The sequence below is a fragment of the Microtus pennsylvanicus genome, chromosome 9 (genome assembly GCF_037038515.1).
Source record: "Microtus pennsylvanicus isolate mMicPen1 chromosome 9, mMicPen1.hap1, whole genome shotgun sequence".
Lineage (NCBI taxonomy): Eukaryota > Metazoa > Chordata > Mammalia > Rodentia > Cricetidae > Microtus > Microtus pennsylvanicus.
In genome coordinates, this window is record NC_134587.1 from 57,149,648 (window position 1) to 57,726,363 (window position 576,716).

Consider the following 576,716-nt stretch of genomic DNA (forward strand, 5'->3'; position numbering starts at 1 on the left):
TGGGAAGGAAGGGACATCTTGATGTTGGATCTGCCTGTGCGGCACATAATAACTTATTATCAAAGGTCAGGAACATGTTGATCTTTGCCAGGCTAATGTAACAGAGGAGCAGCAGACTCTAAAGCATGAGTTACCTACGGGAGAGGTAATGACTTGGTGCCCCGATTCCACGGGTCTTTTTCATGCTCTGTCTACAGGATCCTATTGTGTTTTCCTGTGTAGTAGTTCAGTGTTCCTCTGCTAGGATCAATGTTAGATGGACCAGATCTTTTTTTTTCTCCTATTGTGTTTTCATTGGCCTCCGTTTTCCACATCCTTTCCGGTCTCCTCCACCATTATTCCTTCCCAATTTTATGTGTTCCATTTTGTTGTTGTTTAAACTCACTTAGTTTAAGGCTAGCAGTATGTGCATGGATGTGGGGCCATTTACTTGGGCAGTGATAGCCTCTAACAGTCTTCACCCTAAACAAACCTGACTCTCTGTCCCGCAGAAGCCATCAGTTGCCAATAGCTCCTTAGTTGGCTTTGGACTTCATGCCCACCTCTGCTGAACATACTGGCAATTTGTCTCACTTAATCTTGTGCCTGCAGTCGCATCTCCTGTGAGGTCAGACGTGTCATTGCTCTGTTGTATCCAGAACACAGTTTTGCTGTAGTTTACCCATGGACTCTGGCTCTTATAATCTTTCTACCCTTTCTTGCTCATTGATCTCTGAGCCTCGAGAAGAGTGAGTGTGATATACAGCTTCCATTTGCGGTGTGGAAATCCACAGTTTCTCTTCTCTGCACAGTGACCAGTTGTGGGCCTTTCTGTTAAGTGTTATCTACTGCAAGAAAAGGCTTCTCTTATTATTGCTGAGAAATACAATAATCCACGGGTGGGTACGAAGATATGTCTTTAGAAACGTGTTTAGTTCTATGTCTATCTAGCAGAATGATTGTAGAAGGTTCTTGCTGGGAGCCTGTGATCTATTTAGCATGAGTTCTTGGCACCTTTAATAGTATCAGGAGTGAATTTTATCTTGCGGTCTTGCAGAGCAGGCTTTGAATATTAAAGTGACTGGTAACTCTCTGGACTCTTCATGTGGCGCCAGTGCGCATGTCTTGCCAGGCCATCCTTGTATCTGAGAGGGTTCACGACTGAACGCAACTATTGATTATTTTTCTCTTCTTATAGCAATAACATTACCCCCAGTCCTTTAAAAGCTGGCCAGACTGAAGAAGCTTCCAAGCTTGCACCAACTTTATTTTTCTACACTCAGTGTCTCAAGCATTGCTGTGTTCAGTCATAGGATCTTACCTTCAAGTTCTAGAGGACTGACATTACCCTGTAAGGTTTGGGAGTCTAGGGAACCCTACTGATCCACAGTTTCAAAGAGGCAGCTCAGTTTTGGCACTAGTTGCTTTATCTGATAGCCTATAATAGTGTCTAGGAGATCGTGTGTCCTCACGTTACTCTTTCTATATATGTGCATATTTTTGGAAACTTCTATCGTAGCCGTTTTCCATGTGGTTTTTTCAAAGGTTTTTTGTGCTGTCACACTTCCTAGTTCACCCTACCTTCCCATTCTCATGTGTTTTCACCTTCCCTGCTCTACTTGCATCTATTTCCCTAGCTGAAAGCCCTCTACCCTGATCTCTTGCTGGTTTGCTGACTCATAATGACCAACGAACTAACATTCTTACAATACAACCTGTAAAAGTCTCTCCGTGCTCTGTGCGCAACAAGGTTAACTCTCCTCGCTTCTCACAAAACACGTCAGCGTTTATGACCAAATTTAATCCTGTCATTCAGGTGAGGGGACTTACAGTCTCATCTCGGGGATTCCCAAGAGCTGGGAGATTATATAGGTAAAAGAATTCAATTAACGCTTAAATGAACCATGCATCTATTTAGCCCATCCTGCCCAGTTAAGCGTCACTGCTCCTGCCGTCCGTCCCTGTCACACCACATTCACGTCTTTCTTGCTTATCTACTGCCATATGCCTCTGTCACTGGGGATTATAGACACCGAAACCATGGAACCCATTTTAATGACATAGTAGCCACGCCATTTGTCATTCTGAGCCAGGAAACATTCATCTCTGAATTTGCAAAGGAGAAATGTTCCTCTCACTTAAACATTTCTCTGCTGTCTTAGTAAATAACGCGTCTTGTTGACCTAGTGTTTGGGCAGCCCTGGAGTAGATGAAACACTTGTGCTCTTATAAGCATCTGCTGCTCTGTGCCATTCTCTGCCAGTTTAAATTACTTTCTGTACACGGTGAAGGTTCTAGAACTGCAGCCACACTAAGTTCACCAAATCCTATGCCTACGGTTCAATTACTTGAGCAAGGAAGCTGTCCATCTACTTTGTAGTTGAGGAAGGAACACACGGAACTCTCAGGGGAGAGGGATCTGTGTGGACAGGTTGTCTCTTTCAAGATTAGGTTTTACTATCACCCCCCCCCAAAAAAAATCCTACCAAAACGGAACTGACACAGCTACTGAAAAGGCCACACAGTCAGGCTCTCCTGGGTGAGATTGGATTTGGCCTTTGGCAGAAGGAGGAAATAAGATAGCAATAAGTCTCCATGGATTTGGTTTTCAAGACTTAAGTTTTTATCTTGGCACCCAGTTTGAAGGCCTTACTCCTTTCTGTCTTATTTATGGCCTTGCTTATCACAAGTGGCAAGGCTGTGCACTCACCTTGCTTCAGTATACAACTTGTATTACCTAATGCTTGGATGAAAAGCTTTCATGATGGGAATGGGGAGATGGCTCTATTGATAACCTCCCATGCCTCCCAAACATGAGGAAATGCACTCACAGACCCATACATATATGTGTGCATGCATGTACTCACACACACACGCACACACCTATGCACGTGCACACATTCACAGACACACACCCGCACAGAAATGCGCACATACACAGACTTTCTTTCTTTCGCACACATAAACATGCACTCACAAACAAAGCAAGCTTTCATGTGAGAAGTTAAAATATACTTCAGGGTGATTTTGCATAATAAGATATTTTCAGAGGCACTATGGAAAGTATTGCCTCTCTGACTTGTAACCTGAGGTAAGAGTGTTGGGCCCTGAACCCACTTTCTCTTCAAAATCTCCAGGGTTGTCAGACTACACTTCAGTTCTTACAGGCTTCATCTATGGTCACACACAATGACAAGCACTCATGACACCTGCTTTTTAACCCATCACCCCACTTTGAAAGAAAGGCTGCTTGAAGTATCACACTCACCTCTTGATACTATTGTGCCTTAGGATATGGAGACATGTCCCTTCACACATTAACACTCACCAAGGCATTTGAAATAGATTTGAGTGAAGGTATCCAAAACCTATATTCACATTAAAGAATATTTTAATATAATTTCAATAACTTAATTTTAAACATGAACTACTTTTTGACTGTTAATTTAAAAGTTATTAACTCTTCTGAGTTTGAGGTCAGCCTGGTCTACAGAGTGAGTTCCAGGCCATCCAGGGCTACCCAGAAGAACCCTGTCTCATAAAAACAACAGCAAAAAATAAGTTGACTGTTGTCAAATATTTGTTTACATTGTGTGAAGATGTGTCACTGTGATTGGTTTAATAGAGAGCTGAACGGAGACTAGCTAGACGGGAGAGAATAAGTGGGACTCCTGAGCAGAGAGAAGCTGGAGAAGAATCTGAGGCGTAGGGGAGATGTTAGTGAGTTGTGGACCAACTTGGACACACAGAATGGAGGATAGATACAAAGGCCACAGGGCAGAATGCTGATTAGTAGAAACAGGTCAATTTAAGTTAGAAGAGCTGGTTGGGGACAAGCCTGAACTAAAAACCAAGTTTCATAATTAATAAGAAGTCTCTATGTCATTATTTGGGAGCTGGAGTTCCCAAAAGAAAGTCAAACTACAATTAACTCTTTACATGTTATATGAATTTTTTTAGTTCAAAAATTCTTAGAACTTGTATATACTAAAGTCATATATCTACAACCAATCTGTATCTCCAGGCAAGCTGACTGAAGTGTGTTCCCTTGTAAAATCAGGATGGGGCTACGTCACGGGGGAGTTTGGGGTTTGTGAAAAGTACCAGTACTGAGCAGAGGGGCACTTTCCAGAAAACCCCCTCGGGCTTCCTCTGTGGCTCAGTCTGTGCTTTCTGTGGGGCAAAGGATGGCAGCTACCTAAGGTCTAATTAGCTTCTGGGCATTGCTAGGCAGTGTGTGCCTGGTGCATTATGACAACACTTTTGTTATTTTTTTAATTCCAGGGTTGCTCTCTCAGCTGATTCTGTTTCCAAACGACATTGCCATGACATCCTTCATCAGAGACCAGGGAGCATAATGAATTTGCGGTTGTGAGCAAACACGGTTGTGTAGGTGAAGCAGGTGCCAAGAACACAGACCGCACACCGAAGCCTGAAGTGCACACCTTGTCGCTGTTACCCAAGCATCTGTGATGTCTTAGCACGAACAATTATCAGCTATTGGAATTTGTAGGCAGCTGCTGTGCTAAAAAAATAATAAAAATAAAACTCCAGCTCATAATATCCAATAGCTTCCAATATTTTACAAACATTCCCTTAACTGGTTTGCCTCATGATGATTCCAAGATGTGTCCCTTCCGGTCCAATTTGCACAACCTGGAACCAAGTGGCCCATTTGGCTCCATCTCGTCTTTCTTTTGGATCACAGTCTCATTGCACAACATACCCCCGACTCCACATTTGGAAGAGAGAAATCGTGCCGCCAGCCTCTGCTAATAACACTGTATCTCTCTGCCACTGACTGCTAACTGTCCTCCAGACAGAACTGGGGAAATGCAGAGATGATCCACACTTTTATAAACAGTTTTTTAAAAGCTAGTACTTCCCTTTTTTTAAATAACAAAATTAAGCTTTGAGGAAGAAAATTGGTTTTGACCCAAATTTGATGCTAAAATCATTTGCCTGGAAAAGCCAATGTGTTCTCATACAATGTAATGTTGGACACCATGGCCAGGTTCCTCATAGAATAGGAGTTTGTCTACTTTCTGCCTCACCAACCTTCCATTTTCCCATGGTGCCTGTTTCGACTACTTTAGAATGTTCTTGCTCTGTTTCTGGTGCTGCTGCGTATAGGCACAGGTTAGGTAGGAAAGGGCATATTTCAGCTCACGTGCCAGACTAGAGTCTGCTGTGTAGCTTGAACGTCAAGACAGGAACCTGTCTGGGGACCAGAGTACAGCTGGACTCACGGAGCCTATGGCCCCTTTTCTCTGGAGGGACAGAGGGTCATCGGAACCCAGGTCCTTGCTTGGTTGGCACCCCTCCTCCGCGCTCAGACAGGCTGGTCCAAGGTTCTCCTCTGTTCCTGGCACAGACTTGTCCTGCTCTGGAATCAAGAAGGATCCTCTTTAGGGCTGTCCTCCAAACGAGTGGGATGCGGGTCTCTGACATGAATCCTGTGTCCTGTTTTCCTTGCATCTGCATCTCTTTCTCCATAATAAACTGGATGAAGATTAAACCCTTTAACATTCATCTCAGTGAATGTAGGGAGGGCCAAGCTGTCCATTCTTGTATCCAAATTAAACCCAGAGTCTTTGCTACGGTTCTAAACAACCACACACAGTGGAAAAACACAGAACAGGCTCTTCAGAGACCTTACAGAAAAGCAATTTTGAACATCCTTTACTGAGTACATGGAGGACACCAGTCACATGTGAACATGCTTCCACCGCGTACGTGGAGGAGACCAGCATCATCTGTACACATTCCCCCAGATACATGGCGTACACCAGTATCATCCGAACCTGTTTTACCAGGTACACCGAGGACACCAGTATCACCTGAACATGCTTCCACCAGGTACACCGAGGATGCCAGCATCACCTGTGTGTAGAGAACATTTATTTATTAAAAGCACATTTTGAGAAATGACCATAACCTTATTTTAAAATTTCCCCTTAGAAAATGTTCAATTTAATTAAAGAACCAAGCAGCTACTTTCTAGCACGTTACTTTAATTAGTTACATAAGATGCAGCCTTGCGGAGTTACTCACTCCTCGGCTCCGGATTTTGTTCTAGCTTGGCCCAGTCTCACATCCACGAACAAGGCTTCCCGACTTAATAATGTGTTTACGCACTTTCTGCTCACACCCCATTTCCCTGCAGTTGTTTTCTGAGTTGTCTGTTGCTGTGTGAATCTGCTCGGTTTCACATCCTGTGTGCTGCTGGAGACAGCCAACAGGGCTCATTGGGAATGCAGTCTCCTCTTAGAAACTGTTTTCATTGTGCTAGGAAAAGCTGGGAGGGGGCACTCAGGAAAGGGGGTGAAGGTAAGAGAGGGGTCAAGGACACCTCAAGAACATGGCCCTCAGAATCAACTAAGTAGGATCACAGAGGTTCATAGAGCTGCAAGCATGGAGCCTGCCTGGGTCTAAGCTGGGCTCTCTGCATATGCCCTGTGGTTGTGTAGCTTGGTGTTCCTGTGGGGCTCCTGACAGTGGGAGTGCGGTGTCTCTGACTCTTTTGCCTGCACTTCAGACACTTGTCCTCCTACTAGGTGGCCTCATCCAGTCTTGATATGAGGGTTTGTGCCTGGTCTTTTTGTAACTTGTTATGCAGTGCTTGGTTGATAAGAGCCCAGTAATATCCCTGCTCTTTTCTGAAGGGAAAGGGAGAGGGAGAAGTGGAGAGCAGGAGGAAGAGACAGAGAGGAATGGAGGGAGGAGAAACTGAGGTTGAAATGTGATACATGAAAGAAGAATTAAAAAAAAAAAAACCTCTTGTCTCGTGTTCTTTGATGACATAAATTTCAGCGGCAGCTAAATGTTTTTTAAAAAACCAGTGCTTATTGGCTTAATGATGAATTTCAGGAGTCAGTCTTTGAAAGTACTTGAGACTCTCTGGGGGTTTTGGTAGGTGGATTGACAGCAGGTCTTCAAGGCTCATATTTGCTGCGACATTTGGACATGGACTCCTCTGTAAAACAAGCCAGTCCAGACAACTCTTGTCTTCTTCTGTCTTTGAACCCTGACTGCTCTTCAGACTTGAGAGGGAGGAGAAGAGGAGTGGGGGGAGGGGGAGAGGAGGGGGGAGGGGGGGAGGAGTGAGAGGCTGGGAGGAGGCGGAAATTTTTTTTTTCTCAATAAAAAAAAAGATTAAAAAAATTTTTTTTAAACTGGTTCTTTGTGAGTTTCCCATCATGCATCCTGGTCCCACTCATCTCCCTGTCCCTTCTCATGCACTCTCTGTCCTTGCAGCCTCCCCACCTCCCAAAACAAAACAAAGTTTAAAAGAAAAAACAAAAACCAACCAACCAATCACAACCAACCAACCAACCACAACCAACCAACCAACCAACAAAAACCACCAGTTCTTGGCGTGGAAACTGTAGTGTGGCCCAGTGAGGCACACAGTGTACCCTTTAGTCCACACATCTTTATTGTAAGTGTGCATTGTTGGGGAATCTAGTGTTCTAACAGGTTTCATAGCCATTGTGTGAGAACAAAGATCTCAAGTTTTGAGGCAGCACAACCAAGTCAACGGTTTCTTCCATTTATGTCTTCAGCTAGAAGAAAACAAAGGCAAAGGAAAGCTAGACACACTTCAAACATTCCAAGAACATCTCCCCACTTCTCCATTTATTATTCTCCTCGTAGTATTTATCTAACCCGACCTCAGAAGTGTTTCCTTGGACTGTCTTCCTAAATCTGATGCATGTGTGAGAGAAGAAAGAATTCATATTTTAGTCCTTAAATACCTTCAAAGTAAATGCTTTCAAAACAACTCCAAGAAATATTTACCAATGAATGATATCATCTTGTTAGTATTAATATTATGCTATCCTTATTAGTGAATAAAGTCAGACAGCCACTGTGTATATATTCTTTCTAAAAAGAATTCTTTTATTCTTATATTCCTTAAAAAGCTTGCTTGCAAAAATAAGTCAAGAAGAGGCAGTAGGAAATGTGTCATTTCTTTCCTTCAGCAAGTGTGGATGTGTGTTGTCTTTAATGGGTTAAAAAGCAGTCTAGTCTGTAGACCTCAGTCAGTGACAAATTTGATTCTCAGGGAATTGGGTAGTCTGCAGACACACTTTTGGTTGTCCTGGGGGGGGGGGGGGGGATGAGTTCTGTGACATCTAGTAGGTGGAAATAGGGACATTAGTGAATGCCATGTGATAGACAGAACTCCCCTTGAAAGATGACTGAGTCCCGGTTGTCAACAATGCTGAAGTTGGAAAACACCAAATAAAGACTTTCTTCAAAGAAAGACAATGGAGAAAGACCTTTTCTGCTTCACATAATGAGGCATCACGAGGCTTAGAAAAAAGTAAAATCCCCAGGGAGGATCTCTAATCCCAAGTTAGAAAGAAAATATCAGAACTCTCAATATCTAGGACAAACTCATTTAAGTTCACCTGGGACACAGAGGAAAGAATCAGTGGCGAAGTAGCTCTTCTGGCAAGTCAGTTCCTGATCCGGTGATGGTTAGAGTAATGGGCTCAGAGTCCAGAGGGGATTTTTCCGTATGTAAGATCAGCATGCCGGTGCTGCTGTGGACAGAACCAATGACAGATATCTGAAGCGTTTTTAGGGTTGTCATTTTGGTTGTCAACTTGGCATACCTGGGAAGAGAAAACTTCAATTGCCCCCATCAGATGGATCTTTGGGCAGACCTGTGAGGCATTCTCTTGATTGCATATCAGGAGAGGGTCCCAGTTCACGGTTGACAGCGCCACCTATGGGCAAACCTGTGAGGCATTCTCTTTTTTTTTTTTTTTTTTTTTTTTTTTTTTTTTAAAGTTTTAAACTTCAAAATTTAATTTAGCATAGTTTTTTTAAAATTTGTTCTTTGTGAATTTCCCATCATGCACCCCATTCCCTCTCATTTCCTGGCCCCTCTATATCTGCCCTTCACCCCTGCAGCATCCCTTCCCAAAAGAAAATTAAAAAAATGAAAACAAATAAACAAAAAAACCACACACTTTACGCCCCTTGGTCCCGTTTTCCCACCCTTCATCACCCCTTCATTTGTTCTAGTGGTGTTGGGCGCCGTGGTGTATCATACAGGGTACCCCTTTGTCCAGACAGCTTTACCTGTAAGCATTCATTGCAACGAGTTGTTGGTCTGGTTCAAAGTCTCTGACTTCTGGTATACTGTCAATACTGAACCCTCACTGAAACTCTGCTGGCACATCCTGCTGTTGCCCAGAGTCATGGAGATCCTGCGGCCATGGTTCCACAGGACCAGTCCCTTCACACGTTCCAACAGGTCATAGATGGGGTAGATGTTGGGGTGGGCCAACTGAAGCCCTGGATTTGGGCCTAAATCTTTATAAAATTTTTATAATTTTTTATAAAAACTGTTTTCTGTATATGAGTGCTTTCCCTTTGTCTGTGTACCACTGTGCACCTGGTGCCCACAGAGTCCTTAATAGGCCATATGAGCCACCATATAGGTGCTAGGAATCAAGCCCAGATCCTCTGATAGAGCAGCCAGCGCTCTTCATCTCTTAGCCATCTTTCCAGCCCCTCATCGCATCTTGAAAAAGCTGCATTGCAGGGATGACTGATCGCTCAATAGTTAAGAACACTTGCTGCCAAGTGTGAGAGCTTGAGTTTGATCCCCAGCACCCACCCAGGAGAGAAGTAACTTTAGCAAGTTAGCTTGTGACCACCACACGCAAGCCCATCACACGCATATGCGTATGTACGCACACACAAACGCGTAAGCATAAGAAAACATTTAAAAAGATTGTTCCCCCCTGACCATCAAGGCTTTGAGATGCATCCCGTTCGCTGAGTAAGTATCACGCGGGAAAGAAACAGTTTGTTAATGACTCACCCTGCAGCATCTATGCTGACTCCACCAGCTTCATGGCATAGTAAGGAATGGTTGTAGCCAGTGTGAAAAGCAAGTGCGGCTTTTAGGGCCGTATTCTTTTTTTTTTTTTTTGTTTTTTTTTTTAATTTATTTATTTATTAAAGATTTCTGTCTCTTCCCCGCCACCGCCTCCCATTTCCCTCCCCCTCCCCCAATTAAGTCTCCCCCCAGCCCGAAAAGCAATCAGGGTTCCCTGTCCTGTGGGAAGTCCAAGGAACCCCCACCTCCATCCAGGTTTAGTAAGGTGAGCATCCAAACTGCCTAGGCTCCCACAAAGCCAGTGCGTGCAGTAGGATCAGAAACCCATTGCCATTGTTCTTGAGTTCTCAGTAGTCCTCATTGACCGCTATGTTCAGAGAGTCTGGTTTTATCCCAGGCTTTTCCAGACCCAGGCCAGCTGGCCTTGGTGAGTTCCCGATAGAACATCCCCATTGTCTCAGTGTGTGGGTGCACCCCTCGCGGTCCTGAGTTCCATGCTCGTGCTCTCTCTCCTTCTGCTCCTGATTTGGACCTTGAGATTTCAGTCCTGTGCTCCAATTTGGGTCTCTGTCTCTGTCTCCTTTCATCGCTTGCTGAAGGTTAATATTCAGGAGGATGCCTATATGTTTTTCTTTGGGTTCTCCTTATTTAGCTTCTCTAGGATCACTAATTATAAGCTCAATGTCCTTGGTTTATGGCTAGAAACCAAATATGAGTGAGTACATCCCATGTTCCTCTTTTTGGGTCTGGCTTACCTCACTCAGGATAGTGTTTTCTATTTCCATCCATTTGTATGCAAAATTCATGAAGTCCTTGTTTTTTATTGCTGAGTAGTACTCTAATATGTATAAATTCCATACTTTCTTCATCCATTCTTCCATTGAAGGGCATCTAGGTTGTTTCCAGGTTCTGGCTATCACAAACAATGCTGCTATGAACATTGTAGAGCATATACTTTTGTTGTATGATAAGGCCTTTCTTGGGTATATTCCCAAGAGTGGTATTGCTGGGTCCAGGGGTAAGTTGATCCCGAATTTCCTGAGAAACCGCCATACTGCCTTCCAAAGTGGTTGCACAAGTTTGCATTCCCACCAGCAATGGATGAGTGTACCCCTTTCTCCACAACCTCTCCAACAAAGGCTATCATTGGTATTTTTGATTTTAGCCATTCTGACAGGTGTAAGATGGTATCTTAAAGTTGTCTTGATTTGCATTTCCCTGATTGCTAAGGAAGTTGAGCATGACCTTAAGTGTCTTTTGGCCATTTGAAGTTCTTCTGTTGAGAATTCTCTGTTCAGCTCAATGCCCCATTTTATAATTGGGTTGATTAGCCTTTTACGGTCTAGTTTCTTGAGTTCTTTATATATTTTGGAGATCAGACCTTTGTCAGTTGCGGGGTTGGTGAAGATCTTCTCCCAGTTGGTGGGTTGCCTTTGTGTCTTAGTGACAGTGTCCTTTGCTTTACAGAAGCTTCTCAGTCTCAGGAGGTCCCATTTATTCAATGAGGTCCTTAATGTCTGTGCTGCTGGGGTTATACGTAAGAAGTGGTTTCCTGTGCCCATGTGTTGTAGAGTACTTCCCACTTTCTCTTCTATCAGGTTCAGTGTGTTTGGACTGATATTGAGGTCTTTAATCCATTTGGACTTGAGTTTTGTGCATGGTGATAGATATGGATCTATTTTCATTCTTCTACAGGTTGACATCCAGTTTTGCCAGCACAATTTGTTGAAGATGCTCTCTTTTTTCCATTGTATACTTTTAGCTCCTTTATCGAAAATCAGGTGTTCATAGGTTTGTGGGTTAATGTCAGGGTCTTCTATTCGATTCCATTGGTCGACTTCTCTGTTTTTATGCCAATACCAAGCTGTTTTCAATACTGTAGCTCTGTAGTAGAGTTTGAAGTCAGGGATGGTAATGCCTCCAGACGATCCTTTGTTGTATAAGATTGTTTTGGCTATCCTGGGTTTTTTGTTTTTCCATATAAAGTTGATTATTGTCTTCTCCAGATCTGTGAAGAATTTTGATGGGATTTTGATGGGGATTGCATTGAATCTATAGATTGCTTTTGGTAGAATTGCCATTTTTACTATGTTGATCCTCCCAATCCAGGAGCAAGGAAGATCTTTCCATTTTCTGGTGTCCTCTTCAATTTCTTTCTTCAAAGACTTAAAGTTCTTGTCAAATAGATCTTTCACTTCCTTGGTCAGAGTTACCCCAAGATATTTTATGCTATTTGTGGCTATCGTGAAAGGTGATGCTTCTTTAATTTCCCTCTCTGTTTCCTTATCCTTAGTGTATAGGAAGGCCACTGATTTTTTGGAGTTGATCTTGTATCCTGCCACATTACTAAAGGTGTTTATCAGCTGTAGGAGTTCTTTGGTAGAGTTTTTGGGGTCGCTTATGTATACTATCATATCATCTGCAAATAACGAGAGCTTAACTTCTTCTTTTCCAATACGAATCCCCTTGATCCCTTTATGTTGTCTTATTGCTATTGCTAGAACTTCAAGCACTATATTGAAGAGGTATGGAGAGAGTGGACAGCCTTGTCGTGTTCCTGATTTTAGTGGGATGGCTTTGAGTTTTTCTCCATTTAATTTAATGTTAGCTGACGGCTTGCTGTAAATAGCTTTTATTATATTTAGGTATGACCCTTGTATCCCTAATCTCTCCAAGACTTTTATCATAAAGGGGTGTTGAATTTTGTCAAATGCTTTTTCAGCATCTAATGAAATGATCATATGGTTTTTTTCTTTCAGTTTATTTATATGGTGGATTACATTGATAGATTTGCGTATGTTGAACCAGCCCTGCATCTCTGGGATGAAGCCTACTTGATCATAATGGATAATTTTTCTAATGTGTTCTTGGATTCGGTTTGCCAGTATTTTATTGAGAATTTTTGCATCGATATTCATGAGTGAGATCGGCCTGTAATTTTCTTTCTTGGTTGGGTCTTTGTGTGGTTTTGGTATCAGGGTAACTGTAGCTTCATAAAAGGAATTTGGCAATGACTCTTCTGTTTCTATATTGTGAAATACATTAAGGAGTATAGGTATTAGCTCTTCTTGGAAGTTCTGGTAGAATTCTGCATTGAAACCATCTGGTCCTGGGCTTTTTTTGGAAGGTAGATTTTTGATAACGGTTTCTAGCTCTTCGCGACTAACAGGTCTATTTAGATCGTTCACCTGGTCTTGGTTTAGCTTTGGTATGTGGTACTTATCTAAAAAAATGTCCATTTCTTTTGCATTTTCTAGTTTTGTGGCATACAGGCTTTTGTAGTAAGATCTAATGAGTCTCTGAATTTCCTCTGTGTCTGTGGTTATGTCCCCCTTTTCATTTCTGATCTTATTTATTTGTGTGTTCTCTCTCTGTCGTTTAATTAGTTTGGATAGGGGTTTGTCGATCTTGTTGATTTTCTCCAAGAACCAACTTTTTGTTTCATTGATTCTTTGGACTGTTTTCTGCGTTTCTATTTTGTTGATTTCTGCCCTCAGTTTGATTATTTCCAGTCTTCTACTCCTCCTGGGCGCATCTGCTTCTTTTTTTTCTAAAGCTTTCAGGTGTGCTGTTAAGTCTCCGATGTATGCTTTCTCTGTTTTCTTTAAGTGGGCACTTAGTGCTATGAACTTTCCTCTTAGCACTGCTTTCATAGTGTCCCATAGGTTTGAGTATGTTGTCCCTTTATTTTCATTAAATTCAAGGAAGACTTTAATTTCTTTCTTGATTTCTTCCTTGACCCAGGTGTGGTTCAGTAGTTGACTGTTCAGTTTCCATGAGTTTGTCAGCTTTCTGGAGGTAGGATTGTTGTTGAATTCTAACTTTAATCCGTGGTGATCTGATAAGACACAGGTGGACACTGATATTTTTTTGTATCTGTGGAGGTTTCCTTTGTTTCCGAGTATGTGGTCAATTTTCGAGAAGGTTCCATGGGCTGCAGAGAAGAAGGTATATTCTTTCCTATTTGGGTGGAATGTTCTATAGATGTCTGTTAAGTCCATTTGCTTCATTACCTCCAGTAGTTCTCTTACTTCTCTATTAGGTTTCTGTCTGATTGACCTGTCCATTGCTGAGAGAGGTGTATTGAAGTCTCCTACTACTAGTGTGTGTGGTTTGATGTCTGCCTTGAGTTTTAGTAATATTTCTTTTACATACGTGGGTGCTTTTATATTAGGGGCGTAAATATTCAGGATTGAGACTTCATCCTGACAAATTGTTCCTGTTATGAGTATAAAGTGTCCATCTCGATCTCTTCGGATTGATTTTAGTTTGAAGTCAGTTTTGTTAGAAATTAATATGGCCACACCTGCTTTTTTCTTAGGACCATTTGCTTGAAAGATCTTTTCCCAGCCCTTTACTCTGAGTAGATGCCTGTCTTTGTGGTTGAGATGTGTTTCTTGCAAACAGCAGAATGTTGAATCCTGTTTTCGTATCCAATCTCTTAGCCTGTGCCTTTTTATAGGTGAATTGAGACCATTAATATTAAGTGATATTAATGACCAGTGGTTGTTTACGCCAGATATTCTTATTGTTTTTGGAAGTAGAATTTGTGTGTCTCCCTTCTTTGAGTTGTGCTAGTGAAGGGTCGCTAGATGCCTGAGTTATTGTAAGCAGTGTTGGCACTGTTGGATTCCTTGGGTTGCGATTTTCCTTCTATTACTTTCTGTAGGGCTGGATTCGTGGCTACGTATTGTTTAAATTTGTTTTTATCCTGGAATGTCTTGATTTCTCCATTTATAGTGAACGAAAGCTTGGCTGGGTATAGTAGTCTGGGCTTGCATCCATGGTCTCTTAGCTTCTGCAGTACTTCTATCCAGGACCTTCTGGCTTTCATTGTTTCCATAGAGAAATCAGGTGTAAGTCTGATCGGTTTACCTTTATAAGTTACTTGGCCTTTTTCCTTTGCAGCTCTTAGTATTCTTTCTTTAACCTGTGTATTTTGTGTTTTGATTATTATATGGCGAGGGGATGTTTTCCTTTGATCCAGTCTGTTTGGTGTTCTATATGCTTCTTGAATATTCAAAGGAATATCTTTCTTTATGTTGGGAAAGTTTTCTTCCATAATTTTGTTCAAAATATTTTCTGGGCCTTTGAGCTGTGACTCTTCTCCTTCTTCTATTCCTATTATTCTTAGATTTGGTCTTTTTATTGTGTCCCATATTTCCTGAATGTTTTGTGATGAGAATTTGTTGGCTTTGCAGTTTTCTTTGATCAGAGCGTTTATTTTCTCTATGTTGTCCTCAGAATCTGAGATTCTTTCTTCTATTTCTTGTATTCTATTGATTATGCTTGTTTCTGTAGGCTCTGCTCGTTCACCTAGATTTTCCATATCCAGCTGGTCCTCAGTTTGTGTTTTCTTCCTTGCTTCCATTTCAGTTTTCAATTCTTGAACTGTTTCCATTACCTGTTTGATCGTTCTTTCTTGGTTTCCCAGGGTATTATGTACGTATTTACTCATTTCTTCAAATTTTTGGTTATACTTCTCATCCATTTCTATAAGGGCATTTTTCACATGTTGCTTAAGGGACTCTACAGCTTTCATAAAGTCAATTTTTTCCACTTCTTCTGTGTTATGGTGTTGGAGACCTTCTGTTGTAAGATCGTTGGGTTCTGGTGTTTTCATGTTGTTTTTCAGATTATTGGGTGAATTCTTTCCTTGGCGCCTGCCCATCTCCTCCTATCGATGCTATCTAAGGGGTCTTTTAAAACTGGTTCAGGTTCCCCTGCTGGCCAGGGGCTCCTCTTACAAAATGCCCTTGCTCTGTTTCCTGGTTCCTGCCTGGGGCCAAGATCCCTCTCACCCCTCAGAAAGGTCTTCCGGAATAGGACCTGGCTCCTCCTTTGCCAGGGACCTCCCCAACCGAAGGCCTACCTCTTTGGTTTAATTGTAGTGGGGCGATCTGTTCTTGGTGTTGCGCGCAGTCCCTGCAGCCTGCTTCTGCTGCTGGGACGTTTCCCGCCGCCAGCAGCCTGTGTCCTCTGCTGCTGCTCTGGTCCCAGTGGGTCCCCGCCGGCTGTGCTGGGCGTCCTCCGGCCGCGCTCCGCCGCCCGGTGTTCCGGCCGCGCTCCGCCGCCCGGTGTTCCGGCCGCGCTCCGCCGCCCGGTGTTCCGGCCGCGCTCCGCCGCCCGGTGTTCCGGCCGCGCTCCGCCGCCCGGTGTTCCGGCCGCGCTCCGCCGCCCGGTGTTCCGGCCGCGCTCCGCCGCCCGGTGTTCCGGCCGCGCTCCGCCGCCCGGTGTTCCGGCCGCGCTCCGCCGCCCGGTGTTCCGGCCGCGCTCCGCCGCCCGGTGTTCCCGAGGCATTCTCTTGATTGCATGTCAGGAGAGGGTCCCAGTTCACTGTTGACAGCGCCAACTCTGAGCAGGTGTCTTGAGTTCTGTAAGGAAGTTAGCTGAGCTGAAGCGAAAAGCAAGACAGTCAAGTATGTTATTTCCTGAATTTTCTCCCCAGTTGCCTGCCGTGAGTTCCTGCCTTGGCTCCTCTTGATGTAACCAATCATCTAAACAAATCCTTCCCTCCTTGGGTTAGTTTTGATCACTGTTTTATCACAGCAACTGAAAGGGAACTAGAACAATGAAATTCTTCTTCTTGACAATGAACATTTGTGCTGTGAACCCGTCATGACACCACTAAGCTGCCCTGTTCACGTGTAGGTACTCACCTTATCTAGCTGATTCCAAAGTGTTTTTCTATTTTATTTTATGTATATGTGTGTTTTGCCTGCATGTATGGCTGTGCACTCCGTGTGTATCTCATGCCTGTGGAGGCCAGAAGCAGGCATCAGATCCAGGTAAAACTATACCAGTTCCATTCTATACTCCACTCGCTACAGGAACTAGGCTAAAGATTTAAAAACATACACACAAAGACAGAGACAGACAGACAGGGCCATGAAGACATCCTTGAGACAAGAATGCGAAGAATGCCCACTTTATTGTGCTCAGGGGCAGCTTATATAGGGCTCTGGCCACGCCCAAGCTCTTGGCATCTTTCAGCTGCAGACTCATCAGAACCCACTCCCCTGTCATCAGGGTCTCGTGCTCAGAGCAGCTGCAGGCTCAGCACAGAGAAAAACAAGTTTACAGGAAATTCAGGGTCAGGTGGTCTGCAGTACCCAAAACTAGCACTTGTAGATAACCACATAGGTACTAGAAATTGAACCTGGGACCTCCGAAAGAATAGCCAGTGTTCCTGGCAGCTGAGCCATCTCCAGCCCCTACCCTTTGTATTTAAAAAGAAGCTTTGTTGAACTCAAGTAGTGGTGGAGATTAGTCTCAGACACCAATCAAATGATGCCCAAATTTGCATAGAATAATGAGAAGGAAAATAATGCAAATACAATTCTTCTATTGGAAATGAACACAAGTGTTTGGTCTTCTTATTAGCGGTGATCCGCATTGAACAGGAAGGGAAAATAATGCTATTTTTACCACTTAACTGCAGTCCCCCAAAGGCATGTTACAGTCCTGACTCCGCTACTATTTGGAAACGGAGTCTCTGCAGCTGGATCTCACTTAAGATGAGGCCTCTGGAAAGGTTCTCATCTGAAACGAGTGGAGACAGATTTAGGGAGGCAGCCAGAGGTGCTGCCATGAGCAGAAGAATCTGGGGATGCAGGAAGAATTCTTCCCTCTGGGCTCCCATAGGAGAGTTATCTTCCACCACCTTGATCTTGGATTCTAGTTTCTTCAAGTTTGGCTGTCCTTTTGGAGCCTTTACTTGGTAGTACTATGCTTTGGCAGCCCTGGGAAGTGTCTAGAATTGGTTTATGTGATCATATTTGGGGAGGAGGACGGGAAAGACATTTTTATTTATGGAAAAAATCAAAACAGCCAAAAATTGTAGAATTAAAGAGTTCAGGAATTTTCTTCCCCGGAGAACTGCTCAGTCGTAGTTCTGAGGACATACAGCGCCATCTCCTGGAGAGCTGTCTTAATTACTTCATCTGCTGAAAAGGTCCCTTAATGCTTGTGAGAATAAAGGAAAAAACAGAGTACCTACTGAGTTCAAGGCATATGGTAGGTGTCTTGGGAAGAGAGCTATGTGTGCAAGCAGCCATATGACCAAAGGTAAGAGAGAGAGGGAGAAAGAATAAAGAACTCATAAGCACAGCAGGCAAGGATTAAAGGACATAGTCTTTCAAAAATTTCAAAAATCTCTATTTCCACCTACCAGATGTCACGGAACTCATCTTTCCCCCCACCTCAGGACAACCAAAAGTGTGTCTGCAGACTACCCAATTTGCTGAGAATCAAATTTGTCACTGACTGAGATCTACAGCCTAGACTTCTTTTTAACCCATTAAAGGCAACACAAACACACACTTATCGAAGGAAAGAAATGACACATTTCCTACTGCAAAATTCATTCAGTGCATATTATTTCAAAAGTATCACCAGGTGGTGGTGGCACATATCTTTAATTCCAGCACTTGTGAGGAAGAAGCAGGCAGATCTCTGTGAGTTCGAGTCCAGCCTGGTCTACAGAGCAGGTTCTAGGACTAGATCAGTAGTAGCTACTGGAAAACCCTGTCTCAAATCCACTCTCTCCACAAAAAAAGTATCAAACTGGTAAGCCCTTTTCTTGACAAAGTATTTTATTCATAATATTTAATTCTAATTATTAGAGACTATATTACACTAATATCTTTGACATCTATGTTCTACAAAATTTATAAATCAATATATTATTTATAAAGACACAAAATTATCTTCTGTACCGAATCACAACCATTGATTTCTAAAGAAATACTATGAAAATATTAACAACCAAACAATTGGTCTTATACTGTGAGCTTTCAAAATTACATACAAGGTAATTAAGCAACCCGTGCATTATAATTAACCCTTCTTGATATAATCTCAAAAATAGCTTTACTTAATAAATATAAAAATACATTGATAACCACATGTATCTCATCACACACATTAATGACTGTTGAAGGAGACTGCTTGTTTGTTTCTGACTGCCCAGAACCAAAATAATCACCCAGAAACTTTATTATTTGCAATACTGTTTGACCAAAAGCTTAAGCATATTTCTAGCTAGCTCTTATATCCTAAACAAACCCATCTCCATTAATCTGTGTATTACCATGAGGTAATGGCCTACCAGCAAAGTTTTGGTGGGCTCCATCAGAGCCATCTTTCTCCTGTGTGGCTACATGGCTTCTTTTGACTCCGCCTACTCTCTCTTTGACTATCTGCTTGGAACTCCCACCTTGCCCTATTCTGCTAAGCCAATGGCCGAAACAGCTTTATTCAGTAACCAATAAAAGCAACGCATAGACAGAAAGACTTCCCACACCAAATGACTATTCTCCAAAAGTTCAGTTTGGCTTATTTGGCCTTTGTGGAATATCCATATGAGGAAATATTGATCTCTCCTGACTTCTTCAGCTATTAGTCACTGAAATGAGGGAATGAAAGGTATTTTTGAGTGATTGTTCTTTTACTTTTACTGATCTTAAAAATTAGTGCTTGGGATCAGACTATGGACTTGCTAGGCAAGTTCTGTACCTGGATACATGAAAATCAAGATTGCAGGAGAAATCCAGGAAATATCAAGAGGAATAGCAGAGAGCTAGGAAGCCAATGGGAAAATGTAGCTCCCCAGTGGCCTGGTGGGAAGAGGTCCAGATTGGCTGAGGTGACCATTGTGACTTGTTCACTACTATACCAGTGGGGATTGTCTGTATTTATGTATGTTTACCTGACCTAGGAACTTTGAACTTTTCTGTTTCTCTCTTTCTCTCCCCACCCCCACCATGTGTGTCTTCTGACCATTACCCCAGCTGTATTTTTGCTGTTTGCATCTCTGCTACATCAGCACTGGCACAGGTGAGGAGCCTGTCAGCTTTTTTTTTTTTCAATCCAGGAGATGTTGCTTACCCAGGACAGTGATAATTTCTCACCAACTTTAAAGGCAATTTGCTGAATACACAGCCTAGGATGTTTCCATAAATCTTCCTGATGTTCTGTTGTATTGTTTTTTTCAACAGTATTATTTGAAGGAAACAAAGAAAATGTTCACATACTCAGTGTGTGTACGTGGGTGTCCTGTGTCTCCAGGCAGGAGACTGACAGCTCATTCATGGATAGTCAAGGTGAAGATAGTCATGAAAGGGGTCACGTGAAGATTGTCATGAATGGGATCACATGAAGACTGTCGTGAATGGGGTAATGTTTTATAAGCTAGGAAGGACTTTTCTGATATTCTTTCTGAGTGTGTATCACCTCCAACTAATATTGGAGAAACATAAGACAAAGCCAATTCAGGGGACATAGTCCCCCAGTGGGAAAACCAAACCTGCAGTGTTCATTTTGTTCAAATCTAGTATATTGATCAGTGTTTCCCCTTTACTGCGTTTCTGTCTTGAGTAATACTTTTCTTCATATCTCTACTTAGCAGTGGAGACTCCAAGATTTTGCATTCCTTCGTGGCTGTTGAGTGGCAGCTGTGTGATCTCTCATCAGGCCCATATCAGAGCATCTTTTAGTTCCTAACATGGCTGGGACGTATGGCTGATTTAAGTGATTAATTGCCTAATATGGGGGAATACTAAAATAAATTCCCATTAACCAATTTTTATCACATTAGGTGACATTAAATCACCATTAGCAAGCTGCAGGGTCTCTCAAGCATGCTCTAAAATGAAGACTTCTAATAAATGGGGTTATGTAAATGCCCATCTGGGAACCGAGTTTTAACCTTTCTACATATCTTTTTAATGACAAATATTTTTTTAATGACAAATCAGTTTGCAGTTCCTAACTTATTTCTCATCTGCATTCATACTCAACAAATGATCTCTAATACTAACGATGCAGTGACTATTTTCTAGGGAGGGCTCTGTTCAGTTTGAGACAGAGTCATTTACGACACAGGCAGGCTACAGACTCATAGAGTAGCTAAAGACCTGGAATGCCTGATCCTCTAGCTTCCTCCTACTCATTGCTAGGTTACAGGTGTTCATGTGGCTTGGATAGGCATGGCCCCCATAGACTCATGTGTGTCAATGCTTGGGCCATAGGGAGGGATGCTCTTATGAGATGCGGCCTTGTTGGAATAGGAGTATTTTTGTTGGAGGAAGCATGTCACTGTGGGGGAGGCCTTGGAGGTTTTATAAGCTCTAGTCTGGCCCATCAGGAGACAGTTTTTCCTTCTGTGGCCTGCGGATCAAGATGTAGAACTCTTGGTCCCTTCTCCAGCATCATGTCTGCTTGCATGCTGCCGTGTTTCCTGCCATAACGATAAAGGACTAAACCTTGGAAACTCTACGCCAATCCCAATTAAATGTTTTCCTTTATAAGAATGGCTGTGGGCACTGTGTCTCTTCATAGTAATAGAAACCTTAACCAAGAGAGTGCATCTCCCTGGACCAGTACATGCAGTTCTGGGGATTGAACCCACAACCCCACGCATGCTAAGCAAGCACCTTACCAACTGAGCCACATACCCTAGCTCTTCTTGTTTAGTTTTGTCTGTTTGCTGGTGATGGAAGCCAGATGCTGTGTGCATTAAGAAGGCAATGTAACATGAGCAACGACCCAGCCTCCAGGGAGTTCCTATGTTGTGTCCAAGTCACAGAAAAACATCACCACGTTGTGTATAGCGCAAAAGAAAGAGTCCTTCTTTCTTTCCACCATGTGGATTCCAGAAATTGAACTCACTGTGACATTCAGACTTCACTGTGGGGCACTTTTACCAAATAAGTTATCTTGTTAGGCCTCTCTTCAATCTTTAGGTTTTTATTTTTATGCTTAAGAAAACAATAGATTAAAATTTCTTCATTTTTAGTCCCCCTAGTTGTAATTATCTAAATTTATTCATTTATTACTTATTTCTCCTCTTCCTCCTAGGTATCTTTCTCTCCCACTACCCTTTGTCCCCTATCCCTCCCCTCCCATCCTCTGCCACTCTCCCTCCCCCCTAGTTCCCTCTTCTCCTTCTCTTCCCTTTCTCCTCTTCCCCCTTCCCTTTCCCTTTCTCCTCCTTTGCCAGCCCTCTACCCTTCCCCCTGCCCCTCCTTAGTCTACCCTGCTCCCCTTCCCCCTTCTCCTCCTCTCACTGCCGGCTTTGCCTCCTTCTCCTCCTCTGCCTACTTTCCTCCCCTGCCCCTTTCTCTTCCTCCTTTCCCTTCCCTCCTTCCTTGCTTCCTTCTCCTCTGCCTGCCCCCTTCCCCTCCTCTGCCTGGTCTCCTTCCCTTCCCTCCTTCCCTATCCCCTCCTCTCCCTGCCCCCTCCCCTGTCTCCTCCTCCTCTGCCTGGTCTCCTCCCTTCCCCCCTTCTCCTCTTCCCCTTCCCCTTTTCTCCCTGCCCCCTCCCCTGTCTCCTCCTCCTCTGCCTGGTCTCCTCCCTTCCCCCCTTCTCCCCTTCCCCTTTTCTCCCTGCCCCCTCCCCTGTCTCCTCCTCCTCTGCCTGGTCTCCTCCCTTCCCCCCTTCTCCCCTTCCCCTTCCCCTTTTCTCCCTGCCCCCTCCCCTGTCTCCTCCTCCTCTGCCTGGTCTCCTCCCTTCCCCCCTTCTCCTCTTCCCCTTCCCCTTTTCTCCCTGCCCCCTCCCCTGTCTCCTCCTCCTCTGCCTGGTCTCCTCCCTTCCCCCCTTCTCCCCTTTCCCATCCCCTCCTCTCCCTGCCCCCTCCCCTGTCTCCTCCTCCTCTGCCTGCCCCTCACCCCTTTCCCCTTCTTTCCCTCCCTTTCTAACTGTGGCCTTTACCTGCTTCCCTCCAGGGAGGATTTCCTCTGATGTTAGCAGCTCTGTGCCTCGCTGCTTCTAAGCTGTCTAGACTTCATTAAGTGCTATAAAATACACTAAATATTGTCTTGGAAAAAGTTTAGGTGACAAATCAAGTCTTGATAATTTTTTACTAAACACCATTACAATGATTAATAAAAAAAAATAGTCCTTCCAATCAAAAGAACCTAAGGGAACTGTGGGCAACCCTGATGCACTATTCTCAGGAGAAGAGATTAAAGGTGCAAAGAGTAACTGGCTGTTCTCTGGGCTAGCAATTTGGATTCTCACATATTACAGTAGATATTAAATTTCTACTTCACAATTTTGGCTTTAGTAAATCAAATGTTTCAACTAAAATTCAAATTTACCCTTCACAATGAGTCCATTCCTGCATATATTACTGAAACAACTGTTAAATATCTATGTTTGTGTTGTTACTGGAATGATCCTTCGTCACATGAGCCCTTCCCTGAAAAGACACAACATTCCCAGCAATCTCATTTGATTTTACGTTTTCCCAAAGTCTTTGCAAGCCACACTGTAATGCTGCTATTTTGAAGTTCAGTGATACTTTAAGAGATCCAAGGCTAAGAAAAACACACCAAGTACTTGCTCATTGAAAATAATTTATGTGTAATTCTAACTCTTGGGCAGCTACAGGGCACAGCCGAATCCTGGGTACAAACTTAGGGCGGCATGCAGACAGACATGATGCCGGAGACAGAGTTGAGAGCTCTACATCTTGAACTGCAGGCAGCAGAAGGAGATTGGGTTCCACCCTGGTTTGGGCCTATACTTGAGCATATGAGACCTCAAAATCCACTCCCATAGTGACACATTTCCTCTAACAAGGCCTCATCTACTCCAACAAGGCCACACCTACTAATAGTACCACTCCCTATGGGCCATGCAAATCACATGAGTTTATGGAGCCCTTCCTATTCAAACCACCACAGTCCTCATGCCTTGCTCAGCTTGCTTTCTTACAGAACCCAGGACCACAAGCCCAGGGGTGGTCCCACCAACAACTGGCTGGGTCCACCCCTTTCAACTCTAATTAAGAAAATGCCATACAGCGGGATCTTTTGAAGGTATTTTCTCAATTGAGGTTCCCTCCTTCCAGATAACTCTAGCTCATGTCAATTTGGCATAAAACTAGTCAGGACAAGCAACACGAGCCATCTCTCAAGTTCAAAGATGTGTCATTTTTAAAGGGTGTGTTCTGGGATTAGCTGTTTCCACCTTGGAAGCACTGGATGTTGGGCCTTGCCAAACCCTTGCTGCTAGTTGGCTTATTTGTTCATTACGTGGGTACCCCAAAGATTCCGGGCATCCTGGATCATGGCAGCCTTTATCCTACATTGTGAGCATAAGCCAAAATTAAGTACATTTAAAATGTCCACTAGGTTTCATGTACAAAACTTCTCATTTGGTAAGTTTACTTACCAACACTTTTACATACCTTTGAGTCTAAGTGAGGAAGGGAAAAGAGCAACACAGACTTTCATTCCAGTTTCTCTGAATAAGAGAATCCTTGGCCAGTGTTTCAGTAGAAGCCCAGATTAAATTACTAAACTATCACGTGACTGATCTGTGGCCTCGCCAAGATGCTCAGCTTTAGAGCCAAATTTGCAACATTCTTCTCCTAGTCCCCTAGGCATCTTCAACTAGTGGTTTCCAGTCTTCTTATTAAAATGATAAAATATCCAGTCAGCACCTAATATTGCTAAGCTGCCTTCTGTCAATTATGCATGCTATTCTTTTTTTTTTTTTTTGATTTTTCGTAGCTTTTTTGGTTCCTGTCCTGGAACTAGCTGTTGTAGACCAGGCTGGCCTCGAACTCACAGAGATCTGCCTGCCTCTGCCTCCCAAGTGCTGGGATTAAAGGCATGCGCCACCACCGCCCGGCCATGCATGCTGTTCTAAACACAGCCAAGAATAAGAAGTAAAAACAAAACAGGAAGATCAGAAGTTTTCATCTCTGGGAACATAGGCATCTAGACAGGGTTCTGAAACTGCATCAACAGCTCCACCAAACCTGAGGAGAATCAATACTTACGGAGTACTTTACCCAGCTCTGTTTTGTGGTCAGTCACTAGACAGGCCAACAATGGAAGAATTGTGTCAGAAAATGAGAATAAAGTCAAGCTGCATAGTTCTGAGAGAGAAGAGCTACACATCTTAGCAGGGGTGCTGTGCTGAAGGAGGTACGAAGAGGGCATTGTACGCCCTAGAACTGGAGTTACAGACGGTTGTGAGCCATCATATAGGTGCTGGGAATTGGATCCAGGTCCTCAGAAAGAGCAGCCAGTGCTCTTAATCAGTGAGCCTCTGTCTTAATGATTTTAGAATATGGAATTTAAGAACTAAGGCATCTGCTTTGCTTCTGGAAAAACTATTACTATTATTTGCTTTCTTCTCTATTCTTCGGCTCTCAGGCTTGTTGTTAGTACATTCGTTCTTTGTGTGTATTTACTTGGAAGTTGTATTTGAGAAAATTCAGCAAAAACAATTTAAAAATAATCATTATATATTGCATTTGTACCTGATTCAACTGTATCACACCTCATCAGCAAATCTAAGACAAATGGAAAGTAACTTTAAGTACAATGTTAGGAGGCTTATTGAGACACAAAAATGAGAGACATCTGGAGGCAAAACAATAAGAGAAAACAGGAATTGAAGAAGTAGCAGGCTCTGCCTTCTACTTAGGCTCTACATACAAATGTTAATATGCTGTAGATTTGATTCCTACTACAGCATCCCTCGTGTATTGATACAATCCAAGAAAAAATGGATATAGTTGAAATTTACTCAAGGTGAAATCTATGTTTGAGTCAGCTGACTATCTGGTACAAGAATCTTAAAGTCACCAGTGTGGCAGTGGATGAGGGTCTTAAGGTAAAGTCACAAGAGAAAGTCTACATCCTAGATTAAGGATCACAGTTCGTATGTCAATGCAAACTGTAAGTTTGAAGTTGGACTCAGAAATAAGAAGTGGCAAAACATTAACAGGAGTGCATTAAAATATCCAATGAATATGCTTGATGGGAAGAGATAAGAATTAGAGAAATAAGAAAAAGAAAGCAATCGTCCTGCTTAATGCATTCACTCCAGAAGTTATTAGTCAGTGTCCTATTTTTCACATGGTGCTTCATTCTATGGAGATTATATCATTAAATAAAGACAAAAGAGTTATTTGTTACTTTAGACATGCATTCACACTGAATACACTGACATCTCTGTACTGATTGTTATTTAAAAAAAAAATCCAGAGGCATCAAATGTGTACATTTTCAAAAAGCCCTCTTTTAGGCTGTATCCTTATAATTTCTACTAGTGTAGATCAGTATATATCTATCTATTCATCCATCCATTCAACCATCTATCTGTCCATCATCCAGCCAGCCAACTATCCATCCATCATTCTTCCATTCATCCTTCCAACCATCGATTCGTCATCCATCCATTCATCCATCCATCATCCATCCACCCAACTATTTATCCATCATCCTTCCATCCATCCAACTATTGATCCATCATTCATCTATCCATCTATCCATACATTCAGCCACCTATCCATCCATCATCCATTCCTGAGTGCCTTTGACCCACCCACTCGTGTGACCTGGGTCTGAAGAGGTGGCCATTGTTACTTCAACTCTCATTGGGACATCTTGCAGCAGGTGAAGACAGCCTTGCAGAGCCTCAAGAAAAAAGGATGTGTCTCACGTATTGATCCTTGCCTTCAGTAGTATCCCCTGGCTGAGAGGAGTAGCTTCTCATTTCAGTGATATGAGGAGACTTTCTAGACGGGTTTGGTAGTTTGTGTCTATGTGGTGGGGGTTCCTGTGAACAGTGATCCCTCCTCTTCACTTCCAGTCATGTTATCCAGCATAGCCCAAGCCCTACAAGCCATATCCAGTCTGTTCCAAACATCATTAGAGCTTGGAAGATGGAAGGGATTCTGGTTGTTTCCAAATTGGTTTGCCTTTACTGATGGAGACATTTCGAGGGTCTGTTTTCCATATCAGAGAAGTGTGCTGCACAAAGGTTTGCAGACCAATAATTGATCATAATGCTATGCATGTGTTGTTGTGGATGGAATAATTATCCAATTAAGGTTTTACTTATGATGTTTATACATATATTATACATACATACATATATATATATATATATATATATTTATGTCTCTGTAAAGCTATGCCATAGTATATATAATACATTTCTTTTCTATATACACATGTATGTACGTGAAATCAAATACACGGCTTCGGTTTCAGGAAAAACAAGAAACACCTTTTATTTATGTGTGGGTTTAATGCTGCCAAAACCCCCAGCTCACTTAGTTACCTTGCCTTCAGTAGTATCTCCTGGCTGAGAGGAGTAGCCACTCATTTCAGTGATATGAGGAGACTTTCTAGACAGGTTTGGTAGTTTGTGTCTATGTGGTGGGGGTTCAAGACTCGGGAGGATTAATGTTTGACTGTTCCTCAGCTATCAAATATCACCTGGTTACCCGTGTCTTTTGCACATGGCTCTGACATCTAATTACATCTTTCACCTGCTTTTCTCCCCAGCAGAAGGAGCTTATTACACATTCACTTCAAAGCCAATTCTCCCTCCGTCCTTCCTTCTTCCTGTCCTGTCTTTGTTTTCTTTCTGCCATCTTTTAAGATCCTAGGGTCAATGGCCTAAAAGGCATGAATTCATTAGTGAGAGACCAACGTTTTTGGTAGTGATGTCACATGAAAGACTAACTTTTTCTTAATACATTGTGGTATGGGGGACAATACCATCTTTGTAATAAAAAAAAATCCAATATAATGAATTACCAAAATGTAAATAGCAGGGTGAATAGTCTCTGTAATAGTATATGATGTTCTGCTTAGCAGGACTGGAATTCCTTACTGAAAAGGAGAGAGGGAGAGAGAGGGGGGACCTCTTTCAGCCAATGGCCTTTGAGAGGCTGGATGGACCAGGTTGGGCATGACTTGGGGTACCAAAAACCCTGCGGGAGCCCCAGCTCGGTTTCTTTCCCTTGCTGGCCACACCTAGATGTTGGATTCTGTTCCTGTTTTCTCATTGTGATCCGTGAGTTACCTTTCAATAAAGAACACCTTAGTATACGCTATTCGGAGGTAGTGTGGGATCATTTGATTCGCACCCTACATCTGACACGTTCACCCTCGTGTGTGTGAGAGAGTGTTTGCACGCACGTGAGCATGTGTGTGTTCTCCCTCCAGCCCTCTCATCCTCCTTTCACCTAAGCCATGTTGTTGTTGTTTTTTCAAGACAGGGTTTCTCTGTGTAACAGTCCTAGCTGTCTTGGAACTAGCTCTTGTAGACCAGGCTGGCCTTGAACTCACAGAGATCCACCTGCTTCTGCCTCTGCCTCCGGACTGCTGGGATTAAGGGCATGCACCACCCCTGCCCAGCTACAAGTCATGGTTTTTGCATTAACCCTTGGCAGTATATTAATTATTTCAGCTCACATCTAAAGCTGTCTTTTGTGTGTGTTCATCTCCAAGGGAAAGAAACAAGGCCTCTCTTTCTTTCACATTCTCCTGTTTCATCCTAAAAGCAAAGCTGCCTATCACCTACATTTGGGGAGAAAGCATCTTTATTGGACTGCAAAGAACATTAAGAGAAAATGAAAATTTGTGCCCTCCACAATCTATCCAGGGTTCTAGGTTTTAGTTACTACTATGCTCTTCTTTAGAAAGAAGCACAACTTCTCTTTGTAGCAGCAAACAGGGGTAGCACTTTTTTCCTGTTTACACTGTGTTTTGTTCAAGAATGGAGGTGGCTACAGCGTGACTGGAATGAGTTTGAAGGACGACGGTGATGAAGAGATCGGGTTTGTGAGAGGCTTTGCCACTGTGTGGCGGCCGCATTCCCAGAATCCAATCACTTACCCTCCATCCTTGGAACACAGCTCTCCAGGGGGTTCTTTTCCTTGGAGCCTTCCTTCCTTTACCTCATACAGTCAGCAGGTCCTCCCAAAGCCACGGTTGCACCTTTTACATCCCCACAGAGCGCCATGTTTTCACAAATTAAAACGTAGCATCTGTGTCTCTGTGTGTGTCTGTGTGTGCACACCTGCAAATAAATCTCCGTTTGTAAGAGAGGGGGATTGTTTTTAAAGAAAAGGAAAAAGAAACTGGAGAGTTTTGCATTTTTTTGGTGTTTTTTTTCTTTTTGTATTTATGCAGAGCATTTTAGGGTTTCAGTCTCAACAAAACACTAGTAAAACAAAGAATCTAGTAAAATATTTGTGCATGTACTGCTAAACAATTCTAGCAATTTTATTAAGCAATACCTTTATTATTTTTTTAATATTCTTAACAGACTGGAACAAAACATTTTATTCAAAACAAAATATGCATACTGTACGCATGTCGCAGGGCTAAGCATGATGCAGAGGGTAGAATCTGAACGAAAACAGGTGCCCCGGGGTGTTTAATAGCTCTAAAGTTAACAACTAAATTTTGTTCACTAAGAGGACCTTGTCTATGGATTTCCTTCGTCTCTCAGCCACACAGCAAACTTACCCGAAGTGCACTTCCCAAGTGTAGTTAGAGAATAGGAAGGAATGTGAAGTGTCTTTTTAAAATTATTTGTTTTGTTTGTTTGTTTTGTAAAAACAGCCCTTATTGACTTTTCCTTCCACTGGCCCTACTGTAAACCCATACAAGCCTTTTTAGAAAGCAAATTCATATACACTCAGCAGGTGAAATGTTCCCACAAAGGAAAAAGAAATACAAACAGTGATTGGACTTATTTTTCTCAGCCGCCTAGAGCTTGCTGGAGTGAGGACGCTTCGCACGGTAGTAAAAATGGCTGATCGGTTGATTGTTTTCAAAAGGAGAGTTTCCTCTGTGATAATGCAGCGCTGTATACATTTTATACCTGGAGGAAACTGGAACCCTATGCAGGGCGATACTGGGATAAAATGGTACATATTCTGTATACTAGATCCCTTCCACCACGATAAAGGAGGAACAGAAGTCTGGATTTGTGTTCTTGGTCTCTGCTCCCATCAGTTGGAGGCAAGCGCCCTGTGTTCAAGGAGGGGCTGCTTGCTGGCCGTGAGCCATGGGCCGTGGACCACCGACCGCTCCTGTCTGCTCCACCAGGAAGAAAGAACTGGGGATGGGCACGGGAGCGACTCGGTTCACGGGAGCGTGTTTCACTCTGTTAGTGTGATTTTATTTTTTCCCCCACATAAAACCTGTGAGCTGCCTGACTCTCTGAATGCACTGTTGGATCATCCAGAGGGACCCTAGGCCCTGGCTCCCTCTGCTCTGGCTTGTGCGAGACACACACCCACCATGCGAGACACAGACAGAAGCAAGCGGATGTTGTCTGCTTGGGGACAGAAGGCGAGGGCCAGCAGGGCCTGCAGGGCGTGGCGTCCATGGGTTGGAAGGAGGCTTAGGGAATTTTTTTATTTTTTGTTTTCTTTTTTTGTCTTTTTTTTGTTGATTTTTAATTCCTTTTTGTTGTTTTTTTTATTTGTTTTTGTTTTATGTTTTTTGTTTTTGTTTTTTATTTTTTTGCTACACCGTGAGGTTATAGCGGTCATTCCTCTATTAGAAACTGACAGGACGCAGACAGAAGTATCTGATGGACACACAATGACTAGAAATAGATAGATAGACAGTGGAGAGACTCAAGTTCACCCACAAAGAAATCCTGCAGTAACAAGTGCAGAGAAATGAAATAAAATCAAATAAACGGAAAATAAATTCAAATCGAACCGAAAGAAAAGAAAGAAGAAAAAGAAATAACAACAACAACAACAAAATAAAAACCTCCAAACGTTAAAACACAGTGTATAAAATGGTGTGAGAAACTGAGTCACTGGCAGCCTCTTAGTCGGTAAAAAGCTGCAGCTGTGTCCTTGTTGGGAATCGGGCCCATCTTGTTGAATGTTACCCACAGGTCTTGCGGGAAGTCCGAGGGTAAAGCACCCGGGTGGGTTCAGTTCCCCGGGCAGCAGCGGGTGCACATCCCGGGTGGGTCACCAATGCTCTGCGCACAAAACCGTGCACCTGTCCAGCCCTGTGCCTTGCACCGTGCGCTCGCACCCGGTGCGTGCCCCTGCTGCGCTCAGTCCTCCCGGGTGGAGTTGTCCTCGAGTGTGGGGAGGCCTCCCAGGCCCAGCCCGGTGGAGTTCTGCGCTGCGGAGGCCGTGAGCACGGTGTGAAGGAGGATGAGGACGAGAACACACAGCTTGAGGCGGGCAGGGCACAGTCTCGTGGCCGAGGACACTGTGAGCGACCTCCTGGCACAGGAGTCTCTTCTCTTCAAGGTCCCTTTGGGTGGGGATGCAGATTGCTCCTCGTTCCTGATGTCACAGCATTCGGGTTCATTATTGGTTAGGAAGGTTTCGTAGAGCCCTGGGGGAGGAAGAGCAGAGAGGTTAGAGGCCAAGGATGTGGAGGAACGGAGGGGTGGGGGGAATGCAGGGGACAGTCTCATCCCAGGTGTCCTTCAGCCTTCAGGATTGTCCTCCCAAAGTGTGGTGAAGTGTACTTTGGGGTTCCCGCGTGGGAACAGGGTGTGCTGGGTGTTGGCAACATTCTCAGATTGACTATCAGAGCTTCTGGTTCCAGGTGGAACCACCAGAGTTTACTCAGCCACCATTCAACCCTTATCAGGAAGGCAGTCACTAACCTAATCCATGCACCAACACCAACAAACCCTGCTGAGTGAAAGAGCTAATGGGTCAGATGCCAAGCCCTGAAAGACCTGTTTGCCCAGTTTCCCTCCGTGGACCTCATCCTGTCTGTGACCCTAAGAGACTAAGGGCATCTCCGCATCTAACCGGAAGCAGGTCCCCATTGGCTACACCGTGGATGACTCCAAGTCTTGTTGCTTTAGTAAGTTGGTGTGGACCCCCGCACTCAGAACTTTCTGGCTCTCCTTCTAGTATTTCCATCTATTCTGAAACCTGCAACTTCTAACCAACTGCTTTGATCTCCCCCGCTTCTTTTTTCTTCTAGCTGAGTTCTGATCCTTCCTCTGAAAACACACATTGCAATTTAAAATCCACATTTTTGAAAATCTTAGACAAGAGAGGTGTCGCAGAATTGACTTTTTTTTCACGTAAAGTGCTTAGCTCGGTGACTAACAAATATATTGATAATTTTGGCTAATGTTAATCCTAGTGATTAGTCACGGTGTTTCACCGTTTCACCACGGCATTGCGGCCACCTCGTGGAATCCAAGGCATTTTCCTCACCGCTCTCCCAGCTCCATGCCCGGCAGACTTGAGAGCACTCCGTGTGAGCCAGGCTACCCTCCCTTCCACTGATTTCCTCCATCTCATTTATCCCTCCAGAGGGGATGAGAGGTAATTCCTCTCTTGAGGTTACAGTGGCAATGGCTTACTCTTCAACAAGGCCTTTCCCCGACCCCCTTTCAATCACAGTTGCTCATTTTCATGTCAACTTCCGCACCTAGCTATCAACCTAAGAGTACGGACTGAACATCTGTACCTTTACTTCCCCACTGTATATCAGAATACCTCAACAAAGTAACACAGTTAATGAGCACTGGTTGTATAGGAAACTGTATATAGCACATCTATTCGTTTAACGACAAAGACGCTTTTCAATAGGATTAGGCTTCAATACGCGTATAGTGATGCTTACAATAGGGCATTTCTTCTTAGGCATTCAAAGGTAAACTTCACCTTCGCCTAGGAAGAATATGGAAAAAAAACTGAATTAATGAGATCTGCAGCTCCGACATTTTTATCGTATAATTTCTTTCTTATATCTCAGTGATAGACATGTCACTTACTGAAGTATACACGGACTGTACCAGATTCAACAATGAAAAGAGGTTATAAAGAACAACACAAACAAGCCCCCTAAGATGGTTTGACCAGCACTTTAAAACACCAAGTGTTGAAACATTCTCCCCAATAAGAAAATAAGAAGTTCTCCCTATGTTACTCAGAAGTTGGGTTCTGATGTAAGCTAAAGCCATTATAGACAAAACAGCACAGTTAATGTGGGCCCATAAGCCCTTGTTTGGGATTTCCATACCTCTACTTTCTCTTTTGCCCTCTATCTTGACAATATCCCTGGGAGCCACGTACACCTTAAAGTTCCAATCACTCCATCAGGCATTTTAGTGAAGGAGAACAAAATTCCTTAAAAAGAAATTCCAAGTGCTTGCTTCTCAAGGGCAACACTGGATATCTTCCAGACCCAGGAAAGGAGCAGCGGATCCAAGCCTTTGATCCTACAGCCTCTGTTTTCCCCAGAGCTATCTCTTTATGACCAGCCCTGCAGATTAGCTCTACACACACAGATTCATCTAAAGCAGATGTGCATGGGCCATCCTGGGAAAGACAATGGATGTCCACTGACGGCTCCCACACTTGTGACTTAACCACCACTTGGACAATTGAGCAGCATTCTTTTGCTGTTCATTTGAGAAGAAAATATATGTGTTAGTAACACATTTAATGAACAAATGCATTAATATTAACACAAGAGTAGGAATTGTGTGTTTTTATGGTGGATCAAGCAGCAATTCAATTTATGTATGTGTTGCACCAGGCTCAGATTAGGTCATTTGTCATTCTTTTATGGAAAATATTTCCAACCTGTTCTTCTAGCTTGTTGTTAGTTGGTAGCCACCGCACTGTACAGTTCCATACCAGGATATATTCCCATTTGCAGTTTGGCACCCACTTATCATTTACCCTCCACCTGCACTGGGTGAGCACCGTTCTGCTCACAAGACCGACTCTGAGCTGCACAGGAGCAACAATGCCTGTCTCCGGCACCAGGCTTATTTCAAAGAACATGATCGTGTCTGCTTCTATCCACACTGCTGGAATGGCAGGATTTCCTTTCTTGCTTATGGGATGGTGTCCATGTGCACATCTATTCATACACATATTCAAATGTCTCACTCACATTCTCTAGCGAGTCCCTGTTGTTTCTTGGCTGCTGTGAAGAGTGTTCCATCTCATCACAGATGTCTGACTGTGATTGATGGCACTTTGGTTGACAGAACTTTCTGATTTCCAAATACTATTCTTAGGTACTGAGGGGGTTTGTTGTTTCATAGGATGCATGCTCAGCTTTATGAGGCTTTAAGTTTGAGCCCTAACAATCGTCTCCAAAAGAACATAAACCTTATTATATGGTTATCTTAGATATTATCTCAGCACAAGAAGGCTGATATCTAGATGAAATCTTTATCCTCCATTATCTCTGACACCTACCATTTGAGATACTTGCATCTAGAAAGTTCAATTTTTGAATAGTTATAAAGACTTCAAAATAGTGGCTGAAAGTTCCAATTGTAAAAGCCTAGAAAGTACTATAACGAGAAACAATGTGAAATTAAATCTGACTCTACCCCCACTACCCTCATCACCATCATTACACCATAATCATAATTATCATATCATCATATCATAATCATCATTAAGACATCATCACCACATCATCACATTATTATCATGACATCATCATCATAATTATCATATCAGCATCACAGCATAATCATCATCACATGGCTATCATGACATCATCACCATGACATCATCATCATTAAATTATCACAATCACTCTCAGTATCACATCATCATATCACCCATCATCATATCATCATCAAGACATCTTCATCACATCATAATCATCATCAAGACATCATCATCATATCATCACATAGTTATTATGACATCATCAAATTATAATAATCACTATCATCACATTATCATTATATCCTCATCATCACATCACCACCATCATGTCATTATTATCATCACATCATTAATACATCATTATCATCATTGTCATCATCATCACATTATCATCACATCAGTACATCATCATTATGTCATCATCACTACATTATTATCAATATCATCATCATAAAGGGGGAAAAGATACTACTGAACAATTTACATTTTAATGAAGGTAGAAACACACATAGAATGAATATAATTTGTAGATTTCATTTATAAAGCATTTGAATGAGCTCATGCTTTACATTTTCCTTCTGCATTTGATTTGATAGTGTTTCATATTTTGCATGTTTATTACAAGTAGGAGTAGACAGAGTATGTCTGATAATATGTAGCACAATGGTCATGGGTGTCTGCATGGAAACAGCTTTTGCTTGACAGGGCTGTTGTACAGGTGAGCTCACAGTGGTGGGACACAAGTGAACTCACAGTGGGTGGGACTCAGGTGAACTCATAGCAGGTGGGACTCAGGTAGGCTCACAGGGGTGGGACCTCCACGGTGTGAAGCCACTCTAGATCCCAGCACAGGGGGAGGTGAGGCTGGTGCAGTCCCACCCCATCTAAGAAGGATTGGCAACTGAGAGTTGCTGGGCTCAGTAGAGCAGCCTGTGAGAGGCTGCCCCTGCTCCCGTGGATGGCCCCATATCCATGCCTGCACTGGTCTCTATCCGAGCTCACTGGGTTTAAAAAAAAGCAGCACACAGGAAGTGAGTGAGTCAGGAGTATGGGGCAAACAAAAGGGGAGGTACTTGGAGTGAATTTAATAAAATTCTATCAAATCAAAATACATTATATTCATGTAGGAAATTCTCAAACAATAAAAATTTAAAAAGAACAAAATGGTTAATGTGGCAGAATTTCTAAACTTTATGAATATAATTTCTTAAAAGTATATTTCCATCTTATTTTTCTGATGATTGGTGCATAGTGGCGGTTTCTGTTGTTGGGATATTTCCATTTAAATTGGCCTATGTTGTAGAAAGTTTTTATTTATGGGATTCAAACTCTAAATTTATCCACATTGTTTCCTTGCTGTTACTGTGTTGTTTCTGTTCTTCTGTCTTGTCCTTGGTGAGACTTGAAGTGCTTCCTTAATTTTCATTGTGTTATTAAAGATGAACTCTAGCCCTTACTGTTTGTTATTCTTTTCATAATGCAGTAATTTCCGATTTGTGTTGTTTTAATATGTTTGATATATTTTAAGAAATACACTTGTCATTCATTCAAACTTCTATTTGTATTAAGTACAATGTTTTTTCCTGATGAAGTCCGGTCTTCACATGTGTGTCATGTGTCTTGTCATTGAACCCCTTTATCAAGTGTTAGCATGATCACATGATCTACAGTCATGATTAGCATCTGTTTAGGTAAACTTTTGCCTGGTCAGAAAACTATCATCTGAGGAATATGTAGTTTATAAATGCTCCTGATTAGTTTTCTCTATATATTTTATGTATGCATATATACTTAGAAATATTGTAATATGTTGGTCCTCTATGTATTTTTATGTCTTGTGAGTAGCTATAAAAATTCATCCACATTTATGTTTCCCGGGATATTCACTACCAACCAAGAAGACCAGTACTCCGACCATACAACTGTGTTACCTTTGTTGAGGTTTTTGCCTTATGATCCTTGCCGTGGCTTTGAATCCACTTTGTTTTCTATCAATGTTTCCTCTAAAACCCTTAGCACATGTGCCTTTTGTCTTATTTTACTTTCTATTCTCTCTCCGCACTTTTCTCTATATTGTGCTCCATACCTCAGAGTTTCACACTGACGGAAGAACTTTGATCCCTTTCTGTTCGCCAGCTCTCTAATACTCTCTGCTCTCATCACCATGCGACACAACTTCTAATTTTAATATTTTAATCACCATTCTCTCTTCCATAATTTACTGTGTGAGCATACTGAAAGATACATTTTTCATAACTTTAGAAGTGCATGCTGTTAGTATTTTATCAGACCTTTGCTGCTAAGTGTTGGATTAAGGAGCACAATAACTGATGAGCTGGCCAGGGTTCCTCTACTGAGACATTGTCTGACCGTGCAGCCCAGCCTGGCCTGGATGCCAAGGTTCTCCTGCCTCAGCCTGCCCGATGGGAGGACAGGTGAGCGTGACTACACCAACCTATGTTTCAAATCTATTCATTTCCCATTATCAACATTTTATGAACACCCTTTGGGTAATTTTAATGGCATTCACACATCACTTATATGCCACGATTTCTGCTTAGTTCTCGATGTAGCGATGACTTGGATGAACTCAACATCAGCAGCAGTGTTGCAGGTACAGACACAGTCAGACCCATCTGTGAGTTCTCCTGGCAGAAGCCCTGGCCTCTTCTGCAGTCTTCACTTCAAATCCACTGGACTATCTCATCTGCCCTTGTTATTTTTAAGCGTCTCAGTTTTAAGAACGAACCACTTTCCAGACTTTGTTACTTTAATTAAGTTTTTAATTTAGATTCAGTAGAATTTAGAGACAGATAAAGGTAAAACGTTGGCTCTAACTCGTTAGTTTGAGCCAGGAGTCACACTAACATTTAAAAGCAATGACATACTCTTTACTAAGACAATTTTTTTTGGCCATTATGAAAATCCTAACTTAATGTTTCAGAAAATGGCTTTGGAAACTGGTATTTTGACATTAATATTTCATGTTTACGACAATAGTCACCTGCATGAATGTCACCAGTTTCTTTTAAGCTGCTGAAGTATTTAAATTGTAAGTTTTTCTTACAAAAAGTAAGAACTAAAATCTATAGAGAACTTGCTAGTTTTCAGGGGCCATTTTATAAGTGAGAAAGAAAACAGTATAACACGAGTTTCATCGTCACTGTATTGACCCTGTGAAAAAAATGTTATATTTTGAATGTTTAAATGTTTATCATTTTTAATCATGTCTTTATAAGCAAGGTCAAACTTTAGTAAAGAAGTTATGCACTGAAAGTGGGCAGATCCAGGGGAAGGAGACAAGGGCAGGTGAATCAGCTTTATAATGCTGAAAAATAAAAGTGGTATCAGCACACACAGCTGGGTTAGTAAGGTTGGCTTTTCCCTAATTGGCTACCATTCCCTTCCACCTTAGCACTCTGAGCACACAGTGAGGTAAAAGTGTCTGCAAAGGAGAAGTAGGGATATCTTCAATGAGAGAAGGGACCGAGGCAAACTTGGATAGTTGAACTCTTTGAATCAGAAAATACCTGGGCAAGGAAATGCAAGACAGCCAGACTTTCAGACCAGCAGCCTCCTCGACACCCAGGAATTCCACCAGCCACAGATGGGAATATTTGGAGACTATGTCACCTGTATTGAAAGTGTACAAACATTTTCCCAAATATTGTTCCCCCAAGCAATACAGTGGACTTTACATCAGACTAGGTACGATAACTCTTTGAAGATGACGTCAGTAAAGGGTGGGATAAGCATAGGATACATGGGATGGTTGGTCCCTTGAGTTCCACACAGGCTTGAGCAGCCACAGACGGTGGGAGTCCTGGGTCTAATCTCTGTATGGAATGAGACTGAACTTTGATCAGAAAGAAATGGGACACCCCCTCTTAAGAAAGTCCCACACGGACCGACTGCCCCAAGGCCACGGAGAGCCGAGTGTTCGCCACACATTAGATTATCTACAGATTGCTTCTAAATGTAAATGGTACCCAACAAAATTAAAACCAAAGATCCACATTAGGAAGCCAGAAATGTTATACAGAGATTTCACTCATTCATTAAGACCATAGCTAAGTTCAAGAATAAACTGGGCATTGAAACATCGCCTTGAAGCTAAACAGAGAACTCTCAGGTTTTCCAGCATTTTACCAGAACAAAAAGACAGTATGCAGCCAGAGAGGTATAGTCTAAACAGAAACCCGTGTGTGCTGCTAAATATCACGTTTCACATTTTCATTTTCCCCAGAGTCGTCACGCCGATGCTTTTTAATTATGAAAAATGTATCTGAGAAAACAGAAAAAAATATTGGACTGAGAGAATGTATACCCACCAAATACATCATTTATTTCTTCGACCCACCCATAATGACTCTTTGATGGGCTGCCCAGGACTGCTTGATGGTGTGGGATCGTTGTGTTCAGGAAAACCACAAAGGTTCCTGAAGAAGTGAGAGTGTGTACTAAACCTTGGAGTCACGTGGGTCACCTGGAAGGGCTCCTATCCTTCCCTGCTCTGCTAAGTGACCTCTACTCCATGACCAGAGACCCCTAGCAGAGACAGTGACAGTCACAGAGGAAGGGAAGAAAAATGTTGTTTCCTTTCTCTTCCGTGGTTATGGCAGAAGATTCTTGCAGAATGCTGCTTTCCTCTCAGGCTGCCTTGCACCCACGCATTCCAAGAGGACTGGAAGATCTTGGATTTTTCTGAAGATGTTCCCGCGTCTTCTTGGTGCGGGTTCTGGACCCTGAGGCGCATAGTCACACTGGCCATTACTCAAAAAGGAAGCGAGCACCCTTTGCGAGAGCATTGCCTGTTGCGTTCTGTTTCTATTTATTCTCTTTCATTTTCTCTGGCAAATGGCACGTTATCACATATTGTAAATCAGTTTGGCCCACAGTGCTTTTTAAACTGGAATTTCCCCAATGCTAGGACTCTGCGAAGGAAATATTCTTGAAAACAGGAAACTGTAGAAAGAATCGCGCAGCTGCTGTGGCTCAAACAGGGAGCTGTGATGGAAGAGACAGCTTCGCCGATGCTTTGATCCATCCCCGTACTTACTGCACAGGCAACATTTCCTACCTTGTTTGCTGAAAGAAAACCAGACTCTCCGCGTAACCACAGAACACACCCCAGTTCTGTACACACGCAGTCACACACTGACACACGGTCATTGTTCCATGACATTCAGATACCTTGTAAATAGGCTTGGGTTTCAGATATTTGCTTTATTGAGTAAGAGAAATTATTTTCATCTCATCTCTTTCAGCTTTTGAAATGTTAAACGTTTAAAATAAACAGTTGAGATTTTAAGAAACCAATGCTAAAACTTAAGTCGGTTAGACCCTAACTTAGAAAAATTATCCCACTTGGGATCTATTAAAATAAAATACATTATAGTAGTTTATAGGCTAAGCCAAAAAGAAAAAAAAATCAGAGTCAATACGTCAGTACCAGTCAGGTCTAATGCTGCGGTACAATAACAGGACACTAGCCTAGGGTGTGTAAAGTCCTGGGCTTGCTCCCAGTGCCGCCAAAACCAAAGAAGAAATTAGAGCAAATATATAATTTAACCAAAACAACAATAACAAAACCAAACTCTAGAATAATTAGCTGCCCTTTTCAAATTTGAATTGATTTGGCTCCCAGTAGTTTTTTTCGCACTTATTTATTTATTTAGATGTAGATGAGGTTTTTTTTTTTTGTTGCCTGCTGTACATCTATGATAACATATGTGTTCCTGGAGCCCTCCTAAGCCAGGAAAGGGCATTGGATCTCCCCTGAAATGGAGTTATTGACAGGCTGTGAGCCATCACGTGGATGTTGAACTCTGATGTGGGACTCCCCTCTTTGTGCTGTGATTGCCACTAATGAACAAAGAAGCTGCCTTGGCCTGTTGTTAGGGGAGAACTTAGGTAGGCGGGGAGGACTGGACTGAATGCTGGGAGAAAGAAGAGAGGAATCAGGGATGCCATGAATCTGCCACTGGAGATAGACATGCTGAAATTTTGCTGGTAGGCCACGAACGACCTCGTGGTGATATACAGATTAATAGAAATAGGTTAAATTGATATGTAAGAGTTAGCCAATAAGAAGCTAGAGCTAATGGGCCAAGCAATGATTTAATTAATACAGTTTTCTGAGTGATTATTTCGGTTCTGGGTGGCCCAGACGAACAAGCGGCTCTTTGCAACAGAACACAGGTCCTCTGGAAGAGCAGCCAGTGCTCTTAGCTGATGAGCCATCTCTCATCGGTCTGACATAGTTTTAACACTTATGGTGGTGCTTTCGAGTGAAAATGTCATAAGATAAGTCAGTATTTCCAGAGAAGAGTCAAAAAATCTTTGGAAATGTTGCATATTTGCAAGAAACAAGGGGGGCTTGCCGTGATGGAGGGCTGATTTCTCGGAAAAGGCTCTTACTCAAGTATCCTTCCCTGGAAACTAAAGTTGCTGTCTGAGTCACACGTTCTCCACTGAGGGGCTGGGGACATTTATTTCAGATTCTGGCAGGCCAGTAGCCACCTGGAACATCTCGGCTGGAATACTAATTCTCAGCCCCTTAGTGACAGTGCAAGGAGAGTAATGGTACCAATGATGTTCTGCATCCATAGACATCCTACATCACCTTCCTGCTTTGTGCCCAGCTACTTCCTCTAAGGCCTTGTCTGGGAGATCACTGAGGACACAGCACCTACAAGGCTGTAGCACAAAGGAGTTGGAAAACACTCACCAACTGGCCAAGGGCCGAAATTAAAGTGATAGTTCAATATCAGGAAATCATTATTCTTAAAAATTACTATCTACTATCCCTTTACATGTCTTAATTGAGTTTCAGATTATCTGGCCTTTCAAACAACAAATCAAACCCTTCCTGAAATAGCTTCAATAATTGTCTTTCTCCAGAATGCTCCCCAGCAAATGCAAACAAACATCAAAAACCCCTGGAAATTCTGGAAGTTCTATAAAACTGGTAAATGTTGCCTAGGTGATGATGGAGACAGGGAGAGAGAGGGGTGGGCACAGGGCAGGAGAGAAATGCTTACTCTTTGAATTAAGAACCAGACATTAAGCCAGGCATAGTGTCACGTGTCTGTAACTCCAGCACCAAGAGGCTGAGGTAGGAGTATTCCCAACAGTTTAAAAATGTTACATAGTGAGTCCCTGTGTAAAGAAAATTATAGGGTGTGTGTGTGTGTGTGTGTGTGTGTGTGTGTGTGTGTGTGTGTGTACAGAATTAGGCATCAAGAGATAATGTGAAAAATAAAAAGAACCCATGTAAAATACTCATATTTGAGAAACTGGAACATGTAAAGGGTTGGAAATGTTTCTTCATGACTGAGAGATGTAGTTATAAGGTCAAGTCCACGTGGGAGGAAGCTGCTTGTGAGGTGGGGGGGATTTGTCGGCTTTCTGAGATCCTGGGAGTAGCCATCAAGGAGTGGAAGATTTTTACACTTTCGTCCTTCTCCAATTCATGGAATTTATGTTAAGTAGATAAAGAAATGCCTCGACATAAGTAGGCACACATATTCACCAAAGCATTTACATACAGTGAGAAAAGAGAGTGAAAAGTCTACAATGAATAAAAAGATGTGTGCTGTGCCTATGTCTGATGCACTTCTACACACGCATTAAATTCTGCTTTAGAATCACATTCAGAGATTCAGATGTGACCCATAGTGACGTGTGTTAACAACACATGGTAGAAAAGACACTCTTCCTTTTGGCGGTTGTCCTAGATGGTTTTATTTCAAGTTGTTGACACAAGCTAGAATCACTTGAAAAGACAATTGAGAAAATACCTTTCTTGCCTTTAGGGCATTTTCTTAATTAGTGATTAATGGGGGGAGGGCCTGGCCCACTGTGGGTAATGTTATCCTTGGGCTGCTTCTCCTGGGTGTTATAAGAAAGCAGGGTAAGCAAGTCGTGAGGAGCAAATCACAAGGCAGCACTCCTCCAATGGCCTCTGATTCCTGCCTCCAGTTTCCTGCCTTGTTTTAGTTCCTGTCCTGACGGCCTTCTATCATGTACTAAGATGTGGAAGTGTAGCCAAATAAACATTTTCCTCTCTTTCTTTTGGTCATGGTGTTTCATTACACCAGTAGAAACCCTAACTAGAACCTGGGCTAGAAAAGCCACTGAGTGTTGAAAATGCAGTAAGCTGTTCTGGAGGAGCTTTGAAGAATTGAACGTTGAGATCAGTGTGGATGATGGTAGCCTGGTTTGAGAAGTTTCAGAGGGAAACAAAGACTCTACCAGGCCATTTGTGTGAAGAATCTGTGGTGTCAGGTCAGGTGGATCTGAAGCATCAGCTGTGATTAACAAGAGACAAGAACCATTAAGGAAAACCTCTGTTTTTCTGGGACAATGAATGCTGGTAAGCCAGACCTGAAGAATCAACTGTGGTAAAAAGAGATCAGCATCACTGAGGTGAAATTTAGAAAGTGTTTCCTGAAGGTCAGCACACAGAAGACATGTTCCAGAAGCAACCAAGCTGTCACACAATGGTAACAATCTTTGATAGTGTAAGAACCACAAGAATGGTGCTGGTTTTAAGTCATGAAGGGGTCATGGAGAGAAGCTGAGCCTTGGCACTGTGGGGAAAGGCTGGGGTCTCAGAAGAGAGCCCAGGAGAGACTAAGCTGAAATGTCAGTGAGGTTGCAGCAAGGAACCCCAGCATCTTCAGAGCTGCCCAGTTATGGTGGGATGACCACCAAGACGTGCAGCAGCTGTGGAGTGGAGCCAGCTGGAGCCTGGAGGACAAGCTGTGTGTGCTGCAGTGAGCAGCGCAGGAGAAGAGACCCAAGCTTTGCTCAGGAGCTTGCTGAGTGGATCCCAGACATTGGACATTAAGCTATTTGTACTTTTGGAGTTCGATTTTGCTTTGTTCAGATTGAAAATGGTGTGTTCTGATTCTCTCTTGAAGAAAACATTAATTTATTTTCTTGTTTTATAGGAGCCCATAGTTGAGAGTTTGAATTTTTAAAGAGATTTTAGGATTTAAAAGAGAATGAATTTTAAAGTATTTGAAACTGCAAAGACTGTGGGACCCTCGAAGCTTGTAAAATGTTTTATATTGTGATATTGATGCTTATGTGTGATCTTGGGGACCAACAAGAAAGGAAAGGTTATGACTTAGCAGTGATATGTTCGTTTGTCAAGTTGACAAGGATTAGTTCTCCTACATGTTTTGTGTCATCAACTTGGCACAAGCTCGAGTCATCTGAAAGGAGGGAACTTTAACTGAGAAAATGCTTTGATAAGATCCAGCTGTGGGGCATTTTCTTAATTAGTGATTGTTGGGGGAGGGCCCAGCCCACTGTAGGTGGGGTCATCCCTGAGCTGGTGGCCTGGGGTTCTATAAGAAAGCAAACTAAACAAGCCACGAAGAGCAAGCCAGTAAGTAGCACCCCTCCGTGGCCTCATTAGCTCCTGCCTCCAGGCTCCTGCCTGTTTGAGATCGTGTTCTGACTTCTTTTAAATCATGAACTAAGATAGAGAAGTCTAAGCCGAATGAGCCTTTTCCTCCTCAGCTTGTTTTTGGTCATGGTATTTCATCACAGCCACAGAAACACTAACTAATACCGTGGGAAACCCTGGCTAGCACAATCGTTTCATGTGGTTTTGTTTGTTTTTCACTCACCATGGAGGCTCTGAATTCTGGGCCTGGAGAGAGGTTCAGTTGATAAAGTCCTTTCCTTACAAACGCAACAATTAGAGTTTGACCCCCGGAACCTATGTAAAAAGCTATGTGTGTTCACAGACTCTGTAACCAGCGAGCTTGGGACATGGAGATGGGAGGATACCCGGGGAACCCTGGCCAGCCAGTTTAGCCTGCTGGTAAACCTCAGGATAGAGAGCAACTCTGTCTCAAACATGCATGATGGTTAGCACGTGGGGAATGACACTTGAGATTGTCCCCTGGCCTCCACAGGCATGCATATACACTTGAGTGTGTGTCTGCACACACGTGTAAGCATGTACACACATACACGGGAGGGGGGAAGGACTGAGTTCTGCTGACTGCCTTAAAGAATGGGAAACTCACTGTGTGATGGTGGCACACATCTTTAATCCCAGCATTTGGGAGGCAGAAGCAGGCAGATCTCTGAGTCTGAGGACAGCCAGGGCTTCATAGAGAAACCTTGTCTCAAAAACAAAACAATAACACAAGGGAAACTCCTCTAAGCGCTTTTAAAAACCCATCCGCACACTCTTCGATTTTACCCAGGGAATAATTTTGTTAAACTTCTGTGTTGTGAACTAGTCTTTTATATACTGTGAAGATGTGTCACTCAGATTGGTTTAACAAAAAGCTGAACGACCAATAGCTAGGCAAGATTTACAGGGCAGAGAGCATGCTGGGAAGAAGAAGGAGGAGACCATGCTAGAGGATGCGGAGCAAGCAACAATGGCATTATAAAGTAAAGGTAACCAAATCACATAAAAGAGCATAGATTAAGAGAGATGGGTTAATTTAAGTTCTAAGAGGTAGCTAGAAACAAGCCTAAGCTACCGACTGAGCTTTCCTAATTAATACATTTCTGCATCCTCACCGGGGAGCCCATGGTCCCATCAAAAAGTCCGACTATACTTCTGAGCTATAAAACTATACAAAAATATCATTATGGTGCTCTAATGCTAGACATTTTCAGCAAAAAAATCTTATCGAATACATGAAAATCCAGTAGAAAAGAGGCAAAGTATACTTCAAAACCAGAAAAAGAAAATCATGATGAAGAAAAGAATGTTGACACATTTGTTTGTACAAATCACGTCCAACGACAGCAAGCATTTCATTACCAAAGCAGGAAGACAGTTTATAACCCTCTGGAGTCAAACCAACAGCTAATTGAAAGGATGTCAGGTACTCCAGTTACACAGCAATGTTCCCGTGGCAACAGCAAGCCCCGGAGAGCAAAGAATGACTGCCAATCGAGCGTAAGACTTGTAATGTCTACAGTTGGCTTTCTGATAAACTTGAAAAGGCAAGTTAATTTCTATTCTTATGTTTTCTTGTTTTGCTGAATTTAATGCCTTTACCATCACAGTAGAGTAAAAAGTCAAAAGAGTCACTGAGTCCCTGTTCTCTCAAGGGAGTGATTTCTCTTTTGCAGTATGACCCTCAGTGAGCCCACCCCATCCTAGACACCCCGATTCTCTACAGTGCATGCAACCAATGGCAAACCTACCTGTTGGAGCTGTGCTGTTGGCTACCCTGACCTCTCAGTTCTGAAACTCTTGATTACTCCCATTATGGGGTTACCCTTGCTTCTGTTTGCATTAATTGAGGACGCTCATGATTTCAAATAATTGAGACTCCTTCGTGGATAGTATGTTCTCTATTCTCAGGGTAAGTGGAACGGACGTAGGTAGAAAGGATCCCTTGCTAAGGATTAGGACTGAGGGTCTGAGGGTTGGGGGAGGGGTGTAACTATATCTAGAGTCATTGTTTTTTAAGTCCCAGAGGAGTAGGGTGTTAGGAGATTGCATCTTCTTTATATGACAGAAAGTGGCTTCCATGAAATCCTAACAATATGGCCACCTAAACAAGACTGAGAAGCCAATATGGATGGGGGTACCTCACAAGGCCCCACCCCTAGATGAAGAGCTATGGTAAATGAATGGTGGCTGATAAACAGAGACTCAGTGTTTCCTCAGGGAGGAATACCCCAGTAGGTTGTCCAATCCCCTATGGTCAGCAATAAATGTACATATATCAATACTGAATTGACTCAGCAGGATACACACTACACACACACACACACACACACACACACATGAATCTCTCTCTCTGTATGTATGTATACATACAACACACTAATTATTTAAGGGGTTAGAGGCACAGAAGGAGTAGAGGAAAAGATGTAAATGATATAAATAAAATATTATACATAAACTTCTGAAAAAATAATTAAAATGCATGGAAATAGAATGGATTTAGGGAAAGTAAGATAAAAATATTATATTCTATAAAACCATTAAACTATAATTCCTTTCAGAACCACAGGAGAAGCCTATGAAATATGCAGGCTGTCTAAAATGATGGGAGAACATTTCCAAATGGAAAGCAAAGTGTTCTAGAGGTAAGAACCTCGTGGGCTTCCCATGGAGACCCATACAGAGGGCTCTCATCAGACTTAGTGGATGGAACACTCAAGGAAAATGAAGAGGAGGAGGAAGAGGAGATAAGGGTAGGGGAGGAGGGCAATTCTGGGTAAGCTTGAAGGGAAAATGGCGTGGATGAATATAACCCCATGTCATTGCATACATATATCAAATTCTCAGTCTAAATGAAAACATACTAAGAATCTGGGTGGCTAGATTGCTTTCTGTTTTCTTTTCTTTTCTCTCCAACTTTTCTGCCTTCAAAAAGCTATTGTTCCTTAGAGAAGATTGGGTTCTGAGCAGTCCTCAGTATAATGCTCAGAGTGGTGAGCTTTTGAGGACTGTTCGCGTCTGTCTCATTCTTCACTGGAGGGTTCTCAAACTCAAGGCTAAAACATTCTGATGACTGACAACTGGGTCTCTGGATACCACACACACACACACACACACACACACACACACACACAGCACTCTGCAGATTTACTGTGGTGTTAAATTCCATCAAAAAGATGTTTGTGGGATTTCAGAGATCACGTTATTACCCAGCTTAAAGAGATCTGCAATGTCTATGTCCTGAGTTCAGCAACACAACTCATTCCGGTCTCATTGCTGTTGTCTCTGCCCCAGGGCCCAGATACCATTGCTTCTCTAATCGCATTGTTGTTCCCTGTCCTCTAATCTGGCTGAATTTTTGAAGCCTATAATTTTTTTTCTCATGTAAAGGGTAGAATTTGTTCTGGAGTAAGCCACATTAAATATCGGTTTTATTTCAAAGCTGCACGCCCATTACTCACTGACTTATCAGCGGGGGCTTATATCACAGCTGTGGACTCCCCCTCTTCTGGCTGGAAGAACAGGAGGTTGTTGTGTCTCATCTGGGGCTGAGTGCAAAGAGACAGTGCTGTCTAAGTCATTCCTCCAGGCCTCAGGCCTCTGGTTTTGTCATGTCACCGGCTGTCTTCACACTGTTTTCCCACCGTGTGTGTGTGTGTGTGTGTGTGTGTGCGTGTGTGTGCGTGTGTGCCCAAATCTCCCCCCTTTCAAATACTTAAGTTCTGAGCAGTGCCTGCGGAGACTCACACACTGAGCGGTGCCTGCGGAGACTCACACACCGAAGCCCTAACGTGTCATGTCTCCCAGTGTGACTATCTGTGAAGCTGTCTTTCTGTTGGGACACTGAGTGTTCTGCTGCTGTCTCACCTATGCTGAACTCACGCCCCTTTCTGTGTTTGATTTTTGTAAGGTTCTCCTTAGTTCAGGGATGTATACACCCTACACACACACACACACACACACACACACACACACACACACACACACAGAGTTGTTTGTTTTGTCGGGCTGAAATTTTAACTCAAGGTCTAAGATTTAAAACTAATTTTAAAACCAACATTTCCTCCTTTATTTACCTAGATTCTGTGTGAAATGTAGCAATTTAAGCTGCAGGCATATAAAAATCATACAGTCATCATTTTTTCATTTATGCCCCAGCAGTGCTTGAACATGCATGGGTAGCCCGTTTATGGCGGTTCATCAATGGGAATGATATATTAGAATTTAATAAAAGCGTTAGTTATATGTTGTTACAATTATTATTTTATATGAGCGTTACAATGCATGGAACAATGTCAGTTAGAGTCATAGCCACATTTAGTGACACAAATAAGAAGATTTGCCTGGCTTTTGATGACAATTCTATAGCTATGTGCTCGTGTGTGTGTGTGTGTGTGTGTGTGTGTGTCCAGGGGAGGGGGAAATAGGAGCAAGAGCCATCAAGTGCTCAAGTGACAGAGGGTGAGATCTGAAAAAATCTCGCTCTCCATCTGGCTGGCAGAGCTAGACATCTGACCACAGCTTTTCCAGGAACAGAGAGCTAGACAGTCTTGGTCTTTATTTAACCAAATTAAGGAAAAAAGAAAGAAAAAGAAAAGACAGAAAGTGGGGGGAGAGGTCCATGCTACAAAGTACTTGTAGCATCCATCTTTGCTGTGATGTGTGGTGTGAGGAGCCAGAGGGGTGTTTGTGAGTGGTACCAACCCTGCAAGGGAGAGGTGGGAGCCATGGGCTTCCAGTTCTGTGAGCTCGTCAAACAACAGAGACATTTCTCATGGGCTAATGCCAGGGTAGCTGACTGGCAGTTCCTGTTCCACTTACAACATGAGCGCTGGGCCAATAACTGTTAACTATTTGCTTTTGCAGTAATAGACTTGGAAAAGCTATAACAGACTAGAGAAGGAGTTTTCAACTTTTTCCATCTGTGATCCCTCTTCATTCTAGACATTTCAAGATTATGAACTATTGATAATAGTTGATAATAGTCATAAAGAAATTTGTTTTTTGATTCTTCTTTAGCAAACACTGAATTTTGCTAGTCATAAAAGATGAAAGCCAGTGGGCATGCTAGGGAGATGGGTGTGCTTACTTATTTTTGAATCTTTACTGAATGTTTCACGCTGCAGGATGCAGCGTCTTCAACATTTTCCAGAGCTCATCAATATTTTGATTTAACAGTCGCAATGCTGAAAATGTCACTTTGCATAAATCTTTGGTACAAAGAAACAGAGCCACGTTTGAGACCATTTCAGAAATGGATGGAAATCCTGTCCTAATCTGAAGTCGAAACTCTTTTGGCAAGTTTTATGAAACTGAAGCCAGTAACTCAAACAGCGATTTGTGCGATCAAGTGTTCTGAAACAAGGCAACCCTAAATATACCTAACTTAGAGGTTTGTATGTTGAGAAATGATGGCAGAAAATATTCTTTCCTTTCTGTAACTAAACCATCCTGGCCCCATAAGAGCAGAAAACGTCATACAATAAGGACACCAAAATTAACAGTATACGGCAGTCACTGATGTGAGTCTGGGCTTTCGGCAGCTTTTGTCGACACTACTCAGGGGAGGATGTGCACCTACTGGGTGATCACTGACATTACAACAGGACTCTGGGGAGCCCTGACAGAAACACCGAGAATTCACTTCACACTTTGAATTATTTCTGGGTGATTGCAGTTGAGAACCTTTTACTCTTGCTGATTTTTCATGATCCCGAATTCAGCAATGTACCCCATGGTTTAAGAAGCCTGAGGAGGCCAGACTTGTTCTGATGGTGGTTGAGTCTATAATGGTGGGGAGAAAAGCTGTGGTCAAGCAAGTTCAGTTTGCAGCAGCTACAGAGCAGGGGTTGACCCTTCATAAAGACATCTCAAGTGCAGGTGAAACAGGCAGTTGGGCCAAGGGATTGCCGTCCTCCTGCCCTGGTCGACCTGGCTTTGCTAAATTTTCTTACCTAATCTGAAATTCCACATATTCGACACTCCAGCTCAACAGAGCTAGCTCCTTCTAGAGTCCCCTCATGAGTGCACATGGATCCAGAAACAGACTGTTAGCTCCTTGACTGGTTCAAAGACAGTTGAGTTGTGATGTCAGGAAAGCCTCCTAAAGGGTACCAGCCAGTGTTCTCCATGCATGCTCCTGCATTGCTCCGAATGCAGCCTTTATGACCAAAACAGTGAGTTCTAAAACCTGTGATTCAGCTTGGATTCCTCCTGGGACTAGCTCAACACCAGTCCCCACCCGAGCTCCGGGCTCAACTTCCTCAGCTCTCCTGGTCTATGCCAGTTAACATCTCCTCTTAGATCCTGCAAGCTGTAGGATGTGAAACAGAAGGTTTGCTGGAGATGTGTCAGAATTTCCCCGAAGCTGTAGAGAATAGCAGGTTTGTGGAGGGTAGCACCCTGCCACCCACAAACCCCGAATGATGGGAGTGTGCCCACAAGCTCTTTCAGGCTCTCTGTCAGCACCCAGGATGGATCTCAGGCCATGCTCCCCACTCTTCACCCAGACAAGTGGGAAATCCCCAGCGTCTTCAGCAAGTCAGTCATCTCCCTGCGACCCTCGGACGGGACTGGGGTGTGTGTGTCTGTCTGAGGGAGAATCTTCTGAGTATTCATAGTATTCATTCCGTGGGCTTAGTGACATTCACTGATTGTACAAAGAAGGGAGACTTACAGTCAGGATGCATTTCCATAGCCTCTGGAGAATCTAGACATACTAAATTCTGTTCCCCATGACAGGAACCCTTGCCAGAGGCAGACGCTTGATGGTAGAGAACAAAAGCAACTGGGGGTAGGAAGGATCTGAACTTGGGGTACAGAAAACCTGCAAACCCCAGGTTCTACAGGAAGGAGTTCGAAATGAAGGAAGGTGCTCTTTCTCACATGCTGCACATGTAATTCCGTGGCCTGTTATCTTTTCTCCGTATTTTATTCTGGCAGAACTAATCTCTTTAAATTTGTCTCTTGAATTCAAGGACCATAAAATTACTGAGATTTATTTATTTTTTTGCCTGCTATAAATAACTGGACTTTCCTTCACCCCACTCCACCCAAAGAATTGAATTTGGAAAAAAAATACTTGAACATACCTACATACAGTTTAAATGTGGAAATAGAAAGTGGCTGAGACATCGATATGAAAATATATGGAAAGCCTGTTTCTCTACTACAATACTGTGATGAGAACATGTTTAAAAATATTTTTAAAGACTCCACTTCTTTCTAATCTTGATCACGTGTGTGTGTGAGAGAGAGACAGAGGCAGAGAGAGAGAGAAGGAGAGACAGAGACAGAAAGACACACACGCGCGCGCACACACAGAGGGAGGGGGAGAAGGAGAAACGAGAGAGAGAGAGAGAGAGAGAGAGAGAGAGAGAGAGAGAGAGAGAGAGAGAGAGAGAGAGACAGAAAGACACACACGCGCGCGCGCACACACAGAGGGAGGGGGAGAAGGAGAAACGAGAGAGAGAGAGAGAGAGAAGAGAGAGAGAGAGAGAGAGAGAGAGAGAGAGAGAGAGAGAGAGAGAGAGAGAGAGAGAGAGAGAGAGAGAGAGAGAGAGAGAATGAATCCTTGTCAGATTTCAGATGTCCTGCAGTAGCGCGTAGCCGCCGCGAGGCTGCGCCATACACCGCCTCAGCTAATCCACCCAGCAAGGCTGGAACAAAGCATCCTACGGTGTTTTCCCCAGAGGCAGAAACATAACCCTATCCCTGTCACAGCTAAAAGAATGGGATGCAGAATTTACACGGAATTCTCAAAATATGTTTTATCTTCGTTGTCAGTAACCCCCAACGGACCAACTTCTACTTTTGTTCTTGCGAATTTGGAGCAGCAAATGACATCAGGCCTACTTTATCCATCAATCAAAGGGTAATTTCCCATGTTTGTTACCATGGCACCCACAGCTGTGGCACACTCTACCGTTTCTGTCTCCTTAATCTCAGCTCCCTATTCCGGTAAGCAATCGAGGATTGCTCTGGGAGCCCTGAGCCGGTGAGGGAGGCCTGAGATGGAAATACCATAGTTACTACGGTGGAGACTGGGTGGTGAGACCCTTGGTCACCGCCCCTGCCCTGCAGACGGAGACCCTCACAGGGCAGCGTGTGATGGGGGCCTGCGCGGAACTATCCGCGAGGGACCGCTACTCAACCACCCCGGCACTGACTGACAGTCTGCCCTGACAGCACCCGGAACTTCTCCTAATTACCTCTCAAACGCTCCTCCTGCCATGTCACTTCTGTTCCTCAATGGAAAAACCAAGAGGCATCTCAGTTCGTCACCCCCCTTTCTCCGAAGCAGAATTAAGCTCAGGCAGAAGCCTTTTTTGCCAACTAGATCTGTGGGCAGAACACGTGGGGGCGGTGAGCTCGGCTCCCGAGTCAGATGCTCTAGCACCGTGGACAGTTTGCTCAACTCTTTAATAGGTCTCGGGCTTAATAAGGGTCAGGTCATTCTGCTGATGATCACAACACTACTTCTGAGAGCTAACGTTCAGGATATGGTTAAGTTTTGTAAGGAAGATGCCCCAGGGCAGGGGACAAGGCTCAGGCAGCCATACATGTTTCAGGTTCTGCTTTGATCCCCAGTGCTTTGGAAATCAGGCACTGAGTTCCTGTTACTTAAGTACTTGGGAGATGGAGGTAGCTGGATTGGGCATTTGAGATCAGTCACCCTCAGTTACAGAAGGAGCTAGAGTTAGCCTGGGCTCCAAGAAACAAAGAAAGCAATAGGCTGAAATGTTGAATTTAATTCTAAATTAATTCAGTGATGAATTGAACTTCTTGGTTGCTTTGAGAAAATTTGTGATTTGAAACTACCAAGATTTTACCAGCCCTGGGCCTGAGCTATACCGTGTTTGTGGTTAAAGGAGTCAGAAGCGTCCACCTGTGTCTAAGGGAACTAATGGGCCCCACTGAAGTCTGGGTTACCCCTAAACAGAACCGGCCCCTCTGCAGCACCCAGCAGAAACCACTTGTGGTTCTCAGTGTTATGTTCACCTGAGAGAAGCCACAGCACACCACTCTCACTAAATCTGTGGAACCCGAAGAAATTCCAGCATTCCTTTTCCCCTTTCATTTTCCTTTTCATTTTTCTCATTCTTTTTAGTTATTTGAAAAATTTGCTAACATATTCTGATCACATCAGCTCCCTCTACTAGCTCCACCCAAATATTTCTCCTCCTACCCACTCTGCTTTGGTCTCTCTCTCTCTCTCTCTCTCTCTCTCTCTCTCTCTCTCTCTCTCTCCCAATCTAGTCTGTTTCTGTTGCCCATAGATTCTCTGGTGTATAGTTTCCCTCTGGAGTATGGCCGACTAACCAGGAGACACTCTCTAAAGAAAACTGGTCCTCCGTCTCCTAGCGGCGATCAGCCACCAATAGTCATTCACCCAGACAAGGACTTCAGGTCCACCTCCCCCCAGCATGCTCTACTTTTGCTTGGTTTGAGCGTGACGTTTCTTGTGCACGATGTGACAAAAATTGAGCTACTATGTACAGCTTCTATCCTCTGTCCCCTCACCTCCAACCCACTCTTTCCCCATACTCGTGTGCTGACTCTGGTTCTCAAGATCCTCCCGCCTCTTCCGCTGTCATCCCAAGCCCTGGGAGGAGGGGATGTGATGCGGATGCCTCATTTAGGGCTGAGGTCTCCCTGGTCTCTTGTTCTCTGCACCTCCACCAGTTGCAAAGCAAAAGTTTCTCTGGGGAAGGCTGAGAGGCACACTCATTGGGACTCGAATACATGCCTGTTTGTCAGAGTGAGAGCACTGGGTTCTTCCGGGGTCTATGATCTGTCTAGTCTCAGGCTTAGATTAATAACAGTGCCAGCTTTGAGCATTATCTTGTGAACGGATCTTAGAGCAGTGCCTCGCTACCTTCCTAATGCTGCGACCTCTTAATGCAGTTCCTCATACTGTGCTGGCCCCAAACCATGACGTTGTTTCCACTGCTACTTCATAACTGTGATGTTGCTACTGTTATGAATCGAAATGTAAATATCTAATGTGTGACCCCCCCAAAGAGGTCACAACCCATAGATTGTGAACCATTGACTTAGACTCTTTCAAAACTTAATGATAAAATGATAAATGACCTTATTCACTTGATGTGGGAGGTCCTTCTGTCTATATGTTGCTTTTATTGGTTAATGAATAAAGCTTCTTTGGCCTATGGCAGGGCAGAATATAGCCAGGCTGGAAGATAAAAGTTACTTAATAAGAAGCCTGAACTAATAGATCAAACATTGTTGGAATTAATATAGCTTCCATGTGATTATTTGGGTCAGGGCGGCTGGGAAACAAACAAGCACCCCCGTTCACATTCACCACTTTGTTTTCACAAGTCATAATGAAGGAGCAACCGTCCTGACTTAGATGGTGGGTTTTTGTTGTTATTTTGTGTTATTTTATAGACTGTTAAGTGCTTGCTGTGGGCTCTGTGCTGTATGTGTGTCTGTGTGCCTCCCGTGAGAAGCCAACCAGGCTGCCTTGGCTTACCAGTAGCCACGGTAAAGAGGTTACACCTGACTTTTCTTTTGAGCCCACTCGCTCCTAACTTTACAAGAACTTTCATTCACGACACAGAGAGGAGTATGGTTGGTTCACATGCACTCCAAGGTGTGTGGGGGTCTGTGTGGATCTTCAACAAGGAACTTAGGAAGCATTTACACAGCAGTTGGGCAGAGAGCGCTGAGCTCCATCCAGCAGGCCCCCGCTCTTCCAGAAGCAAGTCTGGCCTGGGCGCTGTGAGCTTCAGCAGAGGTCTGCCTGGCTGTCTTGATTTTCCAGAAGTAGAGTCTGGTTTTGGTCATACCTGGAACTCTACTCATTTGGTCAGGAGGCAAGGAAGATCATACATGTGTTAGTATAAGGTCTTGCAGCGACTCTGCAACCTCAGATGGGATGACAGGTGCCAGTGATCAGCCTGGACACAGAGTTTCTGTCAAAGCCTTGTTCCACCCCAGAAGAGAGCCATGATTCTTCCTGTTGTATGAGCTCACAGGATTTCAGTGCTGTGTCTGGGAAGCTAACTGTAGCATTCTGAGCTCAGTGATGTAAGGTCCCAAGGCTGACGGAAAGCAAACAGCAGAGAGGCCTGTGAGCGCTCAGTGCCACACAACTCCAAAGGCCTCCAAGGAGCCGGCATTCTTCTAGGCCAATGACAGAATTCTCTGTTACCTTTCCTTAGAGATGTCATTACAGCTACAAACCAGAAGACTTTACAAAACCCCTAACAACCTAAAAGGCAAGCTGTACACAAGACCTTTTGGTGCAGAAGAAACCTGGGATTGCCTTTGCATCCCAATAGCTTGAAAGTGTCCAGAGCAAAGAATGCTACACACGTGAATAGAGACGGGAGATGATAGGTCAACACATGAACCCTGAACCTTCTCTGGGCTTTCGTCTTCACGAGCATCTGGTGGGATCTGCTGAGCAGACCAAGGGAGGATTGCATGATGTGAGGGAAGGAGCTAAGGTACCACTCTCTCTTTTGCCTGTTACTGCCAAGCTTGTATACTCCCTTATCCACATCCTCTCAGCATGTGCAGAGGCCTGGGCTGGGGACCGTTATTGCCAGGTTGTATGATGGGACACACACACACTCTGTCACCCAGGGAAGGCTCTCAGGGCACTGACTCTGTCTTGGTGGTTTGTTATACTGGACAGAGGCAACCTGGGAACCTCCTGATATGTTGTCATAATGAGCATATCGACTTGTCATTGTTTGATTTTATTTATTTTTAGATGTATTTATGTTATGCTATGTATATTAGTGGTTTGCCTACATGTATGTCTGTGTGCTGTATTCATGACTGATGCCTGTAGATGTCAGAAGGGGCATTAGATGCCCTGGCACTGGAGTTACAGAGGGTTGTGACCCACTGTGGGGTTGTTGGGAAGCAACCCCAGGTCTTCTGCAAGAACAAGTGCTCTTAACCTCTCAGCCTTCTCTCCAGCCTCTTATTTTTTATTATATTTGTTTATTTTAAAATTAATTTTGTGTGTGCCTACATGTATGATCAGAGGACAACGTGAAGGGGTGGACTCTCTCCTTCTGCTGTCTTGGCCCCAGGGACTGAGTTCCAGGTAGTCAGGACAAGCAGCAGGTACCTGCCTGCACACACCTATCTTTCTCATTCTTCCACTGTTCAGGGAAATGTTTGAAAGCCCAAATACAAAGAGAACGTCTGGTTTCCCCAGACTATTTTTATGTTCAAAACTCAAACATCAAGCAGGAGATAAATCAAGACAAATAGTTTAGAAAAATGGGCCGTCCCTCCTCTTCTGAGAGTACATAAGGAACTCAGGGGGGACCGTGTTCTAGTAAGGGCGTTGTTCTCATCACCCAGCTGTTTCAGGTGGAGACAGCTCTGAGCGTTGACCTTGGATTCCATGTCCGCCTCAACTACATAATGCTCATGGGTTTCTAGAGACATGTGCTGGTGTTGACATCCTGCCCGGTCTGAGTTTTTCTTTTTTCTTTTCCAAAAGAAGTAGAAATATATAATGCAGAAAATACAGAGATCACCTGCCTAGGGCTCTTACATACCAATATGCACACATGTGACCCAGATTGACATTCTTTTTGTTCTCAATACCGATTAAGATATGGTGACAGACTTCATCACACACACGCACACAGGAACCATGGTGTAAGTATGTTCCCCCTGCAGCTATCCTCATGGGACCTTCACAGAGAGTCACAGCTGGAGGGTTGATGTGTGGTGGAGAGGTTGACTCTGTTTAGGTCAGTTTGGGAGGTTTTTCTGTTCGTCTAGAAGAGAGGCCATGTAAAAACACGTTTGTGCGGGCTCCAGGTTATGTGAGCCAAAGGAAGCCACAGATGGATGGAGACCAAAGCAAGCCCCAGCCCCAGCCGTACCTGTGCAGATGAAGCTGGAGAGGCCTCCGTAGATGACTTCGTCATTGTCGGGCAATATGAACGGACACCTGGTCTGCACCTCCAAACAATATTGCTTGCATGGAATTGTCTTTCTGCAGTTAAACTGTGTGACTTCAAAATACTGGGAGCAGAGCCAGGCTTTGTAGACAATCTGAAAAGAAAGGAGAGAAAAATCAGCGATGTGGAGGGAATGCTACTGCTGCGTCTCTTATTAGGGAAAGGCTCGACTGGGAGAGCATGCTTGTTTTCACACAGGTCAGGAGACAGCTCAGAGGGCGCGTGGTTTATGCACTGGCCGTCTTTACATGGGAATAACGCAGCTATGAGTATCTGCAGTGAGAGCTAACGGTATTGGACACAGTCCCACAAGAGTGAAAAGCATTTAATTGGAAGCACCCTGGATTTGAGCAGAAGCTAACATTTTAAGGATTCCGTGGTATATGAAGTAAAGACGCAATAAGCCCCCTGTTCTCTCTGCCCTGAGCCGAGAAATCCAGTGGCTTCCCCACCTCTCCCACGTCTCATACCTCGCTTGGACACTAGATGGCGCTAAGAGCTTTGCAAGGACGACCCGCAGGGGATGCAGACGCTTGTGAGCCTGCTTTCCCCAACGCACAGAGCAACAACAAAAATATGGGTACTTGCGTTGGTGACTCACATCAACGGCACCAAAAACCTCACCCAAAGCGGAAACACTCAGCACAGATCAGACGTAATATGCTCCACTTGTTTAGAGGACAGAGGGTCCCTTCACCAGGGCCTGACCTTTTTACCCAGTGTGATCTATGTTTGCTAAGTATTTACGTCATTTACTAACACGTGGCTTCATTGATCTCTTTTTGTGTGGTGGCTACTGGAGGGAGTACACATTTGAAAATTCACTTTATTTTTTCTGCCATGAACTAAATCTAAATTTAAACGAAGCAACATAGATCAGTAAAATCCGTGTCCCCCCCCCCCCAGGTCTTTAACAACAGTGGAAGATCCTGTTTGTTTCCAGGGGGTAAATAACACTATTAAGGTAACGTTTCGTGTATTATATTCTACCTTGAAAAACGGATAGTTTAGCATTAACCGTATATCAATGTATCTGCGTGTCAAGTTATGGCCTGTATACGTCTGCTCTTTACCCACAGACAACGGCGTGGCATAGCCTCTCATTCGTCCTTTCCCTTGGCGTTGCTTGCCTGTCTGAGACAGACCCACATTTATTCTGCCTTGAACTTATTTCCAGTTCAGATTTTTGTTTTTGCTTAAAGGAGCCAGTCAGCGAGCAACAGGAGCAGCTTTTCTCACCATCAGACAGAAGGGGGCAGACAGAGGAGCGCCACTTCCTACAGTGAGCTAGCCTCACCCGTGGCCAGCTTCCGTGCCTTTCAGGGCTGTGATGGACCTGAATGTTTGGATATGCCACAGACAACTCCCACTGGAGAAAGGGCATTTGAGACAATGGGGATGTTCTATCGGGAACTCACCAAGGCCAGCTGGCCTGGGTCTGAAAAAGCATGGGATAAATCCGGACTAGCTGAACATAGCGGACAATGAGGAATACTGAGAACTCAAGAACAATCGCAGTGGGGTTTTGATCCTACTGCACGTACTGGCTTTGGGGGAGCCTAGGCAGTTTGGATGCTCACATTTCGGTACCGAAATCAGTCAGAGGAAACCGTGTGAACGAAACAAAACAGCGAGAACAGAGAAGAAATATTTTAGCGTCACTTGAGAGATTAAGGCAGAGGAACAGTTTTTATATAATGAAGGAATTATCTTTTCCCCGTGCAGACATGTTTGTGATAAAGGAGGACATTTGCTAGAATCTTCCAACATCAACCGGGAAAGATGTGCTCAGGGAGAGAAGGCAATTCCGTACTCTTGCAAAAAAAAATGACTTGAAAAATTATAAACAGAACATGCTGGAAAGAATCTGGAGAGAGTACTGGGAAGAGTGGACTCGGGCCTGGGAATACACCACTAAGTGAACTGTCTAACGGACGGGTTCCTGTAACTGTCCCTGATCTCCCAGGGAGCTGCTGTGTGCTGACCATGTGCCCGTGACAATATGCCTGTAGCATGGTTAATACAAACCCAGAGACAGAAATTGGGGTTCAACCTGAAGGTCAGAAAAGCAAAACAACCAGCCACTGGCTCTTACCTCTCTACCTCAGTCCAAAATGACAATTCTGCCTCTAGGAATCTCAGAATGTGACTGTGTCTGAGGGCTGTCTCCTCCCGTCTTTATATTCATCTCCAGTGCTGGGCTTAAAGGCGTGCACCACTACCACCTGGTTTCTATGGAGAATTAGTGTGGCTCCTGGGATTAAAGGTGTGTGCCACCACTGGTCTACACCACGGTCATGTGAAGGTCAACATCAGGTCGTGTTACTCCGTGACTGGCGTTTGGGGGCAGCACCTCTTCCAAGTGGGAATGGATGGTGTAGACCTGAGATCCTTGGTATTCCAGAGTTCAGACCAGCCTGTGCTTTATATTCAAGGCCAACCCAGGTGACTTAGTGTGACTCTATCTCTAAAACACAAATAAACAAAGGAACAAAAAATGAAAACGGGCCAGGGATGTGAGGCCATGCTAAAGGGCTTACTTAGTTGTGTGAGGCCCTGTTACAAAAAAAGCAATCAGAAAAACAGGAGAAAGAAAAGGAAAAGGAAGGAGAGAAAAAGAAGAAACATGCCTCCTCTAGGGTGAGCCTTGGATGTGGAAGTATGTTCCGCACATCTACCGTTGTTCTGCAATATCCTTCTGCCAGGGGCACACACAGCCGCCCCCCACAGTGAAAGACGTAAAGTACGGCAGAGGCTCACAGCATTTATGAGTTTCTGACACAAGCTTCAAACTTTATGAATTGCTGACGTGAATAATGATTTAGCTAATGAGGAAGGAGCCAGAGATGTACCTGGAATTGTCTATTACCCAAATTAACAACCGCCTCCAATTAAGAAGTGTATCTGTCTAGCTCTGACTCTCTAGTGCGCTTGCTCAGTCTCTCTCTCTCTCTCTCTCTCTCTCTCTCTCTCTCTCTCTCTCTCTCTCTTCCACTCTCTCCCTCATCCACCTTCCTATCTTTCCTTCACATGGACATAGATTCAGTTACTCCATTACCCAGGTGCAGAGTCAATTGTAGACATTTTCAACAGACTTTGCTGAATATTTTTAGTATGCCTTTCTACACATTTATGTGTTTTAGAATATTTTCCTTACATAAACACGAATCAGTAAAATGCCCAGAAGACTTACGAGTGTGTTCATTGTAAGACAGGGTAAAACACACGGGCTTCCCAAGTTGGCGGGAGACTGACTGACTGCAGTGTGTCGGTCGGGCGTTTAGGAGACGCCTGGCTTGGCTGAACTGGGATTCTAGTGTCTTACGCTATGAGATAAATCATGTAAATTCTCAGTTCTGTTGCATAAACACGAAAGACGGAGAGCTTGCTTAAATTATAGAAGACGGTTTTAATGAGTTTTATCTAAATGACCATATGAAACAATCCTGCCTCCTCCCTACCCCTCCTTCCCACCCCCACCTCCAAAGACAAGAACCATGTCTGCTGACTCACTGATGGAGTTGTAAAGAGACGGTGGGTGAGGCTCACCCTCTTTCTGAATGAATGACTCAGTGAATGAATGAAACCAGGTCTGTCCCGATGAAGTTGCATGCAAAGGGGTCACGACTTACGCGGGCTAAGTTAGGCCTTCCTATTCTAGGCAGGGAGATCCACTCTTTCTGGCCAGTCTTAGCCTTGTCCTATTTTAATCCGGAAACGGATGGGCTCTGTGTCCTTTGTTGCCCCGCTTTTCAAGGCAACCGAATTAGGCTAAGCAGCAGAGCTCTGGATGAAGTGTGAGGCTGTTGCCTTGCTCAGTGATGACAGTCGTTCACACCGCTCCCCTGTGCCCACAGGTGTGACTCAGCAATTTCTATAACCACCCCCATCGCGCACACATGACCTCAAGTACACATATTCAGATAGTGTTCCGGATTTAGTAAAATACAGTTAATAACTCATTCAGTGTGTCTTAAGTGCTCCATCCACTTTGGGTCACAAAAGGAAGGGGCCACATTCCTGTATTTCTTCATAAATGGTGAAATTCAGAAAACATATGTTTTCAGCAGCTTAAACCCCACAACTGCCCAGAAAATCAGGAAAAAAAATCAGATAGGCATTTAGGTAAAATGGAAGAGAAATTAAGTTATACAAATTAAGATGGATGATTAAGTTGAAAGATAGGACTTTGGAATTCTCCCTAGAATATTTCTGACAATGGGTCTTGGCTGGTTATTTCTTGTTTTCCATTCCCCCTTTCCAATCTCATCTCTGGGAAGTTGGTAAGACATAGACATTTCCTGTTCTCCGAGGGCACAGGACGAGGAGAAAAGGGAGGTGGTGTTCTTCAGAGCTAATGCAGAAAGAGACACCTCTGGTCTTGGACTTGTACTGTAAGCATGCTGAGATGCAGCGCCAGGAAGGCAGGCAGCTCTGCTTCTCCAGCAGAAGCAGAAAATGGAACATTTCTAATGTTCTCTTCTGTCTTATCCAGAACCAGATACCCATCAGATATGCATTTTAATAACAAAAACAACAAAATGTACTGTTGAAGAACCATTATCACCACCGTGGAGTAATTATTGACAACTCTGACAGATGGGAACTGTCGTCCTTGCAAACAAGGGTCCTGGAACACTGCAACAGGAAGCTTTGGAGCTAGGGATTCCAGACGCTTCAGAGATGAAATGTGCTCCCTCAGAAGGACAAGGCTATACCCAGTTTCAGTCTCAAAGTAAATCCCCACACAAACTGCGCCAGACACTGAAATACAACGCCGTTAAATCCAGAAAAGACTTCCACAGCTTGTACAACTTACACCAGAAAATCTGGACAGTTAGCTCTAAGAATCATCTGCTTGCAAAATGAATATTCATACCCACGATAAAGCAGGTCACTGCACAGACGAAGAACGCTCTCAGTTTTGCCTATCAGATGTGTGTTTGCAGCCCAAATTGTTTCAGCTGACCCAGAACCTGACAAACATGTCCATACAATGTGCTAGAATGTAACACTCGCCATTTGTCCTTGCGTTGTACGTTGTGACAGAGTACGTTGTACTCTGTCAGAGTTTTTTAAATAAGCACATTAATAAATTCTATTCAATTACAAATAATATCAAGAGTAACTGTAAACTGGGCACAGATAAAGATCTGTGTCACGGTGCTGACAGTGGTGGGAATTGTTTTAAAATTACAGATCTGAAATGAAAAATGGGCTGACGATCAAAGGAAACTGTAGCAAGAGGGGATTATCCCCATGTAAACAAGGTAACATCCCTAACCAAGGAGGTAATTTTCCTCAAGTTTCTTTACAAAAAAGGATAAAAAAAATGGACAGAATAAGCAAACGTCGATTTCATATTGAAATAAGCAAATTTCAGCAACATATAAACTCAAGTATTAATCAACTGGTAGGGAAGGGGCATTCAAGAACAAAACTGAAATATATATTATTTTTTTTATTTATTTTTAAGATCGTATCCCCCTTATAAACCAGGCTAGCCTTGATCTCTCAATCCTTCCTCAGTCTCCTAGGTATTAAAACTACAGATGTGTCTCAATACTCCTGGCTTTGGGATAGATTTTAAGATACCTATTTAAAATCTACATAAAATTTAATCTTCTTACTTCTAAAGATACTGTGAACACAATTCAAAAATCTACCTTTTCCTTGAATTCTGAATGTGACCCACCTGGATATGACATATTGTCGTTTCTCTCTCTCTCTCTCTCTCTCTCTCTCTCTCTCTCTCTCTCTCTCTCTCCTCCCTCATTTCTCTCTGCACATTTGGACAGATTCTATTCCCATTGTCTTATTGCAATGCCCCTTCTGCCTGTTTTCCTCACACATGAGCTGAAGCAGCAAACAAACAAAACTAACTGCGTGATGCACGCATGAACACTTCCGTTTCTCTGTCGAGGGGGATGCTCTCCTGGGCCACTGGCCTGTCAGTCAAACAATCGCCAGCAGTGATGGCCTGGAGTTTCTGCTGACACGCTGACTAAGCAGCAGAGCATCAGACTGTAGGTGTCACAGGCAGGGAGCTGCTGCAGAGACCCCGAGTGGGAGAGCATGCACGTGACCTTACAATGGGGAGGAATCAGTACTTGTGAAAACTCAGCTTGGTTATATCGCTGTGACTTTAAGAACCTTGTTTTTATTTCAAATCATCCTGAGTCAAAAAAATCTTTCGTATTTTCCAATGTGAGCAAAACAATTGCGCGGTATCTGTTTGTTAGCATGTGTAGCATGAGAGACCATACAAAGCTGAGAAGCCAGAATTCAATTTCCTGGCCAGACATACAGTCTAAAGACATCTGTCACTATTGGATGCTGCATTGTAAAAATGCGCCTTCCCAAGTAACACACAAAGCATTACATCCACCCAACATTATGCGTCTCATGTGGGGCATACGTGATGCGGACTGTATGCGGGCATTCCTGTGACATGTTGTTTCTGATTGATTGTGGCAAAATAGGTGAAAAAACAGAATGGGCTACTCAACAACATTAGAAAATCATAGGAAGCTCTTTAAGGTCACTGCTGACATTTCTGTTTTAGTTGGAGCTCAGATCCCTCTCCCTCTCCCTCTCCTTCCTTCCCACAGAGCATAGATACTGGGTATTTTCAATTAATTGCAGCTCCAATGTAATATTTTTCTCAGTTTCTCTTTCACAAAAGATAACAAAGCCATCTTGGTTATGCAAGTGGTACTGATGCCCTTCAGACTTGCTATGATTGGTTGAGTCTTGCGCCACCGCTGACACCTGTTCTTCTTTGATAATGGGAATGTGGAACCATATTTCCAGCCTGCCAGCTATTTTGTTTATAATGCTTTCAGACGTCTATGGAGCCTTCCATGACCTATGTGCCTTGATCTTCATGTAGCTATGAGTGGGCTTGAATGCCACAAGCTGCCGGCACCTAAGGAACAATGTGTGTGAGTCCTACAGAGCATGCCTGGAAAAACAATGCTTGTAGAAATGATTCTAACAACACAGTGATGATCTCCTGTGATTTTAGATCATCTGAGCGAAGTATCTTGATAATATCAGTGTTATAATTTCAGACCCGTGTTTTTCTGAAATACCACGTCTTCAACTCCAGGCGGCGCAGGACTGGTGATTTTCTGGTCTTGATACACAATAAAGTAGGCACTTGGAAAAGCTACCACCATTCACCCCGGTGCACGCTACTTCCTATATGGTAAGACTGACAGCGAAATGGAAAAGAAAGCATGCTGAAGAGACAGCTCCTTCAAGGGAGGAAGCCGCAGCATTTATTACCTGAATATATCACAGGAGCCATCTACATTCCTGCAAAAGTGAGCTATAATCAAGTTTAACAAGATTCTGCTGATGTTACGTGTTGGCAAAGCCCCATATATCAAAGTAGAAGCTCTTCTTTGTGTGTGGTACTTCACAGTATAACTAATGAAATCAGTCCTCTTGATTAACTTATTCATTTCAGCAACGTATATGGAGTCTATGCCACAAGAAGAATATAAGTCAGGTATGTCAGCTAATAGATTGCACCACCTATTGATTATAGCTGAATATAAGTCTATCAGTAAATTGAGAGAAACTGTAACCATGCGGGTTGGTCTCAATAAGGGGTAGCGACAGCTACCACCTAATACAACCTATTTGGAAAACAAACTAAAAACATACTAAAAGGAGTATTTGAGTCTGCGGTTATGTATGTGGTTCCAACCATTTCTCAGAGATGACCTCCTCTAGCTCAGCAACACGAGACTGCCAAACATCTCTGTGTGTCAGAGGTAGAAAGCTTAGGTCTTAAGCTTAGGTAGGGGAGTAAGAGAGAGGAAGGAAGTCTTGCTACACAGCAGACAGAGCCTGGGGAGCTCCATGCTAAGCTTTTCTCATGCCACGGTCCATGAAGTGTGCTCTCTGGTCAAAAACATTCCTTCAGAAGCAAGCTGAAGGGACTGGTGAGGATGCTAAGTTGTTGATGCCCTTGCTTGCATACCAAGCCCGCCCCACCCGATTCCAGATATTAAGGTTGACCCTGAAAACTGATTATCTTCTCTGGCTTCATAGAAGCCATATTTCCGGATGGTTGTGTAGAATTCCCTATTATTGCTTTGCCTTGGGCTTCCAGTAGAATATTATCGGAACCAAAAAGGGCTCAGATAAAAATACAGGCCATGCTGTAGACACGCACACATTAAGATTTTTGTAATTATAACAGGCCTAAGTGAGCCTGTTTATTCTGAATTTCATTTAAGACATTTAAGTGAGGGAATACCTTGTCTGCTGATGTAAAATCAACACCAGTCATGCTGACGGGAGAGGGAGGCCCACACCTAGGGAGAAGCGCTTTGGGGAAGGCACTGTCTCCTGAGCCCTGCGGAGTTTTCACGATGTCGGTCTGTGATGAGAGAGAATTCTAGAACCCGTCTCACCCTGGGGGAGGCACAGCACCTGCGGTATAATTAGGTACTCAAGATCTGTGTATCCTTCAAAGTGCTCTGTACAACTGCTATTGTGCATCGGGGGACGCCTTTGGCTCAGCTGCTAACCTTTTCAGAGCGGAGTTCAAGAGTGCAAGCGAGGTGTCCACCGGCGGTGCCAAGTGGATAAGGGATATGAAGAAGAGCTTGTTTACCGAGAGAAGGCTGCACGCCGTGCCCACGGCCCAGTCATCGGCTCATCCCCGGTGCTAAATCAATTCCCCTCTCCACACCCCGGCTCAGAGCAGGGGCCATTAAGAAGCTGGCTAAGTGCTTAATTGGGTTCTGAAGGAGGTTTCTCCATTAACATTAATTAAGGTCTCTCTGGGTACAAGAAAGCTCATCCACCAGGTAGGGTTTCTGGGTTCATGTCTCTGCCCATTGCTGTCTCTGCAAAACTATGGCTTTTTTGTTTTTGTTTTTTGCCTAGATTCCAAAGGAAGCTTCCAGCGCCTGCAAGGATCAAGGATAAAGGAACTCCTTGCTCCTGAATCAAAGTCTTGGCAAATGGCCGCAAAGCTGTCCTTTCTCATCTCCGTTTGCCCTTGAGAAGAAATGATGGAGCTGTTGAGAAACAATGTGTTGGCTGCCGCCAAATGCCGGAGGTGCCTCTTATGGGGGCACCGCCGTCTATGCTCATACATGCACTTCTGAGTATATTAATCTTATTAAATGAAATCAAATGACATTCCTGATATTCAACCCTTTTTGACTAAAAAAAAATGGAAAGTTCATATGATTCAATATAACTCAATATAATTCAAGAAATTCTCATTTTTAAATGGAAAATTAAAATGTAATCTCCTTAGAAAATATGAGGAGTGTTTTTTCCTTGCTCCTTCTTTCTGCAGGCCCTCAAACTCTAAAAGCAACTCTACATGCACAGGAGTAAGACATGTAATATAAGTTCACCCATTTTATCTCTGTGAACCTGTCAGAGCAAAATGTGCAAGTCTTTTGTGTATGGGAACACACGATGATTCTGACATTGTGTTTGCCCATATGCGTCTTCGTCATCTTTTATGACTTTCAACATATGTAAAGCAGTAGCATTATGTAGAAAAATTACAAAATTCAAGATAATAAATATTTATTGCTTCTCGAGAAAAACTGGCGAGGGAGGAATACAAAGAAGATATGACCAAGAAAATAGGGAGAGTACCCAAGGAAGAAACAGACAGAGAGGGAGAGGGAGAGGGAGGGAGAAGGAGAGGGAGGGAGAGGGAAGAGAGAGCAAGCCTGAAGTCTCCCTGCACTTCCTAATGCAGACACGGGGAGTGCAGCAATAGCTGTGGAGAACCAGACCCAGAGCCTCATAGGGAAGCTCGGAGAGCATTGATTTTTGACAAAAAAAAAGTTGACGATGTAAGTTTTATAAATGATTTTTCTCTGTTGGGGCAAATAGGGAGAATGGAAGATAGAACACATGGTCTAAAAAACTGCCTGCCTGCTAGACAAGACACATGTATCTTTCAATAAAAACCTACACATTCCTCAGTTCTTACCATATTTGAGTCATTCCCAATTTCCTTTTATTGTTATTTAAAAAAATTACACGGGAAACGTACTGCAAAGCCAAACAGCCACCAGGTGGTGGCACTGTTAAGGATTCACCTAAATGACGCTGTCTCCCCTGTCCTCCAAGCCCCCACTAGACTCCCTTTGCTGTGATAAATGAGAAAATTTGAAGTTGCTTTCTTATCGGACTAGAACTAATAAGACATGGCTCAACATGGGAAATGCCACTAGACCAAGCCATGCTCCATGTGATTTAGCTCCTGTGTCTTGTCGTCTCTAAGCCCACACCTGGTGTTCACTGAGGCCCCTTCCCAAGGCTTCTGACTGCAATAAGCAAAAGGCAAGAAATCTAGCTCTGCTCCCCTGGAAGAAGGCTTGATTGTTTTCTGGGATTTTGAGGATCAGGTTAGTGTATTTGAAACTAAGAACCTGAAGACATGATGTCCCAGGGTGGAACCTGAAAGGTCCAGATGGTCCTCAGGACCTGTGAGATCCCACCCCAGGGGTGGCTGGACAGCATCCTCACCAGCTTCCATTGGGTTTTACCTCACGAAACAGTCTAAGGCTTTTAAGTACTTCTAAATTTTCATTTTCTAATAGACGTTGGGATAGCTGGATATCACAGAAATGTGTTAAAACTATAAGAAAAGTTAGGTCCTCTCATGATAAACAAACCCCAATTAAGCCTAAATTTAAACTCTTAGAAAGTCTGGGGAGTGTGGACACCTGACCTGCGTGTCAGTCCCCTCTGCAGTCACTATGACGTAAGCATCGCGAAACAAAGCCAAGGTAAGAAAGGGCAAGCCGCTTGGCTCACTCCTGCCATGGGTCCTGGCACGGCATTGGCTTTAGAGCACTCGGGCCAGGCAGCTCAAAGCCAGGGACATATGGAGCTAATCTGTGAGGCTGCGAGGAACGCTTGTTTCTGGGAGTTGCAAGCCCAGTCCCCAGAGCCTGTTTTGGAGGACACAGAAAGTCCAAGATATCTCAAATACGAAGAGCAGGGGAGTAAAAACGTGGTCCCGGAGGGTTTTGCTGGTTCTAAGCTTCTAGGTTCTTTCACCCAGAACAACCTTGTCTCCTCGTGAATCCTCACACCAGATCCTTTAGTATGTACGCATGGAATTTATTTTATTTTTTATTTTTAGACAGGGTTTCTCTGTATCCTGGTTGTCCTGGAACTCACTGAGATCCACCTGGTTTCCGCACAGGAAACTGTATATTTTGATCCAAGCATTTAGGAATTGGCAGAAAGCAAGTGAAATAGTTAAATTGACAGGGAATTACTTTTATTCTGATTTTTTAAAATATTTATTTATTTATTTATTATGTATAGAATATTCTTTCTGTGTGTAATGCCTGAAGGCCAGAAGAGGGCATCAGACCTCATTACAGATGGTTGTGAGCCACCATGTGGTTGCTGGGAATTGAACTCAGGACCTTTGGAAGAGCAGGCAATCCTCTTAACCGCTGAGCCATCTCTCCAGCCCTTATTCTGATTTTTGAATGAGGACCCCAGGAAAAGCAGTGCTATTTCCTGGGGTCATCATTTCTCTAGCATGAAGATTACACAAGCCAACAAGAATATGGGAACCCAGAAACAGAAGAAGGTAGAGCATGCCTTGGGCAACAGAGCCCAGACAAGACTCTGCCACATGCTTTAGCCCGCATTTTACTTGTGGACAGCAACATAAGACTGTAAATGGGAAGGAAAGGGAATTTGAGATTTGCTATATGAGCTACGAACTAATTACTTCAATAAAAAGTACATAGGTATCGTATTCTACAGAGTGGGCCCACTGATTCCCAGTCTTTTAATTTTAATCCCCACAAAATCTTGAGTCAAATACTTTTCGGGTACCAAAATAGAACTCTGAGGTGGAAACACCCTCACAGATCATTACCGCTAAGATTTGGGGGAACGAGGATGACAAAAATATATGTAAGCAGTTTGCTTACAGAGTTCCAAAGGTTTATTTCTGTCTGGCTGTGCTCCTGTTACATAAGCAGATCTTAGGCAGGAAGAACAGAAGCAGGATCGATAGCAGCTAAATTGAATTCAGTGCCGGCACAGCTACGGTTTCCACCCAAGGCCATGGAGCAGGAGGGAGATGGAAGGCGGGGCTGCTTAGGAAACAGACGGAGGGCTCATTATTCCCAACTCTAATTACCAAGTAACAAAATCAGCGATAATTTTACCCTCTTGTATTAAAAATAATACTATTATTGAAATGGAAATACAGAATCAGACTTAATTTGGGGAACTGTTTTTCTCTCGTATCTTCCACCCGGTGCAAACCCTGAGCCCTTTGTCTATTTTCTTCTCTAAAATCTTTGTCTAAAAATTGACATTTAAGAGTGCACATAATTCTTAAAGACAGAGGAAATTCAGAAGACAAAAAATTTTAAAATACAGCATTTAGCCAAGTGTTCATAACTAAGAGCACACAGTAAACCTGCAAAATAGACGCGTGAAACTTAGCCAGTTCACACCATGTTGGAACTCCTATTAGTTCTCAGACAGAATGAGAAAGTGGGCACTCACTGGGTCCCCAGTCTGAGAAACTGGAACAGAACACACAGATTACATAATCACGTTACTGGCTTTTACCACACGGACTTATGTTACTGCCTAGCTCTTATTATATTATTACATGAATAATCACATTATTAAACAAATTATACAAGAAATGGAAAAGCAATAGGAAGGAAGTTGCATATTGTTGAAAAATCCTTACTTTCCTTCCAGCTTTCAGAGTTTCAAATGGGAAATTAAAAGTAGAGGCCACGCTGTGTCTTAAATGGAGGCAGAACAGGGAAGGGGGAGGTTCTGTCTGTCCTTCTGTTTTTAAGAGTGATAGATTGACATTTTCTTCCACTTACTGCGCTGACCTCAAAGGTTGAGTTAGAGCTTTGGCAAGCCCCCTTCCCAAGGCAGGGCCCTAGACTGTCTGTATGGTCAGGGGCAAACAGCAGGTCCCCAGAGTCTGAGAGAAATAGCGACCTGATTATCCGTTCACAAGGTGGCATGTGCCCTTGAGGTGGCAGGATTTTGTGTTCTCTGCTTTAATGAGGATGCTGTTTTTATAAACATCAAAGACAAGCTGGACAGCCAGCCCCAGTAGGCAGGATGCGAGGTTCTGCACAGCCTGGCCATCCACTGGTCCTGTACTGAGCCACACACAGGGTCAGGTGCAAAGGAGAATACAAGTCACTGTCCTTGACTAAGAGTCACAGGGCTGTGTCAACAGCCGCTGTAAGTGGCTTTCCACGGGGTTTGACGTAAACTGAGCAGGAAAGGCCATGCTGAGCTCCTTGGTTCTTGACGAGCTGTTTCCAGAGAACCGGCCTCTGACTTCACTATTTTTGATAATTACAGTTTGACTGATTGACAGTCAGAATCCATTACTTGGATTTCAGACAGGCAAGCTGACATGGAAATCCATGTGCTATGCTTGTTTGAATGCTAACAAGATCTGTTAAGGTTTCCATACCCTCTTCATCTCCTCTTCCCTGCCAACAATTCCCATTGCAAATTCATTCCCGCTTAGCCCTTCCTCTCACAGTGCAGGCCTGAGAAAACCCACCACATCTGCCTTTTGGTTCTTAGAGTCTTACAGTGTAGCTGTGCTGATTAGTTTAACTGACCAATGGACTAAGCCACTAGTTATTACATAACTTATCAGAACTCCCTATAGAGATCAGTAAAACAAGAAATGTCTGTTGTCAGGATGCTTTCTGCTTGCTAGCCATTGTTTCCTGGAACTCGGGTGATTAGCTTCATTAATTATTTTGTTAACACATTCGCCCAATCTCCTGCTCCTGAACAAGATAATTCAGGGCTGCAAACACCAACTTCTGTTTCAAGACGGAATGCATACCACATCGTGTAATGCTTATTTTTGTGATGCAGGGAAACATATGCATGAGTTCATCCAATCAAATGGTTCCACAAAACGATGACGATTACGTATGCGCAGAGTCGTTCAGAACCAGGCACAGAGCTTTTGAGTTATCGAGTGCAGATTTGGTTGACGAAAGGCAAGGACTCCTTGTAACGGTTTCTGTGTTTTGGAGTCATCTTTAGGAACTTCCTTTGCTACAGTGGAAGATGACATCACCTTCTAAAGAAAATACGCAAAAAGAAAATCTTGGGGTCCAAAGGGCTTGCTCCTGGTCATTGTCCTTTAAAGTTGCCTGGGTACAGTTTGTAGTGGGTCGGTGGCCACCTGCTAGCACTCTGTCCCTTTCCTGGGCAGGACAGCAAGGAAACAGAGTGTAAGTCCCCACCACCTGATGAGAGCCACTCTCCCTCTGCGCAGGTCACAGTGCTCTGGCATGGGGAGAAGAGATGTTAGTGGGGACTGGAGGCTGGGTGCCATGCAGGCTTTCCTGTACTGTGAACAGTGAGGTCTTTGCTCTCCTGAGGGTTAGGTTTAAATTGCTCCAGGGAGATGCCCTGGCCAAAAGCCAGTCTTTTTGACATCTTTGAAGGCCCTTGGGGGTAAAAGGTTCACAGCAACATGCTTTCCTTCCTTGACAGAAATAGCAGGCATTCTGGAAAAATGCCTCCATTTTGAAGGTTAGAACCCAGGCTTGAAGAGGAGTGTTTCTCATCAGTGCACATCAAACGAGCAGGCCAACTCTGCTTAGCTTAGCCATGTCTGACCAGACAATTATATTCCAGTGACAAAACAATATACAAATATACCTTATATTTCTCTTCCCTGTTATTTTTCTCCTTTTTGCTTTTATGCAGGTCATTATTAGAGCAAAACTCCAAGTATAGACGCGATGAGGAACTTTTAGTATCAAGCTAACTCTTTCTCAATGACAGAAGTTTAGGCATTCAATTAGGTGGCTGGAGGCAGAACTGAATAGAACTGAATAAAAAAAAAAAGCTTAGCTCTGTGGCTAATAAGTCTAAAATATACCTTCAGGATAAGGATGCTAACCAACTAAGCCTGAAGGAAAATAGAAACATCTTACAAGGGCTTCTCAACTGTATTGTAATTACCTCAATTCCACCCTGAAGAGACACACACAAGAGGAAATCTCAGGAACTCTATGAACTGTAGATAGTCTGAGAGCTGTCAAACTCTATACCAGACAGATAAGTAGGTGATGAGGTGCATGGGTGTGTAAATTCATGTCCCCAACTACAAACTGTGAAACACAGGTTTATTATCTCAAATCTAGAGGGTTGTGGAAGGGGTGGATTAACGGCACAAGAAAAGGCTCATTTTTCAGAATGTTCTGGACTGTGTTCAAGAGAGTGTCTACATGTCAGGTAGATGTTCCTTGTTTGCTAAGATCACAGTTATGAAACATGGAGCCAGCATAGCACATCATAATATATTCAGGGTGTGATGTCACTACTGGCTGCCATGTGACATGTGACCGTCACGTAACTCCCAAGTGCTCCCTCTTCCTAAGGACAATTGAAGGGTCTGACCACAGGAATTGGGAGCAAAGGAGCCTTCTAGCCAGAGAGCAACTTTCTGCAGTTAAAAACATAGCAAGGCATTTTCAGGAGAACCAGGTGACAACCAGAGGTTTGCTGATAACACCTCTTGTTTGGTGGAAATGGCCTATGATTTCCCCTAAGAAATGCAGGCTTTCTTCCACATTTAAATAGGAATCACAGAAAAAATACAGCATGCTAGGAAAGGGGGGGACCTTATTCAGAGATATTTTAGTGAGATGACTTGAACAGCTGTGTGGGGGATGGACTTTAATGCTGCACGATTATGGAGAGAGAAATAACACGCCTTGTTCCCACAGAAAGAGATGAAGGCCTGCAGGAGGCTGGAGGTGGTGGGGATGGGGAGAGATAGGGGGGATGAAAATTTGCATAAGGTAAATAAACACAGGAAAAGGGACTGATTGGCTGCTGAAGGAAAAAAAGAAAAATGGAGGGTGTTACCTAGAACACTTCCCAGGGTTGGCAGAGCTAAAAACTGAGTGCCTTAAAAATAAAAGGAGTTAAAAATAAAATAAAATAAAATAAAATAAAATAAAATAAAAGGAGTTCACTCTCTGGGTTCTTGAAGCAGACCCAGAGCCAATGTGCCAGTTTGGACACACTGTGTTGAGCAGGAGAGACTTCCCTGGCCTCTGCCTGTGACACTCAGGTTGCAGCTCTGTCCTCCAATCAGAGGCCTTCTCTGCGTGTCTCTGCCTCCATTGGCTCTTTTCCTTGTAAACGCACCAGTCGTCAGGATTATATCCACCCTAGGCACCACCCTGATTTGATTACAAGTTCCAAGATCCTGTGCCCAAACAAGATCGCCTCACAGACTCCGAGGATGTGGGCTGAAGTGGATCTTTTGGGAAACACACACTTCAACAAATTCCTAATTTGAATAGATCAGTGTGACGTTTATTATAAGAAAACACTTGCAACTCGGGATGAGAAAGGCCCCAACAGTGGTACCAGCTGAGGGCCATATGTCCACACATAGAAGCCCCCGTGGGACACTTTGCAATTACACCACAACAGATTCTTCTACTTCCTCAGACCTTTCTGCTTATGACTGGCAGAAGTCTCGTTTTCCCCCATGGGCTCTGTGGGCTCTGGGTTCATATGTGCATCTCAACCCCCCTTCCTTTCCCACCTGCCCACATTGCCTTGTTCGTTACTTCATTATATTATGTATATATTAGTATATTATAGTCATTTCATATACTAACTGTTGCAGTGGGCCCTTTAGATGATCAGCTATTAAAACCACTAGTCAAATTTATTCAATTAGTATAATCTATTATAAAGTCAGAATGAAGTTTGTGGGTTTTAATGGTTCAGGCAAGGAATAGAGACATTTCTTACAGAAATAGCTTGAAGATTCGTTTCTGAGTGATGGTTTGTTAGGAACCAGGGCAGAAAAGACATAGAAGAATTTAATTTTTGCAGAGAAACAAAAGGATAGAAATAGGCTTCTACCTTGATGCTGAAAAACAAAACATAAACAATCGGGGATTTCAGCGTATTTTAATGATGCCAACCTGACTTCCTCAGTTGAGTTAGATTCTAAGTCTCTGCTTTGAGTCTGTTTTTCCTCCATACAGCTATGGTTATTTTTCTAAAACTGTTTCCGTTGTTGACACTCCTGTGTGGGGCCCAGACGTACAAGCAACCACAGCGGGGAGAGCTGCACCGTCACACAAGAGCCAGGTCAGAAATCTGGGTTTCTGTCGGCAGGCTGTGGGTTTTGACATCTATCCCTTCACTATTAAAGGCATTGCTTCACCTGTTTGGACTTCGCTGCTCCAAACACAAACTCAGTATTTCCCCTGCTGCCTCGGCAGTAGGCAGCCTTCCTCCTCCGATGCTCTGATGACTGAAGGGTACCTTAGTCAAATGCCTGGTAAAACCCACAGGAACAGCCAACATCTTTGAAAAGACAGGAAGGCCAGATGACTTGCATAAGCCCACACTATCTCCACCGATCAACACAGTTCTTTAACAGAGCGCGGTACGAAAGAGAAGACCCTGGAAGACTTAGGTGATTCTTTGGAGTTTTTTGTAAAGACATTAACAGCAGTAATCAGAAATATCTTGAGTCCCACACGGCCACTGTGAGTTAGGTAACTGCAAACGTGTTGTGTGCTCAGCCTTCTGTGCCTCAGTTTATCCCACATAGAAAAATAAAATTGGACACTGGTGGTGTGGAGCCCATTGTGGTTGTGAAGACATCCTTGTGAATACAGGCCATGTTCTCACAACAGTACTTGAGACACGCTAGGTGTCTGTGCTCTGGGGGCTCTGAAAGCAACCCTCCATTCACACTGTCATTTTCCCCTCTAAAGATCATGGTGAATGGCCAACAGGGATTTGGTGAAGAGGTTCTCCTCCTCCTGGGAGACACATCAGACTTGGAAGCCTTCCCAGCTGGCAAGCAGCAAAGTCCATGGGGAGAGGAGCACCTTGGTTCTGGGAGGGAAGGGCTTGCTGGTGTTAGAAGGTGAGAATTATTTTCCTGTTAGCTCCTTCCCAGTGTGAAAAGTAGCAACCACAGTTCTCCAAATTTTCACCCCTTCATTTGAACAAAACATGAATATGACGTGTCCACTCACCCTTCCTTTCAACAATGACTCAGAATAGTTTAGAGCCCACTTCCTAACTCACATTTGCTGCGCAGAAAAGCAAGTAACCTTCGCTTTGAAAATGGTCATCTTCTGTCATTCTGAGCCTGGAGTGCCTCTCTCCCCTCCCTCCTGCTTCCTTTCCATGTGCTGTAAAAGGCCAGTGTCCTCCGCAGTGGCCACAGCACAGGGAGGTGACCTCTTGCTGGGAAGGTCATTCCCTCACTCTCTTCCATGCCCTACACCAGGTGAGCACCCAGCAGGTGCTGTCAGGATGTGACAACCTGGAAGAAGAAACCGGAGACAGGGCAGAACAGGGAGGCGTATCTGGGACAGGGCTTTCATTTTCTCCCGTCAGAGAACGAAGGAACCCATTGACCTATTCTTGTGGTAAACGTCTTTTCTTACGTAATATTTGAAAAAAAAATGTGACTGATACATTTTGAACTAATTTATGTTTATTTTAATTAGCCAAGTAACATTAATTAACACGGAGTTTATAAGTAATTCATAGTGATAGCTGTAGGCACAGTATCTGTGGCTCCCTGTTTACCCGAAGATTCACTCTGCATGGGGGGCATGATAAATAGAAACAAGACCATGGAAAGAAGAATTCATTTACAGCCCCTGCCTCTCTTCTGCTGTGACAGTACCAAAATTATGTGAATTCTCTGGGTTTTTCTTTCACAATGGGCTACATATATGGTATCTTGAGCACATGGACCAACACTGCTACCTGGCAATCCTCTCTCAGAGGACATAAAAACACCACCAGGACCCTTCCATGGTCCACCACTGTAGGTGTAGGCCAAGCCATCAGAGCTCTCACCCTCTCCTCTCTCAGTCTGGACCTCAGATAGCCATCTTACAGCAGATGATAGTATGACCCAAATGGCACCCCTGTCTCTGCTCTGTCACACTTTTTCTGGTGCACACCATCTGTCCAATGGCTGCCCTCTGGAGGCTCATGTGATCTCCCCCACCAGTATCCCCTGCTCTCTGTGGTCCATGTTCTAAAGAAGCAGAGATCTGTCTGCATCTTACACATCACGTAGGTTAGAACAGTTTGCCATTCCCATCCATCCATCTCCCTATTCATACATCAATGTAAATAACAAGACCTCAGAGAGAGCATGCTGTCCCCAGAGTGGACAATCGGTTTCAGCGTGGGCATGGTCCCGTTGTCCCCTGTCATAGCCCTATTGCTTTGCTTGGTGGAACCAACCACACTGGAAGTCATTGAGGTCCTGTGTTTGACTCCTCATGGTTTCTCCTGCAACCCTGGTGCTGGAGCTCCTTCTGACTGTGTGTTGCTTTTCTTGATTAATGAGTAAAGAAAGTGCCTTGGCCTGTTGATAGGGCAGAACTTAGGTAGGCGAGGGCATCCTCAAAATTCACCTGACAGTTTTGTTTAGTTTCAATATGTGCTAAGAGTTACATCTGGCTTTCCCTGGCAAACAGCAGGTAGGCTTGTTTTTCCCGTGCCTTATTTAGCTAGGATATAATGTCCTACCTAACAAAGGGCAGTTAATGTTTTCTTCTGTGAAACATTGCCATTATTTTCAGTTTAACACTATTTTGAATTTATGAAGCATGCTCAACTAACAGCTAGAGGTCGGCTCATTAATTTTGAGGTACCCAAAACAAAAGTCTGCATCAGACATATCAACGTGTAATAATGATGCTCCTTGATATAGCTTTGAAACTTGAAGAGCATTTCTAAAGTTTAGCATGTTTTTAGAAAGCATTTGTTAAATAAAAATAACTGTATTTTCATCTAAGTGGCTTATGTAAAGAAAAACATGGTTTTCCTGTGGCTCAGGGGAAAGATACAAATCACCAACATCTTAAAGATTTCTTTCCACTGTGATTTTAGTTGACAGTGAAGAAGATACAGATTAAAGTTTTATTTCATTATATTGTATAAAGAAACACAAAAGAAGTTCTTGCACCCCCATTGTCCTTTGGTCTACATTTAGACACAGTTCAGACCATGAGTAAGTTTGCTTTCCACAGTTTCATTTTAATATTGGCTGTGTATAGGAGATAAAGTAAGTTTATAAACTGGTAGAGCCTGCACAGGCACGCACAAGCTGTTCTTCCCCCCTTTGTTTCTTTATTCCGAGCCGGAAATCATATCAAGTAGGTGGGGGGGGGGATGCCTGCCAATCACTCCTCCACGAAGAAGTCTTTTTTGATAACAATGTCTCCAAAAGTAATTCCACTCCCAAAATTTCAAACAGGAGATTTATTTCTTCGACATCGAGCACATTTGAAAGCACCTCTGTTGTTTGGACATAGGTCCCTCCTAAGTGGATGATATCATGGCAGAGGAATGCAGGGTATTTCTACTCTTTCATCATTTTTTGACTCTTCAATTTGAAGAACAAAAAAATTAAATCCTTTTTTTTAAGAGCAGGGTGTCAGCTTGCATGCAATTGTCCTGAGATAAAAGATCAAAGTTGTTCCTCTCCCTGACTTGTCCAACCCTCTGCTTAGTGTCCAGTCCCTCTGTGGAAGACTATGACCTATGACCACTCAATCTAAAGCTCCAGGTGACTTTCCAGAGTCTTTTACTGCTGGCAACACAGAAGGATGTATGATCGCTTACATAAAAATGTATCGCTTGTATCTACTCGTAAAGAAACCTGCCACACTAAACACGGCTCAAGATGACAAATGACCTAATGTCCTGCTTGGATGCAGACACGGAAATGAGGGTTTCCCTTTTCCAGGACCTTTGTCCCCAGTGTCACGAGCCATGAATGAAATGGTACCACACAGCCTGAGAGACACATCCCGCCACACACCGAGGACTCTCCAGAGGAGGAGTCTTCCTCCTGGAACTCTAGTGTTCTACAGCCTTGGGCAAACGGTTTATTTCTCGTTTGTAGTAATTTACTCAGAGTTACAACTGAACACTTTCTAGCCAGGGGAATAACATCGCCTCACTTAATTTAATTTTTTAATTAGTTTGGCCTTTTTATTTGCTTGGATTAACATGAAAGAGAAAAAAATGGAATAATTGGAAATGCTACAGAAAAAAAAAATCTGTTTACCACGCAGGATGTAGTTCACGGGCAGAGCACTTGCCTTGCATACAAGATGACCTGGGTTCATTTCCCAAGATGGCATTGTAAATTATCAGTTAATTAACTAATTCATCATCTACTGGCTGACACGTGTGAGATAGTATGCGAGTCACTAGAAACACGGCTATTGTCTCTCATTTGATAGCAACAGAAAATAATATCAGTTCCCAGCACCCTGTCTGTAACTCCAGTTCCGGGGCTTGACCCTTGGCACAGACAAACACATGGGCAAAACACCAACGAACATACTGTATTAACTAGCATAATCAACTAATGTAAAATTTCTGGAACAAATGAAAGAAAACCTGTTTAGTGTATTATCTTGTTCAATGAGGATAATCTACCGTCTTGATTAAACAAACACTCCAGTGTGAGGTCAGTCTGTGTGGAAACCAGCAGTGCAGCCAATTGCTAAAGCCCAGACGTACACACACACACACACACACACACACACACACCACACACACACTCACACACCACACACACACACACACCACACACACCACACACCACACACACCACACACACACCACACACACCACACACACACACACCACACACACACACACACCACACACACCACACACCACACACACCACACACACACACACCACACACACACACACCACACACACACACCACACACACACACCACACACACACACACCACACACACACACCACACACACACACACCACACACACACACACCACACACACACACACCACACACACACACACCACACACACACACACACCACACACACACACCACACACACACACACCACACACACACACACACCACACACACACACACCACACACACACACCACACACACACACACCACACACACACACCACACACACACACACCACACACACACACCACACACACACACCACACACACACACACACCACACACACATACCACACACACACACACCACACACACACACCACACACACACACCACACACACACACCACACACACACACACCACACACACACCACACACACACCACACACACACCACACACACACACACACCACACACACACACCACACACACACACACCACACACACACACCACACACACACACACCACACACACACACACCACACACACACACCACACACACACACACCACACACACACACCACAGACACACACACCACACACACATACCACACACACACACACCACACACACACACCACACACACATACCACATACACACACACACCACACACACACCACACACACACACACCACACACACATACCACACACACACCACACCACACACACACACACACACCACACACACACACACCACACACACATACCACATACACACACACCACACACACACACCACACACACACACACACACCACACACACATACACACACACACAAATACAGAAAGCACCTTTGAGAGAACTTTGATAAAATAATGTTTAATATAGAAAAATGAACAAAAAACTGTCTCAAATACTAGGCAAAAAGGGTATTATACATGAGATAAACGCACACTGAGCTTACACCCATGTGAAGGAGCTTTTGGTCTCTTAGGGTGCTTGGGGGATATCTGTATTGGGACTGGGAGGGAATTTAATTAATTCAATGTAGGAAGCAAAAACCAATGATCAGGAATAAGATTAGAATAGAACAAGGGAGGCACGGATATTAAGAAATGACTTTGGGGCTTTGGATGCACAGAGGCAGAATCGAGAAACAGACCGCCCCTGCCCGGCGCGCTCCTCCACGCCCCTCCGCGCCCCGCCCTCTGTCCGTCCCCCGCCCTATCCCACCGCCCCCCCCCCCCTTGCGCCCCGCACGCTGCACCATTGTCTCTCTGACGTCTAGACAAATGCAGAGCTGTATTTTGTGAGCTGTGAAATGCACCATGCCAGGACTCTTGGGTTCTCGTCTGCGCATAAGACAGGCTTAGAGAGGAAAGGGGTAACAGGACCATTGATATCAAGCATCTTGAGTCTCCATCCACAGGACATCTGTACCCACCCCTGAAAACACATGCTTCCTGTGTGCATGATTCGAGATTGCGGCTGTGCCTGCCAACCGTTTGCAGCCGCCATGGATGGGAAAGGGCAGCCCCTCTAAATGGAAAATGAAAAGAGACAGGAGACTTAAAATGCAGCTCTTCAAGGGGTGGGATTGCTGTCAGAGAACAAAAAAACAGGGGAGGGGGGAGATCAACGCAAGAGTTCAGCAAAAACGGGAAGAAAGTGTTTTGTGTGTTTTTACTGTATAATACCCAGGTGCTGTTTGGGGTGAGAAGAGCAGGCTCAGAAGTCAGCCACAAGCTATCATTTCCACAGAGCACTCTCTGGCTTAGTTATCCAAATGATTCGCGCTTACTCAGGGACTGCAGGCTGCTTTTGAAAGTAGAGTATTCACAAGCAAGTCAAGACCCAAAATTCCCTGTGGCCTAACGACTTCCAGAGAACGTCTCAGTCAATAAAACTTCTGTCTCTTCTCTTTTTTTCCTTCCTTCCTTCCTTCCTTCCTTCCTTCCTTCCTTCCTTCCTTCCTTCCTTCCTTTCATTCCCTGGAGCTGCCTCCCAATGGTACCTACTCATGTCCGTGCTTAACTTTAAACTATGTTAGAGTGAGATTCTAGGTCCTCGGTTGTACCAGGCCTGTTGCAAATTCTCCGTCGTCCATTGGCCACCATATGGTGTAGAGCATTACCAGCCCAGAGTGCATTCTAATGTCGATGCTGTCCCAGTTCAATCAAAGAGCCTGGTAATACTGGGCATTCTGCACACACAGGTTAAAGCACAGCCTTCTGTTGTCACAATATAGAGCACTCAGGTTTTAAACAAGTTAAATTTATGCTAACTCATGTGACTAAAGACACTGAATATAGGATTTGCTTAGTTCCGAAAGGCTAATTTCAGATGACGATGATAATACATAGGTATATGTTTTGTTTCACGCTAATGCGTATTTTAAACACTACAGGCTGCAAGCAGAAACTTCAGAACACTTCCTGGCCCACAACGTTTTATTACTACATATAAAGAGAATAATACTTCTGTGCTACTCAAAACTGCCAGTTAAGATGGCAAACCCTTTTTATTCTAGTTGTTATCAAAGCAATGCTTTTCTTTGAAATGTTTTAATTTAATTTTTTTTTATTTTTTGAGACTTTAATACATAAGTCACGCAGCTGCATAATTTTCACCCATCCTCCTCCCCACAAAATTCCCGCTATGTTCTCTAACTGCCTCTCACACTCATGACCTCTTTTTCTTCAGTTTTTATTTCAAGAACAGAGGTCATTTCACTCTGTCACAAGCTTATAGTGGGTGGTTATGAGAATTCATGCCAAGAAAATAAATATTAGGGTTTATCAAGAATCTTATTCTTTCATGAAAGACTTAATCTGCGGGAGTGGGGGGAGCTATATTATCTAAAATGTCATTCTCCAGATCTCCAAATGGCTTCTCAACTCTGGCCAACACAAATGTGTAATAACATGGCGGGTTGCTTGACTGTAACGGACACAACAGGTTTGCAGAGTCAAAGACCTTGAGTCTAACTAAATTATGTTTGCTAATTACTCATAGAGCCTTTCATTCGCGTGTGGACAGACAATCCATCATGCTGTCAATGGGATTCTTTTCAAGGACACTAGGTCAGCTGCTGTCAATCACCGTTTCCTAGCCTTACGTGCTTGTGAGACTTTCTTGAGCAGATGTTTACGATGATGCAGTAACTCCCAGTGAGTACCACCAGGAAGATCCACTGAAGGTGGGATTGGGACACCGGCCTTTTACTCCAGGTCCTTTAGGAAGTAGGATGCGCCATCAGGGCTGGGTGATTTCCCCTGCAACTCGGGGGATGCATCTAGTAAAGCTAATGGAAGATTTTTCTCCCGTGAACTACTGGAGGACTCACAGCCTTCACCACAGGTGGATAATGACATCAGTTTCTACCTCACACCACTTCTAGCAGATAACAGCCAGGGGACCTGACCTGCAATAAAACTGAGAAGCTTTAATGGGACTGCAAAGAGATCTTCAGCCTGAAGGAAGAGGAACACGCAGTTTATCACGTGGGGTCGCAGAGGTGTGAGAGGCACGTGGACGGAGTACCGCTGCTGTTGGAGTCTCTTGCACTGCGGCACAGGAGAAACACTTCCATGCATGTTCGATTGGGAGCTTCACTTGTGGACTTGGAGAGAAAGAGAGATTGCATCTGCTCCCCCAAAGAATAGTGCATGGAAGGCTACATTCTGGTCTCCATGAGTGGACTAATTATTTTACTGTATGTTTTCCAAAAGTAGCATCAAAGAACTATAAACAGACCGTGTAAATAAAGGCAAAGGGAGACATGGGGTCTGTAGAAGAGTAGTGGGCGCTTCAGGTCCTCTTTAAAAAGAACCTAATGCTCTTGAGTATTAAGAGCCCTGAGCAAAGGCTAAGATGGAGAAGAGCTTGGCTGGGTGGAGAAAAGGCATGTTGGGCCTAGAGGGGTCCAGGGAGCGGTGGAGCCACAGTCTGCCCCACTGGGTACCAGAAGCTAAACTTTTTTTCTATTTATGAGCAGACATGTTCTCTAAAAGGCCATCATAAACCACACACTTAAATTCCATTCAAATTTAAAAATAGTTGAGTTGGTTTATACCTATAAGAAACCTTCGAACCGAGTCTCTTGTTTTCTTCTTCCTGGGCCTTCTCTCTTTTTCTCAATTTTCCCTCTGTACTTGAGAAGTTTCCTGACTTCCATTTTCCCAGGGGCAGCTTCAGCTTGGGGGCACTGAAGCACAGCCACTTAGTCAGCCAGCCAGCAGGCTCTCTCCAGATCGATCTGCCCATAAATCAAAAGTGACACTGTGTGTCAGACCATAGTTTTTGGCTTGCAGGCAACAGTGGAGTGTTTTTTTTTCTTTTTTAAAGGATACCTGTGCCCTGGGGCTACCCCCCAAGATTCTCACCCTATTCTCTCTAGTAAGGCCCTGAAGAGCCCTAGGGCCAGAAGAACCTCCTCAGCCCTTTCCCGCTTCTGTCCAGCACTTGTGAGGTGTGCTGGCGTCTGCTATCAAGGCTTCTTCATCCTACAACAGCATTACTCTCTCCATGAGGCCTCAGCTGCTCAGACACAGGGACCTCAGCTTGTCTCCAGTCCTTCCTCTGCCTCAGCACCCAGATGCTTTCTTTATGGATATTCCTCTCCAGACATGGGGTCAGGGTAGGCACTGGGTAGATTCAGTTCCGTACTGATTCAAAGCTTCTGCATGGACTCCCCCCCCCCCCATTTCCCCATGGGCCCTTCCTGCACTTCTCAGAGCTTGGCTAATGGTGTCATGCACAGGGCTTTCTCTCTCAGAGTCACACTGGATCTCTCTCAGGCAGGCAACTCATCACATCAGGTCCCCCACCTCTGCTTTCATTTCTACAGTGTCTGTTGCTGCAGATGTGAGTGACAAGATTAGAAAAGGCAGTGGGCTCCAATGTTCCCAATGCTTCAAGTGTTCAGGCAACCAAGTAACACACAAAGGCATGGTGGTGACTGGACAAATTGACAACCACCAAGGGTCAGTGATACGGATATGGACTGAAAGACATCCCCATTTCAAGTTCATGGTGGTCTTGTAGGCGGGATGCCACTACCATCCTTACTTTGTGGGTCAGAGATGGGAAACATGAAGCTACCAAGGTGGCACAGATGGATGGAGCAGAGCCAACATCTGGATTCATATGGGTAGTCCTGTAGCTGCTGAAGAGCTTTTAGTTTGATCTAAGACTCAAACCGGCTCTTGAAGATTAGGTGAAGAGAGGAGACAGAACTAGAAATTATGGAAGCTTTTAGAGACTTGGGTGGACATGAAGCATAAAAATATTTAAAAGGAACAATGAAAATATGTAGACCATAGCACAAACTCTATTATGAGGGTTGTGATTAGCAGCTTCTAGGGTCACTCATACAACTACAAGACTCACAGCTGCTTACAGAGAGGTGACCTCCTGTGGGGTAGCCTGAGCTAACACAAAGAAAACACTAAAGAAGTGTCAGCACACCCAACCTAAGAGGACCTCTGCTGATTCTGGTTGGCATACTCCCGGCACCTCTATTATTCCTGGTTTTATCCCTATCAACTAACCTAGGGTTGAGAGAAGCATTGTAAATCAAGCTAATACTATAATTACAGTCATTATTAGCCTATTGCCTTATAGCACAAAAAATACTCAGTCTCATTATCCTGACTCACGGTGGTGGGTGATAAATATTATTTGACATATTGAAAAGTCACATTATGTCATGATTCCTTTTCAGAATTATTTTAAAATTGTAAGATTGAACTCAGAATGTATTCAGGGTAATCTTAATTTTCTTAATCATTAAAACGTCAATAAAACTTTTTCCTATGGTCTGCCTCATGGGAAGAAATTGTAGGTAGTTCATGGGAAGCATCTGACCATTTTGTTCACAAACCAGAAATTCTTATTTTAAGGACAAAGAAAAAGGACAGACGTCTTGAAGATTGCCGATTCTCCTGTCAGTGGCATACGGTAAAGGAAGCAGAGCCAGGCCGACATGCAGCCCGTTCCTTCTGGTTTGCAGACAGAAAACTCAACGAATCTGTGAGCATGTGGAGAAGGGTCATCAAGAATTTACAAATTTTAACATTCATCAAGTTCTCGGCTTGGGCAAGCACAGGCATTGCGCACATAGCCTTACTGAACTAAAGGAGAGAGAGAGAGAGAGAGAGAGAGAGAGAGAGAGAGAGAGAGAGAGAGAGAGAGAGAGAGAGGAAGAAGAAGAAGAAGAAGAAGAAGAAGAAGAAGAAGAAGAAGAAGAAGAAGAAGAAGAAGAAGAAGAAGAAGAAGAAGCACCAGCACTTTTTCTGCTTCCTGACTGCAGATGAAAGAGACCAGCCACCATAAGCGTTCTTCACAGTGCCTTCCCCACACTGATGAACTAACAAACAAGCTCCGAGTCAAAAACAACCTTTCTTCTTTAAGTTGCTTTTATCAGATACTTTGTTGAATAAACAAGAAAAAATAATGAATACAGAAATAGAGATAAATCACCCTGTTTCTTGCTTCTTACTCATTATTCTGTGTTTATGGTCACCACAGCCCTCATGGAGCACATTGAATATTTCCATATGATGTGTCTCCTACAGCTGCCTGGTGCTGTATCAGAAATCAGTCATGATGAGCGTATCTAGCTTGGAAAGTCAGCAAACAATGTAAGCAAAGGCTTGGCATTGTTTTGTTGACTCCCCTGTCTTAAGAATGGACTAGAGGAAACATTACTAAGTTACAGTTAACTAAATCTGCCTTCTGTGTGTCAGTGCTGCCTGGTGAGACACAGTGGTTACAGAAATCCTCCAGCATTTGAGCAACAGTACCCTGCAATTCATTAAAACAATGTTTCAGTAGCTGAGCAACCGCACCTCCTTCTAGCTGGTGCCACTCCATCTCCAGCGAGTTTTTCTCTAGCTTGGAAAACAAGACTTCTTTCCCACCGGTAGACATTATTTGCTCAGTCAAAAGACTCAAGGATGGAATATGTATGAGCACAGAATATCCCCAGAGTCTGGCTTCATCTCTATCTTTGATTATATACATCCCCGTCAACTCTACTCTTCCAGCGCTAGGGAGCAGTCAAAATTCAAGCTTGTGTTAATTAGAGGTATCCACAGAACTGGGGCTCGTTTGGTAAGAAGGGCCAATGTGGGGTGATGACTTAAGAAAAACACTGCTGTCTATGGTCACCTAGTACTGCTATAAGCAGCCCCTATTTTACTTTTTTTGTATCAACTTAAAGATCATAGCTTTGGGTGTTGAAAATTCAAAATTAGCTGAGCATATCTGTTTGGTTTCTGGGGAGAGCGTGTGATAGGTAGCTTTATAATGGGAACCCATAAAGGGAGATCATATAGGAAGGAGAAACAGGAACAGAGAGCTGAGGGGCCTGAAGCCTGAGGCGTCAACTTACTCTCTCAGCTCCTGGCTCTTGGCAAAGCAGCTACAGCATGCACTAACAGAACATCATCCCCTTTGGACAGAATTCTCAATACGCCCCACGGAAGATCCTACAGTCTCAGCATTGCTGCATTTATGACTAAGCCACCAACACAGGAACTCACAGGGTCAAGCTGTCCCCAATCCAAAGCAACATTCTTTAAATTAGTGACATATGAGTAAGTGCATGTGTGCACATGCATGCCCAGTTCTTCCTTGCAAGTCCCCTGCTCATCTGTTAATAGTAAGCCACAGCATTTGTTGGGGCTGGACTCTCCAAAGTTACCACAGTCGCCTCTCACAGAGCACATGATCTTCAACTAGCTGTAGGAATCCAAAATGCTCATCCGTACATCATGTTCTTGAGGGGCGTTAGAGCAAGTTCTGCAGCGGCTGGAGCCTTCCAGGTGGTTGTGCCAATCCTCCCTCATTCCTTTTTTTCTGTTTTGAGTTTAATCTGAGATGAATTCTTAGGGAAAGCACTGAAGTAGTTAATACAAGACCTCAGAGAATCAGAGATGGGTTTCCCTTTGTTTCTGAGGGGCTGCAGCAGGGAGCTCTGCCATGTGTAAGGAGGTCAGAGACCTACTCTGGCTACATGCTGCTTCAAGTGGTTCAATGTCTGGACTGCTACTCCTCCCTCGACAGCATAAAAAGTCATATTTAGTTGGATGCTGTGCATTTGTATTTCAAGCAAAATGAAATGTTTGTTTCTGTTTTTACAGTGTAGGACTCTGTTTGCCTGCACACACTGGAAGCCAGCATGAAACAAAACATTTTGCATTCACTGCGCGGCTAATCCGTTTGCCTAAAGATGGAGCTGGAATAGAGCCTGCAGGTCTAAAGGTCATAACTGGTTAGCATTCTACAGTGCTGAAACGTAATTAGCATAGATGCAAAGCTGCAGGCTGATCTCATAAGGGGATCTTTATCACAGCTAATGACATGCCTGTGGTGAGCTCTCGGGATCGTGCGGGAGCAGACATGCTTGCATGATCTTGTCTTCCTAGAGACAGAGGCGCTTCCAGCACGAACAGGAAGTGGTCTACAGTCTTTCTGCATTCAAGACATCACAGACAGAACACTGTGCTACACTGACCAAATGAATTCCCCAAAGCAAGGGGGGCCACAATGATGGTCAGTCTATGAGGGGACCACACTGGTGAGGATTAAAAAGCGACATCACAGAGAGACATCTCTAGGACACCCGCCAACACATGAAGGGTGTTCAAAGTGAAGAGGAACATGTGTGCCTCCAGATAACAACAACCTAAAAGAGACCACCTGGGACCTTCCCAGAGTTCACATTCTGCTCAAAAGTGAAAGGGGGAACTCCGGGCAGGTTCTCTGAAGCCGTCTTGACTTCTGCCCTTCTTGTCTGCATCTGTAAAGAAGTTTAGCAGAAACCAGGCTACCATTTCATGGAGGCCTCCAAGACTTGAGAGATGAACCAGAAATGTGGTCCTTTTCATATACTAGGTCGGCTACTATATAAAACCCTGCTCAGATGTTAGGTTGCAGAAATGACTTTAGTGAGAAAGGGTATTCCAGCTCATGTTACTGGAAAGGGTATTCCAGCCCATGTCACTGGAAAGGGTATTCCAGCTCATGTCACTGGAAAGGGTATTCCAGCTCATGTCACTGGAAAGGGTATTCCAGCTCATGTCAGTGGAAAGGGTATTCCAGCCCATGTCACTGGAAAGGGTATTCCAGCCCATGTCACTGGAAAGGGTATTCCAGCTCATGTCACTGGAAAGGGTATTCCAGCTCATGTCACTGGAAAGCCGGTGAAATGAAAGAGTGGAACACTGAAGTTTGCAAACCACACAGAGAGGTTGGAGGGGTTTGGGATGGGGAGAGAAATACAAGGCCATGGTGAAAGAGGCACGGTCAAGTCATACACTGCAAAAGCCAATGCTGAGAACCAGAGATATGAGGCTATAAGGGGTAGCAATACAGGATTAAGATAGGGTAACAGGGACAGGAGAGATGGCCAGTGGTTAAGAGCTCATACCACTGTGGCAAAGGGGCTGAGTGTAGTTCCCAGCACTCACTTTGTGTGGCTCACAACTGCCTTTAGCTCCAGCTGTATGGGATACGATGCCCCCCCTCACAGCCTCCACAGGTCTCTGCACTTACAAGGGCATGCTTGCCTACCCTACGCCTAATTTAAAAACAGAGAGAGAGAGAGAAAGCAGCTATACATCCCTGACCTGATGCACAGTGGGATGGACCTTATTCAAAAGCTGGTTATACCTTCTCCTCTGCCCTCTGCTTGCAAATGACCCCTGAATGCCAGGCTCTGGAGGAATGATTCATCATGGCTGCCTTTTAAATGAGACCTTTCCTTATAAAAAGGATGGCATTGTGTACAAAAGGCAATTGTTTCCCTGGGGCTCTAGCAACCCCGAGGGATCATGCACATCAGAGAAAAGCATGCACCACAGCCCGCGTCTTTGCTGCTTAGGCATATTATTTTCTCCACATGCTGGCGAGCTTTCCATGCAAAAGCCTCTGCTGTCCCCTTCTGTGCTATGCACCTTAGAAAGGGGGACTCGAGTTGCTTTCTCTTCTTTTTCTGTGTGTGTCATCACTTTCTCCTCCTCACCTTCAAGCCTGGAACCTCAGGGATGTCTGTATGTCACTGAAGCATCGGACATACCACCTCCTTCAGTTCTGATTTGGAACCACTGGCTTTTCTGGGTCGGAAATTGGTAAAATTGGAAACATTAGTAATCGTACCTGCGTCTTTCACCTAACCACCAGAGTCTTGCATATCCTCTGTGTCCTAACCCTATCTGTTACTGCGCTCGACAGGCTAGGAGCAGTACTGCTGGGCTAAGGGGAGGAGTGGGCAGGGCTCCTCTCCCAACCTTTGCCAAGACTTAAGTGACCACAAGAAAATAATGAGCAAACCACGCGACAAAGCCTAAAGGCTGCTGAGGGGACTCAAGGAAATACCACCGGAAGTAGAAATTCATCGTGGAATTTGCTGCTGTCAATTGGCTTATATTTTTCAAGGTAGATAAGCTGTATGACACACACTGTGTTCTTAGTGATAACTGATTGATTTATTTTTGTATCTGTACTAGTTTCCATTTTGTTGCTGTGATAAATTACTGAACAAAATGTAACCCGAGTCAGAAAGGGGTTATTCGAGCTCACAATTACAGGTTACAGACCGTCAAAATGGGGACATCAGGGAACTTAAAACAGCTGGTTACATCACATTCATACTCAAAAGCAGAGAGAAATTAATGCATTTATGCTCAGGGTTCACCTAGATTTCTCTCTCTCTCTCTCTCTCTCTCTCTCTCTCTCTCTCTCTCTCTCTCTCTCTCTTTGGATTAGGATCCAAAGGCCAGAGAATAGTGCTGCTCATAGCGGGCAGGCTTTCTCACCTAAATAATCAAGGTGAGTGCCCACAGGTGCGTTCACAATTCAGCCCCACCCTGGGACTTCTCCATGTTTATTCTAGATTGTAATACATTGCTGTTAAAACTAACCACAGCGGTCTTTGGATAGTAGGAAAAGAGTGTTGAACTATAAAGGTGTCTAGAAGCCTATCATCATTTTCTTTCTTCAAGACAGCGGCTGGCATATGAGACAATGTGTTCCGAACAATGGAACTCCAGTCCCAAATTCTACAAAGACAAAGGTGACCCCTATTTTATTAATAGGAACACAGTTGACTTGTCCTTTATGAGTCCATCTGTGTTATCAGAAAGAGAGCAAGGGGGGCATTAAATGGAAAACTCTCGTTTTGACTCCCGTCTATTCTTCTACATTCTGAAATCTATTTTCTTTGAATCCAGCTATGACAGGGGTCCCCAGGAGCCCCAGAAGATGCAGATATTGGTTACTTGTCTGCTTGTTTCTCTCCATCCTGTCAGCACTTACTTCATTTTCTATTATTTCCTGACATGAGCACTTTGGGACAAGGTGCCTCTCTACTCAAGTTCATGGGTGCGACTGTTGTTAGTGATCCTGAAACAGAAGTATTCTCTCCATTTTCCCCTAGGAATCATCGCGTATAGGACCTGAAGATCAGCAGCGACCTAATCACGCTAACATAGATGAAGAGGATATCAAAGAAAATGTCAGAAAAGGGAGAGGACAAGTCAGGAGTTCCTGACTTAACCTGATCTCATAGGGTGGCCCACCTCTATGTGTTCATTGACTTGAGCACATCAGAGAACATAGCTCAAATATTTCCACTTCAATATGTCAATGTCAAAACATAGCCTGATAGTCAAAAGAACTTATCATTCCTCCCGTCTCCATTTTAACTAAGTATTGAAGCATGAGAATACAGCTAAGCTATTGAGGTTTCTAGAGCACTTCTGGGACCATTTGTCGATGGACAGATCATTAACTTCTGGAACTTAGATTAATTCTCCCAGGATTTCAACATTAGTGCCTATTTAACTAATTTTAAACTCACAGAGCCAGGTCTGGCTCTTCGTTTTACAAATCTATCTTCAAATAAAACATTAACCACTATTTTTTGTTTCAGTTCTGTAAATGTGACCTACCAACAAGCCATACTTATTAATAAACTTGACATTTTTATTTCTTTACATGCTTAGGACTCACATTAACTGATAAGTACGATTGAATGAAGTTATCATTCAAAACACCACAGACAATGAAGCAGCACTTATAGTAATATAGCACTGAGATGATCTCAATGTAGGAATGTTCCGGTCTCATATTTTGTCCAATATTGCCATGGCAAAGGAGCGCACTGTGGAACTCTAGGTCATTACCAAGCACTCATAGGGCTGGACAAGATCTTTTGGATTTATATGGGTGACTTTTGTATTACAGGAAAGTTAAAGGGGCCAATCACACTGTGTGTCATAATTGTAACACACACAGTTGGTGCCCAGTGCGTGAGCATTTCTTCAATTGTGAGAGTCAGGAACTTATTAGCTGGCAAGCAGATGCAAACACTAAGGTGTGGGTATCGGGAACAATGACCTTGAACATTCAGCAGAGGCTACAAACAGCAAGGAGAGCTTGGACAGGGTCTGTCTTACTTCCCCAGACCTTCCCCGGGTGGTCAGCAGAGTCTTACTTCTTTCAGACCATAACAGACCCGAGTAACTAGGGATCCAAGAGGACTCTTCTGAACCTTCAAATGAGCTCTACACCACATTTACAAATATTCAGGTTCTGAATATCCCACAAAAATTAGAGCAAATATATGCACTCCTGACACTCGCTGTCTTGATAATAAACACACATGTGTGCGCACATGCTAGCACACACACACACACACACACACACATACACACAAGCGTGTGGACTCCCTTTTCTGATTCACTGCAGTCCCTGAGTGTGGAGGATGGAGCACATTTTTTGGATGATATAGTTCATTTACTAGTTAATGGTCCATAGAATCCATCCTATTATATCTCTTCCCTATGAAAATCATTCCAGTCGCTTTCCCTAGATAAGAATGGTGTGGGAAGAACTCAGATCCTGCCTTTCGGCTCTGCTGGTTTCTACAGCCACCTCCTAGGGGCAGCAGATGCTGTGGGCAGGCTAAGAATTTAGTTGAGCACTGTGCAATCTGAGAAAGCTTTCATCCGATTAATGCAAAGACTGCATTTGACAAATCCAGAGACTAAATAGATTTGAGGGGAAAAGTCTTTAAATCACTTTGTTCAATGGTGATATTCAAACTCTCCCATGAGAGAAGCATGTCATTATGAAATTATGTGTTCATGAATTTCTTATAATCTTGATGCCCCCTCCTCCACACTGTGCACTTTTGCTTTTCTTTTGCTCACTGGTCTGTATAATCACTTTCCGGATAATTTTCCTTCTGGCCAAGGTATACTACTTGATTCTCTCTATTTTAATGTACTTTTAAAAACAAAAGTTTATCTGTAGATATAAAAGTTATTCTAAAAAAGAAACATGAGGCACTCCATGGGATTTTCCCAAAATTAAAAATTTACAGAAGCCATTGTAATTTCTTTGCCCTGTTAGCATGGGGTCCACTTTTGCCATGTGCAATTCATTAGCCAGCAACTTGTCTTTTATCATCCATCGAAGTGACATAAATGTAATCCCCATCTCTAAGACATACCTGAAGAAGATAGTGCTTGTGGTCAGCTGGATGCAGGGGAGCTCTGATGGGGGAGAGATGATGGAGGTATTGTCTCATGAAAAGTTACTATTTCCTATACTTTTGTTTTAAAGACAGCATTTTCACGTAGCCTAGACTGGCCTTAACCTCCCTGTGTACCAAAAGGATAAGTATGATTTGGACTCCTGACCTTTCTGCTTTCATCTCCCCTGTGCCAGGACTACAAGCGTGTACCTCTACACCAAGTCTGCGTGGTGCTGGATGGAGGTTAAACTCTGGGCTTTGTATGTGCTATGTAAGGCATCTTCCCAGACACCAGACCACACCCCAGCCCTTTATACTTGACCTTATTTGCATCCAGGTGTCTGGGGGACCTTATTAGGCATGTAATCTCTCTTCCTAATATCACCAATCAGACCAAGGGGATGCCGGCTGATGGGTGATGCAGCAGACAGATCATTTGCATATCCTGCAGACAGTAGGAACCTCCCTCTCCTGCAGACAATTCTCCTACATGGCCCACAGGCAGACACCAGCCCCTGGGTTGGCCTTGGTCTCGCTTCTAGCGGGACAGCAGGAACAAGGACAAAATCCTCACGCTTGTTCTGTGCTATTAAGTGAAAAACTATCTCATGCTACTTTCTCTTCCCACCACGGAAGAAATCACAGTTTCACCATCTTAAAGCGCATATGACTGCTCACTGTACGTGAACACGGTGATGTGCTTCACAGGTGTCCTAGAAAGCAGACAGCTGCTTGTCTCGCTGAGATGATATTCCACTCTGCACAACTGTCTGGTTTTCGTTGCTGGGTTCATTCTTCCAGAATGCAGCAGTTTTTTGATTGTTTGTTTTATTTAGAAAATTTATGTATCTTTTCCATGACAAGACGCAAAGAGGTACGACTTCGTAAAACTCTTCAAAAGGGAAAAAAAAATACAACTCTGCAAGTAGAAGCAGCTTTGAAAGTACAGACTTGACCAGAGAGGAGGCTCCTGGGAGCAACAGTGAAGTGGTGACTGCTTAGGCTTGAGCCCCAGGTAGTGCCACTGGGAAGGAGCCTTCTTGGATGGTATGGGGCTTGAGGGACACAGCAGCAGCCCCTTAGTCAATCACCAAACACAATCCCATGGCCAGAACAGGGGAGGGAGCTGCTTTGATTCAGAAGGGAGGATCTATGGCTGGAAGGGTGGATGGAGTTTTGCCAAATATGAACAGAGGCCCAGAGAGCTGGGTGGCCCAGGCTTCTGCCATCATGCCTGCCCTTCCTCCACAAGCACTCTCCAGGAGTAGGGCTCTCTCTAAAGAGTTACCAGGCTGGAGAACTAAATGATTTCAAGGGGTCAGCAGACGGCACAGGAAGCCTGACCCCATAGGGAAAGGCAACTGACCTTAAGGGTCCATCCCCATGCAGCTTGGTCAGCTGACTGTTGGGGTGTGTTGGGGGGGGCAACTTGCCCCACCATAGACCTCAAGTTTTCTGTGACCCACACGGAATGGAGGCCCAAGAGCTGACTAGGAAGAGTATGTGTGGGATGCCTGGGATCAGGATTGAATGTGGCAGCACACCCAGCCTAGGAACCCTAGCTTCACATGAGGGTAGAACACTCCAGTCCTGCTGCAAGGCTGGCTGGAGGCAGAAGGAATGGCAGGCCAGATGGACAGAGCCATGTGTGCACAGCGGGCACAGCAAATTCAGTAAATAATTGTGTGTGTGTGTGTGTGTGTGTGTGTGTGTGTGTGTGTCTGTTGTAGACCAGGAGAACCTTGGACACCAGAGCCAGTGGACCTGCGGGCCCCAGTACAGAGAACAGCTCTGTCTCAGGGACTGTTCAGGCCAGGTAGGACTAGGCTGGGGTACGGAGATTAGACAGGACTGTCTCGACGGGACTTGATTGAAGAACGCACAGATTTCAACATTTTCTACATATGTAAGACCTAGAGTCCAATTTTTTTTTCTCTTCAGGACCCTGTGGGGCCTCTGTGTGCACCATCCATCTGGACTGTGCATCCTCTCCCTACCTTCCTGTGTGATGGGGAGGACTGGGGAGAGACCAGACTGCCTTAGGCTTGTGCTCTTCACCATATTCTAGTCCTAGCCCTTAGGATGGGGGAGAAGTAGACATGGGCTCAGGCCCGGTGTTCTTGCAGCAGCCACAGCAGGGACTCGATGATGCCCAGGAAGTAGACATTCATGGGGCAATGCCCAGTGTACGACAGGAAGGCTGAGGGGCCCTCATGTCTCCAGATCTTCCCGACTGCTAGAAGACTGTCTAGAAACACTGACTGCTTGTCCGTGTTGACACCTAGCTCAAGTGAAGAGTCCAGTCTTCACATCACAGGGGTGGACAGCCATGGTGACCGCACTCCCAGTCACACAGCCTGACAGAAAGGACACACAGAAAGATAACCTTTTGGAAGATGGGCAGCCCAGCTGGTTCAGGTTGGCAATCAGGGGGAAGTAGACATTGGAGAACGGGACATCCCTGAGCAGAGTGGTCCTTAGTCCTTTGCAGAGGTCAGCAATGCTGTATTTCTACAGCAGGTCATAGCCTCAGCCCATGGAACCTCTACTGAAGTTCCTCGAGTCTACTGAGGACTGGGCACCTCCCTGGGCTGAGAGCTGAGCCTGGGCAGCCAGAATCTTCCTTTGAGCAGCAATGCAGCCTGCATCTTGCAACTGGATCTTCAGCGTCTCCATGGGGGTGGTCCTAATCACCTGGCAGGTGCCAGCCCTGCAGTCTGCCAATCTCCTCAGACAGGGTCAGCTTCTGTCCACCCTTAGAGAGCTGATGTCTGAAGAAGCCATTAACTGCCAGCTTGATGGCCTTCTCGGGGGTGAGCAGGGTCAGGTTTGCTGCTGCTCCCCTGGACCTGCCGAAGTAGCTCAGTCAGACACGCTGGCATACACGCGCTGGCCATTCTTCTGGTTCTGCAGTCCTTTCTGAGCCAGGTCAATGGGGAACACGCAGGTGACCCCAATTAGCCCTGTGATGCTACTATTGATGAACTTGCCCGACAGGCTAGTCTGCGTATCAGTCATTTAGACCAAGTGAAGCAGGAGGCTGATTTGCCAGGTGATATAAGCAGAGGCCCTGATGGGTAGGGGCTGATGAAGACAGTGTGGGTGGCTTCTGGTGGTGGCTGATGGTGGGGAAGGAGATGTCCACACCTTCAGAGCAATTTCTGCCACCAGGGTTAATTCCTGTTTTTGTTTGTTTGTTTCTCTGTGCGTTTTATAACCTCTGGCTTGTGGCTTTTCTTGGGGAAGAATTAGGTAATTAGATATACGTGATTATCTATTTGTGTGTGCATGTATGCACCTACTCAAACTATGAACATGGGTGTATAGTGTCATAGAAAGATCACATGGGACTTTGGACACTATCAGAAGATAACACATTAAGTAGGGTTGCACATGAAATGCCCTCCGTTGCTCAGCGATGCTGCGGCTTTGGCCCTGAGGATAGGCTGAGTCTGAACATTTCCTCTATTATCTTCACTAAGGGCTTAAGCATCAGTTCGACCCCTGAGAAGAAGCTCCACCGTTTTATCAGCCATAGAGCACAACCATTTTAGTAGTGAGCAAGCCAGGTGATTCTGCACGTGCTCGCTCATGTTCCCATTGATCTCACTATGCAGCTGGCCCAGGCCTGTCTGCAGCCTGAATAACACATGGAAGATCCAGCGCTGGGACTCAGGTTTTGCTTAGTGCATTGGTTCCTGAATAAAGCTTTCCCCACCACATGTGATTTATTCATCTTTGCTTTTGAAGTGCGAGAGTAGCCTGAAAAATGGAATTATCTTGGTGCATAGTGATGGAATAGAAATTGTACACAGACTGGTCAACAAAACCTAATGAATTTTGAGTCTAACCAGGACTATGACCACCACATGCAAATAGACAAAGAACGTTATGAGCTGAGTGATGGCGCAAGCATACATTGATAATAAAAAGAAACACAGAAAGGTGACGTGAAGACATGACCAGGTGCCTGGAGACCAGGAAGGAATGGGACGATGTGGGCAAGCCTGCAAAAGAGGATCTCTGTGAGGAGACCACATTGTGTCTTTGAGGCATGGATACAGGACTGCATATGCATAAACACAGAAGGCAGCTACACACACACACACACACACACACACACACACACACACACACACGGGAGTGAAGCTCAGCCAGCCTGTGGATACATGATGTTATTGTTGATGCCCTGGTTGTGCTATTGAAGGAAACTGAGTGAAGGAAGTAGGGAATTTCTTTGCTTCGTGGCTGCATTCCTCTCTTTCCACAATTACCTAAACCAAACATTCAATTAAAGCTGGAAGGGTATTAATCAAGGTGGGTGAATCCTAGGATATTCTAAAAGAAGTCATTTTTAAAAGGAGAACCGGAAAGCAAATTGAGTGGATTAGAAGGCAGGGGGCAGAGAGTAGAGGAATCTGAAGATGCACTGTGTTCAGTAGCCAGAGACTGAGCTGTCCAGCGAGCTGGAGACTAAAGCATGAGCCAGACAGAGGTCTCCAAGTGAGTCTCAGAGAGCAAGGAGCAGCCTGGAGAAGGAACATGCTTTGCTTTATTTTTCTCCACTGGCAATTTATTTTAAGGTGGTAGGGGTAAGATGGCAAGATGAGTGTGTTTCTATTATCCCTCTGGCTTCCGAGTCGAGACTGGATGAGAAATCAGGGAATTGGGAGTGGGAGGAGGTTACTTCAGAAGACAGAGCAATCAGCAGGGGAGGCCTTGGGAACTAGATGAAACGAGAGAAATGTGTGTGGAGGAAAACAGATCGGAGAGGTGTTTAGAAGCAAACAAAATAGATTGGGAGGCAGATGGAAAATTTTGTTTATTGGTTAAAGGCTGGTAATGTTATTTACTCAAAACAGAAGTACCTTAGAAAATATGGGCACCATGAGGGCACTAACTGGAAAATTTTCAGTGTTTTCAAGGTATTTTAAAGGAAGATTGCATGCCAAGTTTAAATTTATTATTTTCGTAGGAGAATTTCTTCACAGAAACTCTTCTGGAGTTCTGAGAGTCGTGTTCAGAAAGATGACGAGTGAGCCTCTTCATCTTCATCATCTACTCAGTGATACAGGGCAGGCAACTGCTGGTCCATGTTAGGGAGTCATGGGTCTTCATCATCATATCCACTCAGAGATGCCAGGGCAGGCAACTGCTGTCTATGTTAGAATGTCAGTCAACACAGGTGGGAAGCTCTTGCAACATTAGTAGAAATTCTACTTTATAATATGAGTAGTGATATTATCACATGGTGTCACTTTTAATTGTGAGTGATGTACAGTTATTTAAGACTGACCAGCTACCTAAAGTTCCTCTTCCTGGAATAATCAAATTTTTCCAGAACATTGAAAATTTAATATCTTTCCATCTCAAACTTTGGCCATTTCTTTAGTTGAATTATTCATGGTCCTTTTCTCCAAGGCTGAATTTACGTCAGTGTTTCCTGGGGGCAATCCATGCACCATGTACCACGGTAATACTTTAAGTGGGACTCCAATAGAAAGTCTATACATTTTAATACTTTCCTGGAAATATTGCATAAATTTTGATACATGGTAACCTGAAGCTATCAGCCATCTTGTTATGAGTTTTAAAATAATTAGAGAGAAGCCATTGCTATATACATACACAGAGAAGCTATTGCTTTATACATACACAAAGACACAAGCTTTATTTAGGCCTCAAAAGCTAGCCTCAGAAAACAAGTTTTGATGTGTTATTCTGATCTTAAGGGCCTATTGACATGGCTCCAGGAAAACATGCCCCAGCATTTCTGCCTGCCCCATCTTTGATAGACACTCTTATGCCCTTTGACAATGTTTTTTTTCTTTCTTTTTTTTTCTATTCCTAGCATGCCATAGCCATTCCTACTTGGTAACCCTGCTCCTTTCACAACCAGTTTCTCCTAGAGTTTCAGTTTGCAAATTTCACAAAGATCCTAAGTCAGATATGCGATAAACTGCTCAACATAACACTAGCCATTTACCAACACTTCTTTATTTCTGCACCTACCTAACTGCTGTCTATATTCATCTATATATACTCCTGTTTACTATCATCATCTGCCCATCTGTGCTCTGTCTAGCATTTATCCACCATCTGTGCATCTATTTGCTATCTATCCTCTATCCAGCTATCCATTAACTATATCTATTTATCTGTCTATCTACCTATCATCTGTTAGATTTCCTCTATCACCTCTCAACTTTCTACTTCCCTATTTATTATCTACCATCTAACTATTTAATCATTTATCTAACTATCTATCATCTATATCGATCATTTATCAACTATCTATTTTCGATATTTCTATTATCTATAAACTACCAATCAGAATACTCTATTTTGCACTAAGAAAAAACGGACATGTTCTGTTTTCATTCTTCTCATCATCATATCCCGTGTCCTCCAAATTTAGATATGCCTAAGCTGTTCAAATGTTAAACATCAAAGAGTGAATATGAATAGATTAAATCCATGGTTCTTCAAATATTGGGTATGATTTCAAGTATAGAATTTTACATTCCAGCGTGGACATGAACACACCATCAACGATTTTGATGGAATGAATTTTCTGTTTTATTCAAGGGGAAAACACAGAAAATAATACTGTTGGCAGCCTTTATATTTTCAAGAAGTTTAAAGAAATTAGATGTGTTCATTGCAAGTTACTACTCCCAACATCAAGAACTACCAGTAATCCTGTTTTCGTATGTATGATGTCTTGATGGCATCCCTCTTTTGGTAGCTGATAGTCTGCAGAGTTCTAAGACATTCCTGGGGGCTTTGCACTTGATGTAACTACCAAGATTCTATGAAAGTGCTTCAAAGGGGGATTGGGAGGCTATCATTAAGGGTGTTCATCATCTAATAGTGATAACAAGGAGTATTTCAGACCTAACCCAATGTATCTCCAGAGTTCATTGTAAGCCTGGAGGTTTGACCAAGTGATAACAGAAGTCAGGACAACTCAGAGAACAGAGGCACTGAGGGCATTTGTGCTGACTCAGTAAGAGTCGCAGGGTACTGGATTTATTCAACAACCTGGGTGAGCTTAGAAGGTGGTTTAAGCTGCTATTTGAACACAACCCACAATAATATGTGAGATGTTGAGAGACTCTGAGTTGAGAAGCTAGCCAGCAGCTGGCCATGGCCTACAGAACTCTGAGCAAACAGTTGTCAGTTTTGGTACATAAGTTGGAGCCATTTGTTAGCTACCAGTTAGAAGCACATGCATAGTGTTAGTGGTGAGCCACATGTCTCAGCAATCTATGGTCTCAAGGCTCATTCCTCTCCCTTCTGAAACTGGACCACTGTCTTCTCATCTCATGAACCACAGCACAGATACATAGCACCTGGTGAACCGCAGCATGGATACATTGTATCTTGTGAACCACAGCACAGATACATTGTGTGCAGATACATTGTATCTCATGAACCACAGCACAGATATATTGTATCTAACATTACACGGAAAATTCATGGCAGTTACACATTGCAAATGAACTTCTTAAACATGAACTCAAACAAAACTGTGATTCTCTATACATCACATATAAGTACATTCATGTGACAAGACCAGCAATTAAGTGTAAGTTTGCAGACATTTTTATGATCAAATTATGATAATATATACACAATGTCATATTCATATATGCATAATATAGATACAAACACACATATAAAATTAGCATAATTACTGAAAATTAGGCTGAATTTGAACATTTCTACAAAAGGGAATAATATCATTATAAAAGTATCTTGTTTTATGAGCATGAGTTTTGTCTGTATATAGTTATGTGCACATTGTGTGAAATGTTCATAGAAGATATCAGAACCCTTGAAATGGAATTACAGATACTTTGAGCACCATAAGGGTGTTGAGAATTGAACTTGGGTCCTCTGAAAGAAGAGAAAGTGTTCTTAACCACTAACCCATCTCTCCACCTCTGTGCCACAATCGCTAAGATTTTAGTTACATTTGGTGATTCTTTTTTTTTTATTGAGAAAAGGAAGAAAAAAACCCCAAGTTTCCACCTCCTCCCAGCCTCCGATTTCCCTCCCCCTCCTCCCACCCTTCTCCTCCTCCTCCCACCCTTCTCCCCCTCCTCCCATCCTTCTCCCCCTCCTCCCACTCCTCTCCCCCTCCCTCTCCAGTCCAAAGAGTAGTCAGGGTTCCCTGCCCTGTGGTAAGTCCTAGGTCCTCCCCCTTCTGTCCATATCTTAGAAAGGTGAACATCCTCAAGAACAATGGCAATGGGTTTCTGATCCTACTGCACGCACTGGCTTGGTGGGAGCCTAGGCAGTTTGGATGCTCAACTTACTAGACCTGGATGGAGGTGGGGGTTCCTTGGACTTCCCACAGGACAGGGAACCCTGATTGCTTTTCGGGCTGGGGGGAGACTTAATTGGGGGAGGGGGAGGGAAATGGGAGGCGGTGGCGGGGAAGAGACAGAAATCTTTAATAAATAAATAAATTAAAAAAAAAAGAAGGGAAAAAAAAAGAAAAAAAAAAAAAAGAAAGGTGAACATCCAAACTGGCTAGGCTCCCACAAAGCCAGCACATTGCGTAGGATCAAAACCCCGTGCCAGAAGGAGGGAGAACATGAGGAAAGAAGTCGGGACCATGAGGGGTGCACCCACCCACTGAGACAGTGGAGCTGATCTACTGGGAGCTCACCAAGGCCAGCTGGACTGTGACTGAAAAAGCATGGGTTAAAACTGGACTCTCTGAACATGGCGAACAATCAAGGCTGATGAGAAGACAAGTACATTTGGTGATTCTTAATAAAATCCTACACATTTTGCAAATGCAGTGAAATTAATTGACTTAGGAGTTTTGTAGTTTGTAAACCATGATTTTTAGTTGTTTTCAAGAAATTGTAGGTCAACATCAACGTATATTTTCTACCATGCAGTACTTCATAGACTGTCAAACAACCCAAACTTTTAAAGAAAACCTTCAGGTAAGGAAACAAATACCATATCTTGGTTAGCTTTGAAATGCTTCTACCTCTGTAGGGAGCCAGAAACCAAGACAACCATCACATCAGATATGGGAATTAACCCTGCTACATAGCACAGCCACGTGGTATAAGCTGTATGTGGAAATAGGATTAAAGCTTATATACAAAACATTATAATCTACAATATACAAACAAAAGGGCATATATATCTACTCATAAAGAAATAAAATATGCTAGTATCATATCAGAACATGCCACCCCATGATACAGCACTGTAATACTTGAGGAAAGAAAAATAGAGGTGTTTTCCATCTTCCTTAATATTGTCCCCTGAAGAAACTCAGGGGATTTAAGATGATCTGAGTGTACTGTGGCACACATCACAAGACTCTTATGTAAGAAGTTACCTTCACTGTGCTTGGGGAAAAGTGGTCAAAGTCACTGAGATGACAAGAAATGGACATCAGGCTTGCTGGAGGTTCCACAATTACTAATTCTTTCTTTCACAGCTGTAACAAAATGCCTGACAGAAGTGACTTAGGGAGGAAAGGGTTGATTTTGACTCACAGTTGGAGGGAATTTTAGTCCACCATAGCAGAGAGGCCTAGTCTGTGCCAATGGGAGCCTGATATGTCTAGTCACATGGTGGCAGGCAAGAGAGAGAGAGAGAGAGAGAGAGGAACCAATTCTAGGCTATATCATATAAGGAGAGTCCATACCCAGTGCCCCACCTCTGCCGCTGGGACTCCAAACCCTGAAAGGCTCATGGCATCACCAAGGCAGCTTCACCAGCTATCAACCAAGGGTTCAACACACAGCCTGTGGGAGTGTTTCATACCCAACCTCTCAAATCCATGTCTGTCACCATCAGATGCTGTACTCTTCCTAATCTATGTATTCAGGAATTACCAGCCATCATCAAACCTAGTTTATTTTTTCTGAGGATCTCCCTTTCCTTGTAAAAATCCATGTGTTACACAAAACTTACGTTGGATAATTAGTATGTGGTTCCCTTGCTAGTCAGTCTTTTATTATGCAGGCTTCAGCTTGGAATCTGTAATATAAAAAAATATATTTTCCTTCTCCAAACCTTCATACTAAATGCAAAATTCTAATTTTCTATATCAAATATCTTGTTCCTAAGGAAGACTCAGAGTATTTGCCATGTCTGTCTTTGTTATAGTCATTTATGAACTTTATTCTCAAATTCAACTTCTTGGAAAATAATGACCAAAGATTATCAGAAACTGTACCAAGAGTCTAACGGTGACAAGTGCCTGTCCTGGGAGAGGTGCTCAGGACATGCTGTTCTTTTGTTCCTGGTGATTGAATAGCCAGTTTCCTAGACTCTTTGGTGACACATACTTCAAGGGCAGAAGATGGATGGGAGAAACACTATGTACTAGACACTATGAAGTGTAAAAAAGCTGCCTTGGCATTAGCGTACGATGCTGCATCTGGAGAGAAAGAAAACAGAAGATACCACAAGTGCAGGTCTCGAAACATGGAGCTGCTGGGGCCCAGGCCCCATAGTGTGCCAGAGGACAGACGAGCAAGTAATGATCAGACATGAAAACCTGGCCTTGAGGGTTGCAGAGCTTTTCCTGTGGCTGATGTGGAGAAAAGGAAGTGATAGAAATTGTACCCACAATCCTTCTAACCATGCAACAAAAGGCAGCAGCAGAGTTTTATAGCTCCCTTATTATGGCCCATGACAATACTTTTAGATGATAATACGTTTTAGACAGTGTTATGGAATGAATGTTTGTGTGCCTAAAACAAATGTGTGTCCTGGAGTCTTAATATCCAATATGATGGGGCTGGAGGGGTCGGGGGGGGGATGCTGATTACGGTTGTCTCAGCTCAGGAGAGTAGAGTACTTATGATCACATCACTGGCCTTGAAAGAACCAACCAGAGTAGCCTCTTACACTCCAACCCCTCACTCCCCAGCCTCCATACACTGTGATGTGAGGGCATTTAAAGAGGGCAGGCAGTAAAACTATTAATATTTTAATTTATGGTTTTCTAACATCACTGTCTACACAATAAATTTCTTCTGTAGTTTTTATTCATTCATCATTGAGAAACATAACCCAACTTATGTAGAACTGAATTATGATTCATGTAGCATAGTATTCTGCTTGCCTTTTTGGAGGTGAGCTTCTAGGCACATCTCTCCACAGTGGTCAGAGATACTGCTGGCTGCTGTGAACAGCAGTCAATGGGTGGATGTAGAATTCCACAGCTCTCCAAGGTGCCAAGGAAATGTGGCGATGGAGTCTTCAGCCCTAAATAGGACATTTTTCTGACAATCCCTCCATGGCTCAGGGAGTCTCGGTAGAAGGGATGGTGCAAAGAGCGGTGGATGCTGTCTGCTGGGCATGACAGAGCCATTGCAGCCATGGTAGCATAGCCTGCATCTGCATCTGCAAGGGACTGCGGCTTTTCCACAGTCAGTCATGGGTTGGGCAGGGGCTCACAAGGCTACACCTCTTCCTATGAATTACTGAATACTGATGGAGTCTAAGGGCAGTCATTGCCTTTAGATCTGTGCTCAGTGGTGAGTCTACCAGGCTCCAATGCACAATTCTAAGCTCGTGATTGAACAGACTTCCTTGTTAAACCCAGCTGGTCCAAAAACAAAACAAAAAGAGACAAAAGGACTCATGGGGAGGAGGGTGTTTGCTGAAGTAGGAAGACTGGAGGGAGTGGAAGAGAGAGCACTCAGCATGACTGATGCATGGAACTGACAAAGACTAGGTTTAACTTTAAAAATTAAACCATTCATTTTCCCCATTGTGGTCTAACTTCTTTCTTTCACAAAATATTAATGAATTTATCAGCACTCATATGTATACAAAACCAATCGCTGCAGCAGCATGACTTTCCTTCCATAAAGCACATGTTTTCTCTTTAAATCTCCAAATAGACTGGTTACAGGATGAGGACTTGAAGCATGGATAATAGTGACGAGCAGAGCACAGGTGTCACACCTCAGTGCAGATGAGAAGTGAAACATTCGGCTAGGAAGGAGGACGCTTCCTTAGCGTTGCCTTCCCCCAGCTACTTCACAGAAAGCAATTGCCACGACTACTTCCTCATCTTTGATTGCCTGTCTTGAAGACTGACAGGGTTAACCATTGTACAGGGGAAGTGGCCTATCAGGTACAGCAAAGATGCCCTTCATGTCTGTACTGACTGGTTCTACTTCATTTTGTGAAGCAAATCCTCCGTTCCTGTATTGATTATAACCCCATTGACTGGGTCCTGATTACTTGAAGACTAACAGTTGTAATGATCAGCCCAGCTAACATCAGGGCACTGGAGATGGGAAGAAAAGCAATTAACAAATGCAAAGGACTTTGTAAATAAGAACAGGGTTACTCTCCATGGTCCTGAAGTCTACTTTTGTTTGTTTACACATAGGCTTACATGCAACGCTATTAGAGTTGTGGTAGAATTCCCACCACATGACGAATAAATCAGCATTAGAAAAATCACACACAGATGAAGTATTGGCCTTTCTGTCTTCTCACGCACCCAATGACACATACATCTACCTGCAGACAGAGCCTTTATTTCCTCACCACACAAACCCTGACTCCTACCAGAAAAATCTGACATTAATGTCATGAAGATAGATGTAAAAAGGGTTAAAAACCATCACTGAAAATATTGAGTTGGGACGCCTAAGGCGTTTACTCTCTTTTGGGGTGCAAAATGACTGAGCCCATTTGAAAGAAAAATGACACCAGGAAAAGGAATCAAAGTCATGAATAAAGAAAAATGGCGAGAAGAGAACATCCTAGGGAAATAACCAACCACCTTTGAACTGGGCCCCTCAGAGTAGAACTGGGTTCTCCTGCTGAGTGAGAGATGCTGCTTCCCCACAGGATCAAGGATGGCAGCGGCTGCCCTCCAGCACCGCAGAGGTGGGGAAATACTTGGAGAATACTCTCTGGAGGGACTGAGAGAGAAATGGGCTTTTCATGGCTTCCATGACACCAAATACGTACACATTCCCACCTCAGCGGCTCCTCAGAAGAGAAAGACCAGGCACTGCAGAGGTCTGGGGTCTTATTTGAATTTCTTTCTCTTAAATTTCAAACAACATTGTAATTTGGTTCTAGGAGACTTGAATTCTTAGATAAGTGTCCATATCCATGCTCGATTGCTACACACAATGACTGTCCAAAGGCAGGAGGAAGTCACATTGTTCACACACGCCTAACAGTAGGACCTCATTCTTAAACAAAACTTGCAGAACATTTTAGAGCAATGTATGCCTTAGTGGGCACCAATACAATACTATGGAATAAGACATGATGGAAATGCAAGGAAGATAAACAAGAGATTGGTCAGGAATAGCTGCTTGCCCTCTACTGATTCTTCTGACAATGTAACATGTTTTTTATCCTTGAAATTATATTATATTTATCGTTCCCTTCCCTCCCTTCAAACTTTGTCATATAATCCTCCCTGATCGCCTTAAAATTCATGTCTTCTTTTTCACCAGTTGTTGCTGCATGTATAAATGTATATGTAGAACATATATCCCTAAATATAGCCTGATCCGTCTGTGTAATGCTGCTTTCATGTATGTTTCCAGGACTGACAACGTGGCAATAGACATCCAGCATTCCTCTGTTGTCTATATTTCTTTTCTCTTGTTCACTGCTTCCAGAGTGGTTGTAAGCTGGACCCTGGCATCAACTGGGAGCCCTGTTGTAAAAGCAGGCATGGTAGCAGATCGGCCATAGGCTGTAGGAATCCGCAGACCTGAGAGGACCTTGCCTGCCAGAACAGGAAGTGACTAAGAAAAGACAGAAAGATTCTGAAAAAGTCCCCAAGACTAGCAGATAGTATTTAGTGAGTCACAGGATCCAAATGGAGAGAAAGATGGATTCAGAGACACTGTCATGTGCTAAGCCTGTGCCACCCATGGGTCACTGTGATGATCCTAGCACAGTGACTGAGCAAATAAAATTGCCTAGCGTTTCCACAGTAGCTGTACTTGTTTCAGAATGGTTCACGCTGCTGAAGTTTTAGTGCCTTAAAATAATCTACTTCTCCATTTAGTAGAGAGTATAACAAGTACATTACCTTTTGAAAAATAATGCAAATTCCACAGTACCCTGACCATCAAAGCAATAAACTGTGTTCTATCCCAGAAGAAAGGGGAATATAAAATGTCTATTATTGGTGCTTCACACAAGGAACCAATTAAAACCTCTGTCAGTAAGCTGAGTGGGGCGTGAGGATCATTTGACCCCTCACCTAATTATTATGAAGGATTAGTTACTTTTTGCCCCTCAACACATTGGGCAGAACCCAGCTTGAAATAGCAATGCCCCCTACCCATTACAGTTTCTATGAAGGACTCAACTGTTCCTCCAGATCAACGTATCTCACATCAACAGCTTCCATGTGAAATACAGATTTGGTGCAAGTGTTAGGCAAGCAGCCAGTAATTTGTTGGTTTTAAATATTGCACAAGTACTAGCAAGATGATGTAGTGAGTAAAAGCACCTACTTCCAGGTTTGATGATCTACGTACAATCTCTGGGACTTACATGGTAGAAGGACAGATCTAACTTCTAGATTGTCCTCTGTCCTCCCTATGCACACACAACATATACATACCATATATATTATATATTCATAGCTACAATAAAGAAATAAATATGCAAATGCTAAAAAACCATATGATAAGCTGAATTCAGCCGTCTATTCCATGAGATGGCAGGGAATGTTGGCCAGTTCTGCAGTATCTCAAGTTCTTACTGGAACAAGAGGAACTTGTCTGAACTTTGTTTCTGGGGGGTTGCTAGTGTCCCGAGAGCTTGTGAGCAGAAAGTGTCAGTATGTCCCTTTCCGTGTATTACAGATCACACACACTAGCAGAAAATTTCCGAGAAAGGGAACCCAAAGCAAAAGCCACACAATTGACCTACATCTCTTTTACCTCGTTTTATTTATTTGTTCGGACTGAACAGACAAGTCCAGTCCACACTTGGGAGCTGGTGGGGCATCCTAGGAAGAAGTGAAGTCTGGGGGTCAATGGGTCTCCGGCTGCCAGACACCATATATTCTGCACAAATGGGAAACGTCTCCAAAAGAACTGCTAAACTCTCCCCTTACCTTCCCTTAGGACATGTTCCAATCAAGAGACAACAGACCACACAGAGAGCCGAAAACATCCACCTGTGTTTCATACATTCAGAGATAAAGAAAAGCAAAAAGAAAAAGAAGCTTGGCTGGGGCTCACATATCTGAGTTCCAGGTCTAGTGTTAGGGTTTTTAAGAAATCATTTCTACAGGCTTAGTTCAATACAGATATGTTTATGCCTGACATTTGGCGATTATCGAAAGCCTTTGATGTTCCCATCTCATCTTTGTTAGTGAGCCATCTAAACCACAAGATGCAAACAAATCAATGATTAAGGAAACCAAACATCACACATTTGTTTTAGATGAACCATCATCTATAATTTGAAAAACATATTTTAAATTCACATAATATAAAAGTTCTAACTCAATTCTTTTTTTTTCTTACTACATGTATGGATGTCTGATTTGTTGACCCAACAAGCGTGTTTTAATCAAAATCAATAAAGAAGTAGAAAAATGCAAATGAAAATCTTCCAAGAAACATCTCCAAATTAACAAAATGATCTTCCTCCCCTTATTTGGGAGTTATGCAAGATACGAAATGTTGTATTCACATTCTAGTTTTTCACTGAGTCTTGGAAATTACTTGAGTTTTCTGGTAATTTAACATAATTGTCAATTTCAACTGTCATTTAGGAATAGTGTATGCTGGGTATCTTCCAGAAAACATTCAATTTACTACTTTGAAATTACAAAGTCATTTTTCTTCCATATCCAAGAATTAGTCTGAGAACTCTATTTGCATATTACCTTCTTTATCTAAAATACTGTGAATTATTAAGCAACTAGGATTTGACTTAGCAAGCACAATGCCACTCTCAGAGCCAGGTCAGAGGTTATTATTTTTAGCCTCGCCTCCATATCCTTCTGAGGAAAGAATGCTCGCTTCTTCAAGCTATTTCCTCTAAAAACTCAACCAGCAAGAAGCAAAGTTTCCTACCCTGTCACTCCATCAACGGTCGCTGTTTTAAGATATCTGCAAACCAGGAAAAGCCATTATGGGTGTCTAAATTTGGATCCCGGTTGTCAGGACTCTCATTAGAACTGCCTGGGAGCATGGCCACTTAAAGTCACTTAGCCTCGAAACACTGGCTTCTAAAGCCAGCGCTTGAATGACATAACAATGAGTCCTATTTCAGGCTTTTTCCCTTCTTCGTGTCCCCAACTTCTACTCTGGTCTCTGCCCACACACCATCAACCAGCTCCTAGCTCTTCCTTCCTACCTGTTTTTCCAGAAATCACTAGCAGGTGTTTATGAGAAAGATCACAACCCCCAAATACACCATACCATGTCTTTAAGACAAGGAGCAAGCAGGTCAAAATGTAGCAGGTTGGAGAGGAATAGAGACGCTGAATAAATATTACCTATTCTGTTTTACACAGTCTCTGTGTGGTTCCCCTCTGTAGCACGGATAACAAAATCCCAGAGACAGATATTGGGGTTCAAGCTGAAGATGAGAAAAGCAAATTAGCCAAGCCACCAGAGAAGTCTTCCCTCTACCAAGGCTGGGACACTGCAGACTGAGCCCTGAGCCTCTGTCTCCTTCTGTCCTCTGTCTCCTTCATTCCCCTTAGTGCTGGGATTAAAGGCGTGTGACTCCCTAGTGCTGGGATTAAAGGCGTGTGACTCCCTAGTGCTGGGATTAAAGGCGTGTGACTCCCTAGTGCTGGGATTAAAGGTGTGTGACACCTCTGCCTGTCCTTTAGGCTGAGTTTTACCTTCTGGTCTTCAGGCAAGCTTTATTTATTAAAACATAAATAAAATATTGCAGTACAGCTCAAGTCATTTTAGGTGAATAATGTTTGTCCTGTTTATTTACAATGATAGTGACAATTTGCTGTGCCAAGAATCGAGCCCCTGCACATGCTAAGTGGCCACTCTCAATCCCTGAGCCACTTCCAACTCATGGTTTATTGCTAGCTCTGTGTCTTTAACCATGCTAATTTCATAAATTAAATTAAGATGTAGGAGTTAGCCAATAAGAAGCTAGAGATAATGGGCCAAGCAGTGATTGAAATAATATGGTTTCTGTGTGATTATTTCAGGTGTGTAGGCTAGCCAGGCAGCTGGGAAGAACAAGCAACCCTTCCCCCAACACATAATTGATGAGAAAATTTGGTCATAGTTAGCCATGTGTCTTCATTTTATATTGTGGTTTATTAGTAACAATAGTTTGCACAGGACACATCAAACGGCATCATAAAATGTCAGTCACCTTGTTCATCAGAGGTTACAATGGTGTCAAATCATTCACCAGGCCCTGCAAATATGCAGTTTTGATTGTGATTTGTGGAAAGAAAAGTCAGCTAAAGGCAAGAATGTTTAGTCAGGAGTTTTACCCTTGTCCATGCTCTCAACCAAAGCTCATGGTACAGTGTCTTCCACTGATCATCAGCCAAAGCAGATTTACACAAAATTAATTAGACTCAATCCTAATCCATCATTGTAATTCGATATTTGCCCATGCAGTGCCTACAGTAAGCAGCTTCTGTAAGGCAGTAAGTAGGCTGTACACGTTTTAGCACTGGGGGTCCTGTGTTTGCCTACCCTTGCCTGTCCCTTACATCTCTAGTCAACAGTGTCACTCAAATGTCATGGACGGGAGGGGGATCAGCTGAGCCCATCGCATTTCCTCACGTGAGACCGCAGCAGGAACGGAAAACATCATGGGTTCTAATCATATTCAGGAATTCTGGATACGCAAAAGGTAGTTTATTTAAAATGACACCAAATCAAACACATGAATTGTCCTTTCTAAAAGTCTGGGGTTAGGAGAGCGTCCTATTGTTGTGGAGGACCAGCCATGTCAGGCACTTCTCAACTGCCTGTGACTTCAACTCCAGGGGATCTATCTGTTTTTCTTCTCTTCTTATCTGCTTTAAATAGACTACTAAATGTTACCTGCTACACAGAAGTCTTCCTTCTACTTTATCCAAGGTTTCTAGGAAGCCCAGGAGTAATGCTGAAGGCAAAAAAGAATGTCACCTGTCTCCAGCTATTCACCTACTTGTCTGTTTATTCAAAACACGTCTAAATGTTGCACTCCTCCAAGCTCTCAGTACTGTTTCTGACTCGCATGAGGTCAATGCCATCCATTTTCTTCTTCTTTTATCTTAGTATTGTCGTCTGCTCTCCACTCCTGGCAGATCCCCCGGAGGACAGATGCTGCATTCCAGAGCCCTTCCAGAGGGAAATGCTCCATTCCAGAGCCCTTCCAGAGGGGAAATGCCCCATTCCAGAGCCCTTCCAGAGGGGAAATGCCCCATTCTAGAGCCCTTCCAGAGGGAAATGCTCCATTCCAGAGCCCTTCCAGAGGGAAATGCTCCATTCTTAGAGCCCTTTCAGAGGGTAATGCCCCATTCCAGAGCCCTTCCAGAGGGAAATGCTCCATTCCAGAGCCCTTCCAGAGGGAAATGCTCCATTCCAGAGCCCTTCCAGAGGGGAAATGCCCCATTCTAGAGCCCTTCCAGAGGGGAAATGCTCCATTCTTAGAGCCCTTCCAGAGGGTAATGCCCCATTCCAGAGCCCTTCCAGAGGGGAAATGCCCCATTCTAGAGCCCTTCCAGAGGGGAAATGCTCCATTCTTAGAGCCCTTCCAGAGGGTAATGCCCCATTCCAGAGCCCTTCCAGAGGGAAATGCTCCATTCCAGAGCCCTTCCAGAGGGGAAATGCTCCATTCTTAGAGCCCTTCCAGAGGGTAATGCCCCATTCCAGAGCCCTTTTAGAGGGGAAATGCTCCATTCCAGAGCCCTTCCAGAGGGGAAATGCTCCATTCTTAGAGCTCTTCCAGAGGGAAATGCTCCATTCCAGAGCCCTTCCAGAGGGAAATGCTCCATTTCAGAGCCCTTCCAGAGGGAAATGCTCCATTCCAGAGCCCTTCCAGAGGGAAATGCTCCATTCCAGAGCCCTTCCAGAGGGAAATGCTCCATTTCAGAGCCCTTCCAGAGGGGAATCCTCCCCAATGCTCCTAAGCACTCCTTACGAGGCCCACCACAGGCCATGCCTACATCCTTTCTAGATTCTCTACCTTCTCATTCTGAGACTCAATTCTAGCTACAGAATACCTCCTGGTTATAACATCATGGTGCCCTCTATCGTGAGTCTTTGAAATATGCCTTTTAAGTTTCTTTTACGCCCTGCTATCAATAGCTCTACTTCCTCCATAATTATTTGTAATGAGCTTCTTGAAGTTAATGGGAATTATTCTTATCAAGGTTTCTATTTGTCGTCCAAATGGCCACAAGAATTGGCACTTTCTAACTCCTCACTCCTTTCTCATCTTTCTGTAGCTTTTACTCTAAGCTCTCCCTTCTCTCTTCATACAGACATGATAGACACAATATCCTGCAGTTCACCACGGAGCATCTCAAGGTCCCAAATATCCCTCCTTACCATGTAAGGGCCAGGTCAAATATTCTTTTACATGAAAATGGACCCACTGCTCTAAAATTTCAGGCCTCTTAGTTTTATCTCTTTGAGAACTATAATCATGTTTTTAGTTATCTGCATAAACAGGATATCCTCATGCTTTTATACTGAATAGGGCCTGTTAATGTTTATTTGCCATTTTAAACATCATTGTACCAGCAGTGTGACAGTAAAGACCCAAAAAATCCACAATGCAGCTGTTGGCTGTTTGGATAAAAACACAAATATTTTTTGATTAACTATTAAACAAAATAATCGGAATTGTGGTCCAGAATGGGGGCTGGTTTTAATGTCTTTTGTCAGAATTTTGCATTTAAAATTGGTTTTTCACGTGCTCAACTATGTTCATAGCAGCATTGCTTGTCATAGCCAGGACCCGGAAACAACTTAAATGTCCCTTGACCAAAGAGTGTAGAAGGAAAATGTGGTACATTTATATAATGGAGTGCTACACAGCAGAAAAAAATAGCGACATCTTGAAATTTACAGGCAAATGCATGGAACTAGAAAACATCATATTGAGTGAAGTAACCCAGACCCATAAAGACAAATATAATATGTACTCACTCATAAGTGGTTTTTAGACAGAAAGCAATGAAAACCAAACTATAATTCACAATCCTAGAGAACTTAGACAACAACAAGGACTCTAAGAGGGATATACATGAATTTCATCTACATGGGAAGTAGAAAAAGACAAGATCTCCTGAGTAAATTGGGATCATGGGGACCACAGAAGAGGGTTGAAGGGGAGGGGAGAAGAAGGAAGGGGAGCAGAGAAAAATCTATAGCTCAATAAAATCAATTAAAAAATGAAAACTAGAATAAAATTGGTTCTTGATGGTTTGCCTGACTTTATTTAGATAAAACTGATATAATTTAAGGATTTTGCATTTCTAAATTGCTACCTGTAGCCAAATTGTAACCACATTTCATTCAAATAAACAGTACCTTCTTATGAGGTAGACAAGATGACAATTTAGTCTTTTGTGCAGTTTGCCCTAAAAGTTATAACAACATGAATTCTTGTGTCAAACTTTCAAGTTTCATAACTAGAAATTGGGACCCTTATAGTGTCCTAACTGGTTAGAGAAAGAATGTACGTTAAAAATGAATGCTTTAGTTCTTTGTAACAACAACTTGGAATAACAAACTTTGTGTTTACTTAATAAAATAATTTTTAGAAAATATTCAATAATGCATTTACATCATTTTACACGTTAGCATCACACGCAAATAAGTGTTCTGCCTCCCCATGGGACGTGTCTCTAAGTATATCCACTGGTGAGCATTTTATAATATTCTATAATTATCTGCTGGGAGCTCAATGATGAAAGACACTGGTAGGCACCTTGGGGATATGAAGACAAATTAGACACAAATCCTGCTCTTGCGAGAGTTTCCATATAACAGGAAGCATGAGAAATGTCCACAGATAACTGCTACTGGGCTGACGGTAGCGAGTCCCATGAGATCTTCAGAAAGGAGACTAAATGTCTTGGGAGTTCTTGAAATAATGAGATACTTTCTGCTTCGGGAGAAAGCGAGAAAGGCCTCACAGAAGGAGTACTTGAGCTGATCCTGGTACGACTGGCACAGTCTGAACATAAGAGTGAAACGCTTAGCTAGAGGAAATGTAGCACAGAAGGGACCTAAGAGCAATTGAGAGCATCCTGAGTCCTGTCACAGGCTCAGGATGCAGAGAAACGGAGCCCAAAGGCAAAGGATTGCAGACAGTGGTGGACCATCTCTCTGCGCAGTGGTTCATCATCCCAACTGCCTCCATCCTGATGTCTATACAAAGCTCTTCTTGGTACAGTAACACACCGCACTGCCCATTGGGCTGGTACGACAAGATGAGAGACTGAGGTAGAGGTCGGGAGAATGACAGCCCTTCTGGTGGAATGCACCCCTGGCCCTGCATTTAGATAGGTCTGTCTGATGACCATGTGATGTCAGTCACTACCAACATTCCATTCCAGACAGGCCTTCGAGTTAGGCTTAATTCTTACAGCAAAAGCCACCCTGGGTGTTTGCTGTTGGTATATATCCCCAGGTTCTGTGCTGGAAGCTTTCAATCACAGAGTAAGAGAGGCCTGGATTTGAGTGGTCACAGTGGGACTATGCCACAAGGATTATAAGGATAAAAAAATTTTGTGCTCGATGAAGCAATGCCGTGCTTGCGTGGGTGGTGGCCACCATGCTTCCCAGCCTACCTCATCCTTTGCCCTGACACCACATTCTCACATAGTTTCTGCCCACATCACTGGGGTTAATGTGTTGAATATGCAGCAGCATAATTGACCGTGACAATGTGTGATCTGCCATATTTTTGATCGTTCCCTATGACGAATGCCACATGTGGAAGGCATCCAAACTTACCTACAGAAGTGTTTGTGGCATAAAACCTGTGGTCAGTCTCCAATCCCCATGAGTAAATTAGCTAGATGGAGTCTCCTATTCCAGGTAAATCTTTAAGATAGTTTGACCCCATAAGAAACCCCATCAGTTAAACATTTCCCTAAATCTACTCATAGATATTGAGTAGGAATGGAAATACTTATTGTTGTATCTGCCAATACATGTGGGACAAGGAGCTAAGTAGAAACAGTTAAATCATTATCCCACTTTCTTTTTTTTTAAAGGGAAAACATTTTAATGGCTATATGCTATTGCATATAGCTTATATGTTGTAGGAAATCTTAGTCATTAACTGGAATCATGCTCACATATTACTTTCTAGATTTACCTTATTAGGAGAGGAATCCCAAGGGCCTTCTAAAGAATTACTAGTTTCAACAAACTTGGTCAAACAACTATACAGTTGAGATCACAGTTGGGAACTTGCCCTGGAGAGAGAGGAGAAAGTCCAAGGGGAGGTGGGTGGAGCATGTCAGCAGGAGCTTCAGACAGCTCATCATGCTGATCCATGGTCCTGAGGTGATGAGGGATGAAGGCTGGTGCTCAACTAATTCTCTGTGGTGTATTCAGTCTCAGTCCCAAGCACATGGGATGAGGCAGTTCACAGTTTGGGTGGGTCGTTACACCTCAACTAACCTGACTAAGTCTGTCACAGATACTTCCAGAAACTAGCCCCTGGTGATTCTAAACCCTGCCAACTTGACTATCAATTTTAACCATCACATCATATGACATGTATACATGATATGATACATATAAATGCACATAATGCATGCATATATAATACATCACATAATTGCGCACAGGGATGGACTGATGTGTTGGAAGCTATTTACTGATGGTTTAGAGCCTAGGGAATTTTGGGGATAATCAGCTTCCAATTTCCCCAAGCTTTCCTGGAGAAGACATCTGAGTGGGCGCACACAAGTCCATCAGGCTCCATCGGCTGCCATCCAGCTGAGAGCCATTTGGGGACAAAAGGAGCTATTTCCTGGATGAATTTGTCACCAACAGTCCACCAGAATAGCTTGGGGTAGAGATGTTTCAATGACTAAAATAACATTAAAAACTATGGTCATCCACGTGACTCACAAAGCATGCATGAATAGACGCTCAGGAATGAGTGGAGTTAAAAACAAGCCATAGCCTAGGACTGGAAGGAACCTGGGTGGGGGTAGTTGAGAGCTGAGTCTCATTAAGGAATGCCAAGGGTAAAGAGGATGCTGGGAATGGCGCTGCCCCTTTCGTGTCCTGATAGAAAAATGGGGAAATTATTCATAGTCAGTGAGTGTGTGCTTAGCAGGCTTTCTTAGTAGAATGTCTTCATTATGGTTTTTTAATTTCTTAAGTACCCATCTCTACTCTCCCTTTGCTATCAGGGAGATTTATTTTGCTAGAAATTGTTTAATGAATTCAATGATGATCATAAACATTTTTTATTGAGTTTAGTAGTCCATAGAATTTCCTCCTCGCCTTCCTTCCTAAAAAATAAGAGTAAATGGAAATAAAAGAGATGTTTCGGTCAACATTTTCCTTTGAAATGAGTTAACTGCAGCATGAGCCAACAGACCTGTGAAGGCACGTGCTCATGTGTCCCTTGCCCACAGTGCTCCTGTGCTGGTAATCCCTCTGCACATACTTCCAAATCTCCACGCCATTGCATGTACCAGAGACTCAGCGAGAGTCTTATCTGGTATATGGGAAGGAGTTGTCAATTGAAGGGTTGGAGTACCCTGAAGTCCTCGCATAAGCCTGTGAAACAAATTTCAGGAAACAAAGGCCTTTGATTGCTCTGGTTGGGTAAGCTCGCTCTTAATTGCCAACATGGCCCTTCCATCGTTCATCTCCCTTTGGGCATATTATCCAGTTTGCTATATTTTATAGTTTGGTTATGCCTAATAACTGTTTCAAATGAATAATCGAATATGCAAAATCATCTTTCCAAGTGCATGTCTTTATTCTGGAAGCTGAGTCTTTTACCATTAGCTATACTGAGACAAGCAGCCCGTGGCAAGGGATGCTCAAATTCCCTGCTTTCCAGCCGTGTGCTCCAGTGCTGCGTGACAACGGGAAGTAAATGCCTCTTCACTATGGCTTCATCTGATAAATGATGACCTGAGAGCAACAGAAATCCAAGGCTTTGTAGTTACCTCTTGGGGGTTTTAAAAAATACTTTTAATGGAAAGTAAACAATTTCTTTTTCTTTTTGTGCATGTCTGTGCATCTCTGCTCACTGCTACTGTATGTATGGAGGCCAGAGGTCAATGCAGATTGTCATCCTCAAATTGTTTTCTACCTGAGTTTTAAGATAGGATCACTCACTGAACCTTGAGCTCACTCTTTGGGATAGCAAACCCCTGGGCTCCACCTAACTCTATACCAGCCACTTCCTGCCAAGTTTCCCTGAGTTTTTGCATAGGAGCTGAGAATCTGAACTCAGATCCCCCCACTTGCTCAGTAAGCATTTTATCCACTGAGCCATCTCCCTTGTCCCCAAACTTGATGTGTGTTTATGTGTGTAAAGTACTTTTCAAGAAGGACTTTTTTGTTTGACAAGTTTTTTCAAACTTAAAGTATAACATGAGTATACATTGCGAATCAATTTAACAATCAAATAAAGAACAATCACAAAACTCTGTAACTTCTCACATAATACATTCTAAAATTTATAAGTTAAATATCTCACTTGTGATGGCTAACTGTGTCAGTTTGATTCCATGAAGGCACACCAGGTACACCGGTGAGCCACACCTTGGCATGCATCTGTGAGGGCATTTCCTGGGGCATTTAACTCAAGAAGCAGGAAGACTAACCCTTAAACTGGTGACCCCATTGTCACTGGCTTAGTTACAGATGGAATAAATAAGGGAAAAGAGATAACCAGCTGGGTACCAGCATTTAGCTCTCTCTGCTGACCATCTACGATATGAGCAAGCAGCCTCACGTTCACACTTCCACTGCCATAGGACCATCTGCTACCACGTCTTCCACACCATGATGGCCATGATCCTCTCAAACTCTGTACCAAAATAAGGCCTCATCCTTTAAGCTACTTCTTGTCAGGTGTTGGAAACTCACAAGACACTGCCGCAGTTGCTTTTCCTGAGGTAATATAACTCTGAAAACCACGCTTTATTTTTACTTTATTTTTTAGAGTTTACCAGTGAATTGGAAATATCCATTGGCAGAAATGTGTCTGCTCTCCACTTAAAGAGAAAACTCAGTGGTGTGCATTTTCATCATGCCTTACATGAAGGGATCCTTATCCTCAGAACCATGTGGGCTTGCACTTTACAGAAAATGTTAATGTTTTTTGAAACGGAAAAATCTCTCAGACCCTGTGAACATGTAGATTCTAGGACAGGAAGGAAGAGCCATGTCCTCAGAAAATGCCTTTGCAAGAATCTTAGAGTTGTTTGACTCATAGGGTTTCAGAGGAACCTGAGGACAAAGACCTTATGTTTTCTATATGAAGCATTTTCAGCAACTTTATTTCAAGGCTGGGAGAAGAAAGGATTGTGGTTCTATAATTGGAACATGTAGTTATTTTGTTGCATGTAGAGCAAGCTTAAAGGGAAAACAAGAGGGAAATTATGCTCTTCTATCATCAATGCTACTGCCCTAGACAAGGTAGAAAGAGTCTCCCTTCCTTTACCTGGGAAGCAAACTGGATGGACAATGTTTGAAGTATCCCCATCACAGCATGTACAGGGCTGCACAGATAACCTTCCACACTGCACCCAGAGAAACTGTTCACACTACACCCAGAGAAGGTCTGCCCCACCCACGATTGTGCTATTGCTTCTGACAACTTACTCAAGCCAGGCAGTTTCTCACGCTTGACATTTTATCATATTATCAAACCTTCTATGTTTTTACAGGCGGGTGCCATTGTTCTCCCTGTTGCAACCTAACTGAACCTTACACCAGATACCTTAGTGATTGTGTAGCAACCTGACTTATGATCTAAAATTCAAATTCCATTCCTCATCATGACATGAGCTATGGAATCGGATAAGCTAAGGCATCAATGACAATGTCAGAAGGAGCTGAGTGCACTGAGCAATCCACAGTCTTTGTGTGGCTACTGCTGGAGACCTGCCCCAAAACATTCCAATGGAGGGAAAGGGGTCTGGGGAAGAAGAGGAGAGAAAGGTAAACAAAGGAGGAAGAAGAGAAAAGATAAGAGAAGAAGGAGGGAGAAGAAGTAGAGGAGGATGAGCAGGAAGAAATGGAAGAGAAGAAGAGGGAGAAGATGACTGTTGGAGGGGAAGAGTGGGAACAGACATCAGCTCCTGACATCAGATGGAAGCACTGCCTTCTTGAGGATGTGCACTGTTAGATTTTTTTACATCACACCTTGTTACTTTGTTTCCTGACTGGCCTCCATGGACAGGATGATGGCAAAGATTCAGAGCTTCGTATTTGAGGAAGAACAATCTTAATGCTTCCCCAAAACACTTGTGGAAACCTCAGTCTGCTGCAATGAAGCTCTGAGCTGCCAGTGTAAATTCAAGAAGAAGCTGGCTGAATTCTTCAGAATGCCAGAGCTTATGGGACTGAGGAAAAATGCTTGCCCAAATACATTCTGAAAATTGCTGTGCAAAACTCAGGGGAAACTCAAATTGGCTCTATGTTCAATTGCATATGAATGTTCTTATCTAATTTTAAAAAATGGATCTACTAAACAAAAACAAAACTATACGGTATCAAATTAACAGCAGTCCCAATGATTATCTCTGCTAAAATTCAATGCTGAAAGAGAACTTGCAGCACAGCTATGGTTTCCAGTGTAATCTATTCCCACTGCTTATTTTTAAATGTGTCAGAACAACGAGAAGGAGATACACCAGTAAAGGTCCATTAAAAAGAGTTACAATTGACTTGCATATAGCATATGGGGGCTGCCAAAACTTTACAGAATTCTGTGTGAATACTTGTTACCACTTTCCTAAATCTGAGAGTCCAAGATGCTACCCTAGGGGTGATTGGAATAAGGGGTGAGAGATGAAATGAGAAACGTCAGAGACTATTCTGGGAAGTAGCATTGATTGACACAGAAAAATATCCTTCTTTTGCAAGTTTTTATTTTAGTTGTTAGTTTTCAGCCCCAGGAACGAATTTCCTGCAATGTAATGTCTATACACAGACCCACAGGGACCAGTGGGTAAAGAATAAGGGACTGTGGAGATCTCAGCTTTAACTGGGACACTGTGTTCTCCTCCCATGTCTTTGGGGCATTGGGCAGGAGAGCTGGAAAGAGTATCAAAAGCAAAAGGAATAGGCAACTGCAACAAAGCAATATTTGCTGCCCAGGATGTCTCTGGCGTCCATGTGGACTTACAATGGCTTAGGACCGCATCCACAATACTTGTACCAGACCACGCCAACCAAAACCCAGCATGGCTAGGGGAATGGGATCTTGAAGTCCCATTTTCCTTTTTTTTTTTCATTTGATGATTGAGTACTAACAATTTATATATTCTAGGTGGTACATTTGCTTTGGGGATGCAGATACTGGAAGGGTACCCATGCTGGAGCAGATGGCCCTATGCCCATAGATGTACAGGCATCCCCTAAGTGGGCTCACTTGTTTGTTTGTTTGTTTTTGTTAAAGAAAGAGAAAACATATGAAGTGGGAGGGGGAGTGGTGAGGAGCCATGGGAAGAATTGGAGGTCAGGAAGTAGAATAGATTTGACCCCAAGACATTATATGCCTGTATGAATATTTAAGAAAATACTTAAAAGTAAGAATTAAGTTGACAAGTGATGAATCTGACCTGATACTAAGACCCTGTTATTTTTGCAAATCCTTATTAAGGATGATCTGGGCCACGCTTGTAGTCACAGCAGCCTAGAAAATGAAAAGCTGCGCTGAGCACAGAGGGAACAACTGGGTGAGATCTAAGTGATATACAATCCCAGGGTGGCAAGAGCCGAGAGATGTGAACTCATGAGAAGGGAAATGCATACAGATTGGATATCAGAGTGGAAGTTGTTCCCCTGAGCCAGGTTGGAGTCATCAACTCAGTGACAATGACTGGTGTCACCTCGGGTGACACTCAGGCTAAAAGATTTGCAGTGACTTAGAAAAATGAATGCAGTATTATTAGTCACGAGTCATTGCTGTCTGCACCTGAGCTTTGTTTTGTGTCTCATTGATGAAGAGAGCCAAGCTGGGCATACCGTGGCTGGGCAACTTGGAGCTCTGAGCCTACACATGAGGCTTCTCCCGGATGCCCAGAGCTGGGAGTTGATTCAATTCTCTTTCCCTGATGCAGTCTCTGTGGGAGGAGTCACCGTGTTTTTCCATATCCTTTTCAGTGTGTTGTCCTCAGTGTTGAGGGCACATTAAGCATAGACTGGATCAGGGTTGGATGTTTTAATGAGTACCTTGAGAACAGAATTAACTCTAATATTAACTTGGGGGATCTTGAACAATCTTGACTCTCTTCGAGAGACACATCTCTGATAACTTACCTCCAAGACTTAGAGAGGACATTTGGTCCTGGAGAATGATAACAAAAGTTTAGCTTTCATCTGTGTCTGCAAATGCTGCCTGCAGTTCCCAGAAGGCACAGACTTCAGATGTAATGGGAGAGGAGAGGCAAAAGACCTCAGCCCCTCTGGAAAGAGCACGGCCATCAGAACAACTGATCAGAGATTGCAGGGCAGGGCCAGCCTGGCAGCTGTCCTTCAAACTCGAGTTAAACTACCTTACACTGAGTTTCTCACTTCAAATGATTTTTTTACATTTTAATAACGGTTTTTGAAGACTTTAACAGATGGAAGCATGGAGCAGACTTAATGAATTATTGTTAATTAAACTCCAGAAACAGGGATGAGCATTCTGCATACATTGTAACTAAAAGAAGATACCAGCCAGACTTTCTCAGGTCTTCACAGAACTGTAGGGTCAAACAGCATTGTCTGATTCTGTGAGGAAGCATGCATTACTGACAAAGCCACATATTAGCCATCCCAATATATCCTGAACTGTGGTCAAAATTGCTTCTGTATTTCTATACTGAAACTTGGGAACATTTAGTAAATGAAATTGTGGCTACAGTGAATCAAGTAACATGCACGTATGTAGCTATTTGTTGTTAATTCTTGTGAATTTTAAATTTGAAGGAATTCATGAAAATAGCACAAAGATTTTGCATATATTATCTGCTGTATAGTATTTAACCACATTTTAATAACTACTTCCATAGCCAAATTACTGTCATCAAGACAAGGTGATATTTTTACTGTTGGAATCATATGAAGTATGTATTAGCCCAGAGGTGGTGGTTCACACCTGTAGTTACAGCATTCCGAAGGTGGAGGCAGGGCCATCAGGAGTTCAAGACCAGCCTAGGCTACATAACATCGTGTCTCAGATAGAGATGGAGGGGAGAAGGAGGGGGAAAGAGAGAGACAGAGAGAGAGAGAGAGAGAGAGAGAGAGAGAGAGAGAGACATAGAGAGAGAGAGACAGAGAGACAGAGGAGGGAGAGAGAGAGGAGGGAAAGAGAGATGGAGAGGGAGAGAAAGAGAGGAGAGAGGGGAGAAGGGAGTGGGAGAGAGAGAGGAAGAGATAGAGATGGAGAACTTGTAAGGGTTAATTCTCATTTCGCTCCTTAGTTCCTTCCCTTCTGCATTCTGCTCTAAGAACAACCTAGGACACCATGGTCTATGTAGTGATTAGGTCCTATTGTCCTTCAATCTCTTATGGGTTTTACTCTGCCTTCATCTGCCCTGAGCCTGATACCTGTCATTATCAGCTATTGTAAAGATTATGCATTTGGGGGATTCCTGACATCTCTTCCAGCTCCAAGGGACACTCGGCAAGTACACTGGAAGGGTGATAGTGACATTATGTCTTTGCCAGTGCACTCCCCTTAGACCATGTCTAATCCTGGATGATGTTAACCTGGACTGTCATGTGCTGGGGGCTGCATGGGGAAGCTATCGTTCTGTGATGAATGTCTTATTTTCCTTCAGACTTCTACCAATGGTTTTGGAGTCCATAAGTGGCTCCTCCCTGCAGTGGTTACTATCCCAAGTGTGACCATCAATGCCACTTTCCTTTTCCACCTGTAGATGCCGTGGGAGCACATTCGGCTCCTTCAGCCAATAGCATTTAAGGTACCAGCCCATGTGGCTTTCACCTTCATGTAGACACTGGCACATTTGAGGAGGAGGTCTCCCTCCTCTCTATTTTCTCAATTGTTTGTTCCGATCCTGGTGTGTGGGGTTTGTCATTGCTTGATGAATCACTAACTACTGCTGTATTTATTGTTCAATTGTCTTACCTTTGACCTCGAAGGATTTCCTACTGTTAACTTGCATGCTTCTTTGGTAAGGTTTTTGTTTTTTTCTTTCTTTGTTTTTTTTTTTTTTGAGGCTATTTTCTATAGAAAGCTTCATAAGACTGCTATATCTCAGCCTCTTTCTGTAGGCTCAGGATTGGAGTTGAAGAAAAGACCATGAGAGCCAGGGAGAGTGGACATCTCCAGGGAAATGGTGTTTGCCAGACGTGACATGAACTCACGGCACTGGGACTGTACGCACCACAGGAGCACAAGAACACCACAGACCAACCCCAGCATGGCAAGAGGGGCCCATAAAGTCTGCCCTAACCCTAGCTGGAGAGCTATTGGCAACTGATAGATTTTGGAGGAGATGGAGTCAGTTTGTCCCAGCGGTGCAGTCCATGAGAGGGTGCCCATGCTTCAGCAGGTGGTCCCGCACTCATCACGTACAGAAAACACTAAATGGACCCAGGGGCTTAAAGAAGAGCGCTTGAAGCTGGGAAGGAAGAATGGTGTTGGGGTCCAGGAGGACAGGGAAGAAACTGAAGTAGAGGGAAAGGCGGATAGAATTGATTAAAATGCATCGTAGGCTAAACTCTGAGATGCTGAACTCTTTGAAGGACTCAGCCTATATGACTCAGTCATTTCCCATAAGCCTCTGGTGAATGGCTCTTTGAACAGGAAGCCTATGGAGGATTTAGAAATGTGGAATTCACATCTGTAAAAACAATCTACTCTTCCAACTCTTGATTTACTTTGGGGTGTGTGTGAATACCACGGCTGTGTGGGGGTAATTCTCTCCTTTCACGGTGTGTGCCCTGAGGAGGGACCTCAGCTGCTCAGGCTTAGTGGCAAGCACTTTTACCAGCTCAGCCACCTTGCTGGCTTTAAGACAACTTATTTACAGGAACCTTGTAAAACCTTTTGTTCCCTCTTATTAGATTTTGTGTTTTGAGCTAATAGTCAATCCGTATAATAGCATAATTATGGTATTTAGCTTTCATTTGAAAGTCAAGAGGTTTTCTATCTGGCTATTTATGTGATGGAAACCTTAAAACTAAGTCTAAAATACTGAAGCAAACAGATTAATGGTAATATTATCCTAAAATGCTGTTTTGTTGATGAAAAAAAGCTTCAGGAAAGTGATTTGAAAAAAAATGCTATTGGGTGTGTAGGTGTGTGTGTTTGTGTGCACGGAGGCATGTCTGGGGTGGGGATTAGCCTCTATGAGAAAGCATGAGTCAGGAAATCAGGATAAACGACTTCCACCTACCTTAAAAACACTTCAGTTATGTGAAGGAAACAATCTTGCCCATTTTTTATGCTGAAGGTGCAGGGTTGATCCTGTTGTGCTCCAAACACAGGGGACATTGGTGACACCTGGGCTAGCAGGACACTTGCCACTACCAGAGAAAGGTTTTTATTTCTTTGTCCTTGCCGTCATTTTAATTGCCAACCTGAAATAACCTAGAATCCCTCAGCAGAGCCTAAATGAGGGGCTGTCTAGATGTGCTCAGCCTGTGGGCGTGTCTGGGGGAGATTGCCTTGATTATGCTAATTGATGTTGAGATATGGAAACTAAATGTGGGTAGTAGCACCATTCCCTGGGATTGGGTCCTGAGCTGAGTGTGTTAGAGCTCTCCGGGGCATCAGAAAGCACCCACACATTTGTTCTTCCCTGTCTGCGGATATGCTATTAACAGCTGCTTCAAGATCCTGTCTTGACTTCCTCGAAACAAGGGGCCATTACATGGAATTACAAGCTGCATAAACCCTTCTTCCACGAAATCTGTTTTGTCAGGGTTGTCATAGCAACAGAAATATAGGTAGAACAGTCTATGTGCAATGGCCCTAAAAGCCTCAAAAGGTGTGCCGGCTGGAGTCCTGCAGGGATAAAGTAGCTTGCCAGTTGCCAGCGTCTTACCCAGTGTCTGGCAAGAGCCTGAAGATACAATATCAAATAATCAAAAATCCAGCAGCCAAAGTTCCTGCTCTGACTGGTTTCCACGTCACAGCCCTGTTCTCCGTCTCCTGCCAATGAGACAGACCGTGGGGCATAAAACTGGCCTAGTATGTCTACAGTATAGAATAAGGACACACCGTGAACTCCCAGTCCCAGGCCCACATTTCGGTTAGGTGTGCTTGTAAGTTTCAGTAAACAGGTGAGTTGCCATTCGCAGGGTTTCTTGAAATGTTTGGTTTTCATAAGGACTTGCCTTCCACTGGCTGTTTTAAAATGTGTTTGCTGAAGTATGGTCTTAACGAGGAACAGATTAGCTGTTCACACGCTAATTCTTTCCAATAAATCTGAAGCTGGAGGAATAATCGTCTAGGGCTGCCGACATCACCTTTGTGTTGAAGACCTTCAAATCACATCTTCCGTGAGTGCATACATAGACCCGATTAAAATATTAGAGAAACGGCAGTGCTGGGCAGAGCCAAGGGTCCCTGCAGGGTCTGACCTCTTCCCTGAGCCCTCCTCTCTCTGCAGGATTTCTCTGTAGAATTTAACCTGAGGGCTGGAGGTGTTTCCACCCAGTCCTGAACTTTCAGTTGCTCACTCCCTTGGCCTCTGCCCAGTCCTGAACTTTCAGTTGCTCTCTCCCTTGGCCTCCGCCCAGCTATCACGCCACCACTCATCTGGTCATCCGTTCATTTACCACTTCTAAAACAAACCAGAGCGCTAGGGCATCTCAGGATGTGAAGATCTGAAGGATGGAAATGGAAATACATGTAAAAGGATGACTTTCAGTCTGGCAATCGATACAGATAGCTGTGGAAACTACTAAATGTAACCAGAAACGTGGCATTCCCTCCAAACACAGACAACAATACAAAAAAATTAAGAGTGCTATAGAAAACCTAACAAAAAGACCAACCAAATGAACAAAAACCGTTTGCTTGCTGAATGTGGGGTTTCATTGTTTAATCTCAGCATTCGAGAGACAGAGGCAGGAGGATTTCTATGAGTGCAAGGCTAACCTTTCCCATAAAGTGAGTTCCAGGTCAGTCACTAAAAAGTGAGACCTTGTCTTAAAAACTAAACAAGACAGACACGAGGTGATCTTGGTCTCTGATGTTATTGTTTGTACAGGAGAACTGTTTTGTGCTTTGTCTTCAGGGCCTGGAGCATCTGTGCCATACCTCCACCCCCTAGCTGCAGTCTAAGTCCACTTGTTGTTTTGCAAGTCACCGAACATGAGCTCCGATGTAGGACACTAGGAACTCACTGCAGACTAGTCTGTGATTGCTTGTCTGAATGCTGTTATTCTTACATGTCAGCCTAGAGCACTGCACACTGTGGGTTTCTTTTCCTTTCAGTCCACATTATTGACTACCCTTCTGAGAGTCTATATTTAACATACCCTATTTACATATATATTTTCATAGTGAAATACACAAGTCCAGGAGTGCAGAGGAAGTAAAATCCCTATGATCAGAGCGTGTCTGTAGGTCAAAGCAGTGCCCCAGCCTGGAGCAGCTGGAGAGCCTGGAAAGAGATCTGCAAATGCCTTGCTGAGGGAGATCTGAGGAGAAAGCTTAGTCTTAGAAACAGAAGTGTGTGTGTGTTAGTGTGTGTATGTATGCATGTGTGTGAGTGTGTGTATGTGTGTGTAAGTGTGTCTATATGTGTGAGTGTATGTGTGTTAGTGTGTGTATGTATGTATGTGTGTGGTGCTCCTTAAGAAACTTGAATAATAATTACACTTAATATCAGGAGAAAAATCTAATTAAAGGAGGCAGAGTTAAGTGAGGCAACAGACCCACAAGATGTGGTTAAGCCAGGGAGAGGCAGTGTCAAGAAGATGGCAGTGATAAGAATGCCAATTTCCTGGGAGGGTCAGGACTGTCAACCCCATAAGCCCATTCCAATGCTATCCACTACTAGTCACCCACATTAGTATTCCAGCAGCGCGCTGAGGACGGTCAGGTAATTACAAACACAGGCTAACCCCTGGAAAATAAATCCGAGAGTCTTGGAAGGTGTCACTGAAGTTCTTCTCTGAATGTAGCGTGATAAGAACCAAATAAAGTCACTCAGTATGCGCCACACTGATGAATATTTGTCTGAAGGTGACCACAGTCTATAAAATAAAATAACACTCCTCAGGAAGGTCATCTTTTCTATTTGCCCCCTAACCTACTATTCTAGGTCAGAATCTTAACGCTCAACAGTAAGGTGGTCTCCACTCAGCAAGTCACACCTTCTCGTGTGTCCCAAGAGAGGTACTTGGGCCTTCAGGTGCCCTCAGCATTGCACCAAGTACCAAAACGTAGCTGAAAAAAAATCTTTTAATTTGTTTCTTGTTTTGATTTGATTTGAAGGCATAGTTTTGTTTCTGATTTTATCAAGACAATGTTTTACTGCCTAGCCAAGGCTGGTCTCAACCCTGTGGTAATTATTCTGAATGCTGGAATTATCCGTGCCTATTAAAAGCATCAGTTAGTTGGGTTTACATAGTGATGACATTAATAAAGCTGTTTGTCTGCGCCTGTGTGTTAGTCACTTTCTTCCCGGTGACAGAACAATTTAAGGGGGGGACGATTTATTTTCGTGCTCATTTTCAGAGGGATCAGAGACATATAAATTATGAAATGCTTCATGTTATACCCTTACTGTGATTGTGTAAGAGTTGAGTAGGTGTAGCAATAAATACAGTGTTTGTGTGGTAATGGCAAACAATTTCCTCCATACTCCACTCATTGTATTTCTGTGTCTTTTCTTCCTATGTTTTGATATCTAATCTTCTCCTAGGTATCATTTTTATTAATGCCCCAGTAATCATACGCCAAATGTTACAAAGAGCTTAGAATTGCGGTAACAACATGAACATTTTTCCCAATAACTTTCCATCTATCTAAAATAAGTAAGAAGCTCCCTGAGTGTCCAACATTGTACAGATGTGGGCAGCTGTGGATCATTGGCTCCACACCACGTCATGTCTGACAAAGTAATCAGTCTCAACTCAGATCACAAAAGTGATGATACATTACCTTATTGATACAGTTATAAATATACAAATGATGCACTTTATCAATACAGAAATAAATACATACATCCTGCTGACTACAGACGAAAACAGTGCTATCAAAATAGGTGAGCAAGACAGATGCTGGAACACTCTTTCAGGGAACAATTTGTAATATGCACGACAGGGGCAGAAATCAATGTTCATAGTTGTGACGTGTTTATTCATCCTTTGATTTCTCTCTGAAATCAGCCCACAATATTAGGATACTCATTAACCAGGGAATCCTCGTCAGTGTTCTCTGTCCTAGCAAAGTATGGCATGCTTGAGCAAGGATGACATCAAGCCAGTGTCCCTCCAGACTTTCTCCTTAGTCCTTGAGCCACAGCGATAGTTTCATCGCCCTTGCTGTGATAAAATAGCCCAATCAAAAGCAAGTGAGATATAAAGGGTTTATTTAAGCTTTCAAGCCCAGGTTGTAGCCCATCACATGGTGAATGGGAACTTGAAACCGCTGGGCACATCCACAGCCAGTAGAAGAGAGGATAAGTACGTGTATGTCTTGTTCTTAGGAGTTTTCCATAGTCTACTAAAATCCAGGGCCCCAAATCAGAGGATGGTGCCTCCAGCTCTCAGCCTGGGCCTTTCAACATCACTTTAGACATTCTAGGCATTCTCCCACGTGCAGGTCCACAGGCCAGGCTGACCTAGCAATCCCTCTGTGAGACTTTCTTCTCAGGTGATTCCAGAATGTGCCAATTGGGCAGCGAATGAGCTATCACAACAGGCAACCTCTTCAAATCTGAATCTGACAGTGATTTTAATTCCTAACTCCATCTGATTTATAATTCACTTTAATCCACCCAGTCTGTAAACCACACTCCTGATCTGTCTGGGTATGAGCTTTAGAACCACACAATCCTATTGCAAATGTGCCTGAGTTACTAACTTGCTAGCTCCTTATGGCGAATGCCTTCCTCCCTCATTTTCCTTTCTAGGTGAATCTTTGCAGAAGTTCTAGAACACTGATTCATGAAGACCCAATGCTGTAGTCAGCATCTTTGTTGGGTGGGATGCTTTCTCACTATGCAGAAAAGGGAAGAGAAGTAGACTTGATCAGAGCAGTTCCTAGAATGATATCACTCAGCCCCTTTTTTGTTCATGGGGAGGTAGGATCCTGACCACTGGAACTGTGACCAGAGTTATCACCCCTTCCCTTCACCAAAGGCCATTATCATCCATTCTTTTATTTTTCTCAATACTCTGAGAAAAATCCTGAAGCAAGCGAGTCTCACAATACTGACAAGAAAGGGCAAAGTTTCTGAGCTGACATTTAAACACAAGAGATGTACTGATCAGACCTCAGCATAAAGGCACACAACGGGCTTGGGGTCAGGAGAGGTGGACCCAAAGACCATATCCAAACACACATAAAGGTTACTTAATTGTAAGGAAGTTGGAGTCTGACCAAGACAGTAGGCTTGTCTGTATGACCGTCCTGCAAACCACAATCCTGTACAACAACTGGAATGGAGCAAGACCATTGTTGGGTGAGCATATGGCTCACATCTCTCCCCTTGTGTCCACTGAGGTTGGAGTGGCTTCTATCTGTCATTATGGTCATCACCAGTTTCACAGACATGAGGGTCCCTCCTCTTCTCAGCCATTTCTAAAGGCAGAGCAATTTCAAGGATCATTTCAGGCATCCCAGGTGACATCCTGCCTCCCGCTCAGAAGCAGGCTTCCTGACAAGCCATATGCAGACACGGCGCTGGGATTTTAGCTTCCACATTCTTGATATTTAAGATATTTTGACAGCTCCCCTAAAATACTGAAAAATGAGCAAAGCCTCCTTTTCCCCCTACCAGTGATATCTGCACAGACCTCGTTCAGCCAAACATAACATAGGAAGGTAACAAAACTCATGTTACGAAAATGGTGGGAAGTAAGAAGGAAACCTGGAATTTCTTTATTTATGGTCAGCTCTGTATAGCAATCACTCCGTCTTTTAACACGGTGATATTAGTTGCGAATAGTGAAAAATGCACACATGTTTAAAAGAAACTTAGGGAGAAGACGGAAAATACGTCTACAGAAACAGAGGTTAATCTGATAAGGAAGCACCTCCAAGCTGGCCCAATATCCTGAGTGATGAGTGCTGTGTGTTTCTCCGGAGAAATGAGCCAGCTACCCTACCTCTATCTCCGCCATCGGTACTGTTTGTATTTATTTTGCAGGAAAAGTCTCTGTCTAGAGCCTGCATGAGGAATGGTGGGGATGGTCTAGAATGGAAGCTCAGCTCCTGCTCCTCACACTGTGCCTCTCTTCGAGACACATGTGTCTTCTACCCAAGACTAAACTGCAAGAAAATCCACCCATCCGTTTTAGAACTGTCTGAAGCCTAAATGGTTGGTGTGGCCCCTTTAAGCTGAACACTGTCAGATCTTAAAATACACAGTGTCTGAGGATTTATGAGCTTCCCAGTTAATAAATGCATATCTCTTCCATATTTATAGGGTTACTGGCTTCCACAGAGGCTGCGGTTCAGCACACAAAAGATTTCTTCGGCCATACAGTCTTTAGTAGTTTACTAAACTTTGTGATGTTTCGATGTTTCAGCAAAATCACAGCTTGGTTGCCCTAGGATACTCAATGAAAACCTAAAGCTGATTAAACCACAGTGACTGGCTTTAAAGGGGGAGACTCAGACCCTTTTATGTATCTTTCAAAACCTACCATTCTTCATTAGCACAGTATGGGCGTTGGCAGTTGTTTTCATTTTGCTATGCATATATTTACAAGTTGTTTTCTACATTTAGAAATCAGGAAAACGAGGCCAAGAAGACTCAGAGTGAAATAGAACCCACAGCTTGTAGGAATGTCAAAGCTCCTAAGACTCAGACTCAACCCTGAAGGGAAAACAGCAAATGGGGAAGCGGTGTGCCAACCATGTAGAAAGCCTGCCCACACTGGCATCTGCATGAGCCACACAGATTTCTGAAGAGACACAAAACTTACATCCGCCAGCAGAGACTAAGCAACCATGATTACCATTAGTGTCTTAACCAATTTTAAAAATTACATCTGACAGGATATCTGGGGCAATATTTCGCCTTGATATTATTAAAACCAAAGCAAACCAAGAAGAGAAAATGTGGAGAAATTCAATACTACTTGAAGCTGAGGAAAATGCTAACCCCGCAATAGTGATCTTCTCAAGAAATAAAAGAAAAAATTCTATAACTACAGCCTAAGGGTGAGGGTGCCGAGAATGGAAAATAAAGAGAAAGGTTTTTTTGAAAATTTAAAATATAGTGGCTAAGGTTTTAATTTTTTTAACAAAAAGTTTGAAAATGGGCCAGGCAGTAGTGGCACACATCTTTACTCCCAGCACTTGGGACGCAGAAGCAGGAGGATCTCTGTGAGTTCAAGGCCAGCCTGGTCTACAAGAGCTAGTTTCAGAACAGGATCCAAAGCTACAGAGAAACCTTGTTTCGAAAAAAAAAAAAGAAAAAAAGTTTGAAAATAAAATGGGACAGTATCTAGGAACTAACAAAGATGGAGATAAAAGAAGGAGAAAAAGCAATAGCCTTGCAGAAGACCCAGAAAAAAACACAATAGTCAACTAATAAACTCTGTCTCCCCTCAAAGTGGAGAGCATTGGTCACAAGGACACTAACAGAACTAATACACTAATAGAACACAGTGCATTTTCCAGGTCTTGGGGCATAAGATGTGGACAGTGGAGACTCTAAACTGTGCCAACAATTTCACTACCTCTACAGCAAAACTAGTCTCTTCCAATCACTCGAGGGCTCATAGTTTTCCACGTCTGGCCCCTTTCCCCTGGACTCACATCAACTCCTGTCCCACCATGCTTACATGGCATGATTCCCTTCTTAGTTATTTTTCTTCTGCTTTGAAGAGAGAGGGCCAAGGCAACTTATAGAAGAAACAGCTTATTTGTGACTGATGGTTTCAGAGTTAGATACATGATCTTTAGGCAGGGAAAAAGTCAGCAGCCAGGCAGGCAGGGCTCTGAAGCACTTTCTGAGTGCTTACGTCTGACTCACTAACATGAGGCAGAAGGGAGTGAAAGCTGAAATCTCAAAGTCCATCCCCAGTGACATACCTTCTCCAACAAAGCCACACCTCCTAACCTTCCCAAATAACTCCACCAAATATGAGCATATGGAGGCCATTCTCATCCAAACCACATCAGCTCTCATTCTTGAGCAGAAGGATTACTCTAGCTTGACTTTGTTCCCAGCTGCCCTTGTAGAAGGTACCTACTAGACTCCTAAAGGTGCAAACCCTTCTGTCTTCTAAGGGCCTTGGGGTAAGTAGCCCTTCTTTATACTGCTTACCTTTACTTGATGTCATTCTCTAAACTTCTAGCTTCTCCTAGTGCACACTGGTCTTGTTTCCTTTATCTTCTACAGCCATAGTCCTCTCCTTCCCTTCTCATTGCTCACGTGGGACTTTTCCTCTCACTAGCTCCCATGCTCGCCTCTCCTGTTTTTTTTTTCTGCAGTTTTCTCTTGTAAACCCCCTTCTTCCTGCTTCTTGGTTAGCACACACTCTATTTGCTTTTGATCCCTCCCTGCAGAGCTTGCTATCTCCTCTTGTATGCCGTCCCTTTAGATTCTCAACACTGTATGACTTTCCTGCTAAAATTTCACATTAAAATGCAGATTGCAAAGTGCAAAACAGTAGGCATTCAAAAATATTGAATCAAGGTTAAAAAAAAATCAGTGAATAAAATTATCCTCTTGATCTCATGACCCACCTAGCCACAAGTTCTTGGAGCCAGTAAGTGTGCCAGGCATGGGCTTTTGTGGGAGGTCCTTCTGTCTGTGTGTTGCTTTTATTGGTTGATGAATAAAGAACTGCTTTAAGTCTATGGCAGGGAAGAACAGAAATAGGCAGGGAAAGCTAGGCTATTTGCTGGGATCAAGAAGGGTGGAGTCAGAGAAAAGCCATGGAGCCACTGGAGACAAATTCTGGGAACTTTACTGGGTAAGCCACAGCTACATGGCAATATACAAATTAATAGAAATGGGTAAAATTAATATAAGTGTTAGCCAATAAGAAGCTAGAGCTAATGGGGGCAAGCAGTGATTTAATTAATGCAGTTTCTATGTGATTATTTTGGGGCTGAGCAGTCAGAAACAAAACAAGCAGCCTCCTTAAAACAGGCATTAGCTTGGGAATTGGGCCTTAAATTCAATCAGAGAGTGATTGGTTACTCCCTTGACAGTCAAGCTACTGTTGCACCAATGGGCATATTTTTCCAGGTTGGTTGTTCTTACAGCTTCTAGAGTTCACAGCTGGGTGAGGTCAGCAATTCATGTCCTGCAATTAAATAATTCATACATACTGGAGCCAAAGCAATTCAGTTGTTGTGGGTGGAATGAAGCCCCTAAGCTGAAAGTGTCTCATTGTGTTCCTTCATTTTCCCCTGTTAGGATGCCTGTGGACAGCTGTAATCCTTGGATACTTGCATGTAAACTCCTGGACTTCTCCTTAAATTGAATAAGAAGAAAGCTCTGACCTCTCCCCTCTCATCTACTCCTTTGCTTACATTAAGCGATGTTAAAGAGCCGAGGAACCCCAGTTTTGTAGACATGGCTCTTATCAGATTTCCACCACGGCCATGCCTAAGCCTGGCTCTCTGTGGGGATCCTGAGCTCCCACCTTACCCGCTGAGAAAGGAAGCTGTCACTCTCAGTTTCTGGTGGACAACTTTTGATAGCTTTCCCACACTGCACATGTATGTTATTCCCTTCTACTTTAGAGGCTGTCTGTGCGGTCACCTTCATTGCCTTCTCTTGAAACTGATTTTGTCATAAAATGGAAAAGAAAAATTATGAACTGTCTCATCCTGGCAATTTCTAGGGTGTTCTTTCCAGCCCTTTGGAGGGTTCCCTCTATTATTGTTTGGAATTTATTTTGAAACAGTGGCTTCCAGTTGAGAAATTGAAGTCCTTTTGCCACATCAAGAGCTGAGCGAGGAACACTGCAGCATATTCCTGTTTAGCTGGAATCTAGTTCTTACTCTTGGGCATTAAAAGTGTTCAGCATCTTTTCATGCTTAAACATATTTATCGTTGTGGTTGTTTTGGCTTCTTCTTTCCAGAACAGCAGTAGTTAATGTCATCTCTTCCCAGTTAAATGCTGTAAAAGCAAAGCCCAGAGTAGCACAGAATATTAGGTAAGAAAACTGTGCTTTTCTGGTTTTGGAAATTCCCCTTCTTTGCACACTGCTAACCTGCTTGGAGCTGTCTCCTTTCCCATTTTCTGCTTCCACAGATAAAGTCCCTGTGGCCAGTATTATATGGGCAGTGAAGCCCTTGTAAAAGTAAACACATTTTAAAATATTGTTTTATAAATATGAATGAAGGATATTTCATGGTGAGTGAGAAAGGAGATTTTGCCTCAGTGGGTATTGAATTTGAATAGTTTTATAATAAAATTGTTACTAATCAGGGTTGTAATTCTGATTTTACAAGTATTTGGATAATTTTTAATTCTTATGGTAATTTTTTCATTTTTTGATAATACTTGGCAAAATAAAGCAAATCCTGTCATCGTTTCATTATCAACTGCAAAATTCTTGTTAAAGAAGCATAGTACAAGACAAGTGAGTACACGCCTAAAATCTCAGCACTCAGTGTAGACAGGAGGGTGTCAATGAGGCTAGCCTGGGCTACATAGCAAGCTTCTGTCTCAGCAAGAAGAGGTGCAGCAGAAGAAGAGAAACGTGAGTTATAAAGATACGTCTCTCTGTGTGTTGCTTCTGCATGTCTGTGTCTCTGTGTGTGTATGTGTTGAGTTTAATCCAGGGCTCTGAATGTCCTGGCAAGCCGTTGACGACAAATCTTTATCCACAGATCTTTTCACTTTTTATTTTAAAGCAGGTCACTACTTTTCCCAGCCCAACCTTGAGCTCACTCTGTAGACCAGGATGACCTTAAACATGTTATCCTCCTGCCTCCACATCCTGAATATCTGAGTTTACAGTCCTATGCCTGTGGACTGACCTTAAACATGCACACATGGAGCACAAACATACATGCACACATGGAGCACAGACATACATCCGCACATGGAGCACAGACATACATGCACACATGGAGCACAGACATACAGCACACATGGAGCACAGACATACATGCACACATGGAGCACAGACATACAGCACACATGGAGCACAGACATACATGCACACATGGAGCACAGACAAACATGCACACATGGAGCACAGACATACATACACACATGGAGCACAAACATGCACACATGGAGCACAGACATACATGCACACATGGAGCACAGACATACATGCACACATGGAGCACAGACAAACATGCACACATGGAGCACAGACATACATACACACATGGAGCACAAACATGCACACATGGAGCACAGACATACATGCACACATGGAGCACAGACATACATGCACACATGGAGCACAGACATACAGCACACATGGAGCACAGACATACATGCACACATGGAGCACAGACATACATGCACACATGGAGCACAGACATACAGCACACATGGAGCACAGACATACATCCACACATGGAGCACAGACATACATGCACACATGGAGCACAGACATACATGCACACATGGAGCACAGACATACAGCACACATGGAGCACAGACATACATCCACACATGGAGCACAGACATACATGCACACATGGAGCACAGACATACATGCACACATGGAGCACAGACATACATGCACACATGGAGCACAGACATACATGCACACATGGAGCACAGACATACAGCACACATGGAGCACAGACATACATGCACACATGGAGCACAGACATACATGCACACATGGAGCACAGACATACATGCACACATGGAGCACAGACATACAGCACACATGGAGCACAGACATACATGCACACATGGAGCACAGACATACATGCACACATGGAGCACAGACATACAGCACACATGGAGCACAGACATACATGCACACATGGAGCACAGACATACAGCACACATGGAGCACAGACATACATGCACACATGGAGCACAGACAAACATGCACACATGGAGCACAGACATACATACACACATGGAGCACAAACATGCACACATGGAGCACAGACATACATGCACACATGGAGCACAGACATACATGCACACATGGAGCACAGACATACATGCACACATGGAGCACAGACATACATGCACACATGGAGCACAGACATACATGCACACATGGAGCACAGACATACATGCACACATGGAGCACAGACATACATGCACACATGGAGCACAGACATACATGCGCACATGGAGCACAGACATACATGCACACATGGAGCACAGACATACAGCACACATGGAGCACAGACATACATGCACACATGGAGCACAGACATACATGCACACATCGAGCACAGACATACATACACACATGGAGCACAGACATACATACACACATGGAGCACAGACATACATGCAGGCAAGGCACCCATACACTTAAGGTAAAGCAACAATAGGAAAGAAAATCTAGAGGGCATTTGTTTAAAAATGGCTCGTGTTTGTATTTTTCCTGGTAATGCATGCATTTCACTTTCCCCACCAATACTAAGCATCCTAATTACAGGCTTTTAAATTTGAAAAGTGGAATTTCCAAGATAAATTAATAAGTTGAAGAGAACAGCCTGCTTGAAAGAACAGAAAAAGCAATTTTATTTTTTTTTCTGAATATTGAGACAAAAATCTAGGAACATTGCTAGAGATTGATAATGAGTATTAATCATTTTCTCTACACTTTGTGCAATTTTCCCTACTAGAAGAACATCTCGAACTCTGCTGGAAATGTTAAATTTGCTCTGTGAGTTGAAGAAAGACGTTCACTTTGCAAGTTTGTTCCAAGTGTTTAAATGCTGATTTCAGGATTAATGAATGGGGTGGCTTTCTGAGACTCTGGACACAGGCCAAACAATGTCCATGGAAAGCAGTGAACCCTGGGGCGGGGGGGAGCAGAGAATCTGAGTCTTTCCCCCAGCTGGGTTAACCCTCGGAGGACGGGGAAGCTGAAGCATCTCTCCCACCTGGGCATCAGGCACCTGACAGTGTGGTAACTCACACCTGTATCCAGAGTTCAGGAGGCTGAGGAGAGAGGGCTGCTGTGAGCCAGCCTCAGCCCAGCCCTCCCTGAAGGGCATATTACTGTAATGACTATAATTAACCTGTCTGCTCTAGCTCTGTGGCTTCATTTTGAGACTTTCTACTGTTGATACCTTTTAAATCAGTCTGTCTACATTTTTACTTAAAATCCGAATTCTGCGTATTTCTTGGTATCTCAAGATGGGTGAGTTTACTCCCCCCGCCCCGTGCCCCACCCGTACGCCTTCATTAACTGAGCCTAGTGTTTGAGTTCAGCTGAGTTCTGTGGCCATGCTGACCAGTCTGTCTTCTGATAAACAGCTTCGCTCAAACCAGGCCTCCTTGCTTTGTGTTTCAGAAATTGCATTCAAGCTTGGGTGTGGTCTCTCCTCTTTCCTCTAGATGACCTACCCTACATCTGGGTATGAAGACGAGCCTTTCTTTCCTTTCTTGGCCTGAAGTAAGGGTTCCCTCCTTCCTATAGATTAGAATTTTTTCTCCCAATGCAACAGTCCAAGAGAAACTTTAAGCAGCTGTAAGCTCAAATGCATGTGTAGCGAACCAACTTACATATCTATCCCTTACACCACAGGCTGTCCTAACGCTTTGCTAGACACTTCATTAAAAACAATGCAGAAAGCCTAGCGAACACACCCTCCACGGCATCACATTGCATAACCCAATAGTTACACTGGATTTTCACGACCCGAGTGAGTCTTTACTGCCTACAGAGCAATCCTCAACACTGCCGCCCAATGGGAACCCCCATTAGGCTCCTGGCCTGCAAATTCCTTCTATTTTCATGATTGTTCTTGCTCTGACCAATACCTGACCAATCATGGTGGGGGAAGAAGGGATTATTTTGGCTTAGAGGTTGAGTGGATAGAGTCTATCATGGCAAGGAAGGCATAGTGACAAAAGCCGGAGGGGGCTGGTCACATTGCAGCCAGGAAGTAAAATATGAACAGAACGTGTGGCTGGGCTAAACACTTCAAGGTCTGCCCCAGGTGACCCACTTCCACCAGCGAGGATCCACCTTCCAAAGGCTCCACAGCCTTCTAAAGCGGCACCAACCAGCTGGGAACCAAGAGGTCAAACACGTGATTGTGGGGGACATTCACATCCAAACCACAACAAATGCTCTGTCTTGACACTTCTGCCCTCATTTCTGGTTTATGAGTGAGCACCAGTTGGGTGGGAGGATGCAAGTGGAAAACCACAGCCCTTCCTGCTTCTCCATAAGCCTGGCTCCTCTGTTTTAGATGGGCCCCTGCTATCTCACTGCGTTCCTGCCCTTCCTCACCTGGTGTCCATGTCATAGGCCTGCTCTGTCTCCCCTTGTATAGAAGGAAATCTTAAGAGAGCAGAAAGAGAGCCCAACTGCAGGTGGGGTTGCTCTGCCCCCATTCCTATCCCAGCGGAGCATGGTTCTCCACCAGCTGTGACTTCTGGCCCCACTTCAATGTTCTCCAGTGGTGTCCCTGTCATATCCTGTACTTGTGGGGCTCTGAAGGTCTCAGGACACACTGATAATTTCAGAGCTTTGTGATAAGCATGGCTGACTTCATTTTCTCCTTTTCAAGGAATGTTAAATTAGCTGCTTGCTTGTTGGGGGACTGCCCTTTTGTATAGACAGGTTTATTTTTCCTTCTTTTGTACGGTGTGCATGTGCGTATGTGTGTGCGGTATGCATGCCTGTTTGCATCTTCTCTTGTGAGGGGAGCATTGTAGGACTGCATGTGTGCCTCTGTGTGTATCTACAGGTGAGAGAGTGATGTCTGGCTTTCTCCTCAATCACTCTCTTCTTGGTGGAATTCTCCAATTTATTTAATCTAGCCAGCCAGGTTACCCAGGCTGGCCCAGGGGATCCCATGTCTAGCCAGTTTTCCCAGGCTCACCTAGGGGATCCCATGTCTAGCCAGTTTTCCCAGGCTCACCTAGGGGATCCCATGTCTAGCCAGTTTGCCCAGGCTGGCCCAGGAAATTCCAGGTCTAGCCAGTTTGCCCAGGCTCACCCAGGGGATCCCATGTTTCTGCTTCCACAGTTCTGGCTGCCATGCCTACCAGCTTTTCTATGAGTGCAGGCTCTGAATTTCTGCTTTTTGTTCTTATACAGCAAGCACTCCATGCACCGAGCCCTCTCTCACTGTGCATTGGTCTCCCCCATCCCATACGGTGGAGGAAAACCTGCTTCTGTTCTGTGCCCAAAGCCTACCAGTAAAGGAACCAGCAAGAAATTATGCTGAAAACCCAAAAGTTTGGTAAGTGAACTGAGAAAATTCACCATTTTACTTCCCCTGCCTTCCATTTGATTTTAGAGCTCATTTGTTGGTTTGTTGGTTTCCCTTTGAAACTGTAGCCTTTCGGGGAGAGCTTTGGTCTGTATCTCCTCTTTATTTTCCAGAAAGTTTCAGAGAGTAAAAGAAATGGCTTTAACAAGTTTCCATTTTTATTATCTTACTCTCCTTCCCCTCTGAGATATTTTGTACTACTTCCTATTTTCTGAATCACAGGATGTTTTTCTTGCAAAGACCATTTTAACACGGCTTTCTCTTTATCCAAAAAACACTCTTAAAGAAGCCTCTGATCGTTCTCTGCCCGCTCATCTCAAACCACCAGAGGCAGCTTCAGGTTTGCGTTTCTGAGGTCTGGTTTTTTATTATTATTTTTAAGTATAATGTTTGACCTTGTAGCTAAGTCTCTAGCGTATTATAGTACTGGGTAGGGGGAGGAGGTGGGCTTCTCTACAACCTAATCTAGAGCATAGCTGTAATCTTAAATATGTAACCTTCCATGTCCCTAGCTCCAAAGTATGCATGTGTGTTTGTATGTATGCTACGATAGTCACTTGATGAAAACATAAAATTGGATCAAATTGGCCTCATAAAATGAATATTCACCATAAATGTTCAGTACAGCTCATGGGTATTGCTTGATGGTGTTTGTTTTTCTGCTATCTGTGTCTCTGAGCCAGAGATGTTATCTCTCGTAAAAGTCTGTCTGATATCTCTGTGAAGTGTCCCTCATCCCCTCCCCATGGGATGCTCTCTGTTAAGGACAGACACAGATGCAGGTACGGGGGCAGATTTGCATGACAGCATTCAGGGAGGCACAGACTCAGACTGACACAGGATAGGAACTACGGAAGACACAGCCTGGATTCACTCCTGGTTAATTATGCCGAAGGGAAGCTTTTAAATTTATTTTCCTTAATGACACACGGATGCATCATTGGCAGCCGTGAGTGTATTGTGAATGTGCTCAAACCAATGCATTTTCGTGTCTCGTGTGGGGAATTTCTGACGCATTAAATCCCTGCGCAGGAGTAGCCCCAAACAGAGAATCCATGCCTTTCAGTATGACCCCTAGCCCGGCACCTCCACTGAATCCTAGACCAGCCTTTCTCAGAAGAAGACCAAACCTGGTCAAGTAGATCCGACCATGAAAGTGTCTACCCAGGATAAGCTTTCACCAAAGTTTGTATTAACAGGATTGGGCCAAACGACCAGAATTTTACTGGTTTTATAGAGTAAGCAGTGTGGTACACACAATGCAGACAGATGTACACGAGCACAAGCATACATACACACACCCATGCACAAACACACAGAGGGTGCTTACACACATACACACACCCATGCACACACACACAGAGGGTGCTTACACACATACACACACCCATGCACACACACACAGAGGGTGCTTACACACATACACACACCCATGCACACACACACACAGAGGGTGTTTACACACATACACACACCCATGCACACACACACAGAGGGTGCTTACACACATACACACACCCATGCACACACACACAGAGGGTGCTTACACACATACACACACCCATGCACACACACACAGAGGGTGCTTACACACATACACACACCCATGCACACACACAGAGGGTGCTTACACACATACAAACACCCATGCACACACACACACAGAGGGTGCTTACACACATACACACACCCATGCACACACACAGAGGGTGCTTACACACACCCATGCACACACACACAGAGGGTGCTTACACACATACACACACCCATGCACACACACACAGAGGGTGCTTACACACACCCATGCACACACACACAGAGGGTGCTTACACACATACACACACCCATGCACACACACAGAGGGTGCTTACACACACCCATGCACACACACACAGAGGGTGCTTACACACATACACACACCCATGCACACACACACAGAGGGTGCTTACACACATACACACACCCATGCACACACACACAGAGGGTGCTTACACACATACACACACCCATGCACACACACACAGAGGGTGCTTACACACATACACACACCCATGCACACACACACACAGAGGGTGCTTACACACATACACACACCCATGCACACACACACACAGAGGGTGCTTACACACATACACACACCCATGCACACACACACACAGAGGGTGCTTACACACATACACACACCCATGCACACACACACACAGAGGGTGCTTACACACATACACACACCCATGCACACACACACACAGAGGGTGCTTACACACATACACACACCCATGCACAAACACACAGAGGGTGCTTACACACATACACACACCCATGCACACACACACACAGAGGGTGCTTACACACATACACACACCCATGCACACACACACACAGAGGGTGCTTACACACATACACACACCCATGCACACACACAGAGGGTGCTTACACACACCCATGCACACACACACAGAGGGTGCTTACACATATACACTTGCACACATCCATCTGCACATGCAGGAACACATGTACACACATGCACACACCTGTGCACGCACACACACCACACACACACACACCATATACATCTTTATTGATAGCTAAGCTAGTCTCCCTTCCTGGATACAGCATACTTGTCTCACTGCCTGGCATTCTGTAGTTGCTTACAATACAGGGTCCTGGAGTTTGTTCAATTTTTAATAACACCCCTGACTGTCTCAGTGTAAAGTCCAAGCTCACCCCAGAGAAGCCAACACACACAAAGCGCTTGCTTCATCCCATGTCCTAGCCACTCTGAAGAGGGACTTTGGTACACTCTTGTGTCTCTCCTCTTCCATTGCTTCTACTGGTTCACAGCGTTTGAAAGAACAGAATGCCCTTAAACGAACGGTACAGTACTTCATAAATGTTTGTGCCTGGATTCTTGGAAACAGTATTCCTCCTCTCATTTTGACCTTGCAGTCCACTCAGCCCAGGGTTTGCAGCCACAGTAGGGAGTAAGCTAGGATGGGCTTCCTGTTCCTGGGTTCACACACAGCAGCTGTCTACAGAGCCAAGGATTTATCTCCCTTGAGAATCTGGAGCAATGACAGTCTCGATGCCAATCAAAAAACAGCTTCAGAGGACACACACCCAGCCATTATGCCCCCAAAAATAACACTTTCAGTTCCAGGTACAGAGTCCCTGACCTGACAGACTTGAGACATAGTTCTGCAGTGCACAGCAGCTCCGGCAGGGAACTGGGGTAGTGGTCAAGGTTCTGACACACACGGTATTCAGACAAAAAGTGTGTCAAGTATATAAATTCACTCTATTTCTCTAATATCATTTAAAATGTAGATTTGTTTTGGAACCAGAACGATGTCTTGTGGAATTTAGAAGTCACATCTTAAAAACAAGTCTTTCAGGGACACAAGGTTTGATTTGCTAAAAGGCACAGACTGTGAAACTTTTCCCTAAGTATCTGTGTAGATGTTTAATAATCCACTCCCAAGGGAAGGAACATCTACAGAAGGAAGAACATGAGGTGGTTTGGGTGAGAATGTCCCCAATAGGCTCATGTGTTTAAGTGCTTGGTCCTCAGTTGGTGGAACAGATTAGGAAGGATTAGGAGGTTTGGCTTCGTCAGAGGCAATGTGTCACTGCGGGTGGGCTTTGAGGTTTCAAAATCCATACCAGGCCCATTTTCCGTGCCCCAGCTCTGTGTGTGTGTGTGTGTGTGTTGTCTGTCTATCTGGCTCATGGTTGCTGTATCAACATGTAAGCTCTCAGCTACTTCTCCATCACTAGGCCTACTTGCCTACGGGCATGCTCCTCACCACGATGGTCACAGACTCCAACCCTCTGAAACTGTGAGCTTCAAATTAAGTGTTGTCTTTTATAAGGTACCTTGGCCAGGGTGTTTTTTTGTCACTATGAAGGAAAGTAGCTAGGGTGGGCTACCGTGATGCCAAGCATCAAGCCTGGGTGTACCAGGGCCTAGGTGTTTACGACTGTCCTGTCACTGAGGCCAGACTTCTACTCCAGGAAGATCAGATGTGATGAATCCACATCACTAGCTGAACAAACGATCCCCACAGGTCTTTCTGAAGAGTTTCACCTTTTGATGTTCAGACCACATTGTCACTCGTTCCCTTTCCTTCTACGTTATAGGACTTAAGGGAGGAAGTTGTGGAACAAGATGGCCGCTTTTGGCTTCAAAGCCACGGTTGCTTATGGACAGCCCTGGAACTGCAAGGAAAGCCATGGGAATTCCTGTCCAGGAAGTATTTAAGTTTGGGATTCCCAGGGAAGGTATTTAAATAGTGAGCTCTCTCCAGGGAATACTGATTTCTCTCCTTAGCAGCAATTAGCTGCCTATAGCTCTTCATTTAGGGGTGGGATTGTATGAGAGCTCTCTTATTCACACCAAGGCGTCAACTGGTGTTGTCGTTGTGCAGATCTTGACACACACATACAAGCAATTCTACATGGACTGGGAAAGTTGTGTGTGTGTGTGTGTGTGTGTGTGTATTTCTCTTTCTATGTACATGTGTAGTAATAAAATTTAAAATGTCATTAATATACAAGGGTGTGGGAACTGGAGGAGTTAAAGGGACAGGATTGTGGGGTTGAAATGATATAAAGAACTTTTGTGTGACAATTTCTCCAAAATATTTAAACACTTTTTAAAAAGTGATATTGTCATGGAAGCTATGTGGGTCTGACAGCAAAGCTCATCCAATATCACAGCGTGGTTGTGGGGACTAACACCCTGAATGGAGTTAATTTTCATTTGATCTTCAATTAGTGCTAATATCATCTGGGTATTTATGAAAAGAATAGTTTATCTTTCTACAACGAAATTAGGAAACAGAAGCCAGCGGGGCTGCCTGTTTCGAGGCTCGAGTCCATTATGCATCCAGCCTTTTCTGACGTGGTCTCTGGAGCATAGATTCCTGCAGGAGGCTTTGCCTGAGGCTGTGTCACCATAGTTACAGAGGAGGCTGGGGCAAATGTATTTCCAGCAGTAATTGTTTCATATTTGTGTACAAACAGCTGAACTGGATTTTTCAAATTCAGACGTGATCAGCCCAAATTCAAACGCAGAAAAGAGCACCATAGAATGCTCAAGCAAGAGCAGAAACGTAGATTTAAGTGGTGAAATTCTCCCAGGGACAGAACATTTTCCCACTATTTTACCACCCGATGCCATGTCCTTTCTGGTTTCTGTGCTGACACTTTCTCTATTAATGAGATTTTTGATGGCAAATTTTAACCTGTACTGTAAATTATAGAAATTGAAGATGGCCTCAAATGATACATAGTGTGATAATTATGTGCACAGAGGACAATGGTAAAGATAATGATGACCATAATTGTTCACACTCTGCAAAACACTTCAAACCAGTTTTACAGAGCAGCAATGTATACTACTTCAGGACTTTTAGGTTTTGCTATTTCATCTTAATATTTGATAGTAATATGAAGTCTCTCATTTAATATTTTTGCCCCACTTTCTTAGTAATATGATCTTGAACACCGAAACAGTCTATTCATAACTAAAAGTGATTTTGCATATGGTAGTGTCAACACTGAGATTATATATAATTTATAGGAGTTACAAACAAATAAATTCATTAAAACTATATAAATATGGACACACACTTACATAGGTACACATATCAATATGAGGCAGGAGGATCACCACAACTTTGAGGCCAGTCTCAAGCCAGCCAGGCCTACTGAGTGAAATTCTGTCAAAACAAAATATTCAAACAAATAATTAAATATAAATTAATTTATAAAGACAAATTTCATGTGATGTGATTATTTACTAAGTTTACAGTCATGGATTCCTCTAAACCACAGACAAAACTTAGCCTTATCACTTTAGACCTTCACACTTAGGAACATGAGGATCATAAAATCAAAACAAAACAAAATAAAACAAAAAACCTGAAAGGGTCATAGACTTCACTAGAAGCAGAGCCAGGACAGAAATCCCACCCACCCCACTCATTAGGTTCCTTCTCTGTGCCTCATCAAGCACAACAATAACTTTTAGTTAATTACACATTAGAACATGGAGCAGTTTTTACACAATGGAAACAATTTCCCTTCAACTAACAATTGGGAGAGATTATTATGCACAATTTAAAGACTCATAAGGGATCACACATTTAAAAAATAGAATTAAAATGTTTATAAATGCTTTCATTAGACACTATAATTTCATATGTCTCCAGATAGTAACTCTGGGACCCCAAAGAATATGTGGTTCAAAAGACATCAAATTAGTCAATTGAAGAAGCATGAGCTAAACTAATTAAGCCCCCCATGCTTATTGTCCACCCTAAAAAGGGTATTAGTCCTCAAATATTTGCCCTGAAAAGACATTTGACAGGAAATTTAAATTTCAATCACAGAGACTGCCACAGCACCTTTTTCTCTGCCCCTTGGTTGGCTGAGGGTCTTTGTGTTAACCACCATCTCTAGAATAAAGAAGACTCCCTGAGAGTATTGAGAGATGAGCTATGGGTATAGCAGGAAGTCATTAGGAGTCAGGGGAGTATTGCATCCATAATCAGAATAACAGTACTAGGTTATACCCTAGAAACTATTATCAGCCTAGCCACAGCAATGGTGCCAGATATGGGTTCCATACTATGAATTGAGCTTTACATTAAACCAGAGAGTGGTTGGCTATTGCAGGAATATTTGTGCCACTATTGTACCCAGAAAGACACCAGCATGTGTCTTGCCAGATCAGTTAAAATTGTAATTTGAAAGGTTCATAGCCAGGTAAGATTGATGCTCACTTTTCTCCTAAAGTAGCATGGACAGCATCTTCAGCACTAGGAAAGCTAGCCCATAGGGATGAAGATTCCTATGTTCTATGACTCAAATATGTGATATTTTCAGCATCAGGGCCTTACAGCTCAACACTGGACATATATGTCCCACACCAGCCTCGTAAGGCTGAGGGATAAGACAGAATAAGAGCCAGAGGTGATACATGAATATAAGGGATCTGTTTGTGACACACCGCACATGTCAAGGCATCTGAACGTATGAACTCACAATAACTGAGACAGTATGACTGGCACCTGTGGAAATTTAAGGCAGACAAAATCCCAGCATGGAGAAGAGAGGTGGGTGCAAACCTCACCCCTAGCTGAGCTGGTGCTGGAGTGGGTGGTGACGGGGGGAGGGAAGAGTCAGATGTCACTGGGAGCTTGATCACACGCTAATGAATGAACATACCTCAAAATATCTCAGCATTCTAATATAAATGGGACTTAATGGGCTTTTAAAAAATAAAGACACAAAATTGAGAGGGGAGCAAATTGGTGGAGTGGAGCTGAGAGGAGCTGAGGGTACGGAGGTAAATTTGACCAAATACCATATCTAAAATTCTTAACTATTTACTAAAAATGTCAAACAAACAAACAATACACAAATATAATCCAAACTGTGGCAGTAGCCTCTGTAATAAAACAAATATATGCTTGAGTTAAAATGTCAATGAACTATAATAGTTAAGCAAGGATAGCATCCTTGGCTCCTGGAACTGGGGAAGAATTATAGCATTTCTACACATGAATAGTCTGTTTTCAATATGTAGGTTTTCTTAAAGTAAGAGTAGAATGTTTGCACTCAAAAGTGTTCATTACAACCCAAGGGTGGCTGCCATGACCCCATCCCACGCCAACTCAGCGTCTGTACAAGAGACAAAAGCAGTGATATTTAACCACAGTACTGTCCAGTCTACAGACCAAGAATCTAAACAGGAAAGGTAATTAAATGAAACATGTTGAACTTGGGGGAAAATGAAGTTCTTCCAAGGACAGCAGCTGTAGAGCTACAGTGGAGGATTTTCCCTTTGACTGTGGGCATGAGCTCCTGACAGCCAGCTGCAGAGATGGAATTGCACTTGGTGGAGAAGGGGTCTTCCAGGGCATAATCACAGGAGAACAGAGGTGATGCTGTGGGCTAAGGGGCCAACTGCTCCCTCTGATTTCCCATGAACATCCAAAAAGGATTTGAGAAAAATAAAATACCATATTCAGACAAAAGCCAAATGTACCTCCAGTGGATGCTCCTCATGGGTAATGGTTGCTCTTCCCAGAGGGTATCACTGGAGCAGCCAACACTGAGCCATGGCTCCTACGAACAACACCCAGTTATTCCTATCACGTGTGGTCACATCTGCACTGACCATGCAGCACACAGTCCTGTTGCATGCCTGCTTCTGTTTATAGATGCTTCATTTCGCAAAGTGCTCTCATTCCTCAACAAAGATCCTAGCCCAAAGCCCAGAACTCAGCTCGAGGAAAGCTGCCTAGTTCATGTACTTTCTCTGTGAGGCATGTGGCTACTTTTCTGGGCTCAGGAACACTAAAATGGCCTTGGGCAAACCCTAGGGGCCTAGGCAAACAGTGACATCACCAACAAGAAGAAAATCAAATGTGAAAAAACAGCACCAAAGAAGCCGCAGAAAGGATGCTAGCTTGCAACAGAGAAGAAATAAAAAGGTTGCGTGGGCTGAGGATGTGGACATAAGGAGTCTAATCCTTCTTGCCCTAGGGACAACTTTGAGCTACAGAGTCTTGCCATGAGCCATGCCTTGCAGTTAAGAAACGTACTTTGGCAAGCAAATGAATGTTGAGTTACCAAATAAGCCGCGAGTGTGCAGGGCCATATCTGAGAAGAATGCATCAGATATGTGGATCTTGGAGGGGATGAATGGCTTGCTCCATACTAAACAACCTCACACAGTGGAATCCAGCATGAAACAAGGTGGGGTCAACACAGAAACCATCTGCCACCTTCCTGCTTGTTCCAGGAAGGATGGGAACCTCCCCAACCATGATCAGATGCTATTCCTTGCTATTTAGAGAGGCATTGTGATGGCCAAGTTTCAGGGACTTCCTCACTGATGAATAATTGTGTTTTTATTTTTGTATATTTTCTTTCAAATTTTCAAATTGTCTTAAATAAAGGAAATTCATTCTGTTCACTCATGCCAGTGTCTCATTTATGAAGCAAAGCTTAGAATAAATGCTTCTGCAAATTTAGAAATGAACACCCTAAAGGAAATTAAATATAAATATCCTCATTATATTCAATTAATATGAGAGCCGATTGAGTTCAAGTAATTCAGTTAGATTCATATTATTGTTAAAACAGCAGCAATGTTTCAGAGAGATATTATCATTGCTTGGGGAATCATTCCCATCATAGAAACTTCAGAACATGCAGATTATAAAGTCGTCACCCTGGTAAAACCGACTGCCTGATTCCATCTTTTAGTTGAGGATAACTAGCTCATAGGAGTGGAGACTCCCCATCTAGCTGGACACCTCATCTGTATCCTCCCTTTTATATCCTCAGCCCTTTCCCATCCTTCTGTCATTTAGAAATAACCTTACAGTGTATGGCCTGATGAAAGATTTCATTGAGAAATCTCTGAAAGCAGAATCTTCTGCAGGAGTATTTCTAGACAGACAGGCCTAGCTGGCATAAGGGATACAATGTTTCCATTTAGCGCCGACTAAATGGAAACATTGTATCCGCACCGACTAAATGGAAACATTGTATCCGCACCGACTAAATGAAAACATTGTGCCCGCACTGACTAGATGGAAACATTGTATCCACACCGACTAAATGCAAACACTGTGTCCAAGCCGACTAGATGAAAACATTGTATCCGCACTGACTAGATGGAAACATTGTATCTGCACCGACTAGATAGAAACACTGTGTCTGCACCGACTAGAAGAAACATTGTATCCCTTATGCCAGATAGGTCTGTCTGTCTTGAAATATTCCTGCAGAAGATTCTGCTTTCAGAGAAGATTTCTCAATGAAATCTTTCATCAGGCCACACACTGTAAGGTTATTTCTCCATCATCACAACTATAGAAAACTCACATTTGAAATTTGACTGGAGTTCCTGTCTACATTCAGGTTCACGTATTTAAAAAACAAACAAAAAGCTCCGCTATGCTTCTTTTTTTTCTTTCTTTTTTCTTTTTTTTTTGGTTTTTCGAGACAGGGTTTCTCTGTGGCTTTGGAGCCTGTCCTGGAACTAGCTCTGTAGACCAGGCTGGTCTCGAACTCACAGAGATCCGCCTGCCTCTCTGCCTCCGGAGTGCTGGGATTAAAGGCGTGCGCCACCACTGCCCGGCTCCGCTATGCTTCTTATGGAAACTTACAACAATATTCTGGTGTAGAAGGGAAACAATGAAGTCGCCTAAGCAAGGCAGAAACAGCACACTGGGCTTGCTGTCTGAGTGCTAACTGGGCTTGTCCTTGGTGGGGCTCTGATTTCATTGGAGAAACGAACAGCAATATTCCTAAGTCAGGCACTGAGATTTTGCAAACTTCCCTCAAAGATAAGAAGATCTAAAGAAATCATGTGCATTTGAATCCTGGCACCTGAGCCAGGAGATAATGTGGAGGACAGGGTTGGAAAGAGTGCTGTTTCCATCACATGGCACTTAATCTTGATTGTCAACCTGATGGGATTTAGAATCACCATGGAAACAAATCTCCGGGTATTTCCGCGAGGGATTTTCTCCACTAAGTTTTAATTAATGTGGAGAGACACACCCTAAATGCGGACAGCACCACTCACTGTGCCTTGGGGTCCTGTGCCGCATAAACAAGACGGCTGACGAAGCCTTCAGCCCAACTTCGGATGTGGAGTGACCAGAAACACACTGCTCCTGCTGCCGAGATTGTCCAGCCATGCTAGATGGTACCCGCAAAGAGTGAGTCAGATAGGCAGAGCCTTCGCCAGTCATTTAAGTCAGGTGTTCTACCACATCAACAAGGGAAGAAAGTAAGACGTCTGACTGTTACCTGTCCTGGCCTGACCATCAGTGTGTTGCCTCCCCAGAATAGCCCAAGACATCAGAGCTTCTGCTGAGGAGAGACGGGGTCATGTCCACCACCTTATCAAAATCAAGGGAAGTTAATGTTAGTAGCTCCGACTAAATGGAAACATTGTATCCCTTATGCTTTTGTAATATTTGACCATTCTTGCTGGGCATTTCCCCTACAGTCTTGGTCGCTGAATCTTTATTTCATGTTATACAGCATGTAAATAAGACGGATCGAGGGCTTTGAGGACGCAGGTGCTCCCTACTGGGCTTCATGGCAACTGAAGGGAGGGTTCGAGTCCCATCAAGGCTGACAGAGCAGCAGCCTTTCTCCTTATTTCAGCTAAAATGGAGCGTGGCCTTCTAATCTGCTGCCATTTTAGAAGCAATTTAACAATCCCACCCTTGAGGTGTGTTTGTGGCCTCACAGGTGTTTCCAGGTCCAAAGTCACTAAAAATTATAATTGTTTGGGTTTCCTTTTGTCTTCAGCAGAATCTGCTGTTTTCCTGTTGGTCTCTGGTCACCTAAAAAGCCCTACCTTGCTTTGAGGGTTACTAAGGAGAGTCAGCAGCGGGGACAGAAGACAAGGACCCACCCCCACGTCCTGCACTGGTCTTTGCAGCATGTGCCCTCCGCAGTTAGATGTTTGACCCACAGGAGGGGTAGGAGTTCACATTCTTCATGATCAGAGTTAAAGCTTCCACACTGGAACAAATGTCCCCTTCCGGATTAATAAATGGGCATCTCTCTGAGTTTTAGCAGATTTGGTAGAGAACTGGGGATGACCACTGCACCCTGAAGTTGTTCTTTTTTTCCCCACTTTGTGTCTTTCTTGCATAATTGGCTTCTTCTTTGAGTTTAAAATCTAAATAGGTCTTTCTAAGTAGGTAAAGGCTATTTTAGAAGCTTCCTGGGGCAGATGTTAAACCAGCGGTACTTCCTATGCTTGTTTTATTTGTTGGTTGCATCCAGGGCAATGGTCACTTATCTTAGAGTGATACATTCACATCCTGCAGAGACAGTGCTATTCCTGCCTCCCAGGTCACCGTGGGAGATGTATGGGGAGCATTCACACTGTCCCTCCCAAGCCACTACTTCCTCTCTTGAATTAAAGGTATATGAACATTCATTTTTTATGTACAGCATCCTTGGTAAAGATCACTATGATTATAGAATGTGCTGTTTGTACTAGAAAATAATACCAAAGGATGTATGTGGTAAGGCTCATGCTTTGTGTAATGGTCTGATTCAAGTAGAACACTGCCACCCCCAGAAAAAAAAGTGAATAATTTCAGATTTACATATGAGCTAGAAATGTCTCCAAGACATTCTGTTTCCCACTTCTCTGATTTATAGTGATAGTAACATCAAGATAGGAAATTGGGGACAGTCCTCTGAGTTGTGATTTTTAATCAGTATTAATGCATTTCTTGTCGATCAACCAACTAAAGGAGAACAGAGCCTCATGAAAAGCCCAAGGTCTCTGCTAGAGGTTAAAGTGCATTTGCTTCAAATAACGCTTTTCATTTCCCTGAAAATGGAAAATTATCTCTCATCAGCCAAGGAAACCCTTCAGATGAGTAGATTTTGTATTCGGCAAGATGCCCAGTGTGATATCACCCTTGGCCACAGCCACAGCCTACCCATCATGCACAGCTCTGTGATACCACCTTGGCCACACCCTCAGCCTATGCCTCATGCACACCTCTGGCCTACAGCTTGGCCACGCCCACATTTGGTTAGAGCAGAAATCCGAGGACCAGTCTCCACACTGCGGATGAGATAGTCTGTGCCAAGTGCTGAGGCAACACAGGACCGTGTACTTCTGTTCTATCTTTAATTGTAATGACAGATTCGTTTACAGCTGAACAAAACTGACTGTAAACATGTCGGGACTTAAACCTGGAGGTGTGTTAGCTGGCTTTGCAACCTCTTCGCTTAGTTTAGATTAACCTCCATCTGTTTAACTTATTGCATGTCTTCCTAGTTCCTGAGGGAGTGAAGACATCTTTCGGCCTCCTTATGGAGTTTGGGTTTGCTGGTGTGTGACTTGCTTCATGGATGCACAGAAAGGTGACAAAGAAGGAAGGATCGTCTGGCATTTCCTTTACTCCCTTGCTTCATTGCAGGACCAATATGTCTCCTCTCTTCCTGAATCCTCAAAACCTATTTCAGGCCATTATTATAGCTACTTCTCCGTGGAAATTTTAGGAGCTGGGAACAGACCACCGTGTATAGAAAAGAATTAAGAAAAGAGTCCTAAGATGAGGGATCACTGATGTGACCTGGAGCAACACAAGAAAAGACTTCAATCATGGGGCTGAACCATTTAACTCCCTAACATTCCAGGGAGTGTCTGAACTTACCTAAGCATCTATTACCTTACCAGTGCAACAAAATAGCAGTATGTCCCTGCAGATGGTCACAAAAAGTAAAACTAAATGTTTGTGCCTCCTACTCTGTAATGCACTTACTAGCAGCTCTAGAAATGTGGTGGTTTGGATTTGCTGGGAAATCAGACACCCAGCGGGCCTGACAGCCGTCCGGTATAGAGAGCACACTTCACCCATTCTATGGCACATGCATTTGCATATTTTAACATCTCCTGAGTTGAGATAGGCTTTACTGAAAACAGCTCCAGAAATTACTGAACAACAGTATGATCTTATTTTTCTCCTCACTTTAATATAACAACAACAACATGAAAAAAACAAAACTATCTTTGCCAAATCTGAACTCTGACTATGTGCTTAGCACTGAATGTTGGGTATGGCTCATCCGACCCAGTTTTGACAATAACTAGGTGGTAGGACCATAGCCTTGATTCCTTTATATAAGAGGTTGGGCACCTTTCACATGGTTGAGGTGATGATATTTTATTTGTATTGTGATAAGTAAAGCAGAACAGAGAGTAAAACAGCTGCACTGATGAGTTTTACAAACCAGGCAGTGGTGACACACATTTCTAATCCCAGTAGCCACACTAGTTGTCACAGAAACCAGGTGATAGCAGTGCACACCTTTAATCCCAGCCCTAGAGAGGATTATAAAATGGGAGGAGACAGCCCTCGGACACAGTCTCATTCTGAGATTCCTGGAGGCAGGATCGCCATTTCAGACTGAGGTTGAGTGAAGAGCCAGTAGCTGGCTGCTTTGCTTTTCTGACCTTCAGATTGAACCCCAATTTCTGTTCCTGGGTTTTTATTGATTTGCTGCAAGCTGACACTCAGAACAGGAAGTAAGGTGGGAGTCTAAGTGCAGTCTATGCAGAGGGATTTGACCTCTTCCCCTCTCCCCCCACTCTCTGTGACTCTGGTTCCAGAGTGAGTCTGGCTGACTTGGGAGTTATCTGAACAATATGAGCGTGGGCATTGGCTCAGCTTTCTGGCTTGTTTTATTTGTTTACAAAGTGGCAAAAACTGTAGGATCTGTGTATCTAGCAAAGATTAGAAGAATAAATACGTTCTTCAAGTACATGTGTACATTGCAGATATACAAATAGAGAATTATATAACTGCGTACCTGCTCTGTAGATGTATGTATGCAATACACTTTAACTGATGCTTACTCAATCAGCCCCTGATAGCTATGAGGAAATGGTTCCAGTTGCTCCCAAAATTGCGAGCTCAACTCACTTATACATAATGAGGAATCCCCTCACATATGCTTCAATAATCTCTAGATTAGTTGTAGTTCCTAAGGCAATGAAAATCCTACATAAAGGGTTGGTATATGGTATTGTTTACAGAGTAATGCCAAAGGAAGAAGCACTTTCCCTTGCTTTTCATATGTAATTCTTTTCCAAAGGTGTTGACACCAGGGATGCTGAGTTATCAAATCCGCAGCAGCTGAAGGCAACTCTCTCTCTCTCTCTCTCTCTCTCTCTCTCTCTCTCTCTCTCTCTCTCTCTCACACACACACACACACACACACACACACACACACACACACACTCACATACCTTTCACTTTTATCACAATCTGAAGGAGATATTAGTTTGAAATGGCTCTTATATATATTGCACATTACCTGCTCAGTGAGTGCTGGGTAGCTTAAAGGTATTCGTGTTTAATTGAAGGTAGCTAAAACCTTCTGTTGTTAACAGAATTCTGTTCTTCTCTGTTCTCCCATCCTGACTTGGTATTCACCTCTGGATTTGAAGTTTCTAGTAAGGTATTTTGAGCCATTTTGGGAACAAAAGCTAAGATGTTTACTTCCACTGTCTCATGAAGGGTAAAGGTTTTAAAACTCTCTACTCACATTTTAATACATAATGCATTCAAATCTCTTCGCTAAGGTTATTATAGGCTAATATGCTTTGAGCTATCTAAAATCGTTTAGCTACCTTAAATTAAAGCTTCACGTTAAGCGCATATATCCACTGCCAGGATAATCAGACATTTGCATCACCTGCCAAGTGGTTCATTAGCTTATCATTCACTGTAGGTTGTCCTCTTCTTGGCTGATATATAAACGAAGAGAATGAAGGCTAAGGAAACACACAACCCTTATGTTCCTTCAGCGACTGTTTTAAGGTTGTTTATTTAAAAATTAATTCATGGGATGCAACTTATTAAAAATAATTTCAGAGCATTAAGTAATTCTTGTTTAGAAAAAAATATCAGCTGACAAAAGGACCAAATTGTAGTAAGCTTGCTCTTACGTTCACTTTGTTTGGATATATTATGTATTAAAATATGTCTAGAGAGTTATAAAACTCTCAGCCATTAATAAAATGGCAGGTGCAGACATTTAGTCTGGGTTTCCAAAATGGGTCAGAATACCTTTATGAGAAGGTCAGAATCCAGGGGTGAAGTGGCCAATCCTAGGGAACCGCAAACACAAGAGAACCCTAGAGAAAGGGAGGGCCCCTCACTAAAGATGACAATTGTGGCATGGGCGCACCAAGTAATGGTGGCAAGAGAGTGAGAGCAGAATTCTGTTGCCAACCGAAGTTCATCTTTTTCCTTTCAGGTCGTTTTGAATACTGCGAGTTGTTTTGAGTCAGAAAAACACCTGTAGAAGATGCACAAACGTCAATGCGAATGACCCAAGCAGGTCATAGAGCATCAAGAAAACACATAGATGGAAGGGAAGAAGGGAGACGACACAACCAGGAGACAGAGCAAGAACAAACACCAGAAAGAAGAGTAAGTGTATTGTGGCCAAGCAGTGATGACTTCAAACATGAAGGGACAGAATCCACCAATCAAAAGACACAGAGTATCTGAAAAGGTGGATGTAACTCTGCATTGTACTCCGTGGTGAAATGATGAAAGGAAGGGTCCCACAGAACAGGGAGCAACAGAAGACAGCGTGGTCATATGGACGTCAGACACTCTGTGGTGAAATGATGGAAAGGAAGGGTCCCACAGAACAGGGAGCCACAGAAGACAGCGTGGTCAAATGTACCTCAGACAAAACAGTCAGAAAAAAATATGCTGCAGGTGACAAAGAATGATACTGTGTAATGAGAAACAGATCAATTAAATGGGAAGCTGAAGCTACTGCAGACTGGTGTGCCCCTAACAATAGGACACCTGGCTGTGGGAGCCACACAGCGATGGGGCTAAAGGAGGAAACACACAATAGCAGCAGCAAGAAAGTTCAGGACTCCACTTTCAGCAAGAGAACAACCAGGTATAAAAACCTGTAAGGAAACAGAGGTAGTGAAAAAGCTACTAACTAATTTGTCCTGACAGATACACCCAGATAACACCACCCTTAAGTAGTAAAACACAAATTTACTCTAGATGAACACACAGGACTAAGAGCCCTAGAAGGAGGAAGCCGAGGAAAGCATTAGAACATTGATTTTTTTGATGCCTCCTTGGTTGTTTATTCCTGAGTGTGGGCTGGTGTATATGTATTTGATGCCATTTTAAATAAAATTGCTCCTTTACTCCCCATTTTAGGCTGTTCACTAAAGACAGAACCACAGGTAATTTCTGGTAGTTGGTTTTCTGTCACTTTTTACTAATACGAATTAGTATTTACTAATATAAATTAGTAATTCTCTTTTGTAAAATTTTCAGGGGTTTTTACATATAAGGTCAACTTTTCTATGTCTATTCCTCCCAACCCATTTGCCTGAGAAAAAAAGCCAAAAAGACAAATGTTACCGAAGAGTAACCATACAAAGTGGACTTGCCCAAGAAGAGGAGAGGCACGCACAGATACACGAGAACTGTAGATCCTCTAAGCTGGTTTGTAAACATGGGGCACAGGTCCCCACCAACCAGAAGAAGCCAAGAGGAGATTGCAGAACAGATTATTCTACCTGAAGGAGGAACTACAATAACCCCTTCTGATGAGGAAGCCAAGGCACTGAGAAATATGTAACTTGTTCTTGATGGTTAGAGTTATTCAAGGCTTGAAAAGCTCCCATGCTGGGTGGGTGGGGGGGACGACTGACAGTCCTTATTGCTATATCATGACAATCTCTCAGAAGCTACACTAGGGCTTCCTATGACCGCCGTGAACAAGTCCAAATGCTTACCGCCTCCAGCAGAGCAAAGGCAGCAGCTATGTGTGGAGCTATAGAAAGAGGTGCACTAACCATTGCACATAGGAAGACTAATATGGGTCTGCTTAGCCAGTGTGAATATTTCACCATCTCCCCCCACTGGTGTCTACCCAGCCACGTCAAATAGCAGTGACCATGAAATGGCTATGGTGAATAAGCAGTGGGCCTGCCTTTTCTGGATTCTTGCCTAATAATACACGGCACAAACCAAAAGCATGTGCTGAGTCAAAGAGGAGACTTTCCAGTCATGAACTGCGCCTCTAGAAGTGACTGGAAATGCTGTCCTTATACTAATAACAGTGCACTTGCTCAACAGTGTCCACTGCACTTGTCCTAAAGACAAGAGTTAATTGTGGGTTGTCCCTGGAATCTTCCAAAGCTTCCAAGATTCATGGTGGCTATGACGCACACCCTGAGGCATGGACACGCCCCCCCCCCCCCCCCCCCCCGAGCTAGCAACTATGCTTGCCCAGCTTGACTTTGGGGCTCACTGATCACACGTGGCAGAAGGAGGAAGAGTGGATTCTAAGAAGCATCAAGAGCCACCTGATACTTCCCCCCTGAGAGGAGCCTTCCAAAAGAGAGCATCTATTTTACAGGCTATGCACAATTATTGAGAATCCTTCTTCAGCTGTTCTGGTGCGGTCTGCATCGAGCCTTGAGCGTTTTTTTAAAATTTTATTTCTGCTGAAAACAATCAAGAATTTCTTATTGCCTGGCTAAAAGGGTGCACTCTGAGGAAAGCTGAGCACAGGATGGCTGAGCATTTGCTAGATGCTTCAAATGAGTATTTTCTTCTCATTAAAAATCTATATACATGAATGTAATAACAATTAATAAAATAAAGAAGCCATGAATTTGTAAGACAGTAAGGAGGGGGCATATGGGAGGGTTAGGAGGGAGGAAAGGGAAGAGGAATCGATGTAATTATATTATAATCTCAAAATAAAAGAAGTAATTAAAATATATATATGTGGGGGGGTCAGCAAGATGGCTCAGTGGGCCAAGCATTTGTGACTTAAGTATAACAATGTGAGCTCCATGCCTGAAACTCCTGTCAAGGCGGGAGGAGAGAAAGCACTCCACCAGGTTCCAGGTTGCCCTCTGATCTCCACCACGTGCTGTGGCATGCACACACAGCAGTAGTAAATGAAATAATAAAACACGCATTGACTTAGTAGCTTCTTTAACACTGAATTAACTGTGCCTAAGTACCTGGAAAAATTTTGAAGCACACAGTGAAACCCATTTTAAAAGATCACTAATATGGAATCCTTTCTTATTTCATTTAATGCACTCCCTATTTTCATAAGAGAACAGGAATTTAATATTCTGGTAGGTTTGCAAATGTATGTGAGGTATATACAGAATCTATGGCAGTCGTTGAAATGAAACTTTGCCTTGAGGCCCATGTCCCTCTCTTGGCCTATTGCTTTTCCAGGTCAAACAGGAATTCTTCCTTGTTTGGCAAGGACTGTGGCAAAGCTGCAGAGACCCCAGGACTCTCTTCTGTCTAGCTTTCTGGTTCGTTGGCAGATGAGGAGGCAGTCCATGTACTGTTAGTGCCACAGATTCGTCCAGCATCACACACTGAAGGTGGGGATGGTCATCACCTAAGGAGTGGTCAGATTTTCAGGACATCTACAAATTGCAGTTGTGAAATGGGATTTCCTGAAGACACCTCCATTAGCCTGATTCTATCTCCCCTCTTCCACTCTTCAGACTTTCAAAAATTTCAAAATGGAAAAACATGTCTTGACTCTCCTCCTTCCCCACCTAGCTTCCTTTGATGAATTAATTAGGTACATGTTAAATGAACTGCAGACATCCAATTCCTGGCTCCCAGCCCTGTGCATTATCTCTACAGCTTTAATAGAATCCATTTCTATCCTTGTTGCATCAAAGCTTTCTCAGTGCCCACACGTTCCCTTGAAGAGTAGACTTCTATGGAAGAGAGGCCTATGACTTGTAAAAGGAGAGAGGCAATTCATCTCCGTTTACAAGCCAGCCACAAGGAGTCCCTCACCAACCTTCAACGCAGGACCTGGATGCGTGCCTTGGATATTCCTGATATCAAGACAAATCCATTCATTATAACTAAATGTATCCTCATAAACTGCAGTGTGCCGTGGGAATTTAATTGTGTTCTATGATGCGGGGGAGAGGCTTTATGTATGAAAACTATGGTGCCTCCTGGGAAAAATCATAGCAGGCGTGTTTTCAGTATGTTGTAGGAAATCAACATTCTTTATGAAATTAAAAACACAGTCACTCGCAGAACTAACTTGCGATAATGGCCCTCTTGCCAGTTCCACAAGGAGATGGCAAAGGGCACCTGAGGGAAGGCAAACCTCCTTCAAGTCTTCCTCGGCTACTCATGGCAAAGAAGGAGGTAGGAGCAAACACCCACTACAGCATCCTGTGCTGCCTCTCCCACATGACGGAGGGACGTGGGCTACACGAACTGAATTGTGTGTTAGCATATATTTTGGATGACTTCCAATAGATGAACTGTCTTAGATTTATGCAAATAAAGCCACGTCTCTATGCTTTTCTATGTTATGACCTCTAACAAAGGCTTTGTTTGGAGTGGGATTTATTAGGGCTGTTGTTGAAGTTTTCAAAATGTCCCAGAATCACTGAGGGACTGAAAGATGCATGGCTTGCTAACTCCAACTCTAGATTTTCTGTCTTTACTCATGAGGGGCCGAGGATCAGAAAATCAAAGTTTTTGAATTGTTTCGCTTTATTTATTTATTTATTTATTTATTTATTTATTTATTTATTTAATGAAACAAGCTCTCACTGCACAGCTTAGAATGGCCCAGAACTCATGATTCTCCTGCCTCAGCTTCAAAGCGATGGGATGGTACATTCATGCTACCCTGTCTGACTTTAACTATTGCAGTTATAAGGAGATTCCTGGTGACGTCAGTGGTACTGATGCTGCAACATTTCTACAGGAAAGATACTCCCAAGATGCTGCTGTGCTCAGCTCCACTCTTCACCACGTCTCCATGCCAATCACTACACAACTCTGTGCCAACCGTGGTGAGAACTTGGAAGTTGGTGTTGAGGAGACATAAAATCTCAATAAAATAGAATGAGCCAGTCAGAAGACCTGTGCAAATACTTACCAATAGTGTGTCACACACTTAAGCTTCATTCAACAGAGAGCTCTAGTATGATTATGTTCTTGTCACAATCAGAAAGGCAATGAAGGAGATCGGGACACATTCAAGTGTATGGAGTACGAGGGTTCACTGTTTAAGGAACCCCCAAAGAAGCATGTCATTTGGCAATCCAAAAAGCATCGTGTCAGAAATGAAGAATCTATGGTAATTTGCCCTCACTAGAATTGACCATGGAAGGTTCCTGTCTCCATAAACATCACTTATGGTTTTGATGCATCCACTTGCACCTCCATGAGTGACTGAAGACACCCAGTCAGATCTGCTCCCGTCATGATGGAACTTGCTTTGGTCGAGTGTGAAATCATTTTCACTATGGGCACAAGGGAGAAACTGATTTCTCAAGTCGGGGGGCCACCAATATGGCTATGCTATTGCGGAGATATGCAAATTTGCAAATGGCTTGTGGCAACATGAAAGAGACAGTTACAGTTTGACACCTGGCGACTGAAGCCACTGCTTTGATGGCGATCTGTGCCACCAGTAAAGAGACAATAAACAGAATGGTTTGCATGCACTCTGCTCTGAAAATAAAAGCCATCAGGGTTCCAGGAGATAGATGCCTGCGGAGAGGTAACTGGCTGCAGACGAGGTGCTGTCCTGGAGTATAAATGAGACTCGAAATGCAACCCCGTCTCCACAAAGCCAAGATGCTCAGACACGCAAAAACCCACTGCAACCATCAAATCCCCTGTGGCAGGATTGCTACTGAGACATCCTTTCACACCGTGAAAACTGCCGGGGCTTAGCTGCTGTTTGCCAAGACCAGTTAATCTTTCTGTTTTCTTTTTAAAGTATGGAAATTTCCAGCCCATGAAACGCAAGCAAAGAGAATGTGGAATGAACTCTCACCCAGCACCATCCAGTTCAACTCACACCAGCTGACAGTTGCTCCAGAACCTCCACACCTGGGTACACTCGCAAGTATTGAAACATCAGTTTGTATACTCATGACAATTTCTTTTGCACAAAAATATTTCTGATAGACTTTTTGGAAAAAACAAAAACCATAAGCTCAACAGTTACTCAGCAGAAATTGCACTGTCAACCTGCCCATGAATAGATGGGGGAGGGTTACATTCTGGGTCTTCGGGTTTTCTTATGATTAGAATGTCACCCACTCTCACTGAACAATTAACCAAGATACGTCTGTTAAAAGGTGACAACACTGGTCATGGTAATCACGTGACCATGAAAGAATGGTTCTATTTGATTCCTAGAGTTCTCATGTTAGCAGTAAAACACTCTTATGTGGTTTAAAGCTGCCCAGAGGGTTGGAAGGCTGAAAGGAGTGAGTGGCTAAGGGTACCTTCCCTGCCTTCCTCTGCTCACCTGGTGGGGAGAGTTCCCGTCTGGCTCGCGCCAGCTTCTGCTAGCAACCAGCTGTCTTTAGCATCCTTGGTTTGCAGCTACATCTATGATCTCTGCCTCTGTTGTCACGTGGCAGTTTTCTCATGCGTCTTCAGATGCCATGTCCTGTTGTTATAGGGACGCTAGTAACAGGAGGCTGGAGCTTATCCTAATGATCTCACCTTAGCCTAATCACTGACAAGGACATTATCTCTAAACAAGGTCTCACTTTCCATATTCTGGGGGCTAAAGCTTCGATGCATCCTCTTGAGGGACTACAATTCAGCGCAAACGGTAGGGTTTTAAGCCCACATCACCTATTGGGATTTCCCTAGGTGAACGCGTACATGTCTGTGCTAGAGCAGAAAGACAATGAAAGTCAAGAGACATAGAAAGGGCTGGGAGTCCCCTAGCTGGGTGTCTCCTTAAAGTCTCATTCAAAAAAGATTAATGAAATTTGTCTCGAATGTTGCCTATACATAGACAATGCTCTTTTGTCTAGAGACATTCCAGATAATATTAAAATAGCAAGGAGTCATGTTTAGGCTTAAGTATGCACAAACTTTGAGTTTAGCCCTATTGCTTGGATTTTATAAGAATCTCACAGAACAGAAAACTTTGTTTACAGTAAAAACCATGTCTTTTCTCTCTCCCTCTATCCTCATGACCTAAGGTCCTTTCAGTCCTGCTCCATGCTCCCCAAGAACCACTGCCCTAAGGTGTCATATGCAGAAAGAGAAAGCCATCAATCCCATGCCCAATGGCCTGGGGATCACTCACTGCTGCCAAGGCCCAAGAAGCAAGGTCTTATGAGAAGCCAGAGCTGTGCAAGCATCTGCTGCCCTTTCCCCCCTTGCTTCTCCATTCACATTCGTGCTTAAATCTATATTAAAAGTGCTTTTGATAGCTAGCTCTGTCTCACACTGACCTGTCCAGTCCTGAGACTTTCCTGTGTGAATGTCAAGAATTTCTGCCTCATCTGCCCAAGGCCCCAGAAAGAACTCCTCAGGCTCCACATGGGTAGTAATAACGGTTCCGTTCAGTCATTTAATAGGCACACAGTAGGTCCACGTTCACCTCCCCTGTCTCCCTCTGACTGTATTTGTACACAAAGGACTGGGTTCCAAAGCTCCTGATGTGCAGGCCCACTAGGCTGCTGTGTTCTCTATACCCAGCACCGGGACTTCTGTGAAGTGCAGATCCAATATTCCGTGTGTTCCTGAACAGCAACCAAAAAGTGTTTAAAGAGTCAAATGAGTTTTAAGCAAGAATTGGAGTTTTTTTCCAGGAAAGCAAAGGAGCCCAACTTTCATATGGAGATGAGGCCAGACGTGATATCTGACACAACTTCTAGCCTGACAGCCTGACCTTGGAGAGTGTCATTTTGTATTCAAACAGAATGGAGGTACCTTTCATCATTTGTGAATTATGTGACTTTAGTTCTTTCTATCCTTGCCCCACAGAAAGACTGGCAGCAAGTGTGCTTAAAAAAGCCTCGCCACCACGTATCATAATGGTCATGGATTTACTGTGAAAATGAAATGGACAGGTTTGAGAAGACACAAAGGCATGCAAACGCAATATGCCTTCTTTACATCCTGTGCTGGGAAACATGGCTATACTGGACCCTGCCTTCCTTACATCCTGTGCTGGGAAACATGGCTACATCACACTCTGCCTTCCTTACATCCTGTGCTGGGAAACATGGCTACATCACACTCTGCCTTCCTTACATCCTGTGCTGGGAAACATGGCTATACTGGACTCTGCCTTCCTTAGAGCCTGTGCTGGGAAACATGGCTACATCATACTCTGCCTTCCTTAGAGCCTGTGCTGGGAAACATGGCTAAGTGCTGGCTACTCAGTGCTGACTTTATCTACCTCTCAGTCCCCAGAGCACCGTGATCTTTGCTTTTCTACAGGCAGCTTTGAGTGTCCCCGCCCCCAACTGGTGAGGTTTCATCAACACGCAATGAACACGCCAAGCAGGACAGGAAACATGAGACCTCAACTCTACACTGGCAACTTCAGGGAGCTGAGTGAGGCTGGGATTAGGAGACGTGGCATTCTTCAGGGAAGAACACACTAATTGTCCAGCGTGGAAAGTTCAGCCCGGAAGGCATGCAGGAGAGCATCATTTATGTGGACAGCAGATTCTACTAAGGAATATGTGTGCATAGACAAGTACATACATGTGTGCAGCAACAATTAGTGAAAAAAGAGGTCCTGGATCTGAAGGAGAGCAGGGAGGGTATGTAGAAGTCTGGAGGAAGGGAAGGGACAAATGTTGTGACTAAATTATAATCGCAGAAATAAACAGAGAGAAAACATGGCCCCCAGAAGAAGTGACATTTTGAGGATTTGTAAATGAAAAGCAGATCTTTTGATGCTTAGTGGTCTTGAGAGAATTGGGGTAACAGGAGATGGGGGGATGAACAGAAGAGAAGTCCAAAGGCAGACAGATGGTACAGCATGGAAGGGATCAGAGGACATGAATCTGCGTGAACCTAAACTTTGAGAGACTGTTCTGTGGCTTGTCATTTCAGGGAGATCTGGGACGTTACCGTCAAACAGACTCGTATTCTTCCACGTCTCCCATAGCAGCGGGAATGGACCCTCATAGGACTCAACAGCTGACCTAGTGGAATTTCTAAACAGATCCAATAAAAGCGACTCTCTCTCCAAATTCCCTGGACTCCTTTGACCATAGAAATGGTATTTTCTAGGGTCACTCCCAGTATTTGTGTGGTCTTTGGAATGGCCACCAGGGGGCAGCATGACCATCTCTGTCCCTGACCCTACCCAAGGTGAGATTTTAGTGTCTCCACCCTTAGTTGTAACTGATAAAAGACAGCATTGTCTGCTAATCAATCACAGAAAGAGAGAGAGAGAGAAAAAGGGAGAGAGAGAGGGAGGGAGGGAGGAAGAGAGGAAGCGAGGGAGGGAGGAGGGAGGGAGGGGGCTAAACTAATCCGTCAAAAGTTTGTGTAACTAATTTATTGCAATTTCTACTGATTAAAATATCTGAAAAATAGGTCACATACACTCAATACTTTCAATATCATATTTAATATGCATTAAAATGGAACAAATTTTCCTCTTATTTGCGGCATTCTTCCCTTGATGAAGGTGATCAAATTATATTCAAACCTTCACTATGCACTTTTCTGCAATGTTATTACAGCTCTCTATGTATCTATTTTCTTGTCTGGTTATATAAGGATGAGGAACATGCACTGTGCAGCAAACCCATACCCTGCCCCTTCTGCTCCGACGTGAAAGCCCCACTCTGCCCCAAGATGCATCTCCCAAGGCATCACTAGTCCCAGCATGCTTTGTGGCATCATCTCTCTAAATTTGCCAGAGGACGTGGGAGTGCGTTCAAGGGTGGGTTTACCCACTGTCACAGCATAAACCATACTAGAGAGTGTTCAATCAGTTCCCTAGAGTCCAACAGGGAATCAATAAGTAGTGTATCAGAATTTGGGACATGGTTGATCTCTTGATGTTTCAGGTTCGGTATTAGAAGCTAAGGTGTGTGTAAAAGCCAACAATTTCAGTAACAGTCAACAACTTCGGTTTTAAATGTTCCCTAATCATGTGGAGTTACCCACAGGAATACTGAGTGAGGCGCTAAGTGCTGTAGTGATATTTCAGTTGTAGTTTAATAATTAAAATTTATCTGAAGATCAGAGAGTGAAACAGTCACATTGATCAACCTGACAGACCAGGCAGTGGTGACACACACCTTTAATCCCAGTAGCCACTGTAATTTGCCATAGAAACTGGGTGGTAGTGGTGCAGCCCTTAATCCCAGCCCTAGAGAGAAATATAAGACTGGGGGAGACAGCTCTCACACACAGTCTCATCCTGAGATTACTGGAGGCAAGATGGCCATTTCAGACTGAAGAAGAGGTAAGAGCCAGTGGCTGGCTGTTTGGCTTTTCTGACCTTCAGTTGAACCCCAGTTTCTGTCTCTGGGTTTTTCTTAATCGTGCTACAATGTACCCTCTTCTTTTGGGTACAGATGTTGATACTGGCTCTTAGTTTCCATATGTGAAGAGCAGAGAAGGTTTTTATTGCACAATGTTTTTGTTAATATATTCCTTAATATAAGATATGCCTGACAGTATCTAGATGAGAAATGCCATCTGATTGTTATGCAGGCTTGGCAGGAAGTGCACTCAGGAAGTACCCTGAACCACACTTTCCATGGTTTTTTAGTAACTAAGCTTTGTATAGCTTCTAATCATATGTACAAATGTCATAATTAAGTTTTCCTGGAAAACAAAAATGTATTTAAATTAAAATAAATTATTTAAATGGGACAGCACATTTACTGATTTAACAATTATAATTCCAACACTATAAATAGGTGAGGTTTACAAACGGCACGGGCTCTGCTCTCATAAGTGTGTGTGTAAATGTGAGGATTCAGATCCCGTCCTTTCCACCTCCGCACACCATTAAATACACAAAAGCTGCCTCTGACATTTTCTATTTGGCCAAGCTAATGAAGAGGCATTGGGAATTCTTTCAATATTTCTCATGTTCTCAAAAATAACTAGGAAACACTTGGTCACATCCAAAAATTTATCATTTTCTTTTCCAAAATGCGCATTAAAGAAGAAAAAGCATCCCAGAAAACATGTCGTGGAGATAATTGGGAAATTCTTTATCTTTGTAATTCTTCCAATTTCAGTTATTAGCAACTGGACTCCAGTTGTCATCATCAGTTGGAGGATGAATAGAGAATATGGAACCCTCGTGGTTGATGTCCAACGCCACTGTTAATACTGTGGGGCTCGATTGATGCAACCAAAACATGGCCCCAAGTGTTCACAACCAATTGGGTCATTCCTCCTGATACACTCTCATATCACACCTAGAGAGAAAGACAAGAGAGTGTTCTAGAGAAAGTTCGGAAAGGATATAGCCGATTGGAGGATGAGGAGTAAGGAAGGAGAAACAAGCAAAGCAAGCAGCCTGTAGGACCTCCACACTCTTGTGAAGCATCTGAGCCCGCAGAACTGAGGACCCCTGGGGTCCATGGACAGGATTGCTATGATCTCTCTGGGTTGATCCAGAAGAATCCTGCAGTTTTATCCTCGATCCCCCTGAATTTCTCCCCTAGCGACAATCACACAGCTCTTTCTGTGATCCTCTCTGTCCTGAATACCTTCCAGTCTCATATCCCTGATCAGTCTTCAGATTACTGCACCTCTGGGGGAACTCCATGGAGGACCGTGACAGAGCTGCCTGGTGGTGGGCTTTGAGATAACAGGTACAAGTTGCTGTAGTCTACTGCTTTCCAGAAGAGACGGTCTAGAGATGAGCAGGTGACCACTGAAGCTAAGAGAACTCCCACTCCTATCAAATGTTCTCTAGTGCCTGAGTATGGCTTCCTGTGAGCCCAGTGGCACCGAAAAGAAATCCTGCTTAAGGGTGTGGTTCTATGTCTGCCTCATCGGTCACATTCAAGCTGTCTTACAGCAAAGCAAACTAGGTTCATTCCTGCTGATTATTAACCTCTGTTTCTCAAGGGTTGGGCTATGCCCCATTTGTAACCTTATGGCGATCATGTCTTCATTTCAAAAAGTTGTTTATATCCATCTTGTAACCCCAGCTTTGTTCCGAAAGGGTTGTTGTGGCTACCTTGTTATGGCGACTTTGTTATGAGGACCTTGTAAGCACCCACGTCTCTGTGTCAGGAGGGATTAACTTGCTATGTTCATGTTCTGCTTCTCTAACCCCACCTATGTGGACTGTTAAATTCCCCACATGCTACAGGTGGGTTCACATGGGCAGAAGACCCCATCTCTTATTCAAGAAGGAAAAGTAAGCCGTGTTCTTCAGAGCAATAACCCAGACATAACTGAAAGGAGGCTGACAATTAATTATAGCTTCTTCTGTTACCAAGGGAACGGCCAGCAACAAAGACAGTGACTTTCAGGGTCCTCGTCCCAAACTGGCCTGATTTTGTTATTGCTATAGAAACTCTCCACTGCTTTCTCAGAAGCCTCTAAAACGTCTGTCTCCACGAAGCCAGAAGAACCAGTTCTGGTGTTCTGCAGACCTTACTGCACTGACAGCCAGCACTAGGAAGCTTCTGTGTAAGGAGCGAGCTGGAGAGAACAAACAGAACAATCCCTGTTTCACCAAGTGTCTGCCTTTCACAGAAAGAATGCCAAGGCCAACAAGGCCTCTTCCACCGGCAGCCACCTCCACCCAACACTCGCATAGTGCTGCTTCCTAGCAGTAGCCCACCTGGAAAAGTGCCTCCCCTCCTCCCCTTCACTCTTCATCCAAGAACCTGTCTGATTAATTGCATCCCAGCCTGATGGCTTCTTTATTCAACACCTGTTCAGAGTTAATCAAGCTTCAGACAAATGACATGCCCTAAGACAACCTATTGCTGAATAGCTGCTATTTAGAGACAGATGATAGACTGGGCGGATCACATGAGATTCCCACTCAGGGATGAGACTGAAAAGTCTCTGTTAATCCACTATGACATGGAGGCACCAGCAGTGGCCAGACAGAGATGAAGACTCTCTGAGGACCCGGGTTCTCCGAGTTTAGGAGGAACATCTTTTCATGTTCAGAAAACAAAGTTTGCCCGTGCCAGGATTGTTATTTGTTATTTTAATGACAGATATGGGCCTTGTTTGCGCTACGGGGAAAATCATGTATTTTTCTAAAGTCATGCTATTGACTCTTTTTAATGCTTCTTGGAGATCACCATTTGAGACATGTTTGATGCATTAATTAAATGCATCGACAGAAACAATAACTCTTAGAAAGCAGCGGTAATTTTAACAATTCTAGCTCTGTAATTAAAATAAACCTAGTGCGAAGATGCCCAAATTGCTTAGATTTTTTTTTTTCCTTTGCATACCTGGAATTCAGTGGCTTCTCCGTCTCATGCATATTTTTTAAACCTGCAAATTCTCTTTTATGTGATTGTTATTGCAAAAGCATGAAATGATGAAGGCAGGCAGACACACCACCCTTGAAGAGGTCAGAAGGACAGGAAGGAGAAAAGTAATGCTGATGTTGACTGGTGAGGAGTAAAATGTGGGGACTGCAGACACACACACAAACACACAGACAGACACACACACACACACACGCACACACATGCACACGAGCTTAGGATAGCCCGTGGGCATGGCCCAACCCCTCCCAGCTAAAGACACGAGTATTTATAGCTTCAAGTCTCTGCTCCACTTTTTTTTCCATGTCAGAAAATAGGCTCCGGCATGTGGCTTACTTCACAAGCGTACTATTGAGCAGTTGTCCGTATTTTCTCTTCTACCTTTTCTGAATTCCTTTTTTATTAATTTTTTTCATACAATATATTTTGATTGTTTCCCCTCCTCTCCAACTGCAAATAGATCCTCCCCACCTCCTTATAACCCCCCCCTGCCCCCGAATATCTCAAATCCTTGTCACCTCTCTTGGCTTCTGAAGGTGGCTTCTTACTACAGTCCCCGTATGCACATCCTAACCATTGTGGATTCTTTGTTTCTCTCTGTCCAGGAGGGACCGGCCCAGCACCTGCACTCAGCCCACGTGACACTCTGTGCTGATGTGTTTCAGTGACTCCCTTGGCAAACAGAATTAAATACAGCCTCTTTAGCAAAGGTTACAGAACCCTGCCTACTGGATTGTTCTAGATTCTTCAGAACCATCCCAACCAATGCAGTCCCTGACACCTTCCCATGCCTGAGGCCATGCTGGCCTTCTTGTTAGTTCTCAAGTTATCTCGCTCAAGGCTCAGACCCTTCCTTTTTCTACCACCTAGAATGATGTTTCATTCAGACCAATTTTGTTAGACTGTAAGCAAAATAAATAAATAAAAATAAAATAAAAAAATGGTGTCCTTTGGTTTTTCAAGGGTTTCTTGCTGTGGTCTAGACTGTCCTCCTACTAGCTCTGTAAACCAGCCTGGCCTCAAATTCATCCTCCTCTGGCCCCTGAGTGCTGGGATTAAAGGTATACACCACCACTGCCTGGCAACAATAAGCAACTTTTAAGAGTTGGAAAGCAGTATGCCACCACTATGTTAAGCCATTAAAAATATCTTTGAATGGTAACATTGTCCCTTTCTTTACTTTACATCTAATAGTTACAGCCGTGCACTCCTGAAGACACTAACTAGTGAAGAAGCGTGAGACTCTCTACAAGAGAGGTTCTCAGCCTGTGGATTGCGGCCCATCTGGGGTCGCATTTCAGATATCCTGCATGTCAGATATTTACATTGCCATTCATAACAGTGGCAAACTTACAGCGATGGAGTAGCAACAAGAATAATGTTATGGTTGGGGGTCATCACAACATGAGGTCGCAGTGTTAGGAAGGTTGAACCACTGCTCTAGAGGGGATCAAAAGAACTATCTTCCTTGGTTGGCTTTTTCCTCCAAAACTTTGTAGCAAAAGGGTATGCAACAAGGGTCTGAAATGGGATATTGGCCAAAATACTTTTCAAATGGATGACATCCCACATGTTTAAAATGTGCTCTTGGGTACATACCACATGCACACAGTACATGTATGAGAGTGTACGCCAACATTGAGAGCTTTTAAGAACTCCCCATCTTGGTAACACCAACAGAAAGGAAGAGCTGGGCTCAGCATCCTCATTACTATACTGGACCTGCATCTCGTCAGAGCTGTGGTTTTGTTTATTTATTTTATAACAGTTTTAGATTGTACAGATGGGTTTGGGATCAATGTCTTTCTCCAGCTCCTCCTAATATTGGTGCCATAACATAATCACAGTCTGTCGGAGCTAAGAACAAACAGTAATAACACCTTGCTAGCTCACAATATTTTCCTCCCACTGCTGACTTGAGGATCCCATGCTGTTCTGCGCATTCCTTGCCCTGAGGTTCCTCCCACCCGTGACATTGGTCTACCTTCCCTCCTCTTTATGACAGTGAGATATTTTGAGAGCTTGCTCAGTTACTTACTGGGATAAAGTGTGATCTCCGCTTTAGCAGCGAACTCTAAGAGCGATATTGCCTAAGGGCAGGTCTGTCTTTCACTTTCCTCGGGAATTGTTCTGCCCTCTCCTGTGGTTCATCAGCTTTGGGAGAAGAGGCTGCTGTGAGCTCTGCTTCAGAGAATAAACACGGTGTGAAGCAGACATTGGAGAGGAACTGCTTGCTCAGGTGTCCCAAGACAGCAGTGCTGTGTCTCTGTGTGTGTGTATGCATGCTTGCATGCATGCGAGTGTGTGTGTGTGTTGGGGGGGGGTAATCTATGGCCACACGTTGCAGAGATGGCAAGCCAACCAAGATTGACAGGTGCCACACATCAATCCTGCTTCATTTCCTACAGGCTAAAATGCTACAAGTTAGTAGGTGTGCTCATTCCAAACTCTTCATGACCCTATTACACTGTGAAGATTCTTTTTAGCGCGAACCTGCAGGGCATCTGCAGCTTTAAAATGGCAACCCCACCCTGGTGAAAATGGCAGTCACCGAAGGGCTCTGCTATCACAGCTCACAGCCCACTGATCTCCCCAACCCCTGTCTTTTGGAAATGTATCCATTGCTTTTATAATAAACAATTAGGCTGGGCACATCTCAGTCTATTTATAGTTGCTAATTTGCAATGTCAGATTTCACCTCATTTGCAAACTAACTTTCTAGTATACAGCAGAAGCGATTAGGATTCCACAGGCCTATCACATTTACATAAGTAGCAGCCACTGGGTAATTCATTCTGTGCCTTTGACATGTAAGGGTTACTTTTGATCTTTCTATTTAATTCTAAAGCAACCGAAAGTACTATAGAGCTCAGCACTATAGAGCTACACACATTCCACAAGCAAATTACCTTTCTTTTTTCCCCCCCAAAGGACATAATTGATGCTTTGCCCCCGTTAATGCGGAAGCCTGTTTTTCGGGAATAACAACCACACCCAAGAGAGAGAAGTTCTCTTGTCTTGCAGCAGGAAGGACGGTTTATCCAGAAAATTCGTTACATCTGGAGTAAGCATAGTTTACTTTAAATAAAAAGACTTGCACTTCTGAAAACCAAGATGCAATTATAAAATTAAGAACAGAGATGATTTTGCTGTGTCATTTTTAATTCCCTTTCTCCAAAGAATCTGCTTTATAATTCATATCATCTGCCAACTGCACAGTACTCAGCCATGCCCCTGCACAGCGTCCACGCCTCCCATTCCCTTAGTGGGTGAGATTGGGCCTCTCATTGTGTTCTCCAGATATCTTGGGAGTTTATTGCTAAATTGATTCAACAATTAACTAAGTTTTAAACAAACAAGTTGCTCTTAATTTTTGTTATTTACCCCTACACACAATTTATCTCTCTTTAGCTACTAAAATAAAGTCGTATTGGATGTCCACTTACCAGTGAATGGATTATCATTGAATTGAGTACAGCTAAGCAATGCATTTCTTTCCTAATCAGATATAGGTGATATGAACATTCTGGATTGATTTTTTTTCCAATTAGCTCTCCCACTTTTGCATGTAAATTCAGTAAGAACAAAGTAAGCTGGGCCAGTGTGGAAGGAGTAAAAGATTAAGAATGAGCAGGCAGAATCCGTCTGATACAAAAGAAGAACAAACCAAAGACATTTATAGACTCCTTGCTGAGGCAGGTGCCAAGGGAAAACTGATGTCTTCCTGATCACACTGTCCAATTGGGGCTGAGGCTGCCGCGGCTCAGCTCCATCCCACACTTGGCTGCTGAGCTTCCAGCAGACCCATCCTTCCCTGAAAATCTGTCTCCCCATCTGTAGAGAGATGATAACATCCATACCTGCCTTATATGGTTGTATAAATTAAGTTATAAAATCAAAATAAAGTGAGCCATGGTAGCTGTGGCACAAATTAAGACCTAATTAATTGCTAACTCTTACTCCCATCATTATCTCAAAAGTTTGTTATATAACTGCATCTTATTTTTTTAACCTCCAACTGAAAACACAAGAATTTCTCCTTTCTTTTCCTCCTTCTAAATATAGAATTTATCAGTTTAAATCTATATTATGTCTGTTGTGAAACAGGGTAAATAAATTTTTGATCCTTGGAAATTAATTTACACAGAAAGCTACTTAAAATGACAGGTCCTGACTGGTGACGGGGGTCAGCTGGTAAAGGTGCTTGCTGCCAGCTCAACTACTGCAATTCAGTCTCTGGGACCCCCATGGTGGAAGGAGAGAAGGAGTCTCCTCTGCTTGTCTGCTCATTTCCGCAAGCGCATGGCCGCATGCCCATGCGCACACACAAATAAATAAATAAATAAATAAATAAATAAATAAATAAATAAATAAATAAATACAATATGCTTCTGTCACTGGCTTTCAGGCTATTTTGAAGAATGTGGTTCTGTTTATGCAGCAATAGGCAATCTTTGTGTGCTGATCCTCAGTACACAGTGTTTAAAAAAATCCTTATTTCTGCATTCTAGGCCCCATCGAGTGCTGTTTCTTGGGATATTTTTAATTCTTCTCACTTCTGTACAATGTTAAGTTGAACAGAAATGACTCTCCTTAATTAAAGTCACACTCACAATAATAAAGAAAGAGTGATTCCCGGACCATAAACCAAATGTTATTCACAAGTAAAAAGAGCAGGCGAGGGTACTAGGAGTCGTATCTGAAGCCAGGAAGTTGTATGCAAAGCCAGGAAGGTTCCAGGGTTTTGGTTTGGAACCGGGAAGACGATCCCTGTCTGTATGACTTCACACCTCTTCCTATCAATTGCTATGATACGTGGTATTATTTGTGTGCTTTCTCTTCAATAAGAATGTGGTTAGTCAACTTGACATTTGAAGTGAAAGAAAAAAATAACCCCAAAGACAACTCTGAGGAGAATTTATTTCCCCAAAGATGAATTAGTAGGACTAAATGATTCCTCACAAAATGGGTCATAAAGACAAATCAGTCCATAACAGCGATCGATTAGGCGGCCTATCAGGGTGGTCAATCAGGGCAATTGATCAGGGTGGTCGATCAGGGCAATTGATCAGGGCAGTCGATCAGGGCAGTCGACAGGGTGGGCCCTGGTTTTCTGTTTCCCTGCCTCATCAACTCAAGTGATGTGACAGAAAGTTACATTTCTTGGTTGCTGGTGGTTTGGTCGATATCGTGACAGGACTTGCTTATACACAGTGCTTCCCATGAAGCAGAAACCCCTCCTTAAAGTCCTCAATGGGAAAGATTTGTCAAGACCCCCACATCCAGCTATTTATTGATATTTGGTGAGGTGCTCAATCCCTGAGCCTCATGTTGCAAACCTGGGACCGGGGACAGTCACCTGAACTCTACCACAATACAGAAGAGCCTTGAGGACCTGGTTGCTTTATTATCCCAATGGGGCTTTAAAAACTCTATCGCAAACATGATCAGGAACATCTCACTAGCCACTGCCAACCATTCAGGAACTTAACTACACCTCAAAGAATTGCTTAGATTATACACAAAGATCCTAAGAGCCCAGGGAAAGCATTCGAGCTGATGGATTGTGAGACAGGGACAATCCAAGTGAGAGTGCTCAGGAGAGACAGACTACAGACAGCTCCTCATGCAGGAGTATCCGAGACCAAAGGAAGTCACCTTCGCCTCCAAAGGCCACTGCATGGCTATTATCTGCATTCTGGAAGAAGCAAAACAAGAGCTACTGGCATCTGCTCCAGTCGCTGCTTCAGACTGGGAGGACGGGTGGCAGATGGACACATTTCTGGGTAGAGAAACAGAAACCCTGGATACAGGCATCAGGGCCGTTTTAAAGGCCATAAACATTCAGGCGTGTTAATGGCAGTTTCGTCACTCCCTAGAGTGAGTGACTGTGAACCCTTTAAAACTGAGAGATATGGTGGTGCACGCCTTTAATCCCAGCACTCGGGAGGCAGAGGCAGGTGGATCTCTGTGAGTTCGAGACCAGCCTGGTCTACAGAGCTAGTTCCAGGACAGGCTCCAAAGCCACAGAGAAACCCTGTTTCGAAAAACCAAAAAAAAAAAAAAAAAAACAAAACTGAGAGATATTTCTCCAGTTGCTGCTATAACCCGTGTGAACGGATTTGTCCAGTTCAATGGCCACAGGTGAGAGGTAACGTCCAACTGAGTTCTGCCCCCAGTTTACTTCTGTCTCAAGACGCCCGGACACCAGTTCCCTCTGAAAGTTTATAAAGCTGAAGCTGCCCACATAAGACACGACTTATCTACACACATTTAATGGGCTCTTGTCAGTTTCAGCTGATTGGGGTTCACTGCTCCCTGTCGGCTGCTCTCTTTTTGACTCAAAAGCAGTTTGCTAGATTGGGGGGGGTCTCCAAAGAAAGGTTCTGGAGACTGGAGACCTGTTCAGTATCTGAAAATGAACGCCCTCTGCCCCACACATACTGTGACACCACACTCAGGATCAATTCTGCTCTAAGGCAGACATAGCCATGATGTCACAAAAGGCCAAGCCTTCCTAAAAGCTGGCAGCAGAATTACAGAGAGAGGATGTGTCCCTGGTGTCTAGGCCTGGAAACTGAAAAACTAACTGGTTAGGCAGGTTCTCGGATTCTACGGCAAATCGGTTAAAAGGCATACATATTTTCCCATGACCAAAGCTGCACTATGCTTCCTATTCAATTTGAAAGGGAGTGTTGGCCTCTCTGAGCAGTCTCCGGGGCCATCTCCATTGCTCCCTTCTCCATCCTCGCTCTCTGAAGCGGCCTTGGTAGCCTGCCCCCTGCACAGCCCTCAGCGCACACCTTGCTGGCTCTCTTCCCCACTGGTAACACCTGAGCTCCCTAGCGGCGCCAGTCTTCCCCCACTGATTCTCCAAAACAAACAGATTGCGAATCTTTGGTCTTGGTATTAAAGGATCAGAGGCCTAATGTAATGCTCCCAGAGTTTCTCTTATAGTGCTTAATCATTTATAGCGCAGAACATTTGAAACAGACTCGAAATAGACTTCTTTGCAACTCTGATCTCCTGTAAGAGAAAAGCCGGCATGTATATTTTATGACCCAGAATATTTCATGTCCATTGACCAGGGCACTGTGCTGAGATGTGAAAGCCTAGACATCTCTATTCTATGAAGGGAGCTGTGTTCGCACCTCCTTTGAAGGGTGCAGTGGGCTACCGGGCCACGCTCATAATAACTGTGTGCTATAGCCTAGCCATATGCTCGTCCTTCGCAAACACATTAACATCGGGAAGAATGCTTCTACCAGTCAGGCAATGGGAGCATTTCATTGAAACAAGACACAGCTAACCCACTGAACAACTACAGGAAACAGTGCATCCCTGGATAGAGATACTGCCGCAGGGTTTTCAGTCCGCTTCCTCCAGCCAGTAAAAGTGAATCCTACTTCTCCACATCTTCTAAAAAACCACAGATGCTGGAGGGAAAAAGAAGCCTGAGAACAAAGCTTGTCAATCAATCAATGACACAGTCAGGGAGGGGCATTCTTGCCAAACCCTCAGTCATCTGGGTGCTCACCGATTCCATTACAAGCAGCTCTATCAATTCAGCCGCAGAAGTTCCCAGCACCACACCTGAGCGCATGAGCCTGAGCACTTAACAAATCTTTAATGCACTGTGCAGTGTATGTGTGTGTGTGCTTGTGTGTGCAAGAGCAAGGGAAGACAAGGGCAGGGGGAGGAGAGAGATTGAGAATTCATTTGATCATTCTCAGCCTGTTTCTTTTCTGTGTGCTCAGCTCACAGCTTGTGTAGAGGTGGTAGCTTTTGTCTTGAGACTTTGGCGGGGGCTTGGTAAACACACTTCTGTGTCATGTTCGGTTACACTAAGGTACAAGAAAGATCTGTAGAAAGCAGAAAGGGAAGGTCAATGGCTCGAGAGAGAGAGAGAGAGAGGGAAGGTGAAGACAGCCTTGAGGGTCTGGGTAAATAAGGGCTAACATGAAGGATCCAAAGATGTGCTACATGCAGTATAACAAGGTCCACAAGAAGGGAGAGAAATGAAAAGAAGTTTCCCTCGTCCACACAAAATCCAATAACCCGAGTTTCTCTAAGGTCTCTGTGTGAAGAAATGGATTCCAAGCAAACACTAATGGGAAGTTTTGGGAGGGGGGGCGAGTGGGAGGGTTTTAGATCACTGGGGGTCATACTGGAAGGAGGCCCACTCATGTCCTCTTCCCTCCTCTCTGCTTCCAGGCCAGAAGGTGAATACAGTGTATTCTAGCCCAAGGCAACAGCAGCAGCCAATTACAGATAGGTGCTCAAAAAATGTGGGACAGCGCTGGAATTTTGCATGGTTTGAACCTGCACAGGGTTTGTGCATATTCCAGGCTCTCCGAGTGTGTATGTGCACCAGCTGTATTATTCTAGAAGATGCTTCTAGAGGATCCAGTCTCCTTGGGGTCTTCCACACCCTCTAGATCTTATCCTTCCTCTTCCTCTTCAGCACACTTCCCTGAGCCCCGGAGTGGGGGTTGATGCAGACATCCTATGTAGGACTGGATGTGCACTGTCCAGGTGAGGGTCTCTGTGTCAATTAACAATGACTGCAAGGATAAGCTGGAAAGTGGATGTTTTCCAGAGAAATATCGCTGGTATAACAACCATATTTGAGGGAAGGCCATGTACTTAGGAATGATTACTCAACACAAAACAGAACCTATGATTTTTTTGTGTGTGCCTTTTTGTTCTCTTTTATTTGTTTTATTTTAAGTTTAGTTTGATGTTAAATTTTAAAAGGTTTTCCAAATTTCTTGTTTGTTTTGAGAGACAAAGGGAGAGAAGGAATCTGAAGTTGGGTGGGTAGGATGTGGGAGGAATTTGGAGGTTGGAAATACAATAAAATTATATAGCTTAAAAAATTTAAAGTATTTAAAATTGTGTTCGTTCTCAATTGAAGCTTTACTTATTTATAAAAGTATGCAATTAAAGTCAGTTGGCTGACTGAAATTTTAAGAGAATTTGATTTATATATATTTCCCTTTCTATATTTTTGTAAAAATTTATTTCAATTTATGTGTGTGTATGTGTGTGTGTGTGTGTGTGTGTGTGTGTATGAATGTGTGCAGGTTGGTTCCTTCTTAGGTTATAAGGAAGCATAGGGTCCCTTGGAGGTAGAGTTACAGGCATTTGTGAACTGCCCAGTGTGGGTGCCAGGGCCCAAACTCTGATATGCCTGTAGAACAGAAATAGCTCTCAACCTCTGAGCCATCTCTCTGGTCCTTGACTGTTTTGAGCATCAGAAATGATGGATTGTAAGATACTGTCTAAGATTGTTACAGCTGCCATAAAAGAAAATCACTGCATAATAAATGAAAAGTAATTTGCACTAAAGCACCTGCTACAGTGCAGTACAGCCCCAAGTGGGGCCAATCTCTTGCGGGTTAGCATGGTGCTCAGGCCCCTCCAGAGGGTGTAAATCAGCAGCCAGCACTTTACCGCGACGTGTCTCTTTTTTGCTTAGTTACACTCTATCCAGTGAATTACTCTTCCCCGGCATGCTCATGGGAAGGTATTAATTAGACACTATCATCTCCATTTTACTAGAAAACACTAGTTTAGTAGCTCATTAGAATAATTCTTGGACATATTTCTGCAGTTTTCCAACTCACTCTGGCAGGGAGTAGCTAATGAACTTGAGGAAAAAGTCCAACAATTTAAGACACATAAGGACAGAATAAAACGTGTCTTTTAGAGATTTATCTTATTATCGTGTGTGTGTCTGTGTGTGTGTATGTGTGTGTCTGTGCGTGCGTGTGCACCACATGAATGGAAGTGGCCACTGAGGCCAGGAGAGGTTTTCAGATCCCCTGTAATTGCAACACAGGCAGCTGTGTGACACACACTAAAGACCTACATCCTAGACTCTCTGCAAGAGCAGCAAGTGTTCTTAATGGCTGAGACATTTCTTCAGCCTTGAATCGGATATTTTATTGTCAATACTGCCTTTTTAAGTATAAAGGATTTGTAGTGTGTCCAAACAATGTATCACTCAAACTGGGACACTTTTGAGAGTGAATGGTGAGGGACATGGCAGGGTGAGCTTAGACAAAAAAAAAAAATGTGTACTAAGGTCTTCTAGGGCCAGTGTGTACACGGTGTCTGTCCAGTGCCAGGGTGAGTGATGGCAAACCATCTAATTCCACCAGGAAAATGTTCCCTTAAAAAGATTTACTTTAAAATCAAATACACTTCCAGAGTTCTCATGCATTCCTAGCATTTTTGAACCTGCAAGCGAAATCACTCTGTTGCAGATTCTTGTGCTCATAAAAGCACCCATGATGGATTTCCACTCGAGAAAATACAAGGAGATAATTACGAACAGTAGGGCACCAGCCAGAAATGTATGGATCATTGTGGGTGGGTGGTGGCAGCCAGCTGGTGTCTGGGAGAAGCAGCAGGAACAAAAGCAAAAAAAAAAAAAAAGTACTGAGGAAAGATGAGAAGAACCGGTGATTTACCGCCAGTTACCGTCAGCAAGAGCTGCAGAGAAAGTGACAAGCGGAAGACTTAATGGGCAGGTCTAATAATGTCCTTTCACTGAGTTAGAGTCATATTTTAACCTCCTATTATGTGCAAGGTGTTAAGACAGATGCAAATATACAGGGCATTGTTTCCTGTATGAAATAAATGAGTGAGATTTGGGAAAGCAAGGTGAAAAATGAAAATGTCGATTCTGAAGAGCGCTTCTATTTAACAAGAAAAACCATGCTGATCGGTGACTGCCTGTCTCAGCAGCCAGCTGAAAACATTTCTTTAGACATGAGATCAATTCACATGTTATTCTCATTGAACCACATGAATATTTTGCGCCTACCTTCTAAGCTGCTCACTGAATTGACTAGTTTCTGCTCCCTCGTCAGATCTGGTGGGGGTCGGGGAGGGCTTTAGAGATCAAGGTCTTCCAACACTAAAGTTGTAGCCATGTCCTAGGGAGCAGATGACAGCCCTTCTGATGACTGAGTCTCACAGGAAGATGTAAGCAGCACACACTTCCTGACAGTGACCTGGGAATGTCTAAGGCCAAACCTTGAAAATCTGCCACCATAAGCTGTGGGTACGTCAGTCCGTGTGCAAAGGGATTTCTGGACAGAGACAATGGAGTAAGAAGTTACCAAAATTAATTGACTTGTTTCAGCCAGACTATTTCCATGTGCACATAGATGTGTGTAAAGTGTTCATATGAACATAGGGCAGTGCATAAGATCATGATAAAAGAAATCAAGGAGACCTTAGGGGCACAGTTAGGAGATGGTGTCTACTGTTAGCGGGGAGTCTAGCACATGGACTCTTGAGACTGAGCTTATAGCCAGCATTGTGTCCTGTGCTCTGCCCCTCAGTTGACTGGCTTTGAGGTAGCCATTTCTATAAGGAATCTTAAAAGGAGACCATCCTGAACTCAGGGATCCACAATCTATCCACAAGAATTAGAACAATTTTGGAAGAAATGCTACAGGATAATATAGAGCAATTGTTTAGTTTTGTAACAAATGTACATTTTCTTTCCTGGGGCTGAGCAATGTTTTACTACCAACAGCAAAGAGTGAAAGTTTCCATGAACTGGGTCATTCGAATGCCTTTGATTCAATCTCCTTTAGATAAACATGATGTGAAATATATTCTCAAAATGATCATTTTCTTTCTTTGTACATTCTCTGGCGAGGTGTCTACTACTATCTTTGACTTGATTTTTAAAAATAAATCAGTTTTATTATTACTTGGGGCAGGAGAGAGGAGAGGAATCTCCTTGTCCCATCAGCTTCTTGTAGCATGTGGCTACGTCCCTTCTTCCTGGTCTCTGTGTTTTCATTTGTTTCCCTGGGTCTGAGAGGTAACAAGAGGGAAAATGACTTTGGAAAATCTCAGGAATCTCGGTTTGTTCTGTGTACTCCTGATGTTAGAGTAAGCCTGTGTGCTACATAGTTGTGAAGGGGCCACAGCTGAAGAGAGCCCTGCAGGTAGGTTCAGGTTGTGGAAGATGTTGGAGCCCACTCTCTGTGTGCTTGCTTACGTGTGTTGTCCATTAAACTGAATGCTTTCTTCTCAGCTGTCAGACTTCGGAGACAAAGGGGAGTGAGAGAAGTCGGGATCTCCCTGATATTCCTTGCACTCCCGTGATACTTCTGACTTAGCCAAGCATGCTCAAGTATTACCCTGGTTTATCCAACCAAAATTGACTTTCTGATATGGCTTTGTACTTGGAGGCAAGTCCTCGGGTTCATGTCCAACACGTTTCCTGGTCTGTCTGAATTTCTGCCCACATTTTAGGAGTAGTTGTTACTAGTACACAGCTCCCTTGACTTTGACTTTGGAGCCTCCGGGATATATGGCATTGAGTTCACCTTTTTATTCCATGCTTGGCACACAAAACAACCTGTAACCTTTCTTAACTTTATGAGTAGAATCTAAGCCACAGAATCAGCCAAGTTATCTCATGGTCAAAGAGAAAGGGGGATTAGGAAGACATTTTGATGAATAATATTAATATAACTTTCTATTTATATAAAATTTTAATATCCTGCAAATATCTCAGGGATTGGCATATGAGGCTGATGAAATAAATGATGGCCACTGTGAAAAGCTAAATCTGGAATAGTTACTATGCTATTACGTAATTGAGCTTGTTATGGATGAACTTGATTGATTTGGGTTCATCCTCCTTTCACCAACTTGAAAATGTTCCAGAACCAGATTAAAAATGGCCAATTTTTGCTTTACCTTTACTATGCTTTTTCAAAATCTATTTTTGGTATTTTCTTTCAGCTTCATAGTGAAGGGTATAGTACTCATGTTTAAGAGTCCATTCTAAAGGAGAAAGCATGGGAGGCAGATTTTGTTTCTCTTCTATATGTCTTCTTTTATATGTTCTCTTACTATTTTGCTATATCAACAGTTACAAACCAGTCAATGTCTCCAATAATTCAAATAGTTTTCTCATTTATCCAAAGTACTCAGAAAACTGATGCTACTTTTCGACTTAATCCAGTAAAGGAGACATGGAGTCTTGCATGTGGGTATTTAGGACCCATTTCACATAAATAAACAAACAAAATATCTCAAACAGCACAGAATGAAAAATAAATATGAACTATAGTTCTTTTGAGCATAAATCCTCCTCACAAATGTTTCTGGAAGCTAACATGGATGTTTTCATTGCTGTCCTTCTTTTGTAATGCAAGTGACCAAATATGGCAGTTGGTCTTTACAGAATGCAAAGTCAACAGTAAGTGTTGCCTCTAATGCAATTTTTGTTCACATGCTATTGATGATAATCAATTGATTTCGCATCACAGCCAATAACTGATAATCAGGACTGTACTGATCATTAATGTGCATCCAACACACAGGACATGGATTGGTATGAAGCATCTGAACATAATCAGGAATTGAAAGCTAGCAAAGCTATGACCATGGCATCCATCCAGTTTCAGGAAATTGGAGGAACAAACCCATTATCCACAAATACTGTAGCTATAGGAAGCTCTCCTTGCTCAGTGTTCCAAGTTTGTTATGTGTGAAGATGACTATAGAGAGTATAAAGACGGTTCTGTGGTTAGAACAGAAAGTTGAGCAGATCCCTAAAAGACAGATATCTCTGACTAACATCAATGTCCATGAGTGGCATCCCCACAATCCACACAAGCTAACTCTGCCACCTCAGAGTTACATATGAAGACAAAGATAGAAATATGAGGAACCGTCCCTCAACTTTTGCAAATTGGGAAGCCAGTGATAGTGGTAAACTGTATGCAAAATACACACTCCAAGGAAGACAGTAATTGTGCCATATTCCAGGAGTATAACAGTGCTGTTGAAGCCTTTATACAAACATGTGTTTGTGTGTCTTCACACAAATAAGCAATTGCTTTGGCCATAAACAACTAGAACCCAAAATGCAGTGATATGTTTGGTACTCATAATACATTCAGCCTGCACTGGAATTTCCCAAAGTAAGTGAATCCAAACAAACAAAAAGAGAGCCTGAATATGTGTACTTTTTCACATGTGCACACACACAAGTGCACACACACGCATTCTGCTAATGGCTAAGCTCCATGTCTTTTCAAGGCCCCATGTTTCTGGCCAGAGAGCCGTAGTGACACATTTATCTAGAAGAGTGGTTCTCAACCTGGGGATCACGAATCCTTTGCAGGGTTCAAATGACCCTTTCACAGGGGTCATATATCAGATATTCTGTGTATCAGATATTCTCATTACTATCCATAACAGTAGCAGCATCACAGTTATGAAGCAGCAGCGAGGATAATATCATTCTTGAGGGTCATCGCAGCATGAAGGCCCAGGTTTAGGAAAGTTGAGAACCACTGCTCCAGAGCATCCCAACCAGCCAGACCTTTGCTCATCTAGACCCTCTGCTTTCTCATTCCTGAAAGAATCCAGATCTTTCTCAGCAACATCCTCAGAGTTTAAAGTGATGAGACATACCCTGAGATACATTGTGAAGGGGAAAACTAAGTTGAGAGGACTCCTTAAATTCTACCGTTGAACAACTGAAAAATGTCTCAGTGTTATGATCCTTCCTTCATGAAAATAACATTGAAAAAGAGACCTGCTGGCTGCTGGGTAGGTGTGAATTCCCACACTTGGAAAGCTGAGGACATAGCATGAGTTTCAAGGCATTCTAGAGGCCAGACTTAGAGCTAGACTAAGTAACTACAAAACAAAAACAAAAAGAAACAAACAATCAAACATAACCATGGTGAGAAATAACAAGTAAGTTTTGGATAACCTCTTGTTTCAAAGGTGCATTATTTATACCTAACACTTATGAGCTACATTTGTTAACAATTAATAATTTTTAAAAAGAAAATAATGAGACAACAATATCTTTTTTTAAATAACTAGACAAGGTATATCATACAAAAAACAAAATTCTGCTACTGGTCCATAATGACACTCACTGAATACTATATTTACTTTATGATTCTACCTCAGAGTAGTATACTCAAGTATTTAATTGCCTAATTAATGTTTCACCTATCCTTTATTTTTCAAACACAATTAGGCATATTAACATATATGAATTCAGCTTACTTTCAGTTATTCATGCAAATTTAAGCATAGGTTGGGTTCTTTATGTAACAGCAGAGCATTTACTTCTGGTGGGTTTTCTTACATAATTCTGCTTACTTTGGGCACACTTTAGGAATAGCTTGAACTCAAAGGCTAAGCCTGAAGAAGCGTCTGTCACTCAAGTGCAATTCATGGAGGTCAAAGGGAAGACTTCTGGCTCAGAGTCAGGAGGTCTGGGCCAACCTGTGTGTCTGGTAAGATCCAGGCTGACACCCTCATTTAGAGGGAACATTTGAGGAACCAGACTGCAGAAGAAGTTAGCCTAGTCCTGGTTTTTTTATTTCTTGCTGCCGTTGTTGGAATTTGAATGTGAGCCACCACTGTGCTCAACACTGACCAGCTGCCAACACCACCATTGTCATCAGATAGTTCAGAACAAAAGTCAGCCAATTCCTCCTGTTTTATTCCCAATCAACCTAAGAAATAAAAGCAGAGACTTAAAGATCGACTTCTGTTAACAGCTAACCATTTAATTTTTTTTTCTAGCTGCCAACTAATACTATTTATTTTTAGCTTCAGTTTGGGGATGATTCAGGAAAAGTGGTCTCCGATGGTTAATCCCCAGAGTTAGACTGACTGTGTTTGGAACCCCTGAGGAGATGAACGTGGCATGCCTGTAGGAGTGCCTATGAGGGGGTCTTCAGAGAGGACTAACTAGGCTAGAGAGACCCACCAAAGAGCCACAGCACCACCGATGGGCTGAGGATGAAGGTAGAATAAAAGGGGAATGAGGAATGTTTATTAAAGGCACACAATCTCTTTCCCGATTCCTCCCCAACATTTGTGTGAGCGTGGAGGTGGGTGGGTCCCCCAGAAACAGTGAACTAAAGTATGCTACCCCTTCCTTTCAGGGGTCTCAGGCGATACTGGGTCACACCACAAGGTTGGAGGAAAAATAACTACTGTATCCGCATGTCAGGTTTGAGGAATGTGACAGATTTTCAGGAGCCATTATTCTGCACACTCAGCAGACGTGTGCTGTTTTTAACAACATACAGCCTTATGTAACCTATATGCTGTCAAAATAAAGTGGAAGGGCATTTACGTATCAATGCATTCAGGGTGCCAGGAGCGAGCAGAGGGTCTCGCTCCTACCCCACCACTGGGCTCCCTCCTGGCTCAAGTACAGCTTCCTCAATCAATCTGTCTCAGACACATCATCTCTAAAACATCGCAGACTGCAGTGAAATTTATGCTGTTTAGTATTTTAGGACTTTGAAAGTGAAGCCTGTTGAGAAGGAAAAGCAGAATTCAATCTTTCTGGACGTGCGATAAGAATAGGAAATAGATGTACTAAACAGAATTGAGAAGTTATGATTCAACCATCGCCCCCAGTTTAATTCTGATTTTCTAATAATAAGTGTTAAATTCAATATCTCCACTCCTGGGAAGCATCTGTTGTAGGAACTATTTTTAATTGGAGCTAAATTTATAATCTATACCAGAACTGTGTGATTGGGCAGGTCTGTGGTTTTGAGACATCTCAAAAGATCAAAACAGTTACAAGAAGGATGATTGAAAATTGGTACGATTTCCTGCAGAAAATACTTTTGACAAAGATGATACGGACCGAATAACATAACAATGTGATAATTCGTGCTCTCGATTATTTAATATTCACGTATAAACAATGATTCCCAGAATATCCTCCACTTAGCTGGTTCCACTTGGCATATCCAGTTACCTTGATACAGGCAATGACATGGGAGCTCTATGAATTATATATATTTTATGTATTTGGAAAAACACACTTCCTAGGTGATGGAATTATAACTCTTAAATTTCTAAAGAAAATGGTAGCTCATAGTGTCTAATATTTTCCTGTGGTTGTAATGTAACCAACCTGCCCTTCAACCAGGGCTCCCCAAGACCTCTTATCTGTAGCCCATCAGCACAGCAGTGCACTGGACCTGAGGGAGAACTGCACAACCCACCTGTCAGTCACAGAGAAAGCCCCACTCACTGTTTCTCCCAGAATGACAAGACTGGCTTTATTGTTCCAGGGTCATGCTCCCCTCTTGCAAGTAGATCCTGGTTCTGCAACCCAACTCCTGACTCTCTGATCTGTAGTTTGCCTTTCTCTGACTTCTCATTATGGCTGCAAACCCCTGAAGATTACATCAAGGGGAGATGCTGGCAACATTCAAGGTGATGCTTCTAATTCATCTATAAAATTTTCTTAAGCGTTCCTTGTATTATTTGGTCCCACGGGCCAGCGTGACATGTGTGTGCCTCCTCTGACACAGTCCCCTCTCTGGGTGCACCTAGAGGGTGGTTCACTCATTAGCGAGATCTGTGAACAATGTCAAAGTCTGAAATGAAAGCAAATGAAAGCAGTGGTGTCTGACAGGTCGCAAAGTCTAGACCACTTCATCCCGGGCATATTTGCTCTTGTCTAAAATAGGTAACGTAACATTTCAAATGTACTCAGAAGATGAAAGGATGCGTTTTCCGTAGCTTACATGTCACGTTTGATGCTGTGCATAAGATAACTAGTAAGTCTTATCAAGCAGGGAAAAGAGGTACTCAATGGTTTCAATAAATGCTAAATACTTAAGGCAAGATCTTCCAAGAGGAAATCATTATCTTTTCTCCCTCCAGGCTAAAGAAAGGGACACAGTTCATTTTCAGAAATATTATAATTATGACCCCGAACTATATATGCTTTTCCTTTTCTATCTGAAATAGCAGAGCATGGTTTTTCCCCACCTAACCATGTTCATATATTATGGAAAATGAGGTTATAAGAAGCTGTTGTGCGCAGAACAGATGGAGGAAGAACTTTACGTCATGCCTTGGCCTCTTCAGCTGCACCAGAGACAGGAAAGGCTCAAGATGCATGGATAGGTTTTCTTCTCTTGTTTTTCTATTTTCCTTCTTTTCTTTATTATTACTAGTCTTATTTGTTTGTTTTTAGACAGCATTTCATGTAGTCCAGGTTAGACCTGAATTCCTACCTCTACTCTGAGAGTCATAGGACCACAACCAGCCCAGGACTGTTAGTGTTAACAGTGGTTTTCACCTGTAATTCCAAACACCAGCATCCCACCAAAGGCACTTAAACAGCTACAGTTTATCTACCAAACACAGGTAAATCTTCCTCAAAGATGCAGGCATGGAGTTGGGTATTGTCTCAGGAAAGAAGACACTGAAACCTGTTATCGCTTTCAAATCCACTTGGAAAAAAAAGACACAACGTAAAAGAAAACCCCTCCTTAAAGGTGAGTTTCTCTCCTAATTAAAGTTGATTTTAAAGATATATGCATTATATAATTCTGTTCCTGTAAAATTGCAAGTTGAAAGTAAAAATGTCTCATCCCCGGAGCAGAAATTGTTCCAGGTAGGAAATTAATGGTCATGAGTTCTAAAGCCCTCTCACTGATGCTGGGATAACAAATTCCTGAAACGATGATGGTTTCAAACAGTTTGCACATGAGGGATGTGACTTATTGTTGAGAGGAAAAAATAAATACTTTGGTAAATATTACAATGCTCACACAAGGCTGTGAAAGCATTTTTCATGTTAAAATAGGCAAAGAAAACAAATGAAAAGCAGGTAACGTGTGCTCATTAACAGTTTAGGGGACACGTTCTGATGCTAAATAATAAATATATATCATCAACATTGACATAAAGTCAAGATTATTCTTGAATATTATTCATGATGAGTCCTAACAATTTCTACTATTTATGTTTATTCATTGACAGTTCCATATATGTACAAAATCAACTTTAGCCATTCTAGCCCTGTGCCCTTTCTCATCCTTCCTTTTTCTTCCACTGAAATTCTTCTTCCCACCAGTTTCCTATTTTCTTTGTGTGTGTGTGTGTGTGTGTGTGTGTGTGTGTGCAGGTGTGTATGTTTATATGTGCATGTGTGCATTTGAGTGTGTATGTGTGTGCATGTATGCATGCGTGTCCCTCGCTGAGTTTAGTTAGGATTGCTTGTAGGAATTTTATGATTGCTTCAAGATTATCCCTAAGAGTTCTATTGGTGTTTTTATGCATTCTAGTATTTGCTTACATCCCTAGCACTGAGGGATGGGCAGACACAGGTGGTGTCCCCAGTTTGTCGCCAGCTCGTACAGCCAATCTGTGAGTTCTATGTTCAGTGAGAAACCCTGTCTCAAAATAACATGATCAGAGTGATAGAAAAAGACACCAGATGTCAACTTCTGTCCTTCAAACACACACAGACACATACACACCACACACCACACACATACACACACATCACATACACTACACATACCACATACGTATAACCTCATACACAACCCAAACACACATACACACCTTACATATACACATCACACACGTATAACCCTCACACAGCATGAACACATACAAACATCACACACATATACACACAAACACACACCAGCGCCAGATACACACATCACACACCACATACATCACACACCACGCACATATACACCAGACGCATACACACACACCACATACACCCATACCAATACAACCACACTACACACATACACACACCACACGCACAAACACACCCCACAGACAAGTATATCATATACACACATGCACGCACACCATATATGCACATGCACACACACCATATACATACGTGCACACACAGATATACATACACCACACATACACACACAAACACAAATACACACCACATACTTATACATATATACCACATACCCCACACAGTACATACACATACACCATACACACCCCCCTCACATACACAAACACTATAAACATGCACCACACACATGCACAGACACACACACACACACAAACAAAAGCAAGATAAATGGATTCTGTCTAGTACTAAGATCCTACTGCCCAAGCTCTGGGTAGTCATGTATTGTTTCACAATTGGAGATGTTGAGGGAGCGTGCTGTGTAGCTGCAGGAGGCTGTCAGACAAGCGAGTTTTCTCTGACTTCTCAGTCTCCTTGCTGAGTCCCTTGTCTCCGTCACTGAAACACTGATGCTCGCTCCTTCAAGCTAAGGGCATACAAGGCGCCATTGGAAGGACATTGGTAATGACTTGTAGCCTTGTGCGACCTAGTGGGTGGACCTGACCCATAAGAATATGAAGGAGTGTTTGTGTCTGTGGAGAACTTGATCAAAGGGTTATACACACACACACACAGAAGCACACACACACATGCACATGCTCACATGCACACGTGTAGACATACATACACATATACATACACGTTAAAGCTACTAAAACACTTGGAATTTTTCTTGGGCAACTAGGAAGTCAGTCTCGAAATGTCTCAGAAGGAAGTCTAAAGCAGATTTTGCACGATATTTAGGTGCACACAATCTGGATTAAATGTCAACAATCTGGATTTCTGTCAGCTGTGCTCATGGGTCTTATTTAGAATTATAAAGGTGGGAGAGGACAGAAGACATGGGATCTCATGGCAGTTCTGTGAATGAGCTAAGAAGGCGTCTGGCTCCTGCCTGAGTTTTCTGTATATTCAATTAAGGAGTTGGGGATGGAGAAGGAAGTTTAAGATGCCAAGCTGTAGGACTTCCACTGCCATAATGTTTTCACTGGCAGCAAATTTAAAATAGATTCGGTCAACCAATCATCAACAGAGATGCTGGGACTTGCTCCTCTGGGGCCCTTGGGTATAAAACTCATAAGTTTTCTTTTATAGGGAGGTCATTTCTCAGATTTCAGATTTCAGAAGAGGCTTGAGTTTGGTTTCAAAGGATCACAAGATTCAAACTGCATACAGGTATTTAAGGAAGAGCATGGGCTTTTTATTGTCTTTTTAATCTCAGCTTTGTTTTTAGAGATTTTTAGTTGTCAAGCTGACTGCATGGTGCAGGGGGAATGTGCAATATTAAACTGACATGGAGCCAAGGGCTTGGTACTCATCAGGCATTAGGGGGGACCACTCTGCACATGCTCTATTGGGCACTGTGATGATGTCATGGAGGGCCTCCATGGCTGAATCTCCTCTACCCTTCAGTTTCTCAAGTGATGCAGGCATCACATGGCAGATTGCAATTAGCATGTCTTTATGAAGAACAGGGTGCTAGAAAGGAAGAAACACTATACCAACAAACTTTCTGTACCACATGCCTGTGTATGCGCACACTCACACATGCATGCCCATACACACACACACACACACACACGCACGCACGCGCGCACGCACACACGCGCGTGCCTGCCTCCAGCCCTGTACCATTACGATGAGGTGTCCTCATTCCCCAAGGATGAAAGCAGCAAAGCACCAAATGAGGAGCAGGCTGGCATCCAGCCATCTCAGGCACATAGGACAGCTTGGAGAAGGGAAAAGGGACGCCAATGGCTACTGGAGAGACAGCCCAACAATGAGAAGCTCTTGTTCTTCCAGGCCACCTAAATTCATAAACATCTGAAACTCCAGCTGCAGGGAACCCTCCAGCCTTCATGGGCACCTCTACTCCCACACAAATGTACCCCCATGAAGACACACACACCTACACATAATTAGAAGCTTTTAACACCTGCAGGAAATTCTGCAAACACGGAGACTACCTGAGGGGAGCAGCCGTGGCGGAAGTCATGAGGTCGCAAATGAAGAGTGACTAAAATGTAGACACATTGGGGGTTCAGAAGCAGATGCCCAGGCCTCTCGTTGTCGATTGAGAGCAGGCAGCCTGTGGCATGGCCCGGCTTTGATGTTTAAATATGCAGCGCTCCTTAGATGATTCGTGTGTTCAGTTCACAACCCCACAGCTTAACGAGCGTGGCCCCAAGTTATAGGGGCAGAGATCTTCTCTGTGACACTTAAACAGCTTTTCCAGCCAAACCCCAATTTTCTCTGAAACAACGGCAGTGACGGTGAAAGCCTGTTCCCCTGCAGCGCCAGGCTGAACATGTCACAACTGTCTCACTGTCCTGCTCCATCTCAAACTCGGAGGATCCCTTCATACCAGCACGTTCATCTAATGGGGAAAATGTGCTGTTGGGGTACTTTAAAAAAACTTGCTCTATTGAAAAAAAATTAGTTATCCTGGTTTGTCTCCGCGATGCCTGACCCCAGAACAGGCAGCGACTCATCACCCATTGCTAAATTGATTTGTTGTTTCTGCCGTGGACTAGCACCACTGGACTCTTGGGCCGTGTGCAGTTTCTCTTCCTCAGTCCTTTGCACTTCCTTCACGGAGGAATGTGATTGAAAATTGCTCCGTTCAGTCACCACAGTAAGCCACAATTGCTGGGCTACTTTCTCAAAACATTCGGGGTGACATGCATGTCACTGTCACCCAGAGCTGAGGCTGTTTTACCCCAGAAGAAAATTGTTCATTCAATGGTTGCTTCCAGAATGTTTGCAGGCAGAGACAATGAACTAGTGGTGGGACACTGAGTCTTCATGCCTTCCAGAGTCCTGACTCAGAAAGTGGAGGTGCTTCTCCTTTCAGTTTTATTGGATACAAACCAGACTCTAAGTGTGCTGTGCCATTTCTGGTATCTGGGGCTTTAGGAGGCTACCTTGTTGTTGCCATGAGGTTACTTAAGCAATCCCTATGCCTAACTAAACACACACACAAACACACATGCACACACACATCACACACATACATGTGTGTGCACACAGACACACACACACATACACACACACACACACACATATAAAAGTTATGTATGTGTATATATACATAATGTTCTGTAGTAATAAGGAGCAGCGGGGCTGTGTTCCTGCCTCCCCAGCTCCTGGTTGCCTGGCTAGCTTATGCCCCGAAATAACAGCACACAAACTGTATTCTTTTGAACACTGCTTGGCCCATTAGCTCTAGCCCTTACTGGCTAATTCTGATATCCCGATCAACCCATCTCTAATAAACTGTGTAGCATCAGTCTTACCGGGAAAGATTCAGCATGTCTGACCTGGCGGCTTGCTTCATGGCGTCTGGCTCTGAGAGGAGCTGCATGATTTCTGACCTCACTTCCTCTTCCTCCCAGCATTTTGTTCTGTTTACTCCACCCACCTATGTTCTTACCTATCAGGGCCAAGGCAGTTTATTTAACCAATGACCTTCCTCCATCAATAATGTACATATACACATACATAACTTTTTCCCCTCCTCCTCCTGAACATGTTTCCTGCGCTGAAGTTCTGTCTTCAAACTGCAATTTGAAAAAGAATATTTACAGCCTTGTAAGATCAAGAAAATGCAGATTTTCCCACCACAGAGTGCAACTGCTGTGCTTCTGTGGGAACCCTTCCAGCACTCTTGCATGAGGAACTCATCTCCAAGGAGGACAATGGTGCTTGGGTTTTGTGAGCCAGCAGAAATGCCTCTTCATATGGTTAAAAAAAAAATTCTGAGATTAAGCAGACTTCTCAGCTCTCAGAATGAAAAAAAAAAGTGTTGCGTTTCATATCAGGAAGATATAATGAGAATCCCATGGAATCTGCTTGATAAAAACTACATTACAGCCTTAAAAGCTTAACCTGGACTTAGAAAATATGTTAATGTTAGTCTTGCCATAGGCGGGCACCGGGAACACAATGCAATGAAAGAGCAATGCAGTTTTTATCTTCTGCCAAACTGAAAAGCAGCCCTTAACTTCTGAATGAAATACACTTACTCTTATCCTGAGGTATGAATATATTTAGCCAAAGTTTTCTGAATGAATAAAATTTGAAAGTGAGAGCGGTTAAGCACTTAATTATAATTCCATGTCTTGCATGATAATTAAAATAATTAAAATAGTAACAATACTATTAAATCTTAGCCTTCAGTTTGTGATACAGTTCTTCATTTAGGCTTTGTCCCTGCTGAAAATCTGTCTGTGTGTTACAATCAAGAAGTAAATAAAGAGCAAAATGGTTCAGGAAATTCATCATTTCTCTTAAGAAATCATTGCAACATCTTGCATCAAATATGTTAAAACAAAAGGAATATAAGAGAGCTGTGAATTCTGTTGAATGTGTGCGAGGTTGTTTAACAGGTAATGATGTAAAATGTTATTCATTTCCCTCTTTTATGAGATGCTCTTCACACACTGACTCATGGTTCTCTCTGAGGCTGCTTTTCTTCCACGTAGGCCACACACTGAGAAACATTAGAGCATGAACACAGGGCTGGAGTGATGGCTCAATAGTTAAGAGCTCATTGCTCTTGCAGAGGAGCTGGGTTGGTTCCCAACATCCAGATCAGGTGGTTCCAACCATTTGGAACTCCAGCTCCAGGGGATCTGATGCCCTCTTTTGGGCATCTGCACCCATGTCGGGTAACCAAGCAAAGGCTCAATCAATAAATACACATAAAATAAAAGTATCCTAAAGACTATCATGCATGTCTTTTCTCCAACTTTTTATTCAACTTTCAACTTCTTAATGAGAATTTTGTTATTCGGAAATATTTAATTGTAGCGGCGTGAATAAATGCAGGCAGATATTAAAGAATATATACAACTTTAATGATTAAATAAACTTACAGAACCGAGGTTCCCGTGTAACACAGGAGGCAGGAAAAAGGCCGAGCTGCCTCCCGCATGCCCGATTTATCAGTATGCATTCGCCCGAGGCAAACCCGCCCCCTAAAGGGGCTGGCTTAACCCTACATTTAATATTCTATTTATAGAATATTATGTACTCTAGATTACTAGACTAATCTCTTGTTGTAATTATATTCATCAAAAACTTCTCTCCAGGAAAATTATTTCAAACATGCATATTATGTATATTCAGCACCTCCACAGTGTTACTTTAATATTAAATGATGGATAATCTGATCTATATTTCTCCCTCTCTTTCTTTTCTTCTCTTCTTCCTCCCCTTTTCATTCTTTGAATTTATTTCTAAATGCATCCCCCATAATTCATAATCTCATTCTCTCTCTCTCTCTCTCTCTCTCTCTCTCTCTCTCTCTCTCTCTATGCCCCTCCCTCCATGCTGCGTTAGCTATCAGCCCCAATCCTCTCCCCTGAGATGACCACCTAAAAGATAAGTTTACCAGAGAACAATGTTTAGCAGACAGATGTACCTAAGCTGTTTCTTGGAGGAGCCTTAGTGAACAGAGAGGAGCTGAACCCAGATGCCTGGGTCTTCAGCTTTCCTCTCACACCCTCCAGGACCCAGAGTCCACCTTGTTCATATGATTTCCCCATCTTTCCTACATAAGCAGAAAGTGAGGGAGAAGAATTATTATTTCATTTAAATTAGTAACATGAACACTCAATTGATATAAAATAAGCTAACATCATTCAACTTCAAAGTATTTACACTAGCCTTATACTTAACCAAAACTTGAAGAGCCTTCAGGGAAATTAGTAAATTCAGAGAACATTTTAGAAACAGCAAAAATATCCTAAAATTGATAAAGGAAGAGGGGAACATGAAATAATTTTTTGAATAATTTGAATGAAACTGAACAATTCCAATATCAATGAAATCTTTTATTATGGTAATAATAGACAGTCTTATTGTCCTCCCATGGACTAGGTAATATAAATTAGGATACAATGAAGTTATCTGCACATGTTTATTCTGATTCTATTTACTAAAAAGATATACTGTAGCCCTTGAGTTTCAAAACTTAAATATTCCTTAAAGAATTGAAACTGGTCTGACAAAATCTTTGTGTATAGCAACCATCCATCAAGAGAGATCACTGCTAACTAGTCAGTAATTAGAAGGATGCAGAATTTAGGAATTTGTTCAACGGAGTCTTTGCAAAATGCCTGGCACATTGCTTTGGAAAACAACCCTGCTTTCTCCATTTATTTTGCAGCTGAAACTGAATTAGACAATTCAATTTGTAAAGACAAATATACATTTTTAAAAAAGAGGCTCAATTTCCCCCACTGAGTGTGAGTAAGGTGGTTGTTTCTCTGTTCCTGTTCTCAAGGGAGAGTTAACAGGGAAGGGAAGAGCTCTCTTCTCTTTGAAATGTACGTCTCTTTAAATGGTAGGTAGGCTTTCCCCAGCTTAATTTCTGTCAGGTTTATAACCAGGAATGTCTTGCCCAAGGCCTTGGGAGCTGTTTCTTTGAAATATGAATGGGGGGGGGGGAATAGCACTCAGACTCTCAAGTCTGAATGGGAACATATGTCTACGTTTTATGGACGCTTTGACTGTCGGCTACAAAATGACCTGTTCTCATGAAGAGCTGCCATGCGTGCTGCTGCCCCGGATAAAACTAATTATTTAATACATGTAACCATTCCAACCAACCAGGTGAGAGAAAGATGCACTTTGCGACGAGGAGAGTCACATTCTCGTCCTTGAAAAATAGTTCTCTATTTTATTCTGCAGACGTATATTCGGGGCTGGAGAGGGAGCTCAGTCGGTAAAACGCTCACCGTGCAAGCAGGAGGAGCTGAATTTCACCCTCAGAACTCACATAAAAAAAGCCAAGCATGGTGGCCCCTGATTGTAATCCCCATGCTGGGGATGCAGAGATGGTCCATCACTGGAGTTTGCCAGTCAGTCAGAAAGACAGACAGACAGACAGACAGACAGACAGACAGACAGACTGCTTGGCCAAATTAGGTAGTTTCAAGTAAAGATGGAAGGACCCTGTCTCAAGTAAACATGGCGGAGACCTCTGTTCTCCGCGTGAATGTGAGCATGTGTACACACACACACACACACACACCAAGCAATCATGCAATAGAAGCATTTTGCTACCTGTGGGATGAGGTTTCTTTCCAGAACCAGGATCCTTGCCAGGGCCATGACACTCTACGTCAATCCGTATTCAATAGTAGAAGCATTCTCTGTGCCCCCTAAATTGGAGAGGTAGAACCTGTTTTCCATGTATATCCATGATAGTTGCCAGGTCAACCAATTTTTGTCTACCAACACTTCATTCTCTTTCGCTGAGATTTTAATGCTCATTTCAAGTGTTATTTTTGCCGTATAAGATTCATAGATCTTCCCTGGCACTCACCACAAAAGCAAGAGTCAAGACTGGGATTCAAATTGCTTGTATATGAACTTGTAATAAGTTAATATTTCTGTTATTTTGAGCTTCATGTCATGAACATGGTGCTTTTATATTTATTCTAGCTTCCCATTTGTTCTCAATTTCATTGTTGTTGTTTTTTTGTAAACATTGGACATTTGTCAAATACATGCCTACGTATTTTATGAGAAATTGCTATCATTATAAAATTAAACTTGCCTGCCATTTTCCTCCCATTATGTAAAGTCCCTAATTTCCATATGGAAGTAGGTTTACTTATTTATATGGAATTACACGGCCAGTGTTCTTGGAGTCTTTTCTAATCAGATCTTCACTCAGTTACTTCGAGTGTTTCTAGGATGACGTCACTTTATTCTAACAACACTCCCAGTGAATTAGGTCTTACCTTTTATTTCTTATCTTTTTTTAATTTTTTAAAATTTTCATATAAAGTATTTTGAGTATAGTCTTCCTCTTCCCCCAGTTCCTCACAGGTTCCTCCCTTCATATGCATCTCATTTCATAGTCTTTCTCACTCTCTTAAAAAAATACCAACACACAAAAAAAACACACACAAAAATTTAAAAATAAAAAAGGGTGTGTGTGCAAAGTATGGAGTCTGTTTTGTGTTTGCCAACTATATCCAATCATGGGGCCTGCCCTGCGGTATGGTTGATATACCCAGTGGAAAATCAATTTTTCCTATCCCAGCAGCTATCGATTGCAAATAATTATTTTAAAAATTTTATTCACATTTTTTTTTAAAATTCCATTTCCTTGCATTTATAGAACTGCCAGGTGCAGTGCTTTATTTGAAAGTGTCTGGGAATTTGGGAACTGGAAGTTGGATGTAGGCACTCTCCAGCAGCTCCTGCTGAGACACACAGCCATGGTGCCCGCTTGGCAACACCACGAGGCAACCGCTAGGGGCAGTGTTCAGCTTCAGAAGTGTAGCATATGGAGACAGGATGTGACCAGTCAGCACAGACAATACAGAAGACCAGGTAAGGTACATTACATCCAGATAACCACCATATCTTGCTTCCTTTCAACAACCAAATGATTTCCTTAAAATTTAGCTCTAAGTTTTCACTACCAGTTGTTGGTAAAAACCATAGTTTTATGTACATAGAGGTTTTTATCTATTTACTTATAAATCAGTTCTCAGGAGTGGATTTAATAAATATCCATGCCATGGCAACATGCTTTCTGTGTCCTGGAGCAGAGAGCATTGTTAGAACACTTGTCAAGTGAGTACAAACTCTTGGATTACATCTGTAGCACTGCAAAATGTAAGTAATTAATTAGTAATTTAATTAAAAGATTTAAGTGATCTGGTTCTACATAAAGCAATTGTTTTATGACTTCAGCCACACCAAATAAAAATTTAAATGATAACTTTTAGTTTTTCTCGTAAAAGCCAACAAGAAATTGGCTGTCAAGAAACATTGGCAGGCTCTAAGACAAAGGTTTACTAAATACAGCGAGTTTGTATGATTTTGTAAATAGTTCCATTAAATTTTTAAAACATGTCACAAATATTAAGCAAGGACACACAATTTTAGTACAAACTTGCATAGAGGGACTACATAAAGGGATTTTTTCTAGTAGTGTGCACCCAATTTTTGCAAATGAAAATTGCCTTACTTTCTACTCTATAAGGACCACAATTAGGACATTGGCAGAATGCAGTTATTGATTGAAAGATGATGACATATAGGTTGGAATCTATAAACTCATAGAAGCAACTATGTGGTGGTTTGAATAAGAATGGCCCCCACAGGCTCAGAGGTTTATTGCTTGGTCCTTAGTTAGTGGAACTGTTTGAAAAGGATTCAGAGGTATGGCCTATTTGGAGGAGGTGTATTACTGGAAGTGGACTCTGATGTTTCTCTTTCACTGCCTCTTGCTTTTAGATCAATACTTAAGCTCTTGGCTATTGTTCCAGCGCCAAACATTCTTGCCTGTCTGCTGCCATGCTCCCCAGCGTGATGGTCATGAATTCACGTTCTGGAAATGTGAGCCTCAATAAACTCTCCTATAAGTTGCCTTTGTCATGGTGTCCCTTCACGGCAATAGAAAAACATCTAAGAAAATCCAGCGATGGGAAGACAAATAAGGATCAGATGCAATGACTTTTGAGAAACCACAACTCTGCCTGGGAACAGTAGAACAAACTGTGCTACCTAGACTGAAACAGATTTAGGATTGGCAGTGGGTGAAAGCTGGCAAGCTGCCCCTACAGGCTCCTGCTCGCAACATAGCTGATCTCATTATCTTGAAGTAAAATCCTTGAAACTTTCCAAGGCAGAAAATATAAATAAATAAAACTACTTGTGACATTTCACCCAAAACAGTTGCAATGGCTCTAATAGTCACCTCGCTCTGAGCACGTGGACAATTAATTGTATAACTTTCCATGCGACACTATCATTTGCCTTTCCTTTAACTATAAATAGAGAAACGAGATAGCCTAGTTTTGATTTTTTTTTTTACTTTCCCTTTAAAATTTACTCATGGAAAGAAACAGCTAAATTATGTGTTCTAATCTGCTCTGCTTCTACAGTGTTCATCACAGTGTTGAGACATTCTTGTTGGGCAGGGACACTCTAGAGTGTGTTGGGCTTCAGTGATTGATGCCCAAGACCACCTTCTTGATGTTAAAAAGATAAATCTGCTGCGATGGCTTCTCACATGAAGACGTGCTCTTTCACAGACTTCCCTCTCTGTGGGCTGGGCTCCCAAACACAGGCATCCCTGGCTCAGCATGCATCCAAATTCACACAGAGAGTAGGGGATATTTTATCCCACCGCGGCATGTCCTCTTCCGCCCAGTTTCCTACAGTGCATTACTTAATTGGTTAGCTTCTTCTTTGGAAACACCTTACTCTCATTTTGATAACCAATCTACAAATGCAGCATTTTTTCCCCTGGGGCTGGGCTGTGTGATCCTGAGAATTCTCATCCTCCAGCAACAACCTCTACAACAGATGCTTCACCGATGCCCGCGGCAGTACCAGCTGCAAATTTTTAGCATGTTGTCCTGTTGCTTGAGACACAGATATAAAACCTATGAGACTGTTCAAGAAGTAACTCCATCTTTCCACAAAATGTGTGTTATCCGCATCTATTGGCCCAAGATTCCCCAGACAAGATCAAATGGAGCTTTGGGCTTCAATACACCCCAATTCCAACACCTCCACTTATGCACTGAATTTTCAGATTTAACCGACTACTTAAGCATGCTCCTTTCTCTAGCTGCATTTGTGTCTTCCTGACAGAGATACAGATTGTACAGTCTTCAAGAACGTAGGCTATTTGATTAATTCCTATGGAATGCCCTGGAATCCATGAGTGGTTCTAATGTCTCCACTCACCTTGTGTTCCTGGCTTCCTTGCTCAGATATCACCAAAACACTAACTAGTAGACCATTCTATAATTCAAATATAGTTCCCTGCCTGTATCTCTGTTCTAGCACATTGAGGAATGCATGGTCCCGATAAATAAAATAAGTGTTTCAAATTATAACAACACTGTGTCTACTGTATTAGTTCTCTCTCCATACCTCCCTCCCTCCCTCCCTCCCTCTCTCTAGGTGTGGGTATGTGAGCATGTGTATGTGTAGGTGTGTTTGTGCCAGTGTATATACAGTGTATGAGTGTACATACATTTACACATACATTGATGCCAGAAACCAATCTCAGGTGCTGTTCTTAGGAGCTACCCCACCTTATTTTTTGAGAACAGAATCTTTCAGCAGGACCCAGGAACCAAAATTTAGGTTTAGCTGACTGTCAAGCAAGCTTGAGTATCCCTCTGCTTCCTAGTGCTGGAACTGCTAACTAGTAAACTACCTCTGGCTTTTGACATCAGTGCTGGGATTTGAAATCAGGTGTTCATGCTTACACAGGAAGTCTTTTACCAGCTGTGCTTTCTCCCGCCTCTTTCTGTTCTTTAGAGATCTAAGTGGGAGACAGCCTCCACAGTGGTCCCCAGTTAGCCCTGCTGTGAAGGTGGTCCCCAGGGATCTCTGCTGCCACACACTCATGACCTTGTATAATCTCATCACTTGGGGCACATGGGGCTTACTTATTTACTTATTCTAGTGAGATGAAAATGACAGGCATTATGCCCCTTCCAAAATTAGGTTATAAAAAAGGTTAAGGTTTATGTTTCTCTTTCTACTCCCTCCCCCTCTCTCCCTTCCTCTCTCCTTCCCCGGATTCTTCTTGACTTACAGAAAGAAACTATGCTATAATAAAAGTTCATTTGAGTTGCCAAGTTCACGTATGGCTTGACTGCCCTAGTAGCTAACGCATACTATTCCCAACACGTGTGTAATGCCACAGTGATGAGGATACATGGGCACTGAAAAGGAAAGAACTGCCTCTCTTTGGAACTCTTTGCTCCCAAACTTGCTGGGCAGGCATTGGAATTTACCTTTTATTTTCTCGGATGGAGAAATGACGTAGGAAGAGAAGTGTTATGGATTGAACCAAGCATATAAATAATAGGTTTATTCAAATCAGGTAAGCAGGGATAAGAAGCACCAGGATTAACTTCATAGACAGGCTTGATAAGCCCCATGTACTGGGGTACATCTGCCATATGGTACACATACTGAGAAGGCTTATTTTCTTCTTAGGAACTTACAACACTTTCTAATTTTGATTGGTAGACTTCAATTCCTTTAAAGGGACTTTTTCAGTTACAAACCAATCCACTTGAATCAAAGGCACAGTTTCCATGTTTTTCCCCTAGAATTCTGAAGGTATTTTCAAGTGGGAATACTGTAACAGGGCATCAGGTATTTGCTCATCTCGTGACGACAGGGAAAATCAGGCAGCTCTCTGCATAGGGCTCGGGTTATAGTCACTGCAAAACCAGTTCTGGAGTGAGGTCATCAGTGGGGATGATAAAGGGATGGAGCTAGAGGAAACATCTCAGAGGAGGCAACAAAAGGTCACAGAGGCCAGAGTTCAGGGAGCAGTGATGTGAAGTGTCTTCTGGACATGTCAGACGATTGAGCTCATGAATTCACCATAGCCCTGGTTACTTGCAAAGGATGGGTCCTGTCACCATTTTGTCACCCACGAGGGAGATCTCACTGAGGAACTATGGGCAGTTAAGGGGCTCTGGAGAAGGGCAAGTCACTCTCTCCAGTGAAGCAGCCACTGATAAGTTGTCCACATTCCTGTAAAGGATGGCTCGTCCCACTCCCACTCATGATGTTAACTGAAAAAGGCTTTGGGCAGGGGCTGGGGAAGATGAAATAGGGTAACGAGGAGTAAAAAGTCAGCGTATATGTGTATGAAATTACAAAAAAAATGAAATCAAAGTACATTATTGCAAGGGGTAAACGTGATCAAATATAAACATATGAAAATGGCCTAATGAGTTAGAGTATATAATTATATATGATAAATGTTTTAAAAATTATTAAGAATGATGGAGTGGAGCTGAACAACAGCTTTTATAAGGGATAGCATGTTAGCATCACTCAGGAGTGTCCAGTAGAGGGTGGAGGACCCAGGCGAGGTGCGAGGGCAGAGGCAGAAAGAAGTGCTCATGTCCATGGGACGGATGTCTGCTTTCCGCTTTCACAGTCTCCTCTCACATAACGTGATTAAATGGTTTGACGACTTTAATTTATTAGCCTAGACCTTCTCAGCTATTTGCTTGAGAATAACAATCACATCTCTGCAACATTCCATGAAGGAAAAGGAGGCAATATTTTCTTAAGTATTCAGGAAACGATCAGTCGCATCGGCAGATGGAACAGCCCAATCATGGAAGCATTTCTCTGATAGTGGAAGCCTTGACTTCTGCAAGTGCGGTTGCTCTTTAGTTTATGAATCTGTCTGGAGCAATGAGACCCCGTTTGCCATCGAGGGCTGGGATACCAATTTACTTCCACATTAACAGGTCTGTTTCTCGGGAGAACTGGATCCAATTACACTTGAAAAACAGTTATACCAACAACAAGTAGAGAAATGGAGGTGACTCTGAGTTTAAATTCTGGAATGGCATTCAGGCTCTTCCTTTAGATTCTATTCCCAGTCGATATTAGGACCTACAGTTAAACAGAGTTCAACTTCAGCACTCCCAAATGAAATTAAAAGACGGATGTTAAATGGAATTTCATTGATATGTGGCGGTGCTTTGAATTTCTTGTGCATGTTTATAATCAGCAAGAGCCATTTTCAATTGTAAAAAAAGTAAATGAATACAATCATTATGCTGCCTTACATGCATATTTAATTTGTGTAGATGGTTTCTTAAATAGGTATTTTTCAAACACATTCATTCACACACACACACACACACACACACACACACATATATATATTATTTTGGTAACATAACCTATAAAAGGTAGATTTCTTTATTTCCTAAGCGAAATAAGCTAATGAAGTAGTAATTATGCTACTTACAAAAGGCAAAACCAATAATATTGCATATTTTAGTTTTTGACACAAAGTCAGATACTTGCTTCTAGCAAAAGTGAATTCTGTTGAAGCTTTCACATCTTGGACTTTATTCCTAGAGAAACTACAACTGTCAAATGAGATCATGATGACTGTCACCAAGGAGATGATGACTGCACTTACGCCTCTATCCAGAGATGACAGCGTCTCCTTAGAGTTTCTAAGAGAGCCTGCTCAGTACATCAAGGGTAGGCTGTTTTCTCCATGCTCACAGTCCTGAGTTTTGTCCTTAGTGCACAATAACAACAATCTGAGAGCAGTAGGCAGATAGTAACTCACCCAACGCCCCTTCTTTTCTTCAGCTCCTGGACAAATATACATCTTACAAGACTAAACGACTTTGGGAAGGTGTTTAAATATGACACCTTGAGAAGGAACAATTGTCTTGGCAAGTGTAATGTAAGCGCAAGAGGCAGGAGGATTAATCAAGGAGATATGATCACATATGCTGAGGGCAGAGAGATGCTATTGAGACTGTGGGGATCACCGCTGGAATACTTGGTAGCTGCAGATTCCAATAACTTCCTGGAACATCTGGATGAAGAAAATTCTACCTGTTAGCTTATTTGGGACTGCTGACGTCTAGAACTGTATAATAGTAAAGCCACAATGAGTGATTTGTTACAGCAGCCACAGGGAGACTAATACTGGATGCTACCCTGACAGTGAGAATATTTATTATTCACACACAGGACATGACTACATGGATCTCTGCCTTGGGAAGCAGGGATATACTGAGGCATGATTTTTCGTGTATTTAATGACAGGAACAGAATTTAGATTAGTAACAGAGTTACTAGAATAGATGAGGAAAGACACACCATGGAAGACGAGGACACAGAAACTAGAAGCCCTAGAGACTAAATCTCTAAGAGAATGTTGAAGTGAGAGAGGCCATGATCAGAAGCAGCAGGGGGCTGCAAGCTTGTCTCACACTGCCGTACAGTCCAAGTTGGGAGCCTCTGGAGGTGTTGTGAAGGGTCTCCCACTTCTCTGGTGGGGAACATCCATGCTCCATAGCAGGTATTGTTCACTGCTAGAAGAGGCTACGCCAATGTGACCAAACCATCCTCGAGTCTTTGAAACATTTTCTCCTGTATTTCCTCAGATGGTAAGAAAGAGAATCACAAGAGAGAGGAAGACACACAAATGCCCTCTGCATCGCGCTGTGAAGTGTACTGCCACGTTGTTGTTCCTGACTGAGAATCTGCCATATTCTCATATTACATCTTTTTCAGAAAAATAAATCTTGGAGCCCTAATTTTATGGAGCTTTGAAATGACTCTGGATTGGCAGCAAATTATTATTATGTTTATATAAGACACGTGCATAATCCTGCATATCTGCCAAAGTTTTAGAGAAATTTTATATGCTGGATATAAATTATTCCCCTGAAAGATGTTTTGTGGCAAAGCTGGGTTGTCCTGTGTGTTTAACAAGGTCTCTTCACGTCTCCTGCCTGTTCTGCAACTTCATTCTGTCTTTCTCATCATGATCACATTCAGGCCACCTTCCTTTAGGATCAATACCACAGAGAACTGCCTGACCTCACTGTTCACATCAGGGGAAGTTCATTATCAATGATGCTGCCTTCTGACTTTGCTTAACATGATGACTTCTGTGCTTCTGCACCAGAGGTTGCTACTTTCTTTCTTGTAATTAAGAGATACTTTATGGGAAGACACTTTGAGAGCATCAAGACATCTTGTTCTTTGCACAGCAAGCTACACAGCTTGGTATCCATGAGGGCTAATTGTTTGAGATGCTTGTCACTGGGATGCTCCTGTTTCTGTCCTTCCCTCCCTTGTGAAATGTAGTTCTGAAATGACAAATGTCACTAATACCTCTTATGGTCATTAGAGGTGATGGAAAGGGAGATGGGCATACTGACATTTTTATTTTAAATATAGGATCCAGATATGGACCTCCTACTGCTGGTATGAGTAACGGGTACATTATGTGGGAACAGCAGAAGAACTCAGAAGAGGACAATAAGAACAGAAGGGAGAAGAAGATAAAGAAGAAAGAAATAGCACCCACTGGGAAAGAGAGCAGATGATGACTTCCTGGCTGGGAACACTGGGTAATTTTAAAAATGCTCAATAGATACATCAACATTTATCATCCACAGCTCATGTAAATGGAGTTCCATCCATTCTCTTCATCCATTCCCCCTCATTTCTACCAGTCTGCTATGATGGTTTCTCAAGGCAGAAGATGCAAAATGATAGTGCAGATGGGATATTATGAATTCTCTGCTGCGGGCAACTAGAGTCGTTCTAAAAGGGTAAAAACACAATTGAAATGCAAACTATTTCTTCACATTTTATGAGACATCCCCACAGAGGAACAAGTACCCATCTCTACTCAAACTCAATAGGCCAGAGGCCTGGTAGCTTTTTTCTTTTTATCTGACATGATTTGCCACAGAGACAATAATAACTAACATGTTATGGATTTCACATTACACTAGTATCAATGCACACATGTATTTTATCCAAACATCTCTGTGTCTGTATGATATAGCCACATTGCCATCCCTATATGAAGACAAGAACAATACAGCCAATTATATTTTAGCATCTTATATCAGGCCTCCAACCCATCCTTACCATTATACTATGTTGATTCTGAGAAGGTATGTTACTTCCAGAGCAGCCCCTATAGATATAAAGTGCTGTCATCAATGATGTAGACCATTACCACATGTGCAGGATATTACAAATGTCCAAAGAATGCTGCAGAGTTTGCCCACAGGCTCTGTTAGCTTATATACCCAAGCCAGCAGTATACTCAGTGCTAATCAGTGAGAAACTCAATCTGGCCTTAGGATAAGGGCATTACTGTTATCTACACTCAGAACATGAGAACAGAGTTTAAGACTGAATGGTGTTTTCTCAAAGCATCAAATAAATTTTATTGAGTCAGCCAAGGGAGGGTTGATTTAATACTTATTCTGAAATGGTTTTTCTCATGCTGGACAATAACCATGTTATGTGAAGGCTTATGATTTCTAAAAACTTAAAAAGTGAAGCAGTTGGTGTCCACCATTTCCAGAAATGGAGTTGGGTTGTCCTAGTGAGTTTGAACCACACATGTGTTCACACACACACACACACAGAGGCACACACACGCAGGCATATACATACACATGTGTGTCACACACAAATAAACATGTACATACTTGCACACATGCATATACACATATACATGCACGTGTGCACATGCACACACATGGAAACTTACACACTGATTTGTGCAACACCATCCATATCTGTCAACGTTACAGAATAACCCAGGACTCTCCAACCCCTCTCTTTAAAAAGAATCAGCAGTTTTGATGGAACATGTGTATGTACATGAAATACATTTGCATGTGATTACCAGACTGACAGACTGCTATTTAATTTATTCATGACCCCGCAAAACTAATTTATGTATCTCATGCTGTTGAATAAAAACTCTGTTTTGGGTATGTAACTGATTCCACTGGAGAGCATGGTAGTACTTCATATTTCTCTAGGGTGTGCATTAGGAATAACTATACCATCTTTGAATTAAGTCCCATGAATCTCAAGGCGACTTCTCTAAAGGGCTTCCTGATTTTCAGAACTTCTCCAGGGAATTTTGGTAATTGTCAATAAGCTCTCTATCAGCAGACTATGAAAATGCTCATTTACAAGCGTATTAGGATACTGGGAACAGAACAGAAAAATAGCTGGGTGTTGTGTGAATGTGTGTGCTTGGCATTTCCTAATACACAATAGAGACACAGATAAAATAGCATGGTAATTTTTCCTTCTGAGTTGGGGAGGAGAGTATACTTGAAGATCCCCTGCTCCAGTAAGCCAACCAAACCATCTTTAGTAGAGAAAGCTGTGTTTTGTTTTTATATTTTATATGGTGCCATAAAAAGAGGACGAGGATTTGAAGGACCAAGTAAGCACAACTTGTGCAGAACGGGAGAGCTATGGACTGGGAAGGGTGGGAAGGAAGGAGGGGATGAGCAAACGGGAAAAAAAAAAGAGTGGACATGATCACCACATTATATAGGCATGGAGATGTCACAATGAGACCCAATAAACTCTACATTTAATATTTAGTAACAGTCAGCGGAAATAGAAGAACCTTTGAGAAAATCACAGTTTTTTCCAATAGCAGAGAAGTTTGAAACTCTACCAGTTGAAGGAATATGCACAGTCACGCAGCAGAAGTGAGCACAAACGTAGATTCTTGCACACTGTTTCTCAGTAATTCACTGAAATCAGGTAATTCATTCCAAGTCTATATGACTGATAGCTTACTTCCTGGAAATACTCACCCTGTGATCACAGGTTATCCTGAGTCACTTGGTAATGTAGAGCTAAGTTCTTCACAAGAGAACAACAAAACAGCACAGAGACTAAAACGGTTGCTATAAAGACTGCAACAAGTAACACAGCACGGGCCGCCTTCTGAGACATAAAACCAGCACCTCAACACTGTAGAACATAATCACGTTAGCCATTACCTCAACTATTTTCACAAACTCTAAATTTGCATTTGAGAAAAACATTCACACAGAAACTAAAATCAATGACGACGTTAGTATTAGGTATTAGTGAACCCCGTTAGTGTGTTTACAAACAGGCATGTTGGCCGGTCTAACAGGTGAATACATGCCAAGGAAGCCATTGGCTTTGCATTTTCTGTTTTCCTTACAGGATTTCAGTACTTCCTGTCATCTTTCAAACACTCTTGGGTGTGCAGCCCTGCCTTTGATGACGACAAATACCATACTTTCAGCTGCAAAACAGAGCCAAGTCATATTTTAAATGTAAAAGCAGTCAGGCTCGGTTTGTCAAAGAATTATCATCCTTGTTCTGTCACGAGAGATTTGTGTTTTGAAAAGGAATATTTCCCGAGGTACAAGTTTCTTAGAATTTCATCTTTTGAATGATGGACTTCCTAAGAATATAATGAAACTAGAACATAGATGCCATCTTCATGAAATAGATGCCTTAGCCAATTTTCAAATCGATTGACTTTAGAAGAGGAAGAAGAATAGAGATGAGGTCATAGAACAATGGTAGAAAATCCTGAATACTATTATCTGTAGCCTGGGTGCTTTTAGAATTTCATAGAAACACAGAACAGGAAGTGTGTCCCTGGATTTGCTCAGGTTTCTGGCTGCTTTGCTCGGAAAATGGAAACTTATTTTATCGTTAGCAGAATTCCTGTTTTGAACGGCCAAGTAAAAGCTGCTCAGAAGCTTCCTGGGAGCTCAGTTCCCAGAACAAGAAACTTCCAATCTTCCCTCTGAATTCTATTATAGACTTAAAGAAAGATAAAAACAAAACAAGACAAAACAAACTAGAACTTAATCTCCGAAGCACAATCAATTCCACAAGTGTGTGTTTAGTTTGAAATACTCTGATGTGTCTATGGTTCAAGCAACCCTTCCTCAGGAGGAATATGGACTTGTTAAAGTAGAATAAAATAACAGAATTCTAGGGCGGAAAGGACTGGAATTGATTAGGATGTGTATTCAGAGACGCCCATGGGGTGGTTGTGGGTGTGTTAGGAGATGCCCGTGGGCTGCCTGGTGAAGAAGCATGGCAGGGAAGGAGTCCTTATCGAAGGGAGCTGGCTGTGCTTAGTGTGTGCAGTACTTCGCCAGCACAGACCCCTCTCTGGCCCGGTGAAGTCTGTGGAAGCACTGTCCTGTGAGGAGAGGGAACTGAGATTCAGAGTGGCATGTGATTACTCTACAGTCAGGCAGCACCAATGCAGAACTGGGTCAGACTGACCCATGGCCACCCGCACTCTGAATCTGTGCTGTTTATCACTTCTGCGCAACCTTTCTGGGCAATCGTTTTTACAGATGATTATAGGGATCGACTGAGAGTGGTGAAAACGATCGCCTCTGGTACCTTGTTTCTGCCACCTATACTTCCAGAAGCACATGAGGATCTTATATCCAGATCTGGAAGACAGCACTTCCTCGTCAGCACAGGTCCCCAAGCTTCGGCACTGAGTTGCACACTCATAGGAAAAGCCAGGGCGAGAAGATACAGGTTGGTGATGCAGTCCTGAACCCCTAATCTTTACTTGGGTATTTGGAAGAAATATGTTCTTCTGATTAAGCACTGAATTTCAGGTTTAATAGGGAAGTTTGGAGATAAATTATTGTTAATTATGGTTCGTGGTTCCTCTCCAGTCACTCACTTTACAAACTGTATATGCTTGACTCCCAATGTCAGTCCATCAGTCCCTTCCCCTTTTCACTCCCCATCACGGCTAGAAACACCAGAACCTAACATGTATGGCTTACCCATTGGCTGGATCATAAGGACTAAGTGCTTTGTTTGGTCTCGATCACCATACCATGCCTTTATATGCTTTTATTTTTTTTTCAGAATTGTTTTAAGGAAAATAACTGCAAAATAGTCAAAATATTTCAGATGTCTGTTATACTTTTTTGCCAAATGTCAATTAAAATTCCTAAACAGAGCACCAATCCCTAAAGTAGATGAAGGGGAAATGGGACATCCATGCCTGCTGACTAGAATATTGTTGAACAATGAAGCAGGCATGTGACCATCCACTGCGGGGTTATTCACTTCTCACAGAAGAAACACACTAGTGTTGATAAACGGTGTCAACAGAGGGAAGAGTCCATAGTGGAAGACAATGACATCCATCCTGCTATTCATTGCTGTTGCCAAGGGCTTTGGAAAACTCCAAACAGAGACAACACAGAGGAGGAACAGCTTTACCAAGCACACTGTGAAGAGTTTATTGGATGCACTAAAGAGTTGGAACTATGTACCATTACCTAGTACTTGGTAAAAGTCCTGAGTGGTAGCCATCAGATATTAGACTGGGTGGAGATGACATTTTCCAGGGTCAGCAGGATGGATGGCAAGGTACAAAGAAATCACAAATCAAAATCTCTACTTTTAAGCCACATTCTACAGTTTAGTAATTAAACCTTTGCAATGTATTTGGATAAGGCGGATCTAATTCTCCACTTGTCGATGAGGAAACCGAGGCTTTAGAACATTAAATAACTTATCTGACATCACTATTTGGATAGGGGAACAGGTAACTTTTTCTGTGTGCTACACATAAGAATACTGGAACTTAGGTAGTTAAATTGTGTCTCAAAGATCTAAAGGGACCTGCAAGGCAAGGGCAGCATGGAGACCACAGCATTGCGTCTGGGTTCAAAGCTTCAAGCATCCAGCTTATTGGCTGCAGCGGGCCAAGGCTGAGAACCCAAAAGGCTGAGGCCATCCGGAGTAACACTCCATTGAATCAAAGTTGCAGCTAGTTGCCTAGGTGAGGAGAGAAGGTTTCAAGGATGAATTGTTCTTGCTGTACCATAGGAGCAAGGTAACAGTGTCTTCCATAGATCTCTCCTCTCTCATCTCCTCTCTCTCTCTCTCTCTCTCTCTCTCTCTCTCTCTCTCTCTCTCTCTCTCTCTATCCTCTCTCTGTGTCTCTCTCTCCCCTCTCTCTGTCTCCCCCCCTCTCTGTTTGGAGTTTTTACTGAGAGAAGTAGGAATGCCTGGGTACTCAGGGGAAGCAGAGCGAGAACGAGGTGATACTTGTATATACCAGTACTAGCTGAGAGCAGAGAGGGGGCACATTGGTCTTCCCTGAAAATGAGGAGGGTCATCATGGAAACCTCCTGCTGCCACCCCCTCCCCAGACTAAGCAAGTGCTGCATATTCAGTCCGCTGCCCAAAGACACCCAGACCCTAATACCCCGAGGACCACAAGAGGCTTCTATCTGGAGTGAGCAATGATTCCTGTCAGGACCCTGTGTAGGCTGGGCCCCCAGTTCGGAAGGTCTAGAAAGCCATCTTTCAGAAAACTGACGAGCTGTCCTAGTGACAGACCGCAGAGACTGCTGGTACCCGAAGCTTAATTCAGTACTTCTGCATCAGCAATAGCACACACGACCTTGCTGGCAGAACTCTGGGAAAGCCTGTCATAATTAGACAGACTTCAGACAGAAGCAGCAGCTGCTTAGAAGCATGGGGATGTTTGTGACAGCAGATCAGATGACCTGAGCACCCTTTTGGCCCAGGTCCTGTGCAGTCCTATTATCTGGCTTAAAATTCTGCCTTGATTTCTGTGTGACCTTGAATGATTTATATAACATCTCCCGGTCTCCATTTTCACATGGTGGAATTGGGGTTGGTACTCTACGTCGTAAGGTTGTCAACAGGATTTCATCTGCGCTGACTGTTGTGTTATTCTTGCTCTTAAATTTTATTAGGTGTGTGTGTGTGTGTGTGTGTGTGTGTGTGTGTGTGTGTGTGTGTCTGTGGAGGTCAAAAGAGAACTTTCCAAATTGTTCCTTCCTTCCGCTATGTGGGTTCTAGGCATTCAACTTAGGATTTCACACTGGACAGCAAGCCCCTTTACCCACTGAGCTATCTCGCCAGTATCTGCTATTCTTAATATCAATATTTTTATTATAGATGCATAGCTGAAACCCTCTGTCCTTGCTAGTCTGAGATTGATACTGTCTTTTTTTTTCCTCTGGGGTTCTTTTGTCTGTGTTTCTTGACTCATTTATTTCTTTTCAAATTAGCATCCAGATGTTTTAAATGGTCTGGCATTTGAATTTGGTAACGTCCACGTCTTACTGCTTTTGAAGCTGTCAGTGTACGGTGACTTTGCAGGTCTGCCGGAGGGATGATATGCCAGTGTTCTCTGCAGTGTCTCAGAAGGTGACCATGTACCCACCTCAGCTCCCACTAAAGATGACAAAGCAGTTTCCTGCGGAGCTTTAGGAGGGTTCTGAAGGTGGTCTGGTGTTAGGGTCCACTTCATCTCATAAAGCTCAGAGCTGTGTTATTGTTAGTTACTCTGCTCTATGAACAGTGAACTCACCATCTCTGGTTTTAACTATTTGAATTACTAGACATTGGCTTGAGATTTATTTCTAGGAAGACACCCACTACAAAAGATACCAGTCAGAAAGCCATTATACACGTGGCAGGAGCACATATGTTCCTGTCAGGAAAGATGGGAAGCCTTTTTTCCTAGGTTTGATCTATTTTTTTTTAAAACCACATATGCATCCAGGATTCTGAGTGGTAAAAGTCCCAGAACACTGGCCCTCATAAATTTTAGTAAGCCTGCCCTGACCCTATTGTCCTGACTGTGGCATAACAGAGCTTCATAATCTCTTCTGAGGAAGATTCTCAAAGCCTCCAAAGACATTTCTTTCCAGTTTCTGTATTTGGGAAATAAATAACATTCGTCAAGTTCACCTTAGCCCATCCTGCTGAAATAAACATTCACACGAAGAATTTGGTCCTTCAGGCCCAGGATGACAGCGAGCAAAGATAACACTGTTTCTCCATCTGTGAGGAAGGGATCTTGCTCAGGACTCACTGTTCTCCTGGGGAATCCCTGATGCTTGTGAATACCATTTACGTGTGTTAGTGAGCATCCACCCATCATCACTTCTGATTCCTGCATACATTACAGGGGAAATGATAAGGGAAACAACCCCTACTTTGGATAATGTTATCCAGACCACATAGACTCTTCCTGACACATGGTAAGAGAGATTTGACAGCTTTCATTTTCATAAGTTTGACAGATTGCCAGCAATACAGTTCAGGAATCAATAATCTATAATCAAATGAGATATCTGCACTTGTTCGTGGGCCTGTGAGTTACCTGTCCTAGGGAAGTCTTTGTGCTAGCCTCTTTGTTCCATCACTACAGTCAAATACATGCTAAAAAGAACTGGAAAAGGGGAATGGGTGTTCTGATTGACAGTTTAGGGGACAGCAGCCCATCTGGGGACAGACATGGTGGCGGAAGTAGATTGGAACAAGTTTTATTTCTGAAATGGTGTCCGCTTCCACACGAGCACTATGTGTAAGTTTCTATTTCTTTTGCTTGGGAATACACTACATAAATATTTCTTTGGGGTCCCTTAAGATTTAAGAACTTTAGTCCCAATTTGTAGAGACATTTTTATCTCTTAAGTGTGCTGTTTAGTATCTACTTTCCAACAGTTCTATACTGTCTCACCATATGCACCATTTGCTAGCAGGGCAGGCTCCATTATGACAAGCAAAGCTAAAATTATGATTATAAGCCAGCGGTGGTGGTGCACGCCTTTAATCCCAGCACTAGGGAGGCAGAGGCAGGCGGATCTCTGGGAGTTCGAGGCCAGCCCGGTCTACAAGAGCTAGTTCGGGGACAGGCACCAAAGCTATAGAGAAACCCTGTCTCGATAAACCAAAAAAAAATTATGATTATAAAGCAACTACAGAACAGTGAGGGTATTCTCAGCATATTTATGATTAAACACCCGTACCTCATAGGAGGTGCTCAAAAACCGGCTTTTAAATAAATGTTTGTAGGAGGTTCACATCACAAAATTCCTGAGAAAGAGTCCCAGAAAAACTTCGATAATGATATTTAATTTGTTTGCCAGTGTACTTATGCAATGTGCTTAACATAATTTGAGCAATTCTTCTGGTAATATATTCAAATTTGCAGATTCCAGTTTTGTTAGTGACACGAGGCATATTTCATTTTCAGTATCCATATTAACCACCCCTAATGAATTCTTTACAGTTTCCATTTCTGTAATTATATTCTTCCAGGTTTTCTTGCAAATGACTCAATACTTTGACATATCACAGATTTAAAAGGTGATTATAAAATTAACATATACTTCACCCATGGAATAACCACCAAAATCTCTCAGCAAGAAAATAAAAAAAAAACCTGGGGTTTATAATGATTTTAAGAAAGGATTTTTGTTTGAGAATTTCCTCTACTGGGCATTTTCACCTAGGATCATTACTTTATGCAATAAATTTTCATCGGATTCTGATCCTTTTGAAGCATAGCCACCCAGGTGAAACAACCAGCTAGTGTTCTTATCACCCACTGGTGTTCCAGATGACAGACAGACTGGAATCTGACATTCTTCTCCACAGACATCAAAAGACGATGTTATAGCAGCCCCTGCATGAGAAACAGCAGAGGTCCCAAACTGGGCAACCACAGTGTGCCTTCCTTTTCCTGGGTCTGAACATATTTAAGTTCCACAAACTAAAGGGGAGTGTTGGAAAAATGAAAATACAATCGTTAATAAGAAAATAGGAGAAAAAGAAAACGCTGCGCCTAAGAACACCTTGAGTGGCCAGCAGCGCTTGCTGTGATGAGCAGGGGTGAGGGCGTGGGTGGACGGCTTGCAGGGTCGGCAGGGAGTTTTCTTTACTCTCACCGACTCCTGTCCCTAGTATCTCAGGATCAAAGACTTCATTGTGAACAAGGCCCTTCCATTTTCATTGTAACGACTTTCAAATAAGTGCGAAACAAGGTATTAGGGTAACGATACCGCTTAATTCACTTACGGTTTCTTTTTAACTCGAAGCTTTATCACTATGGTGTACAAACACTGGCCATGCTGCGTTGCGTTCTAAGTTTGATGCTATGTTCTTACTGAGTGAGTATTTATACATTTCTGCTTACACGACAGTATATATGAACACACACACACCACACCACACACATACACATGATCAATGGAGAAAGCAAAACAGAAGGAACAAGGAGGAAGTATCTGAAACGCCCTCTTGATGGAATAACCCTGTATTTAAATGGAGGAATTTGTTTTTATTAAATTAAAATTACACTCCATGTATTTCTTTGCCTACTGATTTTAAAATTACGCCAGTTTGTCTTCATTCTTATTATCCTATGCTATTATTTTTACAGGGCTGTACAGAATTCCTTAAATCATATTCAATATATCTTATATTCAGCATATATTAGTTTCAATATAGTCTGCTGAAACGCTTTTCTCCAGCTCACTACCACCAGTGCAATGATGCAAAGCTTCATTTACTGTCTTCGTCACTGTTCTACTGCTGTGAAGGGACACCAGGACTACGTCACCTTGCTTACAGTGGTAGAGGTTTAGTCCATTGGCACCATGGTGGGAAGCGTGGGGGCACACTGGCAGATGTGGTGCAGGAGAAGCAGTTGAGAGTTCTACATCCAGATCTATCGGCAACAGGAAAAGTCAGGCCCAGTGTCTCCATCCACAGAGTTGCCCTGATCTGGTCCACCTTTGGGGTAATTCCCTAGCTATGATTCTCCCCAGCCAAACAGGCCCAGTTACTGTAGAATAGCTGAAATTGACTGCTAGACTCTACCAGGTTCACTCAACAAACGCACTACCAACAGTATCAGAGTCAGCTTTGATCGGACTTCAACAATTTGCGAAGTGCCATTCATAGCTTGCTTCATTTATTCCTTGCTCCGGCTCTCTCTGAGGTCTGTCAGAAGTATGTCCACCTCACAGGGAGGTGACAGAGAAAGGGAGAGAAGAAAAAAATGGACCTGAGCGGTCCAACCAAGTCCCAGTACTACATTGTGATTTAGCCTGCTCAGTATCTGGGATTCCATCAAATCTGCCTGCCTGCCCTTGAAGCCAGACATCCGAAATCAAAGCTCAGCCACGAAGGGGTCCTCCAGCCGGCACAGCCTGTGTCATCAGAGCTAATCATCTGCCACCTTTGCTGAGCCAGTGTGGGTTCTCCCTAGCTGGCCTTGACTGGACTGCTCCTTAGCAGTTCGCAGACTGCTGTCCCTAGAGGCATTTAACAAACTCTAATGCAAAATTCTAATGCTTGTTTCAGAGGAAGCAAGGTCTACTCATTTAGTTACTGCCTTGAACCTGTGCTTCGTGTTTGCCTGGAAGCTCCTCTGGCTTGAGTCTGTGCTTCTCCTCATGCACACAATGGGGTCTTAGCCCTGCTGCCCTCACTCAGGTGGTCTACTCTTAGCTGAGTGCTCCATTAAGCTTTTCTCTTTGCACCACACGGAATGTCACATAACGCTGTCCTTAGCTCTTGGTGGGGAATTAACTTCAGATGGTCTCTGTCAGTTTGTGCCAGGACACAATTCTGTGACAATGGCAGGAGCTAATTTGATGGATGGATGGATGGATGGATGGATGGATGGATGGATGGCAGGAAGGAAGGAAGGAAGGAACGAAGGAGGAAGGAAGGAAAGGAGGAAGGATGGAGGAGGAGGAAGGGAAAGAAAGAAGGAAGGAAAGAGAAGAGACAGAGGGGAAGGAAGGAGGAAAGGAGAAGAGAAGGAGGGTAGGACGAAGGAGAGACAGAAGAAAGAAAAGGAGAAGAGATAGAGGGGAAGGAAGGCAAAATTAAAGAAGAAAAAGAGGAGGAGGAAAGGGGGAATGAGGGAAGAGGTAGTGAGGGAAGGGAGGGGAGGGGAGTAGAGAGGAAGGAAGGGAACTGAAAGAAGGAAGGAAAAGAACATAGGCAAGAAGTAGAAGGGAGAGGGAGGGGAGGGAAGAAAGAAAAAGGAAAGGGAAAAATGGGAAGTGGAAGGGAGGAAGAGAAAGTATACTATATAATATATTAAAGGTAATATATAATATATTAAAGGTAATACAGCATATCATATATTAAAGGTAATATATTACATAATATATTAAAGCAAATGTGAATGCTTATTCATGGCTGTTTCTAGTCCTTTAAAAACACACAGTTGTTAAGAGTTTGCTTTAAAGGCAGTAGAAGTGAAGAGTAGTTTTTTTGGCATGCTGGTTCCTTTGAACGATTTCACTGTGCTTTACTTAGTGTAGGCTTGACCTCGTCCCCAGGAGTGGGAAGAGACCAGGTGTGCATGTGACAGATGATGCCCGAAAGAGGCGTGTCTGATGAGTAGTCCATGTGTTTGCTGCTCACAGTACGTATCTTCTTGTGTCTATTTGCCCATTTAATCATTTTTTTTTTCAAATGGTCCACACAACCATTTGAGATGGAATTATCACTTACTCACTATTGTCTTGGATGCCAGCAATGATCCTGGGGGCAAGGGGATGCTTAGGAAGGCGCTGTGGATGCAACCCTGCAATTTCTTTGGAATGGATAATATCTGCAAATATCAAAATAAGCTGAATACATGTCACTGTCCCACGGAAAAGACTGGTCACTTTGTCCATACCTCTACTTGAGGCAGACGTCAGGGTTTGAAAGCTGAGACAATTGGAGCTGGCAGCCCTTCGCCTGACTGGCCTCTGCCCTCACATGGCGTATGCCCACAGATCAGAGCTGTGTAGTCAGCTCCCCACACGGTGGCAGTGGAATCACCCCCAGATTGTGTTGGGTGGTGATTGGACTGGGGCAGGATGACCTGGGTACAGATTTCCCGATAGCCCAAACAGGGTAGTAACCTGACCTCGTTATTGATCATGGAAGTATGTAGGATGCAAAGGATGAAGAAGGAAGAGGTGAAATTGCAAAGGGTATATTTGGAGGGCCAAGAGGGGAAGGAAGAAAAGTGATTTCAGAACTTCAAACAGAGCATGCCAGAGGTGTGCAGTGCCTCGGAAAACCTGAGAAGACCGCATGCCACACATTTCTCGAAAGAGATGAAGAAAACCATGATTTTGAATTTCTCTCTCTCTCTCTTGGTTTCTCTCTGTGTCTCTCTCTGTCTCTGTCTCTCTGTCTCTCTGTCTCTCTCTCTCTGTGTCTCTCTCTGTCTCTCTGTCTCTCTGTCTCTCTCTCTCTGTGTCTCTCTCTCTCTCTGTCTCTGTCTCTCTCTCTCTCGGTTTTTCAAGACAGGGTTTCTCTGTAGCTTTTGGAGCCTGTCCTGAAACTAGCTCCTGTAGACCAGGCTGGCCTCGAACTCACAGAGATTTGCCTGCCTCTGCCTCTCAAGTGCTGGGATTAAAGCTGTGCACCACCACTGCCCGGCTAACTTTGAATCTCTTGTAACATTCCTGGAGCTTGAGACATCTTGCCTTGGATCTTAAGAGAAAGACTGCAGCCAGAAATGTGGGCCAAGGAGCAAAGCTGAATATAATAACAACAATCATCATCCCTCTAGCACTTATTCTATGTTATACACTATTCTTAGTCCCTGATAATCATACAAGGTAGGGCTTATTAAGACTCTAAACTTATACATGCTCAACAGAGATACCCAGAATCTGAATTCACCTTGATCGTGAGGTAGGGGTGCCAGTGCCCCATGGACATGCCCACAGACACCACGGCATGCCAGTCAAGTTTGATGGCAATGGAAGTTGGGAGCTGACAAAGAAAGGATGGTATACATAGGAATAAGAACGCCTAGAAGATGAGACTGTTGGCATGCCTTCTTCCATGAGCACCATTGAGAAACCACGGCCAGAGCTTGAGACCAGTTTATGTTTTCCACAGAGAAAGAGCAGAGCTGACCACGCAGGAAAGGAGATACAGTCAGATGTAGACCCTTGAAATCTACATACTGGAAGCAGGGATGAAAGCAAGAGGAATGGGTGAAAAGAGGTTCTCAACAGAGAGAACAAGATGCCCATCACAGAACCGAGGCGGCTGAGAAGGAGCACAGAGGTGGGGAGACGGTGGAGAGAACTGGAGATGGGTGCAGGGCAGCCTGAAGGCTGCCAGCTGAGGAGTTAGAAGATGCCCTTGTGCTTTGGGATACAGGATGGGCACAGCAGAGGAGGAAGCGCAGATACAAGGGAGACAGAAGTTCTGATTCTCCCCTGAACTAGGTCCAGGTGGGCTTGTCTACGCAGAGAGGGACAGAGGGCACAAGGCACTCCCGTGCTGGGGGTGAATTCCCCAGACTCTGGGGGCCTGAACTGGCTTTAACACGGAGGATGATTGGAGCTGGGAGTTGGAGAGGAAGCCTGTTTATTGCCAGCCTCATTAGCACCCCTAATCGTTATAAACAGATAATTTGAAAGGAGATGAAAGAATCCAAATTTATGTTGCCAATACTAAATATTTAACTAATGAAAAATATAGGTTCTGAATTAGCCATGTGTATCTCAAATGATGAGTTAAATTTTAAATGCTCTGTGTCCTGGGGACGATATTTCAACTCCTGATTTGCCAGATGGGCTGTGAGTCACAGCACAGGAAATGACACTGGATTTCAAATGATTTGGCTTAGACGAAGGACAAGGACCTTCTCGAGCCAATTGCCCCGTGGTGGCAGTGAAAACCCAGAGGGAAGCAGATACTTAGTGAAGCAGACCCTGAACATGGAAGGAAATTGAATCAGAGCTCCCGCAGAAAGCCCAGAATGCAGGATCCTCCCACCGTGCCAGCAAGCAGGCTGTGGATACATCTGGACAAACACTATCAGTGGGGCTAATGGAGTCACTAGGACTCCTCAGCCAAGAGAGGACAGCGAACTGTGGGGTTCCTTAGATTTTCCTACCCAGCCTGCCTTATTTACCAGCCCACCTCTGAAGCACACACATGAGATTCGATGAGAATGCAGTTTTATCATACAATCCCGTGTCCCTATCCTGTGGGGTTAGAACACTCAGAACCAACACTCATTAATCCCCCAGTGTCTGAATGTAAGAGCTGGAGCTGAGAGCTCTGGGCTTTCTTCTTCTCCTGGTGTTTTCACTTACAAAAAATTGTACAAGGCTTGACACATACGTTCCTCCTTCTTCTGACTCCTGGCAATCTCCAGTGCATTTACCGTCGTATCAATTCTTTATTTCCAGAAATATCTCAGTTAGAACCCTACAGCACGCAGACTTTGGAGATTGGTCTTCCTCCTAGGAATACCCATTAAAGGCTCCTCGTTGCCTTTTCATTTCTAGATAGTTCATATCTTCTTGCGATAAATAATTCCTTTGTCTGGATGGACCATGGTTTACTTCCCCATTAACCTACAGAAAAATACTTCAGCTGTTTCCAAGTTTTAAACACGGCTGTCAACACCGGTTTGTAGGTTTGGGTGTGGAAGCAAGTTTTCAACTATTTGAGTGTGCAGGAAGCAGGGCAGTGAGAAGAGGGGCACAGGTGCTTCTGCAGGACAGCTGTGCAAGCTGGAGCCGGAGACATTGCAGCTTCTCTCACTGGATGCTATACTTAACCCACGGCTCAAGTTTAAGGCAGCTTTCTGCTTAAATGTGACCCCCTCAGTGACCTTGGATTGTTCTCTGTCTCCCAGGACAGTCATCCTTTATATACATGATTTGTTTTATAAATATGAATGATCTTCTTTGTGACCATTGGGAAATTATGACTAAGGATTAGCATGTCTGAGTATAGTTTTCTCTCTCTCTAGTAAGGTTTTTCATGGTTCCAAACAACATCGTCTACTCCTACACTGTATACAGAAAACCATTTCGTCATATCTGGTTTTAAGAAAAGAGTTATATGATAGTAAATAATATCTTCTTGGCTCTTTAGCCTTTCTCTAAGTCTGAAATCTATTATTGGTTTGATTTCAGAATTCCATAGGCTTCAACTCTGTAGGAAAACTCATGTGTATTGTAAGTCTAAGAAATACTGGTATCCTCCAAAAGTAATATTTGAAACCTTGGTAAGCTCTGGGAGAGGGCTGTGTCTCACTAATGAGCTGAGAGCTGAGGGTGTGAGTCTTGGCCCACGGTGCTCAGCACTCAGAAGGCAGGGCACTGTTTCCTTATGGCCACAGAGTGGTTGAGCACACAGCCCTGGCTTTGGTTGGTTCACTTCAGAGCTTGAAAGGACATTTGTTGCCCTGTATGAAGGAGGCTGACGAGCAAAGAAGCTCTGGGCTTCAGATGGAATCTTCAGGAGGAGCCTCAGCTTTAAAAATGTGATGGAAAAGATGTTTCCATCCCAAGAGTTGGACCCCCTAAAGCCCCGGTACTCATCAGATACCATAAAAGTAATCACAGAAGATTAGCATTGGGAAGGACAGTTAAGCCATGTTTTTTTTTCTTTTTCTTTTTTTTTTTTAAATCTAAATCCTTCCTTCTATTGGTGAAAAATCTAAAGCTCCCAATTGTGAACTTAGTTACCCAAGGTCATACCAATAGACACTTATTGGGAAGACACACATGAACCCAGATGTCAAAAAAGCCAACTGTGGGCCAGAGGGACTGAGACTTCAGACATCCTAACCAACACTGGCTTTGTTCCAACAGAGGTAACTGGCTGAGTGCATCTGCTTGTCAGCACCATGCCGAGCCCAGAGCGTGTCTCAGGCTGCTAATAGGCAGGCGTGCTTTCCCACACATTCCCGGAGGAAAGTGTCAACCTCTGAGACTTTAGGGCAGTGTGTAAACATGTTCTGAAAAGGTAACAGTAACTTTTGAATCTAAGGTCAATTAAAAGCTGACATACATGTTCTGAAGCCCACTATAACTCGCTCACCGCATAAAAGTGGCCAACTGTAGACGGAACAGGGGAAAACAGAAAGCCAAGACTTGGTTACACAAATGGTTTAGTGTTTGTTCTCCCTAAGGAAACCTCACTAAGAGGCGCCTTCCCAGCATCCTGCGGCTTAATTTATTTATTTGTCTTTGGCAACCTCTGTTCACAGTTGCTTTTCTACCCCAGGGACTAAAAATGGTAGAATTCTTTAAAACACCGTTCCCAGTGTAAACACAGATGCTGCTCTCACAATCTCCTTTATATTTCTCTGTGCCAATTCTTTCAGATTGTGCAAACCACATTGTTCGGCTGACAGACACTCTCTGGCTGCCTAGGATACATCCTCACACCCCATACCCTTGTCCTACCTCTTTAATATCCAAAGAAGCAAGGAAGCCACCACCACCCCCAAAAACAATGCATTCCTGTGTTCATATCAAAAACAATTTCTGAGTGTTGTTTTCCTTTTAGACATGATGTTAGGAAAAGTAAAGCATAAACTATCTTACTTCATGAAAAAAACAAAACAAAGCATCAGTTTGGGGTAGCGGGGAGAAACCAAAACCAGATAAGACTTAGCACAGTCTAAGAAGCTGCCAAATAGAAGAGATAAAAGAGCATCTCCTGGGACAGAGGGGACCCAGGGCAGTTTCCAGCAGCACTGAAGTAGGAACTGAGTCTCCACCCAGCAAGTACAGGGTGTGGGATGAGGCACATTCAGGAAGGCAGCATTCCATACTGAAGGGGAACTTTAGCTAAGCCTGGGGGCATTGGATAAGGATGGAAAAGAAGGAAGCACCGTGGAGTTGCAGTTGCACTGGAAAGCATTAGACTCCAAAACGTCCTTAAGTGATAGCAAATCATGGCTTCTGTTTATCCACAGAGTGTCACAAAGCAGGCTTGGTGTCAGAGAACATTGAGTGGGAATGTAGAGAATTTCCTTAGAGCCCCTCAGGGTGGGCAAGCCCGCATCTCCCCCTTTGGTGTTGGGGTAATACCGTTACTGACATTAGCATGATGGGTGTGCTACGGTTCAAGACCTGGAGTTGAGTGACAGCTTCAGAGGTTCAGTACTAGATATACAATCCAGGAAAGCAAGAAGGGAAGTTACTGTGGGAGTTCATTGAGTTTAAACATTGTGCTCTAAGGGGACAGTGCAAGATATAAGGATAAACCCACAGGTGGGAGAACATATTGTCAAAAAGCATACTCTATAAAGTATGTAACATGTGCAGAGTTGGGAAGTTCAAGAATATAGCTGTGTACATAGGCTTAGATCCTCACAAACACAAAGGCAGGATTGGATTGCTTTTGAAGTTGAGCACACCCCAGTCTAGAGCAGCTAATAAATTACACGTAATAACTTCTTCTGAAGTAAAAGATAAAAATGAATTTAATATGGTGCCGGAGACAAGAATCACCAGTTGAGTGCATGCTACTCTTCTGGAGGATTCCAGTTTGGAGCCTAGCACCCATATCAAGTGGCTCACAACCCCTGTCACTCCAACTCCAGGGGATCTGGTGCCACCTTCTTAACTAGCAACCATATCAAGGGGCTCATGACCACTGTCACTCCAACTCTGGGGGATCTGATGCCACCTTCTTACCTCCTCTCAAACCTTCATTCATGTGCACAACTCCCCCTACACAGACACATACAAAATACATATAAAAACAATAAATCTAAAAGTTTAAATTAAAAATAAATTAAAAGAGCTGTTTTCTTAGTATGCAAGAGGATCCCTTTTCAGCCCAAATACAAAAGAAATAGTCAAAGGATTGATAATATAAAAAACTGATGTTTTTGTCAGCGACCTTCCCGACATTACACTGCTCTGATCCTGCAGGACTTCACTTATTGTCACTGAAAAGTTTAGCATCCACATGCCAAGAGCACACTATAGAAAACTAGCTAAGCAACACCACACACCAGCATGGATTTTCCTCTGCTGATCCCAAAGTAAGCCCATGTCCCTTGTGTGTAAGAAAATCCTCCCTAAGCCATTCCTGCCATGTCCCTGACATCCTTCCTGTGTATGAACTGAAGTCTTGAATTTTGGAACCAAACCAAATGTTTAATTAAAAAATGATATGAATATTCCTTTATATCTCGCTTCTTTCATCTCAACTCCAAGGAGGCAGGCGTGGGAGGGTGACAAGATAATAAATTAAAAAGCAAGAAACCCAGCCATCTCTGGAGATACACTACCTCCTCATGTGTTCCCTGCCAGTGCAGCTGTGTGTCCCTCTAACAAACCTGCTGTGTCCCTGCCAAGGGACTGTGGTTGGGATTTGGCAGCTTGGCTTATCGACTCCTTACATAACATCCAATTATTTTCTTAATTTAACACACATCTCGAAACACTGACACTTAGCGGCTCCTACCACTGAACGACTGACATCCGGTATGGGGTTCTGTGTGAGTACTGAGTGCCCCAAGCCCACTGTGCTGGCTTCCTCCTAAGCCTATTGTTCCAAATAAGATGCTTCTGCACATCAAATTACATGTCGGCTGTGGGAGTCTCCGGGTAAGGAAAGAATTTGTTCACTTTGCACCTAGTGAATCTCGTCCGAGATCCTGACAGGTGTTCTCATTTGCAGGGTCCTGAAAGACCAGTCTGAAGCTTTACAGGTGCTGTAATTTCACAGGCTACAAAAACCATTTACTAGGGCAGGAAAATTATTGTACGTTTCTAATGTGGTTTTGATTTTTTTTTCATTCAGTTCCTACTTCTCATGGCAGAATTGTTCTCAATATTTTTCTGCTAAAACTTTCTTTGTATGCTGTATCAAACTTTGCCTTTAAATGTAAGAAAATCTCCTAGCAGTGATAGTGTTACCTAGCTATAGACATAGTGGGGAGATGGGCAATGCCAAAACTGGGATGATGCTAATGCTTCCATGTGAGACACAAAGGCACTCTGAAAATTAGACTATGAAATGAGAACATCCTGTCTTGATTTTAACTGTCCACCCAAAGATCAAGGCGGCTTTGTTAAAACATCTTTGTACTACTCAAAACCATAATTAAAATAAAGGCAAACATTACCTCTTTTATCCTGTTCTGTAGACAAACACACACCCACTTTCTTCCCTTCTGAAACCCTGGGCTCTGTCCCCAGCATTTTCCCATCCCCTTAGAGTCTCCACTAAGGGAATCCAGGATGTTGGTTCACCCCGTCCTAATCAGGCAGACACTTACATTGCATTTAGGTGGTTTCCTGGCTCATCGACCCTGCCTGTGACCCTTGTGTTGCCAACACTTGGAGTGAAGACAAACCACCCACTGAACTGTCTGCTGTCTCTCAGTCTGTGCATCGTATCTTTCAGAGGATTCCAAATTCAATGCATTGAGTTATGTTGGGTTGTGTTGTGACCACAAATTGCCAACAAAATTCTCTTTAGAATTGCTTTTACTTATTTAAATTGTTAATGCCATATATTTTTATCATATTTTTCCCTTCCCCCAACTCCTCCAAGATCCTCCCCCTACCCACCCAACTTCATGCTCCTTCTCTTCCTAACAAAAGAAGGAAAAAAATAAAACCAATCAAAAAGCAGAAACAACAACAATACAGCATGGGTAAGGGGGGAGAGTTTGACTCTGCTGTACAAACTTCAGGGCATTTCCCAGGTACTGTTGCATGCCTGGTACCGTGGAACATGCTGGTGAATTGCTGAGATATCTTTCCTAGGAAAAGTATTGGCCAAGCCTAAGACATTGTCTATGACACTGGCAAAGCCTAGAACATTGCCTATTTACTTTTTTGCATACTCTTAATCTGTAAGCAATTTGCTTCTTACTTCCCCCCCCCCAGAATTATAGTTGGGTAACCATAATTGTATATATCTATGGAGTATATGGTGTTCCCATGTGCATCTAAAAGTGCAATGACCAAATTTGTGCAATTAGCACACCCACGCCCTCAAACATCTACTATTGTGTTCTGAAGAGACCATTCAAAATCCAGTCTTGGGGATGCAGCGATAGATCAGCAGTTAAGAGTCTACTGAACCTTCGGAGCCCAGAATTTTATTCCCAACACACACACCAGGAGGTGCACAAGTGCCCAAAACTCCAGTTACAGGGGAGCCAACATAACACATCTGGACTCAGCAGACACCTCCACTCACACACTTAAACAGTGACATACACTTAAAACAGACACATACACATATAAACACATAAAGATAGTGAAATAAAATAAAAATTCATCTTCAAAATCCTTCCATCTGTCCTTTAGTAACACACAATGCATTGTAATTAACCATTGTTGTTCTCATCTTCAACAGAACACTGGCACTTTTTAAGCCTTTGTATCCATCCTTCTTGTGTCCCCAAGTCTCCCGCCATCAACTCCCCCAGTTTCCCGGAATCATCACTTGCCTCCATCCCGAAAAGATTTTACACATGAGACCACACAGTGACTTTCTCCATCTTGTTTGTTTCACTAAACACAATGCCCTTGAGGCTGATCCGGAAGGCTCGGAAACAGGATCTCGCCCATTGTACAAAGGAAAGAATGCTGGGCTGTGTGTAGAGAGCAGAGCTTCCTTAGGTTTTCATTTCTCCATGAACACTAAGGTGGATACTGCATTCTAGTTAGGGTGGCTAGATGTCTCTGACACACGCCGGTTCCATGTCCCTTGGTGACGTATGAAGATCTGGTTAGCTGAATCATCTGACACCTCTATTTTCAGTTTCTGGCGGAACCTCCAGCCTGTGTTCTCACAGAGGGCGTGCTAATTTACATCCCCACCAAGAGCATTCTCATAAACATTTGTTATTTCTTGCATTTTTGTCAGTGTTGATTTTAACTGGGCTGAAATGATGTATCATTGTGGTTTGAGGTTTCATCTCTCCAGTGTTTAGTGGTGTATATCGTTTTAAAGATGCCCGGTGAGAGCTTGTAAATCTCCTCTTGAGAAATGTCTCTCTTAATATGCTTATCGATTTGACAGTTTACTGAGGCCGTACAGAGAAACTTCGCCTTTTCAATGATTTATGCCGACTAAGCTCAAATATTTATGTGTGAAAGAACCATGGAAGCTTCTGGCTCTCTGGTAGAATTTAATCTCACTTAAGCAGTGCAGACGGTGGGGACACAGGGTGACTCTGGGTTACAGATGGTCACACACCTCAGGTCACAGTGAAACTCTGTGGAAGTCAGGGTGCATCGTCATGCTGTGAAATTATTGTTTGTTTCCAACCAGGTTAGAGGAACCTGACCCAAGTCTCATTTCCTCAAGCTCTCTCAGACACAGGCACATCTACGCATGCTTTGAATGATTGCAGGTGCAGTATCTGCAGTTTGTGCACGTGTGCAAGCATGTGTGTGTCTATAGACTTTTACTATAGCCATAAAACTGAAATTTTAAAATAGCAGCATTATATTGCTTACTAAAATATGTGAAGTTAGGAAGCTCAAATTAAATACACGTTAGTGATTTTCTAGTAATAGATTTTTTTCATGATTTTTTTTGTAAAGTTAAGTCACATGTGTTTATGAGAAAATGATTTTTAACAGAGACATATATTGAGCTACCAGGGCATTTGCATGTGGCTAAGATGAGATGAGGGAGGGTAACTTGAGAGTTCAGATGTTGAGTTAATCATAGCAAGGGGCATGACCAGAGCGGCAAATGTGAAGGCAAGTATTACAGTTTCTACTGCATGGACTTATTTGGGTTTTAATATCAAAGTCATCAAACTTGGATATAATACAATGTTAGTATGATTTTCAAGATCTATGTTATTAGAGTTATGTGTGTACATATGTGTGCATGCATGCATGCATGCGTGTGCACGTGTGTGTGAATACAAGTGTGCAGGTACCATGGTGCACGCGTGCAGATCAAAGACAGATTTTTCAGAATTTGACTCTCTTCTTCTACCTCTGGTTTCCTGGGATTGAACTCAGATCATCGGGCTTGTTTGGCAATTGCTTTGACACGTGGAACCATCTTCCCAGATCTTTAGATGACTATAATTACTAGGAAACTACTACTAATTTGTTGTAGGTTGATTTCATACATGTATACTTCTGATTTAGTATTTACCATGGAAGTTAAGAGCAGAGTATAACCAGTGCCTTAGTTGGAAAAAAGTTTTTAAAATTTGTGTGCTGCTCTTTGAAGAATCACATCTCTCAGTTAATATCATACAGAGGAGATTGAACCAGATCATGCCCTAAAACAGGGTTCCCCCTCAGGCAGCTTAAAATTACTCAAGATTTTTTTAATAAGAGGTCATCCTGGAATATTTTGGTTTTCTTCTAAGTCATTCTGGGAAGAACAGTAAGCTGAAACAGAACAGCGGTGAATCTGTGCCTATGGGACTGAGACATGGCTCAGTCAGGCACTCGCCACGAAAGAAAGAGGACCCAAGCTCCAGGAGCCAAGAGAAAAGCTGAGCATGGCAGTGAGCATCTTCCCATCCTAGGAGCCCCAGAGTATGAGAGAAGATGATAAAAGAGACGCGGGGAGGAGGCGGGTGCTATGGACAGTGAAGTCCATCATTAACTTACTGTATTTAGCTTTGTTTTTCTTTATAAGGTAGCCATTTCCAGTGAAATTTTTGGTGCTGCCTAGATCTTTTATTTCCCCCTTATAGTTTTATTTGAATTTTAGAAACCGTTTCTTTGTAATCAGACAGACACCAAGGGCATGCCTTAGCTTTCCTAGTGCTGGGATTATAGATGTGCACCACCATATGGGGCTCAAGTTCTTGACAATAGGTTCACCGGGGATTTCTTATGGTCATCAAAACTCCTATTTATACCATGTTTGCAAGGTGATCTTGAAGAGTTGGGGCAAGATGATAAAAATGACCATGATCATATGCCAATCTTATTTTAGAAAATATTAAAAAGAAAAAAAGAAGGTCTTCAAATGGATTACTTTTTCTTCCCTTTCAGTGAAATGGATACAAATAAAATAATGGAAGCTGGAAATTTTACATATTTAGAAAAGGACTTTGAATGATTCAACCAAGGTGAACAAAGATGCTAAGGCAGAGACACAGGACAGGCCTGATGTCCAGACCTGTGATAACAGCCCGTCGGGAGGATGAGGCAAGACATCCTCAATTCAGTCTCCTTAAGCTACAAGAGTGAGTTGCAAGCCAGTCTGGGAGCCTAGTGAGACTTCAAAGAAAAAGTCAATGTGTTTGGAGAGGGGTCCAGTGGATCTCTAGTCCTACTACAAAAAAAAAAAAATTAAGTTCAGCTAAGAACAATGACAGGGCAGCACCCGTGCCAAGCTTTCTGCTGGCGCTCAGGAAAATGTCCCTCCATTTTCTGTGATGATGGGAAGAGCGAGAAGAGTGATGGTGGAACTTGACAGTAGCCTACAGTGATCAGCAGTGGAGCTCTGGGGCAGACCCGAGAGAAGCAGCGCTCCAGACCTGCAGACAGCTGTGTGCTTTTGGTAAATGAATCGGTTTAGTGGACACATGGAGGCTGTGAGAAGTAACACATTTCGAAATTGAAATATGTAACGGTTCACAATATGACTTTCGGGGTGGAACCTTGAGGCCTCTCTGCGCAAGTAGCAGGTAGCTTCCGGGGGCTATGACAGTTCCCAGACACAACGACCTCTCATGCCAAACAATATAGTCAGTGATTATGAAAATAAAATGCTGGCCAATACCAAGTAGTCAGTCCTGAAGTCATAAATGGAAGTGTCATTACAGAGAACCAGAAGATTGCATCTATGTATCTGGGAATACATACGCATATATGTCAACAATTAAAAACAGAGGCCATGATTGTGAGACAGAGGAAGGATTGGTGCATTGGAAGGGCTGGAGGGAGGAAAGGAAGGGAGGCAAATGTTGTAATTATATTTTAATTTAGAATACAATTTAAAAAATTTTAAAAAAAAAACAAAAATAATATATGTTGTACTAGCAAGCTAAGAGATTTAAAGAATTAGAATATGCAGGTTCAGAGTTTCTGAATTTCCCATCAGCGTCTGACCATAGCTTTAACCATCTGAGCACATTTGGTTTTCCTAAGCAGAAAGTTTACAAGGAAATCAAATTAAACTTATTCCCGCACATGTTCATTCTGCCTGCAAACACTGTAGCATTATCACAAAAATCTGATGACTTTTAACACGTTGTCAGTAAGTAGACGACTTAAGAACCCTGCATTAGCCCTTTGATATCAGATGGATATCAATCAAATCACCAAAGACGTTCAGAGGGGTCTTCCTAAAAGCAGGGCAGAGAGCACAGACAATGAGCTTGTCCATCCAGCTCATTCTCTGCTTGAAGCATCGGGAGGTGGGGATGTTCGGATTCAGCACCGTTGTGTTATCACTGCAGATTTACTGCCAGAGCGCATGACAGAATCACCTAGCAGACTTCTGCTGCAGCTGAGACGACAATGGGGACCCTCTGCTGAGCCAATTAGTATAAGTGTTCCTTTGGTGAGTGGAGAGGTGTGTGCCAACCCAGGGCTCCACTAATCTATAAATCAACAAACAATTCAGAATGTAACCGGAACATCTAAGTGGACAGTCATTTCTTTTGAATAAAAATCATAGGAACATCGCCTTAGCGTGACCATGTGATGCCACTGCTGGTCTTAGCTGTCGGGGAAACTGAGTCAGGAAGGTGTGCTAGGGAAATGGCAGTCATCCCCTCTGTTTTCTAAAAGAAGCATATGCACGCTTGAATGCTCAGCCAAACTCTTTAAATGGAAACCCCACGAAACCTCATGGTGTAACCAAGACCAATCGCCAGCCAAAGCTTTTCACAATTACACCTTTGCCCTGTGTGTTGAGCCAAGATTTACCCCAGAAGACCTGTCTGGAAATCAGTCAACAGCAGCAAGGCTTGCTTCAGGGATTCTCCTAAATCACAGGATCGCCCCCAGTACCTTACCAAAGCAAGCTGCTTGCTTTTCAAGTGGCTGCCCCATGCCAGTCCTATACATGGGAAGCCAGAACTCGCTCTGATCCCCCCAGCTTACATCACTTGATTCCTGTCCTGGAAGTACGTGAAAATACACGTTTGGAAGCTTCTCCTGATGGTGGCAGAGGGATTTGTCCTGAGCTGTTCCCAGCAGAGGTGATAAAGGAGATTTAGCTGAACAGACATTACTCCCTTACTCCTGTTTGTTTGACCTAACCACCATGCTTTCTTCTGGGGAACTGGATTGACTGGAATGGCTACTTCTTGCTCCAAGCTCTAGCTTCCTTTTCTGAAGAGCGTTTACTGGGGCAAAATTGGCACTGCAAATTCTTTCTTTATCCTGTAATAATAATTCTACAAAATCTGTATAACCTAGACTGGACTTGAACTCGCTACATGGTCCTAACTGTCTTCAAATTCAATCTCCCTGCCTCAATACTTCTTAGTGCTGATATTGCAGCTTGCCTCACCATGCCGGCTTTCCTGCCCTTTGAGGAGAAGCTCTGCTTCCCAGCCTCTTGCCACTTTTACAAGGCAGGGACATTTTCCCAGAAGTCCCTGGGGGGCCCATCTCTCTGTCTATGCAATCTTCTAGATAGATTGGCAGGCTGAGGGCCTCACAGCTCCTCTGAGAAAGCAGAGGCCGGGTTTCAGGACAAGATGCCTCCGGTTTCTGAAGTGCCTTCTATGTACGAAAGCTTCCTTTCCCCAGTGAGAACAGTCCCCAGCTCTATTCCTGAGAGCACCCAGCCCCAGCCCCGTGCTCTCCTGCCGGGAGGAGGTGAATTCCTGCTGGGCTCTGGCCTCCTTCCCTTCTCCAGCAGTGTTGATCCAGCCACCCCACTGTTTCCTCTCAGCTGGTGCAAGTTTTGCTGTGTCATGCTCTTTCCTGGAGTCCGCAGATAAGCCTCATTTTCTCATATGAAAACTGTATTTTGAATGAATACACTCACTATTTGCGAAACCCATGCTTTCATGTTGAGATTCATAAATACGATCTTTACTGCGAGCGAAGCTTGCTTATACCCGTATTTCAAATTACACAAAACACACTTTACATAACACTGTTTACCAGTATGTGTTGCTTGATGCATCAAGCCGGGAAAAGGACATATGGGGGCCTGGGGTTGATATCCCACTGTGTAGTGAAGACTTAATAGGCGCCAGGCACTGTTCCTTGTTTTGAACATATTTAACATTCAGAGAACACTCACTTCCATTCCAAAATGCAGATGTTAGGACACCAAATAAGACACTGAAGGGGAAAGTAGGGCTTGCTAAGGTCACAGGAAGTAGCTGAGGGAAGACCTCACTCTCAGCCCACAATGGCCTGGAACTCACTACATAGCCTAAGGTGGCTTCCATACAAGGCAGTTCCCTTGTGGCAGCTTCCCAGAGGCTGGGATTACAGGTGTGAGCCAACACAACCTTCTGATGGGTTTTATTCTTCTGAGATGTACGCAAACCACTACCGTCTCTGTCTTCTCCTTTTTATTTATGTATGTATGGCACCGTGCTTTCATTTCACTTCTCTTTTGCTTACCTAGGACCAATAAACACAATACTTCCCCTGAAAGTTTAGATTCCTCCAACAGCACAAACAGCTCACCGAGATGTAAGTTCATCGTGCAGCTACATTAAATATTAAAGGTATCTATCTGCAAAACGTACAGAATCTTTCAAAAACAGCGTGATCAGCCCGGATCCTAAGATAAAATGGTTTCTGATCCTTCTCATCTAAATGAAGTTTAGAGGGGCCACGGAGCCACTGGCAAGGCAGGGGACTGGTGTTTCTGCACTTCAAAGTCATTTTTTAATTCAAATGAGTTAGAGCTGGCAAAGGCAAGGTTCCCCTGCCAGTCCCTGGCTTCTTTAGAAGGCTCATCCAAATCAGCCTGAAATCAAGAGAGGAATGGCCACCCCAGTTCCCCCACACCCCTTTCATCCCGACCCCTGGGCCCCACGATTTTTAAAGCATCCTGGGTAGTCCAAGCGTCTGGATGTGTAGACATCAGATGCAAAAGTAAACCGGGATTTGTAGGACGGAAACTTCTGGTGTTACAGCCAGAAGCGCGCCTCACACACTCTTCCTGCTACTTCCCGCACAGACCCTCCAGTAAAAAAGGAACCTCAGAGGCATCTCCTTTGGTTTCATGGAATTCTCTTCCTCCGTTGTCTACCAGAGGACCATTCTCAAGCCGTGCCTCTCCAGCACTGCCTCTTTGAGAGACATCTGCCATTGTCACATACACTTTGTCTACCCTCTGGGCAGTGGAAGTCTGGTTGCTTTTTGATAATTCAGAGCTATAAGCAGTTCCTGTCAAACCTAAATTCAAATATCGGATGGAGTTATCAATGAGATCTGTTCAGCGCCCAGACCGAAGGACAGCAACGCTAGCACTTCCTTTCCTGCTGTACTCATAAGAAGAAACAGCTTTCCAACATGGATGCCGAGCACCCATCCCTTCAGCCTCAGGGTCTGGACACATGAAATGTGGTAGATACGTATGACCACATTGCATGAAACGTTCCCTGAGGCTGAGGTATTTTGTGCTTACAAAAGCCAGGAAGCAAAGAATACTACAGAATAGACAATAGTCATTCAAAGTCACACATGGCTTCCACTCTTTTTGGTCTCACATGAAGAGCACTGCCCGTCATAAAACCATCACAAGACCCATTGGAAGACGGACCACTTGGGAACAACCTCAGGCGTGTGACAGAATATGAAGAAACTGTGCTTCAAGGAATCCAGTTTTAAGCAACAACAACACAAACTTCTCATCAGTGGAGGAGATATTTTCTCATTTCCTGAATACTGAAAATACAGTCTAAAGCCAAGCGGGATTACAAAATTCTCATGCTTTTAGCACTGCTCTTGCTGCTGGTAAACCTATTACATATTTGAGACCAGAGGTCAGGCAAGGGCCACTGAATGGAGCAGGGCTACACAGCTAATGAGCAGGTGAGCGGAGGTCTGAAGCAAGGCACACTGGCGCAGCACAGACCCGGAGATGACTCTCCTGTGCCTTAGCTTATCACTGAGTGAGTCGTTATTTTACTAAGTCACTCATCAGCTTAATCTCTCCAGTGCAGCGGCCTCACAGAATCTTGACTCAGTATTCTAAATCACTACAGTGTGTGGAGGGTTGGGGCTGTAATACATTCACATGATAAGATGGTAGCATTTTGTTATTCTGGACCTAAGAGAAATTTTATAGAATACAAATACAGATAACATGAGATCAGGTGATTCCTAAAGTCTTGATGTCTAACGTCCAATAAAATTGTGTTCTTGTAGAATGCCTAATTTTGTACAAAATACACGTATGAAAACTTTTTTATATCTTTGGTTAATACTATAATAATATTAGTCAGTTATTATATATATAGCCATATAATATAGTAATAACACACCACTGTAGCCTGCTTTCATAAAAAGACATTCCAAAGAAAACATAAAACTAAGAAAGCTTGGTTATCTGATTCTGGAACCACAGTGGATAAAGCCAAGGAAGCAAAGACTTAGAGGACCTCAGTCCCCTCAGTCAGCTAAGGAAGAACTAGGGAGCCCGTGCATTTTGAGGTTGAATATTTTGTAGTTTGTGATAAATATTAACCTAATCTGACAAACCCATCACAACTAAACTGACTGCTAAGGTTTTCTTAGCATCACTGAGGAACTCTTGGAATATGAAATTGTGGAGACCTAGAGATGAGACTTTACCCTAAGAACTGACCAGTCCTAAAGTCTATGGTAAATGGGAGACCCTGAAATGTATTGAGTCATCATCCTAGGTCACGTCTCCAGAGATCTAACCACCCAGACTTCACTCTTGTGGTCCTTCCAAAGTCTAGCACAGAAGCATGTTAATCCGCCTCTGTGGACTCTCTTTTTACAGCCCACTGTTACCATGTGAACAGAGCAGTCTCTGTAACTGGCCTTGTAATTCAGCATGGCGTGAATTCTGAAGCCTCTATCGAGGCCCTGGAAGGACAGGAGATGGTTCCTATGTGCACTCTTCAACCCAGGCTCAGCAGAGTGAGGTTCCAAATCATCCACTTTGGACAAAGCGTATAACCCACTGCAGCATGGAAATCCCTCCCGTCTGCCGAAGGCTTTTCGAGGAGCAGAGTGACCTCCCTTGATGAAGGAGGAATCCTGTCTCCAGGTGACCTTTGGACTTGTTTTTCTGAGTCTCCAGCTTGCTGAACTTAAACCTCGGAGTGTGGGCCTGATGTCGCCACAGATGTATGAGGCCATTTGCCTGACAATCATGACCCCCTGGAGAACTCTGACCAGCACAGTTCATGAGGGAGGGTGTCAAACTTCAGTAAGAAAACTTTCATAATATACTTCTATGTGTACAGTGTAAAAAAAAATAACAGCTCAGGTACAGTCTGGGGGACATTTGAAGAAGATAAAGGACGGGGGAAAAGAACGCACACTGGATGCAGGTGTGTGTCACGGGGCCTGTCGGAAACACCCCAGGGGTTTAAGATGTGCAGTTAATAAATGCGGCACAGGTGGTGCGTGCCCAGCATATTCATGGAAGGCGACCTTGAGTGTCTGTTCTGGGAGAGGAGAGGAACATTTCTCCCAGATGAGCATGGGAAATGGTTGGAAGTCACATGTTCAAGAAAAACTAGAGGCCTTTGACAGTTAAGGACGAGAAGGACACTCATAGAGCAGTCCCCAAGAAGCCATACTGCAAAGTTCACTACAAATAATAATGTTAAAAATATGAGATACTTGGCCAGGTGTATGGATTCAGACCTGTAATTCCATCTATTCAGACAACCGGGATGAGAGGGTTGCAGGTCTGAGGACAGCTTGAGCTACAGCTAAGTTTAAGCATAACTGAGCAAGTTCCAGCTTGTACAAAGACTGGGGTTCAATTCCCAGCACCACAGCAAACAATGTGTGCATCTGTATGACAGCCTCCTTTCCACTAAATGCTGCATCAAGTCCCTTGTCTCAGTCAGAGTCCTCAGCCCTAGAGGGCTTCACCCAGCTGCAGGCTTGAACTCTGAGCTAAACACCCTCCCAGAGCCTGGCAAACCCGGGAACCATCAGAGCCCAGACTTGCTTCTGGCTCTTAGGCGGGGTTATTCAGTTGATAGCCACCTCCTCTAAGGCCGTCTCTTTACCTGAAAAGTACCATGTCTAGAGAGTGCCAGGACTCAATGTGGATCTTTATAGAAAGGAAGAGGAGTCTACACTTAACACTGTGGCCCATGCAATCTTTAAATACCCCTATATTAAAACTACCATAAGAATTGAAAAGCCCAGCAACCATGTTAATATAAATAAGTGATATATGAATGGCAAAGCTGAAAGCCTTTAGAGGTTAAAACCCCAATTTAAGAATACATACATATATATAATGCATAATAAAGTAATATAATTTTCAGAAAAACTCTTAGACATGGGTATTGTTATTAGTTTATCCACAATTTTGTACAACTGAATTTAGCTATGTTCAGAGTTTAATAATACATAAATGGGAAAATCATCATTAGAAAGGAATTTATTAAATTTAAAATCTCATCGTTTTTCTTCAAACCACTTTAACACTGTGAAGAAGCCCAAAGAAATCCATCATTTTTTATATCTTGCTGACAGAAAGGATGACCAAAATATCTGTCTACTACTTTACATTATGCAGATTCTAGGAGAATCCTTATTTTCTTGAATGTTTTATATTCGTTGGAGTGCTGCTCTGATTTTACGTGTGTTCATGGTCCTTTTGCTGTAGAAACACTCTGGAAGATAGCTTTCAGGACTGGTCACACTTTCACACCACATATATAAACTTAAGTTGTTCTTTCATAGTTCAAAGCTCTCCAGAGAAAGGTAGGAAGGAAAGAGTGGGTGCTATGGTGGAACCCCCACTCCCCTTCCCCTCCCTACCTCACCCCCTTTCATCCTGGCTACCAACACGCATCCTCTGGACTTGTTTCCTCCAGAGAGGAATGGCCTCTTAAGGTTCTCACCACCTGGAGACTCCTTGTTCTGAACAGGAATCTCGGGGAACATGTATTCCCTCATCCTTGGTTATTTGGGACCATCTTGAGTCAATTTCATCAGTGAATAGGGTGTTGTTAGTTTTTCATCATGTAACAAAGCACTGAACACAGAACTGAAAAAGTCTTGCTTTAACTCAGTTATGGAGGACTTAAAAGCTGAGCAATGGGACCCATTATATGATGATGCTGTAAATCATGACAGGGGACTTAACAGCCCGCAAACCCCTCACCTGATAACCTGGCAACAACAGACTTAGCAAGGAAGGAAAGGACTCAGTCCCCAGTCTTCTAAGGAACTCTCACTAGGTATTGTCAAAACTTTTGTCACCTCCCAACAAAGCAACCTTCAGAACCAAACTTCACCACCTTTGTAAGATTTACAGCTCAGATGGAAAGGTACCCTAGCCAAGAAGTATTACCAAGTCACACTGTGCAGCAAACCTCACTCAGGAGATCTATTGGGAGGGAAAACCCTAGGAGGGTGACTGCCTGTGCTCGGGCAAGAAACAGCAGCAAGCCGGACAAGTCACAGGGCTTATATAGAGTTTCCTGGGAAGGGCTTGGAACTTTTCAGGGTAGAGATTGGTGGAATTTCACATTCATAGAGTGGGCTTTTTATTCTATAGGATGGGGGCAGGGTCTGGCAGCTAGGGCAGTTAGAGTATTCTGTGGGTAGAACCTGGGAGTTACCTTGTCTTTGCGGGACATCTGAGATCCAAAGTATGGCCAGAGGCTATGTGTCTAGATGCCCCAATTCTTTCGCAGCGCTCCCCAGCACTCTGCAGCACAGACCCGACATTTGGCACTGTAGGTACCAGGGAAAGACGGAGAGGCCGACCAGTGCTGCGGATTTCATTTTGATGTTTGAATACTTGTTCAGTCTTAAGTAATATGAGTTCTGAAAACAGCTCCTCTCTGAGAAGCAGAAAACAGGGCAATATTTATTGCCTGAGTTAGAACTCCACAGACCTCCGAGCAGTGAATGTCCGCAGAGAACCAGGCATTCCAAGCCGCAATCATCTATTTGTAGTTAGCTATGTTCTCAGTAAGATCACTATTGCTGACTATTTGTCTTTAGGGTATTTCCAGTGATCAAAGTACTTGACCAGAGAAACACGATGGGATATCAAATTCTGCTTATGTTTTCCCTTCATGGGACTTGCAAGCCTGATCCACGCTCGTTATCTCACTGAGGGCTGGAAAAAAGCTACGTTTCAGCTTATTTCCTGCATGTGCAGCCGTGGCCCCAGAGCTCAGAGGTGGATTTCGTGGCCAAGGTTTATCCTCTTAGTGACAGCCTCATGTGGTCTTACCTGTGGCCAAGTTTTGCTGGCAGAGGGAACGCAGTATGCCACTGCTGTCTCTCAGTGTCTTCCAATTAGTAAAACCTAATGAGTTTGCTACCTGACACTTCTGATGATGCCTCTGCCAGCTCAGCTCTCAGATCTTAATGGATCTTTTCAAATTTCCCAGCAACCCCAGGGCAGAGGACATCTGCAGCCATGTCCGTCCTAGTGTTGGTAGAAGGTGCTTAGTGCTCGGCATACAAGAAGCGAGTGTGTGGGAGACGGCCTGCCTTTTCAAACAAGGACTCTATCTCTTTTCTCGATGGTGGTGCTGTCCCATTTTGTATGTACTAGTGAATGTGACTGAGACATCCGAAGGGCATTATTCCCTACCAGGTGGAGAGCAAAGATTAGCTAAGGCACTTCTACCTGTGCTCATTGAATGTATACATGAACAGCTCCTGCATCTTTAACAAACCTAAAGACGGCTCTACTGGGTTGAAGAGATGATTCAGTGATTAAGAATACTTGTTGCTCTTGCAGAAGACCTAGATTTGGCTCTCGGCACCTTCATTGTAAGGGATAAATGTGGCTTTACAGTCATTCGTATCTCCAGGTCCAGGGCACTGGGTTCCTTTCTCTGAGCTCTCTGGGCAGCATATATATATATATATATATATATATATATATATATATATATATATATATATGTGTGTGTGTGTGTGTGTGTGTGTGTGTGTGTGTGTGTGTGTGTGTAGTGCCTAAATGTAGGTGAAGATCTCACTCACAAATAACATTTTAAAAACATAAAAGAAAAAAGATGGGCCTGTTGAAACTCTGACATCCTTTTTATATAGAGTATTTGTTCATATGGTTTTCACATGCACACAAATTCTCCCAATGGATCACACCTGCCAGACTGACAGGATACTGTGTGTGTGTGGAGGGGGTTAAGTAGTTATATAGCACATTAAACGATAAAGAGAGACGATTCTTTGAGGGGAAAGATCATAGGAAGAATCATCAATAGTAGAGGGAGATGTCAAACAAAACCCCAGGAATCTATAAAGAAATGGAGTATTGTTATTACTGTTATTTGTTGTTATTGTTGTCACACCACACCCCAACTCTTCCTAATTGTACTCTTGTTAACTCAGTATCCAGGCTGGTCCTGGGAATAATGGGATGGGAAGCACCTGTCTTGGGAGGCATGCTCTGATTCAGTTGCAGGATATATTACTGTCATAAGTAAAATGTGACAAAGTTTCCAAGGCCTGGTTAGGAGCCCTGGAGAAGGAGCACCATGAGAGCTATCGGTGGTGATGCATTCCATCCTCTTTCTAGTCTGAATTTATCGAGAGGGACAGATACACAGCCATGGGTCCTCCACTCTATGACGCAGGCACACACGGCTCCTACGAGTCCTCCACTCTATGATGCAGGCACACATGGCTCCTACGAGTCCTCCACTCTATGATGCAGGCACACACAGCTCCTACAGTTCCTCCACTCTATGACGCAGGCACACACGGCTCCTACAGGTCCTCCACTTTAGAATGCAGGCACACACGGCTCCTACATGTCCTCCACTTTAGGATGCAGGCACACACGGCTCCTACGAGTCCTCCACTTTAGGATGCAGGCACACACGGCTCCTACGAGTCCTCCACTTTAGGATGCAGGCACACATGGCTCCTACGGGTCCTCCACTTTAGGATGCAGGCAGACATGGGAGGGGAGCAAATGGTCAAAAACCATCACAACTTTCTTGTGAGGCAATGAAAAAAGCCCAATGGAGTCGGCGCAGCCCCTGGGTATTCTGAAGATGACCTTTTCAATGTCCACTGCACAGGAAGATCCTAGGAGCTAAGGAGTCAAGTCAGTGTTCTGAAGAGGAATTGTTCTGCTTTTACAGAATAAAGCCGTGTGCCTCCTATTATGCTCTAATGCTCAGCTATCTGCTCTTGCCCCACAGTTTGTAGTGCCTTCCCCGGGGTTTCTCTGTCTGTGGGACTTAGTTTCTCTTTGGAGGGGCTCCTCTACCTCCAGCTGCCGGTACTGTGTTCTGTCCAGGACCTCAGGCTTTCCACTGTTTCTCTTCTGTATGCAGGACTAAACAGCAGTTGCCTCATGTGAAACCCTTCTCCCTCCCTACTTTTCTAGCAGTCTGTTGGTGTCCGTGAATTGGGTGTTTTTAGAATAACGAATAAACGACACCAAAACGTATCGATGGAGGTGACTCTGCAGGTGGACGGCCATCACACACAATGACAATAGATAGCCGTATGATTCTTTTGGTTAAAAGCTGGTCCAGTCAAAATTCAGAAAGAAAAGACAGGCAATTTCATTTTCTTGGAGGGTAAAACATCTGTGGCCAAAAAGAAACAGCTGTTGTAATGACTTCACAGTGATATTAATATGGAGAATAATCATGAAAAACAGAGCAATCTATTACCAAGAACGAGTTCAGCTGAATGAGAATTTATCACCAGGATTTTAGGTAATAATGGAGCATCCACCGCTGCATAACCTTGAAGCTAGTTGACTGTGCCCTCAACGTTACTGCCATGGCTTTATAGCCTTAGCCTTCTGTCACAGATGTCATGTGCCCCTGAAGACATTGCCATTTTTATTTAATGGACAAGGAAATTAAAATTAATTATGGTCAAGAGGTTTTCCTAAGCTGAGGCTAGGTGCTGTAAGACATGGCAGAAAATGACAGTGCATGGGTCAGACAAGGAATTGTCCAGAAAGAAACTAGACCAGAAAGAAATCATTCCCAGTAAAACGTACTTTGGGTCTCCCCACGTCACATAGGCTTTAATGATTAGGCAGAGGTTCCTGGGGGGTACACCACCACAGTGGGGTGCTATGTGATGCAAAGTCCCAGTGCAGGAGAGTGCAGGATGAGGAAAGCATCACCTTACATTTCTGAAAGGAGCTGGTACCTTTATTCTACCTTCATAGACATCACGTATCTGCGATATGGATTGCAGCAGAAGGAGGGCCGACATGGTATAGAAAGGTAAATGTTCTGGGAAGCTGGGGAAAATTATGAAAAACAAACTAAGGCTCTAGAGGAAGCCAGGGCCTGAGCAAGTATGTTTAGCGAGTTCCGTTTCCTGTAAGTAGGTCTAATGAGTTCATTATACCACCATGCTAAAGCTTATTTATCTTTGACTCAATAACTACAACCCCAGACATTGCTATGATTTAGAACTCAATGGTTAGAAACATTGCTAAAAAGAAAGAGAATATGGCGCATAACTAAAGACATTCATAGTGGCTGGCCACATACCACTTGTCACTGCTGAGCAAACAGGGGTTGTCATGGTTCAAGCAAATTTGTCCTATAACAAATAGGATTTTATACCAGGCAGGTTGGTGGAACAATTACCCACTTCGACTTCCCCAACTAGAAATGTCTTGGGTGTAAAGAAGAGCTTGTTACCTAATAATAACAGAGGAAAAAGAGACAGAACCCAAGGAGACACACGAGAATGATGAAATATGGAGACCCAGCCTCTGGGCTGCTGACTCTGTGGTACGCCTGCCTTTGCTAAAGCTGTAGTTCATGGGGGGGGGGATGTTTTTCTGCTCCCTAGAATGAACACCCTGCAGCCTGCTTTAGTGTGTTGTCCTGTTTGCCTTCAGAGATGGTCTCACAGGTTCTTCCCTCATAAGCACTCTCTGACCTCTTTTCCCTGGTCACAGCCCTACCCTCTTCTGTGCAGAACTTACAGCAGCTGCATTTTGAATATTCCCTGCATGGTCCTGGGAACAAAGAACACCGTTTGCTATACAGTATCATGCAAAGCCAGTCTTATTTGAAGTTGATGTGTGCTAGTCACCTCTGTCAAGAATCTGCCTTCAGCCGTCTGCGTAAGGGATTGCAGACAACCGCATGCCAGTTCTGAGGCTGGAGGCTTCTCTTCTAGAACTCACACATCCTGAGCTTCATGCTCACATTTCCCTCATGAGAAAGCGAGTGGGAAATCCTAATGGACATCCAGAAGGCATTAAGACTCAGACAGGAAGAAATCCTTGACAGCATTTTGAGGTGAAGCTTTGTTGAAAACCCTCCATTTCTTCTCTGAAGTTGTGGATGGTTCACTGACTCAATGCCACAGACACTCAAAGCTCTGGGAACCTCAGGCTTCCTTCTCGGCCAAACCCATGTAAAATAACAGGTTATGCCCGCATTTCACACTCTTCTTAGTGTTTGCTCTTCAGCTGAAAGCAAAAATCTCAAAAACAGCTCAATGGTCAGCCGTGGGGTTACAAAGTGTGGGATTTTCTGCCCTTTCGCCTTGCAATCCATAAACACACAGTGCTCAGCTAACCAAGCAAGTCCTCTCACTTTGTCAAGAGAGTCACTGTTCTCAGAAACTCTTTAGCAAGAGACAGGCCAAGAAGTTAGATGCTGATCTGGGTCCTGTGAAGAAGCCATAAAGCAAGAACATTGTGGTCTTGGTTCCACGGATTCTCTCCTTTTCTTAGCTTCTGTGACCATTTTTCTTGCCAACCTGCTGCTGACATCTGTGTTGGTCCAAAGGGATCCATCTTGTCTGCCAGTGTACTGTGATGGGAGAGACTTAATAAGGCACAATCTTGACTCCTAATGACTGGTTTACTTTATCTATGGGCTTTCTGTCCATTATGCTTATATGGAGATGGTATCCAATTAATTTTTAATGAAAAACATTATGGAGCCTTCTGGTAGTGAAAATAATTGAGTGTATGGAGGATATGGAAATGAGAGGGAGGAAGTAGAGAGGAGAACACATACATGAGTCTGCTGTGTAGCTGAGTGATGACCTCTGAAGAGACCAGGAGTTACAGACATGAGTGACTCAAATGTTATAAGAGGCTGTAGTGAAAATTAACAAAGTCAATGGGCACACATGTTTTATTCTAGTAGATTCAGAGTTGAAGACCAGAAATATTTCTGGAAAGCAATTAATAGAATAGAGTAACCATAATGGCCACATTGATCATATGGCTTATTTAGGAATCAAGCTGATTCTACAAGTTCAAATGAAACCAAGCCTTTAAATGTGGTTTTCTGGAGAAAGTCTGGTTTAAGTCACCAAACTTTGCAATGTTTTGGGGTATCTGAAACTGTCCAACATTTTAGGCGTGTGTGGGTAGTGTGCTGGATTTGTAGAACTGAAGGACTAGATTGACAAACAGCTGGTCATTAGTTTAAGCCAGGAGACATGACAGACAGATGTGTGCAATGCAGGAAACTCAATCTGATGAGTTAGAACTTTGCTGAAGTCACCCACAAAAATCCCAGCTACCATACACATCAGTGCCTTTGCTGAGAGCTTGTTCAATGCTCACAGTAGCCCTGGGGCAGAGGCCTCAGCACTATAACCTGAAGGAAAATTGAGTCTAGATGCATTCAGTATCCCCACAAAGAATAGGGGTCGCCCTAAAGGGGTCCCTCAGAAAGGAGGGAGACGCCAAAAGAAGCAGAGGCTGGGCTTGCACAGCCAAACAGAAGGTGAAGGAGCACTGTGTTTTTTCTGTAATTTTCATGTGCTGATAATATCATCTAAATCAGGTCTTTTTTCATTGCTATGATTCTGTGACTTTCAAGAATATATTACATATACAACCTATATACTTACACACTCAACATAGTTTATAAAAAATAACTGAGTAGCTACATCCAAGAATAGAAAAAAATAATGCATACAGTAATAGACTAATTACACATACTAATTCACCAGTTGGTTTCATGATTATTTGCTGTACCTACACTGTTAACTAATCTTAGTGTTACTTTGCTTAAATTATGACATGTATTTTAGAGAAAAGTAAATAATATAACATTAAATAAACATTTGAGTTTCATATTCTGCTCAGGTCATAATTCATATGTGCATAAATATTGTATAGTATTATGTTTTGTTTACCTACTGTGATTGTATTTTGTTTCTGAGAATGTGGTCACTATGGTTACAGGCTTACCAGGCACTTTTAGGATGAGTTCCTCTCTCCTCTGACATAAACACCCATCTATTGTATACTTCAAGATGATTTAAGATTCATATTTAAGGACATACACATAAAGGCATTTTGTTTTGTTTTATTTTGAGACTGTGTCCCTGTCTGTAACCAAGGCTAGCCTTGAACTTGTGCAACACAGGCTGTCCTCAACTCATAAGTATCGTACAGCTTCAGACCATAGAGTGATGGGATACGGCTCTAATAGGAGCCATTTTATCAAGAAATCAAATGAAAAATCCTGTATGTCTCCATAGTATTTTGGATATAGGTTTATAGTAATTGGCATCTCTCGAAATACTTCACTTTGGGGTATCAGACCACACATATGTTCAGACACAGATTGTCTATGTCTGTTCTAATAATGTTAATCAAGTACAGATGTTCAGGAACTGGTCCCATGCAATTTCCCATACTCTCAGGATCTCAGGTACTTGGTTAATGAATGGCAATTAAGTGTGTCTCTGCTGAACTTGATAATTAAATACAAGAAAAGCTATGACAAATGAGCAGAGTGCCGGATAGACTACGGGATGAAGACTTGCAACCTTTGTCTTTTCCCAGGTCACTGGAATGTCTGCCCTGCAGGAATACACAGTTTATGGAATACAATGTTGACTGCTTTACAAACTTTGCCCTCTATTAGAATAAGCAAGACCTGCCACAGTGCCGTGTTGCTGATGGTGGAATAGAAACTGAATGTATATTTAATTGGACACGTGCCATATAAAACAAATCTGGGCTCTGAATATATGTAAACAAACAAAGAAAAAAATAAAACACAAGGAAGGCAGGAACACAAGGAACTTATATGGAGAGGAAGAAGCCAGAGAAATGCTAATCAGATGGACAAAGGCCGGCAGACAATATGCATCAAGATACAGGAAGTTCAGGCAGATGTTTTCCCATTGTTAAACCCAGAATACAATAACTGCTAGTGATGAATGAGAAGGGCTTGGGCAAGAGCAGTAACATAATGGAAGTGAGTTATGCAGAAGGAGAAACCCTTGGAGACGTCTGCTTTCTGATCTTTGTTAAAAAATGGCCCCAGTTTTCTAAAAGTCAATTGAATTTGGGCAGTGATGTTAGAAGGTAAGCAAGTTTTGTGCAGAAAGAGATATGAGAAGAAGATGATTAATGACCCAAGGGCAAGATTTATCGCTGTAATTTTAAGGGGAGAAAATAGTGAGAAGAAGAGGGAGACTAACAACAAAGAATAGAGAAGTAATTTCAGAGTGAGGCCACAGGACAAAACCAGAGTTTCTCAATCCTGAAGGCAAGGAGAACGAAGGAATAAAGGACAGGGGAGGATAGAAGGAGTTTGGATTTTACTCTTGTGATTCCTGCTCTAACAGCAAGTTCGTGTTTCCTCAGAACAGTAACGCTGCTGACATACAGAAGTTCAAAGGGGTACCCCCAGGTCAACTGAGAAGCTTCGGGAGGATCTGGCAGAAATGAGTATTAGCCAGAACATTTGTGTAAAAGGACCATGTTTAGAAAAATAATAGCTGTCAATGCCTTTACAATGTTATTAGGGCTTCATCACTCATGCACGTACACGTCTGCAGTGTGTGCACAGCATGGGTACATGCATGCATGTGTGTACACATCTGTAGTTTGTGTAAAGCATGCTTACATGCATCCACTTGTGTACATATCTGCAGTGTGTGCACACCCTGTGCACATGCACCCACTATTGTATGCGTCTGCAGTACACAGAGTGGTGGGGTACTGAGTCACCATCATATGCTACTTCAAAAGGTGACTTTTATCAGCTTGAAATTAAAGTATTGTAAGCAGATGGATTTGAGAACCAAAGGGGGAGAATATCGCATCACCATGTGCCTTGCTCTCTTATTCTTGTCCTAAATCCTGTCTCTCATCCTTTAAACCCTCTGCATTCCTATTATGTACATCTATTTTATCTCTTCCCCTGGGTATGGAGGATTTGCCTTCTCTCTCTATTGTCTCCTGTTATTCTGCTCGCTGTGTTAAGACAGCATGCTGAGAGACATGACTACTGCCTCCTGGATTCTGACGGTTGACTTTGTGGTGCCCTCCTAACAGCACGGCTAAGGTCACCCAGAAGAGTGGTCCGGAATCTTCTATACCATCAAAGCAGATCACATGCGATGCTTCGATTCTTTGCATTGACTATCATTTAAGTCATAGGTTTACCATTGGGCTTGCCAGATACAGAATCCTGGGAGGATTTAGTCTCCCACCTAGTAGTGATAGAATATTCTACCATTCTGGTTTGGATGTTCAATTCCTGGTGTCCATGATGTGCGCTTACAACCACCTGTAACTCCAGCTGCAAGGGATCCAAGCCTCCTTCTGTGTTTGGTGGGCATCTATATGACCATGCATGTATGCACACACATCCACACACACAGACACACACACATATGCACACCCACAGACACACACACACACACACACATCTTGAACATTTTTTCTTGAAATGTCACTCACGTCCGTCTCAGACCAATTGAGGATTGATGTAGCACCACGCTAGAGACTGGGAAATTTTTAAAGAATGGGAATTTGCTTCTCATAGTGCCAGCACCTGGGAAAACCAATCCTAAGGCTGGTGTTGGGTATGACCTAATTATCTGTTTCAAAATGATATTATGAGCATACCTACCCTCAAAAATAGAGAATTGCAATGTCTTTGCATGAGAGAAGGGGAGGGAGGAAGAGAGAGAGAGAGAGAGAGAGAGAGAGAGAGAGAGAGAGAGAGAGAGAGAGAGAGAGAGAACTCATTCATGAAGGCCCTTTTAATAAAATACTTAATCCTTGTGACCTTCCTGCCTCTTACTGGGCACCCTATCTCCACAGTTTTCACCCCATAAATGGCATGTTCAGACAATGCACCCCCCCCATGTTTTCACTGTCAGGAAATTCATCTCCCATGCCATCTAATCCTTCTTTACACACGTGCAGGTGTGTGTGCTTTACACACGCGGAGGTGTGTGTGCTTTACACACGCGGAGGTGGTGTGCTTTACACACGCGGAGGTGCGTGCTGTACACATGCGGAGGTGCGTGCTTTACACACGCGGAGGTGTGTGCTGTACACACGCGGAGGTGCGTGCTGAGGTCGATGAGCAGCAGCTGCAACACTGTCAACAAGAGTGCAATAACTTGCAGTGCTGAAGAGGAGCTCCATTCGCAGAATGTCAGACACAGCTGGGGCCGTGGGCATCCACCAAGCCTGCATCCTCATACCATCTGAAGCACAGATGTGTGAATTATTTATGTGGTCACTGCTGGGATCAGAGCTACACTTTCTGTGGAAAGTATGTGGTTTTGTGGTGGAATGAGGATATCAGAGATGGCCATTTCGGCATCAATCTCTCCTGGTGTCTATGTGGTTTCAGATAATTGCTTTAACAGGAATGCAACTTTTTAATATGTTGTGGAAATAATTAACAAGTTCTCTAACTCGAAGAGTAGAAACCCTAGGCATCTTTTATTGCACCTTCCATAACCAGACGTGAAAGTGGATTGCAAACTGAGAAGGATTCAACAACTCCCTGGCTGTTTGTGTGAAGGTGACCTGGAGAATGTGTAGAGTCCACTGTTGGTCATCTGCTTATTCAGATTCATCCTACAGAGTACATCCCCCTCTCTTTCTCTTCCTCCCCCTTCTCCCTTCTCCTTCCCTCTCCCTCCCCTTCCTCACCTCTTCTTTTGTGTAATACAGTGGTTCGTTTTTCCCAGGTTAACCATGAATGTAGCATGTAGCCAAGGGTGACCTTGTACTTCTAATCCTTTGACCTCTACCTCCCAAGTGCTGAGATTACATAAACACCCCATCACCCTAGGTTTATTTACTGCTGGGAATTAAGACTAGGATTTATGGCACACTAGACAAGTACTCTACCAAGTATGCTATATTCTCACCTCCAGAAGTTATTGTAAAATATTAATGAAACAAGGTCTTTGAAAACCCTTTGTATTGCTAGTGTGCAAATCAGAACAATATAGTTAAGGATCAACTTTTGCTCTTTGAGAAGAGAACATTATCCCTAAAATGCTCTTTGAGAAGAAAACATTATCCCTAAAATGCCCCCCCTTGGGCAGATGCAGCTGACCTGAAATCCCCATCTGGCCATGGTCCTCTGATATACCCATCCGCAAGGTCTATTCTTGTATTTTGCAACTTTCATAGAGAGTTCTATGCTTTTCACAATTTTTCAACTGTAAATATCCAACAGTAAATTTCAGACATTATATTTCATGATATGATGATAAGTAAGAAAAAGTAGAAACATGACACAGTCTGTATGTATTCCCTTAGTGGGTGCTGTCTTTGAAAGCTGACTTCCTAGCCACTTTTGGGAGGCATGGTTTTATTAATACAGCCATCGTTACTCGATGAAGATTTCTTTCTCAGTTTAAAAATATCGATAAAAATGGCAATGCCTCCTGCCCACAACTGTTCTTGTGAAAAATAACTGTTTCATGCTCCATGGTTGGCAGCTTCTGGAAGGGGGCCAGTGCCTGTGGTACAGCTGCCCCAGGGCACAGAGACTGCTTAGCAGAACCCTGGTGCCCTGAGCTCCCTCAGGCCCAGTCATACCAGGAGCTGGCTTCTGTTCACCTTCAGGGTCAGAAAACAAAATTGAATGTCCTGCCTGTAGGGAGGCAGTTCCTCTCCAACACCATTCCCCTGGCAGCTCATTTGTTACTTCTCTGCCCGGTCAGCCTTGCAGGCATTTGGAACCACAGCCTTTGCAGCAGACAGATAAGACAAAATAGGTCTGCTTTCGAGAAGCTGTGTCCTGTCAATGGTTGCTTTCCTTAGTTTAAGTGTAGAAACAGCTACTTATTACCTCATAACTGCATCCACATGAAAGGTCCTTTGTGGGTTTGAATTCTGTTTGTAAATCCCAGAGTTCTTGATACTGATGACTTCCAAAACCAGACTTCAATTTAATTTTTAAAAATTATTCTACGTCTCACCTTATTTTATTGAAGGGGGCACCTCCCTCCAGTACAGCCCGTCGCTGTAATTACCCCCGGTTGCCATCATCACATCTGCCACAGCTGAAACTGACCTTGACCAATCACGGCCTCAAGCCAGGGAGCAAACAGGATCAAACAGGATCATCCTAAGGGAGCTGCTCTGAGACCCACGTCTTCTCCCTTCTCCTCGACCAATCAGCTACTCCATAAAATTTACCAAACATCCATTCTAGGAGAGGTCTTACTTTTGGCTGCAGGAACCAGCACTGAAGAGGCAGATAGAGGTCCAGCCTTCAAGAGAGTCTTGCTCCTGACTGGCTGGCGAGGCATGCTCATGCCTGCTTGAGGTGAATATAGGAGTCACTGAAGGTGAGGGAGAGCTTAGGGTTGCTGGGATTCAGGAAAGCCTGTGAGTGCCTGACCAGAACTGCAACGTGGCTGGGCCGAGGGTCGTACCTTGCAGATACATCGTGTAGATTGCTGTCGTTGTTGGGGTACAGACATCTGTTGCTCCATTACTGTCTCTATTTCCTACTCCAGAGAATTTATATAAATATCATAGTAAAATATCAGTGTCTTGTTGGCTTCTTTCAATTCAGTAATATCTTCAAGATAGATCCATTTTGTAGCTAGAACCAGAACTTCCTTCCATACTATATCCATGCCTTCACATCGTCTCCAATTGTCCCCTTTATTGGCATCCATGTTGCTTCTACTTTTTGACTACAACAAAATAACATCTCTGCAAACATGTGCATAAAATTTTAATGGAGATATCTTTCCTTTAACTTTTTTTGGATGTATACTAGGTGATCGAATTCCCAGGTTTGCTGTAGGAATTCCTACCACCAGTAGCCTTTAAGTTACCCGCCCACTTGGGCGTGGTCTCTTATACTATTTATGCTGATGTAAAGCGCGTGCCTGGCCTCTTTCCAGCTGCGGAATTCGGTTGCTGTTCCTTGTTCCAGCAGAGGACTGTGATCTGTTAGTCTACCAATAAATAAATAACCTTCTATTATACTCAGCTCTGAGCTAGTGTGGGATTTCTTTTAAGCATTCTTCTTCATAGGTTGTTGCACCTTAAAAAAAAAAGGTACTAAGTATGAAACTTTATCAGGAATATTAGCATATCTGAGTGTTCTAACACGAGGGAGAAGGACACTGAAGGTCTTGGGTTGATGGTTTTGAAATGAATCAGGTATCTTTTCCTGATGTATAAGAACAGAAGCTCCTCCTCCACCCCCCAACTCAACCTTGAGTTGAGTGTAGAGAGAACAGGCGATCGTTGTTCAGATATGGAATGGAGTTTTATGCTAAGTTGTGTGGGTTTAATCACCTTCCTAGGATTTGCTCGTTGGTAGTTACTAAGGTAATTGCACACATTTAACTGGAATGTAGCAGCAATATCTAGGAAGAAGGTAAGACTACTCCAAATGTACTTAGAATGTAGGGGCCTTGTTTATCAGTATCAGCAGAAGGCTGTGCAGTTTAAATGCTAGTTTGGGGTTTTTATAATAGAGGAAGGAAAGCCATGGAAGGAAGGAAAAAGTCAGCACAGGCCATTGAAGTAGGGTGCACATTTAAAGCATACATCCTGTTTCTTCCTGTTTACTTCTCTAAGGTTGTCGCATAATGTCCTAGCTTTCAGTTCTCATAAAGAAAGGGAAGGTGGACACCCTCAAGGGAGAAGCTGGTCAAAGTCTCACTCTTTTTTTAGCACAGAAAATTTGCTATAAAATCATATTGTTTGGTTCTAAAATTGTCTTACTTTCTTGATCTAGATTTTTTTTCCAAATTATACCTTGTTGGGTTTACTGAGATGAGTGTGGAAGAATTCGAATTCATTATTGAGAAGATTAGCAAGAGCCAAATAAATTTGGGGGGAGGCCTCTCTGTGTCAGATGTGGAGATAAAACATCACACAAATCGACTGTGTGTTCACAGGATGCACCGCCCATCAGGCCCTCATCTGAGCCACTTCCCACACCACCCACTTTGGGTGCCAGTGTCTCACTTGAAATCCTACTTTATACATAAAAAGAGATTAGCATGAGGATTAGGAAAAAACAGAACTAATGTACACAGTGCAGCGCTATTTAAAATGCATCTATCATGACTCATTATATTGGAAATTCTTACAAAAATACTTGGTGGGAACATGGGAAGTGCTCTTTGCTGTTGTTCTGTGATGTTCTAGGGCAGCCATTTTCAACCTTCCTAACACCATGATCCTTTAACACAGTCCCTCATGTTGTAGTGACCCCAACCATAAAGTTACTTCAATGCTGCTTCATACTTTTGCTACTGTTATGAATCGCAATGTAGACATGTGTTTTCTGGTGGTCTTAGGCAACCCCTGTAAAGGGGTCATTATTTGATCCCCAAGAGGTGTCATGACCAACAGGCTGAGAACTACTTCTCTAGGAGGTAGCCATCCATTTCAGGAAGTTCTACAACAGCCACAAAATGTCCAAACCATAAAAAGCTCCTCTATCTGTGTGATAATGTATATTTGAAACTTTGGGGTTGATCATAAATACTTCAAGCAAATAGAAATTACTATTATTTAACATGGTAGTATATTTTAATGTGTGCATATATCAATACATTTGTATAATAATTCCATAATGTAATCTATTATATTGAAAGCATAATAATTGAGTCATTTATTAAAATACTAATGAATTAAAGTCATTTAAATGATAAACTATGAGTTGAACTATCTGTGAGGTAGGAGCTCTGACACTCATCAGGTCTGGAGTCTTTAGTAAATTTTTCATATTTCAATCTGTACTACAGAGAAGGAAGAACTTAACTGATCCACACCAAGAGAAAATGCAGACACCGAGGTCTTTACCTCATCATCTTTTGCATTAATTCTGCTTTTCTTGTAGAAGTTTGTCAAAAAAAAAAAAACACGGCCCCAGAATTGATAAACTTTTAAAAGAAATGTCTAGCTGGGTTATAATTACATATGGACCTAGGGGTAGTTAGAGTTAACTGCCAACTTGACATTTTCTGCAGTTGTCGAGGAAAATTCTCAGTGAGGAATTTTCCAGATGGATTTGGCCTGTGGGCATACTCTGGCTGATGTTACTGATGTGGGAAACTCAAGCACCCTGTGGGCACCACCATTCCCTAGGCAGGGCGATCCTGTCCTACACAGAGGTGGCTGAGGAATTCCTGGTGTGCATTTATTTCTCTTTACTCTGGGCTGCGGTGAGATTATCATTTTGTTGCTTTGGGTTCCTGTCTTGACTTCTTGCAAGGATGGACTATAACCCAGAGATGTAAGCAGAGCAAACTTTCCTGCTTTTTGTCAGGGTATTTTACCACTCTGATAGAAACGGAACCACGACAGACCTAAATGTCACAAATCTCCAAGAGGAGGCCAGCTGCATGAGCCTCAAAACCTGGAGAACAGAGGGAGCTCACTAAAGAGCATGGAAGTAAGAACTTCTGTGCTCAGCTTCAAATGCAGACTTAGGGAGCGTTTGCTGTCTGGTAGAGTATGTGGTGGCTAGCCTGGAAATCAGCACAGCATAAAAATAAATGATTATTTTCAGGTTACATTTTAACGAATTAAATTTTAGCAGTTTTAGATGAAACTGTAGATTATTTATTTCTTGCTTCCAAAAAAATATTGGATTTTCTGTTTCAAACACAAATGGTCTCAAATGTAGAAATGCAGTCTGCTGCTCACGCACACACAAGCATGCAGGGCACACACCAGTGCACACATTTACATCCAGCAGTATTGTAACTGCATGTCCTGCAGTAACTAAAGCATCACACAGATGCACACACAGGCACTCCGTGATGTCCGGGAGATTTCAGCCCCTGTTTATCAGATCATGTGGGCAGTCCTGTTTGCACAATTTTAATGTTTTTATTCCAGGAAAATGAAACAGTTTTTAAGAAGCAGATTAGTAATGAAGGAACTGCAGAATAGTCTTCCTGTAACTGAATTCTCAACAAGGGTTTCAGTGGGAAAACACATTCTAGCAAGGGGGTTGAAACTGGTTGTTGGGATTTCCTGAACAAGCTGTTGCTTTTGGAATCGTGGAACCTCTGGTCAGTTTGCACTGAACAATATGCTTCCATAATATGACCAAAATTTCTTCCAAATTTCAATATTACTTATTGCATGCAGTTTTATGTCCTTCCTTTAGCCACCACATAGATAGGATGAGAACAATATAAGAACTTAGCAAAAAGAATTACTTCTCATTTACAAAAATCTCTTTATCACTCTCAAGAATGTGTCTTTATGTAGAATCTCTTTTGAAATTTTCCAAGGAATGATTGATCTAACTAGATTTGAACCTCTTATATTTTCTTGTGATGAGTCTGTATTAGTGCAAAACAATATCAGAGGAGTTTTGATGCTCTCTGAGTGGCAAAGCTCCTGCCTACCTCCTGCTTCTACTTCTAGGGAGAATCAGTAGACAGGCCCAGCAACTTCCATGATTTCCAAGAGCTTCTTCTCAGTAGGCATTGGAAGTGGAAAGCATATGAGGATTGTTCCAGTTAGACACACAGATGAAGACTAGATTTCACAGTTTTTAGATGGAAGGGCCCAGAGAAATCAAGGTCCAACACAGCCAAGTAGGAAGTCCTTTACACTCAGCAGGTGCCCAAGGCACTATTAAACAAAGCCACATTATGCTAAGTACTTAGTGGTTTTTGATGCTATGTCAAGTATTTAAGAGCAATCTCCATCTATCCTGTGAATCTATGACATTAACATTATTATGTCTAGTTTCTAGGCAAAGAGACAGTCGAAGAAGAAAATGGCTGCTGCCCTGGCATCCTGGCCCTGCCTTTAGCTCACAGGGAAGCCCTGGCTTCCACTGATGAACACCACTTCACCAACATCATCCCCAAAAGGGCCATTGTGTCCACAATAAGTCCAAAGACCTCTGCAAACATGTCCAGCTTCAAACAGAAACACCAACATTATCTGAAGTCCAAAGAGAATCAAATATCCATCCTCTGGCCCAGATAAGCAAGTGACCATTGCTATGGCAACCTATATAGGCTTATCAAATTTAGGATTTAGGAAGAGCCGTATTCACAGATACCCTACCCCTTTCTGGTGTGCACCTCAAAAGCATCCAATACAGAACAAATTTCTACTCTTAAACCTTCCCCATATATTGTATGACACAGCCTAAATTCTATAATGAAACACCCCAATGCCCACCTTCTGACAATTTTCTGTTTTTTCAGAATAAGTCATTTGTTGCTGTTTTAACAGTGGCACCACTGGCTGGCTGGCACAGGCACAGAAAATCTCAAGCAGTTTCCATCTCAAATGAGAAAATTATAATCACCGAAAGTGAGCCCCAAGCACTGGTGTTTTTCCTCTGCACTTTGAATGATTAGATCCTGTTGTGGCCCAGTGTTTGCCATTCATAAACCTTAGTTTATATGATGTGGGGTTGGAGCCACACCCAAATGCAGATTTACAGGAAATCAGAGTAGAGAGAAATCAAGAGGTCTAGTAGAAAGAACAGGGAAGAAAGAAACCTAGAAGAGAAACTTTACTAGTTCAGAGAGGACAAAATGGGTGATGCTACAGTGTGGCTGTTATTCCCAAACACCTGCCCATGCCAACAGAGTAGTGATGATCAAGGAAACTACAGCATACACACTCTGGATGTTTCCACACATTAACGTACCCTAACAACATGGTGTATAAGAGGACTATTTATCTTGTATAAATGTATTGTGTGTTGTGCATGTATGAATGCAGGTTGTATGGACACATGTGTGAGTGCGTGCTAGATGCATGAATGCAGATGCCTGAGACTGACACTGGGTGCCTTCAACTGCTCTCCACTTTACTGATCAAGACAGGGTCTCCAGCTAAATTTGGAGCTAGCACATTCTGGCTAGCCTAGCTAGCTAGTTTGCCTGGGAATCATGTGCCCCTGCCTCCTGACTGTTGGGATTACTCATGGCTACCAACTCTGCCTGACTTGTACCTGAGGCTCAAGAACAGATCAGGTTCTCAGATTTGTGCAGCAAGTACTTTCTTTCTCTCCCCAGCTACAAGATAATATTATTTTATTCTTTACAAATGGAATAATCAGAAAATTAAGCATTTTTTTTCTGAGAACTCACACTGTGAAACTGTCGCACATCTGCTAATGGTATATATTCATTTCATTTGGTGTATTGAAAGTTGGCGAAAACCATAAAATGATTTAATAAGTGGCTATTCTCAGAGTTGTGGCATATGGGACTTTGTTCTGTGGCGTTAGTGATAGTAAGTGTTAAATGTGTGCAATGTGAGCACTGTTGTCTCTAGAGGGAGATACTGGAGTCTCATAGTGTATTGACAAGGTGATGTTTAGGAACAACTAAGTCCCTTCAATTCCCAAAGCTTCCCAGTGCAGGGCCATATTAACAGTGAGTGAATTATAACCTCTGTGTGAAAGGTTAAAGTTTATTGGGTGACCCTCTTATTTAAAAACATCAAAAGCTACCAGTTGATTTTTTTTAAAGTCAGTATGTTTTCCAAAAATCTTACTCTTAAAATAAGTCACCAAGGAAACACTTCATGGCAGGAAGGACTTGTAGGGGCTCATAGATGATTCCACTTCTGAGGAACATTGTTTGAGAATCTGAAGCTCTCTGAGGTATCTGAGTGGGGAGGCCATTTCTGATTCTGCCTTTTGAACATGTATCATTATTTAAGACATTGTGTGGCATAGAGTTTATGCTTTTTCTAACATACTATTATTACTTGGCCTTTTATTTTAAAAACTCTAAACAGCCTGTTCTTTCTGATGTTTTTGCACCATGAATCTCTCTCCTGCTCCTTCTCCAAGCATTCCGGCGCCACATTTACTTCTTCCCTCTGAGGAGAGCGTACTGTGGGAGGGGGCCTCTGTTGAAGGCAGGAGCAGCTCCTCTGTGGGTTTCCTTCCAAGCTAAGTCAGGTACCACCCCCTGCTGTCTCTGTGCCGGAGGAGGGACTCTTTTCAACAGTGAGGGATGGAAGATCTTCATAGACAGAGCAGAGGCATAACTTCACATCCGTGTAAACACTGGGGCTCTGAGGAAAGGAGACCATTTGTTTGTTCTCTTCTTCATTCTGTCCCTGCTTTAGGAAGTGGCTGATCTTCTGGGAAGATGGCTGGAAGCACCCGGGGGCCCTCTAACCTGTAGGAGACTGGAATACACCTTAAATAGGAAGGACTCAGCTTGATCTGAAAATGAAGCAGCTACTCAAAGCTCTCCATCCCCAGTTCACTTTCCCACAAACTGCACAGAGATGGATAAAGACAAAAAGAACAAGCTCCCCAAGCTCCCAGGACTTAACCCCGCACACAGTTGTAGACCTCTGCCATCTACAGAACACGCCGAAGGACTCACACTAACAAGCTGTATTAACCAGCCTCCCTCCATCATTTATTTACTTTCCACAGTTGCTTCCCTGAGAGATCCAAAGCCTCCTCTCTTCATCTTGTCACTCCTCTGAAAATGTACACTTTGTGCCAATGTTGCTCTCTATAAATCAGAACTCGACACTCTTCCTTGACAGCCACTCACTCCATCAATGTCTCCCAGGAAGAACTGTACATACTGATGAGGTTTGGTGTGTTTTTCTCTTGGTAATTGGCCTTTGCAACCAAGGAAAAGGTTGAAATAAGAACCCATGGAGTTGAGGGAAGAAATCATAACTCAAAAGCGCCTTTCCCTTAAAAAGAAGCTAGAGTGGCCACTGAACATTTGTGATGACATCCGAAATATGAGGTCTGGGAAGTGGTTTGAGAGGGGGAAAGGATAGATATCATTAGCAATTTAATTTTGGAACCAATATAATATGTTGAGCACTAAACAGTACAAAAGCTTACTATGCCAGACATCAGGTAAGGCAAAATTTATAAGCACTAACCAACCCATTGAACCCTCATGAAAGTTCACACGGTGCCTGTTACCATGACTTCACATAATGGAAAAGGAAGCCACGAGTAAAGGACAGAAACTCACCTGGATTGGGTGACTGTTATTAACAAGGTCTGGGTTAAAACCACCTCTGTCTGCCTCTCGGTCTGCAGAACTCACATCCACAGCTGTTACAATTACCACTAATACCCCAGAGTTGGTACACAGACTTGTTGTAACACAGCCGCTACAAGGGTGTGACATGACACAGCTCTGCACACAGTGCATCTGGGATCTTGTTTCATCATCTCTTCATCACCATCCACTGAGCCCTGAGATGCTCCATTCCCAATGCTGGACAGTTCCCTCCCACTGAGCCCTGAGAGTTCTCCATTCCCAATGCTGGACAGCTCCATTCCCCCACCCCCTTGCCCTGAGATGGCCCCGTTCCCAATGCAGCTGGACAGCTCCCTCTAGGAGGAATTTGCCCAGCTGCTTTGTGTTAAGACAGACTAGGAAGAACCAATTACAGATCTTGAATGTTGAAAGAGAAGGTAGCCCCACTGATTTAGAAGGAATGGTATCCTCAGCATGGTCTGTGGTATAAAAGGAACTAAGAAAGCCTCACAGAAAGGACAATGAATGGGATATTTTGGGCTAAGTAGAATGTGATAAAGTGTGACACATTTTCAGGATGGCCCAACTGGGTGATTCTGACAATAAAGTGAAAACATTCTTGCTGAAGCTCCTGGGCCTGGCTGCAGGATTTTAAAGAGAGAAAAAGGGGTGACCGAAGTCTTGTAAAATGAATGAGTTACAGGGCTTTGTTGACCTGCAGTACTTTAAGGAGAGAAATAAAAGGTTGATGAAGCCCTTGTGAAATGGCTTGGGCTCAGAGCCATTGAGTGACTTCAACAATCGTGTCACCCACTGGAGGATTAAAAATGAAGTGGAGTTCCTGGGAAGCTGTAGGGGCTGTGTGCTGCTCCAGCGTGAGGGGAGACTGTCACCAAAACTGTGCTCCCTCCCTGCCCTCCGTTCTTCCTTCCTCCCTTCCCTGCCTCTTTTCTCCTCCTCTTCCCCATCTCTACCTCTACCTAGATCTCCCTCTATCTTTATCTCTCTATCTTGCTATCTATACCTATCTCTCTCCATCTATCTCTCTATTCTTTATCTATCTCTTTCTATATCTATATATTATCTATCTATCTATCTATCTATCTATCTATCTACCTATCCATCTCTCTCTCCGTCTCTCTATCTATGTCTCTGTCAATCTCTCTCTCTTCTTCTTCTTCTTCTTCTTCTTCTTCTTCTTCTTCTTCTTCTTCTTCTTCCATCTATCTCACCACCAGAGCCCTCATCAACTTTAATTCATAGTTTCCTGTGGGGAAGTTCTGTCTTGAAACAAGTCCACATCAAAGAGGCAGCCAATGATGGGATAAGACTTCAAAATTATGAGGCCAAACAAAATTCCCTGTTTTAAGTCTAATTGTATCTGTGTATTTGGGGGCTTTGTCTCACTAATGAAAAACTACCAAGCTATTTTATTCAAACACAGCACACAGCATACAATGAGCAAGGGAGTTTCATTTAATTTGACAACTGAACTTAACTTTTCAAGATTTAATTAAAATGTACTGCTTTCATAATTAACTGCCAGCCTCCAGATACTATGAAATAATAACACAATTTAAGAATTATTATGTGCATAGCAATAACATTTTAGCAAAATAAATCATGATGGTGTCTACTCTACTATAAACAACACATGAAACTCAGAATGAATACAGTCATGTTCCTAATCTTGAGGTTTGAAGATTTTACTTTTTAGGTGTATGACTGCATATGTATATGTGTACCATGTGATGTATGCATAGTGCTCGTGGAAGCCAGAACAATCTATCAGATTTCCTTAACTGGAACATACATGCTGAGAATTGAACCCAGTTCTTCTGGAAGAGCAGTAAGTTCCTTTTATCACTGAGCCATTTCTTCAGCACCCATTCCCACTCTTTAATAAAGTAGTGGTCACTGTGATTGCGGACCAAACATGAGGTCATTTGCTGAGGGCTTCTCCATGTAAAGACTCAACCTTGTGTTCTGTCTGGTTATAAAGCTCAGTGTGAATTATGCAGAAACACTAGATTTAAAGTGCTGCAAATTTCGTTATTGTGGATGAACTTTGAAGGTTTTACATTGAGAGGATCTCATGGGGACTGTGATAAGGTAGTATCTCTCAGTAGGCTATGACATTCTTCTATGACTATGACATACAATGGAAGAGATTCCTAACTCTCCCTATTTCTTAAATTTTGAAAATTTAAGAATGTATGTGTGTATATGAGTATATATACATATATATTTGTATGAGTGTGTATAATATGTATATGAATGTATGTGTATGTTGTGCGTGTATGCATGTGTGTATATATGTATATATATTGTGTGTGTATTTGTATGTGTATGCAAGCTTTTGTGTGCGTGTGTTTGTATGTGTGTGTACTACTCTTTGATCATATTTAAGGAATTGTGTATTCTATTTACTATAAAACATATTGAAAGTAGAGTTGATAAAACAATTAGAACATCTTGTAAATTAGGGAAAATATGTGAAAAAATGAAAGAAAAAGTACTGAAATAAAACATGGCCAATAATATGTAAGGTCCACTCCTTCCCGTATTGTTGTGATTATATATTGTAAGTTTAGAGGAAACCAAGATTTGGTGTCCATCCTAAAGCACATGACAGAGTTTGAGGACACCATGTGGACAATAGAGACCCAAGAACCATGTGCAGAAATCAGGACGGAGGTGCAAGCTAGGTTTTCTGAGGCCTAGACTTGACTGGGGCTCCATCCAATTGTTTGGGTTTTTCCCTACTTAACGGGTTCAGGTGTTAGAATTTGGGTCACCTAAGCATAGTTGAAATTAGGGGTGGTTTTCCTAAAATTGGCAAAATGAAATTTGAAGCGTTCACCTATTTCCTCGAGAAGAAAAGGGTGTGTGGCCTCACTTGGAAATCCACCATCTTCATCATGCTCTCATGGCCACCATGTTTATGGGTGACAGTACATGCCAGTCAGTCTATAGACTCCAGAGGGCTTTCAAGCTCCAAAGTACAGGCATGGAGAGTGGGAATGGAGATGTCTCTGGGCGTTAGTTCCAGTCCCTTCAAGTGGAGATATCCTAGAGGCGTGGTGTTACCACTCAACACTAATAAGGATGCTCAGCAAGCCAACATCAAGAGGCCAGGGGAAGAAGAGATTGCTGGATTCAGGGAAAGCAATTTATAACTCACAAGGCTCCAGAGCAGCACTAGTGTCTGGATCAGTGGCTTCTATGGGACATTTTACAAAGATAACAGCAAGCAAGCTAGGTCTTTTCCATCCATTGTTAAGTAGTTGTTGCCTTTGTCTTAGACAGGGAACATTGCAGAAGGTCTCTCTGCTGTAACCCCTACAGGTAACTTCATATTTAGCCTTTCCTAGCATTTAATCTGTATTGTCTGACCAACATTCTAGCCAATAGTATGAAGTTTGCCTCTTCGTCTGCTGTCCCTTCATGTTACCAACAGGAAGAAGGTTATGGCAAAGAAGCAGCCTTAAGAAATTGTCTTCAGGGATCATTGGGGCTCACTGCTAGTCAATCCTAATACAGAAACCATCTGAAGCCATAGCTTGAGAACAGACACTTAAGTAGCAAGTTTGACACCGCCAACATGATTACAGGTTTGCTCATTGGGACTATGGTTTTCAGGACTAAGAAAGAAGGATGAGGGATATGAAGATGGACTCAGGATCTCCTCTAGATCCCCACAGACAGGGTCAACGTGTCTGTGACAAACTCTGGGTTGCTCAGGAGGAAAGGGCAGCCCAGCCCTATCTTCAAAGTTGGTTCAGACAGGTCAAATACATTTAACATTTTCATGCAATTTAAAAGGGATTTCACATGAAAACAAACAACAAAACCATTGCCAAAGCTGCCAGACTTGCTGGTTTCCACTTAGGTGAGGCGTAAGTGGAAACTCTTCCAACCCCATGACTAAGATGCTACAAGTAAAATCCAGGTCTCTATGAGCTTTGGGCCCTCATTTGGTGTTTCCTCACAGTGGATGTCCAGAAATAACATTTTAATGAAAGCTGAAACAGAAATAACCCAATAGAAAAGGAAGAGAGGGTCTGAGCGATACCTGGAGAAATAGTTCCAGGGATTGTAAGACAGCTAATGGCGTATTGGTAGTAACTCCTGCAGCTAACACTGATAACAGAGCTGCATGGTACTAGATGCCCAGCTAAACCCTTTAATCACCCACTCATCATGACCGGAATCTCTTCAACCTGCAGTTAGTTTACCAAACCCTTACTGTATGCAAGTCCCTGTTTGCAGGCTACTTGGTCATCGGGTGGGGGTGGGGCAGGCTTTCATTTTTCATGTCTATGCACCACTGAGCTTCTAGTGCAAGCTCAGAGCTCGATACCTGAACATTTTCTACCAAGAGTCAGACTTTATAGTCTTGCTTGCATTCAATTTTATTTGAGCAATTAAAATGAATCATATATAAACAACAGAGTGAGTTCAAACAACTGACTTGTTCTTTACAAGAACTTTACAAGATGACGACGCCTCAACACAAGCCCTCAAGATGACACCACACACAAGCCCTCAGCTTATGAAGGGAGAGCTCATGCTGAGACACCATCTTCAGCCTTCCTCTGCTCCAATCCAGCCAGTAGGCAGACTCCACTTTTACCTGAATCAACCCCAAAGCAACATTAATACAGACAACACAGTACTCTATGGTCCTCAAATGTGAGTAGGGTTCCCCAACACCAGTGGACCAACAAGTTGCCACCACCTTGGGAAACATGAACAAGGTGATACCAACTCTAGTCACAAGACCCAGACAGTTCAAGGACATGTCTCTGCCCTTGGGGGCTCACAAGTACTCTACTTGTCTCCCAGTGTCTATGACCTGGCAACCAGAGACACGACAAGTGACCTGCAGTTTTCAGTGTGCTTCCTAAGACATGCTGATGGACTGTCTCTAAGGCAGCTTCCATGTCATCTGAAGCTTAACCAATATAGCAGGAATGTGTAAACACAGTCGTAGAAACACGATATGAGCAGAAGACCAGCCCCTCATCTGAGAAGCTACCCGCAGTTGCAAGACCTGTGGCAGTGCCAACTCAGATTCAAAGTCAAACATCTGATCACACAATAGCTCCTAATCCATTCTGTTAGAATTTGCAAAGCTAGCCGGGCGGTGGTGGCGCACACCTTTAATCCCAGCACCCGGGAGGCAGAGGCAGGCGGATCTCTGTGAGTTCGAGGCCAGCCTGGTCTACAAGAGCTAGTTCCAGGACAGGAACCAAAAGCTATGGAGAAACCCTGTCTCGAAAAATCAAAAAAAAAAAAAAAAGAATTTGCAAAGCTAGAAAATCCTTTAAGGGAAAAATATGAATTGTACCTCACCTCTCTACAGTTAAGTAAATCATAGACCTTAGTAACTTCATACAGTGTCAAAGAAGGGACACCATTTACATTACTATAATTTACCTATTAATAGCAGAAGTAATTTGTGTGGATTTTCCCCTAATCTCTGCTAAAATTTAACAATGAATGTACCTTTCTAATTCCAGCTAAAATTCTTCCATTCATTATAATTATAATTACATTAGAGTTATAATATAATTACATGAATTAATACAGTATGTTAATTGGGTTGAATATCAACTACGTGTCCCTTGGTAAATTATTGGCTTGAATATAAAATTCAACTGACACATTGTATTAAAGTGCATTATCACTTATAGCTTAGTACTTCTACAGTTGATAATTAGATTAAACCTATGCTTTTATTTTCATAGGGGTCTAGGCATGGATTTTAAATTCAGTGAAGAACTGATGAGACTCCCAACATGGTTTCTGTTTTGTGGTGGCCCTTGATGCTGATCCCTTTGCCTGGAACATGATACGGCTCACTCTGGAAGCAGGTTTAATTCAGCATGTGCCAGGCAGTGACAGAGACATTCAGAACAAGATGTGCTAAAGTAAGGAAATTGATCACTCTGGCTTTTCAGAAAATTAAGCAAAGAAAACCAATGTCTTGCAAAAACGGTCAAGGAAATGATGTCAACAGGACTGACATTGGGAGTCAAGCTGCCTTTTGTTTTCTGTCAATCATCCCACACACAAGAGGCATACTAAGACTCCAACAACCACAGAGATACAGAGGACCCAGGAATAAGTACTGGCTGCATCCTGAAGCCAAAGCTTGCTCATCATCTGGAATATTAGCCCTCATTATCTGGAATGTCTGTAATGGGTGAATGCATCACAGCCTTCACACAAAGCCTCTTTAAAGCACCTAATAGTATAGATGCTTGTGCATGAGCCAACTGGAACATGAGGGACTGAAAACACAGCAACTAGAAAGTCACAGAACAGGGATCTCATCTGTAGCATGAATTCTAATTGGACTTAATAATAAAAACCCAGAGTCAGATATTAGGGGGTGAAAGCTGAGAGATCAGAGAAGCAGAACAACCAGCCACTAGTTCTTATTTCTACAAAATCCTCAGATTGAATGAGATATTCTGTCTCTACAAGTCCTCCGCTTGAACCCATGACCCTGAGATTAAGCGTTTCATGCTCTATTGATTCAGCCAGCCAGGCTCTTAATCTCAGGGTTGTGGGTTTGTTCCCCACACTGGATGCTAGACCCATCCTTCTGGGATAGGGGGACATCAGAGCCAACTCTGGGATCCTCCAGGGGTTGATAATTTTTGAAATTCATACTAGGATTGTGTTACTAAATAAGCAATATTTCATAATTAAAAATAAGTAGAGGACATGTCTGAGTTGGGAGCTTGCATTGGAAAGACAGAGCAAAGTCAGAAAATCTCTGAAACTAACATTTAGTTATTATTAGATAATAGCAAGATGCCAACTTGAAATCGGAAGTGAAAGGAGACATTTCCAGCCATCACGAAGAACCAACCTACCCACACGAGGGTGAGGAGCTGACTCTGACACCCCTTCTATTAGATATGTGAATGAGCAAGACAGTGGTTCATTTCTCTTTCCTTAAGTACCATCACCTCTCCCAAGCTTTAGCCCTGAGAGCCATATTTAAAGAAATAGTTCTCAGGTCTGATTTTAATGGTAGCTGCCTTCTTTTTGCATATTTGATCTTTAATGGAGAATACTCATGTAATTGTATGGTTGGTATTGGTGGTGGGGCTTTGCTCTTCTTACAAACACACTTCTGGAAGGTGGGTGAGCACTGACTGCCTCCATTTTTACTTTGAAGCTACAGAAATTGGCTGGAATAAGCCTTTCTCACCTCTCATGCCTGGCCTTGGCTAATGTCCGCCTCCTTCCTTATGTGCTTAGAGTTTAAATTCACAGTAGTTAGTTGTCAAAATAGACAGTGTCTTCCTGAGAGTGTAGAGAAGACGTATAAATTACACAGGCATGATCTTGTCCCCAAACTACACCTTCCTGAGAGTGTAGAGAAGACGTATAAATTACACAGGCATGATCCTGTCCCCAAACTACACCTTCCTGAGAGTGTAGAGAAGACGTATAAATTACACAGGCATGATCCTGTCCCCAAACTATACCTTCCTGAGGCAGATTTACAAGATCTGGTTGGAGGCAAAAGGATGCTGGGCTCCCCATTTCTTCTTCCATATTTATAAGCATCTTCCTTCCTCCAACTCTCTCTCTCTCTCTCTATCTCTCTCTCTCTCTCACACACACACACACACACACACACACACACACACACACACACATACACACACACACACGTATGCATGCATCTCATACATCTGGTATCTATGGATCTCTCTCAAAGGATAAAATCTCTTAGACTACAAAGGACAGGGAAGATTAGACATCACAGTTTAGGCCATCAGGAAGCAAATCCTCTTATGATTAGATCCCAAATCCTTGGCAGCTCAAGGAGAAAATAATAGATTTATCAGTTGGCAACAAGAAAACCTAATTTCCAAGAGTCAGTACTTACTTCTGTTCCTAATCCCACCAGGCCTCCTTCTCCCTGACAGCATGGAAAACAACAGAGTTTATTTTTTATTTCTTAGACTCTTTCTCATTTTCTCTTACTGACTCTGTCACCAACCCCTAGATTTGGCATCTCTTATAATTATAGTGTTCATTCCTGGTTTAACTCCATCTTTCAAAGGTTCCCAGCATCTGGTTATATACATGGGGGTTCCTCCCCCACAAAGTACCATAAGTTTAATTTTAAGCATTCCCTAGTGATAGAATGCAGAGAACTATGTACTTCTCTAGATGTACAGTCCTGTAAAACATTGACAATAGGGTGAATTTCAGGAAGTCGCTCTCAGCTCCACAGATCAAAACCAGGATGTGTCTTACCTTCCCACAGCCAGCTGTGGTTTGGTAATGGCAGCTGTGAAGAGTAGGTAAGCTGATCAGTCTTTGAAAAGGGAGATGGGTATGAAGACTAAAATCTCCCAGGGAAAAGGACTGAGCAGGATTCCTAAGGAAGCAGGAATTCCAAGCTGTTCCTGAGATGCTCGAAGCTAGACTACTCTCAGTGCAGATACAAACAGATCAGAGCCATGAGTGGGTCAGAATATTTCAGAATCTCAGGGGCAGGAGAGCAATGTATCTCATTGCTTGATGGAAACTTAGATTTGCAGATCCAGCCCTCTCTCAAGAAGCCCTGATCAAGATTGCTAGGTGCTAAGCCATGTCAACTACTTGAGTCTGGAATTCAGGGACTTGAGTCATGGCCTCTAGGTTGTGATGCTGTTGCCTATAAAGCTGGGCCTGGGGACATAACACACACTGTGGCAGTGAATGCAGAACCAAACAAAGACTGTCTTTCAAATTATAGCCCTCCAATGAGAAGAGATTTCATAGTATGAAAATATTACGCGATGATGCCAATAATGTTAACACAGGATGACTTGCGTTGCTATACTTCCTCATTTTCATTTTAAAATAATAGTGCTATATTTATGTCAATAAATGTAATCCAGAAAGGGATAGATAAGAGCACAAAATGTGAAATTACCTGTAGTTTATATAGACAAGTCCCTACTGAAGAAAGTGGAAGTGTACTTAATGTTTCCATTATAAAATGTCTTGATTATAAATCTCTGCATACATATTTTATGCTCTAAAGTACAAAGAATGTGCCCACCAAATCCCTTCAAGTGCAGCTTCTCCCTATGAGGCTTGACAATTTCTATTCCCATCTTCTGCAGGAGTGTGACCTCTAAATACAAAAAGTTGAAGGTTTTGCCAGAAAAGTCTCATACAAATTGCCCAGTTGGCTGGCAATTGATGTCTAGAGCTGAACAAAGAACCTGGAGTAGAGACTGTGAGGAAAATTATGAGGATGAACTGTTCACAAAGAAAATCACCTATGATAGGGGTGACTTGCTGGTTCCAAGTTTCTGCCATAATAGGACATCTGCATTGAGAAGATAGGACACACCGTGACAGAGGGCAGAGGGACTGATCAACCAAGTAACACAAGTGGGGTAAGGTGGGCAGCCTGATAGCCGACAAGTACAGGGATGATTGAAAACTGGAATTGGAATAGCACATAGCAATAATTAGCACTTGAATCATTCTGGATCCCCAGGTCTCAAAGCACTTTGCAGTCTAATCGTTTGAATTGTAGAATACCCTCGGTGCAGATGTGGTTCGCTAAGAAAGTTGGATCAAAGAGGAACACGTGTGGCTTAAAAGTTGCTTGACCTTGACAATTTCAAGAGCTCAAAAACTTGGGATCCTAGAGGAAATGTTGACTTGGCTAAGTTGCTGTGTATATAACATTTACACATCTTGGCATTGAGATGATTTCCGAAGTCAGAGTTCAGCAGCTGTGGTGGAAAATCTGTGAACTCAAACATCTTGGGAGAGCAGCTGAAGACCTGGGTCTCAGGGGAAAAAAAGTTAAAAAGCAGAAGGCAGTTTTCAGTCTTCACAATTTCCCCCACCCTTCCCAACTCTGAACATGGGTCTTCAGAGGATGGAGCTTCAGAAAATTGACTGGATGCAAAATATCCCTAGCAACATAGTGGACATCCTTTCTTAAACACATTCTAATTTACAAAAAGGTAAATTGGTCTGGGGTATGCAGTGCAACAGCCTGTACCCTCCAGCCATCTTCATCAGAACGTAGTCCATCACTCCCAAAGTTCCCTTAAATACTGTCGCATCCGAGCACCTCTGATATTTACCTTCTCTGTGCAGCCCTAGGTCCTTTCTAGAATGGAATGTGGACACAGTCATATGCCATGTAACTTTTGAGAATGTCTTCTCTACCCATTGGATTCCTCCCAGGGATGACTCAATGTATGAGGCTATTATGAATAAAGTCCCCATAGTCATTCATGTACAGCCTTGTGATCTAGGATGTGTTTTCAGTTCTTTGTCCCAGTGAATGCTTAGGAGTAGCATGACTAGTCAGAATGTAAGTATGTGATATGTGCTGAATTTGTTAAGAAATGGACAAACAGCTTCCCAAAATGGTTTATTCTTTTAGGCTATATTTGAACTCTTTTGCTTCAACAGTTTTTGTTCTAGATACTTTGAAGCAATGGTTTGTTTGTATGTGATTTTCCATGTTATTGTCGATAGTTAGTATACATGTCATTCCATTGGGCTGTAGAATCTTGAAGGAGTGTTGGTTTGCTTCTGTGATGGCCTGAGATATTGAGTACCTAGTATTGAATTTGTTTTCTGTCTATAGCTTCCCTTGCAAAATATTTGTCTGCAATTTAATTTTTTTCACTTATTTTTTTCCAGTTTTATTGAGTTGTTTGATTTTCTTTCTTTCTTTATTTTTGGTTAACTCGCAAGCATTTATTTTGTATTCCAGATAGAGTATTTTTTATTAGACACATATGTCACAAACGATCTTCTTCTAGTTGGTAATTGTTAGTTTTATTTTTAATTGCCATTCATAGAGTTAATGTATTATCACCTTCTTTCTAGTGTTCTGGTGCTGGTGATCAAACTGGGGATGCTACACATGCGAGCTAATGCTCTACTCTGAGTTACATATCCAGGCTAAGTTTCTTTTCTACGTTGTTTTCCTGTGGCTGTAATCATGGAAGCTACCCATTCATTCTCAATCTGTTTTGCTCCAATGAGCATCCATTTAATAAACTATTGAGCCACATGTGGGACTGTGAGTATCCAGCTATTCAAACTTTGCCTTGATACCTTTATCTACAAATTCTGCGTATCTGAGCCATTATACTGGCTGTTGAAACAGGAAGCCCTTAGGCATGATGGTCACATGGGCATCACCTAAGGTACCCTATTTGTCTAATGCATGGTTCAACAAAGGAATCTACTAAGAATGGTAATTTTTGAGGATCAAATTACCCTCCAATTACTAATGAGATTATTGAAATACGAAATATTATGGTATAATAAACAGTAGGAAATCAGGGGTTCCTAAAAGAACAGTAGAAACTTCTGAGTCATTCATAGAGCTGATATGATGAGAATGTCAAGACTACCAAAGGAAATCTCAAACCACACATCTGGAACTAAATGCGGGAAAGTTTGGAGAACATTGGACTCAAGATGATAAAATCAACAAAAAGACCACAGAGTTTTAGAGACCCTTAAAGGTGAAGAAACAGCGTCTGTTACTTAGTAGGAAAAATGAGTCAAGAAAGGACTTGACGCTAAAAAGACTGGAAAGTATTTAACTAATGAAGACTCGAAGCTAAATTGAGAACAAATACGGCCTAACCTAGCTATGACCCAGGCCACTTCATGCTACAAGACCCACTCAGACATCCAGTAGAGAAGGAATAAACAACCCCATCCTGGCACATGTCATTGACATTCTCTAATTAACTTAGTGAAATTTCAAACATGCTTTTTTTTCCTTCTGCCTTAACTTTTAAATAAAGAAAAATGTCAGGCTTGACTCTGATGTGTTGGCCTTTATTGGGGACCTGGAGCCACTGACCTGCAGCTGTGGGCTGGGTGGGAGTCAGGTGACTGGATCGTGACCCTCCATCTGCCTGTGAACCATGCTCCCTCTGATAGGCTGTTAACATTTGCAAGTGGTGGAGTTGGCATTTGAAAACATTAGTTGACATGCACTCTTGGGCAAACACTCACACGTGTTTAATCATAGTCTTAATTAAATATGGACTCTGCCTGAATTTGGAAAACTATAGGCAGTAGAAGCCTACTTGAACTCCTGTTGCTGAAAAACACAGGATTCCTTCTATTCCAGAAGTATTGCGATCAGTACAGAGAACGTAACATCACTGAGACACTAAAATGGACAAGGTCTTTCCTATCATAACTGAAATACGACTGACTTAAAATTGTGTGTCTCTGAAAATACAAATAGTCTGAAACTGTACATTATTTAATAAAGGTAACTCAAAATACTCTCTGAAATTAATATATACAATACTTTAACACATTGCATGTTAGAAATGGCAATTTTAAATTCAACGAAAGACCTGCAAGTGGCTCAGCAAGTAAAGACTTTGCCAGACAAGTCCTGTGACCAGAGTGTGACACCAGAACGAAAGCAAGGTGGGAGGAGAGAGCTGGCTCCACGGCATTTCCGTGTGACCTCCACACACAGGATAAAAACCAAAGCATACCTAATAGCAGAAGACCTTGTATCTCAGAAATCATGGTTGTTTAACAATCCTCCAGGTTTCTTCCTAGTTCCCCAGTGTCAGTTTCTGGAGGTGTGAACATGCCCTGCCCCAACAATATACAGTCGGAGCAATGGCCAACACAGAAACACGCCAATACACCCTGTGGAATTGTATATTACTATCAAGGGGTGTGCTGGTACACCTCCCTCATATGGGCTGACATCATCAATGGCTAACTTATGTAACAGTTGTTTGTATTATGCTTAAGACACAGAAAAGTCCAAGTATCCGTCATTACAATCCCTATAACTGGGACTCATGACCTCTTTGTCTACTCTGGCTTGGTGTTTCTCTTTGTTTGGACAGCTGAATAGTTTTGTTCTCTTTTGTACTTTTTTTTTCGGCTTCTGTACAGAGCCCACACCTCCTTCCAGTGGGCTCCTTGAGCATTTCTTTTATCAGAATTGTATTCACTCATTAACAATCCATTTGTTTTCTCTACCCCTAGACAGGAAGCCACCTAACAGCAGGACTTTGTATGGATTCTGGAAAGACGGAATAGTCTCTAAAAGGCAGAAGGAGACTGGAGTCTGTCATTATCAAACAGTGTGCTTCTGAGAAACAATTAAAGCCATCTAAGCTTTCCGTGAAAACACCCAGTGATCAGGAAGCTGGCAGCTGGGAAACAGAACACTTCAGACAGAAAAAGGAAGTTAGGTAAAGAAAGCTGGATCCATGAAACAGGCAGCAATCTGAGAACCTTAGCTGTTCCTCAAAGTCCATGGTTCTGACTCTTCCCTGTAGATAATCGTTCATGCCACACAAAGAGTGACCTGCCCAGGCCATCACTGTAAAAGCTGGGTGAAGCTGAAGGTCTGCTATTTCAAGCCAGCCTTCACATAGCAGCCATAAGCCTTGGCTAGACTTGGAAGTATACAGTTGGTGTAGAGTAGTGGGAAGAGGTGGCAAGCCTGTTACATCGCTTTCCTTTTCTCTAGATCTCTAATCAAGCTCTGATTGTTACGTGACCAAAAGTCCATCCCTGGAAGAGAAGGAAGATGCCCGAGGAAATGTTGGTAAGGATGGGATTTACATCCTAGAGTTCGGGTTCTGGGGATATTTGACTGTGCTTGAAAACCCCTTCAGAGGCCTTCAGGCTCTACGATCAGTTTTTCTGAACAAAACCAAAGCCAAAACGCAGTGTTTGTTTGAACTTCAACCCCTCTTCTTATCTTCCCACCACCAGAGAGCATATAAGACCCTGTGGGGGCAAGCAGATTTCCCTGTCGCGTGCCTTGCTGCTTGCCCATGGCTCGCTCTCATTCAGCTAGAGTTGACTTCCACAACCCAGTGACACCTCCAAATTCTGCACCCCGGGCATTGCTTTTTATCACCGGCTTGGCTTCTTTTATATTTCAGCCATGGAAGAGAAGTCCAAGATCCGTACTGAAAATCAACTGATTTTCATGCCAAGAAGACACCCTCCTTTGCTCAATTCTCAGCACATCCACAAGGAGATGAAGGATTCCTTCACCTGCTTACTACCTATGTCCCTCACTATGGCGACAGCTAATTTACCTGAACACCCAGAGCCATGAAGAACCTGATGCGTAGTAAGGGCTCTGTGAATAATTAATATAATCATTAAAAGGATGGTATGTATTTATACAGAATGAAGCAATGGTCAGGAATCGTTTTCTGCAATTACTGAAGTTAAACAAGTGACCCGTATGTTAACTATTATTTTAGATCCTTGTTTGTGAAGGCAAATATGTAGATCATAACTTTATTTCACATTAAAGTACCATGGCATAAATTCCACCTGTTTGAGCAAGCCAGAAGCCACTCCATGACAAAGAAGAGACAGAAACAACACTGTAGATCAGCAGAGCGACTGGGAAACATAGCATGAATCACTTATCATGGTAGAGCTAGCAGCTTTCCAGAACACTCGGCTGGCTGCCCATGGGAAGGAAAGGATGGCATAGAATGGAAAAAGTGCGTGGGCAGCAGATACACTGGGGGTGGCTTTCAGCCATCTCAGTAAAGTCCCCGAAATAACACAAGAATTCTGATAATCTCCAGAAACACGCAGAGGACCTAGGCAGTTTTGATTATTTATTGAAGTATTTTTTATTGATTTTATTAACAGTTTTTTCATTTATTCTACACCCTGATCACAGTTTACCCTCCCTCCTCTCTTCTCTTCCCTCTCCCACCCACCTGCACAAACATGCTGAAATAGAACTCTGCCCTCAGCCCTTAATATCAATATCTCTACTGGATGATCTCACCTGGAGACATTGACCAGCATCTAGGATGTAATCCAGGAATTAGCAAATCAAAAAGGAAATGTGTACAATGTATGTTTTGTGAAAAATTAATGCTCGAGATCTTTGATGTCTACTGTCAATATTCTATCACATTTTCCTCATGTTTTTCAGCTAAACATAAGAATTTTATTTTTGACGAATGTACAATGGGCATTTGAATTTTTTATTTCTTAATTTTTTTCCATTATCCTCCCAGAATGTTCATCATTGCAGAGATATGTTGTGTATTATTTTCCAAGATTCTCAACTACAATATTGGATTTACTTTGCTGTCTTCTGTAAAGCTTGTCCTGATGATACTGTGTGTTTCTTTGTTACTGAATGGTTGCAGAAACAAGTGGTACAGAAACTTCCATCTACAAATGGTGGCCAAACATTTGGCAAGAATTTCCACAAAAAGCCTGAGAAATCTTTAAAAAATGGGATTCTAGACAGACAAGAACAGAGTCAAGTGCAGCATCTTAGTAACTGTCTTTTCTCTGGGAGATTCTGCTTGCTGCCAGTGAGCAGAGGTATGGCTCCTTTAAGACAAGCTTCCTGACTCACTGGCAGCTGCAAAAACTTCACAGCTCTTTTAAGAGGCCCTGTTACCAAACACTTAAATGGTATTCGTGAGAAGCCAGTGACATGCTTCTTGGTGGTAGCAAAGACTGTAAAACTCCACAGAGTTGTGGCAATAAACCTTGTCTCAAAATAATCAAAAATTAAAAAATAAAGTTATAGAAATAGAAAAAAAGTCACATATAGCTGGAAAATACAGAGAGAATTTTGATGTTATTATGTCGCCTTCAAATAGTTTGATTGCTGAGGAAGGAGCAACAGTTGCTAAAAGACATTTAATTATAAATGCTGCTGGATTAATCCAATCTATATATTTTGAAGTTGCCTTGACTTCACAATTTCAGTCAAAATATATGCTACCTTGGAAAAGAAGTTTTGTTTTTGTTTCTAGGAAATGAGAGGCTGTGGATTCATTTTAGGCTAAGAAAAATAAGGTTTGATTGAAGACCCCTGAAAAGTCTCCAGTGGGGACAGATGACCCAGATGATCCAATGTTTCAGAGCACCTCTGTTGCACATCCTCTGAGTTCCACATCCAGAATAGTCTCAAGACTCCTGGCTGAGGTAATACACTCTTACAAAATACTCCAATCAGAATTTCACCAGAATTGTCAATTTTCTTTGGGTCCTCAAAAGATTATCAGTACCCCCAATTAGCAGGAAGTAGCCTAGAAAACTATGCCCATATTCTCAAAAACTAGATTATGGATGTTTGTCTTTGTTTAGCATGTTGGTTACAAGTTTTTATGGATAATGGTCAGAAAAAAGATAAACAAAGGAGATTAGATTCAGGTTCTCGTTTTGAAAAGAAAAAATGGGGAAATGCTGCAGGATAATGCTCTTGTACCCTGGCAAAGATTTGTCACTTGTATTGGTTTAGTAAAATGCTGATTGGTCAGTAGCCTGCCAGGACATATAGGCAGGGGGACCAGAGTAAGAGAATTCTGGGGAAAGAAAAGACAGAGACACAGTTGTGATCTAGAAGCAGAGGAAGCAAGATGAGAATGCCTCACTGAGAAAAGGTACCATGTCACATAGCTAAACATCGATTTATGGGTTAATTTAAGTTGTAAGAGCTAGCTAATAATAAATCGGAGCTAAGAGGCCAGTTTATAATTAATATAAGCCTCTGTGTGTTTCTTTGGGACTGAGTGACTGGGGGACTGGGCAGAACAGAAATACTGTGTACAGAAACTCTCCCTTGAAGTGTCTCTTCTTTGACTGCTTTCTCCCTTGTAAGGTTCTCTGGAATTTCTGCAATTTCTGCATTCGTCCTTAGATGATGAGCGCATCTTTTTATTTTTCACAGATAGCTTTAAAACATGGCTAATTAGTGCACTAATTTCACTGAAGTGTTTCCTTTCAAATAGTTACTCAAGAAATATTTTTTTCAAAAAATGCTTCATTCCTCAATGGGATTAGAATCTACAATAGTAGACCCAAGATCAAGTGAAGTGTGGGGACCTGGTTGAATACAAGGATGTTCAGTCAGAACAAAAGAAAGGAGAGGCAGCCATACAACTGGACTTTGAGGATCAAGGGAAATTTCAAAGTTTTCAAGAAAACACACCACTTCCTTTGAAATCTTATCATTTTTTTCATTTAATGCTTGCTCCCATTAAAGGCTCAGTAGGTAAGGAATCCATTAGAATTTCAAGGAATTTCTGATTACTTTAGCTGAGCCCTCAAGCATGTCTTGGCTTACCTTTTGATTCAATGAATAAAATCTAGGCCAGACTATTCAGCTAGCAATTTTGTGAACAGCATTTATCCTTGTGGCATATGCCCCCTCACGATAAACATGAAGTTTATATTACTGAACACTGATAGTTTAAGTGGTAATAAAATATTAGGCTTTAAGTGAGGAGGAGTAGGCCAAATTCTTACCCCATAAACCATTGGCAAACTAACTAATAGGCAACAAATTAACAATTTATATGCTTGTTTGTTTTGACATGGGTCATTTAAAATTCTTGATTATTTCTCATAAAGTTCATGCCAACTTTGATTTTTTTCCTCGTTCATGCTCAACCCACTTATATGATGAAGCTTGGGCACTAATGAAAGACTCAATAATTTCAATTTGAAGAAGATGTATATCCCTGAAAAGTTAATAATTTAGAAATCAACTTAGGAATATGATCACAATTTTATGCTGATTTCTAACATAAAATCACATCTATATTATACAAAGACAAATACTGACCCCCTAGATAGGTTTCACAATTACATTCAACTCAGTAGGAGAACCACAGTAAGGAAACCACATAAAAATTATAGTCATTAAAATGTTTTCAATTCTGTTAAAAGCTAATTAAAAATAAATGTTAAACCGAAAGTAGAGAGGTGTCTGGTCTAGGTCAATAGGCTGGGGAGATCAACAGTCTTTCAAATAAGCCCTGGGAGTGACTGGGGAGAGGGCATAAGCAAAGCTCTTGGTGTAAAAACCTGGGAAGTGGGGAGCATTCCTTTCCAAGGTTAAGCATGAAGTCACTGCCACATTCCGAGTCAAGTGTGCAAGGACACGCGCTGAGCTCTATCCACACACGATCTCAGACATAGGTCTTGTTCAATGGACAGTGTATCTGAAAATTAAGCCACCGCCGCACCCTATTTGATGATTTTTTTCTTTCTCTTCTTTCCTACGTTCATTTCTTTACTACTTGGTTTTAAACCCAGGACTGCATGTGTGTTTGGCTGAGTTCCACAGAGCTACTGCCCAGCCCTTCATCTGAGATCTTAATCTCACCTACCAGTCTTCATTTATTTCACTTTTTAAACTCATTTAGAAACAGCTATTGAGTATATTATTATTTTATTCTACATTATATACAGGTCATATAAAAGGTCACAATAGTTTTCCAACATATGAGCTTTTTAAAAGTAGAGGGCACCATAAAGGATAGACAAGTATATGATGAAGTTCAGTTACAAGGGCTACGCTCAGTACAGTATTTCTAAGGGACAGCAATGCAGGTGCCAAGCCATCCACACTTACTGTATAACCCGTCTGTAGATCTTTTATAAGCCTCCAAGACTCCACAGTCAGGTTGACTTTTCTGATAAGTGACACTATGAAAAATAATAAATTTAGAAGGTGCCTTTGGCGATTCTAGTCATTCATAGGTGCACAGGAGGGAGAGCTCCTTCCCACTGATGCCACAGGTGACAGGAAAGTAAGCAAAGGAAACACTTGATATTTCAAGTTCTGTCACTTGCCTAGAGCTCTCCTTTTCTGTGGAGTTTCTGTAAAGTGTACTGCAGAATTTGTTTCGAACTCTCAGCAAGTAATACTGTACTCTCCATTAAAAATAAGTCAAAAGCACGGGTTTCCACCCTGAAAACAAAATCTTTAAACCTATAACTTGTATCAGCTGATAAATATAAGAAATACAACACCAAGCTACACTGAATATATTTCCATATTAGAAACTTCAAAAAATACTTATCACTGAGACAATAGTCCTTGCATTAATTTTCAATTCACTATGAGCAATTATCTCCAGTATGAAAACATGTCTAAATAACTATGTAAGTATGTATATGTATGTGTGTGTGTATATATATATATACATATATATATATATGATGTCAATTATAAATTAGTGAAAAAAAACAATAAAATGTCATCCTTAGGAAACAAACAATAGTAAGCCATTGCTTCATTGTTCCTGTCTTATGAAAACGAAACCACCATTGCTGCCACTCCTTCCTCCATGTATTTGCTGACGGATGCGGGGGTGGGTTCATGTCTTAGCTATGGGGCTAATGCTGAGTGACAGCTTGCTTATCACTAAGAGCAAGAGTTGGCCTCTGTCTAAGAGGTTATTGCAATATGTGATTGGTAATATTTATAAGGGTCTAGCATAGCACTTAAATGCAGCAAGTGGTCAATATAGTTAACTGTTATGGAAATGAAATGGAAGTCATCCAAATGCTGCTGATCCTTCTCCCTTCCCTCAGCCGTTCTACGCTTAAGTGTAGATTTTATGTATTGGTGTCACTCAAGTAATGTTGATAAGCCCTAAGTGTGTGTGTGTGTGTGTGCAACAAAGACAGAAGATATTAATTTAATGGTTTCATTTGTTACCAGAATTTTAGTGCTTGACCTTTTTATACTAGGGTGCATGCTTCACCAGGAACTCCCCTACCCACGAAGTACTAAAATAGCTGATGGTGAACATAGAAAATGCTTGCTCAATTCAGCTTAATTTTTAAAATCTAAATCTAAATAAGACTTTTTATCCAATTTCTATCAAAAAATCCCAGCATGTTGATATTTAGGAATAACATGAAATAAATTATATATTTTATCAATGAGAAATGGAAAGACTGTATTAGTATTAGTTGAGTGGTTTACTGATTTTTATAGCCCTTGCAATGTCAATATGCTTAACAATATGACAGATATTTATGCCTGCTGTAGCTATGGTAGTTAGTCAACGTGAACATCGATCGAGCAAGGCCCTCACAACTCCTGGCATATATTTCAGTAATACGTGTGTCCGCCTACACAGTCTTACAAAGTCTTTTCCTTGACTTTATTGAAGATTTTATTAGTTGAACAAAACAAAGGAAACCACCAGTTTTTTGTTAGCCCAGTGGAAATCTGAGTGTTCCCATAATACAAAGGCTATTCTGAGAAGAGAATACACTGAGCTACTATCTGGATGTCTAAGAAATTAATGTCATCAAAAGCCAGTGAGGTGGCTCCGTGGGCAAAGGTGCCTGCCTCTAAGCTGGATGATGTGATTTTTGATTCACAGGACACACATGACCAAAGGAACAGACAGGCTCGCACACACTGTCCTTGGACTTACACATGTCCTCTACGGCACACTCATGCCTCTGACACACACACAGAATACATAAATAAATATCATTTGAAAAAGCAGTTAAAGTCATTTCATGTCTCAGTTTCTGCTAATATAGTATCTGTCAAAGGCTGGGAGATAGACATAGTTGGCCTCCTCAGCAAAATTGTAATCAAGTAAAATTATTTCCAAGTAATGCTCCAATACTAACAATTTTAAAATGTGCAGGCTTGAACACATGAATCAACTTAGATGACAGGAATTTCTGACTGAGAATCCATGAAAGCCCATGGCATTCTTTTTATAAAAATAATTCCAATAGCACACAATTAGGGTTTGCCCCTGTTAAATTAACTTTACAGACTTCTAATGGATTTCTTAATTAGACTTGTTATTAACAAGAATATTAAATGAGTTAAAAACATCGCTGACAGCCACTTGTAATAAACAAAAAAATGGAAAACATGATTTATGCTACCCCCTTACCCCCCATTGAATCCAAAGCTTTTAATAAACTAACAAGTATACTGAAGTTAATTATTCAGCTGTCAAAGAGGAAAAACCCCAGAAATGTTGCCTGCATGTTTGAAGAAGGCATTCCTCTCCCCTGGAGGAGGAGGCTGGGGATGGCAGCTATAGCTGCAGCCTCGGGTTTAAGAGGCTATTATAGCCCGCATGGGGCATTGTCCTCCAGTAGCCAGGGCTGGAGGCCATTGAGTGAGGGTCTGCACCTGCAGGCTCCTCTCCCTTCATCTTCTGAAGGGAAGGGCAAGTCATTAAAAGAGAGGAACCTTGTAGTTCCAAACTGTAGACTCCTGAATGAGGGAATGTCTTTGAATTTAAACATGGAGGGGGGGAGGGAGAGAGAGAGGAGGAGGAGAAGGAAGAGGAGGAGGAAGAGGAGGAAAGGATTATTCCTTCTGGATCACAACAATGCCTCTATATTTGATATGAACCTTCACTTGTCTATAGGGCTATGCAAGTGAAAGCTTATCAAAGGTTATTCTTATGATGCAGTACTATGTGCAGTGTGTGAATCTGTGTGTGTGTGTGTGTGTGTGTATGTGTGTTACAACAGCAGATATGAACGCTGCAGATGAAGGATTGAAGGATTATAGCAATGGACAAAAGTGATCTTGTTAAAACCAATGGTCTGAGAGTGAAGAGCCCTTCAGATGCAAAGCACCTTCCGATCTCATCAACAGCCTTAGGACTGTGACTGTTTTCCAATATAAATATTGGACAACAGACCAAGAAGGAGAAAGGTTACAAGCTTCCCCAGGACAGAGAAGAAATCATCTCAGCTCCCCTTAACTTCAGAGCCTCCAGGGGGATGACTTTGCTTCTGTGGAACTCGAAGAACTGTGTATCTCAGACCAGTGTGATCATGTCAAACACCCCACAGATCTCATGAGGAGACTCAAATCCCTCAGTAACTAAGAATAAGGACAAGCCATCAAAATGGCTTCAGTTCTGTATACCTCTTCTCCATGGCGTAAGTCTAGGTGAGCTTGAAGAAAGAAGTAAAAACAAAAGCAAATAAACTACAAACTTTAAGTGGAGCTCGAACCTCCTGCTCCTTCAGAACGCCCAGCAAGTGTGAGCTTTAACACAGCTGTGCCCTCCAGTCATCACAAATTCTCCTTAGAACTGATAGCCGTACAGTCCTGCAATTGTAAGCTTGCAGTTTCTCCTCTCTTTTTTACAGAGCCGCAATGTAGACACGTCTTAGTTAAAGTCACGCTATTCACATTATGAACAAATGCTATTTCACCGAATACCCAAATATTAGTTCTAAGCCAAAGCACAGTCTTTTTGGGAAGTGGATTCCATGTCGGAAATACAGTTCACCACATCATAGTTACTGCATCCAGGCTTAGAAGCGTTATCGCTAAACATATAGTTTGAGATACTCAGCTATTTTTTTCAGAGTAAAATTAAATCCAGAATAATTAGTTCTCATATCAAGCGCTCAACTTGAGTAAATCTAGCCCGAGATGTGTTTAGCACAGAAGCCTGCAGCTAATGGTACTTAATGTGCTGTAATTTCATTGCGGCTTGCTTTATATAAAATCACAGCAGCCACAAAACAAAACCCACATGTCTTGAATTAACTGTAATTAACTTTGAGATGCTACATGGGCCCTCACAGGAAGAGTGATTCGAAAATACCTTGCTCCTTTTACATGAAGAAACAGTTACAATTCAGCCATACAGACCTGTATTTACTGAATAACTGCCTAAGGAATAAAACAAATTCATGAGTTTTAGAGTCCTTTGTATCAACTACACTTAAGAGGTACAGAGAAACACATGGGTCAAATAATGCCAATTTAGTACTAAAACATGTCGGCTATGGGTGTATTCTTACTACCCGTTTGTATCATCAAATAAATGTACAGAACTTAATAGCAGAGTGGGTGATTTTTCTAGTCAACGAACAGTAATCTAGAAGGAGAAGATAATCAGCACATATGGAATCCCAAATCTATCAGAATCTATCATTCTGCTAGAAGTAATGAGATGGTTGATGTGTGCAGACATGAAAATAGCGTAGTACAGTACAACCATCTAAATTATGAAAATTTATTCTACACAAACTGTCTAATTCTCTAGAATTAAGAGGGCAGGCTGACACGTGCTTTTAGCTAAGTGGCCTCAAAAATGATCAAATATTCTGTGTAGGACATCCAAACCAAATGTACCATTTGAGTTCAAAAAATCATCTTCAGGAAATTGGTATCTGTGGTATTTTAATGTGCTCTATACTTCTGGTCCAAAGAATACTTGATTTGAAATTAATCTAACCATAAAGGAGACTAGACATGTTAACTATCAAAAATAAATAAAAAAAGCAATTTTGTTCAAGCTTTTCCACCAAAATAAACAAAATTATGTAGCAGAGGTAAAATAGGAACAATAAAATTTTTACAAAGTCAAAAGTTCTAGCTTGTTTTAAGCCAACCTGCCTGCCTTCCTTCCTTCCTTCCTTCCTTCCTTCCTTCCTTCCTTCCTTCCCTCCTTCCTTCCTTCCCTCCACCCTTCCCTCCTTCCTTCCTTCTTCTGCTGCTACTTAACTCATATCAGTCTAGAACCCAGAAGACCAGATCTGGTTTGAACTGAACAGAACACATTTGAACTCAGCCTTGGAAGCAGTGAAGCTTTCTATGACCCCTGGTTCTACAGACACACACACACACACACACACACACACACACACACACACAGAGGACAGCTTTGCCATTTTCTCTAGCATCCTTGCAGGAGTCTCCTGTGGCCCCACTTTCCCACTGAACGTGCGGGAGAAAAAGCTGAGGACCATTCAGTCATGAGCCGAGAAACAGAAAAGAGGGTCACGCATACAGTGTTCTGAGCCTCAGTTGTATGCCAATCACTGTGAAGATGAACAGGCACAGGAGGCAAAATTAGTTGAGACCACAACCCTTGACAGACAGAAGCTAAGAGTAACAGACTTCCTTTGAGTGTATAGCAAACTGTGCTGAGCACCGAGGAAGAGACCCGGGCTGCTGTATTCCTGGTTGAGTCATGATCTCCCTAGAGACACATTAAAATTCTGAACCTTGTGCCTGAACACAAGACTTTATTTGGGGCAGATCTCTGCATGTGGGATCAAGTTAAGACTCAGATCTTCCAGTGTGCTCTAAGCCCTGGTGACTTGGTATTCTCATTAGAAGAGGCTCAGGAAGAGACATGGGGAGGAAAAACGCAGAGATGCAGGGCGGGTATTCTGGAGAGGGTGAGTATCCACAAACCAAAGACCGCTGAGAGCCACAGCACCCTCAGAAGCTAAGAAGCACTGGAGGCATACGCCCTCCTAGAGGCTTTCAAATGGGGCGCTGCTCTGAGAACACCATAACCACGGTTCTCAGCCTCGAGAGGCGTGGGAGAACAGGTTTCTTTTAAACTGTGTTTTCCACAGTTGCCCTAGGCTTCTGTGAGTCCATGGGGCAGGAATGAAGGGAGGTCTGCTTCCATCTCAAAAAGAAAAGCAGAGGCCAGGAAAAATGTGAACTCAGAGAGGAGCAGGCACCCATAGAGTTTACAAACACAGGCATACATATGTGTGTGTATATGTACATGGATTCCAGACACACAACTGTACTAGCTCATTCTAATCCCAGAGATACCACTGGTGGAAACAGAATTATCTCTAAATTTAGATAGAAGGGCAGGATTTGTAACAGGTCATGTAACCATGGGTAGAAGACCCTGTCAGGGTAAAAAGGGACAGGAGATGCTCATTCTGATCCTTCTGGCAATGTTTGAAAGTCCTTTTGCAAACTCAGTGAATAATATAATGCGCATTCCTCTTCAATGATATATCAAGCGCCAGCCTTCCCTGACAGCAGTGTGTTTAGTAATCCAGGATGCTCCATGATCTTACTTGTTCTCCCTTTAGCTTCACAAAATTCCTGTGTTGGCACTGAGCATGCCCATGCCATTGGGACTGATTGATCAGCCTATTGAAACCCTGAACTTGTAGAGAGGAATTTTGGCTGTTTCATTATGCAGGCATATGATTTATGATAAGAAATAATTTAGTTAATTAAAACGATAGCCTTTGATGATGTTTGGAGAATCCAGATGTGTATTTTGTTTGGCTTTTTGCTGATAAACGTGATTAAAAAAAAATGGTTTTTGGTCAGGAAATGTCCTAATCTCATAAACAACAGACAATCCCATACAATGTTGGATGTTCAATCACATCGGTCACCCACGTCCAGGATCCAAGGTCCTTCTCGTTACAGTATTGGAGAACTGCCCCCATTTTACCATAAGTCCAGATGGCTGTGATGTTAGGTTCTTCTCACCAGTGGTCCACTTGTTCATGAGTCTCTATCCCATATTCAAGTCCCAATACCTGCCTAGCCCTGCAGTAGGTAGAGAGAAGGCTGAGGAAGCATATTGAGTCCTTCCTACCGAGGTCATGAATGTGAGGGTAAAGACACACACGGTTTAGGAAAGAACGTCTGGAAAGAGATGGTGTCTGCTGTGACTGCCTAGAGCTACAGTAATTTGGAGAGACTGGAAGGCTGCAGGTCCAGGGCCTAATTCCTTTACCTTGGGCTAGTTCTAGCCTTTGGAAACAAGCCACTCCTTGGCCCTCTCTGTGTCAGAACTATCATCCTGGTAAATAAAAACAAAAATAAATAAACAAAAAACCGTCTTTAACCTATTAAATTAGCAGACCAGTGGCTGCCACCAGCCCCAGAGCTGAGGATGTGATCAGATGGCTTGTGGGGGCTGCAGAAAGCATCGCCTCTTACCGTGACCATCGCTCTGATGTACCCACCCAGGCAAAAATCAAACTTGCTTAGATTTTCGATTTTCTTTGTTCTGTAAACTACCCTGGTCACTCAAAATGGCTCCAGAAAAACTGCCTTTTGTCCTCTTTGAGATGACAGCTGTGGTATTTTGTTGTTGTTGTTGTTGTTGTTTTGTCTTTTTCCATCAAGAGTTTCATGTTATGCCTTTAGGAAAAATATGTTGCCTGAAGTGAAGTGGTCCACCCCCCTCCCCCAACACACTTTGAACTCATTTATCGTTTTCCTCAGAATCCCGTGAACTCCTGCTTGAGCGTGGGTGTTCAGCGTCCTCTGCAGAGACCAAGGAAACGTCCAAACGCTGTCTGGATTGATCACTTTGCTCATGTCATCTGTCTTGAAGCAGACGTTGAACACTAATCGATTACTGGCCTTTTAGTTTTTGAGCTTGTCCCCATGAATCTCTCCCCTCCCCTCTGCATGTCTGTAAACTGAAGAACACTTTCTACTAAAGGAAAACAGGACATTCGCTCAATAGGGTCTCTCCAGAATCATGGTGTTCTCTTGTTTTGAAGATGTCACTTTTCAAATAAATTATTTCAAATAAAGTTCATATTTATCTCTAAGTCTCCCCTGGGAGTGAGTAGGAGTTACAAAAGGATCAAAATCTACTCAGACCTCTTTGTTTATTACAAGATAAGAAAACATTAAATATAAATATATATATCATGCTGATATAGAATAATAAATTCCTTGTTTAAAGTGTGCAATGAGGCAATGGTTATATAATGAAGTGTTAAAATTCCCCAATAGGCCTATATTGCCTCTAGAGATGGGCTGAAAGAAAATGTATTTTCAATCTGAGATAACTAAACAGAAACTTTCACGCTACATTTAGTGAGAGTTCAAAATTAAATCCTGTGATACATACATTATTTTTTCATTTTTTTACGTACATTATTTTGTTAACAGATAACACATACTCGCAGAACCCAAGCATCTAAGTGTGACCATGTTCGTCCATCAGTCTCATCTTGTCACTCCCAATATGGCCTACTGCTTTTTACAACGCCCCCCCCCCCCAAATTTCCTGAACTAAGAAATACGCAGGAATAGAATGTGTGCATAATAAATGTATTGTGCAGTAATTCCTCAGTCCCAAGACATAGCTCTAGTTTTTAGTTAATGCTCCGGGAAGGCAATTTCCCGGCAAATAAATGTATAACAAAATGTACTGAAATTACAATATGGTTTCTTTCGTTACAAGAGATAAATCAGTGATTTCAAGTGTTATCCCGAAGGGTAGGGGCTCTGAGTTCAGGATGCCACATGCACCAAGTACATCCACTCCTTGGACCACTTTCTCATAAGCACATCTCACTGACACCTGCTACCACTTTCTCATAAGCACATCTCACTGACACCCGCTACAGGCATGACCAGGACACATCATGGTTTCTGAGTTCAGCCCAGCCTCATGTAAGGACATCCTAGGCACTATAACGGTTCATACAGATTCTTCCCACCTGTGAGATCACACCTGACAACAAGGATCATTAAATCATAGCTCGGCTTAAAAGTCACGTAAGTATTCAGCGCGCTTTATCCTCAGAGTACCAAAAGCATGGCCGAGTTGTGCATTATAATTAGAGATTTAAATGTTTGCATTGGGAGCCTATACGATGGCTCAGCATGTAAGCACAGTTGCCTCTAAGGTCAGAAACCTGAGTGTGATGCTTGGGACCTGAGTGGTAGAAGAGAGACCCCATCCTTCTAAGTGATTCTCTGCCATCCACACCTATGCCATGGCACCCACACAGGCACAGAAGCACACACAAATCAACCAATAAATCAATATAATTGTTTAAGGTGGGGTTTCTCTGTATAACAGCCCAGGCTGTCCTGGAACTAGCTCTTGTAGACCAGGCTGGCCTTGAACTCACAGGGATTCACCTGCCTCTGCCTCTCAAGTGCTGGGATTAAAGGCGTGCAACACCACCGCCTGGCTCAATATAAAAATGTTTTAAAAACTCTGTTTTGCCAGTACTTTTTCTCCTTTGTACATAATGTCAAAATATGATATAGAAAAAACAGAACTAACTTCTTTTTAAACATTTGGAGATGTTTTTAAGCAAGTAAACAAATTAAAACTAAATATGCAGTGACCCTTCCTTAATTTGTGAGGCTGGAGGCTTAGTGATAAATACAGATGGCTGGGTCTTCAACAACATTCGGGTTTAGTAAAATGAAAATAAGCCAGGCTTGGTGGGAGAATGGCAATATTTGGGGGGAGGGATGGTTAATGTCTAAAGCAGCACTTCTCGATTTACAAATCCTGGAAATGCATCACTTAATCTTTTAGCAGAACCAGCGAGCAATATGAAAGCACCTCACTGTAACTAGTGCACTTCGCTTTATAATAACACCGTCCTTCTTAGGCATCAGACATCCCACCTCCCAGATGGATCCACTGTCTGATAGGTTGCCTCTTGGTACCCATCACTCTCATGCTATGTGTCTTATCAGCTTGCATCTTGGTACCCACCACTCTAAGTACTGGATGCTTTGGAAGCTGCACTGTACGTAGAACGTGGCTACATAGTCAGGAAACATGCTTCAGGAACTGGGAGAGCCTCTCAAGATGCTGAACTTGATGTGTGATGAAACCTGGCTCTTTGTTTCTGAAATTAACATCATGATGTACTTTCCGCTGACATTATTTGAAATGTGTTTAAAAATAGTGTAATTTCTTTCTTTAACACCCTAGCTCTATTTTTGTGTCAGCTAAACTTCTCCAGTCAGAATATTCACTAATTTATGTTTGCTCAATTAATAAGAATGATTTAATAAGCTTCACTAACTCGTACCCATTTCATCAATACATTAGAACAGCCAGTCAATTAGGTTACTCCATGTTGGCTATGAAGAAAGAGCCTGAACATAGCAGCCTCCATGTGTGACAAATGGCGTGCTTCTCATTGTTGTCACTGCCACCTAGCCAGCCCTGCCTCACTCAGGAAGAACAAGGCAGAATCCCAGGCTGTTTCAAAAGAGCCTCCTCTTCCACAAAGCTATCCCTGAATCCTAGCATCCCATAGGTTTATAAGGTTCATTTCCTATGTCCCATGAGGCTGGTAGCCTGAGTGCCTCGATTTCCCCATCTGCAGGTGGATCTAGTCCAATGGGCAAACCACACAGGCGTTCCTGACAACTTCCTGCTCATCTGAGTGGAACCAAGTTTAAGACCTGAGCTTGACGGTGTCAGAGCTGAGACTTCTGGAATACTGGGCTTATCTTATCCTGACGGAGAGCGTCACTGTCAGATTTGCATAGAATCGATACGAGGGTATGCTATGCCTTCTGGTTCTATGAGTAAAGGGTTACAAGGACCTGAGGAGCTGCTACTGCCCAGAGGAGTTAAAGGAGGGCAGAATGGCTAAACGGGTCCTGCACAAAGTCCAGCTCCAGCTATGGTGTGGCTGGCCCACAGTAGCAAAGATCTCAAGCTTTCAAAGCCTGGGAACACGGAAGGGCCCCCCTCACCTGCAAAGTGTAAGCTAAGCCCATATGTCACCTGGTGAGCAGCAGCAGGGAGGCCCAGGGAGGCTGTCAGAGAGATCAGACTGAGGTCTGAGGCTGGCAAGGAGTTATCAAAGCCGGTCCTGGCCTGCAGTCAACCTGGGTATACTATTTGTGACGGTTTTAGATTCAGAATTGAAAAACAGTCTCTGAGAGGGCTTCCCTGCATGCCCTGGCTGCCGTGCTGCTATGCTGTGTCTTTATGAGCTCTGTCTTTTTCCAGCTGCCACCAAGGCTGGCTGATAAATATTGCCAAGCCTTCAGTGAGGGAAGGGACGCGCCTCTGCAGAATGCATAAGCATGCTGGCTCACCTCACTGGGTCAGAGCCTCAGTAGCTGACCAGCAGTGTGCAGAATACTAAGTCAGGGAGACCACAGCAGCCAGGACAGAGGAGGACCCAGCAGTGCTGGCTTCTGGAGAGGCATTAGGAGTCCCCAGTCCTGTGCAGAGTGCTGAAGTACTTTGAGCCTCCATCAGCGGAAGAGCTGCAGCAGAGGGCTTTTCTCTCTCCTAAATAGCCCAGGTAAAGAAAGACAAGGGTGAGCTGTCAAACAATCATTTTAATTGGAGTGATTATTACTACTCCCTAATTATTCCAGCTGTGGCAAACAAGGTAATGCGATCGATCATTTAGCAGACTGCTTAATTGCAGTGATTCACAGTCTCTCACCTGGTGGACAGGGTAGCTTACCAGAGAGTGCAGGTTTCTCCAGATTACAGTTCACAAAGGGTTCTGTGAGGGGAGGGAATGTTGGGTTGTCATGACATAATGCTGGAAGGCTCTCTAGAAACCCACATCATTGGGTAATAATCATTAACTCTCTCTCCTTATTGAATGACCTCATCCTTAACCCACACAAGATCCATCATATGTCCTTCCTGGGAATAATTGCACTAATTGTCAGTATATGGGAGAGGATTAGAATTTCAAGAAATGGTTAAGAAATTTAGTGAGTGTTTAACTTTACTATTTGACAAATTTATGTGGTTTTACAAGAACGATAATTACAAAATAGATGATCAAATATAAACTATGTGGCTCCGTATCAATAACTGAAAAATACGCATTTTGAAGGTTGTTTAAATAAAACCACGTTCCTTAATGTCATTTAAAAGAATTTATTTTTAATATTTTAATAATAATATTAATTCAAGTTATTGTTTAACATTTTGCATTTTAGGCCAGCTAATTTAAATGGGAACTTAAGAGCATACTTTATTCACAAAAATAAGGCACAGTCTTTCAAACTATCATCTTTGCTTATATGTTAGGCAGAAAAGAACACCACAAATTTCTTGAATTTACAAAGACTATAATAGAACTATCCACCGACAAAAAGAGAGAAAACACAGGTGGGCAGTGGCGGGAAAGGCTGTGTTGGACACAGACAGTGGCCAGTGATAATTTTTTGTTTATGCTTAGGCTCAAACAGATACTGACATTGTTATTTGCAGAGGTGTGCGAAATCTCAGTAAGGAATATTTAGGTAAAACCTTTACTTATCTTTAATGTGTAAACTCGGGGGCATAAAGAGAGTACAGAATGAGCAGCTGTGGTGTTGGACAACATCTCCCTCTAATTAAGTTCCGTTCACCTGACAATACTTATTAGATTGAAATCGTGAAGAAGAAAGACAGTGATGCAAAGAGGAAGATAAAAATGAAGAGGTGTTGGGGGGAGCAGAGGAAACAATCCCATGGGGGACAAGAAGGAAGTACACGGATCAGTGCACGAGCTGAAGCCTGCAGACTGCCTGCCCTCCGCGACCCCGCCATGTTGTGTTATTATTTAGTGAGCTTCACTTGACCTTTCCAAACAGCCAGGATGGATTAGACTTTTAAATATTACCGAAAGGTGATACCTGTTCCTAATGCTTTTCAAATGGCGGAGGGTTGGTTTCCTAGCAGGATTATGGTTGTCTTGGGTTTTGCTTGAAGAGCAGTATCTAGTCACCACTATTTCATGCTTGTATGTCCCAGTCAGCACAGGGCACAACAGCATACTTGCTACCACGCCCACGGACAAACACAGCCTGTACCAAGCCCACGCCTGACCCTTTCACAGACACCTTGCCCAGGTCTTACAGCCCACCATGCTCCCAGAAAGAACAGGCACCCTGGACAGAGTGTGGAAGGGATGGTGCAGGCTCACAAACAGCTATGTGGAAGAAGTAGACCAGGCTCACCCAGTATAGCCTGCCCGAAGCCTCTCTCTTTACAGTATCCACAGTAAGCCTGTGGCTTACACCTTCCACTCCAACTGTGATTATTGTATCTCCCTCTCATTATTCTTGCATTTAGCAAGGCAGCTAACTTCTTGTTAGTATTCATCGTACTAAGTAATTTATTTGACAAGTTTTATTGTTTTTAACTGCATTTTTAGTCTACCAGCTTTTAAAGTAAGATCTTTGCTCTGCCCTTAAGCTTATAATTTATCATTAACTCAGATAGTCTTCAACACTCTCTGAATGGGTCTGGGTATTCTCCCTCCTTACGGGAAATCTAAGGAGCATTCTGGAGTCCCCATGACCTGGGTACTCTCTCCCCAATGGGAAATCTAAACAGCATGCTGAATTCTCATGACCTGGGTCTGAGGACCTCTCTGTGTGCTAAGTTGCTTCCTCTATGAGGCAGGACCTGGTTGGTACAGACAGAAAGATTCTTAAAGAAAACTGACAGCCAGGAAGGAAGGCTTTGAAGACATCCTCACTCCTGTACCTTGAGGTCGATTTGGAGACAATCTCTACTACCAACATCTACTTTATATACTCTTTCAGTGAGGGCATGAAGAAAGGACATTGTCCTGAGCTTAAGACTAAACTCATTTTAAACTTAAGACCCAAATCATTTTAACCAATCGTAAACACAATTAAACATTGAGTCTAACTGTATTCTTCCTACTTCACATACTATCCTCACCATCATCAACATAATTACTAGCATCGTCATCATCATCAACAGCATCATCACCATATCATCATCAGCAACAGCATCAGAAGCATGACCATCACCAGTAGCATCATCGTCAACACAGTTATCATCACCAATATCATCCATCCCTTGTTTAATTAGCTCCTTCCATTTTGACGCAAGTTCACCATACTTGAATTCCGTTTCATCCATGAATAATAGGAAATAATTTATATAAACATGAAATGGAAGCCCAACATGTTCTAGTTCTCAACAAAGCTGGGGTGTTTTGCTGTTGTTAGTCATATCAATTGTCTATTCACATCGAGATTTATTATAGCTTCAAACATTAGATGCCCTATGCATCCCAACCTAACTTTTATCACAATCATCTCAGTAGACTATTGACCATATAAAATATTAGTAGCAGGATGTTTTAACTTCCAAGTAACAGAAATAAATGAATAGAAAACAAATGTTTAGATTCCTTGGCACAATGAAGAAACAGGCTCATGGAATGGGGACAAAGTGACTCCAATGTCTGGCCAGGTCCCCCTTCAGAACTGACCCCTGGGCACACGTGACTTCTTTGTCCCGAGGATAGCCAACAGTGGCATAGCTTCTGGCTTCCCTGTGGTTCCCTCTCTACAGAATGGATGGTGGTTATTCCTCCTTTTATCATTTAAATTTCTCAGAGACATGGTCCTTTCAAGAAAGAAAACATATTTTGTTGTACAGAACACTTGGACACAGAAGATTCAAATGTTTTTCCTAGGGAACAGAATCCGCAGATCCTAAGCCCCATTTCAATATGCTTTCTACATACCATTCTCTGTAACAATATGCAAACAGCAAGCAAATGACAGAAACACATATGCTTGCAGGACAGAACAGAGACGCCACAGTGACTCTCATTATCTTTAGTCTAAAAGGAACTCAGGGAGGATAAAAAATGCCTACTCCGATTTATTCTAAAAATAGTGTGTACTAAGCCTGGCCGTTGTGCACTTCCATGACTGTGAACAGTGTTATTGTCACAGTGGGCATTCACTCTGGGATGCCTTGGCCGTTCACAGAGACTAGGCTGATGAAATAGAATCCTACCACCAACTGTAACTTGGCTCATGTACCCAGATCACACTGCTTGGTAATTCTAGAATTCTACCCTTGGAGGGAGGGTACAGCGGTTGAAAGCAAAGATTCAAGAGGAAGAAATTACTCTCTCTAAGTATTTCTGAAAATTAGTGATAAATCTATAAAGGAAATATAGGGCGTTTCTCTCTTTAGTTCCATATTCCAACTGGTAAAATTCACCTCCTTATAAGCTATCCCACACTTCCTATCAGAAAACACTAAAATGATCATGTCATCTACATTGTTAATAGTTTTTCTCTCATAAGTGGTTTTTAAACATAAAGCAAAGAAAACCAGCCTACAAATCACAATCCCAGAGAACTTAGACAACAATGAGGATACTAAGAGAGACATACATTGATCTAATCTCCTGAGTAAATTGGGGGCATGGAGACCTTGGGGAAAAGTTGAGAAGGAGGGAAGGGTTAGTGAGGGGAGCAGAGAAAAATGTAGAGCTCAGTAAAAATCAATTTAAAAAAAGGAAAAAAATTCTGGTTCCTTTTGGGCTATTTTCACAGTGAGATACAACCAAAGTAGCCCCTGCTCCCTCTCTCTCTCTCTCTCTCTCTCTCTCTCTCTCTCTCTCTCTCTCTCTCTCTCTCTCCCCCTCTCTCTCTCTCCCCCCCCTCTCCCTTTCTCTTTCTCTTTCTCTTTCTCTTTCTCTTTCTCTTTCTCTTTCTGACTTGTAAGATTGCTTGAGAACAGGACTTTGAAATTTCAGGAGTAGAGAGGTAGTTGTTTTGGTGCCAGCTTTATTTTGCTGGTGCCCAGAAAGTTGACCAACCATCATTTTCAGGGCACTCTGAACAGTGTTGCTGGAAACGATTAGGTTTGTCAAGGGCAATTACCCTCATCATCTGCTGTCATCCAATCCATGAAGAGACTGAGTGAAACAGGCAGGAAAAAAAGGCCGTGTGCTCTTCTCTTGAGCTTGGACTTGAGCACTGTTGATCTTGAACTTCGAGGCTCAGAAAAGGCTCTACATGAGTGCTTCTGGGTCAACGGACTCACACTGGACCTGAACACTGGCTGCCTTGAACCTCAACATGGGAGCTGTTACAATTTCACTGTCTTCAGAATCACCAGGGAATTCTTCAGGTGTAGGGGTAATGAGGGAAAACACAAGTGTTTCCAAGCAGACACGACCAGTCTTCATGCTTCTAGAAAATGCTGGGGTCTAACAGAGGCATCAACTGAAGACGTGATCAAGAGGACAATGATTAATGATAATGTATATATACGTGCGTACATATGTGTATGTATATGTATATGTGTATATTGCTGTGTATATGTGTATATGTGCATGGGTAGATGTGCGTGTGTAGGTATATACATGCATGTAAGTTTGCATTTGTGTACATGTGTATGTGCATGTGTATACGTGTAGATTGTATATGTGTGTATTTATGTTCATATGTATGTACATGTATATATGTGTATGTGTATATGTGTGTGCATGTATATGATGCATATGTGTTCATGGGTATGAACGTCTGTGTACATGAGTATATATGTGTCTATATGGGTATATGTGGAGGTGTGTACATATATGCACATGCATGTACATGTGTATTGTGTTGTGAAGAAGAATTCATGGAAAAAAGCTATGTCTGAAAAGTTTGATTGACTTGTTGGAACCACAGTGATGTGGAGAGATTGGAATGCCACAGTGCCAGAGGCAGAGACAGTGCCTATGCTAGCTTTAGTCCACAGCTCCAGAGGCAGAGACAGTGCCTATGCTAGCTTTAGTCCACAGCTCCAGAGGCAGAGACAGTGCCTATGCTAGCTTTAGTCCACAGCTCCAGAGGCAGAGACAGTGCCTATGCTAGCTTTAGTCCACAGCTCCAGAGGCAGAGACAGTGCCTATGCTAGCTTTAGTCCACAGCTCCAGAGGCAGAGACAGTGCCTATGCTAGCTTTAGTCCACAGCTCCAGAGGCAGAGACAGTGCCTATGCTAGCTTTAGTCCACAGCTCCAGAGGCAGAGACAGTGCCTATGCTAGCTTTAGTCCACAGCTCCAGAGGCAGAGACAGTGCCTATGCTAGCTTTAGTCCACAGCTCCAGAGGCAGAGACAGTGCCTATGCTAGCTTTAGTCCACAGCTCCAGAGGCAGAGACAGTGCCTATGCTAGCTTTAGTCCACAGCTCCAGAGGCAGAGACAGTGCCTATGCTAGCTTTAGTCCACAGCTCCAGAGGCAGAGACAGTTCCTATGTTAGCTTTAGTCCACAGCTCCAGAGACAGTGCCTATGCTAGCTTTAGTCCACAGCTCCAGAGGCAGAGACAGTGCCTATGCTAGCTTTAGTCCACAGCTCCAGAGGCAGAGACAGTGCCTATGATAGCTTTATTCCACAGCTCCAGAGACAGTGCCTATGATAGCTTTATTCCACAGCTCCAGAGACAGTGCCTATGATAGCTTTAGTCCACAGCTCCAGAGACAGTGCCTATGCTTGCTTTAGTCCACAGCTCCAGAGACAGTGCCTATGATAGCTTTAGTCCACAGCTCCAGAGACAGTGCCTATGATAGCTTTAGTCCACAGCTCCAGAGACAGTGCCTATGATAGCTTTAGTCCACAGCTCCAGAGACAGTGCCTATGCTAGCTTTAGTCCACAGCTCCAGAGGCAGAGACAGTTCCTATGTTAGCTTTAGTCCACAGCTCCAGAGGCAGAGACAGTTCCTATGTTAGCTTTAGTCCACAGCTCCAGAGACAGTGCCTATGCTAGCTTTAGTCCACAGCTCCAGAGGCAGAGACAGTGCCTATGATAGCTTTAGTCCACAGCTCCAGAGACAGTGCCTATGCTAGCTTTAGTCCACAGCTCCAGAGGCAGAGACAGTGCCTATGCTAGCTTTAGTCCACAGCTCCAGAGGCAGAGACAGTGCCTATGATAGCTTTAGTCCACAGCTCCAGAGGCAGAGACAGTTCCTATGTTAGCTTTAGTCCCCTGAATGGCTTCTCCTTGGCCATCTTGTGTCAGAACTAACATTTGTGTTTAATAGACCCTTTGAGATCTAGGAAATTAGAAGATTCCTGGTTTCCATTAACCTGAAGCTAAGAACACCATCAGACAGCATCTGAAGCCCATAGCAAAGGGTCCTCCATGATTTTTAACCACCCCTCGTGAGCACCCACCAATGCATTTTAAACTCCCTTGATTTATGACTCCTATGTTCTGTAAAAACATAAAAACGTCAAGGAACTGTTTCCACTTTGAAACACGGAATCCACAGTAAGCCCAATCTGTGACCACTGTCATCAAAATTGCTCCAGAATAAATTATTTCCCTTTAATGAGAGCTGTGGTTTGTGTTTTCCTTTCTTTTACATCCACAGTGTGTACCTGTGTGCACACATATGTATGTTTATGCATACATATACCTGTGTATGTACATGTATGTGTATATGCATACAAGATAATTACCGTGCAGAGCACTGAGCATGGAAAGAATGTTATTTGTTGGTGTTTTTTTTTTTTGCACAGTAGGTTTAGCCTGATTTTCTAGCACCACTAACATTAAATTTTTGTCAAGCAACAATTCACCTGTCTTAAATTTTTATATTGGTAACTATTTGAGCCACCACACATGTTCTGCATGTTGAATACCCTGTCTGTACACCATGTCATGATCATTTGGTCCTTAATATCCATACACATTCCTCTGTCTGAAGAGTACAGGTGCAGCTAACTGAGGCCTTGACTCCAGCTCTCTCATCTAGCTGAAATACCGCATCACAATTAGCTTAGCACCCCCAAACTGCTTTAGACTGTTGGTCTCTGCAAAGGGATGACTGAAGGGTCCTCATCCCCTTTGACTCAGGTTTTGAACATCTCTTCACTATTTGGGAAGGTTGTGGGATGTTTAAGGGACAATGCATTTGATGAGTTTAAGGATCGGCTATTTTTAACAGATTTCAAAGGGTCCCAGTTTAAGGTACCAATTAGGCTGAACTCTTATCCCGGGGTGATTCCAGCCTGCTTGGATAGGTACCTTTTCCTGGGAACTTCAGTTGTTGGCTCCATTCAGGGGCCTCCAGATCATCATTTAAAGATCTGTAAACTTATGGAGGCCAGGGGACGTTGTTCTTGTTGGGCAAACACAGAAGTGTAGGTACTGAAAGAGCTAGGGAGAAAAGCAGCTCAGTGGGAAACGTGATCAGAGCCCGGAATCTGATGTCTTCCCTAGCGGTCCCGGGTGCCGTTGCACGTTAATACTGCAGAAACAACAGCGTCTCTGCTCTCTGCTTTCACCCCGATTTAAATCCAGACAGCTCTGAAGTTGATGTCACAGGAGAGAAGATGTCACTTTAGACTGCAATGTGTGGTCTGTCCCTAGGAAGCCCAGCGCCCTTGACCTCTGCTCCTCTTTGCTGGATGCCTTTGATGATCCTGCGGCTAAACAGCCCTGAGAAGTTCCAAGGGAATCGAAAGCAAACATTGCCGCTCTGGATGCTGGCAGCAGGGCCAGCTGGCACGTAATTTTGTTAAAAAGCTATTTCCTGCTACAGGAGGGTTTGAAACAACATTTACTTGTATAATTCTAATTTTATTTAGTTTATCTATCCAGGGCCAAATAAAAAGCATAGATTAATTGAGCATGAACATTGTCATGCAGAAAACCATTTTAGGACATGAAAGAATTAAAAGTTGTTTACAAATACTTTATAGTCCTACAAAACTACCTCCCTACGATCTCTCTATTTGCAATCTGTCTCATAGTTGATCGGCAGAGCGGTAGCGTGCTAACTTCCACAGTTATGGGAGTTATTCTCACAGAATATTTGAGATAAAAGGTTACAGGTGGCTTGTGAAGATGAAGCCGTAGGGAAAATAAAGGTCTCCAAAGCTATTGAGATGTGAGACATCCCACATTCCGATTCTGAAGGTTCTTCTCTCAAGCTTGACTATATCCCTAGCCAGTAATAGGCCTTTTCAGCTCTAAAGTCCAGTGACTCTAAATTCAGTATCATTAGATTTAGGCTTTAGAAATACATGCTTTCACCTACAGAGAATGTGTTCAAGTATGTGTGTGAGGACATAATGGTTGCTTGAGCTAAAACAGTCATATGTATTTAATCTAAGCAACTGGATGAGTATAACCCATCAGGTCTCTACCAGGAAACCTGCCTGGACAAGAGCTTGTGTGAGTCCTTCTGTGGTGAGAGCCTGTGTCCTTCCATTAGGAGGGAAGTGCAGGCCTCCTTTCTCAGTTGGTGATTCATGAACTTAAGCATCCGTATTATTTTGTGTAGACCTTTAAAAAATATTTCACAGAGCTTTTACAATGATTATATTAGAAACTTCTATTCGTCTTTTCCAGGAAAACATTTGGACCATAGAAATTTATTTTGAAGTAAAAACAAAATTTTCTCAGTCCATCCAGGGCACAAATTAATTGAACATAAATATGTCAGGCAGAAAAATATTTTAGAAAGAATTGAAAATTGTTTATAAGTATTCTATAGTATTATAAAAACTCTTTTCTAAAATCTCTCCACCCATTATTTGTCCCATATTTGTTCCATCCATCCATCCATTATTCCATAGATCTATCTATCCATCCATCCATCCATCCATCCTTCTACAGATCTATGTATCCATCCATCCATCCATCCATCCATCCATCCATAGACCTATCTATCCATCCATCCATCTACCCTTCTATAGATCTATCCATCCATCCATCCATCCATCCATCCATCCATCCATCCATCCTTCTATAGACCTATCTATCCATCCATCCATCCACCCTTCTATAGATCTATCTATCCATCCATTCATCCATCCATCCTTCAATAGAACTATCTATCCACACCCCTGTCAATCAGACGCTGACCTGGTTTCCACCTGCCTGGCTGTGTCAAGGCTGGGATTTCTTTCTATTCTGTGATTTCCTTGAGAGTTATCAGCCAGATGCAGCGGAAGAAGGATGAGAATGCTGCACTGAGTAAGGTACCAAGCCATGTGGCTAAACATAGATAAGAATTATGGGTTAATTTAAGTTGTAAGAGTTAATTACGGGAGGCAGAGGCAGGCAGATCTCTGTGAGTTCGAGACCAGCCTGGTCTACAGAGCTAGTTCCAGGACAGGCTCCAAAGCCACAGAGAAACCTTGTCTCGAAAAACCAAGAGAGAGAGAGAGAGAGAGAGAGAGAGAGAGAGAGAGAGAGAGAGAGAGAGTTAATAATAAGCCTGATCCAAGAGGCCAAACAGTTTATAATTAATATAAGCCTCTATGTGTTACTTTGAGACTGAATGGCTGCTGGACCAGGAGGGACAGAAACTTCATCCTACAAATGGCACCCAAATGTTTGGCAAGAATTTCCAAATAAAGCCTGAAAAAGCTTTTTTAAAAAACAGGAATCTAGACAGACAAGAACAGAGTCAAGCACAGCTTTTTGGTGACCATCTTTTTTCTGGTGGGGTCTGTTTGCTCGATGCAAGCAAGCAGAGGCATGGCTCCTTTAAGAGAGACTTCCTGACTCAGCATTAGTGGCAAAAGCCTAGCAGCTCTTTTAATGGTTCTGCTACCAAACACTTAAATTGTCCTTATGAGCAACCAACATCATGCTTCTTGATTGTGGCATGGACCTAGAAACTCCACAGAGTTGTGGCAATAAATCTGGCTCCTGCCAGTACCTCCACCATGAAGCTAGACTCTCAGGAAGCTGAGGAATGGGACAGAGCCAGCCGCCAAGGTCTCAGCTTTAATCCTAGCCATGCTGCTTAGCATATTAAAGACTCTGTGCTTAGAAAAAGATAAATGTATACAGTAAAGACAGATTCAGATGGGAAAAAATCTTCTGCATACAGTCATTGCTGGTGAACAGAACCTGTATGTATGTGTCCTTTGCTCCCCTAAGCATCGATACTGAGCTTCTAAAAACCACTGTTGTCTTCTGAATTCTTGGGGTGAGGGAAGTATGCTTTGTCCTAACAGACACCTTGCCTCAGAGTTTATGCTCAAATGGTGACCAGCAGAAGGCAGGGGATTGATGGTGGCTGCTTCAAGAACCAATATCAGAACAGGAGGTGAGGATTTTTATCTCATCCTTCACGTGGAGAGGAATTAATCTCCTTGTGTCAGTGACCTAATGAATCACTCCTGGGCGATGGAAACTGACTAAGATCTGAGGAACTTTGGGTTGTTGAGCATGCTGAGGTGTGGGAAGGGCAGGAGACGTAGGAGCATGCCCCAGGCCTCCTTACTTGCATTTAGTCAGTTCTGAGGTTTACCTTCTGGTTTATTTGTTGTTAAATAAACTAATACTAAGAAGATCTCCAAGTTTCTTCACCTGTCCAAAAAATAACAAAAGCTTAGGCAGAGATATGAAGACGCTGACTCCATCAGTCAAAGAATAAGCATGAGCCTTGCAACTTTTGTGGGCAATGGTGTTAGTCATATGACCTTCATGAGTGGGGTACAGCAGATGGTAACTACCTTTGTAAAATCTAAGATGTTCTCAAAGCTTTTGTTTGGCAGATGACAAAGAACTCTCAATGCTTCTCGGGGAACTTTGCATCTCAGCATCAATATAGGTAGCGTTTCCCATTCATGACAGAATAAAGCAAGCACAAAACTATCATTTTCATTAGAATGACAATGCATGAATCATTGAACAGAAATATCTTGCAAACCTGCTTTCAAACGGTAGGATTGAAAACCGTAATAACGGGAAGCAGGTCCCTGGGAGTGCTTGGTATTTCTGCGTGCTTTGGGAAAAGGCGAAGGCTCCACTTTCACTGCTCTGTTTTCTTCCTTTTCTGAAGGACCTTTGTGCAACCAACAAAGGGAAAGAGAAAGACTCTCTCCAGGGGCAAAGCAGGGGCATGCTTAATGCACATTATCAAATATTTGTCTCCTCCTGTCCTGACTCGTGCTCCTGTAAAGGAACCTCTTGGCACCCACACTTCAAGGCATGACCCTCTCTCTGCAGCATTGGGAGTTCAGTTTGTCAGGCCAAGGACAGTCTGGCTGATGCTGTGAATAAGGTAGAAACTCTCCCTCAATTATGATTCAGGATTCTTGTCATTTTTATAAGTAGTCATGAAGCCATGGTTGACAGCCACACCAGCTTCCAAGTCAGGCAGACCCTCGGGCTCTTCAAGGTTCCTGACAAACATATGACTATTAGCCCTACTTTGAGCAAAGTAATTAGCCAACAGACTCTTCATTTATGGCAGATAAATGTCCCTAAAGAATGGTAATTCATATAATGGCGCACCCATGTCTGGGACCCAAATGTGTCATTCAGTTTGATTTTAATTTTTTCTATTTTTAAAAAATTGTTCAGATAAGAAATACTTTTTTCCTAAAATGTATGTCAAATCATGTCACTCCCTCAAAACATACAGGTGACAATGTCTGCATCCCACGCAGATCAAGCTTCAGAGTGTTCCCTGTCACCTACAGGCGCCCTTGGGACCCAATCCTGGCATCAGCAGGAGCCACATTACCTGTGTGAGCTCTGCATAAATCCTAGACACACCGCTCTTCCTCCTCAGCCGCCAGTACCTGCTTCCCTTGCCCCCAGGGCCTGGACCTCGGCTCCATCCTGGCCGTCACTCTAGCCCTCACAACCACAGAAGGAATAGCTCGGATCTTCTCTTGAAGCAGAATTGCTTTGTGAGGAAAGAAGTGTTTTCCTAACCTACTTCCACTTTTAATCTTGTGGGTTTTTTTTTTCTTCCTTACTTGGTATATTTTGGTGTAGACATTTCTTATGTTGTGACCCAAATTTGACTTTCCTCATAGTTCTTACAGGGCAGTCACTGACTGACCAGGAGAACCAGAACACTCAGCCCTTAGAACATCACTGGTAACAATAAAGCAGTCCTGGCTAAAGTGGGGCCTTGCTAATCAGTACCTCAGCTCCTGTCCTGGGAGCTAGTCAGATGTCCTCATACAAGCTGGTTGTCAGGGTGTAGGAAGTCACTTCCACTTCAGGGTAAAGATTCACCCTCATGGATTACTGTCCCCCTGCCCCGGAATGCTCTGCTCTTCAGGGAAGCCGAAGTGACATAGAGCAAAGGTGTAGGATAGTGTTGTATCTTTGGATCTGATGTAAAATGAAGGCCGAGATGCCAGGCTTCCACCCATCTGTCGGGTCAGTGCTTTTTAGCGAAGTCAGCTTATAGGTGCTTGTGCCATGGGGACAGCAAACCCTGAAGATAGAAACTGAGGCCAGAGGGCACCCAGAACCCAGTCTAAGTGTTGTTCATGGCATTGCTTTGCAGATTCACAACAGGAAGAAGTAACTTCCTGTTCTGGGTGAGCCAGGGTCAGCGGGAGTTTCTAGTTTCTGCTCCCATCAGGACTGATCCTGAAGACCATGGCTCATTGTTTTCCGTGACTCCTCACTGCACCGTCTCCTTCGGTAATTTGTCCTTGCCTGACCAGATTGTTCAGCTGGCTGTTGTCCCTTTGCACCACACTGGAGCTAGAGTTGCAGCTCTCCAGTTCCAGAGTCCATCTGGATGACGGGTCTACTCCCAGCACTCAAGAGCAGTCAATCAAAGAGTGCTGCAGGTGCTGATAGAAGCGTCTCACTCGCTACCAAGATCATCGCTACTACATAGAGATCAAGCTTCACTCCGGCACGCGGAGCTGGGCTCACAGACAGAACTAGTGTCTTCTCCCTAGCATTTCAAAGTCCCGTCCTCATAAAAGGCTCAACGAACCCCTTTATTAGCCAGTGCTCCATTTCATTCTACCGCTTCTGGAAGGATCTTTTGATTTTTCAATCTGCATATCTGTAAGTGGCCTTTCTTTGGGAGGATGTCATCTTTGAATTACAAATGGAAATTTGCCCTCCAAGGAAGACGAAGGCTTGGAAAAAAGTACTCAGATCTAGGTTAGGAACCTAAGAGCCTCTGAGAGGCTCCTAAGGACTCAGTAGGCAGGTGACCAGTTATCATCTTACACTTCAAATGTCTTGAAGTACAGCTTTATGAACACACCTTCCCTGGCGAACTCCAGGAAGTACAGCCTGCAGCTTCTCTTGAGATCCAGGCAGGGGGTTGACCGTTTTCCATTGTTTTATTTCTAAGATAACAATTGAGACTCTTAGGAACAAGGTCAAGGGGAAAGTACTTTCTACTAGTAATCAAAAAATTGAGAGAGTGATGTAGACTCTGATGAGACATCTTATAATTAATAGAGGCTCATAAAAGAGGGTCATGAATGTTTCAGATCATCATAGGTCTAGGGGAAATGGAATAAGATCTTAGTCTCTAAGGGCTGTGCCTCTGAGTGAATTCACTTTGTACTTGAGGAGGCAGAAGTGGAAAAAATAGAATGAGTGAACCGGACGTGACATATCAGGGAGACCTGAGAGCAAACTCATCTCGGGGTGCCTCCCACTCTCCACAGACTCTTCACATGAGGGGGCTTCAATGGAAGGTTGGAACAGCTTCCCTAGTGCTTGCCTGGTTCTTTTTAGACCTTTATGAACAAAACTGACCACAAAATGTTAAACACAATTATACTAGAACTGAAACTGAAACCAGTCCAGGGTTTAAGCCTCAATGGTTTATGGTTTACAAGATGTGTTTTCACCTGCTGGGAATGCTTGTTTCTTCTCCCTCATTGCTGCTCCTGCTATGTCCCCCCCCCTGAATACAATGGTTAACTATCACTTTTGGCAATCGATTAGCTTATGGGAGGAATAATGAACAGATCAGATTTTGGTGTGCGACCCAAATCATATTTTTCCTACCTGTAACACAAACTTTGAACTTCTATTTCTAGATCAAGATTGATGTAAATCATCGCCTAAGTAAATGGAAAATGCATGAATGTGTATTTGAAAAGCAGTGTGTGTGTGTGTGTGTGTGTGTGTGTGTGTGTGTGTGTGCTTTCACATGCATATGTGTATACATGAGTGTGAATACATATTTAGTATCAAACACTTGATCAAATGTGGGGATATAATAAAACAGCGATAGAACCAATCTTGTACAACAAGACCAAGAAAGGAGAGACCCAGGACCAGACACGGTTCTGGGCCGTCACAGGAGGTAGAGCAGAATCTCTTGGCAAGATTTTTGTCATACAGCAGGGAGCTTAATGGAACCATGCCACACAGTGAGCTATCTGCATGTCTGCGCTGCTCCTGGTAGATGCTTGGCTCCCTCTACACTCCTGCGCTGATTGGCACGAGACTCTTTGGCAGATTTACAGAGGGCAGATGAGGTTTCCATGTGTGCCTGCTCCCGTACCATGCTCTTGTTTCCACTCAGGGAGGCCAGTCACAGCTAAAGAACTGCCCTTAAGAGTCTTCATGCTACGGGGTGCCTCTTACCCAGGGAGACACAACTTCTTAACCTGACGGGACCGAAGGAGGACTTTTGGAAGTATTCAAACTTCAGGGAACAGTGAGTGATGTCTTATGGGATTGCCCAACTTGTACGAGAGAAAATGGGTGGTTTTATCATACATCCAAAGCAGCTGTGTCCTTAAGTGTCACTCTGTCTGGTGTCTGTGGCCTCTCTCTCTTTACCCCACATCTTTCTCTTTTCTCATCTTTTTCCCCAACTTCTACTTGAGAGAAAGGTTTTACACATCTCAATCCCAAGAAAAAAATAATCTATCTAATATCTTTCTGTCTTCCATGTTGAAGGACCAAACAACAGACCTAACTACAAATCAAGATCCTATGTTGAACTCTGAAAGATACGTGGTCCCTGAAATGTTCACAAACAAGACATGGCTTTAAGAAGAAAAAAGTTCAGATATGTACCAGGTCCTATGAATTCTCCAATACACAATCCTCCCTTGCATTTTCAAAAGGATCAAACACACACACACACACACACACACACACACCACATGTATTAATCAATGACATTCACTAATAAAAATGCCAGTAAAATAACCACTTGCTATGTCAAGATAAATATACACGAAGTAAAGAAGAAAATTATATAGGTCTAACATAATTTAAGAGGGCCAATGGCAGCTGTATTTTGGAGTATCAAATCATCTAAAGCCTCCACTTACAAACCAGGTACTTATACGTAGATAATTAAGAGTATTTAACACTGGGCAGGCTCAAGAAATGATATTTTTCCTCCTAGCCTTAGGTTTGAATCCCTGCATTTCTCATCATTTAATCCTGCACTTTAACATCCTGAGTTAAACGTAAAGGAAGCACTGATGAATATGTCAAATAGAAACAACAGGTAGAAGAAGCCTCTAAGTCATTGCCTCCTAGAACGTTACGTGATGCTTTTTGGTTACCACAGTATTAGACAATATTAAACCACGGCAGCTGCTAACTGTCATGTTATTGAGCTGTTTGTGCTCTTCACTTGTGGTAGTGAACTGGTCCGTTCTGGCAACAGCAGGTATCTGCTTAGTTCACCACACCTCAGGGTGTTTGCGAGCGCATTGCTCCTGACTTGGCCCTGTGCATTATTTTGGAGATCCTTCCTTCCATTTCATCTTAAGACTGTGGTGAAAAGATTACTATTTAACTTTAGGTCACCAGTTCTTAAGGAGCTACTTTCCCATTTCCTGCTGATTTTAAAAATAATTTATCCCCACTATGCCTTATATGGGACAGATAATTCCCATTTATGAGGATATTAAAATAGAAGTAGGCACTGATAAAGCACACTGATAAGACCATGGACCAAATTTATTCATACTTCCAAGACTTAACTCTATTAAGGCACCACTCTCCTTCGGACAAAATAGGTAAATCTTATCCATCCTTAAGTCCCAAATTTATCTTCCATTGAAAAGGTTCTTAATAATCAAATCTTAATAAAGAATTCTCTTTGTTGCCACCTGAAAATAGGTACAAATAAACTTTGAAAGCTACTGAAAGTCCTTTCACTGGACGGACAGACAGACCGGCCAGCATCGGTAGAGCAAAGTGAGCAAATACGAAATGCTCTGACCTGAAAACCCACGCCCGACAAGGGGAATGAACCCTTCATTAATCTTATAATACATGTGGGGCTTACTTCTAAAATTTTATCTCAGGAGCAAGCAAATGAGAGTTGACTTTCTCAAGCTTTCATAGAGCTGTAGGACAAGGCATCAGCCTTTGGTCAACTTGCGGCGAAAACAGAATTATTGGATGAGGTTCCAGAGCTGATGCTGTAGCCCCACATCTTTCCATTGAAGCCCAGCCTCTGCGCAGTGGCTTCACTCTGGGAAATTACCAGCCACTTATCATCACCTGCTTCCTGCTTGCAGGGGCCTCGTAACCCAGCTGACAGCCTCTGCCATCTGTTCTTGGATAATAGTCAAGGGGAATAAATACCCAGGAACAACAAAGCGTCCCTTCTGGAGGGTTTTTTTTTTTCTGACATTACCACATACTGACCTCATAAACACTCTGCATGCTATTTGATTAATTTAATCACTGACTTCACAAAATTCACTCTGCTGGGGACAATGTCAATCTTCTGAAATCTCAGGCAAACCACATATTCCATTAGTTTCGTGCATGCATTTAGCGCTACAATTTTTGTATATGATGAACGTGAGATTCAAACGGTACACTCAAGATCTAATGCAGAGAGCTGAAGATCTGCAGGGACACGAGCACCTCAGCAGGGGACAAGGACGAGTGAATCTCCAGTCACTGCATACCTTCTGCAAAGCAAGGTCCATGTATCTGGAGAAAGGTGAAGAGGAATGCCAGTCACCCATGATCCAGACATTCTAGAAAGTTCTTTGGCCTGAAGTTCTATCACTTACATTGTAGAAGTTTAGGTCTATTTTCTTCTTTAAAGAGTGTGATCAGTTATCAACTTATCATCTTCAAAGGCTGGTAAAGATATGGAACATTGGGAAGTTCAAAGGCTGGCTTACACCACCAGTAACCACAGATGTCCAACAGGCACGCACAGGGACTCCAGTTCTCTGTCGCTCCAAACAGAGAGAGTGGGAGACCCTCTCTCTCGTACAACATTATCGTTTTCGTGTTTCTTTGCACTTACTTTTATTACATTTAAATACATTACAGTTAAATAAATTACATTTAGGTAGGCTATTGTATTTATCTATTTATGGGAAGGAGGCCATCCACAGGTTGTAACCAGAGATACCGTGACTTGGGGATCTTTTTAGTCTCGCTAAGTCCGGGTTTATACATTAGACTCAGAGCCTGCATGATCAACAAATGGAAGAGACACTCCTCAAGGTACTTTCTCATCATTCCAGGCTTCTAGCACCCACACCCGACTCTTCTAACATTCACGGCGAATGACAGTGGGGTCTAGACTCCTCATTCAGAGAAAAACAGGGCTTGGAATTATGAGTAAATAAATAAGATGTCACTGTGGAAAGAGAATTGAAGTTCTTTAAATTTGCTATGATTAATGTTGTGCAAATGCACTTCAGGAAATCTGTAGATTAGAGACAGGTTGTAGAAGTCTCCTGGAACTCTACACTTGAAAAAATAACCACAAAGTGGTTTTTAAGGTGCATTTTTAATTATGTGTATATGTAGGAAAATTACAGGAACATAGATCCAGCTGTGCACAGAGACAAGAAGAGGCTATCAGTTCCCTAGAGATATTAGTGAGCTACCCACCATGGGTGCTGGGAACAAACTTTTGTCTTCTGCAAGAGCAGCACATGTTCTAACCACCAGGTCATCTTTCTAGATGCAGGAAAAAAAGTCTTAAACTTAGTTCCAACTGTTGCTCCTGAATACAACCATCTTTGCATGGAGATAGCCCCTGGTCCATCTTTGGCTATAAAATCCAGATGCTCAGGTCTGTTGTAAAAGATGGTGTAATATGCACATATAACCTGCATATGGGTCATAATAGATTACTTATAATTCCCAACGCAATGTAAACACAGTAGTTGTGCTTCATTTGTAGACTAATGATAAGAAAAAACATGTGCATAGATGTAGTACAGATGTGATTTTTTTTTCCAGATAGGTTTGCTCTATAGATACAGACCCCATTGATTGAATCTGCAGTCATGGAACCTAAGTATATAGAGGTCTGACACATTTGATTCTTCCTTAAAGATCTGCCCAGTATTCAGGCTAGTGCCAGGCAACTGAGGTTAATCAGATTTCAAATGGCTCCCCCAGTGGCTCTGAGGGTCGACATGGCAGAAAATTCCGTGATCGAGACTGATAAAACCATCTGTCTATATGGTTCTTCTGACTCGGGTGTGGATTCTGTGAAAGCAAAGACCTCAAATATGAGGCAGTGCAAAGATCAATAACCAGTCTCTAAGGAGGATCAATCTGACAAGAGATAAAACATCCCAGCTACAAGGCTGTCCCGTTGAGGGCAGTCTTTCCCTGTCTGCGCTGTGCTGTGATTTAATCTCTGCTACGAGGCAGAGAAAATAAGATCACAAACACAAATGTCACTTTAGAGATGGTAATTGCGTCCACGAGATCAGTTTCATTCTTTGACCTGGACAGAAGGGAATGAGGGAAAAAGATGAAAGAAATAATGAGTGAGATAAACCAGGCAGTTGGATGGGAGGACGCAAAGCACTTGATCCTGGTGTGAGAGAAAAGCATGGAGGGGCCATTCACATGGCAAAAATTAGTCTGGGGTTCAGAAAGTTTCAGAACTTTGCCTAGGAATGAAGGAGACATACATGCTCTGACCCAAGACCCAAAGTTATGTTTGTCCTGATTTTTATTAACAAAATTGTTATCCTTGTTTTTCTTTTCAGTAGGATGAAGTTATGAGCAGAAGAGAAATTTGTGAAACTTTGTCACAGGTCCGTACGGCTAGACTATAAACAATACTTGTTGCTTTTCCTCTGTAGCTCTCTGGGTAGTGGCATTTCAATTTTATTTTAATAAATAAAGCTTACCTGCCAATCTAAGAGTAAAATTGCTCCTCTGGTCAGCCTTACCAGGCAGTGGTAACACACACCTTTAATCCCAGTAGCCACACTAGTTTACCATAGAAACTGGGTAGTACATGCCTTTAATCCCAGTGGTGCATGCCTTTAATCCCAGAACTAGAGAGGATTATAAAATGGGAGGAAACAGCTCTCAGACACAGTCTCATTCTGAGATTCCTGGAGGCAGGATCGCTATTTCAGACTGAGGTCATGGTAAGAACCAGTGGCTGGCTGCTTTGCTTTTCGGATCTTCAGGTTGAACCCTAACTTCTCTCTCCGAGTTTTTATTAATTGGGTTTCATCTGTGGCATGGCACAATAAAAAACTGAACCAGTAAGGTAAGAACGAATTAACCCTTGAGTACCTGCGGGTCGTCTTCTTGCTGTCTCGATTTATCATAATATTTACTTCCACATATTTACTTAATAAAATGCTGCCCATTCATCAAAGGCTTTCCCTCAATTTTTTTCCTGAAGTGGGCCAACTTAGAACATATTACTATACTTTACTCTATGTCTCCCTACTACCCAGTGATATCCAAAAGGCTCTTTACAGGCCATTACTGATAGACATCCACTTTAGTGGAGAATGAAGCCCAGAGAGGCTTAACAGAAACTAATTCATCAAATAAATTAATGATCTACATTATTTTAAGCAGTTTTGAATCTCTGTCTTGATGCAATATGACTGAGTGTGGATGTGGTTCAAGGTCTGGGGAAAATGAGTCGAGAAACATGCAAGCCTTGGGAAAGAGAAACAGTTTTAAGCGTGTCTACAGAACAACAAAAACAAAACCCCCATGGAATTCGGCAATTGCCAAGCATTGAGCGAAGACAATTTCACCTTAGAGGAGATGAGAAGAATCAGCAGAGAGCCACGGGGCTGGCCATTTCTGTGTATCGATGAACACTGTTCCATATTTATAAACTAATTACTTGCGAATAGAAAAATTACAGCCAATGGAAATATACTTTATTGGGTAATCTCTGGTGTGTCACCCTTTAAATATCCACCTCTACACATGGTGGAGAAAAATTATCCTTTTAATTTTGGTCTTTTCTTGCCCTTGGTAATATGGCAATATCTTTCTATGTGCAAATAAAACTGAATTGCATTTCCAGGAATAGTGGAGGAAAAAAAAAGATAAACCCAAACTTGTGAATGTCTGCTAATGGCTTATTATAACCTGATGCTATTTGAAGAAATAGTGTATTTAAAAGTGCCAAAGTGATCAGCTTAATCAAAGGTGAGCAAATATTACTTCTCCACATAATTAAATTACTATCCATTTTAATTGAAAAATTGCCTAAACTCTTCAATACAGAGAATGGTAAACATGATATTGCCAAGATATTTTGGACCCGGCTTTTATTCCTGGCTTCTTGCTGTTTGGGGAGTAGTGTGTATAATGAAATGTCAGCAATCAAGAGTCAAATGCCTGCTTATGATTTTACAAATTGCTGTTTATCTAGTCCTCTTCTTCCTGCCTTTCAACATGCTTGATGAATACTGACTCAATCGAAGCCATTATAAAAATCCAGAAGATAAATTTAAATGGACGATTTTCACCATCATTAAAATTTTAGATTTGTTTCCAGGTCATAAGAGAAGCCAGCGGCAAATTTCAGCTGCCTGAATTTTGGTTTAGCATTTAATAAATAGAAAGCAGTAAATGCTTTTTTTCTGTGAAAAAACTCACAAGGGATAGAGATTCATGAGCATTATTTTGGGGGGATTTTATGTGAATTGAATCACCAACAATTGGGATATTTTGTTAAGTATTCTACAGGTTAACATTTCATTTTATGGATATATTTTAATACATAAACCGATATGTGTCTTTCTTTTATTCCTTATTTTTTTATTTTATTTGTTTAAGACATGATCCTATAACCCAAGCTGGCTTGGAGCTCCCAGTCACCCATCCTTACGCTCCTGATCACTGAAATTATTATTAGACCACCGTGAGGGTAGCTCTTCGGTAAGTGATTTAACCATGAGATTTCCCCCGTACATTAAATAATAGCTACAGTTGTCTCCAAGCCTTAAATTAATTTCGCGAGAGCTCAACTGCTATTGTTTGGCTCTCATAACATTTCATATGAATCCCTCTGAATTATATGTAATTAGGCTGTGATTGTGATACAAAACATAGAAATGAAATATTTCCAAAACACAATAATACACACACAATTAGATTCTGATTAAGAGTAAGATTATCTGGTGAGCTAGCTAGCGTGTTCTTTGATTGCCTGAGTTTTGAAACCTCTCCTGAGTCATCGCTCACATGCCACGGTTACACTGTCCCCATTCACGAGCAACTTGTTAATGAAGGAAATGGTCAAACAGATCACATGTCTACACGAAAAGTGTGTCACGGGGGGGGGGGGGGGGGGGGAGGGTGCGGTGGTCCGCGGCACCCTTTCACTATTGCCCTTAGTAGCAGACAGCCGCGCTTTACTGTGTCATTTGCATGGAATGAAATTTTCTTGCCGCTCCCCTCTTCCTCTATGGCAAGAAAGAGGCTGGAGATGCAGCGAGATCATAATTACAATAGTCATGTGACCGCTTTGACAAACATCACCCCCATACAGTTAGCAAAAGGTCTTATCACTGTTTGTCATGTAGAGATGAATGTAAAGGCTTTAAAACGTAGGTGGATGGGAAGCATCGCATGAACGCTTCAACATCTGCCTCGCAGGCGAGGATTTTATTTATGTAGGTTATTCTCATCGCAAAGAGGAATGAGATCATTAGCGTCCCTGTTTCTAAATGGTTTAGAGTAATTTAGGACAGAGCGCAGCATCCAGCCTATTCTTCTGACGCACTCTGCCGCCTTAGGGATGACGTACTGAACAAGCGTGCCTGTTGGCTGAGAGAGAACACAGCTGTTTAAGTTACAGACGGCTACTTAAGGAGTGAACCGTCAACCTGCCTATTAATCACCAAGGAAAGATCTGCTTATCCTAGTACAGAGACCAGCGAAATATGTTGCATATTTCTCAAATTTTAGATCAGGAAGGATTCATGGATCAAGGTGGTAGAGATACTCTCAAAGGTTGGGGCCAGGCTTTAAAGTTTCTCACTCCTCGCCTAGGCATTTGCACAACTGTCACAGGTCTCTAGGACACTGGTTAGTACCACAGAGTGTGATTTACTGTTGTCTGCTAACTCAGTAGTTCAGTGTCTCAGCTTGTCGGCTCTGGCGTGGTTATTACTGCCGATGTCATCAAGGTTTCCAGAGAGAACTGAGAGGAGAGAGTGGAGCGGAGAAGGTATGCAGCTGTGCCTGTCAGGCTTGTTTACTTCGAGGCCGAGGAAGTCGGGGTTGTTAAAGAAAGTGGAGCCATTAGACTGAGAGCACGGGCTAATCTCAAGCGGTACGGCTCAGATAGGGATGCAGGCGGCTGCGTTTGCCCATGTCCAGAGACTCCAAGTCCTCTGCAGCTACAGCCGCAGGGGTTAAAGCCTCCGCTCAAACTCCCTTCTCTCAGCCTTGCAGATAAGGATCCGTCCAGCCGTCTCCTTCCTTTGGACCTCTATTGTCTAAAAGCCTCCATCACGGTCCCTTCTGTTCTCCAGCTTCCTGAGCCAGGATGCACAGGGACTGCAACTTTCATCAGCAGATTCCCACAATGCATTGTGCTTCAGCACTGGGGAAATAATGACTCACTGTGCTAATTTGCCTCAACACGGTCCCCTGGATTACTGCTTGGAAAATCAAGCAATCAATGAAGGTTGATGAGTTAATTTATGAATAATAGAAATGAATTATTTGTATGAATCTGAGCAGAAATGTGCTGTTAATTACTTTGTTCCATTAATACAATCAATCTCTCTCCTTCCCCCTTTCTTTTCTCACTATTCATCACTTCTGTCTCACTATAATCATATAGATATAGAGATATAGATATAGATACATAAGTGTTTCCAACTGAATGCATATTTCTTCTGCTCATTTGATCAGTCTGGACATTCTCAAAACACTACACACCATTCTCTTTCAAAGACATTCTACATGTTCTAGCCATTAACACTTATTATAGACATGAACAATGAAACCCCAAATAGGCAAAACTATGTCCCACGGCCTCATATAGTTATGTTTAAAGTATAATATAGCTTACAGTAGTTCCTAGGTAAACCAAGATTCAATGGCAACTATCCTTTTATGTTAAAATTAAGGTAGCTGTTGCTTTCTGTTGGTTTGCTTGCTTGTTTGTTTTTCCTGAAAGCATAGGTTAAGGCGCTGGGATCTCAAGCAACGTTGATAAAACTAAATGTCTCTCCTATATAGTATGGCTGCATTAGCTGTTATGTCAGTACTTTATTATCTGATTATTATGCAATTCTGAATATTAGACATCCTGAGAATTGACCTGTTAGATGAATATTCTTACACGGGTAGCTTGAAAGCACTTAAGGACACCTCGTTCATCCTGTCCCCTGTGGTGATATTTGTTTGTGTTGTAAAACAAACACAGCCTGCCTGAGGATCAGAGGGTAGAGCTAGTCACTCAAGTCAGCTAGAGAACCCAGGCAGTGGTGGTGCACACCTTTAATCCCAACACTTGAGAGGCAGAGGCAGATCAAGGTCTGTGAGTTCAAGGCCACCCTGGGCTACAGGAGACTGATCCTGTCTAAAAGGGAACCAGAGTCAGGCAGTCGTGGCTCATACCTTTAATCCCAGTACTTGGGAGTATTGCACCTTTAATCCCAGCACTAGGAAGTTGGAGACAGGAAGGGATATGGCTGGGCAGAGAGAGGAATATAAGGCAGGAGGAGACAGGACATTCAGCTTGAGGATTCAGAGGGACAGGATTGACCCTTTAACCTGAGAGTTCAGTAAAGGTAAGATCTAGAGGCTGGCTGCTCTGCTTCTCTGGTCTTTCAGCATTAACCCCTATATTTGACTCTGGGTTTTTATTATTAAAACCAATTACAATTCTTGCTACAGTCCCAAGTACCACAAAAAAGGGAAATCACTCTCTTCACCTTCTTTGAACTGATTTGACTTTCATATGCATGTACTGAGTGTACAAAGCAAAGCCCAGCCTTTCTTCAGGCTCCTTACAGTGAAACTGCTAACCTAGTTACCTTGACTTTACCCTTCTGCCTGTAACCTAGGACAATTCCCCTGCAAACAAAGTGCTTTGATGACATCACATCATGTGGCCCTTAGCAAAATCACTTATGCGCCCAACACTCCGAGGGTGGAATCCTGTGTTTTCCATGATTGGTACTAAATTAGCATTGGCCCTAGGAGCCAAGTGAAACTGGAATGACCTCCTCTGGACATGTCTACGGCCCATCATCGACGTGAATTCCGTTTCATAGCCAGCTAAAATAGCTCAGACTAAACGAGCCCAGTCCCATGTCTCAGTTCGAAGGCTGATACTTATTTTCCTAACAGTGAAAACGGCCTTGTTGTTAGTGTATACTTTAAAGCGATCTCATTTTGCCAGCCATGTTTTAAGATACACCCCGATTTATCTGAATAGCTCTGTCTGACAGCGTTCCCGGGTAGCAGCCTCGACCCTGCGTGGCATGGGAGTGAATACCAGCAACAGCAAGCAAGCACAAAGATAGGGCTTCAAGAATTCCACCTATTTTCACAGCAACTGTAGGAGGGTCCCACTCCACAGACGGTCACAGATTCTCAGAGACTTTCCCCTTATTAATATAGAACACCATCTGTGTTGTGAGCTCAGATTTTGGGTATCCCAGAGGCTCTGGTTTACAAATTTAGCTCTTAGCCACTGGTACCAAAAAAGAAAAAGGAAAATATTAAAGGATGGGACAGATATTGCAAGAACACAACATAGTATTTGGTGGGGAGTAGTGGGGCATGGGCAATAAAAAGAAACCTATCTCCAGTGGAGGAGTGATGGAATTGAGAAGAGTTAAGTAAATTTAAGTCAAAATCTCCATCCAGGAGGGTAGTTATGTCTATCGACTACTAGAAAGAATGTCTCCTTATAGGTAAAGGAAGTTCTCCTTTCTTTTACTTAGCGCTTTTATTCTCAAATTGGTATCATGCTCTTTTGAGGTGAGTTCTCAGAGGCTGACACATGTCACTTAAATAACAGGGACCGGGTGTCCTGTCTGTCATTCCACTTTCCCTTTTTCTTCATAATATCTTTCTGAAAGTAGGGCATAACCACACCATTTCTCTTCAAATGCATGCACACACACGCACACACACACACACACACACACACACAAATACAACCCGCTCAAACTCAATCTGTATGTCACCAAAATGCTTCTTCAGATGGAGAGTAAGCAGTTCCTTTGAAGTCACTCTTTGACTTGGGTGTGATTGTTAAGAACATTGGTATACAGCAGTATGTCCACTACCGTACACACTCACACACGGAGAAACGCACATGTGGCGCTCTTACACACTCATAGGTATAAATCATAGTAAAATGGTGCTTCCTATGCCCAATTTACGAGTCCCGCTCAGCAAGTCATCCTGTGTCCCTGGGAAACAAAACTCTGTGCTGTGTCAACAGGACAACCAAGATGCTTGGGTGTCAGCCTGCACTTTGGGCTCCCACTGAGGCCATCGCACAGGCATTGGAATGATCATCTTTTCAGAACCTCTACTCTTCTATAATAGAGGAACCATCCACGTATTGAATTGTGTAAATGACTTGCTCTCGAAAAACATGCAAAAGCTACCACAGCGAAATGGTCGGCGCTTGGCTCTTCAATACAATTATAGATTAGAGCAGACTGTATCCTGGCACCAAGACTAGGAGTGTATAGAATTTTAAAATGGAAATAGTTTTTGGTGCTAATTATAAAGGTTATGTAATGACTTAAAAATCAATCAGTACTATAAAGAATAAAACATCGTATGCCCCATGACTTTGATAGTAAACATCATTTTCTGTCTGTTTCAAACATACAAACAAGCACACACATTCACACACAGCCTAACTTGAAATGCTAGTGCAATTTTGTTTTCACGGAGGTTTGTGTTATGAACACCAGCTTTTGCTGATCTCTACTTTGTCTTTAGTAATAATTTCTTATCCTTTGGCTGACTGCTTGCATTTTCTAATTTCTAAATATCTGAGCCACTGAAAACTCGGCTCCTCTCTGGTAGTTTCAGCCTGCATCATGGTGTTGAGAAGATTCAATAGGACAGCTTCCCAAATATCCAACTCCAGCCCTCACGCTAAAAGGCCAGCTTCATAGAAACCAAGCTGACATCATTAATTGGATGCCTCAGGTACCTGTCAAAGCCAATGCCACCAGAAAGATCTGGAAAAAAATTTTTTGTTGTTACTGCTTTATCTAGCCAAAAATGTCAATCTGCTCTCTATACTTTGGAACTTATCTTTCAGGTGAGCTCGTGTTCTGTATGTAACCAACTGTGTCACATACATGTTTACAGAGTTGAAGTCTGGTCAAACCACCTTCTCACAGACAGCCCGCTGCCCCATCTGTCAGAGGCAGTCAGCGCGCATGCTACCCTCTCCCCTGTCACAAGGCAAGGAGCGGCCCTTGTCTTCTCCTACTATTATCACCCTACATGGCTTTCTTTTCTGAGTGCAAATTAATCCAGCGAGATTGGACTGGGGACGCAGTGTTGATCCAGTGCTGCCGGTGTTTCTTCAAAGGTTAAGAGTACCTGATGCTCAGTAAGCATTTGGGAAGTTAATCCCGCCCGGTTCTCTACTCGACCAGGTTTTTCTGCTTCCTATCTAGAAATGGATTGAATGGAGTCAAGCATGAAGCATTCTACTGAGACCCGTTCAGTCCATTGCAGGTGGAACTGAGAGCTGCATGAGGGCGTACATGTAGTAAATGTGTGGAAATGAGAGCCGGATGAGGGTAGACATGTATTCCTTAGTAAATGTGTGGCCAGTCCTTTTGAGCCAGATGAAGAACCTGGCAAAGATATGGAGTGAGTAGAAAAGGCAGAGCAGGTTACCAACTATCTCAACACAAACTCTCTGGCCAAAGTTATGGGTCGGAAAGAAACCGTTGGCAAATTCAACATTTATTTTCATTGAGTTTCTTTTTTAATTAAAATTGATCTTCTAATTGTTTCATAAAGCAATGTAAAACTCCATCTAAATGAAATCTCTTTCATTTCATTCATATTCAATTTAATAATTAGCTGTAAAGCGGAAAGGCTGCTGAAACATTACTGCAAAACCATTTCTAAAGGAAAGGCATTTTAATTCACATATTCTAGGTAAGCAATAAACTCATAGCCCCATGGTCTACAGGAAAATCAAATCTACAGAAGTTCAGTTTTTTACTTTAAAAAAAGTGATTATATTATATCTGCTCAGAAAATTCACAGAGTCCAGTGGCATTTCCTCCTTCTTCATAAGGATTTGGAGCACAGTTTCCCTCCCATTTATATGGTCAGACTGCTTAGAAGACTCCAAATCAAAACACATAAAGCAACATCATTTGAACCCAGATCAGCAGATTTGCTTTAATTCCTCAGGGAATCCGTCTGAGCAAAGCACTGCTGATTTTAGAGAAGTAGATAATGTCCTATTGTCCACATATCTGACACTCTTTAGGAAGGTCAGTGAATAAGAAACTTAGTTATTCTGTGATCTATACCTAGGGCTACAGAAATAAAACTCACGGGAGAGGAAGGCAGTATACTGTTGGGTGTGTCATTCAAACACCATGTTTTCATTGTAGAAAATTAAGTTCATGACAAGAAGATTATTTACAAAGGCTTCTATGCTGCCTGCAATTCCCCCAGTGACCACAGTTAATAGGCGAGTCTCATGAAGTCACCTGCATCTTCAGAGTATTGTAGCTAAACCCTCAGCTGGAAGGGGCCGATGTCCTTGCAGCCCCACTACCTCCTCTGTTACACAGAATGTAATGATCCTACAAACAGTAGAGACAGCCGCTCTCCGTTTTCTGGTACTAATATAGCAGTTGTAATTCTCGGAGCTTTCCGTGTGTCTTATGTAGACTATAGTGGTGTGACCTGAAGTTAATAGAGCATCATTCCTGATTATAGATAAAAGAATTGAAGTTTTATCATCTACCCAAGGCAACAGAATGATGGACTTGTGGGTTTTATCGCAGATTATCTTCAGAGGGAAGTCTCCATTTTGCCTTCTTATGCCCTAAAGGATGTTTGACAGAGAGAACATCCAAGTCTGGCTTCCACTGTGATGAGAGCCTCTTGTCTTATTAGCACGACTGATAAATTCTCGTGTTTTCTTTCAATCAAAGTGCTAAAAGCTTGGTAGGCTTCTAGTATTCACTGAGCAGCTGTTTAAGAAGCAAGACCATGCTGTGGAAGGCGAGGACATCATTCCTAACTTCTTGTTAACCATTCTAGGGCTTGGCTTACAAATTCATAGTAGATTCAACAACTAAGATGAACTCACCTGCCTGTTTCCTATTCTCTGTCTTATGATATGTTTGTTTCTTTTATCTATTATTTTTACTGTGGTTCCTATTTATGAACTTTTCATAAGATGATTTATTTATAAATCAGGATCCTATAAAGGGAGGACTCCTAGAACCTTCTTGGAAATTCATTTACCTAGGACATCAAATGTTCTCCTACTGGGAAGGGGGAATCTTTTTCCATATGGCATGTTTCCCGAAGTCTCAGCATAAGTGCCATAGCCTACACTAAGTGGCTCTCGTCACCGCTGCTGAAAAACTTCCCTCCACACAGGGAAACACACTGATGAAGAGAACATTTGCTCCAACACTTTCTAACAGAGTACCCGTTCCCACGCTGGGAAGCTAATGCCTTACTGCTATGTCATTCTAAAGACTTATTAGGACCCAGCCAGACTGAACCATTAAAATCACAATCCATCAGGGAACACAGAACTTGGAATGTTTCAATTTTAATGCTCAAAAATCAAATCTCCATTGTATTTCCCTGAGGAACAGAATTCATTGCTCATGTGTACAGGACAGACAAAGTATGTTTTTAAACATTCAAAGTTACCTGTACAATATAAAGTTAGAAATTGAGCACTTTAGAACTCTACTGTGTTGCTGAATCAAGGACACCGACGGCCACAGTGACACCACGGGACATGAGTCACTCACTGTCCACCCACCAGTCTCGTGCACCTGTGCATGTTTTGAAAGGAAGGACTTGAAGTCACAATAGATAAGAGAAAAATTCCATCTGAAGACTATCACTTTCCTAATAAAATTCTTGTTTCCAGGATGAGCCCGCATTTGCCTGATTGACTGATTTGACATTGTCTGCTGTGACGCTCTGCCTCTGAGGAATCCCTGCGTGGAATTTCTTAAAGATAAATTAAATCTGTCTCGAAAGGCAAGGTGATAGATTGGCCTTGATCTGTTTTCCTTCCACAGCTCCCTAACTTCACTCAATTAACAAGGGCAGCGTCTGATGCTTGCTCTGCCCCAATCTGGTTGTAACTGGAGGCAGCGTTCTCTCGGCTCCTCCCAAGGCTGATTTCTACGACACTCAGACTCTAGTTCTTGAGGTGCCCTTGGAACACATGAGGGGAGTCTGCAAGCTCAAAGATGTCCAACAACGAGGATTTAGAGGTGATTCGGCTGAAATCAAGAGTTAAGAGAAAGTCATAATGACCTTACAAATAATAAGATCACTACATAAGGAACTCGCTTTCATCTTGTTGACACGTGAGAAGGCACTGGTACAACACACAAGCTAGAAACCCTCTGAGCTTACCATTCAGAAGGCTAAGAATTGCGTATGCAGGAAACCGCCCAACAAAAAAAATGTAGGCTTAATGAATTAAAAGGCAAAGGAGTATTGTGTATATATACATATATAAATCACACACACACAAACGGATCTTTTTTTTTTCAAAGTTTAGTGGTGCTAAAACTCTTGAGATCAGGACAACACTGTAAATAGTGATGATCTCAAATAAACAAGCAACAGCTGCATCTCTTTGATTGCATTGATTTGTTAAGGACCAGAACCAAGCTTTCCTTCCACCGTGATGCTCCGTACCTGCACCGGCATCTCTGTTGCTCCCTCTCTTCTCCTCCCTGGCTCTGCATGGGCCCCACTGGCCACTGTTGCATAGTTAAAAGGATGCCACAGTTAAAACCTTGCAGGCTGGCTTTGGCCAAGCTGGGCCAAAGTAACTGTCCTCACTAATCGCGTCTCTCTGGGAACGTTCTTAAAAATCCCGGCTTTACTTTCCATTCTTTAATAGCAGATTAATTTCAGAAACTGCATTATAAAATTTCCTGATGGTTGGATGAACATTGCATGGGAAAAAGTTGCCTCTGAAGCTACACAGAAGCAAATCATGAGCCCAGTTCACCTGACTTTGCCTGTGGAAAGATGATGGTTAATTTATGGATCATATTGTCTGCACTGGAGATTGTTGGCCTACAAATGTTGTCCCAAGGGAAACATCATTGCATTTGAAATGTCCACCTCTGATATTCAAAGATAGCAGGCAATGCCTTTGCCTTTCGGTATGGACTAAACTCGGTATCTTATTCTAATGGATTGAATGTTGAAAGATCTGATAAAAGAGACCAGATCTGAGATCAGGTTGTGACTTTCCCTTGGGAACCGAGGCATGGTACTGAGAGCAAACCCAGACAGCATGGAGAAATGCCAGGGCAGCATCACAGCTGCAATTCAGCTCTCACATCGGCCAACATGTAGTCTCAGTCATTGCACACACAGGCAGACTCAGACGTGTCTACGTGGCTCTCCTAGTCAACACACATGGTACAAAACAAAGCAGAGTGGGCTAAGTCTATAGACTTCTACACTGCTTGTGGGTCAATTATTTTATTTTCTACATTTACAGCTTTACTTATTTTGTTTGTTTGCTTGTATATGTATAGATGTGCACTTGTGAGTTAGTCTCTCCCTCCACAGTGTGAATTCTGTGAATAGAACTCAGGTCCTCGGGCTTGGTAGCAAACTTTATCTGTTCATTTTGTCTCATTCTACCCTGGGTGACCTACTAAGCAATACCAGCATAGGGCACTACTGTATGAGAAATCATTTAAGTTTGTATTAGTAGATTTTAGTTAGAAGCTATATATACAACTCTCATGATCTAAGACTACTCTTTGGGAAGGGATGGGTTTGACTACTTCATTTGGGTCAAGGACTCTGTTGGTGCTAACCAAGGTGAAACATGAGCCACAGAAGCTTGTGTTTAGAGAGACAGAGTTTTCTGCCACAGGCAATGTTCAGAAAGATGGATCACTTGCTATAAGAAGAACAGAAAGGTAACAATGTACAATGTTTGCAAGGTGAATACAAGTATCTTCAGCTATGAGTCTTCGAGGTGTGCCTATTTCCATATGTTGTTTCATGTAATTATTGCATCTGCCTCTCTATCACACTATGTAACAGTTCTTTCTCGACACTATAAGCCTATCCAGGCTACGCTGGAAAAGACGAGGAAAGGCGTTTTCACACAGAGCTTTGCAAAACAGGTGCAGCCTCTGAAGGTGGGGTGGCCAAACAATGCAGCTACAATGCTCCTCAAAAATAAAGAACAGAATCCCTATCCCGTAGAGGAACCACACACCAAGCATGCGTGCAAGCACACTGAGAAGGGATCTGGCAGAGGAGAAGCCAAAGCATATTCACAATAGGGAAGGGACAGAGACTCAACTGAACATCCGCTTTACAGACGGACACGTAGAGAAAATACTGCACAGACATCAAAAGACAATCTGGCCATACGCCACAATTAGGATGGTCCTTGAGGACGTTCTGTTCACTGGAAAACATCATCCACAAGAGTAGAAATCGTGTGTGAATTTTACTTACGTGACTTGTACTCTGAGACAGAAAGAACGTCATCTGCCAGGGGCTGCGAAGAGGGGAGGCTGAGTTTTCTTTGACAAGTAGAGAGTTTCAGGCTTCCAAGATGAAAATTACCCAGAAGCGTGTTGGAAAACCAGTTACATCAATTAATATTATCGTCATGGACATTTTAACATTGATAGAGTGTGGTGGCTGAAGTATGGTTTTGCTAAGGTCTCAGGGGTGCACAGGTGCCAGCAAATATCACTAGACATGTCTGTAAGGTTTCTCTGGACAAGAATAGCCTGGGATGGTACACTGAGCTAGGTAGATGGTGCTCTCAGATAATCATCATTCAAGAGCTGAAGCCCTGACCAAAATGCAAAAGCTAGGCAACAAGGAACATCTGACACATAACATCTGAGCTGGGAAATTCATCCTTCCTGGCCTGTGGAAGACCATGAAATGTTGGCTGTTTTGTCCTTGAGAGTGTTCCCTTTCAAAAATTTATTTTATTCACTTCATATATGTATCTGTGTGTTCATGTATGTGCACATGACAAGGTGCCTGTGTGATGTGGGATTCCCCTCTGTATGCTGTGAATACCATTGGTTAATAAAGGACTGTCTTGGGACTGCGCAGGGAATAGAGGTAGGTGGAGAAAACTAAACTGAATGCTGGAAGAAAAGAGGAGGAGTAAGGGAGAAGCCATGTAGCCCTGCCAGAATCAGACGGAACTTTACCCAGTAAGCCACAGCCACGTGGCGATACACAGATTAATAGAATTGGGTTAAATTAATATGTACGAGTTAGACAATAAGTTAGAACAAATGGGCCAAGCAGTGATTTAATTAATACAGTTTCTTTGTGGTTATTTGGGGGCTAAACGGCAGGGAACCAACAAGTGGCCTCCTTCAACACCTGTGAAGGTCAGAGGACAAGTTGAAAGAGTTGGATCTCTCTTTCCATCACATGACTCCCAGGAATCAAACTGAGGTCTTCAGACCCAGGGGAAGGCACTGTTGCACACTAAGGCATTTAACAAGCTGGACTGTTTACTTTTGATTGGGGCTCAGTTTCCATACACACATGCTTATTCTGATTCTCTATATGACCTTAACTAACACTGGGAGCAATGTATAGTGTGTGCTTTATTTATTCATCTGTAGGTGTGTTGGTGTGTTCCTGTGTGCTTGTGTGTGTTCCTCCATGTGTATGTGTTCCTGTGTGTGTTTATGTATGTATGATTGCTCCTGGTGTATATGCTCTGTTGTACCTATGTGTTTCTGTGTGTGTTTATGTCCAGGTTTGCAGCTTTGTTTTGCCTCCTGATTGCTTCTGCCTATCAGGAAAATAGTCTTGAAATTCTTCCCCTGTGAAACTTTAGAATCTTTGGGATCTTCTTCTACAGTTGATACCAAAAAAATGAGAAAGAAGATTGAGACCAGGGCCACCTCTGTCATCCATTCTTTCTCACTATTGGGAACACTACACAGCAAAACCAGAGATCTGAAATTTATTAGCCGGTCATCTACATCCTTCCTGAGAGTTCCCTGGATGCTGAATGATATCTTTAAGACTCTCTGCACAGTGATGCTCATCCTGCCAACCAGATTCTTCTGCTACAGTAAGAAGCAACTAGTGTTAAGGTATACATTTTTTATAAAAATAGCTCCACAACTTTTGGGTATAAATCTACATTTTATCTGCATTGCCTTGTTTTTCTTATTTCTGACACTACTTTACCTGTGCCACCAGCCACAAGATCTTTGGAAGAACCTATTCCAGGCCATGAGTTAAATTTTATCAGTCAACTAAGTAAGTGCTTGGCATAAAGGGGTCATGATGTGAACAGTTTTGAGTTAGTTTAAAATAGGTTTCCTTGAAAATCATATTCGAGGAATGAAAATGTAAGCAGCTTTCTCATTGGGCAGAAGATGAAGACGGCAGAACCTGAAGGGGAGAGAGTGTTTGTGGGGCAGAGGCTCTGTGCCCATCACTTCCTTGTGACCCTAAGCTTACTTTATCTATGACACTAAGGCTCTCAGGAAGGTAAAGTCTGTGCTGAGTTTTACAGTATCCTTCAGGTTAGACTGCCCTGAGACTCTAATGTTTGAACATTTCCATATTCCCATTACCAGCAGGAGCTATGTGAGTGACTCTCATGTTGGTACATGTTACCTACTCTCATGGCCAGAAGGAGATATACAACTCCTGTGTTTGTACCTCTTCCATGTTCTCATTATGAGCATGAGCTATGCAACTCCCATGTTTGTATATGTTCCATGTTCTCATTACCAGCAGGAACTATGTGACTCCCATGTTGGTCCATGTTCCATGCTCTCACTACCAGAAGGAACTATGGGACTCCCATGTTGGTATATGTTACATGTTTTCATTACCAGCAGGAGCTATGCAACTCTCATGTTTGTATATGTTCCATATTCTCATTACCAGTAAAAGCTATGTGACTCCCATGTTTGTACATGTTCCATATTTACATTACCATCAGTGGCTAGAAAAAAGGGATTTGCCAACAGACTCAGGGCAAGGGTCTTCCTATCAGAATGAGCTCCAACCTTTCCATAGCAAAGAAACATCTTGAAACAAAAGTTCCCTAGTTTAAAAGCGACCAAAGTCACCACTTTTAGCAATGTATAATTGAAGCACTGCATCTCTACTGGCTGACTTCCATTCTCTCCAAGAACTTGCCCTGCCACACTCAGGTGCCTCACAGACACATGTTGGGTTTAGTTCATTAACGGCTTTGCTATAACCAAAATTAAAACTAAATAATAAACACCCCATTGGAGCCATTGATTTCCTTCTCTTTTGGTGGAAAACTTAAGGCAAAGAAGAAAATGCAAGTGTGGGTTTGAAGGAGAACTCGGGAGAAGCTCAGGAAGGCAACACTGTTGCTGGGCTAAGTTCAATAGCAAGGTCCTCCGTCTTCCTTCTTAGCCCAAAGCAAATGTCAGTAGCTTCATCCCATCCACCCTTTGCAGAGCAAATGCCAGACAGACTGACATATAAAAAGGCTCACAGGGGTTTGGGGCCTCAGGAACTGGATGGAAGTAAAAGGACATTCAGTCTGGCAACTTCCTGGGGACTCTTTGGATTAGAGTGTGCTGGGTGTGGTCAGTACCACTCTGCCTGCTTGTTTTGTCTTGGCACTCTGACCCCAGGGGCAAAACAAAAGCTCTTTCTGGTCTAATGTCACCATAGAGAGAAATGCAGATATAAAAACTAGATATTGAAAAATAAAAGCTCTCCCAGGGTGAATTTTCACAGATAGCCTGGCACTTAGCAATTTTGAAGACTTTGCTTTTAATCCAAACACAGCGGGGCATGTACAAAAAGAGATTTCTCCTGAAAACATAAATAAATGCCTACTTTCGAGCTAAAGTAATCAAAGTGCATGATTTGACATAAGAGTTGATCAATCAGATAATAGCAATTGGACATCTTATACCTTAATCCTACATTATTAAATTTGAACATATAATTTTCAGCATCTTGTCCAATCTTAAAAGAAAAAGGAGGAGCCTCACCTCTACTTGGAAAGGCCCCACTGCTGGGATGGATCTGCTTCCCTTACTGTCCCAATGGAAGCGCCATCTATTGGTTGTTGTCAGCAGTATCCACAGGAGCTCATTAGTTATTGATCACCCAAAAAATGTTCTACAATGTTCCATTCCTTTCTACATCCATGAGGAAAAATACAATTTTCTTGGGGAAGGCAGATTTCAAGACAGAGCCTTTCTGTCCTTGTCCTTGGTCTGTGTAGCCTTGGCTGCCCTGGAACTCACTCTGTAGACCAGGCTAGGCTTTAGCTCAGAGATCTGCCTACCTCTGCCTCCAGAGTGGTAGGATTATAGGTGTGCACCACCACCACCCAGCAGAATAAGAACATTTTAAATAATAAACTGAGTATAGAGTGACGACATTAAGGAATAAGGATTTGGATTAGGGATTAGTCTGTGATGGGAAAGGGTGAAGCATCAGCCAGAGGCATCAGATGAAATGCCCTTCTTCCTTGCTGTCACACTGAACCCTCTTTATTAGTCATGGGGTTCCCTCTCTGTCACATCCTCAACCCCCAGATGGGAAACACCTTGTCACAATGGATTTTCTGACTATGGGAAGGTCTACATTTCCAACATGGTGGCCTCCAGGCCCATGTAGCTACTGAGCATGTGCCATGTGACAACCAAGAGGACTGAGTAAGTTCTGTTCACTTAAATGCTTGTCGAGAGTATTACCAATGTCTGATAGTCTACAGATAGGTGGAAATTGTGGTCACCTCCAATAAGAGAAGATACGAGGAGTCAACCTTTCTGCCCACAGTTCTAAGGAACAGAGCAGCGAGACACCTGCAGTTGTGATAAGTAGCCTGTAATATGTGATCTGAAACAGGAACGCCACGTACTGCATGAATCCTGACAATTGCTGAAGAGTTCATGACAAAAAAACCAAACAAACAAAAATAAACTCAGATCAGTTGACCCAGATTAATTAGAATTATTCCTCCCCCACAATGCATGCTTCCTTATCCAGTTATAGTCAAACATACAATCTGACAAATTAAAGGTTCTGTACTGATAAGAAAATGTAATAATAATCTAATGAGATGGCTTCCCTGTGGGAGAAGATCAGACTGATTGGGCGAGATGTCCTCAGAGATCCAGTCCTGGCCTGTGACAGGCATGGCAGGGACTTAGCACCACGGTCCTCCTTTAGGCTTATCTGCCTGGACACTTGGGTTTTTTAACAGAGTAGTCAGGGAGAAAAAGACAAGCATCCTTCCTTTTGTGTGTCTATCACTAAGTCATCTGGCACACACCGGAGAACCTTTCAGTTGGTGTTGTAAAGCTTCAAAGAAGACTGATCACTAATTGTGATGTTTGAAACCTAATCAAAAGAAAAATTTCCCCTAGGCCCTGAAGAAAAGGTGCCAACACTCAGCCTGGGAGCTTATCAATGAAGCCCCAAAATACACATAGGGACCAAATTTGTTGGTGGGCCAAGAAATAGATTTCAAAAGAATGGGACTGATTTGGTCAAGTGGGAAATGCTCCAGCATAAAGGCCTGGGCTACAAAGGAGCCCATCACGCTCTGATAGAGATAGACTATATAAAAACTATTTGCCATTGTTTCATCAAGACAGAATAATCAGTGTGAGTATGTGTGTGTGTGTGTGTGTGTGTGTGTGTGTGTGTGTGTGTCGTGTGGAAATTCAAAGTGGGATAGAAAAGTCCTGGCCTTGTGCTTACATAATTGGATGTACGAGCATCTTTAATTGGTTCCTAATTATACTATTTCTAACCTCTGTCACCCTTGGGGTCTTTCCTATCCTGAAATCCCTGGCAGCTGAGGAGACATTTCTGATTCCTTTGCTTCAGCATGACTTTGCCAAATTAGAGAGACCCTCATGTTTTCCCTGCTATCTCCCAACGTAGGCCATCTAGAGAATAAATGGAATCAATGAGCATGTGGTATGTAGTAAAAAGAAATAAACGAGCAATCCTGGGTAAAATGATACTAGTATTAAATACACTCCAACCCAATTAGATTATTTTTGGCCCTGTCATCTCTGAGGATCACACAACAGAGAGTATTGGAAGCATCAGTGCAGGGACAGAATAAGGGAAGGCCACCAAGCATTCTACCTCCAGGCTACTCCGCAATTCCACCCCATCATCGCACCTCAATACCTCTGAAGTTCTCAAAATGCTTCTGGTCTATGGGAAGACAGACTTCAGTCTTCCGTATTTAAGTACGTTCCTCCACAGCTGTGGAACATAATGAACATAATGTCCGGAGGTTGACTTTGCTCTAGAGGTTTACAAATCAATTTGTCTCTGTGGAAGTTTTAATACTTATCTAACAAAGACGTCTCTGTTCACTAATAAAAACCATTTCGATTCCGATGCAGATCAGGTTGGTTCATTGATTTATTTTTCTTTCTGTAGACAGTGTAGCACAGTAAATAATTCTCTGAGACTATAGCAGAAGCCCTCTGAGGAGGGAAAGTGAGGGCAGTTGATAGCACCCATAGAGTTTTACTGAAAGTGAGCCAGACAGATGATAGATAAGTAGATAGACAGACAGGCAGACAGATAGACAGACAGATAGATAATCTAAGAGATTCATAGAAACATATTAAATTATAGATATATTCCAAAAGCCTGACATGGCTGGCAAACCTGCAGGAGTCCACTGTGTTTTAAACTTCCGGGGTAGGTAGGAAGCTGTCAGACATGTGTGCACAAGGGTGAAGTGGGCTGGAGTCCGGGCCTAACACATTGCACAGTCATGTGTCTCCACAGCTGCCTCAGGAGAGCTCATGGTCGGCTCCAATGACAGACACACAGAGTCAGCCCCATATGACCTGGCACTAATCTACTCTTCTACAGCTCGTGGTGTGATTAAGCTGAGGGTTTGTGAAACTGTTGGAGATTTACCATCTTCCGTCTTGGCTTATCTGTTATATAACTGCCATTTAGTTAAAAAAAAAAGCATTTTTTACCTTTCAAAACAACTTTTTTTATAAAAGTGTTCTTCATGTAAGATCAGGTTGTTTAAGGTGATGTTTACTTTGCCAAAAATGAAATGATTTCAGGCTTAGAAATGAGCTAAAATTCTTTTGAATACTATCCTCTCTTTCTGACACACACACACACACACACACACACATGCACGCATGCACGCACGCACCCTGGGCTATCTCTAAAGTTATTTTAGAAATATTTTTGAAAGTTTTGAAACTCCATGTTAAAAAGATTCCAATGTCATACATGATACCCAAATAAATGCTTTGCAGCATGACAGTGTCTTTGCTTTCTGCATGGACAGAGCTGCAGAGAGCAACCTGGGAAACATAGAACATGCCAAGCTTGCTGTGAGCTGAGGAATGCAGCTGCAATTGATCCTGCAGCGGTTGTGCAGGAGTGAAAGCAGGAGTCAGTTAACGCCTATTCACTGCCCAAGCAATGGTAATGTTGACATGTGGGAGGAATACATAACCTATGAGGGTCAGAGTTATAGAAGAAAGAAAATGGGCAGGGCTTTCTGTGGTCCCTGAGTGCTGTCTGAGGTTTCTGTCCTGCCCGGACCCACAGCCATTCTGCCCCAAAGAAACACACAGAGATCTACATTAATCATAAACTGGTTGGCCTATTAGCTCAGGCTTCTTATTAACTCTTTCTTACATCTTAAATTAGCCCATAATTCCTGTCTGTGCTAGCCATGTGGCTTGGTACCTTTCTTAGTGAGGCGTTCTCATCTTGCTTCTTTTTGCATCTGGGTGACATCTACAGACTGACCTTTCCTCTTCCTAGAATTCTCCTGTTCTGGTTGCCCTGCCTATACTTCCTGCCTGGCTACTGGCCGATCAGCATTTTATTAAAACAGTACAATATAAGCAAGAAGATAAAACACCATTGTCCCACAGCACCTACGTAAGACATTGCTGAAGATTTAAGAGGAGGGCAGCCTTTTAAACAAAAATGTACGAATTGCACACAGAGAACATTGTTCATCAACATGTAGTCATCATGACTGAAGAGAGTGCACACGTCATACAGCTTTATGGGAAATGAGTCTACTACCATAGCACTGTAACTTCAAACAAGCATGTCTGAAGTGCTCTGCACATTAAGTTTTCAATGGAGAATTGCTTGGTGATTGAGAAAGCCACCACCCCACCATTCCCATACAGAGACCGAGGGTAAGAAACCTCATGAATGGTCTAGAACTTCTTCCAGAGAAGCTGCAAAGGGAATAGAATTCAGTGTGTTTCGTTCTGGCTTCGGTGACCTGCAGCAAGTCAGTGCATGGTTTAGTCAAATGCATTACTTGTTCTTTACATGTTCTGCCTGGTTAATGGGGAGGGAAGATGAGAAAATGGGAGGGATTTCTATGACTCTGAAAATCCAAACTGTTCATGATAACTCTTGCTGCCTGAAGAACATGGGCATTTCTTCATGAAGATCTTATGAAAGGAGAAACTCTTGTCTGTAGTTCTAGAAAACACCACAGGATGTCATCCTGTGTAATGCCCTCCCTATTTGTGTGAATTATTATTCCTTTGGACATTCATTGTGTATATCTTTTTTTTAATGTAACACAATACTCAAAGCTCCAAGACAAATTTTGGACAGTGACTCATGTCTTAAAAATCAAAATGCTTTTAGAAATAACAGATCAAAAAGCCTCACTTACTCCATCCTGCTGTTCTCAATGCACCCACGAGCCAGCCAACCCTTTCCTTCTACAGGGAGCGTGCCACAATGTGTTACACATACACATGCAAACATAAACACACATACATATAACCATGCACATATGTATGTATGCATACACATAATCACCTCTCCCTTTGGTGCTGCACAGAACTTAGCATGTCAGACACGTGGCTCAGTAGCCTCATAATTTACCACTAATGAAAGTTTTATCCTTAGTTCACAAGGGATCTCCCCTGTTTTTTCAGTGGGTTCTGACTTGTTCACTATAGGGAGATTCATGGAAGGATTTGAGTTCTTTCCATTTGGGGGCCGTACAACTATTTAATGAGAACTACAGGACAGCTGAGCCTGTCCCTGTCGGTAGCCTCTGAGGTTAGACATCTGCGCCCACATAGATTTCTCTTCTAGTGCTTGTATGTCTTCCAGCTAGTGCTCAGCTACCCACGGCCGTCCCCTGTCTTCCTGATAAGGGAGACATTAATGGAAGACAGAACAGCATCAAGAAAAGATGCCCCAGTTTCAAAACTTTCAGGGAAATTCTATTTAAAATGATTTTAAGCCAGCATTAAAAGCAACACTTTCAAATGTGCTAGGACATCAACATTTACAAATCTCTATTGTTACACATAGATTTATGCTGAACGGTTCATGATTTCCCAGCATGCACCAATCTCCCCACATGAGATAATTCCTGTTGTCTATCTGACTCTTGAGTCATTTGCTGTGAGGAATTATTAGCTGTCAAAGGCAGATGCAGGACACCCACACAGAGGATCGTCAGTTTTTTCCCTGCCTTTGGAGATTAAATTTCACTGGTTCCCGATAAGTTGATCCTAACCTATCTCTATGTAGCTGTATGTAGAAACAGTATTAAATTCTTCTCTACCCAGAGGCAACACAGCTTTAAATTAAAAAGAGGGGGGAGAAGGAGCTATGAAATGTTTTAATAAAAGAGGCTGAAGGAAGAATACCCTTATAATTCAGAAAAAGAAAATTTCCTTAGCTTGAGAAGATGCAGTGCAGGCATAGGGCCTGCCTAGGACAAATGATCCGGGTCCGAGGAGAAAAAGCTCATTATTGTAAAGTGTACTGGCTTTACGTTCGATATACTTTAAAGCATGACCAGACATCTGTGAAGGATAGTGCAGACCCTGAATACCTTCACGTCAGTGGGTGTTAGTCCTGCACCATGCGCGAGGGTCTGCCTGTACCTCTGGAATACCAAAATCTAGAAATGCCCTGTGTAAGGGCATGAATGAGCAGGGCTTCTTTGGCCCAGTGTTCATTTAATTCCCACATCCGTCTCCCGACTGTGGCCTTGAACAGTCCTTCACCTGTCTTCCAGGCTGGGGAACAGCACTGCTTCCCAAAAGGGGTAATAATTTCGGAACAGACGCGGTCTGAGTCAGCAACTACATGACGCCAGCAAAACCTGTTGAAAATGGAAAAATCATTTCCACCTGACACCAAATAACTGTTTTGACTGATTATTTTCTCGGAGCTGACAGGTTGTTTTGGCAATGCAGATACAAGGCTCCGTCAATTTTGTGCATGAATGATACATGAAGTTCTGTATTCAACGCAGGGAAAGCACAGTTCTTCGCTGAATACTTAGAGCACTTGTTTTCCTCAATAACAACGGTTTAAAAAGTATCCACTTTGTAGATTCTGAAAGGATTTAAAAAAAAAAAAAAACTCCTTAATCATATGGAGGAATGACACTGGAAAATATTGCCAATGGCTGTTTGGTGAAAAAATGAAATTGATGCCCTGGCAATGTTGAAGCATGCATGGGCAGCTTCTATATGGCCGTTATGTGGTTCTATTGAACTTGTCCAAACTGGGTTTCATGGTCTAAGTTGATGAGAACGACCGACCACGGTTCTGCCTCAAGAGGGCGCCAGATCTTATTACAGATGGTTGTGAGCCACTGTGTGGTTGCTGGGAATTGAACTCAGGAACTCTGAAAGAGCAGGCAATACTCCTCACCTCTGAGCCATCTTCTCCAGCAGTTTGCTGAATCTAATGAAAAGATGGTGTCCTCCAAACCTTTACCCTGGGTTGCTGTTTTTGTCAGTTTCTCCTAACCACACACACACACACACACACACACACACACACACACACCGGAGAGGAATTATGTGCATAGGTGTGGCTTCTAGAGTTCTTTCTAAAGGAGGTTTTATTAAATAGAACACCTTATTGTAATGAATTCACAAATCCAAACATCACATAGCTGGATTAAGGAAGCCACTAAAATGCTCACCGAGTTCCTAACCCTGTGCATCTTAGTGAGTGTCTGTATAGTTAGAATGGGCATTCGGGGGCCTTGGGACTTCATTACTTTAGGTTTTACACTCTCACTATCATTGCGTTTCTATTCATTTATCCAGCATGAAGGGGGGATCATGGCAGAGTAGAAACTGGAAGAAAGAAGTTTTCTAGACTCCTCTGTTATTCATCATAGCCTAAAGAGTACACACAGCCAAATCAACCAGGGCCCTTTTTTCCAGCAACACAGAGAGATTCTCAACACTGAGCTGAGCATAACTCTACACGGCAGAACCCACACTTCCCATTCCATCCTGAACTCTGCAATGGATTCCATTTTTAAATGCTGCCAGAAATTGAATCCAAACCTGGAGGCTAAGGTGATTTCTGTCCCCAACTAAAATATTTCTAATATGGCTGGTTTAGTTGCCACTCTGTGTTCCGATGAACCCAGGAAAGTCTTAATTATATGAGAACTATATCATTATTTCCCCCGGGGTATGGGAATTAGAGAGTGATTTTCAAAATTTGCATGAGAGGAAATGAATACCTAGCAAAGAGAAGCATGACACAGGCTTAATTCTACCGCAGTCACTTACTAGAATGCACTTAAAAAGAACAGATTTCTTCAAGTATTATTCTTTTTATGGTTATTATTAGAGAACTCAATACTGGATTCCCTGACTTGAAGCTAAACACTACCTAGGGTTATATAGCAGAGAAGGCTTTTAATGGGTGCCACTGAAACCTTAATGAAGGTGCCTCCACGCCTCTATTTTCTCTGCATGTAAAGCTTCATGAATGTAAGCAGCCAGGACAGGACGCAGTGTTCCTGATGAAGCTCAGAGTGCAATTTCCTACAAAATGTGTATGTTAAGCCTACACACAAGACTTGAGAATAATGCCACTCAGAAAGCCACTTGGAACAAAATACCCCGCAGAAAACCCCTCTGGAGAAGAGTTGCGCCCAGAGGGCTCTCTGTTCCCCACATCCTCTGCCCATCCGTCGCTTACAGGGCATCAGCATCCTGCTTACCAGAGAGAGAGTGCAACATGGTGTGCGTTCAGCACAAGCGCCTCTCAGATCCTCCCCGCATTTGCCTTCAACTCCAGGGAGGTGGAGTTGTTGATTCTAAGTTGCTCTGAAGGCAATGCTAAAGGCATCTCTGGCCGGGGAGTGGAGAAATAGAAACAAACAGTGAACACGGTGAAGTCTGCATAGAATCTACACGAGTTATATGAAGAACGTGTGTGTGTGTGTGTGTGTGTGTGTGTGTGTGTGTGTGTGTGTGTGTGTGTGTTGTTAAACAAGAGAGTGATCATGTAAAATCATACTCCTCCTTCTTCTTCTGAGGGACAAACCCTCCTATCCTCACATAATTCATAATTATCCAGACGATTGATGTCTGTTTGTTTTTAAGACTCCATCGTGAAACTATGATGTCTTTGTAATAGACACCATCTCGCCAGAGTGGGCCATTTCATCACCAAAGACTACAGTTCGGGCCATTTTGAACTGCCGGTGAGCTGAAGCTCTGACCCCTTCCCCACACTTGTGGACTTAACAGTTAGATGACCAGGGGACAAGCCAAAGCTCTCTTGGTGAGATGCACATGCTGTGTCTCCACCTCAAGTTCTGTTTTGCCCAGAACCCTGCAGGACATGGCTCACAAAAGGATGTCAAGTATTAAGCCAATAGCCATCTCGCTGTAGGCTGAGCCCCTCTTAGAAACAGTGGTCCAGGGCAGAGAGCTAGAGAGAAGATGGCCATTCAATTCTGCACACACGCCATGTTTTCTCATTTTTTTATGTGGAGCTGCCTGAGAACTACTTCGCCATTTTTATATTTCATGAAATACCTTCTGCGTTTTTAAAAGGTGTATTGGCTCAATGTCTTCACAACTGTACAGCCAAGGGAAAGGGTGATTAACTGAGTGAGTGAGCCAGTGCGCTTTGCATATGAAAAGGTAAGTGTTTCTTTTCAGTTGCTTGAGGGCATTCTCAATGCTCTTTTTAAAAGGAGAGACGGTTGGTTTTAAATAATATTCCAGACATGATTCCAGTCATAATTTATTTTTCTTCATTCAGGAAAGAAGCCATTGTCTAAAGCGATCCTGCCAATTTGTAAATGTTACTGAAATAAAAGAAAACAAAACTCAGACAGAAAGACACAACCCTGAGCAGTTTCCCGGAGCCTGCCCAAGAAGGCTGTCTGTTTTGAAAGGGACCTGTTCATGCTTTCATTTAAAAATGTTTAATAAAGGGGGAGACTTTTAATAACTATAACCCCGAGAGATCAAAAGGATTTTGAAGACAAACACATCATTAGGAAGCTGAAAAACTGCTCTGATTTTTCCCACAAGTCTTTTCTTCCTACCGATGCTTAGTCAAATCTCATGTCTCTTAGAATCCAACGGCCTTGTTTGATACAGAACAGCATATCTGATCTCTTAGACATAAAACTTCCCCAGGGGAAAAATTATTCTTTCTACTTTCCTATCTATCCCACAGAGGACCAGGCTGAATGTAGAATCAAATCTATTGAGACCAATGTGCACTAAGTTCAGCGTGCGGACTCAAAGGCCATACAGCCAGGAAGAGACACACTTGGCATCAGCAAATTATTTATTAGGATGTTGCTTGTAAATTGTTCTTTGTGGGAATTAATATAGCTCTAATTTCACTTAGTACACACACGGCATAAATAAGGGGTTTTCAAATCTATTTTATGCTGCTTTAAAGGAATTTATAATACTGTTCTCTATGGGAAGAAATCGCTTTATAGAAATGGAGACTAAGCGAGGCGGTGGTGGCACACCTCTTTAATCCCGGAACTCGAGAGGCAGAGGCAGGAGGATCTCTGTGAGTTCGAGGCCAGCCTGGTCTACAGAGTGAGTTCCAGGACAGGGTTCAAAGCTACAGAAAAACTCTGTCTCAAAAAACCTAAACAAAACAGGAAAAAGGAAAAGACAAAAGAGAAAAAGAAATGGAAACTAAAATTTTTCGCAATTATATAATTTTGAGAAAAAAAATTTTGTTTTTAATTTACTCATGACTTAGAATGTGTGGGTGGAACGCAACATGTGTGTGGTGCACTCAGGTGGATGTGAGAAGGTGTGCAAGCTCACTGGCACGTGTTGGCAGGCCAGAAAAAGGTAGCAGGTGTCTATTACTTGTGGCAGGTATTATCTCTGAACTGGAAGCTTGCCATCGTGGCTAGGCTGACTCGCCAGCCAGTGTCCAGAGCCCACCTTTCTCAGTTCTCCAACATGGGGAGACGGGCACATCATCATGCCTGGGTTCTTTACATGGGTGTTGAGGATAAAAATCCAAGTCCTTATGCATACATAAATCCTTTACACCCTCCAGGTCATCTCCCCTAGCTCTGTTTTTTATTTTTGATTGTCCCCTGCTTTTGATTTTTTAATTGATATTCATCATGATTTATTATATATATATTAGTGCTAAAATGTGATATTCTGATTCACATGTGTATTGCATAATAAAATCAGGGTAGTTGACCGAACCTGCCTAAATGTCTACTGTTAGCTATAAGAGGATAAAGACGACTTTGTCTATGTATGTAAGGGAAGATAGTCTGCTCAAGAGGATGAACTCCTGTCATCCGGGATAAAATGGCTGCCTTTGGGAGGTGTCCTTTTAAGAGAAATAAGTTGTATACTCTCATTCACATATAGAATCTACAGAAAGCTGATCTTATACAGGGTTAAGATTTTATAGAGTCCAGGGAATCAAGGATGCTCGGCGTGTATGAGGTCACAGGTGGAGGGGAGATGAGATAACAGCCATGAGCTATACAGTCTGGGAATACTAGAAGAAAGAACTCTAGAATTTTTTCTCCAAAGGCACAGATGAGTGATGTATGACACTCTGTGTGTGTATGTGCACTCACGTGTGTGTGTGTGTGTATGTGAGAGAGAGAGAGAGAGGGAGGGGGAGGGAGGGAGGGAGGGAGGGAGAGAGAGAGAGAGAGAGAGAGAGAGAGAGAGAGAGAGAGAGAGGTAAACACACACAGAAAGCGCTTGATTTAAAAAGGGAGGTGAGCTGGAGAGATGAACCTAGTATTTTAGAGCACCGTGCACCCAAATGTTCCCAACACCCACATGGTGGCTCACAACTGTCTGTAACTCTGCTTCCAGGGGATCTGGTGCGCTATTCTGACCTCCACGGGCACTGCATGCATATATATATGGTGCGCTTGTGTGGCCTACGTCCACAGCCAATCAGGCTGCCCTCCTCTTCCCTCAGTAATTCCCATTACTGTATATGTGAAGACAGGAATCAGAGCCTACTACCTTCAGGTGAGAAACATGCAAGTGGAGAAGCGTGAGCACAGGAGCGTAGGGGACAGCGTGCTGGATACCACACACTTGGAAAAGACCTCAGCTCTCACCTCCTCTGCTTCAGTCCTGCACGGACCTGCAGACACCTTTGTGGACAGATTGCTTGTTTTCTCTATGATAATCCTCCACCCCAGTCTGCTGCCTACAAACTGAGGGAGAAGCCACCTTGCATGATACAGATTTCATGTAGCGAGAATATTAATATTTTTTTTCATATCCATTCTGTTCTTTTTATTTTTTTATTTTTTTTTAAATTTATTTATTTATTAAGGATTTCTGCCTCCTCCCCGCAACCGCCTCCCATTTCCCTCCCCCTCCCCCGATCAAGTCACCCTCCCTCATCTGCTCGAAGAGCAATCAGGGTTCCCTGACCTGTGGGAAGCCCAAGGACCGCCCACCTCTATCCAGGTCTCCTAAGGTGAGCATCCAAACTGCCTAGGCTCCCCCAAAGCCAGTACGTGCAGTAGGATCAAAAACCCACTGCGATTGTTCTTGAGTTCTCAGTATTCCTCATTGTCCTCTATGTTCAGCTAGTCCGGATTTGTCCCATGCTTTTTCAGACCCAGGCCAGCTGGCCTTGGTGAGTTCCCAATAGAACATCCCCATTGTCTCAGTGTGTGGGTGCACCCCTCGCGGTCCTGAGTTCCTTGCTCATGCTCCGTCTCCTTCTGCTCCTGATTTGGACCTTGAGATTTCTGTCCCGTGCTCCTCTGTCTCTGTCTCCTTTCATCGCTTGCTGAAGGTTAATATTCATGAGGATGCCTATGTGTTTGTCTTTGGGTTCACCTTCTTACTTAGCTTCTCTAGGAACATGCATTATAAGCCCAATGTCCTTTATTTATGGCTAGAAACCCAATATGAGTGAGTACATCCCATGTTCCTCTTTTTGGGTCTGGCTTACCTCACTCAGGATAGTGTTTTCTATTTCCATCCATTTGTATGCAAAATTCAAGAAGTCCTTGTTTTTTACTGCTGAGTAATACTCTAATATGTATATATTCCATACTTTCTTCATCCATTCTTCCGTTGAAGGGCAAACCTATGAGCACCTGATTTTCGATAAAGGAGCTAAAAGTATACAATGGAAAAAAGACAGCATTTTCAACAAATTGTGCTGGCAAAACTGGATGTCAATCTGTAAAAGAATGAAAATAGATCCATATCTATCACCATGCACAAAACTCAAGTCCAAATGGATTAAAGACCTCAATATCAGTCCGAACACACTGAACCTGATAGAAGAGGAAGTGGGAAGTACTCTACAACACATGGGCACAGGAGACCACTTCCTATGTATAACCCCAGCAGCACAGACACTAAGGGCATCATTGAATAAATGGGACCTCCTGAGGCTGAGAAGCTTCTGTAAAGCAAAGGACACTGTCACTAAGACAAAAAGGCAACCCACTTACTGGGAGAAGATTTTCACCAACCCCGCAACTGACAAAGGTCTGATCTCCAAAATATATAAAGAAATCAAGAAACTAGACCGTAAAAGGCTAATCAATCCAATTATAAAATGGGGCACTGAGCTGAACAGAGAATTCTCAACAGAAGAACTTCAAATGGCCAAAAGACACTTAAGGTCATGCTCAACTTCCCTAGCGATCAGGGAAATGCAAATCAAGACAACTTTAAGATACCATCTTACACCTGTCAGAATGGCTAAAATAAAAAACACCAATGATAGCCTTTGCTGGAGAGGTTGTGGAGAAAGGGGGACACTCACCCATTGCTGGTGGGAATGCAAACTTGTGCAACCACTCTGGAAAGCAGTGTGGCGGTTTCTCAGGAAATTCGGGACCAACCTACCCCTGGACCCAGCAATACCACTCTTGGGAATATACCCAAGAGAGGCCCTATCATACAACAAAAGTATATGCTCAACTATGTTCATGGCAGCATTGTTTGTAATAGCCAGATCCTGGAAACAACCTAGATGCCCTTCAACGGAAGAATGGATGAATATTAATATTTTTAACTTCTTCTAACCCTACTGATCCCATCAAATATTTAGAAAAGAAAAAAAAAAACTAACAGGCCACAGAAATGATAATGCTTGTTTTCGTTGTCCACATTCCACATATTTTAGGTTCAAAAATTTAAATTTATATGTTAATAAATAAGGTTACATTTGCACAGACACATAGGGCTTACAAAACGTCTTTCTACAACATGCAAACAGCCTAATGTACCACCGTCTGGGTTTTGGAAATGTCTGTGATAGAATATGTACATTTTCAATATTCCAGTAACGGATACTGTATCTATTTGTGTAACTGTCTCATGCCCATCAATCACTCCTTTCACCTCTTCACACGCACACGTGCACACACACACGTTCACACCCAGCTTGACGAGTAACCTTCACCATTGCCTCCTCGGGTGACTCTGATCTCTGGACTTTGGTCCCTGGAAAATGAAGAGTAGATGAGGGGGGTTGGAAATCTATGCTCAGGACAGATATCCTGACAAATCTTTTCTGGAATTTTATTACATTCCTCTCCCCTCTTTTTCTCCCCATCTCTTTCTCTCACCTTCTTAATGAACATGCGTTCCCAATACCCTTCCCTCCCAGTCTGCATCCTTTCTCAGGTGGGCATCCTCCAGGGTCACAGATGCCCTCTGACTTTCTTTCTCTTTTGGCTGTCCTGTAATGACTCCTCTTCACTGTGTCCTCCGCTGCTTTCTGCTATGGACCAATGCCATTTGTCCCTACTGTCATGGTTCTCAGAAAGACTGAACATATCAATGCACTTTGCACAACAAACATAATTTCCAATTAGTTTCAATTAACCAAGGTTCCCCCAATCAAAATCAAACCAAATAGCTGTACAGGTTTTATTAGGATGAGTAATGGGGTTCCAATCACAGGTTTACACGTGTGACTTAGCCTTTTCTAGCTAGTTACTAACTGGTCTTTATCAATGTTCTTCAAACTGTGAGCTGCAGTGGGAGGAAACTCACATTTCAGGCTGAAAATGGAAGCTTGGAATAGAAAGAAAGTCACAGGGTGTCCTGATGCAGAGAATCCTTGCCTTAATCAGTGCAGCTTGGATTTGTAGCAGAGAAACAGAAGGCCAACCAAGTCCCTCCTGTGCAGTAGGAAAGCAGAGACTCTCGGGACAGCACACATTTGAGTTATTGGATCTATTATCCAGGATAACTTCATCCAAAAAAATCAAAGTTGACAAACAAGAAACAAATTGGAATGAAATATGGATAAGCATCCATCCATTGGAACACAATTGTTTGGGCTTGGCTGTGCCAACTCCATAGAACACACAGGACGACACAGAGCATTCTTCATTGTGTTATGTTTAAAAGATTGATTTCTGCTTGGCCCAAAGAGACATTGATCAAGGAGGCTCTGCTACTCAACCATCAGTTTTCAAGAGGACACCTTGCAGGATGAAGCCATTCCACTGCTTCTCGGTCCGGTTTTGCAGAATGCCACCCTAACTCTGGGATGCTTTTCTTGTGTTTTTTGTGTTGCTACCAAACACTATTTATTTAGCTTCCGGATTGCTTTTCTAAGCAATAGAAACTAATTAGTCCATAGCCCTTCATACACACTTTAGTATGGTAAAAAGAAACAGAGTTAAGCATAAGAATTGGAGTATTTTATTAATCTGCTTTAGTTTTATAGCATACTTAATTAATTAATTAATTAACGACATCTGTAAATCTTTGGCTGTGTGTGACAACCATTTTACGTTTTTCTTCATACTTGCGAGTGTGATATTTTATTTACATTTTCATTAGGTGGACTGAACGTTCATGATGTGAGGGGAAGGAATATTTTATTGATCTGATTTCCTCTCCTTTGAAACCATTTTCTTCTCTTTCTCTTTTCATTTACTTTTATTTTTGAGAAAAGGTATCACCCTGGGTAAACCAGGCTTGCTTCCAGCTCACAGAGAGACTCACCTGCCTTTGCCTGCTGAGCTCTGTGATTAAAGGGCTTGCGTGGCCAAGACTAGGGAGTGCTGTTTTCTCTTAAGCTCTCTCTCCCCTTTCTCCTCCCCATCTCTCAATTAACAAAGGCAGAACTTTATTATAAGTTGTTGAGGGACTTCATTATATAAATATTGCGATTTTTTTTTAAAAAAGTTTTCCCCTTTGCCCCAAACCTCAAACCACAACCAAACTAATAGCTGCAAGCTTGTTTGTTTGTTTTGCCTACAGCACCCAGTATTTATAGGCAATCTCCCTTCCAAACACTAACAAGGCCCAACCTTGCTTAACTTCCAAGATCTGATGAGGTTGGGTGTGTTCAGGGTGATGTGGCTGTAGACAGACTTAGTCTCTAATTCAAAGCATCTCTTCCCAAGAAGGAAAGGTTTCTTTTGTCCTATAACAGCCCAGTCCTCCTACAGCACTGTCTCAGAGGAATTTCTGCTAATCAGATCTCCTTTCTGCCCTTTGGTCCTTCAGCCAGTGAACAGTGTGGGGCCAATCCTACATGGAGACCTTCTTTCTGAGTACTGAGTGTCCTTGGTTCCCATGGAGACCTTCCCCTGCCTTTGAATTGTCCTCCGTGTTTGCAGCAATACCTTGCAGATGGAAGGGTACCACACCTCGTGCCACCAGGCAAGATGTGGAGATGCCATGGCCTAGTGATCCAGACATCTACTGTCCATATTAAATAACACACGGCAGGCCATTTGATTGTGTCTGCCTCGTTGATTCTCATCTGCCTCATACAAACAACACAGAAATGTTTAAGAAGGCAGAAGGACAGCCAAGAAATCCTGACCAAAAGAATACTAAAAAGAGGTATGGCCACACCCATTTCAAATTATACTACTGAGTCAGAGTAATCAAACCAGCCTGGTACCAGCACAGAAACAAACACATTGTTCAGTGAGATAGAATTGAGGAACCAGATATAATTTCACCAGACAAGTTAGCTGATGTTTATTTTTTACATGGATACCCAAACAACATGCATTCAGCAATGTCGCAGGGGCACCTGAGCGTCAGCATGCAGACAAAGAAATCTAGAACTTCGCTTCTCATTGCACACAGACAAATTCCAAATGACTCAAGGATATCAACATAAAACCTGATGCCCTGTAACAGCTAGAAAAGGAGAAGGGGTACACTCCAGTGTATAGTCACAAAGAAGGGCTTTCTGAGCAAGAGTCTGGGAACCTGGGAGAAAAGATCAAGAATCAATGAGTGGGCTCCCATGAAACTAAAAAGATTGTGTGGAGTCAAAGAAACTCAAGCCAGGGAAGAGGCAGTCCACAGGACGGGAGAAAATCTTTGCTAGCTATTATTCACCTGAGAGAGACTTCGTGGCTAGACTATATAAAGAACTCAATTAATTGTCTTAAAAAAATAAACAAAGAGTGCTCAGCATCCTGAACCATTAGGGAAATTCAGATTAAAACTCTTCTGGTTTGCCTCAGTCAGGACGGCTATCATCAGGAAAACCAGTATCTCCGTATGGATGCAGGGCAAGAGGAACCTTTGCACACTGTTGGTGGGAATGCAAACTAGTGAGGCTACTTTGGATATCGCTATTTCCGTTTCTTAAAAATAAAGAAGAAAGAAATGAATTATGATGATGATGGCGATGTTAGAAATAGAACAGTCCTACGACCCAGCTAAAGCACTCTGGGCGTGCATTCCTCCTTCAGAGACACAGACTGTCATGTTTCATTGCTGCTGTCTTCACTATAGCTTGGGAATTAAATCAACATCAATGTCTATTCACAAATGAATGAACACAGTGTGGTACCCGTGCACAACGGAAAGTTACTCAGCTGTGAAGGAAAATGAATCATGAAATTAACAGGTAAATGGATGGAACCAGAAACAATTATAGCAAGTGAGGAAACTCAGGCCCAGAAAGAAAAAGACAGTATGTTTTCTCACATGTGGAGCCCAGCATCAAACCTTTTTTTTTCCTGTATTTTACATGAAGCATAAATGGAAGTCAGTAGAGCCGAAAGGGGTTAATATTTTGTGAAGAGGAAATGCATGAGGGAAGGAAGAATAGTAGATTATGTGCAAAATTAAAATAGGTGGAATACCTGGGATGGAACAGCTTAAATAGAGAGAGACATAGCAGTATCTGAAAAATTGAGGGGTGAAGGGGAAGCCACCCAAAGGAGCACACAAAGCTGGACGGAAGCCTGCAGTCTCAAAACCCACACTGACTTTTTCATGGTGACTCCTGGTTTAGGGAGTCACATTCAACTCTCAAAATTTATCCCATTTAAGTCAAGGGAGCCGGCGTGTTGAGTGTGGCAGAGACATGACAAACTACAACTGCTCTTTGCAGACAGTACTTCGTGGCCACCTCTCACAACTCCTCTCCTCAAATGTGCAGCTTTACAGGTGGATTGTCTTCCCTGTCAGGGTTGTCATAGAAACCAATGTGGGAATGAAGCAATATGAATATAAAATGCCGCAAAGTATATATTTATATCTCTCAGGGAAAACTTATTACCTAAGGAAAACATTGACAGTACTTCTGCCTCCTGTGGAATTGAAACAGGCAGATTTCAGGTTTGTAGGCTCAACATTGCTAACCTGTTTACAAAGCTGGATTATTCCAGCTGTGGAGCTTCGATGGGGAGTTTCCTCCTGTTGACTTACTCACCCCATAATCACCGCCCAAAAAGCATTTGTTCAGGGCTGATTATGTACAGATACTGCCCAAAGGACTGCTTCACAATGTGCTGAGGCAGGGAATGGCTCACAGTGTGCATAATCAGGGAATGTCACACAATAGGCCAAGGTGGACAGTGTGCCTAGGTGGGGGATATCCCACAGTGTGCCTAAGCAGCGGATGTCCCACAGTGTGCCTAGGCAGGGAATGTCTCACAATATTCTGAGGTGCAGATTGTCCCACAGTGTGACTAGACAGGGAATGTCTCACAATATTCTGAGGTGTAGATTGTCCCACAGTGTGTCTAGGCTCTGAGAGGAGCAATGACAAGGGACGGCCGTACACATGGAAGAGGGACCTTACTAACTTATGTCATTTATTTTGGTTCAGTGAACTTGCGAGGCAAAGATGAATCCATCCTCCTCTCCCACTTCTACCCAGAACACGGACCTGACATGCCATGGTTCTTGCCTGTATTGGCAGGTTCATCTCCCAACAAACTCCTCTTCCTTCACTGTTCCTGTAGGAGTCTACTCAAAACTTTAGAGTTCAGTAGACATGAGCTGTACTTCTACATCTGCTCGTTGTCCTTGCTCTGAACACAGCGTTCCTGCCATGTTCTGCCTCTCAACAAATACTGTAAGAGTCAGGGAAGAATGTGCTTCACATTTTCATCTAAGAGATTCTCCCAACACCACCCCACGCCTTCACTCTGTATGGATGACCAAACCATGTTTAGCATGGCAGACGTTGACCTTGTTATTCTTAATTTCCCTAATGATTTACATAAATTTCAATAGCATGGGATTATGTCCTATTCATCTCAACAGGTCTCATGCCTGAGAGAGGCAGTTGTCACCTAATAAATGTTTGCCAAGCATACAAATATTTGAGAATTATCACTCAACTTACTTTTTATTATGGTCATTTTGAACTGAATCTGATCAAACGTCTTCCAGGAAAGCATACTTTATCACCAGGAGTGTTAGATCATTGAATTACTTTAAATATTTATGTTTTGCTTTGCCTTATTTATTGTTGCATTGCCTGGTGAGCAAAGACGCAATTATTTAAAATTATAATGGGAAGATCTTTCTGTGAGAGAAGAAAACGAGTTTTTGTGGTGTTGACATTTATGAAGACATTTGACATCTCAACCACCAAGCATCACAACAGTAAGGAGCAAAATAACATTAAAATTATAAGACGGTGACAATGACACATCCCAGAGCTAAACTGTGGGGAGCAGCAGGCTTGTGCGCTTATTTTTAGCTGGAGAAAGTCAAGGAGGAGACTTTAATCTATGAGTTATGAGAAAATATTCTTGAGCACCTTAGTTTATCTACATTTACGTTACTGTTATCTTTTATGTTACAGTGAGAATGTGTTGGAACTATTTGACCAGTTTTTCAAGGGTCCACTCATAATCAAATAATTGGTCTCATAGTCATGTTACTTTATAAGATTTCACATTGAAAATATAAAAATAAAGAGATCATCAATACAGCAGTACTGTCAATTGGGCCTCATCCATCACCTCATGGAAGTTCATCTACTCTGCATTAGACAGTCATCCTCGGGATTTTTTTCTCAGGACTTCACTTGTATGAATATTTCTTTAGGAATCATGCGTGGTGAAGAAAGTACATTTTGTGTTTGTCTTTCATCTCTAGGAAGGACATAACCATGATAGCTAAAGGGAAAACAGAGTTTCTCACATCCGCTGAGCCCCTGTTGGGCCTTCAAGCCAGCATGAGGCCTGTGGCAGGATCCTGAGTGGAAGGATGAGGATAAGCATGCTGCTTTTACAGCATCCACATTTCAACTGTACCTCCAGTCCACCAGGTCGCTGTACCATGTCCCTCAAGAGAGATGTTCAGTTCTCTAAGTGATCCCAGGAAGCGGCCATAGTATGTTTACAAGAATGGCAGCTCAGTAGCATGCCAAGGGTCATGCGTTGGAATTCAATGAGGCTCTCATACAAGTAGATGACAATGGGGCTCTGAGTCCTGAAGTTTACTCCATTGGATCAGTGTGAGTGAAAAGAGACCCAAGTGGAAGGCTCAGCTAAGCTCCCAGCACTGCAAACTGCAGCAAATGCAGGTGCTGCCCGTTGAGAGAAGAGCATAAAACATGCCCACCTTATTTAATGGCCTGTCCTTGCCATCAAACCACAGGTACCATGTTTTTATATAGGGTTTTATATAGTTTTTCAAATTAGCTTATGAAGTATTACATTTCATTATAGAATTTCAAACATAATTTATTGTGTTGATCCCATTCTCCTCTTCTTCTATACCCTCCCTTATACCCTTTCATGCTTAAATAACCTCCCCTCTGCTTTCAATCCAATTATGATCCATTGCTCTCTTCCCTTTCTCAGCTCCTCTTTGCCCCCAGCTCCTGGCCTTCTTCTTCCTGGTGTTAGGATCTATACTCATACTCATATATAAACACTGAAAGGTAAGATCAGTGTGTGAGAGGAACTATATAATATTTATCTTTTGAAGTCCAGATGATAATGCTTAAGGAAATAATTTCTAGTTTCCTCTACTTGTCTGCAAATACTCTAACTTTATTTTGCTGCACAGCTGTGCAAAATTGCACACATGAACCATGTGGGAAGGTTCTCCCCTCTGTTGATGGGCAACTAGTCGGGCTCCACACCTTGCTGCCATGAATAGTGCAACTCTAATACCACAGCCTTAAATCTAGGTATCTCCAGTCCATTTCCCATCCCAGCTTGGCGGTCCCCAGTCCAGCAGCATCTGCCTCGTCTGGGAACATGCTGGAAAGAAGGTGCACTGGGCAGAAGCCAGAGTCATATTTGAAACTTATCGCCATTTTCACGTGATTTTTATGCATAGTTAAGAGAAAATCATAACTTTAACTCTTCACAGCAGATGGTGGACCATGACAGCCCTACCCAATGGGATTTCATTTTCACTGAAAGCGAAGGTCAACTTCCATGCGATCATTTCTCAAGGAGTCTGCAAACTGCACAACAATTATTGGCCACGTTTTCATGGAAAGAAAATTCCTTAAATCATAATTTGTGTATTTACAACAAAGATTTACTAAGTCAATTCTGTGTCCAGCCCTGTTCTAGAATCGTGTATTTTCCTGTTTCTGGGAAATTAAACAATGGACTTAGTGTGTGAGCTTAGATGCCTGTTTCTCCCAGAAGGTATGCAGACTCCAGAGGGTATAGGTCTTTGCTTTCTGCCTTATTTGAGACAGGTTCTCTCTCGTTTAGTGCTATGTATACCTGACTAGCTTCTGGGGAATCTCCCATCACTGAGTCCTATCTTGACTTGGGAGCCCTGAGACTACAGATGTAAAGAGTGTCGTGTTCAGCTTTAGGTGCGCCCTGGGGAGCTGACCCAGGTTCTCACGCTTGTTGACAAGTACCATACCCACTCAGTCCTTGGTCCTATGGATAATCAGTTCCCTTCCATATACACAGAGACTAAAGGAACAACCATTCAATACTAAAGGAAGAGCCCAAAATACAAGAGCTGTATTCGAACCCCAGTCTAATCGACTGTGAGTCCCAGGTTTCCTGGATTCAATCACAAATGCAAATGTTGCTAAGTAATTTCAACATCGTAAATGGGCAAGTAATTTCCAAGGCACTTAGAGTATGTGTTTGCTGTGAAGCACCAATCTCCAAGGTCCTGCTGTTCTGAGAAGGATTATTCATAGACTAAAAGATTATATCAGATATTTTCATGCTCAGTGTTTCTTTTAAAGTAAATATGTTTTCTAAAACCATACACTAGAAGAAATCAAGGGAAGGTCTGGGGCCACCCATACTAGGTCACTACCCTTGCCTCACCCTCCTTCTGGCCTTGGGGCCACTACAATGAATTGGATTTTGAACTTTAAACAAAGGTTTCTGGCCTCTGTGTTTTCATCTTTTGTACAGCAAGAGATTAATTCAACCTCATTGCATCATGCCACTTTATGACTGTGCTATCGTCTCTACAGTTTATGTTTCCTTCAGTGATGGGCACTGAAGCCTCCAAGTTTCAGTTATTATGTAGAGGAATATGAGCACTGCTGTTGGTGGGCAGGGATTACAATTGCTGGATGCTAGCGTCCACAGAGGTTTGCCAGTAGATGTTCCCAACACACCTTCAACGTGATTTTCCTCCTCCACAGTCCCCCAAACATGGCTGTCCTACATGCTCACCGACACTTAGCAATGCTCTTTTAATTTTAGCTGATCTGGTGGCAGTGAGGCAGCCCGTTGGTTTTTAGTGTGCAGCTGTTTGGTGACAATGGCAGGCAGTGGACTATGTCCTCACAATCTGTGAAGATGTCATATGCACAGGAATGTCCTTGGAGCTGCGACAATGGCGGTTGCTGATCAGCTGATACCCACAAGAAGTCTGTCTGCTTATTTCTTTCATGGATGGAGAAATATTGAATTTTTTCCCTACAATCCTTTTTGATTTTGTTGGGTTTTATTCTGCGTCTGTCAATTTTGACAGTTTCTATTTTTTGTTTTAGAAATTTTTCACTCTATTTGAATTTCCATACCCAGGTCCATCAGGTGACATTTGATAACTTGCTGTGAATATTTCAATATTTGTAGAATCTGTGTGGTGTGTGTGTACGTGTGCTTTGTTTTTCATCCTGATTAGTCTTGTGAAGTTTTTTCAAATTTATTTATCTCATCAATGACCATGTTTAGAGTTACATTCTATTTTCAACTTAATTTATACAAGCTCTTACATTTTTAACATATACATCTACATTTTTAATTATTATGTAAGCCTTCTCTAACTTCTGAGATGAATTTTTGTTGTTGAGTTTTTCAAGACAGGGTTTCCGTGAAATATTCCTACCTGTCCTGGAACTCACTTTATAGACCAAGCTGGCCTCAAATTCATGGAGATCCACCTGCCTCTGCCTCCTGAGTGCTGGGATTAAAGGCATGAGCCACCACCGCCTCGGCTGAGATGAATATTTTATTTATTGATTTATTTTCTTTCTATCTTAGAAATATCTGTTTATAGATGTGCATTTCCTTCTAAGTACATATTCCAGAGCTTTCTATAAGTTTTTATCTACTACTAATATTTAATTACTATTAAATTTATTTTATGTGAATCATTATTGTAACAATTGATATAACCATCTCTTTGGTTTCCAACAGAGAAGAGCAGCATTGTACACATCCACTAATTGGATGAGGCTTCTTCTCTTGACTTAATTTAATCATGTCATGGGTATAAATATAAGCCTTATAACACTGACAGCTGTCTTTAAGAAGCTGTCAGTTAAAATATGGTCTCTATAAATATCCACACATTAACAAATTGCTAAGAGCAATAATTTTCTGATTTGTGTTCGTGAGGACAGAAAACATGAGGGGAAGGGAGTCGGGGCCTTGTGCGTGTTAGTCAAGTCCTGCTCCTCAGCTGCAATGGACCCCCACAATCATGTTAATTTACATAATCTTTTCCTGAATATAACTCTAAACATTAATTTAACTTGTAAACATTAGGGATCGTGAGTGTCGGATGAGATGGCGCGTGCGTGGTTTTGTAAGAACTGAGCAAACGCAGGGTTCTGCATCAGTTTCACCCCCAGCCCAGGGAGTACATGCTACTACTGCCTTCTCTTTGCGGCGGGTGGTGTCCTTAGTGCTGCTGCGCCATCTTGCAGGGGCTGAGGAAGAGCTCATTAGAGTTAGTATGTCCTAATGATGTCCCAGCTTGAGGACCTTTCCGTAGGGTTGCTAGCGTTTGACTATCTTCTCCGATGAGGACTCTGCTCAGTTCTCCTCCTCAGTTTTATTGGTTTATTTCCTTAGTGCGGAACTTTGAGCTTGCTGTATTTGTTTGTTTTGTTCAGTTTTTTAAGACGAGGTTTCTCTGTTTAGCCCTGGTTCTCCCAGAACTTGTTCTATATACTAGGCTGGCCTCAAACTCAGAAATCCTCCTGCCACTGCCTGCACGTAAGGGATCAAAGGTGTGCATCACCTTGCTCTCTTGTATCATTTCAATACAAGGTCTTAATTGGGTATGTGTCTTTCAAACATTTCTTCCAAGCTATGCCTTGAATTTTTACTCTGTTACTGGCACTGATTTCGGCATTTGAAAAGAGGCATATTGTTCTTTTCTTATGAGAACTTAAAGTCTCCAGGGTTTGTGTGACAGGTCAGATTAGTCATACAAGGATTCTGATGTCTTGAATTAAACATCTGGAGATTAAAATGTCAACAGCACCAGAGGACATCAGGCTGTATTCTGCTTCTACTGACAAAGGTCTGAAGGCGCTCTCTGGGGTTTCATGAGCGTGGGCAATAACCACACTTATGTAAGAGGTTTTGAAGGTTCACCCACTGACAGTGCAGTTGAGTTGTTGGAGGGTTCTATGAGTTATACTTTTTGCTGTATTTAAAAGGAATAAATCAGATATTTTCTTTGGCAAACACCTGCACTTAACACCTGGATTGTAGGATTAATTATTTCATACTAACCTGCTTTTACTAGAAGGCATATTTACTGAATCTTCTATGTATTTACGTTTATTGAATTTTTATATGCAAATAAAACTTTTCATAGAAAAGAAAGTCAGAAAGTATTATGGTTTGTTCTTGAAGAATACTTCTGAACGGTCATGGCTCTGCTCCTGGAATTTAAGGAAGGAGCTGTCATACAACTTTGAGAGCTCTGTGGATGCATCACTTTATATAACAGACTTTCTTGGAGGAGACCTTACACTTGGTGTCATACTGTATCCTGCAGCCACGCTGCAACAATGGTCCCCAGCACCATGACACAAACATGTCAGTTCCTATCCACTTCAGCTATCCAGTGTTTAAGATGAAGGTTGTGTGTCTGGTCAACAGTGTGGTTAAAGGAAAGACGACAGGCCCAACCTACCAGACAGGCCAAGGTCTAAGGGGGCACCACAGATCCACCTACAGGGCCTGTACAATGAAGTTGCACCATCTGGTGGCTGTAATTGTAAGTCTTTCACAAAATGAGGCCATTGTCAAACACTCAAGGATTATACATTCCTTGGTTATCTGGCATTTAAAGATGTATGACATAAAGAGAGACCCGCTGAAAGACTCACAGTGGGTTCATCAGCTTTGGCTTTGGTGTTAATCTACAGTGTCTCAATCCTGAATTCTTTATTTGTGAAGAGCAAAAAACTGGAAGTGACAGCCCCTGGTATGCCAAGACATGCTAACCTCACACCATTGCAGTTATATGGTATGAAGCGTCAAATCACAGAAGCCAATCCTGATTTATCTTACATGAACGAACATCTGAGATTTCTGTCAGTATTTATATATCTGACTAGGAGACCAGATTGGATTCTATGTATGAAGGTGAGGAATTCTCTGAGATAAATGCATATAAGAAAGTATTAAAACAAAACAGTTACAATAATTAAAAATTTGATGAAAATAAAAACAACTTTTAGTTGGATTCAAACAGTATGTTACATGAAGACTAGTTTTGCCAGTATTAGAAGGAAAACTACGGTGTTGGCAATGGTTCAAACATGACTTGGAATCATGTATATCATATAGGCAATGTGGGCGCAAAGGGCTTAGACATCGCGGCAGTGCTGGATGTAAGGCTTAGCTCATTGGGTTGCTCCTCCAGAATCCTGTGCTGTTAGTGTGCAGTTTCTTCAAGGACAATAATTTAGAAAAAACTGCAAGTAATTACATGAATCTTTTAAGCAAGTGAAGCCCACCTTAGATATTCTGTGAAATTTAAATATCTACTTTGAGGATCAGTGTTTTTCTGAAGCATTACTTAAATTGCATAGTAATTCTTAGACTGCATTAGTTAAATTTACATTGCAAAATTGTTGCACATATATGCTATGTGCACAGAGGTGCCGATAGCAACCTTATGCCATGTTTTCATTTCTCCTCTTGAGGATGCTGAGAGCAGTCATATTGGGAGACAAATGTATGTGGATGCTGGTTAAATAAATTTAAAGAGAAATAAATATTTGTATCTATATTTAATAATATTTAATATTTATGGTACCTTTTCTATATTATTAATAACTGTATAGTCTTACATGAAGTAAAAATCAAAATCTGAAAAGCTATCACTAGTATATTCAATTAATAAATATTAAGCACTCCAAATTTCTTTCTTCTGGGGTTTTCTGTTGCTTTCTGTAAGCCAAAGAGACTTTAACATTCATCCCTGCTATCCAGCTGAGAACAGGGGCAGATGCACACGACAACATGGAGTAGACGGGCAGAGCACTGAGCTGCGCTCCCTCCGTGTGGAGCGGATGTGCACACTCAGGAGGGTAGCAATGAGCCCAGACACTCATTCTCCCTGTGACTGTTTATGGAGTGATGGATGCCGGAGAGGAGCAATCCACGAGGAACAGACAACGCTCAACAATTTGTGATCTGATTCCCAACTCTTCCAGATTAACTGTACACAGTCAAAACTCAGAAGTATTAGTTGAGATCATCTATTTAAGGAAAATCCAGGTGAGCTTCTCAAGGAAAGAGATAAAGCAAGTTTTTGCATTCCAAAAATAAGTGCCTTATTAAAAAAAAAGAATAAAATTAAATTAACCAAGATTTCTTTAAGCAGAAACTGTCTTCTGTGAGGTTAAAGAATAAAATCATAAACAAACTGAATAATTGAAAGCATTGTGAAGCATGACAGTAGTCCATTCCATTTGATTTTGTCACATTAAATGTGGAAAGTCTGGTTCTGAGTCCAGGCTTGGCTCTTGTCTCAGTACCTAGCCTAGGCCACCCAGTTCTGTGGCTGTTTTTGCAGGGCAGAAGGCGATTGGTTAATTGCCAGTCTAGACCCATTTCAACAAACATTTCTCTGGAAGAGAAAATTAGGTAGTTGGAAGAATTGTCTACCTATATTTGCACAGAGAGGGCTTTTCTTTTAACCCTTAGTTACCTAACATCAACAAATACAATTCAGTATTGCTGTTCTTAATATAAAGCCATTTCCTTCTTTTTTACTTAAAAAGTCACTTAGAAATAAGGACACTATTCTTTAACTCCATTGTTTCAGGATTCCCAGGAGGTTCCTGCTTTTCACAGAAGTGGGGCATGCCTGGAGCAGAATATCTTCTCTTGACTTTTCCCAACAATACTTGCAAGGACTTCTGAAGATTTCCATCTGTGACCTTCAGAACAGCGGGGTGCTGACAACTACAGCAAACGCTCTGCAGGAAACAGCCTGGAGGTAGTTTCAAGGTTAAACCTAACTGCCACTTTTAGGGGCTCCTCATCCTCCACAACACCTGTACTACTGGAAGGAGGCATGGAATAAAAGCTTAAGTAAGCAGAAGTGGGATCTCCCACTTTAACCACTGGGCTCGCAGATGCTCCTCATCACTGCATTGGAAAACAGGAGGGGTCAGTCTCCCTCCTTGGGTCCTCAGGTGGGTTATGTATAGCAACAGCAAAGATTGCTGTCACCATGGGTGAGGCAGAAGGGATGAGATGTGGCTCTGCACACCTGAAACTTTGGCAGACAAGGCTGTGCGGCAGCCACTCATCACATTGTAGCTGCTATCAGGCTGCACAGAGATGAATGCCAGCCAGCTTGTGGCTCCTTGTTTTTCTCGTGTTTATTCAAGGACTCCAGCCCATGGAACAGTGCCGCCCACAATCAACAACTATCTCTCCAGCTAGGTCAAATGTCTCTGGAAACACCCTCCCAGTTGTGTGTCTTCTAGTGGTTCTAACTGCAGTTTACAGTGAAGGTAAGTCATCATCGCTCCAGGAAAGAAAAAAAAAATGTGTTGTTTTTGTTTATTTGATTGTTGTGCAACTTAGAAAATTGCATGGTGTGCCCCACATGACCAAAACAGACAGTGCTGTAAATACATAACATTTGTGTACAATCTGAATAGACTTCGGCACCGATGAGTCACAGATTTTACAGACCTGAATATCTAGTGGTCCCTGTCTACACGATCATGAGCATCAGAAACAAATAGGAGGTGTTGAGGTTGAGGGGATAGGGGTCATCCTTGGTGTCACAGTGGCAGCTCATGCTGCCCATCAGAGCCTTGCGATCCTCACACAGCGTCCCATTGGAACAGTAGAGAAGGACAGCGCAGTGACGCCATGTATCACGCCTACAACCTGTCCAAGCCCCGGTTTTGTATAGATGAGATGGTTTACCTATAGAAGTTGAAACTGAATCCTGTCACCACTGCTCTCACAGCCCCCAACAGGGGGGGTCTCACCTGTGGTCCACTCAACAATTGAAAAGCACTGACTAAAAAATTAAACGCATAAATAAAACTTGGGAAAGAGAGCTCCAGGCTCATTACATAGAAAGATTGAGGAAGAAAGAAAGTAAAATGTCTAGATCACTGAAAATAAAGTGAGGTTTCACAATGACCTTTAGGTCACATTTCCAAAGATTAAAAAGAAGAAAAGCAAAATGAGGAGAAAAATAAAGCAGAAAGGCTATGCTAAACTCGACTACCATATTCCTTCTGTGTCTTTATAGATATCAAAAGACATGCTTATTTTTATCTCTTGACTGTAAAATATTCTTTTGATTATGACAAAAGGGAACTTAGGAAAATAATAAAAAGGGTATTTATGGGAAATTTAGTCCATTTTCTTTCAATTAAACTACTGCAGCCTTGATTATTCACTAGATCATGGTGTGTGCAAATCTGTTGATTCACAAAACAAATTTTGTGTGTTTATCTCTTAGGATGTATATGCACTGATGTTTGTCCCGTAGACCGCAATTTCATGGGCATGCATTTGGAGGGGTGCTTTAATTACATTTCCTCGGCACTCCGTGTTTCTACTGATGCTCTCTGATGCCAGTGTTTGTTCTCAAGATGACACCATTATAGACAACATTGAGCATCTCCTCTTCCCCGTTCATATGTTTTATTATAATGTCTCTTGGTGTGGATGTGGCTTTATCTTTGTTGGGATCTGAAGGTTTCTGAGAGCAGGATCGGTAGATTTTTATGATGCTGTAAAATCCCCACCTGTCTTCCTGCCTCTGATCTTTCTACACTCTTGCAAGCTTCATCTGCTGTCAATAGACTGTTCTTCCTACCCTCGGTCATTTTGCTTTTCATATTCTTCATCTGCTTGTCTTGTTTGTAATCCCCATGGCTTATGTCACCTTCGCTGGCATCGAAAGCTTTCATGCTATTGTGTGTTACCCGGCAACAGCGCAGCTCATACTGTGTCTACACTGAACACTGACTGGTACCTTCCCCTCTAAGGACATGAACTGGCTCCTTCACTCTGACCTCTGTCGTTATTTAGAGGCCTAATATGCTTCATAGCATCAGGTGAAGATTTTCTATTTCAGAAAACTCAAACACAAATTCTCACCTCTTTCTGCACCTGAGTGGTAGTAGAGCCTCGGGTTTCTTATTAGTATCGCTAAGTGTGTCTTCTTCAAAGCATTTCTTAGTTCTATTTCCTCCCCCTTGATACAACCAGAATAACATTCCTACAACAAGGCTGCCATTACATCATTTTTCAACTCAATATTCCATTCAGGGTTCCGTGGCCGGAGACCCTAGGGATAGCAGGCTTGCCCATGTATGAGCCCCGTGGTCATGAAAACAGAACCAGCGGTACTCCCTGTATGCACTAATATTTCTCTGTATTGCCAGTGTTAAGGAGTCATCTGGTGTATTGTCCTAGCTAAGCTGTCAATGCCACACGAACCTTTCCTTCAACTAATTCGGGGACACTCTACAAGACTTCACTCAAGTCCACCCTGGTCACATTGGAATGTGAAACCGAAGGAACTGCTGTGACAGCAGTGGGGTTTTAGCCTTCATAGCACCTAGTAAACTATTAAGTCAACAATTATAGATTGTAGATTAATCAGTTAACCTGTACTTTTTGAATCCTAAGCATATTCTTTTGCAAACATTAGACCATACAACCAGTTATAGGCGTCCCCCACTCTGAAAACAAGCATGCATTTCTTACTGTTTGCAATAGAGTAGAATAAATTCTCGATCTAATGAGGCCCTAAAGTTAAAATATTTTCTGGAAATGCAAACCATGACGATCATTTGTGCAACGTTCACAACGTTCACATACTGTGTATTACACACTGCAGAACCTGGTTGGTAGTATCTAGTGAACAGCCAGTGCAGGTTCACAATGCCTAAAGCCCAGCTCTGGGGAGGGTGGAGGAAGCGTCGGGCTGGGGACTGGGAAAGTGCAGAACTCTTCCTTTCACTCAGTTTAGCAAAAGAAGCTCTAAAAGTCAGTCTATTTTTTTTTTAAATCTGCAAGAATATAGGATGAAAATATTTTTTTAATGATGTGATTTAATTTGGAAATTTTCATGGACGGGACTCTTTGGAGTTATTGTAAAGTATTTTATGAGTAGGGGAAATAGAAAACTTGGTCAGGCCGGAATAGTGCTCTGACTCCTAGGAGCCCTCAAATGAAGTCTGCTGTTGCTTCCTCTGTTTGTTCTTTTAGTTTAGAAACTGAGGTCTTGCTGCACAGCCTTCACTGATCTGTTATTTTTTGTGTAGCTTAGGGTGGTGAACCCTCCTGCCTCTGTCTGTCGAAGGCTGTGATGTGGGATGTCCTTCTATATGCTGCGAATATGTGTCGTTTTTATTGGCTGGTGAATAAAGTTGCTTTGGCCTATGGCAGGGCAGAGTATAGCTAGGCAGGGAAAAAAAGACAGAGTCATCGAGGAGATTCCAGCAACCCATTGGAGCATCAAGATGTACTAGATAACAGGTAACACCATGAAGATATCCTAGATAACAGGTAACACCATGAAGATGTACGAGATAACAGGTAACACCATGAAGATGTCCTAGATAACAACAGGTAACACCATGAAGATGTCCTAGATAACAACAAGTAACACCATGAAGATGTACTAGATAACAGGTAACACCATGAAGATGTACTAGATAACAGGTAACACCGTGAAGATGTACTAGATAACAGGTAACACCGTGAAGATGTACTAGATAACAGGTAACACTATGAAGATGTACTAGATAACAGGTAACACCGTGAAGATGTACTAGATAACAGGTAACACTATGAAGCCAAGTGCTGATGCACAGATTATTAGAAATGGATTAATTTATATGTAGGAGCTGGCCAGCGATAAGCCTGAGCCATCAGCCAAGCAATTATAATTAATAATATCAAGTCTCTGAATGATTATTTTATAAGCAGCTGAGGGGAACCATGGGTGGGAAAGAAACTGGTTCAGCGGCAACCGGATGAAACAGAAACATCCAACTACAAGAATGTCCAGTTCATGACTGCGAATAATTAAAGTCAGTTAAATCAGTTCATGATTTCAAAATAATTATCAAGCAGCATAGACTGAGCCCTAGTATTTTAGCCACCGTCAGCTGCTCCCCAGCCCCCTTGTCTTCTCATCATGATGTAAACAAACCTCCTTCCATTGTGAGAAACGGACACAGCAAGTATTCTCCATCTGATATTTTTAATTTAATGTTTAAAATATGTAGTTTGGTTAACTTGGGAAAACAATTCTGTTTCACCTTCACCTCTGACACAAATAATATATTCAAGGGCATAGATAAACTAGCCCCAGACTAGGTCCTATGACAAGCTAATTATTAGCCTTGTCTTTGCAAGTGGCCACTTTAGCCAGGACTGCAGATAACCGAATAGAAATTGCATCACAGTGAATCTTTTGAACAAATAAAATCAGAAAAGCAGAGAATAAGTTAAGCAAGATATGCCACATCACCCGAGGATGAATGCAATTAGCATTACATAAATGTTCTGTGGAAAGAGAGTCACCTCCCCTCGCACAGTTGGAGATAACATCCTGTCATCCCTCATCCCCGGGAAAATCATGGGCTCCCCAGCCCTATTCACATCGAGGTAATTATGCCTAGCTAATAAGCGATGTCAAGGAGTAAATATATTCTACAACACTAATTTTGTATGTATTTTAAGCCTTGTGCTTGAATGTGCTGGAGCTTTATCCAATAGAAGATATAATGAAAAGGGGAAACAAGAAATCCATATAAGTTCATTAACTTTTTTACTCTTTTAAAGTAAACTATAATTTTATAATTCCCATGGATTCATCTTAAATATTTATTATTATTATTAATTATTTGTATGTATGTACATGGCATGTGAGCATGTGTGTGGTCATACATATATATGTGTGCATGTGTGTAGTCATATCTGCATGCCTGTGTGGTGTATGTAGTCATGTGTGTATATGTCGTCATGTCTGTGTGTGCGTGTGTGGGTGTCACGTGTGCAACAGTGTGCATGTGCAGGTTTGAGAACAACTCTGTGGTTGCCTCTCTCCTCCTATGGGCTTCATGGACCAGGTCATCAGGCTTGCATGGCATGGACCTTTCACCCACTGAGCCATTTCACCAGCCCTTTGTGGATTATTTCTATGACTATAATCTTTTTAAAATGTCATGACATTACAAACTCTTTCTTCTGGTCCAAGAAGACTCAACTTCATGACTCATCCTCGGACACAGAGGAGGTCTCCAGGGCAGGTTTTCTGCTATTCCATTAATGCTAAGCCTCTCCTTCTGCTGCCCGGGGTCACAGGACTCTTCTGATGGATCTTTTCTTTTGTCTTTCCATCCATGCCTCTGATTGGTTGATGTCTTTAACTTGTGCATCCCAGCCAGACCAGGAATGTCAATTAGTCAAGGCCACAGCTCCTAACAAAGCATCTTCAGCAGCTCCTTCAGGTGGTCAGCCTGGTTGTGCCAGAATGCCATGTTTGCAGACTATCCCTCCAACAGGCAGGGACATGCCGGCATGATACCCACCAAACCCCACATGCTATACAGTAGCCCCGAGAAGGATCAACCATATTGGTAATACTTCCTTACACAGAGGAAATTAGTTCTATCACCCATCAGTCTCACAAACACTACTAGAAGAAAAACAGGTGCATAATTGTTCTGCAGCATTGAGACCGAATAATGAAACGGAGCTTAGCCTCTTCCTGCCATCTAGCATATGAACACCCCAAAGCCTCAAGGATAAGACACTCAAATGACCACACTTGGTTCTTTTTATGTCCTGGTTCTTCCTCCCATTTGGAACATTTGGGGTTCTTTACTCCCTTCTGGTAGAATTTTTTGAGCTTTTCCTCAACCCAATGACCTATGAGTATTCTCCACTTAAGTTTAAACTAACCATCCAGGCTCATCCCCAGCCAGCGTCCACTTTATATCCATGGTGAGTCAATCAGGTTTGTTTCCAACGCAAAGGGGCACCTCCCTTTACTTCCCCTCTGCCACGTGAGCTTGTAGCTTGTCATTCTTTGTCCTAATGTGACAACGGACTCAGAAGCCACTGGCTTACGAGAGCTTTGGTCACTGCCTAGTTTTCTAGGACTCTGGTCGCTTAAACTAAGCCCACTAAAAGCAGAGAATGGTCCCATGATTTCCCAAGAAGCCCACAAGACTCTCATCACCACCCACTTTAACCAGCCTACTTCAGACTGTTGTAAAATTGACTTCTCCTGTCCGCTGGAGCTCTAGCATCTAGAAGCAGGCCAACAGAAAAGGGCTTCTGATCTCAGTGTCGGTTTCTGTTATTTAAAGTGAGGTGGGGATTTTCAATCTCTGTCTTTATTTCCATGTATGGTATAGGGCTGGTTTCCTCACACGTGTATGGGGATTTAAACTGTTCAAGGTCAACTTTGAAAATTTCCTTCTTCCTTTTTATATATTAAAAAACCATCATGTTTAGCTAATTTGTGTAATTATTTTGTCAAGCATAGCTAATTTGTGTAAGTTTTACAGAGGTCAGAAATGACATCCTGAGTAAGCTATGGGCACAAACTCATTGGAAGCTGAAGAAGGTTCACCCGAACATAGCGCTGAAAAATTAGGATTTTTAAACCCTCTCTTCTTTGCAATGGAAAACATTTTCTATGATAGCAAAAGAGGACAAGTCACTTTCTCTTGCTATACATTTATCTCTAGATTAAATATGTATTGCTAGCTGTATTTCTAACATCATACTTGAAATTATGACAGTATGTAGCCCTGAGCACATTTGAACCAGTATTGCTTTTAAGCAGGAATGGCAGAATGCATATTTAACTGAAAACTTCGATGAGTAGTTCAAGTAGCTCCCGATATATTTTGAAATCAGACCTTTAAAAATAACTGGAAGGCAGGTAAGTAGAATAGATTTCCAATTAATCCCCCAAGTAAAATTGAGATAGCTTTTTTCATTTTACCTAAGCAAAGAGAAAGTATGTTGTATCTAAATAGGTGAAAATAACACAGAGATCCCTCTGAGGTAGTCTCCTGTCAGAAACTCTCAGTCTCTCTAGTCTGAGCCATCCCTAGGCTGACTCGCAACACCACAGGCAGGCTTTGGGGTGCGGCATGGGATCTGACAGACCTAGCTGTTCATTCTTCTCCCTACCCACCCTGATATTCACACAGCATCCACTTCCTTAGGATGCTTGAGATGACTCTGCTGTCAACAACGGTCAGCAGCAAGCTGGTGCTGTTCCGATGCCAACATCACTAACTCCAGCTACCGTCCTTCCTTTACAGCTGCAGTTACAGTCTTCCTGACCACAGAGGAATGTTCAAAGTTCCTGGCGCAATCACTTCTTTCCTGAGTCTGGATGGCAGCAATGCTGAAACCAAAGCCAGGAGCAGCTCTTGCCTCGTGTCTGTCATGCAGCTATGGGGAGCCAAGGCTTTTCTGCTCTAGGATGCTCCGGGCATGAAACACACAATTACAAAGCTAGTGGCTTCCATTTGTTCATAATTCAGCCATGGCTCATACCCTGCCTCAGAGGAAGTGGAGAGAATGTAATAGGTCAGGTCCAGGGAACCATGTATTTCTGGGAAGGTCCCATCCACCGTGAACAGAATGACCTGTGCTCTCACTTTCCAATAGCAGGTTTTTAAGGGATGTATTGACAGCAAGAAATTGCCAAGTATTGTTAGGCGGTATCTACATTCTTCTTTACTGTTCTTATTTCTACTCCGAAAAAAATTTTGAAAAGTATAACTTTTATATTTGCTTTGCTTATTGTCTGTGTGTTTGTTTGTTTAAGAGGAGTTCTCAGTGTGTAACTTGGTCCTCAAACTCAGCTCTGTAGCTGAAGCTGGCCTTGAAATTTTTATCCTCCTGCCCTGTATCTCCTGAGCCCAGGAGTAAAGATGTAAGGCGCTATATGTTTCTTATATGTTTTTAAATATTTATTTTTATAATCATCAAAAAATCAGTGATGATCTGTGACATGTTGAACACTGTTCATGGTCTGAGGCAAAACAAGAGGAAGAAAGAAGAAATCAAGGACTGGATAGATGGCTCAGTGGTTAAGGGCTCTGGCTGCTCTTCCAGGGGACCCAGGTTCAATTCCCAGCACCCACATGGTAGCTCACACCTGTCTGCCACTCCAGTTCTAGGAGATCTGACACCCTCAGACAGACATGCATACAGGCAAAGCACCAGTGCATGTGAAATACAAAACAAAACATCAATTTTTTTTTTTAAAAAAGGAGAAATCGGAGTAGAATTTTCAGGAGATATCCAGTGTGAGTAGAAAATGTTCACGAGAGCTCTTCACACACATATTTTGTACATCGTTTTCTCCCCCTCATCCCCAATAACCTAAAACCACTTGCAATAATCAGTGTGACAAAAATAGAAGAGAATTTCAGAAAACGCATGAAATTAAAAAAAGCGAAGCTTGGAATGTGTCTTCTGACAGGAAAGCTACGAGAACTCTTCAGACGCAGTAGCCTGCTTCCGGGTTTTAAATCCAGACGAACACAAAGCAGCACACGTGATCGTAACCCCAGGACAACAACAACCTAAACCGGTTCAGCATCCTGCATTTGAGTCACCAGGACACGCTGAACAGAGCGGATTCCCTGAAGGAGCCCAGCGCTGCTGCAGAAACAATCAAACATCTGTTATTTACAACAGGTTTACAGGCGGCATTTGTGGGAGCTCATCACAATGGTTTACCAACACAGCCATGTTTTTTTTTTCCAGAAATAAGAAGCACCCAGGCATGATTTTCTTCTTACACCAACAGTGTATTTTTGAAAATAAGTGGTCACGTGCTCAATGCAGTGTTCTCAAACTGCGATAACAGCCCTTGGCTTGTTTGGGCAGGAAAAGTGGGACGGCTTTGGGATAAAGTGCAAACCAGAAAAACACACACACACACGCCCTGAACCACATTCAGTATTCAGTGGCCAGTTTCCAGAGCCACTCTGCTTTTGGGTCACAGGCCTGTCGAAATAATAATGTTGGCAGGACTTTGTTATGAAGCTGGGTTCGGCTAAAGTCATGTTTGGAATTATTTGACTTTCTCTTCTGATTTTCAATGAACTAAGGGAAAATGAAAGATAGCCGTTTTAAGTGCTTTCAGAAAACAGCACGTTTGGGTCTGTTGATGCGTGGTGGTAAGTTTCTATATCTGGTTTAGAGTCGCTTAATGAAACTGCTTAAAACATTTGATAAATCTAAGAGCATTTCAAGGTACCTTGCTGGTGAAATTGTTATACATAGGTGTGCCCACCCAAAAAGGCAACAAGATGAATTGAAATGTGGTCTCAGTGACTAGTAAAACAATTGTTCCCTGGAACATATTCTTTTGTGTGCATTTGTATGTGCAAGAGTGACTAACACACACACACACACACACACACACACACACGTGCGCATGTGCTCACAAGAAAGGTTACAATCTCATTTATGTCTTTATTTTCAAGAAAAATGTCTATTAAGGTAAGGAACATGTGGTTTGAATAAAAATGTGCCCATTGATCCATAGGAAGTGCACTATTAGTTGTAGTAGGTGTGGTGTTGGAAGAAGTGTGTCATTGGGGGTCTCAGGTACTCAAGCAAAGGCCCAGTGTGGTGCTCTATTCTTGCTGCATGCTGATCTGGATGTAGAAGCCTCTGCTCCTTTCTCAACCAATATGTCTGCCTGCATGGCACTTGGCTCATTGCAGTGACAAAAGTGGACTAAACCTCTGAAGCTGTAAGCCAGCACCAATTAGGTGTTTTCCTTCATAAGAGTGGCCATCATCCTGGTATCTCTTTACAGCAATAGAAGAGACAGGATGGAAGCAAGATCTCAGGGAAGGGTGTACCTGTGTGGCCCACCGTACCCTCAACCAGAGCAGTGACAACATTGCTTGCTCGTGAGGCTGTTCAGTGACTACTCCATGGAGGGTGGCATAACGCACCCGTCTCCCTCTGGAGAACGTCGTGTGCCTAGAAGGACGCGTGTCCAGATGCTATTGTGCTGGGAAAGTGGCATTTTATTTTGACTGTTTTCTGAGTCTTCATTTATCAAGAATCACAAGGAATTTTAAAATAAAGAAAACTTAAATGCCTTCCTTCTATCTCAGGGACAAAAATTCCTGGAAAATAACTACCACATTGCTCTATAAGAATCAAAATCAGACGAGGTCTTGAAGATGCTAACGTGCTGCCTGGAGAAACAGCGCCCTGTCTTTCCGAGGGACCTCCCCCACGTGCTTGTCAGCAGACAGGCCTGTGAGTCCACTCTCTTGTGAGTCACCACGCAGAATCATCAGACCACGGCACTGTACCACGTCCATCCATCCGTGAGGCAGGAGACTGTCCTGTAGACGTGGCTAAGTAGAGGAAACTCTCTTACTCTCACAAGACACCTCCGGTCTGCTACGCAGTGCAAACACAGGGCCCGGGTAGCTTCTGTTTCAGACTTCAGTGTAACGCATAGATCCTGTGGCTCGAGTCTCTTCACAATGCCCAGTGCTGGGAAGGGCATGGAGCAGCAGACAGTATCTGATGCCCTGAGGCTGGAGCTACAGGCGGTTGGGACCTACCTGATATGGATGCTAGAAACTGACCTCAGACTCTCTGTAAAACAGTACATGCTCTTCCCCAAGTACTGCTCTTGCAATTTAAAATATATATATATATTTTAAATAATTTTGCAATATGCAATTTTTAAAGATTATTTTTCACATTTCTGTGAATATCCCTATTCTTCATATATAATGGGGTCAAGTGACAGACTCATCACGGCCCCCCCTCTCCCACAAGGTCCCCCCATTAAACTCTGACAAAAGTCCATCGGGTAGAATCTTGACCTCTGACCTGCCCACTGTAGACTTCCACAATTCAGCGCTGGCTAGTGTTTCACAGAACCCCCTAACTCACCCTCACGGCTCTTCGCCCATCCTTCATTCAATCTTGTCCACCAGGGATCACCTGCTTCTTCTCCTGGAAACACATTCATTCCTTCAAGCCCAGATCTCCCCTCTGAATGCAGCCATGACAGGAGTGATACACACCCAGGTGGGTCCCCAGAATCACCTGAATCGCCACCCCTAAGATACTCTTGATGTCCTCTCCTTTCTGTCTGTCCCAGGGCATCAAAGTGCTCTCCTCTGCAGACTCCTCAACAGCCCCTTGCCCTGGCTCCTTTCTCCACCTCCCTGTCCTCCGTCTGCCTTCCCAGGGGTCAGTCTAATACATTAGTTTTAAATATTTTAGTTCCCAGGGTCAATACTTTAATTCAGTCAGCAGAGGAACATGAAGGACAAAGCAGCCCCCTTAACCTCATCCTTCTCATGGCAAAAGGGTGGTGCTCATCCTGCAAAACAGAACAGTTGCCATCTTCTGGGAAGTACAAGGTTGATTTTAGCACAGAACGGTGACATGTGAATACATGTGTCTTGATCATATGAGCCATTTCATTTACTTGGCCTCCAGAAAGCAAAGAGATCCTTCTCCAAATGACAGAAGTGGGGGTCAGCTGAAGAGCGGTCCCCAATGAGCTGATTGCCATCAGTAGCTAAGCATTCATCCTTTTTCCCCCTTTTGTAATAGCGTTTAGGAGGACCTACCCTTCTAGCCCACGATGTTCTCAAAGTAAGCCCACGGCTTCCTTAGAGAGCCGAGGCTCTAGAGTGGGAAAGACTTACAAAGACTTACATCACTAATGGATGGCTAATTCTCCTGCACACACTCACGGGGCTGACAAAAACCCATCTTCAAGACACATGAGGCCACAGAGTGCTGTAGAGAAAGGGCCTTTCCTTCCTCAATCATCAAGAAGAAAGCTGAGGTGAAGGAGGGAATGAGAGACAGTAAACACACTGCTGGCTAAGTGTGTGTCACACACTAACACCTTCCCCATCAGTTAAGGAGAAAGCGGCTAGGTATCTGAGACTTTAACCCAGACTGAGAAGGAGGAAGGCATGATGCCATGGCTGAGGTTAACTGGGAGAGAATGCCCACGGCCCATGGACTTCAGACCAGATTCCTCCTCAGCACTGTCAGACTTGGATCGAGAGATCTAAGGTAGTGGTAATAAAAAGGGCTAAGAAATGAAAACTGGGAGAGAAATTCTATAGGCTTATATAAAAGGCTCAACTCAAATATCATTTTTATGTTGAATATTTTCCTCCAGAACGAAACTGGCATTTCTGTGTACTATCGCTATGGCAATGCGCTCACCCGGCTCTCAGCCCTGGTTTCTGATCCCAGCATCCTGCCATGTAGAGTCAGTTCTGGTCCAGGCCAGAGATGCCCCCGCGGCCCTCTATTACCTGCCCATAGAAGATGTTATGACCAAAAGAGGGTCACAGGAGTGAACAGGATCAGAGCCATTCTTGTGGTTTTTCTACGCTGAAAATATCATTAGATATCTGTTCAAAATGTTGAAAACATTTTTATCCTGCTGTGTTATGGCTTCATCTTGTTCCTTTCTCTAGAAATTCAAAACTGCACCATTAATCATCTCAAAATCCTAAAGCATGGGCTGCCACGGCACTCCATCCAAGCACAGAAGGATTTGTTTCAGGGCAAAAGCAAGTGTAAATACACATTTTTTAAACGGAAGGAAAAGTACATTATGCTGAGCCGTTGTAACGATACAATGGCTGCCTGAGCCATCACATTGTTTGTTACGGCCCTTCCATCTTTGGAAAGCAACCTCACGCAACCAGAGACCTAGGACAAAAAAACAGCCCAAAAGAAACAAGAGATGGGGCTGGAGAGATGGCTCAGCAGTTAAGAGCACCGAGGTTTAGTTCTCAGAACCCTCGTGTCAACTCATAACCGTATGTAACTCCAGAGGATCCTATATCCTTTCCTGGCCTTCCTGGGTACTGTAGCTCATAGACACACATGTGGGCAAAACACTCATAAACCTAAAATAGGAAATTTTTTTGAACCAAACACGCAATATACTTTTATAAAAGCATTTTTACTGAGACAGTGGTTAAGGTTCAGGCTGCAAAGAACTACGACATGGTTGTCATGAAACACGGTCTTATTCATCACAGAAGTCATCCCATGTCCACTGCCAATGACGTAACCCAGACCACTGAAAAGACAAAAAGAAACTTCCTGGATGTTGGAAGCAGTGAGACCCCAGATCCTGAATTTCTTGTAATCCCCTGATCTGAGTGCCTACAGCTGCTCTGAGCACGAGACCTTCAGGAGTTCCTGATGGCAGGAGAGTGGTTTCTGGTGGGTTTGGCTAGGGTGTGGCTATCTCTATAGAATCTGCCCCTGAACACAATAGAGGGGTCATCCTTGGCCTGGCAGGAGATGTTGCCTGGGACTGGAGCCTGACAGGTGCCAGGGGAGAAGCCAGACACTTTTGGTAATTCTCTGGAAACAAAAACAGAAGAACGAGAATACAGGAGTCATGAAGAGCTTCAGGGAGTTCCACAGTCTATGCGTGTATGCATCACTCTGCGCGTGTGTGTGTGTGTCTGTCTGTCTGTCTGTCTGTCTGTCTGTTTGCATGTGAGATGTAGATATGCATATAGGTTTATGTGCACATGTGAGTAAGAACCAAAGAATTACCTTACACGTCCACTTTTTGCTTTAGCTTTTTGTTAATTAAATCAATATTTAACCATTCTACACAGGTTTATAATGCAGCTTTAGCTTCTTCTGTAACATCAGCTTTATTTTGTGTTTTGCCTGTATAAATATGTGCACCAAGAGTGTGTCACTCCTGCAGAGGACAGAAAAAGGCACCAGGAAACCTGAAACTGGAGTTATGGATGATTGTAACCTGACATGTGACTGCCAGGAACAGAACACGGGTCCTCTGCAAGAGCAGCCATTCATTGCTCTCATCTTTTCAGCCACTGAACTAGATTTTAAGAGAACATGCAGAAATGTACACTATAAAGAAACAGAAATAAGGGAAAAATGTTTCTGAAAAGGCTGAGCAGGTGGAGGGAAGGCTCAGGGGGTGAAGTACTTACTACGTAAGCATGGGAATATCAGTTCGGAACCCAGAACCCATGCTGAGAAAGCTGGATTCAGGAGGATGTGTCTGTACTCTCTGTGCTGTGGTGGAAAAGAAAACAAAGACTGGAAACTCCCAGGAGCTCAAGAGCAGCCAGCCTAGGAGACACAGAGGTGAACAAGCAGTTCCTGCCCTAAGTTGGAAGGCAAAGATTGACCTGTAAGCTGTCATTTGACATCAGCATTCATGACCTGGCATTGATGTGCACACACAGCACTAAGTGAGTTTTAAACAATTATCTATCTCTCATCTATCAATCTATCATCTATCCAACTATGTATCATGTATCTGCCCTTCTATCTGTCATCTATCTATCTATCTATCTATCTATCTATCTATCTATCTATCCACCTATCTATCATCCATCATCCATCTTTTCCTTATTTGTTTATTTATTGTGTACAAGTGCATATTGCCATTGGTACACAAGTATCTTTAAAGCCTTTTAAACGCTATCACCTCTGAGTTTAAAACAAAAATAAATTTTTATTTTATGCATATGAGTGGTTTTTCTGACTAGGTGTATTGCAACATATGTGTGCCTGATGCCCTTAAAGGTCAGCAGGGCATTGCATCCACTTGAACTGGAATTATGATGGTTGTAAGGCACCAAGTGAGCACTGGGAACTGAACCCCAGTTGTCTATCGGAGCAGCCATCTCTCCTGCTGTCACTATTGACTGTTAGTGACCCATTCCTCTCTCAGAATCCCTCACCCTGTGGCTATGGCCTGAAGAGCCATGATGGAAAAGGTGAAGAATAAATGAGAGCAAGCAGTAGAGGCTCGCCATGCCAAGGGCTCAAGGACGCTCAAATTGGGTGTCTAGGAGTTTATATATTTCAGTTTAGAATGGCAGCCTCTCATACTTATTTCATACTTTTTCTGTGACAAGATACTCTGAAAATGCCTGCGGACTCCAGTGGCCTCTCTTTAGCTGAATTATTAAATCGTGGGTTTCTCATTAATCAGGCCTTAAATAATGACGGAACTCACAAACCTGATCAGGCATGTCAAGATGAAAACTAACCCTGACCAGATCATGGTGAAGCAGTGGCAGCCTCTCACCTAGCACTTGGATGAGTTCTCTCTTTCTTAACAAGGGATGCAAAGACTAGAGAGGCGTTCTGCATGTGAGAGGTTTCCCATCTGTTCAATATGAGATTGGAGGTGGGTGAAAAGGTGAGGAAGGGAGAAAACATGAGCAAGAAATTTAATATTTCAGTTGTGCGCACACACAAATCTGAATTGACCTGCTTGATAATTGTAGATAGTTTTCCGCTGCTATGTTTACTAAGCCCTGTCATTACCTATAGACAGGGAACTTGAGATGTGAGCTGGAACCTGCCTTCAAGCAGCGCTGTGTCCTGTGCTGCTCCATGTCACCCTGCCCCCCACCACCCTGCCTCTCAGCTAGTCCTTGATCTCTCTTCACATTGCTGGCATGCGATGACCTCTTCATTGCGAGGTGGTTCTATACCACCCAGTCCCTCAGGACTGCTGCTTTCCAATTGAATTATGTTGCTCGGCAACGATGCATTGGAATCTGGGGACAATGGCTCTAAGGGTGAAAACACTTTTCTCCTGCACCCACTTTAATTACTAGTTTGTTGGGGAGACTCCTTCCTTCTTTTGGCTGTCTGAAGGGAGTCTCCAAATCCTCTAAGGGTGAGAGAAAAGGGAGAGAGGTTTCTCTGCACACTTCCCTAAGTCCGGTCCCACCCATTCCCCACACAGCCGCAGCTGTCCAGTCCCTTCTCTGTAGATGTCTTAAGATGACCACAGAGAGGAATTCCCTAAGCACAGATGCCTACACTCACCAAAATGACTGGGCTGCCAACCAATGGGTCCCAGTGAGGCTCAATTTTGCCCAGAGTACAGAACATTCCATCCCTGTGCCCCTGAGGGCTGCTGGCTACTTACAATGATGCAGATTCCATGTACATATACTGGTCAGACCAAAGTGTGCCTTGCTTACAGGAGTCCTGCATTTCACACCTCCATCTCAGTAAGTAAACACTCCAAGGTTTGAGCTCTGAATGGTTGCTGTCAACCTGTTGTCTAGGTCATATTTTTTTTCATTTTTTCTTTCCTTTTATATTTTAATTTTCCTGTTTCTTTGGTAGGTACCCACTGTGTGCCTTGAACTCTTGGCATCCCCTATGCCTCAGCTTCCCAAATGCTAGAATTACAGATGTGTGATACCACAATACATCTGGGATATACTTCCTTTCCAATAACATTTTCAATAAGGTCAGGTGCCCCAGATATTTACTTCCTTATTTCATTGCCCTTCCAAATATTGAATTCAAACGAGTTGAATGTCTGAATAGGGTGGAGGGAGAGCTAACACATGGGGAAAGACTACGCACACATCTCTCCTGTCCTCACAGTGGTTTGGAGTTCTATGCAGGAACCCCATGGCTTCAGGGAAGAAATGCTAAGAGCACATTCCTATTCTATGTAATCCCTGCACTCTAAACTCCTACTACATCTTTATCCAGAAGCTGTAGCACAGACACGGGGTTGGGCTGGAACCAACAACAGGGCAAGTCCGGTGGATGCGTTCAGGGAAAGGAGTAGAACATGGTGTCCTTGTGCCCACGGGCCAGGCTGAGCTGTGACAAGCAGTGCTGTCACCCTGTTTGGCCCAGAGATAAGAGCGGCCAAGAAACTGCTACAAATGCCCCGTCCCCTTGTCCTACATTGTCCCCAAGCCTCCGCTAATTATAGAGGCTTGAGAACAGTGGCGGGAGTGATTAAGTGCGGAAGTGGCCTAAATGTGAGTCTCTCTCTCCTCACAGCAAGCCATCCCGCCCTCTTCCCACAGTGTCCACACTATCCTGGACTCCAGTGAGATCCTGGGACCACAGAGAAGCCACAGGCCTCTCACCACTCACTGTATAAACTCAATAATGAAGTCATTAAACACCAAGGATGTCAGTTTCAAAATGTCTGCTCCCTCTATAAAGATTCACCCCAAACTTGAGCAAGAAGAATCGGTGGCAACCACATCATGGGAGCTTGCACTACCAGCTCCTAATTCCTCTTCTGTGAAAGGGACCAAGTGTCACCGCTTCAAGACAAACCCAGAGTGCACTGTAAGAGGCCGAAGAGCAGCTAGCGATTTTGCCAGTTGTAGCCTCCCAGCCTCGTTTTGAGCTTGTTGAGAAGTCAAACTGAGCTCTCCTGTGGGGCCCAGCCCAGGGCATACAGTGCCTTCTGTCAGGAATGGTTTTCTTCAAGGACACTAACCTGCCAGGGCCCATCATCATTCAGTACATTTCAGCAACCCATGTTCTTGGTCTGCTCATATGTCTCAAGGGGTCACCCATGTGTACACAGTCATTCAGGTAAGTGCAGCCAGTGGTGTAAGGAAGAACAGCTTGATTCTGTCTAACTATCACTCATGAAGAGGAGCTTTGAAAACCACAAGGAAAGCATTGTGTCCGAAGCAAGGGAAGAAAAACACCCTGTGAGTAGGCCTATGGTAGGATCTTAGTCCTGATGTTTATCTGTATTTCTCTGAAATTAAATCAGATTTATATTATCACATAAACACCAGCTCTGGAAAAATGTGTAGTTGTTCTGAGAATTAAGCTGCCTTGGATCCTCTCAGCAAAACCCTGTTCATTTGTTTCCAGAGCTTCACAGGAAAAGCGAAAATGCTGAGAGATGTCAGCTCTAAGGTGACTAGTTTTTAATTATTTATTTTACAAACCAACCACAGTTCCCCCCTCCCATTCCCTTCTCCCACCTCCCTCTTACCCCCCTCCCTCTCCACAGCATCCACCACTTCTTCTCCACTGAAATGAAAAGAGCCCACTTTTTCTCTTACTCCACAGGAAAGTTTTGTTTGTTGTTTGTTTTGTTTTGTTTTGTTTTTTTCCCAGTGACTAAACCTTTAGCATATGGCTCAGTGTATGTCCTCAGCTCCTGTACAGGCCAAACAACTCTGAAACCAAAGACCTGTTGCCAGAAAAATGTTAGCCATAGGTAGAAATCTGCTTGGAACCTTGAGGGGTCAAACGCAGAGGGCTACGGAGACGTGACTGCTAGCTCTGCTGTTTTAATGGGATTTCCTAAGGCAAATTTCACCTGAGGGAGATGGAGCAGCTTGACATGGAGGTCTTTGGTGGGAGTGATGGTGAGGAGGTGAGGCGGGAGGTGCTTTTAAGTAGGACGGAAGTACATGGTGACTCAGAGCCAAAGGGACTCACTTTGAAGAGTCCAGCATTCACTCTGTCATTGGACTGGACAGGAAGGTTAATCAGTGTGCCTCCCTGGGGATGCTATCTCTGTAGTCCTCTTGACAGCATCCAGAGAGCAGCCACCCTGCCAGGCTGCTCCTGGGGCTTGTGCTTCCCCTCGCCACCTTTCATTCTGGCTTCTGTCCTTGGGTAACCTCCCTATTCCGGCTGCCCTGTTGTCTTCCTTCTGGGATCTCCTGCCCTTATGTAACCCCTACTGTCTGAATTTCAAAATGAAGCATCTTATACCTGATATGTCATAATCCTTAGCCTTCGACTATCCCTTCTTCTAAAAAATAATAAAGACTCAGCAAAGTAAACAAAGATAAGACAGCAAATGATGAATCACACTGCACTTGAAGTTTTGTGGTCTTTTATGAGAAATAAAAAAAAATCAAATGCTATGGTAATACATGAAAAATTAAAAGACATTTATGGTTTTCCCTATGGCCTTTCAAACACAAAATTTTGGGGTATGATTGGTTATAACTCTCCCAAATAATGGTACTAAAAGCTTGAGTCTTAAAGAATTAGACATTAGGGAATGCTCAGAGGTATTTTTTAAGGGTTTTTTTTTTTTGTTTCTTTAATCATGTGTAAACATGTGTGTCTGTGAGAGGGTGTGTAAACACAGTGCATCTACCCACACTGTCCAGAAGAGGGCAGCAGAGGGGCCTGGAACTGGAGTTATAGGTGTTTGGGAGTCACCTGATAGAATTCTGGAATTCTGCTCATTTGCAAGAACAGCTAGGACTCTCAATGCCGAGCTTTCTCTCCAGCCCTGTGGTAGGTTATTTTGTAAACTGGATTCATTAGAGGACTATTTAAATTCTTTGTCAGATTTAGCTACAGGATGTTAGTATACAGAGAAAAACACCTTTTCTAAATAGCAATTATATTATTGATGCATTGATATAAACTACAGCACAGGGAAAACAGCCCCGGTTTCACCCTGTACTTATTATTTTTTAAAATTTGTTTTATTTCTTCGATGAAGACATCATCAAAGATACTATTACGCAAAGACGGTGTGTATCTTCTCAGGTAAGATCAAGCAGTGAGATCCCTACAGACAGACACACCTTGTACCTGGTGGATGCACTATTATCCTACTTCAGCATTTAGATGATGGAAGTGAAAACTGACATAAAGCGAACTTTAAGAGAACAACTGATTACATCTTAATTGCCTGGTCTTATAAAGTAAAAGCTGAGAGCACTCCTTATTACTCTTAGAAATTACTGACCCTGGTATTCTAGACATGAAGAACAAAAGTGGGTTAAAAGAGCTGTTTCAAAGTAACTGAACTTGGATTTTCATCTAGGCCTGCTGTGGTGCAGGATTCGTGGGGTGCTTCGTTACACCCTGGGCTAATGCATTCAGAGCTTCAGAAGAGAGTGGAGAGAGGGGGTGGAGGGAAAGGAGAGAGGGTGCAAAGGGTGAGGACAGAGAGGGAATAGGAACGAGAGGAGAAGGGTAGCTGGCTTCCACGAGAATGTAAATTAAGAGCAAAATGTAATACACTTAATGTTTGGTTTGCATATTCAAGAGCATCCGAGTTTCAGGACATGGCTTCCCTAGGGTGGATGTCGAGAATAAGGATGTGCGCATGTGTTTGTTCTGAAAGTTAAAGTGTCTACCGTGGTGACTCATGGGAAATGATGAAGTGATTTGAAGTAAAGGAGTCATTAGACATGAGAGCCATTTGATTAAGTGAAACAGATCAACTGTGTACGCCAAGAATGACCATCTCAAAATTTAGGGAATAAAAACTTCCTGTGCTGTCATGGAGGGGGTTAGCAAAGGAAAACAGCTTTGAGAATAGTTTATCAAATATAGACCAAAAAACCAGGGAGAGAGGGAGGGTGGGCATGCAAATGGGCAGAGGGTGTCCCCTGGCTGTCTTTTCTGAAGACTTGGATGCTGCAATTGAAAGGATGAGACAAGAATAAGAAGTAGAAATTTAATTGTTAATGAAGGAAGTTCTCTTGTGAATAAAAGTCAAAATATTGCTCATTCGCTCCTTCCTGCTATTGTGGGAATCTATTTAACCACGAATTCCTTATTCTTTCCTCATGGGCTGAATTCTGCATCACAAAATGAAAATGTTGAAGTACCCCAGAATGTGTGACAATTTTGCAAATGCAACTAGCTAAATTAGAATGAGGTCTCATGGGGTAGGCAGGCCCCTTCACAATGTAAAACAGGGGATCTGGACTAGGATGGGCACCCAGCAAGTCAGATACTAAGAACCCCTCATGACTGTTCTCAAATGGCCAGCTGCTGCCAGAGAGAGAAGCAGAATGGACTCTCTCAGCCTCAGAAAGAGCCAAACTCCAGCTCCTTGACCTTGGACATTCAGCTCCAGAACCAGAAATAACACCTGTCTGTTGTTCCTGCCACTTGGTGTGTGGAACTTTGTGATGGCAGAAAATGGATAAATAAATTAATAAAGCCTTCCAGGGGTGCTTCCCATCTGATTATCTATTTGTTCTGAGTCACGCTGTCAGGGTGTGACCTCCAAACCCTTCACATTTGAAAACAAAGTCAAAGAGTAAGTCACATGTTTCACACTAGCATAGCCAAAAGATCCAATAGCAGCTTAGGAACTGAATATTGGAAAATGCAAGACGCTGAAATCTACCCACCCGGTGCTGTGGAGCTTGTAGCTGGGTGCACTGCTTCATTCGCTGATGTTGTGGAATTTCACTAACACGCGAGTGCAAAATGGATAGGAGGGGCATGAGAATGAAGGGATAGTCAGAAGGAACCTAAACAAGATTCCACAAAAATAAAGACAGGAGCTATGAAAAAAATAGCACAGGGGTCTAGACAAAAGTGTGAAAAAGGACCTCAAACTGTCCCAAGCGGGAATGTGCACATCTGAAAACGTTTAAGTTAAAATATGAGATGGCTTCGTGAACCAGCTGACATACATGCACAATGCACACACATTTCTTCACATGGAGATAGATCACTGTGTTTACACAGGCAATGCTTTCCCCAGCCCAGGAACAAACCCATGAAGTGAATTCAGCTTACAACCCATAGTCTACATAATGATTCACATCAGAGGTGAGAAGGGTGGAGATCTGTGTCTCTTTTACTCTGCTTAAAATAATTTGCATTATGATGCTGAACACAAAACGTTCAAAAATTAAAAGCTGACTTCATCCCTCTTTAACGCAGACTTTGGTAAGAACAGATTCCAATCAATACAATGTTTTGTTACCTCTGCTTGACCAAAATCTGAACGAAACATCTGGATTCATGTGGAAACATCTGGATTTATATGGAAACATATAAAATGCAATGGCAAGCATTTTTCAAGTTCTGGCATCCTGTGGAAAATTAGAGAGGAAGGTAGACCATTGGATACTGTGTTTGGATATAAACATTCAATGTAGTCAAACAATCTGTTTAACTTAAAATTTTATTTTTTTCTCAAGAAATCAAATCTAAAATGATTTTGCATTATGTCAATTTGGCACAGTTTGAAGAAATCCAAAAGTCACCTGACTTTTGTCTGTTTATGGATTACTGCTAAAAAATCTAGACTGTGCGATTCCTGATAACAACTTCTAGGGTCTTAATAGTATTAAATACAAATGTATGTCAAAAGCTGAACTATTTAATCTAAGTAGGTAAAATCTTAGTCATAATCCTTGAGAAAGGACTATACAGTCAATGTACTTAATATACACATACTTTATATATATTATGTACATATACAGTATTACTTAGTACCATTTTCTATGTTGGCCATGTCTTTTGGACTGTTTTTCACAGTGTCTGCTAATCATGTATGTAAGGCTGGGAGTTTGTCCATTCACTTGTACCTCCATAACCAGAACGGTAGTGGCAGTTCTGAGAGGGACCTGGATAAACTGAGTTTCTGGGAAGAGGAGAATATTCCTAGAGTAAGCAAACTGGGAGGAACATTTCCAAAGACAGCCACATGGAGTCCCAACTGTCTTCGCTGGAGAGCTGTTCCTCCAGAACAGCTGTGTCTGAACCTGTCTTCCTCATAATGGGAACAGGGATGGTTAAGGACCCCTGAATCAGTCTGTGCTTGCAGAGCACACTGTCCCACGTCACCATGCTAACTGACACCAGCAGGATTCAGTTTGCAATAAAGGTCTTTTGGAAATGGAGCTGAGAGCAACCCAATTTCAGCAATGGGGAGATGTGACTCAGATCCAAGAGCCAGGTCTCTTCTCAGAATCTGCTTAAGGAAAAGAGGAAACTGAAGGCAAAGCGTTCTAAACCACATGTGTCAGATCAGAATCACAGAGCCAATACTGAAACCCTTGTTTTCTTATTTTTAAGGACTTTTTTTCGCATGTACATATGTGCATGGGTGCACATGAACAAATGTACGTGTCTGTGGAGGCCGAAGGTCAACTCAAATATCTTCCCCAGTTCCTCTCCACCATATTTTTTGAAACAAGGTCTCTCCTTAAACTTGAAGCTTGTGAACTGGCCACGCTGGCTAACCAGCAGACTCCAGGGATCCTCCTGCCTCTGCTTCACCAGCATTGGGCTTACAGGCTCTGTGGCTGGGGATCCACACTGAGGTCATCACCGTTGTCTAGCAAGCACCTTGTTGATGGCACCATCTTCTCAGCCTCCCACCACCGCTTTCTCACACTTCCTGCCATCTCCGGGTTTTACTATTGCCAAGGTGATGCCATGGAGAAAGGCTTTGGGGACATATGAAGCAGTGTGCGGCAGGAAGCTGTCCTTGTTACATACTCAAAGTGTTCTCCGAGTAGATACAAATCTGGAAAGGAGGAGGGTTGCTGGAGGTGTACCTCAGGCCCTGGGAGCTGTGGGTTGCTTGTCTCTACCTCAAGCCCGCTCCTGAAACTGTTAGCTCATGCCTGACCTTCTGTTTCCTTCAGCCACTTCACACTCGCTACCTGCTTCCCAAATTCTCTCTCCCTGCCTCTATCCTGCAATTTTAATTTGATGATTTGCTAAGTTGGGGAAAAGCAGGCTGGATTAGCTTCTATTCATTATATAGAGAGTCACTGTATATATTCACTATATATAGTTCACTGTAGAGTCAACACTCAAGTTTGAAGCAATTGACTGGTTGGCAGGAGGATGTCTGAACATCCGGATGTATTTTACTCTATTTCCGTGAGCAGCAATCCCAGGAGATGCTAGGACCTGGCTGTGAAGGATTTAAGCTCTGTGGAAGGAGTAGTAATTTGCTTGTGTTAATGTTGCCATCATTCTATGAGTTTTCAAAGTTTTCTTCTCAAATATCACATTTTAATTCTCACAAAATAATCATGATATCTTCAGTAAAGAAAAGCCCATCCCCTAAACTAAATGACATAACCAATATCTAATAGGACGGAAGGTCATTTTCTGTCTCATCCGCTGCCAGTACTCTGTGCTGTTAGGACACAGTTTCTGCAGTCAATTTTGACTGAAGATTCCAAATCCTTAGCCAGCTTGATCTTGGACAAGTCTCGCTGACTCACAAGAGTCAGATCTAACTGACTTTAAGATGGGTGGAAATGGATCCATGAAATGCCTCTCCCCACAGGCCAGAGAGCTGGCGAGAAAGACCCCGTGGCTCTTGCTCTCGGTGCTGCCTCTTTGGTCTCTCTGAAGCCCACATTATCCAGCAGCGAGCCACAGCAGGATGTGGTCACCTTGGCCCCAGAGAACATTCCGTGACTGTCCTTTCGTATACATTACTGCCGAGACAGATTCGTGACGCTCTACCCATATAATTTGGCTTATTCCTCCCTGCTGAGAAGCCTGTCTCATTTAATTTGTTTTCTTGCTCCAAGCCCAGAGGGACATATTTTTTAAAATTTAAATATAAATGTATTCATATAGTTCAAATTGTCAATGAAAGAACTGGGGTTTTTTAAGCCAGTATAGCTGTTGACCACAAAACTTAGACCATTCTCATCGTTTCTCTGTGGCTTTCTGTGTCAATAGCTGATTATTATTCTAAAAATTTCTTTGTTATCACTCTAGTAAAAGAAAGTATACAGTTAAACACACCTTTACCTAAAGTCTAAATATGGTACTATTTCCATATTTGTGCATTTGGGGTGATTAAATTAATGTAATTCCATGGAAAATATGAGACAGGCTTGCTTGTCTGTAGATTCTAACATCAGCCCTCATTAGTTAGTCCCCTTTGAATCTGGGAGCACTAAAGGCAGCGGGAGGTACAAGCGTCTCAGGTAAAGAGATATTTTGTAGAATTTACATTTCAAATTCTCCGGCACTTGGGAGATGTTGATCCTGGTGGATGTTCGTGTGATAAGGGTTGATTAAGGATCTAATTTCCATTTTGCCACCAAGGACTTCACACAAATGCAAAACAGAATTAATACTATTTTATAGCAGTGCTTAGAATTTAAATTAGACTATTTGAAAAAGTCCCAGTAGTATCTGGTGCACACAATGCCCAATAAATAGCAGCTATTGTCTGTTTTCCCCTAATTTATATATGTATATTTGGAATACTATTTTTCTGTTTTTTAATGTATGTTTGTATATATGAATGTGTATAAGGGCACTTACATCCAGGAGCCCGCAAAGGCCAAAAGAGGGTATCAGATCTCTTGGAACTAGAGTAGAAGGTGGCTCTGAGCTACTTGGGATAGGAGCTGGGAATGAACTCTGGTCTTTCTCAAGAGCAGTGAGCATTCTCTCCAATGGCTCTAGAATCACTTTTACAGTGGGCATGGTACAATACAGCCACTTACACAGACCAGGCAATGCTGGAGTAAGTGGGTGTGCTAGTCTGGGTCTGACTGGGTCTGTGTGAAGCTTTCTTGTCTACTGAATTTAAGATTCCTGTATTCAAACTAAACTGTCCATTGAAAGGTGTTTTCTCTTAACATGTCTTCTCCTGCTAGTAATTGAATTCAAGCATATAGATGTTCATCACAGACAGAGAGAAAATCAGGATTTCCCCCAACATAATTCATATTATATCCCATGACCCCTTTGGGTATGTGGAAGAAAACTGAATTTACTTTGTTAGGCATCTGTTATTGGTGATAAATGATTTGATTAGACTCTTTGTGTAGCCGGGCTTGCCTGGTATTTTTGGCTGCTCCATTTTAGAATGCCATGCTCATGTTTGGAAAGTTTCCTAGATCTCCAAGTCCTTGGTTGTTGCAATTGGAATTGAAAGGATGAATACTTTCTCTCCCTGCCCTGCTTCACAAATGGGGAAATAGACATCTGGGGAAGATCTCCATTCCACACCACACTGGGGCATGTACATTTGATGGAGGTCCTACTGTGAATCAGAGTCGGGACATGGGCATTTGATGTAGGTCTTCCAACCCAAACACTTGCTTCCTGCTGCAGTGAAGGTGAAGCTGCCAGGTAGATAGTGCATGACGTCTATGCTGGTGAGCTCACCATGACAGCTACAGAGCTCACTCTGGGGTGCCCCAGTCAACTTAAAATCTCAAAACTAGTGTGCATGAACAAGAATACCCCTGACGCAGGCAACCTAGAAAGCACTGAGTGTAAGGAAAGAGAACTAAGCCACAAGCCCTCACTTTAATAATCTTACAATATGTCCCCTACAGAAGAATCAAAATATTTTTAAATGTACAAAAGACTAGCCATCCTTTTCTTGAAAGATATGTAGGCCAAGTTCCATGGTAGTTCAAAGAAAGAAGACATTCCTACTATTTTTGGAAATCAGATGAGAAATTGTAGCTCTACCCTGAATAAAGGGTTTCAAGGCATTCTATTGTTGGGACATTTTCATTTATTTATTTCAACTAGCAATTTCACCATTATTCGACGATCTTCACCAGTTTAGAAAGCCTCCAATTTTCAAAATAAAATTGTTTATCAATAAGAAACGGTTTGTCCTCTAACTTAATCAGAATTCATAATAGGTAGAGTCTCCTGGGGAACAAAAATAAATTTCATAAGAAACCAAAGGGACCACAGTAATACCGACAATGGTATTTTAAGGCAAAATATAACTCAAACTTTTTTAACTACAAAATAAAATACTTGACTGAAAAGATTTCATTCGCTTTATTAATTGTTGAAATGGAGAACACAGGAACTAGTCCCACTGACTTGCTTCACTTACTTCTAGATTCCAACACTGGTTAAATTTCAAATCATTTATAGTATGAAATGCTCACGACTTGAGGAAAGATGGGGAATGAATTTGCAGGCACGGCCTATGCTGTCCATGGTCCTGACCAGCTGCTGCAGTCTTACGCTGTCCATGGTGCTAAATGTGTTCTGGTCAAGAGGAAAGGTGGTACCTACTAGAGAACAGCTTTGATGCGGTGATATAAATGCTTTTGACTCAAGAACATGTATGCTAATAAACAATATGGCTGACAATATGTGTGATTCCCATAGAAAATTGTTCTGGAATAAGATGGTCTTACTTGAAGCTATAGCAACTTATAGTAATGCAGTCATAGAGGCTGCGTTTCCTCCAGAGAAGTTCGCAGCTCCGATTCACCAGTAAGTCTTTTAAAAAGTTGTTCTAATTTCAAGTGGAAAGAGAGAACCTGTGGAGCTCAGAGAGTTTATATTCCCTGGGCCTGGAATTACGAATGATTTTAAGACACCAGGCATGGTGCTGAGAATGCAACTTGGGGTCTCTGTAAGGCTAGCACATACTTTTAACTGCTACCCCATTTCTCCACCACTGTCAATCTTTGGTTAAATAATATAATGTTTTACTAATGGTTATGAATTTACCTGTCTCCTTATCTACAAACATCAATAGAAAGAAGATTGCATCTTGCATGTTGTCATGTTCCATGGACTAAAAGAATGATGTCTTTCAGTATACACAAAATGATGTTGGTAGGACTGAATTATGCATGCCCCTGTGATGTCACTCCACACTGAGAGTCATGACTTCAACCTAGCATGAAGTGTGTGTATGCATGAAGGAAATTCAGTGAGTTGTATAACATTCTATCACCTGGGGAACATCTAATCCCCTTCAGAGTTTGTATGCCAGCTTATATGAAAAGGAAAAAATATTAATAAATGAAAAACCTCAGGGTAGTTTGCAATAATTTCAAAGAGTCTTCTCAGTATGACTTCTAAAACATGGTTTCCTATCAGAACAGAAATGAAGGGAGATAAAAGAATGTTTGCTCTAACTATTGATCATTTTTCTTTCCCTAAGTAGGAAAGAGGCCTGGGAGAAAGGAGATGATTTAGAATGAATATGGAGCATAAAGGTCATTGGTTTAAATAAGAATATGTTAATGAGCCTACCTAGCTATGATGCCTATGAAACACAACGATAGCCAGCATGGCATAATAACCCTAACGGAACAGTAGTGGCATCCAAACCTTGGTAGTAAGCAACAGGTCTCTAATTGGACTTGAAATCACCCAACAAGAGGAGTATTATCCCTGGCACTGGAAACCAAGCCAACTCATCTGGGCTAATGGAGCCATGGATTTTGGAAGAAAACTTATAACACTACTCTATCAAAATAGCATAGTTCCCAACTACATTACAAATACCTGTCCTTTTTCTGTAGCTAACTGTAATTCTTCACCCTTTGTCAGCACAGCTTTTCTTTGCACCCAGCAGAGACCCTCATGGAAAAGCCCAACCTATCACAATGTGGAGCCCAGCCCCAATTGATACACATACAAAGCAACTCCCACACCTAAGGCTGAGGGATCATTTCAGAAGACAGCATGGGAAGATTGTAGGGGCCAGAGGAACAGAACAGGGGAGTTTGGTGTGAGATTGAGTCTCTTAGAAATGTCAGAGAGGCTACACATATGATGTGAGAGAAATACACGTATACGTGTGTATATATGCACATTCATATGCATATATAATTAGAGAAAGATGCCATGAACTTGAATGGGGTGAGAGAATACATGAGAGGGTTTGGAGTAAAAAATGGAAAGGAGAAATAATATAATTGTATTATAACTTCAAAAACTAAAAATATATGTAAAAAATAAAAAGAACATGTTAATAGAGTTTAGATGGATTTTTGAGCAATCAAAAACTTGATTTTTATCTGAGAAATCTAAAGTTACACAAAACAATTCCTAATAAAATATTCAAATAATCCCCTAATTATATCAATTTATTATGTGCCAAGATATTCTTAAACTATTTTCCTTTAAGTTATACTGAATCCTAAAATAAAAATAATAACTATTAATTTCATTCTAATTTGGTGTAAAGGAACTAAAACATGACTGAACTCTGGTGGGGGGGTTCTTTCCCATGACTAAAAGAGATAGTAAAACACAGTGAAACTCCCAGGCATGGTTAAAAGGCAGAAGGAAGGGTTGCAGGATAGCTAGACAGCAATGAGAACAGCTAAGGAGACAGGGTCAGTGCTTGGCTCAAAATTCTGTGAGACATGAGCCACAGAGAACTAATTCTCTAATTAAGCTGAGATCCGAGACAACACATAGTGTCTGTAGAATTTAGTTTCAAAAGTCCCCCCTCCCTAGACTGGATTAGGAGTCAGAAAGGATAACATAGAGCAACTCAGGGCATAAACCACACAGCATCCTGCACAGATCCAGCTTCACTGCAGGGAGGAGTCTAGTCAGATGGTGGAGCACTCTGCTTATGATTTCACTGCACCATGTGCCAGAAGAAAAAAAGAAACAGTACAAAAATGTCACACTATGTAAAGGGCTTGCAGCACTGTCTTTCAGCAGACAGTCTATGAAGGCTTTTCAAATCGCCCCTTATTACAGCCCTGGTTCTTTAATGCCTTAAGTCCAAAGGCTTCCCCTGTATGCTATCAAAGATGCAAGCTGGCATTGCTAATCCACAAACAAAGCAGACAGTGAACCTGCAGGTCCAACGGGCTACCCTTCTACCTGCCTGGAAAAGGCCTGGCCTGCTGGGAGCCTCAGGCCAAGAAAGGTGATGGTCTGCCCCACAACAAACTGGAACATTTCAAGGATTGCCACAGATCCAGGATGCTGACCCAGATCTGCTGGCCTGAAGAGCCTCCGCCCAACAGTAGGCAGCCACAGCAGCTTCTGGGTGGCTCTACAGGGATCTGGTGTTACATTTAATGACATTCTTTAGAGTCCCCTCTCCCTTCAGAAGACTGAGCGCTTTACATATTGACTCGCCTTTGAGGGAAGTAGACACGAACAGAGTTCTTACCCTCAAAGAACAAAATAATTGGATGTTGTCATTTCTTAATCCATGGCGTGGTGTTCCACTCACTGTGCTTTCTTAGGGACTCTGATTACTTTCTAGAGAGTGTTTTGATATAAGCAGGCAATGTGGTGAATTATCCAACACCTATGGCTTATATCCTACCTGCTCAGCACCCTGTCAGCAGCCTCAGGTGAACGACTTCATAAAATATTCTCCGTAGGGTAGGAAGGTCAACACAATTCTTATCTTGGCTCTATAGATGAGGGTGGAGTGTAGAGAGGTTAAATCGAGCATCCATCGGTGGTTACATCACTATACTCAGGACAGACAAGAAGACCAGGTTTCACTGCTGGCATTGGCAGTTCTGGGAATGAGTCTTGTGAGTAGGATAATGCCCCACTAGTCACATCAGCTGACCTCAGGACCTTAGGAAGCCACTAGAACAGAAAATCTTCAAAGCTTCTTCCAGCGCGTAACTCTGTCATTATAAATTTGAATGTGAAGTGTCCTTCTGGCAAAAAGTGCATATGCCATACATAGATCACAGGCTGTTGTGATGAGTGCATTCCCCAGAGCTTGGCAGAAACCAATGGTCCTGCTCCCACTCTGACGCTTCTACACCAGCATCTTTGCTAGTTCCCATGAATCATCTCTTCCTTGCCAAACTGCATCAAAAAGCAGAGAACAACTGGCTGTGCGGTACCTGACTCCACCTGATACACAGTGAACATGACAGAAGAGGATGTGGAAAGAGACAGAAGGTAAGATGCCTACTGCTATACAGTCATGAAGAGGAGGCTGCATCCATGACATCACAACAATATGCTGCCTAACTAAGACATGATGCATAAGGCCATGCCAACCTGTATGGGGAAATTTTACAAGGTCCTACCCTTGATGCAGAGAGACAGGCAAACAAAGGCTGCTGAGAGAAGGAGAAACAGTCTCATCCGAGGATGAACCTCCTGGTAAGTTATTCAATTTCAAGTGGTAAGTGGTCATCCCTAAACACATAGACACACGAGCAACACTAAGTGAACTCAGCAGGTTCTATATATATACCTATGTGTGTTTGCTTAACAACAATAACTATAGAAGGTCATGAATTTAACAGAAATGGGGAAGAACATAAGAGGGGTTGGAAAAGGAGAATAAGAGGTGGTAACTATTGGTTATAATGTTTATTCAAGAAATTCTCCAAAAATACGGGGATGTATAGACTTCTAAAATTGGATGGACTTTTCCCTGAAGTTAAGCACTACATCTGAAGAAAAGAAGTAATGAGCCACAGCTGAGGATTCAGAGGACTGCCTGATTTCTCTGGCTTTGATTTGTCAAAGTTTGATAAAATCATTACACAGATCGCAGTTGACTTTGGGAGGATGAAAAGATAGCAGGTTCTACAGTGTAGGGTGCCCATCTCAGGGAGCACTTCAAACCCATCCACGCCACTCTTCAAGGAGAAATCAGTATTTCCTGTCACCTATCAATGCCTCCATCAAGACCATTCAGACAGTCTCAAAGACTCCAGGCTCATTTGCACTTCTGTGAAATTATTAGCAAGCATTTGGAGAGCAATGAAAGGTTCGGAATTTATCAGAATCTTGGCATTTAGAAAAAGGACTTCAATTCCCCCAGGCATGTGCTTCCTGATTTCAGACAAATGTAAAATCGCCCCAGAAAAGTCTCTGTTATATATTCTATGGCTTCACACTTTCAGCTCTGCCCTCCACAAAAGTCTTTTCATTCAGTGCTGTGTGAGAAAGAAGAAGGGATGGCTTCATTAAACTCCTCTCAGTGTCTTGTTCAGATCTCCAGAGTGTTGGAACAGTGCACCCAATTTAAGAGGGCTGTTGGGTATCCTACTTTCTCATGACATTTGTAGGCAAACAAGTTTGGGAAACAACCTTATGCATTGAAAGTTGAAAATACTTCCTTCCACAAAGTGGCTGTACAATGATCAGCTTGGGCATGGACTGGGGGTATGACAATCCTCAAAAAGGAAAACCTTTAGGAGAAATGGTTTTAATGACTAAGATTGCTACCCAGTAGTTACAGAGGCCTGCCCAAAGAGTGCAGAACAAGTAGAGTTTGGCATAAAGAGAGGTCAGAATCCCACTGTTTTTACAAAGAGCTGCAGGGGGAAAGAGTTAGAACAAGAGATGTTTCTTGGCTCCTTTCTGAAGCGCTCATTTTAATGAGACCTCCTGTTAAGGGAAGAGGTCAGAATGCTATTAAATGAGATCGTCAAATAAGGGAAAACAAAGCCACTGACTGTGCTGGGAGGAACAAGTACCATCAGCTCTCACTGAACATCCTGGTTGAGATCTGCCACAGAATCTGTAAGCAGCTCTGCCAACTACCCCACATTCCCATGCCATGCATAAAAGTCTTGCTGGTACTTTCTCCCCAAGAGTCAGGTCCTTTGTGCTGGGGTGCAACATCCCAAGTCCTTAACAATAGTTGCATCCACTGGAACTAAACATTTTAGGAACCACTTTTCTCTGTGACAACCATTTAGATGTTTGAAATACTCTGTCTTACTTTCCAGGTTCATTGCAATATAGTTTAAATCAATGATTGCACAAGTACCACTCCCAGTAGCCATATAAGCCTTACATAGGAAGTAATAAAAATTGACCTTCTATGGTCCAAACACAGACCTCTGAAGTGAACAAACCTGAGATTGGTGCTCAGTGATCTTTGGTATGGTTCACCTTTTGGGTAGTTCTAAGTCATGGCAAATCTTGAGGACCACAAGAGATGAAAATCTTACAGAGGAGAGAAGAATGGATGTCTATGAGATGTAAAATCAGTGGAGAAGGTTGTGTTGGTCAAAGATTGTGGACAGAGAGAATAAACCATACCCATCAGTCGATGAGCTAGTGGACGTGCAAAAAGTAGATTGATTCAACTGATGTGGGATTCTCCACCGTGTGCTGTGATTACCATTAATACATACAGAAAATTGCTTTGGCCTGTGATAAGGCAGAACTGAGGTAGGCAGGGAAAACTGGACTGAATGCTGGGAGAATGCAGAGAGAGAAACACCATGGAGCTGTAGCCAGAGCCAGACATGCTGAAACTTTGACGGTAAGCTACTGCCAAGTGGCAATACACAGATTAATGGACATGGGTTAAATTAAGATGTAAGAGTTAGCCAATAAGAAGCTAGAGCTAATGGGCCAAGCAGTGATTTAAATAATATGGCTTTTGTGTGATTATTTCAGGTCTAAGCTGGGCAGCCAGGAAGAACAAGTGATCCCTCCTCCAATATTCAACAAGCCTGGGAAGGACTGATTCTCAAGAGAAGTATCTATGTCTTTCTCAGTGGTATTTCAAATTACTTCAGAATGTTGTAGGGAAAGCCAGCACTGTGGCACCCCAGACCTCCCATCTCAGTTGGTTTGTGTTTGCTGAGGCTGTCATGGTGATGAATGGGGTTCTAGGTACTTAGCTTTGTTTTAATCTTCCTTATTCACCCATTAATATTTTACTTTTTTCTCCAAACCCCAAATCTGCTAGTCTGATATGCTTTCTCACAGTTATATCTACCATTGTGCCCACTTCCTGGCCCAGGTGATAAAACTAGCAATCCTCTTCTGTGTCTTGATTCTGTGACTGAACTTTATCACAAACCAAAACCCTGCAGCAAACACTTGTTCCAGCAATAATGGCCAACGCTCTAGTTAAGTCTTGTCAGGGGTGTGTTGTCTACCCATCTGGCCGTCCCAAAGACCTTTCCCCTCTGCAATTGTACTCAATCATATTCTTTATCTACTGTGACCCTATCATTTTTGTCTCACAGACAGAATGTGATGTGTCAGGAAATTCTTTCTAAGAGTGTTCTGAATGGTAGCCCTGGGACATCAGACTCCCCGCCCTGTCATTATTGTCTACAGTTTCCCCTAATTCAATCCTACAGAGCCTGGCTCATGTAAGAGCAACATCTCTGACACTCTTTACTCCCAATCCACCCACAGATGTCATACTTGATGTTAGACCAGGTACCTGTGTCTTCAGAGATTCTATTGACAAAAACATCCAATCAGCTTACTTGAATACAAACATTAAGTAAGCACTATCTTGTGAACTAGCAGAGGGGATAAAAGGAAAGAATATTTAGAATTATGTCATGGTTTGAATGTAAAATGTCCCTCACAGGCTTACGTATTTGGACGTTGGATTTCAAGCAGGTGGTGTTGTTTTGAAATCACGTGGAACCTGTTGAAGGCGTGGCCTAACTAGAGGATACCTGTAGTCATAAACCTTCAGGTTCGACAACCTACCCCACTTTCTGTCATTTGGTTCCTGATCCATTGGGATATGAGCAAGAACCTCACACTCCACTGTGACAGGCAAGAGCTGCCATGCCTTCCCTGCCTTAAGAGGCTGGATCTTCAAACTGTGAGCTGGAATCAGCCTTCTTCCTCAGAGTCATTTCTTGTCAGATAATTGGCCACTACAGAGATAAAAGTCACTAGTGGAAGAATAAATGAGCACTAAACACTGAGTCACACAAAGCACGAGCAGAGTTTAGTCATTTGGCCAGAGCCATAGGTTCAGCCTCGGACTTCAGCATCCCTCACCCAACAGATGTTCACCCATCCTTGCTCTGCAGTGTCGCACGGGTGGCCATTAGTCAGGGAGCTATGGAAAAAACAAAACAGTTAAAGAGAACTAATATTTATACTCCAAGCCCTCAGTCATTCTGGCCACCTCCTGCTTGATGACTGCATGTGTCTAGGGAGTTCTCCTGGGCAGGTAGATACATTATAGATGTGTATTACTTCCCTCCCAGAATAACTTAGTGATGGGCGATAAGCATTTTCCTAGCTTTGCCTACACACTTGACTTCAATTATTCACCTGGAAAACCACTGTCTTCGCCCCAGCTGTTTGCATGTGAATTAAATGGTGAAAAGTTGTACTGCTGCCTGGTCCCCAGTGGGTACTAAGCAGCTATCCTCACTTTCCACATTATGTCCTTGTTCTCTGCCCTGCTGCTGGGCCCCTAGTGGGTGGCGAGTATCTATGGTCATTTTTCAGATCATCTCCTTATTCTCTGCAATGCTTCCTGTCCCCTAGTAGGTACCAAGTAGTTATAGTTACTTTTCAAAGTATCTATTTGTCTTCATTTTAGTACCGCTTTGAAGAGAACTATTTTCTCATGCGCTGCCCTCTGTAAATGCTTGAAAACTGCTGAGTGTCTACAGAGGTTACCAATACATGCACAGTTTTCAAAATAGCTGGATTCTTTGACTTTTCTAGTACTTTCTACAATTAGCCAGCACTATCCTTTGAACTATTCCTGTGCCTGGACAGCAGGGCCTTCTGTCCTTTGATTCTCCTTATTTGATTATCTAAACACTCCTCTTTGCTAATCTACCATCAAGGCTCTCCATCCTCCACAGCTCCTCTCTCTCTCTCTCATGAGATGCTTAAAATTCAAAGGCTTACATAAGAAACTGCCAAATCTAATCCACGCTGATCTTTTGCTCAGCTCCAAATCCCCATTCTACCTGTAAATCTATACTAATGACTAATATCTAAACAGAACTTTAAGCACAGTCAAAATCAAGTTCTCATGCTTCCCAGTCTAACTAAATCTCCTCTCTTGCTCTCATGGTGTGCTGCCTGTGGATACAATTGGAAAGTCCAGCTCTATCTCACTCCCTTTCCCATTCAATCTAGTCCTTCAACACAAGGCAGCTCTCATTGTGTCTAACACAAACTCCAGCAGAAGCCTTGTGGAGAAGCTACTCATCCTTTCTTGCTAAAATTATCATACACATGGCTGCAAAATGTACTTCCCTAAAACAACACCTACCCTGTACCCTCTTGGGATATCTGCCCCTTAAGTGGCATTCTGTTTGGATCTCCGCCCTGATCTAGTTCCAGCCAGATGGCTCCACTGTTTTGATGCCTCATCTCCCCTCTCCAATTTGACATGTTGTTTTTTCATTCCGTGGCTCTGTTATAAAAATTTTCTTAAAGTTAGATGGGAAATAGTGGATGACAGAGGTGGAGAGAGGTGTCCGGACAGTCAATGACTGAATCTCCATTAGCACCATCATTGTCTCTGGTTGCAGGGCAGAGGCCTGACCCCCAGAGCAGGATCCATAGCCATAAGCTTGCAGGCACCGCCTGGTCTCTCCAGCCATCAGGGGTCCCAGGCTCTTGTAGTCATAGAAATAGACCCAACTTCCCTCCTGGTAGGAAGGTGCCAGGCTTTTATCTGTGATTTGGTACCTGTGGTGGTGTTGACTAGACAAGGCTGGCAGACGGTATTGGACAGGAAGGGAGTAAGGCATTGGGATTTATCATATTATACATGGGAGGGGGCTGTCATAGATAGGGAGGGGGCTGTGGTATTCTGATCGATGACAGTTACAGTGAAGTCCTGGAATATAATTCCCCTCCTGGCAGTGGTTCCTGTGGGATCCTACTGGAGAACACTTGCTCAGGAGAGTGCTAAGGTAGAGATCTGACTCTGTTCAGTCAGAGCAGCCAGCATGGCCTTGCCAATTGTTGGTAAGGAAGGCACTGTCCATGGTCTTCTGGCAACAAGTGCTTGAGTGGAGCTTTCTAGAGACAGGTCCGTCATGCCTGGGAAAGTCAGAGGTACTAATTTGATCTTCCCAGGTCTCAGCCGTGAGTTCAGCATGGTTCCTGGAAGATGGGACACTGTAGAGAGTGGAGGAACCAGCACTGGGGAGGATTGATTACAGATACAGGGTAATGGTGTCATGTACTCCCATGAGTTTCATAAATGTAGTCAAACTTCTTGTAACAAGGCCCTGGGATGCTCTGTGTTTTCACCTTCTGTTGGTGATAAGATGGAGAAGCCATTGCTGTGCCCCCAGAATCTTTGAGTTTTAAAACAATTATAAACTCCATTGAATCCACTTAGAAAATTAGTAAATGGGAACTTTCAGGTAGAATTATAATTAACAAGGAATAAAATCCAAAGAGAGGAGAGGTATAGAGAGGGGGAAAGAGATTGCAGGTGATCTACTAACTCATTAGGCTACCTGGGAAAACATCATCTCATGAGATAAAACCTGGCACCTTTATCTCTTCTGTATCTGTAATCCCAGCTGAAGGAAAGAGCAGGAAACATGTCCAGGAATGAGGGATGAGGTACTCAGCCTGTGTCTTGCTATACTGGCTGCTATGTCTTATGTTCCAAGAGTTCAAAGGACAATGGTGGCATAGGCCAGACTCCAGGATGAAGTTGAGACATACACTCCTAGAGGGAGAACTCCCTGCCCCAGTCCTCAAGGGACTCCCCTATTAACTGCCAGGCTCCTTCTTAAGCAGTCTGTCTGGAGGTCTTCAAATAGAAACCAGCATTTGCGTTTTGTGTATTTATCAAACATCTTCAAAACTGAATAAGATATCATAAAAGCTGCATCATTCAAGTTTACACTCACATCTGGATCCCTTGGGCCTGACCTCTGGTTAAATACAGCACTGATTCAGCAGGAGACTGTGGAGGAGACACCGGGAAGACAAATGTTTTAGATGTGTGTGCATCCTCTCAACCCTGATGCCTCATATCCTAGTGTATTCCCTCAAAGATTGAGATGGAAATACCTGGAAAGGGGTTGCTCATAAAGACAAGAAGTCTCTACATCTGCTTTATAGGGTTTTCTTTAGCAAGCCTGGGGAATCTTACAAATTGAAACTTTGAAGTTGTCAGCTAAGAAGGGCTACTGAGATATGCCTGCCCATAGGGAGAGAATGGGCCAACCATGAACAAGTTATCTATCACCTAGAAATATATTATAAATTTCATCAGCTATAGTTACTTATGCACCTCTTGTGGCACCCACACATATATAATATATAACGATGCCTCTGATAAATGCTGTATGGCACAAGACCATAGTTTTTTCTACATACTATATCATATACTATATTAACATATTTATGCTAACATATATAACATACTATATTATGTAGTAGCATTTCATTTTTATTTTAATAAATAAAACTTGCCCAAAGATCAGAGAGTAAAACAGCTGCACTGGTCAGCCTTACAGAGCAGGAAGTAGTGACACACACTAGTTGCCATAGAAACTGGGCAGTGCATGCCTTTAATCCCAGTGGTATACAGCTTTAATCCCAACCCGAGAAAGGATTATAAAACAGGAGGAGACAGCTCTCAGATACAGTCTCATTCTGAGATTCCTGGAGGCAGGATCACCATTTTGGACAGAAGTTGAGGTATGTGCCAGTGGCTGACTGTTTTGCTTTTCTAGTTTTCAGGTTGAACCCCAATATCTGTCTCTGAGTTTTTATTAATTGTGCTTCAATATTATGCATAAATATCCAGCATATTATGTATTAAAATGTATGCCCTAAGTATAAATGTTATATATTACACTGCATCTAACTCACAAACACATGTTAAAGTCAAAAGGGCTTAATCACCCTAAAGTGAACAGCTACCCTTACTTCATCTGCACTACATAAAGACGATGTCACCATGTTAGTCATGGCCTTAGTTTTCCTTCTCTTTGTGTGATAAAATATCCTGACCAAAGAACTTAAGGGGGAAGGGATTCATTCTGGCTTGCAGTTCTGGAGGGAGGCAGCTCTCGTGGTGGGGAAGACACACCACAGACAAGAGCGATGTGGTGGCTGGCCAGAGTCTATCCAAACTCAGGAAGAGAGAATGAGAATGTATCCAAACTCAGGAGGAGAGAATGAACAGAAGCAGGGACAGGCTATAAAGGTTCAAAGCCATCCTCTAGTGACCCACTTTCTCTGGGAAGCTGGTAAATGTTCCATGACCTTCCCACACAACACTACCCATTGATACCAAGGGTTCAAACACACGATCCCACCCAGGACACTTCACCTCCAAACCGCAAGCACTCCACACATGTATTTTAATTGAAAAAAAAAGATGTTTTTTAAAATAGTAAAACTGGCGTGTTCTATGCAACTGACTTTGGCATGTTCATGAGTTTCTTTCTGGTGGGTTTCTGAGGACAGATAGCACACACATCAGTCCGGGCACCCAGAATATTTTTTGGTGTCTGCTGAAGGCCATACTGTCAAGCTGTGTTATTTACTCAACTGCCTATCACTTGGTCTCCACGGCGTCTATTCTGGATATCTCCCACTGCATCTGGCACGTGAAGATCAAACACCTGCCTATTAAGGAAACATGAGAGCCTCCCATCTAACTCCTCAGGCTTCAACGTGCAGAAGATTACCAGGCTTCTTCTCCACGTTATTATCCCGCACTATACAAAGTGACTTCTTTTCAAAATGTTATTGAAAACGTTGCTAAAACGAATATGTTAATATCTCTCACAGTCTGTATGTCACAGGGGGGTTCAGGATGAACCAACGATCCCATCTACAGAACCGTTGCTTGTAACTGCCGCCGTGTGAAAATTATTCAGATTCTGGTTCCTCTCTTGGGTTTTATTTCTGTTTTCTTGGATTGTTTGTCTTTTGGCTTGGTGCTGGGGACCACACTCAGAGCCTTGGGCATGTTCGATCGCTGATCTCTGCTTTCAGATCTTGAACTAAGTTTCACTGTTGAGGTGCCTGATAGGGTTTTTCTTTTAAAATTTTAATGAGCAGTGGCATAAATTAAACTTGGAAGCTTAGAACTGTTCCCAGGAATTCTGTTCACTGATTTAACCCACTGGCTGGGGCCGACTGTGACTTGTGTAATTTCAAGAATGATAAGTGCCAATTAGCTTCCTTCAAAAGCCTGAACTGGTATGAATTGCATGGTGTCTTAGAATGAAGTTAAGAGTGTTACAGAGAAAAAAAAAAGAGTGTGTTATAGAGAAGCTATTTATAATGTGCTTTTCAGAAGAAACTGTCTTTTTAAAGCATTTATGGACACCGAATATTAATATGCACACTTAGGTGGACACTGACATGTATATTAAGGTAAGTGATTTGAAATAGCCATTCCCTTCTTGTCAATCATTAGGTGTGTAACGCTGCTGATACCAGCATTTACAGCATCGTTAGAGTCAAGCAGCCAAGATCCCTGTCTGTGAGTAACGCTGTGTATACCAGCATTTACAGCATCGTTAGAGTCAAGCAGCCAAGATCCCTGTCTGTGAGTGGGCGTGGAAACGATTGGTTTTTCAGAGTCCATGTCCAGTTAGGAACACCTCAGCAACTCCTGACACCTGACCACCACCTCTGGGGTCTCATTCCAGACCAGTGACGGAAGGATGAGCATCCTTCCCCTCTGGTCCACTATATATGATGCTGATCTCTGGAAAAGACTAGTGGCTGAAGGCATGGGGAGGGAATGGAAGCCTGTTCTACACACCCTCACAGTGACGATGGAACTGGACTGGAGGCGTTAACACGCCATACCACTTTGTTTATGTTGATGATGGGTCATCTAGAAAGAAGCCATGGGAGGACCCTTGGCAGAACAACTGGATAGGAGCCTGAAACCTTGAGGAAACAGCCTGAGTTAAGCTCCTATATACTCTACAGGGCGTTTGCCCCAAAGTCAATGATACAGCAACAGTATTAGGACTCCCACTCAGTTGTGGTCTTTATTCAACCCTTGGACTATCAGTGAGGTCGTATGCATTAGAGGGTAATTACCAGGAAATGTTCACTTGAGGACATAGGTCTCAGCTTAGTCTTCACAAAGTTTAAAGTTTTACTGTTTAAATTTTACTATACAGTTAAATTTTCACTACAATTACTACAATTTGAATTTCCTTCCTTTGCCCTATAGGATTCTCAGCGGGTCTACCTATGAAAGGGAAGGGATGGCTTTTTATGATGGAGAATAGAAAAGCATCCATGATAAGTGAGAATCAGGAATCGTCACTGGGGTCTGCTATCGTGAAGCTCTTGGATGTGTTGATCCATCACTCTTCGTGCTGTCTGTCACCTGAGGATTCCACAAGCCTTCTTACGCTCAGCCCTGAGGGTTGTAAGCCCACATCCACTCAGACTTCTTCCTCAAGCTTCTCGTAAACTCTTTCCATGGTTTTAAACATTGAACTCCACACATGCTACCATACACTGTAACTATAAGAACATACTTACCAATATGTTTATGGCACATGTTATGTATGTCATGTATGTAACATGCATGACTGGCAAGCACATAAAGTGGATTTTCATCTGTCTGTGAGACTCTAAACACCATGGGCTCCCGAAGGGGTCTCAGGAGGAGCAGGGGTACTGCCCTAGATATGGAGCTGGGGTTCTGTGACCAGTTCTGACCGTATTGGGGAAACTGTAGCCGTCACTCTTGCTGTTGCCCCTGACAAATCATCCTGCATGTGCAGGGCATAGGCTGCATCAAAGGGCAAGCGAAGCTCTGTAAGCACTGCACAGGTCTGCCGCAGGCACGGCGGACTCTGCATGCTGGCATTGGTTGACTGTGACCTACTTTTCTCAACCGCGAGCTTGGAAGTGCTCTCCCTCTTTCCCCCACTTCTGTTGCCATGACAAACAGGCACGCAAAAAGTATTGATTTTTACAGAGAAGACAGGAAGGTCTAAGGTGACACACACGGGCCCTCCTCGTTATGTGTGTCAGTTTGCACGCAGCTCCCTCCTCTACAGGAAGCTTTGTTTTCTGAGGTTAATTACTTTAAGAGTTCTGAGAAAGGTAGGAGGCGGTAAATGAGGGTGCCACCGTTTGCAAATGGATTATGCTGATTTTAAGAATTAATACGAGAAGTCATGGAGTAAGCCAGGTCCTGGAAAACAGGGATAGCTAAACCGAAAGCATACCCATGCAAACTTTCTAGAACTGTGGGCCTTTCTTTAAGTCAGTAAGTCCTATTAGGACTTAGTACATTCTTAAACTCCCCACACTTTGTTAGTTTGTGGCCTCGTGTGTGGTAAGCGTCTTCCTCACAAACTCCCTTTCTCCATACATGCCCATGTTTTCTGAGGAGATTCCCATCACCTGGTCCAGGCAGCAGTTGCATACGGTAGGTTCTGGGAGAAAGCCTGCTATAAGAATCTTTCTGATTTTACCTTCCAGTTGAAATTTTGGCAGAATTTTTTAACAGAATTGGTCATACAGATGGTTTCCATGGGCGTTAGTCCCATTATTTAGCTTACCTTGCTATGTATGTTGAAATTAAAGTGACTCCTCCAACCAGGGAACTCCCAGGGAACATAGAAGAGGTGGGGGTAAAGAGCACAAGGGCAGAGGATGGGAAGGAGTGGCGTGAACCACTGCCATCCAGCTGCAACAGTGTCTTTGCTCATGCACACACAGCAGCGACGCTGCCTGCCCAAGACTGGGAGGAGCCCACCAGAACCCACTCTTTCTTATGGCGCTACTATGGGAGCTGCTGTGGGAGGGGTGGCATTCCCCTCAGCAGTGCAGACACTGGGGGAGGAGTTGGGAAGAAGGGCTTCAGACAGAGAGGGAGAACAACGGAGGGCAATGGAAGGTGGATATAATAGCAGCAGACTGTCCACATATAAAGCTATCAGTTAAAAATACAAAGTCACCGAGAGACATTTTAAACATGTTGCTTTTTTAAAAAGAAAAAGAACACACTTCATGCCCAATTGAAAGTGAATCCGATCAAAGCTTGGTGTACAAAATTCTCAAAAAGCTAATATATATGTATGTATGTATATATATATATATGTTAAAACATCAAAGGCACATATTAGGATCAGCTGAAAATAGAAACCTCTGTATTAGGTTACCTAAAATGTTTTTATGAATTCTTGGTCTGCATAATAATAAATATAAACAACCCACACAGCTAAGTAGAAGTATTGTGACCTCAAAAGCTATAGAAGTCTTGAATGGAGGTGAATCTAGAGACACCTTTGATGTGACATCATCCCAGAAGTAGCTCCTGACATGCAAGTAGTGCTGCCTCCTTGAAGAAAAACAGATCAGCAGATACCTCAGGAAGACCCTGTTCCGGCCACAAGAGCAGTTGGTTTAGCTCTGAGACCTATTGCTTAATTTATGGAAGGTCATCCTAAGGGAATCCCTGTGATGGTCCACTGTGACCTCCTCTCTGGAGCATCATCAGGGTGGGATTTAGGCAGAAGCCAGGAGCAGATACAGGGCAGGGCACATGGACTCCCTTTGCTTATGAAATCCCAGTGGTAAGAAGGCTGCAGATTGCCGTGTTGTGGTTCAGGGAAGCAATGTGGGCACAGTAGTAATGAGCTTCAAATCTAAGGAGATGCGGATCCAAATCCTGATTCTCTGTGGGGGTATGAGTGATCTGGACAAGATGATCAAGCCTGAAGCCTCAGATTTATCATGAAATACGGATAACAGCTTCCTTGTATGTACATTGGAAAGACAACATATAATCACATGTGTGTGTGTGATGTATTCACAATAACAATGACAAAGGCCATCACCAAGGGTAGCCTCTAGAGGGTAGTGATATATGCAAATTACACTCAAAACTCCTATAATTATAAATGTTCTAGAAATGAATAATTTCCTTCTGCTTCCCCTTCTGCACGGTGAATCCTTCACAACGTGCAGGTGCCAGTGGGCGCCCTGGTAAATTAGAACCCACCTGCTTACCTGTGGGACCGAGGACTGACCCTCAAGGTGGGGTAGCTGAAGTTTGTCAAGACAGACTCACTTTCCATCAAGTGAACAGTTTTTCAGCAGTAAAACCAGCTCAGATCCCAGGACACCCTAGTTAAGAATTTTGTCTCACTGCACGGGCTCCTGGTGGAAGACGTCACCCATGCGGTATAGCCTTGTGAATCTCGGGAGAATACATTTAAGCACAACATGTGTGCTTTATAGAATTTTAGTTTCCCCATGTGCTGACGAGCAAATCCACCCTACAGCCAGCCTGCTATTGGGAAGATAAATAACGGGCATTTCTGAGTTCCAAGTGATCAGGAATATAACATGGTTGGATGAATAAAATAATTAATTTTCAGAGCATAGCCAAATGTTTTCAGCCAATATCTGCGATTTGGCAGCGTGCCGACTTCTGCTGGCTTGGGAACACTGACTCGCTCTCACCATACAGGATGCTGCCGTCAATGAGAAAACCTTGCCTCTGAATTCCCCGTCTGAACGCACGTGCTCATCTCTCTCTCCTCTCTAATTAAACTGCACAGAGTCGACAGACACCATACCAATAATATGTCCACAGGATCACAATGATAAAGTCCGCCTCACTGAATACTGTGACGTCATTGGACGATTACACTGATATTTACCGATGGAGATGTAGTGTTCTTAATACAAACACTGTGTAGAGAAGGTGGATAAGGTCTGAACAGCTACAGCCTGGATCTAAGTTGACGTCTCCCTTCCAGCAACCCCTTAGGCAATCATGCTTCCTGGTATACGGATCAAGCAGGCGCACAACAAGCCCTTGCTATCTGCAAGCTCTCTCCCCACACCTCGTTTTCTCACCCACAAACGAGCAACATGGCTCCTTCTTGGGCTCCTGACTCCCTAGTGATTTCCCAACACTCTGACCCACGTAATCTTACAGTTCTTATCTATCTCATTTTATCTGACCCAATGTTGTTTTATGTTAACCTTATTTACCAAACTACAAAGAAATAAACAGTGGGGTTAAAAGGGCACCTGAATAACCGTGTTAACATTCTCATGGCGGGGTGAACAGAAAAACAGAATGTGAAAGAAAAATCATGAATTCTGAGAAGATGGCTCAGTTGATAAAGAGCTTGCCACATAAGCACGAGGTGGGTCCTGTATTTGGGTTGTGGCAGTCATGTTAACTGTTGGGTGGGGTCATACATGTGTGTGATCCCATTAGAAAAGAAGGTCCGTAGACTTGCTGGTCAGACAATCTGGCTGAATTAGTGCACTGTAGGTGCAGTGACAGACCTTGTCATAAAACCTAAGGCAGAGGACAACTGAAGGCCATCCAGTATTGACCACTGGCTTCCACACACGTGTTCACATGTGGAAACAGGAAGGAAGGGAGGAAGTGCCAAGGCAGAAAGCACTGGTAGTCTCTAAACTTTGTGCCAAACAAAGGAGTTTTCCTAGACTAAGTTGCACGGGAATTCCATGCAGTGGGGAGTGTTACGACTGACTAGGCCCTGAAGCTCTTGCTAGGACATAGATCCCAGGTTAGGCCCTGGAGCCTAGGCTAGACATTGGACCTGGCTGCATGTTTAGTTGGATATGTCTCTGTAAAATGCCATGCCATGTTCTGCTTGCTTGAGCAGCTGAGGGCAAACTCTATTTTCCTATATTCTTAAACTCTAAATGTTGAGACATTGTGGTTTCTGCAAGCATGCTACTGGTGTCTGTGCACAACTTAACAAAGAAGATAGCATACCCTGTGTCACTCAGCATAGAGGACAGTCAGCATACCCTGCGTCACTCAACATATAGGGGACAGTCAGCATACCCTGCGCCACTCAACATATAGGGGACAGTCAGCATACCCTGCGTCACTCGGCATAGGGGACAGTCAGCATACCCTGTGTCACTCACATAGAGGACAGTCAGCATACCCTGTGTCACTCAACATATAGGGGACAGTCAGCATACCCTGCGCCACTCAACATATAGGGGACAGTCAGCATACCCTGCGTCACTCAACATATAGGGGACAGTCAGCATACCCTGCGCCACTCAACATATAGGGGACAGTCAGCATACCCTGCGCCACTCAACATATAGGGGACAGTCAGCATACCCTGCGCCACTCAACATATAGGGGACAGTCAGCATACCCTGCGCCACTCAACATATAGGGGACAGTCAGCATACCCTGTGTCACTCAGCATAGGGGACAGTCAGCATACCCTGTGTCACTCAGCATAGAGGACAGTCAGCATACCCTGTGTCACTCGGCATAGGGGACAGTCAGCATACCCTGTGTCACTCGGCATAGGGGACAGTCAGCATACCCTGTGTCACTCACATAGAGGACAGTCAGCATACCCTGTGTCACTCAGCATAGGGGACAGTCAGCATACCCTGTGTCACTCGGCATAGGGGACAGTCAGCATACCCTGTGTCACTCGGCATAGGGGACAGTCAGCATACCCTGTGTCACTTGGCATAGGGGACAGTCAGCATACCCTGTGTCACTCACATAGAGGACAGTCATCGGTGTACTCTTTCTATGTCACTGTGCGAGCTCACAGTTCCACAGTCATGGATGGCTATTTCTCAATACCATTATCTGCCTCTGCTTAGTCGCTGTTTCTAAAGTGCAACTAACAACACAGAGACAACCCAGGTCACGGCTATTTAGACACTCGGTAAGCGTGTAATTGTTCAAATAACTCTCACATAATTGTTGACATCATTTCCATTCACTGAGACCAGAACTGCATCTGACAATCTTCTTTGAAAAGAAATCAATTTTTATGAAAAATTAATGAGAACCCGTAGAGGAACCTTCATATTAAAATCTATGGTTCTTTGATAATGACAGGCAATCACTTCGATGGTTAGCAGCCTTTTTTTAACAATTGTTCTTTTAACAGTGAGAATATTGGTTGTCCCGGAACAAAGTTTCCCATGTAGAACCCTAAACTTTATATAGTAACCCAAAGCTTTAGTTTGGTACACATTTTTATATAAGTGATTTTTCTGAGTGCCAAGTGGGCTAGAGTCAAAACAAATTTGCTTCTCACCTGTAAATTGCTTTTTGCATGTTGTATGGACACAAAATCAGTTATCTGTAATTACTGGAAACAACCCACAGCACTGGAGAGTTCCTTTCTATCAGATCTGTGCCTAACAGAGATGGTTCACTTCTTCCTTTTTCTCTGCATGTTTATATATGTATGTGTGCAGGTGTGTGGTGTACATGTGTTTATATGTATGTGTCCATATGCCTTCATGGGTATGCATGTGCAGTGCATGTGTGTTTCAAGTGTTTATTTCTTGAACAATCACTGTAGGGTTAGTTTCATGTGTTTATTTCTTGAACAATCACTGCATCTCTGGGAAGCAGATGCCTCTGATTATATTACTCATGGACACATTCGTACTTCTTAGCATAAGGCCTGGAATAAGGAACTCGTTCTAAAAGAAAGTGAGTGGAGGGTTTATACCAGGAACGATGGGCCCCATGGAGAATCTGTCTACATGATCTCGCAGATTTGCCCTGTGGAAATACGGAAGCTCTCTGCCCAACTTCTCTCTCTACTTAGAGGCAGACCATCTCTCTATACTAAATAGCGTGGGAGATCCAGAGAGTTCCTTTGACAAGAGAGTCTCCTCAGGCAGTGCCAGGGAGAGTTTAGCTCATAACCGTTCTACTCCTTTCCTACCAGGGTCCACTACAGATTCTTCTCTACCTCCCCAAAGGAGCTGTCTTAGCTTCCCAGAGCACGAAGCCATTCATTAACACACATCCTCCCATCTCCTGCCTCACCACTCCCCAGACACAGTTTCCTTAGACAGAGCGCAAAATAAATTGCATACATTCAAGCTTTGTTTCCACCTTGATCACTGAAGGAATTCAGCAGTGATAGGAAACTCTAGTAGCAAAGAGCTGACCAGCAGCTCAGGGTGTCCAGATGCACAGGGTTTCTGAATGAGCCAGGTGAAGAAGATCCTATGGTGTGGAACTTAAGTGCTGCCCAGAGTCTGTGTGCCAAGAGCTTTGTTCCCAGGGTGGCACTGATGGGAAGTAATGTAACTTTGTGAGTGAGGGTGCTCATGGCAGGTCCTCAGGTCATTAAGGGTACACCTTCCCAAAAAGGTTATGAGATGCCAACCCTTCCTGTAGTTGCTGTTTTTTAACTCCTTACTCTTTGGCTCTTTTGGGGGGCCCGCCTCCCAGCTTCCAAATAAATACACACAGAGGCTTACTCTTTCTTTTGAGTGCCCAGCCTTAGCTTGACTTATTTCTAGGCAGTTTTTCCTAAATTATCTTGTCTACCTTTTGCCTCTGGCTTTATATTTCTCTATTCTTCGTACCTTTCTTTACTTCTCACCCCACGGTTTGCTGTGTAGCTGGGTGGCTGGCTCCTTGAGTCCTCCTCTTCCCAGATTTCTCCTCCTATTTATTCTCTCTTCCTGCCAGCCCCACCTATCCTTTGTCCTGCCTTGTTATTGGACATTCATCTCTTTACTAGACCAATCAGGTGTTTTAGACAGGCAAAGTAAAACAGCTTCAGAGTTAACAAACGCAACATTAAAGAATGCAACCCACCTTTGCATCATTAAAGAAATGTTCCACAGCATAAACAAACGTAGCACATCTGAAAATTGTATTCTACAGCACTTTCGTCCTCTTCTTCTCTTGTTCTCAATCACGGGATATTTGATTTTAGCCTGTCTTGCTACAGCTATGATGGAGCAGCCTCATCACAGACCCAGAGCTATGCAGGTAACCGAGCTTAGACCACAGCCTGCAAAACAGTATGTCAAAAGAAACCATTCTCTTCACAAGCAGATCTGCTCTGTCAGAGTGCCAGAAAGCTGACTAACATGGCTGACATTTAAAGAAGCAGCATTTGTGTATAGAACAGGAAGAGTTCTGCTTGGTTAGACAGGCTTCTGTGAGATCAGGCGTGTGGAGGTCTGTGAGAACTTATCAGGCATCTAAGTACCTGCCGACAAGTAGGCTACCATCTCTAAACAATTGGGAGACCTAACGTGGCGCGATGAGGACAATTGATCTTTTGATTGTATAAAGGATATCATAACTGAGGAAAAGGAAGTAGGATCCCGATAAAAGATTAATCCAGGCATCCAGTGATGCCCGGAATTAAGGATGTCATCACAGGAATACTAAAGGAGAGCAGAAAAGAAAATGCCAGTGGATACAAGACTCGACCTTGGTGGCTGTGAGGTAAGAAAGGGCCAATGAAAACGAAGCACAAACATTGAAGCAGCAGGAGCTCCGACCCCCACCAATTGGGTTTGATTGAAGAAGGGCTTTTACAAGGTGTTGGACACCGTGTTATTGAGATCAGAAGGAGAGCAGAGAGCTGATTGTGGGTATCCTCACATCATTAAGTACGACGACTGTTTTAAAGACATATTGCTATGCCCAGACATAGACAAAATTGTAACACACAAACATTAGGAACTTACTAAGTGAAAGATGAGAACTAAGTAATGAAGAGAGAAGGCAGAGACATACCAGGGCATGGCTGCCTCATTTTAAAGTGTCCCAAGACCGTCTGTGTCAACGCTGAGGCTGCTTTCCTGGTGACCTTGAGGCAACCCTGAGATTGTAACGTGGTTTCCCATTATGTCTGACTCCAAGACACAGGCCAGATCAAGCTAACAAACTTGCTTCTGGGAAAGGACAAATTCAATAAATTCTCATTTTAAATTCATGTGTAGTCTCTAATGACATAGTTTAATATGATTATATTTTCCATATCGAGACAATTCATGTTTCAGTGAGCAAAACCCTTAAGATGAAACTCAAGGATGACCAGAATTACTAAAAATATCTGCTGTTTACGTCTTTTCCTCATATCACCTCAAACAGTCCTTGTCCCTAGACACCCTTGAATAAACAGTTAAGCCCACAGCTTTTTGTCCTGCCCCATTTGCACAGTCGGTGCCACAAACGTATTGGGAGAATTATCAGATCTAGTCTGAGTCCCTGGGCAGGCAAGGTTTATAGGACATGTGCTCTCTGGAAAGGGGGTTCAAAAGCATCTGGACCGCAGGCCATAGACAGACTTTTCTACCTGTGTCTGCACCTACAGAGCTTGCAACACTGTGAGAGCTGAGTGAGGACTGGGTTACATGTCTCCTGTCTCTAAACAGCCGTGTTTTGTAGTATTAGTCAGATGACAGGCACCCTGTACACGCTCCATTTCCTCAAGGTCCCGGAGACTGATTAGATGGTTCTGAGAGTCCCTGGAAGCCCTAACATACATTCATTCACACTGCCATTTCTTCCATGGAGAGCAGGGACCTGACCTGAACTCTCTCTCCCTTTGTAGGGGGGTTTGACTGATAAGTAATAAAGCAAAAATAAAATATTTGTGATGACCTATCTTTATCCTGTGATATAAGAAAAAAATCAACTGAGGGGATTTCTCTGCTCACACACAGCAGAGCAGTAATGTAGGTGCAGGCTCCCCAAGGTTCCTAATAAGCATTTATACTGAATATGTGTGTGTGCAAAGGGGGTCGGTACACAATCTGTTCAAAGAGAAACTCAGGTTTCTTTGAAAGCTATTGTGGGCAACATTCCATTACTGGTCATTTTTTCTTCAGTTTGACACCGTTCTGTTTCTGGAGTGGTTTTGTGACTTGAAATATTCCCAGTTTCTACTACAACTACACGCTCTTGTTGCCCGAACTCCCGAACATTTACACTGCACGGGATTTTTACTACTGAGAAACATGGACATTTTTAAGTAGTTATGTTCTACATCTTCACTAGAGTTGCACTCAGTTTAGAGTTTCTGCCCAATACTCTCAGGAAACGAAGACCTGGGTGATGGCACCTCTTAAAGGGGCCTTTCAGTTGGATGCAAATGAGTGGCTTGATTCTAGGCTGTCCATTCCGTTCCAAGAACTCACCACAAGGAAGCTTTTCAGGAGAGGCTTTGGAGACACTGGATGTCTATATGCAGAACAATAAAACTAGACCCCTTTCACTCCAGATGTAAACATTAGGTATGACCTCCCAGGACGACTGCCTAGGACGACCTCCCAAGACATCCTCCCAGGTAAGACCTCCCAGGACCACCTCCCAGGTAAGACCTCCCAGGACCACCTCCCAGGACATCCTCCCAGGTAAGACCTCCCAGGACCACCTCCCAGGACATCCTCCCAGGTAAGACCTCCCAGGACCACCTCCCAGGACATCCTCCCAGGTAAGACCTCCCAGGAAGACATCACAAGCAGACAAACAGGACTATGTTGAACTAAAGGCTTCTGCACTGCAAATAAGGAGGTTTGGGGATAAAGAACTGACCCAGGAGGTGGCGAGGAAACAGAAAGAGTGAGGAGGTTCTGCAGGTGTGTTTTATAGCATGGTGACTACTCTAAAGGTATGTGCCATTTGCTGAAGATGACTTGGAGATTAGGCCTTAGATGTCCACCTCAGGATAAATAAGGTGATCACTTGCATTAATTGTTTCATTTAATCATTATTTAACTTATATCTCTGTCCAAAATGGTACTGTGTGCACCATTTTGATTTATTAAATGTTCTTTAGTAGTTATGGGAGAGAAGACAAAGCCTTTCTATCAGACAGACATGTATTTCATAACAGCAGGTGGATTGGGTCTAGGTTCCATTCTTTGTAGGTACTTGGCCATCCTAAGATAAAAATTGCTTCTCTTTTAGTATGTGTGTGGGAAGTATCCTGTGCCTCTGCATCCAACCCAAAACTGTGGACCAAACACACCTGTGCATCTATGCCTATCGGTTCATGATTCAAAACAGCCAAGAATTGGAACAAGGCTAGAAGTCTAATCCACAGAAGAAAGGATAAAGAAAGTATGGTCCAAATACAATGGGATTTTATTCAGCTGTTTTATACACCTGTAACTTATGGTGTCTACAGGAAAACAGATGGAACTGGAGACATTTATATGAAAGAAAATAAGCTGGTTTATTTTGTTAGAGGAAGTGTAGGCATGGCTTTTCCCATGTGAAGAGCCTGGGTTTAAGTTTGCACATATGTGTGTCTGTGTCAGAGAGGGGGAAGTCTGAAGGGGAGGGTGAGAGAATCTATAGGCCACAAAAGCAGAAGAAGCTGGGGCCCACTGAGGAGAACACAGGGATTAACAATCAAGAGGGCAGTGTGAGAGTTGGGGAGACAGTGGGGGAATCAATAAGAACCATGTATAATAATAGCCATGTATGAGACTGTGACAAAGAAACCAAGTATCTGTATGTTAGACACAATATTGATTTTAAAAATGCCTGGGGATGCAAACACCAATACCCAAACCTACTCCCAGAAAGTTCACAGTGAAATTAAAATCACCTGGTCCATGGGTGATTGTATATTCTTCACTAGTTTGAAGTGTATAAAGAAGCTTCGGTGGAAGAGTGTGAGGTTTGAACACTTTCTATATGCAAATAGCTGTTTTACAGTTTCACAGAAGCTATCTTACATGTAAATATATTACTACATACATACACATAAAGACACACGCATATGCATATGCTATTCGTTTACTGGGAACTATTCTCCATAAAGTTACGTTATTAAATTCCAGGTAAATCTAGCACTAGGAACCCTCCAGGGTCTATAGCATAATTTCACATGCAATCTAAAATCTTAATAAATATCTGTTAACTGACCTGCGAGCTAATTAATACTCATTAGTCAGGAATTATTTTGAATCATTAGCATAGAAAGCCCTCTGCTATTTAACTTAGTGTCTTGAATATTTATTGGAAGCAAGTGATAAGAATTAGAAATATTTAGCCCATGAAGCTCCCTGACTATGTGCTGCAGTGGGGATTTCCCACATATCGCCTTTAATTTAATTATCCTATTTGTTCTTCTGCCCACAAAGGATGCACTTGGAAATGAAGGGAAGGGTAAAAGAAGGAATCCAAGCAATCCAGGCTTCTCAGGAATTCCCCCTTCAGAGGAGAGCCTTGGCCAGTTTGTCCGTCTCAACCAGGGAGCATCAGGAAGCCGAAGTACAGAGATAGTTTTCAACATTCCCACAGCAGCATTAAAAAATGAAGAAAGGAACAAGTGACGTTGATTTCACGGCGCTTTATTCCAACCAACTCTCCTAAGAGTTGTGACTCTATATACTTCAGTCAAGACGGATGTCACCCTGGGGTATTTTACTCCCTCCTCTTCATACCGCATCTTCAGAACCTCACACTTGACACAGCCTTTCTTGACCAGACACTAAATGTTCCACATGTGTATGTAATACAGCTCTCAAAAGTCAGTAGCCCATCACAATGTGAAATGCCAGTGTGTCCCTTTTTAAACTGAAATTAGTCAAAGTTAGAGAACACTCTTTGGACTTTTGTGACCCTGTTTCAAGTGCTCATGGGACACATAAGGTGGATGACTGCCATGCCAGAGACATACTCTGAGAATCTGCTGTCTGTAGGCAACTAGAGGATGGCTCGCCCAAGGCCATCATCTTAGGAGGCTAAATATTTCAGGAAGACCACAAGCTGTCAATCACTGCCCAGCCTAAAGGAACCAGGATAACTGAATCTCACAAAGGGACTTAGTAAATCATTTAACACCTGCCAAGTCAAGCTGAATTTGACGTCTAATGTTTTAAGTCACAGTTTATTTAATAATTTTCCCTGTGCACATATTGGGAAATGAAGCTGAATATATAAAATTCTTTATACTTATGGAAAGTGAAAGAACAAGTAAGAGAAAATAAAATATGTATTTGGGGGAAATCCCTAGTCCACAAAACTTAGATTATATTGTACTGATGTTTTTGGTAAAGAAACCTTTCAGGTTTACTGACATTATCCTATCTGCTATTACTTTGTAAGATTTTGTTGACTTCTAAGATATTTCATAAAAAATATTAAATATTTTCTTCTCTATACTCTCTCATTTTCACAATGATATTAAAGTATCAAAGTCAAATACTTAATCATCTCCACAAAGAGGTGTGGAGCAACAAGTGAGCTCTACTGTGTGCAGAAAGTATCAGGGAAAGAATCTATAAGAGTCTGATTTGTCATTCTGTTCAGGTTCCACAACGATTTTTTAAACAAACTCTCCTGGGAGATTCCATTGAAGCTATCCAGGGACTGCAGTTGGCAGAGTCAGAAATTTGAACAATTCCTAATGAAAATATCAAGTAAATATGGTCAAACACTGTTGCACACAAAACACAAGGGCATAAGCATAAATTAAGGTAGAGCCTCCACAATCTAACGTACAACGTCAGCCCAGGCCGGTCGCTCACGGCTTCTATGTCCTGACAACAGCTTCTCAAAGTGTTATCCTTCATGAAGCATGCCTGCTTAACCAGACTGAACACTCCAGGGATTTGTCACCATTAAATTTATTCCTCGTGGCCTGTAAACCGTGAATATCAATTTTCACAAATACGTCATGGGTCAGAAGCAGTCCTAAAGGGGGTGAGAGAGGGTGTGTCATCTCTGAAAGCCACAATTAGCCTGCAGGAGGAGGCATTGCTCTCTTTCTCAGGAAGTAAACAAGAAAAGAAGCCATGTAGCATGGCAACATTGCGTGATCATGTGTGGGGATGTCAAGGTTTGACACTGGACATACTTCTTACAAATCTTCATAATTGGTTTGGATGATTTATGGGCACAGGGTCACTATGTTTTTCTTAATAAGTTTATACTAAAGGATCTGCCCCTTGTTGTTAATACTCACTCAAGCATACAAACTGTCTACAGATAATCTGAGCCTTGTCTCAAGTCATCTAAGGCTGGTTTCAGGGGAGATGCAAGAAGCTAATCCTTCTGAAAACTTCTCTCATCATGATGACAAGATGCTGGACCAGAGCAACTTAAGTTACCAAGGCTTGATTCTGCCTCATGATTCAATCTAAAGTCTGTCCTGGCAGTGGGGGCATGAGGAGGGCTGGTCACATTGTGTCCAGAGGGTGGAAATGAAAGAGATGTATGCCGGTGATTGGGGATATTTATCTTCTTTATTCTGGTTTTGGAGAACCAGATGGGATAACAACAATTCAAGGTGGATCCTACCCCTCAGAGATCCTCTCTGGAGCCACTCTCCCAGACACTCCAGAGAGTAGGCTTCACCAGCGTCTAATCAGGGCAGGCATATCAGTCAGCTCACTGCTCTCTAAACAAGCAGGGTGGCCCTGATGTGTGCATCAGGAAGGTTCTAATCATCATGGGACAGCGACTGGGAAGAAGGACTCGGGTGATCAGCAGAGAAAAGGTGCATTCTGGGAAGGCCAGGAAGCAGCATGAGAAGAAGAGGTACAGACCTGGGAGGAGGAAAGGTTGGCTGGAAAGGGACTTCATTGGAGCAAACAGCAACTTGGGTACAGAAATATGACAGTTTCGAGGAGTTCTCCATTCCAGCTAATGACACTGGCCTTGTTTATTTATTCTTGTTCAACAGACACTACCAAAATCCTAAAAGAAACTTTTGGAGATGCTAGACGTCACTAATGATACAAGCTCTAGACCCAAAAAGAATGAATTGGCTTTAATAAAAATGAACAGTTATCTTAATTATAGAGAGAAGCAGTCATTGTGTCCTAACCATTCAGCTATCTTAAAACTTTTGTGAAAATATACATTTATATTTGTGTAGTTACACACACAAACACATTGTTTCTTTCATAATTGATTAAATGATTGTGCCACTGAGGTATGGGCCTGCTTGCTCTAAGATCTTAAGATAAATTCTCATGAGTTTTATTGGCTAAGGCAAGACATCTACTAAGAATGAACCATGTGGCTCACCTGATGCTTTTCCAATTAGGTATTTCATTGCTTTAAACTGTGTAAAGATGATGATTCCATACTAAAATTGGTGGATCATCAATGACTTCCTATTTGAGTACAATGAATGGGACAAGATTGTTTTCTACTATCTGTCAATTGCTCAAGGGTGGATCAAGAAGATCATACCTTTGCCTACATCATATTTATATATCTAACTGAAGGCAGCTTCACTCATTACAACCAGAAATAAGAGGAGAAGAAGCACCACCTCTGTTCTGTTCTATCATTGTTGCACGTAAAATATCTGATTAACAAGTGGATTAAAGAGAACAAGAGAACTCTGATTGGATCTTGACTTCAAGCGCACCTACTTACATGCTTTATTTCAGAAGTGGCCTCACTCCACTTCTGATTTCTTGCTTACCAGTCAGGTTCCCATGAGGCCAGACAAACATTCCTAGTCCTGGAGGACTGAGTGGGTATTTTTAGTTTATGTTTGATTATGAATCAATATAATTCATAACCTAGGCAAAAATTAGAGAATATGCACACGAGTGTGGAGTGTGAATGCTACAGACGCTTTAAAAAGCAGGGTATTCCCAGAATAATTCATGCTCATCTTGAGCCCATCCTCCTCATAAATTATGAATCAAGGTTATCATTTTTATTCCAATTTTATATAAAAACACATTCATTTTCTTATTGTTGAGCCTAAAAAAATAAGCTATGGTGACCATATTTTCCACAAAGCAATTTTTAGTTAAGGAAATGGAAAGAATTCGGGTATGGATCTTTCACTGAGGTTTCACAGAGCACCATTTTCTACCACCAAAAACTACATCTGGGCTGTGGGTCCGGCACTCTGGAACATGCATGCGCCTAGGGTTCATTCCTTAGCTGATGAAACTAAATAAGGAACAAGAAGAACACATGCTCTGTAATTCAAACAATCAAGATCCGTGAAGCCATTTTAGATCTTCTAGGGCTGAGCGTGTGAGGACAGCCAATGCATGCACTTCTAGGTGTTTCTCCTCACTCCATGATGCCAGGAAGTGTGATTAGAGGTAACTGGAGGAGTCTCAATACCCTTCTTAGGTGGAAGAGTCAAAGAATTAAGGAGAAATGGCAGACAGCAACACCAGGGAAATATGTGGGCAGTCTTCTAAGTCCCATCATAGAGACGATGGAGGGTGTGGCCTCACTCCACTTCTGATTTCTCCCTTACCAGTCAGGTTCCCATGAGGCCAGACAAATATTCCTAGTCTCAGAGGACTGAGTGGGTATTTTTAGTTTATGTTTGATTATGAATCAATATAATTCATAACCTAGGCAAAAATTAGAGAATATGTACACTCAAGGTAAAAAACCACTAGTAAATATTAATTACATTTTTTGAATTTTAAAATTATTCATCTTGGCAACATAATTTGCACATTTCCGCCCCTGTTTTTATGTACCCTGTCTATAGATAGAGTCCAGGGACTGCCTTCTACTCCTTGTGAGGGACGAGCCGCTGTGTGCTTACAGCTTCAGCTCATAACTTATTCTTGCAATTCCTTGATTTGCTGAAGATCACATTAATAGTATTTTTCTATAGTGACTGAGCAGGTATAATCCCACAGGAGCATGGATGTATCTGGTTCTCATCTCTGTCTCCTCAAAAGTCAGCTTTGCCGTATTACTGCCAGGGATATTGAATGCCTAACCTCCCTTGGAATGAGACCTTTTGCCAAATGGGTTAGTACAACATTACTTTATTAACATGAAGAATTCTGTTTTTACCAAAATGTGATAATGGTCCCCCTAAAATGTAATTGTGAAGACCAGACAATCAGGTAGACCAGCATGTGTTGAAGGAAGATTGTAGTGACCATCTCACATGCTAGGATGGTCTTCTGGAACAGTCTGGACTCCTCAAGAAGTCTTGGTAGGTCTCCTCCACACCAATCCTTCCATAAGACACCTAGGGAAAACTTGAGGAAAAGCCTTAGAACTGTAGCAATAAGTTTCTGGTATTCCAAACTGACTCCCAAGCTTTAACCTTGGGTACATGGAGAAAGCAAACAGAAAAGGTAAATAAGGCAAGGAAGACGCAAGGTGAAGGAATGATCATCCTACATGCTGGGCAGTTGGGACTGACTTGCTGTCACTTGTCCCAATTCAATTGTCGGGTACCCCATTCGAGTTTCAAGAAAGACTTAGTTAGGTGATGAATTACATTTCTATAGAACAAATCATCTGCCACTATAATTTCTGGGTCTTAATTTGTGCTACAGATATCCATCAGCAAACCACTGAGGGCTCTCTGATATGTGGTTCTTGAGATATTTTCCTTATCTAATCCCACTGTGAGTTATGAAACAAAACTTCTCAGGTGATGTGAGGATGCTGGACACTGTCCCCACAGCCCTGACAAAGAGTCATCACCCAGTTACAAGACCGTGTTTCCCTAATCAACCTGTGCTATTCTTCCCCAGCTTGTACCAATTATATCTCGTTTTCTTGGCATACATAAAGACGTCAACCTGACCTCATTCTTTCTCACTAGTTATCTCTGCTTGTTCTAATTAAGGGAGGAACGGGAAGAGATCAACCGGCGGCTAGGAAGTCACATCCATTGAAAGCAGCCCTTCCCGCAGAGCAGGCTCAGGCACAGGCACAGACCATGACAGCAGAGGCTGAACATGTCACCCGGCTCATGAAAATTAAAACATCCAATGTGTCTTGTTCACTTTTGAAGTGGCTATGATCACTCGGGGGTAAATATGGAAATGAAGTACGGCAAACCCTGGTCATTCAGAGCACGTTTTATGTGTAAGTACCGTGCCTAGTTCCATCATGCCTCTGTTTCTTATGATGTCACCTTGTAGAAGACACAGACTGTCTGTGTCCTATCACTCGTCTGAGATGGCAACCACGGTATCTTCACAAAGAATGATTATGACAATAAAACCCATCGATGAACTGGATGGACACAGAGACCATCACAGCAGATACTGTACCTACCAGCATCATGGTCATTTACACACAGGAAAACCCTACCTAGTGGGTGACCAAACATTGCCGACCCCTTGACTTGGTCACAGAGTGCTTAGTGTTTGCTGTGAAGATGGAACAGGATAAATAATACTGAATATCTTTCCCTATATAGATGTTGATGTAGGTTCAAGAGGCCAAATCATACTAGAAAGAAAAAGAAGTGACCATCATATCTGGAAACAGAAGGCAAAATATAACAGCATATAAAAAAGGCCTGGAATGGTGTCCAACACATAATTCCAGCACATAGCAGGCTGAGACAGGAGGGTCTAGTCACTGGGCTAAACCTGAGCAGCACAATGGGCATCCTATCTCAAAAAGTTTAAGACAGAAAGAGCACACAGTAAGACGAATGCTTCCATTCTGGTCTCTGTATCTGAACAGGAGTAACACGTTTGCCGCCACACAGTGGTGGAAGAGAGAAGATTATGAAACTAAAGGGACCAATGATGTCCCCGGTGGTGGAGCAGACAGTAGAAACCACGAGGGAGGAGGAAGATAAGTAGAAGGGTGGGTATCAGCGGAGAGAGGGAAGAAAAGTAGCCAGGCTATGTTTCAGTTCCATGAGGCAAACATGTATGAATTTAAGTGTTCTGGTTAATGATATGCTGGGAGTGTAAGAACTGTAATGAAATGATATGCTTAAAAATGACTAACATACACTATGTATGTGGTGTGGTTCATGTCGCAGTTAACTATATTTTTTAATGCTAAGAAGATAATCCCATAAACTCAGTTGAGAGGTTTTGAGTTGATCTTATAAATGATGGGAAGCTGTGGCGAATTCTCAAAGTGGGCACTGTCGTAAACCAGGCATCTTGAAAAAAATCTTTGTTTGGTAGAGGCTGTGGATGCGAGGAGCGGCCAAGTGATCATATCTGGTTTGCTTCTTAAATTCTTTGAAAATTCAGCTTAAGGAACAAAAAATTATTCTATTCTTTATCTAGCAGTCAAGAAATTATTTGCTACATTTCATAAACTACTCTAAAGTAAACATAAACGCTTATAAACTATAACAATAGAATATCCATATTTACATTCTACATAAAAATGGGTGGCTCAAATTGTTCTTTGCTCTCCTCTTGGAATTTCTCCTCCTGCCCCAGGAAGTACTCAGTGGATAAAGATAGGAACTCAAGTCAATTCCAGGTCAGTGATCAGCACCCTATATATAGTCCACTTACAGATCCCAAATAGTTACTTCATAATTCTTTTATTATTGTCTTCTGAAAGAAATCATTGGTTTTCAAATTATGGACTTTCAGAACATCTGGGCCCTCTAGTGATATCTCCCACTGAAATTTCTTTTCTGAAATATAGAAAGGGTGAACTTGTTCAGTTCACTGGGGAAAGACTTGCAGAGAAGATTGGACCCTTCTTAAGTGTCCTTCAAAATATTCTATCAGGTCAATTTATCCTTGTCTGTGGCTCATAACATTAATTTATTAAACCATCTTCAGAAAGGAGCTGGAGAAAAAGCTCAATGTTTAAGAGCATTGGCAGCTCTTGCAGGGGACCAGGGTTCTATTTACTGCACCCCCACACAGAACACAACCATCTGTACTTATTCCAGGAATTCAACATCCTCTTTTGACGTCCATGGATGCTGGGCACACATGTGATAATCAGGCATAGACGCAGGCAAAACACTCAATCTAAAACACTTTTAAAGTACCTCAGGGACATTGGCAATAATCCTGGACATCACCGTGGGTTTCTACGGTTGAGTTGAAGCTATTGCAATGAAATGTTCAGAAGTACATGTTTTATTACAAAAACATACTATATTGTCATTGAATTAATACAGCCATACGATACAAACTCGGAAGGGAGCCCCAGGCATCCAAGCACGGTCACACTAGCTGCCACCCTCTCCTGGGCTAGTCACCTCTTACTTCGCACTATGCATTTAAATTCTATTCATAGTCCTGATAAGTTTGTCTTAGAAAAGTAGCCAGGCACTGTACACAGGGACTGAAGCATCAGGGATTTCCTGCTAGTAACCCACACCCATGAGAGCTGCCTTCTCTTCCTCCAACCTGGTGGAAATAGGAGTATTTATAAGAACATGGGCAAGCTAGATATTTCAAGACCACTGGGTCAAGGTTTATCTGTTGTCTCAAAATAATGTAGGTGGCATGTGCATAAACACACAACACACACACACAGGGAGAGCGAGATAGAGACAGAGTGTAGTAATATGGAGCGGCGGCGGGGTTGCGTCCCCAAACACCCCAGCCGCCTGCCCGGCTCGGCTAGCTTATGCCCCAAATAATTACACGGACACTGTATTCTTTTAAACACTGCTCTGGCCCATTTCTAATAATCTATGTAGCGCCCCTAGGTGCGCTTACCGGGAAGATTCTAGCCTAAGTCCATCCTGGGTCGGAGCTGGGGCATGGTGTGCGTCTTCCCTGGAGCAGGTAGCATGGCGTCTCTCCTGCGTCTGCTCCGGAGAGCGGAGCTGTGGAGTCTGACCTCACTTCCTCTTCCTCCCAGCGTTTTGTTCTGTTTACTCCACCCACCTAAGGGTGGGCCTATCCAATGGGCCTAGCAGTTTCTTTATTGCTTAGCCAATGAAATCAACAGATTGATATATGACACTCCCCCATCAACAGAGAAAGAAGCATTCTCACAATAGAAAGAGGCCTCGACATCAAAACACCAATATCCAGCAAGATATTCCAGGAAAAGGACTTAGTCTTTTGCTGGTATCTCTAACATAAAAACAAACAAGCAAAAAAGCAAATAGAAATTTGTGTTCTAAAATCCACCACCTGAGCCAGGCTGTGGTAGTGCACTCCTTTAATCCCAGCATTCAGAAGCCAGGGTAAAGCAGATCTCTGCGAGTTCAAGGCCAGCCTGGTCTACAGAGTGAGTTCCAGGACAGCCAGAGCGACACAGAGAAACCCTGTCTCAAAAAACAAACAAAGCACATCACCTGAAAAGTCCTGTGACTAAACCAAAATAGTCACTAAGTCTCATCAAATATGTGAGGACATGGGATAGCTAATGTGGAGACGTTTCTCAATAAAGCACACATCCATCCAGCAACTGATATTTGCCACCACCAGTGATGCAAATGGCACGGAACACATAGCCACTCCAGAGTTCCTGGTTTCTTCAGGAAGACCGTCTCTGTGCTTCAATCAGTCCTACACACCCAGATCCAGCCATCTGCACATGGTTTATGATTACTAGCCTACTGTCCACTGTCCTGAGAGAAGGAACTTTTCATTTCCTTCTGGATCCCTTCAGGCTTGGAGCATCTACCCCCATTGCTCTCCACAGGGCCAATCACTGCTTTCTCTGTGAAGACAGCACTGTTCATCACCTACCTGAAGGCCGTCTCAGAGATTCCTCTGTAACCTCTGGGGAAGGCACGGAGAGTGGGAGAATCAGAACATTCCAGAGACCCCTTAGCATACGCTGCCACGGAGATACTCAACTCTTACAACTTTCACTTTTCAGTACTGTTGTGACAATTTCAATTTACAGACTTCTCTTGTACCACAGTTGTCTGGCAAACCATAGATACCCATTTCCAAAGAGCTGGCATCACCAGAGATGACACTGAAGGAATCCAGCCTGGCCCAGTTTTTCACCTTCCTTTCAATGCATTTATCCAACAATATAACTTCAAGGCCAGTGTCCCGTTGGCATGACTAGGACAGGGCAGCTTGGGTATAGCATGGCAAGTGAGCTCTTATGATTACTCATTTGTGGTTGCTCAAATAAATTTGCAATCTCTTTTGATAACATTAGCTTATCTGGTTCTGGTTATAGTGTAATTAAAATATGTGTATGTGTGTGTTTGTGTGTCTGTCTGTCTGTCTGTGTTGTGTACATAGTATTTAGGAAAAATTCATAAAGGAAACTGAATTTGCCTCTCTCGTGAAGCCACCCAGTAAATAGGACTCTTGCCTGCCAACTTCGACATTAATGATAAATAAAAACTAATGCCTTCGCTACGTCATTACAAAGCACGGTTTCACTGAATAGCTTTGTAATGTCAGCTTAGTTTAGTTAGGCCTATTTAATGATAAAGATTAAAAATAAAAAAATACCACCTATTCTTAGAGGAATGACATATTCAATGAACACCTATTAAATAAACCTTTATCAATATTTGAGGAACACATTATGCCCATGACAAATCACATCCTGCAGGGTATAATCAACTAGCTGTTTTCAATTCCTCTTTTTCTAGGTCAGATTGCTCTCTATTTTAAAAATAGCTATATATCTTAGCTGTGTTTTCTCCTTTTCCCATTGCAAAAATAAAATGCATTAGGACAGAAAAGCCACTGTAATAGGTCCACCAGAGAAAAGCATCGTCAACGTGTGAGGAGAGCCCTTCAGATCGCATCAGGAAGGGACTGCCACGGTGGGTATGCCGCTTAAGACAACACCCTGCACACTGCTTCCCCTCAGCTAAGGATGCTAGCAAGTCCTTGAACAGCTTACAGCCCTGGTGATCAGACACATCTTCTGCTTCAGACAGGGTGCTAAAACAGAGGTTGAGCAGGTGCGTGGGTACCCTGTCTGGAAACAGTAAGAGAAAATCACAAGGGACCCCTACCCTAAAAACACCCTGCTACTTTTAAGGAAACAGACATCAAGCCTGAGGCAAATCAAGATTGGCTACTATCTTTGAATTTTCTTTCACATTTACTATAAAATTTGTTGAAATGCAGAATCCTATGCATCGCTGATACCATAGGAAACAGGTCTTGAAATCTGGAACAACCCACTGCTTCAAGTGTACTAATATACAGTCCATCAGATCTAAACAGATAAGTTCATGTCAGGCAGGCATTATGGTTTACGTTTGATTTATGAGAGGACTTTTATTATGGTGGTGGAACCAGAAATCCCCACTGATGTAAGCAAATCAATTCCTTTGCATTAAAGTGACAGGGTATCAATCCGACTTAAAACCCAAGGATTCATTAAAGCAAAGCAATGCAATACAGTTTATAAATTCCAGGTTGTTTTATATTTATCTCATGTATGTGACTTTAAAATGTTTATGAAAGGGCAGAGATCATGGATTGCTGACTAGTTTTTTTTTATTTGTTTAATATATTCTGATCCCAAACAGAGAGACCTCAGAAGTGAAAGCAGTTTGTTTGTGCTCATGGATTAAAATCTGAGTCCAGAATGATCCCTCGTTGTCTGTCTGTGATGGTCATTTGTAATTTGGTTAAATGGCAGAGGCAAGGACAACAGAAAGAAATAGAAATATGTGGACGAGGTAGGGAAGAAACTAATTACAGTGTGACAGAGAGAAAATCCAATAGAAGAGGGTGAAATGACAGAGAATGAAAGAGGAAAGAAAACACAAGAAAGGAAAGGTTGGGCTGGGGCATGGCCCAGTCAAGTGTTTGCTGTAGAAGAACAAGGAACTGTCTGGCCCCTATAACAATGTAAAAAGCAGAAGATGGCAGCATGTGCTTGTATCTAGTACTAGAAACTGGACAGCAAATGATATTGCTGTCCTGAAACGTCTTGGAAAGTTCAACAAAGTTTGCATCAATGCACACCAGAGTCTCTCAGAAGGCACACGTCTACATGGAGATCAGGGAATATCTGCGTTCCTTTAAGGACTGTTGAGGGATACATAAAGGAGTGGTCTTACCTGAATCCATGCCCTACCTTATGGTCAGGTGAGAGCTCAGAACACTTGCACTGCATTCCCACAGAACCACAGAGATTCGGTCCTGACAAGAGCACATGCTGGGCCTCATGATGCCCAGGCGTGAGGCCTAGTATAACTTCCTGAGCCTAACTCGAGTTTGGAGACCTATCTTTGGCCAAGTATATGTGTGACTCTGCACAGCCTGACCCAAACCCGCCTCTGCCCAGTGACTGCTAACATGGCAGAATATTATTGGCCCTTATTCCTTTTTCTACCTCAAACCATCCCAAGACTCCCACCCCAATATCAGCCCTATATAAGTTCCTGCCTGATTCACTAAAATAAGATCCTGCTTTGACAGACTCCTGACTGGCTGTGGTACTCTAGGGTGGCTAGGAAGGAGGTCCAGGACATCGACATTCACCATCCTGTTCAGCCCCAGGGAGAGTATGGCTGGACTGTTTCTGCCTCCTCCCTATCTGCCAGAGATGCAGGCAAGCACACCCATGTGGTTTGACTTCACGACCCTCTATTTTTTTGTTCCGTACTCGTAAGCCATCCTTATTCTGCTATCTTGTTACTGCTAACTCTTGAGAGATCACTCAGTATTTTCATGTTCCTATGTAGTAAGAAATTCATTTAAAGAGGGTGATGTGGCTAAAGGAAGGACAGAGGAGAACACTACCAAGAATTCTTTCAGGAAGTTGGCATAAATCCTTATAAGAACCTATGCTACAGAAAGGGAAATACAAGAGCAGAACCATCCTTGGGGATGCTCAGTGACATCTGTCACTCAAATGGCACGTGCTCTGTGCTTACTAAGTGAAGTACAAAGATAAACTTAAGTAATAAAAGTATTAAGCAGGGTTTTCAGCAAATCAATAATGGTTTATTTTAGCATTGTGTCTCTGAATTTGTTCAACAGTGTAAGATGGTAACATCCTTCTAAACTATTGTAGTCTTTGACTTTTTTTCTAAAACATAAAAAAAGTGAATGTATTTACTTACAACTGGGACTCATTTTAATAACTGGAGTGAAAATAGCAAAGGTTCACACCAGTTTTATGATAGTTTTGAAAAACACTGAAGATATTAATAAAATTATTGAGATTTTTTTCCCCACTAACTGAGACCCCTGAAAAACACTGATTAAGAACAAGTAAGTGCCATTTCAATTATACCTTCATCTCTCACATCTTCGAGCAGGGACATGAAAAAGCAGTCGAATGGTCATAGGACATCCAAGCATAAATGGTCAAAGCTGATACTGCCAATAAGATCAGCGAATGGTAGCCGATTGCCAGACACCATGACTTATTCAGAGTTGAGATGCAAACATGGTGTTTCAAACTAAACCTGTGGCCGTGGATATAGCTCATTCCATCTGATGCACCAGTAAAATTACTGCTCTGGCCATGGCTATGCCCACATCACTCAGGCCAGAAGGTCGACCTAAGTCTGAGTGACGTGGGCATAGCCATGGCCTGAGCACTAACTCACTGGTGTATCTCAAGTTTCAAATTTATCTTCCCTCTTCTATAAATACAATAGATCCCAACATTAGCCTGTTATATAAAAAGTGTTCTCTTCTGATTATTTCTTCTGTTTGGAGTGGCCTCAAATCAGAGGAAGCTGAATTCTGATTGCGAGTCCTGCGCTTCTACCAAAGATGGGGATGAGTGGACAGCTTCCTGTGGGACAAATTTTTGAATGCCTAAAACTTTCAGATGGTAGTAGAATTTATATTATTTCTGCACAGTTCACAGACCTAGATTCTATTTCATCTAGAAGGCTATACACTGGATGGAAAACCCATGTATTATTGAGCTTTGGGCTCTGAAGAAGACTTCCAGGAGAAGATGTCAGTAACTAGGACTCTTTTGTGCAACTAGGACCCTTACAATTGCATCTAAGCCATTATTGAGTGATGTTTGTCCAAATGTAGGGTTGGCTCACAGGCTCCCTTCAGGACTTGGTGTTGATAGGAAACCATGGTGATGATAACCCCTTAGTCATTTCTGACCTTGACCAATCCATGAAATCCTTAACGACCAAACTATCTTTTTCTTGTTGCTTTATAAGAAACTTCCCTGTCTTCCATTTTCATCCTGTCTTCGTTGCCTCACTTTTAACAATTTTCCTGCATCTTCTTGCTTTGGACCTAATGAGCTGCAGCATCTGAGCTTAAACATCCTCGTGTGCTCACCCATGTCCTTCCTTCTGAGGGCTGAGGAACCTGGTACCAGTCAGTCCTTAAAATCTCATGTGTTTTCTCACATGCCTTTTTAATTGGAAAATGTGCTTATAAAGAGTAATTATTTTACCACTTAGACGTATATTGTATTTGTAATTAAAGCCTTAAAGTATCAAATTAAAATATTAAATTTAAACAGCTTACTTTCTGGTTCTTTCCACATTCCAAACATATGCCTTGGTCTGAAACTGTATTTCACTAAAGAGATTTTTTAGTTAGTATATAATCACTTAGATTATTAAAATAAGTTTACAAAAGAAAATACAAGTCAATTGTATTATTTTAGGAGTTGTATGAATATCGTCACACTTAATAAAATAGTAATTACTGGTTTTATTGAATGACTTTCTATATGTACAAAAATAATTTTTTTAACTGTGTAAATGTATATACAGGTGTGTGAAATATATGCATATATAAAAAGTGTATTCTTAAATCATAGCAGTGAATGGAAAAATGAGGTTACAGCTAGCCACACTGCAATTGCTTAGTAGATTCACTACACATTCTGGAAACTTCCACATTGAAAAACAAACAAACACACCCATTCCTAAGAGGAAGTTAACTTTTAATATAAGCCTGGCCACTCATTTGTGGAGTTGTATGGAATGTTATACAAAACAAAATTAGTTATCAGCTTAGGAGACATGTCAACCTGGGCAGTACTCACAGCTGTGAACCCTAAAGTTCTGTTTGGCGTAGCAATTTTCTAAAATATGTCTCCCAAGAGTTGTTTTGCTCTTTGAGCCTTGCTGAAGTTAATTTTCCTTTTAAATGATCAATTCTGCATATTTTAACCTACTCATTATGAAGAGAATGGCTTGATTAAGTCAGCGTGTTAGACTTCTACTTACCCAGCACAAGTTTAGCACCTACTATGTTCCACCTTCCATGGCAGAACATTTCTGGGCTGAAATAACCAGAAAAAAGGGAGAACTGTGGTCATCACCACATGTACATGCTAGTCTGTTAGATAAAAAATCCCGAGACTGAGTTCCTGTGTCATGTAAACATCTACTAACAAAGTCAGCAACTAGTGTCTGTTGAAACATACTTTTAAGAACTGCTACATATAGGGCCTATACCCGATGGCTCCTCAGGTAGAGGAGCTTGATCCCTGCCAGTCCTCAAAAACTGAGTTCAAGCTTCGTGACCCCAGTGGTGGGAGGGGAGACCCAACTCCCACAGGTTAGTTCCTGACTTCCACACGTGTGCTTCCACCCCAAAAAATAAATGGTAAAGCTGCTATATTTTAAAACCTGCATAAAAGTCCTAATGTATGACTTTCCATAGGTACAAATTAATATTTGAATTCTATGTAATGTAAAACCTTAGACAGTCCTAACAATCTCTCACATTGCGGTCCATTTGCAGCACTAATATCTGCTTCACTGACTGGAGATGAAATGAGTGGCGATGACATCTCTCATCTCTTCCACACACTTGCTGCCAGACCAGCAGCTCTCAGTGTGTCTAAGGACCTCAGTGTCACTGCAAGACCAAAGGACTGCCTCTTCAATATAATGAAGGGTGTGCCACTTGGCTGGTTGCCCAAAGTGCTTCTACCTGTGACATGTGTTTTTGTTTGTTTGACATTTTTCATTGGGGATCTACTTAAGTGGGTTAGATTGTCTTCAATTTTGCCATCAGAAACATGAACTGAAGCAAAGGCAGTACTGGAATATGTACGGCTGCCTTGGCATGTGCGATAAATCACACCATAGGCTTGTAATCATACTCAGAAAATGCAAAATGAAAACAGTGCAGCACAGATGACGCTCTGCATAACGTTGCTGTCTGGATTCCTGCTAATGGATGATCTCATGAGAGCCATGGAGGAGACAAGCTAGGAATTCAATAAGTCGATTCCAAAGAATTCCTATATGGTTCTTATCTTAATGAGCATCGATTATTTTGTAAAAACTTAAGGTTCACAAAGGTGCAAAGGTCATTTTATTTTCTCAGATTTGCCAAAGAGAGTTTTCCCCTGAAATGGTCAATTTCAAGTATTTTAAACTATTCTCTATGGAACTAGTTACTTAATTGACTAAGCTGGTCTGCTAGACTTCTAGTTATCAACCATTAGTTGACCGTCTACTATGCTCTGGATTCCATGGTAGAACACTCGCTCCCAGCAAACACATAATGAAGAGTCCGGGTCATGAAGAACTTAACCCCCATGCTTGCTCTTTGCTTCCCTGTCTCGCTTTTCTACAGAGCTCCAATTCTGTGCATCATATTGATCATATTCGCATTTCTCCGAGTCATCTGTCAATATTGGCTGCATCTCTAACCCTTCCTGAGGACACTCAGTAGCCTCGGCGGATTTTTAAATCAGCTAAGGAAACACACCCAAATTCCAACCTCTACATCACTTAAATCATTCGGAACACATGCAGCTTTGACATTTCCATTCTGGTTTCAGTAAAGGAAGCAAGCAAGAGAGACCAGGTACTTTATAACTTCTGGTTGTTGTAAACCTCAGTATATAAAGATGCGGCATGCTGCAGAAACTTTCCATCTGATCCAGTGGCTTTCAGGCATTGATCTGACCCACACATGCCTGGCTGCTTACTGTGAGCAAGGCGAGGAGCCTCTCCTGCAACTTGACATGCCCTTCTTTTTCCCACCTTTCATCTTAGCCATACCATTGGAATCCCTAAAGACTTGTGGGCTCTCAGCTAGCTCCATCTCTATACAGGACATCTGTAAAATATATTGTGCCATGCTGATAGTGTGAAAACTCATTTATTTCTATTTATTTTTTATGAATCCTGAGATGTTTGTGCAGCAAAAGATCATTCATTAAGTAGTCATTGTCATTTTAATATTGACTCTATGGAACATAAGTTCTGCATGGAATATGCCATGACAGAGACACAGGAAACACATGTCAGGAGAGATGGAGAACCAAGCCTCCCTTGGGTGAATCACTCTGAGTCACTACCAGCTTTTACCTGACATGCACAGTTGACCTTCAAAATCTAACTTCACCTTGCTTTCAGATTCCTCTACTGAAAACTGTCTCTTTCCTGACTGCAGATGACAAGGAACTCTGTCAACATCTGCTCTCCCTTTGATAATAGTATCACATGTTCAAACTGGGTTCTGAGAAGGCAACATTTGGTTTTATCATTGTAAGAGTTCTCAGCAAGTCCAATAAATTGATTCAACAGAAATGGTTCCTGAACACATCAGAAACATGCCTATCCTCCTACTTTCTCCTTGAAGGCCTTAATTACCATGTGGACTTATCATGTATGTATATATTATCACTCTCATATGACAGATGGTTAGTCTCTGGTCACATTTGTAGCTGTATTTTACCACATAAAAAAAGCTTATAATGAATAGGACAGTATCTTTAGGGCTTGGGGTTTTCATTTTGCCTTGATTTATTTCTTTGCTGAAGAAGAAATTTGGAGAAGTAGACTAAGTTTCATTTCCTGAACCAATTTTATCAGAAGATCTTATGGAAACCCTTTCACAATGAGGAGTTGCTGACTCTTTTTCATACCACCATGATGGGACTGAGCACCCAAGAGCATCCGGTAACTCTCAGAGAACTCCAAAAGCATCACGTAACTCTCAGAGAACCCCAAGAGCAGCAGGTAACTCTCAGAGAACGCGCACTGCTCCCCTCCCGGTGGGAGTGGATGACGTAGGAAGAGCCTGTTTTCCCAGGAACATGATAAACACAATGCAGGTAGCAGAGAGTATTTTGCAGACGGCAACTGGCTTAGCACACACTGTCTACTTCCAGGTCTGTACAGTCTTATTTGTTCTTAGAAGAGTGGATTTCCTCACAGAGATGCAGAGGGTACCATAAGTCTCTGCCAGAGATTGTGATTTCAGCAACTAAGACAGGGGGTGGGAATGTGGAAATGACACACTTCAAGTAACCATGGAAACTGCTATTGCCCTGTGGTGTGGTGCAGAATCTTCTAAAAATCCAAGAATAGCAGCTCCTTGAGTCAATCCATGAAGACTTCCTCATAAGTTACTTTCTTTTTCTCTATATATAAAATACAAACCTGATCAGATGAATGAGCCTGTCACAAGGAACCATCTTAAAGCCTTCACTCTCCTCAATTTTTAAAGTCAAACTGAAAGAGCTGAGCTCCATCGAAACCCAAAAGAAGACCTTCAGTAATGTTCTTCCCACAGTGACTGATAGCTCACTCTAGTAGGCTGTGAGACCTACAGAAACACAGAGTAACTTCAGAACTGTAGCTGTCGCTGTCACCCCAGGTGGGAGATACAACCTAGAGAAGCTATACACCAAAGCGAGTGTGGCAACAGGAAGAGAGGACATAAGGAGCATCATACAAGCCATGTGCTAGTGACCCCAAAAAAGAATGGTCCAAGAAGAGAGAGAAGCTCAGGGAATATTTCTTGTAGAATATAGGATTTTGTTGAGAACCCAGACAAGACAGAGTGGTCCAGAGAATACAACTGACTCATGGGTCCTTCCTCCCACTCAATCTTTAGGAGTAGCCACACTCCTAACCAAGAGCTCGGGGGCTCCGTGATGGAGCTCAGAGAATGGATCCCACAGCCACTGGCCAGACCTGAGTAGGTCAGAGAGTTCCCGTGAATGACCTAAATAACAAGAGAGATCAGAAGTGTCTTTGTTTCAGAGATGAGAGCATTGAAATCCAAAGAGGCTGACACATCTACTTAGAGACAATGAGACCCCAGAATGTGACTGTATTCATTTCATCTGCCATTCCCTATTCCTCTCTGCGCTTTCTACAGAGCATCTCTTGGTTTCATCATGGACAACAACAGGTGCATCCTGTTCACTTATAGACAGACTGTGGGGGCATCAACTCACCAAAAGCAACACACAGACTTCTTACTAATGATGAAAGCTCAGGCTTCACTTAGGCTCATTTCTAACTAGCTCCTGTGACTTAAATCAACCCACTTCTATTTGTCTAGGTGCTGTCACATGACTCGAGGCTTTACTTCTTCTCCTGAATATCTCTCTTCCTCTGTGTCTTGCTGGTGACTCTGCCTTTCTTCTTCCTGAAGACATCTCTGTTCCCAAAAGTCCCACCTAACCTCTTCCTTCCTAGCTATTGACCACTTATCTCTTTATTAAGTCAATCACAGTGACACATCTTTATACAGTGTAAAGGAATATTCTGCAACATTTACCTAATAATGCTTAATAATAATTTCACTATGCTGTCATCACTACTCATTACTGACAATTTAAAATATTTATTTAAACAATCCTTCCAATGTTCATAAAAGGAAATACTCCCATATTGCTGATAAGTTCTATATGTGCATATACAAGTTATTTTCAAAAATAGGAAATTTTAGTCAATTTTTTTCCAATAATATATTTACATGTCAGAAAATAGCATCCCCACCATCCTAAGACCCTATCTATCTGTGTAATTTGGTTTATTCAAAGAAACAAATTTTATTACAGACTCAGAAGTACTGCAAATTCATAGGACTTAAGTCTGGCATATATTTTGTGTTCTCTTAATGGATTGATATTTATATGACTTCCCTTTCTAACCAGTGAGGTCAGACATGTTTCTGTGTGTATTGCATAGTTAGGTAGTTAGGTGGCCTTGGAGGCAGCTGGGGACCAACTCCCTCTCATGGTCGGCTTTAGAATCTGCATCCTGTTACCTTGGTAACACTACAAAGAAGTAACCAAGCCCCCACTCAGGCATCATGGTCAGAATAATAGAATATCCCTGGCTTTGGGTGGAGGCAACACTCTGATGGGCTTCTGAGATAAGAACATTAGATATCTCTTAGATGTCCAGAGATCTAGGAGCTGGAGGTACAGCTCGGTGCTTAAGAGGATCTGGGTTATTTCCCAGTACCAGTGTGGTAACTGACAACTGCCTGTAACTCCAGTTCCAGAGGCTTCAAAACCCTACACATGGTGCACAGGAAAAAATACCATCAAAACAAACATACACATAAATAATCATAATCAAACGTACAAATAATAATAGTGAATTCATCTCTGCTTGTCAGTTTTGCCTAGGAGACCATACCACAGAAAATCTGGTTCACCTGAAATCCGGTTAACCCCCTCAATATGTTTCCCAGAAACTCTTCCTGCAATGCAACTGCTCACAGGCCTCCACCATGCAGCTTGCCCAATTTTGTGAGTTTTAACTCAGAAAAGCATGTTTTATCATTTTCCTCTTTTCTGTCTCTTTGTCTAGCAGACACTGGCCAAATGCCTAGTGTGGTTCCTGCTGCTCTAGACTCTCTCTCTCTCTCTCTCTCTCTCTCTCTCTCTCACTACCTCGCTCTCTCGCTCTCTTGCTCTCTCTCTTTCTGTCTCCCTCCCTTCCTCCCTCCCTCCCTTCTTCCTCCTTCTTTTCCCATGCAGCTGCTTGCTGACTACCACTGTTGAACACTTCTGGAATTACTTTCTCTCTTCTTCATCTCCATGCCTCTGCCCCTGGCAGCTGCTGAGGTTAACAGCTTGCTTGCTCCATGTTACCCTAATTTTTCTTCGGAGACATTTTTTAAAATTATTTTATTAACAAGGCCAATAACTTACTAAAGGGTGACCCGGTTTGTTCAGTACAAACAATACAGACATGGATGCTTTTGTCCATGTCTTCATGTCTTAGGCATATCAGACAACAGGATGCAGAACTACATTCCTGAATATGTGATGGAAAATTTGTAAGTAGAACTAAGTATTTTTGTAGATATTTGCTCAGGAAAAAAAATATGCTACTGATCTGAAGATTACAAATTATAGCTGTGTTCTGTAGAAAGCCTTGAAGTCATCCTTTTCTTAATTCTAATTTATGTGCTTAAATTATTAATAAGTGTATCTGCTAATCAGATCTGGGTGATATAATTCAATTTTTAGACCCTGGTGGTTTCATCCATTTCTGTGATTTATGAAGCTGTGACTCGTATGCACACACTCATCTTCCCATTACTCCTGCATCTGCTAACCAGCTGTCCCCCCTAATTACCCCACGGCCTCCTCGGAGCTGGCGTCCATCATTTCACTTTTGGGTTAGCATTGCAGTCTCAGCAGAACAACTCTGGGGGCTTCTGATCGGTCTGTGCTTCGGGCCCCTCCACGTGTACGTCTTCCACCATAGGTCAGATGTCACTTTTATTGTCTTGCTTTTCTGTCACCTTACACCCAGCTCTATCATCACCAAGTTAACTTGTCTTCTTTGGTGTCCACTAGATCAGTGATTATCATCCATACTTCTAAATTTGCCCCTTAGGACCTATTCTCTATGTTGAAGCCATGGTACTCTATTTTTAAGTATGCATGGGACCACAGTGTTGCCCACTTTTAATTCTTTTCCCTGAACATTTCACAAAATGGCCTTCTTACCCTCTTCCCATCCTTCCTCTTCCAGTCATGCTGCTTGAAGAAATGAAGTCTTCCAGAATGGTCACACACATCCCCTTTCCCCAGAATGGTCATACACATCCTCTTTCCCCAGAGATGCAGCTCATCTCCCCCATTGCTTCCTATGATTTCACGCTATTTGAAATCCGTTGATCCCTTCTCTTGAGAAAACAGTCTTTCCTTGCCTGTGACAACACATTACCCCCAGGAATGATGGAAATGTGCTTAGAATTGACTATCGAACACTTGCACATGGCAATGGTTGCTACTCAGCTCTGCCTGTCTCATCTCTGGTACCATCCACAAGGCAAGCTCCAAGCTCGGGAAAGCATTGGTTATTCAATCGATGAATTAATTTGATTATAACCTTCTCCCCCTAAGCATAGAAGATCACATGGTGTTGAAGGAGAGAAGCAGAGAGAGTCATGAAGAAAACAGCAACTTGTGCTTTTAGAGATGCAGGATTTGAGGCTGATTAGAAAACAGAGCAAACAGTGAACGTGGTTGGCCTGTCCAAGTTAATGGAAGCTTAATTAGATCAGAGCGAAGCCCCAGCGTCTGCTCAAATGGCCTTCAGACTGCCTGACAAGTCTCACGTAACTGCGCCCTAAATGACTGGGCATGGAACGGATCACAGCTCATCAGACCTGCACCAAGAAATAGCAAAAAGAATGTGTGTGTGTGTGTGTGTGTGTGTGTGTGTGTGTGTGTGTGTGTGTGCATAAATATCAATGAAAATTATGGTATTAAGATGACTTTAGTGGTCCTATCTGAATATCTCAGGAACTGTGTTTCACTCTCTTTCTGTCTCTTACTGTCTGCCCAACCCTGACAGGGTCTTTCCACGTAGCTCTAGGGAACTCACAATGTACAGCCTTAGGCTGCCAACTCACAGTGAGCCTTCTATGCCAGCCTCTCCAGTGCTGGATTACAGTCTCCACGGCAGATCATTTAAAAGGCAGCACACAGAAGAAACCATCATAGGTTGGCATTAACATACAAAGAGGTGAATTTTATTTAAGAAACATGTGGGAACTTCTATAGAATATAAATCATAATAATCATTTAAATACATCCAGAAAATAATCATGCATCAAGATGATGAATCGAATACACAGGACCCAAGCAACAGAAGGTCAGAGACAAATTCACTGGCAGCAATTTAACATGAACCGTGGGGATGCATGTTGATTGCTTTGGTATTAAAGAGCATAGCATTCTGCAGCCTTCTGTGTGAACATGGGAAGCTTCTTCACACTGATCCTAGCTAATTAAGTGTTGCCAGTGTCCAGATAAATATGTGCATTATACTGAGATAAAATTGAGTACAAAATGTTATGGACTAGGCTCATAATTTATAGACCCTCTAGGTTGTTGTCCTATAGATAGATAGGTAGGTAGGTAGGTAGATAGATAGATAGATAGATAGATAGATAGATAGATAGATAGATAGATAGACAGATAGATTAGATAGATAGATTAGATAGATTGATTGATTGATGGCTAATTGAGAGTCTATACTAATAGATTTATAACAAGATACATTGTATAAGAATCCTGAGATGTTTTCTATAAAGAGATCATGGCATCAATAACCACAATCAGACAGCACAGCAACATGGCGCTTTCTGTAAACCAAAGAAAAATGCCAAGACAACCAGCAGATCTGACGTCCAGTCAGCCATGCTCCTGTGGGAAAGCCTGCAGCGCACCAAGAAATGAGCCAACTCTCTTGCTCTACTCATCTTTCCTCTTTTCTGACATGGAGAAGTGTGATTCTAACTGCGTGTGCTTGTTCACCATGCAGGGAGACGGGTGAGGAAACGGCCGTGGGACCCTAGCTCAGAATGTGGTGACACACAGCAATCACTTTCTGAAAAATATTGAAGAGGAGCGGAACCCTCGTGCTGTTAAGGGAATTAGAGAGGATGTAATAACACCTGAGCTATGGTCCTGTCTGTTACACTGCCCACCCTTCCTTCCGTTCTTCCTCTCTTCCTCTTTGTGGTGATTTTAATAGGAGTGGACTCCATGTGCTCATATAGCTGAGAGCTTCGTCATTAGTAGAAATACTTGACCAGGATTAGAGGACATGGCCCTGTTAGAGTAGGTGTGGACTTGCTGGAGGAACTGTGCCACTGGGGTGGTCTTTGCGGTTTCAGAAGCTCAAGTTAGGCCGGGTGACACACCGTGCTTTCTGTTATCTGTTGACCCAAATGTAAACCTCTTAGCTACATTTTCAGCATCATGTCTGCTTGCAGACCCCAGTGCTTCCCTCTGTGATAACAGACTGAAACTGTAAGCCTCTTGAATGAAACGTTTGCCTTCATAAGAGGTGCTGCAGTCATGGCGTCTCCTCACAGCAATAGAACAATAACATTCTTCCTGTCCTTCCTTCCCTTTTCTCCCTCACTGCTCTTTTTCTCCCTTCCTTCTTGTCTACTATCTATTTACCTATTATTTACATATTTATTTATCTGTCATCTACCAATAATCCATTTACTAGTTATCACACACACACATATATATAAATCTATGTCTCTATTATCTATCATCTCTCCTTTACCTATCACATACCTACCTACTTATCCCTGACTTCATCCTACAGTGACTATTTCTGGGTGTGAATGATTATTATTTTAGACTTCGTGAAGTTTCACATTTTAACTATAAACATTACTAGTCACAAAGACTAGGTCTTTTTGAATAGAAACTAAAACAAAAAGTAGTGAAGTTTCTGACCCACTTTTTTCTTGTGGTTATTTTCCTCAGTAATTCATAAAGAAGATATAGGGTGATTTCATCATTTGAAGCAAAGAAACGTGTTGAAAAAATAGAGCCATCGATAGTCCCTGACTGTGAAACACACGAGACACGGGTGCTGAGAACTGGTGTTAGGAGTTTGGATCAGGGGCTGAAATGCATTTTAAGTTGTGTTTCTTATAAGGGTGCAAAGGACACAGCTGCTTAATTCTAAAATGAGCCATTCTCTCCAGAAACCTTTAAACATGGCTTCTGTTTAAGCAAGTCACTCTCAACTCTAGAAAGTTCGGCATGATAGTAGCTGACAGCCCAGCAGACTTTTGAGAGTGCATGGAGACTGTCCTCCCAAGGTTCCTTCAGTTTCAACTCTGAGGAAACAGGTTTAGGTACCAGGGAGGGCAGAGAAAGGAACAAGAGCTGCGAGCTCTGGGGGCCCTCTGAACCACAGCCATATCGTTCATGCCCTTACCACGCAGAATCAGGTATCCTAGTCAATACGCTGGAGCAACTTTATAATCTGTCACGGTGTGCAACCGAAAACATTTACAGCATGCCACACAGATTATTTCTAGATCATGTGATACACATATATCTCACAGATTATAATTATAATTGGTTTCTCTTGAAGTCTGAGTCACTCTCTAGAAGAAATAATCAAACACGAGGATGCCAGTCAACAGCATCAAATATTCCCCCACTTAACCTTGAGCACACGTTTATCAGACACAAGCGTGTGTTTGCAAACATTCGTAAATGACAGAATGTCCACACCATGATCCCATCACTGCCTAGATGCAGCCCTCAGCATCTTAGTGGAACCAGAAACTCAACTTCCACTTGTTAGTGTCAAGATCCCAAGACATCTCTGCTTCACAGTTGCGGACATCAGTGAGGCTCACACATATGCTCATGAGCAGAGCCCCAGGCATGTTTGATAATACCCACAACCCACTGCGGTGATGGCTGCTCATACAACATATCATGTCTAAGGTGCAGCATAAAGGAAACAGGAGCGAGAAAACGTGTGCTCTATGTTCTTTGAACTTGGAATATATTGGTTTATTTCAATGAAATGACCTGTTTGTTTTGAATACTACTCTTGATACTTGGTGCCTTTTGAAGAAATTGCATGACTCTCTCATGGCTTGATGCACTCTGAAACAATGGCCGAATTAGTCACGGTGTTGGATGTATTATTTATCAACTAAAACAGCACTGCCAAATATCGCACATGTGAATTTGTTTTCATAGTTCCCACAGCCCAAGATAAGCATCAACTGGTTCTGATTCTTACACAAGTGGATTGATGCCAAGATTTTAGGACTGGTGTTTTGATAGCACATCTCCAAAGTTCCTACCCTAAGCTTGTTATAAGTTTGAGTCAGGCTACTCTGCTTTGAATTAGCATCTCCTTTGACATCAGGGTTATGAGTTTCCTTCACCTACAAAGCTTTTTATAGAGTCCATTACCCAGACACAAACAAGCCCACATGGACATTACTTCCCTCAGTATATAAAATGTCACTGCAATATTAATCTTATATAAATCCACTCCTTGGAAGTTGTTCAAAGTTGTCAAAAAAAGTTGATCACAAATATGAATTTTGTTGTGGCATCCTGCCCACTCTTATCTCTAAAGAAGCTGGTGGCCAGACCATCCCTAGAGGAAAGAGCTCCTGCTGTTCTAAACAAGCCCAGGTCAGAGCAAAAGAATGAAACATCTCCTTAAATCAGTTATCCCCACAGACAGTTTTATCCATCCTAGGAAGGCAACACACACCTGTTTCCATGGCCTCGTGTGTAAAGGACCTTTGTTTGTCTCCTGAGCACCCAGACTGGGCTCTGACATGGTTCAGCTTCCAGTTTCCCATGTCGTCACTGCTAATTTTTCTGTGAAATGTTTCCCCTTTCTCCAATAATTGTTCTGTTTTGTTTTCAGCAGCTCTGTTTTAATGGTTCAATCTCTAGCCTGGAGGAGGCACACAGGTCTAATGGTTCCACTGATGATAATGGGAAAATTGTTTTTTTTATTTCAGGAAGCTTGTGCGTATGTTTTTGTCTCCCAAATATGTAATGTATTGTCACTTTTTAACAAAACAGGGAAAAATAAGCCCTTTGCTCTCCAGGACAACCCCTACTAATATCTGACAATGGCTTTCATAATCTACTGTCCTTGTTCTCACCTGAGAGATACTCGTGAAACAGTATAACACCATAACCACAAGAACACAGATGCTCAAGGCTAATCAGTGCTGAAGAGCGAGCATGGGGCAAATGTTTTTATCCGTGTGTCACAAGTTAACTATTGTACTTGGTACAATATATCAATAGTTAATGATACATTTAAAATATGCCACATAATTTGTTGAAGTCAGTAGTAGTTTAAAAAAAAGCTTTGCAAAACAAGAAAGATGTTTTAATTCCCTGATTCTCAGACATCTTCCTGACCGAGTGTTGTTCTGAGAGAAAGAGGAGATAAGAGACAAAGTGCATACTGGTCTCACGATAGTTTCATTTCTATGTGTAAATAATTAAGGGAACGCATGTGCATTAAACAAAACAGGTAAAAGCCAGTTAGGGTGGTGCTGGAAAATATTGGGACAGTTATAAGGCATGTCTGTGTCTCTTCACATTTACAATGAAATACAACCAAGAAATATTTAGGTCAATTTAATTCCTAATCCACAGGAACTAACCAAAACAAGAAAAAAATAAAAGAAAATAACATTAGCAAACATCTTTCAAGACACTGAAGGGGACCCCTAAATATCCTTCTGCATGTTAAACATGCTGTCTTCCTTCTTTTCTCCTTTCTTTTGAGTTTTCTTTTTCTCAATAAAACATTTACAATAGTTCTGTGAGGACTTTATACAAGTGTGCCATGTATTTCAAATTTTCTTAAAAGTCTCTTGCATTGTTCCTGGTAAGTGTCACTGCACACTGGGCGCTGCTGGCTCTCAGGTTGTCGCTGCTATGCCCATAGGTGTCTCTCTATTATGAAGACACCATTTTCAAATCATCAACTATTAATAGATCAATTATTTGAAATTTAAACCTCTTGGACACTCTTAAATTTTAATGATATGCTGTATTTCCTTTGTTCACCTGTATACCTTGACTCTTACTAACTTTTGAGTCCCGTAACCATCTTGTAACAGTTTTCTGCTTTCATCAGAAGGCACATAGCCTGTCCTTTCCTGAGATCGCATGGTTACAATGATTCTGACCTCAGCCTATTCTGCTCTCTGGTGCCCAGCATTGCTTTGAGAGCTCTTACTGCTTCTATTCCCACATTTTCCCTTCCACTCTGAGATGAACAAGTGGGTTGAACATGCTGAATCTGTTCTTACCCGCCCAGCATGGTGGCAGCGCCCTGCTAGTTCAGCCCCCAGAGACTGCCAAAAACTTCTTGCTCCTCAGGAAGACGGGGTCTACATATAGGTATCTACACACTGTACTGATGTTATTTTGAGATCCTTCTTTTTTCTGTCAGTTTACTTCCCCCACTTTTATTACAACCTCTCTCCAACCACAAACTCCTCCTGCTGAAATCCTTCTGCCCACACACCATTTTATTAACACGATACTGTCAGAGTTCATATTCTAAGATGCCATTCTGGCTTTGCACTTAATTGCTTGGCGAGCTCTTATGGGGATCCTCTCAATTGTAGAGCAAAGAAAAGGTTTCTTATCAGGGAATACAAACCCTCGACACTAGCACATGTTTATGGAAATTTCAAATCATAGGCATGGGCAATATTTTCTGTATTGTTTCCTATTTCTGCATACAAAAGGAGTTTCTATTGACTGGATGACTTGTTTGACATCAGCGGCCAAGGTCACCTTGATAGCTCAGTCTCTAAAGTACTCGCCTTGGAAGTAAGGACTCAAACTCCCCTGGAACCCACATTACTACAAGGTTAAGTATGTCAGAACGAACTTACAACCCCTGTGCTGAGAAACAGGAAACAGGCAGGTCCGTAAGGATTGCTATCCAGACAGACTGGACCATTGATAAGTTCCAGGCCAATGAGAGACCCTGTCTCAAAGCAGAAGGTGGTGGTGAGTTATGAACAACGGCTAAGGCTGTCCTTTGGCAGCCACATGTAAGTACATACATGAGCACACGTGGTTACATAAAAGAAACAAGTAAACATATGAAGATAGATAAAGACTCTTCGCTCGCTAAAACTGTTTGGAAGCAAGTTCCACCAGTTGAAACAGAATACCTGTTTTTCCCCGGCTCTGGCTAGAGCTTGTGTAGATCGTCCAGCTACAGCATCCTTGGCCACAGAGAAGTGCTGATGTGTAAGAAAGACTCATAATTTCCCAGTGATTTGCACTTCCTGATTTCGTCCTTATGACTATGGGGCCCTATGTCATCATCCCACTTATTTACCAGAGCTGACCATCAACTGTTGCTGCAATCAATTTTGATTATGTGTGTTTTCTTGTCCTTTGCATACAGAACTCTAATTAGTAGATGCCCAGTAAACACGTGTTTCCAGCTGAGTGTGCTAACCTCTGGTCTCTAGCGGCTGGGGTATCTCCGTTCCTAGTTGAGGCGCTGTGTTTGAGATGCCTAACACAGCTTTGCCTGTGGACCCACAGAACGCCATGACTTGCCACGGCAGGTCTACACCAGAGTCTCTGTCGTGATAGTGCTGTTTCTCGTCTGCTCGGCCCTCTACTCTCAACATACTCTATCTTCTCTGCATTTTAGCTTAGTTCATCTCTTCACCCCAACCCCAGCACATACTCAAGAAACAGAGGAGCCACGTGCATTCAAATCATTAGATAAGGAACATTCGGAAAGGGAGACTTTCATTTGAAGGCCCCTTGGCGGTCCTCTTCCTAAGCTTTCAAAACAGAATTGACAGGTGTGAGGGGAATCACCTGAAAGCTACAGCATTCAGCTGCTGCCATGTTGAATATAACCCGGAGTCTGGGGAGTCTTGGCAATAAAGGTGAAAAGTCTCTCCAAACACTGAAGGGCAAAATTCAACATATTTTTTTTTTAAAAAAAAAATGGTAAGAAAGAATCAGAGTGTAAAGCCTGGACTGCTGGGCATCTTTTTGTGTCAGGAACATCTCTCATTAAATTTCATGACAACTCTTTCCTAGTCTCGCTGTAGCGGAAAGCCAGGCCTCGAGGAGGATAAGGTCGTCCAAGTCCCACAACCGGGAAATGCAGCATTGGCTTCTGAAGCTCTGCCTGTTCGTCCCTGGACCTCTGCCCGTTACTTAGTGCAACCCTGAGCGTACATTGCAGACTGGCGGTGGCACCACCTCCTGCTCCAGCACCTTCAGTAGGAAATCAAAGTAGGCAAAGTCACGAGCAGATGACGAGGCTGGGCCTCAGCCTCCGCACCGTCTGTTCTGCTGACAGCTTCTTTCCCGGGGCTGGCTCAGCAGAGCAGCCCTGCTGTTACTGATGTGGCCGTGACATGGGTAAATGTGTGCAAACGGCAGAGCTCGGTGCCAAGGACACACTAGACACTCGGCAAATCCCTCTCCCTGGAGCTTCCAGCAACCATCCACTTCTCTTTGTATTTTAAGGATCAAAGGGTGAGGTTGACAGCAGCTTGCCCGGCGTCCATCTGCTTTTCTTACCCATCCTACCACCGACATCTCCATCACGTTCAGAGCCTTGGACTCGCTATTCACTTTAGCATTTTAGAAGGCTTATGCCCCTGATAACTCTCACAAGAGGATCTGTGGATGATAATTAGATACCTTTGATGTTAGAATTGACTGGTCTCGAATGCCTCATGCCAAACAGCGATCAATCAGAAGAATGATTTAAAAATGAGAGCGGGTGAGTGAATGAAAAGAAAACGGAAAAAGGAGTCTAAACTTGTTCACATTCCCTTCATAAAAGGCAGAAACAACAGCCACAACACTGGAAAACAGACAGACAGACAGGGCCTCCCAGATTCCATGTGCAAATAATTTTTGATGAATTAGAATTAATTTTTCAATGAAAAATGGATAGAAATGAGGGGAAAACAAGATTCTGGATCATGTTTTAGGACCATTTCTATGTCTTCATCATCTCTTGCAATTTGACCTATAAGGATCCCTTGGGGTTTGGGATGTACTCAGTAGCAAAGCATTTGCCTGGAACATATGAGGTTCTAGGTTCAATCCGCAGCACCTCGTTCAAAAGAGGAAGTGACAACTGGTATTTGTTAGTTGACTGAACTATAGATCTAAGAACAGGAAGACAAAAGGAAGGAACGAAATGTGTGTATGTATGTATATATATATATATATATGTATGTATGTGTGTGTGCGTATATAGACACATGTATTTGTAAGATAATTTATATAACAGGAGAAATAGACCCTCTGATTACAGCCGATATGAACTAGGCATCTTCTGCCAACTCCCGCTCTGCACTCAGATTGCAGGAACGCCGGTTTGTAGGCTGTCTTGATATTGGTCACATACATACTGTCAGTTAAACTGTTTAACATCCCTTTAACTAACTTCTTTCTTCCACTTGTGTTAACCGATCCCACAGATTCTCTACACACTGATTCACTGCAAACATGCCTTCCATGGTATAATATGAGCGTATTTGTCAAAAGAATAGAATACCAAGAGCTGCAGCCGTGTGTCTGCTGTCAGAGATCAAGGCATTCCAAGTGAATGAGTAGAATTATTTCATTAAAATACTCCGCGGTGCCTCCACAGACAATTTTCTTTCCTAGTCACCCATGCGTGCTGTGATATTTCACCCAGATATTTCAGGACAGTGAATTAAGTGTGGGATAACATGATGTCATTTTATTTTAAAATATTTGCAAGAAAGGCTTTGAATAGATGAGCAATTGCTAAAGGTGGGCGCTGCAATCACAACCCAGGCATAGGTGATGCTCCGGTCTGCTGCTGCGCACGTGGAATTTCAAGGAAACCCAGTGAAAGGAAATAATAACAGAGCAGATGGCTGCGGTTGGGTCTTGGCAGCTGTCAATGGAAAACATGGATAGCTCCATCCCTTCCTTACAAGCCTTTCCTAGAAGCCGTCTGCAGGAAATTGAAATCCTGTCCAGGGCCAACTAAATATGTGCCCTGTATCGCTGGCAGATTATCCAGTTGGATGGGAACAGATTTTAATTTCTTATCCTAATTAATGTTGATAAAGAACAATTTCAGGGCTAGTCACAAGGAGGAAGCAAGTCTAAGCACGCTGAACTTGAAGTTGGCCCAGAGAGTCCCTGTCAGCCCTCATTCTAACTGCTGCCTTCCTCTCCACACTGTGCTTCAGGTCCCACTGGTCCCACTGGTCCCACTGGGCAGGTAACTTGCTCTAAAGTCCCTCTGTCTTCAAATGGTATCACTCTCCGGAGTCCGTAGCTGTCTGAGAATTCTTTTCTTTTGTTTTTTTTTTTTTTATCTATTTTATATTTTTAAAGACTGTCTTTTTTTTTAACTTTACATACAAATTCCAGTTCCGTCTCCTTCCTCTCCTCCTGCTCCCCCTACCTTTCCCCCACCCCACTCTCCCATCCCCACCCACTCAGAGAGGGTAAGGCCGCCCATGAGGAGTCAACAAAGTCTGACATATCACTTGGGTAGGACCAAGCCCCTCCACCCTCCACCCCCGTATCTAGGCTGAGCAAGGTATCCCTACATAGGGAATGGGCTCCAAAAAGCCAGTTCAGGCACTAGGGAAACAGTGCCACTGTCTGGATTCTGTAGCTGTCTGGGAGCTCTCTTGAGATTTTTTTGATGTTGCTGTTAATTCTGTTGTTTTGTTTTTGCCTATGATTTTAAGTAGATTTACGTAAAATTTATTTTAGAAATTTCAAACAAACGGTATTTTCAGAAAATTGTCTCTCACAAAAGCAGAGTGTATGAAATTCTTACTAAGGAAAAAATGCATATTTTAAGAAATCCACCATCCAGATATTTTCTTTCCATGAAAAAAAGAAAGATATTTATATCAATGACCAGTGGGAACTCCTATCTCATGGTATGCTGATACCTTTGTTTCATTCCACATGGTGACCAGTGGAAACTCCTGTCTCATGGTATGCTGATACCTTTGTTTCATTCCACATGGTTCTCTTGGGGATTTTTGTCCTGATAAATCAATTATTCATTTAGCTTACCATCATTTAGTAGGCTGTGCACAAAAAATATACTGTGACTAAAATTGACAAAATTAATCTTCTTAAGTCTGCCTTTGAGATTTTTTTTATTTTTCCTTTAACAACCTACACCTACTAGATCTGTATATATTTCAGAAATAAAGAAACATAAAAGTCAAAACCAAAATTTCTTTATTTGCAAAATATGAGATTCTAAACATCCTCCATAAAATCATAAAATTTTCAATTTTAAAATTATGATTTAAAGCAATGAACTACTTTACATTATTTTTTGTCTGTGGCTTTCTTCAACATTAGTTCTGTTTTTTTTTAAATTTGTGTGTGAGCACGCAGCTGTGGAGGGCAGAGGACAACTTGTGAGGTCAGTTTTCTTCTTCCACTGTTGTGGGCTGGGGCGTGGCTGGGACTCCAATTACTGTTGTCAGCCTTGGAAGCAAACGCTGATACCCACCACGTCATCTTGCCATCCCCTGTATCTCTGAATCTTCATTTTTCTACCAGCTGCTGAAAGTCCACTGAAGCACATAAAACATGATGGACGGATGTTTTACAGCATGGAATTGAGGTACACAAAAATGGATTTTATTTCAGTTTGGCTTTTTAAAGTGCTATTAAGCAGCATAAAAATGTACATATTTTAGGGTACCCTCTAATGTCTCAATACCTATGCCGAAAGCACAGAGTTCTTAATGCTTCCTGTGTCATTTTGCTACATCTCGTGGAATGCTTAGCAGAGAGCATTATGCAAAAAAATTCACAGCGTGGACAGATGGATGAATGCAAAGAAGTTTGCAAAAGTGCAAAGCAGAATACAAAGAAAACAAAAGCTAAGTTTATAGCACCAGACTTAGAAAATATTTACCCCAGTGCTGTGTGTATGCAGAGCATGTAAAGGGTGTATCAAGTTTATTTTATACACACGTTTTATGTATGTGTGTGTGTGTGTGTGGTGGGGTCCTCTGTCATTCTCCTTCATTCTTTTTGAGGCAGGGTCTCTCACTGAACCTGTGAGCTACACTGTCTGGCCAATGATCTCCAAGGATCCCCCTGCCGCTACCCACTAATGTGGACGTTACCAGCATGTGCCTCCATACCTAGCTTCTTACATGAGTTCTAGAGTTCTGACTTGAAGTCCTGAATCACAGAGCTGGGATGGCCAGCCCCTTAACAATGGAACCATCTCTCCTTGAGGCTTGATGATTTTTTTAAGATTGGGAACGATCATTTGACTGGCAGGACTAAAGAAACAGTTGGGCCAGAAATGTGGGCTCAAATGAGTCCTTACATAGTGGTCAAACTCTGCTAAGCAGGCAAGATTTTCTCCTCCCTCCAACACCCTTTGCGTGGAAGTTCAAAGACCCTTTATATGGGGACGGCCTGGGCAACTTCTGTTTTGGTGTCACTCTTGCCTGTGATCATCCCACAAACACGCACTCGGAACTTCCTATGTCCTGCACTGGTCTGTAGAGAATAACAACCCCAGTCATGAACAAAATGGCTCCTGCACTCTTTGACTGGGAGATGGGCTAGGCCTGTTATATGAAATGCAGATAAACAGCCCAGGAAACCAGAAGAGACCAGATCCAATTTGCAAGCTATCCTGGTATGAATACAAGGGGAAATTACAATTTAATGATAGTATATTTCTAAATTTAACACAATTCAGTAAAATTTTCTTCTCAAAATTGGTGTCCAGGGAATAACAATTAGCGCTAACTGATTATTTCTCAAAAGTAGTTTACAACTGGAGGGACACAATTCTATTTTACAGCCTGCTTTGCATTAAGAACCTTAAAATGGCTTCTTAGTATTCAGGATAAAAGCTCGCAGAAGCACTTGACTTTCCCCCCTAAGTATTTACATTAAAGCCACACCTCCACAACGTTGTCTCTTTTCTACAAATAATTTCAACTTGATTTTCTGTCAACAATATGGTCGCTCAGAAAAGAAGTGAACTCTTTAACTTTGAAAATTGTTTTGGAAGAGTCAGTCCTGGGCCATAGGAATCTTGTTTGTGCTTGGGTTTTGACAATACCATACTCACCAGAAAGAGAATGGCTCTCAGAACAAGTACTGAGTTCCATAGGTCAGTCGAATTTCTAAATGAGAACTGCGGAATTGCACAAAAAAAGAAACACAGAGAAACATTCAGAAAGGTTACCTCTTTAGAGCAGAGACCACAGTAATTTTGAATTGCACAAGGAAATCCCAGGGACCTGAGAAGAATTGGATCGAAGCCCCACTGTGGGGAGCCGACATGGAGAGAGAGACAGCCTCCTCCCCAGCTCTTCTGTGCTCAGGGCTGGATGCTACTCCATGGTTTTTGGAGTCTGGTGATGTAACCCAGGCAGTGAATCTGTTTCTTCTGAAGGACAAGGAAATGCTGAAGGACTAAATCAATGACACATTCAGGATGAAATTAAGATTATGTCAGAAAAGTAGAAGAAATCTGGAGGCACATCTCATTGTTGAAGAATAAATTAGATATTTTGCCCACTTACTTATATTTCGCAAAACTCAGAAATGGTCATAATATGTAATTTTTTGTCTTTAAAACACTAAATAAACGCAACTTGAGATTAAGTATGGTATTCGAATAGGACATCTTACCAGAAAAGAAAAACTTGTGGAGTTGATTCATCAGAAAGATGAAAAATTGCAAAGTCACCTGTAGAACACATCTGCCAACACTCGCTTCCTGAGCCATGACCCACGATGGTTGTGTTTATACAATGGCTCTAGAATTATCAGCATCTTTATAATTCCAACCAACAATCAAATATTGAAAATTTAGACTTTGCAACTCTTGCTTTAAATCATGGTTACCATCCTGGAGATCAATATTGTACCCTTAAATCTCTTGACCCACTGACATGTTTATATAGATATAAATTCCTTTTCTATAATTATTCTTACAAATTAAATTATCTTTGCGAGTCAATACTCTGCAAGTCCTCCTCTAATTTCAAGCATCTTGTTTCCGTTTCGACAATTCTACTGTGTGTTCCAGGATCTAAGTGTCCAGCTAGGGCACCCTCGCTGAGGTACCTGTACTGGTAGCTCCCCACATAGGAAGAGAACAGTGCAGGATGTCAGCTATTGCTTGTCATCTATGGTTTATTCCATACCAGCTCAGGCACAAAACATGTGAGTGTGAGCTGATGGGTGTGAGGCTTTGCTATTCAGCTTTGAAACTCATTTAGCACTAAGGCAAAACACAGCTCTCAGTGTCTACAGTAGAGCAAACGCAGACAGGAAACATGCGTGCTGTGATCAGCTATTGTGTGTGGAGCTTCTGTACTCGATGAGTCTGTAGAACACAAAAGGACTTGTCCCTTCTAAGCAGCAATTTCAGGTGTTCTACTATGCTGCCCAAACTCGCTGCCTAAATTTTGGTATAAAATTGGAAAGGTGTTAGTGATGAAGGAACTCCAAAGGCTTTGTTGGAGCCTCCGCTAGATGATAATTTGCGCCAGAAGTTACCTGGTGCAGCCTAGGTCTCCATCGTGAGCAGGCTGTCCGGTTCAGGAAAATTACTTTCTCCTCTCTAGTCCTCATTTAATTTACTTATCAAAGAGGACCATAATGATCACCTAATTTGCAAAGGTCCAGTGGGATCTAGGTGCTTTAGCAGACAAGATAGATAGCTGCCCTATGGGGAAAACCTCTCCTAAGGACAGACAAATGGTCATGCCAGACGGTCTCTGCATGAAAAAAAAATGGCCCCTTTTTATTTCCCTGTAATGCAAGAATTTTATTTCTTTACTTATATTTATTTTACACAGTTCTTCTAAGATTTCTCTTCCTTTTGGTTGGATGGGATTTCTCTTGCTTTCTCCTGCACAGCAGGGCCATCTCCGCTTCGCTGGACTACCTATTGGACACATCAGTCATAAGTGCAACCTTTAAGATCAGACTGTGAGGGGGAGATGAGTCTCCTCCTACAAGTAGAGCAGGATTGCTGGGCCCAAGTTCCCTTTTCTAGAGAGGACTCCTTGTGTGGATTAAGAGAGAAATATAAAAATCGATGGAACAAGGGAAGATAATCTAGACAGTTTCTAGAAAGCCTTTCTCTGGTCCTTTGACCCTGATCTGATCCTGACCCTCAGCTGTGATAGGGAATGCATCAGGTCCATCCAGATCATAGCCCTTGGACAAGACTGTCCCATCCAGGATTCCCTCAGTTCACAGGCCATCAAATATGAAAACCTGCTTTTGTTACTCAACATCAAGAAAAAAGCTGAGAAGCCGTATTTATGAAGTCACAACTGACACACAATTTGGGACACAAATCATGTCGCTGAGAGGAAAATAAATGACAAACTGGAAGAGTAGAGAGTCACTCATCCATCACTGACATGGAGACACTGACATCTTTAAAGAGACAAAGGCGCTGGACCGAGGATTGGCACTCAGCACGCTGTCTGCATTTGCCCATCTTGCTTCTCTCAGAGAAAGAGAATCTGGTTTCAAATTTAGTTACAAAACAATATTACATTTTTAGCTTTGTTAGGAACCCTTGCCCTGCTCGACAATAGCATTATGTGTGGTGTGTGTGTGTGTGTGTGTGTGTGTGTGTGTGTGTGTGTGTGTGTTTGTACCCGCGCCCATGCCTGGGCATGCATGTGCCTGCCACAGTACACACACGGAGATCAGAACACAACTCTGTGGAGTGAGTTAACTCCTGCTACTGTAAGGCTGGGAATTGAACTCGGGCTTGTGATTCCCTGGGCCACCCTCCAGGTCTCAAACAACACAACACTTCAGCTAGCTGCTGTAAGGTCATATAAAACATTTATTTTCCCACAGTACACGGTCTCGTTTCTTACCCCCCCCCCCCGCCCCGCCCTGGATCCTATTGCTTCTTCCCACAACTGAGCTAGCAATCTTCTGGGCAGACTCCTTACCACACTGACTAGTTTTAGAAGTGACCCTTGCCTTCCTCATAGCACACTGAGAGCTAGTCAGCAGAGCGGTCATCTTCAGATGACACTCTTGCCTCCCCTTCCCTCCTTTGCCTTCTGCCCCTCACAGGCTTCTGTCCGAACCTCTGGGCCCCAGACGATGGCATGGTTTCGTCTTCATCCAGGAAGTGGATTGCCAGGGAATGGCTGGAACACTAAGAAACAGGTCCTGATTGCACCCAGCTCTGCTTCCTGCTGTACCCACACATGAGCAAGCTGCCTCTGCCAGGCCTCTCCCCACTGTGAGCCAATAAGACCTTTCCCCCTTAAGTTGCCTTGTCAGGCCTTTGGTCTAGGAATAAGAGGAGTAGGTGGCCCTGTTTTCCTGCAGGAGGGCCGCCACTTCCGCAGCAACAGAGAGATCAGAGGTGACCTCGACTGCCTTTTGTGCATTTTAGAGAGCTCAACCTAGGAGTGACTGGCGTGCCCACATTGTATTCCTAAAGACAGTCACACAAAAGACTCTCACTTAGTAAAATGGAAACCCCACTTTGCTGAGACTGACTCTCAGCCCGTGTCTGCCCCTACCCACGTCTAAGAAGAGAATACCCATCTCGCCATGGAGCTGTTAATATTTGGGACCTTGAAACTTCAGCTTAATATTTAACATGCAAAACTCTCCATGATTGTAAACAAGAAGTTGTTTCATTTCTCCCCTGGGAGGAAGCCTTCGCCTGTTCCTAAGAAGGGCAACTTTCTGAAAAATGCTAAATGACATTGTTATTTCTATCCATGTTATTATGAGATTCGAAAAACCTTCCCCTCCCTTGGCCTTATTAGGATAAGTATAACAGCTTTCTGCATAAATAAATGCTGGAGGACAGGCTTTCCGTAATTTGCGAGCTACAATGCTTTGAATAAGTATTCTTATTAGTATGTGTCACTTGCCCGTAATAAATTATCACACAAACAGTAAAAGCAAAGCTATAATTAACTTGATAGAGAACGACTGTGTCACTGTGCAGCAACAGCGCAGGTCCTGAAGGTGGCCCGTGAATCAACACAAGCTATACAACCCAACAACACACCCTGGAATACACCAGATGCCTGGAGAGCGGCAATGTCCTCAGCACTGCCAAAGACCAGTGACCAGCAATGTCCTCAGCACTACCAAAGACCAGCGTCCAGCAATGTCCTCAGCACTACCAAAGGCCAGCACAGCACAACGAAGCAAGGCAGGTGCCAAGTAACGCTTCGATCCTACCGTCTCCCCCTTTCCATAACCTGGGGAACAACCGGGCAGGAAATGGAGCATTGGAGCCAATCAGATGAGCAAATGCAGAGGATTTCTTCCCACTTAACAACAGAGCAAGAAGCCTTCCCACCTAAGCAGAGCATGTTTCCAGCTGAGAGGATAACGTTGCCATAAAACAGGATGCACTAAATTTAAAATACTTGAAGAATTACAAAATATGTTTTCTAATTTCATGTAAAAATTAACTAAAATAGGTCCTTAACTATTTTTAGCATTTTAGAACCTGTATCCCTCCCCCCAAGGAAAACACAGATGTTAGTTCCTGTTACCTCAGATCAGACACTTACTACCATGATGTCGACGGCATGCGAGATTATCTGAAAACCACCACGTTTATCTTCATACCTACTTGCCCTGCCATCACGTGACTGCTTCTTCTCATGCTCACCCTCTACTCTGGCTTTCTCTTATTCTCCCACACATATCTCAGATACCAAGGACTTTTAACAATACCCGAGTTTTACACTGAGTTTTCCCGAAGCCTTATGTACACACAAAAGCAAGAGGAAAAGGTGAAACAAGGAAACGAAATTTGAAACCTCTCTCAGAGCATGCATTTGCTCGATTAGTTTAGCTGGCCCACGTTTCGTTTTTCCATATCTCTCCTACTTCTGAAAATTGATTTTATGAACCAGGTGCATATGAAAAATCAGGTGTATTTAAAAAGTACAACCAATCAACCAACCAAGCAATCAAAACACAGCTGAAAAAGCAATGTCCAGCATAGTTGATGTTAATTGGATCTGAGTCACCTACTTGTCAATCTTCTTTTGTGATCAATAAAAAAACCTTTATAACTTACTTATTGTTACATAATTAATGTTGTTCAGTCATCTGTGAAAGGTGTAAACTATCCAACCATGTCTTCTGTATTAGTAGACCTGTGCACATGTCAGTCCGGAGAGAAACCTGGTCATTCTTTCCTCTTAATGTCCCCAATGTGAAGTGACCTGAAGCCATCAGCCAGCAGAGACTTGCCTGTCCTGAAGGTTTTCATAAACGGAGTCATGCAGAATGTGTCATCCTCTGTGATTGTTTCCTTCTACTTTGCTTGTTTGTCGTAGTGTCTCTCAGTAATATGCTTATGCCTTTTAACCAATAATATTCCAAACATGGATGAGCCCTGATAGGATGCTTTGTCCGTACGTTAGTGCTTTCCCGTTCTGTCTATCATGAATACTGCTCCTAAGTATAGATCCAAGTGTTTTAGGACTGGGTCTTCCCAGGTATACGGTGACAATAGGACCCCGGTGTCTATGTGTGGTCCCTGGGAGGATGGCCAACCTTCGCTCTGAGGTGGCTCCAACAGGGCTTACTCTATAGAGCAGTGCAAGTGGACTCTTACATCTCCACTTCATCCCAAGAGCCTGTCGCTTCCTGTTTGGTTGTAGGCAACTTAGCAGGGCTAAAGAGGCATCTCATAGATTTTGACATCACTGACATCTCATGATCTAAGCTTTCTCGTGGGTGTGCGTTCATGGGCCATTTGAGCATTCTTCAGAGGGAGTCTAATGAGTTCATTTGTCTAGTTTTTAATCTTTTTATTATGCAGTTATAGGGAGTCTTCAAGTATTCCAGGAATAAGGTCCCCATCAGATATGTGATTACTGAAATCTCCCCCCATTGGGGGTTGCCTTTTTGCTTTCTTAGGGATGTTCTTTGAAGCAAGAATGTTTCCTACTTTGGCAAAGTCAGCATCGTTGTCTTCTTATCACTTGAGCTTTTGCCCAACAAATACCTTGAAACAAGTGAGCTTTTGCATGAGCAGTTAATAGTTTGTCAGGCCCTGCCTCAACAGCACCTCTCCCTTCTCTCCCTTCTTCTTCTTCTCTTCTCCCCTCTCACTCTCTCTAGCTTACTTCATAGCCTCTGCCCTGGGCCTTCTCATGGTCTTATCAGCTTTGGAGGATGTCTAACCTGAAGCCTCTTGTTTGAATATAAATTGTAGCTTATTAACAATTATTTTTTTTCATTCGTGATAGATCTGTTGGTAGAAAACATCTGGAAGCTATAGTCTTGAAATGCTATACTCCGTTTCTGCTTTGAGCTTGGTGCCTTAGCCCCATCTGGCTTCAGCTTCCTGTAACCTTGAGTGGTAAAACCCTTGCTTCTACTGTGCTGCCCCCAAAGATCAGCCACTCTGCAGTCAGTGAGCAGTGAGTCCAGTTCTACCTGCACATAGCCCCCTTAGGAGCAAGCAGCTGCAGTGACATTCATATCTCCTATAGCGTTACAGGTAGCGTTTTGCACACAGGAAGAATTCCATAAACATACATTGCATGAATGAGGTACTGTGTAACCTGTCGTAAATGCAATAATTTTCTCTTCTAAGAAATTTTGAAGTCAGCAGAACCCATGGCTACCCCCATATTTTCATAAGTATAATGGTCTCCAACTGCCCAAATCACTTTCATATTTTTTGAGAAATTGAATGCACATACACAGAGCTGACATTTACTTTGGATGGATTATTCTCAACTGTTCATGGTGTATCGCACCATCAGCCTGGAACAGCTTGCAGCCTGCTCTCTATGGCTCTCGGTGTGCTCTGGCAAGAACTGATATTGCAACCCTTTCTTCACCCTTTGCAGGCAGGGGGCATGCAGTGTGGGGCTTCCAGAAGACTAGATGGCAATTTCCAGCTGAATTCTAGGAGAGTACATCTATTTACTCTTATCTGCTCTACAGATCTCTACCTCCTGCCTAAGGACTTCACATTTTTAAGAGAAAATGTATGTTTTCTGAGACTTAATGCATTGATATTTCTGTCACAATTCCTGCTGCTTACAGTGGGTTTCCAGCTCAAATCTGTAGCTTCGTAACCACGGGGGCACAGCACTGGAAAAACATGGCATTTGTTCATGTGGTCTAGAATCTGTCTTAGTTTGCTTTCAATTGCTGTGACAAATGCCTTGATGAAGAACAACTTATGAGGAATGGGTGTATTTAATTTTATAGCTAACAATCCACCAATAAAGGAAGTCAAGGCAGGAACTCGAAGCAGCTACCTAGCGCAGGACCTGAAGTAGAGTCCATGGAGGGGTGCTATGTACTGGCTTGTTCCTTGTGCTTTACTTAGCCTGCTTTCTTATAACATTCTTTCTCTCCAGGCAACTCTAATTTCTGAGTGGATGATAAGATCTACCCAGTCATAATCCATGAACATGGACTTGGCAGCACACTGTCCCTGCCACATGTGAGCATTTGCCACCAATGCCCTTCCTTCTGTGGATATGATCCATAGCAATCATTTTACACACACATTCCTTTTATAGCTGCATCAAAAGTAGAATATGAGCCAACAGGTCAACCTTGATATGCCCAGGGCTTTCAGAGCCCTAAAGACTGAAGAAGGGCTTCCTGAAACAAATACCATGCTTGTGTTTAAACACCGCCCTTTTCCCCTTGGGTGTATGTAGCCTCACAAATGAAGCTTATGCAATTTTACTCACTCATATCAGTATTTTTAAGACATAAAACCATGTGCCTGATTTGGAAAGGACCTAGAACTCAATGCCCTTCAGTGACTGAATTATTAATTTGCCTGGATTTATTGTTACAAATTGACGGCAACTCAGCATGGTGATGATTCCTGTAGAGGAACAGAAATGTTCACTACTGTAGAGTCGCGCTGGGTTTTTCCTCTCTGAGGGGTCTTTTCATGCTTTCTGAAACCTTTCAGTAAGCTACAGCTGCCGTACTATACCTAATGTCTACAGCCTGGTTTATTTAAAAATGAAGATATGAATCCACTGACTTTGGAGTGATAGGACAGTCCACATCACTAAACCACAGCAGAGGAGAGATAATAATGATGTGTGGCTATAATTTATTGTCTTGTGCCTTTTCTATCCTCAGCATAATATTAATTGTAGACTTGGGTCTATACCATTTTCAGAAGTGGGCATCATTTTAAGGTAAATGTGGTCAGCAGGATACAGACACATCAGGTTCCTAATCAACTATGATTAATGCCAAAGTGTAGATTCCATTTCTGTAGTCTGTTTTACAAACATAAATATATGTATATGCATTAAGTGTACATTAAATAATTTAATATGTTAAGTATTTTAACGTTAAATATATGCTAATATTTTAAATATTTTATTATTATACATTTAATATTCATCTAGTTTATTTATCAAAGATATAAATTTAAAAATTATATGAAGTATAAGAATTACATGAATATGAAGTATAAATAATTTTATTAAATACAAAACTATAACATTTTATATGATAAATGTTTAGCATATGTTAATAATTTAATATGCAAAATAACTTAATGTATACATATCATATAAATTATATATATATATATATATATATATATATATATATATATGAATGATCATTTGGAAGGTCATCTTTTGCAAAGGGATGGATTATTGCATGTATAGTGCAGAAGACCTGGACTTCAGCTTCGCATGTAGGTTTGGTCCCCAGTCCATGGCACTGCTGTGCAGAAATGGATGAATGGATGACTTAGGACACAGGATCAAGTAGAAGTTTTGGTACTGGGTTGTGTGTTTGGAGGAGATTAGAGCCCCCTTCTTTTAAGTCTGCCACAGCAATAGTAAAACTAACAAAGACACCATGGAAAAGGAAACAGTAGTCTCCAAACGTGTTCATGTCCCATGACCTTGAGCACCTGGTCAGGTCAGAGGGAGACCACATTCCTCCTGTGCATTCTGGCTACAGTGCAGTGAGTACCCCTTTGACTACACATTCCCGCTCCTACCGTGCGGTCACAAACCCAAAGAAACAGGTGATCAGCCATGACCTGAAATCAACCTCTTGTGCTATTAAGTTAGTTGTCTCGAGTATCTGTCCACACAGTGGAATGGTGACCTGCGCAGCATCTCACTGTGTATTAACAACCCCACTGAGGACCCCTGGCCCTTCCTTCCTGCTCTACTGCTGTCCCACGGCCCCACACCCCGGCTTCACCCCCCTCTCATGTTCTATCCCATTTTCACAGGGTTATGCTTTACAAACCTTCAAAGTCCTCTCCTTTCATGGAACTTCTGGGCCCTTCTTTGAAAGCCATTCTGTATTCTGTGCAGTAACTACAGTGCTTGGAGACCAGAAAACCTCAGTTAAAGAAAAAAAAAAACAGAGACCTGGATACACTACTGACCAGCTGAGATGCTGGGCGAGCGGCTTTGGTGGATTGTGACAAGTGACTTAAAGCTTGCTTTCTTAGAGTGGCTTCAGGTGTAAAAGAAGAACTTTATACCTTGTACAGTCTAACTCTCCTTATAATTCTTACCTTTCCCATGTTACTTTAGCCAAAGTCCTTCCTCTAACCTAACATAAGGGAAGCTATTTAATCAATGAAATGTCAGTTTTCCATGTTAATGCAGGATAAAGAAATCAGTAACCCTTCTAGAGCCTTCTTTCCTACAGGGACATGCTTGTCTCTCTGTACCCCATCTTTGTGTGCCACATTAGAGAGCCTTAGCTCAGTGCTGCTGAGCAGGTAACTACATATTGTGAACCAGTATGAATAAAAAGCAGTCCCATGAGAAATAACTAATTAACCCTCTATTAAGTCATTTTTACCCACACCAAGTTATGCAAAGGAGAGAAATGGTCTTCACTTCCTACATGAGCAGTCACCATTCCCACAGAACATAGTGGTGTTTCTTTATGTTTATAGCCAGTAGTATAGAATATCCATGGGGTAGTTCCATTCCATGGAGCCACTTTCCTGAGACTTGTAGAACAGTTTGTGTTTAAATGTAAGCATGCTGTGTGTGAGCATATGCATCTGTGTCAGTGTGTGTGAGCTCTGTTTGTGTTCATGTATGTGTGTGTGCATGTGTGTGTGTGTCTGTTGTTCTTACCATAAGGCAAAAAAACATTCAACCAGTGATATAACCCTAGGGTATGCACCTGAGAGAATGGCACCAGTTGGCAAGCCTCCAGACGCAGCAAGAGGACAGTGCCCAGCAGAGCAAGCAGGCACATAGTCACATGATATGAGCAGTAGAGTACACGGTGGACAGAGGCACAGTGTGCTGTATGAATAGAACAATAACGGTGATTGCTGAGCAGGTCCAGAACTGAATGGTTGAAGCGAGAAGCCACAGCAGAAGACAGCCAGAAGATATTTACCAGAAAGAGCAGAAAAGCCCTCTCTACCACTCTTGACAGCAGACAGATCTTGTAGAGAAGAGCCCCCACTAGCCCACAGGGAAAGATGTTCCCTGTGGAGAGAGGCAGGAAGCATCCTCCAAGGCAGAGCAACTGAAATCCTTCCCTCCACAGCCTGCACATCTTTACCCAGGTAACCTTCAGAAAGAAAGTGGAACCCCCAGGGGAGAATGCTCTCACTAGAACAGGGATAGGATCAGTTCCTAAAGACTGCTGAGGAAAACTTAGTGAAAATTGCATCTAGCTGGCCAGAGATGGATGACCAACCTTATAAAAACAGGGCCTTAGATGAACAGCTGAAAAGCACAAGGAAGAGAGAGCAAACAGACCTATAGCATGGCATCCCCATTCCTCAGACCACTAATCCCCAGAAATTCATTTATTTGCAAAGTTTAGCACCTCCAGTGCTCCTGGGGCTAAACTTCACCCTGAGTACAGTTTCAGGCTAAGGATTGAGTAATAAATGCTCCTGAAACCAAAAGAATCACAATGCATTTGTCTGAACCAACTGAATTAATTGTGGTCTGAGTCATCTCAGAATATTAAATATGGTTGCATGGTGAAGACGAACATACTTTCTAAATGATTGAACCGGCTCTCCTACTGAGCTGTGTAGCTGTATTTATTTACACTTACTTCTTCATTCTCCATTCATCTTATCCTGGTCTTTCCTTCAATTTCCTGGTAGCTTAAGGCTTACGTGAAAAGAAGAGTCCTAAGAATCCTTCTTAATGAATTGTCTTTGCTATGGAATCACTCAGTCGGGAACTCAGGAATCACCTACCATCAGAAGAGTAAGTCTGGAATCACAAGAACAGAAGACCTTTTCCTTGGAATTAACCCAGAAGTCTAGTCGGAGTGAACTGCCCCCAACCCATGCCCAGGCCAGCCTTCTACCTCATGCTAACTCATCTGCTTTGCATCTAATTAACTACAGTCCATTTTAGTCTATTCTGCTTACTGGCCTATATCACCATTGCCCTGCTGTAATTTTAGACAACAAACATATTCTCATTATAAAGACCCTGTGAGGTGGGATTCCCCTCTATATGCTGTGAATACCCCAGGTTAATAAAGAAACTGCTTTGGACCTATAGCAAGGCATAAGTTATCTAGGCAGGGAAAACTAAACTGAATGCTGGGAGAAAGGAGGAGGAGTCAAGAGAAGCCATAGAACCATGGGCAGAGACAGACATGCCAAAACTTTGCCAGTAAGCCACAGCCACATGGCAATACACAGATTAATGAAGATGGGTTGGTTTAGGATATAAGAGTTAGCCAGGAATATGCTTAAGCTATTGACTAAACAGTATTGCAAATAACATAGTTTCTGTGTGGTTATTTCAGGGTTGAGCAGCCAGGAACAAACAAGCAGCTCTTATAAAAATGCTGCTTCATTTTCCCCAGGCACATAAAAAAACAAGAAACATCAAACAGTCCTTCCACGGTGTAGAACAGACCTTAAAACAGAACAAAACACCCACAACAATACAACGAATAATTGTAATGTCAAGAAGATAGAAGTTACGTGAATATTGGTGTGAGAACTTTAAAAACATCTCTTTTAGCTTTGAGAAGAAATGATAAAGTATCAGGGAATCGCCCAGTCTCACATTTTTATTCGAGCTGAGCAGCAGCAGGAGCCAACAGTGGAAGAAGCTGTGCCTTCTAGTACCCCAGGCCCTCACCGGCCTGAATAAGCGCACGAGATTCTGCGACTCAGTTTTCACATGCTTGGTTCATTAAACTACACAAGCCTGCCTTTCCCTCTGGACTGTGTGGTTAGAATCCAGGCTCTCCTTACTCTGTGTCAGGGTCCTACGGCCATGTTTTTGGTGCTGCCTGTGGTTCTCATCTGCTGCTTCCACAGAAAACATCAAAACAGAACGCAGAAGCTCAGAAAAGGCTCTGGGCCAGCTTTCCATACACAGCAGCCTGCACAGTGCACAGAGGGCTGATGAGGGTAGAAGCACAATCTACACACACGCACATGCACACACACACATAGGCACACGTACACAGGCACACAATCTCCCCTAACCATAAATACCAATTTCATCTCCCCTACTTCCCTACCCAGTATGTTATTTTTAGAGAAGAGTTATTTCTATTTGGAAAGATAAAAGAATAAAGCAAAACAGTCAGCTGCCCCACCCAAAGGCTGGCCAGGTTAGACTCCATTATCTTTCTTACTAAATCACATCTCAACCTACATGAATACAGGGGTGACTTCCACTCAGCTTTGGGGACAGCACAGGCAACAGCAGTTTGGTTATGTGTGTCTCATTGCCTTGAAAAGGACAATTCTCTAAGAAATTCTTCAGTGTGCTCAAATGTTTTTGCTGTTGTTTTTGTGTTTGTTCTTTTCCAGTATCCCAAAACCCCATGCTACTTGTCTCTACCTGGAAGAACTTCTACAGGCAGTTGGATTGTAAGGATTTTCTACATTATATCTTCTGCACAGAAAACTAGAACCATAAAAATGAAGAAAAACAGAGGCACCCTGACATGCCAGAAGGCACACAATAGGATTTAGTCACAGCAAAAAAGGTCTTTTGGAGATGCCACAATTATTTGAACCCAACACCAAATACCCCTTAGCCTACTGCCTATGTTTCTTCAACATGGTACCTAGGAAACACCAGTTTGGAGTTCTTATCTATAAGGCATCTTCCAACACTGGCTGAAACAAAACCACAGTGGTCAACCTGACCTTGAACTAAGCAGGGTCAGGTGTGTGTGTGCCCAGAAGGAATGGAACAGTGTTTGTAAGCCAAGTCATGGGCTTTTATAGTCATCCAGACAAAGGCAGGGACACATAGGAAGCCATGTGATAAGCACGACCCTTTGTGCCATTCTGGGTCATCATCTTTAGACATGGCACAGCTCCACTGAGAACACATCAAGACACACCTGCTCCTTCAGAATCATTTGGAGAGCATGAGTTAGAGGCATGCCTACCAATAGGTGTATATTTTTGCCATCAATGAAGTTCATTGATAGTTCTCCAACTAATGAAGTTACTAATTCTTTGTCACCTATGGTGATGCAATGAAAGGTGTCACAGGTTTCAAGTAACCAAATACCCTCTCTCTATGAATCATCTGTGTGAATGATGGCACTGGGATACAATTTACTCATGGAGGGACTGCATCAGAAGACACTGATAAGACACTCAGATTTTGTGAGGAGGACCCATAGGGTACTTGGCACAGTATGCTGGTTACACCTGCCAAAGGACTCTGTTGACATGTTCTTACAGATGCACTCACAACCCTGTGCAGGACAAGCAGACACATCTGTGCCCAGTTCCTTCCAAGTCCTAACTCCTCAGTCACAGCAGCAGCAGTCTGACTGTGTGATGTGAAGATTGACACATGGTGCCATTTCCACCGCGAAGACCAGGTACCTATTCCTCTAAAGCAAACCCATCACACACTTCATTCCTGTGAGCGCTTCATTCATCTGGAGAAGCAAAGACAGCAGCAAGCTTTCTTATTCCAGCTACCACACTGTGCATTCTACGTTTATTCTGTACTGACCTGCAAGGACACCCGTGCAAACCACACTCCATGACCTTATCAGCATTTATTTATTTACTGTAAATACCTTTGGGCTTTTCTGTCCCTTGTTACTTCATGATAAAAGCCGTGTCTTTTTCTTTCAACTTTTTTTTGGTATGGTGTTAACTCTGAAAACCTATGAGAAGAAATAGCTCACTCTCTCTTTCTCTCTCTCTCTCTCTCTCAAAAAAAAACTTGAAAAATCTCCTGGGTGTATTTAGATAATTTTTCTCTTTAAGAAATAATTCTGGAACCATTTTGAACAACTTTTCAAATCAAAGTTCTAGATAAATTCTCATGTTTCTCCTTTAAGACTCTGGAGGCCAGAGAACAAGGATATGTCTACACCCCTCCCTCCATTTGTACACGTTGCAGATCTGGGCATGGCACACAGCAGCAGGAAATTTGCACACAGACTCTGGAATACCTGTGGATAGGCCTCTGCAGGAGCAGCCATTGCTCTTAACAGCCAAGCTGTCTCTCCTAATATCTTTCATAGCTCTTCTTATGATGATTGCTCTTTTCTACTCAATGTCATTGTTTTTGTAAGTTTCTGAGTTCACGTTGACTTGCTAAAGTGGTACCTTCAGCAATGATGTAAATAAAGATTATTAATAAGCTTAACAAGGTAAGCTCCGGCATCCCTGTCATGTCTAGAAGAGATTATAAAACCTCAAAAGTATGGCTACCTAAGCAAGACCTGCATAATGGCAACACCAGTTGACATGCCCACATCGATTGGGAGATTTCACTAGGTCCCACCCATAAATGAAGAGCTACAAAAAAACAGATGGTTTCTGCGCGAGGGAAAATCAGTTTTATCCAAGGATGAGCTCCCTACTAGCTTATCCAAGTGGTCAACTTTTAACACTTGCTCATATGAGCAACACTAAGAGAATTCAGTAGGCTCTGTGTGCTTATACGTGTGTGTGTGTGTGTATGTGTGTGTTTGTGTGTGTATAACAATAATGAAGAAGATCATGAATTTGAGAGGAAGTGGGTAAATATGGGAGAAGTTAGAGGAGGGAAAAGTGGAAATGCTATAAATATCATAATCATGAATGAAATACTCAAAAAATTAAGCCTAAGAAATGAGCAAATATTGACAACTTATAGCTTGAAGAAAGGGCATGCTAAATATGCCACCGTTGGACTCCTCTGTGGCTGTCTTCTGTGCTCTTCTCCTCGCTCAGGCCATTTTTCAAGTCTCAGTAACAACCCCTTACCACCTCCAGTCTTATCACCACTGCCTATTGCCTCCAGCCCCCTGTCTCAGATTCTACCCTCCCACAAGAGAGCAGGCCACTGTCTCCCAGGAGTTCTGCACACGTGCCCCCTCTGTTGGCCAACGTGCATCCATCCTCTAGCTCTCTAGAAGGAGACGAAGTCCTTGACAAACCTCTTCCCTTTTCCTGGGGCTCCTCTCTGTGTTTAAAGACGACTTTAAGCACAGATATGGCACATGACATACTGTATAGTTTCTTCTGTGAAGACTCAACTACTATATTCAAATCTTCTGCAGTGGCAAGTAACAAGGTTTACATTTTGCGTGTGCCACGCTTCAGTTTCTTTCTCTCCCCACCACATACCCTGTCCATTGTCACTATTGGAAAGAGGCTTAAACAGCAAGGACTGACAGAGCACTGCAATGGAGGAATAGGGAATGACAGATGACTGGAAGATTCTGAACCATCATCAAAAGTGTTAAAATGAACACCAAGGCTCATACCCCTGTGGGTTCACTTTTTTTTTTTATATAATGTTTGGCCTTCAGATGGAACATTCTAGGACCTCCTTTAGCTTTCATTCATAATAGTGTTGACAGGTCCAGTAATTTGCAAATTTGAAACCAGCTGCTTTTATTTCTGATAACGCCATTCATTAATATACGCATAACCACAGCAATGCCAACAGAGAAACTGTTAACCTTATACTCAAATTTTATGTATTTTTAATAGCATTAGAGCTCTGACTCTCACCGTCAAGAAGGTAGGGAAAGCAATGAATCATTCCCTGCTTATCAGCCAAGCTGTGAGGTAGAAGTCACCAGGGTACCAGTCCAACAAGGTTGCAATTAATGATGCACTAACTGGGTAAACAATTAACTATCATAATTGAACAGATTCTGAATCTTGGGTCTAAATGTTACCCTAGACAGCTGGAGCCTTTGCCTAGAGAAAAGGACGAGGCTTCAATTTTGTATAAGGAAAATGCGATGGATTGCATTCTTATATCCACTATTCGGATGGTAAAGACACCTCTCAGGGATATATACATTAAGATATTTCAACTCTGCTAAGATATGGTATGCAATTTAATTTGAAAATTCTGTCAAAACATTGTTCATGTGTAGCTCTGCTTTCCTAACTGTAGGCTGGCAATTTACTTTCTAACGAGTCCCTTGGAGAGGTTCCTAAGGAAACCATGCAAAACACCAACTATCTCCAGTTTAATATGGCTGCAAACAGCCCCCAGGAAGACAGGGAAGACAGCCATAGTAAGAGAGCACACTCCCTCCACAGCTTGATGGGGAAGAGCACCGTCGGCACGGGCATGCTCGTCCTCCCTGTCTCTTTGCTGCTTGGCCCTTGCACGTAGATATGTGATTGACAGCTCACTCTGTGGTTCTAATGTAGGGTTAGTGTCTACTCAGCCGCTTGTTTTCTTCTGCTATCCAATGGCACTGATTTACAAGACACTTGTAAAATACCCTGGAGCAAACACCAGAGTGCTGGTCCACCCACACCATGAGGCCAGGAAACACCTCTCTTTTTATCAACGTGCAGAAAACACCAAGCTTTGACTTTTCCTTTCACATGCCAGCATTTTCCCGGCACCCCCGTGCGGAGACAGAACACTCCTCTTTTTCCCTTAACTTTCTGCTCTGCAAAACATCATGCCAGAAAGAAGGATATACCGTAATTAAAGAAAATACCCATTGGCCCATCGACTTAGTATCTGGAAAACACAACAGACCCTCTGATACACGCACTCGATAGTTCTAGGTTCCATCTCACTAGATGAAAAGGAGGCAGAACCCTCTCCTGAGTTCTTCTCATCCATTTGGCCCTTTCTGCCACACCCCTCTGTGCTAATTTTATTTCTGTTGTTCTGATAAAATAATCTGACAAATAAAAAAAAACATCTTAAGAGTGAAATGGTTTCTCTGACCTACAGTTCCAGGCGATGGTCCATCCATCCGGGGAAGTCAAAGCAGGAAGTAAAAACACGCTGTCTCATTACGTCCACAGCCAAGGGCGGAGAGAACTGAAGGCTCACACAGCAGGTGCTCAGCCAGCATTCTCTGATATACTACAGGGTCCCCAAACCAAGGATACAGCTACCCACTTAAATTCTGATTGTTCCTACATGCATGGAGACAATCAGTATTATCCCCTACAGACCTGCCCACAGGCCAACCTGATCTAGATAACACCTCACTGAGACTTCCTTCACAGGTTATTCAATTCCGTCAAGTTCCAAGTTCGCACTTAAACAACCAACCATCGCACCCTTGCACCGAGAAGAAAATCTCTGCAAAAAACTCAGACTGTGCCCCAGGAGTGCAAAAGAGGCTGGGTACTGAGTCCTGGGAGAAGAGGAGAACTGGTAAGAAATGCCAGAGGACAAATATTACCATGATCTAGAGGGTGAGGGTCTCGTGTCCCTGAATGCTCCCTCACTGCACAGACTGGACCGGGAGTCAGTGGAACATCTGCCTCTGTGTTAGACACAGCACCCCACAGAGAGAAGACATTTGGTGTGGATGGTGAGCAGAAATGGCAAAATCCAGCTCCAGCCAGAGGTTTCCCTTAACAACATCAGCATGTGAACAGTCTAGGAAGCCTGCGTTATCCCCTGCACTGAGATTTTAAAACCAGCCATGACAGATAATGCTCTAGAAGTGTGTTGGGGTTTAGTGTTTATATTGAACACATGACTTCTGAGCCCTAGAGGTAAACTGATGAGAAGCAATTGAGAGCCAATGGGGTCTGGAGGAGACAACCACCACACTGCTTATGTGGATGTGTTTGTATGTTTATGCCACAGATATACAGGAGCACACCGAGGCCAAAACAGTGTGTCAGATCCCTTGGATCTGGAGTTACAGGGAGGTGTGAGCTCCCAGGCATGGATGCTGGTAACCAAACTACAGTCCTCTGAAGAGCAGAATGCACAATTCACTGCTGAGTCATCTCCTCAGTCCCCATCCCCCTGTCTCACACTCAGAAGTTACTTGGTTAACTGCACAGCTGATTCTAGCAAGGTCAGCATCGGCTTGCTGACAGTTCTCAGGAAGAATGCTCACTTACAGCTGGTTCAAGCATTTCAGAATACCTACGTGGGTGTAGATGCCAATAGTTCCCCATTAATATGATCAACTGGTATACTCTGTAGATCACTTAAAACACGGTTAAAGGAATCAAACTTTTAAAAAAATGAGTTTAATTGAAAACACCACCCACCAGATAGATCAGAACCTGCGTTCCACGGGATCCCAGATTATCCACACCTGAAACATCAACCTCGAGTTACTAGTCTCCCTGCCAACAAGAATTTTTTTCTCTATGGTTTCTTATTCTGGTCTAAGCATGCTGCAAGTGGAAATCAGTTTGCTTTTTCCCACTCAAAGGCTGCTTGGGGACATATTCCTTCAGGCATTGAAAGTTGTGTCGCTCTTTCCTGCTAATGGGTGGAAGAACGCTTGCATGAAACGCAGCCGGGATGGATCACTGAGGAAAGACTTCTTAGCAACTGTCTTTAAAATTGCTTTGGAAATCTACTTTATTCAAGCAGTCATCTAAATTCATGCCAAACACACCTCCACGCTAGTCTCTCCCCGTGTGATCTCACTTGTCTTTAAAATAATCCTTGCTTCTGGGGGCTCCAGCTCTGCCTGAACAGGTGGGAGGAGGGTGAGGTACTCCTCAATCACTCATGTGTGAGGAGCTAGGGATGTTTTGAGTACAAAAGTCATTATACAAAAACAAATCCTCTTCTATCACATTTCATTGGTGAGTAATTATTGTGTCCCAGCAAGAGAAGGATTAGCAGTTCTGCCTTACAATAAGAGAGCACAGCAGGCTCACCCCTCGTGAATGTGCAGGTGCCTTATCTTCAGTCGCAAAGGCCTCTGCATTGTGTCTGATTCTGAGCCTTGCCCTCCCTGTCAGCGAGGATGCTGGACAATCTCTACCCCGTGAAGTAAGCTAATAATTTTCATCCTCCTGCGAGAAATATCTACAATCATATAATCATACACACACACACACACACACATTGATGTGTCATAAGACCAAGGGTAAGGAGCTGGTGCTTACTTGGCCTATTTCATTGTTGAATCTGTACCCCATACACGTGAAAATGATGTCACTACTCGTCACCTAGGGACCTCATGCAACGACACAGCTAGTAATCCGTGTTTGGACACCTCTACTCCAGCCTTTCTCCAACCCTTATCCAAGACTTTAACCCACCTGAAATCTGTTCCCACATCTGCCTCATCTGCGTTTAGTTTCTCATGGGGATCAGGTCTAAACTCTCCTTTCTGTTGGGAGCTGTGAACCCCCAGATCCTGAATTTCTTGTAAACAACTTGTTTTCCCCTGATCTGAGTGCCTACAGCTGCTCTGAGCACGAGATCTTCAGGAGTTCCTGATGGCGGGGTAATGGTTTCTGGTGTGTTTGACTGGGGCGTGGCTATCCCTATATAAGCTGCCCCTGAACACAATAAAGGGGGCATTCTTGGGGCATTCTGGAATCAAGGATGACCTGTGCCTCTGTCTCTGTGTCTTTGTGTGTTTCAATCTCCAGCCCCTTGCCCGGTTCATGAACTATATGGTGGCGCATAGAGTGCAGACGGGCATGGTGCACCGCACCTTCCCACAAGAAGATTTAAGTTACAGTAACTCCTGAGCACTCAGTGCTGTCTGAGGCAAGCATGTGTCAGCACTTACCACAGGGAAATGCAGTCCACTCTGAGTCAGATCTGCTCTTCTGCACGCTTCCAGTGAGAACATTAAGGAAAGGTTGAGAAACTTGCCCAAGGTGGCAGAATTGGAATGCAAAAATATATGTCTGAATGCTTTAAAATTTTCCTAAATATTAGTTACATGCTAGATAAGCAATTTTTAGATGTGGAACATTTAGAAGGTAAGGAATACATTTTGGAGATAAAAAATAAAATGCAAACAGCAAATAAATTTTGTGAACCCCAACTGTTTTCAAAGTCATTTGAACCACAATCCTTAGTTAAGGGACCCACTTTAGGGTGGGCAGGAGAAATGACCCTAGAGGGGCTCCCAGGAGCCCAAGCTGAGGTCCCCAGTTAGTTCCTTGGGCAGCTGAGGATAGGGAACCTGAAATGACCCCATCCTAGCGCAATACTGACGAATATCTTGCATATCATCTTAGAACTTTCATCTGGCGAGGGATGGAGATAGAGACAGAGACCCACACTGGAGCACTGGACTGAGCTCCCAAGGTCCCAATGAGGAGCAGAAGGAGGGAGAACATGAGCAAAGAAGTCGGGACCACGAGGGGTGCACCCACCCACTGAGACAGTGGAGCTGATCTACTGGGAGCTCACCAAGGCCAGCTGGACTATTACCAAAAAAAGCATGGGATAAAACTGAACTCTTTGATCATGACGAACAATGAGGGCTGATGAGACGCCAAGGACAATGGCACGCAGTTTTGATCCTACGCAATCTGCTGGCTTGGTGGGAGCCTAGCCAGTCTGGATGTTCACCTTCCTAGATATGGATGGAGGGGGGAGGACCTAGGACTTACCACAGGGCAGGGAACCCTGACTGCTCTTTGGACTGGAGAGAGAGGGGGAGAGGAGTGGGGGGAAGGGGAGAGGGGTGGGAGGAGGGGGAGAAGAGTGGGAGGAGAGGGAGAAGAGTGGGAGGAGGGGGAGGGAAAGGGGAGGCTGGGAGGAGGTGGAAATTTGTTTTTGTTTTCTTTATTCTTCTTTTATCAATAAAAAAATGTTAAAAAAAAATTTAAGACTATTCGTGGATAACTTAGAGTCTGAAGATAGCTGGATATTACCTTTAATCTCCAACTTTTATTTCCCTTTCTTTGATATACTAAGATGAACTCACAAGATGTTTTCTTCAAAAGAGTGCTTAGACTTCCAGTATTCTCCCATAGAAGGAAAAGATTCACCTTGCCCTTGTCCAAATCCTTAGCTCTGTCAAAACTAGGGATGATTTTTGGGAACAACACTTCCACACATGTTGAGTTTAACCCATTCATTTTTTAGTTGCCTAACTCTAGCCTGCCCTGTATCTAACTGTATAAACCAGTCCTATAAACAGGGTAGAACTCGGGGGGAGTGGCAATACACATGGGGAGTATGTAACTCAAGTCTATTGTCTTCAATGTAGCAACACATTCCCAAAGAATATTTGCTTCAAGCAATTCATTTACTACTCATGACTACGACATAAGGGTGATCCACAATGTCTCACGTGTTCACAGGCTCTCTATCTAAACAGCCTGAGTTTGGGGATCCAATGGTCCTGGTGTGAACCCTCCAGGTCTGCCAGAACTCCTGATCCCCACACATGCATTCCAGACGGCAAATAGAAGCATAGAAAAGGGGACGCTCCTTCCCTTAAGTCCTCGCTGAAGGACCCAGATTTCAGCATGTGTTTTGTTGGAACTGTGTGTTTCTATTGAATGAATAGATGTAATGACTTTGGAATTCTGAGAATCTATTAGTGAACACTAAAGAAAGAATGGCTATTAGGCAACAATTGTTAGACTCTAACATATGGAGCTAGTAACACAAACATAAAAACAGACTACTTGAGGATTTCAGTGCATCAAATTCTCAAACTCGGGAGACATGGGGCTGTGTACACCCCTGCCCCTGCCCACAACCATTCCTGGGAACGCACTCAGCATTCTGTTTACTATGCCCTCTTTCCCTTCCTCTGTGCTTTGAGCTTCTCCTCCTCACTGCCTGGTTTAAGAGCCACCACCTAAGTAGAAACACTCCAGTCCTTCCCTGCTGAAGCTGACCTTTCCTCCTGATGGACTGCTTCCAGGCTTGGGAAATAAATGCTTTAGACAAGTCTGGTTTTTTCCGCTAAGGAGCACAGTCCTGAGGAACAGGGTCGCAAGCATATTCATGCATTCATTCAGCAAATGTGAAAGGAGTGACCCCATTTTACCTACCTTACTCATGGTTTGCTAAAGAGAATGTTCAATGCGCTGGGCGTGGTGGCATATTCCTATAATTCTACCACTGGAGGTGTTGCTATGGAAAGATCGGGTGTTCCAGAACAGACTGAACTGTATCTCAAAGAGAGGAAATATTCAATAAGTAATTGTATGAATATACTCCAACAGATTTCAAATAAGGTTTTAGGTCTTGCCATCTGAAGAGGGTCAAGGCATCTGGAAAGATCTGGGCTTCAATCTGCCACTCCTCCATCCTTGCCCAAGGTCCTGTCTAAGGCCTTCAAATGGAGGAAGAACTCTTGCTATGGCCATCTCCAAGGTCCAGTCCCAAAGCAGGCATAGCTGGCCAATGGCAAAGATAAGCTTCAAACAAGGCCCATGCCAGGAGGAAGCTGGTCAAGAATGTTTTAATTTCTAACTTTTTACATTGATTTATTTGTTTGTGGGGAGCCTGGGCACAGGCCCACCAATGCATGCATGTGGAGGTCGGAGGGCAGCTGGGAGAAGCTGCTTCTCTCCCTGCACCAGGTCATCGGGGTTGGCAGCAAGCCCCTTACCTGCTAATTTTAGCAGCTCAGTGACGACACAAGGAGGGCATACCTGTGTAGCCTTCACCAGTTCTTACTACTCAAGGAAAGTGGGTCTGAAATGTTATTTCCTGGGTCAGAAAATCTAAAAGAAGAAAGGACTCTCTCTTGGGGGAGGAAAAAAAACCTCGACTATAAAATCCCTTCAATTCTTATTTAATTTTCTTTTTGTTTTGTGCAGCATATCCCACAAAGGCTGTCCACATGCTGCCCTGAGGAAATCACACTGCCCGAGTAAGTTCTAGAAGACTCACTGTTGCTATGACAGTCCGACATCCCATAATAGTTCCTGACTGTTTGAAGTAATGCTGGAATAAAATCTACAAAGTTGGGCTTTTTCAAGTTTTAGTTAGAAATCTGCATCTCCAGATAAGTGACTATTAGTTTTTAAGTAGACAGTGTGTAGGCAAATTATTAAAGGAAATATGTTTCTTTTTCTTACATTCGTGAATCTTTATTAGTTCCTTAGTGAAATGTTTTATTATTTCCAATACGCATGTGACAATTTTTTAAAGGGTTCTGTTTTTTAATTTGAGTAGTGTTTAGGGGGAGATGTGGAACCCAGTGTAAAGGAAACTCCCAGGAATCTACAAAGGTGACCCTAGCGAAGACTCCTAGTAACAAGGAACACAGAGCCTGAACTGGCATCTTCTGTAACCAGGCAAGACCTCCAGGGAAGGAACTGGGACACCAATCCAGTTATTAAAACCTTCGACCTACAATTTGTGCTGCCTACAAGACGTGCTGGGGTATTGGTGACACAGAACTTGTGGGAGTGGCCAGTCACTAACTGCTCTATAATAAGCAGGGTGCCAAGATGGGGAGCCCATGGCTGACAATGGAGGATGGCCAGCAACCGGAGGCTGGATACCATAGACACCTAGGAGGCAGCCAAACAGAAAAAACAAAAGTCAATGGATTATTATTCTGAATGGTAGTGTGCCGTACTTATTGACCAGAGTCTAACTCAGTCATTATCAGAGAGGCTTCATCGAGCAACTGATGGGGACATTGCAGAAACCCACAGGCAAACATTAAGGGGAGCTTAGGGAATCCCTCAGGAAAGGGGGAGAAAGGAGCGTAGGAGCCAGAGCTACACAAAGAACTCCGGTCTCATAAAAAGAATAAAAAAAGAAGTTGTGTTATTAAAACTATCTAGTAAATCCCTGGTGTGAATATTGACCACAATCCGTACACTCAGATATCAGAATCAAAAAAGCATTGAAATACTCTAAGACATCATTTTAATGAATTGGAACAAGGTACATGTCTTCTAGAAATAAGAAAATACAAATCTAGACAGATCAAATTATTTGTGATCATATGATTGTAACACAATTTCACTGTCAACTCTAGAATTCCTTTAGTGGTATCTAGTAATGTGCATTTCTTTCTAATTGCTTTGGGAACCAAACGTGTAGGTTGGGAGAAACTAGACATGAAAAGTGAGGTACAATGTTTGCATTGACCAACACACAGTGGTGTGTGCAAAATCTCTTCTGGGCATCTGTACATGTTAGAGCTGAACTGGATCTCAGTTTTTCCAAAGGACTCATCAGAGTGCTTCACGGTTAAAAAGAACTTGGAGATTTGTGAAGTACAAAGAATACTGAACACATTTGACGCAAAGAAATGGAACTCTCTTTGCAAGCTAATAATTCTCAGACACACCAAACACACAATCTTTAATCTTTCAACATATCTTGATTTTGTAATTAGCCATTTCAGAATCATGCTGGAAATACCTTGGGAGTTACTTCATCCATCTGTAGCCAACCAATGGGAATAGGAAGCCTGTCTATGTGATGTTTACATCTGACTTTTTGTTTTGGTTACCCTAACACACCCTTCCCTCCTCCAGTCAAGGTCATCTAAGTGATGCCCTGGTTGTGAATCCTGGTGGCTCCAGAGTCATTTGCATACAGCTCAGGCCACTGACACTTTGCCTAGGCACTGGCCATGTCCTTCCCATTCATTTAATAACCCCAGCAGATCACGGCAACAGCTGATGGCTGCTACTGTGTTCTACTACAGAACGTATTTTACTAGCCTAACTGGCAAGTGTCTTGTTGTTCTGGATCTACATAATCTTTATAAGGAACCCAAGAGGTGAGTGTAATAAGAATCCCTGTTATTACAGATGGTCAAAGCAATGAACAACTGCCTAGACATCTACAGTTTGTAACTGCCGGGCCAAAGTTCAAATCGTGGCAGCCTGACTACATACTTCCTAGGTTACATAAAGAATGATGTATCCAGTCTTCTGCTCCTTCTAAGAGGGTATTGTATCATGGTGGGAGCTCCTCAAATCTCACCTTCAAGGCCCAGCCTTCAGAAACATGGATAGTTGCACGATCAAAAAACAAAAATGCAGATTTGATGCGAAGGATGCCCCAGAAACTTCCTCCTCAAAATGGTCTGTTCTGATTTGTGGAAAAGCAATGGTCGGTGCTGTGGATTTCAACTTCACCTCTTACTGTTAGTCACTAGCACAGAACCGGTAGCAGACAAGTTTCCTGACTCTGCCACAGAGACATAAGCAGAGACTGCAGCATCATGTACAGTTGAATTGTCTAGATGTGTGCTAGTTACAGAACAGCCATGAGCTGCCTGTAGATGCTCAAATTTAACTTTAAACAACTGAATTTAAATAACATAAAAGATTGAGCTCAGTGTTACAGGTCACATTTAAGTGTGGCTAGGCATGTATGGGATGGCAGCCAAGATAGCAAATATTCCAGTTTTATGAAAAGGTCTGTTGGGCAGCACTGACTTTGAATGACCTTGGGTAGAATGTGGTTAAGGATCCCGTCACTTTCTTGACACAATAGAGAGTCACAGAACCATTACTCTAGAAGTTTCTGTGTCTCACATCATTTGAAGGACTCGTTTACATGTCACCGAAAATGTCACCATTTTAGGATTATAAAAACAAGTCAATTTTTGTGAAATTATTCCAATTTTCACATTTAGTCTCCAAATGAGAGCAAGAATATTTTTCAGCTCCTATTTGGTTTCTTTTACATTGTCTAAATCATCTCCCTATGCCTGTGGTTTTCTATTTTTCCACCATTACTCTGAGAGTCACTTAGCTGAACTCCCCTTTTCCTAACATTAGGCTGTGGCTGGAGTGTCCATAAAAAGTCAGAAGTAAAGAGAAAACAGGACAGTTCACAAGAAGTTTGGGTAGCTTTGTCCATGTCCAACTTTCAGACAAGCAAAGGCCTATGTACAGTATGGTTAACAGAAGTTTTGAGTGGAAGGACATGCTAATCTGTGGGTCAGAGTTAGAAGAGCTGACCAGATCACAGTCTTTTACATTACATTACACTGCTTTTATCATTGAGGAGAAACCAAACCCACTGTCTCAAAAACAATTCTGGGCCTTTACCCTTTTCTGTTCCTGCAAGGCCACTTTGAGGTAGGCCCAAGGCCAAACTTCTCACCAAACGTCACAGCCTAATCCATTGCAGACTAGACCAATGATCAGTCAGCTCTCAGATGTCCAAGCAGGCAGGCCGTCCGTGGTGCTCAACAGCCCCCAGACACTGCAAACCATCATATGAATCTGAAAGTCACAATGGGAAAGTAGCTGACTGACTACATCGTGCACAGGACAGCTGTGAGAAGGGATTGAGGATTTGGGGGGGGGGGGGAGAGGAACATTGCCACCAGAAATACAAACATTTATCCAAACACATGAGCAGAACCTAAGAAATAGTATGTATTGTTTATAGATAAATAAACTGTTATCTGACATGGATAACATCCCAGGGTAAAGTAAGTAATGCCTCAGATCGAGGAATGAAGAAGTCGTAGCTCTATGTGGAATATAACCTATTGCTTTAAATAGCATTGGGTAGATATAAAAAACTTTGTTACCATTGCATGAACTACATATATAGGTGCCTTTGATTTAGTGAAATGAAAATGAAATGTTCAAAGGACTGAAGGCAGCGAGCTGAAAGTTCAGTAACATTTAAAGCAATTTCCTAATGGTGATTTAACAAATTATTAAACATACTTTCATCATTTTTATGTGTCTGTGTGTGCCCTTTGGTTTATTTACTTTTAATGGATAATTTGATAAATGAAAGCTATGAAATTACAGAATGGAAAGCAACACCATTGAACATATCAACTGCTACTCAAAGGCACGAAAGCCACCTAGGCAGATCATTAAAGGCTCAGTAGATAAATAAGCCTTTAATCAAAGTTATGGCTTTGCAAAGCCAGTTGGTGATGTTGACCCAGAATGGGGAAGGCTATGCACAGTTTGGCCTTTGATATACTGACTCGGAAGTCCTCAAGATCCACTCTGCTTTGTTTGAGAGCTGAAATTAAATAAGAAAGAATGTAGTAGACAGAAGGAGTAGCTCACTTGGCACCCCTAAAGATGGCCTCCACATTATTTGATCACTAACAAAAATGTCTCTCAATGAGTAGATTGACCTACACAATATTCTGATGGGAGCAGAACAGTCAGGAGAGATTTTGAACAGATGTCTCTCCCAGGTGACCTTGTTCAGGGACCTGAGAAGACAAAACATGAATGTGTGTTTGCATGAGCTATTTTCTTTCCAGCTCTTATGCCTCTCCAGGACGTTTGATCACTGTGTTCTACATAACTAAGGAGAATGTGCAGAGACATGGTGGGCTGTAGTGTGCACTCTTCCTTCTGCACTTTTTGGACAAGCCGGTTCTGCACGGAAGTGATAGCAAGAATCATCTACATGGTCCCTTTCAAATACAGTTTGTATAGAAGCTGCAAGTGGCTACAAATAAAATACAGATTTTAAAGAAAAATCTGTAATTACACATAAGAGCCCTTTGCAAACAGCCAGAAAGGAAAAAGCTGATAATAGAAAGTCATGAGTGCGCACTGAAAAGCCACGCCATTATGCTGGGCTCCCTTCCATGTGCAGAGTGCTAAGAAGAATCTGAGGGTCCGTTATTATTAGGTTGTTCTTAAAATATGCTTCAGTGAAGTTCTAAGGATGTGGTCTTACTCGACTACTCAACAATGGCTGAGTTCAGCTGCTAGCACTTCTCTCTTCTTCTTCTTGTTCATCACAAGCCATTAAACCATCTTCAGTCCTTCAATGTAACAGGAATTATATGAATCACTCTTTGAGATGAAGAGAAACCCAACCGGTCCTAATGGCCTGACAGTGGAGAGAATGCACTTTGGGATGAAGAGATGGAGCTGTTGAAATTCATTTCCTCTAACTCAAATATGATGTGGACGCTCTGATCCAGTAGGACTTGATCTAAATCAACTGCTGGAGAAGAACATGGCGGCTTCCCTGCCATCTGTTAGCCATGAAGACAGTGTTTCTGGTGGCCTTGTATATTTCACTGCTACCCAGGATGGTGTTTTAAAATGTATGGACCTAAAGTTAGCTTTTTTTTAAAAAAAATAAAAATTATTCAACAAATTGTTTTTGAATACTTACATGCTAAATACAATGGAAGAAGAACATTGCACATGGTATGGTAAATCTAAATTGGAAATTATAAATTGGGAAGAGCATTATTCATGTGTTTGAGAGCCAGGTCAAAGACCCAGGAAGCAACCAACTCCACCCATGCCATTGGAACTGCTGACTCTCAGGGCTAGATCTTCTGAGTAAATTGGGAGCATGGGGACCATGGGAGAGGGTTGAAGGGAAGGGGAGAGAAGGAGGGAGGGGAGCAGAGAAAAATGTATAGCTCAGTAAAATTAATTAAAAAAAAGAAAAAGTAATGACTCATCCTTTTAGCCCTTAATTTTGGTTGACCTGACTCTTTCATTTGTGCCTGGGCAAGACCCAGCCCTGTTGAGAACGTTGTTTTGTCCACTCACTCCTTCCCCCACACCAAGATGATGCCAAGAAATGACACATTCTCAGAGCCCGTGTGTTAAAGTAACAGTGGATTTTGAAAGCATATTTTTGTACCCACTAAAGCAGCCCATTTGTGTCCTTGGATGGAGTAACTGGATGATAAGGAGTAGCTGGGGTGGGAGGGCAGGAAGGAACATCATACATGAAGCCTGTGGCTGCCAAACACTGCTCCAGGAGGCGCCACACACCAGCTAACAAGGTGACTTCTTGCCGTGTTTCCATCTTCCATGCAGTGTTCTTGCATCCCACTCTTGTTTAGATACTTTTGACTCATGAAAGTCCTAGCACAAAGAGCAACAACATCATCGCGGAAGACACTTCAAGCCGTGGAATTCTATTACTTCTATGCTTTGGAGAGAGGATTCTGAAATATTGGACCACTCCTGAGGACGTTACAATTTTCTTTTGAAGACATAACAACCTAAAGTTAAAGACAGAACATTCACATCTATCAGCTACAGTAATGTTATCCCCATTAGAATAGTATGGATTCAAAGAATCCCACTGATATCCTCTAGAATGCTGCCAAGAGATTCCAGGTGGAAAGCTGGAAGGTAATGGTGAATTTGGATTAATTTACGTAAAAACACTTCTTGGTACTAAAAACTTTCACTTGTGCATACATTTTTGGTGAACCCAGATCCTCTGCATTTTTATTTATCTTTCTAGTGTGTTTTATCGCTGAGAAGTAAGCAGTCAGGATCTTCCCTGCACTGTCAAATACAGGGTTAATTAATAGAAGCTGTCATCCCTTCTCCTCCCCTTCCCTTTCCCCCTCTCTGTGTGCGTATGTGCACGTGTGTGCGAGTGCTGGAGATAAAGTCCAAGGCCTTCTGCATATGCAGTTGGGAATTCCTCACTGAACTGCATCCTGCCCACAAGTACCACTTCAGAAATAAATTTCTCAGAGCCAGGACATGGTACTGTGTCTCTTTTCCTTCTTCCTCAAGACTGAAAATACTCCAGAAAGGGATCGTTCTCTCAGATGTGTAAAAAGACAGCAGTGCCATTACAATCCATAAAAAGTACAAGACATCAGGTCTGGAGATATGGTACAGCAGTTAGTAGCCTGATTGCTCTTCCAGGGGATTTGAGTTTAATCCCAGTACCTGCACTTACAATGATCTATAACTCCAGTTCCAGGGGATCTGAAACCCTCTTCTGGCCTTCACAGGCACCAAGCATGCATGGGGTTTTCAGACACACAGGCTTGTAAAATAGCAATCCACATAAAATAAAAATAAATAAAACCAAGGAATGCGGAGGGGAAAATATAGGCTTCTGACAAGGAAAACAACCTTCAGTACAAGTTCTCCTGGCTACACAGAGTTCGGAAACATGTTTAGGAACTCAGTAGCAGCTGATCTATCCTGACTGACAAGCCTTTCTGCTGCTCTAGGATGCTGCAGTACTGCACTACCAACCCCTGACGTCATCTCTGACGTCATCTCTCTCTCTCCTTGACAAAACTACACAGTGAGTACGCATTTTGGAAGCCAGTTCTCTTCAACGCAAGCACACAGAGACAAGCACAAGGACAAGAAGCAAGGACTCAGAACAAAAGGCAGCTGTAGCCATTCCTGGTACCCCAGGCTCAGTGGGAAGAGCAGCAGAAGAAAGTGCCCAGGTGGTCTAGGAACAACTGCTGTTAGCCTTTCATGTTCACCCCAAATCCCACCACTTAAGTCTTTAGCAGTGCGGGAAGTGATCCAGACAAACCAAGGTTTGAGATGGCTGGAGGACCTGTGTGATAATGGGCTGATCTAAACATGCCCGTCTCATCAGGAGAGCAAACATGGTCCAAAAGACTCCGAGTTTATTCAAAAAGACTTTTTTTTTTTAAACAGAAACTCTTGTAGACCAAGCTGGACTCAGACTCAGAGATCCACCTCCCTCTGCCTCCTGAGTGCTGGGATTAGAGGCATGAGCCACCACTGTCCAGCTACAAAAGACATTTTAATAAGACAGATTGTATTTTTCAAAAGCATCTATGTAACATTTATTATTTCATAATTTTAGGAAATTTGCAAAAAAAAATGACTTCAGGGAAAACTTTAGCATGTTTCACACAAAAACAAATTTGGATGAAAATCTTGCAAATGACTGTTTTCCATTTTCCTCATTAAAAATTCCATTTCCTCGTGTAGAACAGTGCCTATTAAAATCCTATTTGTGGCTATGAAGTAAAACTCATGTTGTATTAAAAGATATTACTGAACTATTTTGCAGTTTAATTTGTCAACTGAATATTGAAAATAGAAAAATAAGCATGTATTTTGCCTGAGACGGTTAGAAGAGATATACAATTTCCCCAAGTCAGAACCACCAAAGAAAGCCTTACTACAATAGTCAAGAAGGGGCTTATGTCTCCTTTCAAGAATCCAGTCCTAGCATTCACGAGCTTGTCTGTGTTTCCCCCATCCTGCTCCATCCCTGCCAGATTGTTCAGGTCCTGTGAGTTGCTTCTAACAAACAGAACAGAGCAAATACAAGGGCTTTAACATTCACAGTTAACTTTTCCGAAGAAGGCAACATCGATTTCCCTGGCTGTCTTTAAAGGAACAAACTGCCGAACTGTGAACCTCTTGAAGACGTCCTGTGTCCGGGAACTCACAGCAACACCAACCAACAGACAAGGAGATCTGGTCCTTAGTTCAACAGGAAGCGGAAGTCAGCTCACAACCACGGGAGCTTGGGGCTGATCTTTCTTCCTACACCTTAAGGTAAGACTTGGCCCAGCCTGGGACCTTGATCATAGCCCCAGGATAGAGTTCAGCTTTGCCAAAACTTCTGAACTTCGGATGTTGGGATTTTCTTGCATAAGCATAAATAAAGAATACAAAGGCATTCTCTACATTTTGTAAAATGAGAAGAATAAATAGAAATACTTTGCTTTAGTCTAAATATTGAGAAATAATTGAGTACAATAGTATTCTGTTTGTGGAATTACTTATAAAAATAGTGACCACGTTATTGAATTTTAAAAAATCTATAAAAATCCCTTTCCATCACGACAATAATCTACTATCTCTTTGTCATCTACCCAACTATTAGATGGCATTTCTTGTCACTAATTTTACCATAAAGAAGGGTGGGTATTTTGGTTTGGTTTTGTTTTTGTTTTTCTGGTGATTTCCCAGAGTGCTAACCACTAATATTCCTCAAAATATTTTAGATGGACTGAATGTGAAATTTTTCACAAATGTTCCACAGCATTCTAAAGTATTGTTCATAGGCATGTGACCAAAGACCATAATGTTAACAGATATGTGGAAACACAAGTCCTGCCCCCCAAAGTATGATAATCAAACGTATGATATAGAAAACCCCCTCTTGAAAATGCTTGAACTCAGAAATGCAGATCGGTGACCTGACTTCAGGTAGAGTTAATTATTAGCTCACTTATGTGTGCATGCACATGTGTGTTAGTACGCGCGTGTGTGACCATGTATATGAATTCATGTCAGTGTGAGTATGTACACCTGTGTGAATGTGCACATGTACAACGTGTGTGTGTGTGTGTGTGTGTGTGTGTGTGTGTGTGTCTGGTGTGTGAATTCCATCAGCATTCCACAGTTAGCAGAGCTTTAAGATTACTTTTTCCTCAAAATGTAAGTACACATGATTTGATGCTTTAAGGGCCTAGGACAACACCCTCCATTGGATCACTAAGTGTGGACAGACCACGGGCTGCTGTAGAGCAAAGCAGTGGAAACCACTAGGATGCTCCTCACCTCAGACTCCCAGAGGGGCCCTCTCCATGATACTGCTCGTACTCAGCCTTAACAGCACCTTTAGAATTGTTATTTTATTATCATTCGCACTTGGTGTCTAACTTGGCAAAACCCGGAAACTGCCTCACCTGAAGCTCCTACAAGACAGTCTACCCGTGATGCACTGGGTAGCTAGGATGGCCTTGTTTATCTGGTAACCTGCACATGTGTTACCAGAAATGTACTTTAAGCTGACATTGTACTGATGTTGTGCTGTGGGACAATGGTTTTACCCTGTAAACATTTGTTTCTTGTATTTGTTTAATATACCGCCGATCGCCCAGTAGCCAGGCAGGAAGTATAGGTGGGGCAACCAGGCAGGAAGTAGAGGCAGGGCAATGAGAACAGGAGAATTCTGGGAAGAGAAGAAGTCATTCTGCATTGTCACCCAGACATAGAGGAAGCCAGACACAGAGCAAGCTAGATGTGACTGCCTCGCCGGAAAAGGTACCAAGCCGCATAGTTAACACAGACAAAAAATATAGGCTAATATCAGTTATAAGAGTTAATAAGAAGCCTGAGTTAATAGGCCAATCAGTTTATACTTAATGTAGACCTCTGTGTGTTTTATTGGGATTGAATGGCTGTGGGACTGGGCAGGACAGAAACCCCAGTCTACAGCGTTGTTCCATGCTTTTCCATTATTTGCAATCCTTGAAAACACATATGTGTGTATATGTAGCATATATGTGGTGGCAAACAAATATGGCTACTAAACGTCTTGTTGAAGAACCCTTTATCCAGGCTGGAGAGATGGCTCAGACCCTTGAACCTGGGTTCAAATCACAGCAGCTAAACACGGTACACACGTGACGCGCACATGTACAGCCCTCTTCTGGCTTCCTTGGGCACAGCACACAGCTAACCACTCAGGGTTAACTGCAATTCAGGACACCCACACCCTCTTCTGGTCTTCTTGGGCACCACACACATGCCATGCACATGTAACTATGCAGGCAAAGCACTCATCCACATAAAATAAAATAATAAAATAAATTTTTTCTCAGAGAACACTGCATGCTAGATCCTAGTTAGGTCCTAGTACCCTTATCTGAAAATTGAGAATAATTATCCAGGTAACTTCACAGGGTTTAATTCTTCTTCTTAGTGACATGGCTTAGTGTTGCGTAGTTATCACCTCAGATGGACTAAGTCTATACCGAGCAGTAGTAAAGCGCACACTCGGAAAAGAGGTTTTCAAACACTTGAGGTTTTAAAACTACACAGGTGATTTCTCACCTGTAACATTTGGAAGCTCTGACAAACAAGGCAAGATGTCTGGATAAGATCTCATAACAACAACAAAACCCACATCCACATTTATCTTCCATCATTGGGATTCATGAAAAGGTTCCAGCAACTCGCCCATGAATCCTTTTGCATTTTCAAGTTAGCTAAAATCTTTTTTTATTCCTAGTCAACAACTTCTTCACTTTGGGATCCATCAGGGCAATAGCACCCCTTTCCAGGTTCCCCTGAGTCATAAACTAGCCAGCGGGAACCAACAGAGATATCGGTGGAGCCAGCTTTAAAGATGATTCCTTGGCAAGGTTCACAGATGAGCAGTTATCTCTTTTTTTAAGTGGCCAGATTAAGGAATCCACAACCCCAGCGCAAGCTCCGGAGCAATTATGCTGCTGTTCGTTATTTTCAAACCCATAATTAGCCATGAAAAAGCATGTACAAATAAAATACTGTGTTTATATTTCTCATATGAAAGGCCCCGTTGTTCAACAACAAAGATATCAAGCAGCATATTTTATAAAACTGGTATTTTGTAATTATGAGACTTAGAGCTGAGCATAATTCAAAGGGGAGACCCTCGGTGGGCTCTGTGAAGAGTGTCTTCAGGCTTGGAGTAAAACCTAATTTTCTCTTATAGTGGTTCAAAACAAGAGCATTGGCAAAGGGAAATCTGATGATAAAATCTTTTTTGCTCACTGACTCTAAGCACAGCAGTTCCTGGATTAAGAAGTTTATGAGTCTTTTCATTTTGTTCTCATGTCCATACACCTAAGAAACCAATCCTCAACTAAGATCCTCCTCTCTCCTAAGCGTCTCCTCTCTCCTAAACTTCTCCTCTCTCCTAAGCGTCTCCTCTCTCCTAAGCGTCTCCTCTCTCCTAAGCGTCTCCTCTCTCCTAAACTTCTCCTCTCTCCTAAGCGTCTCCTCTCTCCTAAGTGTCTCCTCTATCCTTAGTGTCTCCTCTCTCCTAAGTGTCTCCTCTCTCCTAAGTGTCTCCTCTCTCCTAAGTGTCTCCTCTCTCCTAAACTTCTCCTCTCTCCTAAGCTTCTCCTCTCTCCTAAGTGTCTCCTCTATCCTTAGTGTCTCCTCTCTCCTAAGTGTCTCCTCTCTCCTAAGTGTCTCCTCTCTCCTAAACTTCTCCTCTCTCCTAAGCTTCTCCTCTCTCCTAAGCTTCTTCTCTCTTCTAAGTGCCTCCTCTCTTCTAAGCATCTCCTCTCTCCTAAGCGTCTCCTCTTTCCTAAGCTTTTCCTCCTAAGCTTCTTCTCTCCTAGGCCTCTCCTCACTGACCCCTTTCACATGTGTACTGTTTGTGGTTAAATTCTGTGCCTGTTCCACATCCATATATGAGTCACACATGATGAACTGGCTGATTATTTATTCCCCTTTTAACAAGGTGCACTGTGGGATATCTTTTATCTTGGTGACTAAATTGCTATTGCTATATAATAACAGGGCTCAAAATCTCCAAGAACGGCCTTTATCAGAGATCTATTTTTAAAAAAGCCATATATATATTTACCCCTTTATTTTGTGTCTTTTGTCACATAGGGTACAAGAGTTAAGCAACAAAATGCATTCCAAGCAGAATGGTTCACACATCAATATATTAAATATTCTGTAGTGCTTCTGGCCAGTAATGGAGGAAGCCTATTAGAAACAGTCCGAGGGATAATTCTGAAAGGATTATTGTACTCTTTGGAGCACCTTGTGATCTTGGTTCCTGGAATCTATGCATGGGCAGCTGAGGGTAGTGTCCTTCACTGTCCGTGGGAGAAGTTGAAGAGAACTTGGTGGAACAGTTGCTTGAGTACTTTAATAATTGACTTCATTCAATGCTTCATGAAGAGACGTGATACTTCTTAACCAGAACAAAAATGGGCTCTAGGGCATATAAAATATCCCAGAGAGGAAAAGACACGACGCTGACTAAAGCCTGTCCTTAACAGTCAAGGTGGGAACACAGAAGCACTCGTGTAAGTTCTGTGATTTCTCTGCTCTATCTGTGGGAAAGATCAGGAAGTCAATATTGTCCTAGTAATGCTGACTTCCAGGCCATTTAGATGACGCATACATTTGGATAAAGACAGAAAGTTTTTGTATCTATTAACAAACTAATATTTCTATGGATCTTCTAATGATCTATGTGACAGGACAGACAGTTAAATGTCACTAAGGATTGCCAGCTACCCCCCTGTAAGATTATGACCATTGGGAGGCGGTGGTGCACGCCTTTAGTGCCAGCACTCAGGAGGCAAAGGCAAGCATTGCTACCCTGGTCTATAAAGCAAGTTCCAGGACAGCCAGAGATACGGGGGAAAAACCCTATCTTGAAAAGCAAACAAGCAAACAGACAAACAAATAAAAGATTACAGTGTTCAATGATCACAATGATTGTGGACATTGCAAATTTTCATTGGTTGGCTTTTGCTCTTATCTATTTAAAGTGAATATTGTGAGATAATTAAGCATTCATCTAATACGAATAAATATTGTACATCATTTCCTAGAGGAATTCATAGATTTATAGCAGGTACTAGACAAAAAAAACCAAGTCTATTAATAAAGTATCCGTTTCAATCTTTGCACGTTTGCTAGGTCTCAGCCATAGTCACTCACTGCTTTTTTTTTCCTCTGTACACACAGTAAAAATAAGTGTTAGGAAAATGACGTATCACTAAAACTGTTTCTTTAAATTTTCACTTCTTAAAATTGTTAAACAATTAAACAATTAATTAATTCTAATTAATCTTTTTAAAAACAAGAATTGAGGAAACAGTCTCTAAAATTTTAGGACAGCAGTTTTAAAAAGCGCTTCATTCTTAATTGGTACAATCTTGAATCAATCAATATAATAAAATTAATTTTCATGAAGTTTGAGATGACATAATGATCAATTAATGATCAATGAGATTTTTTAGTTTACCAAATTTGAAGGTTATTTAGAAATTGAAAGCATATTTATCAAAGAATAAATCAGACACACAGAAGTGATCAGATACTTGGGATGCTTCCTAACTTCACAAAGGGAGAGCTGAGCCTGGGGGCACACATTTCTCATGAGTTCTCTTGAGGACCAAGGAAGAGGAACCTGGGTTTGCAGCCACCCTCTCTCAGAAACCCAAGGGCTATCAATATAGCTCAAGAATTCACAAGGCCCAGGGTTCAATTCCTAACACAAAAATAAAAGAGGAAAAAATGAAAATGGGAAAGGAAGACTTGAAGGACAGAAGATAAAAATTGGTGGTGGAAACCCAGGCCTAGTCATAAGGACAAAACCATACTTAAAGCTAGTAAAACGTTCTAATGATTTCAAGGATTGGAGAAAAATCACATCTTTGGCCGCATAACTGAATAACTGGCAACTTCAAAAATGAAGAGATTCACAATTGATAAAAACACAGAGAATAAAAGATTGTAGGAGGGGGCCATCCCCACATGATACATTTACTAGGCAATCCCTACAGCTGAGGCTCAGAGAAAAATCAAAGAAAAGGATAAGAACCAGCACAGCAGGATGTTTAATGAAAGACAGTATCTTCTAGACATCAAGAGGAATTGGTACATATCAAATATCAACCAATATGGTTGCCTAAACAAGGCAGGCATAATGGCAATACCAGTTGACATGCCAGTGGGGACAGAGGGAATTTCACAAGGTGTCCCTGCCTTGGATGAAGAAATACAGCAATCAACAGCTGTCAGGAGGTGTGATGGATGGTTTTCTGTCAACTTGATGCAAACTAAAGTCATTGGAGAGGAGGGAATCGCAGTAAGAAAATGACTCTGGTGGCAAGAAGAGTAGGAGGGATCAGGTGAGGGGGAGTGAGGGAGATTGTGGGGACAGACAGCTGGAACTGGGAGGGGGCATTTGGGAGGTAGGGTGGAAACCATGAGGGTGACCCTAATGAAGACTCCTATACGGAATCTCAACTGGCCATCTTATGTAGCCAGGCAAGACTTCCAGTGCTGAGACTGGGTTACATTCAGTTGAGCTGTTAGTTGAGGAGGTGCAGTAGAGGTCACTAAGCAACCTAGGTCAATGCTGGGACAGAAGGCTGCTCTCTGAAAACTGACAGTGAGTCCCCATTGCCAAGCACAACATCCACACAGCTTGTTGAACCTAGAGAGGTCAAACTGGTGCCTGCATGGAGCCTTCTCCTACTCTGTAGTCTCTTTGGTGAGAGAAAAAGAGGCTGCAGACTACAGAAAGAAAAACCTAGACACCAGCTGAGCCACAAAACCCTTCACGTACAATCTGGCCTGTCTGCAAAAGTTGCTGGGCAATGGTTGTGCAGAACTTGTGAGAGTGGCCAACAAATGTTTGGTTTAACCTGAGGCCCACCAATCAGAGAGAGAGGGGAAGGAGAGAGGACCCATGCTTACACAGCCTAGCTATCCAAGGACTGAGGACTGGGTAGCTCAGAGATGTAGCGTAGAAGCAAGCATGACAGGCAAAAAAAAAAAAAATCAGCAGCATGATTTCTAATGGCATTCTGCTACTCTTATAGCTTGGTGCCTTGTCCAGGCATCATCAGAAGTTTCCCATAGCAACAGATGGGAACAGACTCACAGTCAGACATTATACATGGAAAGAGTCTAAATTGGAGGTTTCCATCAGGTCCCTCCCTTCAGAGCTTAGGGAACCCCATGAAAGAGGTGGGGGAAAGACTGTCGGAGTCAGAGGGGATGGGGTCACCAGGAGAGTATGGCCTACTGAACCGAATCAACTAAACAGGGCTCACATGGGCTCCTACATTAGCCTGCACCAGGTCCTCTGCTTATATGTTAGCTTGATGTTTTTGTGAGACTCCTAACAGTGGGGGCAGGTACATCTTTGACTCTTTTGTCTGCTCTTGGGACTCTTTTCCTCCTATTGAATTGCACTATGTCTTATTGTTCCTTGTTTTGTCCTGCTTGGCTGTTATCTCTTGGAGATCTGCTCTTTTCTGGAGAAGAAATGAAGGAGGATGGTACCTGGGCAGAGGAGAGATTGGGGAATCTAGCAGGAATAGAGGGGGGATAAATTGTGATTGGGGTGCATTTTATAAGAGAAGACCCTATTTTCACTAAAAATAAAGAGTAGCGGGGAGTGGGGAGAGAAAATGCCTCCATAAGATCAGGCTGTAGGAAAACCTGTAGGACATTGTTTTATTAATCAGTTAATGATGGGAAAGGGCCCACCTTGTGGGTGTTGTCATGCCAGGGCTGGTGGTTCTATAAGAAAATAGACTGAGCAAGCCACTAAGTAGCACCCCTCTATGGTCCCTGCATCATCTCCTGCCTCTAGGTTCTGTCCCTTTTTGAGTTCTTTCCTTGACTTCCTTTGATAGTGAACAACAATATGGAGGTATAAGCCAAATAAACCCTTTCTTCCCAACTTGCCTTTAGGTCATGGTGTTTTGTCACAGTAATGGAAACCCTATCCAATCTCAAGTGGTCAATACTAAACACACATAAATACAAGCCACACTAGGTGGATGCAGTATATTCATACACAGGCACACATATACACATATGCACATTCATTTATATATGTAACAATAATAATTTAAAAGGAAGAGCCATGGATTTGGAGGAGAGCAAGAGGAGAATATGAAGAGTTGGGCCAGGGTAAAAGGTGGATTCAAATATGTAAATAGAATGCTTATTATGAAATTCACAAATATAAATGGCAGACAAGACACAAACACTCTCACTTACAGACATCCTACAGAGCCAAGCAGACAAAACACTCCCGGAGCACTGTGTGAGTTGCCTGACTTTCCCCACTGTATTGCTTACATTTCAGCACCAAGCCAATGTCTCTGGAGGTTTGCATGTGAACCCGTTCTTACCTCAAGCTCTAGAGCAACCAGTGCTCATTCTAGGCAAAAGAATCCTGTCCCAGCGCATTTTCACATTCAGACTGACCTTTTCAAAAATATTTGTTTTTCCCAGATGACTTTTAACAGCTTCTCTGATTCTTAAGGGTGAACTTATCCTCATTGCCTTTAAAAACAAAATCCCCTCTGGAAACCAAGATCTCTGCCAGACATGTCAACTAGACTAGCAAAAGCATGGCTCGGATGAGAGCTTTATCTCTGAGGTTGGGATAAAGTCTCCAGTGTTTGCTTCCTGCTTAAGTTCAAGTGTTCAAGCAGTGCTGAGGGCTCAAAGTATGTGATGTCATGACTATTCTCAGAGTAATCTGAGCAGGAGGTAACTGCCTAGGAAAAGACTCAGTAGACACTCGTAGTTAGACACTCTTCATTTCTTCCCAGCAAAACCCTCATTGGGACAGCACTCTCAGACAAAGGGGCTGGACCCTTCTAATGTTCTGGAACACTTTAATTTCTGACCTCAAGTTGATGCAATAGGAACACTGATAAAACATCAATAAAGAACTGATAAAATCAAGTTCTTTTCCCGTATGTGCAAACTGATTTCTGTCCCATCCACTCCTGCTACAATCCGCCCGTCCATCTGTTTCATTTCCTCCTAAACAAACAAACAAACCGAAACCCAAATGATCATAAACACAAGGCTGGTGCCAAAAGAGACAATAAATATAATTTAAAACAAGTCCCACGTGACTGAGAGCCAAATGGTAGTCGGCTGAAATCCTTGGCCTGCTGTGCTGAACTATGAGGTCCTTGCACATTCCCTAACCTCTCTCCGTGCTAGGTCCCCCATTTGCTGAGGAAAGCTAACTTGGCCCCTGATGTCGACCGACTGTTTCGGGAGGGATGACTCATGACAGAGCCAGACTTTCAACCCACTACCATCTGGCATTTAGTCATATGGGGCTGGTTTAAATCGCCTCGTGGAAGGTAGGGTCTTCTGTGCAGGACAAGGAGGGTGTCACCATAACATCTGGACAACAGAGTCGCCCAAATAAAACTTGCATACTAGCACACCAATCGATATGTTAGTGTGAATGGAGGAAGTCTGACATGGCCCCACCCCTGGATGAAGGGCTAATGGCTGCTGAGGGAGGAAGAATCTCCACAGATAGGCCTCTCCAAAGGTTATCCAGTCCCAAGTGGTCAGCCCTGAAAACGCATGTGCAAGAGAACAACACTAAATGGATTCAGGAGGGTGTGTGTGTGTGTGTGTGTGTGTGTGTGTGTGTGTGTGTGACAGTAATATGTAAAGAAGTCGATAATCTGAGAGAAAATTGGCAGGCACAGAAGAAGCTAGAAGTGGGAGAGAAAAGTGCAGGACACACAATATTCATGTATGACATTCTCCAAATAATTAAAATTAAATAAAATGGATATATTTTCTTGAGTTTCCTTTATGTGATTTGCTGATTGCAAGAAACCAATAGAGAGTGTAATTCCCTATAAAGTGATTTCAGTCTTGCTGACTCCACAGAGAAATAGCTATAGGATTGAATTAGTATGTCAAGATAAATGTAGGAAAGCATAGGGGAAAGATCAAACTTTTCTATCCCGGTGCCACCACAGCCCAGGGTCATACATGCTCAAGAGGAGTGTCTGAGAATATAACAGTGATCAATATGAGCACAAGGGAAGAAGGACTGTGTCACTCAGATGTTCACTTATGAGTTATCCTCAGTTCCTCCCTCTCCCAGGACAGGAATATATGCTTGGTTTGCTAGCTTTTAAAATATTCAGACCAAATAAATACATGAACAGGCAACAGAGGATAATGTTATATTGACATTGCTGTGACCTGCCCTTTTCAGAACTAAGTGCTATTGCCAGGAAAGAGAATGGGGAAAGATGAAGAAAAATGGTCGTTAGACTAAGAAAACTGCTCACTTATCCCTGTGAAGGACTCTCATCTTTGCCTGAGGCTGCCAACGGCATTCTCATTGCACAGTCCACACTGTGGGGTCCTTACTGTGTGGTGAAAGTGTCAGAAGGAATAACTGAGGCTATCAAACAACCATATAGTCCAAGCAAAGATGCTATCAAGGGTAATGCTAGACAAGACCCAGGTCTCATCTCCTTTGCTTCTGAGTTCCTCCCAGCATCCCTCTGCACCAAGATCCTTCCACAGAACCATTTGCCTTCTGTGGACTGCAGTGCAGAAACGCCTAGAGAGGCCCTTCCATGTCCTTGGGACCACCGTGGAAGCACAGATAGCAAAGTTCTCCTGGGTGATGCCTGTCTCCTGTCACCATGTCTTGTTGCATCTTTGTTTCCTCATGGAAAGCATCACCGCATCCATGGAGCAGAGAATACAGTCCTTTTTGACCCCACTTTGTCCCCTGTACTCTGGCGCATGCTGTAGCTACCATGTCTAGTGAGTCTGGTTCAAAGCCAAGGCCATCTGCCACGGGACTTCTTTTCTACTCTCTAGTCAAAAGAATACTAATTATTACGAATGGAGTGCCTGTGTGTGTGCTACAGTGCAGAAGACAGAATTTAACAAATACTATGTAAATATAGAAGGTCAAAGTTCAGCACACCATCTTTAAAAATGAATCCAGATGCTCTGACCTTTCAATTTCTAGTAAGATGCCCCACCCAAAGCTGCCCTCAAAACTATTCTTTTTTGTTTGTTTTTGTCTTTTTGAGACAGGGTTTCTCTGTAATTTGGGAGCCTGTCCTGGAACTAGCTCATGTAGACCAGGCTAGCCTTGATCTCCCAGAGATCTGCCTGCCTCTGCCTCTCAAGTGCTGGGACTAAAGGTGTGTGTCACCACCACCTGGTTCCCTCAAGACTATTCTTACCCTCAAGTTGAGGAGGTTGTGGATACACCCAGATCTTCCTCACCAATCCTCCCTAGATGGTCTTGCTTAAGTTGCCTACAGGATTGATTCAGGCTGAAATAGAGCTTGTGTTCATTTCCAATCTGAAATATATAGACTGCAACTCTTTTATTCCATCCGAGCTTTTGTTTAACATTTTATTTGAAAATACTAAATAATTCAGTCATTTTTCTCAGAAAGAAGAATGTAGTCCTGTACAATAGCTCAGAATTCCATTATGTGTAATGAAATGTCTAGTTATGAAACCTGCAAATGGGTGACCAGAAAGCTCCTAAGACCTCAGGTGAGGATGAGATTAGTTTTAATGACTTGTTACGACTTATGGGGCATCACTCTATCCTAGATAAATAAGCTCATACAAACAAGAAACACTGTGGTTGTTTGATGTAATTGGCCCAATAAGCTCATAGGAAGTGGCACTATTAGGAGTTGTGGCTTTGTTGGAGTGGGTATGGCCTTGTTGGAGGAAGTGTGTCTCTGTGGGGGTGGGCTTTGAGGTTTCCTGTTCACAGGATACTGTGCAGTACTTCAGTCAATTTCCTGTTGTCCACAAGATGTTCTTCGCCAGCACCATGCCTGCCTGCATACCAGCAAAACTCCCCACCATGATGGTAAAGGACTGAGTGATGATAATGGACTGAACCTCTTAAATGTAAACAGGCCACCCCAGTTAAATGTTTTCCTTTGTAAGAGTTGCTGTGGTCATGACGTCTCTTCACAGCGACAAAATCCCTAACAAAGACACAGCTTTATAAAAGAGGCTGGCTAGAGCCTCTGTTGTTGGTCACTTTGGCAGAGTCATCAAGCAGCAAATGATGAAAGTGAGATCTAAGCCAGCTATACAATGGTTGATCCATTGCTTAAAACCATTCAATATTTTATATTTGTTTGAAATGAGATTTATATTTGTTTGAAGCATATTCTAATTGAGGTTATATTTATTTTCTGGACTACTGCAAGTAAATTACTGTTCCTCTTAAAGGCCTACTGGTAAGAAGGAGTCTGGATGTTAAAAAGTGTGATCCTCCTTCCACAAAAGCTTTAGCAATGGTGGAGACATAAAACCATCCACTTTGATGAATACAGTTCTTCCAACTCCCCACCCTCGTCTACGTCAATAGCTATAAGAATCAGGTTCATTTCATTGTAAGTTGTTTCTTCGAAGAAGCTGATGTCCACTTATTCTATCTTTTTCCGTGACAAACTTAAAAAAAGAAGCTGGATTTGTCTTCATTAACTGGCAACTTACATCTTCACCTACCACCCTTGGCCTCTCTTCTTCTCATTCACTAAATCTACGAGTGTAACGTCATCAAGACCCAATTGCTAAATTCATTGGCATAATTTTAATTTTTAAGTTAAATAAATTAAATAAATATTTGTGTGTGTGTGCGTGTGTGTGTGTGCATGTGTGTACATGTGCAATACCCACAGCACAGAAGTGGAGTTCGGAAAACAGCTTGTGAAGCTTATGCTCCTCCTCCAGAACACAGGATCCAGGCATGAACTGAGGTGGTCAGTCCGGGCAGCGAACACCTATACCACTAAACTGTCTCACCAGCTCCTCCCTGACCTAAATGTCCTTTCTGCACTGTATAACATCTTGAATAATTTTATGTCTTTCGGAAAACTATTTTTCTTTATCAAGTTTGGATTTCCCAAGATCCATGCTCTAACAGCTTGATTCCAGGCCAATGCTGGTTGGAAAATGGTGGAAACTTCAAGAGATGAACTCTAGAGAAGATTTTTCTGGACCTCTGGAGCGTGCCCTTAAATAGAAAGGGGAACCCCCTTCTTTCTCTTCCTCTTCTTTCTCTTGGTTTTCTTTTATGTGAGAAGAGGCCATGGTGCCTAGGCAGAGGTAATTGATTTTGACATATGCTGCTTTGCCTCACCAGAAGCCAATACTAATAAAGCCAACCCATTTCAGGTTTGTCTCACAAGGAAGACTTGGAGATTGAATGCAGTAAAATTGTTTCTGATTTCTAAGAAGTTCTAAACCCTGTTGGCTGCTCCTAACTCCTAAGTGTCTGGGTCATTAGTAGTGTGGTCCGTGAGAGTGAGCACCGTGTCTCCACCACCCTTTACAGATTAGTTCAATGTACTAAAAACGTCAGTGGCAGTTCTGTAGGAAAGAGACCCATCATTTCTGAAGGGAGCTGCAGAGAAGAAAAAAATTCTAAACTTTGGATTTCCCATGAGACTGTGAGGCATACAGCTGAGTTTCCAAGTTGCAGGCAAGGACGTACCAAGTGACACCAAGAAACCAGAACAACAAGGGAGACAGGAAACAGAGAGGATGGAAGCTAAAAGTCATCAGTGTTGATGGGAACTATTTCTTCTTTGGAGCAGGATGGAGCCGCCAACACACAGAGGCTCCCTGAACACATCTAGAAATGATGACCATGCTCACTCACCCCACACAAGGATGGACACATCATTAACAAGAGTGAAGCTGTCCTTAAATGTGAAAGGAATATCAATGCACCGTAAGATTTCTACCACGTGGCATCATTTTGTTTATAAATAACTGAATCTAGAAGAAGACAACAGGAAGCCCAGGGATCCACCATCATCACTTAAAAATTAAATATTTCCATGCATCTAGTATAATGTACTTCTTAAATCGTTCACTGCCTACTAAGAAAGAACATATGATAAACTTACCTTATTTTGAAATCAAACCTGAGAGAAAATTAAAATCATTCATTAAGGAAACTATACTAAATATATGATCAAACTGATGGTCATTTTTAATCCCTTGCAGAAGGAACAGGTTCTGTTAAGAAAGAAAATATTTCCTAAACTAAGCTTGGAATCAATCTGTGTTCATTAGCAGCGTGTATCTTATAAAAGACTGTATATGGATGTCAAATACTTACAGAACTGCTATAGAAAAAACAAAAAAGAAAGAAAATACAGATTATTAATGTTTTAAAAAAGAGTCAAAAATGAGTAATTCCTCTGACTTGATGAGTAGATGAAGTACTGCAGGAGGCCAACACGTTGCCTTGAAAAGCAGCCGTATACTTTCAGTAAAGCCTGGATGTTGTGTGTTGGAAGCAGAAATAGAAGTTAGAAGCAGAAATAAGGAAGTTGGGGCATCTCAAATATTGTCAGTCAGTCTCCACATCCCTGTGCCCAGCCTGTTCCGTGAACATGGATATGACGACTCGGCCCAGCAAGAAGCCAGTCATCAGGGCCGCCTTTCCACACCCAGGCATCTCCTTAGCTCCAAGGTTGCTTCTGCCTCATTGCCTCCCCTGCATCAGGTAGCTGACATTTACTCGCTCAGCCTTGTCACTTTCATTCCCTATCCTCTGTCTGCATGTGCTACATTTCCACAGTGTATCTGGCTAGCTCCACTTTTACTATGACTGTTATGCACAATGGAGATACAAGCACCAAAAGAATTTGGTGGATCCTTGTAATCACTGGTTAAAGTTTGAACAAGCCCAAGCACATGGCGCCAGATAAATGCCAGTAGAATCTCTAGACATTAGAAGTTCTAAGGATGCCCAGGATCCTCCAACATGGGCCCACAGATACTGATCTGCAGTCTATGTCCAGTGATGGTAAAGAAATAACTTTAAGACCTAAGCTTACAGGAACAGCAAAGTGCTTGGGGCTTAGTCATTATAAGATTGGCTTGATTTTATGAGAAATTAAATTCAAGCAACAGCTCATATAACCCTAAACATTCTGTCCCTTGAAACAGATATTTATACTTTGGTCTTGTAGACTAGGTTTAGCAGGAAAGGCAATCACAGTGGATTGTGATTTTTCACATGAAGGGGTGTGAGGTTTTGGTCTCTGCTTGGTTTCCTATTTCCTTGCTTTAATTCTCCTTGCATAAGCAGAAATCGACCTCATTCAACAAAAGTGATTAAAACCAACATGCATCAACATCTAGGTTATGTCCTATATAGCTCCTAATCTGACCCAGTTACAAGTCTGGAGTAAAAACACACCTCTTGGCCTGGAACACTGAAGACATTTCGCATTAAGTGTTTTCTACAAGGAGGGAAATGCCAGTGATAGATCAGCAACTGCATGCTGCAAACATATTTCTAGAAAAAAACCCATAAATCTGAGTCATAAAATGATTATGATGGTATCTTTGACTTTAAAGTGGCTCTATTCATCTGCATGGCCAGACTACCTGACCCTGCAGAAAACCCATTCAATTACAGACATAACTGAGAAGAATAAAGTAGCAGAATGCAAATGAAGATCTATTCTTAGATGTGTTCTCCATCCTCTGGAGAGTGACATGTGCACAGTCACTATGGACAGCAAAGCAATGCTGAAGGTTCAGACTGGGAATAAAGGCAGTGTTCAGGGCTGAAGAGAGTGGCCAGGTTCTTATGAACACTTTCTGCGTTTGCAGAGGACCTTGATTCCAGTTCCAGGACATCGAGTGCCTCCTCTGGCCCGTGTGGAATACTGAACGCACATGGTGTACATACACACACTCAGGCACGTGCACATATACGTAAACCAAAATAACTATGTTTTATAAAATTCCCTAGGAACTTACAGACATAACACCAAAATAAGAAGGATGAAGAGATGATCTGGTTTGCATTTCTGCTGTTGTGATAAAACACTGACCTAATCCAATGTGAGGGGATAAAGGGTTTATTACATCACTGTGTCTCAGAGCATCGTTAAGAAAATCAGAGCAGGAACTCAAGGAAGGAACCTGGAAGCAGGAACTGAAGCAGAGACCAAGCGAAAGCGCAGTTTACCGGCTAGCAATCAGACCCACAATCCATCTCTCTTCCTTGTGCAGCCCAAGCCCAACCGCCGTGGGATAATACTTCCAACTGTGCCCCCTACATCAATTAATAATCAAGAAAATGCCACACAGACATGCCCACAGGCCAATCTGATGGGGGAAATTCAAGGTCTTAAGTTGAGGGTCCCTCTTCCCAGGTATGTCTTTAGTCTCTCAAGAACTATTTTGTTTCCTCGTCACAGAATTCAGACTCAGTGACCTCAAACCGGATGATACTGCGAGTAGTTCAGATCCCAAAAGAAACTCTGAAGTATTAGGGAAGCTTCAAGTCTTAATATTCATGAGGTGTTTTGCAGTCTGTATCTGCTAAATACAAGCAGTTCACTAGCTTAAATATTAGATTGTAAAAATAAAATGATAAGTATCCATGCATGCTTGGTGACATGAAGACTAGAATTTATATAGACATAACTGGGGTTTAGACTTTGCCATGACCTACATTAGAATATAGTCTCAAACCTACGTTCTTTCACCAAGTATCTTCTGAAAGTGTTAAATAATGTCAGTAGCAAAGAAAGCTCACACGCAACACAAATGTGCATGTCCTCTCAAACCTCATTTTCATAGAATGCATTCTCTAAAACACTCAGGAATTAGTTTTAAAAAAAGTGTGATAAGAAGAGAAAAATCTTGTAAAAGTCAAGCATGAAAAATGACATATATTGTAAATTGGAGCTTAGAAAATGTCATTTTTATATTGTCAGTAACGTGAAGATTTCAGCACTTTTGTCAGATTCTTGAATATGCTAAAAATGCTGTTTTGAATGCTGCCATAAACTACAGGGAAAATTACCCACAACCCTGCTGCCTGATTTATAAAATCAAAGGGCCTTAAATGGCAACTTTAAGTTATATATTTATATATGTGTGCATTTCTTCATAAATGCAAATATTTGCTTTTTATTTAAAAAAAGTGAGACTATTTATCACGATGTTTAAAAGCACACCAGAGTACAGATTAGTTTTCTAATACCTTACAAAGCAAGGATTTTTAAAAGTAAATTGGCTGTGTTTGGTCTGTACTTATTATGAATTCAAGACAATTAGAAAAACAAAATAAAACAAAACAAACCATAAGCTAATTAACAGTCCATGTTAGCCTGGAATTTGCAATCCTATTGCCCCATCTCCCTGCATGGTGTAGTCACCGGTATATCCTGTAATATTCACTTTCAAGTCATATAATTATATTAGAGGCTTCTTAAAAGGCGTAAGTGATCAGAAAAGCTCGTTAAAAAATGTTACATAAAATTTTAATTTAATGACTCCTTATTTTATAGGATGGATTTCCAATGGGGGAGAGTATGAAATAATACATCTTAACTGAAAAAAAAGTTAAATATCAGCTAAAAAAATGTCAATGTGTTGCTCCTAAAATATGAATACCCCTAATTTCTAATCCTAACAGGATGCTATAGATCTTATCTATATTAAGTATATTTATAAACAACTAAAATTGTATTATATGAGTATGCTAGCAATTAGGGATACACAATGTGTTTACTTTTAGCTTACATTTTTAGATAGCCTATCCTTTTAGCCTATCCTTGGCTTTGTAACTGCCAAAAAAATAAGATGGGGGGATTTTTTGCATGAATCTGAATCAAGCTCCTGATAATAGGCATTTGGTGATTGCAATTACAGTAAAATAAGACAATGCTTTCAAAAGGTCAGTTACAAGCACAAAAATCAACAAATACTTTAATCTGTCTTTTATATTTTGTATGAAGATATGTATGACTGTTTCATAATCAGAGAGATTATTCACTGAAGTAAGGAAATATGCACATATCATTTTCTACCTATAACCAGTTGGTTCATTTACCTTAAACCAAGAGCACTAATTCCTTAAGCTAAAAGCATCTATTGTGAAATTAGTATATCCTACTGACTGGCAAAGTAATTTGCCACTTCTCTACCACTGAGAAATGAACGCAAGGCATCAAGGCATCTCCAACAATAAATTCTGTTGCACTGAGAAATACAGGCATCCATGTTTACTTTTCAATGTGAAGAGGAATTATTTAAAAGAGCTAAGAGTTTTATAGTGTTAACAAATCCTACTATATCCAGAAATATAAACACAATATAAATATAATCTTCGAGTGCCTCATAACGTCACAGAATATTTACAGTAGACCTTTCTATTGTTGATATAAACTCCATGCTGAGAATTAATGCAGATGAAGGAAAAAAGAAACCCTTCGTGTGTTTGGACACTTCCACTAAGGTAGAGAATGGCTGTGGTCCTTTGACAACACAGACTCCCTCTTAAATCCTGAGCTAAGGAAATTAAAATCTCAAGACGTGCCGATGAGGGCTTACAGAAATGCAAGTTTTTGCCATTTTGTTCTTAACTCAAAATTATTGGAATATCTGCCACGCTTTTACTAACAGTAGAATTGTCTACCAGTCATTTCTTTATCCTTATGTTCCATGCGACAGTGCAATCAGGATAAATAGCAATGCAGTATTACGTGCATCAGCCATTCACCGTGAGTTTCTGTCCTTAAGGCTGATTTTACTTCCTAGGAGTGGTTAAAACATACATAGAGAACTTAAATATAGGCTTATCTGCTGAAGTGAAATCTCGGTTAATGCGATAAACTGACGATTTTGAATTCCAGTTCAAGTTTCTGATCTTAAAAAAGAAAAAAGAAAGAAAGAAAGAAAGAAAGAAAGAAAGAAAGAAAGAAAGAAAGAAAGAAAAAACATGAGCAAGGTCAGTGTAAGTTTGGCTCAGCTGTCAGGTGTGGCTCTTAATCTGTCTTAAAATAAGATCCCTTAAAATAAGCATTGCAGACCCTTTGATCAATATGACACTTGGCCCTCCTCCCCCATAGAAAGCAAGAGAAGGAGGCTCTCTGAGCCCATGGGGTTGAGGAAGTAGGCAAAGGATGAAGTTATGGTGTCCTATTTCATTTGAAAAACGACACAACTTTTTGTGCTCTCCCTGAAATTACTTTATAAAACTAACGTTCACACCTCTGGAGATCCTGTCCTCAGGTCTTTGCAGCTAAAGGTCGTTGCAGTGCCTTCAATACCTAGGCCTCCGCGGACAAGCCCCATTTCAGGACCTCGGACAGCAGCACCGCCAGCAGCCCTGGGTAGCATATTCCAATTTCCAAGAAACTCTCCTAGACTTTCCCTTTGCTAATTAGCAAGGTCAGAGTCCTTGCTGACTATAATACAAGTTACTAATTATTTCCCCAAATTTTAACTCATAGAAACAAAGATTTGTCATTTTTACTATTTCGTCAGAGTATGCAAAGAAAAAAACAAAACAAAATAAAATCAATTACATAAGGTAGTATGATTACATTGAGAATCGATTGGTAGATAGCTAATACCAGCTTTCCACCTAGGTCAATAACTACACAGATGTCTAAGAGAAAACAGGAGTGTTAAGGAGAACAGCCCTCTAGACTTTCTGAGAAACAAGAGCTACCCCCATAAAACCCATAAGATGCGGACGTTCAGCTGTTTTTCCCCTATAGCAACAGTTACACTTTATCTTATTCCTGTGGTCAGCCAACTTCAGTTATGTTAGACGTGGAGGAGTGTTGTAGGCAGGTCCACCCGTCTTCTCCATGCCTGTCTCCAGCCCTTCTGACTACCTGTGTGCGGTGCTCCCCTCGCTATCCTCCCGACAAGCAGTAAGGGAGTTTGAGCCAACCGCATAGCTCGAAGAAGCAACTAAAAGCTTGGCTTTGGTATCTTAAAAGATGGACTTCCCTGATAGTCCAAGGACACTGAAAGGAACCCACCAGCTATCCCCAACTCTAGCAGGAAGTCAAGTTCTTATAGCCAGACAAACGTGATTAAACTTATAAAACCCTAGTCAAGTAAACACATGAACCAGACACATAGCCGCAGAAAAGGGAAAAGGAACTTATTGGCCCTACCTTGCAGTCCTCGGGACATGACTTCACTGAGTACTCATCCGACTGTAAGTACTTATGCAGCACACTTTCAAACTCTTCGTACTTCTCCTGCGCGTGGTGGTCGTAGTCCTGGTAAGCTTCGATGCACTGTCTACACGTGGTCATCTCACCGCCCTCCGTGAGCACCACGTCCAAACTGCAGTTCAAAGTGCTGGGGCTGGACCGCCCCGAGAACAACTCCCAAAGTGTGTAGGAATTACAAAACGAAAGGTAAAAATCCGACAAGTTCCACAACGGAGTTGGCCGAGAGCCTCTGGACGACTGCTCCTCCCCCGCGGCCGCCCCCCGACTCCAGTTCCTGGCGCACACCGAGTCCGCGCTCTCCACCGTGAAGCACTGGCCGGAGGAGGCGCCCTGAGGGTAACAAGTCTCCAGGCGCCACACCGGCTTGGCAGAGTTTCCTAGAAAAAGAGCCTTGCTCCGGTTGTTCTTGCCTCGGTTGCCCTTGCTGCTGCCGCCGCCGCCTCCCAGGGAGGGGGGCAGGGTGGGGGACGAGGAGGCGGAGAGGAGTCTGTGTGCCTGGGCGGCGGGCGAGGACTCCCCCATGCTGGCCAGCAGCGCGGGCCAGGAGGGTTCCTGCTGCCGCTGCCTCTGCTGCTGCCGCTGCCGCTGCTGCTGTCGCTGCTGCTGCTGCTGTTGCTGCTGCTGCTGCTGTTGCTGCTGCTGTTGCTGCTGCTGCTGCTGTTGTTGCTGCTGCTGTTGGTGATGCTCTTTGTCCCGGGTCCGGGTCAGCTTGGCCTCGGCGCAGAACCACAAGTGATCAGAGAGCAGGACTGTGAAAAACAAGAGAGAGGCCAGAGACAGTCGCCATTTCTGAGCCCGCTCTGAATCGATGAACGGTTTCTCGTTCTCCCGGGGTGCTGCCAACCAGATTTTTAAGCCGTCGTCATACTGCCGACACATCCAAGCACCCCTGGTCATATTTTGGGAACGCACAGCCCTGGCCGACTCCACCGTGAGGGCTCCTGTGCCGGTGTCACCACAACATGCATTGACTTAAAGGGTTTAATTTCCGTATCCCCTCCTCCCGTTTCCTCTCTCTCTCTCTCTCTCTCTCTCTCTCTCTCTCTCTCTCTCTCTCTCTCTCTCTCTCTCTACATAAATATTACCATACTTTAGAGAAAGATATTGCTTCCGATCTAATCATCAGCCGACCCCATCCCCTGGAGAGTGGGAGACAATAATGGAGAGAGAGAGAGAGAGAGAGAGAGAGAGAGAGAGAGAGAGAGAGAGAGAGAGATATTGAGAGAGAGACGCGGAGGCTGGTGCTGTGCTGGCCGGTGGGGAGGCTGAGTGCGGGAGGTGATGGTGGTGGAGGTAGCGGGGTGGCTGGCGCTGCTCCTGTCACCCCGGCATTGTCAGCGCGCTGGTCCCCATGGCCCAGCTGAGGACAGCCCGCTCTCCCCTGCCAGGGGCATGCCGCGTCTCCGCTGCCCACTGACGGCGACCGGAGCGCCTCCCCTCCTCCTCTCCTCCTCCTCCTCTCCTCCTCCTCTTCCTCCTCCTTCCTCTCAGTCGCTGGCTTCTCCTCCGCCTCCCGCGCCTACTTCGCGCTGGCTCTCCCCGCGCCCCGAGCCTGGGCGGCCGCCGGCGAAGATGTCCCTCCCCCCCACCCCCCACCCCACGCTCCGACTGTCGCCGCGGCCGCTGCAGGTCTGCCCGCGGGCGCCACCGGGGGCCGAGTCACCTGCGCTGGGCCTCCGGAGGCCACAGTCATCTTCAGTCCCCGGGCTAAGTTGCCGCCATCTTCGTCCTGGAGGCACACTTTTTTGGGGGGAGCGTTGGATTTTGCGTCATCTCCTCCCGCCCTGAGGTCTCTTCATCCTGGTGCAGTGGCGGCGGCTCGGCCCGGGGAGGAGGACGAGGACGCGCCGGGCGGCGGCTTGGGGAGCAGCTATCCGCCGCCCCCTCCGGGCCCAGTGCACCGAGGCTCTTGCCCTCGGCTTGCCGACCCTCCCCACTTTTTTATTTCGGTTTCAGAACGCGGGCTGAGTGGCCAACACTGCTGTCCCGGGTGTCCAGCTTCTCAATACCTTGCAGTTCAGGGGACAAGTCTGAGCCACCCACGGGAGGGTGGCTAAGAGATTTCTGTTGGGGACCAGGGGCGAACACAATTTCCCTCACTAGAAATCTACAGAAAAGAGTAGGTTGACAGACAAGAGGAGGGACGAGGTGACTTTGCAGGCTCAATCTGAACGTTCTTTGGGTCCCTAGACAGCTCCACCGCGTTCGTTTGTGTCCCAGATTGGTTTTATGGGTCGGAAAGGACGCGGGGTGCTTGTGTCTGTCTGTATGTCTGCCTGCATGGTGCTGTTCCCCAGCACCGCGTGTGCGCTGCAGCTATGACCACACTACACTCCATGTCTGACCATATTTCCTCCTCCAAAGTAAGCGGCGACAAAGGTCTCCCCAGCCCTGGGGAAGCACCATCAGTGCAGTGCTCCTCAAGGAGTCTCATCTCTGAGGAATTCTCCAAAGGACCCCGAGGACCCTAGGGCACCCGCATACTGTGCCTGCCTCCGGGGCCCGCCGGGTGGGCTCCTCTGTGCCAGGACTTCCGCAGCGCCCTCCAGGCTGGCGCTGCAGTCCAAGGCTCTGGTGCCCCTTAGTGTTGACTCTAGGAGTTCCAAGAAAGGAAAAGCAGCAGACACATGCTGGGGAAACCTGGGGTCCTCTGGTTTCCGGTCCGACGGGGTGGGGATATCAGGAGCAAACATCAGCCCCCTGAAGTCAGGACAGCTCTTGTACCCCGCTTGGGTCCCCAGCTACGCCAAGACCACCAGGCCAGAGGATGTCAGGCGCCCTGACAGCCAGGGTTTGCACACATAGCAGCCACCATGTCGGTCTCTCTCTCCTCCTGCATCCCTAGGCAAATGCACACTGGAAAGAGCCATAGGAGGTGTCCTGAATTCTAAACAAGGGCCCTAAGAAACCAAGAGGAGGGTTCTACAGAATTTATTTTCCTATCAGAGGAGGTGTGGGTGCTGGGAACACTGAAGGAATGGAGATTAGTCAACCGGGAAGTTGCAAAACTCAAAGGGCAGGGTTCATTCCTTTCACAGTAGAGGAAGGTATAACCATCCCAGTTTTCCATATTCACATTAGGTTCTGTAAGACTATATATTATGCCCACCAAGAAATTAGGTCTAGTTTGATAACTGGTTTATGTGAAATGCCAGGTGAGGGTTTAACAGGTCATTTGAGTACACTCTAGTACTTTGGGTTTCTTTTTGTTGAATTTCTGATTAATGACAAAAATTCTCCCCAAACACATTTCCAATAAAATATTGTGATTTAGCCAGTCCATCAGGAAGCCCCTCAGCCACAGTACCTTTACAATATAAGTAAACTCATGTAGGCATTGTACACAACCTCAATCATTTTATACCAGTATGGAGGGGCCTTATAGGAAATCACTAGAAGTTAATGGAAGTTAGAACATCATAACCAAGCCAGGCACAGTGTCACAAGCCTGTACTTTACCCTATTGCATAGCCTGAAGCAGGGATGATTCTTGGGCCCGGGAGTCCCTACCAACAAGAAACAAGATAAAGCTATCAAAACTGGCCCAAGTGATTCCAAAGACATCTATAATCGCTGTCTGCTGTCTTCACTATTTCCTTTTCATGCTTATACTATACCATAAAGGCTCTGTTTCAAGGTACTTACTAACTTGGTATATTAGAATGTCAACATATAGAATCCACCATATTTATTAGATAATAAGCATCCCTTTCCTCAAAGCCTACACCTCTCTCCCCTCCCATGCCGCATTGCTAATTTGAGTCCAGAAGCGCAGATTTTAGTGGTGTTTTAAATGAGTATCTTGTCTCTCACTGTAAGCTGTAGGTTCAATCTGAAGATGAAGTACAAGTGGGAAAGAGAGAAAAACACAATAAGTGGAATTAAAAGCCTACACTTAGCCAACAAGGAAAAGAAGTGGTTTCAGTTATTTTTAATGCCATTATTATGCAGATGTAGCTGAATTACATCTTGGAAAAATAATCCTGTGATGTTTACACTAAGTTAAAACAATAATGATTCAACCTAATCCTGAGATAGATGGGATCTCATTCTTTGTTTTCAAAATAACCTACCTTTCTCTTCTCTAACACATCTATCTCATGGATTAAATATTTAAAGTAAGACAATTTCAGGATGGAAGCGCACAGGAGTAAGTCACCTCCTCATGGAAGTGCACAAGAGTAAGTCACCTCATCATGGAAGCATCAGGAGTAAGTCACCTCATCATGGAAGCATCAGGAGTAAGTCACCTCCTCATGGAAGTGCACAAGAGTAAGTCACCTCCTCATGGAAGCATCAGGAGTAAGTCACCTCATCATGGAAGCATCAGGGGTAAGTCACCTCCTCATGGAAGCATCATGGGTAAGTCACCTCATCATGGAAGCATCAGGAGTAAGTCACCTCCTCATGGAAGTGCACACGAGTAAGTCACCTCATCATGGAAGCATCAGGAGTAAGTCACCTCATCATGGAAGCATCAGGAGTAAGTCACCTCATCATGGAAACATCAGGAGTAAGTCACCTCATCATGGAAGCATCAGGGGTAAGTCACCTCATCATGGAAGCATCAGGAGTAAGTCACCTCCTCATGGAAGTGCACACGAGTAAGTCACCTCCTCATGGAAGCATCAGGAGTAAGTCACCTCCTCATGGAAGTGCACACGAGTAAGTCACCTCATCATGGAAACATCAGGAGTAAGTCACCTCATCATGGAAGCATCAGGAGTAAGTCACCTCCTCATGGAAACATCAGGGGTAAGTCACCTCATCATGAAAGCATCAGGAGTAAGTCACCTCATCATGGAAGCATCAGGAGTAAGTCACCTCATCATGGAAGCATCAGGAGTAAGTCACCTCATCATGGAAGCATCAGGAGTAAGTCACCTCCTCATGGAAGCATCAGGAGTAAGTCACCTCCTCATGGAAGCATCAGGAGTAAGTCACCTCATCATGAAAGCATCAGGAGTAAGTCACCTCATCATGGAAGCATCAGGAGTAAGTCACCTCCTCATGGAAGTGCACAAGAGTAAGTCACCTCCTCATGGAAACATCAGGAGTAAGTCACCTCATCATGGAAGCATCAGGAGTAAGTCACCTCCTCATGGAAGCATCAGGAGTAAGTCACCTCCTCATGGAAGCATCAGGAGTAAGTCACCTCATCATGGAAGCATCAGGAGTAAGTCACCTCATCATGGAAGCATCAGGAGTAAGTCACCTCATCATGGAAGCATCAGGAGTAAGTCACCTCATCATGGAAGTGCACACGAGTAAGTCACCTCCTCATGGAAGCATCAGGAGTAAGTCACCTCCTCATGGAAGCACACAAGAGTAAGTCACCTCCTCATGGAAGAGAGCAGGAAGAAGTCACCTCCTCTTTTGCTTGCTGAAGATGTTTCTGGAGTGAATGACAGGAAGTCTGGGAGACTGGCTTCCTCCTGAACAAGCCACCAAGTGCAGAAAAGCCAGCAGCACAGGGACAGGCAATGAAGAACATAATGGCTGAGTGCTATTTGAAGCACTGGAGCACTCCAGGGTCAGCAAGCGGATCTCGGGAGCGACCAGGGTTAACAGTCCTGGCAACATGAGCTGGAATCCAGAGGGGTTCCTTCAGAAGGTGGAAAACTCATTTTAAAGAATGGCAGTGTTAAAAAAAAATAAAACCAATAACTTGAACTTAGGGAGGAAAGACTGATGCATAAGCCATAGTATGTTCATGAGAAGGAGGAAGAGCAGGAAACCAGAGAGGGCTAGGGTATGAGTCACACTGTGTAGGAAGAAGGGCCCTGTGGCTTCTCCATCAGTTAGGATTTCAGCTTGCTGAGGAGACAGAGATGGGGATTTGAATATTCTTCCTCATTAACTGCACCGTGTGCTAAAATCAAAACAAGAGATGGGCTCAAAGAATATGCTAGCCAGAGGAGTAAATGTGGATCCTTGTTGGGCAAGCAGCTAAACTACCGCACCCTGGGACAAAAAAGCCAATGGCTTGTCTAGGCGTGAGGTTCATTTCTCAGAAGTGGGCTGTGGAGTCTAGAAACTCCTGCGTGGGTTTTACCTCCGAGAGTGACTAACGGTTCAGAGGAGTTTCATCACACCGGTGTGTTTGAGAAGCTGTCTAGGAGCCGAGGGTGGAAGGCGCGTCACAGGGAGGAGCTCAGGCCCCTGGTGAACTTTGTACACCTCTTTCGTTTTTCTGTTACGAAGATAAAGGATACATTCTAAAACGTTTATCTTTCCTCCCACAGTGGAAGCACATTAATACGTTCACTGCAAGAGAGTGGCAAAAAATAAAAATTCAACAAAACAACAACAAAAATCCTCTAGTGAAATCCATATCAGGCAGATGCTTTCTTTGACCACGCTGAATTATTCTAGTTGTCACAAATAGGTGTACACCGTCTATCTCTTCTATGCAGTTTGTATCACGTGAAAGTGACAATTGATTCCTGTTACATGCATGGTGTTCCCAAAAAGATATGTGTTTTCAGCATTCAGATACATGTAAAGACAATCTTCACCAGCCTGACTACTTAAAAACACATTGAATTAACTTATATGTGTGTGTGTGTGTTGGGGTGGGGGTACATGTGACAGTTTGGACAGTCAGAGAGACAGCTTGTGGGAGTCAGCTCTCTCCTTCCATCACGTGGGTCTGGAGATCAAACTCACATTATCGGGCTTGGTGGCAAGCACCCTGACCTGATGAGCCACCTGGGCAACTGTCCTACTTAGGGTTTCAATTGCTGCGATGAAACCATGACCCAAAGCATGTCAGGAGGAACTGGGTATGTTTGGCTTAAACTTCCACATTGTGGTCCATCATTGAAAGATGTCAGGACAAAAACTCAAGGCAGAAAACCTGGAGGCAGGAACTGATACAGAGACGCTGGAGGTTTGCTTACTGGTTTGCTCCTCATAGCTTGCTCAGTCTGGTTTTTATAGAACCCAGGACCATCAGCCCAGGGATAGCACCACCTAAAATCGACTAGCCCCTCTCCTATCAATCACTAATTAAGAAAATTCCCTCTAGCTGAATCTTATGGAGGTATTTTCTCAATTTCAGTTTCTTTTTTCAGATAAATCTAGCTTATGTCAAGTTGACATAAAACCAGTCAGCACAACTCCCCAGAATGTTTACATTTTAAAAAGATGTTAGGTATAGAGTGTTAGCAAAGGCTAGTCTAGTTTTAGATATTAGGACTGGGAACATGGCTCTGCTGTTGACGTGCCTACTGTGAAAGCGCCATGGCCTGAGATTTGATCTCCAGCACTCACGTAAAGGATTGTGAAGAGTGGTGCACTTTAGTGACCCCAGTTTGACCAGGAGGCACAGCCATGGAGCCCCTTGACCAGCCAGCCTAGTCCAGCTAGTGAGTTCCACATTCAGTGAGACACTGTCTCAAAAGTGAGTTGGAAAGTCATCAAGGAAGACATCCAACATAGTTGACTCCCACGTGCACACTCACACATGCTGACACTCACACACAGGAGGTAGCAGAGATGCAGGACTGCAAAGTCACCTGACTTCACTCTGCCGGTTGCTCTCTTCCTAGACCTGAGCGGAGGAAGCTGGCAGAAGCGGGATCTCCCCTGCACTCAGTTGGGTTGCTTTGAGCTGAGCAGAGTCGTAGAAGGGATGAGAAAACTTAGTCCTCTCCGAGAACTGCTCGATGGAATTCAGGAAAGATCTGAGGAAGCTGAATTGTTTTGACAAATAAGAGTTCCTTGCCAACTCTGGATATAAACACTGCACCCCTATATCCACAGCAGAGAGAACCCCCGATGAAAAAGCCTGGTCAGCGCAAGTCAAGCAAGGGAACTCGCTATTGAGTCACAGGAAGGAGAGAGTCATGGTACCATATGTGTAAGAAGAATGGGGTCATGTGCCATTCCTTCATAGACCTTTCCATAATATGCACGTATCATATGCCACCTTTAACATTAGCAATTTACACTGCTTTCTGGATCACTATAGACATGACTTATGACTTGCCAAGCACAGTTCTAAGAACATGTGCACCACGCAAAAATATGTGCACGTGCAATGCCTGCACACGCTTGTGTTGGCAGGCAGGGAGGAAAAGCTCACACACAGAAACAAACACACAAGACAACAGGAAAACTCTGCTTTGTGACTTAGATGGAAACTCTCCCCTGTGAGCTGGTGCACACCTCTGATTAGGTGCAATCCCTTTCCCAGAATGAAAACAAACCTGTGGAAAGGTCTCGTCTCTTTCCTTTGGAGTCCTTTTAACATTTCTCGTATTCAAGAGACCTCCCTCTCTCTTTCATTGCAAATGATTTTGTCCCTAAAATAATATCCACCAATACTGTGATCACCTGACAGGACTGTTAACCAACTAGGGGATCCTTCAAAGAAGGCAACTTTACTCAGCTGGGGGGAAGTAATGAATTGCAACAGCTAAAGTTGCTCTATAATTTTAAAAGCAAGAATTTTTGAAGGCCATAGCAGAAGCCACAAAGTGTTCACAAGGCAGATTACAAGATTGCCTCGTGTACACCAATAAACAGATGAAGGCAGCGAGGTCAGGAACCCTGCCAGGTGCTTCAGCAAGCTGTTGGGGAAAACAGGCACAACTACTTCTTTAAGGAGACTTAAAACCAAGAAGCGATAACATAATTAATAATGACCTATTTGTGAAACTGCAGCCCCTTGGGTTAACAAATTTTATAGCTATACTAATGAAAAGTCAACCGTTGCCTACTAAGAGATTTCCTAAGCATATTACACGTCCATTTTCATGTAAGGACAATCACAAGTTTACAGTTACAAAGGGTTAGCGTCTCCAAACATACTATAAATGCAGTTGTAATTTTCCTATGGACAGGAGCCTTCTTTGATCGTTTGCACAATAATGTACTAATGTGGATATTAGGGTATGTTCTACCCCTGCCAACTATGTGTTCACGTGTGCATTTGTACATATGTGAGGTATTGTAAACATGTATGTGCGTATGAGAACACATGTTCCTGTACATGTGTGTATGGTTGGGGGTTATATACGCCTGTACATGTACTTGTGTATGAATATTTGTGTATGTGTGAATGTGCAGGTTTGTTTGTGTGTATTTGTATGCCAAAGTAGGTGCATGTATTTGCATATTTGTAAATTTGTGCAGGGGAAAGCATGTTTATGCAAACTTGTGTTTGTGTCTGAGTGAGGTGAGTGTGTGTGCATGCACGTGTGTGTGCGTGCATGTATGTGTGAGTGTGTAGTGTGAGTGTGTAAGTGTGCATGTGTGTGTGTGTATGTGCTCTTCTGTGATCTAACCTAAACGTCCTATGCACGGTTGTAATTCTGAGTCGTTTTATAGTGAAAACCCACGTCTGTGTCCCTGATGACAGCACTTTACAGTTTTGAAATAGGTTCCCAGTCCATCCTTCAGCATGCGGCTATACCTGGGACAGTTCTTAGACTTCCTGCATCTCCATCCTGGGTGATTACATCAGCTTAACAAGACCTGGCATCCAGAACTTTTCACCTTGGTGATGTCCTCAACAGGCCGTGTTTGTTTGATCCACCTGTCTTTTAGTTTCTTCTTTGTTGCAGGCTCCTCTTGGGCAACCCGTCTTATTGTATTTTCAGTAGCTAGCAGACTGATGAAACATATTGATTCATACTAAGTGGAAGCCGGTGTGTGCAGACGTCAATGTGTGAACGCTCTCATCTGAGATACAGCAAGAATTCCTCTTCTCATGCAGAAACCTCACACGTGTACATCTGTCATTCTACCAAGAGGATGGCATCCGTCAATCAGGATGACTTTACTCACAAGTTAGATAAGACCATCTTCTCAGAGTAAATTTGAATAAAGATAAAGAAACATATTTATTATCAGGAGTCGGGGCACAGAGCTGACTTCCTCTGAATCTATACTCACCTCAACCAGTGGTGTAAAATTCAACAACCAAGATCTCCATGACTCTAGAAACTAAAGGCACTGAGCACAGCATATGAAGTAATTAATTCACATATCTTAAAAAAAAATAGGTAACAATGCATATTTGCATTGGAGAAATCACCAAAATGAATCAAGAAATAAAACGGAGGAAGCAGAGGAAGGGGCCTAAAAAAACAGAAGAAGGGTTAAATGACACTTGGTGGATTTTATCAGCAGGCTGTGTCTTTCATGAGCATTTGTAGGGGATGCTGGCTGTGCTGGTTTGTCACAGCTATGACAGAACACCTGCCACAAACCACCCAAGAAGGGAGGATTCCTTTTGACTCAGAAATTTCTGCCCGCCATTTCTTATATCCGTTACTCGGGCTTGCGGTGAGGCATGCACATGGCAGAGTAGGTGTGAGGGAGCAGAGCCCCTCAGTCCAGGGCAGGCGGGAAAGAGAACCAGAGACAGGAGGCGCTGAGGCCTGGGTACCTTTCTAGAGCACGCCCCTCTGCAAGCTCCTTCTTCCTCTTCCTTTCCACCATTTTCCAATATCATAAACATACTATGAATCCATCAAAGAATTAATTAGCCCAATGGTCAGATCAGGGGCTCTCTGGATCCAAATCGCTTCTTGAAGGTTGATGAGGTGGCAGCTGTATACCTGGCTCCTGAGCCTGTGGGGATATCATCAATTCAAACTTTACCTCTGAGCAGTCAGTCAGTCATTACTCACTGTGGTGTCTGCTCCTATCTGCCCTGTGGGCACCCGCCTCTTCCACTGTGCCTCCGTGCCTCCCTAAGCTCACACCCGTGGATTAGAAGACCCCGTGAGTCTTGAGGCAGCGTGATCAGTGCTATGAAGTGAGATGATAGAAGTCCTACCCCAATTCCAAGCTTCCTCTGGCAGCCTTCCAGTGAGTGATGAGGTGCTAGGTTTCTTGCCTGGCAGAGATGAGCATTAACTAGGCAGGGCTGAGGATTAGCCTTGAAGAGCTGGGCATTCTCTGGTCCCCAGAACATCTGAAAGCTATTTCTTCTTCTCTACATTTTCTCTTAGTTCAACATGGAGGCTTTGGATTTTCTGCCCATGTGAGTTTCCTAGCTATTACATATATAATTGTTTCAAATCACAGGCCAAAAGTGGAGTGGTCTCTGCTGCCCCAGTCTGTCTCAGGGGGAGGCGTGGTACAGTTGAGTTTTATATGATGTCGTTTCTGAGTTTTCCTTACTGGATTTCTAATGGCAGGCCCCCAAATGTGCCGCCTCCACCTCTATGTGCATAAGGTATGCTTATATATGATTCCACTTTTAAATTACTTTGTGATTTAGGCTATGCCTACCTGGAGACTAAGCCCAACGAGCTTCGTGAATGAACGCACAAGTCCCACTCTTGAAAGTTATTGGGCCTCCCTCCCAACTCAAAACCCCGTTCTCCATTGAAGACTCTGTACAGTCAGGATGTTTTGATTCAAGGAACTCAATGAATCGAGGAACGGTAACTGCGACAGGTTAAGTTAGGTTCGAGTGGTAGTGCCTTTTTGCTGTCTGTCGCTGGGCTCAGGATCTGCTCCGTTGGTTCTGTTCTCAGATGGACTCACAGGAATCCCAGAAAACCAAGCTTCCCTTCGCTTCACTCCCAGCATCCCCGGAGACAGCTTTGCTGTGTTCAATTGTCTCTGACATGATTAAATGCCCAGCTCTGATGCTCACTCTGGGAAAAGCAGTGGAACGCTTGCACTTACTGGACCTGTCTCAAAGACCTAATCAGACTTTAAGTGTCTGGTTTGCCCAGACCAAAACTGTAGGGAAGAAAAACAGATGCAGGTTTTGAAAGCAAGCATCTACCTGCTCCACTGCCTCTGGACCTCGTACACAAAAGAACGTGGGGGAAACAATCAGCAGTGGCACAGGAGTAACAACCAGCCGCATTGAAGCAGCCGACATGGATGGCAATGTGAAAGACATGATCACGCCACAGTTGGGGGCATGGCACAGCAAGACAGAGATCGAGGAACACACTACAGACACTCAAGCTTCTACTCACTGGAACACAGTTCTGAATAGACCTTAGCTTTGGACCCTTGGTCCTTTCTCAGCAAAGCCATTGGTTCCCTCGGGGTCCTGGGAATGATTTTATGTTAGTATGCAGCACTGTTCCTAACCCAGAATTGTTCTCAGCCAAAGGGAAAATCTTCATTCAGGGAACAATCCAGTAAATGAGTATTCTATGAGGGAATAGGGCTCAGTCTCACTGTCTCAGTGAGAGCAACTCTGAAGACACGTGCTAGCCAAGAGCTCTCCACGGAAGTTACTGAGGAGTCTTCTGACTCTGGCAAAACCCAGTTCCTCCTTCTGCCCATTTGCTTCGTTCCTTTCTTCAGATTTGTTTAAGGGTAGGATGTTTCTCAATAAACCTCACACACACACACACACACACGAATTAATTCTAAGTCAGTAACAAAAGAGGTCCGAGGAGAGGGCACATCACTGGGGTTGGGTGTTGAACAGCACTTACATAATCAAGCACTTTATTGATCATAAACCTGAAGGAGACAGATGTATAAAAAATTCTTCTGAGGAGATTTCTAAGTATTTGAAAGGCAGTGTGTGGAGGCCCAAAACTGTGAGCCCATTTCCATGTTGAAAAAAGGTCAGAGAGTTGGAACTTTCCTCTGGTCCTTCAAGATTATTGTGCTTCTGCCTCAAGAACGGGTTCACCTAGATTTAGACAAGAGAGTTCTGCTCTCTCGAGGTATTGCCAACAGTGTAGCTAACGTCCAGACCTGTGTTTCAGGAATAGAGAAGTAGATGTATTTCTCCTTCAGATAAAATCTATGGATCCAGCTAAGTTCCTACCCCCTTCAGGAGATAACAATGGATTCCACCCAGGGAGTGGTTTGCCTACAAAATATTATGCTCTAGGCTGTGAGCATTACTTGCTTGCTCTAGTAACAAAATGATGAACTAAAAATGTAGTCATTGACCTTCAACTGCTTGTATTCATCTCCTTGTATCACGTTAATGCAGTTTTTTTAAAAAAAAAATCTTACTCGGGATATTTAAGCAAATAGAAATTAAACGCGGACGATTTCAGTATTCCCTCCCAGTACTATCCTATGTTTTCTGTTTTATTATTTTCACCGCATCTTTGCTCTCTTTACCTATTTTCTAACCCCCATGTCCTGGCCCTGGGAAGTGGTATCTTTGTCGAAGCTGGTCGCTGACAGCAGTGATGGCTACAGAGACTGTGGACAGGGACAGCCAAAACTCAGCAGCCTGCAGAAAGTCAAAGATTCAAATCCCAAGCCCCAAGGAAGTCAGAATCCTCCAGTGCAGTACATGAATAATTCTGTCTCCTATGTCTACAAGCAGACAAGGCTTTTGACGATGCAGAAGCCTCAACTGCAGAAACAGGGCTCTCTGTAGACGGGTGTGTAATTCCACCAGATTCACCTTTCATGCCAGCAGTCAGCAGAGAGGAATGAGATCCTCACACTCTCACACTTCGAAAAAGGATTTTGGAATAAAGGGTGTGGGGGAAAAACTGGCAGAACCCAGAAACATGATGGAGGGAGTCAGAAATGAAAAGGGAGGATGTGTGGAAGTGGGAATACTGTCCACAGTAGCATGGGAACGATGCTAGCAGGCTGCGGAGACCGCTCTCTGAAGCATAGAAGGAATAAGCTCTGTTCTCAACTAGGAAGAAAGAACAAACATGGTTGATAGTGGAGGGAAAGCCACAGATCATAATGGTGGGGGCACACTAAGAGATACGAGAACCAGGGCAGAGCCCAGTCACATGTGAGCGTGCGTGTAACAGGGCACAGATTTCTGCAAAGATTTTTTTTAAGAAGTATCTATCAAAATTTCAAATATGTACAACTTCAACCCAGAATTCTAATTGTAGGATTAAATCTTTTTTAAAATATCATTATATATGATCACAGGAATTTAGAAAAGAAAAGATTCAGATGACAGTGCTGTCTAGTTCTCAGTGTTAACTTGACACAAGCTAGAGTCACCTGGAAAAGAGGAATCCTGTAGGGAATGGTACAAAGGAACTGCTTTGCCCTACACTGTATCTGACTTTTGGCCTTAAATTCTCTGCAATGGCCTGGATGCTATTTAACTAAGCCCCTGATTTGAGGCTCTGAGGTAACTATGACTCTCAGCAGCAGGTTTATACTAGCAACAATCTGATAGAGAAAAAAAAATCACACCAAACATCAGGTCCATTTTCCTCTTTTCATGTACTTGGGATATACGGAACATGAGGCTTTTCTTAAGTAAGCTACTATTGAGCTGTGCAGAGCCAACTCCCCATGCCTTGTTCTGGGTGAGAACTAAAGTCTCGGCTAATGCTCTTCCCCCTTACCTCTCTCATACATGTCTAAAGCACAAGTGTGTTGGTCAGTGCACAGTTGATGGCCTCACAGTTGAGTGTTGAGAGTGGGAGGGGTTTTCTATTTCATCCTGTTCCAGTCAGAACACAAACCATCTCGCTGAAATGTTCATCAAAAATTGCTCTCGTAATCCAAGACGTCCAGAATTCTGGACACAAGTCCAGAATTCTGTCTGCCGCCTGAGCACTCCCCTGCCTTGATCAGACCTTCCTGCCTTTGGTCAGGGTAACATTTGATGTTTATGATTCCTCTGAAAAACTGCACTGTGAGTCATTGGTGACAGCAAACCCTCAGGAGGAGAGAATACTGGAGAAACGAGCAAACCAACCTCTTTCCCAATAAAGCCAGCCTGACAAAGCATGGCCTATCGTTTGGTGTAAATCCTTGATATTTATTTGCTGTCAATTAAACTCTTTGGGGAGGAAATGTGAGGGAAAAGCCTAATCTATGGATTGCATGTGGGATTCTCTAACCTTCTCAATAAACCATGAGAAATGGTTGGGCAAAAGGAAGACAGGAAAACGCTTGTTACTATGTGATAGAAACATTGGCAAATACAAGACACGGGGGTGATCACAACACGGGTTAGTAAACATCGTCTGGATAAAAGTACTGAAGAAGGAAAACATTCAGGGAAAGAGGTGTGAATGTGGGCACTCGAGCTAGAGCGAGGTTGGATTTAAAGGATGGACATCAGACAACTGTGGGTGAACGCTGAGATAAACAGCTCACTGAACACCAAGGGGAAAGGAGAGGAAAACACACAAACAAACAAAGCGTGAAAGTGTACAGATGGTCAAAACTAAAGATGTAAGAACCTGGAGTCTCAGGTCACAAAATGTGGGACGGAGAGAAAACATTAGGTAAACGATTATGGGGGATCTCCCAAATCTCACGAGGAAATCCATAAGAGCTAGAAATGTAGTTACACGCATTCACAGAAGCTATAGCTTAAAACAACCAGAAGAAGAAGCATTTCTAGGGATGTATTCCCTGGTAGACCTTCCCTGCGCTGCTGAGTGACCCCTAACCTGTGCGTATGCAGGCACACTCATTGGACTCAGTGAGTTTTTAAACAGTCATGAAGTTGGGAAGGGGACATGTGAGGATCTGGTGAGGAGGGTGTGGAGGGTGATTATGGTTGTGTATATTATGTACTTCTATAAAAGTCTCAAAGACTGAAAACACATAATAATTTTTAAAAAAGCCTCTTTATCTGAATGATTTTGAAATATATTCAAGTTAATAGAGAATCAAAATCAGGTAAGTTTGTGGCTTTAGAGTATATATTAGGAAAAATAATGTTGTCAAGCAATGACTTGGGTTTCTAATGGTTCTATGCACATTAGCATAAACTAATGTAAAATAAGAAAAAAGAAAGTAATTCATGAAAAAAGCCCAAACCAAGGTAACACAATGATCTTAATTTAGAAATCAGTGAGGTTAATATTCAAATACATGAAAATAATATTGCTACTGGCAATAAGTTAAGCATCAATAAATTAAGGAAACAGTATCTTCACAGTTACTGAAGATATGAAGAATGAGAAGATGATACACAGAATGACATGTTGGTAAATTTGAGGAAATGGAAAGATTCCTTAAAACAAAGGTTTCAGACTACAGAAAGAAAAAAAATCAAACATTAACACTGCGGGGACTTATGAAAATATAGTCTATAAATTTAATGTTTGCATTTGTTTATGTGTCCATGTATCCGTGAGTGTCAGCAGACCACTTCCAGAGTGAGTTTCTGTTCATGTGGGACCCACTCAAAAGCTCAGGTTTGATGGCAAGTACCTTTGCTCGCTGTAGAGTCTTGCCAGGCATGAATCTATACCTCTCAAATGCTCAATCAAGACAATTCTAGATGCAGGACTGTGTAGCTGCTGAAGGAGATGGGCCTATGGCAGCGCAGAATAGAGCGAGGTGGGAATTCCAAGCAGAGAGAAAGGAGAAAAGAAGGCAGAGTCAAAGAGATGTCATGTAACCGCCCAAGGAGAAAGATGCCTGGGAATCTTAAGAGGTAAAATACAGAGAACCAGGATTGGGTGAATTTAAGATGTAAGAGTTAGTTATAAAAATCCTAAGCTAATAGGCCAAACAGTGTTGTAATTAGTATAGTTTTGTGTGATTATTTGGGTCTCGATGGCTGGGAAACAGAAGAGCAACCTCCACCTGCAGGACTGGAGCTTCAGCCCAGGGAGCCCCAGCCCTAAGCTGGCGCTGAACGGCACCTCTCTATCATACTCACTCCTCCTGAGGCTTGTGGAAGGGGGGTGGGATTGCGACAAAGAGAGAGAGAGAGAGAGAGAGAGAGAGAGAGAGAGAGAGAGAGAGAGAGAGAGAGAGAGAGAGAGAGAGACTGTAGATAACAACAGCAAAACAGCGTTTTCTGGTTACCCTAGACAGGTCACACCTGGGATTCATAGCACCTGGGATAGCATGAAAGATAAATCTGTGCAAGATTAAACCAGACAAAACTTCAGCCTGGAGGAGGGACGTGGCCATGAAGTACCACCCTTAGCTGAGGAGCTATTGGCCATCCATAGCTTCTTGGGGACGGAGAATCAGAAGCAGCTTTCTTCAAGGCTAAGGCCTCTGACAGGCTACCCATGACCCGGCAGTTGGCCCTACAGCCGTCTACATATAGGCGGAACAAGTGGACTTAAGGGTTTATTTTGAATAATAGAACTCATAAAACTGGAAAGAAATCATGGTTGGTGGCAAGACGGAAGGATTGGGGGGAATTTAAGAAAAAAAGGAAATAAAATACTGAGCACGTCTTTCAGTTACATTACGCGCATCTTTCTGCTTGGTGCGAGTGCGATTTCTTAGTCCGTCATTCAGGTAATGACTTGTGTCAGCTGTTATGTGATAACAGGATTGCCCCTGATTCAACACTTTTCTTTCATTTAGAAACAATGATTCACAATATCCCTGAGGAAGTTTCCTGTCCTGGGCCCGACACGGCTTCATTTGCATTTTGTTTTCTGCTTTCCTGGGATTCCTTTGCATCCATTCATGCAATGAGCAGTTCCTCACTCATTCACTCAGCGAAAGAAAATTTTCAAGCTTGTCTGGGGGTCAATGGGTAAGACACAAAAGAAATAAGCTCTTTTTCCCAGCTCTGAAAGGCTTGCAGGGTGAAAAGCCCTTGAGCCGTGTCTCAACATCGTAGGTAGAGATTCCAAAGAATACCGCATCTCAGCGGAACAAAACATTTAATTAACTGTTAAGTTGAATAAGAGAAAAACTATGCTACCAGACAGCTGGAAATTATACACTGGAAGTTTTCATCACCAGTGGCATCCAGTAACTTGGAGGCACACGAGTGGGCTGTGACTCATGGCCAAGACAGAAATGTTCTGAGAAAAACTGGCAGCCGTCAGCACCTGGGCCTCCAGAGACGCTTTTAGTAGCACATCTGCTCTGGTGCAGGGCTCTGCATCACAGAGACGCCAGCAACCAAGGTGTGCCATGCTTCGCTTTTAATAACGCATCTATAAATGCATCGGGGTCCTGTCTGTACACACACAGACATATTCATAGAAGGGGGCTTTTCTTTTGAAATTAGATTTGGTAAAGTGGAAACATGGTGTGTTGTTTAGTCTTGTGACAAGTTGATACAAGCGGGAGTCATCTGAAAGGAGAGAATCTCAATTGAGAAAATGCCTTCCTAAGAGCCAGCTGGGGAGCGTTTTCATCGTTAGTGATTAATTGGAAGGCCCAGCCCAATTTTGGAGGCGTCATACCTGGCCTGGTGGTCCTGAGTTTCATAAGAAAGCAGGTTGAGCAAGCCATGGGGAGCAAGCAGTGAGCAGCACCCCTCCATGGCCTCTGCACCAGCTCCTTCCTCCAGGTTCCTCCCTCACTATAAGTGAAATAAACCCTTTTCTCCCCAACTTGGTTTTGATCATGCTGTTTCATCACAGCAATAGAAACCCTAATGGGGACACATGGTTTTGTCACTATTCTACATAGGCGGCTTGTTCAAGGTCAGATGTGAAGAATTACCCACGTCAACAAGATGCTAGGAGAAGAATAATGGGGAGGAGCCTCAAAGCAGGGAACGCACGGGAGAAAGGGGACTCACTACTGAATGCCTGATCACATTCCAGCCACTGTGGAAGGTGGTGCAGCTCGCCTGGTAGGTGGGGTTGAGGAAATCAATGATGGTGAGGAAGGTGTGAATGTGGGCTAAGGACCACAGTTCCTGAAGGGGAAGCCAAGTGAGTTAAATCCTGTTTGAACAACTTGGTCAGTCTACCTTCTTGAAGCAAGAGACAAGAGGAGGAGGGCCTTGAGAGGAGCTCACAGGCTTGACACTCCTTCCCCAGGACTGAGGCAGAGCACACTGCTGGTGTGCGTTTAAGAGTAAACCGAGTAACCAGAGCTGCAAACCAGCTGGTGATTTAAGGAAGGGAAGCAGGTCAAGTCCCTCCACCAGTGCATCAGGTCGAGTACTGGAGGAAGGTCAGAGATACCTCCTGCAGTCTTATTTGAAACTAGGCAGGGGGTGGGGGGGTGGGGGGGTTGACACTCAAAATTATCAACCCTAGTTCAACTGACCTGATGGTGCCGGACAGTTTCCTGGGTCTTTTGCCTATGGAAACTGCATTTCCTACGAAGAAAAGCAACTCATAGCCTGCTTTCTTAACTCGAGTGTTTTCTCTGCTTATCTTTATGCAAATTGTCAAACATCTTCTAATTGTGGGACATGCAAATAGTCTAAAATAACAAAACCAAAATAAAAGTCCCCAGTCAATAATGTCAGAACAAAGATGACTCAGAGGTAAGAATTAATAAGGATGAAAAATATAATGCATAAGAATTATAATTAAATAATTGATATGTGTGCAGAGTGATATATTAAACTTTAAAAAGAAAATTCCTGTCATTTCTGAGATTTTGAAGAAGGCATTATTATGTTAAATGAAATATACCAGGCACAAACAGGCAAGAACTTCATAATTTCACTTATATAAGGAACTCTTAAATGGACCTTACCTGAAATGAAGACAGTTAACAGAGTTTTGGGAATGGAGAGATGCTGGCCGAGGATGAACTATTTTAGTCTAAAAGGATGTTTGAAATTATTCTTACATCATAGTGACTATGTCTAATAGCACATATTATCTACTTGGAAAGCATATTCAGTAGACTTCATGAAAAACAGTAAATACAAGCTGTGATGTAGGGCTCCTTAGTGTTTTTTAATTCTAACATTTCCACTCAAGAAAGTTTTATATGATCATGGGTAAATGAATAGATGTGCAAACCACACAGTTACAGAAAGTCACAAGGAAGTGCAGTTTTTTGCTTATGTTTTTTGAGAATTTTATATATAAGTACTACATTAACATCACCTCCACCATCCTTCCCCTACAACTCCTCCCATGTAACCTTTGACCCCACCCATCCCCTCTGTCTCTGTCTGTCTGTCTCTGTGTGTGTGTGTGTGTGGTGTGTGTGAATGTGTGTGAGGATATATGAATATATCCATATGTATGTATTATGCATATGTGTATGTATGTATATGTGTATGTATCCTGCTGAGACCATTTTGTGTTTCTTATGTGAGCATTTCTTTAGGGCTGAGCACCTGGGATCAGATAGCCTGTCATGGGGCTCCTCCCTAGAGAAGACAAGCTCTAATTCTCTGAGTAACCGTTAATTACCTGTAGCTCTTTGTCTAGGGGCGTAGCCTTGTGAAATTTCTCCCAGGTTTGTTGGCATGTCAACTGGTGTCGCCGTTGTACAGATCTTCTCTGGGCAGCCATATTGTTGAGATGTTATGGGTGCAGCTTTCCTATCATGTCTAGAAGATACTACTCCATAGCAGACATCCTGGTCCCTGGTTCTTACATTCTTTCTGATCCATTCAATGGTGCTTTCTGAACCTCAGGCGTGGTTGTGTTGTGCATGTATCAACGTGGGTCAGCTCTCCTCTGTGATTTGACCAGTCTGGGCATTCTGTAATGGTCTCCACCTGCTGCAAGAGTAGCTTCTCTGATGAGGGGTGTGGGCTACACTCATCTTTGGGTATAAGGTAAGTGTGCCCTTAGAGGTTATACTGGTTTAGGAAAGTGATTGATTTCTCTTCTATGTCCCATGGCTTTACAAGCCTTGGGTTCTTGGCCAGGCTTCCATGCCAGCATGAAGTCCCTCCCTGAATGGACTTTAAGTACAATTAGAGAACTCTTAGTTACTGCCAAGATACAAGTCTCACTACTGCGTCTTTGGGGACATTGAGTCATGCTAGCAATTGTGGTTTGCAAGCTCTACAGATGAGTGAAACTATTGATTTCTTTTCTCCTTGAGTAGCTTATGCAACACCTTCAAGGAACTAGCCCTCTAGACAGAGGTTTCCAAGTCAGCTCCATGTTGATCTGTCTAAGTCCTTTGTCTAGAGTATATAATGTCATCAGCGATAGGGTCTCACCATCAACTACAGGGAAAGAATCAAGGCAATAGTAATGATCTACATCATTTGGGGCTTCTTGGTACTTCTATGACCATTGACTCAAAAAGAGGTTCCACATGCCTGATATTGAAGTTTTTGTTACATCGTCTATGGGTCTTTGGGGTGAGTATTATTATCCTAAGTGGTGTAACTTCATATTTGTATATACATACCGATATATTAGATGTGTATTTTTAAGTGAACATAAAATAATGGGTTACCCTATTACTTTCACATTTTAAAACATTTCTTTGGTATATATATAATTTTACCCTTCATTAAGGATGAATAAAAATCTCCAGAAATATTAGAAACTTAATTTCTATTACCTACATCGCTGGTCATTTACATGAGCCCCTTGTTTTCATGTGGCAGTCTCAATAACTTAATATGATAAAGATCCTGCTGAAAAAAAAAAAAAGACAAACGCGGCTGACTTCATTTTCTTAGGCGCCATAGTGACTTCAACCTAGAGAGCAGGTTGGACTTTTCCTGGTCAAGGATATGTAGATTAGAAGCAGAGGACCGGTATTCAAGAAAGACTATCAACACTTAAGGAAGGGAAGCCCAAACAGATGGCGCTGGAACCACGGTCTACTTCTTTGAGAAATATGTAAACCTTGGCTATTAATTTACACCTTTTAAAAATGTGATAGGGTTACACACTTAAGCATTGAGCCTACATGAAGCAACAGGAAGACATGCTAGAAACTGAGACATCTCTGTGATCAAGGAGGGACAAAGACATGCAAGACGGCACCAAAGACAATGGTCATCAGAGGGGAGGCTGCTAGGTTGGCTTCATTACTTGTTGAGAGCTTTAATCATGAAAGACACCACTCAGAAAATGGAAACACAAACCACAGACCAAAGAGCATCCTTCAAATGAAAGCCACTTGCAAATGCCCACCACCCCCGATGCCATCCTTCGGTTTCTGGTGGCATTCTGCTGCTTTCCCTGTTTATTACTCAAGTGTCTGTCTCAGTACGGAATTTCAAATGTCTCCCACGTTTCCTGTTCCTCATACCCCTCGCCCCTCCTGTGTGTCACCAGCCCTGTCTGCCTGCACTTCTCTGTAGTTTTTACTGTGTCTCTTTAGCATTTTTCATGGTAGCACTGTAGTCAGAATCGCTTTTTCTAGAATTCACTAATGTGAAAACCTTTTCATTCCATTTCCATTTTAAAGGTAACATTATGAAGTTAACTTCACAGAAAACGGTATCCTACTTGTACATTGATTTTATTTCAAAATTACACTGTAAGTCCATTCTTCATAAATTCTAATGCATTGTGTTCCTCAAAACAGGCTCACGGTCTCAGAAACAGGGAACTCTGAGCCCCAGGCTCATCACCTGTTTCTCTCTGTGCACAGTGAGGGTGGAGCCTTCCATCAGACCCCCAAGCACCGAGCCCAATACCGAGAGTTTATTTCATATTAACATTCATTTTATAGATTTCCATTTCTGACTAGAAATATCTCTTCGACTCTACTCACCATGGCAACACAACAGCTGAAGATTCTTACAGCTTGCTTAGTGAAGAAAAATACTTGAAAATATCCTTTGATGCTAAAATTGGTTTTGTTTTCGCAGCACCCCATGAAGTCACTGAAGGAGGAAGGATAACACTGTACATTTTAGATGGATTTACCCATCGGGAGCCTTGCAAACATCAGAGAGAGGAAAGGGAGGAAAAAGAGAAGACTTGAGAGAAGGAAGAGGAGGTACAAGGTTGCATCGCCTCCAGATGCAGGAGGGTGTCTGCATCCACTCGTGCCCCACAGACCAGTCTCCATCCATCACGCTTGCTGCTTTACTTGATATCTGCTTGAACTGGAGTTTGGCTTTTCTGAGGGCAGGGACCACACCTCGTTCATCTACATTCACAATGTTCTACGTGTAGACTGGAAAAATATATAGATTAAGGATTTTATTTAATAACCAAACAAATAAAGCTGGAAAGATATCCACAGGTTAGGAGCAGGTAGTGTTCTTGCAGAGGACCTGAGCTTGGTCCCCAGTGCTCACAGTCAGTGGGCTCATAATGGCCCGCGACACCAGTTCCAGGGGGATCTGGTGCCTCTCACCTCTACAGATGCTGGCACTCGCATGTACATACCCACACATATACACACACCAACACTTATTTAAAAATAATAAAACTGATATTTAAAAAACAATAAAGTGTAGAGAAAAGAAAAGTTAACAACACACATTTTTTTTAAATCTTGTAATAAAATGAAATATAGGGATACAGTTTCTCCCATTCTCCATATATATAGATGTGTGTGTGTGTGTGTGTGTATCTTATCTTGAGAAAAATTCTATTAACGTTTGAAAGAAAAACTCAAAGGAAAGCAAACTGAAAATCTTAGCAACTGCCCAGAGTAGGAGAATTGTAGCATGAATTCTAATTGGTCTTAATAATAAAAACCCGCGTCAGATACTGGGATAAATGCTGAAAGATCCGAGAAGTAAAGGAGCTAGCCACTAAAGCTCTTACCGCTATAAAATCTTCAGACCTACAAGGACTGAGCTCCTATCTCCTCCCACCTTATTACTCTCTCCTCGCAATCACTTCCTGTCTCCATCTCCTGAGTGTTGGGAATTAAGGGTGTGGGATCCCAAGTGCTGGGATCAAAGGTGTGATATGGAGCCCACAGAAGTGGATCCTGTCCTCCTTAACTAAAGGTCAAAGAGTTAAGACCTATTCTTCCTCCTTCAAGGTTATACAGCAACAGGAGTTTTGACTAAGGTGTAGCTACAGGATGCTTCATCTAGACAAAAGGATGTTTTGACCTAGGGGTGGTTACTTGATGTTTGGAGATGTGAGGACGAAATTACTTTGTTCTTTTTATTCTGGTAAGGAGGTCCTTTGCCTTTTCCCCTTTTGGATTGAAGTTTATAAGAACTTTGAATAAACTAGAGGTGGATCACAGTATTCAGGCAATGCCCTCCCAACTGTATCTGCTGTCTTTTGTCTATTTCTTCCTCTCTCCTCCCTCCAAGTAAAGACACAACAGACAGAGTGAGCTCTGTTCTTCTTTTAGATGATTTAACTCTCACATAGCCCAATATGGCCTTGAACTCCTGATCCTCTTGCTTCCACCTCCCGAGTTGCTGGGATTAAAGGTGTATGCCACCACTGCCTGGCCTCTATGGTTAACTATGGCTAGCTGATCTTCAGGCAAGCTTTATTTGTTAGAGCACAAATAAAATATCACCACAGAGAGTGAAGGGGAAAGCCACACCATTTGTGTGGAGATGATACAAAATTCAGTCATGTGGTAGTCAAGCAGCCTACATGGCAAGGTGAGGAACATTAAGGGGAAAGGTTAGGAAACCAACCATATCAGGTAACCAACAACAAACAAATAAACAAAAACCACTCAGGCTCTGTGCAGAAAGAACGAAACAGAAAGGAAGAAAAACAATACTCAAGAAGGTGGGCAAGCCTGTGACCACAGGCTACTTAAGGAAGAGAGAATTTATTTTGCCTTCTGGTCCCAGAGGGATGTGTCCATCATAGTGGGGAAGGTGTGGCACTCTCTGAACAGCAGGGGTTGGGACAAAAGTGGAAGCCTAGAGATCACCATCACCGTAAGCACAAGACAGAGAGGCACCTGGACAAGGTATAAAGCTTTAAACTCCAAAGTCTGCACAGTGACAAACTTCCTCCCACAAAGCCACGCCTCCTACACCACCCCAAACAGCGCCACCAGCTGGGGACCAAGTCTACCAGCCAATGGGTTCTTTTATTGTCATTCAAATTATCACATGCTGTCTCCTCGGAGGTCAGAAATGGCAGAAGTGTTTGGGAGCCTCTGATGCTTGGTCTGGTTCCTAAAAAAGAGGATTTCTCACAAGAATGTGTAATGAAGGGCTCTTTAGAACAGTGCACGTTCACAGAGGGTTAACCTGTGATTAAATTTAAGCAAGCACATTTAGAAAAAGAAACTATATCATCTCATGATTCAAGTCAAGGGTCACAGAGACACTTTAAAAATGTTTGAGTTTTCCTCACAGCTAGTCCTCATGTGTGTATGTATCTGAGATTCAACAATTTCTCATAAAAAAGGAAAAAAAAAACACTGTTACATGTTTTTAGTTAAGGATCAAGAGTTTCTTGAGGAAGCAGTTTTCAATCTAGTGATTCTGATGTTAATACTCTTCTTAGCTTATACTGATCAACAAAAATATCTCCATTGAACAGGAATATGGCAGGCTATTCATTAGTATTTGAAAATAAGCTTTCTAGGAGAAAAACTTAAGTACACCTAACGTTGTGGTATATGCCAGTTTCCACGGTGAAATATCTTCCTCATGACCAGAATCAGTACAGTGACACACGGAGCGGATCTGGAAGTGATAGCATATCCACGCTAGTTCCTCATCAGGTAGTGCTCTGTCTCACAAATGTGCTCGGCCTCGGTCCTCTGCTGATCTCAGAGAACAGAGACATCGTCAATGAGTGACCAGCCGGAGCTGAACTACTTTGTTTTATTATATGACTGTCATCGTAGGTTTGCAGAACTTAATTTCGTAAGGGATTGTGTTTCTAGTCTCACTCCAGGTGACAGTAAATCATGAGTGTGGTGCTGGGTACTTTCACACAGCCTGCTGGCCCAGGCACATATGCCCTGTTCTCTTCGCTATAGGATGGAGGCGCAGACAAACGACGGCAAGTGTGCCGCACTGAAGAAACAACAGGCCAGCCGCTGCACCCCGTAAATGTATGAGGACTAAGAAATCCAGATCTCCCTGGACATCGAAAACAGAAGGGCATAAGTGGGCAGTCACTGGGCAAAGGGTGCTCATATTCATGGCATTTCCCAGATGCATACGTGTAACTGGTAGATCAGACTGAAGACCACACAGTTAGCATGTGCTGCCCTTCGGACCTGAATGACTGACCTTAGCACACACATGGGTTAGGTCTCCTTTTGGACTTGGTGAGCTTCACCGAGCGGATCTCTCTGAGTCTCTTTGCTTCATGACTAACGTCAGCAGCTGTGCTTTGGCCTGCGACTGCATCTGGGCATGGCTTCCTCTCCATAGATGTCTTAAAATAATTAGTGTCTGGATATGATAAAAGCAGTTGTTCTTGGATTTGCATTCGTGTTTTATGTTATTATACTTTCTCTTTGGGTTGTTCTTTAAAGTATTTTTAACACATTGTCTGTGTTGTTTCCATGTGTTGGTACATTTTTCTTCTGATTGTTGAAGAGACCTGGAAATCAGTTGCGGCACAGCAGCTCTGTGCTATGTGGATATTCCACCATTTGTTCCGTCTGGATCATACCCTTTCACTTCGTAAGTCTGGATGAATGCCAGAAGTATCTCAGCAATAAACATAGGATTAAGAAACAATGATAGTGAGGGGTGACTGTCCGGGGTGGAAACTATTTATTTATAAAGACTTCTCCCTGGAAGGTGACTATCTCCACATTACTGCGTTCCCTATTACTGAACCAGGCACCGCTGTATGTATGATTACAAACTGAGTTAAAAGTTACGAGATTGGAGTTTTGATCAAGAGATTATGTAACTTCTTTTTTCTCCATTTCACTGTCATTTTCAGTGAAAAGTTCTTGAAGGACGGTGTCATAGTTACTTTTCTATTACTATGAGGAAACACCATGGTTGGGGCAACTTATAAAAGGAAGCATTCAATGGGGCACCTGAGTATGGTTTCAAAGGATTATCCCATGGTCATCATGATGGAAAACACGGCATCAGACAAAGAGAAGAATGGTTCTGGAAAAGTAATTGAGGGTTTACCTTTGACTCACAAGCATGAGAGAGAGAGAGAGAGAGAGAGAGAGAGAGAGAGAGAGAGAGCATGCGCGCACACTAACTAGGAATGGTGTGACCCCTTCCCCATTCACGCTGAAATGTTCATGGGCTCAGTCTTGTACATCTCTGATGTGACTAATCATTCCTGCTCTGAGTTCCTGCGTGCCATGGCCATATCATGAACAGAAGACTGCCTGTTACAGTGCCCCTCCCTATTGTGGCTCTCACATTCTTTCTGACCCCTCTTCTGGGATGTGGTCGCCAATCCTTGAAAGGGGTAACATAGACACCCTGCTTAGTGCTGAGCACACAGCAGTGGCTTCACACTAGCAATTTTACCAGTTGTAGGTTTCTGTGACAATCTTTGCGCATTGCTGGTCAGACTTAAGCTGAGAGCAGCATTCATCTACAGATATAAACATAAATATCTAAGAGGGAGTTGGATAGAGCTCCAATGCATTCATTTATCAATACATAGTAGCTTCCCTGTCGGGTCTAGGGCCTTCTGTGTCTCAGACTTAGCATCACAACACCATGTCTCAAATCCAGTCAAAAAGCAGTTGGTTATTCCTACAACAGCCATGCCACCATCCCATCAATGGGCACGTTTCACCTGGCAGTTCGTTTGTGCCGAAAACAAGATCCACAGGTAAGTCTACTGGGGCCTTTTCCCCTTGTGTAGTTCACGTAGAACCTTCCATCATCATGGAAGCCAGACTGCAGGGAAGAAGTTCCCAGCTAAGGTCTTGTTTGATTTCTGTGTGTCCTGAAATCAAGCAAGGCACGATGAGGTGCCTTTCGCAAATAGGCCTTACTGTGTAGTTCAGGTGGGCAACCTAATCAATAGACCAAATTTGAGCCATGCTGACTGTGTTCCAGAAAATTCCTAGTCCCTTGTTCTCCTTGATGTGAGGTTCTTTCATCCAGGAGCACCTCTTCTATACATTTTATCACAAATTGACATCCATACTATCAATATTATCCATTTTGAACATTAGCCTTAGTAAAAGAAGGATATTCACTTTAGAAGCAGTTAGCAAGCAATCTCTGACAGCTCATGGGTAATCAGAGAGGATGATTATAGGTTAGCTGGTAATTCTTTCTGTTAAAAGCACTATTTTTTCAATAACAAATGTGATAACTATTCATTGTATAAAATTTTTAGAAATGTATGAAGAAAATTATCATTTTTGTTATTCCCACCAATAAAAGTAATTTTTGCCATTTCGTATTTTTTCTAGTCTCTCTCTCTCTCTCTCTCTCTCTCTCTCTCTCTCTCTCTCTCTCTCTCCCCCTCTCTCGTTCTCGATATATACCTAGGGTGTGAACTTGTGCACTGTATGCATCTCTGCATAGCACTCAAGAGGAAGTCATGCCATACAGCCATACCTGTCTCAGTGCTGCCCCTGGATGGCGTAGCTAAGCCTGCTTTGCAGAGTTGCTCTGAGCAGTGCTCACATCAGTGCGAGTAGAACTCAGGTCCCTGCCAGTGTGCTTGGTTTTCTTCTTTCTCACAGGACATGAAGAATTAATTTGCTGTTAGACATTTTCAATGAGAATGTGTATCCTTTGTGTCGACTTTGAAACACAGCTCAGGCAACTGGGAACTTTGCTTCTGTTCAGAGATCATCTGCATTTTGGTTCTAGTGTTCGCTCTTAATTACACAGCACATTGTTTACAGAGAATGGTGACCAAGGTATCTAAAATTTGCTTTGCTGGTGGCTTAGGATGCTGAGCACTGTTTGCCTCACCCCTTACTGAGAAGCCATTGGCCCCACCCCATACTGAGAAGCCATTGGCCCCACCCCTTACTGAGAAGCCATTGACTCCACCCCTTACTGAGAAGCTCTTGGCAGTGAATAGTTACCACAGAGATAAATCTTTTGTAAATGTTTCCCGTGCTCCAGTGGATAACCCTACACCCATGTGTATGTGTCACATGTTCACAGTGGATAACCTTACACCCGTGCACCAACTGGATTTAAGTAGTTACTTTTAAAAGGAAATAAATTTGGGAAGGAGAATATTCTGGGGACATGGATGGAGATGGAAGGGGGAAATGTGAGGTAAACATAATCATATTTCATTGGATATATTCATATGAATTCATAAAGAAGCGGGGAATAGATTCTGTTTTCTAATCCATTTTGTTCTAAACACTAGATTTTTAAGCATTCATTTAAACTTTTAGAAGATCAACTTTTCATTTATTAAAAACTATATTTCTTATTTGTTTTTTATTTTGTTGTTGGTTTTATTTATTTTGTTATTGTTTTATTGCCTTATACATTTTTCTCTGCTCTCCTCCCTTCCACCTGACTCCCCTTCTACCCTCTCCCATGAACCTCACACTCCCAATTTACTCAGGAGACCTTCATTTTCTACTTCCCATGTAGATTAGATTCATGTATGTCTCTCGTAGGTTCCTCTTTGTTGTCTAGGTTCTCTGGGATTGTGATTATAGGCTGGTTTTTCTTTGTTTATGTCTCAAAGTCACTTTTAAGTGAGTACATATTGTATTTGTCTTTCTGGGTCTGAGTTACCTACCTCAGTATGATGTTTTCTAGATCTATCCATTTGCCTGTAAATTTCAAGATGTTATTGTTTTTTCTGCTGTATAGTACTCCATTGTGTAAATGTACATTTTCTCTATCCATTCTTCAGTTTAGGGGCATCTAGGTTGTTTCCAGGTTCTGGCTATGACAAACAATGATGCTATAAACATAGTTGCATACATGTCCTTGTGGTGTGATTGAAAACAGTCTGGTATTGGCATAAAAACAGACAGGAGAACCAATGGAACTGAATCAAAAACCCAGATATCAATCCATACACATATGAACACCTGACTTTTGACAAAGAAGAAAAAAATATAAAATAGAAAAAAGAAAACATATTCAATAAATGATGCTGGCATAACTGGATATCAATATGTAAAAGAATGAAAATAGATCCATATCTATCGCCATGCAAAAAAACTCAAGTCCAAACGGATCAAAGACCTCAACATAAAAACCAACCACACTGAACCTCTTAGAAGAGAGAGTGGGCAGTACACTTGAGACCACTTCCTAAATATAACCCCAGCAGCAAAGACACTGAGAGAAATAATTAATAAATGGGACCTCTTAGAACTTCGAAGCTTCTGTAAAGCAAAGGACAACTTATGCTGGAGAGGATGTGGGGTAAAGGGAACAGTCCTGTGTTGCTGGTGGGAGTGTAAACTGGTACAACTGCTTTGGAAATCAGTATGGTGATTTCTTAGAAAACTGGGAAGCAATCTACTTCAAGACCCAGCAATACTAGTTTTGGGTATATACCCAAAGGATGTTTTATTTTATTTTTATGAGTGGTGTGGTACATACACATGTCATTTACGGTATATCCATGTGTGGTGTGTGTGTACACCCTATCCTTCACACTAAGATTATAGTGGTAAGTTTTGCATGAATGATGGTATCTGAAATCAGGTCTTCAGGATTGAGCAACAAGTGCTCTTATCCACTGAGCCATCCCTGCCAGCCCCAAGAAGTAGTTTTATAAATCTACCTTTAGAGTTATCTATTATTTATTTAATTTTTTTCTGGTTTATTAAACACATTCTTGACTTCTGGCCAAGTCATTTTAGATTCACAGTAGGATGTCATAAAGTTCCCCAGTGTTTCTGAAGGATTTGTTTGTGTCTGGGTTTTCTCTGGTGTCTTTGCTACCTGTGAAGGGATCAGCTCTCGTCAGACAGCTGTCAAGCACTCTGGATAAATGACACACAGGCACCTTATTATTGCTGTATGAAGGTAAAAATACTACTGCAGAAGCAGACACCCCTTTCCAACCTAACTTCCCCTCACCATCCATCAGTCACCCCAAGGGCAGCTATAAAAAGAAACAAAATCTACTTTCAAACTCCTCAGCCAATGGGCTCACTTCCTCAAAAATGGTGGCTCTCTGGGAATGCCCAACCCATGCCAAAAAGATTGCCATCCCCAAAGACAAAAGGCCTGTGTGAGTGTGTCTGAGGCCACAGATGCCATGGGGCTGATGTTGTACTGGGGTGAAGGGAGGAGCACAGTGAAGGGGAGCCAGGTCCAGGGCTAGAGCTGAAAGGCAAAGGTTCCTGGTGGGCTCTTTCCGAAGCTTTGCTGTGGGAATGCTACTGCTATATAATCGGGGTAGTGTTCAGTATACTCAAAACTGATAAGCTGGTCCACAGGCAAATTAACTGACAGTCCCTGGAATGTGTCCCAAATCTCCATCAATACCTCAAAGACAAGACCACCACAGTGAGGAACAGCAGTTGTAGAAGATAGGAAGGCAAAGCATGGCACAGTGTTGCTACACTGGATGTCCTGAAGCATCCCCAGTCCCCATCCTGAAGCCTAAAAGCAATTCAGCTTTGAATGAAATCCTTCATGCTAGGAGATACCAAAGGCATTTGAAAAGCTCTCATAGGAGGTCTGAGGTCCAAGTCAGCCTGACCCAACCTAGTGAAATCATGTCTCAAAAGTAAAATAAATAAAATAAAACAGAAGTTAAAAAATAAAACAAAGAAAAGTTTCATAAATGAAAACAAATAGAACCACTGGACACAAAGCAAAACAGATTCATGAAAGAGATAACTGAAGAATTTAAATTCATTCCCTTAAGTATTCTCGTGGAAGTAATTGAATTTGTTATATATATGAGCTGGAGATTTGCATTATTTTTAATAAGTTACTGTGTACTAAATATAAAATTAAGCAGAATTAAGTAAAACAAAGCAAGTTTAAAGGCAAAGCAATGAACTCAAAGACCACAATTGATTGAATCCTAGAATGTCAGGAACAGAGGAAAACAGGAAAGACAGAAGAAAATGGGGGGAAAAGAAACTGGAAGAATTGAGGATGAAGAAAAGTCATTGATCTTGGCATAATGCATGCTTTCAGAACCAGAGGAAGTGAAAAATAGAAGTATTATCCTAGAAATTCTAAAGAAATTCGTAAAAATGTAGTTGAGAGGCTCCAGGTTGAGAACACTGGCTGCTCTTCTAGGTTCGACCCCAGCATCCACAGCACAGCTCACAACTCTCTGTAACTCGGGTTCCAGGGGCTCCAGCTCCCTCTTCTGGCCTCCATGGGCACTGCACACAATTGATGTAGACTTATGTGGACAAAATACTTCTACACACATAAGATTTTAAAAATGTGGCTGGCTCACCAAGACCAGCTGGCCTGGGTCTGGAAAAGCCTGGGATAAAACCGGACTCTCTGAACATAGCGGACAATGAGGACTACTGAGAACTCAAGAACAATGGCAATGGGTTTCTGATCCTACTGCACGCACTGGCTTTGTGGGAGCCTAGGCAGTTTGGATGCTCAACTTACTAGACCTGGATGGAGGTGGGGGTTCCTTGGACTTCCCACAGGACAGGGAACCCTGATTGCTTTTCGGGCTGGGGGGGGGGGACTTAATTGGGGGAGGGGGAGGGAAATGGGAGGCGGTGGCGGGGAAGAGACAGAAATCTTTAATAAATAAATAAATTAAAAAAATAAAAAATAAAAATGTGGCTGGCTGATTCTAATTCTTCAAAGTATTTGAGAAAATAAATCACAAGACAGGGTTGTTAAGACATTTAGGAAAAATGTAGGGAAGAGTTTCTCATCTGCATTCTGGAAGCTTTTCCCACAGTGGATCAATCCCTCACTAACCCACTCTAAATTCCCAAGTGATGTCACCCCTGCCAGCTCTATAGAAACAGACAGTTGAGTCACAGCAGTCACATCCACAAGCACAGGGAAAGTGTGGGGGGGTGTCGCTTGGTGGGGTGTCTGAGAGAGGGTTGTGTAACTCACCCTCCTGCAAGAATCTGTAAAAATCCCATTGAGAAGCAGATTTGACCTGAGGTCTCCCATCCTAAGTGCTCTACAGAGCTGTCTCCGTGAGATTCTGACCTACCTGCCTGCTGGAGTAAGTGAGTCACCAGGGAGAGAGTTCCATAGCAAGCGATGTTGGAGGTGGTGTGAGGGCAGGCAGCCTGCTTCCCTTCACCCTGGAGATACTGAGATGCTGGATGCGATAACTGTAAACAGATGTGTGTGCCTTCCTCTGCACACACAGCTTCATGTCACAGAAGAGTAAACAGGCAGACACAGTCTGTAGAGTTCTGTGGTCGAGGGACAGTAGGAGTCACAAAGCTCTGTCTGGTTTTCGTCTTCACTGTTGAAATGAAGAACTGAGTTAGGAAAAAGGCTTTTTCCTTCTGTTGTCTGTGTCTTAATGTGAAACTCACACGAGATGCCTGTGAGGACCTGTAGGAATGTGGAGAACAATCGTTACATACAATGTACTAGCCAATGCTGAACCCTGATGTCCAAAACCTCCTAAGACATGCAGAAGCAATCTAAGCAACCAAGAGTTTAAGTTTAATTCACGTTCTATGCAATATGACAAAGAATATTCTATTGTTCTTGGTGATTTTTTTTTATTTTTTTCTCAACCAAATTATTTTTGAGAGGCTGCCACTGTGAACCTTCAAAACATCTTCAGAATTTACAATGAGTTTGTAAACAGTGTGCACCAAATTAATGTGGCTGTCATTTCATGTTCATAAGCCTACGGGCACACACAGAGAGTAAAAGTCATCTGGGGAGAGGCGCATACAACTGAGAAGGAGGACATTAACGTTTTCGTATGTGCAGGCAGCATCTCTGCATACAAAGCATTATTGTGTAATATACACATAATTTGTATTTCCTGTTCAAACATAAAACACAAATCGAGGATGCAATGAAGGCAGAGAGGAGAAAAGAGACACAAGTGATATAGGAAAGTGGTATCAAAACCAAAGATACTATATGTAAATTAATCTTGTCACATGAAAAGAGATGTGCTGAACTGGTAAGGAAATGACCCACATATAAGATCCTACATGAGACCAACTATACACCCAAATACACAGCCACATACGTGTTTGTGAGATGTGGGGGAGTGGGGAAGAGATTCAGTGGGTATGGGAAGCCAGAGAGGCCTTTGTGGAGCAGCAGTAACATGAGACAAAAGACAGGATGTTAGAAAGAGACAAAGGGAGGCATTTCATCATGGTGGAACTGTTTACCTGGGACATGTCACCTCTGTAAGCATGTGTGCACTCAACAACACAGCCTCGAACATACAAGCAGACACTGGTAGAGTCACAGATGGAAACAGTTCAACAGTAAGAGCTGGCCACTTTAAGACCTTGCCTCCAACAACAGACAAAGCCTAGACATCAATTAACAGAAAGCAAGAGGCTTGAGCATACTATCAGTCAACTGCATGTCAAAGAATTATTCAGAATTATTTACCCAAACAAGCATGCACAGTTTATGGCATATATGGAACATTTTTCTAAGACCAACCATATTTTAGGCCAGAAAACAAGGTGCAAAAATTCTGAAATCACAAAAAAATGTCATCTTGAAGCACAGTGGAATAGAATTTGAAATCAGTAACATAAAGAAATCTGAAGGCAGGAACCCCATAAATATGTGGAAATTAACAGCCATTTTGAAATTTTTATCTTTAGAGAGTATAGAGTAATTATATAATCTCCCTTTCCCTCTCCTCCCTCCGAAACCTCCCATGCATCCCTCCTTGCTCTCTTTCATATTCATGGCCTCTTTTTTCACTAATTTTGTTATACATGCACATATATATGTATGTATATACATGTAACATGCAACAATATGGCATGTCATATGTGAGTCGCAAATACATAAATTCAGAATGTCTTTCATTGTCTTTGACCAAAGTGCAGAACACATTAATAATGGCCCCTAATTCCACCTGATACATTTGAAAACTCTCATTTTCTACTAAGTTTGAAATCTGGTGATATCATACCTAACCCAAAAGACCATGGAAATAATACAGCTTGCCTTGTGCACACATGTGTGCGGCGAGGTAGCCTCCGAAAAGTGGGCTCGTCACCTGACAGATTTCTGTGTCTCTAAAGTTGGCTGCTTACTGGCAAGTGAGCTCAGAGGGCCAGATGGCCAAGGCCAAAGGAGATCATTAGACAGTCCCTGTTAAAATTTTGGACAACAGTTGACAGGAGCCAGCAGGATTTCCCCACTGCTGACCCCCTAAAGGGCGGGGAAGCAGAAGCATATGTGTTTATTCACACCAGCGGGCCCTTTTAATTAACACGTCTGCGGTGTGCACACCTTCGGAATTTATACAGTATATTACAAACAGCTCTTCAAAGACCCAGGTAGTTATATAACTCAGCTGTTACTGAAATGAGAGGAAGACAACAAGACGGAAAGATGTCTGTCTAGTGACGGCTCGGAAAGATCCGGTCTCCAGAATCCCAAGTATGCCTTTCACGTACCCTGTGGTCTGCCAGCTGTGGCTTCTCTTCACTCTTACCTCAGCCCGGGCCAGTGTGACGTCACTAGCCACCAGCACACGAGCCTGATGCACACAGGCTCACCTTCTCAGTCCTCACAACTGGATGCTGTCCGCACCAATGCAGAAATCAGCTGGACGCAGCTGGACGCAAGCTCAGGGTTGCTGGCAGTGCCATACTGAGGACCCAGCAACAAAGTTACTCCTTCATGTGAAAGGCAGACGGTGTATAGAATGCTTGGTTTATATTTAAGATAACATCATCATCATCATAATAATAATAATAATATCCTCCAGTTGCTGTTGTTGTTTTAACCTAGTATTTAGTCTTTAAGTGCCTGAGACTTCTGATGCATGAAGAAGCAGAAGGCAGGTACACAATGCAGCCCAGTGTCCCGAACTCCATGAACTGGACTCGCAGGAGCGTCCCGAAGCACCACTGACCTGTGTCCAAAGCCTTTCATGAGCAGAACTGCAGATGCTGAAGCACATTTGCTGCTGTAAAAGCAGTTGGCAATAGTAGAAGAACAAACGTTCACATACTAATGCTCTTAGTTATTTTTAGTTTATTTCAGAACGTGTACCTCGCTGAATCATTTTATTGATATGAAAAGGTATCTGATCTTCATTCTGTGTATGGATCTTTCTTCTTTAAAAACACATTGGTTAAATATTTGAAAATTATATTTTGATCATATTCACTGTTTCTTCCCTGACTCCCTCAGATCAGTGCCCCTACCGTATCCACCCAACTCCATGTCCTTTTTTTCTGTCCCCCGGAATGTGGTTGGCCTATGAAGGGCTATGCCCTTAGAGAAAGCAAACTCTTCTGTCTCCACAGCTATTGTCAGTAGACCCTGGCTGGGTGGGACTTTTGCTCATACCCCTTCCTCCCAAGCTGGTATGTTGTGTGCCTTGAGCTTGTTCAAGTTTTACAGACGCTGCCATGGTCTCTTTGAGTTCATAGGTGCGACTGCCCAGCTGTGTCCAGGAACTGCACTAAATACAAAGAGTCATCTTTGTACTCATCCACCACCTCCGACTCCGACCATCCTTCTGCTCCTCTTCAGCAACATCCCTGAGCCTTGGCAAGAGGGGGTGTGGTACAGATGTCCCACCTAAAGCAGAACACTGCCTAGTCTCTTATCATCTGCGCTGTGACCAGATGTGTGCGCTGTGTTGATTACTGTCGGCTGCAGAGCCAAGCTTCCCTGATGAGGTCTGAGAGATACGCTGATCGGTGGGTCTAATGGTGAGTTATTAGGAGCTGGTCCACTACAGCGCTCATTTCACACGGTAACAGTAGCAGGTTCTCTCCTAGGACTCTGTCCTGTCTATAACTGGTAACGGTGCCAGTTTATGCAACAGTCCAGGCAAGAGCAGTTTCTTGCCCAAATGGCTATCAAACTCCATAAGGATCCTCTTTGATGCCCATCTTCCTCTTGAAGTAGATTGGTGCTGCCAGGAGCAGAGTGTCTCATTGTCATGAAAAGCCCTAAGTTATTAAAACATTTAAAATGCCAAATTCTATAATCTTTGAAAAATATGAAGAATGCCTATCTAAAATATATCTATGCACATCTAGAAAATCTTAACTAACATGACTACAAACTTGACTATTATTGATTATCCTCTCTCTCTTTCTTTGAATATAAAGTTAATTTTCAAATATATGAATTAATTTCATACATAATAATTCAGAAAGTGTGAAGAATGGCCAAAGCTAATGTCATTATTTTTATTTTAGCTACATTCATTTAGTGTGTGTGAGTGTGTGTGTGAGTGTGTGTGCAACAATGCACATGTAAATGTCGGAAGACAACTTGCAGGATCGGGTTTTCTCCTTCTACCAAGGGGCCCAGGATTGAACTCAGTATCCGGGTCAGTAGGTAAGTTCCTGCACCACTGAGCTGTCTCATTGGCCCTTCAGCCTTATCTTATAAAAGAGGAGAATGTGTCTGAGAAGCCGCGCAGCATGTCAGGAGACTCTCCCTGCCCTGGGCCCTAATTGCATTAGGGATACACTCTCTGCACATGCATGGGTGCCTCCTGGGTCCTTCATTGACCTTACTTCTGAAGAGCCTGTAGCCTCTGCATCTTCTAGGAGAAGTGCACACTTTATTGATGTACTTTTTGTTTCTACATCCTCACATCATAAAGAAGCATGAGGCTGGTTTTCAAACGACCCGCCAGTGCCCCTAGAACACAAAGTTAGGCTACAAATGTACTGTTTGGTGGACTGCATGGTGGATTGTGTGATAAGCAGTTGTTCTTGATCCCAGGGCAATGGAGAATGCTCAGGAGCTGGAGCTCTTCCAGCTAAGTAGAGCAGTGTGTGGCTGTCTTTTATGAGGCAAAACATGAATAAAACCCCATTGTTTTTTCTGTAATCCTTTTTGAGAATTTCATGGAACAGTGTTTACACCATTTCCCCCTTCTTCTCCCACCTCCAACTCTTTCCATGAGTCCCATTTGTCTTAAATTTATGAGTTTTTTCTTCGACTTTTGTGCTGTGGCTGCATACAGAAGACCAAGCCCTTGCCTCTTACAGACTAACCAACAATGTTTCAATGGCAAGATGATACAGACATCCTGGCAGGACAGCAAGCTAACACCACTCAACATGCTATACCACCAGAAAAAACAGGTGACCAGAACCATGAACTTCCAAGAAAGTCAGGGGTTTTAGTAATATTCCATCAGAATAATTTAACATGCTTTATCTCCCACATGTTCATGTAGCCATTTTAGCAACAGACCATTTAAAACTGATATTGGTGGAGCAAAGTTTGCAACCTAGAAACTAAGACCTGCTCAACACATTTTCACCACTTACCATAATTCCTCAACATTGGGTGGTGTAGGACTTGATTAGGATCTAAGAATCAAGTATAGCAAAGTACTGTTCTATCTTATATAATTGGTTCATATGCTAACAACGGCATATTAAGATAATTCTACAGAGAACATATATTAAAGAGATATTTAATACATTTTAAAAATAAATAAATAGAAGTGATTAATTTTAAATTAATAAATATCTACATGCTTATTTAAGACCATATTTCCTTGTGAAAGACAATACAATCTTATCAAATTGTTGTTGTGAATGGAATCAAGGCTTCGCTGAATAAGTCTATACTTTTTTCTTGAAATGATTCAATTATGCAGGTGTACATCAAATATACTTATTTTGAAACAGATATATTATTTTAAGAACTTACCATTTGGTACAACTTGTTTCTTCCTGTCAGTGTTTATACTTGGTATTCAAATACACAGGCAGCAAAGATGAAAGCAAAGAGAAATTTAGAAAATCCTTCCATCAAGGCCTCTTATAATTTATTCACACTTTCAAAGGAACACTGTTGTAAGGTAGTGTCAATGGTGACATGGCACTTGGCTTGCTTACGTCATGAGCCAGGTGTCCACCTGAATTTGCTCTTACTGGGCGTGATTCTTCTGGATACAACCAAGCATTTGCACTTCCTTCGGTTCTGAAGCTGTGTTTGGGGGATGAGCTTGGACTGTGTTAGCTAGGCCCGAGGACTAGGCTGTGTGTGTGTTTGCTGGGATTGTTTGGGGCTGTGAGTAGCTAAGTGATTTCCTTTAAACTAAGCATTGCTGGTTCAGATGGCAGACTCAAAAAGGCAAGCAATAAGGTAGGAATTTGGATGTTTACATTTGGAAACATGTGAAAAGGGGATAAAATAACAGCAACAACAAAACCAAAACTCCTAGACACCATTTTTAATGACCCAAACTGCCACCCTACTAAGTACCAACCAACGTCATCTTGGCCGTTATCAACTGATGAGGAGGATCATTCCAGGGTCCTTTTAGTTCAAAGCCTTGAGGGTCCTCATGCTTAATCATACCCCAGAAATGCAAACATGCTTTATGCAAACTTTGTTGCCCACTGGGCTGAAGTATTGGGTCTCCCTGTGCTCAGCCACTGTTCTCCAGCCAAAAGAGCTGGAGGCTTGATTCATACATTTCATTTTGTTTCCTCGGAAATGAATATGCTCAAATAAAGGATTCATCTAGGAAAAAGAAAGTGCAGCTGCCACCTTTACTTCCATTTTTAGAGCTGCCTGCTCCAAGCTTTAGATTGAAGTCATACCAATTTCTCACACTAATCCAGCGGAAGTCATAGGTGCAACGGCACAGCGTTCGGATGTACCGAGCCTGCTGTGCCCCTTTGTCTTGCTGATAGAATGGATTGCACGTTGTTATCAGCCCTCCATTGCTTTCCATTTCATATCTGGTGATTGCCAGCCCGACCATTAATCACAGAATCATTCAAGCTAATGAGAGGCAGCAATTTTCCTGATGACGGCTCTCTGAAATTTAGCATTTCTTATGCTCAGGACTCTTGCAGAAATGGGATAAAAGTGAAACTTTATTAGAATTTTGTCCTACAAAATATCCTTCTATTATTATATGCAAAGTATATAATAGAAATGGAAATAATAATTTGTTAATGAAGGCAAAACAAGATAATAGCCATATGGCTGAAATCACATTCACCAATGTATTTTAAACTACTCAAAATATGGGCTTTTACTTTATTAATATCTTATTTACAACTCAGTTTTGTTATCACATGATGTTCGAACACTGCCCAGATGTTGTATGCTGCTGTTGATGATACTGGCATGCTGGCCTTATGTTTTAAGTGAAATTTATTCAAAACAAATTTAAAATGCACACTGAACTGTTCTTATTTAAACATGCCTGCTGATTGTTAAGTGTTAGGAGAGCCTAGGCATCTTAGTTACTTCTCTGTTTCAGGGAAGATGCACCGTGACTAAAGCAAATTATAAGAGAAAACATGTATTGTGAGCTGAAGATTCCAGAGGGTTAGAGTCCAGGGCCATCACGGTATAGAGCCTGGCAGTGGGCCGGCAGGCTTAACCTCTTGAATTCACAAGCACAGTGTGTTGGGGTAGGGCTGGAAATGGTGTCAGACCTTTGAGACCTCAAAGCCCATTCCTAGCGACACTTCCTCAAACAAGGCCACACCTCCTAATCCTTCCCAGACAGTTCCACCTACTGGTGCAGACCAAATATTCAGACATATGAGCCTCTGAGGGTCCATCCTCACCCAAACTACAACACTGTGTTTTTTAAATCTATAAAAAATAACCAAAAATATGAGAATTTTATGTACTAAGCCTTTATCATCAAGTTATAAATTTATATGAAAATTTTAGATCAGCTATTAGGAATTCAAGACATGCATATGGCTGCAAGTAAAAACCATTTTAGAAATATACATATAGGGGAATAGAAGCAAACTTGTGAAAGAACAAATCTGCTTTGGTTTAAATTATGTCTTTAAAAAAAAAGAAATGTTGAACTCTTAACTCTTTTAATCTCCAAATGTCACCTTCTCTGGAAATAGAGTCTTACAAATATTAGTTATACCAAGAGGAATTCGGAGTGGAATTGACTCCTTAAGTCCACATGCCTGGGAACAGAGAAGGCACTGTGAGAAGACAGGAAGGTGTCCTTGTGCAGGCAGAGATGGAGTGACACATTTATGGGGCAGGGAAGACCCAAGAGAGCCAGCGACCACCAGAAGCCACAGGATGTCATTGTAGCAGCTGTCATAGGAAGCATGGTCTACAACACTGTGCCTTCCAACGCATGGATCTAGGGCTATAAGATAACAAATTCCTGTTGTACAAAGCCCACTGGATGTTGCCATGACATTATAGCATCCCAGAACATAACCACAAACATTTACCTGATAGAAATTATCATGGTCCACACAGAATAGAAAATGTGAGCATAACAATCTGGGTCTCGCTCAGTTTCACACATAACTGATGCTTTGATCTTTCTTCTTTTCTTTCCTTATTATTACTTGTTTTATTTTGTTTTGTTTTGCGAGATAGGGTTTCTCTATGCAGTTTGGAACCTGTCCTGGAACTCACTCTGTAGACTAGGCTGGCCTCAAACTCACAGAGAACCCCCTGCCTCTGCCTCCCTTGTGCTGGAATTAAAGGCATGCACCTTCCTTGCCCGGCAATGGATCTTTCTTATTATCTGATTTGTACAATGAAGCCATATTGATGACTCAATAAGAATGAATTAATGATCTTCAAAAATGCCACGGAACAGCCCAACCATAGGCCACTCTCTGAAAGTTCTTTAGGAAGTGGCTTTTTCCTGGACCTTGTGGAGCCTGTGTATCATCTCACTAACTAGAGGGAAGACGGGCTTTAAATGATGAACATGGTTAAGAGGGGAAAGTTTGTACGCGATGTTAGCATCTAAAACATGTGAACTCGGCAAAGTCAGGAAGAAATTGACAGGAGCTGAGGGAGCAGGGGTTACTTGCTGAAGATAAGGCCTCCTTAGCTGGGTCTTAAGGACCCCAGGAACAAGAATGCTCCCCAGGAGGGGAACACAGAGAAGATGCATAGCCTGAATGTTCATCAGCATGCCTCTGTTTCAGCTACCTGGGACATGCCTACGATTTCAGTCCAGGTTCTATGTTCTAAGCTTCAACCATTGTTGTGCAATGGCTTACTCTTTATGCTCTTTTGGGGAGGCCACCACCCAGCTCCCATATACATGACACATAGAGGCTTATTCTTAGTTATAAACATTCTGCCTTAGCTGGACTTGTTTCTAGCCAACTTTTCTTAAATTAATTCACCTACTTTAGTCAGAGGCCACTTGTTCGTTTCTAGCTGCCCAGACTGCTGAAATAACCACATAGAAACCATATTATTTGCAATACTGTTTGGCCAATAGCTTAATCATATTTCTGGCTAACTCTTATATTTTAAATTAACCCATCTCCATTAATCTGTGTATCGCCACGTGGCTGTGGCTTGCCAGGTAATGTTCCTTCCAGCATCTGTCTCTGGCCGGGCCCCATGGCTTCTCCCTGCCTCTGCCTTCTTTCTCTCAGAATTCAGTTCAGTTTTCTCCACCTACTTCTCTTCTACCATATCACAGGCCAAAATAGCTTCTTTATTCATTAACCAATAAAATCAACACATTTGCAGAATGACTTCCCAATCTACCTTTTCCCTTTGGGTTCTTATCTTTCTTCTCTACATCTTTCTTTGTTTCTTACTTTGTGGCTGGCTGGGTATCTGGCCCCCGATGTCCTCCTCTCCTTGTTCTCTCCTTTCTTCTCCTATTTATGCTCTCTGCCGGCCTGGCCTATCCTTGCTCCTGCCTTGCTAGTGACCATTCAGCAATTTATTAGACCATCAGGTGTTCTAGATAGGCAAAGAATCACAGCTTCACAGAGTTAAACAAATGCAGCATAAACAAAAGCAACTCACCTTAAAATAATATTCCCCAACAACCCATGACAAAATCAAATATACAGTCACACACACACACACACACACACACACACACACACACACATCTCCACCCCTGGAACAACACTGGTGATCAATCCATTTCCCAAGTAAACAGGGGCAGAACAGGACCCTCAAGTCAGCACTGAATTAGTCAAGGGAATTCTCTCTCCCTCTCTCTCTTCTCTCTCTCTCTCTCTCCTCTCTCTCTCTCTCTCTTCTCTCTCTCTCTCTCTTCTCTCTCTCTCTTCTCTCTCTCTCTCTTCTTCTGTCTATCTCTGTCTGTGTATCTCTCTGCCTCTGTCTTCTCTGTCTCTCTGCGTGGAGAGGGATACCGAGGGAAAGAAACACACAGAGAGAATAATGTTGAAGTGTAAGGAAGGTTGGCAAAGATAAAAAAAAGAGAAAGACTTATTTAAAATGAAGATGACAGAAAGATGTCTTTGACTTAGAAAGCACACACCCTATGACCATGTGTTATCCACATACGGTGTATTTGATGGTCTTCACGTGGCTGCGGAATGGCTCCGTCTCATTATCAGGCAGCAACCCCTTTCCAGAGTGGGTTTAAACACGGTGCCGTTTATGGACTCCATTTCTAAACAAATGCTACTGTCCTGTCTGGCACTCTGCTTCTCCTGCTTCTCTACCCACGAGTGTGAGTGAAGTGGCCTCCAGCAGTGAGCCTGGGGACAGCTGCTCTTCCCACTGCCCCCAGAAGCCAACAGGTGCACGGCACTGTTATGGGCATCCCAGGCTGACAAGATGAAGCTGTGTTTGTGCACAGCAGCGAAGTCTGTGCTACCTTGTCTCACTCAATAAGAATCTGGCAGTCTGCAACGACTAAATCAAAGGCCTTGCTAAGCAAGCTGATGATGAAGGGAGATGATGCCAGGTAACCTAACTCACTCCACTATCAAATAAAGTAAAAGAAAACAAAATATGAGTATTTGTGTATTTGCAAAGGTGTGTGTGAGACCGCACGTATGAATCACCTGACACAACCAGGCTGATAACACATATGAAATCACAGAGACTGTGATGTCATCCACAAGGTTTGCACAAGTTCAGGCCTGATTGAAAAAAAAACCAAAAACTCGACTTTAAAGAGGTTGGAGTGGACACAAAGTTCTCCCTCTAACCAAGAAGCTATTCGCAGTGGATTCCAGGCTGGGAAAGAGGAAATTAATCTTCTCCATGGAATGATTCAGGGCATATCAAAGACTCTAGGGCAGGCCCCATGCCAGGAGTGGTTGACCAGAACACAGTGGGCTCCATGCTTTTCTGGATGTGCTTTTGGTTTTGTTTTAGTTTGGTAAGTTTTGTTTCTTTGTTTGTTTGCTTTCATTTTCTCCTTTTTATTTTCTTTTTTATGGGAGCAAGAGTGAGAGGAGGACGCAGCTGAGTTGGTAGAGAGGTGAAGATTATCTGAGAGAGCTGGGAGAAGGAGAAGAACATGATCAAAATACACTGCATAAAAATAAATGAGAAGAAATGGTCATCTGCTAACATGGGCAAGAGGAAAATAGTATCCTGTGGTCACGTGAGCACACATATTCACATGCACACACCCAAACACAAATGAAAGCACACATGCTTACATGAACAAAGTATTCAGAAATCTTTATATCTGCAAAGAATTCTGTCCCTTGAACAAAAGAGTGATTCTGAGTTAGATGTTTGCACAAATATTTTGGCTCACTTGGACACAGTGGAAAAAGACACCTATTTCTGCTTTTCTCACTTACAAGGCAAGAGGAGGAGAGATTCCACTGGTGGGCATCAGCTAAGGCAGAACAGACCTGGGAAGGGCCACTCCTGTCCTGACACTTGTCTTCTTTGAATTCTAATTTGCAGGACTCGGGGCAAAACTGGAAATATGGGCTCCCTGCTAGGGCATTATTCAAAACATCAAGATAGCAGCAGAGAGTGTTAAACCGAGCCTGGCCCATCTGGGGTCTGGCCTGGCAGAGCCGCAGGACCCGTGCTTAGAGCTCGCACCACCTTTGTGGGTTCACTGGGTTACACGCTGTTTGCTCACAACAGATCCGGCGTGTCCTCTGAGCACTGATCTGTGCCGCTTCTGTGCCAGGGATGAGCTCTGCTCCCGCTTCCCCCATCTTCCTTGCAGAAGACAGACCAAAAGCTCTTTGGCTTTTCCGTTATCTGCTATCCACAGATGATGTTCTCGGTAGGCATACAGACTTACTTCTCTAAAGCTGTAGCTGAGAATTACCAAATGAGCTCATACATTACCTAAAATAAATAATAATCGCTATCCCCAGACTGATATATGAAATAGTAATTCAGAAATGGCTTTATAATAATCCCAGTTTTTCATGGATGTCATCCTGAACTCCACATTGCCAAGTAGAGAAGTGATCTCTCCTTTTCTCAAGTTATTAACATTTTTAAAGTATTAAAAATCACAGGAACGGAGGATTTTAGAAACTTAAAGTGTTGCAATTCTTCACCTTAGCAAAGAAGCAGACCCTGCCCGGTGGTCTGCCATGTTCTCATTTGATCCACTGGACTCTGAGTGAAGGAAAGAAAACAACTAACACCCAAATTAATTGATCTGCTAGTGTATACTACTTTTCTAAGGAACATTTGACATGTCAAAAAAGGCACCTATTTCAAATTCAGTTATTTTGAGCACTTTACCATATGAGAAAACCAGCATCAAAAGCAACTCCAGAAAGCTAAGGCTCAACTGGTAAAAGCCCAGCTGTACATGCAGAGCAAAACCTAGTAGGGCCTCTCACTCCGTTTCATCCCTATTGGTTTACCCTGCTTGGACATTGGACCAAAAAGGAGCCATGGGCTTTATCCTCTCTGATGCTTAGCTTTCCCAGCTGAGCATACTCACCAACAACAGGGAATGTTATCAGTTCTTTGCTTTTCATAAAACAACTTGTTTTCTATTGTGCAATATACAGCTTTTTAGACCCATTTCCTAGTGGGTTAACATACTTTCCTACTTTGGAATATTGCTAGAAATATGCTGTGAACATTTATATTCACATATTAGTGTGAATATAAATTCATCCTTCATAATATAATATTTTTATTAATTCTTTGAAAATTATATACATGTATACAGCATATTTTGATCATATGCAGCCCCATTCCTTCCCTAACTTTTCTCAGATTCGCCCCCTCCCTTGCTCTCAAAATCATACTGTTTTTAAAAACTGTATTTGAACTATCCCACTCTTATTATGGCCATGAGCATGAAGCCACCCACTGGAGTAGGATCTACCTGAGAGGAACTGTCACACTCTTAAAAAACTTAACTCCCTCCCTCGAGCCATCAACTGTCAATAGCATCTCTGTTGAAGAGAGGACTCTAGAGTTCTCCCCAGTTCGTGCTGGAATGTTGACAGGTCTGATCTTGTTTTGAGTAGACTCCTAACAGTGGCATTTCTGGGTCCTAGGATGTTTTGTTTGTTTGTTTACCTTTAAGAGCAATTTGTGCAACTCTTTTCTAGAGAAGGTATGCCATTTAACATTCCCAGAAACGCTGTGTGAATTGGTTTGTTCACCATGCCCTTACCAACATTTGTTAGGGACCGCCTTGTTAGTTATAATATCTTTGTACATGGTTTCTCATTGTGGGTTTAATTTCCTTTTCCGAATGATTAATGATACTGAACACTGTTCTTGAGTGTTTTGGCCAGAGGCACAAAGTCATCTGTGTTGTTTGTCTTTCTCTTCCCCCATTTTTCTATAGATTTATTGAGCTGTAGGTGTTCTTTGTAACTATTGAATTGCTCGATACGAGTGCTTTCTCTCATCGAGTGCTCATCTTCTCCTTTCCTGAATGTTAGGTTTCTGTTTGATATGTGAATTTTGAATGTTAGTGGGTTTATCATTCTTCTTCGATAAGCAGTCCCTTTGACATCCTGTCTAAGAAATCACTGCCTAGGGAGAAAGCTGAAAAACAACCCTTCTGTGTTTTCTTACAAGGGTTATCATCTTAGACACCTCCCTGAAGTCTCTGCCTTGAGTGAATTTCGTGGGTGGTACAAGGTACGGTTCTGTGATTTGCATATGGTATCCAGTTGTCCCAGCACCATCTGGTGAGCAGACTCTCCTTCCCCCCAGCGATTATTTTTGGCACCTTTTCCAGAAATAAATGACTATAAATATAAATATTTCTTTCTGGACTCGCAGTCTGTCCCATTTGTGAACATGTCCATGTGCACTGACCGGACAGCAGGAGCGTTCTATTAAGAGATCACAAATGGAAGTCCTTCTGCTTCGTCTGTCCCCAAATTTCTTTGGTTCCTGTGTGTGTTTGGTGCCATCGTATAGATGTTTACACTCGTTTGTTAGTTTCCATGGACTAAAAGCCTGTGGGATTTTGCTACAAACTGAACTGAAATTCCAAACCACATTGGGGGGAATTGTCCTCTTCTAGCCTGGAAACACGGAGTTGCACGCATGCTTGCTTATATTGTCTTAATTTTTATCAGAAGTCTTCAGTTTCCCCTCAAACATACATGAGCATTTTCTTCTGATGCTGTGGTGAGTGCATCTGTACTCTTATTTTCCTCTGGGTTTCCTTGTTTATAATCCCACCTTAAGCTTGTTTTGTACTTGAGACAACAGGATGACAAAGAGAGCTTGCTGGCTGTGTGTGGAGGGGAGCAGAAGAATGCCAGAGGAATAAAATCATTACTCAAATGAATTAATGTGTCATATAGACATGGCTGAGGAAATTAAAAGAGAAAACCACGTCCCTCCTTTTTTTTTTTCCTTTACTTTTCTGAGCACTAAATCCTGACTGTGGAGTTGTGATGAGACTGCCCACTGCACTGGAAGCTGCTGCATCTGGCAGCACCTGGCCCTGTACCCTGCGGAGCGCATGGTCTCTTTGCATGCACTGTGCATATGGTGTCCAGTCATCCCCGCAGCTTCTACAGGCACACAGAAGACCACACTGCAGGGCACACTGGAGAGCACATCACAGGGCACATCACAGGGCACACACATTGCAGGGCACATGTAGATTACACTCCAGGGCACACTGCAGGGCACACACACTGCAGGGCACACACACTGCAGGGCACACTGCAGGAGACACACTCAGGGCACATGCAGACCACATTCCAGTGCACACGGCAGGGCACACACAAGCGGCAGGGCACATCGCAGGGCACACTGAAGGAGACATACTGCAGGGCACATGTAGATCACACTCCAGAGCTTATGGCAGGGCACACTGCAGACCGCACAGCAGGGTACACTGCAGGGCAGCCCAGACAGTCAGCTTTACCAGTTTCAGAGTCTTGTCTGCTCAAGCTGAGAGTCAAACCCAAACCTCCCACCTCCCCAGTGACTCCTGAGGGTTGCCTATTTTCTATTTCCATTTCCTCATCTCTTCTGCCCTTCCCTCTCTCCTCCTCATTCTTCCTTTCTTTTTTCCTCCCTTCCTTCCTCCTTCCTCTTCTTCCTTTCTCTCCTCTCACTTTCTCTCTCCCTTCTTCTCTGTCTCTCCCTACCTACTCCTCCCTTCCATTCTTTCTTCCCCTGCTCTCCTACCTCTCTCTCCAAATTCCTTCTTCTCTTTCTTCCTCCCCATCTCTCCATCCATTCCTCCTTTTCTCCTTTCCTTATTTCCCTCTCCACTTTCCATCTCTCTTCCTTTCCTCACTCCCCTCCTTTTTTCTTCCTACTTAACTCCATGGCTCTGCAAAATCCATACATAATTACCTTGTTATCGTAGGACCCCCACCCCGAACATCTTCTCAAACACTGAGATTCCAACTTCACAGTTTCCCATTTTAATATAATTTGGGGGTAGTATTCTAAGCTAATCTTTTTATTGTACTAGGTACTTCTTAAGAAGAATGGGTATATGGTAATTTTTAATTTACTCAGGGCTCAAACGTAGTAATACAGTAAGAAAGAAACCCAAGAAGGGAAAGGACACAGACTTTCCCAATTCACGGAGCAGCAAGAAGGGTGGCTGGATATCAGCCATTCTGACCACACTTAGAGATCCCTGTCACTGCTGCCAGAACCACGGTTCTCAAGAAGGCAACTGAAGGTAAATGCATTGAGGATGAGAACCAAGGGGACTGTCGTTATACACTGCTAGTCCTATAAATCAATCCAGTCACCGTGGAAACCAGTGTGGAGGTTCCCTCGGACGTTAAAAACAGATCTGCCATGTGACTGAGTCTCAGCACAGCTCAGTATTTACCCAAAAGACCACAGAGACACTTGTGCCTTCGCTGCTGTAGGTTACAGTGCATCTGCACTCTCGAACATTTCATGTGCGTGTAGAAATGAAGTCATATTCAACACCTATTCACCTCTCCTAACTCCTGCCATACACCCACATGTGCCTCTCCCAATGCCATGTCATCTTTGTCTTTATTGTTTGATAACTCAGTCCAGTTAGTATTACCTGTCCTCACGGAGGTGGGCCATCCCTCTGCTGGAGCACGGAAAGTCCACATCCTTACAAAACTCTTCTTCAATAGCTTGAGCTTCCAAAGGCTGGGGAGTAAAGCCCAATCCATGCCAGAATGTTGGCTACCATAACCAAAGCTGCTGGGAGCGCCTGACTGTGGCCATGCCGTGCCTAGAAAACAGCAAATCACAGCACTCCCCTCTTCTGGTTTGTACGTTCTTTCCACTCATTCTTCTCAGATGGTCCCTGAACCTGGGTGTGGGGGGCTGTGGACCCCCAGACCCTGAATTTCCTGTAAACTCATTTTCCTGTAGCTGCTCTGAGCAAACAACTTGTTTTCCTGTGTTTGCAGCTGCTCTGAGCACGAGACCCTCAGGAGTTCCTGATGGCAGGGGAGTGGTTTCCAGTGGGCTTGCAGCTGAGAGTTAGGGCATGGTCAAGGAACACCCTATCTAAGCTGCCTGTGGACTCCTGTTTTCAAGTTCTGTGAATTCGGATGACATCACAGAAATCTTGGGGACTCTCACAACCTGTGACCATGGAGGGGATGTGTGGGTTCCTTGTCCCCTGTCCAGGAGCAATCTTAGCAGCGACAAAGCGCTCCAGGAGTGCGCTGCTGAAGACAGGGGTTTCTACTGATTTTCAAACTCCCCTTTTTATTTACTTCATTTCTTTAAGTTCTGAGACCTTATAAGTTTTGTAAGCAATTCTGGATGTAGCATTTTTGTTGAAATTTTAAAATAAAATTTGAAGAGAAGGCAAGGAGAACACTACCAAACGATGTTCATAGAGCAGAAGCTGTCTCGTTTTCATCGAGGTTTGGGCAGCATTTTGAATGCCATACAGTACAAATTGCCACCAACATCAAAAATGTCAAAATTATGACCTGTTTTCGTTTGCTGAGGCAAGGCATTCTAGGTCTGATGCATAACAGCCAGGTTCTAGGAGCAGGAGTGTCCAGAGAGACATTCTTTAGATTTGTATGTATCAAGTTCCAGAGAAGTATGTTTTGATGTCTTCAAATACATGGGCTTAACATGTGCCTCTGAGACCTTAGCTAGTCTTTCTGTTTATGTTTTGTTTGTTGTTCAAGACAGGGTTTCTCTCTGTAGCCCTGGCTGTCCTGGAACTCACTCTGTATAGTCTGACCTCAAACTCAGAGAGATCCACTTACCTCTGCCTCCCAAGTGCTGGAATTAAAGGTGTGCGCCACCACTACCCTGTTTCTCATCTCCCTCTTAATGGTGAAATGCTTGGTGCCTGACCATGGTAAAGAACAAGATGACAGGCAACATCATTACTTTATTAATTGCAGAGCTGAGACAAGGGACAATAAGATTCATAAGGTTCATTCAGAGGCAAGGCCCGTCGAGAGAAATGGCTCATGGGTTAAAAGCATGGGCTGCCCTCCCAGAGGACCTGGGCTCAGTTCCCACATGGTGGCTCAACCATCTGCAACTTTAACCCCAGATGATCCAGCGCCCTCTTCTGGCCTCCTTTGGCATCAGGCCTGAACTCACACACTATACAGACATACATGTAGGCAAAAAAAAGCAAACACATAAAACTAAGAAAATAATTTTTAAAATTAAAACAAAATTAAAGAAACACCCCTTTTTAGGTGGGGAGGAACTTGGAGGAGTAGAGGGAGAATAAACCATAATCAGAACATATTATATGAAAAATAGCTATTCTCAAGAAAAGAAGAAAATAGAATCGCCCTTTAGTAAATCCTTTATTTTTGTTTCCAAGGGGATGATTCATGCACTGAAAGAAATTTTAAATTATTATTGTTAAATTATTTTCAGTAACAAATTCATCATTTACAAATCACCTTATATATCATAAAGATAAACATGTTTATAAATTAAATGTTAATAAAGCTATAGAAGGTTATACATAAAATAATAAAAGTAACATTGTGAGAAGCATAAAATATGGAATGTTTCTGCAATAATAGTTCAAAAAATGTAGCTCCAGATAAATTAGAAAATTAAAATAAGTAAATTTTCATAGAAAAATAGGCAGAATTCTTAGGTTCTGAAGAATGACAAAGCTAAATAATTTTTATAGCATTATAGAATAGGAAGTCAGCTAAAACAAAAAACCTATTATTTTTTTTTCTACAACAGTACTTACTATAGAATAAGAGGCTATCTTTGTAGCACTTTTAGAATTATCTGAACCCCAGATCCCTGTACCGAGGGTGCAAAGGTTTCCATTCCTTTGGGAGACGCCTTTGAGAACAGCAGGATGTTCTGCATGGGCAGGGCCACCCACAGAAAGGTTTCCACGGTCTCATCCTCCCAATCACTTGGAAATGCCTGCAGCCACCCTGCAAAGAATGCATCCCACTGCTCCAGCTGGCAGCAGACTCTGTTTTAAGTCATGCCATGCTGGTTTTGCTGACAGGCACAACGCATGAGTCAGGGAGTAATGAATTCTTCCTCCCAGATTTCAAAGAAAAGCTCTGGGGTTCAGGCGATTTATGGGAAAGTCAGGAACCCCTCATGCGTGAAGCGGTTGAGGTGTGGGCTAAGCTGCAACGGGGACCTTCAGGGTGACGGAGATGGACAGAATGTGGACTGTCGGCTGAAGAGAGTCTATGAGTGACGCCCACTCAAAAGAAGGGTCACATGGGCAGAAAATAGCCAGTCTATGTGACCGGGCTGCTCAAGCCCACAGAAGCTGCCCTCCTGCCACAGGCGGCCTCTCTCCCAACAAAGATCTGAAGGATTTCATGTTTGCAATGCAGGATTCAAATCTTGTTTCTGTCCAATCCCTCCATGCTCCGTCCGCTCTCCTCTTTTTGTAGAAACAGCGATGCTTATTTCATCATGGTGCAGGAACTATGTAAAGTATTTTCATTTTTACAGTTGGCTACAATTCAGAGCTGCTTTGAGCCTCAGAAGAGATGTTGAGTTTTGACTTCTGCTAATATCTTGGTGACTCTTTGAGGGGCGGGGGCTACATAATTTTTTCATGATGAGGTGGTCATGAGCCTTTGACCAATGCCCAGAATACTGAGTTTTGAAAACAAATTGTGTCCCACGGGACCACAGATGTTCTTTGTTGAAGGTGTGGGAATTTCAATGTGGCAGATCTACTTAAGGATGTTACTGGGTTTAAAAGCTGTTCTTCCCTGGTCCTTTCCTTGCTCTACTTTGTCTACCGTGAGAGGACAAGCCTCATCTGCAGGCTCCATTCCATAAGCCCAGAATTAATGCAACCAAGGACTACTAATAGAAATCTCTCAGTTAAATAAATGATTTGCTCCTCTTAAGCTAGAACGCCAGCTATTATGTCATAGAATTAATACTCAGCCATTTTTAAGTCCTCTGAGTGCTGCTTTGTCAGACTCTGGGTAGAGGGAAAAACTGGCGCATCTCTACCATGTAATGCAATTTATTCCAATGAGGACACACTGCTACCTCCGATGAGAAGAAAAGGACTTTCCCTCTGGCCAAGGTAGAGAGTGGGAGCTGAGGATTAGTCTCTGTATTGGCATGTGAAACACTGTCTTCAGAACAGCTCTGTCACACATGGGATCCACAAGCAGTTCTTTCTGCTACCGTAGATTTGAATTTGGCCAGTTGAGCAAATGCTGGGAAGCTGGAGGCCGAAGCTGGCCATAGCTCCCAACACTGGCTTAACTGCCTTGATGTGAAATGCCTCTCTGTGTGCTGTGACTATGTCTTATCACCATTGGTTAATAAAGAAACTGACTTAGCCAATGGCCAGGCAGAATATGGCTGGGTAGGAAATCCAAACAGATACAGGGAGAAAGAAGGCAGAGTCACGGAGACTCCAGCAGATGTTGAAGAAGCAAGATGTGAGAAGCATGAGCCACGAGCCTCATGGTGAGATACAGAATAACAAAAATGGGTTAATTTAAGTTGTAAGAGCTAGTTTGGCCTGAGCGAATAGATCAAACAGTTTATAATTAATATTAAGCGCAGAGTGGTTATTTGGGAACTGACAGGTGGGAGAAAAGCCTCCAGTTACACTGCTCCCTGGGGAACTATTCACCCCACTAATGAAAGCTAGCAAGGGGGTGTCACTGTTTTCAGTTTGGTAGCCATTAATGAGCCCACCAAGCTCTAATCGTTAATTCCACACCCATGATCATGCAGATGACCCTGGATAGCCACAGCAGGTCACAAAAGAAAATAAAAATAAAAACCAGAAAGTGGGAAATGAAAGTCAGAAGGCAGCAGGGGCTGATGTGGGTGGGATAAGGAAGCTGTGGGAGCAAGAGTAATCAGATGAACGTGGACATAACTGTCGGATAATAAATTCCATTAATAAACATCATAACAGACAATGCAGAACAAACAAATGTAGCTAAGTATGTGATGAATTATTTCTAATTACTTTGAGAGGATGAAGTAGTAGAGAAAGTAGTGAAAAAGTCAGATTTTATAGTCAAATGCACGCATTTCTTCTCAGCTTAATAGAAAGATTAAATTGACAAAATAAAAAATTTAACTAACCATCTAGAAGACTCATAGACTAAATCCCTTAATCTGACAATATGTTTTAATCTCAGTAAATTTATATCTGTAATATTCTCTTAAAAAATATTTTTAAATGGATACAATGATAGTAAGATATTGAAAAGGCCTTGTCGTGTAGCATGAGTGTTCTTGTAGACAATTTTGTAAGTGCAGTATTGTGAGCACAGAGAGAATTTCCAGTCTGAGGATTTTGAGGTGCTAAATACATTGACTTCTTATTAAGACTTGGTTGAACTTAAATAAACATGCTCACGCATTGCCCTCACACAGGTGCCCTCCCATAAAGCTAGTTTGTGCAGGTTATTAAGCTCATTTGCATGTGTGTGAGGAACTGATATGTTTGCCTCTACATTGTTCATGGGAAATGAGCGGACTTAGTTGTGAATACCAGACTGAGCCCAAGATATTAGAGGGGGAGACCATGTTAACGAGTGAAGGAAGAAAGACCAGCACTGAATACTTTTCATCCATGCTTGGGGGACGGTCACAGAGCAACCAAAAACTCACAGCCCTGTGCAAGGTGAGCAAGTTACTAAATATAGAATCCAAATATGTCTCTTTGCTTTCATTACATTTCTGCTGTTTGGCCCAATAGGCTTTTCCTGTCCTTTTCCAATTTGCAACCAAGCCATCGCTGATTGTAGAGGTTTTTCACTTATTGGCTTCCACACCCTAGAGTCACTGCACATTAAAATTCCAGGGGTAAAGCTCATTGGTGAGCTGATGGGTTTTCTGCACCGTGAATGGATGGTGCTCGCTGGCTTGTGTGCCTGTCACACATACAATATCTGTGGCTTTGTCATTTGAGTGCAAAGATCAGCGTTCCAGATGATCCTGCAACCCTGGATGGTAACAGGACGCAAATCACAGTCTTCAAGCTGTGTTCACACCTCATGGTGGGCAGAGACACACTGAATGCTGGGTGCAGGCGTCAGTAGTGTAAAGGACAAGGCATAATAACCAAGTCACCTGACATGTGCTTTCCAAAGAACACAGAGCTCTGAGAAAGACAAATATTTACGTCATAGCACACCAGATGGGAGATACAATAGACGCTGGAAAGAACAATGCTGTGATAGAAATTATGGGCAATGGTGTTTTATCATAAAATAATGGCAGCCCAGGATCTGCCACCTTAGAGTCTTGGGTGTTTAACTCACTTAAATACGCTACAGACAAAGAGCTTGAAGGGCTGGCGAGATGACTCAGGAGTCAAGGTGCAGCTGCAACCGAGAGGATCTGGATTTGAACCCTTGGACTCACAGGCGGAAGGGGAGAACCAACACCCAAAGGTTGTCCTGTGAACTCCACATGTTTACTGCAGCGTGGGCACCAACACATATTCGCAATAAATCAGGGCAGTTTGAAAGCTTTAAATTCTGGAAGTTGGCAGAAGCTAACTGTTTGTTGGCAAAAAACAATTTCCCTCTACTTAAAGAATAACCTGGATGTGGAGCAGAAGTATTAAGACCTAAAAATACTTCTATTAACATTCTTAATGTGGGGGGCAGAGTAAAGAAAATTGCCCCAAAGAGTAAATTTTCAACTAAATTAAATTCTTTTCGCAACACGAGCAGTGCGTCTTAATCACTGCCAGAACAACGGTTGATGGCGGCCTTGCGGGATGTGTTCCGAAGGGCGTCCAGTCAGGACCTGCCGCTTGGCAATACCCCTGCATCAGCTGTGTGTGTGGAGGGCAGAGAGGACGGTCACCCGTAAGGACTACCAGGCCTCCTCCAGCATGGTTTCCATGGTAAAAGCTGTGAGGAAAATGGCAAGGTTAGAAAGGAATATCTAATCGACTACTTATTACCCATGGACTCACCCCAGGAATTACCGGCGGAGTGAGGGTGCAGAAAGTCTCGCTGTCTGTCGCAGATACATATTTCAGTGTTTCATTATCTATTTTTTTGTTGGCAAACAAGTAACAGTTTTTCCTACTGCATTTTCATACATGTGTATAATTGTGGTTTGTTCTTGTTTGTTTCCCTCCCTCTGGCTGCTTTGTTTCCCCTTTAACCTTCCTTTTATTTTGAGATCATGCGTATAGCAACAACTTCTCTTGTTCCCCATTTCACCCCCTTTATGTTTTCTCTTTGTGTTTATGTCTTATAAACACAGGCATATAGATCCCACATACAACACACCTGTCTTCACAGTACGTCTCCTGACCCAATGGTAGTCCATGGTACTTACTTCTTCAACTTTGTTGTTTCAGAGGTGCCTAGTGAGAGTTCTACAAACCAAATGCACGAACATGTTATTTATGCCCCTTCTTCCCATATTCACACCCTCCTTCCTGTAAGCCTCTTTTCATTCCCAAAGTCCCCTTCTAATTTCAACTTTCCCATCATTTTTCCCTCTTTGTGGGGATACCACATGCAACACGAAACATGGAATGCTTGATATTTTTTAGGTTAGTTCAGTTCTATCCTCCTTTATGCAAGTGACGCAGCCAAATGACCCAGCAGTACCACTTCTGGTACACCCTGTGATGGAGCATCATTCATGTTTCGTGTCTCCCTTGATTAGCCATGCTCTTTACGACAGCTCGGGCTTTGCTTATTGGACCATTTCCTCCTCTGTGCAATATGTTTTCCTTAATAACTTCAATGAGGTCTTTTGGTGATTAAGGTTTTCTTTTTTCTGATTATGCTTTTGTTTGTTATAAATTCTGAAAATTGTTTTATAAGGTATGGAATTCTAAGGTGTCACTGTTTTGTTTTGAACATAAAATTTACTCTCTGAATATGCTTCCCTTTTTGTTTGGAAGACTCCATGTATCTTTGAAGATGTTTTGTCTCCCTGCGATTCATCAGATCTCTCAATAGTGTGACTCTTACCTTAGGTAGGCCAATTCATAAGCACACCCCTGTTTCTCAATTCTTAAAAACTGTGAATGTGTCAGGTGACATGAAAAAAGTAAACTCAAGTGTCAGACAGAGATGAGGTTGCTGCCCTGCTGACCTTGCAGTATGGAGGTCATCTGTCTGAATTGTTTGGGCCACAGGTAACCTCAGGTTCTGTATAAGGAAGGGGGATTTCAAGACAATCTTCAGTCAGTGTGAAACGTGGTGGCCCACAGAAGTGTGTCCATTCCACCTTGACTGAAGGTCAGAGAGTTTAAGCCTTCTCTTGCTCTTTTGAGGTTATTGGCAAGAGATCTGACTTCAAATGTGACTGCAAACAAGATGTGCTGACTTTGGGTGTGGTTACTTGGTGTTTTGGGTATGGACATGGCCCACAAAAGTGGATCCGTTCCACCTTGACCGAAGGTCAGAGAACTCAACCCTATTCCTGCTCCTTCAAGGATATGACAGGAGGTTTGACCCAGAGAATGGCTGTCTACAGGATGCTTGGTCTAAGGTATGGTAGCTGAATGTCCCGCATAAACAACAGAATGATTAACTCAGGATATAATTGCTTGATGTTTCAGGTAACGAAGCAGGTAATTGCTCTGTTTGTTCTTTGCATCATGGTAAAGCAGTCTTTTGCCTTCATTCCCCACCTTTGTATTGGGTTCTAAAAACATATGGAAAATAAATGCAGGCAAATTCAGTACTCACTGAGTTGCCCTCCCAGTTCTAATCTGCATCTCTGTTCCTTTTCTTTTGTATCTCTGTTCCTCCTATCTAATATTTCTAATCCACATGCCCTTCCCTGGAGCGTGTGAATCCTGTTGAGGCTGGAACCCGACCGTGGAAGATGGGGTAGAAGTCCTGGTCATAGGACTATGGGCACTCCCTAGAAGACAAGAAAGAGAACAGAGTCTTCTCCAGGCCACCAGGGACCATGATGTCAGTGCAGTAGACAAGCCGCCCACAGTCCAGGGAAGTCCACTGTGAACTACTGATGGCAGAGGTCTGACTTCTTCAGTCATGTTGCTCATTGAGTTAATTTAGAATTTGGTTCATTCTGAAGTCATATAACTTTTCTATCATTATATGTTATAGCTCATGTGATTTAATTAACTTTCCATTTTCTATTGTACTTTTAAAGTTATCACTCAGATTTAAGTTCAATTTTTCATGTTTACATTTCAAAGCTTTTAATCATGTTTCTTTTCCAATACACCTGGCTGTTTTCATTTCCTTCCCTTGTTCTTATTGCTGACAATATTATTCTTTAGTCTTCAAACATGAGAAAAATTTATTCTCTGTCTGTTCAAAAAAATCAATTCTTATTCTGTTGTCTCGAAGACACTTTCTATGGCTTTTTGTTTCACTTGATTTTCCTATGGTTTCCTGTTTGCCGTTTCTTCTCATCTCCCCTTATACTTTGATTCTTTTAAGCCTCTGATCCTTGAAACTTTGCCTGTGTCAGTGTTGTGAATTCAAGAATGACCCACAGGAGCTGTGCTTGCTTCTTTTTCAATATTTATGAGCACAAAAACATCCAGGAAGGTTTCATGGGCTTGTTTGCTGGAGAGCCTCACAGAATTCTATGTTGAACACTTAACTTCCCACATAAGAGGACTTGACTCGTAGAAGGAATTTTTAGGTCTCTTTCTTCTAGCGCAATAATTGAGAAGCCAATCTTTCTCCACGGCCTACAAGGGCAGTGTGACACCACTGTCACGATTGGTGACACTGCTGACTGCCACTCCTGTCAAGGGTCTCCACTCTAGGTGAGATTATCTAGCCAAACTGTCTACTCTGGACTTGGTGAAGACTTTCTCAATAAATGGAGGTTGGGATCATGAGTTTGGAAGATGACACCTCCTACACCTACACTCTTCTGGGATGAACCCTCAAGTCAGTGCTTCCTGGAATCTGCTGGAATTGCCTCCAGGTCAACATGTGGCAACCTCAGACAAAGCTGTCAATGAGAATTCTTAAAGGAAGCTCACAGTGTTGTCTATGGCCAAGCACATGGCAATGTCTGGGCACCCACAAAATTATTTAATGGGTTTGGCAGGTGATTCAGAGAGGAAAATTCAAATGTTTTATCTAAATCCAGAACAGATAATTTTCTTTCTTCCCCTAAACATAAACTTTCCCTTAGGATACTGTAGTGAACTTGATACTGTAGCGAACTTGATACTGTAGCAAACTTGACTAATGGAGATACCAACAACAATGGCTGTCAGATGTGTGGCATTAAGTACTCATTGACTAACATGGACAGTTGTCTGTGGAATCCTTAATGTTGCCAAGCATCTCTGTTTTGGTTCTTTTGTTTTGTTTTGTTTTTTGAGACAGGGTTTCTCTGTGAAACAGTCCTGGCTATCCTGGAGCTCACTATGTAGACCAGGCTGGCCTCGAACTCACAGAGATCCGCCTGCCTCTGCCTTTTGAGTGCTGGGATTAAAGGCATGCACCACCACCGCCCAGCTCTAAGCATTTCTTAAACTCTTGTTTTCAAGAGGAACAGTAAATTGTGTTTAACTAAGAATCATTTATTTCCAGTTCAAAGCTTATGTGTTGTGTGCCAGGCAGTACCCACCCACCATTTTTATAAAACCATTAGAAATAAGGAATCTGGCCCATCGGACAGAGTCATGCCACCTAGGCACATGTCTGAGTTCAAACTACAACTACAAGCTGCTGGCATGGCCAAAAGGGATCCCTTCCAAACTCTGTAGATACCGTACTTTATTCTTCTGATACTGATAAAAAGCTCAGTCCCACCCCCACATTTTGTTTATGCTACACAGTTGTTTTTCTGTTTTTTAAATACATAAAAATATATTAAAACACAGAGGCTGTAAAATATTGATAGCAGATGAAAGAACCTTGCCCCCGTGGAAAAACAGAGCCTTCCAAATTACATGTCAAGCATCAAATGCCGTCAGTCAAGGACTAGGGAGATTTCCTTGGCCTCTTCCTGCCTTGCTGTTTGACCTTCTCAGGAAGCAACGGCTTATTTCCCTTCAGCCAGAATGGGCGTCTGCATTTGTGAATTAAACATAAGGAGCGCTTTCTGCTCAGGGGAGATAAAAGCCACGCAAAAGGACGTTGCCAGGTTTCAGCGGTAGGACGTTCACTGACTCCAGTGAGGAGGGAGATGACTTAGGAAGTTGGCAAAAGGACAGTTTTTTCCTTTGAAACTTTTTTTATGATTTTATTTTCTACTCTCTTCCTAATTAAATGAACCAGTAAACCAAAACAGGAACAAAATGTGTATGCTCGGAGTTTTACATTTATGGAAGACTGAAAACGAAACAGCTGCCAACGGGTCTGTTTTCACTGAGGAAAATGAATCCATTTCCTGGGTTCTTTTATTTGGTTTGTTTGTTTTTCTTTCTGAAAAGCATTGTTGGGTCATTATTTCCTTCATTAATAAGATACATAATAACTTCGCATTTGCTATTATTCTAAAGAATTAGCTGGAAGCGTCACAACCGACTTCCCTAAAGAGGCACGCTGGTACAGCAAGCAACCAGCACGCGCCACGGTGGGATCCTGTCAGGGTGGCAGCTTTCGCATTTCACCATTCTTTTCTGCAGCGATTTGGGGGCAGCAGACACTGAGGTCTTTAGAGGCGCTTGGTCTGTCAGGCACTGGCTTCTGTTAACTAAAGAGAGGAAGACTGTGGGCAGGGGGATGGGGTGGGGAATAAATACATAAATGCCCCTTCTGAACCATGGCAGAAGACAGGGAGGTTCACGTGACATACACCGAAGAGCCATTGCAGATGTCCACTTTTGCCCTCTCCCCTAGGACAGCAGAGGCCTCTGAAGACAGGAAACGCACAAAAGGAGTCCGGTTATCTCATCTCCTTGTGTGTCTGTTTAGAGACTGTCCACCGTGATAAGGCAGGAAGAAGAGAGCAGCAAACACAATAGGTGAAGGAGACAGAATTGAAGCTATGGATGCTAAGGTATAAGGCTTTTATAAAACAAGGAGAGAGGGGGGGACGGAGGGAGGGAGGGAGGGAGGGAGGGAGGGAGGGAGGGAAGGAGGAGAGAGGAGAGAGAGGGAGAGAGACAAAGAGAGAGGACCTGAGAGATTTGTGGTGTGGCTCTAATCCTCAGATGCTTGTGAGAAACGGACAGGTGAGTGGGGAAACCCTATGGAATCGGGATGGAGGTGCAACAGCCCTGCAGTTGCGCAGGCTGCGGACAGAGTAGTTCAGAAAAGCCACCCTGGACAACTCATGATGTGTGGGACTGTGGGTTTTGTCTCTGCAGTGAAGAAAGTGGAGGTCATTGGTCAGCCCCTCATGGCTTTGCAGGCCACACTTGGGTCCACCTCTGGAGCTTTCCATCCTACCACACGGAAACTGCATCCTTTGAATGTCCTTCAACCTTCTCCAACATCCACGACCCCACCCTGCAGACCCCACAACTATCCAGGCCCCACCCTGCAGACCCTGGCAACCATCCATGCCTCCACTCTGCAGACCCTGGCAAACATTCACGCTCCAACCCTGCAGACCCCAGCAACCATCTACGTTCCCACCCTGCAGACCCCACAACTATCCAGGCCCCACCCTGCAGACCCCAGCAACCATTCACACCCTCACCCTGCAGACCCTGGCGCTCTCTCTCTCTCTCTCTCTCTCTCTCTCTCTCTCTCTCTCTCTCTCTCTGTGTGTGTGTGTGTGTGTGTGTGTGTGTGTGTGTGTGTCTGTCTGTCTGTCTGTCTGTCTGTCTCTCTCCTCTCTCACTAATATAACTATCCTAGGTACTTTATATACATGCAGCAATGTATTTATCATTTTAAATATACCTTAGTACTTTAACAAAAATGTACATAGTCTTTGAGGGTCATTAGGATTGTGATATTCAAAGAGCTGAACACAAGACTGGAGAGCCTTGCTCAAGTAGGTTGCTGCTGTATGACAGATAAAATCTTTTGATTTTCACAAGTTGCCTTTCTTTAGAATATTTTGTTAACTTTTCTCACAGCACATATGAATGGCAGAGTCAATATTTTTAATTCTTGCTTCCTGGTTTGGGAAATAAAGACCACTGACTGATTTTCATGTCCTGGTTACAATTCCATTTATATTCCATTGGTAAATGTTGGATTTTGTAGTCAAACTCATTTGACTACAGATATTTGCGGGTAGGGAGAGCTTTTTCCATGTCAAGACCAAAGCAGGCAGGGATCTGTGTCACTGAAAAGCACACCTTTGTTCTGCTGTGTGGTGTTTCACACAATGACACCCCAGAAATACCAAGCCAGGGGAGATAAATTGGAGACCCTCCTCATCGAACACTTTGGGGAAATCTACTTAGAGAGGCTCTGGCTAAGTCCAAAAGGCTTGATGAAGACAGAAAATTTCAGTCTTCTGTTCCTTGAAGAACTATGAGAACCTTTAGACTTAGCCTACAGCATGTTTCCTCTGTATTCTCCATCGACAGCTCCCAACCCTGGTGAGTTCCGGGACCCCTCTAATTAGAGACTGATTAGTATTTGCTAACTTTTTATTGTTGAAAAATCCGGAGAGTATAAAGCAGTATAGATGTTATGGAAATCAATACAGAGGTTTCTCTGAAGCTAAAACTGCCATATGACCCAGCTCTCCCCTGCCCGGGCTTCCGCCCAGAGAACTTCATATTCTCCCCCAGAGACACTTGCACATCCACGGTCCATTTCCTAGAGAGAGAAAGTAGAGCCAGCCTTGGTGTCCATCAAGAGATGAGTGAGTAACGAAGATGTGTGACATATGCACAACAAAGTTCCAATCAGACCCGATGAAAAATGAAATTGTGACATTTTCAGGAAAATGGATGGATCTTCAAAGTCTGGGAAACCCAGAAAGAAAAATAGCATGTTCTCTCTCCTATGTGGATCCTAGCCTTTAATGTGCACACGTGTGTATTTTGTATGTTTACTATATACAAAATATTACAGTTTAAAGATCCCACAGCACTCTAATGCAGTAGGCAATGTTAGACTTCTAAAGTTACAATGATAGTCTTTAGTGTCTTGCAATATACTATATATATTATTTATATATATATATATACACACACACACACAAACACACACACATATATTCAACTATATAGGGTAGATGGCATCTTTTGATAGAGATGCAGGAGTTCTTTAGCTGTTTTAGAGAATGTCTACTGTATCTAGTTGAAAAACAGTGTAAGATCTGAAGTATCTCTCAGACCATGTGATTAATTTTGCTCCGCTCAAAGGAATTCGTTAGCACTCACTGTTTACCATGACAACGTAAGCACAGCATCCCTGTGAGTTAGCGCGTTCTTTCATGGTAACTGTTTATTTCACACTGTTCACAAATGCCATCCACGTCCTAGGTGCCGTGTGCTCCTTGACATGTGCCCCCCCCCCGTTAGCCAGAAGGTGGTTGCTGACACCTGGGTTAGAGCAGATGACAGCATTGGAGTGGCCCCACGCTGTTCTCTGCTCACCGGAGCACGCTGCTCACCGGATCATGCTGCTGGAAGTGACTTCCATTCTTTCTTGTAAGGCCCTTTCACCTGCTGCAAGTACACAACACGCTTCATTCTGTACCACTTGTCAAAACGCCAGCGAAGTTTAGAGAAAATAAAGAATTTTAATGGGAAGCCTCAGGCATCCCACTGCCACAGCTTCCGGACCCCTGGCTGCCTTGCCAGCTAGCTACTCATCAGACTGGCCTCGGCAGAGTGCACATCAGGGCAGCAGGGCCATTGCTTTCGGGAAAGGGGCGGGTGTGTTATCAGAGACAGTTGAGTGGTGTGCACCACTCAAAAGACAAACAGCATGTGCGGATTCCAGCCATGCACTAACACTGCCTGTTTGCACGCCCCCTACAGCCCCCCCACTATGGTGTCTGCCAGGGCAGCTTACTGACAGTGTGAGGACCATATTTTTGTCACCGTGAGACACAAATTAGTGTGCTGGATAGAGAAAAACAAAATCTTACTTTAGACTCACAGCTTGGGTTTGTTACATTTCAACAAAGTAACGAAAACAGAATGAGCTTTTACCCCTGACCAGCTTGTGAACTGATGAGCCACAACAGTCCCATCCTAGATGTCACATAAACACAGTATGTTCTGATCATCGTTTAATAACCTTCTCATGCTGAGCCCTCTGGTTCATTAGCCTTCTTCAATGTATAGTGCTAAACCGATCACAGCAAAGCCTAGGGTGGGAGACACAAGAAAATGGCAACTTTAACTGAGGGTGTGCACCAAGAAACACTTCACGCTCGCATAATCCCAGGTACGTCTTACATAAGCATTGTGACTAATCTTGAATCTTTGACTTTATGTCAGATAAGCTCCTTTGTGTCATAGTTAATAGAAATAAAGTCTAGAGTAAAAGCCCCACCAACCACTTTCATGTCAGGATATCTAAAATAACCATTTCTTTCTGGAAAGGTCAACTCCATTTCACACTCATTTTTATAGGTTTCAAGAACGTAATAATAATTATGCTGCCTACAAGATATATTATACAGCTTATGTAGAGCATGAGCAGGTGGGATTTTTCTCATGGTTTGTGTGTGTGCATGTGTGTGTGTGTGTGCGCGCGCGTGTGTGTATGTGGACAGCCAATAAAATTGGAAATATAAAAACCACATGGTTCTGCTAAGAGGTTTTCTGGACTTGAAAATTTGTCTTCACAGTATAAATGACCAGGACGGAAACAACAGGAATATTCTCAAGAACCTTGAGGAACCATGACATCCACGTTATCTAGCATCATGGAACCATTGATCTCGTTTTTTCAGGAGGGAAGAAAAGTCTGCTGCATGCATCAGACCACACAGTTGTTAAAGCAAAGTGTCTTGCCTGTTACTAATAGCATGGTGGTCTAGATGCTTACTCAACTTCATCCTAAGAAGAAAAATGAATTATCTAAGTTAAAACAATACGCTACATTTTTATGGCCGTTCTTCCTTCAATGCTCGAGAACTGGTAGAGTCAGTCATGTGAAGGGGGCCACCCGGAACATCACCAAAAGAAATTTCCAGATTAAATGCCATTCCAATAAAAGCCCTCATGATACTCTTTATAAAATAGGTGAAAAAATCTTCAATTCCTATGAAAACTCAGATGGCTCCAGATAGGCAAAGCAACCCCGAGAAGAATAATGCTGAAGGAATCACTACACTTGACCTCAAGTTAAACTTCTGAAACACAATAACAAATTAAAAAGAAATCATGGTATTTGCCTGAATCCAGATATGCAGATCAATGGAATAGAATAGAGAACTCAGATCAAGTTGATGTAATTATATCTACCTGGTTTTCTAAATATAGACCAGGAGTTAAAAAAAAATGGCATCTTCAACAAATGATGCTGGGAAGACTGGATGTCACTGAGTAAAAGAATGACATTAGACCATTGTCTCTCGCCCTGCAAAAAATCAACTCCAAATGGAACAAGACCTCTCACTATAAAGTCTGGAATTCTGAAACTGTTAGAATCAAAGGTGCGGAGCATGCTACCTCATGTAGGCACAGGAACAAAAGCTTCTGATAAGTCTTCATTCATTCAGGAGTTAATGCCAACAATTGGCAAATGACGCTAAAAGGCGGCTTTGATATACAACAAAACAAACAACCCGTTCATTCAAAAGGGAAAAATCTTCCACAGCTATATGTCTGATAAAAGATTAATATGTCCAGAATATACAAAGAGATGAGATAAAACAAAAACAAAGAATCAAGAAAGCAAATAATGGGGACTCAGCAATTCATAACACTTGCTCTTCCAGAGGACTAGACTCATTCCCAGCACCTACATGAAGTGACTTTCAGCTGCCTGTAATGTTAATACCATGGTTTCCAATGCTCTCTGGCCTCCTCTGGCACCAGGCAAGCACATGATACAAAAAAAAAAACTTACACAAACACACACATACAGAGAGAGGGGGGGAGGGAGGTGGAGAGAGACAAAGACAGAGACACAGTGAAACAAAAAGAGACAGAAGAGACGGGGAAGAGAGAAAACACAGAGATATTAAAGAAAACAAATGATGCAGTTATAGTGGACTACAGAGTGATCACTTAGTATTGGATAACAGTGGGTGACTTGCCCCTGAAGATCATTTCTCTTATTCTCAGCTGCAGCGCACAACGCCTGTCTGTGCTCTATGCGCTACCATACAGTTCACGAGCTTCGGGCAAGGGGCTGGAGGTTGAAACACGCAAAGACACACAGACAGAGAGACAGAGACACGGACCTCTAGTCACTGGTAAGAAGCCCTCTATTCAATAGCACCACAGGGGCTTATACACCCAACAGTCAGGTGGGCCAACAGGTGAAAACCTTATCATCTGATCCTCAAGGCCAAGGCAGCTTGTGCTCGTGAAGCAGAGCTGATAAACAACTTTGACACAGCTTTCAGTAACTCAGATCAGAAGGAAAGTAAAGACCTCTAGCAGGGAAGAGCAGCTGGAGGCCAGGACTCCAAATGGTCCCAACACTGGGCCTTCCCCCGTTGCTGAGAACTCTGTGTCTAGGGTTGAGATCTCATACACTTTCTCCTCTCCGCGTCAGCACTGATGACTTTGCATAGGTCTTGTTCAGACAGCCTTATTGATGACAGGTGTGGACTCTTTGACATTTCCGAAAGGGAGGCAGAATCTCACAGCAAACTTTCTATTCCTAGATAGAAATAGACACTTCAGATTAACTATCAAGAGAAAAATGGTATCCATAACCTTCCCCAGGAGAACAAGGAGCGTCATTTTAAGGCTATGCAAAAGGATGACATAGAAACCAAGATGACAGAGCCGCAGTTGTATGCCTTGGGTTCAGTTCAGATCCAATTTGCCTTCTTCAGGAACTGCCTCTGGCCATCTCATCAGAGAAACTCCAATAGACGCAAATTCAGTACTCTATGCAGTGATATCCTTGCTTCTAGCCTCTACTGCCTGCATCAATAAGATGTCAAAGCACATATTTGGCCCACACTCAAATATACCTAAATGTAACTAATTTCTTTTCTACAGAAAAGCCATGCCAATTCATATAGAGAAAATCAAAGAACTCTAATAAGATGTTAGGTTTCTTAGAGATAGATATGCCCGAGGAACAGATGAACAAGTTTGAGAATGAATGGGAAGAGGGACTATTTGAAAAATGATAAGTGGAACCTTTGGACATGTTGAAAATAGACACACTAAATTAAAATGTCAATGGACATTTTAAGGACAATCTGGACCACAGAAGGGACTGACCTTCACTGCCTGCCCTGTCACATGCCACTCCAAGCCCTTGCTGAATCTGAGTGCATCCTAACCATCCCAGGGGGTACCAGAACTGCCACTAAAGAGGGGAGATGGTGGCGGAGGAGGAAAGAGTGAGGAAGAAAAGAACGAATGATGAGAAGGGAAGTGAGCATGGGAGCGGTAGGAACAGGGATGGGAAGGAATCACCCTGCCACAGAGAAGCAGAAGACACTACCAACTACCAAGCAAAGAATATGCTACAGAAAAAGTTAAAAGAACACACTGTTATCTTGTTCTCTGTCTCAGATTCTAAATGTGAGTGTGTGCATATGAGACAACACAGAGTTGCCCACCATGAAGTTGTGAGATACAGCATTTCCAGATTGTGGTGCCAAAACGAGGAGGGAATCTCTAAACACATTGGTTCCCTGGTCTGGTATAACAAAGGAGCTGGAAACAATGCCTGTCGTCTGCAGGCCCAATTGAGGCAGGCAAGCATAGGGAATAGTTCAGCCAACTGGGCCTCCCCTTGGCATGGGCTATGCATGAAGCCACACAGATGGCAGACTAAGACCATTAACTGCATGACTGCCCAAACACACCCCTTCTCTACACAAAGCAACCAACCTGTTAGCAACCTATGATTTCCATTCGCAGAAGGCTGCAGACACACCCATCTCTGAACAAATGGTTGAGTGTCTCCTGTCGTTAATAACCACCAAACTTAGTCTTTATTCAGTCTTATCCCACCTATGTCCAGGTACAAAGGTACAAGGGTACAAGGGTAAGAAGGCTCTTTGAGAACACGTGCAATAAAGGCAACTGTGTCTCAGTGTTTAAGGAGAATCCCCTGTTTACCATCTTGGTAGAAAAGAAGATACCTTGATCGACAGACCACCCGCAAACAAACTCTATCACTTGAATACCATAAAATAAAGCCCCAAATAGCACAGCACCCAAGCCCAGGAGTACCTCCAGTCATGTGACCCAGTGTCAATCTGACCTTCACTTATGTGCCTGTGGTCAATCTGATAGTGCTCGCCTTTCTATGCTAGACTATCAATTTCCTTAGAATAAAATTCCCACGACACTTCACAGATCTGTGTGGGTTTTTTCAGTCTTGAACAAGAAGCCAAAAACCTGTCAGCACCTGGCTCAAACCCTGACCACTGGGTACCATGGGACCTAAACATCTGAACATCAAGGAGAGAGTCCTGCATCTTTTCTGACTCTGATTGTTGACAGAAGTCCTTGTGGGCATCATGATGTGTTTTACCATGGTTCTTCTTTCCCCCTGTGCTCCTTGTTCTTAGCACTGTGATACCCCTGTCATTAAAGATGCCTGATACAATGAATTATGACCTAATTTAACAAGAGACCCCATTTCCAAATAAATTCACATATTGGGTTCCTAAATATATGGATTTCAAAACATGATTTTGGAGACTCAAAATCTCAGTTTGCTATTTAACCATACTAGAAACTTTGACAGGATTTTAATTAAAGAAATATATAGAAACCTAAAAATAGAAATATAAGCATAATATCGGATTATGATGGTGTGTTGCTCAGACTTTCCCTTGCTGTGACAAAGCTGTCTGGAAACAACTGTAAAGGCAGATAAGCCAGGATACACTTCAGCTTCAGGGTGTCAGTCCTTGGTGGGAAGTGTGCAGCCAAGTACAATGGCTCATGTCACAATGGTCAGGAGCAAAGCGGGGAGAAGTCTATATAATTAAATGTAAATGTAAAATATATATTTAAATGTAAAAACTATAATTTTAGTTGTTTTACCTATTATTGGGTTAAAGCTTTTTAACTCAAGTCAAAAGTCAAATGGTTTAAAACATTTTCTGTTTGTATAGAGATGGAAGCTGGCCTTTTCTAGCAAAAAATAAAACATTAAAAAAAACAAGGTCCCACTGCCAGAATAACAGGTCACTTCATAGACAGCTATGTCTTGGAAAATGGACAGCTGGTCACTGGAAAACAGTGTGTCTCTATGTGTCTGCAAAGGTTCCTCTGGAAAAGCTCCATACTTGAGGGAAAGAGCTCTACCTTCACCAACTTGGGTGAACATCACGCATCCACTGAGGCCAGCATAGTTCAAAAGAAGAGTAAATTCACACCCTCTGTCCCCCACCACCACCCCATCATCTCTCTGTGCCACAGAACATCGTCGTCTCTCCTTGTCCTCAGCTTTTGGAGACAGCTCTCAGGCTCAGTCTCACTCTGAGATTCCTGGAGGCAGGATCACCATTTCAGACTGAGGTCGAGGGAAGAGCCAGTGGCTGGCTGCTTTGCTTTTCGGATATTCAGGTTGAACCCCGATTTCCCTCTCTGAGTTTTTATTAATCGTGCTTCACCAGCTGAATTATTCTAGCTTGTTTCTTGGGTCTCCCGCTTGAACTCAGCCCACCAGTGGCTCATCCTTACAGTTGTGTGAGCCAATTCCTGCAGTCTTCGCCCATGGACATCCTGCATGGGCCACATTTCTACCACAACAACTTAGACGGGGTCTAAGGTTTTTTTTTTTTTTTATGTAAGACATATACAGTAGTAGAAGAAGGTGGTGGGTTTAAACTGGTAAAGACAAAGGAAGATTTTATCTTAGTGCTGGGTCCCCTTGGAAGGTGTGCAACAGTGTTGTTCGACAGTCACCTGGAATTTAAAACAACACAATAAAAAGGCAGAGTTGCCATGGCAGAGAATGCATCTGAGTCTATTATTGAGGACATAGGAAAAGACTGATGGCGTTGCTCAGTGGTGAAGAGCGCCTGCTGCTCTTTCAGAGGAAGCCAGGTCAGGTCCCAGCAGCCACCCTGGGCAGCTCACACATGCCTGCAGCAGGTCTGGGAGATCTGCTGCCCTCTTCTGGCCTCTGCAGGCACCTGTACTCACGTGCACATACTCCAATACAGACACACACAAGTGCATATTATTAGAAATGAGCAAATAGGATACAAATGAGAAGTCGAATGAGGCACTAAAAATGATTGAAGAGTGATCAGACAATGAGAAGCAGTCGAATCCTCGGAACCGAAGAGGTCATGGGGAAAAGTTGAGATTTTGCACCATGAGGAGAAGAACCCAGAAGAGGTTACTGGTGAAAGTGCAGCCCAGTTGAGGCAGAGACCCCAGCATTTCAGAGATGCCAGTACCATGGGATGAGCAGTAAGACCAGCAGCAGCTGTGGAGTGGAGCCAGCTGGAGCCTGGAAGACAAGCTGTGTGTGCTGCAGAGGGCAGAGTCAGAGAAGGGAACTAAGCCCTTTGAAACAGTCCAGAAGATGATGAATGAATCCCGGATAATTGGACATTAACTTTCTTACACTGTTGGAGTTTGGTTTTGCTTTGTTCAGGTTGTCACTGTGCCCTGGCTCTTCCCTCTTGAAGTAAGAAAATGTTTAGCTTAATTTTGACTTTTATAAACACTCATAGTTGAGAGATATTGAACTTTTAAAAGAGATTTTGAGAGCTCAGTCCAGTACTCCAGTGTGGGTCTCTGTCTCTATCTCCATCCATCGCCAGATGAAGGTTCTATGGTGATATGCAAAATATTGGGGGGGGAGGGAGTGGGAGGCTGGGTGGAGGCGGAAATTGTTTTTTCTCAATAAAAAAAAGAAAAAAAGAGATTTTGAATTTTTAAAGAGACTGGATTTTTTTTAACAGAAACTGGTTTCCTTCAATGATGAATGTCACTGTCAAAGTATAAGGCAAATAAACCCTTTCCCCCCCAAGTGGCTCGTGGTCACGTCATGCTGTTCACCCCAAGTGGCTCGTGGTCACGTTGCTCATCATAGCTATAGTCACCCTGCCTAGAACAAACAAGGTCATTATTTTCAGGAATTCAGCTATCACATATAAGGGAGAAACTTTAAGAGTCTCGCATGTCTTTGACGTGTATAAAGTTAATGCTGATCATGTGTCCTACTCAGCCATGTGGATGCGATGCTCATTATGAAAAGTTAAGCAACTCAAGAAGTGGTCACCACTTTGTAACTATCCTGCTGATTTTACTGCTTAAGATGGCGTCAGCACCATGGCCCGGTTGCGATGGGATGGAATCGTTTCTATATCCAATCTCCAGTCTTTGCAAGTTTTATTATTGCTTAAAAAAACAGAAGACAGTAATACTTTTTCTCATTGTAAAATTCATTTGCAGGGCTCGGGTAATGGAGCAGTGGGCAAAACACTTGCTAGGTAAGATTACGGACCTGAGTTCATATTTCTTACACCCCCATAAAACACCAGGCAGAAAACCAAGTGACTGTAATCTCAATGCTAGGAAGCAAATACAGGAGGATCAAACACCAGGCAGAAAACCAAGTGACTATAATCTCAATGCTAGGAAGCAAATACAGGAGGATCCTGGGGCTCTCTGGCCCTCCAATCTTGTCAATCAATGATCCCTAGGCCAAAGGAAAGAAGGTCTTTCATTATGTTAGGTTATAATTCATTGCAACAAATGCCTTTAAATAGAGGGGATGCCATGACACCAAGATAGATGAACACCGGAGAGAAGGCAGCAACATGGGGAAACCATGCCATGTTACCTTCAGGGACCTCAGGCAACATTGGAATCAGAAAGATGCAAGGTTCTCCCCTGAGTTCAGGTGTGCAGTTCCCGTGGTACCCAACGGTCGGGATCTAGGCCAAGTGCTGCCAGGTTCTTGGCATACAGTAAGGTGAAGAGTCATAAAGACGTTGTGTTGGTTTGAATAAGAATGACCCCTGTAGACTCCTATGTTTGGGTGCTGGGCCCCAGGGAGCTGTACTGTTTGAGCATTAAGAGATGTGGCCTTGTTGAAGTAGTTGTGTCTTGTTGGAGGAAGTGTATCACTGGGGTGGCCTTTTGGATTTCAAACATCCATGCCAGGTGCAGTCTGCTTTTCTTTCTTCTCTCTCTTTTTCTCCCCCTCCCCACTGATAAGAACGTAGCTCTCAACTGCTTCTCATCACCATTCCTGCCTGCATGTTGAGGTGACGGCAATGGACTAACTCTGGAACTGGAAGCAATCCCCCATTAAATGCACTCTCCTGGAAGAGTTGCCTTGGTCAGAGGGCTCTTCACAGCAAAAGAGCAGCAACAAAGACACATTGCACGTTAATCCTTCACACACACTCAGGCCTGCATGTCCGCACGTGGACACACACATAGACGGACACACACACTTTCCTTCATATATTTTATCTCTTTTCCTTCAGTACAACCCCATCCTGTCATAAAGCAATTATTTTTCCAGCTTTAAAACTTTGTCATCTTATCCTTTTTTCCTGCCCTCCCTTCACAGCTAGCCCACAGATACGTCCCTTGAAGAACCAGTTCAGAGTCTAATACCCAAGGCTTCTCTTTACAGGGTCCTGCTTGTCTTTTGCTGCCTGTTCCCAGCTCTGCTAACATTTCCCACGCAGCATCTCAGTTCTGCATTTGCTCCCATTTAGTGATGAGCATTTCCCTTGCTGAGGACATTGAGAAGCTACGTTGTCTGCAGAAACTCCACTTCAAACGCACACACATTTCCTGTCTTCTCTTGGCATATGCTCTCACTGCTTTTTGTGGCAATATTTTCCCATATATCCCAGTTGGGTTTTTCTCTGTTTACTCAACAACACAAAAAAGACATCTATTTTGATGGCTCAGTCCCCTCCCCTCTCCCCAGAGCTTCTTTTCGGGCAACACCAGCAAGCTATGGAGAGAAAAGCAGAGCCAACATGATGCACAAATATTTTGACTTGTTCACAGTGGCCTGCTGGGACCATTCAGCAAGACTGGTGCTCAAAACGATCTTGAAAATCCTCCAAGTTCAACAAAGTCTATGCCTGCTTATCTGCTTCCCCACAGACACTTTGTTTCTCCACTAAGGCCAGCATTTCCCTCTGCCTGAACCCTCCATAACCGCACCCCAGTTGTTCCCTTTCTTGTGGTTGCAGAACTGTACAAACACTATGGTGTGTTCTCTTCCCTCTCATTGTATCATTTTCATGTCTCACAGTGTCTCACTAGGGGAATCTTTTCATACATATCTAATGACTCTGTATTTCTATTTTTACAAAACACAGTACATATTGTAATTGCAAACATATAAGACCAAATGGTGTGTCTCTCACAGACGTATGTCTTGTTTTGTATTTCAACAAAGTGTATAATATCATGAATACCCCTCAAGGGAGGCTTTGCATGTGGAAGGACTAGAAGCATGCATATTCCTTGGCCCCTGCAAGTGAATAAAACCTTATGAGATATGAAGGAATCTCTTTGATATAAACTAAATTATTAGTTGAAGAAACTTGAAGGAAAAATTAAATTTGAGAAATATGTTGAAAGAAGTATTAAAATAAAAATTATAATTTTCCTAAGTTAAATGGAATATGTATGACATGACTGGGCCATCAGAAATATAGGGTTTGCCCTCCTCCACCTGCCTCAGCTTCTCTAGCCAGCCAGCAGGTGAGTTTCCTGCAGGTAGGCTGCTGAAAATCCCTGAGACAAAAACAGTGACAGTACAGAGCAAACCAAGAACAGTTCCCCAAACACAGACAGCCACTGCAAGGATTGGACCAAGATGCAAAGACACTGCAGGCCTCATTTGAAGGAAGAGAGGGGTAGGTGTCAATGCAAGACTTCATCCAATAACCTAAAAAGCAACATGGTAACACCAGAACCCAGTGGTCACACAACAGGAAGACTTGATCATCCTAACCCAGAAGAAGCAGAAGAAAACAATCTTAACATAACTTTATGAAGATGATGGAGACCTTTAAAGAGGAAGTGAAAAACTCCCATAAAGGAATGAGGATAAGACAAACAAAAACCTTAAAAGAAATTAATAAATCTCTCAAAGGAAATCAAGAAAAAACAATCAAACAGTTCAAAACTTGAAGTCTGAAAGAGGCAATAGAAAAAAAAATACAACCCACAGGAATTCTGGATATGGAAAATCTGGGTAAATGAACAGGAAATATAGAAACAAGCATAACCAAAAGACTCCGAGAGATGGAAGAGAGAATATCGAGGGTTGAAGATACTACAGAGGAAATAGAGTCACTGGTCAAAGAAAATGTTAAATCCAACAAATTCTTAATCCAAAACATCCAGAAAATCTGGGGCACCATGAAAAGATCAAACCTAAGAATAATAGGGATAGAAGAGGGAGATTGTGTTTGATCATATGCTACAGGTATATACGGATTATAACATCAAGCCATCAGATCAAGGCAAGAGACAGTAGCAGCGACAGAAAGCGTTGTATGTGGCCCATGAGCTTGAACTGAGACAGTCCTCTGGGAGACAGACTTAGGTGAATTAGCTTAGCTTTATTCCAGAGTGTAAGGAAAATACAGGATTAGAGAGCCTGAAGACAAACCCTAACTAGCTTCAAGAGGCATGCTCCCACCACGAGGCTCTGTATGTGGCAGTGGGGTCCTATCAAAATGGCGAGTGGGTCATGAGGAAAAGGGTGTTTGCAGGGAACTGTGTCAAGGGTCATCCCTGAGATAAGTCAGGCATCCTGAGCCTGGTGACATCCTCCAGATAAGGCTGGGTGGAGAGCAGGAAACTCTGCTGGAGAGGGAGGGAGTTTCCATATTGCCGAGCTCAGAGAAAGCTTCCAGGCCATGGTAGTCTGTGACATCTGCCACTACATCCCACACCTTCAATCAGTGTTCTGGTAGCATCATATCGTGTGTGCATTCTATGAAATTATGTGATAGTCACATGGTTTGGGCTATTTAGTAAACTATCCCGGTGCCAATAAAATTCATTAACTCCCAGTGTGTGTGTGTGTGTGTGTGTGTGTGTGTGTGTGTGTGTGTGCGCGCGTGCGCGTGTGCACACGCGAAGCTCATTAACTCCAACGATTTTATATATGTAATTAATCCACAATGTATATGTTTATAACACACATATTATTGCATACATATATATAATTCGTTAACTCAACATTTTATAAACATAAAATTCAGTAGCTCCCAATGTTTGTGTATATCTTCCATTCTAGAGGGAACCCTTTAGATAATTGCATACCTGCTTGCATTGATAGACAGACTTCTATACACCAAATCCTACATGTTCATCTGTACATGCTAGACCGCGTGCACAGAGAGCCTCCATAGGTCCATAGAGGGGAACTAGCTGCAGATGCCGAGCAAAGAAAGGCACAAAATTCCCAGAGCATCTCCTTCCTGTGTGTGAGTCCAGGCCCGAACACAGAAGCAGAGAGGGGGAAGCAAAACCCACGAGCACACATTTAATTTTATATCCCAAGCATGGAACTCTGCACATTTACAAGGAGATTTGGCACAGACGCAGAGAGTTCTGCCTTTGCAAGAACTGCTATCTGCAAAGCCAAGTATACGATGACTGTTGCACGTCAGAAGACCAAAAGAAAGCAGCGCACCAGCACAATGCTTTCTCTTCCCCATAAGAACTCAGAGGAAGTTTACCCTGTCATCCTGCTTGTTTTCTTCATGGTTGCAAGCAAGTTCTGCAAGACTCTCTATGCGCACTCCGTTTAGATGGAGTGACACTCGGCATTGTATGTGAGCCTGGTTGTATATCCATCTCCCTTTGGCTTGCACAATTAAAAGACATCTTGCTGTTTTCACAGTAATCAGAACACAAAATGCTACCTGGTGTTCCAAATGCAACCCATGGGGTTGCCTAGCACGTCTCTACCAGACTCTTGGGGGTTCAGCACAAGTGTTGGAGAAACACATGCTGGCAATGTCATTAACAGGGGAAGAAAACAGATGGTTCTCAGGCCTGAATTTATGCAGGCAATTTTATGTGTTCAGGACAAGTTCAATTAAATAACTCTTTCATTATGGTTGTAGCTAACCAGGAGGTGTTCACCCCCACTCTGTTTCAGAGAAGGTGATTCTGGCTCTCTCCCACTCTCCCTAGTATCCTCTCCAAAGTGAGTATATTTGACATTTTTATTCTTAGGACAGTAAAACATGAGAGGAGTTAACTGAGTCCTAATGCCACAAATTATAAGCCCCTCTGGCATGGGAGAGAGACAGCATGACAATTGGAAGTTGATAATCTGGGATAGCCCTGCCAAATTCAAAACTGTGACAATTCCCCATCACAAGGGAGGACAGAGGTGTATATTCCATGAGCATCCTATGAGGAGCAAGCATTTGGGAAGTCACTGGTACGCTGGTCAGAGAGCAATCAAACACCCGTTCTCCTCCGGATGAGATGCATGTGTTTGAAGACACAGACATGGGGCATACATGTTGTCGCCGGGCTTAAATAAAAAGACGAGCTTCGTGTCAGTATCTCAGTGTCTGCCTGAGTGGTTCTCCACTCTTGCTTGTCTTTAATCAGAAGCAAATGGCTGCCACACAGAAGAGGATGTGGAAGTGGATTACATTTCCTTGTTGATCATGAACCACTTAAGGCTTCTCGGCATTCCCTTTGCACACTGGCGCTTAGACACATATGTTGCCCAATCATAGCATTACATATAAGAGGGAGAGGAATAGGAAAATTAATAATCAATTTGTTGTGGGCAGGGTGACGTGTCTCTGGGGCTCTGCTTCGTCCTCTCCGCGCTGTACTGTCAATGACGATCTCTGAGTGCTTGGTGACTGGTAGAGTTCCTACGACTTGCTTTGAGAAACAGGAACAGCACCACACATGAGCTGCTGAGCTTCTTCCTTTTCATCTGTCAAGGGGGACTAGCCTACAGAACTGGAGACTTCCTCCCCAGCTGCCTGTCCTTGCTATGTCCCTCATGACTTCAATTATAAGGATCAAGTGGAAGATCTGGATTGCTGTCAAAGCGGTGGCTCTCTGTGGGTCTCTGCTGCATTGGTTTTTTTTTAAAAAAAAAAAATCTACATTTTCTGCTGACAAAACAGGACAAGTTCAATACCTTCATATTTTCAATGTCTAACAGCCCAAGAAGGGTTTCAGATACTGACTGACGTAGAACACGTTGGCTGTCCATCAACAGCCAAATCTGTGCAGCACAAGGCCCATGCCCAGAGTCTGATTTAATTCTCTCTGTGCACTTACTCCTTTCTTGACAGATAACGGAATATGTATTCATCATTCGCAGCATGACATTTCCAGGGAGCAACTGCCTAACAAACCACCATCTCACAGGGCCATTTTCTGTTCCGCGTGCACGCTACCCAGCTCTCAGGAATGGCACCATTGTCCCTGGAGCCTCCTGCGCACCTTACTTCTTAGAAGTATAAATTTAGGACCACAGAATCTGGCTTTACTGCATCAAAGTGGGAGTTACATTGGAAGACTCTGCTGAGATTCTTAAGCGTACCTCCGAAACGCTCCTGTGCCGATCAGACTCTTGGTATCACAGACAAGACTCTTGTGAGTGTGCTTCCTGGCTTCCTCAGACGCTTCCCTGTGTGAGCAGCAGAGCAGGGCAGAGGAGCATCGTGATGCACTGAAACAAGGCTTAAAAAACTATGTTCGTTTTTCGCCAGGCGATGGTGGCGCATGCCTTTAATCCCAGCACTCGGGAGGCAGAGGCAGGCGGATCTCTGTGAGTTTGAGACCAGCCTGGTCTACAGAGCTAGTTCCAAAGCCACAGAGAAACCCTGTCTCGAAAAACCAAAAAAAAAAAAAAAAAAACCTATGTTCATCTCTTCTTCCCAAACTGGGGGAAGGTGCATATTTCTTACAATTATAACGTCTCTCCGTCTTAAAGCCTGGCAATAAAGTGAGCCGTACTGATGAATTTTCAGACGCTGGTCAGTGCTGCAGGACGCAGACAACAGTCACGATTATATGTCTCCCAATTCCCAGGTACAGAGACATCTAAACAGCTGGTCTTTGCAGATAAAAATTTCCTAAAATTATTTTTACATTTTTCACCAGTTTAACATTCTGCGATCTGCAATGACAATTCTCAAATAAAGAATAATCTTTATGTGAAGGTACACCACTGAGGAATGATGTCCCTTCCAGGTTACCATCTATTGAACTGACAAAGACAGAGCCAACATCATAAGTCACTTATACTCACAGTCAATTCGCAGCTGCTATTAAATTATTAATGCTTCCATGGAGATTTGGGGATTTCTGATATTCATTTTCATTTGCTCATCTTCAAGACAGAAGTACAGAATTAATATAAATATGTTGAAATGTTTACAGAACTTAAACATGACTGATGTCTGCGCAGATAATGAAAACATGCACCATCATTTTAAACTGTTAGAAACAAGGAACTGACAAAAAGATATCTGTATCATAATTCTATCTGTTCCACCGAGAGCATTTCAACAGCGCAGATGCTACAGAAGAGACTAGGATGGGAAAAGGAGACAAAATGGATCCATTTTTAAACATTTCTGCATCCATCCATGGTGTACTGTCAACTCCATTTCCAACTCACAGCCCACACACTTTCCTTCTTTCCATCCTTCCTCCCCCTCCATCCCTTCTCCCTCTCCATCCCTCCTCCCCTCCATCCCACCTTCCCCTCCATCCCTCCTCCCCTCCATCCCTCCTCCCCCTCCATCCCTCCTCCCCTCCATCCCACCTCCCCCTCCATCCCACCTCCCCCTCCATCTCACCCTCCATCCCTCCTCCCCTCCATCCCACCTTCCCCTCCATCCCTTCTCCCTCTCCATCCCTCCTCCCTTCCATCTCTCCTCCATCCCTCCTCCTCCTCCCCCTCCATCCCTTCTCCCTCTCCATCCCTCCTCCCCTCCATCCCTCCTCCCCCTCCATCCCTCCTCCCCTCCATCCCACCTCCCCCTCCATCCTTCCTCCATCTCACCCTCTATCCTTCCTCCCCCTCCATCCGTCCTCCCTTCCATCCCTCCTCCATCCCTCCTCCTCCTCCCCCTCCATCCCACCTCCCCCTCCATCCCACCTCCTCCTTCCCCTCCATCCTTCCTCCCCCTCCATCTCCTTTTTGCATCTTAACTATGACTTTCTACAGTATCCCAACATTCCCCATCCAGCTACTTCCCTGTTGATTTGATGCTAATCCCTGCCCTTAGACTACCTCATTTCCACTCCTAAACTTCGTAGCTAGTGTCTAAGCACACACCATATCATCCTACTTCTTTTTCCATCAATAGTTATCCAAATTAAGGGGTAAAGTGATTTCAATGGCCAGGACTGCACAGGCAGAACAATGAGAGATTCCTGCCTCTACTGTCATCCCAAACTATTGTCTGAGCCACACAACCATCATCTCCGGGAAGTCATCTGTGCCTGCTCCTACAGTATCCCTCCAGCTGGGCTTCTCAACTGTTGACATTCCCTCATAGGAGACATGGATCACTATAGGACCCTCACTTGAGTATTAGTCAATCCCTTTTCCCACCCGGATAACCACTAATCATGCCCCATATCAGACCCTTAGTCACACATATCTACCCCTGCCCTCGAAGGAAACATTCTAGAGGGCAGAAAGAGCCCTTTCTTCACCCACCACAAAGATATGGCTGACACCCTACAGCAAAGATAGAGTGATAGAAGACAGTCATAACTAATAATTTGTGTGCTGCTTGGGTAACCTTCTGAGATGAATCCCTAAACACCTTTGTCAGAATGCATTTCATAAAGAAAACATCAAGAAATGCTGATGAGGTCAATGGGGCAGCATTGGTGACAAGGGAGCAGACATTGATGACAACAGAGAAGCATTGGTGACCAGGGGGCAGACACTGGTGACAAGGGGACAGACATTGGTGACAAGGGGGCAGACACTGGTGACAAGGGCAGACACTGGTGACAAGGGGACAGACAGCAAGTGCAGGCAAGTGTGCTGGATTCCAGAGCTCACATCAGAGGACCACAGTGGCAAAATTGATAGTGTTGGATATTTTTTCTGATACAACAAAGCAAGTGGTAATTTCCTTTAACAGTCCTGGTCTCCTGTGTCAGAGATAATAACAAACACAGGTCCATGAAGAACATATATGACAGGCAGAGTGCTGCCTGCCCCGCACTATACACTGTACTCTACACATAAGGAACTGATATCCACAGACACAGTACTCTTTCCTAGCCTCTGGCATTCAGCAGAACCTGAGTTCTCAGCTTGCCCTGGCAGACTGCCCCGTGGACTCTCATGACACGTGTTAGAAGCATCTCTCTATGAAACAAACGCTAAAGGTCTAACACTTGTTTCCTTTTGTAAAATGCAGGTGATGGCCTCTAAAAACAGTCATATAAATAATTTGATGAACAGAATATACAATTGCAATTTTAAAAAAATCAGTTCCGGGTGAGCTTTAAATTGTAGAAAAGTTTTGAAAGAAAACCTATTTCCATTGTTAAATATTTACAAAGTATAAATTTAATTTTCATGTATCAGAGACATACAGTAGTCCCAAGTCACCAACAGGCCCATGAAGGAGATGCAGACAGCTAACCACAGGAAACTCTCGCTGCCTTGTGGCAGATACAATGTGACAATGCAGGAGAGTTGAGTCTAACTTTTCCTTTGGCTCCCAAGGACAGGACTGAGAAGTCCATCACTACCTACCTAAGGCCTCGCATGATGATGACCGTCTCGGGTCCAGGTCCTGGAGCTGGAAATCTAAGGAAGAACCCAGCACTGTCTCAGTGCCTCCTCCCTGTCCAGTAGACTCCCAAAGAAATACGTGTTAAATGGTTTTAATTTTCATCTTAAATTTCCCACCAGCTACTCAGATTCAATTTAGTCTGAACTGAACTGTTTTTCTTTCTCAGGGTTTGTTTTGACACCCACTTTTCCTGTCTTAATCTCATTTTCATGCTCCCAGACACAGAACCAGGGATTTCTACATCAAATCTACTTTTCTTTGCTTTTATTCACTCATAAATAATTCATTAATTCTACAAATATTGCTGCTAAGAACTAAAATTAATACAGAAGACACGCAGTCAAAGAAAACACCGCCTTTGCATCTAACGTTAATTGTATCTGAGGCTAACGGGGGCGATCGCGATCAACAGGAGCCTTGCAGGACAGCCTGAGGAGCACAGTGGAGGAACAGGGAAGAACTCTGGGACCTTCTGGGAGAGGAAGACATCCTCTCGGTAAAGAGGTGCTAATCCATTTGCAGGGAGCGGGAAATAGCGAAGAGAAATTGGAGAAGCTCAGAGGAGCTGATGTCCACAAATGAAGAGAGGTTTGGCATGAGCACACCCTGTCAGGGTGTGAGCGGCTCACACCAGCAGGCAGGCCTTCCTGACAGGCACCCGTGCAGGCCAGGGGGAGGAGCCAGGCAGAGGACTCCAGTGGTTCAGACTGGCAGGTAAGTCTTCTTCCTGATGGCTCTGGGGAGCAGTTATCGGACTTTATTCAGGCTTTGACTCTGTGTGTGTGTGTGTGTGTGTGTGTGTGTGTGTGTGTGTGTGTGTGTGTGTGTGTACGTGCATGTGCTCAAGTGTGCTATATGCTACTAAGATTGTTTTCTCATTGTACATAAGGATCTTTGCCAGTTCTTTCTATGATTCACTGTACTGTGTCCACAGTAATCTCCACATGTTTTGAACACACTCACAATGGAAGGATCTCATTTGTTCTGGGTACTGAGGACTCAGAGCTAGTCCCTACCCCTGGATCTTCCAAATCACAATAAATACCTGCATGTGTGGTGTGATGTGGGAAGCATCATCAAAGAGATGAAAGCAAGCAGTCTCCCAGAGGAGGGAGGACTCGGGAACAGGTACAGGCCTCTAAGATCTCAGTGTCGCTAAGATCATTCAGCAAAAAGGACAGCAGTCTCTCTGTCTGTGGACAGCAGGTTCTCTTTCTTTGATATAGTTCTAATGAAAACTCATTTTTGAGATACTTTGAATGTAACTCTTCCTTGACTATATATACAAAGCCAAAAACCACTTTGATGATAATCCCCAGTGCCAGTGGATTGGCACCGTGCATTCGTCTCCTGGCAGAGATAAGGGCAAATCACGTCCTCTGAGGAACCGTCTGAGGTCACAGTTCTCTATCATCGACGTAATTGTTGTGCATCCAGTATCGTTAGGATAGTATGTGGAACTATTCATGCCGTTATCTTCCTTTTCGCTATGGCAACGAAACTCCTAACAAAACAATCTTCACATTATAACCACTTAGAAGGCTCAATTGTTTATGTTACCAAAGTCTCCAGAAACATCCATTGTATACCTGACATCTGATAATTCTGATTCAAAAGCAATTTACATTTTTTTCCTTCTGAGTGTTGGTGCAAATCTTTTTTTTTACAAAAAAGAAGGCAAGCAAATAATTAGCTAAAAAGCACTTGAAAACACACTCAACTAGCTGTCAGTCAAATAAATACAGGGAAGATCTACAGTGACACATTTCCTCCCCATTAAGATGGCTGCAATTTAAAAGATGGACAGGAAGTCTAGCAAGGACATGGAGAGGCTGAAGTCATCAGATAGGCAAAAATCTAAGCTTCAAAACTGTCCAGATGAGCTTGTAGAGTGACCTCCATCTTTGTCACCATGAGCTCTTCATCACTGCGACTATCAAAATATTGGCATATGCCAGCCATGGGAGTGGGATCAAAATCTCATGAGTTGAAAAGACTAGAATCCATAAAATACACACAACTACATTTTCAGTTAATTGTCGTAGTTACAACAATATTCACAGTGATCAAAAAATGTGTATGTCTTTCTGACTTTGGGTGCTGGGGATGTGTGTCTGAGAGACTGGTGACAATTATTTTAAGCCAGTGTTAGTGGGGGCGTCAGTATGGTCAGGAGAAACAAAGTATCTGCCATGGTTTATCAGTGAACACCTGGCATGGAACTCAGCAGCAAAGACGAGCGCCTGAAGGTCCCAGCACACTAGAAATTCTCCTAACACCTTTGCTGCCACAGTCGCTGTGCAAAGTGCTGGGTGCTGGGCCACACAAGCTCTCATCCGCTGTCTCATTTGGCAAGGAAGGAAGAAAGGGTGGGGAAGCTGTAGAGAAAACAAGAGAGCCACGGACTTCAAATATATTACAGGTACTGGGCACAGGGATTCAAACCCTGCTTTTAAAAGGCAGGGCTTTTTGTTTGTTTGCTTATCTTGACAGTATGCCAAGCAGAAAGAATTAACCAACTCTAAAATTATTAGACAAGCTGTTTATAATCATAAATATTAAGAGTATTTTCAAAATAGAGTTTCATATCTGATCTATAAAGCTCTGGAAAGAATATTGCTCATGTTCTTCTGCAACAAGAAAAACAAGACAAACGTAAATTCATTACTTCCTCTGAATACGCAAGAAAACCGATGCCACAAGGCATTTACCAGGAAAGCCGAAGGAAAGGCAGGGTCTAGAGACTTGCCATAAGCAGGGGACAGACAATGCATGAGTTATCATCTGGGAGGAATCTAATTGGACGATTGTTACAAACTAAAAAGAGCTGAATGTGGGCAGACATTAGTGTGAACTCCAAGGGGGCTGCTACTACAGAGACTCTGAGCCTTCAAGTCTGCCCCCCAAGGCTCCCTCCTTGACACCAGAGAAGAGGGTAAAACAGAACTGGGCTAGAACTGAGACCAGCCACAACCTCATTTGGTCCCATCAGCCTACAGGGGACTGATAAGACCACAACCTAAGGACATAGACTGGAAGAAAGGGCAGTCGAGAATATTCCACAAGCTAAGATGAAAGGTACCTTTAGAAGACCTCAGGCCAAACATGTTCTAAGTTTTGAATCTATCATAGCAAATTATAATTTGCTATTATAATAACATGCTATAGTAACCGCCTTCTCCAACCATGCTTATAAGGCTTCTGCAGTACAAAACTAAGTATGACCAGAGCCACCCAAGTGCCTGGTGTTCACAGTCACAAGCCCAACACTGGAGACTAGAGTAATCCACTGGAATCCAAATCTAGTGGTGTCCACATCAAATAAGTACCCGGCAGAAGGGATGTAAGACCCCAGTGCCCAGGGTCCTGTTGGCAAACACAGCACCGCATCACGAGGGACACCAACAGGTAGGAGAACAGCCTTGAAAGCCAAAGGCAGCCAAGACAAGTTAGGTGCAGGTACCAGCAAGCGGGAAAGTCCAGAGAGATGAGCCGTGGATTGTACGCTGAACAGTGAAATGAAAATATTAAGATTAGAATGGTACCATAACAAAAACTGCAGATCCCATCAGTGGGACGAAGACATGACACACCATGTCCCCTGTAAGAAATAAAATCTAGTCTGTTGGGAGCAGTGAGACCCCAGATCCTGAATTTCTTGTAAACAACTTGTTTTCCCCTGATCCGAGTGCCTACAGCTGCTCTGAACACGAGACCTTCAGGAGTTCCTGATTGCAGAAGAGTAGTTTCTGGTAGGTTTGGCTGGGGCGTGGCTATCTCTATAGAATCTTCCCCTGACCACAATAAAGGGGGTATTCTTGAGAAATTCAAGAATGACCCGTGTCGCTGTCTCTCGTCTGTGTGTGTCTCTGTATTTTAACCTCCAGCCCCTTGCCCAAAGATTGCAAACTGGGTGCCAGCGCACCCAGCGCAGACATAGGGGCGCGGTGCGCGGCACTAGTCGTTCATTTTCAAGGGACCTCAAGACAGCCTAGGTCCAGACAGATAAACAGAAAATGTGGGACCTCTGCTAGAGTGGTCTGGTCTAGCTATCAGATATCCAGACCAGGAGAGCAGAAAACTGCTCGCACCCAGGCTTGCCTGCAAAGCCATGCATCTGACACGCTTTGAATAAACAAAATGTAAAATGCAGGGATGAACCTGCAGGCAGTGTTTGTTGATAAAAGAACAAAGGTAAACAGCAGAGGGGACGATAAGAGCCAGGTGCCCAGTGAGGCTGGCACCTCCCCTCTGGTTACTTGCCAGCTGAGGAAAGGCGGGGAGGGGCTTGCTGGGCCCCAGCTCTGAGAGCAGCTCTCTGTGTCCCACGCACACACCTGCCATTCTGAGCTCATGGCCCAGTTTGCAAAGTTATAAAAATAACTGTCTCGCTTTCACTACTCTTGAGTGTCCAGAGTTGTGTTTCTCATGGACCCCCAAGACCTTCTCCTACTAGGACTCCGTGACTCCAGCGGCTATATCTAGGTGACAAGGGCCAAGAAAAGCAGGCTGAAAAGAGACCCTGGGTACGTGATATCTGAAGAGACAGTACACACACACACACACACACACACAGAGAGAGAGAGAGAGAGAGAGAGAGAGAGAGAGAGAGAGAGAGAGAGAGAGAGAGCGCAAACAGAGCTATCTTGCCTAGAAAAGGACCTGCTGACTTGTGTTATGCATATAAAAGCAAACTGGGTATCAAAATAGGCACAGTCCACAGGAAGGTGGGCTCAGGGATCCACAGCCCTGCCTGCACCTCCATTCCCTGCGGGACAGTAGGCCAGGTACTGGGCTTCTCTCCTTTGCCTCCTGAAATCCAAGCATGTTGTTCTTAGAGCAGATCAGGGTGTGCGTTTCTCTGCAGTAGCTGTTATTCTCCCAGGAAAGCATTGCCTGGGGAGCCAGGGCAGGCTCAGCTCCTATGCACTGACTGCCCCTCAGTTTTGTCTGAGGCGACTGTATTATTTCATCACGAGCTTAGTTCATACGCTTCTTTCACGCAATATCTTTGCAACTGCAAGCATTCTCGAATGTCTCCCCGGTTTGCTTTGCTGACTAGTATAGCTTTATCGATGAGCCGGTTCGTTATGGGAAGAAACAAATAACGCAGAATCATTGTTCTGCCCAGTCCGACCTTTTGGTCTAATGCCACCTGGAGACAATGGGGATTCCTCACTGTGCCTCCTTCCCAGTGCTGCCAGGTCTCCCCCCAGAGGGCCTCTGCAGGGAGCATTGACAACCAGATGCAGCTGGTTTCTGCAGAGCCTATGGCTCCTCTGAGTGCTGTCAACCAGGGAAGGACCCAGTGTGGGGGTGAGATGATGCCCAGAGAGTCCACACAGCTACGTCTTTCCCAGAGCTCGGGGGAGAAGGGGTCAGAGGAGAAGGGGGTCTGACTTCCCCCTTATGACCTTGCTCATCACCCTGGCTGTGTCGTGCTCTGCTTTGCATTCTCCTTATTCTTCTTCCACTCTCTCTGCACATCTGATATCAGAGCGACACCTCCTCTGCAGAGGGCTCGACAGGACACACTACCCTGAGTGAAGCACTTAGTATTCACTAAAGTGCACTTGCACAAGCTCTACATTCTATAGTGATTAAAAATTACTTGGGTTTGAAGAGCCTGAATCCTCACCTTGAGGCATATCTCGGCAGTTAGGAGCCCTAGCTAGGGTTTCCTAGGGCCACAGTTAGATTTCCAGCACCTGTGTCAGGCAACTCACATCTGCCTGTAAACTAGTTCCAGGGGATCCAGCACCCTCTTCTGGCCTCTGTGAGTACCTGCATGCAACACACAGATACACACATACACACACGCATACACACATTCATAAAGATATACACATACACACACATACACACATACACACACACACACACACACATGTAATAAATCTTTATTTAAAAAAGAACCTGAATCTGGGACTTGGTTCTGCTTGGTTCCAGATTCCATACTCTTTCAAAGTTGCTTCCACAGATGAGGTCGGCCCTAACCAAATAAATCAAATGAATCATGACGATATGTAAAAATTAATCTATTTGCATTGTATTTCCAGATCCCAAATGATGCCACATGTCAAGTCTCCTTTGATCCGCTGTGTCGTTTGTCTCAATATCATCTTCGCGCTTAACATCACTGGACAAACAGAGCAGGGGGAAATCCTGAGCAATTCCACAAAGTAAAAATCCCTGCTATCTAGTCTTGAGAAAGGACATTTAATCCCTTTTTATCAAAACTTGATTTGAAATTCTGTATAATAATCCCCACATCAAGAACACTAAGATATCTAAATATAGGAGTGAGAAAGAATGACTTTTAATAACAACCCGAAGGCTTGGAATTAAATCCTGAAGCCAAAGTGCTCTGTGATGGAGATGTGTGAGGTGCTGCCACTGGGGAACAAGAAACTGTGAGACTCTAAGTGGTGACTTGGGGTGGCATTTTCGTGCCCAGAATTCATGGTGTTAGCGTGGAGAAAATATTCCATCCTCTAAAATCTGTCAGACTTTCTGACAGACAGCAGGCTCTTCTACATGTTTCAAAAGTTATTTTATAGGAGAAAGACTGTTCCCTATTTCACATAACACAATAGATTGGTTATGGTTCATATGTAGCCTGTTTATAGCTAATAATGGAGGAAACTTGATCCAACTCATTCCATATTCATGGACGCCGTTTTGAAGAAGGCATGAAGAAAATGAGCAAGCCACACGTGTCTGTACAGAAGGTCATCTTTGAGGGTAAGAGGATTGCTGACGTTCCTCAATTTTTAGTGTGCATTTAGGGGTTGACAATATTCATTTTGGTAACAAACCATAGGGAGCGAGAAGAGGAGATGTTTGCATCCTGGTTCTCTTCTAAGGATACATGTGCACATTTCTGGATCTAGCAAGTGTTGAGGTTCCTTTCAGCACTGCCATGAGTCTACTAACTCAATCTTGTAGAGATATTTAGAAAGTGAAACTGTATGGACCATTAAAGAGGATGCTAATCTCAGCACTCGAAAGAATGCTAACCCCAAGAGAGGTAAGTAGATCTCTGTGAGTTTACGCCATTGTTTTAGAGGCAATCACCCATTTTCTAGTTGGATTTGAGACCCATAGGAAGAAATGGAACCTGGTATTGCAAGCCCAGGGAAGCACCTCTGATGGGGATGGCCTCGAGCCCGAGGGCAGCACCTATTACTGATACTAAGCTAAATAAATATGCAGTCAACATGTCTGCTAAATATTTATATCTAATAATAACATTTATATTATAAATATAAGTACTTATACCCTTAGACCAGCCTGTTATCTGCCCTGGTCAACATAGCTTCATTTTGTAAATGGTGGCTGATACAGAGGCTAATAAATTGGTCAAACACTGAGAATAAATGGGATATTTGTGCCACCCACTCCAAGATGCAGGGAACATTGCAGAAAAGGGGGAAGGAAGAATGTAAGAGCTGCAGGGTGGGAAAGAGTGCTGTGCAGTTCTACCCTCCAGATGTGACAGGGTTAATGCAGCTGTGCCTACACACAAAATACACACGTGCTCATGTGTGCACACAGACACATAAACACATGCATGTGCACACACAAACTGTCACAGGCAATACATAAATGAACACACATATGCATGTGCACATACACTCAAGTGAGAACATACATACACATGAACACACACAAAACACACAAACACATGCATGTGCACATTCAGACATGCACACAGTTATGAGAACACACACGCGGGCACCCACATTCATGTGCACACACACATGAATGCACACACATGTACACACACATGCATACACATGGGCATACATGCATGCACACATGAAAGGAGATGGACGAATTGGGAAGATGATGAGGATCTGTAGAAGGCAGAGAGGATAAGAGGGGGCAACAGGATAAGCATGCTCGTAATAATTCTACACCTACAAAACTTTCAGAAAGGTCTCCAGCCAGTGGTCCCCAGCCTAATTCTGCATGTGCAGCACTCTGCATGCTGCAGACCCTTCTGCAGGAGGCTGATTATTCAGTGCAAAGAGAGGATGATACACAGGGTATTTGAGTTGGTTCGCTAATTTCCTTATTTTGAGATGAAAGTTAGAAATTCCCTTTCAAAATAGTTACCCACTGGCAAATACTTTAGTCTATAATAGCTAACCCCCAAAATGAGAAAGAGAGCAAGGACTGGCCCTCAGATGTCCCAAGGAACTGGCATTCTGAGGGAAAGATGCTCGGCACAGAGGTAAGCCAAAGGAGCTTGGCAAAGCGAGTTGAGCAACATGGCTAGAGAGGTGAGAGGGACTGACAGCTAAAGAGTGTGATGGCTCAGTAAGTCCAGTGACTCGTATTCCAGTGAGCATGCACGTGAAGTTGCAAGTACAGATTGAGGATGAGAGGGAGAGCACACTCGTTCTGGCAGGGTCAGCACCTCATGCATGTGTGTGCACATGCCTGTGAGTCCACAAGTACATACCACACATGTGCACGCACTCACAGTATGCATGCACACACTCACATACATATGCATCTCTGTGCACATAAACTCTCGTGCACGTGCATGCACACACACACACACATACACACACACACACACACACTGCAATAACCCAGAGATGAACGTGCCCCTCTTCTAATTCTGTGGTTACATATTATAGTTGTAACAATCTATTTTAAGCATGAAAGAAAATTTTATTTTCAGTCTTTCCCACCATTGCCCCTTACGTTTCTGAGGTCATAATTCATGTAGACGTTGAATCTTTCAATTCAACCACCCAGTGTGTGTGGGGGGAGATGGGTGTGTGTGTCAAAAACATGTAACAGCATAACATGCTGTTACTTAAACATACATTTTAAAATATGCTAGCTCGTTATACGTAGTTAAATAAATGATTCAAACTTATATTTTTGATTTACACTGGTGGAAAAGCCACGTGCATTGGGTGGAATCCACACTTTTTGAATGTAGACCTTTTCCTGAGGTTGTGATAAGAGGTATGAGAGCCTCTGGTGCTGCCGGGCAGGAGCTCCCAGTCATCCTCATGATCACCATGGAAACCAGATGCTCTCCAGTGCACTATGCTGCCAAGCTGGGATGTGCTTTCAATAAGGTGTAATAAACGCATTTCCTGCTTACTCGTTTGCACCTTTCTGATGGGTTTCTCAGGATATAATCCATCATAGCCCAAAGGACACTAGTAAACAGTTATCCTGTCTATCATGTCACCTGTGCCCAGGTGAGGTGTATATGTGTGTGCTGTGTGTGTCTGTGTGCGTGTCTGTGTATATGTGCATGTATGTGTATATCCATGTATATGTTTCTGTGTGTGTCTATATATGTGAACATGTGTTTGTGTGTGTCTATGTGTGTCTATATTCATGTGTTAATTGTGCTAAAAAAAAGAAATGGCACAAGCTTTTCCTCCTAATGATTAAATTCTATGCTGATTTTTCACACTTGCACATTTTTCCATTTCTTTTCTGTTAAAAGAAGTTGTAGGTTCCACGTGTTTCAAATACCATCTTGAGGTGGAGACACTCACACAGATCCTCACAAGTATCAGAAATAAAAAGAATGTACATGGACCCTGAGAACAATGGGACCCCAAGAGCCAGGCACTCTGGCCAAACTTCAACAGTCCTCCTGTTGATACCATGCATCCCGGACAAAGGGACTCGGAAGAAGTTACAAAGACAAAGTTAGATGGGAACTCCTTGGATGGAGATGATAGTCCAGGGTACCCCTCAATGTGTGGGCACATGTAACAGTCATGACATTAGCATACAGAGTAGCCTCTCAGCTAAATTCAAGGTTTCTTATGTATAGAAGTTTCATGCAGGTTGTTCACACTTACATGGCATACCTGAAGCAATGCCTTGTGAATAGTGATCAGTCACATGTGTAGATCTGAATGCGGCATACCAAGACAAAAGGGGAAATCAGGAAGGAAGCACCATTGTGCCATTCGCTTGCTGAAAATCCCTAGTCATCACGGGGTCTAAATAAAGTCCTGAAGGCCTCGCAGATTCCCCATAAATACCTCATGAAATTAAGTTACAGATTCCACCAACAATGGCCCTGATTAGCAATGGTGACTAGCAATGATTAAGGCTAAGGGTATCGTGACTGAGGCACATCCTGTCCCAGCTCATCAGGTGGACTTCCTCAGGCTAAACTGGTTCTGCTTTGTGAATCATTTCATTCAAGGTGTGATTGTGACACTGGCAGGGTCTGGCTTCGTGGTTCCACATCTCATAGGGGGCTGGATTATCATCTGTGTGCCGTTGTTTCTAAGATGAGTCAAAGTGAGAAACTGACCAGCACTGCTCAGTTCTTACATTTAGACCCCGGAAGTCTGCCTTCTGTGGGTATCTCTCTTCCCTTCTACCTTTAAATATATCAAAAATAAAAGAATCTATTCTCCCTATGCCCTTGTGCTTAAAGTGGCCCTTGCTGCTAAAACCCTGTTGCATTCATTTGCAGGAGGTAAAATGTATCTCTTCCTGCCTTTGTAGCATCCCTGCATGATGTGGGATGTCTCTCTGTAGGCTGTGAACTGTGAATATGTTTTATTACCATTGGTTAATAAAGAAACTTATTTGATCTGTAGCTAGGCAGAAAAGAGCCAGGTGGGAAATTCAAACAGAGATACAAGGAGAAAAGGGGCAGAGTCATGGAGGTGTCAGCAGCCACCGGGGAAGCATGATGTGAGGTAACGAGCCACAAGCCTCATGGTAAAATTTAGACTAACAGAAATGGGTTAATTTAAGTTGCAAGAGCTAGTTAATAATAAGCCTGAGCTAATAGGCCAAAGAGTTTGTAATTAATATTAAGCCCCAGAGTGGTTATTTGGGAACTGACAAATGGGAGAGAAACATCCAGTCACACCTGTGACTTTGCTAGGTCTCATGGGACGGTACTTAGATGCCCTCATCATTTTTCCTGCTGATGCTATCAGTGGTACACCATGCCTTCCTATGCAATGGGAGCAAACACGTATGAAGACAGCAGCATGCCGTGTGTACATGCAAGATACCTACAAGCACTGTGGTCACCGTATCAGAGTCTCCCTCTGGTATGTGAATTCATTCATTCCTCGATGGCTTAAGCATCCTTAGGAAACATAACACTTCTCATACAGGCTTAGTGATAAAACATGAGGCAGAGCTGGTAGAAATAGCTTATCCAGAAAACAGGAAGCAGAAACTCGTCTTCAAAACTACAACAAACTACTCAAGAGGATAGGAAGGGCAGGAAGTGTGGGCGTCAATATGAAAATCACACGGCCACTATGATTAAGACCGCTGATTTTTTTTATGCCAGAGTTTTCTTAAAGTGACACAAATCTAATACCAAGCGACCAACACAGTGATTCAGACTTACCAGGACATGGCTGAGCAGTCCTGCGGTTCTGCCACACCCGAAGTTAGACAGTCCCCTCCTGGTAGGCTGCCTTCCTGGGGTGGCGATGGTGCAGAGCCTGGCCAGGCCCTGGTGGCACTCACTCCGGCGGAGTGTTCCGTGCATGTTCTGAAGAGGCATGGTTTCTCGGGGCTTGCCAGGCTGTCAGAAGAGCTCGCGAGATCTTTCCCAGTGCTCACAAATACCAGAGAACTTCACTCGAGAACGTCCGACACGGTTCTGCAGTCCTTGGGAACAGTGCATCACCTGCAGCTACTTCAAGTTTCTGATTTTTTCTGAGTCCCACAGGCACCACGGGGCACTACTGATGCCCGCCCCAGGGACTGCTGGGAAGTTGCTCCTAGGCAGATAGTGACTTGGAAAGCTGTTCCCCTTCAGAGCCAGGACCCCAGGACTCTGCCATGAGCAAAACGGTCAAGGAATTTCTGTAGTGTAATGAAAAACAGGTAACACATGAGACCTAATCCAAGGTCCTACACAATATGCCACTCAGCATCTCTGACCTCTGTGTCTTCATCCATGACACAATCAAGTAGAATTTTTCATCTCCTTAAAAAGATATGTATAACTAGCCTTGTGGACATTTAATATTTGCTAATATAAAGGAATCTTATGATCATATTACTCTAAATATGTATGTATTGTGGTATATTAAAATTTATAAATGGGTCTTTAAAAAAAGAGTGTTTCTGAGGACACAGAGGGCATCTGAACTGAGCTCCGCTATCTTTACATCATTACCTACATTCGAGTCAGAGAATTCTGGGATAAAACACAACTCGTAAGGCAAGGACTTGTTTTCTTTCCAAATTAGCAGCAGTACAAGCTTAAGTTCAATAAATTGTATATGATCATGATTCAAAGAAGGCCTCCATTATGTTTAGTTAATAAACTATTTGAAAACTCCAGACATTTGAAGCCCCCTTAATAGAGAGCAACAACCAAACAGGCTGAGATACCATGAGGCTCTCAGGAAACAAGCTGTAGGCAGGATGAGTGTACTCAGCTTGATTGACAGACAGCGATCCAGCCTTGACTCAGAGGCCACTGATAGCCCACAATCACTGAAGGTACGGTGTAGGTGTATATCTGCGGGCTGCATCTCAGCTTTGTCACTAGAATTTTCTAAGTGGTTCTGTTGGCATAAAGACGGAAACCTTTTCTGAATCTCCTGGTGCCCACTCCCTGGCAGGCAAGTTGTTGGGAGCTCAACCCTGGGCTTTCTGTACTGAAGCGCAGATAAAGAAAAAAACAGGCGACATTCTGAAGAGGCCATCCTCTAAAGACTGGTCTCTAATCAGGAAACGCCTGGGACTGAGCTGACCACCGCAGCAGCTTTTGATGCCTTATGACTTCGTGTGATGGTGTCAGGTTGAGGTCATGCTTCTGAGAACCGCCAGAAGGGAAGCTGCCACACTGATGTCCCAACATTCCTGGGAGGAGAAAGAGTAGCAAGACAGCATTTGACACTAGCTTCTTCCAAAACCCCATTCTGTTTCCTTCCCCACCTAGTTCTCTGTAGAAAACTGGATGCTGGGATCGCATTTAACTTCGGCAAGTGTAGCAAGTTGACCTTACACCCTTGGGATGTGATTGACAGGTGTCAGGATCTGGGCCTGGTAAATCCAGCAGTAGCTGCCTTATTATCACAGAAAACA

The 576,716-nt window shown here is 42.9% G+C and overlaps 1 protein-coding gene and 2 pseudogenes across 2 annotated transcripts; all 3 read right to left on the reverse strand.

Moving 5' to 3' along the window:
- Positions 1-30,075: 30,075 nt before the first annotated feature.
- On the reverse strand, positions 30,076-484,858 carry Nalf1 (NALCN channel auxiliary factor 1). Of its 2 annotated transcripts, XM_075986126.1 has the most exons (4): positions 483,755-484,858; positions 56,361-56,532; positions 32,239-32,285; positions 30,076-30,981 (listed from the first exon to the last, which is right to left on the reverse strand). In XM_075986126.1, the coding sequence occupies exons 1-3, from the start codon at positions 484,712-484,714 to the stop codon at positions 32,263-32,265; spliced, it is 1,155 nt and encodes a 384-aa protein (XP_075842241.1). In that variant the 5' UTR covers positions 484,715-484,858; the 3' UTR covers positions 30,076-30,981; positions 32,239-32,262. The 2 variants fall into 2 exon arrangements, with proteins under 2 accessions (XP_075842241.1, XP_075842240.1); XM_075986125.1 differs by lacking the exon at positions 32,239-32,285.
- LOC142856688 (mitochondrial glutamate carrier 1 pseudogene) lies at positions 93,844-94,756 on the reverse strand (annotated as a pseudogene).
- Positions 335,054-335,172, reverse strand: LOC142858088 (5S ribosomal RNA; annotated as a pseudogene).
- Positions 484,859-576,716: the final 91,858 nt, after the last annotated feature.

Bases quoted from the DNA above. Each gene is read 5' to 3' on its own strand.
- Nalf1 (XM_075986125.1), bottom strand. From the start codon at position 484,714: ATGACCAGGGGTGCTTGGATGTGTCGGCAGTATGACGACGGCTTAAAA. The intron at 56,533-483,754 runs GTAGGGCCAATA...CTTTCTTTTCAG, and splicing joins CATGTCCCGAGGACTGCAAG to ATTGTCTACAAAGCCTGGCT. The intron at 30,982-56,360 runs GTACGGCTGGGG...TTCCTCCCCCAG, and splicing joins CTCCAGCTTCATCTGCACAG to GGCTCTACGAAACCTTCCTA.